At 47.5% G+C, this 573,624-nt stretch overlaps 5 protein-coding genes, 2 long non-coding RNA genes and 2 pseudogenes across 34 annotated transcripts; 4 read left to right on the forward strand and 5 right to left on the reverse strand.

The window, feature by feature from the left end:
* Nucleotides 1-18,729: 18,729 nt before the first annotated feature.
* Nucleotides 18,730-19,124, reverse strand: LOC129462522 (small ribosomal subunit protein bS21m-like; annotated as a pseudogene).
* Nucleotides 19,125-24,467: 5,343 nt separating this feature from the next.
* Nucleotides 24,468-197,883, forward strand: CTBP2 (C-terminal binding protein 2). Of its 13 annotated transcripts, XM_055246067.2 has the most exons (14): nt 24,468-24,930; nt 25,237-25,438; nt 62,919-63,130; nt 74,280-74,383; nt 93,908-94,026; nt 146,761-146,919; nt 182,351-182,505; nt 182,749-182,893; nt 187,684-187,890; nt 191,150-191,364; nt 191,830-191,960; nt 192,485-192,612; nt 192,989-193,106; nt 196,304-197,883. In XM_055246067.2, exons 6-14 carry the CDS (start codon nt 146,862-146,864, stop codon nt 196,482-196,484), a joined length of 1,338 nt encoding a protein of 445 aa, XP_055102042.1. In that variant the 5' UTR covers nt 24,468-24,930; nt 25,237-25,438; nt 62,919-63,130; nt 74,280-74,383; nt 93,908-94,026; nt 146,761-146,861; the 3' UTR covers nt 196,485-197,883. The 13 variants fall into 13 exon arrangements, with proteins under 13 accessions (XP_055102042.1, XP_055102002.1, XP_055102004.1 ...); XM_055246027.2 differs by lacking the exon at nt 93,908-94,026; XM_055246029.2 differs by lacking the exons at nt 62,919-63,130; nt 93,908-94,026.
* LOC129464834 (uncharacterized) lies at nt 86,965-92,703 on the reverse strand. Of its 8 annotated transcripts, none has more exons than XR_008651771.2 (4): nt 91,981-92,703; nt 90,087-90,322; nt 87,943-88,741; nt 86,965-87,784 (listed from the first exon to the last, which is right to left on the reverse strand). It is a non-coding gene; the product is annotated as an uncharacterized lncRNA (long non-coding RNA). The 8 variants fall into 8 exon arrangements; XR_010115496.1 differs by having other exon boundaries at nt 91,065-92,703; XR_008651770.2 differs by having other exon boundaries at nt 90,690-92,703.
* A 1,700-nt stretch (nt 197,884-199,583) lies between the features above and the next one.
* ZRANB1 (zinc finger RANBP2-type containing 1) lies at nt 199,584-270,050 on the reverse strand. Of its 4 annotated transcripts, XM_063616969.1 has the most exons (11): nt 269,663-270,050; nt 245,562-245,736; nt 242,815-243,665; nt 219,332-219,519; nt 214,011-214,164; nt 212,407-212,478; nt 211,740-211,938; nt 204,191-204,311; nt 202,732-202,861; nt 202,348-202,577; nt 199,584-201,254 (listed from the first exon to the last, which is right to left on the reverse strand). In XM_063616969.1, exons 2-11 carry the CDS (start codon nt 245,600-245,602, stop codon nt 201,036-201,038), a joined length of 2,205 nt encoding a protein of 734 aa, XP_063473039.1. In that variant the 5' UTR covers nt 245,603-245,736; nt 269,663-270,050; the 3' UTR covers nt 199,584-201,035. The 4 variants fall into 4 exon arrangements, with proteins under 4 accessions (XP_063473039.1, XP_055102061.1, XP_055102066.1 ...); XM_055246086.2 differs by lacking the exon at nt 245,562-245,736; XM_055246091.2 differs by lacking the exons at nt 245,562-245,736; nt 269,663-270,050 and adding an exon at nt 223,707-223,828 and having other exon boundaries at nt 242,815-242,952.
* A 49,719-nt stretch (nt 270,051-319,769) lies between these two features.
* LOC129464777 (nucleophosmin-like) lies at nt 319,770-320,798 on the reverse strand (annotated as a pseudogene).
* A 35,251-nt stretch (nt 320,799-356,049) lies between these two features.
* ABRAXAS2 (abraxas 2, BRISC complex subunit) lies at nt 356,050-392,312 on the reverse strand. The gene is made up of 9 exons (XM_055246098.2): nt 391,779-392,312; nt 386,077-386,167; nt 376,369-376,405; nt 373,524-373,590; nt 365,914-366,104; nt 363,798-363,917; nt 363,195-363,279; nt 361,229-361,343; nt 356,050-358,217 (listed from the first exon to the last, which is right to left on the reverse strand). Exons 1-9 carry the CDS (start codon nt 391,926-391,928, stop codon nt 357,748-357,750), a joined length of 1,326 nt encoding a protein of 441 aa, XP_055102073.2. The 5' UTR covers nt 391,929-392,312; the 3' UTR covers nt 356,050-357,747.
* LOC134732391 (uncharacterized) lies at nt 391,927-396,244 on the forward strand. The gene is made up of 4 exons (XR_010115500.1): nt 391,927-392,361; nt 393,165-393,270; nt 394,217-394,374; nt 394,486-396,244. It is a non-coding gene; the product is annotated as an uncharacterized lncRNA (long non-coding RNA).
* A 5,453-nt stretch (nt 396,245-401,697) lies between these two features.
* On the forward strand, nt 401,698-436,618 carry EEF1AKMT2 (EEF1A lysine methyltransferase 2). 2 transcript variants are annotated; one of them, XM_055246239.2, is made up of 6 exons: nt 401,698-401,923; nt 403,453-403,518; nt 404,639-404,753; nt 420,643-420,750; nt 429,264-429,480; nt 434,311-436,618. In XM_055246239.2, the coding sequence occupies exons 1-6, from the start codon at nt 401,814-401,816 to the stop codon at nt 434,403-434,405; spliced, it is 711 nt and encodes a 236-aa protein (XP_055102214.1). In that variant the 5' UTR covers nt 401,698-401,813; the 3' UTR covers nt 434,406-436,618. The 2 variants fall into 2 exon arrangements, with proteins under 2 accessions (XP_055102214.1, XP_055102229.1); XM_055246254.2 differs by lacking the exon at nt 401,698-401,923 and having other exon boundaries at nt 404,639-404,757.
* On the forward strand, nt 434,326-572,983 carry FAM53B (family with sequence similarity 53 member B). 5 transcript variants are annotated; one of them, XM_063617008.1, is made up of 5 exons: nt 434,326-434,428; nt 488,420-488,643; nt 499,076-499,130; nt 513,138-513,910; nt 568,698-572,983. In XM_063617008.1, the coding sequence occupies exons 2-5, from the start codon at nt 488,566-488,568 to the stop codon at nt 569,058-569,060; spliced, it is 1,269 nt and encodes a 422-aa protein (XP_063473078.1). In that variant the 5' UTR covers nt 434,326-434,428; nt 488,420-488,565; the 3' UTR covers nt 569,061-572,983. The 5 variants fall into 5 exon arrangements, with proteins under 5 accessions (XP_063473078.1, XP_063473066.1, XP_055102083.1 ...); XM_063616996.1 differs by having other exon boundaries at nt 434,350-434,496; XM_055246108.2 differs by lacking the exon at nt 434,326-434,428 and adding an exon at nt 450,628-451,068.
* Nucleotides 572,984-573,624: the final 641 nt, after the last annotated feature.

The raw sequence follows: 573,624 nt of genomic DNA on the forward strand, positions 1-573,624 counted from the left end.
TATATCTCCATACCATGGCGTGCTGTGCAGCCAAATAAAAAGATGTGGTCCTTTATTAAATTATTAGGAAGACACTCATGATACGTTAAGGGAAGTAAGTTAGAAGTGAGTGTGTGTGTGTGTGTGTGTGTGCATGTATGCATATAGGAAAAAATCTGGAAGGAAAAATGTTAGCAGTAGTTATATGTAGTGAATTTACCTGGTAATTTTCTTTTTCTTACCTAAATTATTTACGTTGAGTAAGTATTTCTTTTATAATTGGGGGCAAATCCATTTTACCTGGAAAAAAAGAAGAGAAAAATATAGCCTTAGCAATGTGAAATAAAATTTGATCAAAAAGAATCCCAAAACAAAACACTAAAAAGTGTGCATGCTTTTTCCATTCCAAGATGGCAGAATAGGAACAGCTCCAGTCTGCAGCTCCCAGGGTGATCGACACAGAAGACAGGTGATTTCTGCATTTCCAACTGAGGTACCTGGTTCATCTCATTGGGACTGGTTGGACAGTGGGTGCAGCCCATGGAGGGTGAGCTGAAGAAGGGCGGGGCATCAGCTCACCTGGGAAGCACAAGGGGTCAGGGGATTTCCCTTTCCTAACCAAGGGAAGCCGTGACAGACTGTACGTGGAAAAACAGGACACTCCCGCCCAAATACTGCACTTTTCCCAAGGTCTTAGCAACCAGCAGACAAGGAGATTCTCTCCCGTGCCTGGATTGGTGGGTCCCACGCCCACAGAGCCTTGCTCACTGCTAGCCCAGTAGTCTGAGCTCCAACTGTGAGGTGGCAGCCTGGGTTGGGGAGGGGCGTCCACCATTGCTGAGGCTTGAGTAGGTAAACAAAGTGGCCGGGAAATTTGAACTGGGCAGAGCCCACTACAGCTCAGCAAGACCTCTGCCTCTATAGAGTCCACCTCTGTGGGCAGGCCATAGCTGAACAATGGGCAGCAGACAGCTTCTGCAGACTTAAACATCCCTGTCTGACAGCTCTGAAGAGAGCAGTGGTTCTCCCAGCATGGTGTTTGAGCTCTGAGAACAGACAGACTGCCTCCTCAAGTGGGTCCCTGACCCCTGTGTAGCCTAACTGGGAGACACCTCCCAGTAGGGTCCAACAGACACCTCATATAGGTGGGTGCCCCTCTGAGACTAAGCTTCCAGAGGAAGTATCAGGCAGTAATATTTGCTGTTCTGCAATATTTGCTGTTCTACAGCCTCTGCTGGTGATACCCAGGCAAACAGGGTCTGGAATGGACCTCCAGCAAACTCCAACAGACCTGCAGCTGAGGGACCTGACTGTTAGAAGGAAAACTAACAAACAGAAAGGAATAGCATCAACATCACCAAAAAGGACATCTACACCAAAACCCCATCTGTAGGTCACCAACATCAAAGACCAAAGGTAGATAAAACCACAAAGATGGGGAGAAACCAGAATAGAAAAGCAGAAAATTCTAAACACCAGAGCACCTTTTCTCTTCCAAAGGATCGCAGCTCCTATCCAGCAATGGAACAAAGCTGGATGGAGAATGACTTTGATGAGTTGACAGAAGTAGGCTTCAGAAGGTCGGTAATAACAAACTTCTCCAGGCTGAAGGAGCATGTTCAAACCCATTGCAAGGAAGCTAAAAACCTTGAAAAAAGGTTAGAAGAATGGCTAACTAGAATAAGCAGTGTAGAGAAGACCTTAAATCACCTGATGGAGCTGAAAACCATGGCATGAGAACTTCGTGACACATGCACAAGCTTCAATAGCCAATTTGATCATCAAGTGGAAGAAAGGGTATCAGTGACTGAAGATCAAATTAATGAAATAAAGCAAGAAGACAAGGTTAGAGAAAAAAGAGTAAAAAGAAATGAACAAAGCCTCCAAGAAATATGGGACTATGTGAAAAGACCAAATCTATGTTTGATAGGTGTACCTGAAAGTGATGGGGAGAATGGAACTAGGTTGGAAAACACTCTGCAGGATATTATCCAGGAGAACTTCCCCAATCTAGCAAGGCAGGCCAACATTCAAATTCAGGAAATACAGAGAACACCACAAAGATACTCCTCAAGAAGAGCAACTCGAAGACACACAATTGTCAGATTCACCAAAGTTGAAATGAAGGAAAAAATGTTAAGGGCAGCCAGAGAGAAAGGTCGGGTTACCCACAAAGGGAAGCCCATCAGAGTAACAGCGGATCTCTTGACAGAAACCCTACAAGCCAGAAGAGAGTGGGGGCCAATATTCAATATTCTTAAAGAATTTTCAACCCAGAATTTCATATCCAGCCAAACTAAGCTTCATAAGTGAAGGAGAAATAAAATCCTTTACAGGCAAGCAAATGCTGAGAGAGTTTGTCACCACCAGGCCTGCCTTACAAGAGCTCCTGAAGGAAGCACTAAACATGGAAAGAATCAACCGGTGCCAGTCACTGCAAAAACATGCCAAATTGTAAAGACCATCACTGCTATGAAGAAACTGCATAAATTAACAGGCAAAATACCCAGCTAGCATCACAATGACAGGATCAAATTCACACATAACAATATTAACCTTAAATGTCAACAGGCTAAATGCCCCAATTAAAAGGCATGGACTGGCAAATTGGATAAAGAGTCAAGACCCATCAGTGTGCTATATTCAGGAGACCCATCTCATGTGCAGAGACACACATAGGCTCAAAATAAAGGGATGGAGGAAGATCTACCAAGCAAATGGAAAGCAAAAAAAAAGCAGGGGTTGAAATCCTAGTCTCTGATAAAACAGACTTTAAACCAACAAAGATCAAGAGACAAAAGAAGCCATTACATAATGGTAAAGGGATCAATTCAACAACAAGAGCTAACTAGCCTAAATATATATGCACCCAATATAGGAGCACCCACATTCATAAAGCAAGTCCTTAGAGACCTACAAAGAGACTTAGACTCCCACACAATAATAATGGGAGACTTTAACACCCCACTGTCAATACTAGACAGATCAACGAGACAGAAGGTTAACAAGGATATCCACGACTTGAACTCATCTCTGCACCAAGCAGACCTAATAGACATCTACAGAACTCTCCACCCCATATCAACAGAATAGACATTCTTCTCAGCACCACATCGTACTTATTCTAAAATTGACCACATAACTGGAAGTAAAGCACTCCTCAGCAAATGTAAAAGAACAGAAATCACAACAAACTGTCTCTCAGACCATAGTGCTATCAAATTAGAACTCAGGATTAAGAAACTCACTCAAAACCACACAACTACATGGAAACTGAACAACCTGCTCCTGAATGACTACTGGGTAAATAACGAAATGAAGGCAGAAATAAAGATGTTCTTTGAAACCAATGAGAACAAAGACCCAAAGTACCAGAATATCTGGGACACATTTAAAGCAGTATGTAGAGGGAAATTTATAGCACTAAATGCCCACAACAGAAAGCAGTAAAGATCTAAAATCAATACCCTAACATCACAATTAAAAGAACTAGAGAAGCAAGAGCAAACAAATTCAAAAGCTAGCAGAATGCAAGAAATAGTTTAACTAAGATCAGAGCAGAACTGAAAGAGATAGAGACACAAAAAAACCCTTCAAAAAAATCAATGATTCTAGGAGCTGGTTTTTTGAAAAGATCAACAAAATTGATAGACCACTAGCAAGACTAATAAAGAAGAAAAGAGAGAAGAATCAAATAGATGCAATAAAAAATGATCAAGGGGATATCACCACTGATCCCACAGAAATACAAACTACCATCAGAGAATACTAGAAACACCTCTACCCAAATAAACTAGAAAATCTAGAAGAAACTGATAAATTCCTGGACACATACACCCTCCCAAGACTAAACAAGGAAGAAGTTGAATCTCTGAATAGACCAATAACAGGCTCTGAAATTGAGGAAACAATTAATAGCTTACCAACCAAAAAAAGTCCAGGACCAGATGGATTCACAGTCAAATTCCACCAGAGATTCAAAGAGGAGCTGGTACCATTCATTCTGAAACAATTCCAATCAATAGAAAAAGAGGGAATCCTCCCTAACTCATTTTATGAGGCCAGCATCATCCTGATACCAAAGCCTGGCAGAGACACAACAAAAAAAGAGAATTTTAGACGAATATCCCTGATGAACATCCATGCAAAAATCCTCAATAAAATACTGGCAAACTGAATCCAGCAGCACATCAAAAAGCTTATCCACCACAATCAAGTCAGCTTCATCCCTGGGATGCAAGGCTGGTTCAACGTATGCAAATCAATAAACATAATCCATCACATAAACAGAACCAATGACAAAAACCACATGATTATCTCAATAGATGCAGAAAAGGCCTTTGACAAAATTCAGCAGCCCTTCATGCTAAAAACTCTCAATAAACTAGGTATTGATGGGACGTATCTCAAAATAATAAGAGCTATTTATGACAAACCCACAGCCAATATCTTACTGAATGGGCAAAAACTGGAAGCATTCCCTTTGAAAACTGGCACAAGACAAGGATGCCCTCTCTCACCACTCCAGGGCAATCAGGCAAGGGAAAGAAATAAAGGGTATTCAATTAGGAAATGAGGAAGTCAAATTGTCCATGTTTGCAGATGACATGATTGTATATTTAGAAAACCCCATCGTCTCAGCCCCAAATCTCCTTAAACTGATGAGAATTCAGCAAAGTCTCAGGATACAAAATCAATGTGCAAAAATCACAAGCATTCCTATACACCAATAACAGACAAACAGAGAGCCAAATCATGAGTGAAATCCCATTCACAATTGCTACAAAGAGAATAAAATACCTAGGAATCCAACTTACAAGGGATGTGAAGGACCTCTTCAAGGAGAACTACAAACCACTGCTCAACAAAATAAAAGAGGATACAAACAAACAGAAGAACATTCCATGCTTATGGATAGGAAGAATCAATATCGTGAAAATGGCCATACTGCCCAAAGTAATTTATAGATTCAATGCCATCCCCGTCAAGCTACCAATGACTTTCTTCACAGAATTGGAAAAAACTACTTTAAAGTTCATATGGAACCAAAAAAGAGCCCGCATTGCCAAGACAATCCTAAGCAAAAAGAACAAAGCTGGAGGCATCGCATTACCTGACTTCAAACTATACTACAAGGCTACAGTAACCAAAACAGCATGGTACTGGTACCAAAACAGATACATAGACCAATGGAACAGAACAGAGGCCTCAGAAATAACATCATACATCTACTACCATCTGATCTTTGACAAACCTGACAAAAACAAGAAATGGGGAAAGGATTCCCTATTTACTAAATGGTGCTGGGAAAACTGGCTAGCCATATGTAGAAAGCTGAAACTGGATCCCTTCCTTACACCTTATACAAAAATTAATTCAAGATGGATTAGAGACTTAAATATTAGACCTAAAACCATAAAAACCCTAGATGAAAACCTAGGCAATACCATTCAGGCCATAGGCATGGGCAAGGACTTCATGACTAGAACACCAAAAGCAATGGCAACAAAAGCCAAAATAGACAAACGGGATCTAATTAAACTAAAGAGCTTCTGCATGGCAAAAGAAACTGCCATCAGAGTGAACAGATAACCTACAGAATGGGAGAAAATTTTTGCAATCTACCCATCTGACAAAGGGCTAATATCCAGAATCTACAAAGAGCTCAAACAAATTTACAAGAGAAAAATGAACAACCCCATCAAAAAGTGGGCAAAGGATATGAACAGACACTTCTCAAAAGAAGACATTTATGCAGCCAACAGACACATGAAAAAATGCTCATCGTCACTGGTCATCAGAGAAATGCAAATCAAAACCACAATGAAATACCATCTCACACCAGTTAGAATGGCAATCATTAAAATGTCAGGAAACAACAGGTGCTGGAGAGGATGTGGAGAAATAGGAACGCTTTTACACTGTTGGTGGGAGTGTAGACTAGTTCAACCATTGTGGAAGCCAGTGTGGTGATTCGTCAAGGATCTAGAACTAGAAATACCATTTGACCCAGCCATCCCATTACTGGGTATATACCCAAAGGATTATAAATCATGCTGCTATAAAGATACATGCACACGTATGTTTACTGAGGCACTATTCACAACAGCAAAGACTTGGAACCAACCCAAATATCCATCAATGATAGACTGGATTAAGAAAATGTGGCACATGGAATACTATGCAGCCATAAAAAAGGGTAAGTTCATGTCCTTTGCAGGGACATGGATGAAGCTGGAAACCATCATTCTCAGCAAACTATCTCAAGGACAGAAAACCAAACACTGCATGTTCTCACTCATAGGTGGGAATTGAACAATGAGAACACTTGGACACAGGGTGGGGAACATCACACACCGGGGCCTGTTGTGGGGTGGGGGACTGGGGGAGGGATAGCATTAGGAGAAATACCTAATGTAAATGACAAGTTGATGGGTGCAGCAAACCAACATGGTACATATATACCTATGTATCAAACCTGCACGTCATGCACATGTACCCTATAACTTAAAGTATAACAAAAAAAAAATTTTTAAAATGTGCATGCCTTTGACCTAGTGGTTTCACTTGGAATCAGTCCTAAGGAAATAATCTGAAAGGCAAACAAAGTTTAATGGCACAAAAATATGAATTACAGCAGTATTAATATTAATAAACTTGCCAACAACCTCAATGGCCAACCAAAGGGATCATGTATGGCCCAGCCACAGGATGGGATATTGTATGCCATTTTGGAGGTTTTTGAAGAATTTGTATTAACGTGAAAAATATGCCTATGTCATAATACTCAATGAAAAGCAAGATAAAAATATCCAAATTTGCCTTAAGAATGGAGACCCATTTAAAAAAATGCACAATCAACTTGATGAAGCAAATTAAATCCCTAGACAGTTGAAAACAGACCCCCTCAGTGTCCAAGATTCCTTTCAAAATGATTGCAGCAAATTCTGCCAGAGCCTGAAGTTCCTGTTAACGGGCTCACGACTGTTGGTTCCATTATAGGCGAAGCTGGGTGTGACTCTGTGTTTGTGCAGAGAACAAACTCCCCTTCCAGCATGTCCACAATGCAGTTGTCAGCGGATAATACAAAAAGCTTCCTCCATGCCCTTGGGCAGCGCTCCAAATCCCAAACACCTCTTTGTCAAAACAGCAACATCATCCTGCATTCTTTGCTGCCGAATGACGTGTACATGCTGAAAATGGACAGTTGTACCCAACTGTACGAGAGTCCCCCCCGCCCAATTACATTGCCCTCTTCAGGCTGAGACACGAGGCACATTCTCTCAGGGTTGGGGGGAGTCCCTCTCCCTGGTCCCCAGTCCCCAGAGGGCAGACCTTCCAGGCCTCTGCCTGCTCCAGCTCTCACATCACCTCCCATGCCTCTATGTGTGGGGTGGCACCATCCAACACCTTGGAACTTATGGACAGCTCCAAACACGAAGGCTTTCTAGGCCTGCATAGTTGACAGGTGCTTTTCCTATTTCCTGCCTTGTATACTTTGGCCCTGAAAAGACATCTGGTGGGTTTGGCTTTGAAAAGAATTCGACAGTGACTGCACCTTGCTTTGACTCCATTCTTCTTTTTTGATAGTAAAAGTGATATATACTTTTAAAAGTCTATAAGGTAGAACACGGAAGCCATTTCTCAACTCTCCCAATCTCACCTCCCAGAGCATGATGTAGTCCTTTTAGGAATTCATTCCTATTCTTTTTTGAAAAATTGCTTAATTCTGATTACAAAAGTGGTACATGTTTGTCTTAGATAATAGAGACAAACACATAAAAATACATAAAAGTCAACTCCAATCCTTGTGCCCAAAGGTGTCCCCCTGTTCATATAGTATCTTGATATCTATTTTCCAGCCTTTATTCTATGCATACATGCCTGAATTATTGCAAAATTAGAATCACAGTATAATTCTAAGTTCTAAAGTGTCTTTTTTTTTTTTTTTTTTTTTTGGAGTCTTGCTCTGTTGCCAGGCTGGAGTGCAGTGGTGCAATCTTGTCTTACTGCAATCTCTGCCTCCCGGGTTCAAGCCATTCTCCTGACTCAGGCTCCCAAGCAGCTGGGATTACAGGCACACCACCACACCCAGCTAATTTTTGTATTTTTAGTAGAGACAGAGTTTGGCCAGAATGGTCTCGATCTCCTGACCTCGTGATCTGCCCACCTCGGCCTCCCAAAGTGCTGGGATTATAGGCGTGAGCCACCACGCCCAGCCTAAAGTGTCTCTTTAATGTAATAGTATGTCATGACCATATTATAATGCCATTAAATATTCTTTTTTAACAGGTGTATTGGCAAACAATTGATATAAAGAACAACTGCACGTTCTTAATGTATACAATTGGGTGAGTCTGGACATACACATACACCCATGATACTTTCACCACAATCAAGGTAATAAACATATCCATCATCTCCAAAAATCTCATCCTTTTGCTTTTTTGTTTTTTGGTGTTTTTTGTTTGGTTGGTTTTGGTGATAAGAATACTTAGCATGAGATCTTCTCCCCCTTAACAAATTTGTAAGGGCATATAATGTTAATTGTAAAAATATGAGCGCTATGTTGTGCAGCAGGTCTCTAGAACCTATTCGCCTTGTATAACTGTAACTTTATACTCATTGAACAGCTCGTTTCTCCCTACCCCATCTCCTTGCAATTGCCATTCTATTTTCTGCTTATATCAGTTCAACTATTTTAGATACCTTATGTAAGTGGAATCATGCAGTATTTGTCCTTCTGTGGCTGACTTATTTCACTTAGCATAATGTCTTCCAGGTCCATCCATGTTGTTGCAAATGATACAATTTCCTTCTTTTTAAAGCTGCATACTATTCCATTGTATGTATATACCACGTTTTCTTTATTCATTTGTCAGTGGATGTTAAGGTTGTTTCCACCTCTTGGCTATTGTGAATAATGCTGCAGTGAACATGGATGTGCAAATATCTCTTTGAGATTCTGCTTTGGATTATTGTAGATATATGCCCAGAAGCAAGATTGCCGGATCATAAGGTAGTTCTGTTTTTAACTTTTTGAGGAACCTCCGTACTGGTTCCATAGCAACTGCGCCATCTTACATTCTCACCAACGGCGCATAAGGGCTCCAATTTCTCTGCATTCCTCAGCAATACTTGTTTTCTGTTCTTTTGACAGCAGCCCTGCTAATGGGTGTGATGTGATATCTTATTGTGATTTAATTTCCATTTCTCTAATCGTCAGTGATGTTGAGCATCTTTTCAGATGCTCCTTGGCCATTTTTGAGACTTTTAACACATATTGCCAAACCTTCCTCCAGAAATATTGGGCCAGTTGAAATTCCCACCAAGAATGTGAGGACAGTTCTCCTTGCTTCTAGTCAACATCATGTGTCCATCAAGTTTTTAACTTTCTGCAAATAATGTAGATGAAATATTAAGTGAGCTGTTCACATTTGCCTTGTGACAGTAGCAGCTGAACACTATCTTTGAAGAGAAAATGTCTCTGAGCCGGACGTTGCTGACCTCAATTTTCTTCTGTGACCAGTGACACGGGAATCCTAGTCTTTGTTTTGGAGAGCTTTCAGTATCCCTTTCCTGTTTTAAACACTTGTATTGCTCCTGAGTTTTATCATTAAGATTTAAACGGCCGTTGAATTTGGGGCATTTTGAGCATTCACATCAAAGATTGCTCCAGAAAGAAGCCCTTGGGTTTGAGTGACAGGCTTAAGAAAACCTTGCCTTGTTATTCATGGGTCTCTACTATGGGGTCCATTGTCTTACACTGCTGTTCTTGCCAATTCTTCCATAATACAGTAAAAATCAAAGCCTTAAGTAATAGGAGGTTATTTGCAAATGTTATTCTTTTTTTTTTTTTAGTAGCGCAATTCTTTGTTAACAAATGGAATTTATTGAAAACTCTTTTGAGAATCCTCATGAGTAGGCAGAGGCTGGACAGTCTGTTCCCAGCCACCAGTGGTGACAAGGTGAAAGCCAGAAAATGGCTCTGTGTCAGCTACTAATGTTTCTCCCAAGGAGCCTCTTTTTAAAATTAGGGTTTCACACATTTCCCAAGTGTGTGTTCATGTGAGCTGAAAAGTTATGACCGCTTTTCAGTCCAGCAATTCACTAGGCATTTCCTCTATGTTCACTTCATGGATGAAGTGAATGCAGCCACTTTCAAAATGTAGCTGAGGACCAGACTTCCCTGACAGGTATTTCCAGAAGCAGCAGGTTTAGAGCCCGCAAGATCCCCTGGGATTCTTAAAACCATCTAACGACTTGGTAAAAGGCAAGAGCCATAAGAAAGAGACACAGCCCAAATGCCATGTTATCAGCAAACCAATCATGTAATTATTTCTGCCCTCACTCATCATGAAAATGTATGTGAACCACAGCCCAGCATTGTGGCATGTTCCCGTCATCCCGGCTACTCAGGAGGCTGAGGCAGGAGGATTGCTTGAGTCCAGGAATTTGAGGCTAGAGTGAGCTATGATTGCACCTGTGAATATTGCCACTGTATTCCAGCCTGGGCAACAGAGAGAGACCCCATCTCTCTCTCTTGTTGTTTCATTTTGTTGTTTTTCTGTTTTTTTGTTTTGAGACAAGGTCTCACCCTATAACCCAGGCTGGAGTGTAGTGGTGTGATCTTGGCTCATTGCAATCTCCACCTCCTGGGTTCAAGCAATTCTCCGCCTCAGCCTCCCAAGTAGCTGTGATTACAGGCACCCACCACCATGCCTGGCTAATTTTTGTATTTTTAGTACAGAGGGGGTTTTGCCATGTTGGCCAGGCTGGTCTCAATATCCTTTTTCATAAAAAAAGAGGGGGGCAGGGGGAAGCATGACCTTTGGTGGAAAGACACAGGCAGCCCCAGGCAACCTGGTGGGGATGGTGGGAGGAGGGAGAGAAGGCAGGGAGACAGGGAAATCAAAACACTGACCTCCGCTTCCTGCTTCCCTCTAATCCACTGTGGTTCCCCATTGACCAGACCCAGATGAAAGCCAGTGGGTGAGCGGCTGGTGTTGTCCACACAGTTCAGCCTTCCAGGACAGAGAGTAGAGTGGGAAAGGATGTAGGGTAGATCTGGAGGACAAATGAAGACGTCTGGCACATCAGAGTAAATGGAAAATAAGAATGTGTAAGTGCCGTAAAGCCGGGGGTTAGTGACAGCATGTAAAATGTGTCCTGTGAGGTATTCTGTAGCTGCTAGAGTGAGTTCAGATTTGAAGTATGTGCTTCCTACCAATCAGCACGGAGAGGGAAATCTGTGTGGAAGCAGATCCATGGTGTCCATTAGGTAAAAGGAAGCTCAGGAGGAGACCCGCTGCTGAAGGAGGAGGCATGCTCTGTGTTGAACATGTTTCAGTTATGCTGTGGGACAGCAAAAGGAAATTGGGCAAAGAATGGGCTGCTGGCCGGGCGCGGTGGCTCACGCTTGTAATCCCAGCACTTTGGGAGGCCGAGGCGGGCGAAGCAGGAGGTCAGGAGATCGAGACCACGGTGAAACCCCGTCTCTACTAAAAAATATAAAAAATTAGCCGGGCGTGGTGGCGGGCGCCTGTAGTCCCAGCTACTCGGAGAGGCTGAGGCAGGAGAATGGCGTGAACCCGGGAGGCGGTACTTGCAGTGAGCCGAGATTGCGCCACTGAACTCCAGCTTGGGTGACAGAGCGAGACTCTGTCTCAAAAAAAAAAAAAAAAAAGAATGGGCTGCTATTCTCTGCCAGCTCAGGATTATAAAGCTTCCCTCCCTATACTCACCTGGTGGATTGCTGCTCTCTTTAAAAGTTCTCTTGAGGCCGGGCACAATGACTCACGCCTATAATCCCAGCACTTTGGGAAGCTAAACTGGGAGGCCTGCTTGAGCCCAGGAGTTCAAGGCTAACCTGGTCAACATAGCAAGACCCTGACTCCCTTAAAAAATTTTTTTTTTACTTTTAGTTTGTTTCTGCTTATGTTTTTTAAAATATAGAGATGAGGTCTTTCTATGTTGCCCAGGCTGGTCCTGAACTCCTGGGCTCAAGCAATCCCCCCACCTTGGCCTCCCAAAGTACTGGGATTACAGGCATGAACCACAATGCCTGGCCAAAAAAAAAATCTTTTTTTAATTAGCCAGGAGTGGTGGCACACACCTATTGTCCCATCTACTTGGGAGGCTGAGGCAGAGGATCTCTTGTGTCCAGAAGTTTGAGGTAACAGAGCCTGGGCAACAGAGCAAGACCTTGCCTCTTAAAAAATAATAATAATAATGCCAAGCACGGTGGCTGACACCTGTGAGGCCAAGGAGGGCAGATCAGGAGGTCAAGAGTTTGACACCAGCCTGGCCAATATGGTGAAACCCTGTCTCTACTAAAAAATACAAAAATTAGCCGAGTGTGGTGGTGGGCACCTGTAGTCCCAGCTACTCGGGAGGCCGAGGCAGGAGAATTGCTGGAACCCAGGAGGCAGAGGTTGCAGTGAGCTGAGATTGTGCCACTGCACTCCAGCCTGGGAGACAGAGCGAGGCTCCGTCTCAAAAAAAAAAAAAAAAAATATTGCCAGGCACAGTGGCTCACGCCTGTAATCCCAGCACTTTGGGAGGTCAAGGCGGGTGGATCACCTGAGGTCAGGAGTTCAAGACCAGTCTGGCCAACATGGTGAAACCCCGTCTCTACTAAAAATAAAAAAGTTAGCCGGGTGTGGTGGCAGGCACCTGTAATCCCAGCTACTCAGGAGGCTGAGGCAGGAGAATCACTTGAACCCGGGAGGCAGAGGTTGCAGTGAGCCGAGATTGCAACTCTGCACTCCAGCCTGGGAAAAAAAAAAAAAAATTATCTTGATTCTCGATATGGCAAAATCACTGAATGCACAGGAAGATGGCTCAGTCCTGGGGTCAGACCCCTGCTGTAACTGTTAATTCCCTGTGACCTATGGGAATGGACTCAATCACCCTATGCCTTAGTTTCTCAATCTGTAAAATGGGTATCATGGCCGGATGCGGTGGCTCACGCCTGTAATCCCAGTACCTTGGGAGGCTGGAGTGGGTGGATCATCTGACGTCAGGAGTTCGAGACCAGCCTGGCCAATGTGGTGAAACCCTGTGTCTACTAAAAGTACAAAAATTAGCCAGGTGTGGTGGCATACGCCTGTATTTCCAGCTACTCAGGAGGCGAGGTAGGAGAATTGCTCGAACCCAGGGGGCAGAGGTTACAGTGACCTGAGATTATGCCATTGCACGACAGCCAGGGTGACAGAGTGAGAGTCTGTCTCAAAAAAAAAAAAAAAATGGGAATCATTAGGCCGGATGAGGTGGCTCCCACCTGTAATCCTAGCACTTTGGGAGACCGAGGCAGGCAGATCACCTGAGGTCAGGAGTTTGAGACCAGCCTAGTCAATGTGGTGAAACCCCATCTCTACTAAAAACACAAAAATTAGCTGGGCGTGGTGGTGGGCACCTGTAATCCCAGCTACTCGGGAGGCTGAGGCAGGCGAATTGCTTGAACATGGGAGGCAGAGGTTGCAGTGAGCTAAGATCCTGCCATTGCACTCCAGCCTGGGCAACAGAGCAAGACTCCATCTCAAAAAGAAAGCGGGGGCAGAATTATTAAAATGCATACCTCATATGATTGTTGTGAAGATGAATTGAAATTATCCGTGGCAAGGGCTGGAGCAGTTCCTGGTGCATGGTGCTTACCAAAGGTCTACGTTGACTGTGACGATGTTGTAAGAATTGAGAAGCCCTTTGGCGTGATCTCATTTTATTTGCTCATTTTTAGAGGAAGAGAAGGAGGCTCACAGAGGGGTGTGACCTATCCCAAACCACATGGTCAGAAAAAAGGCAGAGTCAAGAAAAGAACGCAGCTTCCAGTCTCAACACACAACAGAGCTTCTCAGCAGTGGCACTCATGTTTATATTTTGCCTAGAAAGTTCCCTGGGCAGCCCCATTGGATTGCAGACACAGGAGGAGCGATGACCTCAGAAGCTGGTTCGTGCTATGCGTGCAGTGGCCATTCAGTAAATGCTCTTGAGTGAATTTGTAAAACTTAGATACCATTGCCTGGCGGACCAGGAGCTTTTTGAGGGCAAAGCCTGTGCCTGATTCTTCTTTGTTTCTCTAGTGCCTGGCATAGGAGACTGGCATAAATTAAGTGCTTAATAAATATTTTATATGTATTAATAATTAACATCTGAGGCTATTTATAAATAACTCTGTGGGAAAAGCCCAGTTGGGATTATGGCCTATATCAGAGGTTAAATTCTCAGCACACTTACAAACAGCTATGTCAAAACATGGCTGCAATCCACCCAAGATGTTCTTTATAATGACATAATAGTGTAAATGCCATTTAGGGTGACATGTGAACTGATCCCAGAGGTACAAATTATCCTTTGCTCATTCTGCCAGTTTATCCGAGGAAAATCAAGCCCTGGTTGTTATGCATTTTATTTTAAATAAATTCCACTTTCCATCTGCAGTGGGTAGAATTGTGTTCTCCCAAATCATATGTCAAGTCCTAATCCCTGGTACCTGTGAGTGTGACCTTATTTGGAAATAGGGTCTTTGCAGATGTCATCAAGTTAAGATGTCCAGTGACTGATATCCTTCCAAGGGGAGAAAACAGATGCAGACACAGACACAAAGGGAGAAAGTCACCCGAGGACAAAGGAGAGACTGGGAATAACCAGGACGGACGGCCACCATCAGAAGTTTGGTAGAGGCCAGAGAGGGGCCTCCCTGCTGAAGCTTTTCAAGAGAGCACGGCCCTGCTGACACCTTGATTTCAGATTTCTGGCTCCAGAATTCTCTCCAGAGAGAATACATTTCTGTCTTTTTTTTTTTTTTGTGACAGAGTCTCGCTCTGTCGCCCAGGCTGGAGGGCAGTGGTGCGATCTCTACTCACTACAGCCTCCGCCTCCTGGGTTCAAGCGATTCTCCTGCCTCAGCCTCCTGAGTAGCTGGGACTACGGGAGCACACCACCACACCCAGCTAATTTTTGTATTTTTAGTAGAGACGGGGTTTCACCATGTTGGCCAGGATGGTCTCAATCTCCTGACCTCGTGATCCGCCCACCTCAGCCTCCCAAAGTGCTGGGATTACAGGCATGAGCCACCACACCTGGCCAATATTTCTGTCGTTTTTAAGCTACCCAGTTTGTGGTGATTTGTTACGTCAGCCCTAGAAAATGAATACATTGTCCCTGTCATACTTGATCTTGCATTTCATGTCCATTTCTGCTGCAGGGAAAACTCTGGATAGGTGAGATGGGAAGTTACACCAACACCGGCAACCACATACTGAGCTCCTGCCATGTACCAGGCTCTGAACCGGATGTTTACATAATTTATCTCATTGGCTCCTGTCAATAATCCTATGAGCTAAGGCTCACTGATTTGTCCGGCACATATTCATTGAACACCCACCGCTGTGACTGTCTTAGCATGGAATCCCCCCAAAGCAGAAGCAGGCAAGGAACATCTTGGGTGCAGGTGGTTTATGTAGGAGGTGATCCCAGGAAGCAGGAGTGGTAGGTATAGGCAGGTGACTGCGGGCATCAAGGGCTTTGTTATGCTGGGAGCTCTGAGAAGAGTCCAAAATACACCCCAGAACTGTCTTTCCAAAGAGCAGGAGCCCACAGCATTTACCCACCAGCTCCTGCCCCAACCGATGACATCTGCTTGTGGGGTTCCCCACCACCACCTATTTCCCCACACGTCGGAACTCTACTTCAGTGCAGTGTTGGAGAAGGCTCAGGAGCAGAATGCAGGAAGCTGTGCTGCTCGTGCTGAAGGTGTTTGCTGTTGGTAGGAGGGGAGTCTGTCATTCACCACATCTGCTGCTAAAATCAGAGGTGGGTCAGAGAGATGTGGTGGGGGTGGGACTGGCTACATAATCTTCAGGGCCCAGTGCAAAATGAAAACGCAGGGCCTCTTGTGCAAAATTATTAAGAATTTCAAGATGTCAGCTGCAGAGCTGAAGAGCACAGGGCTCTTCTAAGTGTAGGGTCCTGTGCAGCTGCACAGATTGCAACTCACGAAGCCCTGGGTGCGAGCTCAGGGGCATCTGCTCTAAGCACGTTCCGTGTGCCAAGCATCACGTGGAATGCTTTACACACACAATAAATGGTAGTTATTTGTACCGTGCCTTATAACAATCACACTAATTAGTCCGCTTCAGGGGGAATGAATCTAGACAAATGCATATTACTTCCTCGCTGAGGAGTCCCTAAATCCACACTAGGACTACCACTCCATAGCTGAGAACTACCTTGAGCCTAAACCAGACAACTTTCAATCTTGTGCGAAGAAGTTTAGCCAGATCTTGAGTGCTGCACAAACACGTTGTTATGGTTTTCCTGATTACCATCTCTAACAACAGAGCCGCACAAATCTCTGGCTTGGCTGATACTTAACATGAACACAGGTTCCCCTGCCTTACTCAGTATAATTCTGCCAAAATGCCAGATATGTTATAATTATTTTCTTTCATCAAGAAACCATTCACATGAAATTTGAAAATGATTTGTCAGATCGCTGGGCATACACTTTTATAGCTTTAAGAACGGTAATTTCTATAGTCCCAGAGAACTGCAGACCTGTCCCTGATCCAGGTCCCTGGTACTTGAATTACTTGGCTCTAAGATGGGCCCACCCACAAGTTCCAAAGACAAGCAGGAAGATGGCCCAATGCTTGCTACGAGAGGCCAGCAGACCCTGTGAAAACCAAATGCTGCACGTGAACCTGGATTGGATACTGGGCTGAGAAGGAAATCTACAAAAGACATGTTGGGACAATTGGGGATGTTTGAATATGGTCTGAGGATTAGCCAATGGCTCTGCAAACTATCTATAATGAAGAAACAGTTTTTGTTTTTGTTTTCTAGTGTGTCTCAGAGTGATGCTTTTGTAAAACGTAAGAAAAGTGACTTATTAGGAAGAAGTGGAAAAATACACAAAATGCCAGCCCAGATTTTTTATTATTAGATTTAACAGATCTAAAAGTACTCTGTCAGATTGCTATAAAAGTTTCTTCTAAAAGCTTTTTCTAAAAGCTTGCTCTCAGTTTTAGAATTCAGCTTGTTGTTGACCTGTAAAATATAGTCCACAGGTTGGCCGCAGTATGCTGACCATGCACTGAACATTACTGAATTTACAGCCCTGGCGTTAATACATATTGTTAATTTTCATAGTTGTGGCTAAAGATATTAGAGTTTTGTAAAAGATCTTTCTTCTTAAGAGATAAAAATGCTGAAGTGTTAAGGAGTGAAACACCAAGATGTCTGCAACTTACTTTTAGGTGGTTCAGGAAAAAATTATCTATGTATATACAGTGAAAAAAAAGACAGCTAATGACCCTGTGATCCAATATGAAAAAATGGTTCACATAGGTGGTGGGCCTGTGAGTGAGCATGCATTGCACTCTTCAAATCAACTTTTCTTTCATCTTGAAATGAACAGTCAATTCCCTGACTTCAGTGAGTCTGTCCTCCCAGGGGACTTCTGTACTTAAAAAGCAAACAAACAAACAAACAAAAACCATCCATGCTCTTCCCTGAAAAATCTACAAATAAGGGCCCCTGTGTGTCAGGTCAACTGGCCAGCCACTGCTTTATTTCTTCCTGGCACAAATTAGATGTGAGAACAAGCCTCCAGATTCCAGAAATGCACAGGCCAGGGGGCCGGGTGCCCGCACCTGTCTACAGCCCAGATAGCAGTAGGAGGTAAAACAGCAGAGCCAGGGAAAATCTGGGAAGCCCAGAGACCTGCAGTTTCAACCTGGGCTCCAGCCTACCTGCTGGAGTGACCCAGCCTCACAGCCTCAGTGGCTTCTTCTGTGAAATGCAAAGGCCACTCCAACCAACATGAAATAATGGTGCTTTCCAGAGGCAAGTAAAGGCACCATGAATGGTGTCTAATCAACCCTGACATGGGCTCCCCTGGCCAGCTGACCAGATAAACAGGGGCTCTATTGTAGATACTCAGGGAAAAGCATGGACACTTTTTTTTTTTTAAGTAGAGAGTTCCCCGGGGAAGACAGACTCATCGAAGTCAGCTCTGTTATTAGGGTATTTTGCAGGTGCCAAAACTGCAGATGATATCAGGAGCTTTTTTTTTTTTTACTTTCAAAAAAGTTTTTATAGTAGTAAACATAAAATTTACCATCATTTTACCATCATAAGCATTTAAGTGTACAGTTCAGTGGCATGAAGGACATTCACCATTTGTGCAACCACCATCACCATCTACCATCCATCTCCTGTTTTTTTGTTTTTTTGGGGTTTTTTTTGAGATGGAGTCTCACTCTGTTGCCCAGCCTGGAGTGCAAGGGCATGATCTTGGCTGACTGCAACCTTCACCTCCCCGGTTCAAGCAATTCTCCTGCCTCAGTCTCCCAAGCAGCTAAGACTACAGGTGCGCACCACCACTCCTGGATAATTTTTTATTTTTTTATTTTTAGTAGAGATGGAGTTTCACCATGTTGGCCAGGCTGGTCTGGAACTCCTGGCCTCAAGCAATCCACCCACCTCAACCTCCCAAAGTGCTGGGATAACGGGTGTGAGCCACCATGCCTGGCCTCACCTCCTGAACTTTTTCATCTTCCCAAACTGAAACTCTGTACCCATCAAACAATAACTCCTCATTGCCCCCTCCTAGTCCCTGGCAAACGCCATTCTACTCTTACATTGCTTCAGACTCAGTTTCTTCTTTCACTTAGTAAAAGACGGTCCACTGCTGACAACGGGATTGTTTCTACATGTGGAGGCCTTCTTGCCAACATGTGATTGAGTTTATTGTAGAGATCGGTAATAGGAAATGAGACTGTTCAAAGAAACGAGATGGAGACACAACTGGATGAGGGTTTCACACTGGGTGTCCCATCCGCAGGCCTCAGCAGCCCTGCCACGGATCTGCCCAATTCTTTCACATCAAGAAGGGCCATTTCCATACTATAGATCCGCCAGCACCTCTCATAGCTTTCCCTCTGCCGCCGGTGGCATGGCTTCTCATAATACTGCTGACACCTAATGTCCTCAATGAGCCCATCCATAGTTAGGATTCTGTTCAGGGTCCTGCGTGCGCTTTCCACGTTCCCTTCCTGTGCCATCACAGTCCTGGTGATGATCTTCAGATGTCTGGCCATGACCTTGGATCTAAGTCTTCACTCTGGAGAGCCTGACGCGCTCAGTACCTAGTGGACCCCGATATCAGGAGCTTTTGACCATAAAGCTAATTCTGGTTGGAGCCGAATCATTCCCTATAATAATGGAGCTCTTTCCTCCGTGTGCAGCAGCTCCCGGGAGGCTGCTATTCCATCTCTGTCCCATGCTTGGTCATTCTCAGCAGTAATCCCATCGTGGCCTCACTACTGGCCCCACTGAGTCAGTAGCCTGTATGACTCCAGCCTTAGTTACCATTGCTGATGTGTCTGAGGTCTGCATGTCACGGGCCTGCCCTGCTGCAGTATAGGAAAATTAACATTCCATGGGTGGACTCAGCACTGTACATGCAAAGCGGTGGCCTAGTGAGAGGCCAGGGGACTTCTTACACTCATGTTGGTTTCTATGTGACTCCATGGTTTGATAATGAAGACTGCTTGGCTTTACCACTTTGTGTTCTATGGTGCAAGGATGGGGCCTTTTTAATCTAAATGAATGTAATCAGAACCAGGTATACAGTTTGCGGGGCCCAGTGCAAAATGAAGATGCAAAGTCTCTTGTTCAAAATTGTTAAGTCCGGGCCCAGTGGCTCACGCCTGCAATCTCAACACGTTGGGAGGCCGAGGTAGGAGGATCACTTGAGGCCAGGAGTTCAAGAGCAGCCTGGGCAACATAGCAAGACCTCATCTCTACAAAAAATTAAAAATTTAATAAAACATTTTTAAGATGGTGACAGCAGAGCCAAGTTCTCCCTTTCGAGCATAGGGTCACATGCCCGGGAAGCCAGGCTCAGTACCTAATCTTTCTGGGAGTTTCGCCTTTCCCACAGATAACTGTGGAATCTTAATCCCTACCTCACAGTATTATGAAGCTTAAATGAGATAGTACTTGAGCTAATGCAGTTTCCCTGGGATGCTCTCTCCTTGGAGATAGTGACCAGCTGGGGTTAATCTCTGTACCCAGGGTCCAGCCTGGGCCAGGAATGGCGCAGACCTTCCTTCAATGTTTGTTAAGTAGTAGTTGCATGGTATGTTTGCTGATTTCTTCTAGATGTTACAATACAGATTTGCTTGTGTATGTGGATCAACATGTTTGCTTTTGTTTTCCTAGGACTGTAGTCACTGTTTTTCAAAGGACTCAGGCAGAGTATGTGTGTGTGTGTGTGTGTTTAATCAAAAAATAAAAGTGATGGGCTTAAACCCAAATGCCAATTAAATCCTGAAACTGACAGCTTCAACCACTCCAATTTGCACCCCTTACTGCATACGTCGGGCATGAGCACAGAGTTTTGCTCTGTCACAAGGTTGGAGTGCAGTGGCGCGATCTTGTCTCACTGCAGCCTCCGCCTCCCTGGTTCAAGCGATTCTGCTGCCTCAGCCTCCCGAGTAGCTGGGATTACAGGCACGTGCCACCACGCCCAGCCAATTTTTGTATTTTTTTAGTAGAGATGGGGTTTCACCATGTTGGCCAGGATGGTCTCGATCTCCTGACCTCGTGATCCGCCTGCCTCGGTCTCCCAAAGTGCTGGGAGTACAGGCGTGAGCCACCTTGCCCGGCTGAGCCTAGGATTTTCAATGCATAGTTGGAAAGGGCCATGGCATCTATAAAGGCAATATGTATTCACTGATTAGAATTAATTATGAATCACATAGTGATTATATTATAGCCAAAGAGAGCACTGTTATTCTATAAAACATTGCAGCAAAATTCCCACATCCACTGAGGACAGCAACTGAGAGCTTCAGATAATTGTGGTTCTGAAGTGAGCTGAACCCTGAATAACAGAGATAGGTGAGTAACAATACAGTTAAGTCCAACTCCCAGTAACTCTCGCTGCACAGACCCTTGAAATACTCAAGTGCACACAACTAGTCCATTTTATTGCACAAAACAGTTACGATAAAAGAACCCACCATTATCTAGGAGCACTATCTTTTTTTTCTACAACCATTGGTTCCTGGAAATGAAATAGGAAAGATAGGAAACTGAGAAATAAGAACCTCAGTTAGAGGTCTTTGATTGTAGCAGGGGGAGGCATGCTGTGATGCAGCCGCAGGCCGGTCCCACGGGCCTTTTTCAGCCCCTGGGTTCCTATAGACATCAGAAGTGCTCCCGAGGAGGTATAAAGTAGGGAAGGAATTATGCCATCCTGTTTAAAGGCTGCCAGACGGAAGAAAATAAGTGCCTTACAAACTCAACGCTCCACACTGGGGCTGTGGATCTCTCTTTTTTTCATTACTTTTTTTTTTTTTTTTTGATGGAGTTTCACTCTTGTTGCCCAGGCTGGAGTGCAATGGCGCGATCTTGGCTCACTGCAACCTCCGCCTCCCGGGTTCAAGCGATTCTCCTACCTCAGCCTCCCCAGTAGCTGGAAATACAGGCACGCACAACACGCCTGGTTAATTTTTAGTATTTTTAGTTTCACTGTGTTGACCATGCTGGTCTCAAACTCCTGACCTCAGGTGATCTGCCCACCTTGGCCTCCCAAAGTGTTAGGATTACAGGCATGAGCCACTGCGCCAGTCCAAGGGTTCCCATTTCTCCACATCCTCCTCAATACACTTTTTTTTTTTTTATATTTTGTTGATAAAAGCCATCCCAGTGGACATGAAGTAGTAACTTATTGTGGTTTTGATTTGCATTTCTCTAATGACCAGTGAGGCCAACCGTCTTCTCATGTGCTTACTGGCCATTGGCCATTTGTCTACCTTCCTTGGAGAAACGCCTATTGAGTCTTTGGCCATTTTTGAATTGGGTTTTTTGTTTGCAACATCTTAAAAAATATAGTATGAAATAATTCACATGTTGGGGCAAATGAGCTCCATATTTTAAAATGCAGGTAAAATGAAGTGAGAAATAATTTTCAGCTCTCAGGATGCCTTGCTTTTAATGTTTTCAAAACAAATAATATATTAATAATACTTTCTCGGCCGGGCGCGGTGGCTCACGCCGGTAATCCCAGCACTTTGGGAGGCCAAGGCAGGCGGATCACAAGGTCAGAAGATCAAGACCATCCTGGCTAACACGGTGAAACCCCGTCTGTACTAAAAATACAAAAAAAATTAGCCGGGCATGGTGGTGGGCGCCTGTAGTCCCAGCTACTCGGGTGGCGGAGGCAGGAGAATGGCGTGAACCCGGGAGGCGAAGCTTGCAGTGAGCGGAGATCGTGCCACTGCACTCCAGCCTGGTGACAGACTGAGACTCCGTCTCAATAACAATAATAATAATAATACTTTCTCTTTTTTTTTTTTGAGACGGAGTTTCGCTCTGTCGCCCAGGCTGGAATGCAGTGGTGCAATCTCGGCTCACTGCAACCTCCACCTCCCTGCTTCAAGCGATTCTGCTGCCTCAGCCTCCCGAGTAGCTGGGATGACATGCACGCGCCACCAGGCCCAGCTAATTTTTGTATTTTTTTTTTTTTTTTTAGTAGAGACGGGGATTCACCATGTTGGCCAGGATGGTCTTGATCTCCAGACCTCGTGATCTGCCCGCCTTGGCCTCCCAAAGTGCTGGGATTACAGGCGTGAGCCACCATGCCCGGCCGAGAACATATTAGTAATACTTGCTAAGTCAGAATTCAAATTTATAGAACACGTGAAAGTGAAGGAGTGATACGGAAAATTAGGCTTTTTGTGGTTTCTTCCTGAGAAGAGAAGACCACTCAGAACCAAAGACTTCTGTGAAATAAGGAAGCAGATAATCTTTATTTGTAGTTCTTAAAGTTTATGCCTAAGAAACTCCGAAGAACAGGTACTGGTAACCTGGTGGCCTGGCCGTGGCCGCGGTTTGTTTATAGCCAAAAACTAGCTGAGGCGTCATGCCCTTGAGGCAAAACTGCTGAAGAGAGAAGCACCCTGAATTTCAGTTTGTGGAGATCCAGGGTTGCCAGAAGACAAGACAACCGTGATTGTATGTGCGGAGGTTCCTCGATGGAAGCGCAGCCCGGCGCGCCCCACAGCTGGCCTGGCCAGGCCCTATGAAGGCCACGCAAAAACCGTGCTGCGGGCTTCTTAGCGACCTCATTACGTGGATTAGCGGGCAAGAAAGCCCTGGTCGGCGCTGCCCTCACAGGTAGGCGGTCTTCAATCACGTTTTAAAATCTTGTTGAGTGATTAAGCAATCATCGATAGTCCCGGCCCCTCCACTGCAGGCCGCTCAGGCCGCAACGCACCTGGTGCGCTTTGGCAAACAAGCCCCGCGGCGGGCTGGGGCAGGATTTAAGAAATGTTTAATAAAGACTGGGAGGCCTGGGGCAACGCTCTTTGGGATGCAGAAAAGGGTCGTGCGGCTCGGTGGCCTCTCCTCCGGCCCCCTGGCCCTGGCTGTAAGTTTCCTCGGCTCTGCAGGGCGCGGGGCACTCAGGGATGGAGAAGGCCACACCGCGCGGCTGGGTTCGCGGAATGGCGGTCCCTGCGGCCTCCAAAGGCCGGACCTCAGACCCCTCCCACTCCTTTCCTGCTCGACATCTCAATCCAGTTCCTAATATCTCAATAGGGTTTTTAAACAAATCGATCCTAAGGGCTCAGTTCAGTCCACGCAGGGATTCTTGGAGGACGCACGCCGAACTCAGGGTAGTGAGAAGAGAGTTTGGGGGGGCCTGGGGCGCAGGGAGAAGACCCCACACTCCGCGGCTACCAGCTCCCTTCCGGAGACGGCGCTCGGACATCGCGGGTCACAGGCAGGGAATTTAGCCCAGGTGCTAGTTGGGCCGCGAGCGGCCGCTGGGCCTGGATCCCCAAGCTCGGTATGCAGACTCCAACCTCGAGACGTCAGGACGGCGTGGGCTCCGGGCCGCCGCGCAAGCCCAGGACCCCAAGCCGCGGGCCCCCACGCCACAGCGCGCCTCCCTCCTCGAGGCCCGGGGCTCCGACCCAACACAGGGCTTCTCAAATGCCCCGGCGAGATCCAGGCAGCAAGAGGGAACCTTTCTTTTTTTTTTTTTTTTAAATGTGTAAGAATGTTTTGCTTCTTTTAGGGCACAGCACTGCTGCAACTTGCAGCACAGAGGGCCCCTTCCCTGGGCACCCATAGCGGTCGCCGCCTCTCCGGCACGGTCTCCCGGATCTGGATTTGGGGAGCGCAAGTGCCCCCTGTGGCCGGCCCGCGCCTGACCCCGCGGGCCTGAAAAGGCAGAAGCGGCCGGTGCGGGGGCCCAGGAGGAAGTTGGAGCCCGGGGGCCGGGAAGGGGGCTGGTCGGCGCCGCTGGCTGGGCGGGGCCCCACGGGACCGGGGCCACCCGGGGCTCGCGTTCCCCCACGTGGCCGGCTGCCCGGTACCCCACGTGGATGGGGCGGAGGAGGATGAAGGGCGAGGGGAGCAGCGGACCCCGAGCCACTGCGACAGGACCCCGGCCCCTGCCACCAAGGCCCCTGCGCCTCCCGAGGGCCTCCCGGGCGGGGCCGGGCCAGGGAGTGCCCGCCGCGCCCGGCCCCTGGCCCTCCCGCCCGCCGCGCCTGTGTGCACTTTCGCGGAGCCACTAATCCCCCGAGAGAGCCGATTTGTAGTGAGGAGTATCTGAAGGGGGCGAGGCCGGCCCATGTGGGGTTGTGTCATTGGTTTGCAAAGAGAGACCCCGCCTTTGCCCCCCCCCCAAAAAAAGGAGCGAGGAGTGAGCGAGCGGCGACCCTCACCTCGCCTCCCGCCTTGCTCCTGCGCAGCCGGCGGGCACCGGGAGCTGCGGCCAGCGCCGCTTCTTTCCTTTCCTTTTCTCTCCGTTTTCCTCCTCCTTCTCCGGAGGAGAAAACAAATAAAGAAGAGCAAATAGCCGGGAGGCGCTCGGCATCCAGGACGTTCCCTCCCCCGATCCAAGTTGGAATTAGCATCCTCTCGGGGGTGAGCGCGGCGCGGGGCGGGCGCGGGCCGGGGACCCCCAGCGCAGCCCCCTCTCGGCGGGCGGGAGGGCGCGGGGCCGGGACGCGGGGGGAATTGGGAACCGGGTGGGCGGAGGAAGGGGGTGGGGTGGGTGGGGAAGTAGGAAGAGGCTCGGCGGCGAGGGGAGGAGGTGGAAGGGAAGGGAGGGGTAGGGTGGGGAGGGGAGGGGAGCGGAGGGAGGGTGGGGAGGGCGGGAGGGGGAGGGGCGGGGAGCTGGAGAGATTAAGTTTTTGTGTGTGTGTCCCTGTGTGCGTGTGTCATTTTAAGGTGGCTCGGGAGCGGCCCGGAGGAGCCGGCGGCGGCCCGAGGAGCGAGGGACCGAACCGGGAGCCATGCCGCGCTGAGGGGGGGCCGCACAGCCGCCGCCACCGCCACCGCCGCCGGGTGGGGTGGGAGGGGCGGGAGCCGCCGCCGCCGCCGTCTCCAGGGTGGGCGCCTTTCGCCGTGGACGCCGACCGTCCGGGACGAGGTAAGGGGGGCCCCGGGGGAGGGCTGGGGCCGCCGCCGCCCCCGCCTCACCTGCGGCCGCGGGCTGGGGGCGCCGCGCCCGCGCCTCACTGCGCCACTCAGGGAGGAGGAGGAGGAGGAAGAGAGCGAAGGACACGGAGCCGGCATCCGAGGACATCTTTGGTCCGTGCCCCCGGCCCCGTGTCCCCCCTCGGCGCCCGGGGGTGGACGCTGGCTCGGGGGTCCCCGCCCGCCCCCGCCACCGATTGCGCCCGCTGGCCGCCGTTTGCGCCAGGATTTTTGTTGTTGTGATGAGAGTTGATGAATGCGAAGTAGGCGGTCACCTTCCTTCCCATCAGGGTTGGAAAAAAAAAAAAAAAAAGAAACCCCGAGCACGGCGGCGTCCGGAGGGCAGCGGCGGCGGCGGCGGCGTCTCGGCGACGGTTCCCTGGGCGCCCCCGGCTCCTGCTCCCTGAGCCCGGTGGGTTCGCGCTCGGGGGCCGCCGGCGACCCAGGCCGAGCGCGCGACGAGCCGCGGGGACAATACGGCCGGATCTCCGGGGAACAGGAGTCCGAGCGCGCCGGGGTGCGGCGGGCCTTGCGCCTACGAGGCGGGGGTGGGGGGGGCGCGGAGAAGAGGGGTTCTGTGGAGAAGTCGGGGCGTGAGCGGCTTGCGGTCCCCAGGGGCGCTGCCCCTGCCGGCGGGGGATCCCGCGCGGCGCCCCAGGAGCGCAAGTGAAAGACGGGAAAGCAGGCGAAGTGGAACCCTTTTGTTTTGCCGGCCCCGCATTGTTGGCTCCTCCGGGCAGCCGGGCCACATCTGCTGCCGCTGCCGCCGCCGCCGCGCGGGGCTCGGCCCGCCAAAGTCGCGGCGGGGCGGGGGGCCTGGGCGGGCCGGGCGGCGGGCGCGGGCGGGGGCCGGGCGGGCCGGGCATTTCCTCTGCCCGGCCGCGCTCCCGCGGGCACCACTTCCTCCTCGCCCGCCGCCGCCGGGAGCCCGGCCCGCCCGCCTCCCCCACCTTCCCCGCCCGGGCCGCACTTTTCGGGTGGGGCGAATCAAAAAGAAAAAGTTTAGCAGGAGGGGCTGGCTAGGGCGCGCCCCGGGCAGCAGGGACCCGGTGCGGCGCAGGGACAGCCGGGCCGCCGCGGTCCCTCCTCCTCCCAGGTCTCCGCGGCGCCGGACGGCCCCGCGCGGCCGAGGGGAAGCGCCTTTCTTTCTCTCCCTTGCGCTGCCCCCAGCGCCCCGGGCGAGTTGGGCAGAGGCGCGCGGGAGCTGGGGCGTGCCTGGGCCTTTCTCCCGCGGGAGGCCCAGCGGCGTGGTGGGTCGCCTGCAGCCCACGCCGCGCCCTGGGGCTCGGAGGCCGCGGGCCCAAGAGCTCAGCTCGGTCACCGCGGGCCGCGCCGAGACACACACGCGCGCACACACTCCCTCCCGTGGCTCGCTTTCTGCCGGCGACGACGGTCGCGGACACGGAGTGAGCGTGTGCGCGCGAGTGTTTGTGGTTGTCCCCCCTCCCCCCGCCCGGTACTTTTTCCGGAGGCGGCCCAAGCGGCAGTTGGCTGCAGAGGACCCCACGTTTAGGATTTTACAGGGAAGAGGAGGAATTTTTCGTAGAAATCCCCGCTCTGCGTGCTCGTGGTGGAGGCTGCTGGCAATGGCCTACGTCGTCACACCGGGCTTCCTTGCCCTGTCCGGGGTAAACAATCCTGTGTATTTATCCCCTTTTTTCTTTAAAAATTGGAGATCGGGTTAAGTTCTTAGAGAGTCTGATGCGAGTGGCTGGAAGGATAGACAAGAGAATTCTATTCTATAAATATGCATTGGGAATTTAAAATGCTAAACGCCTTATTTGCAATTCTGTTGGATATTCTAGAGACTGGTATATTTTTATCTGACATGGATAATTTTGAGGGGACGTTATATTTTGGGGAAGTTTACAAAGTGATTCTTTCTGCCTTTCTAACTTGGGCGAAATATATCGACTCATACCACCCTTTCAAAAAAGATAGCTTTCTCTACTAGGTGTTTGCGTTCGAAGACAGTTTAAAAATTACCTCGTGTTCAGTACCTAAGATTGCTGTTTTGCCTCGAGGGTTTTCCAAGTAGAAGTGAGTAGTTTTCATGTACTTTGAGAATTCTGAGGTTTTTAACCCCCCCTTTTTAAAAATATAAACCTTTTCTATTTTGAAGTAATGAAACTTGAAAGGATCTTGTTTTTATAATCACTTGATTTCAAAGGATACTTCTTACAGCAATTATAAAGTAATAGTCAAAATGCTAATTAAACATTTTCAGTCATAGCTGCTTTAATATTGAAACAGAATTTTTTTCTTTAGCAGAGACTGTATCATAGAGTTGAAACACTAAATATTCTTTTGTCTGGCATCAGATCTCTGAACTGCTCTGACATTCTCCTGAAAAACCCCTAGTGCCCTTTTTATTGCCCCCAAAAGAAAAGTTAATGAGATGGTAGATTTCAAGCAAAAAAGCAGGCCCTCTTTCTTGCAAAATATGCTTACAGTTGCCATTGAAGTTGGATGTTAGCCGTGAATGCACTTGCCTTTAATGAAACCAGTTTAATCGTTCACACTTGATCAAGTATAACATGAGCAAACAAAGGAAATAAGCCAGCATATTTCTGTAGAGTGTAAGTGTTGATGTTGGGTCACCCCCTCCCCCCACCCTGCCCCCCGGTAAAAGGGAGAGAGGGTTGAAGGCAAAGGGAATTTATGGCGCTGATTGGTTTTTTGTGCCCCCGGGGTAGGGGACCCCAGTTACATCCCTGTGGAAAGCAGTTATTAGAGGGAATTAAAAGATCTTGGGTTTGGAGCTTGTTTTGAACCTGACTAGGTGGTTTGGGTTTAATTCTTTTTCCTGTTTAGAAAGATAAGGTAAAGAGTGCCGACTCCCCCCACTCTTTTTTTCTTTTAACCCCCACCTGACAACCCCCTCTCTAATTGTACCTTAATAAGAGTCTGCAGGTTGAATGCAGAACCCTGTGAGTTATTTACGGTTTCGCCTGGGAGCTTTGAAACTGACCCTTGAATGGGTGTTCTCCTGCGGGGAGGGGCAGGGTGAATTACCTTTTCTTAACTGATTTTAAAAAGCCTCATTGTCCCAAAAAATCATTTCCTTGCATGAGTTGCAATTTATGTGTGGAACTGAATCATCAGTTCCGTGAAGAGAGAGGTATTCGTAAAGTATGTCTCTCTAAAGTTAAGAAAGTAAGAACGTTTGGCTACTTAAAAACAAACACTACTGCCATTGTAAAAACACACCAGTGACATACTTGGTGAGATATTTTGGCCTTTTGAGAGTCGGGGCACACCTGTTCCTGTCCCTGCCAAGTTGTATGTGCTTTCCCTGCCATTGTTAATCCGGTCGTGTACACAAGATGAAACAGTAAAACTTGCTATCTGTATAATTATTAACTAGTTTGTCAGTTACCCTTTCAGAGAATAATCAATAACTTCAGTCTTAACTTTTAAAACTCCAGAAATTTTACTTTTTAAGTCTGGAAAGTGTTTCAAAGAGATTAAAAGAAACAAACAAACAGCAACAACAAACAACAAAACCAGAAAATCGACCTGCAGCTCTTTAGTTTCTGAGTAGCTAGCTACAAGGTAAAGAAATGATGAATGTATATAGTATGTACTGAACAAGCAGTGCACTGGATTTTAAAATGATATTTTTATTGCTACCATTGCTGTTAAAATACAAACGGCTCACACTATTTGAAATCCTTGAGATTCACGGATTGAAAAAAAAAAAACCAAAAAGGACACCTCTGAGGGAGCAGCCCTGCTGAGATCTAGCACCAGAATGCCATTTGCCAACAGTTCACTAACATCATGAATCATTTTTGAAAGCAAAGTTATACCCTTTGCACTTAACGCTTTCCCTAAATGGAAAAAATTTAAAGAGTTTACAGCAATGGTAGAATGGTGGCCCCAGTTGTCATTTTTTACCACTATCATTTCCATAGAGAGGGGCTGTCATCATAATGTATGTGTGTGCAGCCTGGGTCCCTCTGTTTATCAGGGAAAAGCAGCAGCCCTAGTGTCCTGTGGCCCTGAATCAGGCCACAAATATATATTCATACAGGACATGGTTGGGAAGGGAAATTTATCAGTTGGGCAGGGCACAGCTCAGGTAATATTTCCACTTCGGGATGGTAGGCCCTGTTTTGTAGTAACTAAAAAATGAGAGGGCAGTGTGTCTGCCCCTGGAAAAAGAAGTATTTGTACTTAATGGAATTGACCCATGTGGTGAAATCTCGGGGTGTCTTTTCCCCAGTAATCTTTCTATGAATTGCTAGGGGAGGAATGCTTGTGTGAACTTGCCCTGCTGAAAACTTTTAGTGGGCACATGAAATGCTGGAATGGATACACTTTTAGAGACTGCGGCCTGGCAGATATCAGTTTTCTCCCTTACAGCTGGTAAGCATGTCTTAATTTACGCTGCTGCAAGTTAAAGTTACAGCACTCCTGAAAGAAGGGAAAATGCAAGCCTTCTCCTCCCCACCTCATCTTTTGAAGTTAATTTTCATTCAAGTCTGTGTTTGATGGAATATGTATCAAAGACTTATGAAAGTGTTTTTTTATCCTATCTCGGGGTTTGGAAAATTATATTTAATAATTGCTAAAAACTTCAGAGCCATTTTAAAGGTGTTCAGTGGCTCTTTTGATCATGATTTAATGGAGAGTATCCAAAAGCCATCAATGTGACTCTAATGATATTCACAAATTAATGTTTGGGCATAATCTGGAGTTTGCTTTTAGCTATCATTATTAATGTTTAAAGCCTAAATTATGGCTGCACTTGGGCATTCAGAACTTCGCCTGTGAAAAGAAGGGCTTTGCACATTGTGTAAAAAAAAAAAAGTGGGGGGGGATTCACAAATGAATACAGAATGTACAATAGGGAGAGAGCCAGGCCATTGTTTGTGTGGAATGTTGACCATGGGAGCCAAGGGCCAGTTTTGCCTTCATTCTTCTAACTGCTGGAGAACACAGAAACTTCAGGAGCTGAGGACGGGATGGGAACCAGGGGCACATTCATCTGTCTTTACTGGGCATGGAGATTTGGCCTGCCCCCTTTCCAGAGTTTTTCTTAGAAGGTGGTCTTTTCTGGACTGCTAAGGAACGTCGTGTGCTTTCTCTTCTCAGTAATCTGCTTTTTTGAGGAATGATTTTAACAGCAGATAGTAAGAGTTCCTCAAGGAAAGTAAACAGACCTTTTCTACCCCCTCAAAATGTGATTTTAGGAAATGATATTCAACTTCAGAAAGGAGGCATCTTAAGTCACAGGAAGAAGTTGTGTTTATTTTTACTTCTCTCCTGACTTTAAAGTAGTTTTTAATCTGTTGGTAGCATTAGGGAGAATGCAGCTAAAATAAGTTTTTGCTGGATGTTTATGTTTTGCGTAGCTGCTGCCATTTCGGAAAAAGCTCCTCCCCCATTCACAAAGCCCTTCTCCTTCCACGTGGGAGCTGAGGTCCCAAAGTGGAACCAACTCTGTAGCTTAAGAGAGGTGCATTCCTGGCCCCTCATTTTCTAACCGTCACCTTAAGTGGAATATGTAGATAATATGTAGATCATTAACCATTGTTGGTATCTGAAGCCTGTTCAGTGTTTTAGCAACTACACTTGGTGAGAACCAGTTGTAGTTTGCATGTGTATATGCCTAGTCCCTCCCTCAGTGAATGTTTTAGAAAGTGATCTGCTTTAGCTGTTTACCTAACTAAATTTAACAGATGGTTGCCTAGAGTTGGCTTAATATTCACGAAAATTGTGATGAAATGGTTGGGATCTTATGAATGGGACAGGTGATGATTTTGGTTCTATAGAGAATTGTGACTTTTGTCCTAGGTAATAATAGAGGCTTCGTTTCTCCCAAAGATCGGTTGGTGTTTAAAGGATGGGAGCCCTGAATAGCTGCTGTTGTCTGCCCCTGATCCTGGTGGTGGCCAGCCTTGCCTTTGGTTTTGTTGCCTTCCGTGAGTCCAGAAAAGCCCTGGAGGCGGGGATGAGGGGGAGACGGAGGGCTGGGCTTTTCATCCATGGGGTTCTAAAAATCCTTCTCATTTATAAAATACAAAAGTACTTACCTTCCATTGTACTGCTGATTTGTGCTTCCTCCAAAGCTCTCCTCTGATCAGCAGAAATGTGCTTCTTGCATTAAAACAAATTCTTAATTATGACTAAAAGAAACTGTCAGCTGCCTTAAAGATTGTCTGGAAATAGTGGCAATATTTCTGTGTCTCATTCCAGCCCACTTGTCATGGCAGAAGCCTGGAAGGGCCATGTTAAAGGATGTGTCACAGAGACAGTGTGTGTAGGTCTTCCTGCAGCACAAGCGAGCTCAGGGCTTGTAAAGTCCAGTTTATCGTGGCTGTGCTCCAGCCATGCCTGAAATCTGGCCTCCAGCAATCTGTCCAGGCCCAGGACAAACAAAAACTTCATTATGGAGTCATGGAATCTGAGGAAGTTTCTCTGGAAGGAACCGAAGACCTAGACCATGGAGGGAGATCAACTCCTCTGGCCTAATGGGGCTTTTCTTTTTCCAAGATGGAATTAAAAAATCTTATCTATAAAATGAGGCTAGCAAAGAATCATTTTATGGTGTAAGTGGCCAGAATCTAACCTGGAAGTGGTAGTATCGTACCTGCCCCAGGTGTGTGTGTGGCAGGGGAAGGGTGGAGGGGGAAATGAGAGGGGAAGAGTTTGGAGGGGAAAACAGAGCATTCGAGGTTTCTCTGCTGGAGGGGGTGAAAGGCCAGGAGTTTGTGCACCTTTCCTTTTAAATGAACTCTAGCTGTGAGTTTATTATTTTGCTGATGGATGGTCTTTAGTGCAGTCTAGAAGTGCAAACAAAGTCGGCTTATCCGCTGCTTGTTCAGGTCCAGGGAGGCCAAGGGAACGGGTGGGGGCAGTTCTTGTAAATCCATCTGGATCCTGGACACCCCACTTGGTGTTGCTGCAGCCAGCTCCCAGGCCCGCCCACCTGGAGTACAGCCAGCGCCAGCAGCGGGCAGGGCCCGAGAGAGCTCTGAAAGCCATGTCCCAGGAACGGTTGAGGGAACTGAGAATGTTCAGCCTGGAGTGGAGACACCCCTGGGAAGCCCAACATTGTCCTCTGTGCGGTCATGTGGCCTTACTCTGCTCGGAACAGGGAGGCCTTGCTGTTGGAGCTGCTGGGCCAGATGGGCTGCGTGGGCTCCTGGCACAGGCAGAACTTGGCTGACCATTGGCTCCCACTGCCAGCCAAGGCTCTGCAAACACGCGAGACCCTGATGGAGACTCAGGCTTTGGGAGCACCTCCTAATGAGCTGGGGAGGATACTGTGTTTTCTTCCCAGTGGGGGTGACCAATAATCTTAAAGTTTTTTCCCTTTCTCCAGACGTTCAGCTGTGGTCCGCACTCTGGATTGCTCTGTCTGCCCTGCGGACTGGATAGAGCTAGAGGCTCAGCGTAGATGCCCAGCTGACCTGACATTTCCTATCCATATTCCCTAGTGTTTCAGGAGCATGCAGAGACAGACCTGATTTCTTTATCTCAGGGCTTTCAGATTACGGAATAGAAGTCACACTAGGAGGGCAATCAATAGAATGTATTTTGCTGTACAGATACCAATATATACATATAAGTACCTACAAGTAAAATCTGGGAATGTTTTTGATCTTAAAAACATTTCACAGTCATTAATCTTCACGACGCTCATGCGGGCTGGGTAAATAGAGCAATTCCTATTTTATGCCAGGAAGAAATATTGAATTGCCTCCCCCAAGTCATAAAGAGGCTGTTTTTCCTCCTTGTTCCTGTGACTCGCGGTTGTGGGGGGCCTGGGGCGCCTGGAACCCCTGCGATCCGCTCAGACTGACTCCAGGACGACTTCCGGTGTCCTGCGCGACCTTCTGTTGCGGGGAGGGCCAGCCCGCCACACCTGTCCGCGCTCTACCTGGAGGGGGCGGGGTCTCCTGCATTTCCCGGACCGTGGGGGGTGCCCCACCCTGCTGCGAGGACGGGCCTCCTGGTGTCCCGGCTTCCGGGGTCCCGGGGTTTCTGGCTCCCGAGCCCCAGGTGAAGCCTCCTCCATGCCTGGGGTTCGCCCCTCTCCTCCCGGCGGGTGGACCTGGGAGGCCCCGCCCCCTCGGGCCCGAACACCTGGCGGCGCGGCCCCGCCCCAGCTGTGCCCTCTTCCCCGCCGCAGGGCACCTGGCGGCCCCGCCCCGGCTCCTCCGCGGGCCGGGTACCTGACACCCCCGGGCCCCCCCACCTCGCGCCTCGCCTTTTCACTTGTAAATGGAGCCGCTTCCTGCCGCGGGGAAGTTGTTGAGAGGTGTGAGAATGGGCCCTGCCCCCCCCCCCCCCGTGCCCACTTCCTCCTCCCTCCTGCTGGTCTTTGTGCTGGGCGGGCCCGCTGGGACCCGGTGCGGCGGGGGTCCAGCTAGACGCCGCCTCAAGCCAGCAGGGTCGCCGGCCCCTCTCCGGTCCGCGAGGCCCCGGCAAGGGAGGAGCCTCAAAACTACGCGGGACACCAGGTTGGGCCCCCAGTCCGCACTGGAGGCTCAGAGCAGGGGCAGGGACCTGGTTGCACCAGGCCAGAGCCACCTCTACCCCGCAGCGGTCGCGGACTCCGGGCGCTCCAGACCTGGGGTCGTGGTGAGGTTCGTTGATTGACTGCGTGATGGTGGCTGAGTTGCAAGCAAACGGTAAACAGCGGCATCATTTCCACCTGACCGGCTTGGGATCTCGTCTCCTGGGCAGTGTTTGGGGGTGGCCACGGTTCTTGGATAACCTTCGAATCTGGGTGTTTTCCTTGTAGTACAAATAGCGCAGTGGCAGTTGCTGTGGGAAACAGCGAGGGCCACTGAGACCTTCAGCAGAACTTCACGTCGAGGATGAGTGACATTTGCGCGCCTCTGCTGCGTTCTCTGCTGTTCACCCCGGCGGCTCCCAACACCTGAAGCCTGGCGAGGCCTGTGCCTAGAGGTTGTCCGAGCGCAGAGTGGTAGGACGGTGCGATCTGGCCCGTTACGTCTTGCACTCGTCTTCTCCATGGAGGAATTTCTGTGTTCGCCTCTGTTTTGCAGACTTAATTTGGTGCTCCGGAAATTTATGCAGCCATTCAAGTGCGCTCTACCTGTGGTTCAAGTAGCTAGAGAGCAACCGTTTCTTGAGCACTTACTTAGTGTCTGGCACTAGCTCGCTGGGCCATTGTGTGTTGTTGCGTTTCATTTTCACGAGGTGGGGTGATGTCTGAGGAGGCATCTGGGGGACTTGCCTGAGTGGATTGGGCATGACACCGTGGTGGGAGGAGGAACTCCTTCCTGCGTGGGGTGAGCCTCTTTCCTTGCCCACCCTGAAATTTAAAGTTCAGGGGAGGTGAAAGACTTTCCCGGAGCCGACCTGCTTTCCCCAGGAATCAGATGAGCTCAGATACAGGTATCTCTCTCAGGCCCAGAGTTGCTTTCCAGGACACAGAGCTATGAGAGGTCAGCTCTCATGTTTGATGAGTGATCATTTTGTTAGGAAGTCATAATCCAATGCCACGGAGGGGTTTCTAGATCACTTCCTGCTCTAGGACGTTTTACATTCACTGCACTTTTGGAGTGAATATTCGGAGCAGCATGGCTCCTGTTTGGAAGCCTGAGGCAGGCCCCGTTGAGTACATGGGTCAGACTCTCTGGATCACAGACTCACTATGTCCAGGAAAAGGCCAGACACCTACCTTGAGATCGGCTCTCCAGCCCTGGCCAAGCACAGCGCTGCCCTCGCAGAGGCACAGGTGATAGTTAGTCACTGTTTTACCAACGAAGAGTCAGGGCCAGGGAGCTTAGGTGACTAAGTCTAGCTAGTTACTACCAACTTCGCCTGGCTCTGGCTTCTCTGTGGCTGACCGAGGTTCTTGTGGCCTTTGACTGGGACGCTGGAATAGCTGGGGATGGCTTTGCCACACTAACCAAGACTAGACTCCTTCTTTCCTCTCAAGCTCAGTTTCTCCCTTGCCGTCATCTGTGTGTCTCTGATGCAACACCACCCCACACTCCAAGAGCGCATGGGCACACTCCTGGGGTTATGTGTGTAGCTTTCACAGTGCTTAGGGTTTCATGCGGTAAAATTGGATTTAGTGGCCAGGTATCATTTTATCAATAGGTAAGACCGTGTTTGTGGTCTGGGATAGCGTGATCTCAGCTGCCCTCCACCGCCCACCTCCCTTGAGGGAGGGCTTGGGTCCATGGGATGCACCCCTCCCCGACTCTGGTTGCCTCTTGCTTTCAACTGGAGCCATGTGCACACCTGAAATAGGATCTGGTTTGTGGGTTCCACGTTGGGGAGTTGGGGGTCAAGAGACAGGGAAGATGCTTAGGATTTCTCCTAACTGGGATAGTCTGTTTGTACCACTCCTGCGAAAACCAGGGAGAAACTAGGTTTTGCCCGGTGAACTTCCTTTGGGTTGCTCCCCTGCATTCGTGTGGTGTGGGCCTTAGAGAAGAATTTGAATTAATACTCTTGAACAAAGGGAACAGCCTTCTTTTCAAAGAGGCTATCGGAGAACTGACAGGGAATGGCACAGAGTTGGGTGTGTCTTCAAATCCAGAGACCAGCCCCGCTTGGGTGATTAACTCACCGGAAGAGTATCCGGAGCTGGGTGAGTACCCGGAGCAGGTGATGCGGGAGCTCCCAGGCTGACCTTGGCTTTCCATAGAGGGTAAGGTCCCCACAAGGTGGAGGTTTTCCTGAAAAACAGGCTTTTCTTTATAAGATTACCTTCCTGTTCTACAACCCATCTCTTCTTTTCGTGCACACGTGTGTGCTTGTGAGCACATGTGTATTCTGGAAATCCTTGGTCTCCGCTGGGGCTCTGGTGGGGCCGGGGGTGGTGGGGATGTGGGGTGCCGCCCGCCTCCATCTCGGCCTTTGGATTCTGCTCTGTCTTGTGGATGACTCAAGGAAGTGCTGGGAGGAGTCTCTTGACAAATCAGTCATGTGAGTCCCGGTGTCCTGGCTCAGCTCCAGCTTGGGTATGTTTAGAGTCAGCCTATTTTAAGTCCCCCCTGCAGTTTTTAAACAGGTCTCCATTCCGCTTCACTCCACCTGGAAGAGGGTGGTGGGGCCAGGATCGTCCCTGGGCCAGCCCTCTCCTCTCCGTGGTGCCTCGCTGGGACACTGAGAAGGGGGAAGCTGCTTTCTCAGAGGCTGTTGCTTGGAGAGTGGCATCTGAGCATGAGAATGACTGTGGCGTGCAGGTTCCCATGAATGGTCATTTCCTCCGAGCCAGGCCTAGTGAGTGGTCTTCCAGAGCCCATGTCGTGTCTGTGGTGTGTCTCCTGTCCTCTTCCAGGTTTCAGGGATCCTTTGCGCTGGGCAGAAGATCCGCTGAGCTGGCATCCGGGTTCCTCCAGCAGAACACGGCGCAGTGGTGGACCTGCCGCAGCTCTGAGGCCAGCGAGCCGGTTTTCCCCAGCACCCTGTTTCCCAGCCCTGGCCATCTGCAGAGTGTCCATTGTCCTCGCTCCTCCACGGCGCATGCTTTTCACTCAGGGTTGAGGATTCTTTTTCCTCCACTTGCACACATCCTTCTCATTTCTCAACTAAGCCTAGGATTAAGAATGAGGCTTCAACTGACAAAAGCCAGGAGATTTCACAATTCAAGTTGGAATTGTGTCTGCAGTGATGTCTTCCTCAGCATTTAAGGAAGGCCTTGAATAGTGGGTAATTTTTTTCTATCCTACATTGGCCACATGGCTCCAAATAGTGGGCAAAGGAAGACGCTCCTGTGGTAAATTCGTGAGTGTCTTAGTTGAGGCTCTCATGTCCACAGAGGATGAAGGCAGGGGGGTTACGACTCAACCCAGTTGTGCTTTTGGGTCCCTGGTTGTGTCCCAGCCAGGCCCGAGAGCTTAGAAGCAAATCCTGTATGTTACTTGGCCCCTCAGAGTAGTCCTTTAAAATATTTCTCAGCAAGGAAGCTTAAAAAAGGAGTTTTCTTTCCTAATTCTCTTTTGTCTTCTACAGCAGCGGTCAGGGTGGGCGGGGGAGCCTGGGTTCGCTGTGGTTAGTGGGAAGGGGACTGCAGTAGCACATAGACCACCTTTTTGGTCACTCTGGTAGCTGGGAGTTTTGCAGCCTGGTGGTGACTTGGCATGTCAGGGTCCTGGCTCAGATCCAAGTTTTGCTCTAGGGGCCCTGGCAGTGCACTTTGAAAGCACTGAGCTAACTGCTGTGCTCACTTTGGTGGCTGGTGACGAGAGAGGCCCCACTGGAAGGTCATGAATGTCTTTCTTCCTTTCAAACACTGAGGCTGGGCCCAAGGAGAGATGGTCTTGCCCTCCTAGAGCTTAGTAGAGGCAATGAGATACAAGGGGGACAGAGTGTTCAAGGAAGTGTGGCAAAGAAGGGATGGAAAGAAGTGCTTGACTTCTCTCCACACTGGGAAACCTTTGCAAAGGGCTTAGTTTCTGAATCTGTAAAATGAGGGTAAGGAGAGGGTGTGTTGTAAGGATTCAGTGAAGTAATGTTTATAAAGCCCTTAGAACTGGCCTGACATACCGTATGTGTTTGTTAGAATTTTTTTTTTTTTTTGAGATGGGGTTTCACCGTGTCGCCCAGGCTTGGAGCGCAGTGGCGCAATCATGGCTCACTGTGGCCTCGACCTCCCGGGTTCAAGCAGTTTTCCCTTGTCAGCCTCCCAAGTAGGTGGGACTACAGGTACATGGCACCACACCTGGCTAGTTTCTGTATTTTTTGTAGAGATGGGGTTTACCATGTTGCCTGGACTGGTCATGAACTCCTGAGCTCAAGCAATCCTCCCTCCTTGGCCTCCCAAAGTGTTGGGATTACAGGTGTGAGCTGCCAAGCCTGTCATGGTGCTATGTTAAAAATACCTGGAAGATGTCCTGCCCTGTGGTAGGGAAGGGGAGTGGCTGGTGGGGCTGGCTTAGTTTGGGAGCAGCCGTCTTCTCATTGATTCCTGGGGCCCAAAGCAATGAACTGAAAACTGTTCACGAGGTTAATTTTAGTCTGTGGGGTGTTACTATGTATTAGGTCACTCCAAGAAATGCCCAGTAAAATATTTACTTTCTATTTAAGACCTACTTTCTCTTCCTGGAGAAGGAAGAAAAAAACTGCCTTGCCTGATGGGCAAGGGTGGGGGCCCAGAGCCTCCTGCCCCAGCCGCCCTGCCCAGGTGAAGCCTGTTGAGAAGGGTGGCTCAGGTTTGAATTCTCACTACTGAGGTCTCAGTACCATTTTTATAGAGTACATAAACCACAGTGAACGTGGGCATGACAGGCCACATTCCAAGGAGCATATTTGTTCAGGAAAAGGAACTGTGTCTGCCCTTCCCTCTGTGCACACGTCGTCATCGCTCCCTTCACCCTTCCAGGTCCCTGAGGAATGGGTGCATTTGCCGGTCAGTGGCCAGGGCTGTCGACTTGCTTGGTGGCATCCTGTTTGGTTTCTTGTGGGTGCTCAGTCAGTAGCAGCTGTGGTAACTGGACCAGATGCAACTGGGTGGCAGATCTGCTGTGAGTGTTTGAGCATGTTCCTGACCCCAGGCCCTGGCAATGGGGTGGTAATTAATCATCTCCTCCTAGGATATTCATTCACGGATACTAACTGAGCACCCACTAGGGTCCAGGCACAGTACGCATGTGCGTACAGCATCACCGAATGTCTTCTGATTGAAATGTTCAAATATTCTTTTCTCCGCCCAGCCAGTGTTAACTGCTCTGTGCTTCCTGTGAGGCTCCAGGTGTGAATAGTAGGTCATGTGCGTGAAATGGCAAGGTGGGGTAAGGAAGGTGCCTGTCCAGCAGACAGTTTGTCACCTTCAGGGTGGGCTGGTCATTTCATGGACCAGCAGTTTCTTTGGATTCAACTCATGCTATTAAAAAATCTCACTTGGGGGCCGGGTGGGGTGGCTCATGCCTATAACCCCAGCACTTTGGGAGGCCGAGGCAGGTGGGTCACCTAAGGTCAGGAGTTTGAGACCAGCCTGGCCAACATGGTGAAAACCCTGTCTCTACTAAAAATACAAAAAATTAGCCATGTGTGGTGGCACGCACCTGTAATCCTAGCTATTTGGGAGTCTGAGGCAGGAGAATTGCTTGAACTCTGGAGACAGAGGTTGCAGTAAGCCAAGATCGTGCCATTGCACTCCAGCCTGGGCGACAGAGCAAGACGCTGTCTCCAAAAAAAAAAAAAAAATCTCACTTAGGGCCGGGCATGGTGGCTCATGCCTATAGTCTTAGCACTTTGAGAGGCCGAGGCGGGCCAGTCACCTGAGGTCAGGAGTTCAAGACCAGCCTGGCCAACATGGCAAAACCCTGTCTCTTCTAATTGGTTCTGGAGAAATTTGTTTTGCAGATTATATTTTAGTCTCTTCTAGAAATATAAAAATTAGCCAGGTATGATGGTAGGCACCTGTAATTCCAGCTACTTGGGAGGCTGAGGCAGGAGAATCACTTGAACCTGGGAGGCGGAGGTTGCAGTGAGCCGAGATTGTCCCATTGCACTCCAACCTGGGCAACAAGACTCTGTCTCAAATTAAAAAAAAAAAATTCTCACTTGGGAAAGCAAAATGGTCCTTGAAAATGCCCTTGGGAAACCACCCATGCTGGAATGCAAGGGCATCTCAGCTGGCCAGGGACCAGGGCTCTGGGGCCAGAATGTCATATTCTTCGTTTGCAAATCCTGGAGAGTGTGCACAATGAATAAGATGTGGGTGCATGTGGGAAGTGCTCCCACGTTAGCTGTTTGTTACCATTATTATTACTGGGGACGGTGGTGCTGGTGGTGGTGGTGGTGGTGATAGTAGTAGGATTCATGGCAATCCCAGTAGTTACGGTGGCGGTGGCGTGAATGTCATTGAGAAAGACAAATCCTCCCGTCAACTCTGCCTCCTTCTTTCTAGCAGGGAGTGGCTGTTTGTGCCCTGTTTTATCAGGAGGGAGCAGATAAGTGCTAGCATCCTTCTCTGGCCCCCTGTCCTGCCCTGCCCTACCCTGCCCCAAGGGACAGCAGATACCTTTAATACTACGAAGCTTGGGTGGGCTTGGTGGTTTTCACGAGTGACTCAGTCAGTCCCCAGAGAGGCCCTGGTACCTGGGGTTGGGGGTGCTCAAGAGGATGGCTTCTGGAGCAGGGGGGTCCCCAAGGCACCCCTGGCCAGGAGTCTCCTGCGGGCCCCACCCTTCATCCCGATGGAGAAGCCCTAACATCTGTATTTTTAGCCACCTCCTCCAGGGGGTGCCTGATGCAGCCAGCCCGAAACCTGCCAACAGCAGCACACAGATTGGCTTTCTTCAAAAACAAACCACTCCCCCCAACACACACCCACACACTCGAGTCTAGTTATTGAACATTTGGCATGAAAAATGGTTGAAAGAAGATTTTATATAACTCAAATAACTCACTAAATTATTTGAAACTTGGAATATGGATTTCTGCTGTACTCATCCTCATTCTCTGAAGAGGGATTCTCCCCTCCAACATTACCAGGCATTCCTAGGAAGGCAGGGGAGATTTCCTGGGTGTCTGTTAAAATTGGAGCCAGTTCCAATTATTCAGATGCACTTGACATTTCACTCTTGACCAGGCAGCAGTGTGTATTGAGATGAGGCTGGGCAGTGTCAGAGCATACCTGCTAGAAAAGAAATTGGCTTTGCAGATTATATTTTAGTAAAATCTGAACTGCTCAGTGAAGCACACTATTACAATCTGTGTACACAAGTCAAAGATGGATGCCACAGTCGATGTTTTTAACATTGGCCCGTGTGAGCGAGAACATAGATCAGCAAAAGGGGCATTTACCTCCCACTGCAGGCAGATATGCTTAACCTTCGGGAGCGCCCCCTCACTTGTGCCTCTAGCCTGTTTCATCATGATGCAAGCTGATTTGGGAGTGATACCGACTGTTTTAGAACTGAGAGTGAACTCGTTTTGTGGCAAATCCTTTTTATCTAGATCAGGGAATTTATTAATTAGTAGGCTTCAGTGAGGCTGATAACCTAGCTTGTTTCTGTTTGCAGAACTACTTTGTTATACATTGGCTTATTTTATTTTTAGTAACAACCCTGTTGTGAGGCAGTGCGATTATTTCCCACTTGAGGAATTGGCAAGCCGCGTAGACTGGGCTCACAGTTAATTAATGATCGAGTGAGATCCGAACTGGTTCTCCTCCACCAATACCAGGCTGTCTAGAGAATGGTTGTGTATTCACGTAACCCTATTCTAGGGATGAGCGGGTGTGTGCAAATTCGAAGGCCAGAAGGGAAGCAGGAGAATCCAGTTTCAAGAGTCTGGAGCCTTTAGCAGGAGTCCCCCGTGTTGAAAGGTGAACTTGAAAGAGTATCCACGGGTGTCCTTAGATGAAGAAGGATTTAAGGGACTCTGTTTGCCCCTTGATACAAGGTTTGTAACTGGGGTCTTGGGCAGAAAGGAATTGCTCTTCTTGGTTTGAGTGACTGCTTTCTGGGGAGCATCTGGGTGCTTTTTGAATTGCATGCAGAGCTATTTATGGTGAGAGAAATTATGTCCTGACTAATTGGCCCAGGGCTAGGTGTTTGGGGCTCTGCATGGAGGCCTCTGTGCAAGGAGCTTGTCTGCTTGATTCTATGGAAAGTGATAGTCTTTGGGGCCCTGGCAGTTTCTTTTGGGGCCGCTTTTGGACTTGAGTTAGCAAAGAAATGACTATGATTTATGGTGTTCATGAAGAATACCTATCCGTTTTCACATAGACATCTTAATAGAGATTAAATACAAAATAAAGTGGAATGCATGAACAGAGATATTCCCATAAGCAATATTGTAGTTTTAGGCAGTGTAATTATGTTTTGTACACTTCCCAATTAAGCAGTTATGCATTACTGGGGAAACTACCTTTTAGAGATTTAGAAAAGCTTTAGAATTTAGTAAATCAAATAAAAATAGGTATACAATATTTTAGACATAGGGTTTAAACATGTTACATGGTGTGATAATGCAGTGCCATTGAGGTGAATTTTTTCTTTTTTTCAAATGGAGGCTCACTCTGTAGCCCAGGCTGGAGCACAGTGGCGAGTTCTCGGCTCACTGCAACCTCCGCCTCCCGGGTTCAAGCAATTCTCCTGTCTCAGCCTCCTGAGTAGGTGGGATTACAGCACTCCCAGCTAATATTTGTATTTTTTAGTAGAGACAGGTTTTCACCATGTTGGTCAGGCTGGTCTTGAACTCCTGACCTCAGGTGATCTGCCTGCCTCAGCCTCCCAAAGTGCTGGGATTACAGGTGTGAGCCACCACGCCTGGCCGGTTGAGGCGAACTTGCTTCTTCTCAACATTGCCTGTGGAATGAAGGTGCACCCCTACTGTGTGCAGGATGTCGTGGGGGGGCTGCCGGGCTGCAGGGAAGGAAGAGCAAGGAGGGTTTATCTGGAGTTCAGCAAAACTGGTGGATTTCCGCGAGCTGGGGTGGGCAGAGGTGGCCACATTAGGTTTGGAGTTAGGCTGAAGCGGGTGTGCTGAGGCTAAATGTGGGAGAGGGAACCCAAGGTAGGAGCCTTTCAAGCTTCCATGTCCTTTCAGCTCCCATGTCCTAGCCACTAAACTACGGGAGGTAAGGAAATGATTTTCCCTGAGTAAACCGTCTGAAGTGGAGCTGCATCTCAGGCAGCCTCTGCGAGCATGTGTCTCACAGAATCCTTCCTCCTGGTGTCTTCTGGGTGTTGATGATTTCACGGAAGCCTGGTGGGGTGTGTGCTGGCTCAGCCACCCCTCAGTTGCAAAGCTCTTGGGGGCCGCAGAGGATTTCACAGTTCACTGCATAAAGCAAGTCATTTAATTTTATCATTTGCTTTTTGAGAAGGATCAAGTTTTCAAAATCCTATGTAGAAATAATTTATATACAGTAAAACACCCTTTAGCATGCAGTTCTGCAAGTCTTGACAATCGAGGCTCGCCACTGGCTGGTTGCGGAACCATCCCATCACCGAGGAAAGTTCTCTGTGCTCCTGTGGAGTTCGTGCCTCCCCGCCCTGACTCCCAGCCCCCAGCCACCACTAATGAAATCAATCCTTTTTGATAGTAGAAGGGCCAGCCTGGGAAGTGTGAGGAGTTTGGTAGATGCTGGTGTGAGAGGCCAGTAATTTCCAGGACATTTGTAATATCCAAGGATTTTGCATGAACCCCAGGGGTGCTCTGGTCACAACAGATGGACTTGGCTTGGATGACACCCTCCCTCTCCCCAGTGCCATCCTAGGGATGCCTGAGACTCCAGGAGCTTGGCTCGTCTGGACAGGTCGGACCAAAAGCCAGTCACTGCAGTCTGAGTCTTGTCTGAAACCAGCAGATAACCACCTCCTCCGCAAAGTAGGCAAACCGCCCCCGCCTCCTGCAAACCCAAGAGTGGGCAGTTCTGGGCCACACTTGCAGGCCCTGGTGCATCTAAGGCCATGCTCCCTGGGCTCCCCAGGGACACTCACACAACAGCTGCCTCTCCACACTGTGTCCCACCAGCCCCTCTTGGAACGTGCCTGGGAACAGGTGCCTCTTCGTCCACCATAGCCGCTGGCTCCAGGTCCAGAGGGACTGTGAGTGACTGCCAGGCCAGGGCCGCTTTCTCCTTTCTCTGTGGGGGAAGTGGCTTTGGAGGGAGCCGGGCAGCGTGCTTACTGTGTGCGTGTCATGTGTTTGCCGCGTGCTCGCTGTGTACTTGCTGTGTATTTACTGTGTGCTTGCCATGTGCTTACCGTGTGCTCGCTGTGTACCTGCTGTGCATTTGCCATGTACTTGCTGTGTGTTTACTGTGTGCTTGCTATGTGCTTACTGTGTGCTGTCTCCCTGGTTACTGTTCCGTGCTCCTGTGACTCCTGGGTGGTCTGGGGCAGTTGAGCGCCCTCAGGTCCCCATTTGTTTTCCTGAAGGTAGAAGCCTGTCAGGATGGCCACCTTTTTGTGGTCAAGAAGGGTGGTTTGTGGAAAGTCCAGAGGAACGAGAGCTTCTGAGGTGGGGAAGGTCAGCTGCCCCGAGGCTGGTGCCGGCCCCGAGGGTTGATGACTGACCATGCTTGCAATCCTGGGCTCCACTTCCAACCCTGCCAGCTCCTTATGTGTCAAATAGGACACGAGTCGCTGGTTCCTCTCACAGGAGGAGGTAATGAGAAGGCGCTTGGAGGCTTGTGCCCAGGTGCCCAGCAGAGGAGATGCTTGGCAGGAAGTCCCTATTGCACTCTGGGATATGAGCTGCAACTGACTCATTGTCTCATGGTTTTTGTTTTTATTTTTATTTATTCTTTTTTTTGGGGGGGGGGGGGCGCAGAGTCTCACTCTGTTACCCAGGCTGGAGTGCAGTGGTGTGATCTCAGCTCACTGCAACCTCTCCTCTGCCTCCCAGGTTCAAGCGATTCTCTTGTCTCTGTCTCCCGAGTAGCTGGGATTACAGGCAACTCTGTCAGGCCTGGCTAATTTTTGTATTTTTAATAGAGATGGGGTTTCACCACGTTGGCCAGGCCGGTCTCAAACTCCTGACCTCGAGTGATCCACCTGTCTCAGCCTCCCAAAGTGCTGGGTATGCAGGTGTGAGCCACCGCACCCAGCCACTTTGTGATTTTTAATAATTCTTTTTGTTTTTTTGAGACAGGGTCACACTCTGTCACCCATGCTGGAGTGCAGTGGTGTGATCTTGGCTCACTGCAACCTCCACCTTCTGGGTTCAAGTGATTTTCCTGCCTCAGCCTCCTGAGTAGCTGGGATTACAGGCGTCCACTGCCATGCCCAGCTAATTTTTATATTTTTTGTAGAAATGGGCTTTTGCCATGTTGGCCAGGCTGGTCTCGAACTCCTGACTTCAGGTGATCCACCCGCCTTGGCCTCCCAAAGTGCTGAGATTACAGGCCTGAGCCACTGCACCCGGCCCTTAATATTATTTTCTTTCAGTTGGGAGAAACTTGAGATGAGTCTTGGAATTTATAAAATTGTTAAGCGGGGGTCACTGCATTTGCTAATTTTCTGGTCGTTGCCCACAATGTCCTTTCGGAGCTCATTCTTTGTCCCTTTCCCTCATCACATCAGTCAGGCTGAGGGCAGGTGGAAGCGGCAGTCATCGTGATTGGCCAAGCCCTGACTGGCATTCTCTTGATCTCGGTGCATCTTGTATGCATGCATTTGCAGTATGAGAAAACCCTTTGATGCCTTTGAGCTCAGACTAAATGTGACCTTGATTCCTGGCCTGAAATTAATGTCTAAGCATTCTTGGCTTCTGGGTGGTCGTCTGTGAACAAACTGCCATGCAGTGAGTATGATGGAAACATACCCTTCACGACATACATAGCTTAGCAGATTTCAGCGGGGCTTCCCAGTGTAGTGTGAGGACACTCGGGTGCGTGGGGTTAGTAGCTGAAAGGTGGGCGGACACCCTATTGTGTCCTTCTTAAGGGTTCAGGGACAGTTCAGCAAGGGTTGGGGAAGGGGTGTGCTAGACGCTGAGTGGAAGTTGCGAATGTGTGTGGCCACCGGTCTGCTTTCGGATGCTGAGAGCAAAGTTCTTTACTGCCTGGAAAGGTGATCTGGGGACCTTTTCACAGTTCACCAGCCACCTGTGCTCTGTGATGTGCGTAGGGCCGCAGTTCTAGGCAGCCACAGGGCCTCATGGTGTCCTGAGTACAAGATGCTTTCCCAGGACCCTTCTGGGGCTCCACATCTATCTCCACACTTTGGGTGGGGAAGTTGCTTCCCTTGGGTGGATCCAAAAATTCCAGCTGACTTAGAGGGAAGTGAGTTGAGAGCCCCTCCAGCGGTGCTTGTTCAGGTGAGTAGCTTTTGCTATTATATGCCCAGGCCCAGCTGGCCTAGACTGGAAGCTCCCAGAGTCCAAAAAACGGGCTAATGAACAGTCGAGAAAAAAACAAGGCAGACAGTCTTTTGGGGGCGTGCAGTATTAAATCACTTTGAAAGGGGACCACTTAAGAAAATCCTCTGCCCTCATTCAAGAATATTAGAAATACATTAATTTGGTAGAATAATTATAATAGTAGCTACCATCTTTTTTTCTTTTTCTTTTTTTTTTTTTTGAGACAGTCTAGCTCTGTCACCCAGGCTGGAGTACAGTGGTGCAATCTCTGCTCACTGGAACTTCTGCCTCCCGGGTTGAAGCAATTCGTGCCTCAACCTCCCGTGTAGATGGGATTATAGGTGTGCGCCACCACACCCGGCTAAATTTTGTATTTTTAGTAGAGACAGGGCTTCACCATGTTGGCCAGGCTGGTCTTGAACTCCTGGTCTCAAGTGATCTCCCCACCTCAGCTTCCCAAAGTGCTGGGATTACAGCATGAGCCACCTTGCCTGGCCAATAGTATCTACTGTCTGTTGAGTGCCAGGAATGTGCCAAGCAGGGAAGATGGAGATGTATTTGGTGGATGCATAACAGTAATGGCTAACGCGCCGCTCACAGGCTAGAGACAAAGTAGACTCAGAGAAGCTCAGTGACTTTCCCAGGAACACACAGCTCTTTGGCAGCTGCTGTATGGAAACCACAGTGGGACTCATCAAAAGCCGGTTCCTTTGCACAGTTAGCCGAGTGAAGAGACGGACGGGCACAGGTATGTTGGAGTTCTTAAGTTCGTCATCTCGCACCCAAGAATCAAGGTCGCAGGGTGAAGCTCTGTAGTCCGGAGCCTGAAAGGCATTTGACATCCTGGCTGGAAACACACATGTTTGTTTTCCATTTATTTGGGTAGTGGTTTGCTGGTCTGTTTTTTTTTTTTTTTTAACCATTTGGCTTGGAGAAATGTTCCTTTGGTTGTGGTAATTACCCTTTCCTGATATGTAAATTGATTACAGCGGCTCTTTCCAACCTTGCACATTTGATTATCCACAAGCCTCCTTCTCTGCCTCTTAGTTAATCTTATTTTTAGCACAGTCCTTGAAACCTCAGTGTGAGACTGTCCATCTTCCGCTGTTTCTGAACTGCCGAAGGTCATTTTCACCAGCCCCGTCAAACGCGGATGTGTTTCAAGTCAAACACAGCCATTTGAACGAGTTTCAAACAGTTGCCTTTCAAGTGTCAGCGCGGTTGGGGACAGGACCTGCCGCATGAGGTCCGTGTTGCTTGGGATGGTCTCGAATCACCCAGCGTGACTCCGTTGGCTCCCTTGGTTCAGTCGGCTCCAGGACAAGTGCACTTGACCAGAAGCTCCAGCGACACTGAGATTATAAGGGAGCCAGGTGAGTGGAGGCTGCGTTGTGGACACCAGCTGAGTCTGGGTGGGAGGAGGCACCAGGACCTATCAGCAACCTGCCCTGGACTTTGTTTCCTCGTGTGTGTCTAGGGCTTTGCGGATGATTTGCTCCAGATGGAATTAATGCTGCGATTGTTATAAGAGCATCTCTGGCTCCGCTTCTGAAGCTAATCACCACCTCTGTTTTTTTAAGTTAGTGAGAGGAGCGTGGCTGGCTATGAGGGTGCAGAGGTGCCCCTCATGCGGTGCCCTGGGGTCTTCTCTGCAGCTGAGTCTTCTCAGAGGCCACGTGAGTCAGTAGCCCCAGTGGACTCCGGATGTTTTGTGAGCCTTACCTCGATAAGAATAAAAACGTTTTGGTGTGTGATTTGATTTGTTTGCTAGAAGATTAGTACAAAAGCAGGAAGGAAAAAGAACGTGGTGGAGGTGATTGCGAGAGGCTGGCAGAAGGTTATTTACGGATTTTTGCTGACAGTCCTTGTTGAAAGGAATTCCCTGTGAGATTTATGAAGCCTTTCCAATTTATTGTCTTTCCAAGTAAGGTAAGCAAATAAATAAGTTATTCTATTTTATTATAAACACAGCCAATGTAAAATTAAAAATAAGAGGAAATGGGGCTCCATTTTTTTCAGCCTAGTGTGTTTCAGGAAAGCATCTTGGAGAGGCTTTTTGTTTTGTTTTTGGCTCAAGCACATTGTGCATTTAAAAGATAAAGTCGGTGCCTTGATGTTGTATGTGCAGGTCACCATCCTTGGAGGGAACTGGTTGCAGCCTTGGTGGGGTTGACAAGATGGTGAGGACAGAGGAGCTGGGATATTCAGGACCAGCCCACCAGAGTCACCAGGGACTCCCAGGCCCCTTAGGAAATAAGGCTGAGGGGTTCCCGAGACTCTGCTCTGGGTTCGGCCACAGCCGCTGCCCCCAGAAGGGACTCTGAGTCCTGAGGCCCACGTCCTAGCAAACTGGTGACATCTTCCTGCATCCTTCTTCCTGTCATCTTGATTTCTTTGTCTCTTCTCCTTAAACTCAGAAATTGTTGGTGCTTTCAGTATCTTGGCGAATTGTGATTTTGGTGATACAGATGTGTAAGGACCCACATGGGAAATTCAGATTTTTAGGTAAAGAATAAGCAGGAATATGAGACCTTGTTGTAAACAAACCTCTCATTTTCGGCGGTGATGTCAGTGCTGAAGATTTGGGTGGGTCAGGTTTGGTGACCTGTGTCCCGCTAAAGGCAGCTCCTGCTCCTGACACGAGCCCGGAGCCCATTTGAAATCGCCCCTGGCTCTTTCAAGGCCCTGGGCAACGCCATCAGGGAAACAGCCTGTTACCATTTTGGGAGAATGTTTTACGTCTCTGCCCCTAGATGTCCGTGTGCTAATGAAGCTATTTTGGGGGGACTAATAGGTAGCCTTTGGACGGTGTCTTGTAACTGACTGTCAACTGATGACTGTTCAAGTTCGTCGGCCCCTGCTATGTAGTAGGTGCATGTTGAAGATTGAGTGAGTCACATTCTCTGCAAGGGTTTGTTTTAGGAACAAAAGAGGCCTAAGTAGGGAGGCTTGGAAGGTGCTGAGGGCATAATTCCTGCAAGAATGGGCTCCATGGGGTTCATTTTCTTTCTTTCCCACATCCTGCACAGTACCTTGTCCCATTCCAATAGGCACACGAAAGAGGAGGGCCTTTCTTCAACTCAGAGCTAATGAGCTGGGCACCAGGGGTTGGGGTGGGGGAACAGTGTGGCCGACGCTTTTCTTGGGTGGTGGCCTGAACAAGCCTGACCTGCTCCTGCCTGCAAGGAGCTGACCACCCAACCAGAGAACAGTGGGCAGGCGATCAAGCTGGGTGAGCCAGACAAGGGGATGGGTCTGGGGCCTGGGGAGCCCCACCCATGCACCCTGAGGTCAGGGCTGGCCTTTCACAGGAGGTAGGCTGTGAGCTGTGAGGGTGAGGGGCCAGCCTGGGCCTCCCTCTCACCAGCTCACCCTCCCCTAGGAGGCCACCCCCTGCCTGGGTCCCGCCAGCCCCTTCGTTCTCAACCTTATCTGGATCTGAGAATCACCTGGAGAGCTTTGAAAACAGATCCGAGCTTAATCCTACCCTCCACTTCTGCGTGTGTGGTCCACAGTGGTATCTGCCTTGGTAATAAAAAGTTCCCAGGTGACTCTAATGAACAACCAGGTAGGGAACCACTGCCCAGCCAGCACCCCTCAGCTGAGGCCACTTGTCCTGTTCTGCTCGTGGGCCGGAAGGGATGGGCTGGAGAATCAGGTAAGTCCTAACTTCCTTGCCCCACAGACTGGGAGCAGGGTCAGAGGGCAGGAGGCTGCCCTGGGAGGCTGACTCCTTAAATGCACACCTGACTGACAGGTACGCTCCTGCTGTGGGGCCAGGCAGGAGAGCAGCACCAGGGCACCCAGGGCCACACACCGAGAAGTGTCCCGAGTGGTGAGCCGGGTGTGGCCTGGCTTCCCGTCAGCAGGTGAGGGTCATCTTTCAGGCCTGTTTCACTTCCTCAAAAGAATGCAGTGGAATGAGCCCCATAGGGCGAGGTGCCTGTGCATGTGGGGATGGAGAGGAGGGCTAGCTGCTGGAATGCCAGAAATGAAGGGAGGCTGGGATCTTCCTGCCTTGGTCCATGTGTAGCTGGAAGGAGAAAGCAGCTGTTGCCTAGGAGACAAAGCTGGAGGGCTTGACTCAGACCATGGACCTCTTGAGACTTCCTTCCTGGGTGGGGGATCAGCCCAGGAACCCCACGAGGCGATGGAGGATGGGATGGGGAAGGTCATACATGCTTTTCTATAGAAAAAGAATCTGGCTTTCCAGTGTCTCAAGGGATTCCGGGACCTTACATTTTTTTTTAGAGCCCTCAGATGGGAATCCTTGGCCTACAAAGGTGGGAGGCTGTCTTGTGGACAGTGGGGAGAGGGTCGTGGAGTGGGTGCTGCAGGGAACAGAGGACACCTGGAGGCATTCCTGGGCATTGGCTTCCTTCCTGGTGGGCTTTTGTAGAAGGCAAGAGTCGGAGAGACTGGGGACTTGCTTTCCTCCTGGGGTGCAGGAGGAAGTAAACATAACAGTGATACCTGGATCAAGAAGGTCTCCCCTCTGGCCCAGCGCAGTGAGTGGGAGCACACTAAGGCATCCATGCACAGTGTAGTCTCGCTGCTGCTTATGACGGGAAGGTTTGAGGTTGTGAACGTCAGCTAAGGTCCCTGGGGGTTGGCTGTTGGGATGAACGTGGGTTCTAGTATTAACGTGGGTTTTAGTATTATTGAGGGTTGAGTATACCGGGGGCAGGGGGCAGGAGGAGCTAAGCAGCAGGGTAGGTGAAGCGGGGAGAGCTATGCCTGACTCCCTCTCCAGGTTGGGAGGGAACAAGGGGAAAGGCTGGGGGAAGATGGGAGGAGGCCTGGCCACACGCATCTGTACTGTTAGCTCCTTTCCCCGAGGACCCGCAGAGGTGGCCCAGGGTGCTGGGCGCTTCAGCCTCCCTCACAGTCAGCTTCTCTTCGTCCTCCCGCACCGTGTGTCTGGGGCTGCTGTGGTGGGGTGGCAGAAAAGGAGGGGCTTGCCAGCCTGGTTCTCCAGCCTGTGTGGGCTTCGGTTGGTCTGCCTGGCAGAGTGCTCTTTGCTCAGAGGAGTCACCAGCAGTTGCTGGGAGCGGTAGGATTGTGGTCCCTACCTGGGGTTCAGAACAAGAACTGTGCTGTGAACTCCCCTGGTTGAAGCAGGGGGCCAGGAAGCAGAGGGACTTGAATTCCCCACCAGGAGGTCCCTACAGAGGCATGGACCTTCCCTTCTCCCTGCTTCCTCCTGCCCTGTTGTCTCTGCTGAGCAGGGCACGGGGGGCTTCCGCTGGGTGCACTTGTGTTGGCCTAGATTTGAATCTGCTCTTACTGCCGTGGACTCTGGCATGAGACTCTAAGCCTCAGTCTCTCCACCTCTGAGTTGGGAATGATAACAGAATTACTTGATGTTGGTCGTGTTGGCTGTTGGCGATGGGTTTGTTAAATCTGGTCATTGGGGCTGCTCAATATTTGCATTATCAGAATAGCATGCAGCGAGTAGCTAGCGCTCCAGGACATGGCTTCGGAATGTGTCCATTTGTTCCTTCTGATCGTGTCCTTTTCAAATCTGATCTGTAGTTTGTTTCTTGCCTAATATCCTACCTAAGTTTTACATGCCTTTATGTGCATTTCTTTTTGGAACCACATTTTATCACCCATGCAAAAAGAGGCTGCTCCAATCTTCCAGCCGTGTTAGGCAGTGCCTGCCATTCAGAAGTCGGTTGTAATCTTCCACAGGGTCGGCTGAATAGGAATGAGACGCTTCCCTGTCCCGTAGAGCTCACAGTGTGGAGGAGAGATGGTATACTTCTTCTTTAGGCTTTGAGAGTCTTTGTAAATACAACTTTGATTAAATTTGTTCATGTTGGTTTATTATTTCCAAGGCAAAAACAGTCATTTCAAAAGACTAGACTAGCCTCTTTAAAGTGATTTAGAGTTTACAGTTGTGTTCAAATGCGTTGTAATTACGCCCTCCAAACAACAAGCCTCTGTTGTCAGATGGAGAAAACAAAGGATTCAGATTGAAGGACTGCTCAGACACCCTCCGAAGAGGTGGCCCTGCCTGCGCTCCTCCAGGCTGCAGAGTCCCCCACCAGCGCATGAGCCTGTTTCCCTGTCCCCTGGTTTTGAGTTTCTGGCCTGATCGTTGCACGCTTGGCTTCACTGCTACTTTGTGAAACTCTTTGCTGAGATTTTAACTTGGGCACTACTTTCAGGGCACGATGGGATTGAGACACATTTTGGGGGATGGGTAGGCAGGTGAGCGGATCTGAGGAGGAGGCTGGGTCTGCCTTGACCTGTCCTCTCCCATCTCTAGATACTTCCCAGCAATCGGTGCTTGATGCTGAAGGTCATACTGAGATGGAGGCTATGGGCAAGAGTTTGAATCTGTGTGGTCGTCTTTGGGTGCTCACCGACCTGCTGTATGTGGATTTCCATGCACCAGACACATGCTCTTAGAATGTGCCTGGCAGCTTGAGCAGGATTGAGGGATCTAGAGCTTTCTCCTGGCTGCTTCCGCCACAGTCAAGGAGATTTAGCAAGCAGATGCAGGGCCAAGTTCAGGGATGTAGGCCACAGGCAGGCCGTTTAAATCCAGTCATCCATTTTGATTCTTCTCTCCTTGCGCTATCTGTCACTTGTCAAAAAAGACTTCGTCTTCTGGGGCTGTCATTCTAAGCGTCATTTTGCCATACTGTTAAAATTTTCCGAGTGTTTGCTTGATTTGTGTTTATTGAAACTAAATTCATTAGGATGATGTGAAAATAGCACTCCGCTGTTTACCAAATCGGATTCTTGTTGTTGGTATTTCAGTACATCATCTGTTCCTCACTTGAATGTCGTGGAATTTGTTGGTAAAGTGCTGTGCAGATGAAAACCCGTATTTCAGTGGAGTTTTTTTTATTCAAATAAGTTTATAAGTATTATATACCCAAGGTGCTTGATTTGCCATTGGATGCAGTCTGTACGGATGTGCGAATACTGGTGCTTGGCTTGGGCTTTGAGAGTTTGGGGGTGTGCTGGGAGACAGCTGCAGGGATTAGGACTCTACCAGGTGCCGAATCAGAGGCTGGTTGGAAGTCCCCCTCCTCCAACTCCGCTCCTCACCAGCTGTTTGACTGCTGCCAAGTCCCCCAACTCTGGGGACCCCAGGCCTTCATCTGTGAAACGGTCATTCCTGTGTTTCTGACAAGGCTATTGGAAGACTTCATTGAAGACACTGTATTGGGTTTTCAGCACTTGAACATCTCTGGACTCAAGTTGTGTCATAAAATTGATCACAAGCCACAGTTTAACTGACAGCATTTTTTTTTCTCGCTTGGTGGTTTATAAAATGATGCTGGTCTAAGGTTTGATGATGTCTTAGACTTAGAACATGAGCCTGTTTTTGCAAAAGTTTTAGAGTTTGGCATTTTCCAACAAAAAGGCAGTTGCTGGAAATTCCACTTGTTACCAGAGGATTTACTAGTTGCATTTCTAGAGTTGTTGACCTCTCTCTTCTGATTTGATTCAGTGGTCAGATCATCCAGGGTTCTTGTGTTCAGAGTGCTATAATGCCTCCAAAATAAGCCTGACCTAAGACTGAGACAGAAGGTGAGTATGGTGGAGACCACCAGGAGTCCACCAAAGGGCCCTGCTTCCTTCCACCACCCCAAGTATCTGTCGGAGGCTCCATGATATTTCCCACATGGAATGTGGGTGGCACAATGTGTGTCGCTTCCCGGCAGCAGTAATTAAGAAACAAGTGTGCCTTGCCCAGTTTTTCTCCTGTTGACTGTCAGCTGGATGTGGAAAATCCAGCAGAGAATGCCTAGGTGCTAGGGGAGGATTCTGGGTGCCTGAAGCACTCTGTGGAGCAGAGTTGCCTATTAGGAACATGAGCCTGATGTTCTTGTGATTTAGAAATCAAATTCTCATGTGTTGAGCTGATACACAATTTTAGGTTTGTTTATTAAAGCAGACAATGTGAACATAAGTAGCATAGTGAGTCGGGTAGTCCCAACCCGCCGCTGCCCCCTCGCTGTCCTACACTTGCTTAGGTTAGATAGAAGGCAGTGCCGTCTCCTACTGACCAGCCTAAATAAACCTCATGGCTTCACTTCACTCATTCTTGCCCATTTATTCACTGAGTCCTGTAGATTCTGCCCCTCCCTTCTGCCCTTGTTTGGGGGCCTCACACCTACCCAAATGACATCCACCTAAACACTTTGGGTTCGGCTAGGTGCCCTTAAAGTCTGATTTTCAAACGTTGGAGAAGTTTAGAAGCAAGTCGGGCTGTAAAATTGCAGCAGTGACCTGGCATGGTGTGGCAGCCACGAAGACGCTCCTGATCTTCTGCTTCTGGGAATGTGAGTGACTGGTGGCCCCAGCTGCTACGTTCTGAATCCCGCAGTGGAAATCCAGCATGGCGTTCCCAGACAGCCTGTGCTCTGCGGGCTGCTCCCAGCCGGGGACAGCAGGTGAAGACTCCTCCTTCCCAGCCTCCTGCCTTCCCTGCCATCTCATCTGCATCTGCTGTCAGACTTGCGTCTCCCTCTGCCTCCCCGCCTGTCTGCCTCCCCAAGAAGTCTCTTCCAGAGCTGATCGTGTCTTGGCTTTGGTTTTTGGAAGACCCAAGCCAACACACATTGTATTTGAGATACAGTGGGTCAGAGGCGATACCCAGGAATTTTCTCCAGCTTGGACAGCAAGCCCTTTCCCCTCTCTGGGTGGCAGTGTGCCTCCTTCTAAAATGAGGGGGCGATGCTTGGCAGTTTCTAGAACCTGTTCAGATCAAGGCAACCTGGGAGTTGGAGTTCCGCTACTCTTGTCTGGCAGTACAGTCGGTCTCTAAATATGCTTTTATTGTACCTTCCCCACCATCTGGGTGAAGCATCAGTAATGAAAATGGAGTGGAGGCTGCATTGACCTTTTCGAGTGTCCACGCACTATATTTTAACTGGGAAGTTGCATGTATTTTCTATACTTAATACTTTAAAAGCCTCTTGGGCCTCTCGAGAGGCTTGTAAGTGCAGCCCACATATGACTTGAGCTGGGAACGCAACTTCAGATTGAGAAGTCCCACTTTTATAGGACACAGCATTTAACAGCAGCTGCGTTCAAGTCGTGTGGCATTTAGCAGTGTGTTTCCAAGTGGACCTGTGGTAATCATTTTGCTCTTGGGGAACCGTGGCCAAGGGCTGCCCTGCCTCCAAAGAGGCTCAGCGAGGGAAGGCTAGAAATCCTGTGGGCTGGCCAGGCACGGTGGCTCACACCTATAATCCCTGCATTTTGGGTGGCAGAGGTGGGTGGATCACCTGAGGTCAGGAGTTCGAGACCAGCCTGACCAATATGATGAAACCCCATCTCTACTAAAAATACAGAAATTAGCTGGGCATGGTGGTGTGCGTCTGTAATCCCAGCTACTCGGGAGGCTGAGGCAGGAGAATCACTTGAACCCGGGAGGCGGAGGTTGCAGTGAGCCAAAATAATGCCATTACACTGCAGCCTGGGCAACAAGAGTGAAACTCCGTCTCAAAAGAAAAAAAAAAAGAGAAATCCTGTGGGCTATACCTGGGGGTTCTTTGCCCTGCTTCCAAGCCCTGTACAGCCAGCATGTTGCACATGTCATTGTCGTGGGGTTTTCTTCCTGGGGGCCCTTTTCGGTGCAGGGTCCTCTGTTTCATCAGCCTGCATTAGCACAGACAACCCTGACCGTGTCCTGGACCTCCTTGAACTCACAGGCAGTGGTTGCTGCTCTGTCGTATGCTGTTTGCAGACTTGGACTTGGAGTAGTTATTCTCCCTGTGCCTCCAGGGCCTTGGTCCTCACAGGTGTTTCTGTGCTCCTCCTTCCAGACACAGGCCTCCTGTGAATCGCTCTGAGTAAAAGGTTCCCAGCTGAGGTTTTGGAGTCTCCTTTGGAAGGTTGTCTTGGTATTGTTTTCAGTCTCTTGTTAGGAAAACCGGACAGGTGGGTCTGATCACCTACAATGAATGTGCACACCACCCCGGGGTTCGGCAGGACGCACTGTGCCCCCAGCCCCTGTCGTCTTCTGTTTGACCACATTTCCTGGCTGAATTTCAGATCTTCACCTGGAGCACGGATCTCATGACCTAAGGTCAACCTGTTTGTGGTTCTTTCTGTTTTTTCTTTGAGGTAAAACTTAGGGGAAGTGTTGGGAGGGAAGTGGGGATTGGTGGGGAAGGGGCTGGGAAGAGCATGAGGTCAAATGAAATGCATGACCTGAAGTGTGCCATTTGGTTAGTTCTAACACACGCACATACCTGCGTACCCCCAAACCCCTACCAAGAGCTACAGTTACTCCAGAAAGTCCCCTTGGGGCCCTGCCAGGCTGTCCCCACCCTCACCTCCCTGATCATTTCAGGCCACCACTGTTTTGGTTTCTTTTCCTTCAACAGAGGTAGTTTTGCCTGTTCTAGAATTTCATGTAATACTACATGATACATGTATGTACATTATACACAGCATATACATGTATACATACAATTTAATATGTATATTATGACACATGTACCTTTTTGCATGAAGCTTTTTTCATGCCACACACGATGTATTTGAGATTTTTAAGACATTTTGGGCCAGATTATTCTCTTGTTCCTTTTTACTTCTGAGTAGTATTCCACTGAATGACTCGACCGCAGTTTCTTTACCCGCTCACCCATTAATGGACACTTGGGCTGTTTCCAGCTTTTCGCTATTTTGAGCAAGTGGCTGTGAACCATTCTCATGCATGTCTTTTTGTGGACATATGATTTCATTTCTCTTGGGTAAGTTCCTAGAAATGGAATTGCTGGGTCATGGAGTAGGTGTATGTTTAGTCTTACAAAGTGGTTATAACATTTTATGCTTCCACCAATCATGTATGGAAGTCAGCTATTTTTTAAACCACCCTACAGAATGTTGGCTTTCTGCTTGGGTGGTGGAGTGGGATGGGAGGGTGAGTGGGTAGGGCCCCCTCCTCTCCCTTGACCCCCACCTCCCTACTAGCAAGATAGGGGCAGGGGTCTGCACTGTTGGCTCTGCTGGGCATGGGCTGTGGAGTTCACATGCTCTGGAAGATGTAGCTGTGTCCTCTATATTAGGGTGGGGCCTGTTCTCTTGCTTTTCCTGGCTATTCTGAACAATTCTTGTTCCTTCATTCCTTCCCCGCACCTCCCAATGTTTCTCCCTTCCCCTGCTTCCTCTAGTCCCCAAAATACCATGCTCTGTGATGAAGCTCCAGGCTAGTAAGTCAAGAATGAAGGTCGTGGCCTTTGGTACCTGGTGTGTTCCTGGTTCTTTCTAATATCTGTGCCCACTGTTTTGCATTCATGACTGACAGAAGTGGATTTTTGGAGCCTACTGATGGTCACATGGTAGCACATGCTGTCCTAGTTTGCTTCCGTGTGAGGACGGACACTTGGCTAAGTAGGTGTTCTAAACAGCTGCTCCCAGAGCAGCCTCACCGTGAGCTGGGCCACCCCAGAACCCAGCATCTGGGTGTGCCAGCCTCATGGGCCTCGGGAAGCTACAGCCAGCTCTTCCAAGTCTCTGGGGTCATTACTTTTAGAAGCATGTTTTATAGGGTTACTAGAATGTTCTCTCAAGTGGATTCCATTTTATGTATTTATATCCTACCTCTTTCAAGAAAGTTCTTTGAGGACTCAAAAAACAGGATGCCGTAATAGGGGTTGAGATTGGGGGAGGGCCAAAATTGGTTTTAAAATGCAAATACAGCAACCAAAAATTTCACAACAGTTGCTATAACATGATAACTTAAGTTGGGCGGCTCTCTCTGAGTTTAGGGAGGGATGACGTGTGTCCTTCAAGGAAACGCCTTGCCACAGGGAGCTGCGTATAGGGCATAGTGACGACTGTAAAGTGCTCTGCCACCAACCATGGTCTGCCAACAGATGCCAGGCCTGGGTTCCCACAACTGCTTCTTGTGCTTGAGATTGCTGGAAAGAGTCAGAAGTACAACGTGGAGGGATGTTTAGAGGAGGCCATTCCGTGCGGGTCCTTCTAGGGATACCGTTTGATTTAGGGTCAAATTTACAATACCTCACCAAACACTGAGCCAATTGGTACAGGTCTATTCTCCCAAAAAATTACTGATCTCAGCGGGGCTTTTGATAGGCGTTTGAGAGAAGATGATTGACATTCTACTTTCTTCCCAGGAGCTGACGTGCAGGGCTAGCCCTGGTGACCTGCCAGCCTCTCAGATGTGCAGGCGGACAGTGGTTGAGGCAGGCCTGTTGGTTCCAGTGACACAGACATGAGATCAGAGCAGGATTGGTCTTGTTTGGGTTGTTGATGGGGACTACAAGGGGTGAGGCAGTGATGTCAGTGGTTACGGGTGAGCTGAGTTGGAGGGGTTGATGGAACATGCAGTTGGACAGAAGTATCTAGAAGGCAGGTGGTAAGGAGCCTCTGGAGTGCCTTTGATTTGAGAGCATGGGCATGGGGCTGAGGCAGAGTTGCCCTCCCTCCTTTGTCCGTGCCTACTTCATGTAACACTCGGCTGTTTCTTGTTTGAACTCCTTGAGGACAAGGTTATGTCTCATTTAATTTCCAGCCTTCCTTACTTAATAGTACCTGGCTTGTTCATAGTTGATGCAGTATTGGGATGGACAGAGTAGAGTAGAGTAGCGAGAGAGAGAGAGAGAATGTGTATGTGTATGCACATGTGTGGTGCAGCAGGCAAGACAGATGGCAGCTGAGAATGGGCTATTGGCTTTGACCATCAGAAGTGCACACAAGCTCTTTTGGATGTGTGTGTATGTGGAAGATGTGAATGTGGTGTGTAAATGTGGAAATAGCTATAGATGTGTATATGTGTGTCTATATAGCGGGGGGGTGGTGATCAGAATAAAAGCTTGATGGCAAGGATCAAATAAGGAATGTTGGTGCCTAAGGGAGCAGACAGTAGCTTCTCCAGGGCCGAGGCCGGGAGGTGCGAGCCCATCTGCCCTAACAGGGAAGGAACAAGTACGTGGCTTGTCCTGATTGATGGGCCTGGCCCTGCCATGTATTTTGGTTCATCTGTGGCTTTCTGCCTTTGCTGTCTCCATCCTCAGCTGTATCACACGTCAGTTTGTGGGGCCTGGCCTCATGGATGGCATTTTCTGGCGCTTCCTATCCATACCCTAGGAACGGAGGTCAGCACCCAAGGAAGAGAATTTTAGCCTGAACCCAAAGAGAGAAGCCCCTTAACTCTTGTTTTTTTCACCCCCACACTCTTGATGTCTTTTAAGTCCCAGTGACTTCTGAGTTTGCTTTGGTTGTTAAGTTTCATGACTGCCTATTTTTAAGTGGAATTAGAGCTTAAGTTACCGAGAATCACAGCGTCTTGCTAGGTAGCATTCCTCTCGACCCTGCCAAGTGAGCTTCTGAGAGGCTAAGTGACTTGCCTGAGGTCACATAGTTGGACAAGGCAGGAAAGCACCAGCAGCTGAGCTGGCCCATTGCGAGGTGTGTCCAGCGGGCCTCTCCCAGGCCACCACTGCACTGCGGTCTAGCGGTACAGGCCAGAGCCCTGGGCTCCTCTTACCCTCCTGCAACCTCCGCCCACTCCTGCTTCTTAGGTGGACGGCATTGGCTTTGGCTTGAGACTGGGTTAGGCATGTCATCTGTTTGGTTTCTCGAATGCTCAGCCCTGACACTTCTTCAGATGTTCTTAGCATCACCCTCGAACAAACATTGGTTGGGGATTGGGGACCGACTTGTTTACACTTCCGATTTGAGTGAAATACCAAGAGGCTGGCAGAGGGACAGCCCCTGAGCTATGGCTCCCTTTCTTAACCCAGATCTCAAGAGCTTTCTGCTGCTTTTGCTGTCATCTCTGCTGGATGTCGTCTCTGCTACCGAGGTACAGCAGTTAGGAAACATTCGCGTCCCCATCACTCTGGTCACTCTGTTGACTGGTTTTTGGACACTGAGTGTCCCATTCACTCTATCCCTGTTGACTGGTTTTTGGACAGTGAGTATGTGACATGCATATGACCCATGCTTAACTCACTCGGAGCCATTATCTGAGCACTATTTGTCAGGTGCTAAGAAGGCAAGCTTCAATTGACTTAAGTTCCAGTGGGGATGTTTGCTTTTTATGAAAATGATGCTTAGTACCTCCTTACTAAGACAATGGCAGAATAGACCAGACTGTTGTCTTCAGAGATTTCCAAACACCGGATATTGACAAGGTTTACTTAAGATGAGAAGAGGGCTGAAGTATAAGGCTTATCTATCTCTCTGAGCATTTTAGAAGAAAGATACATCTATGCTCTGTGTTTAAATATAGCATGGTGTTTGCTACTCGGATGGCAAATAAGCAATTGAATATGTAGGTCATTGACTTATGAGAATGAGTTTGGAGGTTTTTTTGCATCTGATTAACACTGTCTTACAATTGGGCTGTTGATGCTACGCCAAAATTGGGTTACACAGAGTTCAGCAAGCCATCTGGGAAGAAAACTGGAAGAATCGTGAGAGGATACCTCTGTCCCCTTAAGGTGTTAGGAGTGTGACTTGGTGTTGAGCCCTGTGGCTACAGCCAGTGGCAGTGGCACCAAGCGCACCCAAGTTACACTGGGGAGAAACACATCTGAGTGCTGTGCGTCTGTACATATCTATCAGGAGGGAGGGGGCAGAGGGCGATACTTCATCGAGATAAATGCCAGCGGTGTATTTTAATACATTCTTGATTCAGAAGGCACTGTTTGGAATTGCATATTTAAAAGGAAACTGCCATCCCCTTTTGAAGGTATGTGACATTTAAAAGATCTGTAGCAGAAGATTGGTTTGACAGCTTTGAATTATAATTGAAAGAGTTTTTGTTTTAAAAAAGAAAATGATTACTTCTATTTTAAATGTCATCACAAAGACATAAATATGTTTAATCAAATTATATATTTAATTTATGTAGAATATAATTTTTGTTTGTGTGGAAGAGTCACTGGTTTGTGTGTTTTAAGCAGCTTTAAAGCTAAGCAATGTTGATGATTTGAAAGTGGTTCAGCTTTTTTGGTAAGTGGCTATTTAAAGGTTTATAGAATTTCAAAAAATAGTATTATTAAAATCTGTATATTTTTTATCTATACACGTGTACCTAGTGGCACATTTTGGGAGAGGGAGGTACTTTTATTATTGTTGCTGAGAGATAGTAAAGATAAACTGTCGAATGAATTGAAAAAAGTGGAACCCTGAAGCTAATAAAGGCGGAAACAGCAAAGACGCTCCTGCAATTTTCTTTTGGATTCTTTGAATCAGCAGGGAGTTACCGGGAGTGCTAGCATTGAGTATGCCAGCCCTCCTTAAAAGGGAGGCAGCAGGGGAGGCCTGGGAAAAGACACAGAGTGCCACAAAGACCTTTCGGGTGATACAAAAGGCTGGTGTGGCGTTTGAGGGCACCAGCAGGGTCCCCAGGCTCGAGAAGCAGGGGCGTAGCTCTGGGTGTCCCCTGACCCTGGCGATCTGCTAGCACACTCCAGCTCTAGAACTTTCTTTGAGCAAGCTGGGGGTTGGAAGCCGGCCAGCCCAGCGTACAACTGTGTGTGTCAGCTGGGGACAGTCTTGGCCTGTTCCAGCCTGCTCTGTAGTTTCGATTTAGCCAGACTGGGTCAGGGAGTCCTGAAGTTATTACCCACCAGAGTGGCACTTGCCCAGCAAAGAGCTGCCCTGGGGGTTGGTTTTCTCTTCTGGTCTGTCCTCCAGGGCTGCTCTGTCAGGGAACGCGCCCTCTGTTGGGTGTGGCCTGGGCAGCTGGCAGCACCTGGGAGAGAACAATGAGTCAGTCATGCCCACTCCCAGGAAAGAATTGACGTAGCACGAGCATCTCTGCCAGCTCCAGTGGGAGAAGGTCAGGGTTCAGGAATTGTGAGCTCTGGCTTCTCGAGAGACAGGATGCACCCCGGGGCCCCTGGGGAGCCGGAGGACACGGATCCCAGTTGAGTGCGTAAGCAGTGTCACCAGGGCCAGCTCCTCATGGCCCCTCCTTGTAAGCGCTGATCCCCTAAAGAAAGGAATTGCCCTACTTAGTGGCCAGCATGAGCTAAACCACACAAACCAAAAAATGACAAATCTGTTTGTTATTTTAAAAATTAAACTTATTTTGAAGTAATTGCAGATTCACATACAGAATGAATTCACAGGGTAGAAGGTAATACAGGAGATCCCTTAAACCCTTTCCCTGGTGCCCTCCAGTTATAACATTGTGCAGAGTTCTGGTAATGGCAACACAGCGGAGAAATTGACATGGATAGAATCCATGGATACTATTCAGAAATCCCTAGTGTAACATGCATTCATTTGGCTGTGTATTTAGTTCTGTGCAATTTTAGCATGGGTAGGTATCTATTTGTATCAGCCCAAGAATCCCCCCTGTTGCCCTTTTATAGTCACATCCACTTCAGGTGGCCAGGACAGTCCCCAGCTGAAGCACATGGTCGACACACATGGATAGACACGGCTGACCAGCTTCTAAGACCCAGTTTGCTCAAAGAAAGTTCTGGAGTTGGCGTGTCCTACCTACTTCCTGGTCTCTAAGCCTGGCAACCACTAATCCGTTCACCATCTCTCCAGTGTCGTTTAAGAATGTTATATAAATGGAACCCTACAGCATTGCTGCCTTTGGGGATTGGGATTTTTCACTTGGCTTAATTCCCTTTGAGATTCATTTGAGTTGTTGTATGTATGGCTGGTTCGTTTTCTGTGTATTGACTGAAAGATTTTTGACCCAGCCTTAGACCAGAACACTGCGGAAGAGGAAATCCATCATGGAAACCCGAGAGTGACAGGACCCTTGCTTGGTGACAAGTAGAGCTGGTTATGTCGACAGCCCCCTCTTGCCTCGTCCCGTCTCAGCAGATGTCCATGGGGTCGTATTGGGAGTGACTTTTGTACCGGTTGGCTTGGCTGATTTTGGAAAGAGCGGAGGAACCGCCTTCACCTTGTGAGTTTTGTTCATCTGTGTTGCATGTTTTTGCACAGTGTACATTGAAACGTGAGGAAACAACCCTTGGGATAAAGGGCTTTTGAGTCTCGGTTTTCTTTCTTGGCGTTCATGCTCTGAGAATAATAATATGTGTGGTGCAGGCCCAGTGCACCAGGCAAGTGAGAGCTGTGCTGGCATGGTTTCTTTAGGAGGAAGGCCTGTTGCACCTATGTGGCTTTGGCATGCTTCAGTGAAAACTGTAAAATTACAAGTCCCAAGAATCTAATTTCACAGTGAAAATGTTGAGTTGTTAATTCAGAAAGCACGCTTGCCCTGCATTTTGAACATACATACTTGTGTGTATTTATGTGTTCATCATGTGAGAACAGCATTTGTGAATTGCTACCCTCATGAACATCCATGCTAAAAGGTTGTCCATTCTTTCCAAACTGCAGAAATGCAATTGAGTAATTACATATGTGTGCAAGTTAGTTCAGGATTCCCAGTGTTAGTGACTTGATGCACATAAATCAATAGATAATATTTATATGTCCTTTAGGGGCTCTGCAGTTATTTTTTTTCCTGAATCAAGACTGTAAAGCCAGCCCTGCTGCTGATCGTAGGCAAGTGCCCTTTGCTTTTTGGGAAGCCAGGACTGGAAGGTCGCTTGGTTCACAGGCCTGGGTTAGGGTAGGCCGCAGGCTGGTCTGGAGTTTGGCTTTTCTCTCCCGTCCCAGATTCCCCTGGTAAGAGGCTGCGGCACCTGCATCAAGGACCCTCAGAGTTGCGTGGTCGCAACTCACTTTGGTTGAATGTGAAGGGGCTGCTGTTTGGGAGGTTTCACCTCTGTGATATGTTTCTTGAGCCTGGGTAACAGCATGGTGGGGTGGAGAGTGGGAAGGAGTTTGTCGCTGATGGTCTGGGGGACCCAGGCCTTTTCCCCCATTTCTAGATGTTGTTGTATTCATTTGGCACTGTGATTAATTCTTAAAAATGAGTTACTTCTAGAGGGAATATATTTTGGACCCAGGAATTCAGTTCTGTCTTTGGGTGCTTCCTTCATGGCTGTGTTTGCAGAGTTTCTTCATATGCTATTTTCTGTGACATGCGTAGCCTTGTAAATGGATTTTTAAAAGTACAACGTCTGACAAGTGAGTAGTTTGTACATGGTGGGTTTAGCAGCTGCTCCCTTCCACAGCAGGGATACTCTTCATTTTCAATTGAAATCTCCCCCAACCTTGAGGTTTGGGTTCATAATTTAGTTTAAAATTAAATAGAACCCGGTTTCTTTCAGGCCTCTTTTCTTTCCAGGACTGTGGATTCTCGAATTCACCAAGCCATGTGAGTTAAAGCATTTGGTAAACGACAACAGCTAATGCTTGGGTGCCTCTGGCGTGCCAGGCGCCACGCTGAGCGCTGTGCATTCGGTATTGCCTGTGCTTCCCGCTGTGGCCCCATGAGGGAGGTACAGGTGACCACACCTGGGCTCCTGGGGGAGGAAGAGAAAGCAGAGGGAGAGAACACTCTCCTGGGGTCACTCACAGCTTCACCCAAGTGCTCCTTACCATTGGTTGGTCTCTGAGCTTTGCAGGATAAAACTTGGATTCTGTCTCTGCTCTTATGGATCTGCCCATCTAAACCAGTTACAGAACAGGCAGCCCATTTATATAATGCCTTTTGCAATATATAAAGTGTTGAGGGTGAGGTCATTGTCAGGGGAAGGCAATGTGAGAGTGTTAGGGTCAAGGGGCCACTGCACTCCAGCCTGGGTGACAGAGTGAGACCCTGTCTCTAAAGAAATGTTGTTGGCCGGGTGCGGTGGCTCACGCCTGTAATCCCAGAACATTGGGAGGCCAAGGGGGGCAGATCACCTGAGGTCAGGGGTTTGAGACCAGCTTGGCCAACATGGCAAAACCCTGTCTCTACAGAAAATACAAAAATTAGCTGGGCGTGGTGGTGCATGCCTATAATCCCAGCTACTCAGGAGGCTGAGGCAAGAGAATCACTTGAACCTGGGAGGTGGAGGTTGCAGTAAGCTGAGATTGCACCACTGCACTCCAACCTGGGCAACAGGGCAAGACTCCATCTCAAAAAAGAAAAAAAGAAATGGTGTTGATATGTAAAGCTGGTCACGCTTGTAAGTAATTTTTCGGGGATTGTGGACTTTGAGCCGTTTGGTTCTCACGTCATTTCTTCTTAAATGCCACTTCCTGCTCATCCTGCTGGAGTCTAATCTGTGGTCAAGGACTTGGCTGGAGCCCATTGGGAAGTCTCCTTTGCCTGAGCCCTGACAAGGCTTTGGCTGTGCCTCTTTCCCGGCATTGGTTGGGGTCCTAGATCCTCGCTGAGGCAAGGGATTCCCACTGTGTCTCTCCAGCCCACCACTTCTTTCCCAGGTTGATTGGCTATTGGAATTGAGACATCTTCATTGAAATCCCCAAGAGAACATCCTGTTCTATATCGAACTTCCATGAGGGTAGAGGGACACTTGGCTTTCTTCAAAACCTACCTTTGTAGTACAGCAGTCACGCAGGGACTTACATCCTAAATGGGGCCACTTTACTATGTTGGTATGGACCGAAAGCATGTAAGGCAAAGCAGCCCAGGCAGCAGCTCACTGTCTGCACCCCGAGCTTCAGAGCCCTCCTGACAGGAGCTCACAGCTCACATTTTTCCATATTATAGGAAAGCCTGCTCTTTGCAGAAAATAGAAAAATACAGCAAAGTATAAGAAATTAAAGTAAATGATTGTTATGTTACACATTTTAAAAATCCTTTTTAATCTTAGCATGGAGAATAACACTTTGGATCTATTCTGTCTCTTATGCATATATGTATATACTAAAAATGAAATTCACTGAAGAATGTTTTAAAATATAAGTAAGATTTGAATACATGTTTCATATTTTATTTTCCATTTGACCTGTAAGTATTTTCCTATGTCTTTGAAGTATTTTGAAATTCTTTTAGTAAATACGTAATTGTTGAGATGGATAGTGTCTGACACATCGCTGTATAGCTGTAACTATCGGGAGAGAGTTTATCCTGCTCTGGTGTCTAGCATGGTCTGGTACATCTTGACCACTTTTCTAAGGATTCCCTAGTGGGAGAGTAGAGTGGGGCATGGAATCTCAAGTTTTCAGAAAAGATGCCCACTCCTTCCAATGCAGTGGGAGAGGGGTCACACCCTCCCTGACTCCTCAGAGCAGCCAGCATCCTGCTTTTGGTCACGGGATCTTGTGTTAAACACAGCATCCTGCTTGTGTTAAAACCTGCCAGCTTTAGAGGTTCCATCTCTCGCTGTGGTACGGGTGTGTGCTCTGAATATCTGAAGACCCCTCTGCTCACCTTCTGGCCTTGTGTAGGGCCTGTAGTAAATATATAAAAGTCTGGCCCTTGTTAGATCAGGTGTCCTTGGGGTGCCCTGTGGAAAGGAGCTCAGAAAACCCCTCTTGGTCACCCTATGAGGGAGAAAGCAAGACTGGAGCCTGACACCAGGATGCCCCAGCTGGTTAGTAGTGGCCACTAGTTGGAGTGAGCCATCTCCTATGTCCACTCCTGGCAGGTTCCTGACCATCTCACAGGGGTGTGTGCACCTCCACCAGCAGCCGCCTTGTCCACTTACAGTGTGGAACCATGGAAGACCAGAGACGGTTACTTGCAAGTGCTTCTGAGTTGGGATATGTTTTCTACTTGTCTTTCAGAGCTGCGTGCCTTTGCGGGGACCTCAGGGCCAGGCTTCTCTCTGAGCCAGGCTGATTTTAAGCACTGCCCCCCGCCCCGCCCCCGCCGCTGCCCTGGTCTCTTTCAAGTTCAGCTGATTTCCTGGCTTGTCTGTAAGTAGGACTGTCGTGCCCCCACTCAGGTACCGGTGTGTGGGGGTGCAGCCAGACCCTGTGAGCCTCAGGTCCAGTTGCTCACACCGGCTGCCTCTGCTTCCATGGCCCGCGGGCAGCTTTGGGTGTGGGAATGCAGCTTGAATTCACAAAATGACGTCGTTGTGTGGGCTGCTTGCTCATGGATCCACTTTTTTTTCCCCCTTTCAAAACTTGGCCCATGGCAGCCCCGATCAGCAGCACCCATTTATCAATTTGTTCCTTGTTCCTTTCTCCAGTTGTTGCCAGGACTCCCATCTGGCATTCTCCCATCTCACGCCCTTGTTTATTTCTCCGTCCTGGAGCCACTTCGGATGGGGCACTTCTAGAAGCCCAGCTAATGCCGCAAGGGCTTCAAGTTCCTCCTTGTCACCCAGCTTGTCTCAAGTCTGTTGGCCCTGTCGTCTAGAAAAGCCGAAAAGCTGAAAGAGCAGGGGAATGGTCACATTAATTGACTACATCTGAGACAACACTGGAAACATATCCTATTTTATTTTTCTTTAAAAAGTGGCAGGATTCCAAGACTTCCCTTCCAGTTTTCCACTGGTTGGCCTTCTATTGGAAGACGAGTTCTAAAATCTTGGCTGTTGGGCCTTTTTACATTCTTAAAACTTAAAACCAGCTGAATATATTTAATATTATAAAATTTCCATAAACACTCTCTGACAAAGACTGTGTATGTAAAGTTTCTGCCTAGAGGGCATTTTTCTTCTTGGAGTTGAAACTCTTGGGCATCAGGGGGTCATAATGAAGTGTTGATTTGACCTGAAGTGCCTCTGTGCCAACGTGGCTGTATAGGGACATGGAAAGAATTAGCTTTCGAGGTTGTTTTTTTTTCCTTCCCTGAATAAAGGATAATTGTTTCCAAGCTAATTAATATGGTTTATTTATTACTAGGCAATAGTTGGTGGAATTGAATCGCAGGAAGGAATAATCCAGCAATGCTAAAGTGACAGCCTCTCGGGTACACCCTGTTCATTCCTGTCCAATGTGTATCGGACACTCAGCCCTTTGGTGGACATTGTCATTTTATTGTATTTCTTATCCCCATGTGCCAACCAAACCTGGACTCCACACTGCTTCATGCCCAGTGAGCTTGGCCTTTGTTAGGGTGGGTTTGTCCTTAAAGGCTGGCCAGGCGCATAATTAATACGGTGGGGTTGGGGGGTGCCATCCCAGGCAACATTGGACTGTGCTGTCATGGTAGCAGCCTGAGTTCCTTGTTAGAGGGCATGGGTCACATGTGTACCCCACTCTGTGGGGCTCGGTGGCAGAGTTGAGAAGTGAGGAGAGGTGGCACCTCCCACTGCTGTTTGCGCAGGGATGCCTGTCTTTACCCCCAGGAGCCGCCCAGGACTGCACATGACCTCTTCCTGCAGAGCCAGCTGGTGGCCACCCCAGTGCCATCCCCCCGGCCGTTACAATTTGTTGCACTACGCACCCTCACTGCAACCTGAAGAGAGTCGGGGCAGAGGAGGGTTGGGAAGGCCAGGGAGTGGGATGTCGCCTTGTGGGAGAGCACAGGTGTGGCCCATGTTTGCACACAGGTGGCCAGAGACCCCACTGAGGGTGGCTGGGAGTGTGTGAACCAGGAGCCACTGTGGTACGCAGGAAAGGAGGCGGGCAGCTGAGTGCCTGTCCCTGGTTGTTCAGGGAGCCCGTGGGTCCTCTGGGATGCTTCTCATGGCCTCGTCAAGGGCCACCATACTGCCTCATGCTGCTATAGGCAGGTCAGTTTTGGGGCAGAGCATTTGGCTACTTGATGAGCTTTTGCCCGAGGCTTTTCCTTGACCGCTGCCCTTGAATTTGAAGTCGTTGGGAGGATCTGCTATATGATGTGTGGGGAAAGCCCCTGGCACCACTTTCCATGCCATCCACTCAGGAACTGGGAAACAGCTACATGTCTTCCTTGTGGTCCTACCATTGAGAATCCTCCCCTTCCCACATACTGACTGATACCCCGAGGCAGTGCCGTGGTGCTCTGGGGAGTGTCAGGCTAGGAGAGGGGGCTTGCTCTGGGGTATCTAAGCTGTGTCTGGATGCCTCTGAGGGGTGGGGGTGATCCCCAGGGCTGTGGCTTTAGCTCGGCTTCTGATTTAGCTCAGCTTCTGTGGGTCCCACTTTTAGCAGCCCCGTGGTAAGCCACCCCTTCTGAAGGGGACCAGAGTGTGGGGAGGGAGGGGGCCGGGGTGTGGGGAGGAGGGGTCCAGAGTGTTGAGACTGGGGGCAGAGTGTGGGGAGGAGGGGGCCAGAATATAAGGAGGAGGGGGCAGAGTGTGGGGAGGAGGGTATGACGTTTCCTGTGGTACCCGTGTGACGGGCCCATTTTGAGAAGGCCATCAGCATGGGTGCCGAGGGAGTTCACTCATCCTAACAGACACCGTACTTCCAGAAACCCCAGGCCAGCCATGGGGCACCGTGACCTGCACACAACCCGTCCCTCCGTGAGGCGTGGGTACAGGCCTTGGCCCCAGAGTTTGCTTGGGACTGTGCTGGCATAGTCACTCCGTGGTTTGGGCAACAGTGGGGCGGGGGCTGAGTGCTGGGTTCGGGCCTGTAGTCGGTGGCCCCTCCTGAGTCCCTGGCGCAGGGACCAGGTTTCTGTTTTGCTCCTGTGCCTCTGGGGCTTGGCACAGTCCTGGCACTGAGAAGGTGCTCAGGAAATCCCTGTTGAAAGGATCCAGGAGTTTGAGGTCATAGTTGGTGTTGCATCGAGTCCAGAGAGGTCTCTGAGGAAGCCTGGATGTTTGTGGTGGGCAGGGGTGTGGAGTGTAGGGGGCAAAGACTGTAGACTACTTTGACCTGCTACCGTGCTCTATGCTTGGGGCGGAAGTGCAGAATTCTGGATGGTTCTTTACGCAATCCCTCTTTTCTGAGCACAGCCACACCACAGGATGACAGTGAGGCCGCCTTTCGAGGGAGGGGAATGCTTGGGGTGCCTAACCATTAACCATCAATGACCTGGTTAGGACTATTGGATTCTTGTGCTGAATATCAACTGTTTATCTCACAAGTTAGGCAGAGATGAGTTTCTTAGAAGAGGTGGATAACAGCCTCAGCCTGGAGACATGTCTGGAGTCTGGTGATGACACGCAGTTGAGTGCTTGCTGTATGCAGGCCTCGGGACCAACCTTCCAGGGTTTCTCTCTTTCAAAGGGCCTGACCACCTTTGAAGGTAGATGCTGTTACCTCCAAATCACAGGCAGGATACTGCTTCTTAGCCACCCATGCTGGCCCGCGGAACCTGGGCTTGATTCTGGCTAACTCCTTATTTTTTCCCTTGTCCCTTCCCAGAGTCTGTTACCTGTGGGAAACTTTTGATCGCCTAAGGGATGGTTTTGTGGACACATTCCAGTTTTTTCTTTTTAGCAGTAAACATGAACGGTGCTTCCTGGAGTGTGAGGAACACAGTGCGCAGTGGTGCTCCTTTCAGCCAGACCCGTGGAAACCATGAGTCAGTTTCAGATAAGGCTTTCCAGGGTGCATGGGCCCCTTTAGGATCATTCTTTGTCCCCTAATATATGCCCACGCTGAGCTGAAGTTCTGCTCCCTGGCTGGTGTGACCCAGCTGCAGGGTCAGCCTCAAGAGGAGGCAGCAGGAGGTGCCTCACCTTGAAGCAGGGGTGATGAAGCCCTCGCCATCCACGGCGGGACAGTAGTAGTAGGAGGAGCCTAGACGCCGAAATGTGAGTTCGAGCAGAGAAAGCCTCAAGTCCTAACGAGAGCTGGCACATGTGAGCTTCAGATGGCAGAAATATCACTAGAAATCCCTCCTGCAGAGGAAGCATGGGTAAGCGGGCACTTGGTTAGATGAATGCTGCTCACAGCAGGTGGCATGGGGGGGGGGGTCAGGCCAGGTTGAGCTGCTCGCCTGACCTCTGTTATCTCTGCATTTGGGTGGGTGGGTGGGCACCCCTTCCATGCCATGGAGAGTACAGAAGCTGTTCTGAAAGAACGCTATGAGTTCAAGTGAAGGCAGGCCCGGTCCTCCTGGAAGGAGCCACACCAGAGTTTCTCAGGCGCCCCCATCAAGACCTTTTTAGGGCTCATCGAAGGCTTCTAAAGGTTCTAGTCTCATTTAGTTTCTAAGAAAAGGATTTATTCACTACAGACCTAAAACGTAATTTTTGTATGCCTGACTTAGTATAAGAACAAAACACCACCCAAGCAGTGGCGGCCGGGTGGGGGGCGGGGGGATGGTCCCGTGTAGTTACTACAGCCTTAGCTGTGAGCTTCCTATATGTGGAAAGTGCAGGAACTAGCTGACCACAGTCTGGCTGGAACCCCCACCCCCAAATCCATCTCTGGGTGCCGCGGTTCTCTTCTGGGATGTGTGAGAGTACACACCCCCTGTCATCAGCTATGGGCAGATCGCATCTGCCACGGGATGTTTAGTAAGTTCACGCAGGTTGATGATACAGGCCAAAAATAGGACCCCTGTCTGGCCCGAAGCAGCCATGTGAACTTGGAGGGGGTGGGCATGCTGACTGGCAGTTACAGGCCGAGGCCGCTTCAGCTCCTGCGGTTGCTGGTTCAGAAGCAGTGGTGATTTTAATTGGCTAAGTCATTTCCGCGTCTCGTTGTATACTCCTGGAAGTGCTTAGAGAAATCCTGCCAAGAAAATATCCCCTGGTGAATCCTCAGGGCACTAGTCCACGCCGCACTGTCAGCAAGTATCTACTGAAACAAGTATTTTTGAATTTTTAGCTTTTCTGTAGCTCCAGTCTTTTTTAAGTACTTCTTTTGACCTTCAAGTAACAACAACGGGCACTTGCTTTAAAGATTCTGACAGTCTTCCAAGCCTTTTAACATTCTTATTCCACTAAATAAGCTGTCGTCGTTCACTGGGACAGGCAGCACAGTTGCTTGAACTCCCGGCTTGAAATTCCATGAAATGTCACCTCCTCTGTGAAGCCTTCTACAAGGCAGACTTGTCTATTTCCTGCTTAATTTTACTATGAAATATCTCAAATTAGAACCTGTACCCACCACCAAGATTAGGTAGATGTTAACATGTTGCTACGTTTGTCTTCAGACGTTCAAAAACAAGTAATGTTATAGTCATTGCTAAGGTGTACCTCCCCAGTTCCTTTTCCTTCCCTCCTTCCTTTCCAAAAGGGACTACTTCCTGAGAATAGATACAGTCCCTTTATATTTTTGGAAATTCTGTGTAAACTATTGGAAATGGAAGGAGAAAGCCTGTGACATACTAAGACAAGCAACACTAATCAGGAGTATAAATTCTGTTTTGCAGTTAATTAAATATTTGATTCCCTACTATGTTTCAAAGATAAAATGTGATTAACTAAACGGCATTTAACCTTTAGAGACTTGGAGATGGGCAGGGTATATAGTAGCCTGCCAGTTAGAGTAGGGAAGATGTTAAAGAAGATAACCTGTGAGATGGGTTTTGAAGGGTGGGTAGGAGTTTGCCAGGCAAGCTCTGCCACCTCAAAAAAATGGTTCCTTGGCTGTTAGATGCTTGTGTCATTGTAGGCTTGGGATTACTGAAAAGCTATGCTTGTCCCTCCCTAACACTTCTGAGGCTGGAATGTCTGTGTCTCCCACCTACTTCCTTAAGAGGTGTGGGTTACAGTGCGGTGTACAGTTGGGAGTGAATTACTACTTGACCTTGGGTACATGATAACCTTAACTATAGAGTCCATGGTTTTCCTGAGTAGTTCTTCAGAATCCTTCCTGCCAGTGACTTGGTTCTAGGTGTGAAGCAGGAGCTGGCTATCAGAGGACTCATTGAATTCAGTGGAAACAGCACGGGATCGTGGTTTTCTTTTGAATGGAAAACATGAGTGTAGCAGTTCTTCTTTATGACTTGCTACATAATCATGCAGGAGAATGCCTGTCACGGGATTGGATCCTAGGAGATTAGCCCCATTGCTAATTAAAAGCCCCATTAAAAAAGGGGAGGTTCTTTTAGGAATCGACAGCTTCCTAAGATTTGAATGGTTTAAAAAGTGGAATGTTGGCTGGGCATGGTGGCTCATGCCTGTAATCCCAGCAGTTTTGGAGGCCGAGGCAGGCAGATCACAAGGTCAGGAGTTTGATACCAGCCTGACCAACATGGTGAAACCTCCTCTGTACTAAAAATATAAAAATTTTCTGGGCATGGTGGCGTGCGCCTGTAATCCCAGCTACTCGGGAGGCTGGGGCAGGAGAATCCCTTGGACCCAGGAGGCAGAGGTTGCAGTGAGCCGAGACCGCGCCATTGCACTCCAGCCTGGGTGACAGAGTGAGACTCGGTCTCAAAAAAAAAAAAAAAAAAAAAATGTTGGATGCAGCTGGGAATGTGGTTCTTGCCTTTTTGTATATTAATCAACCATTTGAAACTTGGTTGTAAGGTGGGGTTGGCAATGTCAGGCCTGGCTGCAGCAGCTCATGTCTGTAGAGTGTGCCTCTCCCCTCCCTCGTGGGGCTCGAGCAAGACGACCTTCATACATGGGCTCTCCAGTTACGTAGCAACTCCAGTGTTAAATTCCATCCTTTCTTCCTGGAAAAGCCGTAGAAAGGACACCTGGACATGCCTGCTGCACAGGTGTCTGCCTTCCCCATCAGCTGCAGAAGGAGGAACTTTGCTCCCTGCTGTCCTCACAGCTGTGTGTGCATAGGAAGTGGTTCGGACATATATTCCTTCTCTGTTCCATGTAGAGTAAAATAAATGGGAGCGCTGTTTAATGCATCACCTCAGTTCATATTGCATTTGCCAAGAAAGTGCAATTTTATTGAACATTAGGATTGAATTCTTAACTGAGTAATCAATTTCAGTAGTGAGTTAAAATGCCTTCTATTAATGGACAACTGCAACCGTTAATCAAAGTTACAGTAGATTAACAGTTGTCAGCATTTATGCTAATAGCACTTATAAACCGTGGGCTCATGAATTGCACTTTATAATTCCATATTTCTCAAAACAGTTGGTAATACTTTCTGCTTGAAGGTATTGATTCTTTTGTCCCTTTGCTTGCTACTTGGAGAGGTAGAGAAAGTTAAATGACATTTTCACGGTGATGACACAATATCACCTTCTGCTTTTGCACACTTGGCTTTGTGTCAAAATAGATGGAAAGGGTTCATTTGTTCTGGTGCTCTACTGTTTAATTTGATCTGGTGTGTGACTAAAGCAAGACAAATAGTATTTTTAATGAAACCGTTTAATAACCTCTGGTAGCTTAGAGTCGAAGGCTTTGGAAAAATGCAATTAAAGGATGCCTAGATGTAAACAAACAAACAAAAAATCTCTACTTCAGCTTCACTGACTCCATTCATTTTGCTTTCAGGGTTTCATCACCTTAAATGGTTTTGAACCAATGAAGCTGTATTCCCTTAAAAAGACGGACAGCCCATCGTGTGAACTATAGAGTTTGTGGACAGACTTATATTGGTGAGTTATTGTGAAATATCTCCAGGTAAAAGTTCAGTTTTCTAGAATCCCCTTTGCAATGTGTGTTCAATTAGTTGATGAGCATAGATTGCCTGCAGCCTCTGGCTGTTTCATTGGGATGTCTAATCGCGGGATCATATTGATTGTCTTTCAATTAATTGCATCTAGTATTTTCATTTATCAAAAGGAAAATACATGTAATTAACTCTGAAGCAATATAGTTCAGTGTAAAGTGATTTTTGCTGCTGCTGCTGCTATAGAGATAAGTCAACGGAAATTATACTACAAGGAAACTCAAGTCAGAATGGAAATAGTGTTAGGATTTCTCGATGTATTAATTAAAAAGAATAAAAATGAATTAGAGAAACCATCTCATGACACCCCGAGTCAGTCATAAGTGGTAGATGGATGTCTTTAGGAGGAAGGCGGCTTGTGGATGCTGGCACCTCTTCAGTCAGCTTAGGCTTTTACTGTTACCAGCCTCTAGGATGTCTTGAACATACCATGAGTTTTCTGGGGGAGTAGACTGGGAATGTGGGTGCAGGCTGAGATGAGCATTCAATCCCAACCACACTCATTGATGGATGGAGTTCAATCTTGTGCCCGTAGCAGGGTTTTGGGATTCTAAGTTTCATTTCAGCATGTCTTTAGCCATTTTTCACAAAACCTGGATCTTTCTTAAAGTCTCAAAGTGGCAACTTCTCTGATGGAATTGATTTTAATCTTGCTGTTTTGAAAAAATGTTTTCTCTGTGAGGTAACAACGTCATTCAAAAGCGAGGGAAACTGCTAGCCAATTGTGTCCTGTCTCTCTCACCTGTCACACTCCTAGCAGAGCCTTGAGGGGGCTAGCTTTGGTTCCCAGAGAGGTTTCAGTTTGTGACCAGGCCCTCAGGCCTGGCTTCCCGAGTTGCTGGAGGCAGTTAGAGACTTGGAGCCCAGGGGCACACATGGGTGACCACCTGAAGGGGCCAAGCTGAAGAACCCAAGCAGCACAGTGGGTTGTAGGATCAGGAAAGGGTCTCTGTGTGTCCCTTCTTTTTCTCCATAAAGTAGATCTAGCTGGGGAAACTGAGGTAGCTGACCCAGACCTAGACCTCCAAAGATTGCTTACCAGCTTGGTGACTGAGCAAGTAGCCTCTGCTGGCACTTGGAAGCCTTATCTGTGAATCAAACAGGTGGATTGGGCTGGTACCCAGGACCCTCTCCACCCTTTAAACTTGAATTTGATGCAGAAATTCAGAACCCTTCCCTGGGAGTGCTCTGACAGGACTTTGCTGGGCCAAAGGCCATAGCAGAGCATGAAGCTCGAGTTGAGTTATGTATGAGAGGGGCCCCTCAGTCATCTTTGAACAGTTAAGGCTCTTAGCATTGAGGAGGATGAGGAACTGGAAGTATGATGGAATGTTCTTTGGTGGAAACCTGAGGGAGGTCAGGACCGCCAGTCGCAACCTTATTCAGTTCAGCCTTTCAGGACAAACATTGCTTGCTTTTCTGGCGCTCACTCTCTCAGAGAGACCTGTGTGCCAGAATCTGCCCGGGTTTCTCAGGCAGATACAAAGTCACCTTGGGCCTGGGGTTGGCAGAGATAGTTCCAGTGTTGGGTACTGGGTCCGAAGATGTTTTCAGTGGGTTAGGTCATGGTGATGTTTCCAGCTGGACACCATGGAACTGGCCATGTCAGACATCCACGCTCTTTCACCCAGACAGGTATCAGGCCCTGCCTGCCTGGGAGCATCTCAGCTGCATGGACCATCAGTACATTTCATAGATGCTCATTTCAGTGTTGGAAATCACTTTCTCCAAACAGAAGGATGTGGGAACTTGGTGTATAAGGATGAAATGGACTTTTTAAATATAAAAAATGGTTGAATGAGGGCATTTTCATTTGACTCAGTCTAATAACCAGAGCCACCCTGGGATCCTGTTTAGCAGTGATCTCCATCTCAGACAGATGAGTTAACATTCTCCAAATGCATCCAGAACCAGAATGAAATTGTGACACGCTTCCTGTTAACAAATGTTTCCTGAGTGCTGAGCAGACTCAAGACACTTACCCTTATGTGGGGTTCCCACCATTCGTGTATTTTTGGCATCCTTTTGGGTAAGAGTTTTTTATAGCACTTTGGAAGAGCTTAAGAGGCTTGATGTGGTACTGGAGCTGGCCGTCACTGGAGCATGGTCACTGTGCTGTGACAACGGCTCATGGTGTCCACGGCCCATGCACACACTGAGTGTGGCCCCATTGGCCCACCTGCCCCCAACCCAGAACCAGGATAAAACTTCTCCCCTGACCACTTGCAGATACTCTCACGGTGGAATTCTCACATGGCCCCAGAAGGCGTGTGTTTGCTCTCAGACCCTTTCTGCTCTGTGGAGCGTCACCATGCCCAGGGAGTTGTATCCAGCCCTGCCTGCTGCCTACATGCAGCAACACAAGGAGGTCATGTGGGATTGTAACCAAAGTAAGGACCACATGTGGATTTCAACCAGAGCCCACCTGTTGAGATCTCTGGTCTAGACACATCTTTTAAAATGTGGGCAGAGGAGAAGGAGGTAGATGAAAATCACGTGACACCGTCAGAGGTAATGGTGAATCCGTGAGGCCCTAGAGCCATTTATACATCGTTTTTGCCCTCTTAGTATTTTCTGTAGCATGTCCTAATTTTAAAAGCATCCCATTCCTGTTGTGCTAGACTTAATATTTTGGTTTATAGCCGTCTTTTTTAGTAACTTGACATCAAACACTTCAGCCTTCTCCTAACAAGAGGCTTGTTCTCTCAATAATTAATAGTGACGTACTAAATTTAGATCTGATGCATGTTCTGCTTTTACTGTCTGTTCTGTGTGTTGCTGCTTGTCAGAATGAAAGCTCAACATGCCAGATGGCTTTGCTGGCTTCTCCTGGAAAAAGACTTCGTTCCCCATCACTTCAGTTGGGTCACGGTTTTTTAGTACTATTTTGTTATTAAGCATTAATATTTGCAGCAGTATCCAATTACCTTTTTTAACCAAAGTGTCGCAGAAAAAGTGTTTTTGGTTAAATGCTCATAAATGAGTGGGAATGCAAATCAAATCCCTTAACTTTTATTATATTATGTAAAATGGTGGTAGAATAGTTGCAGCTGTGGTTTTGCAAAGATAGGACTCTTTCCGGCTGCCATGCATGCTGTATTATGCATTTTGACAGATCTCCAGGATGATGTAGAAGCCTGCCTACCAGGGCCTCTGGGAAAGACAGTCTGAGGTGACACAGTGCTGGAAACTCAGTGTGCTTGGTGGTGGAAGAGGGGTTTGCCTTGATCTGCTGTGGGAACCAGGCTGGATTTCCATCTGAGTTGTGGCTGTAGCAGGCCACCTAGGTGAGGTCATCTTCCTGATCATTGGTCCTCTAGCCTGCTTCTGGCAGGACAGATATCTTTTTTCCACGCAAAACAGAAGCAAAGTATTGAATTACTCTGGAAACGCATACCTAAACCTTGGGGTCTGATTGTCAATGGTTGTAAAGTGGTGGAGGTGTTGGGCCATGGCCACTGTGCCACTCTGGTCCCAGTGTGTGGCCCCCAGGGTCCTTCGGGCCCTTGGCCTCCTGAGCTCCTGGCCTGCATGCATCCGTGGGGCCTTTGCTAGGGCCGTGTGATCCTGCTCCAGTGTTTGGGTCGGAAGCAAGACTGCCAACATCCAAAACCACAAACCAGAGGAAGATCCACAGGGCCTTTCATCTCTGGGGTTCTTTAGGTGGGAAACAGAGGCTGAGATGGGGCCGTGGGGAAGATGGCCAGCGAAGCTTTAGCCAGCCTTCAGAGTAGGGGAGGAGGGGCCCCCACTGAAGCTCTTGGTTCTTGCTTGGATTTTATTCCTGTGCTTTCTGGACGTGAGTTGTGCTTTGGAATCCCAGCCTCCCTCCACCCCCCAAGGATAAATGGGAGGCATTGATTCAGCCTTTGTTCTTTTCTCCTGAGCATCTCAACAACCTAGTGTGGCCTCCCAAGTAGGGATGGAGAGATCACCCCTTCCATTCCTCTTCTTTTTGTTTTAGCATCTGCATGGGTCCAGGGTCACACAGGGGTCATGCCCTCCATCTTCCTGGTAAGTTTGGCTTTCTGCTGTTACTGTTGTTTTCTTCTTCCTGCGCCACCCCGGCTGCTGGTTCTCATCAGAGTGGATTTGCAAAGCAGGGAGGAAGAGATGAGGCAGAAGGCCTGAATTTTCCCTCTGTGACCCACGTGTCAAGACTGTGTGGGTTCCTGCTGAGTTGCTCCTTCGCTGGAGGGGTACCTCTGAGCAGGGCCTCTGCAGGATGGTGGGCACACTTGCCTCTCACTCCTCTCACTCCTGGCGGGGCCAGGAGTCTCTGTTGCCACTGAGTGACATTATGCTGGGAAATGGAGGCGTGGTGTGCGCTTCTCTTTCCATGATTCTCATACCCTTGCCAAGACCCCCGTTTTGTTAGTGAAGAACTTGACGCTCAGATCCACCTGCCAGCATGTGTGGCCTTAGGTATATCTGGTATTCACCTGCTGATGAAGCAACCCCAAACTTAGGCCGCCCCGCGTCCCTTGCTGGTGGGAGCCTTTCCAGAAATGCTGCGGTAGTGAGCCTGGCTTCCCAAACACTGCAGGGTCCCTTTATAGTGAAGATGGCTTCCCAGGGTCTTTGATGTTTCTGGAAGGTTTCTCAGGTTCGTCATGGTACCGTCCCACCCCAGGGGTGTGGGAGGAAGAGCACTTGGTCCATGTGAAGTGGGGCTGCACATGGGCTGCATCTTGCCCCTGAGAGTGTGGCAGTGTGCAGAGAACGGGCCTCCGCTACCCCTCAACAGCCAGCCCTGGTGGAGACCCCCCTGTGCCCCAGACAGGCCTGGCCACTGAACTGAAGGATGGCAGCCCTGTTGTGTGGGACAGCCAGAGACACGGGTCAGCGGCTGATTTCTCTGAGGCTTGGAGCGCGTGTTTGTTAAAGGCAAGAAGAGTGGGAAGGAGTGGATGCGGCGACGCGGCAGGGCCAGAGCCTCACTTGTTGAAGGGAGTGGTGGTATATTCTGTTTACTGTCAAGTTTCAGGCTGGGGCGTAGATGCCGATGTGCAAATGAGTAGGCAGGGAAGTGAGCTTTCTCTTATTAAAATGTCGGCTTGCTAATCAAGTGTTCCTGGGTGTGATTAGTGGCAGAGGAAAAGGTTATTTCTTTCTGTAAATATTTTTGCTTAACATTTATGTGTTACCATTGCTGATTTTATTAATACTCTTAGAATGCATTAGACCAATAACTTTTTTTTTTTTAAACATGGTCTTGGTTTTAAGCAGTTTCAGTTGGTCTTTTTGGAATGACACACACCCTTTCACCGAAGCTTGAGGGATCTGCCCAGGTTCAAGTGTAAAGGGGCATTAGTTTCAACTTAACAGCAGCTCCCCCAGCTGCAAATGCTGATAAAATAGCTCAGAAGTGCAAAAGCCTGGTTACTTTCAGTAATTTTAGGATTTAGTATCTAGATCTGAATTTTGACCATTGTTGAAGGAGCAGAAAATTGGATGCATTTTCTAAAGTAATGATTTAGGCCGAGGAGGGCAGATCCCTTCAGCCCAGGAGTTTGAGACCAGCCTGGGCAACATAGCGAGACCCCATCTCTATAAAAACATTCTTTTAAAAAATCAGCCAGGTGGTGGTGTGTGTCTGTGGTCCCAGCTACTCTGGAACCTGAGGTGGGAGGATTGTGTGAGCCTGGGAGGTCAAGGCTGAAGTGAGCCGTGATTGCACCACTGCAGTCAGCCTTGGGTGACAGAGGGAGACCCCATCTCCAGAAAATGTTTTTAAAAAAAATCAGCCAGGTGGCGGTGCCTGCCTATGCCTGAGTGGCCAGATTGTGTGAGCCTGGGAGCTCACGTCTGCAGTGCACTATGATCACGCCCCTCTACTTAGCCTGAGTGACAGAGGCAGACCCTGTCTCAAATAAATTAATAAATAAATAAAAGTAACGATTTAGGAAATGGCTGAGAATTCCCATGACCCTCATGTCCTCGGGCCTGGTGTTTTCACAGGGGTGGGGGCGGGAGGAGGGGAGAAAGAAGGACGTGCTGCCTGTGGCTCCCTTCTTCCCAGGCATTCATTTAACACCAGCTGAACGCATTTGCTTTATTGATTGGTTGATTCATTTATTTTTGGCAAACTTGGCAACTTCCACCTGGCCCCATGCTGTTAAAAATAAAGTCTTCTTGGTCGGCCGAATGCTTTTGCAATTCATTCTTTCCACGTAGCAATTAAGATGATTCCCCTAGTCTTGTACCAGTTAAGGATAAATAGGAGGTTTTCAAAGAAAATGCTGCGTAATTCATCGGCGTTTGTGTGTGGGCACATAGGTGATACATGCGAGTGGCTTCCGTGAGTGGACTCCTGTGTAAGGAGGTAAAATGGAACGTTTTTCTGCACTTATCCTGAGAAGCAGCCCGAACAGTGACATTTATACATATTTCATAATGTGGTTTCTTCGGGCACGTGGAGCAAACAAATCAATTTCTCAGCAGTATACTGTTTAAAAGAAACAGCAACAACCTGTAGGGAAGTTGCAGAAGCTGTTAAAATTAATTATATATGGCAAAAAGATAGAACATTAGGGGGAAGTGTTAATGTGGGAGGATGAAAAAACACAGCCGTGGATGAGCAGCAGTTCAGAGCATCTGATGACAGTGTTTAATTTCCGTTTCTTTATAAATGTATACTGATGAACAACAATGGTGCCCGCACAGGGTCCTCCTGTTCCGTCCTTTCTCCAGGCCTCTGGGATCGAATGTCCTCGTGAGCATCCAGTCAGCTCCACGTGGTGTGAGCCTTGATTTCTGGGAACGGTACCGGGCTGTCTTTTAATAGGGATTTGTGGAAAACGAGAATTGGTGGTGAAGGTATCGAATTCTTGAGCCTTGTAATGCAACACCTTTCCCGTGGTCACCTTCCCTCTTCCGGTTCAGCTATACATTGTTTAACTCAAAGGAAACCTTTGTTGTGGGTAGGGTGTAACCTGCAACTCCTTGAAAAATTCAGCTTGGGTGATCAGTTTCCTCAGGAATGTAGGGGGAGAGGCTCTTCAGCAGGGGTGGGAGGGTGCTTACAGGAGGGTCCCAGAGCTGTGAGACAGGCTTGCCCCCTTTCCTGGGGGAAGCTCACCTCTTTCCCGGACACTGCAGGTTTGCAGGATATACCCCTTGGTTCAGCTGGTCATGGCAAGTGAGTCCTCCCTATCACCCGCTTCCACGGTGGTGGGACGCCTAGGGGGCATGGGTGGGGCCCCCCGTCCTGGGAGACCTTGGCTTCAGCTGCTCGAGGCCGCTTTGTCTCTTCTGCATGTCTCAGCATCAGTACCTCCTGGGGTTGGCTTTCCTGTGAGCATTTGGGCTCCCTCTGCCTGGGTGGCCTATTGTCTGGTGGGAGTCTTCAGTCCCTCTTAATACAGCAGCCAAGGGTGTCTCTTCTGACTTCCTGAGCCTTCTGACTCCTGTATCGGGGAAGTTAAAAAGTGTTGTAAATGGACTTGGACTAAGGGGCAGGACTCTGACTACGAACGTAGAACCTTCCAGAGTGATTTCTGCAGCTCCCTGAAGCAGAGCTACCTCCTTGAACTCATTGTCCCCTTAATTCTGTGCATGGCCTGCATATTGTAGATGCCCCAGAAGTAATTTTTTGAATGAATGAATCCAGGCTGCCGTGGGGCCAGGAGGGTGTGGAGTGGGCTGGGCACATGCAGGAGCGCGTCGCAGCAGCTGTCTGGAAGGCTGGGTTGGTTCTGTGTCAGCTGGGAGTGTTTTCTGCAGACAGAAGGCAACCCAGCATGTTATACTACCTGTTGAGGGGAGGTGTGCATGTTCTGAGATAATCAAGCCGTGTTCCTGAGCTTTCCACCGCGGGGAAGTGAAGTCATGCCCCCACCTCTCCTTCGTGCAAGTAGGGCAGGAAGTCTAAACCCATGCAGGTAGGGTGTGGGGACCCAGCTGTGCTCTCCCACCACCTGTGGGTGCCGCACTTGAGGCAGTCTCGTAGATGAGGGATAATGTGGTTCAGCCGACCTGAATTACATCCAAGCTGAGATGATGAGGACAGCAAGAAGGCCCACTGGCTCTGCAAGTCCTGTAGGCCTGGGTCCCTCGAGACAAACTCAGATGGCTTCTGTATCAAATTCCTTCAAGGACCCAGCATGGTGGCTGCTGCTTTGCTCACCTTCAGAGGCCTGGAAGCTGGTGTTTCCTGCATGTGTAACGGCCCCAGTCCCACATTTGTTAAAAAAAAAAAAAAAAAAAACCTTCACTTTGATGAGAGTACAGTACTCCTGGCTTTTCATAATTCAATTGAAACTCACTGCCACTCCCTCATTACAGCAGAAGATGACCTCTAAACCATGACACAGGGCCGCAGCTTCCTCTGGGAAGGAGGACTCACGCTGATTTGTGCTCTGATCCCCACCCCCTTGCAAACCCTGGGCTTAAGTGGCAGCACTGCAGAGGCCTGCTGAGGGCCGGAAAGCCTTCTCTGCCTGTGTGTTTAAACAGAGCAGATTGATGCAGAGTTTGACGTGGTCAGGAAGAATTCTTTAGCATGGAATTGCATCATAACAGTCACTCCCTCCAGCAGCCCCAGTGGCTCTGGGACTTCCTCCTGATGTTTGCAAGGGGAAGGTAATGATTCTAATTGCACAGGACTTGGTCCTGGCCTTGGTGATGGCAGGAGGGCAGGGTCCTCATGGTATGGCCAAAAAATGCTTGCAACTTGACCTTGTCCTCCTCTGATGGTGTTGACCTTGGGCAAACTATGCCCCTCTGAGCCTAGTGCCTCAGTTTCCCCCTCTTTCAAATGCAGCAGATAGTAGTGCTTAATCTCAGAGTTGTGGGGATTCAATGATATTGAACAGGGCTTAACAGGTACCTGGTACATGTTAAGAGCTTAGTCAAGAATGACTGCTGAGTGTGTAATGACATCATGGGGACTGACAAGGGGGGCTGATGAGAGGTGGCTTGGTGAGTACAGTGTGCATTGCTTCAGTGATCGAGGCACTGAGGCCCTGACTTCGCCACAATGCAATGTATGGATGTAGAAAATTGCACTTGTACCCCATGAATATATGTACACACACAAAAATGATTGCTGCAGTAGCAGCAGTAAATGCACACAGCCAAAGGCTTAGCATGTGGGAGATGCCCTGCTTGCCTGCCTGGACTGGAGGAGGAGGTAGTACAGGTTGCATCCCTCCAAGCCGGTACCTGTGGTATGTGTTGCAATGAACATTTAGATGCAAGACGAATGGAACTCCTCAAACCTTTCTTGCTCGTGAAGGTCCACTGTGTTCCTGAAGGTTCTGTCTTCCTCCTGGCACTTGGGACGTGGGATGCTCACTCCTTGCCCATTGACCTGGTAGTAATGTTTTTCTATCAAGCAGTGAAAGGTTTGGGGTTTCCCTGAAGCCTTTCCCAAATGTCATGCATTGGGGTTTTAGTTGTGAGGGTGTGCTGATCCCAGCCGCAGCCAAAGCGAGGTGCTGGCACCATGCTGCTGCACCTGCTCCTATGCCCACCTGGACATCTGTTTCATAATGGACATCCTTCCCTGGGAACATGTCTCTACTCCTTTAAATGGCTTGAGGTCTCTGCAGTTTGCCTGAACATTAAGTGTGACCAAAGAGCCTGAGGCCAGCCATGGAAAGGACGAAGACTTGAGGCTTTCTCTCAAGAGCCACACTGGGAGAGGCCGGGAACACGGCCACTTCACATGAAAGGCAGTTAGATTCAGGTCACTGGGTCTGGACTCCTGCATTTTATGGCAAAGTCTGAAAATGCAGATTTGTAACAACCAATGTTAATGAATTCAGACTGTTTGAATTTCACACTGAATAATGGCTGGAATTATCAGAGCCCACAGCTTATAAGATCCCTGGATCGTGTAATCTTTTCTCAAGATTAAATTGATAGAATGATGTAATATCACATTACTTTTATTTAAAGTTCTGGCCATAGAAGAGAAACACCTATTAGGATAGAAGAATTTAGTAAAAATAGTAGTAATAACAAGACAATTTGGAATATGTCATATATTCAGTAAATTTCAAAATTCTTCATCTCATTTAAAATACAATATTGTGCCCATAGATCCTGAATGCAATACCTTTGTACCCCTAGGGCTTCCTCTTTCCTACACGAAAAATATTCTATTTAAATGCAGATTTTGATTTGCAATCTAGGAAGAGGATTCTGGAAGAATGGGAAGGAGGACAACTCTGCATCTATTAACTTAATTTTAGTTTTATGTTATTCGCGTTTTTCCTCTCATCCTTATCTCCTCCAGCCCTTCCTTCCTGTAAAAGTATCATTTCTGAACATACAAGTAAAGACATGCTTAGAATTTCAGCACATAAGATGTTGTTATGCCTTCTTTTATTTTTGTTTAAAAATTAAATTTAAATTTTTTTTTCCAAAAATGTTTGTTCCTTCGATTTGTGTACGTGTGTGCACCTGTATTTGCCCCTGGGTTGTAGCCTTGTCTTGCTTTTCCACACATGCTCCCAATATCTTACCTAGGAAACGAGTGGAACAGTGGAATTACCAAGTGCAGGTGGTAGAACTTCCCTTACCAGAGCCCAAGTGACTTGTGTGATGGTGAGCTTTGGTTACTAAATAAATGGATTTCTGGCTTTTGACATTGTACTCTGAGAATTGGGTGGCCAATCATCAAATACCATTTTCTTTCACTGTTGTCTGCATTTAATACAGCATCTTCTGCCATACGCACTTGTCAATTCAAACTGAGCGTTACATTTTGGTCTTTATGATCTGTCAAGGGAAAATGGGAGTAAATTCTTTATAATATGCTAATTGATGTATTTGGGAATTTTTAGATGTAGACAACATCTGTGCATGCCGTTAACACAGTTAATAGCTCCCGTTCTTCAATATGAGAAGGTTTTCAGAGTCTGTGTGTGATCTTGATGAGACCTTCTGTGTCCGCCTCAGGGCTTGGCAGTGTCAAATTTAAGGCTGTTTTTTCTGGTGCCTTAGGACTGAATCTGAGCCTGCACAAAGTCCTGTTTTGAGGATGCTTCTGGCCACAGTGTGCTGGGATTGTGTTGGTTCTGGGAAGAGCCTGGCTGGCCAGACCTGGTCTTACCTATCACCCCCATCCCTACTCCGTCCTAGCCTGGACCAGACTGGATGGAGTGATGGGTCCAGAGAAAGAGACCATGGACCTGAACAGTCCTTGGGACCCTTCTGCCACTCTTGGAGGTGCCACCTCCCCTGGTAGCTTGGCACCATTTGGGTTCTCCTTTAGCCAGGGGTTTTTGACAACTCAAGAGCTTATTTTCCGTACAAACTTGTTGATGGTTCTCTAAGGCAGGAAGCATTGCTTTATTGAGATTGAGGAATTGTACCCTTTCAAAGCCACCCCCTGAAAAGGGAGTGGAGGGAGATGGCTCCAGTTGGAGTTCAGGACGGGGGTATCTTTCAGTGAACCTGGAGGGAGGGCTGAGTGGTGGAGCTTGGGGCTCATGTCCCAGGCCTTCTCTGGCCAGGAAAGCAGAGTTGAAAAGGGCCTTTTTAATTTGGAGGGCCCAGAATGGTCCAGCCAGTTGCCCTGGAAAGGAAGCCTCATGTGGCATGCGTGCCAGACGCTGCACAGCTCGAGTTGGTCCTATGTATGTGGCACAGCCTTGCAAGGTTGAGGTATTTACCTTTATTTATTCCTATAAATTGGATGGATAAGGGGGTTAATTGATTTCTCTTGGCACTTGGCAAGAACAGAGGTCAGATTTGAACCTAGGTCTAGGTTTCAGTTGCACACCCAGCATGTTCTGCTCCACGGCCTTTTCCTAAAATGGTTTAGATGTTGGTATAAACCTGTGTGTACTGAATGCACCTGACCATGTGCCAGTATGATGGCTCTTCTCCAGTCTCTCTATAGACTCCATGCTTGCAGACCAACAGCGCATGGAAAGGAGGCTTTCTGGCTTGGTAAATGCTCAGTCAAGTGAGCTTGCTGAGTTTATTGTAAGCTTTGCAGTTCCATTCCCCACACACCCAGTGGTGGAGGTGGAGGGGGCGCAGGGAGGAGGCGGCCCCAGAGCAGAATGAGCCCCTTGGTCTTTGCTGTAGCCAGGACTCCAGGCTAAGGTGGTACAGGACGGGCAGCTCCAAGGCCTGGGTGTCTCTGTCCCTCTCTCTCTCTCTCCCGTTTCTCTCTGTGTTCACCAGCAGCAGCCCCAGGCTGCCTAATTGGCACTGTGAAGGTGCAGGGCGCAGGTATGAATAGGGGGGTCTTCTGGCCATCTTTGGACATAAACCCCCATCCTCAGAAGCATGGGCCGCTCATCCCCAGGTCCTGGCCTTCCTAAGGGCTGTTAAACACACATCAACCAAGTGATGCCTTAGGGACCACCCATATACCAGACGCAGCTGGGTACCGCTCATTCTCTTGATGTTACTATCTTCTCAGCCACCAGGGCTAGTGTGTGTGGGTGTCATTGTCATTAGCAGCCTAGGGATGGAATTTTGGGAGTAGTCTGCCTAAGTTCCATTCTGTTCACTCCCAGAGCTGAACACGCGCTGGGTCCACACACCTGTGGACTGATGGCTGGGACCGTCTCAGTGCTTGGCAAAAAAGAAAACGGGGATAGCAGGCACTTTCTGAATATTGATTACTGACTGCTGCTGCTGTTACTGATATTGTCGGAGTTTTTTGTTTGGTTTTTGAGACGGAGTCTCGCTCTGTCGCCCAGACTGGAGTGCAGTGGCGCGGTCTCGGCTCACTGCAATCTCCGCCTCCTGGGTTCAAGCAGTTCTCCTGCCTCAGCCTCCCTAGTAGCTGGGACTACAGGCGCCCGCCACCACGCCTGGCTACTTTTAGTAGAGATGGGGTTTCACCATGTTGGCCAGGCTGATCTCAGACTCCTGACCTCAAGTGATCCACCTGCCTTGGCCTCCCAAGGTGCTGTGCTGGGATTACAGGCGCGAGCCACTGCTCCCAGCCTTGTCAGCCTTTTTTGCCTTCTGCTTGCACCTCAACCCTTTGGCAAAAAGTAAGAACTACAGAGGGTCTGTCATTGAGACTTAGAGTCGCCAATGCGCCTCACCTATTCATCTGAACTCAGGCACATGTTAGATGAACACACATGTACATGCTCACACGTGCACACATACATCTGACACAGACACACTGATACGCACACGTGTACAAACAAATCGTGAATGGTGTGGACCCCACCTGAGGCAGGCACCTAAGGCGCGCCTGTAGCAGCGGGACAGAGAATGGGCTTCCTTGTACCCTGTACTCATCATGGGGTTCCTTGGGTTGGCTTTGAGGAGTGCGGCTTGTGACTTCTCCTCCACGGTAGAGAACTGAGGCCTTAGACAAATAGTCATCCATCGTAACTGTTCCCTGCAGTGTTGATAGAAATGGTGTTGGGATAATTAGACTGTGCTGCTGCTTTCTCCTTTCCTCCCAGGTTGATGAGTAGGAGCAGTTTAATTTGAGGCTAGTAAATTTTGTAATTGGATTTAAAAGACTGAAATGAGCGGACCTGGTTTCCATATTACCTTTATACCCCAGCCAGGGGAAATGCTTGAGTCAGGTATGGATCAGATTATTTTATTGTGCCAACATTAATATTGGGAGCACACACATAATCTGGAGTCAGCAGGTTCATCCACTACTATCTCATTAAATTTTCAGGCAAAAGCTGCAAAAATTAATTGGAGGCATGTAATAGTTTAGAATGTGAGCCGGCTTATGGTAATATAAATTACGTGAAGAGAAGACAGTTTTATATACTGAGAGAGGGAAAACTGGTTTACTTTAATGAGAAGAGATAGAAATGTAGAGCTGTTTTTTCATTACAGATACACTCTAAAATGTTTGGACTTAGTTGATGAATAGAGTTAATTCGCTGCTACAGTTCCAGTAATTCATGTTGCACAGTTTAATGACTTCTAGATAAAAACAGGATTGAAATGTTAATTTCTCTGAAGAAATTGGGGCACTCTTGCATATCAGACATCACCCCCCCCCCCCCCATTAAACCACTAGTTAATTCCACCAAACAAGTCTCTTTGAGCTATTTCATGCCGCATAGACTTTTGTATTTCTTACCTGGGCCAGCTTGCTTTTTTTTTTAAAAAACCTTAATGTATATGATAATCTCAGGTGAGAGAATGTGTTAGAGCTGTGTCTAGGTAACCTGACTCAGCAGAGAGTTTCATACCTTTTAGTTCTGTAAATGACCACGTGCTGTAACCTGCATTCTAGCGTCCAGTAACTGTTTTGGCAGGGAGGGGGTTTACTTGGTTGTCGTTAGCCATCCGTTCAGTCGAGTAGCGATGTTGTTCCACTTCTGAGCTGGGAAGTAGGAAGTATTGATGAGTCAGCGTTAGATGCATGAGGCGATAGTCTCAAATCATGCAGAGATTTTATCACTATATTATTTTGCATCTTTTTTTTCTTTTTCACTTTTCGTAACTTTGAGACTTTTTTTTCCCCATGGGGTAGGTTCAACAGAGTTCAGTGTCTTCTTTCTCTTTAACCTACTCTCAGAAAAAAAGACGAGAAGGAAATACGAAGTGTAGTAATGAAGTGTTAACTAATAGTGGGGCTACAGAATTGTACTCGTATTTTGTTCCAGGGTTCTTATAACAAGAATGCAAACATGTCTTATTTAAACCATGTGCCTGTTGTGTTTTGCTTTTTTTTGCGTTTGACAAAGGAGACAAAAGAATAACCCCTAAAGTATTAAGGAGCAGAGGGAAAGGAGGTGAACCCCCGCTCCCTGCGCTCGCTTCCTGGTTTGCCTTTGGGTGTGCAGTTCATAGGGCTTGCTAGAAATGGCTGCGTTAGGCCGAGGGGGTGAAGACTTGGCGGGACTTCCTGGCAGAGGCAAGGACTCCCCTGCCTCCCACCTCATGACCATTGGGCCTCAGCAAGGCTTAGTGAATCCTGAGTGGGGTCATCTTTAGCCTAAACCTGGAGTCACCACAGAGCTTTTGTAAACAGTGAGAAACCTACTACTTCCTACAGAAACTGTGCTGTCTGCAAAGCTCAGTGTCTGCTCCAGCCTGGATCCCCAGGCCCAGTCCCTGTACACACCTAGTTTTGAGGTTAGGACATCACAAAACAGCTGCCAACATCGAAAAGTCAGCAGGAGCCACCCAGACGTGGGGTGCAGTGGTGGGAAGAAGGAGCACCTTAGTCTGCTGCTTTCTGAGGCCCACAGTTCCAGAAGGACTAGCATCCTCAGAGCATGTGGTAGTGACTGTTCTTGTCTTTTCCTGGGGTGGGGCCTGGTGATCCCTAACACCAACGAGGATGGGAGGAGCTGTTCCCACGCTCATTTCGTCCCTTTTTCTGTGGTGAGATGAGGCTCCTCCTGCCCTCCTTGCCGGGTGGTCTTTCTGTTTTGACCACATCCCTTGGAAGCGTGGCTGCGCTGCGTGACTCCAGAGCAGCCTGGTGGTAGCTGGGGCTGCCCTCTGAGTTTGGGCTGGCGGATGCTGAGTATTTGCATTCAGAGCCTTAGGCATTGACCTTGGCTATCTTGGACCCTACGCCCTGCTGTTTGCTTTTGTCAGTAGAGACCTTCTCACATTTAGGGATTCATTTTTCCCAAGATCTGTTTGCTAGGTGTGTGTCAAACTTCCTCCCAGAGCGGTGACATGGATGGGAATTGTGAGTGTGTTGAGAGACCTACCCTGAAAGATGGGGCTGCGGTCATCCCCAGGGGACCTCATGTTCTCAGCTCCACCTCAGCCACATTCGGCTGTGGGTCAGCTTCTTCTGAATCAGCATCCGCAGGACAGCGCCACCCAGCCCTGCCGCACTTGCTTCCTCTACGCTTCTTCAGAGGCTGGAGCTCACCCTCATGCTTGTCGTCTATTCTGCTTTTTTGATGCACTTACTTGTCCCTTTCAGGATATTGCTTATGTTCTGTGTTGGTTAAAAAAAAAAAAAAATGCCTGTAATCAGCCCCAGCCATTTCTCAGCATTTCTAGTTTGGAACTTCAGAGACTTCAACTTATGATTCCTTTAAGGCAGGAGTTTCTACTTTGGCACTGTTGACATTTTGGTTGACGTTGTGGGGGGCTGTCCTGTGCATCATAGGATGTTCAACAGCATCCCTGGCCTCTCCCCACCCGATGCCAGTGTTACCTCCCTCCCTACCCCAGCGTGACCAGAGATGTCGCCAGATAGGGCCCAGTGTCCCTAGGGTGAAAAACATGCCCTGCTTGGGAGCCCCTGGTGAAGGGGTAGACATTGATTCCATGGCCCTTGTCACATTGTGCTTGAGCCACACCGTGCTTGGCACGGAAACCACCCTGTAGCCGTCGTCAGAGGTGGAGCGTCCTCTCTGAGGTGTGTAACCCCCACATCATCATTGCTTCCTTGGGCTGTGTTCTAGTGTTTGCGTCCGTCCCTTTTTCTCCTTGATTGCAGATGGAAGGGCCCTGCTCTGAGCCGTCGCCACATGCCTGGTGCTTGGCTCCATGACGCTCACACGGGTGTTCATGACAGTGCATTTGACAGACAGATTTATTTGTCACCTTGTCAGGGTGACATGTTGGGATGGCTCCACCACTTGTGTGCCATTGACACTTGGCTGTCTGAAATCGGGACAAAGCATCCCTGAGACTGATCCGAATGAGGCTTATCAGCACCAGGCATAACTTACCGCCTGCTCTCCTCTGTTTCTTTAACTTTTAATTGAAACCATTTAGTTACCACCCCTGCTGCTAGGAATCTGGGGACAATTAGGAAAGTCCCATCTGTCCTTTGAACCACATTATATTGCTTTTCTCCTTGCGATCTCGAGAAGACGGCACATTCTAGCAGCAGTGTCTTTGCCTTGCCGTCTCGCCTCCCACTGGATGGTTTTTATCTCACTTGAATGAGTTATAGCAACTCTTTAATTCAATTATTTTCTCCAATGCAGGCTTTGAGATGATTTAGTTGAATCAAACACCCGGGTTTTCCAATGCAGAGCAGTGACTCCCAGCGAGGCCGTGGGTGGGTTTTTACATTTTCACTTCCAGCCACGGTTGCACGCATTCTGTGCTGCCCCCCGAGCGTCCTGGCACAAGCCCCTACTTACTGTTCCGAGGAGTAGATTGGAAATGGCAGATGCCGTGGGCTTTGCCAGTCGTTCCCCAAGGCAAGGAATTATCTGTCCAGTGATATTAGGTCACTGCATTCCCACCCAGCTGTGTCGAAAGAAGGGAGGGGGTGGGGCAGCCTGGGTGACGGGCAGGAAGGCCATTTATAAATTCAAGTGTGGTAAACAGTCGACTCTCCTGCTTTGGTATTTGAGTTTGAATTAAACAAAGTGTCGTGGGTGGGAGGTGTATCGTACGATCATTTTAACCATTGTGCCTTTTAATGTGGAAAATCTGCCCAAAATAGGACCTGCTGCAGTGGTTTTCACACACACAAAGGAGTGGCTAGAATGTTCTCTCAGAGCAGCACACGGGATTAGAAAGGACATTTGGCCGCTGGAATTCTTGAGTGAGAATTCAGTGATTAAGTCTGTCTTCTGTTTTCCTTGTGGGCCCCAGGGTTCCTGTGGATGTCCCCACCCTCAGATTGCTTACTTTCCAAAACACTGAGTTGTTTTTCAGCCCAGCATTAGAGGTTAAAGATGCTCACTTAGAAAGCACACAGGATGGTTCTGACGAAGGAGACAGCTTCTGACACTTGAGCAGGCTTTGGACAGTACAGATGAAGGGGGCTGAGATACTGAGGCAGGAAGGAGAACGGTCAGCTTGGGGTCCGGAGTCGCTGGATGCTGAGTGTGCGTTCTGAGTGCCATTCAAGCACCACGTAACGGTTGGGGCTGGTGCTGGGTCCTGAGATGGGCTGTGGGCCACCGTTAAACTCAGGAAGCACGTGCTGCCCCTGCCACTCTAGAAGGCGGGCTGCTTTCCTGGCGCTGTGTGTGCCATGCTTTATGTGAACATCTCACTGGATGTCGCTCTCATGTAACTGGGCATCTTGTAGAAGTTGTTGCTCCTAAACGTAAGCCAGTGCCCACATTGGGTACGTTCTGGAAGAAACAGTCTGTCCCAACATGGGCTTATCCAGAGACAAGACACCTGCTGCCTGGTGACATCACCACCTCCCGATGGCACCACTCTGTCCTACTCCACTGCCCCTGGGGCCTGACTTGCTACTATGGGACTAATCCTGTAGGATGAGGCCGCCATGCCCGTGTGTGTGTCTGTCCAGGTCTGTCCCCACATACTTGCTGGTGGCGGGTGGGAAGAAGGTTAGATAAGATACTGTCATAGATTGTGACTATGAAGTAATCCATTAGAATATTCAGACAAGGAATGCTGGGAGTGGTGGCTCATGCCTGTAATCCCAGCACTTTGGGAGGTGGAGGTGGGTGGATCGCTTGAGGTCAGGAGTTCGAGACCAACATGGTGAAACCCATCTCTACTGAAAATACAAAAATGAGCTGGGTGTGATGGCACACGCCTGCAGTCCCAGCTGCTAGGGAGGCTGAGGCAGGAGAATCTCTTGAGCCCAGGAGGCAGAGATCATAGAAATCATGCCGTTGTACTCCAGCCTGGGCAACAAAGGGAAACTTCATCTCAAAAAAAAAAAAAAAAATCTTCAGACAAGGAAACCAGTGTCACCTTTCCGTAAAAGTAGATACACACATGCTCTTTGACCTAGTCATCTCCCTTCCCCACCCGATGCCAAGAGAGCTCCAATGCACCAAGATTTTAGTGACGGTGTTAGTTGACAGCAAAAAGACAGATGACTCAAGCATCCAACAGTGGGAAAACAGCTAATTCTTTTTCAAATGATGCCTTCACAGTTTGAAATAAGTAGAATGCTTGTCTTAAAATGAAAAGCTTCAATATCAAATGTTGAACATTTATGAATAGAACCATAAAAATAATCACGGGGGAGGGCTGATGAGGAGCGGTTCATAGTGATTATCTTTAGTTGGTAGAATTTTGGGTGATTTTTTTTTTTCCATACCCACTCCTCCTCCCCAAATGTTCTGTAATGAATATATGTTTGGGTTTTTTGGGGGTTTTTTTGTTTTTTGTTTTTTGTTTTTTTTCAATACAGGGTCTCACTCTGTCACCCAGGCTGTAGTGCAGTGGCACAGTCACAGGTCACAGCAGCCTTGACCTCCGGGCTCAAGCAGTCCTGCCTCAGCTCCCCACATAGCTGGGACCACAGGCATGCATCACCATGCCCAGCTTATTTTTTGTTTGTAGAGATGGGGTCTCCCTGTGTTGCCCAGACTGGTCTCAAACTCCCGGGCTCATGTGATCCTCCTGCCTTGGCCTCCCAAAGTGCTGAGATTACAGGTGTGAGCCACTGCACCTGGCCTATGTTACTTTTTAAATAGAGAATAAAATAGCTGGCCGCCCTGATGCTTCCAAAGGAATCATGCATTTGTTGAAGAGGGAAACAGTGCAATGCAAGATTTACGAAGACAGAGCTGATTACCTTCCGTCCCCAGTCCTCAGATCCTGTCTTTCTCCTTGCCTTTACCAGGACATACAAGTGCATCTGAGCGTACGGAGGGTGTCTGTGTTGGCTTACCGAAAGGAGTCCTGTTACTCCTGCATTCCCATTCGATATGGCAGATTGTGCGTAGATAGCTCTGCAGACCGGTAGGCATCTCCAATGCTTTTCTTTCCCTCTTACTGCCTTTGGGCATGTGTGCACACCCAGGATTTTACCTAAGTGGAATCTGTACTTACTATGGTTTGGGTTTGTGTTCAGTGATATCCTTTGTTTTTTCAGTTGTCTCTTTGGGCAGAACCGTGTATGCTAGCATCCAGCTGCCTGGACTCAATTCCTGCCTCTGCCTTTGGTAGCTGTGTGGCATTGAGAAAATGGCTGATCTTTTCTTTGCGTCAATTTCCTCCTTAAATATGAGTAATAATAGTACCTGTTTTATACGCTTGCAAAGGATAAATGACTTAGTGCCTGCAAATTACATGGACCAGTGCTTGGAGACGTAAGCACTTTGCCAACTTGCTGTCAGTGTGGTTGATTATTTTCCCCCATCTCCCCAGTTTTGTTTTGTTTTGTTTTTTATTTTTTAATTTTTATTTATTTATTTTTTTTGAGACAGGATCTTGCTGTGTTGTCCAGGGTGAGTGCCATCACAGCTTACTGCAGCCTCGACGTCCTGGGCTCAAGCAATCCTCCCACCTCAGCCTCCCAAATAGCTGAGACTGCAGGCATACGCCACCATGCCCAGCTAATCTTTAAACTTTTGGTAGAGGTCAGGTCTCACTATGTTGCCCAAGCTGGTCTCAAACTCCGGCCTCAAGTGATCCTCCCACCTTAGCCTCCCAAAGTGCTGGGATTACAGGTGTGAGCCACCGCGCTGGCTCTCCTCAGCCTTTTTTTTTTTTTTTTAAACAACCATTATTCCATATTTTTTCTATGAAATCATTTATAAACATAAAATATCTTGTCTGTAATTCAGTATATGATACATGTTCTTTGCATTTCACTGTTTCATGTTTCAGCCAAATCCCATCCCCCCCCAACCCTTTTTTTTTTTTTTTTTTTGAGCCAGGGACTTTCTGTCACTCAGACTGTAGTGCAGTGGCACGATCTCGGCTCGCTGCAGCCTCTTCCTGTTAAAGTGCTGGGATTATAGGTGTCAGCCACCATGCCTGGCCCCTATCCCTCTATTAAGTGCCTTTCAGCAATTCTGTTTTTAGAGTAAAATTCCTTTTTGCTTCTGCCTGCTCCCTTTACCTCCCCCTGCCCATGAAAGGGAGAGTTACCTGTCCAGAGCAAGCATAGCTTTGGCTGTGATCTTCAAGGACTATTGCATTGGAGCCGACTGCTGGGGCCCCTTGGCCCCCAGGTTCCCAACAGTGGAGCAAACACAGAGAGTGCAGCCTAGTCAGAAGTGTTCCCAAGGACAACATCAGTGTGCAGACTTCCAGGGGAGGGGCATATGAAACTGAGCCAACAGGCCAAGATGAGAACCCTCCTGTGACGTGCTCCCACCCGTTAGACCATTCCCTTGGTCAGCTGGATGGCAAGTACTAGTAGTGTATGCTCTGGAGCAGACATTTATTAAGTCCCTGCTGTACGTCAAGGATTGCGCTAGGACTCTGCAGGAAATGCATGTGTAGTTCAGTCCTGGAAGCTGCCCAGCTTCCGCCTCCTGGAAGCGTCCTTTTCTCCCCAGCTGCTCTCGCCTGCACATCTTACATTCTCTGGCTGGTCCTTCTGGGTGTGTTCAGCCACTTTGAGCTGTGCCTGCCTGATCTGCACACTTTACAAATGTGTAGACTCGAAGAGAAACAAACATCCCAAACAGTGGCCAGAAACCATTCTTGGGAGGCTCTAGGTTGACAAAAGTTCCTTTAATAGCTCCAGGTTGACTCCTCCCTAGACATCTGTGCTCTGCCTGAGCCACACCGTGACTTCTGAAGTTCAACTGTCATCCAGTTTGGTCAGCTCTTTCACAAAATAATTTCACTGATTCTGTCAGGCATTTTCATTACTTTGATTTAAAGTTTTTGTGTCAACCTCTGGTACTTTAGAATCTCCAGATGTTGAAAAACAAAATCCCATTGGTAGTGTTTGTTTTCCTTTACATTTATGAAAAAAGCAACTTTTATTCTCGCCTAAAATTTAAAGTAAATGTTTGCAAGATGTCATACGGCTCTGAAATACTATGTAGGTCCCAGCTTGTTTTGAGGCATAAGTGACAAATATACTTGTGTGAGAGATATTATTCTTACCCTATTAAAGAAATTAGAACATGGCTTTTGTGTCTCTGATACTGATTTTATATCTTTGCAACTGAATTTGTGAATCCCAGCTAGAGTAAAAGACACACTTGATACATGAAGAAAGTGAAAGGGCTCTGTTTGGTATTTATCTCATTTTGATCTTTGGCTTGGAAGAACTGATAATGAAACTGTCTTTGGGAGGGCAGGGAGCTCAGAGGGGCATTTATCTCCCAACTAGGTCTCCGAATTTGGTGCAGTTCTTGAAGGTAGGTGGGTTTACACAGTGGTGAGAAGTGGGAAGTATGAAGGGTGTGATCTTCCCCCTCTTTTTGTATGCCGGTTAACAAAACTCAATTGTTAGGCGTTGAGTAGGGCTGTTGATTTCTAGCCAGCGGAAACACTTACTGTGTAATTTCCAGGAGAGAGACGTTTTCAGGTGATGTGGACTCATTCCCTGCAGTTCAGAAGGTAATGAGCAATAATGATCAATCCTGAGGTTATCCGTGGTGATTTCAGCTTGTCCATTGCATTGATTGATAAATGGCACGCTCTGAGGCTGGTTGTGTTGTTTTGCCACGATTGAGTGATGACCAGCAGCATCAAAGAAAACCCTCAGTTTGCGTGGCAGGTATCAGAAGTGGCTGCCTTGATGCCTCATGTCATCGTTTGAGTGGTAAATACGAGACATTCTTTGTATGTTTATTACTCTTGATTTGGGGTCATAGTTATCATCTGTACTAACTGCACAGGTCATCCCGCTCCCATCCCTTTTTCATTCTTTATGAACCCCCCACAGCGGTCCATGCCCCTTGCCAACTTCCTTCCACTCTCCTGGTTCTGTTGTTACTCCTGCCAACTGACTGCAGTGCTGTTCCGTGGGCTTCTTGAATGACATCGTACGGTATCTCCGACGCACAGTACGTACCAGTTACAGTTGTCTTGACAGGATCTCCTGTGACCTTTTGTCCCTTTCCAGTTTAGCTCTTGGTGGCTCCATAGGTTCTCAGGCATCCTGGACAGTTCTCCGTGGGCTGGCGTGCTGGGTCAGATTCCAGGGCCAGATGTGAGCTGTGCCTTGACCATTCGAAGAGCTCACCGAAGGAGGTGGGAATGGAGGGTGCAGGAAGGTAACTCAGGCACCCGAGGCTGCTGAGCCCGGAGAAAAAGCACCTGGTATTGTCCCAGGAAAGGGGGAGGCTCCCGGTGTCAGAGGGCAGAACTGGGTTGGGAGACAAGGAAGCACAGTTTTTGTAAATCGAGAAAATTTGCAAAGCCACATAAGCTGTCCACCAGCAAGAGAGAGCGTGTATGTGCTGTGAGCTGCAGACAGGCCGCCTGACCTCAAGGCGTGTCGTGGCATGCTGTGGGAGTCGGCGCTGAAGCATCCCAAAGACCTCTTGTGCTTAAACAAAGCTGAGTTATTCAGCACACTCCTAGATGTGGGGTCTGATTGTTGGTCAAACCGAAGGACTCGAAAATGAGGACTAAGTGGGGGGATGAGAGACATGTGAGTGGGTGTTGGGCCAATAGGATGACAAAAGGAGCAGGCCCAGGCTCTTTGGAAGACAGACCTTTGCCCCTCAGGGGGATTGGGGGGTGTTTCCCTCAGGGGGATTGGGGAGTGTTTGCTGGCAGGTGTGGACATTCGTCCTCTTGGATGTCTTCTTTATAATAACCTGCGGAGGACGGGCCCAGCGCATCATGCCACTGACCTTCACTGATGCTTCTGTACTTAAGAAGTAATGGCCCTTGGCCGGGCGCGGTGGCTCACGCCTGTAATCCCAGCACTTTGGCAGCTGGAGGTGGGCGGATCACCTGAGGTCAGGAGTTCAAGACCAGCCTGGGCAACATGGTGAAACCCCGTCTCTACTAAAAATACAAAAATTAACCAGGCATGGTGGTGGGTGCCTATAATCCCAGGTACTCGGAAGGCTGAGGCGGGAGAGTTGCTTGAACCCAGGAGTTGGAAGTTGCAGGGAGCTGAGATCACACCACTGCACTCTAGCCTGGGTGACAGAACGAGACTCCGTCTCAAAAAAAAAAAAAAAAAAAAGTAATTGCCCAAATTTTCCTTTCAAGGTTGAAGTTAGGGCTGAAGAATCAGGGCTGAAGAATCAGTCATCCATCCGTTCAGAGATTGTGTGTGTGTGCACGCATGCGTGTCGTGGACTGTTCTTCAGGATCTGTGGGTGCAGTGGCCACACTCCCGCTGAGCTTGTGTTCTAGAGGTGGAGCCCCCTCCCTGAGGGCCTGTGGTCTTGCTGGCTTTCTCAGTGTCAAGTGGAGAGTATGTTGTCTTAGTCTGTTTGGGCTACTATAACAAAATTCCATAAGCAGGTGGATCGTAGCAACAGAAATTTAATTCCCACAATTCTTGGGAAGTCCAAGACCAAGATGCTAGCAGATTCAATATCTGATGAGGGCCCACGTTCTGGTTCAGAGACGGTACTCTCTCACTAAGTGGAAGGGTCAAATGAGATCTTCCTTTTTTTTTTTTAATAGAATTTTGCTCGGTTGCCCAGGCTGGAGTGCAGTGGTGCGATCTCGGCTCACTGCAACCTCCATCTCCCAGGTTCAAGCGATTCTCCTGCCTCATCCTCCCAAGTAGCTGGGATTACAGCCGATTACCACCATGCTTGGCAAATTTTTATATTTTCTCCTGCCTCAGTCTCCCAGGTAGCTGAGATTACAGGGATTGCTGGATCAAAGTTTACCACGCTTGACAAATTTTTGTATTTTTAGTAGAGACGAAGTTTCGCCGTGTTGGCCAGGCTGGTCTCCAACTCCTGACCTCAGGTGATCCACTTACCTCGGCCTCCCAAAGTGCTAGGATTACAGGCATTAGCCACCGTGCCTTGGCCAAAAGAGCTCTTTCATCAGGCACTAATCCCATTCGTGAGTGTTCCACCCTCATCATCTAATTACCCCACAAAGGCCTCACCCTCTAATACCATCACCTTGGGGATGAGGCTTTCAGCATAGGAATTTTCAGGGGACACAAACATTAAGACCAGTGAGATACTTTGGACTGAGGGGACCCTTTGGTGGGAACGCAGGGAGTGGTTCTCTGTGGGGAGGCTGAGATTGGCGTGGCAGGAGGAGGCCAGCCATGGGGCATCTGGGGAAAGGTCTTGAGGCCGAGGGGCTGTACCCAGGGCAGGAGCCAGCGCGGTTGTGGCCCTGTGAGGGCAGACACGGATCTTGACCACGAAGGCACTGGGCGTTGCTGGAGAGCTTCCAGACACTGGGCTAGGATCACATTTCAGTTTTCAGTGAGAATCCCCCTGGGTGTCTCTGGAAAATGGCTTGGAAGGGATAAGAGCAGAAACAAGGGGATCATTTAAGTGAACTCATATAGTAGCAGAGCTGTGCGTTAAGATCACCCACACCCTAGCTGCGAAAGTCCCTGTTAATGCAAGGTGGCCAGTTTAAAGCTACAGGACTAGATTTCCCCGTGGAGTGATTTGCTGAAGGCTTTGGGCTGGACGTTTCAGCACTCGCAGAAAACTTACTGTTGGAGGTTCTTCGCCCTCGTTTCTGAAGGAAAGCTCCCAGCTCTGCCTGGAGCCTGGGATGGAAATTGTCTCTGGTTAACAGGATCTTTAAGACAGCTAAATCCTGCACTAAAGACTTGATGCAACTGCTGTTGCACACGGAGGTGGCTCCCCTGCCATATGCCCGCAGAGCTTTCTTTCATTGTCATTACAGAGTCAGACGTGTGTACAGGAAGGAGACGGGATCCTGCCGTAATGACTTTGTCTTCACCATCTTTTCTCAGCTGCTTAAATTGCTGTCAGGGCAGCGTAGGAATCTTAAAGGAGGGAGTTTTCTCTCATATAATTATGCTGTTAGTAAAAATGTTGGCGGCTTTTCTCTACTTTTCCCTTTAGCCACCAAAATAAAACTCTTTATCTTGGAACTCGGCAGCTGTTTGCAATCCGCCTCATTTCTCCTGCTGATGTATTGGTGTCGCAGCTTGGGTGATGGGTGGTGACGTGAGGGTTGAAGGTAATTTCTGTCGCGGTCCCATGGTCATGAGCCAAGACCTGGAGTGCTGGAGGTGCGCCAGGTCGGGTCATCTTTGGGTTTTGCCCAGTGAGCTGTTGCTAAGGAGAGGGCTTTGTTTGCCTAGAGCTGGGGGAAATGTTCAAGGTCAAGCACACATTGGCAGAGATCTGCTGACGTGGTGATGGCAGAACTCATGGCTGTGTGTCAAGCCTGGGCAGTAACAGGTGGCAAAGGCCAAACCTTTGGGGGCAGACTTGGGGCAGCAGTGGAGACGTGTTTTGGGGATCTCAAGGCGCCTTGGTGGGAAAGAATGCTGGTGGGTCAGGAAGGCGGGGGTGCTGGGACACTGCTGCTGCTTGGGTGGGGTCAGGACCTGCTACACAGATACCAGACCCACCCTCTGCCAGGGGACACAGAATGGGCAAGGAGAGGGGTTGTGCTTCTGAGTGCTTCACTGGTCTGGAAACCCGTGTTTTAACTGGGGCCGCCCCCGGACCCCTGAGAGTGAGGTGGTGTGAACCTCAGGGCTGGGGAGGTGGCTTCCAGGGGACCACCTCCTCACGCCCTCCCTTCCCAGAGAGGATGGGGAAGGTTGGGCGGGAGCCTCCAGACTGGTAGGGACTCCACCTAGAGGTCAGCCCCTCCTGGGGTAGGCACAGAGGCCTCCAGAGCGCCTCCCTCTGAGTCACATTCCTTCTCATTTAGTCACCTTTCTTTCCACGGGGCTGCTGTTGGCTCGAAATAGAAGGATGGCTGGACCGTTCTCCCTGCAGCTTCTTTCCTGAGATGCAACCCAAGCCCCTCAAGGCGGCCTTCGTGATGCACTTTCTAAACAGCAGCCGGCTGGGCTCACAGTGGCTCACACCTGTAACCCCACGACTTTGGGAGGCCAAGGCAAGGAGGATTGCTTGAGCTCAGAAGTTCAAGACCAGCATGGGCAACATACATAACATCTCTACAAAAAAATAAAATAACATAGTGGGCTCTCAGGCCAGGCGCGGTGGCTCATGCCTGTAATCCCAGCACTTTGGGAGGCCAAGGTGGGCGGATCACAAGGTCAGGAGTTTGAGACCAGCCTGACCAACATGGTGAAACCCCGTCTCTACTAAAAATAAAAAATTAGCCGGGTGTTGTGGCAGGTGCCTGTAATCCCAGCTACTCAGGAGGTTGAGGCAGAAGAATCACTTGAACCCAGGAGGTGGAGGTTGCAGTGAGCCAGGATCGTGCCATTGCACTCCAGCCTGGGTAACACAGTGAGACTCCATCTCAAAAAAAAATAATAATAATAACATAGTGGGCTCTCTTCTCTATAAAAAATCAAAAAACGTAGCTGGGGCCAGGCGCCGTGGCTCACACCTGTAATCCCAGCACTTTGGGAGGCCAAGGCGGGCAGATCATTTGAGGTTAGGAGTTCTAGACCAGCCTGGCCAACATAGTGAAACCCCATCTCTATTAAAGAATACAAAAATCAGCTGGGTGTGGTGGCGCACGCCTCTAATCCCAGCTACTCGGGAAGCTGAGGCAGGAAAAATGCTTAAACCAGGGGACGGAGGTTGCAGTGAGCCCAGATTGCGCCACTGCACTCCAGCTGGATGACAGAGCAAGACTCCATCTCAAAAAACAAAACAAAAAAAACCTTTTACTGGGTGTGATGGTGTGTGCCTACAGTCACAGCTACTTGAGAAGCTGACGTGGCAGGACGGCTGGAGCCCAGGAGGTCAAGACTGCACTCTAGCCTGGGAGGCAGAGCGAGATCCTGCCTTAAAAAAACAAACAAACAACAGCAAGTGCATCCTGGGTGCTTGTTCGGACTAAGATGCGAACAGAGGGCTTTGCGTTATGGTCTTTGATCCTGGCGGCATTTTCATTAGGCTAGATGGTCCCGGTAATGTGGTATCTTTTCCTTTTTTGTAGACGAGGCGACTGAGTCTCAGAGGGCGGTATCCTCGCCCAGGTCGGGGGTTTGCACGTGGCTGTCAGTGTTGTGTCCTTGGACAGCCCTGTCCTGGGAACTCATGCTCAGCAGTGGTGCCTGTGGAATGGGCCTCTGTTTTCACCAAGTAGTTGACCCCATCTAGCACGACAGGGAGACTCTTTTTTATCCAGAAGCCAAATCAAGAGAGGCTTTTCTGAGTGACTTGGCTGTGCTTTTTTCCAGCTTTGGAAAGTGTGTTGAGAATGTGTGCTGGCCCTGGTGGTCTTATGTTGTTGGTGTCAGATGTAAACTTGCGACGTGAAGGCAGAATTTAAGTCTAGCTTTATTTAGTCCAACACGTGTTCTGCAGCAGCCACTGGCTGCAGAGTCAAGGGGATAACCATCCCCTCCCAGTACTTGCAGTCTGGTGGGGACCAACCCCCCAGAGAGATGGACCCTGTGCTGGCTCAGAGGGAGAGGGCACTTAAATCTTGCTTGGTGTGCTCTGGGAAACCCTCTCCTGGAGCATTGGCTTCTGAGCTGAATTTTCTGGAGTAGAAGGTAATGCCAAGGCCTGTTGGACATATGTCCTGTGAAAACTCTCAGAAAGGCTGGGTGCAGGGGCTTACACCTGTAATCCCAGCACTTCAGGAGGCCGAGGCGGGCGGATCATTTCAGGTCTGGCATTCAAGACCACTCTGGCCAACATGGTGAAACCCCGTCTCTACCAAAAATACAAAAAGTTAGCTGGGTGTAGTGGCGTGCACTTGTGGTCCCAGCTACTCATGAGGCTAAGGCAGGAAAATCGCTTGATCCCACGAGGCGGAGGTTGCAGTGAGCCGAGATCACGCCACTGCACTCCAGCCTGGGTGACAGAGCGAGACTCTGCTTCAAAAAAAGGAAAGCTGGCAGAATGATCATGGATACAGTGTGCAAACGTGACCTGTGCTGCCACCATACTCTCCTCATGGGGGAGTAAAAATTAGCTGGAAATGATACCTGAGGCAAGAGGCCTATTAAATCTTATTAAGAATTGATTTTAGTGGGAAGTACAAGTTCACTACATAAAGCAGGAGCTTTTTGGAGAAGTTACTGAGTTTTTTGTCTTCAGAGAGAGGCCAGAAGGGCAGCATCTCCAAGGTGAATCTGCCCATTGGCTGTAAGGAGCATGGATGGGGATTTTGAAGACAGTGTGGCCCGCAGCCGGCCTGCAGAGACAGGCTGCCTGTGGGGCGGAGGGCAGCTGCCAGCTCCGGCGTGGCCAGCCCTGACCTTGGGCCATCAGGGAGGGCACGCCACGCTTTGTGACCTTCAGATCTGTTCCCTTGCCCACGGGCTGGTTCTGGCTGGTTTCTGGACTGTACTGTGGCCGTGTGGAATTGTCTGGCACACAGCAGCAGGTACAGAGCCTGCCCCTGGGCAGCGCTGACCATGCTGGCTTGGGGTTTGGATACTTGAGCCTGGGTAGAGACAGGGTGGGTTCTCGGTGACCACTTCCTCTGCAGCAGCCACCAACAGAGACTGGAGGAGGCCTGGGACCTTGCCCTCCCTGACCCGCCTGTCTTTCCACCTGAAGCCCCTGACATGCTGTGACTCTTACTTTATTTTTGATAGTTTACCTTTAAGAGTAATGAAATAACATTGCAAAAATTTGGGTTCTCTGGGAAAATATCCGTCAATCTTGATTCTAAAACTTGAACACAATCACTGTGGCCATTCATGTCTTTTTTTTTTCTCCTTTAACTTTTTCTTTTGACGTAATTACAGGCTTACAGAAGAGTTGTAAGAATGGAACAAAGAATTTCTAATTACCCTTTACCTAGCCTTTCCAAATGACATTGTAACCACATTTGCTTGTTTTTCTCTCATACACAGAAACACACACGCAGAGTGTATAATTTTCAGATCCCTCTGAGATATTTGCAAATACATAAGGCTCAAGTATTTAGGGATAGAGGAGTTAATTTTTCCTAAACACAGCACACATTCTTCCACATAAGACAAGTATCAAAGTCAGGAAATTAACATTGATAATCATATCTAATATTCGGATCTTATTGTGCCAGTAGTCCCAATAAGATCCTTTATAGCAAAAGAAACTTCGGATTCTGCGTTGCCTCTGGTTTCCTTGTCTGTTTAGTCATCTTTAATCTGGAACCGTTTCTTGTCCTCCTTTGGAACATGACATTGATGTTTTTGGAGAGAGCAGGCGAGTTGGGCACTTTGGGCGGGAATGCTCAGGAACCACTGTTGTCAGCACGGCGGATTAGGAGGGCACATCATGTGAATTTACCTTATTGTTGGTGGGGTTAACTTTGATCACTTGGCTAAGATCGTGTCCGTCTTTCTCCACTGTAAAGCTATCATCTCAATCTCCTTTTTTTTTTTTTTTTTTTTTTTAAAGTCCTGTACATGATTTTGTGTGTCTTAACATACCAGGTCTGGGTATGGGATGTGGGAGGCAGCCCTGAGTGTCTTTAATTTGTGGAGGTGACACATGTGCACTTGGATCCACTGAACGTTAAGAGTGCACTCCTGTGACCCTGAGTCGAGTTCAGAGACTCCTGTCAGGTCAGAAGAGCTCCTGCTATTGACCTGCGGGGCACAGCTTGAGACCTAAGTCTGGCCCTTCCAGATGGTCCATGGCTAAGCTTCCCTCATTCAATAAATAATTGATGACTTCAGCTGCTGTGTGCATGGATTTCTTGTGACTATTTTTCCCCCTTTTTAAATTTCTTATGTGTGTCTGGAGACCCGTTGGCAGTGGGGCCTGGAACTCCTTTTAGAAAACATCCATAGGAGATTGTGTTTCCAATGATGACAGCCAAGATGGCGCAGATGGCAGCCCTCCCATGCTAGGGGTGCTGTCAGGTCAACAACAGCGCTCAATCCCCGTTGTTCCAGAATGGCCAGAGGACAGTGACCAGGGGCAGAGGAGGGTGCACGCTCATGGGCCAGCCCCTCACTTAGCCCACCTACCCTGGGCTGGGTGCACTGGTGGCTACCACTGCTTGGTAAGAGGTACAGGTGACAGATGTCTTGGTTGAGGGTGTGGGTGTGTTGTTTTGTTTTTTTTTTTTTTTACCCCTAATCCAAGGAAACTGGGTGTATTTCTGTTTGTGAGTTTTGACTGCTGTTCCCCTAAGTCGAGTTATATGGAAGCATGATTTATCTTCTCCAAAAAATATGGGCCCCTCAGTGAAGTTAAGCAGAGTGTAAAATGCCTTCATGGTAGTTAAATTTATACTCTGTTAAAATGATTTGTGCACTTTGCAGTAAGCTGTGATATTAAGTGCATAAATATGCAGCGGAGTTAACTTGGAGTAACGTTTTATTTGACAAGATCACTGTAAATGCTCAGGTACAGTATCGAAACCATTTAGCATGGTTACCAGGAATGGAGGGGGAGTTGACTCTGTTTAAAATCTGCAGAAAACATTCAGAATCCAAAGGAAAGCTTGTAAGTAAGTACTTCTCCATGGAGTGCTTCATCGTGGAAGTGGTTTTCATCACAGGAGAGAGGATTGCAATTCTTAAATCAGTCTCCCTGCGTCATGTGAGAAAATGCCTTGTAAATAAACTCTCCATTGGAATAGTCACTTGTCCAAGTGTGGAACTGATTCTATTCAAATTTGCAACCATTATAGATATTTTGGTCTTCTGTTGTCAATGACAATGCATTTTCCTGTGGGAATAGGTTATTTAGTCCATATTGGGACATTACAGGAGAATTAATAATTAATGACATGCTAGTGCACGGCCCACCCTTCTGTTTTTGTAGCCAAGGCTTGATTGGGTTTTCTGTATATATAATGGGCTGTTTCAAAATGGTCTTGCGTCATTGTTTCTTCATATCTTATTGAAACCAACCCACTGTTGATCTCAGTCTATATAAGGAGAACCTGCAGAGTATGGCATTCTCAGGACTGAATGCCTAGATTTTAAGTTTGGAAGGAGGTCTAACCAGGCAGATGAATTGACCAGTGGTGAATATTCTGTAGCATTTTCCTCCCTAGAGAGGAGTGCCACCACTGCTGGGAACTGTGGACTGGCATGTGAGCCAGTAGCTGTGAAAGGCGCTGTGCCCCATGTCCTCCGTGTACTTTAGAGCAGGAGCCTCACACATGGTGGAGCCAGGTGATATCCCGGGCAGACTCCCGAAAGCTCCTGGTGGCCCATCAAGGGCTGGTTTTTCCACCTTTTTTATTAATTAATTTTTTTTTTTGAGACAAGGTCTCACTCTGTCACCCAGGCAGGAGTGCAGTGGCATGATCTCGACTCATTGCAACCTCTGCCTCCTGGGTTCAAGCAATTCGCGTGCCTTAGCTTCCCGAGTAGCTAGGATTACAGGCGCTCGTCACCATACCCGGCTCATTTTTTTTTTTTTTTTTTTTTTGTATTTTTAGTAGAGACAGGGTTTCACCATGTTGGCCAGGCTGGTCTTGAACTCCTGACCCCAAAATGATCTGCCCGCCTCAGCCTCCCAGAATGCTGGGATTACAGGCATGAGCCACCATGCCAGGCCTGGTTTTTCCAAATTTTTTGATTGGTCTAGAATTTGTAATGAATAGTAGGAAAACACAGCAGGAAAAAGAAAGAACATTATTATTGGTAAGGGTCAGATTAAGCCCTGGGCGAGAGTCATGAGTCCCTAGAGGTATCTGAAGAAGTCCTCCTGTCTTTGGCCATCTCTACAGGATCCGGTGCTTGCTCTGCCTCCAGAGCTGCCCCCAACCATCACAGCTTGGCTTGTCTGTGACCTCGTGTCACCTCAAAACAGCACTTTACCCCTGACACTTTGATGTCAACCCTGGTAGAATTTGTCAGGAAATGGCCAATGTGCTTTGGGTTTAAAAAAAAAAAAAAAAAAAAAAAAGGCTGTGGAAGTAGAACAATCTTGGGGTGGCCACAGAACAGGCAGTTTGAGGTGACAAAGTGGCTTCATAATCAATAATAATCGATAAGACCTTGTTTCTGTCAGGCTGTAGACAAAAATAATCTTCTTGGACCTATCTTCACGTAGGAAATACGTCCTGGAAGCTCCCTCCTCTGTTGATCTCAACGCCCAAGCCCGTCCTCCCATGAGAAAGGTTTTTTTTTTTGTTTTTTTTTTGTTTGTTTTTTGAGAAGGAGTCTCTCTGTCGCCCAGGCTGGAGTGCAGTGGTGCGATCTCAGCTCACTGCAAGCTCCGCCTGCTGGGTTCACGCCATTCTCCTGCCTCAGCCTCCCGAGTAACTGGGACTACAGGTGCCCGCCACCACTCCCGAGTAATTTTTTGTATATTTAGTAGAGACAGGGTTTCACCATGTTAGCCAGGATGGTCTTGATCTCCTGACCTCATGATCTGCCCGTCTCGGCCTCCCAAAGTGCTGGGATTACAGGCGTGAGCCACCGCGCCCGGCCCGAGAAAGGTTCTTATGGGAATTGTGATGATGGGGTCAGAGCAGCCCCCACCTCCCCGCATCAACACCACCCAGGGCTGAATCTGAAGTCAGACTTGGCTGCTTAAGCCACAACCTAAGATAACTTTGAATACCAGGTGCCGAAATCACAGAACAGACTCCAAATGGTGGCCCCTTTTGGACTAAATGAGAGGTGAGCTGAGGTTGAACACGGGAGGCAGAGGGCCGGGGGCTCCGTGAGCATCAGCTGGGGTGGGCATCACCACGGTGCCTCCAGCTTTTTCATGGGTGGTTTCTTCAGCTGACCTGGATTTTCAGGTTCTTCTAGGCAGGCTCCCAGCTGTTTGTCTCAGAGAGCCCTTTTTGTTGGTAATTCCAAGTCCAGAACTTTCCAGAATGTGCTGTTGGATGCAGCTTTATTCTTTGATCCCTTCAAAAAATGAACCACACCGATTGCTGTTGGCTGCCAGGCCTGGTGAGGGGGTGAGTGAGCCCTTTCTGCGAGCCCGGGGAGTTTGGAGCCAGATGGGGGTTCTTCCTTCCCCGTCTCCAGTCCTGTTGCTCTAAGAACACAGATAAGGGAGTCACTCCATCCCCAACAGGTGCCGCCTTATCCCTGCTGACGTCAGAAACCAACTCTCCCCAGCTCACACATGCTAGAAACGCTGAATGTGTCTTATATCCTGCATCTCATTACATGTGTCTTGAAAATGTGGCTTTTCTTTATGTATATAAACCTACATTCACAGCTCTGCACAATCAGTGGCTTGTTTTCCACTTACAATAGCGACATTTTGGTGGTAGCGGTGCCTGACACGCATTTCATTTTTATTTAACTTATAAAACCTTGGGGTGAGTGCTTCTGGACACACGAAAGCTTTCATGGAGTGCAAGAGCGGTGAATTTTTTCGGTTTTCAAAATGGAGGCGTGGCGCATCTGGACACACACATCGGTTGGCCTGACCTGTGCGTTCACTACAGGAAGTAAAAGTTTGGATGACATCACTGCAGGGTTATTTCTTGTTATTGTAATTAATGGACCAGCAGGAAGTAGTGAGACAGATGATTCTTGGCAGAAATGACCATTTAAAGGGGGAAGGATGAAGAGGGTCTGGGAAGGAAGAAACCTTTCTGGACATTTAAACTCTCCAGGGATGAAATAGGGAAATACGTAGACAGCGCGCAAGGAACGAGCCATCTCTTGCCAGAGTGGATATAAAATTGTTAACCCCTGCTACAACTCAGTTTGCCTTCTCAGAGCAACGCCGACCTGACTGGCACTGCTTTTTGTCTGGTCCTTTTGTGCCAAATGTGTCTTCCACATCAGGTCGGTGGCAGGAGAACTTGGAAAGTGAAGTCTGTGCTGCAGTGGAGAGGCACTGCCTCTCAAGTCCCAGGTGCTCTTTTGTGTGAGTGGAAGGAGCTGGAAGGAGTGTGGGGCCGTGATGAAAGAAGGGAGGTGGCTGAGTTCCTGGGGAAAGAGCTGAGTGGTGACAGTGGTCCTGGACAGAACTGAAGCTTCTGGACCCAAAGGAGATCTTGACCCTCCTTGAGGTTGAGCCTCCCATGGTGTGTAGGTGCCAGAGCTGACTGGGCGATGGCTGTGCTCCCAAAGCGGTCGAGCTGGGGCTGGAACCCAGCCTCTGCCTGGACCAGCCTTCCAGGGCCAGTGCCACACCCCAGCCCACCTGAGTGGAGTTGGCGGGGTTGGAGCCTTAAGCCACATTTGCTCAGGGTCTTCTTTTGTGGCCCAGAGGTGGGTGCTGCCTGTGGTGTTAAGGGATGATAGCGGGGTAATGGGGGTCTGGAGCTTGGGAAAAGAAAGGATAGAGGAGACTCCTCATGGGAGGGAGGGAGTAGTTCACTTCTGTGTGTGGTTCCATTGTGTGATCATAGCACAAATATACACCCATTCTGTTTGTGGTCATTTGGGATTTGTAGCTTTGAGCTGTTAGGGATGCTGCTGCCATGATCATGTCATTTGGTGCACATGTGCTACACGCATCTCTGTTGAGAACATACCTAGAAGAAGATTGCTGGCCCATTGGGATACACATGCTCAGCTTTGGTAGAAACCGCCTGGTGGTTTTCTAGAAGAGTTGTACCAATTTCCACTCCTGCCAGCTGCGTATGGGAGTTCTGTTCCACAGATTTGGCAATTCGTAGCGTTATCTTCTGCATTTGACAATTCTGGTGCATTTGTAGTAGAACCTCGGCACATTTTAATCTATATTTTCCTGGTGCATATTAGATACCTTTTCATTGGCTATTTGGGTATTCTCTTAAGTTCCTGTCAAGTCTTTTGCCTGTTCCAAAAATTGCTTTGTCTGGATTTTTTTCTTACTGTGTCTTAGTCCGTTTTGTGCTGCTGTAACAGAATACCACAGAATCAGTAATTTATAATGAACAGAAATTGGCTTGCACTTTTTGAGGCTGGGAAGTCCAAGATCACAAGGCTGGCATCTGGCGAGGGTCTTCTTGCTGTGTCATTCCCTGGCCAAGGGGCAAAGAGAGAGGAGAAAGAGAAAAGGGAATAAAATTCACCTTTTTATAAGGAACCCACTCCCACGATAACAGCATTGATTCATTAATGGGGGTGGAGCCTCATGGCCTAATCACCTCATTAACACCCCACCTCCCAGAATGATGGGGGATTAAGTTTCCAGCATACTCTTTTTGGGGGCCATATGCAAACTGTGGTATACTGGAACTGTAGAAATTCTTGATATATTCTAGATAGAAGACTATTGTTGCATATTTTTACTGAGATATGTTCTCACTTTGTATTGTCACTCTATAATCTTTTTGATGAGCAGAAGCTTTTTATGATGGCTAGTCTTAGATTTTATGGTTAGTGCATTTGTGTCTTAGATCATTGTTGTTTACCCAAGGTCCTTAGGACATTCTCCTTTGTTTTCTTTTAAAAGTTTGATTGACTTTATTGAGTCTGCCTGGCATCAGTTAGGAGTCCAGGTTCCCACCTATTATTGTTTTCTCGGCTCCGCCTGTGGAAGTCGTAGTCAAGGTAGGACTCATGGTTCCACAGGTGGCTCCAGGGTCACTGTGCCATTGAGCTGCCATCTCAGCTCATTGTACCCCTCTGCCAGGTTAAACCTGTAGCTGATGAGGAACAGCCCTGAGTGATGTGTGGGGTCCAAGTTGTTGAGAAGGGCCAAGGAAATGGAAGTACTACACAGAGTGCTTCAAGGTAAGAAAGAAGTTACTGGAGAACAACACTGGATACCTGCTGTGCACTCTGAAATGTACACCCAGTCACACTTCAATGTAAAAAGGACAGTGTTCGCCGGGCGCTGTGGCTCACGCCTGTAACCCAGCACTTTGGGAGGCCGAGGTGGGCGGATCACCTGAGGTCAGGAGTTTGAGACCAGCCATGGTGAAACCCCATCTCTACCATAAATACAAAAATTGCTGGGCATGATGGGGGGCGCCTGTGATCCCAGCTACGCAGGAGGCTAAGGCAGGAGAATTGCTTGAACCCGGGAGGCAGAGGTTGCAGTGAGCAGAGAATGCACCACTGCACTCCAGCCTGGGCGAAAAGTGCGAACTCTGTCTAAAAAAAAAAAAAAAAAGACAGTGTTCACTGCAGAGGGTGCATCCCAGCTAGGCCTTCATGGTGCAGCAGACAGGTCATTGCCTACAGCCAGTTGTCTGCAGGGGATCCTTGTTGCCCTGAGCTATTTTGTTACATTCTTCCTTATGTTCACTATATTCTCTGAGACCTTCATGTAGCTGCTGCTTTCAGGAGACTTTGCCTTGAGGGACTGATTATCATATTCAGAGAGGGGGAATGCTGCTGATATCTAGAGGATAGAGGCCAGGCTTGTGAACATACCACAATGCACAGGAAAGTCCCCCACCACAAATAATTGTTAAGCCTAAGATACCAACAGTGCTGAGGGGGAGAGATACAGCTGAAACTGAGAACATCCCCAGCATTCTGTGGTGCTGGGTGGGTTCGAAGATCAGGGTTCAGGGTTTCCACGTCTGAACCGTGGGAGTAAGAACAGACCCTCCTGTGAAAGATGACATCAGACAGCCTCCAACCAGCACCAGACCCCGGTTGCAAGGAGTCTTCCCTTTCCTATGTCACCATGTCCGGACCCTTTCCGGAGGGCAGCACGCAGAGATGCTGGCCATTTTATGTGTCCAGTCCTGGTGAACTTCACTATGTTCTAAGAGAAATTTACTTGTATCTTTCTTTTTGGTAAAACTTAGCTGCTATAGCCATAACAGTTTGTATAAATGCCTATATGAATCAAGGCAGTTGACTTGCCACCTAAAAATAGTTTCCCATATACAAATCGGTTTCCAATTTTATTAATATGTTTATCTTATTTTAAAAAATAAATCCCATTTGAAAGAGGTGCAGAAGCCGGCCGTGCACGGTGGCTCCCGCCTGTAATCTCAGCACTTTGGGAGGCCAAGGCGGGCGGATCACTTGAGGTCAAGATTGGAGACCAGCCTGGTCAACATGCCAACACGGTAAAACCCTGTCTCTACTAAAAATACAAAATATAGCTGGGTGTGGTGGTGCATGCTTGTCATTCCAGTTACTCAGGAGGCTGAGGCAGGAGAATCGCTTGAACCTGGTCGATTGAACTCGGGAGGCAGAGGCTGCGGTGAGCCAGGATCGCGCCACTGCACTCCAGCCTGGGCGACAGAGTGAGACTCCATCTCAAAAAAAAAAGAGAGAGAGATGCAGAAGCCATTGAAGAAATCTCATCGTGTTTTTGAGCTTCTAAGTGGACATCACCAACATCGAGATTAAGAAAGAAAGATGATGTAAAAATGCAAGAGAGTGGCCCTTGCCATTGCAGACACTGATTTATTGGGCAGGGCTCACATCTGAATACTTGGGAGCCGGCGTGGAACTGCCATGGCTGTTAGCTTTCTCTGACACTGTGTTCTTGGGATCTGGAGGTGGGATCTCAGCTGTTTGCCATTCTGTCATCTCTATTTATTGCATCCAACCGTTAGTAATGACTTAAATAATGATTGCCAAAACTGTAGTCAACAGTTTTGTTAATGATTTGGGGCCTTGTAAAATAATTAGTCCTGAGACGCCTATCAAGGGGAACATACTGAATATCTGAGACTAGCTTTTACTTGATTTGAGCCTGCAGGTCTTGCTACAAGACCCTGTGTGTGCTCCAGGGACCTGCAGGCAGTTACTTGGGGAATTAGCCATGCCAATGGTAGGTGGTAGTTCTTCCCCAGCTACCATGAGGGCCCCAAGCAATTGGCATCTGTTTCTTTGTTTTGGCCTTCTTGTCAATTTCCTTTTTTTTTTTTTTTTCTTTTTTGAGACTGAGTCTCACTCTGCACTCTTGTTGTCCAGGCTGGAGTACAGTGGTGCAATCCCGGCTCACTGCAGCCTCCGCTTCCCAGGTTAGAGCAATGCTCTTGCCTCAGTCTCCCAAGGAGGTGGGATTATAGGCGCCCACCACCACACCTGGCTAATTGTTTTTATTTTTAGTAGAGATGAGGTTTCACCATGTTGGCAAGGCTGGTGTCAAACTCCTGACGTCAGGTAATTCACCTACCTCGGCCTCTCAAAATGCTTGACCTCAGGTAATTCGCCTACCTTGGCCTCTCAAAATGCTGGAATTACAGACGTGAGCCACTGCACCCAGCTTCGTCAATTTCCTTTTCTTGCAGGACAGATAGGAGCTATATGTGGATTCCTTTTTTTTGAGACAGTCTCTCTCCAGGCTGGAGTGCAGTGGCGCCATCTTGGCTCACTGCAACCTCAGCCTCCCGAGTAGCTGGAACTATAGGCACGCGCCATCACACCTGGCTAATTTTTGTATTTTTAGTAGAGATGGGGTTTCACCATATTGGCCAGGCTGGTCTCGAACTCGTGACCTCGTGATCCACCTGCCTCAGCCTCTCAAAGTGCTGGGATTACAGGCGTGAGTCACTGTGCCCGGCCATGTATGTGGATTATGTTCTGGCCAGAAAAGCCCATGTCCAGGCCTCAGGGTTTGTCCATGGTGTGGATGTCTAGGGCCCAGACTGGCCACCAGCAGCCCAGAGGAAGCGCCTGTCTTGACCTTTTGTCTTCCACCAAGTGCCCTGTGGGCAGCTGACTGTTTTGGCTCATTCCTCTCAACAACAGTTGCCAGATTCCGTTTCCTGCTTGCATCCTCTGTTTCTGAATCTGCAGCATTTGCAAAGGTGCAGGGTCTGCTTTGGGAATGTTTGGGGGTGGTGGTGTGCATTTCAAGGTATCTGGGAATTTGGTTTTGTGATGGAAGGAAGAACCATTGGACCATTAACTGTGTTTTTAGAGAGTTACTGTCTTCTAAGGGTTTTATTTTTCACTGGCTCTAGTCAGCCTTGCTTTCTAAAAAACTCTTTAAAACCTGGCGGACTGGTCCATTCTCCTGTTCCTTGGCCGGCTGTCATCGCCATTAGCTGTGTTTTAATTTGTGTCTTGTAAGTTTTTACTGCCATCTTTCAGGTCTTACTTCACTTTTGGGGTGGGACCCCCTCGCCTTGTTCCAGCAGTTGGAACTCAAGTCTTCAGCATGTTGGATTAATTTCCTGTCCCACTTGGGCTCAGGCTCACCGCACCAATGACCAATTTGTTAGCCGGCTTTGCTGCTTCCTCCGTTAGGAGCACACAGCAAGTGTTCTGCATTTTATTAATATCTCCTGGTTTTTCCATCATCCCTGAATCCTTGGCTGGCTCCCTAGTCCAGTGCCAAGGGCTGTCCAGTGGCCTTCAACCAGGCTCTCATGTTCTTGGGCCTTCCCGCAAATGCTCCTTCCCTTCCCAGAGCAGGGAGCCTGACGCTCGCTGCCTCCGTTTCCCCTCTCAGCAGGCGGTGGTTGCATGGGTGAGTGGGGCACAGATGCGAGGCCGTGGCAGCCCTGGCACACGGCTCAGGAGCATCTGGATGTGCCTGGAATATGCTTCGATGCAACAGAGAGCAGCGTGTGCTCAGAATTGGGGAGGGAAGCAATCACTGCATACAGGGCATTTTGTCTTTGCAGGAATGCAGTGTGAGGGAAGTGGGTGATTTTCTTTTTTTCTTTGGTTAAAGTTTTTATTTTAGAAAAATTTTAGGCCAACCGCGGTGGCTTGCGCCTGTAATCCCAGCACTTTGGGAGGCCGAGACCAGCCTGGCCAACATGGTAAAATCCTGCCTCTACTAAAAATACAAAATTAGTCAGGCATGGTGGCAGATGCCTGTAATCCCAGCAACTCGGGAGGCTGAGACAGACAGGAGAATCACTTGAACTCTGGAGGCGGAGGCTGCAGTGAGCTGAGATCACGCCACTGCACTCCAGCCTGGGCAACAGAACGAGACTCCCTCTCAAAAAAAAGAAAAAATTTTAGATTTACCTAAAAATTGTGATGATAATACAGATTTCATATACCTCACACCCAGTTTTCCCTATTACAATTGGTAATTATTATTATTATCATTATCATTTTTTAGCAATTCGGTCTCACTGTCACCCAGGCTGGAATGCAGTGACCCCATCACAGCTTGCTGAAGTCTCTAGATTCTGGACTCAAGCTGTTCTCCCACCTCAGCCTCCCAAAGCTCTGGGATTACAGGCATGAGCCATCCCACCTGGCCTTTCCCTATAATTAACATCTTATATTAGTATGATACATTTGTTTTTTGTTTGTTTGTTTGAGACAGAGTCTCGCTGTGTCGCCCAGGCTGGAGTGCAGTGGCACGATCTCGGCTCACTGCAACCTCTGCCTCCTGAGTTCAAGCAATTCTCCTGCCTCACCCTCCCAAGTAGCTGGGATTACAGGCACACGCCACCACACCCGGCTAATTTTTTGTATTTTTAGTAGAGACGGGGTTTCACCTTGTTAGCCAGGATGGTGTAGATCTCCTGACCTGGTGATCCGCCTGCCTTGGCCTCCCAAAGTGCTGGGATTACAGGCCTGAGCCGCCCGTGCCCAGCCAGTATGATGCATTTGTTACAATTAATGACCTATATATGTATATATGAAACTGCTGAGCTCAAGTGATCGGCCCAGCTAGGCCTCCCAAAGTAATTGATCCATTTGTTATTATCCAAACCCTGTAGTTACTTAGGGCAACTTTTTATCTTTCTATATTCACTTCTTTTGGGGTGTGTGTGTGTGGTATGGAAAAGGAAGTAATTTCACATCTTTACTTTCTGCCAACTCCTGTTGGTGGGGGAGTTGGGGAGTAGGGAAAACAACAAAATACTCTATGAGAACCTCCATTAAAGGGGAGACTCTCAGCAGAAATCTTCGTGTCCTGATTAGATGGCACAACAAACAGAAATGACCGTGTCCTGGCTTGGGGATTTAATATTGGAAAACAAGCTTGTCTTAATGGAAACTTTCAGCCAGTAATTTTGTTTGCTTGTTTGTTTGAGATGAAGTCTTACTGTCGCCCAGGCTGGTGTGCAGTGGCACGATCTCAGGCTCACTACAACCTCTGCCTACTGGGTTCGTGGCAAGCCTCCTGAGTAGCTGGGATTACAGGTGTGCACCACAACGCCCAGCTAATTTTTGTATTTTCGGTAGAGATGGGGTTTCACCATGTTGGCCAGGCTGGTCTTGAACTCCCGACCTCAGTTGATCCGCGTACCTTGGCCTCCCAAAGTGCTGGGATTGCAGGTGTGAGCCACCACACTTGGCCATAGGCAGTATTTTTGTGTGTGTGAAACTCATCATTGTGGGCGTTTACAGGTTGGACTAATTCCAATTCTGATTTTGGAATTTAAAGCTTTATCAAATCATAACGCAGTTTGTTTGTAGTGTTGTCAATAGAAGGTCCTGATTTGTAGGAGCTGGCTGGCAGGCAGGTATTAGGAGAGGTGGTCACTCAGCCAAGACAGGCAGGGAACAGGAAGCCCTTGGTCCTGAGAAAGGCCCCTGGAAGAGGCCAGCCCTGAGGCTGTTTGGCTGGTGGTGGGGGTGGGCACCAGCTCTACCCCAGCCCTGTGTGCATCACTCCCTTCTGTTCTGTATCTGATCTCCCTGCCCCAGCCTGTGACTGGAGGATCAGCGGTAAAATGAGTTGTCTAAGGTCCAGTGTCAAGATCCAAAGGAGAACCCAGTGCTCCAGCTGGCTGAGGGGAGAGTGGGGCCTCGGAGACAGCAGGGGCAGATTCCCCCAGCAGGGCAAAGCAACCCTGACCTCCAAGTTTCAAGGGAATAGGTGACTCAGGGAGCACCTCCTACAGCCCTGCTAGTCTCAAGACTCCCACCTTCCAGGGCCTGGTCCTGTGCTCAGAAACCCCTCTGCGTAGGGTGCTGATGAGTCCTTTGTAGCTCCCTCACCCAAGGGACCACACTGGGAAACCCAGTAGTTGTCTTGGCCACGGCACTAAGACCTTTGCACCCTGGCCACCTTGTTCCGGGACACCCGGCATCTGTGGTGTGGTATAGAGACAAAGCTGCCACCTCTAGAGTACTTGCTCCTTCCTGGCCTTCCTGCCGCCCTGTAACCTGTGGCCTGTGTGTTAGTGGAAACATTCTCAGTTTCATTGTTCAGTAAACCTTAGGTTATCCAAAGTGCAAATAAAGTGTTCTCTACTTTCTCGATTTTTATAACTTACTATTTTGAGAGAAAGGGGATGGGGTGATGTGTGCAAATTAACGTTTTCTTTTGGTTTCTATAACTCCCTGTCTACATAGTTTGAATTCTTTAATGTAGATGAAGTTTCACACTCCTGAATTTGGGGATGGTCATTGTATGGTGTTCACCTTGTGCCTAGCAGAGGCTCAGTGAACATCTGTGGTCAAAATGGACCTGTCCTTCACAGATCAGGATGGTCGTGGGGCAGAACTCTGGTGCAGCTGTGAAGCTTCTCAGAATCCTCTGGAGTCTGTGGGCCTGGGCCGCATGGTGAAATTGGCTGTCATCTTCCTCGCTTTGCTTTCTGGCTGCTTGTTGGATACCCCCACTGAGTTGAGGCCCATCTGACTGTCTGGAGTTAGTGGGTATTCATCCAATGTTGCTTGGCACCAGAGGGCAGGTAGATCTGTGGCAAGTGGGCAGGTGAGAGGCCCACCAAGGAGAGGTGAAATTGAGGGTGCCTCCCAGGGTATACATCGGACCCGCCCTGGGTCTGCAGCCCTGTGGCTCCTTGGGCAGACACTGCACTTGGCTGCTTCAGAGGTGAGGGCACAGGATGACGCGGGTCAGGGAGTCCCACCATGGGCCCTGCCCATGGGACTTGATGCTTGGGTCAGTGTACGGGTCAGGGCCTTCCTTGAACTAAAAGGTACGTGCACAGACTGTCAGCTAACACTTGCTATAACTTACTGCTTTGGGAGAAAGAGAATGAGGGTTATGCGTGCCATTAATATTTTCCTTTGATTTCTCTCATATTTTGGTTTATATTATATCCTTTGCCTGGGTTTTGAGATGGTAAGATAAGAAGTTTGAAAAATGGCATATATAAAAGCAGTTTTTTCCCTTTTAAATGGATATTTTTAAGAACAGTTTGATTTACAGAAACGTCTAGAAGGTTACATGGAGAGTTCCGTATCTCCTCACCTAGTTTCCTTATTATCATTTGACATTACATTAGTATGAGATATTTGTTAAAATTAATCAACCAATTATCAATACATTAATATTAACTGAAGTCTACATTGTATTCTGATGACCTAATGTCCTTTTTCCATCCCAGAATCCTGTCCAGTTTCTCACCTTGTATGTCACTGTCTTTCTCCTTAGGCCCCACGTGGCAGTGGCAGTTTCGAGGTCTTTCCTTACTTTTGATGACCTTGACAGTTTTGATTATGATCGTATATTTTGTGGATTGTCCCTCTACTGCAGTTTGTGTGATGTTTTTCTCATTCCTGGACTGGGTTATGGGTTTCACAGAAGACATTTTTTGTGTAATTTCTAAGTAAAAAAAATTCTTTAAAGAAAAAAGTGTAAGCCTTTGCCGGCCAATAATGAATCGCCCCACGTAGCAGGTGGACGTGGGAGGTGTCTGGTTGTCCATCAGTAGGAGTCACCCTTCCCTTATACCTGGGCCTGGTGGTCAGGCGGGGACTTTCAGGAATTCAGCGGCCTTGCTTGCGTTCAGTTGACCAAAGACTTTTCCATGAAGCTGGGAAGACTGCCCAGGGGAGATAGGAAGAGGCACGTTGCACACACTGGCCTCCCCTGGAGACTTCTGGATTCTCGAGTTCACCCTGAGGCATTTACTGAGCGACACATGGGCTAGTTCCTTTTTTGTTGCATTTTAAAATTCTGGTGAGGTCGTTCCATTTATGGATAAGAAATGCCCAGGTGTGAAGGGCTCAGGTGATGTACCCAGAGTCACACACCTCACAAGTCAGTGGCAGGACTGGAGATTACACTGAAGGTTGGTGCACTGTGCTCCCTGGCTTCCGTGCAGGTATTGCCCTTCTCCACCAGGCAGACTTCGAGTCATACAAACAGAAAAGATGCTGCCCACACTTCTGGGCCGTGCTTCCAGTCCTGTGAGCTACCCCCAGCAGGCTCCTGTACGAAACATGACAGCACTTTCTAAGGTGCTTGGCCACGCGTGCTTCCCCCGATACATCTGCGCACCCTGCTTGCCTTCTGTTCCCTGCCCCGCACTCACCTAGCACGGTGCATGCACCTGACTGCTTAGAAGGCACGGGACGTTCTGACTTGATGTTTTGCCGATTTCTCGCTGGTCCTGATGTTGGTAGCTCCATGTGACACAAAGCATTGAGTCTCTGGCTCTGCTGGGGTTAGGATTTGGGATGTGGCTTGGTAGAGGGGTGGCTGCCTGTGCCTAGCCATCGCCATGTTAACAGAAGCTGTGATGTGTAGGGGCTCATAGCTCACATCCCTCAGCCAAGAGCCGCTGGTCACTCAGACGTTGTCCTGGGTGTTAGGACATCAGCCTTAGCATTAGAGGGAGTTCACCATCAAGAAGATGACGGCTTTTCTTTGTTTGTTTGTTTGGCTAGAGTGCCATGGCACAATCAGGGCTCACTGTAACCTCTGCCTTCTAAGCTCAAGCGATCCTCCCACCTCAGCCACCTGGGTAGCTGGGATTACAGGCGCATGCCACCGAGCCGGGCTAATGTTTGTATTTTTCTTAGGACAGGGTTTCGCCATGTTGCCCAGGCTGGTCTCAAGCTATCCGCCCACCTCGGCCCCCCAAAGCGTTGGGATTATAGGTGAGAGCCACCACGCCCAGCCGATGATGGCATTTTTCTGATAGACTGGAAAGCCAGCTGTATGAAATAGCTAGAGGAGGACAGTGACCTCAGCTTCTTCATATGGTGCACGAATGGATGTAAATTTAGTGGGATTTGTTTTCCACTGGGGCTGGCCAGTGGCTGGCAGTGTGCTCCTACAGTGAGTCCCTCCTCTAACTTTACCTCCCACTTTCTCCCTCTGGGCCCCTTAGCTCTCAGCTCAGAGACCCACAAAAACAAATCCTGGGGAGCTGACTGCACAGGATGTGGACTTGGTATTTCCCTGATACTGGCATTTGTTAGCCGGATCCTGCCGCCACCCCTCGCCACCTCCCCTTCCCTGAAGCCCCTGCGGGCTTTGCTCTTCCTTCCCTTTATTTTGCTGAAGTTGACAGTCAGGTATGAGCTGCATTAAAATAAATGTTGACTCATCCTTGGGTTGTTCTCAATTTTTTAAAAAGTGCACATTCAGAAAAGCACACAGATCCATGTGTGTGGCACAGGAAATCATCACAAAGAGAACGAGGCTCTTGTTGGGGGCATTTGAGTTCCAGCAGAGTGCCCCAGTTGCAAGACTTCCATTTGGATCTGATGATGGCCGGACCTCCCTGGAAAGACTGGAAAGGTCATGAAGATCTTGAAGAGCCCAGTCAAAGAACAGTCTGTCAAGCAGTCCCCCAACCACAGTTTTTGTGCAGAGCGGTTTGGGGAGCCCATGGAATGGGGACAGTACGATGTATTTTCTAGTGGCAAACATTTTATCATCAAGTGAGAGTTTCTTTGCTGGGCATTTCCTGTTCTGTGTGGTTACCTGTGGGTGTGTTTCAGATAATCATTAGAGAATATTCTCTGCTCATTAAGCAGTAAAACCAGTGAGGTGGGGAAACTTGTGAAACTGAAATCCCAAATATGCAAAACTTGGCAAGAAAGTAGAGAAGAGCCAGACCAGCTCTGAGCTAAGTCACCAAACCAGAAAGGTTTCATTCTTTGTCTTTTCTTCCTGTGTCTTTAACCACAAGCCTTGCACTGAATCCCCACATCTCACTACATAGTCAGGGAAGCAGGGTCAAGGCTGACCAGGGACATTGGCATGGCGGGAATGGGTGAAATCACCTGGGTGGATAGTCACCTCTCTGCCTTTTTTGAAACTAAACTTCTCTGATTTTTATTTCAAGTTGTCCTTAAGAACATGATTCTAAAACGGATTCAGAGCATGCACTCTTGACTATAAATAGAACATAAGGCAAACTTGCACAGTGGATTGTGGCACGTGTGTTTTTTCATGTACCTGAAATTCTTAGAGTTGGGGCTCTCTTCCCTTGAGAAGTAGAACTGCTGTTCTTCGGAGACGGATGGGTGACCTCAGCATTGTCCTCACCAAGAACGCTGTTTCCCCAGGGATTGCACCCCTCCCTCCAAAGTTATTTTTCTCTGAAGGCCTGAGTTTGGAAGAAGTACTTGCCTGTTCCCCTAATTGTGGAAACCGGAAGGTAACTTACCTGTTTGTGCCTGGCCTGATTCAGATTAGAAAAAGATCAATCCATTGTTGTCTAATGGGCAGGGGACGAATGATGAAGAAAACAGAAATAGCCCATAAAACAATAGGGATGTCCCGGCTCCCAGGCAAACTCTGGTGAAAACCGAGAAGACTATGGTGTTCCCTGAGGTATTCACCATCTAATTGTCTTCCACACCGTATATATAAGCTGTTTATAAATTCATTGCCCTGGCCAAAAATACAAAAGCTACTGGCGGTGATTTATTTTTTTAATGCATTTTAAGTAACTGGATTCCTATGTGAAGGTGGAGTTGGATAAGTAAATTACGATGGCCTCTAAAGTTGGGGTGCGGGGGGTTGAGGGCTTCAGCAGAGAGCACCCCTGGAAGGTGGCACTGCAGCCTGGGGGTGGGGGGAAACTGTGACTGATGGAGCTGCCGCAGGGGTCCCTACACGGGGTGTCCACACTTCTTGCCCAAGACACCCTGTGGCTTTGAGAATCGCTGTGACGTAGCCACGGGAGAGCTGTGTCTGCTTAATGCCTTTGTTTACTTTGGAAGTTTGTCCTACGTGAATGAATTCGCAAAACTTACATTCCCCGTAAAGCTGTCACTGAGAGAAAACACAGCAATAACTCAGGTGATGTAGTTAAACCACTATTGAGTTTGCGCCATCCGTGAGTTGATAAATCGTATAGCTTCATTTGGTAGGAATCAGCAATTTTATGTGGCAATTAATTTTTACTACTGTAGGGGAGCCAGAGGACGAGCATTTTACTCCGGTTTTGTGTGTGTTGAGAGAAACTTAATGGTTTTGCTGCAGCAAGAAAGGATCGTGCGTGAGGCCTTTCGCACGAGTCGACGTGTCCGGGTGCTATCCTGGGGCATCCTTGCCATCTTTTGTTGGTTCCTCACGTGGGCAGAGGAGTGAACGCCCAGTCCCCATCGGGGTGCCACAGGCCTCGTGACGCGTGGGTAAAACACGTGTGTGGCTTGCGGAGAAATAAATTCTCCGTGTTTCTTAAGTATGATGTTTTTCCCCACCAGACCAATTCACCCATGCTGTTTCCACATCAGAGATGAAGATGCACTCAGAGTAACACATAATTAGCTTTCCAGATTGCTTCGTAGAAGGATAATGTGATAATTTTCCCATTGTCCGTTTTTGGTTCCACCAATGATGGCCATTTAGCACAGCACACAGTTGCGGCTGAGGTCCAGCTCGAGGCTGGCCAAGGCTGTGCACGGCTGCCCAGGGCCCTGCCCTCTGCTGGGGGCCTGTCCTTTCTTTGGCTAAGCTCCCTTCCTGTGGAGGCCCAGCCTGCTCACGGGAACGCCAGAAAGATCATCTGAGCACAGTTGTCTGTTCAGCCAGCCTCTCTTGGGGCCATTAGAAAAACGTGGGTGCACAGCAGATGCTGTTCCTTGGGTTCCCTCAGTGGTTTATTTTTTTTTATTTTTTGAGATAGAGTCTTGCTTTGTTGCCCAGGCACCCAGTGGCGCGATCTCAGCTCAGTGCAACGTCCACTTCCAGGTTCAAGAGATTCTCCTGCCTCAGCCTTCCTGAGTAGCTGGGATTACAGGCATGTGCCGCCACGCCCGGCTAATTTTTTGTATTTTTAGTAGAGACGAGGTTTCATCATGTTCACCAGGCTGGTCTTAAACTGACCTCAGGTGATCCAGCTGCCTTGGCTTCCCAAAGTGCTGGGATTACAGGTGTGAGCCACCGCACCGGGTCCCTCTGTATTTTTTATTACTGATGGCAGCGACCCTAACCCTAACCCCTCGCGCTGGGTTCTGCTGTCCCAGAACCTCCCCGCAGCCTTCAGAGTGGGTGGCACTGTACCCACGTTACAAATGTTAGAGCTTTAAACAGGACAGACTTTTAAAAGCAGATGTCCTCATCACCCTCATTTCACGTGCATTCTCTTAACAGACACACTCTACCAGGCCATTAATACAGTAAACCCTAGCTTCTGTGATATCAACAAATAGTTCAGTGCATTTTCCTAAAAGGAGTAACATTTGCTGAGTTTTGAGAGCACTCCTGTGTCCCCCCCCACCCCCATTCAGGGGCCCCTCTTTCTAGTAGTCCAGAACTGAGGGGTGTAGACCTTAGCTGCCCCCTGCTCACCCCGTTTTCCCCTGTGGACACCGTTTTGAGTCTGCTGGGTTCTGCTTCTCCAGCCCCGGTGGGAGCAGTCGCTAAGGGCCCTCTCAGTTTAGCACTTGAAACAGGAAGTGGAACACACAGGAGTTTAGGTCCATCACAAGCTCAGGGTGTGGACGACCCCTGGGCTACCCGGCTTCGGTCCCACCTCCACCCCAGCTGTGTCTTTGGCCAGTTGTTTTCTACCCTGGGCCTCTGTTCAGTCATTGTAGATGAGGAAAGCATACCTGGTTGCTAAGACTGTTGGGAGGAATGAGTGAATTCGTGCAAAGTGCTGGGAGCAGTACCCAGGATGCCGTGAGCTGGGGAGCCTGTCCATTGCTACAGCTGCTCCTCTCAGTAAGGGTGTGACAGTTGTGGTGACCATGAGGAGGTGGCACCTCACCATGGTGCATCTGAGAACCCAGGAATGCAGGCCGGCTCGCGGGTCCAGGATGCTGCATGGGGGCTCCGTCTGGCCTGTGGTACCAGCTCTCAGTTGCCTCTGGCTTGGTGTGGGGGCCTCAGGCTTTGCTGCTGTAGACCCTGTTATATCCTCCCATACCCAGATCACCTGCTGTCTGAGTCCCAGGCCACTCCTGGAACTGGGATGTATGGGATTTGGTGTCACGCTGTGGCTGTTCCTTGGAGCAAGGAGGAGGAGAGGTGAGGGAGGCCCTGTTCCTGGCGCTGCAGGGCCTTTACCCCTTCCTGCCCACAGGCCTTCTCTGGCCTTCCCCTGGGGCAGCTAGGGGTGCGGAGCAGGGCGGCTGCCAGTGGAGCCACCGTCGAGGGAAGTGTGGGTGTCGCCCCGGTTGCCCAGCGAGAGCTTTCCCCTGAACCAGAGTGTCTGGTGCCAATGGCACCACCAGAGGGGGCCGTTCCACTGGAAGTCCTATCGGGAAGTATTTTTACAGCGCTTGGCTGTCCTTGCAGACGAAAATAAGATGTTTGCTTTAGCAATTTGCTTAGCCCTGAAAACATTCCTAGATAATGCCAGGGCCTTAGTTGAAAATAGTATGCTCAGCTTGCTGGGATGGTCCCAGGAAGGATGTTTTGAGTGAAAATAAAATGGTACATACCAGGGCTGTTTGCTGCCGCAGGAATCCCGGGAGAGTTCAGCATTGAGGGTTGCCGGGAGCCGGGATCTAGCAGGGGCTGGCTATGGGCTGCCCTAGGGTGCACCCCTGGGGCCCACCAGAAGACTCCAGAACAGGGAGAATTGTCTGCAGGTGTCACACTGCATGTTGCTCTTCCCTCCCTTTGCACCTTAGCACACCAGCCCCCACGGGTCAAGGGGGGTCTCCAGCTGTGGGTCACAGTCCTGGTCTGGGCTTCGTGTCCTCTAGGTTGGGGCACGGGCCTCTCCGGGGAAGTCTGCCCGGGTGGTTCTTATTCCTCGACTGTGAGAAACTTCTTTATCCATCTGAAATCTCTCCTCTTGGCTTCCCCTCTCTACTTGGTCATGGTTCTGCCCATGCAGAATACACCCAATCCCTCTTCCACATGACTGCCCTGCACATAATCACAGGCAGAGATGGAAACTCGGGAACGTTCCCTGCCGGGGATAAGCATTGCCACTCTCTTCCACAACACATTTGCAAGTTTTTCACTTGCTCAGAACCAGTGTTGCAGGTAAGCCGCAACAGACACGCACATGTATACACACATACACACACACACACACACACACACACACACACACACACGGGTGGGGGGAATGGAATATCATGACCAGTAGTGAAGAAAAAATGCATTTCTGTTTAAAAGCCATTTTTTAAGAAAAAGTACTTGAACTCAAATAATGACAAGTGACTTATTTCATGACATTTGTCTCTGAGACAAGGTGGCAAATAGTGTGCTATGATCATTTGTCGTGTGAAACAGTGAAGCCAGAGTAGCCCGCGCAGCTCCAGAGCCTTTGTTTTCCTCTGCGGATTCCCTTGGCAGCGTTTCTGTGGAGGATAAAAATAGCACACGGTGCCTTAAAATAAATGGCTGTGGGGAATGCTTGTGTACATCAGCTGCGTGGCCACATATGTTCACATTCTCCATATTGTTCACTCTTCAAAAGAGTGACTGGGATAGACGGTTCGAATCTGCCCGCCATATGATAACTTCAGTGACATGGAAGAGCCTTTGGCCCCCGGGAAGGATGACTCCAGGGATGGACAGTGGGGCAGGCTCAGGTGTGTCAGACTCGTGGCTAACCCGCGAGGTCCTGTGGGTGAGGCTTTTCTGTCCTTTACCCCATTTCATCCTAAGTATCTCCCCCAAAAAGATCAGCAAAGCTAGACCCAACACAAGCTCCAAACAGGCTCCTTCCTGACTCCCAGCGAATCCAGACAAACGCTGACAAATTCCACCTCCTGGAGCCTGGGTGGGGCAGGAAATTGGCAGGGGGAGGGGGCAGCACACTGAGCTGCCCAGTGATTCAGCGTCAGTGGCCTTGGAGCATGGCTTCTGGGGCCAACGTTAAAAAACGGTGTGAAAATCTTAGCATGGACATTAGGCTAATGGGTCCAGGTCAGGTGTGGGTCAGGATGGGTCGGTGGTGATAAGCCTTGGGTCCAGAGTAAATTCCATCTAAATAATGTCACTTTTGGCTGGAGTGCAGTAATGCAATCTCTGCTCACTGCAACCTCCACCTCCCAGGTTCAAGTGATTCTAGTGCTTCAGCCTCCCGAGTAGCTGGGATTACAGGCATGCACCACCACACCTGGCTAATTTTTTGTATTTTTAGTAGAGATGGGGTTTCCCTGTGTTGGCCAGGCTGGTGTTGAACTCCTGACCTCAAGTGACCTGCCCGCCTCAGCCTCCCAAAGTGCTGGGATTCCAAGCATGAAACACCATGCCCGGCCTCAATTCACATTTCTGAAGTGAAATTGCATGTCTTACCCTTCACGTACCTTCATACAGCTGATTTTCTCCTCTGTAAACCAACAAAACCCAGCAGGATCCTGAAACAACTAGCATTGCTGTGTCTCCTTTTTACTTAAACATGACTCCCACCCCCACTGCTCACACTTTGGTTAGCACCAGCAAAGGAGACAAAAGTGACAGTGCCGTCCCCAGAAGGTTCACGCAGTGAGCCTCCAGTATCTACGCAGAAGCCTCCCCCTGCCCATCCTAGTGGTAAGGAAATCTCCTGAAGGTCCTCGTCACCTGCCTGACCGTGGGGACTTGCTTTTGGTGGTGGTGGAATCTCCATGTGAAGAATTTGGTAGGCTTGATTCTCTGATCTCTCTGTGCCTTTTTATTTTGAGACAGAGTCTCACCCTGTCGCCCAGGCTGGAGTACAGTGGCATAATCTTGGCTCACTGCAGCCACCGCCTCCCGGGTTCAAATGATTCTCCTGCCTCAGCGTCCTGAGACATTCAGATTCCAGGTGTGCACCACCACACTTGGCTAATTTTTGTATTTTTAGTAGAGACGCGGTTTCGTCATGTTGGCCGGGCTAGTCTCGAACTCCCGGCCTCAGGTGATCTGCCCACCTCGCCATCCCAAAGTGCCAGGATTACAGGTGTGAGCCACCGCGCCACCACACCTGACTAATCTTTGTATTTTTAGTAGAGATGGGGTTTCACCATGTTGGCAAGGCTGGTCTCAAACTCCTGACCTCAGGTGATCTGCCCGCCTCAGCCTCCCAAAGTGCTGGGATTACAGGTGTGAGCCACCGCACCCGGCCATGGCTTCACATTTCAATAGGGGAGTAGTTGCAACACACACCCGTGCCTCGCTGTGTGAACACCGTCCTCCAGATCCTTGGCGGTTAGCTTGGAAAAGGCAAAACTCAGCGGGAGAGGAATGGATGGTTAGATCAGGTGAGAGCACCTTTATGGGATGGTGCTCAGGAAGCATCTTGTGAGGACGCAGCACTGTGTGTGCAATCGTATTGCGTAAAGAACTTTTAACATCTTTCTGGAGTTTTCTGGTGCCTGTATTCTTTATAGTGGGTGACTTTGGGGAGGGCGCAGCCGCATATTCCAGGCTGGCTGGGTGCAACTGGGACCCCCACTTAGCCTACTGCACAGTGGTCAAGTTCAGGTGACAGTCCAAGAGTTTCTCCCAGTCAGGGCTCCTGTAAAACTCTGTAACAGTTCATGAAGAACAAGCAGAATACTAACTCCCGAGAGGCCTCCAAGTTAGAAATGCTTTAGAGGAGAAGGCTGAAAAGCACCTCCCGCCACTCAGCTCGTTATGGCATGAAAGCACCAGGCCTCATTCCTGCTGCAGCCCTGAGCCTGGCTTCCCGTGAGACCCTCTTAGGGGCCTGTGGACAGGAACTGGGACGGCCAGGACCCAGACCTGTGACCTGCGTCAGAGTGTAACGAAGTCCAGGCCAGTCTGTTGCCCGAGGCACTGAGATGCTTTTTACTGAAGGAGCATTTAAAAGGTAAGTTGGATCTCAGACAAAACTCCAAGAGGCTTCAGAGGCTGGAGTTTTGTCAACAAATGAAACGAGCCCTATTTTAAGCCATGCTGTGTACCAGGACTTCCTGTTTTTCCAGAGAAACTTCTTGTTTTGGTTTTTGTGATGATGGATTTATTGAAACATTTGCTATTCAAGTGACCCTCGTTGTGTTCCAAGGAAAAAGTCAAGCTGGAGATTCTGTGGCCTGGAAAAGGGATACAGACTCACGGCAAAAATATCATGCCCAAAAGACTCAGTCAGGGGGAGTCTGGGCCTCAGTGGCCGGCCAGTGAATGGACAAAGAGCTAAATGCCAGTCAGGGGCCCAGACGGATTTCATAGCTCGGGGTTTGGCCTGTTGTTGAGAGGGAGGCGGGGGCTGGTCACAGGACAATTGAAAGGGGTTTTTGTTGTTCCTCTCAGGCTAAGTTAAGCCATGTGTGTGTCTGTCTTTCGAGGAGTGCTGGTCTGGCCAATCCCAGCCACGTAAATCCCACTCACTTCCTGCTGACCTTTTGACACCAACAGATGTTTTTTCTTACAAGTGTCATTAGGGCCTCTCTACTCGCTGACCTCATCAGATTGTGTTGAAGTCGTTTTCATCAGTTTTGTCTCTAACAATCCGTTTAACCCTTCCTGGGTGCCTCTCTGGGAATAAGATTGCACTGCCTTCTGGCCTTGCTGTCTCCCTCCTGCCCCCAGGACCTGGCATGGGGAACGCAGCCCAACCCAGAGGGCAGAGAGGCATGTTTTCATGGCTGGAGGCTATCCTGTGTATCCCGGGGACAGAGGGACCCTTGTGTCTTCCTCGGGAAGGTGTGATGGAGAATGCAGTGAGGGGCTCAACACGTCCCTCAGAGAGAACCTTCCAGAGCTCTGCCTGTGGATACATGCTCTGATCACAGCTCCTCAAGCACTGGGGCCAGATACGGACTGGGAGGTGGGTCCCCAGGAGGCATTCCCCATGACACCTGTGTGACCTGTCCGCATTGCTGCCCGTGATGGGATTGGGAGCTATGGAGTTGGAGGTCCTAAGGCCATGGAAGTTTCTGTAGCCAACATCCCTCGACTAAGAGCGCAGACTGTCATCTGACTTGACTCTGTGGCCGTTCTAGAGGCGGGAGGACGGCGTTGGTCATTTCCATGAAGCTGAGGCACAAAGAGCAGCTGTGGGGCTGGTGGGTGACTAGAGGGAGTGAGTTTTCAGCAGATGTCCCTGACCCTGGGCCGCTGTGTTCTGATGTTATCTCACAGGATCTGGGCCTCCTGGGCTCCTTAGAGCCAGTGGCACACTCTTCTGAAGGCATCTGGGGTGGAGGGGGAGTGTGTGTATCCTGCCTGCACCTGAGGTTTTGGGGACTCACCTGAAGCCTCATCCAGAGCTGACAGACATCTGTGCTGGGCGTGTCCTCCTCCGTGGCATGCACGCCTTCACTATGCGAACCAGCACAGCAGAATGGAATTGCTGGCTGCTTATGCATTGTGTCAGTTACCACTCACAGCCGCTTAGAATAGTTCTTGTCACACATGGAGCATTCTAGAAGTGGTAGCTGCTTTTGTTTGTTTATTTTATTAGTTATTATTATTTTATTTTTGAGACACAATCTCGCTATATTGCCCAGGCTGGAGTGCAGGGGTGTGATCTCAGCTCACTGTAACCTCTGCCTGTCAGGTTGAAGCAATTCTCCTGCCTTAGCCTCCTGAGTAGCTGGGACTACAGGCACGCGCCACCACACCCGGCTAGTTTTTGTATTTTTAGTACACACGGGGTTTCACCATGTTGGCAAGGCTGGTCTCGAACTCCTAGAGTCATGATCTGCCCACCTCGGCCTCCCAAGTGTTGGGATTGCAAGTGTGAGCTGCCACGCCTGGCCAGTTAGCTGCTTTTAAAGTCATACGTGCACCTAAAAAGTGTTCCAGCCTCTTGGAGCCTCCTCCTTCCCACAGTCCCACTCCTCAGAGGGACTCCCCTGCTAACAGTTGGGTGGGTGTCTACCTGCCTCTTTGATTTTTTTCTTTTCATGACTTTACATGCTAGTCTGGCTTTTTGCTTCTGCAGCTGTTCTCTGTCTGCTCTGGGGAGCTCTCCCTTGGAGTGGGGTGTGGCTTAGTGAGACATAGCCGTGTTTTGCATCTGGCTGGTGTGGCTCAATCTGGCTCCACAAGCCTCTGCAGTGCTGCTTCTGGGGGAGCGGGAGATGTACATCGGGGACCTAAGGACATAGGACTAGGAGGTGAACTGGCCATGTTGAGTCTCAGGTTCTGTGTGAAGTTTGGATTGGTGACCTCTACAGTCTCAGAAGGCTCCAGAAATGCCGTGATGGTAGGAAACCATCCAGGGCCACCCAGGCATCTGGGCACATGAGGGCATGGCACCTGCGTGGCTTTTGCAGCCTTCCCATTTCTGCCCCTTGTGTTGCAGATGAGGCCGGCTCCTGCCTCAGCTGATGGCGTTCCCCATCTCATGAGTGGCTGTGTTTGTGCCCTGAACCTCTGTGCAGCCTGTCTTTAATATTTACCGACATGCTCTTATTCTCTAACTGAGAGCTCAGACTTAATCGTAGCTGCAGTTCAAGGACCACTTTTAAGAAAAAGAAAGCAAGAAGGTCTGTTTACCCAGTGAATTACCATTCAGAGGGGGGTCTAGGAGGCTGCATGCATTCTTAATGTGGGGCCCAGGCTCTGATAGATCTTTTTAATGTTCCCAGATTTATGGGTGTGCGTGAGTCAGAGTGGAGACCCCAGGGTGCCTGAGTTAACTCTGTGCATGTTGAGCGTTGCCCTGGAATTTATTTTAAGCATCTGGGGTAAGTGAACATAACAGACTTTCCGTTCCTTCAGCCTGTGCACATTGCTGATGTGAGGAGAATAGCGTTTACTCCAAGAGTTTACAGAAGTGGATGTATCACAGACCTCATGTCAGCCTAGGCAGCGGAGGATTTAGAGGGTTTCGCTTGTTTTTTGTTAGTGTTCTCTGTCCTGTAGGTAGTATAAACTTGACGCCATGCATTACAAATGTATTACTGTTTTTATCTTTTCTGATGAACTGTACTGTGTCAGTGACCATAGTCAGTGTGATAGGTTGTGTAAAGGGTTATATTAGTTATCTATTGCCGTGTGACAAATTACCTCAAAGTGTAAAGGCTTAAAACAACAACATTTATTGTCTTGCACTGTCTGTGGGACAGGAACCTGCACAGCTTAGCTGGGTGCCTCCTGCTAGGGCCCTCACAATGTTGCAGTCAGGATGTCAGCGGGGTTGTGGTCTCATCCGAAGGCCCGGCTCAGGGAGGGTTCAGCTTCTCATGGACTGTTGGGACTGAGGGCCTCAGTTTCCTGTTCCGTGGGTCTCTCCTTAGGGCAGCTGACATGGCAACTGGCCTCTGCGGGAGGGAGGGAAGTTGGCAGGGAAGATGGGAGGATGCCCACACCGGTAGCCACAGTCTCTTTTTTTTTTTTTTTTTTGAGACGGAGTCTCGCTCTGTTGCCCAGGCTGGAGTGCATTGGCGCAATCTCGGCTCACTGCAAGCTCCGCCTCCCAGGTTCACGCCATTCTCCTGCCTCAGCCTCTCCGAGTAGCTGGGACTGCAGGCGCCCGCCACTACGCCCGGCTAATTTTTTTGTATTTTTAGTAGAGACGGGGTTTCACCGTGGTCTCGATCTCCTGACCTCGTGATCCGCCCGCCTCGGCCTCCCAAAGTGCTGGGATTACAAGCGTGAGCCACCGCGCCCAGCCCACAGTCTCTTTTAACCTAATCTCAGAAGTGACATCCCCTCACCTGTGTATACTGTTTGTTTAGAAGCAGGGCTTATACAAGGACATGAATTCCAAAAGGTTGGGGGTCCCTGGGGGCCATGGGATTGATGCTTTTTCTGGCATCCACAGTGCAGATGGGATCTGCCCCAGTCAGGGAGAGGGTCACATTCAGCTTGGAAAGCTCTCGGTGGGCCTCTGGGGAGGGGCAGTGATTCAGAAAATCCTCCATGGCCCTTAATTCACGGCCCTCTACTGTTTTGTGGGCACCCCTATGTCACCAGTGGGGTGGCTGTGCAGAGCTATCAGGCTTCGGAGTCCCCAGAAGTCCTGTAGGGGCTGGAAAGGTCACTGAGATAATGTGTGTGCAACCTCAGCGAGGGTCCCTGTGTGGAATCTGATGCTCTGCTGGGTCCCTGGTTTCTTGTGGAGCTGGGCGTGAAGGGCAGTCTGTGGCCAGTGCCCTGCCCTTCGGAACTGTGTGGCATCTCTCCTTTTCCAAGTGAAGCTCCTGTTTCCCGTCCTCACTTCCCACATCATTAGACCCGTCTACACCTTCGACTCTGGGCTGAGATCTCCCCTCCCATCTTCAGGAGCATGTCTGGGATGTTCACCCTGGCATCATCTGAGGTGCTGAAGCCCAGAGGGTCTAACCTCAGACCTTTCAAAAACCAAAACCTATTAGCCTCACCCCTTCTCTGCCTCTCTCGAGCTGAGCCTATTGATTTCCCAAGGGCCTTGGGAGTGGAGCAGGCTGAGCCCAGGAGCCACTCATCCCTGGGTGTCCTCCCTGGGAGAACCTCTGGGAGGGGCCTGGAGAGGAACAGAGGGCCTTCCTCGCACTGCTGTGTTGGGGGACGCCAGGAGGGGCTGCAGCCACCTGATGTGCAAGAACCTGGACTGCAAAAGACCTGTCACTGTGTCCTCTTGCTCTCTGTTTGGCGGGCAGTGAGGTTGCCATTCAAAAGATAGAATGGCCAGTCATTTTCAGTGGTCTCCTCCTGTTCCTGTGTCCCCGGTGTTGACAATGCACTGGATCCTTCCTGGAAGTGAGGGAGCCCCGGCCCTCCAGAGATGAACCCCCAGTCGTACTCCAGAAACCTGGGAGAATGCTGCACCTGCCCTGAGGGGCAGCCTTGGCTTCGGTGGCCTCGTGGATTCATGCTTGAATTGTCTTGGAAGTTCTGTGGGGTTTTGTTTTCTTCTTTTTTTCTCTCTCTCTCTTCCAATAAGCCTTTTGTACTCCTAAAGTTCTGTACTTTGAAGAAATAAGTACACTTAGGGTCAGCGGCTGCATGCTGCGTGATGCGTATTCATAAACTTCATTCTGGGGGAAGAATTTGAGAATGGACTGGAGAGAATGCTTTGACAGTCAGAAAAGTTTTTTTCAAAATTTCCCATGAACTTGGGAAATGTGGAGATGCACGTGGCTGTCCCAAAGCCATATGAATGGAGTTGATCCAAATGCCCAATTCCAGCCTGAGATCCAGTGGCTGCTCAGTCTGGGCTCCCATGGGAGTGTGTTGGGGCTGCTGCCAAGCAGGAATCGATGGTGCCTATGATTATGGACCCCAGGTTTCCCCACGATACACAAAGCCCGGACTGAGGCATTCGAAGGCACGACCACCATTCTTTGCTGCTAGACCCCAAGGGCATTCTTGATAGGATCTTCCCTCCTCTGTGGGCCGTGTGGGGATCACCTTTCTTTGATCTCCCAACCCTGGCATGAGGCTGATGGAATCTTCTGGGTGTTGTTAACACAGATAACACAAAGGCAGGATGGTCCAAACAGTGAAATCTCAGACATGGGGCACAGAAAGCAGCTTAAGGGAAATAAGGTTAGAACATTCCCTCTTGGGTCACTCTCCTGGCGAACACAGGTCTGAGCCTCTCAGGAGGCTGCTCCCTGCGTGTTGTGGGGGTCAGCTCTGGAACCTGCAGCCCCTCCGACCACCGCTGGGAAATGGCCACGGGCACACCTCAGGCCGTGCGTGTTGAGCTGTCCGGGGTGAGACTGGAGGGTGAAGGTTGCCTCTCCCCATAAAGCAGGCCTGGGTTGACTTGGCGCTTTTTAATAAAGCCAGGATTCTGGACAGATTGCTGCCCCTGCACCACAACCAGGCTAACTGCCGTGGTGGTCCTGAGCTTGCAGGTCTCAGCAGCGCAGACCCGGATGGATAGGTGTGAGCCTCCCATCTGTTGGCCTGTGTTGGCGTGCTTGGGCTGCTGAAAGAAGGTTCCACAGACAGGCCAGGACAGAGATGTGTTTTCTCAGAGTTCTAGAGGCTGGAAGTCTGAGATAAGGCATCCGCAGGGATGCATCCTTCCAAGGATTTGAGAGAAGGCCTGTCTTCTTAGCTTTTAGATGCCGTCTTCACATCGTCTCCCCCTGTCTGTGTCTAAGTGTCCAAATGTCCTCCTTTTTATGAGAATATTCGTCTTGGATTAGAGTCCACTCTAATGACCTGTTTAATTTGATTGCCACTGTAACGACCATATCTTCAAATAAGGTTCCATTCTGAGGTCCTGGGGCTTAGAACTTTAACATAATTGGGGGGTGTCCATAATTCAACCTGTAACAGTCAGTGTGACCTGCGGGCATTTAATTGAAAAGGTTTTTTTTTTTTTTTTTTTTTTTTTTGTTGGTTTGTTTCTGTTTTGAGACAGTCTCACTCTGTTGCCCAGGCTAGCGTGCAGTGGCGTGATCTCAGTTCACTGTAAGCTCCGTCCCCTGGGTTCAAGCAATTCTCCTGCCTCAGCCTCCCAAGTAGCTGACAGGTGCCCACCACCACACCTGGCTAATTTTTATATTTTTAGTAGAGACAGGGTTTTGCCATGTTGGCCAGGCTTGTCCCGAACTCCTGACCTCAAGTTTTCCACCCACCTTGGCCTCCCAAAGTGCTGGGATTACAGGCATGAGCCACCACGCCCGGCCTGAAAAGGTATTTTAATTGCTTTGTGGACTTAATTGACATCAAGACCCTAAATGTTCAGGCTTGGATGGCTATGGCAGGAAGTACATGAGGGGTGGGCCTCCAGGGACCTGCCTTTCCCTGAGGGTCTTCGTGTACCATTTTCGCATGGTGTCTGGGGTGGGGACATAAACTTGGGATCCAGGTATCCTGCGTCCTCGGACCTTTTTTCCCATTTATTTGTCTGGCTTGGGCTCTAATGTGTACAATATCCCCATAAAATGTCTCAGAGCAGATTTTTAAATGGCCTTTACCTTGTCAAGAGTTCTCCAATGCGATTTCACGTAAAATTAGGATCCCTGATGGTAGCACACATGAGCTGTAATTCTCCACATAGGTGATTGTATTCACAGGCACCATCCACCCTCCTCATCCAAATGTCCCCCTCTCTAGAGGATTTCGGTGCAGGAGGCCTGTGAGGACCCCAGTTCATTATGACAAGGTTGCAGTTCTCTAGAAGATTGTCATCAGGAGCCTGGCCTACTCCTCCCCAGCAACCTCTTTCCACTAACTTGTATTTTAGCTATAGCCTGGAACATTCTGAGCTATGATGAATATTAAAATGGGGTGGTATACTCATCAGAGACCTGGAGACCAGGACTGGAAGCCACTATGAAACAGGTGAAATGATTCAAGAAGACAGCCGAACCCCAGCGACACCCCACAACAAAAACAAAAGAGCTCTTTTGAGCCCCACCCCCACCCTTTCTTTTCCCGGCATTTGATAGGCAAAGATGAATTTGTGTGACACGCGAGTGTCCCACCCTCCTCCTCCCCATCAGACTCTGCGAGGCGCCCGCTCTCCCTTTGGGTGCAGTCATGGATACCAAACAAAGCCTTCGTCCCTCTGGGTTTCCGTTACACAACCGTCTTCCACGTGAAAACCGTGTTAAGCAAAATGAATAGCTGCAAGCTATTTTATTTCATGTTATTAAATAGCTGTGGATAAGACTAAGGTTTTTCTCTTTATGACTCAGGTTGAAAAGATAAGGTCTGGGAAGCGGTGCCTTTGAATCTAGAGATTTTCTGGAGTTAGGGATGTCTGATTTCTACATATCATTTCCACGACCTCTCGCAGGAGACAGGGTACCGGTGCCCCATGATGCTGCAGAGCAGCTTTTGGTGATAGAGACGCATTATGGAATGTGTATACTTGTAAGGACCCAGGCATAGAGTATCCGCCCTCATAAAGCAAACATAATCCTCCACTCCTGAGGTCTGAGTTGGCTCTCCTGGGTGCCAACCCTTGCATGAGTGACACCTTACTTGAAATGAAGGATGGGCCACCCCAGGTGCCTGGAACACTTTTATCCCACTACATGCCCAAACTCCTGGTGTCCTAAACGGTTAGCCCCTCAGACGTGGGGTTTGGGGAGCTGAGCTGTGCATTGGGGCGGTGGCCACACTGGCCTGGTCACGTCAGGCTGGGCAGAAGAGTTGGAGCAGGGTGGCTTAAGAGTCTTGATTTGGTTTGACTCTATAACCCCCGGCTGGCATGGAACTTGGAAGGCTGGGTCCCCACTCCTTCAACAGGTGGGCCTCTTTGGAGGGAGCTGTTCCTGCTTGTTTTTGAGATAATCTCTCCAGACACTTGGCAGCCCAGCCAGCGTTTGCTTTGATAGCTTATCTCTGCCCGTCCAGCTTGAACTCCCCTTTCCCACCATCTTCAACCATGCCCGTGGGTCTCCACCTCTCCTCGGCCACCAGGTAGCCCTCATTCCTTGCTGAGGGATCCACACTGGAGTGGGTTGTACCGAGGAACCTCGTCCGGGAAAGTGAAAGCAAGTCCCACTAAATGTGACTTGGAGCAAGCTTGTGAGGTATTTGTGACATCAGAGCCATGAAGAGAAGTTGGAGAGGCACATCCTGGAGGCTGCCCGGGGGAGGTGACACCGGAGCTCAGGTGGGGACTCCCCAGGATCTGCACGTGTGTGGGGTCTATCCAAAGGCATCCTGTGCCAAGTCAGGCCAAGCATGTGCTATGCCACCCAGTGGCACCCTGCTGCTGTGGCAACTGTGGCAGCTTTGAAATGATGGTAAGAAAGAGTGTCCTGTGACGGTGGGGACTGAATTAGGCACATGTGTCTCCCGTAGTGGGGCGTTAGTGGGCTACACCAGCCCCTCCCATTCTTCTCCAACTGGAAACTGTCAGATGCCCTGCCAGTGTGGCGAAGAGGTGGTCAGCATCTTAGAACTTGGTGAAAGGTGTGTGTGTGTGTGTGTGTGTGTGTGTGTATTCGTGTTCAGGCAGACAAATTGTGTGTGTGTGTGTGTGTGTGTGTGTGTGTGTGTTCGTTCACGTTCAGGCAGACAAATTGAGGCTAGAAAGCACATTAATGTGCATTCTGGCCAGAATCCCTGGGGAAGGTTGGAAAAGTCTTCTTTCCTTTCTAATTTAGTGTCTACCGGGAAAAAAAGTTGTATATCTTGAGATCATACTTGTCTCACAGCAAACTGATCCTGGTGTTGAGTCAAATTGAGCAGTCGCCTGTTGATCAGGTGTACCTAGTGCCCCAGAGGCTGTCATTTGGAAGAAATGGTACAAAATTTGTAAAAGCCTAACGGGCATTTGTGGAGCAGCCCAGCCCAGCCGGCCCCTCCCCAGCACCTTCCTCTCGGTGTGTGTTCCACCTCTGCCAAGTTGTTTCCAGTTTCCACACTGACTGGTTGATATCACCGGACATAATGGAAAAATCATTTGTCAGGGTGGCCCCTGGATCCCTTGGGTCGGGGACCCCACACCCTGGGCAGGGAGCCTCCCTGCTTCTTGGCCTGTACCTCAAGTCACTCAGCTGTGAAAGTGGGTCCCCCCAGCTAGCGTCTCGGGAGATAAACAACAGGTAGAGGCTGGTGCTGCATCCCCTTTCCCCTGGCATATCATGCTCCTAGAAACGAAGCATCTGCTGCTGGAACGGTGAGACCTTCTGCCTCTTTCACATCTGGAACTTTTGGGGAAATGCAGCATCTCATCCGTGGGCCCAGGCCTTCCCTTCTAGAAGTAGCTGAAATTATTTTCTCCAGGTGCTTGTAGAGCTCAAGTTGGGATAGAAATGAGGATGGTGACTGAAGGCCAAGAGGCTGTCTGCAGCCTCTGGAAGGCCATGCAGGGTGTGCAGTGCCCTCTGCTGGCCAAAGGGCCCCATCGCTGGACACCAGGCCTCCCTTGGGCTGGGCCAGCTCCCAGGAAGGGCTGCAGCAGGAAAAGATCAGCCCATGTGGGGGTTTCCATTGATTTTGAGAGCAAGCAGAGACTGCAGAGAGCATGTCCTTATACGAGCATTCTGGACCCTACGGTGTCAAGAGATGAGTGGGCTGGGATCTCAGAAGGCCAGTTGGGTTCCCCTAAGGACAGTAGAGGCCCCACAAAATCAGTCGAGGATTCCAGGCCTCTCTGAGGCAAAATCCAAAGGCAAACATCTTAAAAATCTAACCTGAAGATTTTTTTTTTACAAATTCATATCTCATCACTGCAATTTGTTTGATAAGTAGCTAATTCCTATAATTGCCTTTATTTGATATTTAAATACAAGGGCAATTCATGTGTTAAGTGTAAGCTAAATAATTAAGTTACCTTAAGAGGATTAAATCTTCCCCCATTTCATATACTAAGACAGCAGTGTTTAACATTATCTCAATAATTTATTATATACTATATGATACATATAACAGTGTTCTATAATATAATTGACAGTTGAATACATAGTCTAATAAATTGTATTCAGTTTTGCATAGGTTTAGCATATAACCTCCAGATATTTCTCTCCAAGAAGTGTAGCTTGGTGGCTCTTGCCTTTGGAAGTCCTTAAGTTCAAAACCCTTAGGTGGCCATCAGTCCCCTGTGCTTTTACACCATGTTGGACACAGCAGATGCATTGTGTGTGCCCAGTTGTATCACAGGCTGCAGATTTTGCCCTGGTGATTTGGGGGGCACAGGAGTGGCCTTACTTACCATGGCCCAGTGCCCTTCTGCAGGCATGACATGAGAACCTTCCGACATTCTGGATACTTTCTCTGCATGACGTTCAGATATAAACATTCTGGAATCATTTCTGGCACACTGTATGTAACAAAAGATGAGTTTTCTGGTGGAACCACTTCTGTCTGCATAAAATTTGAGATCACTAATTTTTTTTAATCTGTTCAACCAGCCTTCTCCGCTACAGATCAGAATTTTCATGCCAGAGTAGGAAAGAGAAAACTAGAAAAGGAAAAATTAATCTGCATTCCTGATTCCTCAAGTCTAAACAGACAGGAATAAGAGGTGTCATTTAGTTTGTTTGCTTATTTGCTTTTATCCCTTGTTTTGCTTAGCCTATGTTATTAAATAACACTATTAAAACTAATACACTGTTGATTTTTAAGGCATATTTGGAAGACAGACAAGTGCTTTTAAAATGTGTGAAATTCCTAAACACAGGAATGGCTCATTTTCTTTAGCAACAAAGACCAACACTTAATTTCCATTATGACACAAATCAAACAACCAATTAGGAAAATCACGAATTCTTTCTGCTCATATCTTCCGTTCTTGATTATAGCTTTTAGCAAGTGAAAATATTTAGAATTTTGGAGTCTTGCATTTAACATGAGGAAATGTATTTTCATGTGCTAACAACCCTTAACCAAAACGGGAGGATTTACTCAGCTTTGTTGGCCAAGGGAAAGCCTGGTTTTTAGATTTGCTCACCTCCTTCTGTGTGGCAGCCCAGAGCCTCATAGCGTGCCCTCTCCTAGCACTGGCTCCATGTGCTCAGAGACTTGCTGTGTACATTTCTTTGATGTTTCTTACCCTGTGTAGCTTATAGGGGCTTCAGTTTTAATTTTTTGGTCATTTCAAAGCCCCTAAGAATGTTTTGGTGGGAGTTAGATGGACAGAACAGAATCACAGATCCACATTCCTTAGTCTCATATCCAAATTCTTTTTTTTTTTTTTTTTTTGAGATAGAATCTCACTCTGTCACTCAGGCTGGAGTGCAGTGGCAGGATCTCAGCTGACTACAACCTCCACTTTTTGGGTTCAAGCCATTCTCGTGCCTCAGCCTCCCCAGTAGCTGGGATTACAGGCATGCACCACCAGGCCCAGCTAATTTTTTGTATTTTTAGTAGAGATGAGGTTTCACCATGTTGACCAGGCTGGTCTTGAACTTCTGACCTCATGTGATCCACCCTCCTTGGCCTCCCAGTGTGCTAGGATTACAGGCATGAGCCACCACGCCTGGCCCTAATATCCGAATTCTAAAATACTCTGATAGTGGCAGAATTTGACCTGCCCTAAATGGTTGAGTCTATTTTTTATATTCTTTCTTAATCCAGTTGGGTCAGTATGATTATCTGTTCTGGCACAGGCATTTAGATGATTTGGGGGATACACCGTAATAGATTGTGGAAGCCATGTATTTTTTTTTTTTAAAAAACCCAAGCATTTGTGAATTCTGTGGCATACCTAGCCTTGGGGTGTCGGAAGTGGGTTGTAGCCCTGTGTTGGACACAGCTGGGTTGCCTGCATTGCATCAGCCCTAGGGAATTAGAGGGTGGGTCCCTTGGAACTGATGAAGGGCATGTGACCAGGGTGTGACCAAGTCACTCTGGGGTTGGGCTGCTGGGCGCTCCCTGGGGAAATATGAGCTCCCCAGTCTTTCTTTGATGGTGGAACCAGAGTGAAGCTTCAATGTATATATTAGAAAGGGTCACGACTGGGCTTGGTGGCTCACGCCTGTAATCCCAACTCTTTGGGAGGCTGAGGGTTCAGGACACCTGAGGTCAGGAGTTTGAGACCAGCCCGGCCAACGTGGTGAAACCCTGTAGCTACTAAAAATACAAAAATCTGCTGGGATTGGTGATATGTGCCTGTCATCCCAGCTACTTGGGAGGCTGCAACAGGAGAATCACTTGAACTCGAGAAGTGGAGGTTGCAGTCAGCAACCTGGGCAACAAAGCGAGAATCTGTCTCAAAAAAATAAAAAAGAAAGGGTCCTGCTAGTTACCTTTAGGGCATAGGGTATGGGGGCTCTTGGAGAGGGAGATTTTCCTGTGCACCTTTTTATTGGTAGTGTATAGGAAGTCAGACACCCTCTTAATACCCAAAAATGTAAAACTAAATTTGCAAAAATTAATAAATAATCAGGAAGCAATATTCACTTTCGGCCATCGTCTTAGTTCGGGCTTCTGTAAGAAACATACCATCGACTGAGTGGCTTTATTTCTCACAGCTCTGGAGCCTAGGAGATGATCTGGCAGATCCAGGATCTGGGAGGGCCTGCTTGCTGGCTGTAGACCTCCTGGCTGTGTCCTCGCGTGGGGCAGCGAGATCATCTGTTGGGTACTACGGACTGGGTACTAATCCCGTTCCTGAGGGCAGAACCTCGTGAATCACCTCCAGAGGCCCAGCACCCAGATACCTCACTGTGGGAATTAGGGTTTGAACATTCACGAATTCGGCATTCAACATGGAAGAATTTGAGGGTACACAAGCATTCGGTCCATAGCCGTCGTTCTGAAAATTGGCTCCATTAAGCTCTTTCCCTATCCTGACTTTCTGAAAAAGCTTCATTTCCTTCCTTAACCTTAAAGTACAGTTTTAGTAATTTTGTTATTAATTGTGGTGTTACGGTTGCCATTTAGTCAAAGGCTGGGCCAGTGCTTTTTGACCCACTGATCCCTGACTCCTTTAGGACATTTATTGTGTTATATCTGGTTTTGCTGTTGCTTTAAGTCTGAGACAGGCTCTCGCTGGGTTGCCCAGGCTGGAGTGCAGTGGCTTTATTCACAGGTGCGATCGTGGCACACCACGGCCTCAAGAGAGCTGCCCGTCTCAGCCTTCTGAGGAGGGAGACTAGAGGCACACGCCACTGCCCTGCTTATATCTGGTTTTTAGTAGTTTTTTCCAAGTGTAGTTTACAAAATAAAATGCTCATCACCTGTTCAGAAGATTCTGCCCAGCTCTCTTCCTAAGAAAGGCATCTGTTGCACAAGTTTGGCTTCTGAAGCTTATGGAATGTGCTCTTTTGAGGTGGCCTGAGCACATGTGGCTCTGTTAACTCCGGATGAAAAGTCAGAGTGTTTTCTGGGCAGATGTCATTGGTGGGCTGGCGTTCTCAAAGCACTGTTAACTGGCACCGAATCTGCAGATGTGCCGACGGCACCGCACCTGCAGGATCCTCGGCTATGTGTGCAAGAGCTGGGTGTCGCCGCCGCCTGGACTGTTGCTGCCTCCTCATCTTGGCACAGCGGTTGCACAGGCTCCTAGATGAGCCTGCGGGTGCACTGAGAGGCCCTGTAGGCTGCGGTGAAGGAAGCTTTCCAGGAATGAGTGCTGTCTTTTGGGATCCCAGGCTCAGAAGGGTGGTGGACCTTGTGCATCGATGTGGCCATCTGGGTTGCAGGGAATTTTTTCTTCCTGCATTGGATCGCCTCAACCTCTCAAACATAAAGTCCACGCCCCACTCATGCTTAACAATGAGATCTGAGTTCTCCAGGGACACACTCAGAGAACTTTGGCAGGACTTGCTTAACTACGATGATATTAATTTGTGAGCATATTGTGAAACTCGGTCTGCCTTTATTAACAGAATGTTTAAGTAGATTTCCTTGAAAGCGTTGAAAGCCATCATCATGTTTAACTGGATTTGAGAGAAATTTCATTTTGAAGAAAGGCACTGTCAGAGACATGCACTTACTCTATAAATCCCTTCAGCTGCCTATTCTTGATGAAGACTAGGAAGTGGAGTCAAGAAATCAAGAGGGTCGGCCGGGCGCGGTGGCTCACACCTATAATCCCAGTACTTTGGGAGGCCGAGGCGGACAGATCACGAGGTCAGGAGATCGAGACCATCCTGGCTAACATGGTGAAACCCCGTCTCTACTAAAAAATACAAAAAATTAGACGGGCGTGGTGGCGGCACCTGTAGTCCCAGCTACTCGGGAGGCTGAGGCAGGAGAATGGCGTGAACTCGGGAGGCGGAGCTTGCAGTGAGCCGAGATCACACCACTGCATCCAGCCTGGGTGACAGAGTGAGACTCCTCAAAAAAAAAAAAAAAAAAAAAAAAAAAAAAAAAAAAAAAAAAAAAAAAAAAAAAAAAAAAAAAAAAAAAAAAAGAAAAGAAAAGAAATCGAGAGGGTCTATAAAACTGAGTTGATGGGCTGGGTTTTTGTGCTGTGTAACCTCAGGGCGCTTGGTAGAGAACCTCATGATGATGGCGAGTTGCTGGTGATGGTCACTGAGTAAAATTAACCTGCCCAGATTTTAGACTGTGCTTGATGAGGGGAATCTTCCTCTTTCCCCGCCCTTGATTCTGGATGTGTTGGAGTTTGATAGCCAAGCAAGGGGTTGTAAAATGTGCCGTTTTCCTTTTTGTTCTCTCATTTCTTCAGAAATCTCACATTCTCTGTGATAACTCCACGGAACAAATCTTCCATACCTGTCCCCTCTGGAAACAACCAAGTATCTCCAAGTGGCTTTCTTTTTCCAAGCCTTGTTCATCTTCAGAAATGAGTTGAATTTCTTGACACCAAATATTTCAGCCCTAGATCACAGCCCTCACTTAAAGCAAATAAAATTTAAGGTCCATGTTTCTGATCTTTGGTTGGAGTTTGGCCTGTGATACCCATAACTTTCGTTTTGGGAGGAGGCAGTGTTCTTGTGAGGTTTGGCTTCAGGGCATTCTTCTTCCTTTTGAAAAGGTACAGCTTTTCAGTTGACCTTGAACTTCACTGAGGTTTACCTCCCAGTCTCAGCCAGAAGGGAATGATTATTCCCTGCGGGAGTTAGTGTGCAGGGGGGCGTCAAAGGAAAGGCAGGAGCAGCTCGCAGAGACCTGCAGGCTCCCACCAAGTGTTTTTGTGCACATCCTCACTGGTTGGTCCTCACTGCCACTCTGGGACATCATGGTGACATCCCATTCTACAAACAAGGAGCCTGAGTCTCCAGAACAGCTCATCCAAGCTCATTCCACGAGTGGGGTCTAGAACTCCCTCCACCCACAATTCCGCCCCTCGCATGGTTTGAGGAACAATTTCAGCAGAAATAGAATAGTGAAACATGTTCCCTCTGCTTTTGTTCCTTATTTGTGCCCATATTGTGTGGTGTTTATGGGGGAAAAATTGATTTATGAGTGGAGCCTGGTTTAAAATAAAGGCAGAGCCTGGTTTTCATAGCAGGCATCACCGAGAGAGCTGTGATGATGTAAGGGAGCCCAGAGCCAGTGTGGATCGGGGGTGCTGGCTTGCTCAGCATGGAGACCAGCTGGAGGCCGCTGTGTGCAGCTCAGCTCTAAGGAGGGCCTGTGGTTGTCATTGGAAGATGGTTATGTTAATTGAGTCCTCGTAAATAGCTTGCTCCTTGGGAGGGCTAAGGAGGAAAATGTCAAATTTCATACATTCTTGTTGCACAAGAAATATCAGGGGAGGAGGGGATTGAGGCTACACAAATCAATGGTCACTGCCCAGACCAGCCCCAGAGGCTGGTGGCCTTGGGAGCCAAGATGGCCAGCCCTAAACATGGGTCGGTGCCACTGGCCGGGGTGTGCAAAAAGGAACCCACAGAAGGGCCAGAACAGAGGGTGACCCCCACCCCCAAAAAAAGCCAGACATGGGAGTCTGCCTCTTTTTTTAATAGTAGAATGTTGGCGTTTGTGGAAGCTGATGGCTGATCTTTCCTTTGATTGCATGATTGAAATTCTACTTATCAATTTTTCAGGAAGCCATCTAATTATACAAATTAAAATTCAAAGGAAAGCAAAAAGAATGATTACGCCTCACTCGGGGATTGCGGGAGGAGGGTGTGAAACCCGTCTTGCCTCAGATTATAATGCTATCATTTTTCATCTCCGAGGTCTTCACAAAAATTAGCTGATTAATTCTCTTCCCCCCTTGGATGATGCAGCTGATGTGGAATTCTGTTTTTACAACAGAGTCAAGGCGGGGCCAGACTGCAGTTTGACCATCAGAGCTTGCGCCTGGGCAAATGACAATTGCTGGCCAGAGCCTCCCTGGTCAGCCTCACCTAGAGTCACTTGTGGGTGGCGGGGATGGACAAAAGCTCAGATTGATAGGTTTGCCCCCCAACCCGTCCCCCCTCCAATAACTCTTAAGTTGGCTACAGTTAGGGACTCTTTTTGTATGTGGTTGCCTTTCAGAAAGCCCAGCACTGGCCAGGCGCAGTGGCTCACACCTGTAATCCCAGCACTTTGGGAGGCTGAGGTGGGTGGATCAGTTGAGTTCAGGAGTTCGAGACCAGTCCAGGTAACATGGTGTGAAACCCCATCTCTTCAAGAAATGCAAAAATTAGCCAGGCATGTTGGCACATGCCTGTAGTACCAGCTATTAAGGAGGCTGAGGTGGGAGGATTGCTTGAGCCTGGGAGGTTGAGGCTGCAGTGAGCCATGAGCTTGTCCCTGCATTCCAGCCTGAGTGAAGAGCAGACCCTGTCTCACCAAAAATAAAAAAGCCAACACTAGCAAAACCAGTTTTTAAAATACATCCACATGGATCTGCTCAAGGGTAACCCCACGCGTTCTAGGACAATCTCCATCTCCTGACTGATCCGATATGGTCATTCCCCATTTTGGGGGAACTTCCCGATCATTGAAAGGGTTTGGTATCTCAGGGATGTTACATTAATTATTTACGTGATTGGAAATTGTGCTTTTTCGTAGCTCTTTTATTGAAAAATCACGTAATTATCGCCATAAATCTTTCGGATGCCTTTTCAGCCTCGTTGCTGGGAAATTAGCCATTAACTTACAGAAACCTGGTAGACCTGCAATCTGACCTTTTGATTAAGTAACTCTTAATGTTTTGCATAACTGATGACCATACATCATCATCCTCATTTCTACCCCTGGGGCCTCACTTTTGTCTTTTATCTCTCCTCTTTCTTTTTGCTAGATCACTGAGAACCAATTTTTCTGTGTGTGTGTATGTGGTTGTGGTGGTGTTCTTAAAATAAGACTGATTTAATTGTATTCCTTGGAAGAAAAAATACAGAAGACAATAGAGTGGGCCTTAAATGTTGTTTCCCAATTGAGATTCAAGCCTCCTTTTTTTTTTATTTTTTAAAGACAGAGTCTTACTCTGTCACAAGGTTAGAGTACAGTCGTGCAACCTCAGCTCACTGCAACCTCCACCTCCCAGATTCACATGATTCTTTTGCCTCAGCCTCCCGAGTAGCTGGGATTACAGGTGCCTGCCAGCATACCCGGCTAAGTTTTGTATTTTTAGTAGAGACGGGATTTTACCATGTTGGCCAGGCTGGTCTCAAACTCCTGACCTCAGGTGATCTGCCTGCCTCGGCCTCCCAAACTGCTGGGCTTATAGGCGTGAGACACTGTGCCTGGCCAAAATTCATCAAGCCTTCTTTAATCAATGTAAAGAATGCAGTTCCAGAGCAGTGACTCAAAAGCAGGGATACTGGGGACAGCCGTTAATGATCTGGACCTCACCCGGCACATTGGTGACAGTCAGAGGCTTCCCAAGTGCTCAGATCCTGACCCTTCCAGAAGGAGGATGGGCAGCAGCTCCTCCTCCCCAGGCCGCAGTCAGGTCTCCCTCTAGAAAATCCCACATACCCCAAACCACATGGGAGACCTTTCTTGCCTCCTCCATCAGCCTCACCTCTGCCTGAAACGTCATGGGGATGGTTACACTCTCATGCTAAGAAATACTTCAGCCCATATAGCTGGGACCAAGTGTCAAGGCCAGCAGCCCGGGACCCTGCCCTTGCTGGTGCTGACTGTGGTCCCCTCCAGCTGCAAGGTGGCATCGGACGAAAGTTGGTTAGGAGCTCTGGGACTTCCCACCCACGTTCTCACGTGATAGGGTCAGGGTTTTGTGTTGTGCTGAGCTGTGGCTTTGACCCCTGACCCCTGCTCGGCTGTTTTGGAAAGCATTGTTGTGACTCACCTGGCAGAAGGCCCTGGCAGAGCCCCTCGAGTCGCCACAGTGTGCGTCTGCATCTCAGTGCGAGTGCATTTGGGGCATGTCCAGCTGGCTGTCACTTGGTCTCTGCCACTGGAATACAATTTATTACACTTCAAATTGGTCAGTAAATTGGCATTTATAGCCCTAAAGTTAAAAGCAAGAGATCTGTTGGAATTTGCTGCTTCCAGAAATAACTGACGATTGTCTTGTGTGTATTCGCTTGCTTTCTATTATGAGATAAGAAGCAGGAGGCGGCTAAGTTGCACTTGGTGCAGCCTCCATTCCCAGTGCTTTGGGAAAAGAGCAAGTCCCATGTGTCCGCATGGCAGGTTCCCTTATAGAAAGTAGCAGTTAAGTCCCCAATGAGCTGTTGTCCTGTGCCTGGACGGTCTCCAGAGAGTAAGGATTCTTTTCTCCTTGTTTCAGGGTTCATAGTGGCGTCATGCACGCAGACTCCTGCGAGTTCCCCTAAGTTCTTAGAGGACTGCTTTGCCTTTTGATCTGAGAGTTGCAAAGTTCCATAAAGAATGGCCCTTGTGGATAAGCACAAAGTCAAGAGACAGCGATTGGACAGAATTTGTGAAGGTAAGAGCGTGTTTGGCGGTTTTTACCAAACATACGTAGTCCCTCACTCACATCTTTGCTGGCTGCTCCCTTGAGTTGGCTGTGCCACCCCCCGCAAGCCAGAGTCCCTCCTCTGATTCCAACACTGCACTCCATTGGCACCCTCTGCTGGGTGTCCTTGGCCGTGGGCCTGTCCTTGGCTTAGGACAAGGCCTGGCTTCTGGGGTGGGGTTGGGGACTAGGAGGACAGTTTCAGGGCCGGTGGGCCCTGAGGTCCATGTCTTCTGTGTACCTAAGGTTATTTTGCATATAAAAGATGATGTTGATTAGGACCATCTTTTTTCACTTCCTGAAATCTCAAGACTTTACCTGTTTTCGATTAAGATATTTACAATGCTGAATTCCCTGAAACTGTGAGATTCCTGAAGAGCCCAGCATTACCCCTCGTGGTATGTTCGTGTCCCTGGTATCTTTGGAAATGTCTGGAAGTGTTCTATTCATGAAAGGAAAAATAAACATAATTAAAATGTAATGGAAACCTGGGGACAAAACTCTGAAGTGTTGATTAAGCACTGCGCTCTTCAGCTAGCAGGTGGTAAGAAGCCACCATGTGGATTCGGGTTTAGGGGTGAGTGCACCTGCCAGACGGGGTCAGTGCTACAGGGCTGCTCTTTGCTCAGGGTGATTGCTGGTACTGCCCTACAGGGTGGCTCTCGGAGGGAAGCGAAGGTGGCTCCGCAGCCCCCTCTGCACCCTTCACGCACACACTGAAGTTTAGTAGCTGACCCACCAGTTTGCGGACAGGAATACACAACCCACAGGCCTTCCCCTGCAGCTGTCCATATGGAATTGTCTGTCCTATAAGTAGATGTGGCTCACACCACACAGAGTGGGGACATCATAGACATTCTGCTGAGTGACTCCACGGCCCCACAGAACTCTGCGCTGCAAGATCACAAAAGCACTGACCTTCCTGGTGTTCAGTATAAGGAGTTTGGCATTAAAGGGTTTTTTTAAAGTAAACATTCACAAATTATAAAAACCTACAGAGAGGTTGGTAGGATAGTACAGTGAACACCAATATTCCATTCAGTTTTCCAGATGTCTTTGAGGGGAGATAAAGATAGAGATATACATATAAATAGACACTGTGTGAGTAGATGATGGATTTTCTTCCAGAACCATCTGAAAAAATGCAGGGGCAGCACTTTACTCTGGACTGCCTATGGCATGGTACCTTTTATCCAATTTCCTACATGCTCCCAATACCGGAATGAACCCCAGGAATCTAACCTCAGGGACAGTATTGTCTAGTATAGGCTGCTTATTCGCATTTCCTCCACGTCTCTTTGCCTGTGCAATAGATAAGAGTCATGCATTGTGTTTAGTTGTTACATCTCTCTAGTCTCCTTAGTCTGAAATTATCCCCTGGGCTTTTTTGACTTTCGGAGACATTGGACTTATTGAAGAGCCCAGGCCCCATTGATTTGTAGACTATTCCACAGTATGGGTTCACCAGATTGTATGGGGAGTTGTAAAATTTACTCCTGACTTCCAGTGTAAAGGTGCTTGATTGAGGTTACTGAGTACTTGCTTCTGGAACACTCTCATGACTCAGCTTTCCAAGGTTGGTAGCAGGAATGCCCCTGGGGCTGACTTCACCCCCTGCACCCGAGATTCTCCAGGGGTGTTGCATCAGAAACTAGAATGGGATTGAAGAGCCAGCAGCGTTTCCTCTCTGTGTTTCCATGGCTGTATAAACCTGACTTGGGCAAAACCGTTGTCTGCTTGCAGACCCTCTGTCCCGTCCAGACAGGTGCTGAAGGATGGTTCACCAACCTTCTCACTCCCTTCATGTGTAATAGGAAATTTTCAGCCAATTTTTTATAACAGAAGTTTGCGTTACCTTGTCTATGCATAGTGTTCCAGATACATTTGCAGTTAATGTATTTTAAATTTCTCAATAACTATCAACGCAGACAGGCCAAAATGCAGTTACTCCAATGTTGGTCACTATCTGTATGTCAGCTCCCTGGCCATCTCATTAAGTACTCACAGTTGGTTCCAGGTGCTTTGTTGGTGCTCCTCCTGTGTATAAGCTGACTTAGTCCTTGTGGCACCTGTTATGGGTCAGGACAGGTGGTACCCATCTCACAGGTGCTGCCGGAGAGGTGCTGAGCAGTAGGCAGTTTGCACCCAGGAACCCGGGCAGTCTGTTTTTTTGTTTGGCCTTCTCTCATATCAGCTCCTTGGATTCAGCTCTTTCTTCCACCTGAAGACCTTGAACATCTAACACACACACACACACACACACACACACTCCCTCTAGCTTTGAATTCTCACTGTGTCTCTGTTCTGTCAACTACTTGTAGAATGTTCTGTATTGATATACAGAGAGCCTGTCAAACTTTTTTTCTCCCTCCCCACTGCCTACACCTGACACAAGGACTTCCGCGTCCCTTAGGTTTGTTTGTTTTCCTTCTAAATGATTAAAAGCATGAAGCTGCCGTGTTCTGCTGTGCTTACCTGGTCTGCTCCCAGGCTTGTAGGAACTTTGTCTTCCTGTTCTTGATGTCTGGTTACACCAGCTCCTTCAGATTCATCCCCTCCCGCCTGCTACACAATCCCAATATCAAGCCCTGGTCGTGGGTCCCCAGGCTGGAATCAAGCAGGCCTCTCCAGGGTCCCACTCCAGGTACTCCGGTGGAATCTGAGCATCACCCTTGCACAGATACTTCTACAACCTTTCCCTGTTTTCTAAGGCCTGTCCAGCCCCTTCCTCCTTGAAACTGTCAAAGCAAGAAAAAGTGGCATGGAGCTTGATCATTCTGTGTGCCCAGAATCTGCCGTGGGGATTCGCTCTGCCAGGCTGTGTCTCCACTCTGAGAGCAGGACACGGACAGTCTTTGGGACTCCAGCCAAATGAGCTGGAATAATGGTCTTTCTTTCTAACCGACGTAAAAGCCAGATTTTAATTTTTTTAATGTAACTCTTTGAGTTTGGTATTTATAATTTGTTCCTTTTTTTTCTGATGCCTACTATCAAACAGTCCTATAATACCATGTAAGAATTATTACGAAGGAGCCCTCTCATACCATAGGCTGATCAGGACAAGATGGTGGTCTCCTCATTCTCAAGTATAATTGCGATTTTCCTATCTGTTTAATTTGCTGACATGATTGACATTGTGAACTGCACCAGCTGGAGGGTTTTAGTACCTACCTTACTGCATTATGCCAGAGCTCATTTGGTTTGCCCCAAACATTTATTGGTTGGAAATGAGGGCTAGCTAACAATCACTCAGCATTGCAAAGGGAACCCAGAAGAGCATCTTGCAGAGCCCTGGGTTTGTAAAACTTAATAAACCACAATGGCTGTTGTTGGTGGTGACTTTTTGTTAGAGCTGCTTCTTGTGGGTTATGATAGAATCAGTCCATAAACACTGCTCCCCTTTCCTGTGGCTGTTGCGATTGCAACTTGAAAAAAGTATGTGTTTCATTTTACTGCATTTTGTTCGAATGTGTTAGAGACGTGGAATATGGTCCCGAGGATGGTATCAGCTGAGTTGTGATTAGTCCCCTTGTAACATGACTCAGGGAGGGTGCTTCTCCATTTCCTCTGCAAAAAATAAAAGGGACCTCCTCTTAAATAAACAAGCTCATGAAACATTCCGCACCTCTGGAATGTTCTCACGACCACAGAGGATAAAAGGAATGAGAACGATGAGCTGGTTGGATGGATATGAGGAAAAAGGAGACAAGCTGGTTTCTGTGAAACACATAGATAGTTAGAAATTCTGGGAATCTCATTCTGCATCATCTTTTGTCACAGAGGAGGATGAGAAGTCTGAGAAGATGCTGCCAGGATGAGGTGGAAGGGAGCTTCCCCAGTGGGTTTCTTCTGTGTCATGGGCTCTTCTGCTCTTCTCAGTGGGTTGAAATTGCCATTGTAGAAGCACATCTCAGTGGGATGTGCCCCCAAGAAAGGTCACTCATATGTATAAGGAACAAAGACAGGCGCCTCCAGGGTCACCAAGGTTACTGAAGTGGTCTAGAAGTCCAGAGGGAGGCTCTTCCCTTCTTCCAGCAGCCTCCTTGCCTGGCAAACACCCATCAGAGCCTCCAGGCTGAGAGAGTGACTTTCTCTTTCCCCGAGGAAAGAACATAATCCACACAGTGTTGACAAATGGTTCTGTTTGGTATTTGAGATTTTATTTGTTTTTGTTCTGGGTAGCTGTTTTCTTTTTATCTATCATTGTAAAAATGCATTATAAAATCAGAACTTGTTTTGTTTTTGTTTGTTTTTTAAAGCACTTTGAGCACTTTGTAAAGAAACAGTTGAAGCCTTCCTATAGGTAGTCCACAAACAGTTCTAATAAATACCTTTAAATAGCCCCAAAATGTGGATTTTAAAAATGGGATTCATAATGTTGCTATACATTATAATTATATGTTGGGATCAGGCAATTATGCACATTTCCAGCAATTATGTGATTAGCTGTAATTACATTAGCTATGTAAATATACAATAGTCAACTAGACATGCCTTAAAACTCCAAAGCACAAATGAACATACCCAAACAATCTTATGCAAAGGTAAAGGTTCAGGAAACAGCCAAGGCAAAGCTTCACAGGCAAAAGTGCAGTTCTTTGCAAGGGGTAAAGTTTCATGTTTTGCCTTATCTGTCCCCGGCTTTAAGAGAAACTCAGAGTGGGGACCCCCTCCCCAGGGAACCCCTCACCCCACCTGTTCCTCCACCCACTCTGGGGATGGGGTTCGTAAACTGCCCTCCCATTCTGCAGCTGTGAATCAGGTTCATTGTTTTATTTCTCTGTTGTTACTCATTTCTCAAGCACAAACATAAGCTTCTCTTTGCACCAGTCAGTTTGGTGATGGGCGGATGTCTTCATACTCACCACTTTTTTTCTAATAGCAACATGTTAAGGCCGCTTTCTTTTATTTTGGGGGCCAGGGATGTGTAGTGCAATTGGAGTCTGTGGCTGGGGTTTGGGGATTCATCACCATCTTCTAGCTTGGCTCTGTAGCTGCAGTTTTCAGCTCCTGCCCCCACCACAGTGAATCGCGCTGTCTCCCTGGTTGGTGGTGCCCTGTCTCCATCAATGATTGAGTTTAAACCTCCCACAGTGTGGCCCGGAGCCCCTGGGGTTGGCTGCCTGGGGCTTTACTCTCAGTGCCTGTCCTCTTGGTCCTGGCACCTTTGGGAAAAGAGCGTCTCTAGTTTCAGGCCAAGTCAGTGCCTTGTGGGAAGCAGTGTCTGGGGCGGGCGGGGGGAAGGAGTGCCTCGGGGGGAACAGTGCATCGGTAGTCTCCGTGTTTGGAGGAGGCCCCCGGGGTAGCCAGACAGCAGCAGACAGCAGCCCGCACGAATGCGGAGAACCTTCTGCGCTCTTCACACAGCTCAACCTAATTGACAGGTATTTGGGGTGACTGTGAACCAGAACCCCAAGATACATTTTGCTGCCGGCTTCTTGCCCTCTCTCCTTTTCCAGAACGTACAGTGTTAAGCTGTGAAATGAGACTCCTCTCTGATCGGTTTCTACCGCTTGGCTGTCTTGCCACTAAAGCTCAGGCACTTTGGCGTGCGCGCTCGAGGGCGTTCCTCTGTCTCTGTGTCATCTCCATCTACAGAGTGACCTCACGTGCCTTTCTCAGCCCGTCCACATCCAGCAGGAGCCTGGCTGAGCACCCCAGCTGGGCTGTGAAGACGCCAACAGGGGAGAGCATTCTGGGTGTCCAGCGCTGGGGCACAGTGGGATCCCACACTCCCTGTCCCTCCAGCCTGTTTCTCATCACCTGAGGGTTTTGTTTTCCGCCTTCTGGTTGAAGGAGATGTCTGTGCCAGGAGGGTCCCTCCCTTCCCATTTGCAACCTGGGATGGATGACGCAGATTTTTCCGAGACTTGGGAGTGAGGCGGAGAGTCAGTTCTTTCGTTTGCTAAGAAAGGCTGACGGTCCCATCAAGGCCCGTGTGCTGAAACTTGTCCATGTGCAGGCTTAGGTGGAGCGGGTCCCTGTCAGGCAGCCATTCGTATTTGGGCGGTGGGTACTTTGCCTAGCTTAGTGCCCGCCATGCCCAGGCTTGCAAGTGGGGCTGTGTGGGCTTTGATGTGGGCTCAGGCTCAGAGGGCTGAAGTGGTTGTGGGGAGGGGCTTCTGGGGACTGTGTCCATGTCTCTGTCATTTTTCCCCATCACACCATACGCTCCCTTGAGGCCAGCCGTCCATCACCATCGAGTCATAGTCGACAGTTTGATTTACAGCCCGGGTGTCAAACGAAATGAAAAGCATGTGATGAATGGAGGGAGCACGTGCCGTAGAGGGAGGGGTGCGCTCTGCTCCGCAGGTCAGGGGCTAAGCAGCCATGCCGTGGCCTGTCTCTGCAGGCACATGTATTCCCTGGATTATTTTTGGAGTGTTTTTCTCATCTTGATGAGTGGCAGATTTTTTGGACTAAGGACAAAGTGACAGAATTAGACTGAGAAAGGTTCATGGGGGAGGGCTGGCTGAGCCAGCCCTGATGAGGAGCATTGCTAACAAAACCACAGGAAGGAAGAAGTCCTGGAACCTTCTGATCCCAGGACAGTCGAGGAGACCTCAAACAGTGGAGTGTGATGGGGCGGGCCACCATGGAGGTGAGGTGGAGACTTTGGGAATCTGCAGGAAAAGCTGCTAAAGAGCAGAAGGGATGGTGCTCGGGTGCTGTCCAGAGCTGAGCACAGCCTCTCGAGGTTGAGTGTGTTCCATTGCTAGAAATGGGAATCCTGACATGGTCCAAGGTGAGGCCTGTCCTGCAGCCCAGCTGGGGTCCCATTGCACACTTTGGCTCCACCAACACTTTCAAAATGCGCGGTGCAAGAGAATGGGCTTGCCTTTTTTTTTTTTTTTTTTTTTTTTTTGAAACCCCATAATGAGTGGTCTAATTTTCATACTGCAGTTCTCAGGAAGCTTTACAATATAGTTAAGAAATTGAGTCAGAAGCAATGTGCAGGCCTTTGTTTTCACTTCCCATGGCTAAATACTGAGAGACATGAGGGCTGGGGCTTCTTAGGATGCAGCTAATCTGGAAAAGGCTGGGTTGGTTCAGACACTCGACATCACTCTCCTGACTTCCTTTGGCGCGTTTGCGCGGGTGTCCAAGCCTCTGCGCTCCAGGCCCGGAAATTGGTGAGAGCACTCAGTGTGCAAGCAAGGGCGCGGTGCCACTCGGCCCCTTTGATACCTGAAACGATGTCTGGGCAGTTTTGCTAATTGTTGCTCTGTGCTTGTGTGATTTAGATGAAGGCTGCTTTAAAACCCAGCCAGACTTTGTGTTTGCTATGTAACCAGTGCATTCGGTGTGGCCTCCCACCCTTTGTGTTAGATTAGCTAAGTTGGTTACTTTGAGTTGAGGACGTTCGGGGGCAGGGGGTAGGGGGTTGATGAGAGGAAAGAAATTTTTATTTTATTTTATTTTATTTTGAGATGGAGTCTCGCTCTGTTGCCCAGGCTGGAATGCAATGGTTCTGTCTTGGCTCACTGCAACCTGCACCTCCCGGGTTCCAGCGATTCTCCTGCCTCAGCCTCCCAAGTAGATGGGATTACAGGCGCCCGCCACCACGCCCGGCTAATTTTTGTGTTTTTAGTAGAGATGGGGTTTTGCTGTGTTGGCCAGGATGGTCTCCATCTCCTGACATCAGGTGATCCGCCCCCCTCAGTCTCCCAAAGTGCTGGGATTACAGGTGTGAGCCACCGCACCCGGCCCAAGAAAACTTTTTTAATGGCACAAATTCCACAACACTTACCTTGACAGAAACATACAAAATTCCAACACAGGCTGTCCACATTTAAAAGCAGGAAATGGGTATGCCATAGGCCGATTTTTCTGCCCTGTGTCTGCCAGAAAACCATGTTACCCGCTAACTTCTGCAGCCTCCCTAGGGAGGCACTGGCTGTGGGAGACGCAGAGGGCACCGTGGTGCCTGGGATCTGTCCTGGGTTGCAGCAGGCACTGAAGAGCCTCCTGAGATGTTATTTCCGCCATCACCTTCAGAGCTGCCCTGGCCCTTAATGTTGGTGGAGGCAGGATCAGGGAATGGAAGCCCAGGCAGGTGCAGGACCCCCCTGGGGAAGCTGTTCCCTAAGTTGGGGTTGGCTGCCTCCTGAGGATGAGCTGTCCCCTGAGAAGGCCTTGAGACAGACCTGGCAGCCCACCGAGTGGGCAGGTGACAACACAGTTAAGAGGGACACGTCATTGAGCCAAATGGCCCTCATGTTACTGCAGCCTTCAGACTCACTGATCCCACCTGTTCTTATTTTTCTATCAAAGTTAGAATTAGACCCCAGAGTCGTGTTTTCCCACTCATTTCAAGCAGTTGCCTGCATGATTATTCCAGTGGGAACAGGAAATGCTTGTTGGCAGTTTGTCCAAAGACTGCCCCGTCAGAGGTTACCCACTGATCATCCCCATCCTGGCCTCTCTTCCCAGCTCTTCTGGAACTGTCTGGATCCATCTCTGGAATTGTCTGGATCTCTGTAGGTCTCTTGTTAACTGACACCTTGTGTCGCACAGGGAATTGGCTTTGGGCGGACATCGCCTCTCTCCCTGACGCAGCTGTCGGGTTATTCTACACAACCGGCTTTTTCTTGGGTTCATTTTGTCTGCAAGAGAGTTTGGGTTTATCTTTCTTAATTTTCAGGAGATGATTTTTTATGTTATACAATCATCTTATTTTTACTTGACATAATTTCTATAGTGAGGGTTTTGGCAGAATTAAAAAATTAATCCTGTGAGATGTATTACTCCAATGGGTCCCATCTCATTTTTAGTCAACATGACAATTTTTAAGAAAAGCAGTCCTTTTTAAAAGACTGGAGTGTGGTGTGTGTGTGTGTGTGTGTGTGTGTGTGTGTGTGTGGTGTTTGTGTAACCAGAGTGTTTGGAAAAGTGTGAGTCCAGTTACAGGTGTTTTTACCTAGCGCAGGAAAACATCTGTCATAATATTTGTCAAATCTCAGAGCCAAGGCTGTGCGAGTTTGTGTGGTTTCCAAGCAGAACAGGTTGGAAGTTGATAGAAATGGAAGCTGGGCCTCCTGGTTCAGTGGGAGGCTGACGCCGCCCCAAAGCGGATCTTCCCACATCTGCCCTGCTCCTGCAGTCACCCCTTAGACACCAGCTCAAGAACCTCTCTGAAGAATCATTACTGGTTTCTTAGGAGCTACCAGGTAAACATTCTTCTATAAAGCCCTGTTTACGTTTGAGAACTTGCTGAGCTGAAAACCAGATAGCAAAGAAGCTGGTGAGTCAGCAGAGCTACCTTACCCTGCTACAAAAAAGACTTGGCATGGGGGATTTCCCCAGAATGCTCCAAGTTTATCCACCCATCTTTGAGGGGCGTGCCTGCACCATGAGTGGGGTCGCATAGTACTAACACCACATAAGGTCATGTTGTTCATTACAACAAGGAGAGGAAAGAAATTGGCAAGGTGGCTTAATCCTGAGGCGTTGGCTGGGCGCAGTGGCTCATGCCTGTAATCCCAGCACTTTGGGAGGCTGAGGCGGGTGGATCACCTGAGGTCAGGAGTTCGAGACCAGCCTGGCCCACATGGTGAAGTAGGTAGAGACATGGTAGTCTCTACTAAAAATATAAAAATTAGCTGGTGACGCACACCTGTAATCCCAGCTACTTGTGAGGCTGAGGCAGGAGAATTGCTTGAACGCAGGAGGCAGAGACTGCAGTGAGCTGAGATCGCGCCATTGCACTCCAGCCTGGGAAACAAGAGCAAAACTCAGTCTCAAAAAAAAAAAAAAACTGTGTCTTCAAAAAAAAAAAAAAAAAAATTTAAAGACTGGTATTTCTCTTTAGAAGATTCTAGGAGAGTGCTAGATTGAGAGACATGTGGGTGAGGAACAGCACTCGGGTTTAATGCTTGCAGGTATGCATGTTATCTCATTTTAAAGTGCTTTCGATGTATACCACCTTTGTAGCTTCCTAATCACCAGCTTTTATTTTTGCTGTGAATTCTTTGTCATGGGAATCCTGCAGTTGCAGGGCAGGAACCTACCATGTTAGTCTGGGATGTTGTTTCTCTGGGACTGTGCTGTATGTTTAAGGAAATGTCTTAATACTTTGGGGTGCTCCTTTATCTAAATAATTGCTGTTCTTTGCATTATTGCGCCTGAAGTCCTTTGTGGACTCTGAAAACTTAATCCATGTGAATATGGAAAAGCATCTGCAGGATCTAAGCCTGCTGGAATTAGCCTTTTCATTCTGACATACCTAAAGGAAGATGAGATTTTCAGATGCAGCCGCTTCCCAGTTTTGCTTTGCAGTGTAAGGTTTAGTCACCCATCCTCCTGTTCCTGTGACCTCTGTTGCAGTCACTTTAAATCCCAGATTACACACGCCCTTCCCTGGCACTCCCCGGCCCCCCGGCAGTATGGGCCGATCTGTGTTTCACAGTAATAAGGTAAAGAATGCATTTGGACTTGAGCTCGGGAACCCGTTTGATTCACAACCAAAGAGTCATCTCAAAGCCAGATCTCAGTATTATCAAAGCATCAGGTTTCAGAGCTGGCCCTTTTTTGGGCTCGCATCCATGGCCTAGGATCATGTGTGGACCTTTTTCTGTTTATCCACGTTTAATTTGTGTTTCGCTGTGCCATGGATTAACGTTTCATCACGGTGGATTAAGAGTGGACTGACATTGAAGCAGCCTCATTTTGCTTCTGTTACCTCTCAGGAATCAGTGGCAGTGGTGGGAACAGCCCCTTCCAGAGGGGGAGGCAGGGTTCATCCTAAAAGTACCCTGGTGCTTGGAAGAGGAGTATAAACCCGAGCTTCAGTGTGGAAGTAAATCCCAGTTGCAGCCTGGGAGGGCTGGATGGAGCAAGCCACTGGCTTCATCAGTCTAACGAGATGTCACATGGAACAAAGCTTTAGGGGTTTTATTTAGCTCCTAATCCGCATGCTGAGAGAGCCCCGGTCCATGTGAGCACACCAGCCAGGAAGGGGGACCTGGCAGGCTGGGGACAGCCTCCTCTCTGGGACTGAGCTGTAAGGAACAGACCTCTCTGGCTATCATTGGGGAGTGAGGCAAAGTTACCGTGAGTCTTCTGTTTTGTCTGCTAAGGTTTCGGAGGATTAATAATTTAGGCCATGCTTTGAAACAGAAAACCCCCGGTTGGTTGTCCCTGCCGTCTCGGAAGGGTTAGCACACCGCCAGGTCTGTTTTTGATGTATGTAATTGAAGATTTATAAAGAAAAGCTTCTCCTCTGCCTCATCCGCAGTCATTTTTTTTCCAATGCCAGTTCCCAGCAGGCATATAAATATTGGTCGTTCTCAGAGCTGGGATGCTGCCGGGTGGTACGAGGGCCCCTGGGAGAACGCCGAGTCCCTGCGGCCTCTGAGGAGGAGAAGCTCCCTGATGTATGGCACAGCAGAGGGGACTTGGTTTGAGCCAAACCACCGACCACAGGAGGCTGCCCTGCCCGGGGCCGCCGAGCCCTACCTGTACCGGGAGGCCGTTTATAACTCAGTGGCTGCAAGAAAGGGGTCTACTCCTGACTTCACCTTCTACGACAGCAGACAGGCAGTGATGTCTGGTCGCAGCCCCCTGCTGCCACGGGATTACGACAGTGACCCGTCTGGAGCTGCTAGGGTACCCAAAGAGCCTCCCCTCTATCGGGACCCAGGAGTCAGCCGGCCAGTCTCCAGCTACGGAGTGCTTGGCAGCAGAACGTCATGGGATCCAATGCAAGGCCGGTCACCTGCCCTGCAGGACGCCGGTCACCTGTACCGGGATCCTGGAGGTAAAATGATCCCTCAGGGGCAGCGGACACAGAACAGGGCTGCATCCCCCGGGCGGTATGGACGGGAGCAGCCCAACACCAGGTATGGGGTGGAGGTGCCTGCTTACCCCCCCAGTCAGGTCTTCAGCGACATCAGCGAAAGACCCATTGACCCTGCCCCTGCCAGACAGGTGGCCCCGACGTGCCTGGTTGTGGACCCCAGTTCAGCTGCTGCCCCCGAGGGCAGCACAGGCGTGGCTCCAGGGGCCCTGAATCGAGGCTACGGGCCTGCCCGGGAAAGCATCCCATCCAAGATGGCTTACGAGACTTACGAAGCTGACCTGTCCACCTTCCAGGGTCCTGGTGGCAAGAGGACCGTGCCCCCTGAGTTCCTGGCCTTTCTGCGGGCAGAGGGGCTGGCAGAGGCCACGCTGGCAGCCCTACTGCAGCAGGGCTTTGACTCCCCGGCCGTCCTGGCTACCCTGGAGGACACGGATATCAAGTCTGTCGCACCCAACCTGGGCCAGGCCCGTGTTCTGAGCCGCCTGGCCAATAGCTGCAGGACTGAGATGCAGCTGCGGAGGCAGGACCGGGTGGGCCCACTGCCCCGGGCGCGGTCCAGCAGCTTCAGCCACCGAAGCGAACTGCTCCATGGTGACTTGGCTTCTCTGGGCGCTGCGGCCCTGCAGCCCCAGCCTGCGGCTCCTCTGCAGACAGCGTCCCCCCGAGCTGGAGACCCGGCTCGCCGTCCCTCCAGCGCACCATCTCAGCACCTGCTGGAGACGGCGGCCACCTATTCTGCCCCTGGCGTGGGCGCCCATGCCCCCCACTTCCCCTCCAACTCCGGGTACAGCTCTCCCACCCCTTGCGCCCTGACAGTGCGTCTGAGCCCCACGTACCCCCTGCAGGCAGGGGTGGCCTTGACTAACCCGGGCCCTTCGAACCCCCTTCACCCAGGCCCCAGAACAGCTTACTCCACAGCATACACGGTGCCCATGGAACTGCTAAAGAGGGAGCGCAACGTGGCCGCCTCTCCCCTGCCCAGCCCTCACGGCAGCCCCCAGGTCTTGCGGAAGCCAGGTGCACCCCTGGGGCCATCCACCCTGCCGCCAGCCAGCCAGAGCCTCCACACGCCTCACTCACCGTACCAGAAGGTGGCCCGGCGTACGGGGGCGCCCATCATCGTGTCCACCATGCTTGCACCGGAACCAAGTAATACGTCTTCCCCTCCTGCCCTGCCTGGGGACCTGGGGGGAGCAGGGGGGTGCGGGGTTGTGGAAGTTTGAACATAGGATGGATGGCAAGCCCTCTGTCGCCAGGCCACACACACACACCACCAAACAAGAAGGACGTATCACTGTGGCCAGTTGACACGGCCTCTCTTAGGTTAATCAGATTTGTGTGTCAGGCCAGATCTGCTGGGGCAGCAGTGCCCTGTTCCTTAGTTGAGGTTGGGTTGATGTGTAGATCTCCCATTACAGTGGTAAAACTCAACTGTGTTTCTTGGAGAAAGTCAGAAGTCACTCAGAACAGACTGCAGCCTTGAGCTCACGAGGGGTGGCCTTTTCTCTAGTTCACACTAGGGAGCTTTGGAGAAGGCAGGAATGTTTCATCAAATGCTGGCTGTAAAGTGTGCATCCTCCATTTAGAAGGGCATGATCGTGTGGAAACGTACCTCTCACGGGTCCGCACGCCATATCAGAGGCAGTGATTACCCACCGTGGAGATGAAAATGTGTGTTTGCATACTTGTGGGTTAAACAAAGCAAGATGTTGAAATCCCTCAGAACTCAGTTTCAAAAACAGATTTAGTCTCTCATATCAGAAAATACAGTTGGGAATTCCACTTGCTTGAAGGGAAGAATGTATTTCCAAGTCCAGGAAAGGGAGAGTGATGGTAGGTGGTTTTCTTCACAACATGTGCCAGGTGTAATTTATGGCGTGTGTTTCCTTGGACATTGTGGATGAAGTCCTAGGTGGGCGTCCTCAGAACACCATTTAGAATTTTTATTTTAACTCTAGAGTCTTGACCAAAAATTTAAAATGTAAATCAGTTTTCTTCCTTTCAAACATCTTTCCTCCCCGCCTGCCTCCCCTACATAATTCAGAAAACAGAATCCTTTTCAAATGATTTTTTTTTTTTCCAGAATAGCCTGTGAAAATCAGGATGAAACAATAAGATCTACCTTTTTAAAATAGCCCTGAAGCAGCTGTAGGCGGGGACCGAGGCGCCGGACCTTACAACCCTGCAGAGACCACCTTAAGTTTCTCTGCCATCGCTGTGTGGCCCCTGTCTGCTATTAATATTACCTCCTAGAGATGACCTCCAGGCATTTTGCATTTTGTTTCTAAGTGGAGACTGAGCAACTGGCCTAATTTTCTGTTTTGTCGTATAGATTCTGATTTTGTCTCATGGATTTTTTTTTAAGTCTGATCACATCATTATCTGACTTTCTCAAATACATGTGCGGCAGGAGGGACGTCCGATAATTTTTCCGAGGGCCTATGCCTGCTCTCAGTCAAACATTCTTTCTTTGCAACCAACTAATTTGCATGGCGATGACATTTGTTGCTCCAGTAGTTTCATCTGATAATGGCCGGGCTTGCAAAGCGGATCCGAAAACATATTCCTTAATTATGTGTTGCTAAGTGACAGGAGGGTTTGGTCATAATCACAGAAAGATTATCTCCTCACCCAAGTCGTGGAAAGGTTTTGCTGAAGGAGGAACCTGTAAGATTGCCTTTTCTTTTCTTTTTCCTGTTTATTTTAGACTTGCCTTTTAACAAAAACATTCACCATTATTTGGGTATGGAGTGAGGGGTATTATATAAGTTGTTTGCAGTGTGATTGTTAACACGATGTTTTGCAGACCGGAGGATATTGATTTTTACTTAATTTGCGTGGCAGCAAGCCAGTGCCAGGGAAGTCTGCAGGCAGAAGCCAGCCAGCAAATCAATGTCTCTGTTAAATGATCTACCCCATAGCTGCAATTTCCCTCCGCATTCCTTATCGTGTGCTGATCGTGGCATTATCCCCCACACCCTGTCGGGAAGGGGGCAGAGGCTGGCGTCCCTGGTAGCGCTTCAGCTGTGTACATGGCTGTACGTTTTGTACGGCAGGTTCCATGGAATCCGCAGTCAGATTTGGATCTGTCGGAGCCAGCAGGGAAAGTAGACGGTGTGTGTGTGGAGGATAATGTTTGTGTTTCAGGAAAGCACAGGCTGGGCGGTCCCGCTGGCCTCTGGTCCAGGACGCGGCCATCTGGAAATCCAGTGTTGCTCGTTCAGGACTCCGCCAGCCTGAATGCATCTTCGTTCTGGTGCCCCCTAACTCGAGTGCTTCCATCCCATCAGAGGGACAAGGAACGCTCTTCTGGAAGTTGACTCTCTTCTCCCCTTCGGGCCGAGCAGTGTTGCAGTGTTTACAGTGGGGTGGTTTGGGGTTTGGGGATTGTTTTCAGTATCTGTTTTATTTTCAAATGCTTTGGCTATTTTTAACGTATGTTTGCTTTTTCTCGGTCCACGAACTACCTGCCTTGTCTTGGTGGGTTTTATGCATACACACAATAGGCTCCTATTTCTAGTCCAGTTCACTGAGCAAGCAGTCCAGAGTGACAACGTGAGGAAGGCATATGCCGCGGGGACCCCAGTGTGGCCCGCCAGCCCCGGTGACACAGACAAATGGGGGCTCCAGGCCCACGTTAGTGGCAGCACCTGGCGGGTGGTGGGGTCGGCTGTCGCTCTCAGGCTGACCTGGCCAGCTATGGCACAAGTCGCGGAGCCCTCCGGTGGTGGCTGCGAGCCAGCAATCTCCCCGTGTCACGTGCTGTCACCCGAGCCCTGCCTGCACCAGATGCAGCAGGGAGCATCAGAAACAACGAACGAAAGAGGCTGCGGCCATTTTCATATCTTTGTCTTCACAAAATACAGCCAAGCCTGCAGCCTGCACAGGGCTCAGCTCAGGACACACCCTGGGGGCAAAGTTTCAGATGTGAGAAACGCAGTCCCAGCCCAAAGAGCCACAAAAAGATCTTTCTGAGCTTTTTCCATTTTCTTCCAGCCGTTTTTCTTGATGCAACTGGATTAATGGGGCACACGTGACTCCTGTCTAGTTGCTGGGGTCACTGCCCGAGGACTCTTCAGGATCGGGGGAGGAGCGTGTGGTCTGTGTGGAGGGGCTGAGGAGGCTGATGGTTGTGACAGTTACCTGTCACCAGAGCTGGTCACCCTCATGGCTTCTTTTGGTGTGGCCTCGGTTTCCAGCAACTGGAGGTGTGAACGCTGGTCTCCTAGGTAGAAAGCACTTCCATCAGTAACTTTAGCCCTATCAGAATCTGTATAGAGGGTCGCCGCCATCGGCCCGCACCCCTGCTACTGAGTCCTCAAGCAGCCTTGCGTCTTGTTGAGGCTCCCTCTGCACCTTGAGGTCTCTGCTGAGGCAGAGGAAGCACTGCTCTTGAGGGTCTTGACTCTTAAACCTTCAGCAGGCTTCCCCCATCTCAGAGCACAAAGACATTTGGGGGTGAGGTCCAGGGGCTGTGACCCCAGGCTGGCCCCGCAGACCAGCAGAGGGCTGAGTCCAGCCTTCCTGTGTGCTGGCCATGCAGTCCAGCCAGAGAGAGTTGTAAGGGAGCAAGGAAACCTCTTCCGGGCTGCCCCCAGGACCCCCGGGTCCTGGACACAGACCACTGCCGTGGGCAGAGCCCAGCGTGAGTTTGGGGGCTTGTTCACTTCTTCCGTCCTTCCTCATTCACCTATCCCCTGCTATGTGCCAGGCCTGTGGCCAGATGTTTGGGCTCCCGGGTGGGCAAGACCCAAGGCTTGTGTTAGGTGCTCTCTGGTCTGGGGGCCAGGAAAGGCAATTCATAAAAGGACAGTTACTGTGACTATGTATAGCAGGGACCAGGATGGGGGCCTGTGGAGCACCTGGAGCTCCAGGGCTGCCTGGCTACGCCTATGCTTGGAAGAGCATCCCTACAGCGCATGTGTGTGCACTGGCAGGGAAGCAGGAGGAGGGCAGAGCTCAGCACCGCAGTCAGACTGGGGCCAGGGGAGAGGACACCGCCCAGGCCGGCATGGGGCAGATGGAAGTGTGTATGTGAGCTGTCATGTGCAAGGGCAGCTAAGGGCCTGACTGGAGTTTTGAGACTCCCTGTGGCATCTCTTTTCTTGCAGAGTAATCTATACCTGCGCAGTCAAAACATTCCAGCATTGTGCAGCCACATAGCCAGGATTCTGCCCCTACCCCGGCCTAGTAGAGCAAGAACCTCAGCATGGCCTCCCTTCCAAATCCAAGAGGAGCTGAACGGTTCTCAGGTGCTGACAGCTCAGCCTTTTCTAGCAAAACAGTGAACACACCCGACATCAGTGAGCTCTGCAGGCTTCCATTTGGCTTTTGTACTTGATCAGTCATTGGGTTTCATGGCCTGGTGTTCTCTGCATTCAGGGTGCCCCTGGGCAAGTCACCTGCTACTGGCCTCTGTGCCTCTGAGGCCCTGGTTGTGGGTGATGCCTGACCTCCTGAGACTCGCAGCCCTTCTTGTGACCTCGCCAGATCACCCTCCGCCTTCGTTGCAGAACAGCAGTGATTGTCTTTCCCGCCATTGCTGCCCTGAAGTATTCGCATCTTGGTTGTGCTCCCCTTACCAGACTGAACTCAGTGAGTGCCTGAACCTGGCCTCACCCTTTGTTCATGGAGCTCATTCTGCTAGGCTGAGACTGGGTTCCTTGGTCCCCTTTCAGGCTCCTAGATGTGCCGTAGACCCCAGGAATATGATTTCAGCCCAGGAGCATAAAGTAGCTGAACGCATGGCCCGGAGGAGTGCCACCTGCTTTGTGTTTGGGCAAGTGTTTTGAGTTCTCTGTGCTTCTATTTCCATGTCTGTCAAAGGGGGTAGGTCTTGAACCTGTTTCCTCTGCTTCTGGGAGAGCAGTGAGCAGAGAAGGAAGAGAGTGCTTGTGTGTTGAGGTTGGAGCTGCCTGGCCTCAGCGGGGAATGGCGCTTTTCTTGTCCTGGTTGACCCTTGGCCTCTTCTCACACTGGACTGCTGAGGTCCTTGGGGTCTCAGGTGCCAAACTTGTCCCCCAGCTCTGCCTCCTTCACAGCACTTCCTCTGACCCCTTGGGTGTGGATTTCATTCTGTCCATGGAGGATGTGGGGTGAGCCGTGCCGGGACAACTAGACAGCGGCCAAGCTGCTGAAGAAGGCCCCGCTGTGGTCCTCAGTTTGGTGCAAAGACTGCCCTCCTAGGCCTCTGTCTTGTTAAAGCTTAGTGGGCCTTTTTTCAAAAGTGAGTATCTGGGAATTTCTATAAGCCCACCTTGCATAGAGTGTGTCCCCTTCAACAGTGCAGACCCCCTCCACATTGGCATGTGGGTGATCGGACCAGGAGTCTGGCCAGAGAATAACGTGGGTGCTTGGTGTCAGCTGGCTGGGGTCATGAGTCTCAGGCCTTCTGCCTAACAGGCCGGGCTCCTGGCCGCATCTGGAGAGCTCCGAGGGGGAAGAGGTCGACAAACGATTTCTGCCGGGCATGGTGCGGGACTCAGAGCAGGTGGTGAATGAGGTCGGCGCTTGCTGTTGGTTTAAAGAGATTGACCCGTGTTTTCATGGGAGGCCATGTCAGCCAAGACTGCTGCTGGGACCTTGGCCAGCTCTGCCCACATTCCAGTCACCAGACCCTCTTCTGTCTGTCTCCACAAGGCCCACATTGACTGACCTCCTCATGTCTACTGGGGTGTTCTGTCTTCCTGGTTTAGAAAGCTGTTCCACATGGAGTAGGGAGGTCTTGGCCAGCAGACCCTCTGCTTTCCAGGAGGCAAGTCATGGGGCCGTAGCTTCGGTTTCTAGATAATAGTTTTGTGTGGCTGTGCTGTCCCCACCCCATCCCCCCAGCCCCCACCCAGTGCTGTGAGAACCACATCACACCTGGAACGCTGTGCATGGCCAAGCTCAGGGCCTCCTAAACCCCTCCAGGGATTATTGCTCCTCTGAAATCTTTAAAAGCTGTTGATCTTGGCCAAGGTACAGTTCATATTTTCCTGGAAGGTTTGCAGAGCCAAGGGCATAAGTACCTGAGCAGATTCCACAGACCAGGTGAGTGGCCCCATGTTCACCTGGCCATAAAAACAACCAATGGGCCCCTACGCTATTTTGCTTTAACTGTACTTTCAAATGTGGCCTTTGCTCTTGAGTGTCCAGTGTCCATCCTGGGGCTCCACAAGTCACATTTCAGCTCTGTCAACCTCAGTGCTTGAGGGTCTTCCTGGGTCATGGGGCCCAGGCTTTTTGGTGTCAGGCACACAGTTTGGAAATAGTTCTCCCGACCATTCTGTGGTTGTTTTTTCAATTTCTTGATAGTGTCCTTGAAGCATGAAAGTTTTAATTTGGAGTCTTACGTATTTACTTTGCTTATGTCATTGGTGTCACATCTAAGAAACCAGTGCTTAATCGAGGGTCATGAAGATATATTCTTATGTTTTCCTCCAGGAATGTTAGTTTTAGCTCTGACATTGAAGTCTTGATCTGCTTTGCGTAAAGTTCTGCATATGGTGTGAGGTAGGGATCCTGTTCAGCCAGTTGTCCCAGAGTTTGCTTTGTGCTTTGCAGAAGCTGAGCTGTGGAGAGCTGGGCTGGGTAGAGCAAAAGTAGAGCTTCACGCAAGACTTCTTGCATTTGGAAACTAACATTCTAAGGAAGAGAGACTTTTTTTTTTTTTTTTAGTGAGAAAGCCAGCATATATTAACAGGAAAGCTCTTCAGGTGTTTGGCACAAATTTATTTACCCCCAAGAACATACGAAGCAATAATTCTAAAGCTTTTTCACAGATTCCTTGCTCATACGTGGGAGAGGTTTTTTTGGTAAGTTTATGAAAGAGAAATAATACTTGTAATCCATAACTAATTAGCCCACGTTAGCGATGTAGAAACAAGTGTAATTAAACGTGCTGTTGTCAGGTGTGTGTTTCCCACTCTGAGGCTGGCTTCAACAAAGGGCTTTCTCGTTGTTTTTTACATAAAGGATAAAAAACTAGCCTCCGTTCACTTTTCTTGCCCCCTCCAGTGGGAGGGAGGAACTGCTGAAGGAACAGGAAGGTACACTGTAGTTAAATTTAGCCCAACAGCAGCTTTCAGCATGTGAATAAAACAACTTTTGCCAAATTGTTAGGAAAGCAAAAAATGCAACCTAGAAACACTCATCCCCACTGAGAGAGTGGGCGGCCCCCTGGGACATGTTCTCCTGAGAGCCATGGAGAACTCGTCCCAGGAGGGTTTGCAAATGTCAGTGGGACATGGGGCAGCCTGTGGCTGAGTTAGCACCCTGGGTGTGCTCCACCAGAAGGGGCAAGAGTAGGAACACTGATTCCTGGTCTCCCAGTGCAGTTGTGTGGGGTGCCAGTGGGATTGGCGGGGAGTGTGTCCTGCAATACCAGCTAGATATGAACACGGTGCCTCTGCAGGGCTGGTGGGGTGCACCTACCCCAGGTGGGCCTATGGAATGTGCCTCTTGCCCCTTTGCCAGGGCCAAGGTAGGGGAAACCAGCCTTGAGAGAATCTAGGGCCCTGACTGAGTTCAATAAATATTGGTAATTGTCACTATCGTGGAGTGAGTTTGTTTGTTTTTTGTTTCGTTTCGTTTTTTGAGACAGAGTCTTGCTCTGTCACCCAGGCTGGAGTGCAGTGGAACAGTCTCGGCTCACTGCAACCTCAGCTTCCCAAGAAGCTGAGACCACAGGTGCCCGCTACCATACCTGGTTAATTTTTGTATTAGTAGAAATGGGATTTCTCCATGTTGGCCAGGCTGGTCTCAAACTCCTGACCTCAGGTGATCCCCCCACCTCAGCCTCCTAAAGTGTTGGGATTACAGGCGTGAGCCACTGCACTCGGCCTATTGTGGAGCATTTGACAAGGATGATCCCCCATCTGAAATCCCGGGAAGACTCTGGACATTTTTCCTCTGACAGACTCAGGGAAGTTCACCCCCTACCCTGAGTCCCACAGCAGGGGTGGCCCATGCCATGATGACCCCCAGGCACGGTGCTTTAGCACAGCAAGGGAAAGTCAACAACGGTATACACTTGGGGAGAAGACACCAGTCTGAGCTGGAAGCCAAGGTCTGTGTCAGCAAGAGGAAACAGGACAAAGTGGCTGGGCTCTGGAGCAGGAGTCACCATGACGGGCTCTAAGGCTCACTTCCCATGGGTAACACTGGGGTGATGGCGCCCGCCCTACCTACCCCCCAGGGCTCTGAGAACTGCGTCACACCAGAGCCATGTGCATGCAAGCTCAGGGCCCTCAGCTGGCTCCACGAGCACCTGCTGGTGTTTGCCTGGCTCCAGCTGCTGCCCTCAAGACCACGCTGCTCTGACTGCGGGGCCAAACTCCTTCCCCTGGATCGTGCTGCTGCCTGGGAGAGTTCAGGGAATTAATTCTCCCAGTGAAGAGCAAACGCCATTCTTCTGTGTGATTAAATGGAATGTAAAATGTTCTTTGGTCATAAGAGGATTTAAGCTGGCTGTTGGGAACAGCTGTAACACACACAAGGGTAAAGTTTTAATAAATGGAAAAGTAAATGTAGGAAAAGGTGAGGGAGGGCAGTAGGGTCAGAACACAGCATCCCCTGCAGTCCTGTACACAAGGATAGGTGGGAATTCTGCTCTGAGCTTCCTAGCAACCAAAGAAAGAGGGAAACTGATCACATAGAAGAATCACACTGTGTGTAAGATGGGACCAATGAACCCGTTGCTCAGAAGCAGAGGTGAGTTTCTCCTGCTTTTATCGCCTCTCCAAAGAAGTGGCATCAGCGCTGGTTTGCAGTTTGCTTTCTGGCGTTATCTCCCTGCTCCTCAGCCTGCACCTTCCTCCGCTGCGCGTCAACAGCCTCCTGCGCGTCACCTTCTGATTTCACCAGGGCCTCATCCTGGTTGAAGCTGTTAAGCTCTTCTTGCATTTTGGCTGGATACAGTCAGCTGTTCTTTGGTGCTGACTTCCCCCGGGGTTCCTACCTCCTCTTCTGGCCCTGCCTCATTAAGGGATTGCATTAAGGGAGTTTTCGTGGTGGAAGGAAGCTCTGCCTGCGGAACTGAATGTTGGCACCAACTGCCCAGCACAGGCCAGTCCGTTCCCCTTCCATCCACAGTGCTCAGAGCTGACCTCTGACCTCTCAACCCAACACGTTTCCCCACTGGGGATTTGCCTATTAGATGCTTTTTATATGAAGGAATAAATATGCCTTTGTGATGGGTTCTAGTGTTTTCCTGTAAAGTGGGCTCTGAGCCTGGGATGCTGTAGAAGTTAATAGATTTTAAGAAAAAGTTAGAGAAGAAAGAAGAATGGAGGCGGCCTCCAGCCAGCTGTTGTGCTGAGAATGTTCACTTCCTGGCTGTGAGCTGGGCCTGGGTGCTCTTGGCCCCTGGCCTGCTGGACAGCAGTCCTTGCGGATCACTTTCCTCTTGGGTTTTAGGACCACTCGAAAAACAAGAGTGTGCTGCAAGCATGAGGCCTCTCCCTCTCCCATCTCAGCCTTGGCTGCCATAGCTAAGGAGGAGGGTGTTATTTTGCTTTTGTGGACATTCAGCCTGGGAAATAAGGTGAGAAAATTAAGACTGGGTCTGCCAGGCTGCAGGCTACTCAGGGTCCTTTTGCGGGAGGACGTGTTGTTCGTTTCTCTGGAGCACTGGTGGAATTGGTCCATCTGATTCCAAGGGGCAAGCCAGCAGCCGGGGCAGCCATCCAGAGGGCTCCTGGTCCCAGCACTCATGGGCAGCCATCCCCTTGGGCAGTGACTCAGTGGTGGCCCCTGGAACTTGGCAGTGGTGCTCGGCTCTCTGCGGGTTCGTGGAACATCCAGGGCATTTGCCCTCCTGGTTGCTGCTACTTTCTGTACCTTGGAGGGAAGGTCCCTTGGGGCACTGGGAAGGGCGGGCGCGGCCTCATGGCCTTCCTTAGCCTGATTGGGACCCAACAAAGGGTCCCAGACCCCAGTCTCGCTGCGCCCTGACCATCTCCTTCCCCCTGTCACCCCGGGTGGTGCTAGAGCACTTTTGTGACCATCTCCTTCCCCCTGTCACCCCGGGTGGTGCTAGAGCACTTTTGTGAGGTACAGGGACCCGGGTACCCAGCGCACAGTAGGCGTTCTCAAAACTTTCACACAGTGAGAAGTCAGACTGGGCCATCCCGTGCCATCTCTGGGTTGCCTGTGGCCTTTTTAGATTCCTGCAGAATCTTCACCCAGCCCCGTGTGTGTCCACACTGGACACGCTGCCAGCCCAGCACCCAGCCTCTTGTGCGGCTGGCGAGTGAGTGTGCAGCAACTGGCCGCTCTGCCAGATTCCTCTGGCAACATTCATTCTTTTCTCATCTCTATTTTCTCTTATTTTTCTCAAACATCCGCTTCTGTTGTTGTCAGGGGCACATTTTTAGAACTTGAGAACTGTTCACCCAACGCCTCCACCTGCGGTGCGCTCACAGCGGGCGGGCGAGGCGCCTTCTTGGAAGTGCTTCGGGGAGCCCTGGGGCCAGCCCATCCCTCCTCGGCCTTGAGCCAGAGGGAGTCCTCTAGGGTTTGGGCTGCACGGGCTTCCGGGACCCCCTCCCAACTGCAAGACCGGGAGTGGACGGAGGGGGCCCTGGGAGCCCGGCTGTGGCCCCGGCAGGGCAGGGGAGGATGGCCGGGCCACACCAGGGAGCGCACAGCAAAGGCTCTATTTCAAAAACAGACGTCGCGTTTCCTGCTTGTGGCCTGTGGGGTTGTCACTAATTTTTTGCATTGATAGGAAAACCAGCAATGCTTCTTTTCCATCTGGGCCATGGCTCTTCTGGGGACAGTGCAGGACTCGAAGAGAAGCTAATGGCCTTGCTTGGGCAGGAATGACTAGTTTTTTCTTTTGTGTTGGTCACTTGCTGGCAAGCAGGGTTTCCCACTCACTGGCTGGTTGTCCAGCACCATGAATCCGCTGCCTGAGAAGTGAGTCTCACAGCGGGACTGACCACGGAGGTTTCCCCGGCACTGCTCTATGAAGCTCCCTCGGGCTCTGGTCACTCAGACCTTCTGTTGAGGGGGATGTGGAGCACATTTTTTTCCTCTACCCAAGGAAGCAGATATGTGGTAGCTGGTAAACACCCTCCACACCGCAGAGTATCTTCTAGGAAAACTGCCTGGTATGGGGAGCTTGGGTTGATGAATGCTCACTTTTCTTGGTTTTTATTCTCTTGGAGGTGAGATCTGATGATTGGCCATTCTCTCTGGTTACTGCTGAGAAGGACAGAACGGTGTCCCTGCCGGCCAAGGCGGCTGCTGGTGGCTCAACCTGGAGAGCCTGGATTCTGAGCAGCTGTGGCCACTGGTCTTGTCCACCACGGCTCAGAACTGGGTGAAACTCAGCTCCCCAAGCTCATTCTTCCTGAGACTTTAGGGGAAGTCCTTCCTTCCAAGTCAGTGCTTTCTGGAGGCCTGGTATTCCCATCTCGGCAAGCCCTGCCTGGCCAGAGGCCCACGGGGTCAGGCATCTGAGGCACAGAGCATTTGGGCCACTCGCCAGGAGGCCACGAAGAGGTTGCTTCCTGTGAGGAAGGTCAACCTCGTGTGCATTGAATCTCGCATTAACCCTCTTAGAGGCCAGTGTTAAGGACCAAGTTGACATAGATCATTTCTTGGATCAGGTGTTTGTTTTTTCGATTAATTTTTTAGAGCCGAGTCTCACTCTGTCACCCAGGCTGAAGTGCAGTGACATACTCATAGTTCACTGCAGCCTTGAACTCCTGGGCTCAAGGGATCCTCCTGCCTCAGCCTCCCAAGTAGCTGGGACTACAGGCACGTGGCACCATGCCCAGTAAATTTTGTAGAGATGGGATTTCACTATGTTGTCCAGGTTAGGACAAGATTTCTTATCACCAGGGCCATGAATAACTGCTGGATCAGTAGGACACTGTGAGAAGGACCATGTGTCCCTGCATCCAGGTTCGGGAGTGGGGCCAGCACACACATGTTGCTATCCTGTGGCGTCTCGGACTTGCTTGGATGCGCCCTTCTGTTCTCCACGGTTCTGATAACAGTTACCACGATGATGCCTCTTTTAGGCTGCAAGATCTAGAGAGACACCGGCGGGGCGAGAGGTCGGGGGGAGAACAGCACATGCCTCAGGTGAGAAGCCTCAGGCCCTTGGTTCTTGATTTTGTGTGCCTGGTTGATAGATCGAACAATCACATTCCTGCAGTAAAAGAGAACTTTAAGACCTGCCTCAGCCTGCCAAGGCAAGATCACCTGTCTGTTTCCGAGGGTCAGGCCTGATGATGTCTGTCTATCCAGTGTCCAGAGCTTGTTGAGTTGAACCAATCCAACAGGTGGTTTGCACTGCGGTGGGCCCTGGGGTTGCATGCTTGGTCTCTGGTGTCAGACAGACCTGAGTTTGAGTCCCGACTCCATTACTTACTTGCTGTGTGACCTCGGGCAAGTTCCCCCCACCTCTCAGTCTCCGTTACCTGCTGGGGAAACGGCAGTGCCTACGGCACAGGGTTGTGTGGAGGGTGCAAGAGAAGTGACCGTGACCATCCTTCTAAATGGGACAGGCACTATTCCATGGTCATGATGCTCAGCATATGGTATAAGGAGCTGACTGTTTACCATCCCTTTGTTACCAGAAACGTGACTCCCTGTGTGTTTGGGTTCTTGGTGCATAGGTGATTTTATTGCTGCGATAAAGTATTGAAAACCAATTAAGGAAAAGAGGCTGACGGCAGCGGTGCCAGGCACGAGACTCGCTATTTTACAACTTCAGGCATTTCCAGTCTCAGGTATTTCCCCAGCTTCCAGGCACATCCTGGGAAAGTCTGGTCTGTGTCTAATTACTGTGGCACAGAATGCACCCTGCCCACATAGGGTATGAGAAGTAGGGGTGTCCCAGGCGGCCCCTTGGCTACAGGCAGCCACTTTTCATTACAGGTGAGGCTGAGCAGATGGTGGGCATTCTTGGTGGTCTTTCCAGCAGGCTCCAGACCACCTCACAACTCAGAGCTTTGGGCCTTTGAATTGAGAGTCTCATAGTTCAGGAGCTGTGGGCTCGAACCACATGCTGGCAGCTGCCACCCTTGGGACAGAAGGCCCATCGCCATAGTCATAGCATTCTTTGCTGCTGGCCGGCAGCTTGGAGAGGCTAGGTGGGCACCTCCCAGGGAGGAGTGAGTTGTTCGGTGGACCAGCCAGTCCTGGCTTTGACAAACGAGTTCACCAGGGTGAACAGATAGTCACGTGGGAGCCCCTTTTTGTCCTTGGCAGGTTTGTGCTTCTTAAAATTTAGTCTTTTGGCTGGGCGCGGTGGCTCATGCCTGTAATCCCAGCACTATGGGAGGCCGAGGCAGGCGGATCACCTGAGTTCAGAAGTTTGAGACCTGCCTGGCCAACATGGTGAAACCCCATCTGGAAGGCTGAGGCAGGAGAATCACTTGAGCCCAGGAGGCAGAGGTTGCAGTGAGCCGAGATCGTGCCACTGCACTCCAACCTGGGCAACAGTGTGAGACTCCATCTCAAAAAAAAAAAAAAAAAAAAAAAAAAAAACAACAATTTTTAGTCTTTGGCGATGCCCTGAGGCTCATCTCTTCCACAGAGGCTTGGAGGAGCCGCCACGAGTGGGGTGTGCACACAGGCAGGTGGGGGAGTCGGAACCCAAGGGCGCATCTGACCTTGGCGTGCCCGCAGGAAGAGAACAAATAGTCCTCCTGGAAGATTCCACCACAACTGTTTATTGGACAGGGGACTCAGACGATGCGTGTCCCCAGCCAGAGTGGTGGCTGAGAGTGTCTCCATCCTGTGCATAAGATCCTGACCGCCCATCCCTGCAGGGACCATCCCCGTGTTGGGAAGCAGGAGGGTATGTCACAGAGCCTCACCCAGTGGGGAGCCACGATCCTCACTCCTTGCTCCTCAGGCTTGGCTATTGCCCCGGCTTCTATCCCCACATCCTGTCCACCCTCCCAGAGCCCAAGGACCACCCATGTGAGGCTGGGCCACTGGGGAAATCTCGCACACGTAGCGCGTCTCACCAAAAATAGAAGCAGAGGCTCACGTCCTTGGCTGCTTCCCTGTGGGAATGCCTTCTAAGGCGCCGTTTTTGGTGATGTCCCTTCATGGATCTTTCAGGCCCAGTGAGTCAGCAGTGTCTGCATTCACACAGACTGGGTGGGGTTGTTGGATCTGCCCCGGGTGGATGGCACCTGCTTCCTCAAGGCAAAAATTCACCCCAGAACATGAGCTGCACCCAGGGATAGGTGAAGGTGGCGGAGCCTGAACACTCAACACCAGAGGCAGCCAACAGGACGGTGTCTGGGCTTCCAAAAAGCCACCAGTGCCTAAAAGCACTTCCAAGCACCTAACATCACTCTTGGTTTTGTTTTTATTTTAAACTCTGTTACAAACCGGGAAAATACCTGTCACTTTCCTGTGTTCAGGGCCCTCTGTGCTCCTCTGTCCAGCGTGGCGTGAACACTGCAGGGTGCAGTCTGCAGCTTCCCCAGGGGCTCTGAGGAACCCGTTGAAGTGACTGCACGTGCTTGTCTTTCTAGGGTTGCAGATGAGCTTCGTTTTCAGGGGGGTTTGTATTTTGTGTGTTTTCTGAACTTGATGGTGTGGGTCTAGGCATCTCTTTCCAACCCTGGAAGATACCACACATGCCCTTGGTTATTAACATGATCACCCAGAAAGCTTTCGGGGGCCTGAGAACATGGCCCAGGCTCTGGGGAGCACCAGACTGCACCTGACTGGCTGGATAAAGACAGGGGTACCTGGAGCCTCCTGCCTCGCCAGCTCTGTGTCCAGCTGTCACCTGAGCTACAAGGGGGATTACCTGGGAGCCTCTCACGTGTCACATTGTGATTCATTCAGATACATGTTTTATTTAAGAAGCAAATCTATACGTCAAGGCGTTCCTGTGGCCATTTCTTCACCAAACCTCCAGCTGACTTTGCAGAGAATGCCAAACTCAGAAGCCGAGGAGTAGCTTAAAGCTAGGTTCCCCATGGGGCACATCCAGCCTTCTGGGGAGCCCACTTGGTGTGGGGCACCCCAAACAGCACAGGCCCTGGGTGCTCAGAGGCCTTGGTGAAGCTAGATTTCCCAACACTCAATTTTTTCCCTCCTTACAGAAAGGCAGGGGGAACTTGAGAGATAATTCACATGAACCCTTTGCCATAAACCCTTTTAAATTGTTCACAAGTAAGAGCCCAACTTTGGAAGACTAAGATCCTGGTGTTCTTAGTGTAAGGAGTGGGCTGGCTGAATATGCGGCGGATTGCGAGCTTTTTCCTACCTGGTTGTACCTCACTGGAGAAAATATGGATAATCCCTATAGCTGCTAAGGATGTACACGGTGATGGCACAGCCATCACCACTTTCTAAGTTTAGAAGGTGTACTTCATTATTTAAGTTCCCCGGCACTCATTTTGTACCACGCTGCTCTCTCGTTCTCTCCTCACGGTGTCTTCAAGTGCCTGGTTCAGGCCAGTCCTTGTCCAAGGTTGAGTTAAATCATTTTCAGTTGGGCCAGGTTTCAACAGCTTGGTGTGTGTGATGCCACTCCAGGGCTGAGGTCCTGGCTTCAGGAAGAATGTGGGGATTGATTAATGATGTCTGCCGTGAATGCAGAAAGAGAGATAAGGGTTGCGCATTTGCATTGCATGGTGGGAGGAGGTGTGTGCACAGGAGCCAGGGAATCTGTTGGGCAAGTCAGGTGACACTTAAAACTCCAGGATTGGGTCATTCTGGGGGAGCACATGCTACCTATACGTTACTGAGACTGTAAAATGAAATCGCAGCCTCTGGGAAGCTGGGCAAAGAAGTGGACGCAGCATTGGGAGAGCTTCCCAGAAACAACGCAGAGAGAAAACCCATTTGCCAAATGAAAAAGCAGATAACAGCGTAGAAACAAAGCTGAGATTTCCAATAGCAGTTGCTTTTTTTTTTTTTTTTTTTTTAACCTTAAAATAGTGCCACTCTTAGCAACACAGATTTTCTTCCAAATCATGCCTTGAAGCTGCTCCCGGAGCCACCCGCTCATCAGCACCCTGCTCCTGTGGTCCTTCTCGTGAAAGGCAGAGGGGAGATGCCTGTTGCCCACAGTCTTCTCTGCAGCTGCCGTGGGAACAGGCACCTTCCCGGCTACTGGGGACACAAGGAAGGGGAGTCACCGTGGCTTGCTCACTTTCCAGATCAGCCAACTGCAGAACATTTGTTGTTGTTTAGATCCCACGTCTGACGGTTTAGAACAGCTTTTATAACATGGTTAAACATGTTTACAAAGCAAGGGAGGCATCTCTTACCTTGACAACACGAGGCTCCCACAGACCGCCTTCCCCCGCTCAGAGCTCCACAGCCCTGTGTGCTGGGCTGGCCTGTAGACCCATTGAGGCAGCTGTGTTTACAAGTTTAATGCCAAGTGTCTGAGAGGCACTTGCGTATGTCCCAGCATCAGTATCTGGCCCCCAGCTTGGCCCTGTCACAATTTTCAGTTTTATATTGTAGAAACCCAAGCCTCTGAAATAACACTCTTAGCAGACCTTAGTTCTGATTCTGTGTCTGGCTTTCTAGAAATCAGGTCTGCTGAGCTCAGCCAGTGAGGATCGGGTCATGCTGGATTGCAAAAGTGGCCATTTAATTGGGGAGCAGGCCGCATTTAAGAGGAAGCTTTTCTGAGGGTGGTGGGATCGGTGAGATATTAAGTGGGGCTTCCTTGGAGGCAGGCGGGTCCTCAGGTTCAGCTTTGTTGGGTCACTCCCTGTCCCGCCCCGGCCTCTGGAGTTTGTGTGGTTTTGTCTCCTCTTTCTACCTGGATCATTGTGCCTGGGGCTGGGAGCCACACCCGCTGCTAGGCTTCTCCCACCTCCCAGGCCACCTGCGGGTCATAGGAGCTGATGAAGCCTTGAATCGCTTGGCTCTGTTTGAAATGCTTGTTCCCCGGTGCCATAAAGAAATAGCACTTGAACATTATTTAGTAAGGCCGTTTTTACTTTCTGCAGAAAGGGTACACTCTTCAGCAGTTTACCCACGAGAGTTCACCCAACAGGGTCATTTATAACGTGACGTGTCCACCCTACTGCTGTGTCCAGTTTCCATTGGCTGGAATGGGAACTCACATTCTCTATTTGTCCCGATTGGTTAGCAACTTAGAACTTTTTTTAAAGAGGCAAAGGTAGAGGGGAACAAAGGAAGGAGGAAGTAACTTGTGGAATGTTGAGAAAAGTAAAAACACCTTCAAATAAGGAAGAGGAACAGGCTATGACCTAATGCTTGCTTGGACCAGTATAAGCATGCTAGGGCAAATATTTAGGCTAAATTGCAGGAGCTAAGAACATTAAAGTACATTGATTTCCTTATTACGGCTAGCAAATATTTAAGAACGTTAGCACCGATCTTTGAATAAATTTTGCCTCCAAGAGAAGTTAGTATGTATTCCTAATTAGACCGGGAGGAAAGTCTTTGAAGAGGAACCTCTACTTTACTTTGTACAGCTCAGAGCTGCTTGCAGCACTCTTGACACCTTCTGTCGGAATCTTTGGAAGGCCTGCCTGGATCTCCCGTCTGTGGAAGGATCCAGGTACTTCTTACAATATCTGTGTTAGGGCAGCTGGTGACGGCACCCGGCAAATTCCAGCAACTGCCTTCATTCCACAGAGGCTCCCTTCTGCAATGCCACTGCTGTGACTGAGCAGCGGTTCTTATGAATGTGATGGCTCGGTCAGCTCTAAGAGTGCAACCTGCAGGGGCTTCATGGGGCAACCCTGGGGTATGTGGCCAGTGTCTGTCCTTGGGCAGCCGTAGCCCCTGTCAGGAACAGGGAGTGACTCAGGCACTGGTGTCTTGAGACTGCTGCAGTGTCAGGAAACTTCCATAAAATCTAGTGAGTTTTTAAAAAGAGGCCAGAGCCGGCCAGGCACGGTGGCTCATTGCCTGTAATCCCAGCATTTTGGGAGACCGAGGCGGGTGGATCACCTGAGGTCAGGGGTTGGAAGCCAGCCTGGCCAACATCGCAAAACCCCGTCTCTGCTAAAAATACAAAATTAGCCAGGCACGTGCCTGTAGTCTCAGCTACTTGGGAGGCTAAGGCAGGAGAATCGCTTGAACCTGAGAGGCGGAGGTTGCAGTGAGTGGAGATCGTGCCATTGCATTCCAGCCTGGGCAACAAAAGTGAAACTCTTTGTCTCCAAAAAAAAAAAAAAAAGCCAGAGCCAGCCTTTGCCTCTTATGTCAGAAATGATCATTGCAGCTGCTTTGCTTTGGGGTAGAAGCCTAAAATCCTGAAAGCCTTTACCCTGGGGCAGTTTGTCTTGAGCTGCAAGCAACAGAAACCCATTTAGATCATTTTTAAATAATGAGAATTTCTGTTGGAAGGATGTCACCTTAGCTCACACAATGTCTAGGAAGACTGGAAAACGGGTCTCAGAAACACTGCAGGCAGCTTTCTGTGGCAGGATCAATCCAGTTCCTTCTTGGTGACTGCTCAGGGGAACATCCCATTTGCCTTGCATGGTACTGAGCCAGAAGGTCAACTCCAGGCCTGTCTGCCTGTTTCCGAGAAAGCAGCAGCTCCCCACAATGAAATGTAGCATTTTCCAGCTCCAGATCCTTCCGCCATCCGCCCTGAGATCTACCTGCCTTAGGATCTGTGAGATCCGCAGACTTTGCTTTTCCCGGGTGTCTGGTTACTGTTCACAAAACTCCAGCAGTTGGGCCTGTTGTTGTCTTTGTTTTTGACTGAGCATCTCTCATTTCACAATTACTTATTGCAGCTGCAGCGCTAAGCAATAGCAGGCCCAGGGATGGGCGTCAGCACTGCCTCGAGCTGGTGCACAGCGCATCCCGGATGGAGGGGCAGGGCCGTCCTGGTGCACATGCAAGCCTGAAACCCGATAGTAATTGATAGCAGGGGAGCCGGCAGGGCTTTCTGCTCTACACAGTTAATGTGGGCAAGCTGTCAACAGTAAGGCACTGATGTCGTTTCCGTGATGTGTCCAGTTGCAGGTGGAATTGTCCTGAAATGGACAAGGCAGGTTTACTTGTGGGAGATGGTAGAAAGGAAAAATAGCACATAGAGGGCATCGGGGCCCTGTGACCCTTGTCCACAAGTGTTTCCTCATACCTCGTGGTTGCGCACCGTGGTACGGGGCCACCCTGAGCTCTGACTCCCAGGCTGTGAAGTGGGAAGAACAGCAGCACTGCAGGACTCTTGTCAGCCTTGTGGTCTGTGTGCATGGAAAAGGCCTTCAGCTGTGCATAGCAACTGGAAGCCATGGCTTTTTAGCATAAAGCCCAGTTCTTCCGAAGCCCTCGTTACATATTGCGCCTTAGGATTTCTCCTCGCAAATTCCCAATCCTCCCCCACTGGGCCTGGGGACCCCACGTCCCTGAAAGGGTCGTGTTCCATCTTAATGTATATGAATCTTACTGTATGTGTCAGTTACATCCTAATATGTTAAAAACTTGCTCAAATTGTCAGAAGCCTGAAAGAGGTGTCAGGAATCCTGTGTGAGGTAATATGGGGGATCTGTTTGCACCTTCATCTCTCCATATGAGATCTTCCATATGAGCTCTTCCAGAAACCTCTGCCCCAGGCTCCAGCAAGCCTGTAGGGGCAGCGGCTGCTAGGCAAGGGCTTGAATTTCAGTCTAGATTCTCTGGTGTGTGGGTGGACAGTTTCCTTCTGGGACTGAAGGAGCACGTGGAAAATGGTGCTTTCCTTTCTAGAGCAAACCTTGGCACTGTCCCAGCTAAGCTCTCATGCCCAGGGCTAGCGGTCTCCTGTGGCCTCCGTATCCCTGCACCTCATGCAGGACACGCGAGCATCTCACCCACCCCCAGCCCCCCAACTCTGGCCATCGTGCCTGGCATCTTTTCCCAGTACAAGAACCCATTTGCTTTTCTCTTTTCCCGCCTTTCCATGAAGGACCTGCTGCCAGGATTCGAGCCTCAGACCTTGGACAGGTCTCTTGGGCCAGCCTCAGCCACGTTTTGCGTGCCCGGCCATCAGGGAGGGTAAAAGGTGGGTTTCACCAACGAGAAAGGCAACCGGTGTTGGGGAGGGAGCCGATCGCTAGGCAACCTGGAGTTTGTTACCCTGGTAACGGATCCACGCACTGATGATGCTGTGGATGGACATCTTGTGACAATGGCCTCTCAGGCTCCCCAGACACATCAGCGGCTCTGGATTCCCACCTTGCGCCCAGCGTTGTTTTCCTGTGTGGCTACTGTTTAATGAACAGCTTGGATTTCTTATAATCAGGCACTCACTCCGATAACCATCCTGCCAGCACCCCTGAAAGTGAAGTTGGGGTGTTCCTCACTGTGTGTGGGCGACCGCCTGGGGGATGAGGCCAGGACTTCCAGGCCCCACAGGATTGTGCCCTCAGACCTCAAGTAGGGGGCCAGAAGAGTGTACTGAAAGAGAAAGAATCTTTTGGAATTTGGCAGTTGTATCAGTTTCTTAGCAGAAAAGAGGAGCCCAGGTGGGAGCCATGTGTGCCGGGTTCCTCGTCAGGTGACGGTGCTGTTGCGGATCGCGCGGATGAGCTGAGGGGGTGTCCAGCTTTCTGCTGCACACTTCCTGTCCACTCATACGGGTCGTGGGCTGGTGAGGACACAGGGGTGTTGGCCCTCGTCCCTGCCTTATTTTCCCCCTACCCTGCCCTGTTTTCCTGGTGCAGAAGGATGTTGGAGTGGGGATCCATGTGGACACCCTGCTTTGGGGACCTGGGTATCAGGGCAGCAGCAGGAGTGACTGGGTACACGTGCACCTTTGGTGTCTGAGCGTCGGGTGCAGCTGCCACTCAGGGCTGACAGGGACCATGATTCCTCCCATCCGGGGGTGGCAGGAGAACTGCACATAGCTTGGGGGCCATGCAGGGCTGGCTGTGGCCCTGGCTCCCCCAGCCCATTCTTCTGAGGCTGGGACAAAAGCCTTTTTTATACTTTGTGTTCAAAGAGACAATTATCCCAAGGCCCACTGGCCGAGCACGGCCTTCCATGCAGGGCTGGTGCGGGTGCCCTTGGCCGTCCCCCCGCAGCACCGTGTATAGTCTTAATAGGATGCAGACACAGCCCCAGTGGAGGGGGATTTCCTTCCTCGGCTCTGAGCGTGTGGCTAACAGAATATGAGCCTTGGTGGTCCAGCAGGAGCCCCCCGTGGCTGGGGTCCCAGTCATCGTCCCCACCAAGTGGCCAGCTTGGGGACTACCAAGAGCCCTTGAGGAGGTTAGGGCTGGAAGGCGGAGGCCACACAGATGGAGTTGGCCTTCGTGGAAGTCCTGCTTTAGCTCGTGGGACCCTGAGCCTGCTGCCTTGTGATCAAAGGCCAGCGATCCCGGGAATGTCACACGTTCCTGGTTGGGTTACCCATGGTGGGTCACCAGGCTGGGCTCAGCCTGGAGCAATGGCCTGGACCGTCCAGCCTCAGAGGGAGGGAGGGAATGGGGGTGTAAGGCCGCCATCAGGGTTGATCTGGATATCTGAAAACTTGATGAGCCCCAAACCTTTAATCTGAGGCTAAAGAGTTCTAATTTGACAAGAGACATTGCCCCTTCCTGGCATCTCAGTGGATTGCACCTCTGGACCTCAGGTAGTTGTTCTCTTGTGTCCAGGGTGTGGGTCTTGAAGATTTGAGGTTTGGGCAGGTGATCAGGAGGACCTACAAAATCCAAGGATGGATTTGAAGGGGGCAGTTTTTGTTGGAGAAAATGCTGCTTCTCTGTCTCTGAGGTCTTCAGAGCCTGCTGGGCTTGCTGCACAGAATAAAGAGAGAAAAGAGGCCCTGGGGCTCTCGCTGCATCCTGGGCGGGTCCTGCAGGGTGTCTGCCCTGTATGTGCACGGGGCGCAAGCATGTGCATCTGTAGTGTGGCAGGTTAAGGCCTTCCACCGCCCTGCTGAACATCTAGATGCAGCCGCGCTGGTCCAGATGAAGTTGCTGGAGAATTTGTACTTGGACTTGTGGGAAGGACCGCTGGGGCCCTTCCTGGGGTCGCCCCTGCCCCTCTGTCCTCACAGCTGTCCCTTCACCTTGTTGGCAGCACCAGGAAGTCTGTCAGGATTAATATGATGGCTCCGGCCTGTCTAGAGAGCTGCTTGCTGTGTGGTCCTTTGAGAAGTTTGCTTTCCTGAGCCTCTAGAGGCTTCCTGCCCTCGGGCATACCTTCCCTGCCCCAGACTCGCCCTTTCTCCTCACCCAGCGCAGGTGAGAGGGGCTGGAGGAGCCTGCCCAGGCTGCCTGTTTGTGCAGGGCCTCCCCAGGAAGTTCCCTCAGATACACATGCCTTATCCCCTGTCATATTATGTGAGGGGCAGCTGGTGCCGGTGCAGGTGGGGAGGCACGTGGTGCGGGGACCCGTCCTGTGCTGGACTAACCTGTGCTGGCCTCGGGGCCCCATGGTCCTGAGGCTCTTGGGACTATGGTCTGCTGGCCTGGAAGCAGCCGTGTGTGTCTCCAACCAGAGCCGCAAGTGGTTGGGAAGTGGCTCCCCTTCGTGACAGTGGCTCCCCGGGAGGTGATGCAGGTAGAGATGGGGCCCTCGCTGCTCTGCCACCCTCGCTTGCCCAAGCCCTGCCCTGAGTGATGAGTGGGGAGCTGCCCCTCCACGTACCCTGTGGCCCCAGGCACCCACCCACTGTGCTCTCCGCTTCCCTCCTTGCAGGTATCCGCCCCCAGATCATGAACGGCCCCCTGCATCCCCGCCCCCTGGTGGCGCTGCTGGACGGCCGTGACTGCACGGTGGAGATGCCCATCCTGAAGGACCTGGCCACTGTGGCCTTCTGTGACGCACAGTCGACGCAGGAAATCCACGAGAAGGTGGGCCCACCCTGCCCGGCCAGGGGCTGCACTGACCTTGGGCAGTTTCCTCCCCGGCCCTCCCCAGCATCCCCCCATTAGATCGCCCCAAGTCACCGGCAGGCCCCAAAACCCCTGTTCCCTGCTTTCCTACTGAACTCCTCTGCCTCGGGGTCAAGGGTGATAGGGCCAGGGGGCCAGGCCAGGTGGCGCCAGTGGGCTGCACGGGGTGGGGCTCCGACCCTGTGCTCTGTTCCCACACAGGTTCTAAACGAAGCCGTGGGTGCCATGATGTACCACACCATCACCCTCACCAGGGAGGACCTGGAAAAGTTCAAGGCCCTGAGAGTGATCGTGCGGATAGGCAGTGGCTACGACAACGTGGACATCAAGGCTGCCGGCGAGCTCGGTGAGTGCGAGGCAGCGTTGGCTGCCTGGAGTTGTCCAGAGCTCCGTGGGCCCTGCTTGGGTGGGCTCGGAGAAGCAGCTGGAACTGGGACCACGGAGCAGCCGCTTCTGGCTGTAGCAAGATGGCTGCCTCCAGGCCGGGCTGTGGAGCACCTTGCCGGCCCTGCCTTCACATGACACGGGTAGGATTGTCCCTGCTGGCCCCTGTGTGGGGTCTGCTGGGCTGTGAGTCATCTCTGCCCTCAGAGCAACACCCAGCTGGCACGAGCTCCATTTGGAGACACCCAGTGCCACCTCCAGAGGGGAGAATGCGACTGGCCACATGTCCTCTAAACCACCTCTACTGGGTGTGTCCCCTAAACTACCCCTGCTGTGTGCATAGCTCTAGGCCCCTGTCTACATGAGAACCTGGGCCTCCCGCTCTGGGACAGCCTTAGCAGCATCTGGCCCAGGTCAGCACCAAAGCAGGTAGACCCCTGCCCAACACAGCTGATGACAGAGGCTTCCGAAGAAAAGCAGAGGCAGTAGGCGCGAACCCAGAGTTGGGGGCTCCAAAGCTGCTTATTGGCCCCATGCACTTGCGGCTGGGGGTGCATGTTGAGGGGGCCTCTGCCCAGCACCCGGTGTGAGGTCATGAGCACTGAGTGCAGAGGCACGAGGAGCGGACTGCTGGCATCGAGCGTCCTCGGGAGAGGGCCGGGTGGGCACTGTGTTTGCTCTGTGTTTGGAACACGCCACCCCTGCATTTTGGGGGTAGGGGCCGTACTCTGCCTTACGAGTGCTGAGGTGCCCCAAATTCATGAAGCTGCTTAGGAATACTTCAAAACCACTCAGAACCCAGGCATAGTGGTCCAGACAGCAGCCTGGCCTCGGAGCAGCCCTTCCTGTGCTCCAGGAATAGCCCAGGCGCTATTTCCCCACCTCTCTCCCATCGGCTAAGGCCCCAGTGGGCCCCGGTGCTTCTGGGACGGGCTGCGTGTCAGATCGGCTCCGTGTGTGAGCGGAGCATTACATACATCTGAGAATCCTGCCCTCGGGCACCGCCGGCCACGTTTTCAGGGAGGCCACCCCCATGGGCTCCAGCTGTCTCTCCACAGCCTTAGCCTGGGGCATGGAGTGTATGGGTCAGAATCTTAGTTGAATCCCTCACTGCCATTCGGGGCAGCACCCAGGTACTGGAAGCACTGGGTAGGTCTTGGTGTCAGGAGCAGGCCTGGGGAGCCAGGCAAGCGGTGGAACTGCCTGTATACTCACAGGGGTCAGGACGCAGTGGGGTGGGGCTGCCCCACGGGCAAATCCCAAAGCAAAAGGCCAGGGAAGGAGAGAGGGTCACTCAGATTCCAGACCCCTTAGGGTCCTGGAAGCAGCAGCTTCACACATCCACCCCTCACCCTCCCCACACCCCTCACTTGCTACCAGCCACGGCGTCCTTCCGAGCCCCTCTGTTGGAACAAAGACACTCCGGAAGATGTGAGTCTTCAAAAGCGTGTTAATATAAACTAAAATTTTCCATCTTTCCCTGGCACAAACAAGGGAATTTTTGTTTGAAAACAAATGTCCTTTGTGCTCTGGGTAGAGCTGAAATCCCAAGTTTGAACGCAGAGGAGAATACAGCTTCATGTGCCAGGGGCTCTCAAATCCTTGTCCCCCGCACACCTCTTGCTTCTCCAGCACGTCGGCCCCTCACCACACAGCTCCCGGGCCCATATGGGTGCTGACCCTCCCCTTCCTCGGCTGGACCAGCCGCTGCTTTCCAGGCAGAGAGGGGAGGTCCTTGCCTGTGGGACTTCCTATTTCTCCATTTCTAGAAGTGCCCCTCACAGGCAGTGGGGCCAGAAAGGCACCAAGGCCTCAATGACGGGGGGCCTGAGAGGGGTGAGATGGGAGGTTGTGTTCCCTGAGTTCTGAGACCCACAGAAGAAGACCAGGACCAGGGACTGCGGTTTTGGAAAATGTGGAAGGGCTGTGAGTGGGGGATTTTCATTGATCCTGGTCCCATCTGATAAGGACACTTGGAAGACATCTGCGGGGCCCTTTTGAAGGGCCCTTTTCGAGTGTAGACTCTGTCCAGACGTCCTTTGTCTCCGAGTGCATTCGCCACATCATGCGGTCAGCGGGCCTTTTGTGCTGAGGGCTGGGAGCGGCAGGTGGCTGCAGGCAGGCCCTCTCCTGATGAAAGAGGGTCCCTGGCAGGCCCAGGAAACAGGGCCCTCCGTGTTGCACGAGGCAGCGCACTAGGCCTCTGGTGACGCCTTCTGGGATCACAAGGCTCTGAGATGTCAGCCCTGGAATGATGGGCGAGAGTCAGCACTTCATGGCAAGAGCAGGGCGAGGCTGGAGGAAGCTGCTCACCTGCACTTCTCCCCACCAGCCAGGAAGACACGAGGGGAAGACCTCGAGAGGGCCCTACACCCCTCCCCACCCCCGCCGCCTCTGGCAAGCTGTTTTATGTGGTTTCTGTGCCAGTGGCAGTCATGGAGGGATCAAAGCAGGATGGCATTGACCGTGAGAGAAAAGCAGCTTGCCTTTTTGGGGCCGTTTTCCGGGCTCCATGGACACTGGGAGGCCCAGCCTGCGAGTGTCAGAGCCACCCATGGTGTGGCGCTTGAAGGATCAGCTTGACTCATCCAGAAGGGAGGCTGCATCCACGGAGCGATATAGGACAGCTAAGAAGATGCTCCCTCCGAGAGGGTGGTGAGGTTATGGAGGTTCCTGGCAGTGGCGCCGCTGCGGTCCGGGTGGGAAGGTTCCTCCATCCCAGGCAGTGGCCACAGCTCTTCCTCCTGCACCCTCTCCCCGTCCTGAAACTCTGCACTCCGGGGAGCACTGGAACCAAGGAGCTGAATGTCCAAGTTCGGTGAGAAGACTGACCGGATGTCCTGCCTCAGCCTGCCTTTTTGTGCCACGCCCACCCGGGTGCCTTTACACACGTGGCCTTGTGGAGTCTCTCAGCCAGCATCAGCTCATCTCCTAGGAGGAGCTGCTGCTGCTCACGCCAGGCAGCGTGGCCGAGCCAGCCCCGGCAGCAGCACGGAGCCAGTGTCCTTGAGGGTGATTCTGCTGCGGGGCCTCCCTGCTGGGCTTTAGCCCGCCCGAGGAATGAAAATTGTCCCAGCCGCCAAAGATTTTCTTGAACCTCTGGCATTGGCCTCAGTCTGTCTGACTCTAATAATAACATGGCATGTGATCAAGGCCCAGCTTCTCTGCTGAGCTATTTCAAATGAACGAGGCCTGTTTCCTGCAAGATTCTTGGCATCCAGCTCGTGGGAAAGTTGGTCGGCCTCAGTCACAGTCAACCACACTGTTCCCTTGGCAAGTGTCTGTGGCCCAGAGGAGCCCTCAGTGGCCACGTTGGGTGGGTGGGTGACCCGCTCACGGTGGCTTCACCTTCTCTGAGCTGTGTGTCCTGCTGAGGGGGTCACTCTCAAGGCCCTAGACCTAGGGGTGGCCCTTGTGGGGAGACAGCCACGCCGCTGTCTAGAAAGTGGGTTTGCGGCACCCACCGGTCTTGTTTCCTGTCCAGTAGAGCTGAAGAAGCTGCCTTGGTGATTGCCGTCCCCACCCCAATCTTCAGGACTTAAGATAGAGGAATCCTGGGTGGATAGTCCTCTAAAGGAATAGAGGGCCTTAAAGGTGGCCCTGTCCCAGTGCCTTGGGCACCCCTTGCTGGGAGAGGCACTCCTAGGGGGTCCCAAACCTGCGATTAGGAAGGAACCTTTTCACTTGGGCTGACATGGTGCCCAGATAACCACACCCCTTCTCAGAGAGTCAACTGGGAGCCACAGACTGGCTGCTGAGCCCACCTTCTGGAGCCCCACCCCTGGCTCGGCCCCTCTGGTCTCTGCTGCAAGCAGGCGTCCGGATCTCCACCTGTCGGGTGTAGGGAGGGGCCGTTCCCAGCCTGGCCCTCTGCCTGCTTGCACCCCTGTTGTATCTGGCAGTCATTCATTCTTCCCCAGACGCCCTCTGGCTGAGGAGGGTTAATGGCAGGGCCCTTTCTGCCTATGACTTGGGTTAACCCTCCACGCCACAGCTGCCTCGTGCTGGGAGATACTTGACCCTGGTCTCTGCAGCTCGTGTGGGGCCAGAGGGCTCATCCCAAGCCACCCTCGGCCCTGACCTGAAGGCTGCTCCACGGGGCAGGGAGGGCATCCTGTCTGCTCGGAGTTCTTCCCACCAGAGCAGGGTGCTCAGCACAGGACCACAGGGCGACTGTGCACACGCTTCGGACATCAGTTCCGTTCCCGGGGCCAGCCCTCGCATCCGTGTGGGGGTGGAGGTGTTTTTTTGAAACCAGTATGTTTGAAACGTATGTTTTTTTGCATCAAACTGTTAGCATACCTTAAAACCAAAAGCCATTCTTTGTCACCCCTGCCAGCTCCATGAGGGAGACCCTGAGGGGTTTGAGCCTGAGTGGGGTCCACCTGGAGGAGTCTGGTCTTAGGCCCACTGACTTCCTGCCACTCCGGGTCCTTTCTTGGGACTCAGCGCAAGCCCAGGAGGAAGCCAGTCAGGCCCAAAATCAGCCATAGGAGTTGGACTGGTCGTGAGCCACGTCCTGGAGCAAAAGTCCTCCTTGGGAGGGAGGGGTGGATGTTGGGGCTAGAGCCTCCCAAGCATCAGAGCCGGAGGGCCCACCGCCCCCGTGCCCAGCCCCGAGTCTGCTGGACGATAAGGTGGGCCTCCCCCGGTGCCAACAACCCTGTCTCAGGAGGGCGGGCTGGCAGCCCCGGGGCTTCCCCACTGATCTTGAGGTTTTCTCATCTCTGGCCTTGGCCTCGTCCCTTTCAGGAATTGCTGTGTGCAACATCCCGTCCGCAGCCGTGGAGGAGACAGCGGACTCCACCATCTGCCACATCCTCAATCTGTACCGGAGGAACACGTGGCTGTACCAGGCACTGCGGGAAGGCACACGGGTTCAGAGCGTGGAGCAGATCCGCGAGGTGGCCTCGGGAGCGGCCCGCATCCGTGGGGAGACGCTGGGCCTCATCGGCTTTGGTACGTGCCACCCTCTGCGCCAACCCCCAACCCCTCCGACACTGGGGCTGGTGTAGCGGGGACCCCTCGGGAAAGGCAACCCCAGCGTGCTGTTGAGGAGCCAGGGCAGGCAGGGCCAGCACCCTCCCCGTGTGGCGCACGGGGTAGGAGATCCGAGTCAACACCCATCAGGGAACTCACCCTAGAGGCAGGATCTGGGCTGGTTCTGGAAGAATGCGTGTCCACTGCTGTCTGCGGTGTCTGGCAGGACAGCGTTCTCTGCTATGGAGCAGCAGGCAAGGCACTGTGCGCACTAAATTTCCCTGGGCAGGGGTGAAGGGCAGAGGCTGTATGGAGGTGTGTCGTAGAGAAGCAGCCAGGCTTGGGGCTCGCGTAGGGGCTGGCGGTTCAGTGGAGACCCGGGTTATGGGCACGGCCTCACTCCTGAAGGCCTTCAAATGCCAGGTTCCAAGCTGATGGTCAGGCCATCAGCTTGGAAGGCTCTCCTGAGAGAGGGGCAGGAAAAGGAGACGTGAGGAGAGGCCCAGGAGGGTCTCCAGCAGGGTGGTGGGGGACCAGTGCCAAGAAGAAGGTGATGGTAAGCAGCCTGATTCCACGGGGGCTCGAGGAGGTCCCCATCCTGCTCACCATCAGGGTCTGCACCGCACCCAGGAGACCTCGGCCCGTTGCCACTGAATCTCAACCCCACCGCTTACCAGCTCTGTGGCCTTGTGGGAATTACCTGAGCTTTTTGCCTCAATTTCCCAACCTGTAAGTAGATATTTGGTGGGATACATGGTATCTGCCTTTTGGGACTCCAAGAAGGCACATGTGCACACGGGGCCAGTAATGTTCTGGCCTCCGGGAGACTTGCAGCTGCTGCTCAGCCCTTGCGTGGAGCTCCACGCCTCCCAGGACGAAGCCCCCGTGCGCCTCTCCCAACAAGCCCCGCTGTGGACCTGGGGTGCCACTTGAACAAGAGAGAAGTTGCTGGACGCTTCCAGGAGTGCACATCTTTCTGTCCCCACTACAGGCTATGATCTCCTGGGTCTGGCCTTGCCCGACCTGGGGTCTGAGTTTAAGTGCCGGGTGCTGGGGATCTTTTAAAAGGCCCCACCGTGTTTTGACTTTGTTAGAAAGCAAATGTGGTGTGTGAACACCAGGCTCCCTCTGTCCAGGCCCCACTGGGTCTCATGGCTCAGAGATGCAGCTTCAACTCCATCTCTGAAGCCCCTCCTGGGGCCTCGGTGGTCTCTGACCAGGCTGCAGAGCCTGGGGGTGGTCGAGCACCCTGGGTGCACGGTGGGGCCTCCCTGGGGAAGTGCTTGTTTCAGGGGCTTCTGACTCCAGCCGTCATGGGACTTCTTCTCGGGGTCGTTCCTGTAGCTGTGCCCTTGTCATTCAACTTTAAAAACCCTCGATGTATAGAGGTCAGTTCAGCCCCCTGCCGCCGCCCTGTTTTCTCAAGACTGTACACTAACCACTGCCACCACCACCCTGGATCCTCAGCACAGGGACTGTCATGGTCTCCTTGTTCCCTTTCCAGGTGTCTCTGCAGCCTTCAGGACTGTCGCTGCCGCAGCTATCCTGGGCTAAGAGCTTTTGCTGGCCTCGGGTTCCACTGAGCAAGAGTCCCCCAGGCCCAGGGGGCTCAGTGCAGCAGGCGGGGTGGGACGGTGCTGCCGAGAGAGGGCAGCCTGGGGCTAGGGGCATGGACAGAAACTGAAGGAAAGGCAGCCTGTGGGAGCTGTGCTTTTAAATAGGCAGCCTGGGGGGCCGGGGGGCGCTGTGACGGGGGAGCAGGTCTCTTCGGTAGGGACTGGGTTTTGATTAAATCAGTAGCAGGATTAAGTCATTGGGTCATCAGAAAATCTTATGGATAAAGTTCAAGGGGTTTGTGAACTTGTAAAAAAAAAAAAAAAAAAAAAAAAAAATAGCAGTCGGCACGGTTCAAATCTGGGCTTGGTGCTCTGGGCTGCTTTTCCACAGGCCCTCCAGGCCCTGGATCTGCAGAGTGTGAGCCCCACTGATTGAAGCATGTTCGTGCACAGACGCCATGAGGGGGATGGAGGCTGCAGGAACAGAGGCAGGCAGGTGGGGGTCCTGTGGAGTGTGAGCTCCCAGCAGTTGCAGGCTGGGGTCCTCAGTCTCATGTTGCCAGTGCGTCGGAGAGCCATCTCTCCGTCCCTGCCACCGTCCAGTACTGCCTGCTATAAGGGGTGACACTGATGAGGAGAGGCGTGATGGTTCATGCCTTGCTATGCTAGTTGCCCTGCAGCTGTCCCTGATCAGACTGGCCTTATTCAACGTTTGTTCTAAACTGCGGCAGTTGTCCTAGCCAGGCCGTCAGTTAGATGGAGCTGCTGCAGCATTGAGGTACCCCTGGAACACGGGCCGTCTGCTCGGAAATGCGCATCTTTGTCTTTCTCCCGCCTGTATCTTGGAGCCATGGCTTTAAAGATTCCTTCCGTGATCTCCAAGAGAACCAGTAGAGCATCAACACTAACCATTTTGTTTTCAAAATGCTGAAAACTGCTCTGGGAAGCTGGAGGTGCTATCGAGGGGACCCCATGGGTTTATGAAATGACAGCCGTCGGGGAGTGGGAGACACCTCCTCATCCTGTGACATAGCCGGCGGGAGGCCCAGGCTGCATACTTGCAGATGGGCGCGAGGCCCCACCAGTGGGACAGGTCCAGGCCTGATGTTCATGTGCCCTGCCTCCCGCCCAGAACACAGTAGCACGTGGCCAGTCTGCACTCGGGCCAGCCTGCAGGGAGCCATTGTGCTCATGTCACCCTTCGCAGGAGCGAGCCCGGTGATGAGGAGGCAGGACATCACTCCCTGTTACATTGAGAGCAAGTTTTTCAAACACAAAGCTCATGTTAAGAAGCCTGCAGTGCACACAAGAAGTGGGGAGAGGAGTGGGAACAGAGGACACGGGTGCTGATGGGAGGGGCATGTGGGCTTCTCAGAACACTCGAGTTGTGTTTGAAAATGTCCATAACAAGGAAGAGTTGTTTTGTTTTGCTTTTAACAAAAACCCTGCTGTAGCCAGTATAAGCAGCAAGCACTGTGGTCCTCAGCTGTCCTACATCGGCCATGGTGGCCCCTTACGGGCAGTGCTCACCTCAGGCCTCACTAAGCTTTGGGCACACGGTTTCTCCAGCAGCAGCTACCAGCGGGGATGGCAAGCCCGGACTCAGCTCAGAAGCAATGGAGGTGGCAGCGCTGGGGCGCGGGCTGTGGCCTCACTCACCTGGATGCTCTGTTTCTGTACAGGTCGCACGGGGCAGGCGGTTGCAGTTCGAGCCAAGGCCTTTGGATTCAGCGTCATATTTTATGACCCCTACTTGCAGGATGGGATCGAGCGGTCCCTGGGCGTGCAGAGGGTCTACACCCTGCAGGATTTGCTGTATCAGAGCGACTGCGTCTCCTTGCACTGCAATCTCAACGAACATAACCACCACCTCATCAATGACTTTACCATAAAGCAGGTAATTTGAAAATAGATGCCATGGAAGCTTCTGTCGAAAGGTGGTAGCACTTGTTTGTGGCACAAGAGGGACACGGAGGGCAAGGGAGATGGTTTCTGGATACACTGTTGGGCAGGGAAGAGGCCCTGCAACAAACCAGTGACAAGCCAGGTGAAGCCCCTTCCTAAGCAGAGGAGGACAGGCGCTAGCCAGGACTCAGCTTCAGAAGCTTCCCAGAGCCTTCAAAGAGGCCAGCGCTCGGCACAGTCCAGCCTTTCCACTGTGTCGCTTCCTCTCAGGATCAGCAGCAACGGCCCTGGCTCCCAGCCGCCACCAAAACTTCCCACTCCCTTCCCTCAAACTGCAGCACACACATTAAACCACCAGACCAACAAAACTAGCTTGCAGCTTTCTTCTTTAAACCTTAGTACAAGAGTCTTCCACCATGCCAGTGTGCCTGTAACCGGCTTTTCTTTCCTTCCGCAGATGAGGCAGGGAGCATTCCTTGTGAACGCAGCCCGTGGTGGCCTGGTGGACGAGAAAGCCTTAGCACAAGCCCTCAAGGAGGGCAGGATACGAGGGGCAGCCCTCGACGTGCATGAGTCGGAACCCTTCAGGTGCGTGTTGCCCCAGCCGCCTACCAGTAGCCCACAGGGCCCAACTCCACACCTGACCCCCACGCTTTGAACTCGAGGCCCTTTTCCCAAACAGGTCCCTGGGCAGGAAACTCCAGAGATGACATTTACAGTCTCTCTGTTCTAAGGATTGTGCTGAATTCTAATTGTAAAAGGGCTGGAAGGTTCCCAGAGGTCATCAGTGAAAGGAGAGGCATAAAATTGGTGGGGGTGTGGTGGTGGTTCTGGTCTTTAGACAGACAGGCATCATCTCTGCCCTGGATTAGTGCAGGACAAGCCTTCAATAGAATTGGGCTTTTTCATCTACCCATTATCCTGTTCTTACACAATTTTGATAATTACATTCAAAAATTCCCAGCCTTCATAAAATATCATCACAGATGTTCCTGTATCCACGCTGTCTGTGTAGCTACTTTTCTACATGGCCAAGAGCTTCCTCGTGCTGAGGAGGGCAGGGAGCGTATGCAACATTTCCCGCTTACTCTGCTTTTTCTACATTTTTCTAGCTTTGCTCAGGGTCCGTTGAAAGATGCCCCAAATCTCATCTGCACTCCTCACACTGCCTGGTACAGTGAGCAGGCGTCACTGGAGATGAGGGAGGCAGCTGCCACCGAGATCCGCCGAGCCATCACAGGTGAGCCCCTCCGTGCCTCTGGCCTGCCAAGGGCAGCCTCAGCTCCACAGCACAGCTGGCTCCCATCCTGCTGGCTACAGGCGGCTCTCGACAGGTAGAATTCACTTTTAGCATCAAATTTATATGAGTTGGGCCCTGTGTATTTATGTAAGCCCTGAACTAAATTTCACAAAGGGAACCATTCCCTTTAGCCCCAGACATTATAAACTCAGGGCAGACAGAGGCTGAAGGTCCGTGTTGAAGAGCTCAAGCACTTGGGCCTTTGGATGTTCTACATTTTTATAAATGCTTATTTCCCCACATAAGCAGCTACAGGTGTAATGTTGAACTGTGATTTGTAAAAATAATATGATTAATTTTAATCATCTTACCCTAGGTCGCATCCCAGAAAGCTTAAGAAATTGTGTGAACAAGGAATTCTTTGTCACATCAGCGCCTTGGTCAGTAATAGACCAACAAGCAATTCATCCTGAGCTCAATGGTGCCACATACAGGTGAGAAGAGGAACTGACTTTGTCTCAGCCTGTGAGCACCACGCCCCGGGGCCAGGGAGAGAAGCCCAAACTCGGGGGCAGCTTACCTCCCACAGATGCTAAGGCAGGGTCAGAACAATCGGCCTTCTCAGCAGGAACTGTGTACACTGCCCCCATTTCTTCCAATGCCTAATTTCATGGAACAAACAAGCTCCTATTTTAAAAGGGGGTGTGTTCGGTCAGATGTGATTGACCACAGGTGCTACGAACTGCCTGTCATTCTAAAGCCATCTGAAAACCAAAAGTCTTCCCAGCCACGTGTGGTGGTGCACACCTGTAATCTCAGCTGCTAGGGAGGCTGAGGTGGGAGAGGTGCTTGAACCTGGGAGGTGGAGATTGCAGTGAGCCGAGATCACCCACTGCACTCCAGCCTAGGCCACAGAGACAACGCCGCCACCCCCTCGACCCCACCCCACCACCAAACAAAAGTGGGGGGCTTCTCAAAGAGAAAGGTATATGTAGATAAGATGTTCAAGTGCAAAGGCCTGTGAGCAAGTTCATTTTCTAATTTGAATCTTATGTCCACGGAAGGCATCCTGTAGTTTGGGTCAGCTGAGAAACTGGAGCCATGTTTGGGAACGGAGAGTGGGGTAAAGACAGGAGCCCTCACAGGGAAAAGTGGTTTCTTTTGTGTTATTTTCCATGCACGAATCGGTTTTCTCCTACCCCGCACCCCCATTATTGCTGGCTTCCCAGGAAAATCAGTAGCCCCCTCATGCATAAATGAATGAAGTTGCAGCCTTGAATCTTTTTTTTTTTTTTTTTTGAGACGGAGTCTTGCTCTGTCGCCCAGGCTGGAGTGCAGTGGCGCAATCTCGGCTCACTGCAAGCTCCGCCTCCCGGGTTCACGCCATTCTCCTGCCTCAGCCTCTCCGAGTAGCTGGGACTACAGGCGCCCGCCACTACGCCCGGCTAATTTTTTTGTATTTTTAGTAGAGACGGGGTTTCACCGTGGTCTCGATCTCCTGACCTCGTGATCCGCCCGCCTCGGCCTCCCAAAGTGCTGGGATTACAAGCGTGAGCCACCGCGCCCGGCGCAGCCTTGAATCTTAAGAAAAATTTTGCATACTCTAAACCAGGGTTTCTAGCTCTTGGCAATAGATACATCTGGGGCCAGATCATTCTCTTCATTCTTTTGTAGGAGGCCTGTCCCGTCTTGTGCATTGTAGGACGTTTAGCAGCATCCCTGGCCTCTACCCACAGGATGCTAGTAGCACCTCCCACTCCCACTCATGATGATTGAAAACATCTCCAGCCACATGTCCCCTGCTGTAGCCATAGTGACGACCAGGGTGCATTTAGTTTGTGTAATGAAGGCTCCAACACTCTTGAAGAAGCTATGCCGGTGCTTGCAGGTCATGTGGCTGTCTTCACATTTCCTCCAGTCCCGTCCTTTTGGCCCTCAGAAGTATTTTGAGCCCATCACAGCACCAGATTCCCCTGTTGGGTGGAGTTGGGGGCCCACCTCTTCATGTCTCCATTGTTATTTATTCTTCACGTAAGCCGGGGCTCTTAGGCCCCCTAGAACGTTGTGTGTGCACTGAGGAAGGGACTGGAAGGAACCCTAATGACCAGAGTCCTTCTGAAGGTCTTGGTGACAGGATGGCAGGCCAGGAGCTGGGGGTGGGGTGGCTACCATAGTGAGACGCCTCCTCCTCTACCTGGATGGTAAGTCTGTGTGAATACACTGAGTCCCACTTTGCCTGAGGACCGTATGTTCTGTGGTTGGCGAATGCAGTGTGTCCTCACACAGCACTTCGTGCTTGCAATATAAAACCAGCCCAAGCCTGGGCGTTCCAAGGAAGGCGAGCCCCCAGCCAACAGCCAGCAAGCATACCGCTTCCCATCTCAGGCCATGGGAGTATATAGCCAACCAGCCTAGAAAGCTTATTGAGTTCTGGCTGCCATAATTGAGTAGCATAGACTGGGTGGCTTGTAAAGAAATGCCTTGCTCGCAGTTCTGGGGGCTGGAAGTCTGAGATGAGGCTGCCAGCATGGTCAGGTTCTGGTGAGGGCCAGGCAGCAGACCGTCAGCTTCTTCCCGCATCCTCATATGGCAGAAAGAGGGCCAGAGCACTAACTAGACTGCCTTCTGTAAGGGCACTAATCCCATTCACGACCCAGTCACTTCCCAAGGGCTCTACCTCTTAAGGTCATCACCTTCAAGGTGTGGGATTTGAACTGGAATTAGGGGGATGGAGGGAGACAAACATTGAGTCCCTAAGAGTCCACTGTACTCTGTTGGGAAATCATTTTATCAGTCAGAAGTAACTGGTGAACAGTTGGGAGTCCATTTTGTACAAAGTGTGTTTTTTAAACAGTATAATGTATCCACATTCATAAATAGTATGGGCTAATATCTTCTTGTTATCTAAAAGCTACAAAATTAGTGGCCCTGTGTTTGGATTGGACTAGTTTTGTTTTTATGAATGAGTTGCCAGTGTTTTATATAAAAATTGAGACTTCTCCTTGCTTTGGGGATAGGGAAGATAAACTATCCCATAAAAATTGTTAGCCAGGGCCAGGCGTGGTGGCTCACGCCTGTAATCCCAGCACTTTGGGAGGCTGAGGCGGGCGGATCACGAGGTCAGGAGATTGAGACCATCCTGGCCAACATGGTGAAACCTTGTCTCTACTAAAAATACAAAAATTAGCCGCACACCTGTAGTCCCAGCTACGCGGGAGGCTGAGGCAGGAGAATCACTTTAACCCAGGAGGCAGAGGTTGCAGTGAGCTGAGATTGCTCACGCCACTGCACTCCAGCATGGCGACAGAGCAAGACTCCGTCTCAAAAAAAAAAAAAAAAAAAAAAAAAACTGTTAGGCATGGTGTCTCGCCTGTACTCCCAGGACTCTGGAAGGCCTATGGTGGGGGATCACTTGAGCTCAAGAGTTTGAGACCAGCCTGGGCAGCCTGGCAAAACCCAATCTCCACAAAAAAAATACATAAACTAGCCAGGCGTGGTGGCTTATGCCTGTGATCGCCACTACTTGGGTGTCTGAGGTGGGATCACTTGAGCCCAGAAGGTCGGTCAAGGTGAGCTGTGTTCATGTCACTGAGCTCCTGTCTCTTGTGAAAAGGCCAGAAGTAGGAAAAGAGCCAAGAGCTTGGCAACTCTGCCCTGAACTTACAAGGCCCTATTTCTATGTGTTCCTTAGATATCCGCCAGGCATCGTGGGTGTGGCTCCAGGAGGACTTCCTGCAGCCATGGAAGGGATCATCCCTGGAGGCATCCCAGTGACTCACAACCTCCCGACAGTGGCACATCCTTCCCAAGCGCCCTCTCCCAACCAGCCCACAAAACACGGGGACAATCGAGAGCACCCCAACGAGCAATAGCAGAGAATGCCGGAAGGTAATCACTCAGATACACTTGGGACCAAGAGACAGTGAAAAATAGATGAACTAAGAGAAAAAGAATCGGATGGTCTTTGTAACTGATTCTGGACATATGCATCATTGATGTTGCAGTGTTAAAACTACAAGAGCTAGAAAACTGAAGATGTTGTCTGCTTACGGAAGCGCTGAAAGACTAGGATGTGATTTATTAACGACCAACTTCTGTTATTGTGTGTTAAGTTTTTCATCTGTGCATCAAATCACAAAAAGAATAAATAGAGCTTTTTCCTTTATCAGTCCCTTGGGCACAGCAGGTCCTGAACACCCTGCTCTACAATGTTGCATCAAGTTCAAACAACAAAATAAAAAATATTAAGAGGAAATCCCCATCCTGTGACTTGAGTCCCTTAAGTCTACAGGGGCTGGTGACCTCTTTTTTGCTAATAGGAAAATCACATTACTACAAAATGGGGAGAAAACTGTTTGCCTGTGGTAGACACCTGCACGCATAGGATTGAAGACAGTACAGGCTCCTGTACAGAGAAGCGTCTCTCACATCTGAACTGCATACTGAGCGGGCAAGTTGGTTGTAAGTTCAGTAAAACCCTCTGATGATGCAAAAAAAAAAAAAAAAAAGTATTAAGTTTCACAAGCTGTTTGTACTCAAATATATTTTCTCAGTTTCAGATCCTCTGCTATTTTATTGAGTGGAAAGTCTTGAGCTAAAAGGGTTCAAGAAGAATAATGTTGCATTTCCTTATGTCTCAGGAAACACTTTTTATGGTAACTTGTCAGATTGTCTATGAACAAACCCACTTTTTTAGACATTGATAAAGTCTTCTTTTCTTCACGTGATATTTTATACAAGAACACTTCAGATGTATTAGATGTGACTGATTTTAACAAATCCTATTAGATTTGTATCAACTAGTTACATGTTCTATTCATAGTCTTTTGTGAATCATTGCCTTTTTGTTTAAAAAGATGGCCTATTTTGAGCCTTTGTATAGGTACATTCCTGTTTTTGTGACAAAAGAAAAACTTTAAAATTGTCCCAAACAGAAAAATAATGGCTATCAGAAGTATGTTTTGTTTTAGTGTGAGTTACCGTTACTGTATTTGTTTATTGTAAAGGTGGACATTTAGCGTTCAGTGCAGTTTTCAATAAAAAGTAATTAAAATTTGTTAAGTTCTGAAATTCAAGTACATCTCACTAATGTAAAAGTTCTCTACTTGAGATGTTTAAGGCAACTGCATTGTCAATTAGCCAATTTCCAACTCTTGTTACTACAGGGTTCTATCTATCTGCCTATTCCATAACCAGACTCAAGACCGCTGACAGTTACCTCGTGATAACAAAGTTTAATTGAAAAATTAAAACCTCACACAAGTCCATCATTATCAAGTCATGCCATCCTTAAGATGTAATGGTGGGTTAGTGCTAAGTCAATTCAAGAAAAAACAAATTGCTCAACTTTTAGAGTTCTGATTTTAATTTACCCCAAAGCAAAATGACCTGGACCTGGTTCAAGGGAGGGAAGTGAACCTTGAAACTGTTTTGCCAGTAACCTAACAAACAAAATGATATTTACAAAGAAGTGTTGCAAAATATGACTGAGTGAAGAACTTGATTTAATGGATCTTCTTTTTAAATAGAATTAAACCTTTATACTAAGTATTTGCAAGTGCCAATTAAAAGTCCAACGATTCCAGGTATCAAACTCCCTCTGAGCTCTTCCTTATACTTCCCTTCCCATTAAAACAAAACAGCAAAAATCATGGTGTCTTAAAGCCTTTGGCTTGCCTGGCCTTGTCTGCTCACTCATTTTAAGGTGGTGTCCCCCCATCCCAACTCTACCATAAAAGTGTCCATTAACACAAAAGTTCACATGGAGAGAGACAGCGCTCATAGTTACTGACCTATCACCCCAGGGAACAAAAAGGTAGTTTAACGTCTTCGTAACCACTCATCAAAGAGGCAATGAAATAATATGCGTGAAAAGGAGGCCAAGCGCACACAGAATATCTTACCTTCACATATGTGAAGAAGTCTGGGACACGATGAACCTAAGAATCAAAAACATAAAAAGGCAGGTCTGAATCCATGGTCCACCTGCGTTTTAATTAGATCTTGGTTGCCCAAACAAAAATTTATATATATATATATATATATATATATATACATATATATATATATATATATATACATATATATATATATATATATGTATAAATTTGACTCCAAGGAAGAACAAATCAAAACGATTGCTCTAGAAAAAGAACCATCAAGTCCACAGGGTGAAGGGATGACTTACTATCCAGAGTCAAATCATTTATGTCTGTCACCTAGCCACGTATAATCTTTGAAAAAGGACTATATTCTATCTTGGGACAATAATTATGGCTGTTTAATAGTTCAAGAGCATAATCTATAGCACTGATTTACCAAAAATTTTGGCCTTTAACAGCCAGTCTATGAAAACCACTTAGAGCCCCATTCCTGTCTGTAGCCTAGGAAATGGAACCATCTTTAATTCTTTCCCACAGGGAAGAATGCTGCACCTATCACACTATGTGGTCAGGGTCACTGATAATAAATAAATAAATAGAGCGCTCAGGAGAAACAACACTCACCAGACCACAACACACAGTAGAAGCTAAGTACTGAGCATGTACTCTGGACAACGCTGGCTGCAATGCAGACTGCAATGGCTACATGCTTTTCCCTCTAATAATTCTCTTTGGCTTTTTCAATTGGGAGGGCAGATTTTACTTAATAGGCAACTAGAACAGGATCTCTGCCCACTAAAAAATTATCCCTATACATAGAGAAAAGTTACTACAGATGCTAAGTAGTCAGAATGCTAACATTTTCTACAAACTTAATTATTGGCCAAAATGAAAGCAAACAGCCAGTTTTTAACACATTCACCACTTGAAACAGCAGCATTTACATTATATCAAAGATTCATTTCTACAGAATCGTACTACAAAAATCATTTTTTCCTGCAAGATTTAGCATGCCGCAAAAATGATCTTTTCATCCTGGGAACACCTTTTTACTGAGTTTTCAGGAGGAAAGAACTAAAGACATGACAGTTTTGTGGGTATTTTTCTATTTTTAGTATTCTGGCAGTAAATTTGAGGTTGTACACATTTCATTATCAACTAAACAAAACAAGAAGCAAGCAAATACTTTAAGGTTTTCACAGCCTTTTTCATCACAGGGAAGGAAAAAAAATACACGTGTGTGTGTGTGTGTGTGTGTGTCGTCTTTCCAAATTCCTGGCCACATCAATAGTCTAGAAAGTGCTTATCAGGACACCAAATATTCTGTGTTCCTGAGATAGGTCTGAAATTTTTACCCAGCATTGAATGTATACCTGAAGTGGTCAAATAATACTTCTTATAAAAAAGTTTTTCTACCTAAGATTATAGTTTTAACTTTAAATAAGAATGGCCACAATTAACCAACATGCAAAAATTCTCAGACTAAACGCTGAGAAATTCTTCATACAATGCATTTGCCACCTTATCGCATTTTTAAAATCTTTATTCTGTAGTGAATTGGTATTCCCAATCTGCCTAAGCAAAGGCATGCCCTTCTAACAAGATTTGCTTAGAGCAGAGGTGATAGAAGGAAGAATCCAAAGACCCTCTGGCATGGCAATCTGGGAGCAGCACATTGTTGACGGAGTCCAAGTGAGCACATTTCATGCAATTCATTTAGTGACAAGTGGGCTTGCTCCCTTTTCATCCAGGAAAAAAACTACTCACAGACCACTGCCCAGAATCTGGAATAAAAACCCTCATTTTAAGGTATTCTTCCCAACAAATAAATATCTAAATATCGAAAGGGGGCATAACAGAAAACTTAAAGACAGAATAACCAAAACCAAAACCCTCTTCAAAACAAGTAAGCAATGTCTATATTTAGTTCACTCAAACATTCTTAGCTTTTCTTGCAGTTTGTTCCTAAAAGATTTGATTTGATTGGGCACAATAGGAACTAAATTATTAATAAAATAAAAGCTTATTTTTATGTTTTGCTGTGGATAATCTGTACAAAACGTTTTCAGATCTGAGACTTAGATGGATCCTTTAAGGTGAAAGTAGAATGCCAGGTTCTACTGAAATAATATCTTAAAGGAACAAAGAGCCATTTGCCATGTGCTTTTTCTAAGTGCCCATGCTGGAAAAAATTTTCTCAATAATATGAAGATGCTGGTACAACTTTTCCTATTAAACAATTTCTTACACAACCACATGCGTTACATTTATAGACAGATTTACAATTTGAAAGGAAAAAAAGTTCTGTCTTAATAAAATTAGTTTTTTTACAAACTGTAGTCCAACTAAAGTTCTCTGTCCCCTCACGCAGCAGAGGCATTATCTCCATAAGGTGTGTGTGGTCCAGGAAAACACTTCCCCGAGCAGATCCTGCCAGATTTGGTTCATTCCACGATGTCGACTCTGCTTGGAGCACCACACTAACTTTAGAGTCATTACAGATCTGATGCCTTGGTCTTCTGCTGTTTGATTTTTTTTTTTTCATTCATCTTCATCATCCTCATCTTCCTCTCCATCAGACAGGGATGTACACGGCCGGATCTGTCGGTAGCGGTCAAGCCATTTTTCTACCATCTGAGTGACCAGGGGGTGATTTCGCCGCCGAGAGCTCTTCTGCATGGCAACCAGAACTCCCCCCTCCGTCACACAGCAGTCCAGCCACTCCCTGAGCAGTTTTTCTTGCTGTTCCTCATTACCTAGCTTTGGGAGGAATATGAAGACAGAGGGAAAATCACACAACAGATCAGAGACTTGGTAGGAATGTGACATGGAAACCTACAGCTGGTATGCTAACTCATGAAAAGGCCAAAGCAATCAACTTTTCACATGGTTTTGACCTCTTGGAAGCTTTGTGATTAAAGTCCAGTTTGCTCTGGTTAAATTTAAAAAGACATCAATGGGAAATTTCTCAGAAAAAACTAAAGAGAAGAGCACACTAGAGGGTAATTTGTTAGATAAAATAACAAAAAACAAATGTCCTAATAAACTGATCCTGGCAAGCCACAGCTTCAAACACATGACAAGGTAAGTTTACTTAGTCAATTATGTACAAGCTGAAATTATACAAGTTACGGTCTATGAACTTTTTTTCTTCATGTTGTGATTATAAACGTTTTATAATTACTAGTATATTAAATAAAAGACCAATACTTTTATAAGAATACTGGCTTTCTGAAAGAGCGTTGTTTTTGTACCTTCTCACCACCTCCCCTGTCTGGTCTACACCACCCTTTCATTCCCCTTCATCTACAATACCTGGTGTTCCTGCTCCTGCCATGCACCAAAGCCCAAATGTTCCTCTTCTGGGCAAACTGGCCATTGGCTTACCACGTTATCCAGAGTAAAACCCAAAGCTTTAAAAAGCCTTCAATGAACTCCACCCCATCCCTATCCTCTCTGACCTCTTCTCCCTTCCTCCCTCCCCCTGCCACCTACCCTCTCTCTTTCCCTGTTGCTTCCCCTCTTAAACCACACTGGCCTTGCAATTCTTAGAACTCTGCTTTCAGATAAAAACTCACTTCTCATTCCCTAAAATGCCATATTTAAATCACAAGCCTCATCTTTACTTTTTCTTCTTAAAACCCATCACCACCTTAAGTTCCCTGATGTGTCCCCATACAGCAGTTTTGAAAAGGTAAATTTCAAAGTATAGCTGGTATCTTCAGCAATTACTACAATCACATTCAGAAATTAAGTGATAGTGCAGATAAAACCACACCTGAAAGGCACTTCAGGCTGTTTCTGGTACAAGGTCACTACTAGAAATAGTTCATAAGAGAAACACGCTGCTTACCTCCTGAGCAGAAAGGAAGTGCACATGGAGTAGCTTCCTTTCACTGTCAACCAGAGGCAAAAATGTGATGGTGACATCATCATCGGTATTGAGATTAGCACCAGCACCTCGGTTGCCATAGCCATCATTTTCCATAGCAACCAAAGCAGAGAAGTGGCCCCTCGTATACCCCAGAGCAATCGGACTTTTCCAACAAAAACTCTGTTCCCACAACAAAGGCAGATAAACACCTGGAAAGAGAGGGAAGAAAGTCCCAACAATCACAGGAAGAAAGAGCCACTCCCTCACTGCACTTGTTCACATTCCCCTGTCCACTGCTCCTTCCTGACATCTGAGCCATTCCGTTCAAAGAAACTCGTAAAATGCTCCTGAATAATGGCTTACCTTGAAACCGAGTATATCCTAAAGTTTCTCCCCGGAAACTCTTGTAATATTTTACTCCATAAACTATAATTGGTCGTCTAAGAATATGTGCCAGTACAAAAATGTGCGTCTGCTCCAAGCTTGCTCCAGGCTGTACAAAACAAAACAAAAGCTTAAAACATTTATTACCACTCCTGGAAAACTGATGTGTAAAAACCAATACTACCTCCCCTTCAGTATACTATCGCAGTTGGTTTTTAAGAAAGAAAAAACTGTCAAAGCAGCATTTGATTCCTCAAATAATAAATCCAATAAAACTGTAAAAGAAATCTACAAAGGCTACATGCAAATATCATTTACCATCCAAACTCACAAATTATATAGATGTGCATACATATTTTGAAATATCCCTCACTACCCAACCTCACTACTAAGTAATCTCCAACCTCAGGAACCAGAGATTCAGATAGCTAAGGATGCTTTATTATCACATTCTCGTTAAGTTACTGTGAAAGCACTACCTACAACAAAGTCCTCCTGAAATAAAAAAGTGAGCCTGTTTCATGCAAATGTAAATGGCAGTATCACCTAACTCGTGAATACTAATATTAAATGGGTCCATCATCGAGCTACAATGCATGGTGTGAGATACATGTCTCATGTAAATCAACCACTATGAATCCTGCCCAAATTGCCCAAAGATCGGGTACCTCCTTCTCTAAGTTCAAATGAACCATAGTGCTTTCTGGAAAAAAAAGGAGTAGTTGTATATATATTTGTGCTTTACAGTTTGGTATACTGAAGTGCCTCACAAAATAAAGCATGAAACCAAGAGTCTAAGGGACAACCCTACACACTTCTGTGTCACAAGCAGCCTTCATGTTAGCAAACTTGGAAAAATTCATTCCCACATTAATCAGAAATCATTCCTATTGATGGTAATTAGTTCAGAGTAAGCTAAACTACCCTTTTCCTTTGCCTACATGACACAGGTATTGCCTCACCACAGGGAGCATTATCCAGACTGACAACTGGTTCCTCGGGGCCTGACAGATCAGCAACAGCAATGCAAGTACCTACACCAGTTCAGTAATCGTAAGTGTCCCCAGAGACAGAACAGAGCTCACCTGGATAAGTACCATAGGCATCAAGCCTATGCTGCAGGAATGGAGAGCAATCCCAAGACTATCTAGTGTATGTAACCATCATAGCACAGCTTTCACTTTTTGATGGTTTTTAATCATTCGATATAAAAACACATATTACTCTCCCTGTTATGCAGTGAGGACTCGCTATGGTCATCTATACTTGCTATGCTATTTATTTGATACATAGCAGTGATCACTAGAAACGAAGTCGACTGATACCAAGCATTCTTTTCTTTGACCACACTGCCCCCAACATGGTTTGCTCAAATAAATCAATTTAGACTACATGCTTACTTTTCTCATAGAAGCAACAAGACTTGAAGCATCCTCACCTGACTAGCAAGAGAGAGTATAAATGCCCAATCTTCTTGCCACTGTTCTTCTCTCAAGGAAAAATGTAAACCAAAGCTCTGAGAATACCATGATTCCCAATCTTTCCAGCGTGTGTAAAACCTAAAAAAGCAGGATAGTAAAAAAATAAATAAATAAATAAGTCTTCTATAAATAAAACATTTAAAGTTCTGATCATTTTTATTTAATGCAGTCTTTAAGCAGTTTGTGAAACAATTAATAATTTTATTTTGCCTGGTTGGTAATGTATTTTTCAAATGAAAAATGCCTCCCTCTTCCACTAGCAGATACCTTGTAACATCCTTTAACATCTGTAGCCAGAATTTGATTTACCAACAACCAAATTTTCAAACTTCAAACGCTAATGATGAGACTGGTTATTTTCCACTGTCTACAATTAGTTTACAAAAAAAAAAAAGTCATCTGAAATGCTGTATACAAAGACACTACATTTCTCTATCAATGTATAGTACACCACCTACTTGATCACTTGTATAAACAACAGATGGGAAATATTCCGTGTGTTCATAGTATCATCTCCCTGAGATTTCTTTCCATAAATAATTTCTCTCTGATGATCACCTAATAGTTCAAAAGCAACCAAAAAGAAACCCACTGCAACGACAGAAAACATTCTTTCTTTATGCTTAACACTGAATTACTGAAAACAACATCGATTCTTTGTCTGTCAAATATAAAAATTCAGAAATAATTATGCTCAAAATTATGGTTCACTGTCTTATAAAAACAAGCCAACTAAGACCTCTAAAATGCAGACAGACATTTAATCTGTTTATAACATCACATTTATCTTCTATAAATCTGAATTCTAGGTAAAAGAAACAAAAGACAAATCTGTTCCTGTTGTTAAAAAGTTTCAGCATATTAAAGTTAAACGTGAACACATGTGGTAGCTCACACCTGTAATTCTAGCACTTTGGGAAGCTGGAGGAGGAGGACTGCCTGAGGTCCAGAATTCAAAACAACCTGGCCAACATAGTGAGACCCCGGCTATATTGGGGGGAAAAAAAATAAAGTTAAATGGATGGTGTCACAAGTAACTTTACAGTAATTTAACGAAGGGCTCCTTAGAAAGTAAATTAATATATTTTCTAAAGAAATTAAAATATAATGTTCCAGACGTTTAACTCAGTTTAAAACATTTTTCATACTCCAAGTAACTGAGGATGTTTAATCATAATTCCAAATGTTTTAAAATTAAAATATGTATATTCCTCTTTTATAATCGCTAAGATACACAGAAATGTGTCTTGAAAATTTTGGCAACAGTGATGAAATACATTGTTTTGAAAAGTTCAAGGAGAAATATCAAACAGAGAAATTGTTAATACTGAAAGTTATATGCAGTTAGAAATATCTTGGTGCCTAAAATCACTTTATAAATAAGACAGCTAAGTCAGCCAGAAATTCAATGGTGATTGCACTCAAAACTCTTCAAAGACCACTGAAGAAGGGAGTTCAATAAAATATACTTTAAAACTAAACATGTTAAAATGTTCATCCTCACCACCCCAAGACATAAACTCTGAAACTACCAGAGTCTCCGTAAGAACAGACAAGCAAACCAAATCCAGCAATATATGACCAAATGGTACAGGAATACCAGTTTGGTTTAACATTCAAAACTCAATTCCATGTTCATGGATTGGAAGGCTCAATATTGTCAAGGTGGCAATACCACCATCACCCCAATTAATCTACAGATTCAATGCAATCCCAATCATAATCCCAGCTGTCTTTTTTACAAAAATCGATAAGCTGTATCCTAAAATGTATATGGAAATCCAAAGGACTCAAAAGAGTCAAAACAATGTTGAAAAAGAAATACAAAGTCAAATGACTTACACTCCTGATTTCAAAATGTATTACAAAGATATGATCATCCAGACAGTCTGGTACTGACATAAGGATAGCCCAGTGGAAAAATAAATCAACAGAAAAATATTGAGAGTCCAGAAACAAACCCTTACTTTTATGGTCAACTAATTTTCGACAAAATCGCCAAGGCAACAGAATGTAGAAAGGGTTTTTTTCAATTAAAGGTATGGAAACAACTGGGTATCCACATGCAAAAAGGTGAATTTAGGACACCTCACACTTTAAACAAAAATGACCTCAAAATGTAAAACAAAAATGACCTAAATGTAAAAGTTAAAACTATAAACTTCTTCTACGAAAACACAGGAATAAATCTTTGTGACCTTGGGCTAGACAAAAATCTCTTCAGATACCAAAGCAAAAGCATGAGCAATAACAGAAAAACACTGATAAACTGAACTTGATCAGATTAAAGACTCGTGATTTCAAAAGACACTGCTAATGAAGTGAAAAGACAAGCCACGGAATAGAAAAAATTATCTGCAAAGCAGATATCCAATAAGGGACCTGATACAAACAACATCTGCAAATCAGTATTAAGACAACCTATTTAAAAATGAGCAAAAGACGTGGAAAGATACTAAACCAAAGAAGATACAGGAATGAGCAATAAGCACATGAAAAGATGCTCAGTATCATCACTTAAATAGGGAAATACAAATCAAAATCACAAGGAGCCCATGTGCCTGCAATCCCAGCTAATTGGAAGGCTGAGGCTAGAAGATCACCTGAGCCCAGGAGTTCAAGACCTAGAACATTTTTCGTTGCTATCAGCAATGTATGAAGATTCCAATTTCCTCAAATTCTCAACAACACTGTTATCGTTTGTGGTTATGGCCATTTCTGTGCATGTGAAGTAGTTATCTGATTGTGTTTTTGTTTTCAGACAGGGTCTCATCATGTTGCCCAGGCTGGTCTTGAACTCCTGAGCTCAAGCAATCCTCCAGCCTCAGCTTCCCACAGCGCTGGAATTACAGGCCTGAGCCACAAGGCCCGGAAGATAATTCTTCATAACAAAAACAGTCACTTTAGCATTAGGAGATACACCTAATGCTAAATGACGAGTTAATGGGTGCAGCACACCAACATGGCACATGGATACATATGTAACAAACCTGCACATTGTGCACATGTACCCTAAAACTTAAAGTATAATAATAATAAAAAATTTGGAAAAAAAAAACAAAACAGTCACTTTAGGAGGCCGAGGTGGGAGTCTGAGACCAGCCTGGGCAACACAGTGAAACCCCGTCTCTACAAAAAAAAATACAAAAAAAAAAAAAAAAAATTAGCTGGGAATGGTAGCATGTGCCTGTAGTCCCAGCTACTTGGGAGGCTGAGGTGGGAGAACTGCTTGAGCCCACAAGGTATAGGTTGCAGTGAGCCAAGATCGTACCACTGCACTCCAGTCCAGGCAACAGAGCAAGATCCTGTCTCCAAAAAGAAAAAAAGGAATAATTCTAAAAGACTTATATTGATTTTTTTCCCCAATTTACATTAAACGCCTCCACCTGCCCCTTGGGAAATTGGGTTGGCATGTCACTAAAAGGCCAAGTACAATATATTCAGACTTGAGAACCTGAGTCAGCTAAAATCACGGGTATCCAAGAGAACAGCACAGCTAGCTACAAACACAAATAGCCTATCTTGAAGTGATGGGTGGAGGGGTTCAAATAAAAGAAAATTGCTTTCTCAGTTCTTACTATGTATCTTATATGACTTAAGAAAACATCTCATTCCAGCTGATTTCAAGTAAGTGCGAAAGGCACCTCAGCAAAGAGCATCTTAAAAAGGAGACTACACAAGCTACATGCTGGCTCCTCCTCTCCTGGCCTAGAAAACCCACGGCTGCTCACTCACTCTCACTCTACTCTCTACTGGTCACATGACAGGCCCAGTGGACAAACCTAACGCAACTCAACACAAGAACTATGTAAGGGTCCTTAAGCCTAGTGTATCTGATCTCCCAAATCCATGGCAACACCACTTACTATCTAACCACTAATTTTCATCCCAACCCACCCCCCAATACTGTAAGGATGTCTGTGTGATCACTGTAATCAATGCAGCTTCCTATGCCTGAACCGTAAACCATCAGGCAAAGCTCCCCAGTGGCAGGGACTGGAGGAGGTAATGCCAAACCATGCTGTTCTGGGACACCTGTCCATATGCCAGCCCTAGGTGCTCACTCCTGAAGCATCCTTTAAGAGTCAGGACTATGGACTAAAAGTTCTGCTGCAACAACTCTGGCCAGTGGCTGTAAACAAACAGCCTAGTTCCTTCTCACCCTAGTAGCCACTCCTATCTAGCCTATTTACTACATCAGACTGTATTTCTCCCCGCAAGCATCTTTTTTTTTTTTTTTTTTTCCTTAGCAGGGTCTCACTCTGTCACCTAGGCTGGAGTGCAGTGGCAGGATCTTGGCTCAGTGCAGCCTCAACCTTCCAGGCTCAAACGATCCTTCCACCTCAGCCTCCTAGGTAGCTGGAACTATACAGGCACACACTACCACGCCTGGCTAAATTTTGTATTTTTTGGTAGAGACAGGGTTTCGCTATGTTGCCAAGGCTTGTCTTGAACTCCTAGGCTCAAGAGATCTGCCCGCAATCTCCCTATCTCTATGCTAGACTTCTGGGACCTCAAATGACTTGCAACCATCTGAGAATTCCAGTCCCCATACAAACATTAGTGACAACTCACTCATAAGATCACCCATAGCCAGCTCTGAGGAACAGGTGGGCATAAACCCCAAAGCAATTCTTACTCACTACAAATGTCTTTAAAAAAAAAAAGGCCAGGTGCAGTAGCTCATGCCTGTAATCTCAGCACTTTGGGAGGCTAAGGCAGAAGAAATGCTCGAGTCCAGGAGTTCAAGACCAGCCTGGGCAATATAGTGAGGACCTCATCTCTACAGAAAAATTTTAAAATTAGCCACATGTGGTGGCACACTCCTATAGTCCCAGCTACTCATAGGAGGCTGAGGTGGAAGGATCACCTGAGCCCAAGGAAGCAAAGGATGCAGTGGGCCACTCCAGCCTGGGTGACAGAGCAAGACCCTTTCTCGAAAAACAAACAACAACAAAAACCCTCACCACTAAAAAAAAGACACCACTTCTAAAATCCACGATGTACTTTTGGCTTTTCAACAGATCAGGAAATTACCACCAAAGAAAAGGCCAGGCACAGTGGCTCAACACCTGTAATCCTAGCACTTTGGGAGGTCGAGGTGGGCAGACTGCCTGAGCTCAGGAGTTCGAGACCAGCCTGGGCAACATGGTGAAACCCCATCTCTACTAAAAATACAAAAAATTAGCCAGGTATGGTGGCGCCATCTGTAATCCCAGCTACCTGGGAGGCTGAGGCACGAGAATTGCTTGAACCTGGGAGGCAGAGGTTGCAGTGAGCCAAGATCGTGCCACTGCACTCCAGCCTGGGCGACAGATTAAGACTGCCTCAAAAAAAAAAAAAAAAAAAAAAAAAAAAAGGAAATGACCACCAAAGAAAAGATTACTGGCTGCCTTTTTAGAGAGGACCTGCAAAGTGGTAGATTTACCACGGTTCAAACCTGGCTTTCCATCTCACAGGGCAGAGTCACATTAACCAAAACTACAAGGCAGACCTGTGAAACCACAATGCCAAGAACCCACTGTCTAGGAACGAAACCAGGCTCGTCCTCTTGACATAGACGGGCCCATAGCAGTGGTCAAGAAAATCAGCAGTAGGAAGCTAAGAAAATCAGCAACAGGAAGCTGCTTGGTGACCACGGGATCTGATCAAGACGGCCAGACAGGCAGAGCACAGACCAGCACCAGGCTTACCTAGCCCGATGAACCTACTTCATACTACCAGACAGCCGTCTCCACTAAGAGGCACAAAAAAGCCCTCTCTCCAGGACAATTACTAATTGACTAAAACTACCTGAGTGACACATTCATTCTTTAGCTTTATTCCAATCAGGTCATCCAGGAAGCTATTTTATTTCTCTAATGTGCCCACAAATTGTTACTCTATTACGTTATGCTTCCCCCTCTGCTCCCCGCAAGACAGTCTCACTCTGTCACCCAGGCTGGAGTGCTGTGGCGCGATCTTGGCTCGCTGCAACCTCCTCTTCCTCCTGGATTTAAGCAATTCTCGTGCCTCGGCTTCCCGAAGAGATGGCTGGGATTACAGGCATGCACCACCACACCTGGCTAATTTTTGTATTTTTAGTAGAGACAGGGTTTCAACAAGTTGGCCAGGCTGGTCTTTAACTCCTGGCCTCAAATGATCTACCTGCCTCAGCCTCCCAAAGCAATGGGATTGCAGGCATAAGCCACAAACCCCAGCCATACTGCATTATGCTTTGATCTACAATTTAGCTCTCAAGAAAGTAATTTATAAGCCGGGCACGGTGGCTCATGCCTGTAATAACTAAATGAAATATGTTCAAAGAACCAAGAGAATACCACATAAGTCAAATAAATGTAAAGACTGAACTATTCATTCACAAAAACAATTATTTTTCCAGTGACTGCATGCTCTTAAAAAATATAAAGAACACTTTGATACAATTGAAGAAATGTGATTATGAACTGTTAGATAACAGAATCAATGCTGAATTACTTAGATGTAGGAATGGGGACGTGGGTGAGTAGAAGAATATTCTTATTCTGGAAAGATGTATGTTGATATTTTGAAGGGTAAAGCATCATGATGTCTACAACGAATTGACCCACGAGTCTTTCTGTATGGAGACATGGAGCAGGTGTGACAAAATGTTAACAACTGCTCAACTGAATGAAGAAAATACCAGGATCTATTGCACTGAATTTTTTTTACATTATTCCATGGGTTTAAAAATTTGCAAAATAAAAAATGTGATCTTAAGACTCCCTTAGGAAGGAAAAAAACTTGTAACACAATGTCAAGATAACCTGTTAGGTGAACACGAATATTCAATAAGGCTGGGTGCAGCAGCTCAGGCCTGTCATCCCAGCACTTTGGGAGCCTCAGGCAGGCGGATTGCTTGAGATCAGGATTATCAAAGCCACTCTGGGAAACATGGCAAAACCCCATCTCTACCAAAAATACATAAAACAGCCGGGCATGGTGATGAGCACCTGTAGCTCTAGCTACTCAGGAGGCTGAGGTAGAAGGATGGCTTGAGCCCAGGAGGTGGAGGATGCAGTGGAGCCAAGACTGCACCACTGCACTCCAGCACAGCAATTGAGCCAGACAGACCCTGCTTCCATCGATGAATCAATCAATCAATCCCTAAAAACATGAGCAATGGCCTTATCAATATTTAAGGCTACTATATATAACTTGAAATGCTGCATTTGAAATGTTCAAATATACTACTTCTGTCTTATAGAAACAATAAATGCTTGCATTTTAAAGCTTCAAATGTTTCTATTTTAAAATTTAGCAAAAAAATGTATAAAAACCACTGATTCTTGCTTTTATCTCGTTTCTTGGGGGAAAAACAAAAACAGAAACCATGGACATGTTCAAAGTATTTTAATGTCCAAAATGAACTGTTTTTCCTCCAGTTTCCATAGAAAATATAACTGACATAAAAAGTATCCCACCACAAGGAAATAATCCAGCAAATGCACTCCTGGGTTGAAACAGGGCAGAATGCCAGCTCACCAATGTGAACAGTCATGCAGGCTGTCATGCAGGGCTTTCCGAAGCACCGAGTCCTTGTCATAGATGCCCCAGGTAGCTTGTAGTACTGAATCAAGTAGGCAGTCTCCTGCAGTCCGGTTCCAAAGTGCATACAGTCGACTATCCAAACGTGTAGCCAATTCCAAGGACCAGTTAATAATTGGAGATTCTTCTTCTAATTCTGTACGATGGATTTAAATACATGTTCATTTCCATACCTATGTCATTAGAGAATATTCATGGGGAGAAGAACCTATTTTCTAGATATAAAATGGTTTATATGTAATTTACCAATAAACACTTAAATAAAATTGACCAATTGAAATATAAACTTTCGAGTACTTGAAACATCTTGTCTCTAGAATAATTTAATCAACTTTTAAATTCTTTACAGTTTTATTTTCTAAAAAGTGTTTAATATAGAAATATATACATTCTGGAACAGGAAGCAGAGAACCAAGGTTTTAAAATTTTTTATCTTTATTTGTTCACTCTATAACAGTGAACCATACAATGTAACACTGAACTTCCGGACTTTACATCTTTAATTAAAGCAAGTTGACTATACACCAAACTACACCATGCCTTACTACACAAAACTTACTTGATCAGATGAAAGGTAAATTATACTCATTAATTCCATGCTTACCTTTTTGAACGTCTCTATCAAGCACCTCATCAAATAATTTTTCTTGGACTGTTGGGGGCAAATCTTCAATATCTACAAACAAAAAGCAAACTTAAAAGATCTTTTGTTTCATAACTTATACTTAATTACACTTATTAATTACCTACTAGTAACTTTCTCTAACATAACTCCCTTTCCATTGTAGGTTATCAGATAGCTTTTTCTTAATATACAAGTATAACATGTGTGATATAAAATATTTCTTTTCTGGGCCGGGTGCAATGGCTCACACCTATAATTCCAGCACTTTGGGAGGCTGAGGCCAGCAGACTGCTTGAACTCAGGATTCTGAGCCCAGCCTGAGCAACATGGCAAAACCCTGTCTTTATACAAAAAATATACAAAAATTAACCAGACAAGGCAGCAGACACCTGTAGTCCCAGCTACTCAGGAGGCTATGGTGAGAGAACTGTTTGAGCCTGGGGAGGCCAAGGCTGCAATGAGCTGTGATCTTGCCACCGCAGTCCAGCCTAGATGATAGAGTAAGACCCTGTCTCAAAAAATAAAAATAAAAAATAAGTTTTTAAAAATCTAATCATTCTGGAGTAAGCTTAAATACACAGAACAAGTGCATTTCAAATGAAACTTCCTCCAATTTCAGAAAACTTAATTACTATCTCCTACAATTTGTAAAAATCTGTTTGTCTGAACATAAAAATTAAAAACACGGAGATCTAGCCCGAGTAATACTGCGAGACTCCATCTCTACAAAAAAATTAAAAATTAGCCAGGGGTGGGTGGCATGTGCCTATAGTCCTAGCTACTCAGGAGGCCAAGGCATGAGGATCACTTGAGCCCAGAAGTTAAAGGCTGCAGTAAGCTATGATCATGCTCACTGCACTCTAGCCTGGGCAACAGAGAAAGACCCCATTTCAATTAAAAAAAAAAAAAAAAAAAAAAAAACAGCAACAAAACAAACAGATCTCAGAATCTCAGATGAAAGATTTTAGAAACTTTTGGTGTTTGGTGTATTTATTCAATGCCAACTGACAAAAACCATTCTGGAGGATGTTTTCAACTGTCAATGAATTGAAAAATGAAAAGTTGCTTCACAAACATAGTAGAAATAAATAAAATGAGTAAAAATGGAATGACATATTCAAGAGAATGCAGTGTGTTCAATTCAAATAACCTGACTCTACCCATCAAAAGCTCATGTTCTAATCCCATCTCTTAATACCAGGTGACCAATATAGCTATCTAATTTCAAAATAACACACAAGCATGAAAAGGGAAAATTTTTCAAAGGAGATTTTTTTAAAGGATATTCTAAAATAAAACCAAAGAGAAAAATAAAAGAGTAAAACAGATTTTTAAAAAATAATCTGAGGTCCACAAAGAAATCCGTTACTATCAACTGCTGTCTTCCTCTCAGATAGCAAACGCATTTACTAACAAGTAGCCCTCCGTATGCTCACTTCTAGCATAAATAAGACAGTCAAGTAACTTAAGATGCACATATAGTAGCTATGTTATGTGCTTTCTAACAGAAACATTTTTCACCTATACACAAACGTAACCATAATAAAATGAAAAAGTCTTTTTACATTAGATTTTGGAGTTACCTGCTGGCAATGTAAATGTTACAAGGTCAGTCAGAAAATAGCAAGCAAAATCCCCCTTTCTCTGATGAAGAGAGGCAGCTATCTCTCTCCGGATTTGTTCTGTCAGTTCAGGACACACCATTGCTGGAATACACTTTGCTGCTTGTTGAGACACCTTAAATACAAAAGAAACTTTCCTCTCATCTCATGTATCATAAATGGAAGCAGAAAACAACAGTATTTAAAAGAAATCAGCAAAATTTCCCAATAACTCAAGGTTTTCTTTAATCTTAAAATACACTGGGTATTATTTCCTTACCAATGAAAGTATATACCAGTATAACTTTTCAGAAACAGTCATAAAAATGTTTTATCCTCTGATTCAGTAATTCTATTTAAGAATTTATCACAAGGAAATACTCAAAGATGCACAAAAAATGTATGGAAAAGGGTGTTGTTCATAGACACATCACAGGAAGAGGAGGGAGGACAGAAAATCTAGGCAGACTAACCATCGTGTACACAATAAAAACATTCTTTAGAAGCAGAGAATCACAGCTGATAAAGGGAAAACTGCAAACACTCTTCTCCCACAAGTTTCAAGTACCCTAACTTGGACTTTAAAAAAAAGCACGGTATTTAAAGGGTTAGTTCCCACTGACCTCAAGCCCTTTCTTCCTCTCCATTTGTTAACACTCTTGAGTTTTTAAAAAAGCATCTGGCATCTCCAAGTTTAAACACAGACTGCCAACCTCTGAAGCTCAGCCTGACAGGAGTGAGATGGGAGCACTACGGCACAGGCCTCTAAGCAAGAAAACAACAATCCAAGGAAGGCTGTAACTTTCTTTTGTTATTTTTTTATTCTTCTTAAAATGCTAAATAGCAACAAATGTTGCAAAGATTTAATTTAACCTTACATTTCAGTCATATCTAGTTTGTGGAGCTAAATAAAAATACATACACAGAACTCTAAAATCATAGTTGAGCATCTGCAAGTAACAAACAGAATTCGAGGCCAGGCACAATGGCTCACGCCTGTGATCCCACCAACCCTGGGAGGCCGAGGCAGGTGGATTGCTTCAGCTCAGCAGTTTGAGACCAGCCTCGCCAACAAGATGAAAGAAACCCTGTCTCTACTAAAAATGCTACTACAAAAATTAGCTGTAGTCTCAGCTACTTGGAAGGCTGAGGCATGAGAATCGCTTGAACCCCGGAGGAGGAAGTTGAAATGAGCTGAGATCGCGCCACTGCACTCCAGCCTGGGCGATGGAAAGAGACTCTGCCAAAAAAAAAAAAAAAAAAAAAGCCCCAAAGAGAATACCGTGGGAACCCAGAGTGAGCCTGTTCCCTGATGTCACCAACCTGGACGACTATCCCAAAGGTAGCCTTCCAGCCACAGTGGGGTGTGAAGCAACAGGTCTTCCAGCCCCTTCTTCTTCTCAAAGAGTAAGGTTTAATGATAATGTTATCTACATCATATATGCAAACAACTAACTGCTACTGCTATTAAAGAAATATTTCAAAAAACCCTGCATAGCCAACACAGTCACCTGACTCCCTATTCTGAAACTCCAGCTTGGTGCAGTGGCTCACACCTCTAATCCCAGGACTGTGTGAGGCCAAGGCAGGAGGATCATTTGAGCTCAGGAATTCAAGACCAGCCTGGGCAACATAATGAAACTCTGCCTCTACAAAAAAAAACAAAATATTAGCTAGGCATTAGTGGCATGCACCAGTAGTCCCAGCTACTGGGGAGGCTGAAAGGTGAGAGGAACGCTTGAGCCAGGGAGGTCAAGGCTGCAGTGAGCCATGATCACACCCCTGGGCAACAGAGAGAAAGCTTGTCTCAAAAGAAAAGAAAAAAATAAAAAATTAAAAAGCTCCTACATGGAAATTCAGTTCAACTAGACTTTATTGGTCAAGATTACCATTAACCATGAAAATTCTCACTGCATCTTAACTCCATGAGCCCAACCATTAGTCAACACTCAAACATGGAAAACCAAATATTAAGTATTTCCAGAATATAATTGACTATTTCTCAAGTAACGTAGTTAAAATGGCTCCCCCAAAGTAAATTCAAAAACAGCTTATTTCCATCAGCTAGCTCTCAGGCCCTTTCCAAAAACCTGGAAAGACCTTTCCAAAAACCACCTGGACTGTACCCTGACTACCACAAACATTCTAAAAGAAACTTAGCCCCCAAACAACCCCTTCCACCACCATCCTTAAGCAGGATATGCCCCTGCAGCCTGCCACTCACCTTCTCACCTCCTTCAACCTTATGGTTCTCAACCATCTCCGTAGGCTGGGAGTTCTTAACTTAGGGTCCATGATCTTGGGAATGGTCCATGTACTTTAATGGGAATTTGGTTTTAATTCAAGTTAAATCAATTTTCCCCAACTTTTTACCTATATTAAAATGCATTTTCTTATATATCACAAATTTAGTTTAATATTTTGGCAGCTATTATTTCAATACAACTGATTTCCTTTGTAATCTCATTTACTTCTTATTTTATGTATTTAAAAACAGTATTCTGGGAAGGAGTCCGTAAGTTCCATGAGACTACCAACAGGGTCCATGACACAGAATCCGATGAAAATTCCTGCCCCACACAATCACCAACTCTAATGTTCTCCTGTTCTCATTCTAAAAGACCTTGGCTGAGCATTCTCTGCAACACACTCCCTTAGTCTAGACTTAGTCCAGACTCCCCCACTTCCAGTCTCCCTACTGGCCCCTTTAATTCTGTCCTTTGGAGTATTTACTGCATGGAGACTGAATCCATGACCAATTTTGCTCTTTGCCTGGAACAAATCCCCTTCACCTCTCCCACGCTGTTCCAGGGTTGTTCTACACATCCCACAGAATACAGCAAAAGTAATGGTATGTTGCTTCCTAAATCCATTTATAAAAGACACTGCAGGTTTCAAAGACACTGGATCACTCTCGCACTCTGTGCCTCTCTTGGATCACTTGCTGGGGGTGAGACCAGCTGCTGTATCATGAGCATCCATCCCTGTAGACAGGCCTGCATGGCACAGAATTGAAGGCTCCTGCCAAAAGCCACCTGAGTGGGCTTAGGAACAGATACTCTAGCCCCAGTTGAGTCTTTTGACAACTACAGCCCTGGACCACTTGACTGCAACCTCATAACATCGTGAGCCAAAACTATTCAGCTAAGCAGCTCCTGGATTCTAATCTTCACAAACTCTGTGAGATAACATACATTTGTTGTCTTAGCTGCTAAGTTTCCAGACAATCTGTGATATGCAATAAATATACTGATGTTCTATCATCATCCCACTGTTTAGTCCTCAGACTGTCTCAGGAGCTCAATGACTCATAATGGCCCCTCTAAAACCTTGTAATAATCTTCTACCTACCTTTAGGGGAGCCCCTAAAGACTTTCACCCTAGTTCACAACCACCTTCTTTATCCTGGCTCCCGTCACCACCAGCAACTACAACTCCACATTGACGGCCCTTCCAATATACAATAGACAACACAACTAGGCACCACAACACAAATGCAGCCAGGCCTTCGACACCAGAAAAACTCCAACTCTCTATCTCACGTTCCAAAACCTGGATCCCTCTATCTGAAAAGTTCCCTTCTCCCTTATACTCAATAAGCCTGCCCTTTTGTTTTCATCATGGCCTTCAGTCTCTCAAGCCCCCCACCCCGGCTTCACTGGAATCTTACCAAACTGGACACAGTGGTTAGCTACTACAATCATGTTTCCATCTAACCTTCAAATTTTTTAATCCCCATACAGTGCCCTGTAGTGGTTCCCAAATATTGGCAAATTTGAATACACAAATATGCAAAAGTATATATGAAAGATGTATACTGACAAAATTTGAATCCACAGTTAATATGACTCTCTGCACTTTTACTCTATTTCTCTTACCATTAAAAAATGTTTCCTTGGCCAGACACGGTGGCTCATGCCTAGAATCCCAGCACTTTGGGGGGCCGAGGCGGGCAGATCACTTGAGATCAGGACTTCAAGACCAGCCTGGCCAACATGGTGAAATCCCACCTTTCTAAAAATACAAAATTAGCCAGGCGTGGTGGCATGTGCCCACAACCCCAGTTACCTGGGAGGCTGACAAAGGAGACTCGCTTGAACCCAGGAGGCAGAGGTTGCAGTAAGCCAACATCGTGCCACTACACTACAGCCTGGGCAACAGAGTGAGACTCCAGCTTAAAAAAAAAAAAAAAAAAAAAAAAAAACAAACCTGGATAATGTAGTCACATCCTGAATAATTCATACACAATCTCTATCATTTGTAGCATGTACCTAGTTATGAAAGCCAGAAACTGAAGAATCAACTTACATCCACACTATATCCTCCCATATCCAATCAGTCTACTTCTTCAGACTGAGGGCCTGTCTCAGTCTCTCCAACCCTCTAACCCTCTTCCCATTTCTAAGGCTACCCTTCTGGGTACCCTTCTATGGCTACCCTTCTGGCAGAAGTTCTTGCCAGCACCTCTGCAACTCCCTCCTAACCAGGCTTGCCCCTCTCCAGTGTGCAGCAGCCAAAACACAATCTCTCTGCTCACTCCCCTGCACCCGTACCTAACACCATCCAGTGCCTAGGGATAATCTTCAAATTCCTTGACACAGAAGATCTTTCATAATCCAGCCTCTGCTTATCTTTCAGACTTCCCTTCTCTCCATTCCCAATCACCATCTCAGCCATGCTTAGTTACCTGCAAGTCCCTAGATTCACCACAAATTCCGCCATCTCTGCCCCCTGTAAAAATGCTTTCCTCAACTTCCCTTCTCTCCCTTATCCACTTCATGTGGCTAACTCCTAACTCCTTCTCTTCAAATTGCAGCAAAAACATTACCTGCTATAAGAAAGACGACAAGACACCTCAAAACTCTTCAAGTACTGGCATAACGCTTGGCATTTACATCTACCAGGGCACAGGCTGCACAGAATTACCTGTTCATTTCTTTACTTTGCTGGAGATTTAATCAAGAAAGAGCCAATATCTTTACAATTCTATCCCTTCTTAGCCCAGTGCATGGCACATGGTAAATATGCAATAAATATCTGTTAATTGAATGACTAAAGAATGACAGATACATCCCAGGTTTGTATGAACCAAACATGATGAGTCAAACATTGTTGTGACTATTCAAATATTTGAAAGCATACACCCTTAAAAATTAAGTCTCTTAAGTTTAATGTTATTTTTAAAAGGGGGTAAAAGAATTCAAAACATTTTAAAGCTGCTTAGAGAAACATTATAAAATCAAAAATGAAAACCAAAGAACAGATTTCCTTAAAAGAACATTTAACCAAAATGCCAAACTTACCTCTGTAAGCAATATTGCTAGCATATCTTGCCTCTGAAAACGTATAGCCAAGTGTACAAGAGTATAGCCAACATCAAAGGCAGAAGGACGGTTCAGCAAGCGTACTTCATCTGCGGTGAGCTGACGTGCAATGTCTCCTCCTGATGACTTGTATGCTTCTATGGCAGCTAAATCACCTTCTACAACCCCTAAAACAAGCATCAAGATAGAAAAGCATTTAATTCTCATTTTCTTCAAAAAACACAAACCGTAGCAATCACTCCAAACTCTTTTACGTGTTTCTCTGTGCTTCCTGGATCCTGATGCATCATTTAAATGTCCTATAAGAGTAAGGAAAATTAGTTTTTTGCTTTCCCTTTAAAAATTTTCCTTCCAGAACTAGAACTGCCTAGACATTTACCTTAATATCAGTGCAGGCTCCAGGCTCTGGTGAGATTTAGAGGAACTATTAGACTGTATGAACTGGATCGAAGATTGATAATCTAGTATGAGAAACCAGACGTCACAAGAGACACTGAGCCCCTGGTTCTGGTCCTGCGTTCATCCTGACTCTGCAGAAACCAAGGAGACAGGGATGTGCTTCCAGCTGGTGTTGAGCTCCTCCTGCCCTTTACAACGCATTCTTAAAGCAGAATCAAAACAAATGCTAAGCTTTCCATACTGCTCTTTAGCTTTGAAACAACTTAGAGCAACTGAAACCATCTTCACTGTAAGTAAACGTTGGCAACATTTTGATTTCAGATTCTCATAGCCAAGTCTTCCTTATACCCATTAAGAATTCATAACAAAGTAAAAATTGAACCAGATGATTTCAAATAAAATACGCTAAAATAAAACATTACAATCCAGTTAGAGTAGGGGGAAAACAGAAATCTCACTTCTGCCCAAATCTATAAAGAACATTCCATTACCACTGAACCATTTTATTAATCTTAACACAAATTAACATTAGGTAAACACAGTAATACTGTCTACTAAGCAGTCCGGTAAAGTATGGGTATCAGCCTGGGCAAAAAAAAAAAAAAAAAAAAAAAAAAAAGTAGATTAGCTTCCAATTTACCACAAAAAGTGTTTAAAACAATTTTAAAAAAATTATTTGTGGGACCAAATACTTTTAAGTGTTTCCTAAGTTACATCAAGACAAATGTGTTCGCTGGATAGAATATTAATACTAGGTAAAAATATTCTTAGTGTACTTTTAAAAAAGTATTTTAATTGCCATCTTGAATTAGGAATTAGATCAGACATATTCCTTAGAATATAACAGACTGGTAAAATGCAACAATTTTCTACCATTAGTAAAGATAACAAGGCTTCAAAATAATTCCCACATTTACTGAATCCTCATCATATAGAGGAACGCCTTGCCGGGCAATATGAGAAGTACAAAGACAGTGAAAACGTGACTCCAATACTCAAAACAGTCCTTTCTGCAAATTTCAATCCTCTCCTCAAAAAAATGACCCCCTGCCCCGAACACAGACATACACATTCTTCAGGTTGAAAACCCATTATATTAAGAATGCCTTCTTACAGGAATTCTTATTTTCACAGCAATGTAGCTTGATAAATTCTTCACTATGCATATACAAGTTCAGCTACAAATGCCCCGCCTCCACCCACCTTACACATCCTTATGAGGAACAGTACGCCCTAGAGAAGTCAAGGCTAAAGCTTAATCAAGGATGGCATGAGATAAAGGCTATACATCTTCCCAAAGGGGCAAGCCTTTCAAATAGACCAGAAAGTGCTACTTGAACTAAAAACAACTCTATGATTGAAGAGTTTTCTGTTTCCAATTATTATGTTCAAATATAGAAAGAACTCTGAAACTTCTGCTTATTTAATGAACAATTAAGTATAGTCTTGTAGGGCCCACAACTTTTAAGATAATTCAATGCAGTTTTATTTTATTTAGGACTGAGCATGCCCACGCCATCTCCTTTCACTTCATAGCATTTCTGTATGAAGGCAATGACCTTTCCCTTCAGTTCTATCAAAGCCCTTGACTATTTTCAGGTATACATAGCATCAATGCACCTTTTATAGTCTTTAGTTCTAATCTAAAAATATTACCTACTTACAAATTTTTTTGTATTACATAAAAAATGTTCCAAACACTTCCAAAAACAACCCGAGTCTGATCAATTTAGCTGAAAAAGCAAAGAGAAAGATCTGTACAATTTATGTGTATATATGTGTATGCATGTATGTAGGTGTTTGTACTGTATGTGTTCGTGTTTATTTCTTATTTCTCAAAGACAAAGATGAGGTAATCTAAAGCTAAGCACCAAATAACTTCCTTCTTTTGCTTGGAAGAAGGGAAGATCTTCAAATCACTTTATTGCTTTTAGCTAACTCACCATATAGCTGAAGTCTAGAAGAATCTCATCTTAGACATTCTTAAGATTTCCTCTCTAATGTCTCTGAGTGATTTCTGTAATTAGAAGTTAATGAGCACTGGGGGGTGGGGTGCAGACTACATAGCACAACAAAATTAGCAGACTGTACTTTGGAACTATAATGTACAATAATATCACCCATTCTGCTTTCATTAAGTGCTTTTTTAAAATATAACCAGAACTTACAATGTTGAAATGCACAGTACGTGAAATTATGTCTCAATAAAGCCGATATACACAAACACAACTAGGATTTCTATTTGACCTAATACAAAATTATCAAAAACACTTTATTAGTCCCTCCTACTCCATGCTCTGCATTAAACTACAAACGGGCATACTGCCCATTCCCCAGCATGGCAGACATACAGAAGACGAGGAGAACAGACTATTCTCAGTTTTTGACAGCACAAAATTCTCCAAACTTCCCAGAGCATGAAAAACACACATCACTTAAATACAGGTAAAAAATAATATTTAAAATTATTTTATTATCTAGTGTTTGGGGAATATATAATTTCATTCTTTTCATTAAGCATAAAAGTTCATAGTCTCAGTGAGACTGGTACATTTTCAGCTACAAAGATTAGTAAATTTATTACAAATCAAATTTTATGAAAATGTCACTGAACTGTCCCAATTTTTGCTATGTCTTTATTGCACACTGCTCAAAGAGAACTTCTGAAAGTTTAGACGTTACTTCATAGGCAGGTTTTTGTTGTAGACATGGTATTCAATAGGATTTGGCCCATACACATATAATTTAAAGTTTTAGCAACCGCATGTTTTCTACTTAAGGAGCAGGGAAAAAGCATCATAATATATGCAAAAAAAAAAAAAAAAAAAAAAAAAAACCTTACAAAATATCTGAGTTCTTCACATAATTACACTTTGAGCACCTTTTAATGTCAGGGGATAAAAAGAACGTAGGAATAAGGTAGAAGAGTTGGTAGACAGGAAAAGACAAATAAATGCAAGTGTTAAAATCTCACTTTATAGGACAAAGGCCAGGAAAAAATGAAAAGTTCCAAGAGAAGGTAATCAACATATACATGTTTTCTAGGTTACTGACATCTCACAATGCCTCTAAGAGTAACTGAAGCATCCTTTTTTTTTTTTGAGACGGAGTCTCGCTCTGTCACCCAGGCTGGAACGCAGTGACGCGATCTTAGCTCACTGCAACCTCCGCCTTCTGAGTTCAAGCAATTCTCCTGTCTCAGCCTCCTGAGTAGCTGAGACTACTGGTGCACACCACCACACCTAGCTAATTTTTGTATTTTTAGTAGAGACGGGGTTTCACCATATTGATCAGGCTGATCTCGAACTCCTGACCTCAGGTGATCCACCCACCTCAGCCACCCTAAGTGCTGGGATTACAGGCGTGAGCCACCGCACCCAGCCGAAGCATCTTTCTCTTAGTACTTTTTTTGAAAATTTAACAAACGTGTATTATGCCTTCTGTCCCTTTCTCCTTCATGAGGACAAATAAAAGGACAGCTGAAGCCACTGTGAGAAGATTAATTTTATAAAACTAATCTGCAGTATCATCATACATTCAAAATTGAATGAAATGTACAATTAGCCTAACAGTGAAACATAATTACAGATAAAGTGTTAATACACTTCTTAAAACATGAAGGCCTAAGAATGAAAGCCACTATATTATATATTACTAGCTAAACAGTTAAAAAAATAAAAAGCAAACATATTATTCCGTAAGCTGGGCCAGGAGTACAGTTTACGTATTTTGAAGCCACAGGTCAATGACTCACTGGGGACTTCACAGCTACTATGGAACTCCATTGGTTAGAATTTAGAGCTGGCTCATAGATGTTTAGAAAACAGACTTATTTTTTCCCCCATATATGGCACAGTTTTCAAAGTTTTGCCTTATTTTCCTTTATGACGTAGAACTGTAATGGTTATTAACTTTGAAAAGAATGCCAAATGGTAAAAAAAAAGCCAGGACTTACCTGAGCCCACATGGGCCAGCCCAACACTACCCTGGAGTTCTATGGTAGCTGTGACATCACAGCATGGTTTATGCTGTGGGGTCAGGGTGGACCTGGAGTCAGCTGGCACAATTTCAGGAACCCTTAAAGAGAAAAGTTAGTTTTAAGTGGTAATGTTCAGAATGTCCTTTACCACGGTCAGAGAAAGATGCAGATGTTTTTTCTCTAGCCAGAGTTTAACTCATTTAACTGGTTTTCATATTAAAAGGAAACTATACCACCCAGTAATACTTTTTTATATCATAAGCATTTGGCTATAGTTTAATCCTGAACCTGGAGATAGTCACAGCAAACTCTTTCAAAACTAATGAGCTGCTTTTTAAATAAAATGACTTCAATATTTTTTGAAGTGTACCTTCAAGTAGGCAAAAGCACAGGAACAATCTCAGAAATAATTTGAGCAGGCCAAAACACCTCCTGGTTGTATTTTCCACATAATAATAGCAACAAGTTAAGATCTACTATTTCTATTCCTAGTAACAGTGCTACAAAACAATAATCTATTCAAAAAATCAAGAGATGAAAATCAAAATTATAAACAAATTCTTAATCTGTATCAAGACTAGCTTCTATTCAATAATCTCACTGTCCATTACTAAAACATCCTCTTTAGAAAAATAAGATTCAATGAGAGAAGGAAGTCAAATAGTCACTAAAGCTTTCTAAATTATCTGTAAGTTGTGACAAACTATGTCAAATAGTCTATACTACTGAGCTCTTTTCTCCTCACCTCTTTGATCAGAGTGTTAACAACCCACTCTTGTGAAAATATAAGTCCCCGAAGTCATGAAAAAATACCTAACCTAACAGATACCTTCGTAAGAAAGAAGATTCTGCCAAGCAGGAAGAATTGCTGCTGAAAGCAACATGGCAGGACTTAAAGGAAACATGCCACAAAGTTATCTTTGGGACAAGTGATCAGAGACGGGGACAAATGTTAATGGGGCTAAAACAGATGAACATGAGTTCAAATTATGAGTCACTTAAAATATCACTGAAAATATTCAACTGAAAGGAAATTACGGTTCTTAAAAATCTTAGGTTCCGGCCGGGGAAAGTGGCTCATGCCTGTAATCCTAGCCCTTTGGGAGGCCGAGGTGGGTGGAACACCTGAGGTCAGGAGTTCAAGACCAGCCTGGCCAACACGGTGAAACCCCATCTCTACTCAAAACACACAAAAAATTAGCCTGGCGTAGTGGCATGCGCCTGTAATCTCAGCTACTCGGGAGGCTGAGACAGGAGAATCGCTTGAACCCAGGTGGCGGAGGTTGCAGTGAGCCGAGATTGCACTACTGCACTCCAGCCTGGGCGACAAAGAGCGAAACTCTACCTAAAAAAAAAAAAAAAAAAATCTTAGGTTCCAAAAGCAGATTTTGAAACTCATAAAATAGTGTATGTCAAAACCACATTCACCACTGAAATCACATCCAAAGGTTTTTCTGACTTCAAAATAAAAATTTCATTTGCCACACTGACAAGTTACCCTGGCTGAATCTGAAACCAGATTTTAGATTTTTATAATTACACTATCTCAGGTACGCTGGGAGAAACTGAATAGTCTAGCCCACCTTTTTTTTACTAGAAGGTAAATGAACATTTTAAAAGTGGAAATGGGAGGCTGGGTGCAGTGGTTCACACCTATAATCTCAGCACTTTGGGAGGCCAAGGCAGGAGAATCGCTTAGAGCCCAGGATTTCAAGACCAGCCTGGGCAAGATGGTAAGATCTCACCTTTACAAAAATTTTTTAAAATTAGTCAGGCATAGTGATGCATGCCTGTAGTCCCAGCTACTTGGGAGGATCACCTGAGCCCAGGAATTTGAGGCTGCAATGAGCTATGATCACACCATTGCACTCCAACCTGGGTAACAGAGTGAGACCCTGTCTCTGTTTAAAAAATGAGGTAGGGGCAAGGAAGAAAGGATAAAAGGAAAAACTTTCATAATTTATTATAACTTTATACTGTTCATATTATATACATTTAATTCTTCTAGACAAAAGTAGACAGAATTAAGACAGAAAATCATCAAATTGGAAGAAATGTTCAAAAGTAATCCAGTCAATCTTATTAAGGTCTCCAATTAAAAACACTAAACAAGAAAGTTCCTGTAATTTGCCACTGAAAAAGCAAGTTCATGGCTTCAGTAGACACTAATAGCCCCACAAGCATCCATCCCCAAAAGTTTCAGACCCCATGAATCCAATAATCCATCAGGCATCCTCACCACAAAACCTCTTAAAAAACCTAAACTTTCCCTCTCCTATGTCCAGGAAAAAATGATACTGTTAGCCAACCGAGATGTCCAAACCAAATATCTGGCTTTCTAAACTCCTCCTCCTCTCAGCCCAGTATCAATTCTTCCAAGCTTTGCCAATTCTACTTAAGTCTTTTTCAAATAAATCTCCCTTTCCCCATCTCCACTGACTCTACCCTAGCTATACCTAACTATACCTAAGTTGCTATCATTTACTCTACTGGTCTGCCATCTCAAGTGTTGCTTCCTCCCAATCTATTCTCTACACTAGGGTGAGTGTGGTCTTCTTAAACTACAAATTTAATTAAGGCACTCTCTTTACAAAAGTTTACCACTAGGCTGGGCGCAGTGGCTCACACCTGTAATCCAAGCGCTGTGGGAGCCCAAGGAGGGCAGACTGCTTGAGCTCAGCAGTTCAAGACCAGCCTGGCAGAAACCCAATCTCCAGAAAAAATTTAAAGAATAAGCCGGGCCTGCTGGCATGCACCTGTAGTCCCAGCTACTTGGGAGGCTGAGGTGAGAGGATCCCTTGAGCCCAAGAAGGTTGAGGCTGCAGTGAGCCGTGATCATGTCACTGTACTCCATCCAGCCTGGGTGACAAAGTGAGATCTCATCTCAGGGGGAAAAAAAAAAAGTTTACCACTGTCCTTAGGCTAACAGCTAAATTCCTTAACCAGGTTAAGGAATTAACCTATTTAACCAGGTTAAATAGTCCCAATATTCCCTACAGGTTCTCACAGTCCTCATTCTACACTCCAACGAACTGACTTCTCTCGGGTTATTGGACATGCCTTGGTCTCTCGACCCTGGATTTTTAACACATAAAATTCCCACTAATAGAAACACTACTCCTTCTTCTCTTTCAAGTTTCAGCTTAGATGTCACCAAAAGTCCTCTCCAAATCTCCTAATGAGATTAGGTTATATGCTCCTTCTAGGACCCTGTACTTCCTCTGCTGAGCTATCCTGGCTTGCTAAATTCTGTTTGCCCTATAAACTCTTTGAGAGCCATGACTTCTTTCAAAGTGCTTGGGAGCACACTTTGTGAGTACCTGAATGCATGAATGAATGAACAAAGAAAAGGTAAAAGCTAAGACAATTTTTCAAAGTAACTGAGGCCAGGCGCCAAGGCTCACCCCTGTTAATCCCAGCAATTTGGGGAGGCCGAGGCCAAAAATGATTTTATGTTGCCCAGACTGGGACTAGAAATGTGTATTTTTCATATAGATTTCATGTAACTTGAAAAAAATCACCAAAGAAAGTGAACGAAAGTGAACAAAAGACATGAATCAACAACTCACAGAAAAAAATACAAATGATTAATAAAACGAGACAGCATGCCACTCTTAATAACACACATCAGCAAAGACAGCTCCACAGGGACTCCCAAACTGCTGCTAATAAAGAACAGGTTAATTTAAGGTGCAGCAATTCAATGTCATTATTACACATTCATTTTTAAAAGGTAACATGTTGATTCAAAATATAAAGTTCAATGAAAAAGGATATACAATATAATCTCAACTATGTAAAAGTAAATAAATGCAAAAAAAAAGACTGAAAATACACAAAAAATCTGACAGGCTTCCTCTAGGCAGTGAGATTACAAACTATTTTTATTTTTTCATAGCTTTTCTTATCTCTGAAATGGTCTACAATGCATATAGTCTGCTTTTCTTTGAGATGGAGCCTTGCTCTGTTGTTTAGACTAGAATGCACTGACATGATCATAGCTCACTGCAGCATCAAACTCTTGCATCAAGCAATCCTCCCACCTCAGCCTCACATATCTGGAACTATAGGCACCCTGCCACCACACCCAGCTAAGTTTTTTATTTTTAATAGAGAAGAGGTCCCGCTATGTTGCACATGCTAGTCTTAAGTAGTCTGCCTTTATTATTCAAAAATGAACTAAACTCTCAAAGATCGTTACAAGAAGTCAGTACAAATGTCTAAATTTGGTGAAAAAGAAATAATATATTTTCATTAACTGAGGAAAAGATAAACTGTGGTATACACATACAATGAAATATTGTTCAGTCTCAAAAAGGAAGGAAATTCTGGCTCACGCCTGTAATCCCAACACTTTGGGAGGCCGAGGTGGGTGGATCACTTGAGGCCAGGAGTTCGAGACCAGCCTGGCCAACATGGTGAAACCCCCGACTCTAGTAAAAATACAAAAATTAGACACGCATGGTGGCACACACGCCTATAGTCCCAGCTACTTAGGAGGCTGAAGCAGGAGAATCCCTTGAACCTGGGAGGCAGAGGGTGCAGCAAGCGCAGATTGCACCACAGCACTCCAGCCTGGGCGACACAGCGAAACTTCCTCTCAAAAAAAAAAAAAAAAAAAAAAAAAAAAAAAAAAAAGAAGGAAATTCTGACACAGATCACAACATGGATGAACCTTAAAGACATTATACTAAGTGAAATAAGCAAAAGGACAGATACTGTATGATTCCATTCATGAGGTTATTAGGACAGTCAAATTGATTGACAGGAAGTGATAGTTGTCAGGGGCTGGAGGAAGGGGGAATGGAGCTATTTAATGGATACAGAGTTTCAGTTTTCCAAGATGTAAAAAAGCTCTAGAGAGAATGGTAGAAATGGTTACACAACAATTAAGAATGTACCTAATGTTACTAGCATATACTTAATGAGTAAAATCGTATAAATTTTATCTTACGTATATTTTACCTCAAAATAAATTGCAAAAAAAAAGGAACAATGATACAAGGACATTATTCAGAGATATCGGAGGTGCTGCCTCAAATAATATCACCTCTATAGTATTCCTCCCTCCTCTAAAAAAGATAAATGTTTAAACTGAATCTAATCATAAGGAAATCCACAAATCTAAATTGAAGATCATTCTGCAAAAGTGGAATCTTCAAAAATGTCAATCATGAAATAAAAAAAAAAAAAACAGGCGCTCTTCTAGATTAGAGAAGACTGAAGAGACAAAACTATACACAATGTATAATCCTTAACTGAACAAGGTGTGGCAACAGCAATTACTGAAACTATTGGTGAAACTAACTATAGACTTTCAGTATTAAATTTCTTGGATAATTATACTGTGTAGTTGTGTAGGAAAAAATGTCCTTGTTCTTAGGAAACACATGCTGAAATATTTAGGGGAAAAGTGTCATGATGTCTTCAGCTAACTCTCAAACAGTTCAGAGAATACACATAAGAAAGACATACAGAGACACCAAATATAGCAAAGAACTGGAAAATCTAGGTCAAAGGCATGTGGTGTTCAATATATTACACTTGTAACCTTTATACAGGTTTTGAAATTTCTCATTATAAAATAATGACAGGAGCCAGGCATGGTGATTCATGCCTGTAATCCAAGCACTTTGGGATGCCAAGGCAGGTGGATCACTTGAGGTCAGGAGTTCAAGACCAGCCTGGCCAACATGGTGAAACCCCGCCTCTACTAAAAAACACAAATATCATCTGGTCATGGTGGCAAGCTTGCCTATAGTCCCAGCTACTTGGGAGGCTGAGGCACAAGAATCGCTGGAGCCTGGGAGGCAGAGGTTGCAGTGAGCCAAGATGGCACCACTGCACTCCAGCCTGGGCGACAGAGCAAGACTCTGTCTCAAAAAAATAAAAATAAATAAAAGTGAAATAAAAGAATGGCAGGGAAAATAGTGGTTGTCTATGCACAGCAGGACTGGAGGTAGAGAGAAGAAGAAACTATTGCATTTCTTTATATTTGCATTTCTGTGCTGCCTGGGTTTTTTTTAACCATGTGCCTAGTTTAATGCAACTTTTTAAAGTTAGTTTAGATCCCAACAATTCTCTAGAGTCAAAACACATCCTTTTATACTTGATATTTAAAGGATACATCTGGATTTCATAATTCAATGTGTTCATTTAATATAGTTACTTTCTTTTTTAAATGAAAGCCGTTACTAAATCAATGCTGCATATTCAAATGTCAGTTATCACATAATCAAGAATCACGTGACATAGTCACTTTCTCAGCATAAAAAGGCACATTACTAGTTGGCAACCCTGTGTAATCAATCATTTCTGAAAGCCGAGAATTATGTCTCAGACATACTAAAGGCAACCAAGAGAATACTGGGGCTTTATTTCTGCCATCACCGCCCATTTGCCTTAATAGAAACATTCATTCCTGGAAGCTTTCTTTTTATCACAGGTGTCAGGAAGTACTTTCAAATCCCGGACCAAACTGGCCAGCATCATTTAACAGTAGAAAGGAATGAGGTGAAAAGTGTGTGTGTGCACACAGGCGTGCGTGTTCCCTACAGATTAGAATATTTTATGTTGCTGGAAATTCTCACAATTCACTTAAAAATCATGACATAAAATGTTATTTTATATCCAGTGTTCCAAAATCAAAACAGGAAATCCTTAAAAACTTGAAAAACAAAAACTACCTGAAGATAATATTTATTTCATGGTGCTAAAAATAACTCTATTACCTATATGAACTACCTTGGACAGGAAGTAAACCCACAATCATGAATGTTTGTGGAATGAAATGATCACAGTTTTCATAGCTACACACACATCACACTTAAGAGTATCACGCAAAGTTAGCCAAGGACATACAAAGCATTGCCAGTATTCTAGCACTCACTTTCCTTTTATGGATGCAGGCCAAAAAATGCTACAGAAGTCTGTATACGTTTTGGATCCTATTAAAAGCTTTTAATGTGTCCAGGCATGGTAGCTCATGCCTGTAATCACAGCTACTAGGGAAGCTGAGGCAGGAGGATCACTTGAACCCAGGAGGTGGAGATTGCAGTGAGCCGAGATTACACCACTGCACTCCAGCCTGGGCAACACAGTAAGACCCTGTTTCAAACACAAACAAACAAACAAAACAAGAACAACAACAACAACAAAAAAAACCTTTTAATGTAACATTTTTAACTCGAACCATTTTTGTTTTGTCTTTAATAAAAGGGCAATTAGATGGGGTTTTTTTCTTTGTTTTTGTTTGTTTGCTTTTTTTGAGACAGAGTCTCCGTCGCCCAGGCTGGAGTGCAGTGGGGCGATCTCAGCTCACTGCAAGCTCCGCCTCCTGGGTTCACGCCATTCTCCTGCCTCAGCCTCCAGAGTAGCTGAGACTACAGGCGCCTGCCACCACGCCCGGCTAATTTTTTGTATTTTTAGTAGAGACAGGTTTTCACCGTGTTAGCCAGGATGGTCTCAATCTCCTGACCTCGTGATCTGCCCACCTCGGTCTCCCAAAGTGCTGGGATTACAGGCGTGAGCCACCGTACCCAGCCACTTAGATGGTTTTAAATGTTCAAAACTATTAATAAGATGCAAGACCTGTTTACTGGTTCTGCCTCCATTCATATGTAAAACAATGCATTAAGAAAAAAGGGGCCAGGTACTGTGACTCATGCCTGTAATCCCAGCACTTTGGGAGGCCAAGGTGGGCTGATTACCTGAGGTCAGGAGTTCGAGACCAGCCTGGCCAAAATGGTGAAACCCCATCTCTACTAAAAATACAAAAATTAGCTGGGCATGGTGGCGCACACCTGTAATCCCAGCTACTAGGGAAGCTGAGGCAGGAGGATTGTGTGAACCCAGAAGGTGGAGGCTGCAGTGAGCTGAGGTTACACCACTATGCTCCAGCCTGGGCAACAGAGCAAGACCCCGTTTCCAAAAAAAAAAAAAAAAAAAACTTTTAATGTACCATTTTTAACTCAAAATATTTTTGTGTTGTTGTCTTCAATAAAAGGGCAATTAGATGGTTTTAAATGTTCAAAACTATTAATATTATGCAAGACCTGTTTACTGGTTCTGCCTCCATTTGTATGTAAAACAATGTATTAAGAAAAAAGGGGCCAAGCACCATGGCTCACACCTGTAATCCCAGCACTTTGGGAGGCTGAATCGGGCTGATCACTTGACCCCATGAGTTTGAGACCAGCCTTGGGCAACATGGTGAAATCCCGCCTCTACAAAAAAAAAAAAACACACACAAAAAAAAACAGGAATTAGCTGGGGATGGTGGTGCTGTCTTCTGGTACCAGCTACTCAGGAGGCTGAAAGTGGGAGAATCACTTGAGCCTGGGCATTCGAGGCTGCAGGGAGCTGTGATCAATGCCATTGCACTCCAGCCTGGGCGACAGAGCAAAATCCTGTCTCCAGAAAAAAAAGAAAAGAAAGGGAAAAGAAAAAAAAAGGACACTAAATCAAAAGAGTATCTTTCAGTAGAACACTAGTTTGGCATCAGCATACAATCAAAGTTCATAACCTAGCACTTAAAAAGTAGCCATAATTGTGAACAACTTCACGAGCTTCCTCTCTGAACTCACAGATGATGATCTCAAAAAATGACATATTATAACACAGATCTGCAACTGAGCTACCAACACAGAAGTAATGATGACTGCAAAGCAATCCATAGAACAGGAAAAGTTCTAAACACTGAAAGACTGTCCAAACAGCTTTGGTATACCAAGCCAAAAACAGTCCAACATGAGCAGAGCAAACAGAACACACACTACAGAAACACCGCACACAAAAAGTCAAGCCCAAATAATGTGACCTAATCATGGAATGCTGTAAAATATTAGCAAGTAGCAGATTACCCTGCGCCACAGCAATCAGCTTCATAAAGGCATATTTATTTCGCTGACCTGAAAAAAGGCAGGGCTGAAAACATTAATATTCCCAGGCATCAAACATAATTCAAAAGCTCCAGTAATAACCCCCAACCATATCCAGCAGAAAGAAACACTGTTACCATTTGTGTCTTGGAAAGGACAGCTATTTCCCATACTAGTCAGCCCCTCTGTACCTCAACTTCTTTCATTATTAACAATGGCTCTGACCTCCTCTAGCAACTGGTGAAAATTAAGTAAAATTTTTCTGAAATTGTCAAATTAAGGTATTATTTGTTGGCTGGGCACAGTGGCTCACACCTGTAATCCCAGCACTTTGGGAGGCCAAGGCAGGAGGCAAGGTCAGGAATTCGAGACCAGCCTGGCCAACATGGTGAAACCCTGTCTCTACAAAAAAAAAACAAACAAATACAAAAGTTAGCCGGGCACAGTGGTGTGCACCTGTAAACCCAGCTACTCGGGAGGCTGAGGCAGGAGAATTACTTGAACCCAGGAGGCAGAGGTTGCAGAGGGCCAAGATCACGCCACTGCACTCCAGGCTGGGTGACAGAGCAAGACTCCATCGCAAAATAAAATAAAAAAAAAATACTATTTGTTTAGGGCTGGGCGCGGTGGCTCACGCCTGTAATCCCAGCACTTTGGGAAGCCAAGGTGGACAGATCACCTGAGGTCAGGAGTTCGAGACTAGCCTGGCCAACATGGTGAAACCTGTCTCTACTAAAAATACAAAAATTAGCTGGGAATGTTGGCGGGCGCCTATAATTCCAGCTACTTGGGAGGTTGAGGCAGGAGAATCACTTGAACTCAGGAGGCGGAGGATGCAGCGAGCCAAGACCACGCCATTACACTCCAGCCTAGGCAACAAGAGCGAAAACTCCATCTCATAAAAAAAGATATTATTTGTTTTTAAAAAAGTTATTTGCATTAATTTCTTATTGCTGCTCAAACAATGATTACAACCTTAGTGACTTAAAACAACACAAACTTTCTCTTACAATTCAGGATGTCAGAAGTTCAGCAAGGCTCTCACTGAGCTAAAATCAAGGTGTTGGCAGGACTGCGCTCCTTCATGAGGCTCTAGAAAAGCCTTGCCTTTTCTCCTAGAGGCTGCTGGCATTCCTTGCCTTATGGCCCTGCAACTCTCTCAAGCCTCCGCTTCTCTTCTCATGGTCCCATCTGTAATCTTCTCTCTCCTGTCTCCCGCTGTGATTTGCAAGGACGCTTGTGATTACACCACCCACCCAGATAACCCTGCCATTTAAGAAATCTTTAATCACTTCTGTAAAATCTCTTTTGCCACGTAAGGTGGCGTACTCACAAATCCTGGGGACTGGGATGCAGGCATGGGGAGGTGGGGTATGGACATTATCTTGCCTGCCACTCTATTTGTATTGGTCATGTAAATCACCCAAAAAGCCCAAAGAGGGGGTGGAGGGAGATGAACCTATAAGGAAGTTAACGGGCAAGTTAAAAATGTAAATTTGGACACTATAACTTATCTCATCAACAGTGTGTGTTTATTTTTTTGTTTTTATTTATTTATTTATTTTGAGACGGAGTTTCGCTTTGTTGCCCAGGCTGGAGTGCAGTAGCTTGATCTCGGCTCACTGCAACCTCCGCCTCCCAGGTCCAAGAGATTCTTCTGCCTCAGCCTCCCAAGTAGGTGGGATTACAGGCGCCCGCCACCACACCCAGCTAATTTTTGTATTTTTAGTAGAGACGGGGTTTCACCATGTTGGCCAGGCGAGTCTTGAACTCCTGACCTCAAGTGATCCGCCCGCCCCGGCCTCCCAAAGTGCTGGGATTACAGGCATGAGCCACCGCACCCAGCAGATAGTGTGTTTTTAAAAACACTGAACGTTTTGTGCCTTCAGGTTAAGTCATCAATAAAATATCCTTGTGAAAGAAATAATTTTTAAAGCTAAGGAGTAATGAACTAGAGAATAGAAGCTTCTTCTATTTTTTTCTTCACAATCGTTTGTATGCCCTGAGTTTTCTCTCAAGTTAAAAAGTCACCCCAAAGATGTCTTAAATGGGCAAAATCACCAGTGTCCAATGCAAGGATTTCCTTTTCTGTTTTGACATGGTAATTTTCTTGGTAATATAAATCACCTTAAAATCATTCCAGTTCAAAGGAATATAATCTCACAAAAACTAAATGACTTTTCCTTCACAGAAGTTAATTTAATTTTGTTTGGATTACTGTACAACCTCCCTTTCATTACACCAGGCACATATTTCAACAGTAGAAACTTTTTAAAAAAAAATCATTATAGATTACATTTTGCAACAGTTTTGTTTCTCCAGAGAAAAAAGTAATACTAATTTAATAATTTACTTGAGAAAAACCTCTGACAAATTGTAAATGTCCATCCATATACGTAATTCTTAATATCAACACCAAAACAAATTGAAAAGAATATTTTAAAATGTAATACGCCTACACTTTGCTATTTTTTTTTAAACAATGTGTGTAACTAAAACCAAATGGACAAATACCTTCTGACATATTTAATACCATGTAAGTGTTAAGACATGGTCTTGCTCTGTCACCCAGGCTGGAGTGCAGTGACACAATCATGGCCCACTGCAGCCTGGGCTCAAGTGTTCCTCCCATCCCAGCCTCCTGCATAGGTGAGGACCACATGGGAACACCACTATGCCCTGCTAATTTTTTTTATTTTTTATAGAGACGAGGTCTCGCCAAGTTGCCCAGGTTGGTTTTAGAGTCCTAGGCTGAAATGATCCTCCCCTCTCTCAACCTCCCAGTGCTGGGATTACAGGACTGAGCCACCATATCCAGACCCATCCAGAAACTGTGGAAATATTTAGATATTTCTAGAGTTACACTTGGCACTCCAGAGTGGACAGATACCATATGACACGTTATACAGATTTCTGGCAAGAGGCCCAAATACAATTAGAATCCAAATGGATTTGCCTCAAACATTGATTTTCAGCACAAGTTACGAGAAAAGGGAAAATAACAGATTAAATATAACTATTTTTGCAGACAACTAATATAAGAAAACGTTACCAATACATGTTCTAGGTTTTAAAAATCATCTAAGACCAGGCACAGTGGCTCACACCCGTAATCCCAGCACTTTGGGAGGCCGAGGTGGGCGGGCTGCTTGAACCCAGGAGTTTGAGACCAGCCTGGGCAACAAGGGGAAACCTCATCTCTACAAAAAATGCAAAATTAGCCAGGCGTGGTGGTGCACGTCTATAGTCCCAGCTACCTGGGTGGCTGAGGTAGAAGAATTGCTTCAGCCCAGGAGGCAGAGATTGAAGTGAGCCAAGATCACACACCACTGCACTCCAGCCTAGGAGACACAACACAGTGAGACCACCTTGCCTCAAAAAAGTTAATTAGTTAATTAATTAAAAAATAAAACAATAAAAATCATCTAAGTCTTTACAGACATGCCAAAATTCTGAAAGTGGGACAGATTTTGCTCAGAAACCATCAGAATTATAATCCTCATATGCCACTTCAGCCTGCTACTTGATAAAGAAGAGGTTCTGGTTCAGTCCATAAGTCAGTGATTTTCAACAGGGAACACCACTGCTCGTGCACTTCAGGTCACCCCAAAACTTCAGAGCACCGGGAGGCATTACTGATTCACATATTCCCCATAGTGAAAGCTGTTCATACCACTGCTATTGGGCAACTGAGTATTTCAGCATAAAAATTCCAGTTTCAGGCCAGGTGGTGGCTCACAACTGTAGTCCTAGTACTTGAGTCCAGGAGTCTGAAACCAGCCTGGGCAACACAGAGAGACCCCATCTCTACAAATCATTTTTAAAATTAGGGGCATGGTGGTATACACCTGTACTCCCAGCTACCAGGGAAGCTGAGGTGGGAGGACTGCTTGAGCCCAGGAGGTCAAGGCTGCAGTGAGCTGTGATCGCACCACTGCACTCCAGCGTGGGCAACAGAGCAAGATCTTGCCTCAAAAAAAAAAAAAACGTGTGTATATACGTGTGTATACACACATGTGTGTATATACGTGTGTATACACATGTGTGTATACATATATGTATATACGTGTGTATACACACATGTGTGTATACATATATGTATATATGTGTGTATACATATATATGTATATACATAGTTTCAATGTGAACTTGTTACTTAAGTTTGATTTTTCCCCCCTATACCCTCAACAGCCCCAACCAAATCTCAGCTCCTAAACTTAAGAAAGATGCAGCTATTGTTTAGGAAGTGAGATAAAATGCCAACTAGGAAGCTGTAGGTCCAATGACAACTGAATAAAACATTTCAAGTAAAAATCTCATTTGATAGTTATAGCAAACACATAGAATGATTTTTTTAAAAAAACAAATATTGCCATGAGTGAAAGTAGGAAGGTAGAGAAATTAAACATAAACCTGACTTTAGACTTTTCATATCCATAGACTGCCTGGTGATAAACTGAAGCCTCTATACCCTTTCCTGTAAGACCCTTTCATACCCACTACCTACCTCAGTCTTACTGACAACCAGTGAGAAGTAAAACTGGCTCTCCTGAGTTGAGCCCCAAATACTGAAAAACATAGAGAGCGAGGAAGCAGGCAAAGAATCTAGAAAGTCATAGGAGGAGAAGGATAAAGGTTTGCCCAGACCCTAGTTCACAAAAATATTCATTCGTTCATTGATATAAAAATACCTGAGTGCCTAGTATGTATGTAGCAGGCACTGTTGTACATACTAAGATACAGCTTTGAACAAAACAGATAAAATTACTGGCCCTCAGGAAGCTTAAATTCTAGAGACAGACAATAAACAAGATGACTAAGCATATTAGAAGTGTTATGAAGAAAATTAATGCTGTGGGGAGGGATAATGGACAGGGATGAAATTTTAGATATGGCAGTCATGGAGGACCTCACTGAGAAGGCAATATCTGAGAAAAGAAGCGAAGGTGGAGAGCAATCCAGGCAGAGCAAACAAGCAAGTAAAAGGCTTGAGGCTTGTTTATAGGAAAAAAAAAAAGGTGGCAAGAGTGGCTGGAATGAAATGGAAAAGGTGGAAAACAGATTAGTTCAGAGATAAACTATATTTGGCCCTTGAACAACATGGAGATTAGGGGGACCAACCTCCCACACAGTAGAAAATCCATGTATAGCTTTTAACTCCCCCAAAACTACTGATAGCCTACTGTTGACCGGAAGCCTTACTAATAACATGAACAGTTGAATAACACATATTTGTATATGTATTATACACTGTATTCTTGTAATACATTAGAGAAAAGAAAATGTTATTAAGAAAATCATAAGGAAGAGAAAATACATTTTCTAACTCATTAAGTCAAAGTGGTTCATCATAAAGGTCTTCATCATCATCATCTTCACCTTGAGTAGGCTGAGGAGGAGGAGGAAGAAGAGGGGTTGTTCTTGCTGTCTCAGGGGTGGCAGAGCTGGTAGAAAACTCACGTATAAGTGGACGCGCACAGTTCAGACCTGTGTTGTTCAAGGGTCAAAAGTATATGGAGGGAAGCTCAAGTGCGCAATACAGAGCATGTAGATGGCCTTGTAGAGTTTTTGAGGGATGCTGGCTTTTAATCCAAGTAAAACAGGCGATCACTAGAGGGTTCTGAGCAGAATTAGCTCCTCTGATGACAGCAGATTGTAAGGAGGGCAAAGGCAAGGGTGGATCATGGTTTGGACAAGAATAGTGAGAAGTGGCCAGAGTACAGATATATTTTGAAGGTACAGCCAAAGAATCTTCTGAGAAGTAGGAGTGGGGCATAAGAGAAAGAAGAATCAAAGAGGGACAAGGCTTTTGGCACAAGCAATGGAATGAGAAATTTGCCATCAACCAAGATGAGAGCTTGGGAAAAAATAGATTTGAAGGAGAGACCAGTTCTGTTTTAGCATCACTGCGCTTGAAATGAGCTTGAGTTATTAAACACTCCAGGAAAGATGCTGAATAGGCAGCTGGATATCTGAATCTAGGATTCAGAAATACACATTATAGCACAGATTTAATATGGTGTTATCTAACCCTGTGTCTTTTTAAGGACATATCTATGTACACAAATTGAAGTGCAGTTTCATAAGGCAACTGATTCAATACAATAGCAGAACAAAAGCAGGGCATTAGGTATACATTGTTGTCTACCCAGTGAGAAAAGCAGTCTATGGTGAGTGCTGACATGACCGCCCTAAAAACCTGATGTCCCTAAAAATACCTAGTACTAACTGCAGACATTCCAGAGACAACTGTACATTTACATTCACACATCTACCTTTACCACCCTGATTCTCAACCTCAGGTTCCACTACTGATGTCAGGTTTTGGCACAGCTGTCCCCAACATCCTCTCACCACATAAGATAATATGACTTCTGTGAAACTTACACCCAACAGTTATGTCAATATGTTTGCTTGATACTGTTGATGCCTTAGTTGACATCTGCCCTCTCAACAACTGAATCTTCCTCATTCCTAGTTTATCAGCTACAAAGCTGACCTGAGGTTGAAATTTTTTTCCGACTTTAAATGGAAAAGTCTCACATTTTATACTCAGTGTATATACTTTAGAGATGGATTTTTTAAAAAACACTTAACATCAATAACCCAAAATACACTGTATCTAACGAAATCTGGGGAACATAAGGCAGACAGAAAAGGGAAGTAAAGATTAATTTTGAGTACATGTGAACTTCTGTTAGTCTTACTGCTCAAGCCTTTTTTAAATTAACCCAACACAATGTAAACAAGTTTTAAAAAAGTATTTAACATATTTCAGTTATGTTTACACATCGGAATATGGCTATCTCACAGAAACAGGCCTATAATTATAACCTTATGTATAACAGTTCAGAATGACATGGCACAGTTAATAGTAAAAAATATTTGCCGATAGGAAAGACATAGTCCACATTACCAAGAACCAAATACAATCAACCCTTGGCCCTAAGAATCTAGAAACTTTGCAGAGAGAAACAGCAACTTAATGACAAATCGTTTTATAAATAAAACAAGGTCAAATCCAATACTGGTCCTATTGGTAGAAGTTTTTGTTCCACTTTTTTTTTCTTTTTTTTTTTTTTGAGATGGAGTTTCGTTCTCGTTGCCCAGGCTGGAGTGCAATGGTGCGGTCTTGGCTCACTGCAACCTCCACCTCCCAGGTTCAAGAGATTCTCCTGTCTCAGCCTCCCAGGTAGCTGGGACTACAGGCATGTGCCACCATGCCCAGCTAATTTTGTATTTTTAGTAGAGACGAGGTTTCTCCATGTTGGTCAGGCTGGTCTCGAACTCCTGGCCTCAGGTGACCCACCCACCTCAATCTCCCAAAGTGCTGGGATTAACAGACCTGAGCCACTGTGCCTGGCCTTGTTCCACTTTTAAATTGAACTCAGTGATTAAAATGCAAAGAGATGGGCCGGACCCAGTGGCTCACCCCTGTACTCCCAGCACTCTGGGAGGCTGAGGTGGGTGGATCGCTTGAGCCCAGGAGTAAGATGCCAGCCTGGTTAACAAGGTAAAACTCTGTCTCTCCAAAAAAAAATACAAAAATTCGCCGGGCGTGGTGGTATACAACTGTAGTCCCAGCTACCCAGGAGGCTGAGGTGGGAGGATGGCTTGAGCTTAGGAAGTCAAGGCTGCAGTGAGCCATGATTGCGCCACTGCACTCCAGCCTCGCGACCCTGTCTCAAAAAAAATAAATAAAATGCAAAGAGGTACAAGGATGGCTAGTTGTCTAGTCAAAAGAAGTAAGGATATGTAGAAAAAGGCAGGACCAAGAAGAAATAATGTCATAAAGACAAACACGTTGATTCATCTAACTTGTGTGTTTCAAGGAAAGAAAATATTTCAAATCAGGTGTTCTTATCCTGAGATCCACTGACTTGAAGCAACATAGGGTTGAAATGAAGCCCTGATTCCTAAAGGATTCTATGACTTTAGTGAGGTTTAGTGACCTTCACTGTGAGGTTAAGAACCGTCACAATGAAGTCTAGTTCATTTTCATCTATAAACCTACATGTACTATAACACCATCTTGTAGTCCAAGTATTCATAGTACACTACTCCCTGAAAAAAAAAAAAAAAAAAAAAAAAGATTTTAAGAGTGTTCCAAAGGCATACAAGCAATTAAAAGACAATCACACCCAACATAAAAGCTCACAGATATGTAAAGATTCCATTTATATGAATATCCAGAATAGGTAAATCCATAGACACCAAAAGCAGACTGGTAGTTATCAAGGGTTAGCGGGTAGGGGTAGTGGGCAGTAACTGCTTAATGGGTACACAGTTTCCTTTTGGGATGATGAAAATGTTTTGGAACAACACAGAGGTAGTGGTTACACAATGTGAATGCACTAAATGCCAAATGAGTTGTTCACTTGCAAAACGGTAAATTTTTATGTTAAATCAATTTGATCTCAATAAGGAAACTAATAACAAAACTCTTTTGTATCTCCTGTTTAAATTTTTTTAACTGACAATCATACTATATGTTGCCCCTCAATTTGGAGCAGAAAAATCAGTGGAATAAAATGGGACAACACAGACAGAAGATGGCTCGGTGTGTTTTCAACCCCTCATCCTCAGGATGGGAGGAAACTAGAACTATGAGTTGCTAAGTGCCTACTACGTCTGGAGGTCAGAAGGATTCATCTGCTGGGATATTCTTTTTTGCCAGAACAAAGCTAAAATTGAAAACTCAGGATTTCAGCTGGGCACAGCAAATTACGCCTATAATCCCAACGCTTTAGGAGGCTGAGGTGGGAGGATTGCTTGAGCCCAGGAGTTCAAGACCATCCTGGGCAACATAGGGAGACCCCCATCTTTACAAATAATAATTAAAAACAATAGCAGGGCATAGTGGTACATGCTAATGGGGAGTCCCAGCTACTAGGGAGGCTGAGGTGGCAGGTCACTTGAACCCAGGACGGTGAGGCTGCAGTGAGCCATGATTGCATCACTGCCTTCTAGCCTGGATGACGGAGTGAGATCCCATCTTGGGGCAGGCGGGGGGGGAAATGATATATATAATTTAATACATATAAAATTTAATTTTAAAACTCACGATTTCTTGGAAATCAATTCTTAGGACTCACAGGTTCATACACCTAAACCTTCCATATTCTTGGGCTGTACCCAGAGGGATAAATAAAAGAAATTGGGACTGAGGGAAAACATACAGCTAAGGTATAGTTAAGGCTTAGCTATTGTTCCACACAAAGTTTAAACCTAGTAATCATTCAAAATTTCCCTTATTAAGACCAGATGTCAAAGTAAGCAGCCCATCCAAATAATTTAATAAAAATCAAACATCTAATCTACTCAAAAAAAAATACTGAAGACTCAAGTCACTGCTTTTGTGAATTACATCACAATTAACTCACAAGGTCAAGAACTGAAGAAAAACTCTGTTCTCCTGCATCTCTGTCCTTTAACTGCATTTCCTGAGGAAAATGTCACAATAGATACGAACGACAACTTGAAGTATGGAATCAGCTGGCTACATGTAATCAGTTCCATAAAGTTTGCAAACATCTACTACATGACATTCATGTTAAATTAACACCAGTATTTTCAAGGTCAATATGTTTGTTCAACTTCTTGGAGTCGCACATTTTTGTGGTATTTTTAACATCTGACTAAAGCTTCTATCATCACAAGATGCTCACACTGTTTACAAATACTTGGAAGCAGCAGCTGGTGTTCCTCGGTTACATCTTGTTACAATAAACAGACTAGCAGTTTTAAAGTCCAGGTATATATTTTACTACCAATGTGTAAAAACTTTGCTTTAACTTAAATCTTTCCACTGCCCCCAGTAATGGAGAGATATGAACACAATTAATTGTGGGCAATTTAGTACAAAATTATGACAAGATCACAAATACACAAATTTTTATGTATGCATACTTGAAAGTACAGCTATCATGCTGAATGAATTAAATACTAGTGACTTTGAACATATATATACACACACACACAAACACACATTTTTGTGTGTGCGTGGAGACACAGTCTCACTATGTTACCCAAGCTGGAGTGCAGGTGCTATTCACAGACTGATCATGGCATACTACAGCCTCAAACTCCTGGTCTCAAGCAAGTGGCTAAGACTACAAGCGTGTGTCAGCACACCCAGCTCTTTTCATATCATTTTTACTACCTTTTCCCACCCCATGCAAAAAATGCAGAATACAGAAACTTACCCACACAAGCATTGAGGAAGAGCCAATCAGTCTTTTTCATCCTGTTTTTAATTTGCTTTAGTTTTTTAAAGTCTACTTCAAGTTCCTCCTTGCTGCCCACAGCACCAGCCAATTCAATCCTCTGAAAATCCATTTTCACTTCAGAGTCCCGCTTCGTAGCAGGAGGTGATCTCCTTTGGCTATTACCACTACTGCAACTTCCCCTCCATCGAGCTCTGTCTTGCTCGTTTATTATTGAAGAAGCCTCTTCAGTCTCTGCCAATTCTATTGCTTCAATGTTATTAGGTCTGGGATGATCACAAACAACACATCTTTTAGCCTTGGCCCAGTTTTCATATGTGCAAACAGAGCAAATCCAGTGCTGTGTCCTAGTGTTCAGTTTATTTCTATCATTGTATTCCTCACAAGGATCAACAGAAAAAGCAACTGGTCTTGAGCCACATCCTGAGGACTGAGGAGATTCTGTAGGACTCCTGGTCCTACGTTGGGATAAGCACTGGGTACATCTGATTGCTCTTGGCCAGTTCAAATATGTACACATGTGGCATGACCACTTATTTGCATTTTCCATGCTATATGAAGATTTCACCCTTGGTCTTGCACTAGAGTCTGGACATATCAAAGGACTACTTCCTCCTTCGGTGCTGGAAGGATCCCAATCTCTACCAACATCACTTGAACCACTTTTAAATGGATCTTCTGTAATAATTGTTCCACTAGGTCTTTGGGCACGACACATGGTACACTTGATTGCAGATGGCCAGTTTTCGTACGTACAATATTCACAAGCCCACTTAATTCCACGTTCTGACATTGTGCACTTCTTGAAGTGAGCTGTGTCAGGCAGGAAGCTATAAATAATTAGGACATGGTTATTAAAATAACTACATTCCACCTCCAAAAATACGCTGCCCAAAAAGCATGTCCTTCAACCTACAAAATATGAATTTCTCAAAAGATGCATGTAACATTTCGACATTGAATTATCTTAATTTTCTTTTTTGATTTCCATAGAAACACTGGAGATAAATTCTCAAAGAAAAAATCTTAGACCTTGGGATTTAATAAAACTGAACTTTGGAATGCAAAAGAGATAGGCAGGAGATATAAGGAGGTCTGATCTAAGAAGGATGAGATTAAAGGGAAGCTACTAATAGAAATGTTTAATTTCAGGGAGGCCATCACATCAATTTAGAAAACTAACCAATAGTTTAAAGAAACAAAGGTAGAGGAAACAACACAAACTAAATAATAGCTTAAAACACAAAACCATTCTCAAATTATGAACACAGATTATGATTCATGAATTCAGAAGATCAAACAACATCTATTTTGTCATTCTCGCTAAGGGAGAAAAGCAACTTAAAATGCTAATTATCCACTGTTCTTAATTAGCACAGGTAGCAAAGAAACATGTTGAGAAGTAATGGCTACAATTAACAAAGTAACATTATGAAATAGGTAGTTCCTTGATATTCTGTAGCCTCAAAATCTAGTTCTATCTGGAGCAAAAAAAAAAAAGAAGACTGTACTGGGGAAAATTAAATCTGTGGAAGGTCACTGAAATAACCAGTAGCATAATCATTCCATTGTGAATGTTCATAATTAAAATATTTTAAATTCTGAATATTTAAAATATACTCAAAATCTAATCCATGGCCGAGGGCGGTAGCTCACGCCTGTAATCCCAACATTTTGGGAGGTTGAGGCGGGTAGATCACAAGGTCAGGAGTTCAAGACCAGCCTGGCCAAGATGGTGAAATCCCATCTCTATAAAAATACAAAAATTGGCCGTGCATGGTGGTAGGTGCCTGTAATCCCAGCTACTTGGGAGGCTGAGGCAGAGAACTGCTTGAACCCGGCAGGCAGAGGTTGCAGTGAGCCAAGATCGCACCACTGCACTCTAGCCTGGGCGACAGAGCAAGACTCCATCCCCTGCCCCCAAAAAAATCCAATTCATATTTAAAATATATTTACACTATTTAAAGATTTCTAGGATTCAACAATGGGCTAACACTACACTATAATGAAGAAAGACTTTATAATTTAATGGCAACTAATTCATAAATGAAGCAACTTACATAACAAATTTAATGATTTTTTTTAATGGCTTGAATTTAGACATTGGCCACTTTTCTTAAATACTTTTATCAACTCAGTATCATCCCAACACCTATTTTTCACCAGGAAAGAGAAAGAAATCCTAGGCAGAGTATACAACCTTTGCTCTCTCTTTCTCAGGGATTTTTCCTGAACTTAGAGGGTTCAATCTTTACTTTTTTGTTGTTGTTGTTGTTGTTTTTGTTTTTTTGAGATGGAGTCTTGCTATGTTTTGCCCAGGCTGGATGGAATGCAGTGGAGTGGTGCAATCTAAGCTCACTGCAACCTTCACCTCCCAGGTTCAAGCGACTCTCCTGCCTCAGCCTCCCAAGTAGCTGGGATTAGAGGTGCATGCCACCATGCCCGGCTAATTTTTGTATTTTTAGTAGAGACACGGTTTCAGCATCTTGGCCAGGCTTCTCTTGAACTCCTGACCTCGTGATCCACCCACCTCAACCTCCCAAAGTGCTAGGATTACAAGCATGAACCACCGTACCCAGCCTAAATCTTTCACTTTTGAAGTATACTGTATTATGTTCCTGCCTGCCAAGTCCATACACCATTTATAGTGTGAACTCTGCTAAGAAGAAAAAAAATCACTATAAGAAAGTATACTATTTAATAGCTAAAATAAAAACCACACTTACTAAGATTTTAGTTCCCACGCTATAACCTCCACCTTGCACATGATTAGAATAAAAGTACGGTTTGCAAATCAGATCAAAGACAAGATTCCGTCTTCATGCTGGCTCAGATTCTGACTTCCTCAGGAGATACTGCAAAACGTGATAAGTGGTTCTGTCTGACTGTGAATAGCTATTCCTGTAAAGGAGACCAAAACTGAATTTCACTTGAAGCCTGCTACTTTAGCTAAAAGATTTTTAAGGCTTTATTTTTATCGATTCTCTATTTTAACCCTACTTACTTATTTTAACAATGGACAACTATATTCAGAATTTTAACTTAACAAAACAATAAAATTGGCTAATCAATTGGGCTGGTCAGCCAAATTAAACATGGATGAGACATTTTTCTATATAACCTTAATCCTGCGCTGTGTACGCAGGGCTAATATTACTATTAATTTGGCAGTGCTAAGTTAATTCCTACCTGTATTACTCTATTACTAAAAGGGAAAAGATGATAAAATCCAAAAAAGTAGAAAAAGCAAAATAATTGCTTATATTTAGCTATGAAACCATCTTCAGCAACTGCAATTTTTTCCCTGATCCAAGTAATATAAAATTATCTTGCTTAAATTTTTAAATTTAGTTTGTATAATGATTACTTACAAACTGATAGCAGCCCAAAAATGTGTGGAAGAGCAGAGAACTATAATGATATAAGCATCCAGAAAGTAGACAATACAGATTTAATGGTAATTTTCATGCTCTTTAGGCAGATTCTTTCAGTTTCTCAAGAATGAAATGTAAGTTACTTGCTCATGCTACTGGAAATTAAAATGAGCATGTAAAAACTTACTAACAAGATAAATGCCATAATGAACATATATCCAGGGCTACTCTAAGTAATTTCAATATATCTTTTAAAAAATTCACATTCAAAATCCATACTTGTTTTGATAAGTCTTACTATGTTTGTAAGTGTAACTAAACAGCCCGTAACCTTACATTATCTTAGCTAATCTTCATGTAACTAATATACTGGCATAATATATTTAAATGTCCAGGCTGATTTAAAAAACAAACAAAAAATTGCCATAAAAAATAATCACTGTCACAAATGCCTGGTAAAATAATGGACAGATAGCTGCCTAATTAGCCCACCAACCTCTGAAAATCCAGGTAACTAAGCAATACCAAAACCAAGCTCAAAAGTTTTAAGAGATGTGCCTCCTATTAGATAATAAGCACGGTGGCTCAAGTCTTTAATCCCAGCACTTTGGGAGAATGAGGTGGGAGGATCACTTGAGCCCAGGATTCAAGACCAACCTGGGCAACATAGCAAGACTCCATCACTACAAAAAAAGGAAAAAAAAAAACACAATTTTTGTTGTTGTTGAGACAGTCTCACTCTGTCACCCAAGCTGGAGTGCAGTGGCACAATCTTGGCTCACTGCAGCCTCCACCTCCCAGGTTCAAGTGAATCTCCTGCCTCAGCCTCCTGAGTAGTTGGGACTACAGGTGCATCCCACCATACCCAGCCAATTTTTTTATTTTTAGTAGAAACAGAGTTTCACCATGTTGGCCAGGCTGGTCTCAAACTCCTGGCCTCAAGTGATCCACCTGCCTCAGCATCCCAAAGAGCTGAGATTACAGGCGTGACCCACTACGCCCGACCAAAAAAAAAAATTTTTTTTTTAATTAGCCAGGTGCAGTCGCCTGTGCCTATAGTCCCAGCTACTCAGGAGGCCAAGGAAGGAGTATCATTTGAGTATAGGAGTTCAAGACTACAGTGAGTTATGATTGTGCTACTGTGCTTCAGCCTGGGATGACAGAGCAAGGCTGTCTCAAAGAAAAGAAAAAAAAAGACGTAATGATGTACAGTGTTCACTCTGAGGGAACTTGAAACATTGCGGGAATGTTGTTTAGTAACTGCAAGGTAAAATTCATTGAAGAGTGGCTGGGCGCTCACGCCTATAATCCCAGCACAGGAGGCCTACGTAGGTGGATTGCTTGAATCCAAGAGTTTGAGACCAGCCTGGGCAACATGGCAAAACCCCATCTCTTCAAAAAATACAAAATTAGCCCAGGGTGGTGGCACATGCCTGTAGTCCAGCTACTCAAGAGGCTGAGGCAGGAGGATCGCTTCAGCCCAGTGGACTTGAGGCTGCAGTGAGCCATGATCACACCACTGCACTCAGAGTGAGACCTTGTCTCAAAAAAAAAAAAAAGAAGAAAAGAAAAAATTCATTGAAGATTATCTGAGACAGCCATTTCTACCTGTGGTAATTAGTAAACAGAACTGAACAGTAAGGATAACATCAACTGAACTATGTGTTTTTTTGCAGTATTACGAAGAAATTAACAGAATACACTTTTTCCAGATGTCAAAACATTCCAAAAAGTACATAAAATTATTTCCAAAGTAGCCAGCTCTAAAAGTTAATACTCTACCTTGAAATAAAACTTACTAAATATCACTTTAAGTATTAAATATATTCATACACCCAAGTAAATTTACTTTACAAGTTTAATTTTGCATGCAAAGCAGATTTGCAAATTCTATCCAAGGACTCAAACTTCAATTAATTGGTAAAATAAAACCACAATAAAATCTACATAATCTGGGCCTTCTTTAAGGAGAACTGGACAAAACTGCTACTCTTAAGACAAATATTCCTTGGTTCAAATGCAATACCAACAGTTCCCATCCTGTGGACCAAGGAGACCAGGAATCCATTTGTGCATCAAGCTCTGCCTATAGAATGAATAATGTCTCTAAATATATCAACCATTTACTACTACTAAATTTACAAGTACTAAATTCGTAACTGTTTTTAATTACATACTTTCCAATTCAGATAATAAAAGTGCACAAATATTATGGTATATGTACTAATAGCAGGCAGGGGAAAGGGACTTACATAATTGAACATTTTTTATACTGTCATGTTTAATATTTGTGAAGCATTACTAAACACTGTATAAGAATTACATTTATACTGAAGTCAATTCCTCAAAATTGTAGCTACACTACAAATTACCCCAACCACCTACTAAACAATCATAGAGAACTGAAGAAATGAAATAATTCTCGGCTGGGCGCAATGGCTGACGCCTGTAATCCCAGCACTTTAGGAGGCTGAGGCAGGTAGATCACTTGAGGTCAGGAGTTCAAGACCGGCCTGGCCAACATGGCGAAACACCGTCTCTACCAAAAACCCAAAAATTGCTGGGCGTGGTGGCTGGTGCCTATAATCCCAGCTACTCGGGAGGCTGAGGCAAGATAATCGCTTGAACCCGGGAGGCGGAGGTTGCAGCAAGCCGAGACTGCAGCACCGCACTCCAGTCTGGGCAACAAGAGCGAAACTCCATCTCAAAAAAAAAAAAAAACACAAATAATTCTCTTCAAGTGCAAACTCAGGAAACAAACTGAGATAAGCTCAATTGCCAGTAGTTTCAAATGATGAGATGTTATACTACTCAGCTACTCAGGAGGCTGAGGCAGGAGAACTGCTTGAACCTGGGAGGTGTAGGTTGTAGTGAGCAGAGATTGCGCCACTGCACTCCAGCCCGGGCAGCCGAGCGAGACTCCGTCTCAAACAACAACAACAAAAGGAGCCTTAAAGATTTTTATTAGCTTTATTAATACAAACTTATACTTAATATAAATATTTATTAGCTTATTAATATAAATCTGTGGAGATTTACAAATGCTCAGAGAACATCTTAGGGATATAAAGACGAAAGCTAAAACTAAAAAGGATTTTCCAGGCATGCTAAATTTTCAGGCTCTTAAAATATTACAAAGCAATTTTGAACTATAAAATTTCTGTAAATAAAAAACTTTAAACTACTTAACTCAAGCCAAAATATCGCACATACTCATCTCTTTTCTCATCAGTATATTCTTTCATCACTGTCTTCTTCGCAATAGTCAACAGGAAAAACAACCAGTCTAGAGCAGGATGGTGAAGATCGATGATATGGTAAACCCTTTATCTACAAATCTAACCTCATTTCAGGGCTCCAACAGGTTATTAAATTCTCCATTAAACCCCTTATCTTCTTCTCACAACAAACTCCTATCTTGACTTCTCCAGTTTCCATTAATGACACTATTAATACCTCTGCACCCAGCAGAGAACTCAGAATCACCTTAAATTCTGCCTCTCCCCACAGATTCTTTCCAGTGGTTTCTAATTACTGTCTCCCACTGCCATCAATCCTTTTCCAGTTCAGGTCAGAACTACCATAAAAGCCTTCTAAGCATCTTCCCTTTCTAAATCCATCCAGCTGACTGTTCCACAATTCTCTTTCTGAGGCTCTTCTGCAACAGTATTAACTCTCAACTCCTTCCTGTCACAAACACCACACACTCACTCCCAAACATGCCACACACGCCCCTGACTCATGCATGTGTCACCACCACCCAACATACACATGAAGGTACTGCCTTAGATACAGAAGCACAATAGACACTCTCATTTATAGTGAATTCTATCCATCCTTTAAGGCTCAGTTCAAGTCTCATCTTCATAAAGTTTTCAAATCACTCCAAGCACACTCCAAGCAACCATACTTTTATTGACATTTGGCACTTTATATTTCCTCTTAGGGCTAGTTTTTGGAACACTAATTCATATATGTTTTTCCTATGTCACTCACACCCTTCTATTTCCATCCCTCCCTTTGATTTCCAGTCAAACAGCCAGGCTTTCAAAAACCTTTGTTCAGAGATTCCAGTGGCATGGAAGGTAGACCAGCACCTTGTGTTTAGTAAAACCCAAGAAGAGGTCATGTTGAATGACTTGAGGAAAGAAAGGAGTAGACGTTGTGAGCAATCTCAGAAGAAATTCTAGAGAGGATGGAATCAACTCCATGGCAGCAACTGAACGGGCAGCAAGACCTCAGTAAAAAGTGTCTGCTAGATATAAACTAGGTGTCAAGCCACAGGCACTACGGCCCACAGTTGGTGGCAGAGCCACAGAACCTGACGGAACCTTGTGGAGGGCAATGGAAGACAATACCATAACCAATGCAGGCAAAATCTGAACCATATGACACCAGGCCTTCCAATAACATGAGGAGAGGGGGCCGCAAGGATGACTGAGGTTGAATTTCCTGCCAAAGAAGTAGAATTCAAATCAAGTTAATTTAAAGAAAGCAAATGTGGTACCTTCTTTCTATCTGAGTTTTCGGACTAAGATTCATGTTTGATACACTTGTTATGTCTTCCTGTATCCCTGACCAGATTATAAACTGGGCAAAACCTATTACATCTGTTTTTCTCTCATTTCATAACACACCAGTTAGGTCCATACTTAAGTATAGAACTACATCAACAAATATCTAGAATATTACACAGCAAGCCGTGACTTCAGCACCTTCACATTCTAGCCCCATTAAAAAATATGTAACATGTAATTGAATCCACGAAATTATTAAACACTTTTGCCTCTGCAACTTCGGCATTTGAAATAAAATGAACTCTCAGGCAAAATACAACAATCGCTAAATCATTTGTTAAATGGCTTAGTCTGAAGCTCTCCGGTTCTATAATGCACAATTAAACATACTGTTTTCACATGGCTTCCAAGACATTCTCCTGGTTTTCCTCCAATCTCAGTAGCTTTTCTTCCTCAAGCTTCTTTGTTGGCTTCCTTATCTTTCTGAATTAAAGAGCCAAGTGCCCCAAGCTTTGGTCCTCTTCTCTCTAACCTCTAACTACTTTGGGGATCTTAGTCAATCCCTGGGCTTTAGATATCATCTATTTCGTGATAATTTAAAAATTTGTATCTCCAAGTTGGATCTCTCCCCTAACTCAAGATTTGTAAAACCAGCTGCCACGTGACATCTCAGTTTGAAGGTTTAACAAGTTTCTCACACTTAACATGTCCAAAACTCAATTCCTAATCAGAATTTCCTATTTCGGAGCCTCAGTTTTCCCATCTACAAATTAAAGGGATTAGACTACTAAGAGCCACAAAATTGTTCAATAAATGTTTGTTCCTTTCATCACAGCTCTGAAAGTCTACCATCCTACAACAGACTTGGCACTGTGGCAACCCATAAGCTAGTTAACTACTCAAATCTTGCTATGACAAAGACACGTACAAAACTTTTGCAATCATTAAGTATCTTCTAAAAGTCCTAAATTAGTGTGAAATTGTATGTAAATAATCAATAATTAGATGTCAAAAATGAGCTGGCATTCCTATAAAAAGAGGTCACTATTATCTATGGCATCTATCAAATGAGTAGATGTGAACTAAACATACTGTACACTTCCAGAAATGTGTGGATAAGTTGGACAAAGTAAAATTAAATAACACCTGCCAGGGTGACCTTGGCCTTATCAGCACTATGCCTTAATTAACTGAGGTGATTACCCTCTACAACTACAACTCACTTCATTCCAACCAAACCTAAGTCTTCAAAATGTAACAAATTTAAATGTTACATTTTAATCTGTCAAGGCTACATTAGAAAAAACTGTAATAAAAGTTACAACTCTAATGTCTTTTCTTTTAAACCACTAGACAATTAGCAATCCACTGACTAGAATGAAAGAAGATCTTAAAGACAAAAAGTTAACTTACATTGTGTCAAATCTAGCATGAAACAATATTAATGCTCTTTCTGTTCACCTTGTCATCTCAGGAGGATTTCTAGCTCTTTACCTACTTAACTCTATCTGAACACTTCCATTCCTCAGTCGTAACAAGAAAGTGAGGAGGAGTAATACAGGTATGTCTTGAGCTTCAGCAGAACCTATCTTAGAGCATAGTTGCTTTACACGGTTTGAGACATCCCAGGTCAATCATGTACCTTAAATCACAATCCCAAACAAAACTAATGTAACAATCTACGACAACACTTACCAAAGGTTTGCCATGCACTCAGAAATATGGAGAGATATAACTAGACAAAACACTGTCCCTGTGCTCAGAGAACCTGCAATCTAATTGGATGAAAGACCACAGTTTTCTTAAACATGTATGGAAATGGAACAATTAACTCCAAAAATACACATCAATCCAGCATTTAAATAATAATAAAACAACTTTTGCAAGAACCATAAACATGCTACTTCATTCAGAATTTAATTTCTGTCAGCCAGGCGCGGTGGCCCACGCCTGTAATCCCAGCACTCTGGGAGGCTGAGGCAGGCAGATCACAAGGTCAGGAGTTTGAGACCAGCCTGACCAACACGGTGAAACCCTGTCTCTATTAAAAATAAGAAAAAATTAGCTGGGCGTAGTGGCGCATGCCTGTAACCCCAGCTACCCAGGAGGCTGAGGCAGGAGAATCGCTTGAACCTGGGAGGCGGAGGTTGCAGTGAGCCGAGATCGTGCCATTGCTCTCCAGCCTGGGCAACAAGAGCAAAATTCCATCTCAAAAAAAAAAAAAAAAAAAGAAAGAAAACTGATTAAGCTGGACTTCACTGATATTTAAAACTTCTGCTCTGTGAAAGACACTGTCAAGAGAATGAGAATATCAAAAACCAGAAAAAAAATTTGCAAAAGATAAGTGACTATTATCCAAAATATACAAAGAACTCTTAAAACTCAATAAGAAAACCACTCAACTGAAAAATGGGCAAAAGATCTGAACAGACACCTCACCAAAGAATATATATAGGTGGTAAATGAGCATATGAAAAGACGTTGAACATCTTTTCAAACGTGGGGGGGTGGCTCGCGCCTATAATCCCAGCACTTTGGGAGGCCAAGGTGGGCTGATCACCTGAGGTCAGGAGTTCAAGACCAGCCTGGCCAACATGGTGAAACCCTGTCTCTACTAAAAATACAAAAATACACCATATATCATTAGGTAATTACAAATTAAAACAATGAGATACCACCACATACTTACTAGAATGGCTAAAATCCAAAACACTGACACTAACAAATGCTGTCAAGAATGTGGAGCAACAGGAACTCTCATTCATTGTTGGTGGGAATTCAAAATCATACCTGTAATCCCAGCACTCTGGGAGGCCGAGGTGGGTGGATTACTTGAGGTCAGGAGTTCAAGACCAGCCCGGCCAACACGGTAAAACCCCATCTCTACTAAAATTACAAAAAATTAGCCAGGTGTGCTGGCGGGTACCTGTAGTTCCAGCTACTTGGGAGGCTGAAGCACAGGAATCGCTTGAACCCAGGAGGTGGAGGTTGCAGTGAGCCAAGAATGTGCCACTGCACTCCAGCCTGGGCCACGGAGTGAGACTCCATCTCAAAAAAAAAAAAAAAAAAAAAAATCCTTACACCCGTATAGTGTGGGAATTTTTTTCTAATTGCAACAAGTTGGAAAGAACTAAGATGTCCTTCAGTAGGTGAATGGATAAACTGTGGTACATCCAGACAATGGAATATTATACAGCTCTAAAAACAAATGGGCTATAAAGCCACAGAAAGACATAGATGAACCTTAAATGCGTATTACCAAGTGAAAGACAACCTGAAACAGTTACATAATGTATGATTCCAACTATATGACATTCTAGAAAAGGCAAAACATGAAGACAGTAAAAAGATCGAGGGGTTGCAGGAGTTAGAGGGAAGGGATGAATACAAACAGCAGGGAGGAGTTTTAGAGCAGTGAAATCACTGTGTGCTATTATGATAGATACTTTTCATTATAAATTTGTCAAAGCTCATAGAATCTACAGAGTGAATCCTAATGTAAATTATGTACTTTGGGTGATTATGTGTCAATGTTTGTTCATTAATTGTTAACAAATACACCACTCTGGGGAAGGATGTAGACAGTGGGGGAAACACAGGGGCAGCAGGTGTATGGGAACTCTCTGTATTTTCTGCTCAATTTTGTTGTGAACTTAACACTGCTCTAAAAAATAAAGTATTTTTAGGCTCAACACCTGTAATCCCAGCATTTTGGGAGGCTGAGGTGGGCGGATCACCTGAGATCAGGAGTTCAAGACCAGCCTGGTCAACATGGTGAAACCTTGTCTATACCAAAAATACAAAAGTTAGCCGGGAGTCATGGTGGGCACCTGTAATCCCAGCTACTGGGGAGGCTGAGGCAGGAGAATCACTTGAACCTGGGAGGCAGAGGCTGCAGTGAGCCGAGACCACACTACTGCACTCCAGCCTGGGCAACAGAGCAAGACTCTGTCTCAAAAAATAATAATAATGGAGAGTATTTAAAAGGACACATGGCTGGAGCGATAGGAACCACTGCTGTAATCCTAGCATCTTGGGAGGCCTAGGAGTTCAAGATCAGCCTGGGCAACATAGTGAGACCCCATCTCTACAAAAAATTGTTATAAAGTTAGCCAGGTATGGTGGCACACGCCTGTAGTCCCAGCTAGGCTGAGGTGAGAGGATCACTTGAGCCCGGAAGGTCAATCCTGCAGTGAGCTATGATCCCACCACTGCACTACAGCCAAGTGAAAAAGCAAAATCTTGTCTCCAAAAAATATATTTATATCCTTAAGAGGGCATAAAAACCCCTTCATGACTAATTGATTTTTGGTTTTTAACAGAGAGGGTCTTACTCTGTGGCCTAAGCTAGAGTGCAGTGGCATGATCATGGCTCACTGCAACCTCAACCTCCCAGACTCAAGTGATCCTCCCACCTCAGCCTCCAGAGTAGCTGGGACTACAGGCGCACATCATTACACCAAGCTATTTTTTAAATTTGTATTAGAGACAAGGTCTCATACATTGTCCAGGCTAATCTTGAACTCCAGGCCTCAATCTTCTCGACTCAGCCTTCCAAAGTGCTGGGTTTACAGGCATGAGCCAATGCACATAGCCATGATTAATCTTTTAAGTATCTTCTCAGCTACTCTTCCAAATATATACGTCAAGAATATCCTATAATATTTCCCTTTAATAATTTATTATCTTTCACTAAAGCATAGAAATGTACTTTACTATGGAAAAACCATTTTCATCTCTTGATATTTATACCTAGTTCTCTCACATATATGAAAATGTAGGCCGGGCGCGGTGGCTCACGCTTGTAATCCCAGCACTTTGGGAGGCCAAGGCGGGCGGATCACGAGGTCAAGAGATCGAGACCACGGTGAAACCGTCTCTACTAAAAATACAAAAAATTAGCCGGGCGTGGTGGCAGACGCCTGTAGTCCCAGCTACTCAGAGAGGCTGAGGCAGGAGAATGGCGTGAACCCGGGAGGCGGAGCTTGCAGTGAGCCGAGATTGCACCACTGCACTCCAGCCTGGGCGACAGAGCCAGACTCCGTCTGAAAAAAAAAAGAAAAAGAAAATGTACCAGGTCGGGTATGGTTGCTCACGCCTGTAATCCCAGCACTCTGGGAGGCCAAAGCAGGTGGATCACCTAAGGTCAGGAGTTTGAGACCAGCCTGGCCAACATGGTGAAACCCCGTCTCTACTAAAAATACAAAAATTAGTTGGACATGGTGGTGGGTACCTATAATCCCAGCTACTCGGGAGGCTGAGGCAGGAGAATTGCTTGAACCCAGGGGGAGGAGGCTGCAGTGAGCCAAGGTTGCACCACTGCACTCCAGCCTGGGCGACAGAGCGAGAATCCATGAAAGAAAGACAGAAGGAAAGGAAGGAAGGAAATGTACTGCACTTCCAAAATTTGAGTCTGAGTCCCTCTCCCTCTCTTACATCTGAAATACTAGCCAAATCCTTAGAACCCAAGCCTCTCATCTGAAAAAATGGTGACCATAAAGGCTTACCTATCTTTAAGTGGAGGGCTAAAACTGATCACTTCAAAACCCAAGTCCTATAATTAACATCACGAACACCTGCCAGCTTGACGTAACATCAACTTAAGTTTTGTACGGAGCTTTAGGTAAAGAACACTAACTTCATTGAATCCTCAGGTACCTTCCCTCTTAAAGTACCCCATATATCCTTTTTTTTTTTTTTTTTTTTGGAGACAGAGTCTCGCTCTGTTGCCCAGGCTGGAGCGCGACAGCAGATCTCACCTCACTGCAACCTCCACCTCCCGGGTTCAGGTGATTCTCCTGCCTCAGCCTCTTAAGTAGCTGAGACTACAGGCGTGTGCCATCACACCCAGCTAATTTTTGTATTTTTGATAGAGACAGGGTTTCACTATGTTGGCCAGGCTGGTCTCGAACTCCTGACCTCATGATCCACCTGCCTCGGCCTCCCAAAGTGCTGGGATTACAGGCATGAGCCACGGCACCTGGCCTCCGTTTTTATGAATAAGAATCTGTGTCAGCCGGGTGCAGTGGCTCACACCTGTAATCCCAGCACTTTGGGAGACAGAGGTGGGTGGATCACAAGGTCAGGAGATCCAGACCAACCTGACCAACATGGTGAAACCCCGTCTTTACTAAAAAGACCAAAAAAAAATTAGCCAGTTGTGGTGGTGCGCACCTGTAATCCCAGCTACTCAGGAGGCTGAGGCAGGAGAATTGCTTGAATATTGGAGGCAGAGGTTGCAGTGAGCCGAGATCTCGCCACTGCACTCCAGCCTGGGCAACACAGTGAGACTCTGTCACACACAAAAAAAATCTGTGCCTTCAGGAGAGGTGAAACATCTCGTCCAGGGTCACAAGGCTAGGAAGTGAACCCCAGTTCTGATTCCAGTGCCCTCTCGCTAATGCACCACAACCTTCCATGATTATAAACACATTGCCCAAGATTATCAGGTTATAAAACAGACTAGCTAGCTACCACTGATACTACCTCCTAAACAAGTCCCCAAAAGTTTGCTTCACTCCAGACTCCCCTGCTATACCCCTATTCCAAGCCACCATTATTTGTCACTTGGATTACTGCAGAGACTAAGTGATCTAGCACTTCCACTCTATCCACTATCCTTACACAGAATAAAATTAAAACTCCCCAGCCTTACTTACAAATTTTTACATAAAGTGACTTTCTGTTCCTTTTACAAGTCAAGATCATTCTCCCTTTAGGGGCTTTGTATTAGAAATCTCCTCTGCCTAGAATGTTATTTCCCCAGATTTTCCACATGTCATTCTTGTCATTGAGATCTCAGTTTAAATGTCACCTCCCAAAGATTTTCTCTGACCACTCAGGCATTCTCCATCACATCACCGTACTTGAATTTTCTGCACAGCACCTATCACTATCTGACATTTCTTTCTGCATTTGTCTCTCCACACTAGAGAGTAAATAGAACACAATTAGCAAAGACTTTGTCTTGTTCACAGATGTATCCCAACATCTAGTATACGTGCTTTCTAACACACTTAACATTGAACAGATTATATGTTTTGTATGCAATCATCTTTTCAACAGTATTTTATGTAATCTTTTAGAAAATCCTAAGCAACTTCAAATCACATAGCAGGTGCCCAATAATAAAAAAAAAAAGTACTAAAATAATTTCTATATGCCTTCAACACTTCTAATATATACCACAAATATCCCTGACATATCTTCCCAATACACACTCACAGTTGCACAGTTGGGGAGGGGTGGGTAATGGCTCGCCACATCTGTAAAGATGATCCACACTTAAGGAGATCACTCCTCCCTTCTAATTCCCAGCCCCAGGGGAAGGTGAGGATCAAATGCTAAGAGTGCCTTTCCAACCTCATCCGCATGCTTTGGCTATATGGTAGCCTCTGCTAGTCCCTAAAGATCACATATAATTTTCATGTCTCCACGCCTTCACTCGTCACAGGATGCTTGCCTACTCCTATTCCCCTTCTTACCCAGTTTTATATACCTAGAAATCGGGTACTCCTCTTCAAGGACCAGCTCAAATGTTCCCACCTCGGTAAAGCCCATCCTGACCAATCCCAATCTCATGCTACTGAATAAACTTAGTCCTTTTATTTTTTTCTTTTTTTGAGACAGTCTTGCTCTATCACCCAGGCTGGAGTGCAGTGATGCGATCTCAGCTCACTGCAACCTCCATCTCCCAGGTTCAAGCAATTCTCATGCCTCAGCCTCCCAGGAAGCTGGGATTATGGGCATATGCCACCACGCCCAGCTAATTTTTGTGTTTTTGGTGGAGATGGGGTTTCGCCATGTTGGTCAAGGCTGGTCTCCAACTCCTGGCCTCAAGTGATCTGCCCACCTCAGCCTCCCAAAGTGCTGGGATTACAGGAATGACCCACCGTGCCAGGCCTTTAATCCCTTCTTTACCACTTCAAAACAAACTTCTAAAATAGTTCTTAGTTTACTGGATTATGATTTGTTTCTAACACTCAACTGTGAAAAACTCATTATGTCCCTAAACAGTATCTGCACGTAACCATTGCTTATTAATCATTTAGTCAATAAAAAGAAACTTAATATTCTGCTGGCATCAAAAGATAGTATTCCACAAAAAGTTTATTTAGTTCGGAAAACTGAACTAGTTCCTGTTTAAAAATAAACTTTAGCTCCATTAAATACCAAAAAGTGAAGTTAATTACCCACTACAAACAAAAGAGGAAAGGATTTAGCAGTGGTTTAAAAATCACAGAAGTCACTTTGGGAGGCCGAGGCAGGCGGATCACGAGGTCAGGAGATCGAGACCACGGTGAAACCCCGTCTCTACTAAAAATATAAAAAAAATTAGCCGGGCGTGGTGGCGGGCGCCTGTAGTCCCAGCTACTCGGAGAGGCTGAGGCAGGAGAATGGCGTGAACCCAGGAGGCGGAGCTTGCAGTGAGCCGAGATCGCGCCACTGCACTCCAGCCTGGGCAACAGAGTGAGACTCTGTCTCAAAAAAAAATAAAATAAAATAAAATAAAAATCACAGAAGTGATGTCTTCAGAATTCCACTCACAAGTGTATTGTTCCAACTTTTACTGTGCAACACTAAGATCCTTTCCTTCTGCTGCAGAATAGGGATAATTTCTTCATATATCCAGGGAATCCTGCCTTGCAATAAATCAACTTACAGTTGAGAATAATTACAGTGATGGCCTGCATAACCATGTGTCAATCAAAGACAGACTGTATATGTGACAGTGGTCCTATAAGATTATATAACAAAGCTGGAAAATTTGCCTTGTGACGTCAAAGCCATCATAATGTCATGGCACAACACATTCATTACTCACGTTTGTAGTGATGCTGGTGTAAACAAACCTACTGTGCTGGCAGTCTAGCTATGTGTAGCACGTAAAATTATATACAGTACGTAATACCTCATCATGATAATAAGTATGTTACCAGTTTGTTTACTATACTTTTTATTGTTATTTTACAATGTTACTCCTACTTACTTTAGAAAAAAAAAAAAGTCTACCGTAAAGAAGCCCTAGGCAGGTCCTTCAGGAGGTATTCTAGAAGGCACTGTTATCATAGATGATAGCTCTACGCATGTTATTGCCCCCAAAGACCTTCCAGTGGGACAAGACGTACAGGTGGAAGACAGTGATACTGATGATCCTGACCCTGTGTAGGCCTAAGCTAATGTGTGTCCTAGTTTTTAATAAAAAAAGCTTATAAGGTAAGGATCTAAAGAAACAAAATATTTTTGTGCAGCTACACAATGTGTTTGTGCTTTAAGTGTTACTACAAAAGTCTAAAGTTTTTTTAAAAATTAAAAATTTATAAAGTTAAAAAGTTACAATAAGCTAAGATTAATTTATTTTTGAAGAAAATTTTTTAAATAAATTCAGTGTCGCCAAAGTGTTCACTGTCTATAAAGTCTACAGTGGTGTATAGTAATGTCCTTGACATTCATTCATCACTCACTCACTGACTCACCCAGAGCAACTTCCAGTTTTGCAAGCTCCATTCATGGTAAGTGCCCTATATAGGTGTACCATTTTTTGTCTTTTACACCATATTTCTACTGTGCTTTTTCTATGTTTATGTTTACACTCATGAATATTTATCTTTGTGTTAGAAAAACACCACAGTATTCAATACAGTAACATGCTATATACAGCGTTTATGGCCTAGGAACAACAGGCTATAACCCATGGCCTACTGTGTAGTAGGCTATGCTATCTAGGTTTTGTCTAAGTAGACTCTACGATGTTCGCACAATGACAAAATCACCTAACAATGCATTGCTCAGAACATTTAAGCAACGCGTGACTGTGCACTGCTAAAACTAAGTGTATTTCAACAAATGATGCAGGGACAACTAGACAGCCACATGCAAAAAAACTGAGTTGGACCTCTGACTCAAATTATACACAAAGCTCGACTCAAAACGATCAGAGACCTAAATTTGACAGCTAAAACTAAGAAACTCTTAGAAGAAAACATAAATTGTCATGACCCTGGGTTAGGCAAAAGCACAAGTGACAAAAGAAAACATAGATAACTAGACTTCATCAAATTAAAAACTTTTGTGCTTCAAAGAACACCATAAAGAAGGTGAAAAGACAACCCACAGACAGAAGAAAGTATTTGCAAATATAGGAAGGGAATTGTATCCAGAATACATAAAGAACTCTTGCAAAAAATCACCAACAAAAAGACAACCCAAATGAAAAATGGGCAAAACACTGAAATAAACACCTCTCTAAACAAGATATGCAAATGGCCAAGAAGCACATGAAAAGATGCTCAACATCATTAGTCATTAGGGAAATGCAAATAAAAACCAGGAGATGCCATTCCACTAGAATGACAATTAAAAAAAAAAAACACACAATAACAAGTGTTGATTAGGATGTAGAGAAATGGAACATATATTTCTGGCAGAAATGTAAAACGGGCAGGGAGCGGTGGCTCACGCCTGTAATCCCAGCACTTTGGGAGGCCGAGGCGGGTGGATCACTTGAGGTCAGGAGTTTGAGACCAGCCTGGTCAACATAATGAAACCTCGTCTCTACTAAAAAAATACAACTTAAAAATATAAAAATTAACCAGGCATGGTGGTGCGTGCCTGTAGTCCCAGCTACTCAGGAAGCTGAGACATGAGAATCACCTGAATCCGGGAGGCGGAGGTTGCAGTGAGCCGAGATCACGCCACTGCACTCCAGCCTGGGCAGACAAAGTAAGACTCGGTCTCAAAAAAAAAAAAAAAAGTAAAATGATGCAACTACTTTGGAAAACAGGCAGGAAATTCCTCAAAGGTTAAATATAATTAGCATACGATCCAGCAATTCCATCTGTAGGTATATCCAAGAGAACTAAAAACTTACATCCGAACAAAAACTTGTACACAAATGTTCACAGCAGCATAGTAGCCAAAAAGTGGAAAAAATCTAAATGCCCATCAATCAATGAATGGATAAACAAAATGCTGTTTATACAATGAAATATTAGTCAGCCATAAAAAGGAATGAAGTACTGACACATGCCACAACATAAACCTTGAAAATATTATAAGTGAAAAAAGCCACATAAACGGTCATATATTGTACAATTCCATTTATGACACATCCAGAATAGGCAAATCTAGAGAGACAAAGTAGATTAGTGGTACCAGGAGCTGAGGCAAGGGGGAAATTGAGTACAGAGTTTCTTTTTGGGGTCATGCAAAATGTTCTAGGATTATATAGTGGTTGGTAATGGCTGTACAACTCTGTAAGTATACTAAAAACTACTGAATTGTATACTTTAAAGGGGTGAATTTTATGGTATATGAAATATACCTCAATGAAGCTGTTTTTTTTTTTTTTTTAGAAAAAACTGGAAAGATATGCAACTGATTCCAATTAATATCATGCATTCAAATATTTTTTATTTATATGAATTAAAACCACCCACATTATGGCCAGGCGCGGAGGCTCAAGCCTGCAGTCCCAGCACTTTGGGAGGCCAAGGCAGGCGGATCACTTGAACTCAGGAGTTTGACACCAGCCTGAGTAACGTACCAAGACCCCATCTCAAAAAAAAAAAAAAAAAAGAAAGAGACCACCCACATTAAAAATTGACTTGACAAAGGATGAAAAACCAAAACTGTGGTGTGTTAGTTCAGGAGTGAGAGGGACAGTTTGCCCTCAATATATGAACAATAAAAATAACGAAAATTCTTTTTTTTGTAAGAGATAGGGTCTTGCTATGTTGCCCAGTTATACGGTTTGGCTCGGTGTCCCCACCCAAATCTCATCGCCAATTGTAATCCCCATGTGTCGAGGGAGGGACCTGGTGGGAAGTGACTGGATCATGGGGGCGGTTTCCCCTATGCTGTTCTTGAGATACTGAGTGAGTTCTCAGGAGATCTGATAGTTTAAAAGCGTGGCACTTCCCTCGCTCACTCTCTCTCTCCTGCCTTGTGAAGAAGGTGCTTGTTTTCTCTTAGCCTTCTACCATAAGTTTCATGAAGCCTCCCCAGTCATGAGAAACTGTGAGTCAATTAAGCCTCTTTTCTTTATAAATTACCAATCTCAGGTAGTTTTTTTTTTCTTCTGAGGCAGGCTGGAGTGCAGTGGCACGATCTCGGCTCACTGCAACCTCCACCTCCTGGGTTCAAGATTCTCCTGCCTCAGCCTCCCAAGTAGCTGGGATTACAGGTGCGCACCACCACGCCCAGCTAATTTTTTTGAATTTTTAGTAGAGACACGGTTTCACCGTGTTGGCCAGGTTGGTCTCCAACTCCTGATCTTGTGATCCACCTGCCTTGGCATCCCAAAGTGCTGGGATTACAGGTGTGAGCCACAGTGCCTGGCCTCAGCTAGTTTTTTTTTGTTTGTTTTTGAGACAGAGTCTCGCTCTGTTGCCCAGGCTGGAATGTAGCTCGGCTCACTGCAACCTCTGCCTCCTGGGTTCAAGCAATTCTCCTGCCTCAGCCTCCCGAGTAGCTGAGACTACAGGCGCGTGCCACCAAGTCCAGCCAATTTTTGTGTTTTTAGTAGAGACAAGGTTTCACCATGTTAGCCAGGATGGTCTTGAACTCCTGACCTTGTGATCTACCCACCTAGGCCTCCTAATGTGCTGGGATCACAGGAGTGAGCCACTGCGCCCGGCTGGTAGTTCTTTATAGCAATGTGAAAACAAACTAATACACCCAGGCTGGACTCGAATTCCTGGGATCAAGCGATCCTCCCACTTGAGCCTCCCAAGTAGCTGGGACTACAGCCACATGCCACCACGCCCAGGTAGTAGTTTATTTTTTTCATTACTAAAAAATTTAGGGACAGGTGCAGTGGCTCACCACAGCTAAATACAAAAATTAGCCAGGCAAGGCCGGGCATAGTGGCTCAAGCCTGTAATCCCAGCACTTTGGGAGGCCGAGGCAGGCAGATCACGAGGTCAGTTCGAGACCAGCCGGGCCAACACGGTGAAACCCCATCTCTACTAAAAGATACAAAAAAATTAGCCGGGCATGGTGGCATGTGCCTGTAATCCCAGCTACTCAGAAGGCTGAGGCAGGAGAATTGCTTCAAGCCAGGTGGTGGAGGTTGCAGTGAGCCGAGATCGTGCCATTGTACTCCAGCCTAGGCGACAGAGAGAGACTCTGTCCTAAAAAAAAAAAAAAAAAAAAAAATTAGCCAGGCATGGGGGCATACATCTATAGTCTCAGCTACTGGGGAGGCTGAAGTGAGAGGATAGCTTGAGCCTGGGAAGTCAAGGCTGCAGTGAGTTGTGATCATGCCATACACTCCAGCCTGGGCAACAGAGTGAGACCCTATTAAAAATAATATATATATACATACATAAAATCTGGGCTCAGGGGTTCATGCCTATAATCCCAGCACTTTGGGAGGCCAAGGCAAGAGGATTGGTTGAGCCCAGGAATTCAAGACCAGCCTGGGGGCAATATAGGGAGACCTTGTCTCTACAAAAAAATTTTTTAAAAAGCCAGGCACAATGGTACACACCTGTAGTTCCAGCTACTTGGGAGGCTAAGGTGGGAGGACAGTTTGGTGAGCCATGATCTGCACTGCACTGCGGCCTGGGAGACAGAGCAAGACCCTGTCTCAAAAAAAAAATTTTTTTTTTTTTAATTTAATTCACTAGACAGCAGAAAAAAAAAAATCTTTATATTCAATTTACCTGGCCAACCCCCATTTTAAAATTCAAACTTACGCTCCTGTCAAAAACTTCATGGAATTAACCAAAATACCACCCTTCCAAAAAAAGAATGATTATGGATCCAGATTTTTCGGGTAGTGAAATCACTGGTATAATTCTATGAAAATACCTTTTACAAATCTAGTAGCCTAAGTAAAAATGCCTACTATTGGCCGGGCGCGGTGGCTCAAGCCTGTAATCCCAGCACTTTGGGAGGCCGAGGCGGGCGGATCACGAGGTCAGGAGATCGAGACCATCCTGGCTAACACGGTGAAACCCCGTCTCTACTAAAAATACAAAAAATTAGCCGGGCGTGTTGGCGGGCGCCTGTAGTCCCAGCTACTCGGGAGGCTGAGGCAGGAGAATGGCGTGAACCCGGGAGGCGGAGCTTGCAGTGAGCCGAGATCGCGCCACTGCACTCCAGCCTGGGGGACAAAGAAAGACTCCGTCTCAAAAAAAAAAAAAAAAAAAAAAATGCCTACTATTTCTGAAAAGTTTATGAACAGTCATTTTAACTTCAATGATGCTAAAAGGTTTCTGACACTTGAAAAGAAATAGTTTTTATACACTTTCTAAAAATGAATTTCAAGGGGAAAAATATTTTATTGAACTGGAGAAAGAGGGCAGGTTTCCACATAGATGCAGTAGGTAAGTCAAGATGGTTTAGTGCCAAGAGACTGTGTACCCATAAAACACCATATCTCCTACTCATACAACACAAGAGAAACACACACACCTATTTTCCAAATGCATCAGCATTCACCTATGTACTACATAATTACATGTATTATCCTTGGTATACAAAAGTTCCGTGGACCAGCTTATTTTTCATCCAAGACTGTGACAGGTAGCAGTAGTGAATCACATATTCTCCTGTCTCATCTGCCTTATCATCAGTGACACACGCTGCCAACATCTGAGGCTAAAAATACAAACTGAGGCTACAGATTATTTTCTCCTTCCCATGATGCTAAATGTTACCTCCATACAATATGGAACGACCAAACTTAGCATCCAAGACCCAAGTAACTGCCCCAGACCCAAATCTGAAGTAAACCAGAGAAACATGATATTTAATTTTTATTTTAATAATATAACACAAACACTATCAAAATGCTGAACATCCTCTACAGGGCAAAGAAGTATGCTGATAATAGATAGAAACATACCAACCAAATTTTTAAAGAGACAGCCATAATTTCAAGTATTTTTCTCATAAATCATAAAGTCCCAGAAACACCAATACTTAACTACAGTACAAACTGCATATCCTAGAATACCTCTATAACCAAAAATACTTTGTCAGACCATGTATTCATATTTTCAGTGCTGAATATATGGTCTCCACAGATAGATACAGGGCATAGAGTTATACCCATTTGGCAGAAGTCTTAAAAAACTAGTTGGGAAGCAAAATAGAAACATAAAAAGATAAACTGAAATCAAGGCTAGCATATTCTAAGAAAAGAAAGTCTCACACAAGAGAAGACTGAATAGATCCCTTGGGTTAAAGTAGTCAAAAAGGCTTCTCTAGAGACAGGACCTCTCTTGGCCCAGAACATTGTCTCCATGAATACAAGCAGAAGAGGATTTCAAACAGAAAGAATGGCATAAAGAAAGGTAAGAGGAGGGACTTCATAGGAACAACAAGCAAGTTAGTGTGGCTAGAGTTGGGGATTCACAAATAAATTAGAGTTAGGACTGAAGAATGGATCAGTGCCAGACTACAGAGAAACTTGAACACCACACCAAGAAGCTTGAACTTTATTTTGCCTGTATAAAGGAGTTTTCTGTAAGTCTTTATGTTGTGATGTGAGGAGGTAAGAGTGTTCAAATGTGCAAGTATTTACCCAAAGCATAAGTGGAGCACAAATATTCCAAATCGAATACCAAATCAATGAGAGGATAAGTATTCAAAGCCCAGACACAAGAGATTATTATTGGAAAGGAAGAGGCAAACAGCAATGCCCAAATAATAAAACTGAACCAAATCAGGCCGAGTGTGGTGGCTCACGCCTGTAATCCTAGCCTCTGGGAGGCCGAGGCAGGCAGATGATCATCTGAGGTCAGGAGTTCGAGACCAGCCTAGCCAACATGGTGAAACCCTGTCTCTAAAAATACAAAAATTAGCCGGGCATGGTGGCACGCGCCTGTAATCCCAGCAGCTACTCGAGAGACTGAGGCAGAAGAATCGCTTGAACCCGGGAGGCGGAGGTTGTAGTGAACCGAGATCACGCCACGGCACTCCAGCCTGGGCAACAGAGTGATGAGACTAGGTCTCAGAAAAAAAAAAAAAAGGGGGGGGGGGCGGGCACGGTGGCTCACGCCTGTAATTCCAGCACTTTGGGAGGCCGAGGCGGGCGGATCACAAAGTCAGGAGATTGAGACCATCCTGGCTAACACGGTGAAACCCCGTCTCTAATAAAAATACAAAAAATTAGCTGGGCGTGGTGGCAGGCGCCTGTAGTCCCAGCTACTCAGGAGGATGAGGCAGGAGAATGGCGTGAACTCGGGAGGCGGAGCTTGCAGTGAGCGGAAATCGCATCACTGCACTTCAGCCTGGGCGACAGAGCGAGACTCCATCTCAAAAAAAAAAAAAAAAAAAAAAAAGGAGGAGGAGAGGAAAAAAGAAAAACCTGAACCAAATTAATAGTGGTCTACTTTTGTTTTGTTTTGAAATGGAGTCCCGCTCCGTTGCCCAGGCTGGAGTGCAGTGGCTGGATCTCGGCTCACAGCAACCTCCGCCTCCGGGGTTCAAGAGATTCTCTTGCCTCTGCCTCCAGAGTAGCTGGGACTACAGGCACACGCCACCATGCCCGGCTAATTTTCTTGTATTTTTAGTAGAGACAGGGTTTCACCATGTTGGCCAGGCTGGTCTCGAACTACTGACCTCAGGCGATCCTCCCGCCTCAACCTTCCAAAGTGCTGGGATTATAGGCATGAGCCACCGGCCCGGCCAGTGGTCTACTTTTGTAATTCACATTTAAAGTTTACATTTATTATAAAGCACATGGACAATCTCTCACTGTATCAACTGCACATATGAAGCAATCTGCCTCATATATGGTACTAGATCATGAGTTCCAAAACTATGTTAATCCTCAGACTTTAAATGTGACATGCCGGGCCGGGCGCAGTGGCTCACGCTTGTAATCCCAGCACTTTGGGAGGCCGAGGCGGGCGGATCACGAGGTCAGGAGATCGAGACCACGGTGAAACCCCCGTCTCTACTAAAAATACAAAAAATTAGCCGGGCGTGGTGGCGGGCGCCTGTAGTCCCAGCTACTCGGAGAGGCTGAGGCAGGAGAATGGCGTGAACCGGGAGGCGGAGCTTGCAGTAAGCCGAGATTGCGCCACTGCACTCCAGCCTGGGCGACAGAGCGAGACTCCATCTCAAAAAAAAAAAAAAAAATGTGACATGCCATAACCCCTATCAGTGTACAGACACGGATCAAGGCCATGAGCTTAAAATATATTACCATGAATGAGTTCATCATACCCAAGCACATTTCAAGAGTAAATAAATGGGTGTCCCAATGCTCTGAGGCATTAATAAAAGGTATTGAAACAGTAACAGAAATAAAATCCCTCATGACATTCAAATAACATCCTCCTCAAAAAAGCAAAATGTGTCATTACTGTCCTATCTCGTAAACCCCCAACAGCCCAATAAAAACAATGTTATGAAATTTTAGCATAGACTGCCTATCTTTAGAGCCAAAAGTCAAGAGGATTCTAAATTTTTTTAGAACTACCTCATTTAATTCAAAATAATAACAAGGAGACAAGATCCAGCTTTATTTCTCCCATAGTTCAGATGACTTTCCCAAGAGCCTTGGCACAAGCCAAAATCAAAATTCCTTATGGTTTCCCCTGGCTTATGGTTTGTACACTGAGTCATCCATGTTTGACCAAAACAGGGGTACTGCTGGATGCTGCACAAGTGATAAAGAAGTTAACGATGTTTTAGTTAAAACACAGGTAAAGAAACCACTCATTACATAATAGGTCCCAGAATTAAAGATTTCTCTCAGGCCAAGCGCGGTGGCACACGCCTATAATCCAGGACTTTGGGAGGCCGAGACGGGCAGATCACCTGAAGTCAGGAGTTCGAGACCAGCCTGACCAACATGGAGAAACCCCATCTCTACTAAAAATACAAAATTAGCCGGGCGTGGTGGCGCATGCCTGTAGTCCCAACTACTCGGGAGGCAGAGGCAGGAGAATCGCTTGAACCTGGGAGGCGGAGGTTGCGGTTAGCCGAGATAGCGCCACTGCACTCCAGCCTGGGTAACAAGGGCGAAACTCCGTCTCAAAAACAATAACAAAAAATTATCTCCAATTGTGTTCCTAAAACGGTATTTTTGCACATTAGATTTATTAACATCATCAGAAACACGGTGAAACCAAAATACTGGTAAGATGGGGCGGCGCTTAAATCGACAGTCTACGGAGTTACAGAAAAGAGTAATCAACTGACTGAAATACAAAATTCTCAGCAAGAGTTTTAAAACACCAGCGTATCTCAAAGATAATGGACCGGTTCAAACTTCCAGGCTTAACCTAAACTGCCTGTCCCTTGCGCTTAATGCCAGCATTCACTACAGTTCTTTTGTCTGTGAAATGACCCGCACCAAACCACAGCAGAGAAAAAACACATCCTTGCACTGAACACACGTTACTGCGAGCAGGAGGGGTAGACGAAATCTTTCCACTAGCTCCAGCTCCTCCTCCCCACCCGCCTCGTCGTCCCCCACCTTTATTTTCCTAGAAATGGCAACTGGAGGCCACCGCAGGAGGTGGAAAGCAAGCGGCCGAGGGACTGAAATACAAGTTTGGAGATACCAGAACCAACTTGTGGCGATGGACCCAAATGTTTACGGCCTATTGCGGAGTGGGAGCGAAACCCCACTCGCCGACCCGTCTCCGGCAGGAAAAGAAGTTGTGGGGAAATCTAGCGGAAGAGCGGCGGTGGGACCGGCACCGCGTCCAGCCACGGGCGGCCGGCGGTCGGTAAACAAGCTGGGCGGACCCGCCCTCCCACAGCCCCCGGGCCGTCCCCGCACCCGGAGCGCCCAAGATGGAAGCGCCGACAGCGGCGGCCCGGGCCCCTGCCCTCCCTGCGCCTGCGACGCGGACGCCCCTGGGGCGCCAGGCGGGCGGACAGCCCGGGAGGCCCGGCAACCTGGGCGCCGCCTAGGAGCGAGGGGCCAGGCAGGCCGCGGTGGGGCGCCCCCCGGGGCCCGGTTACCTGGGGGCGGCGGCGGCTCCTCCTCCAGCTCCTGCTCCTCCTCCCCGTCCGACGGGCGCTTGGCGGCGGCGGCGGCAGCGGCGGCGGCGGCGACTCCCCGCGCAGCCCGCGGCGACGAGTCGAGCCCGGCCCCTCTCCGCCTCCCTCCGCGCCGCCGCCCGCTCCGCTGCTGCCGCCTCCGCCCTCTCCCCTCAGTCAGGACATGGTCTCCGAGGGTCCGCGCGCTGCTCCCGGCTGCCGGAGGCCGGGGGAGAGGGGCGGAGAGGAGGCGCGGAGGCTGGGGAGCCCCGGGGGGCGGGGGCAGTGAGGTGTGGGAGGCGGCCACGGGCGCTGCGGACCCCTAATGGCGGCGGCCGAGGGACCCGTAGCCAAATAAACCCCGCGGCGAGCGGCACAACGTCAAGGCAGGACCCCGCCGCACGCCGCCCTGTCATTGGCCCCAAGGCCGCCGCGGTGCAGCCAATGAGCGACCGCCTCTTTCCGGGCTCAGGGGGCGGGTCGAAACAGGGTGACGTCAGCCGGCGCGCGGCCCCGATTGTGAGTCGGCGGCGCGCGTCGGCCCCGTGCCCTTTCCTTTCCGCGGCCAACTGCGGTTTTGAGGGTGCCGGACCGCCGCGGGGTGCGTGGCGCTCGGGGGCGCGGGCTGATGGCGGCCTGGAGGGCGTCCTCGGCGGTGTCTGGACGCGCGCTTTGCCTCTTCTCTGCGACAGATGCGCCAGAGTTTTAAGTTAACCCCCAGGTCTCACGTATCCTAAGTGATCTACGTATAACCTAGATGCTGCTTTACTTTTTCTTAGGGACTTTGAAGCTCTTCGTAAAACACCAGGGAAGACAAAGCTCTAGGTGCTTTGTGATGGTTCGATTTTTTAAATTTATGTTTTACAGTGTCCGATTTTTACCCCTGCCTTTGCTGGGGCTATCCACATATATGGATGTATATGTATATTTCTCATTGCTCTCTGCATGGTACATGTGTGCGTACGTAGATAGACACGCGATGAAAAGTCATGAAGACCTTGCCTCTTGCTCTCCTCCACGACTTCTTGGCTCTAGTCTTGGGAAAATCCAACCTTCTTATGGCTGCCTTTTCTGTAAATTAGAAATAAGCCTTTCCTAATAAGCCTTATTTCTGTAAATAAGCCTTACCTATCTTCAGGCCGAGGATAAATTACAGCTATGGAAAAAAATACTGCTTAGGAGAATCACCTGGAACTAAGTTCTAAACAGAATATGTGTATTTCTTTCTTTTTGTACTATAAAAATAACCAAATAGCCAAAATAAGCCAGCCATTTGTTAAAACCCCGTGAGCATGGGAAATTTTTCTAGCTAAAGAGCTTTTTTTCCCAGTGGGACTTTACCTTGTAGTTTTCATACTTAAAATTTTGTGAGGAAAAGAAAGAATTTGAAAGATCAAAAATGACAGCAACTCTTTAAAAGCTGTAAATTTAAAAGTTATCTATTAGAGAAAACCTATACTACTGCCAAAGGGCATTTAGCAGTTGGATACCTCAGGTTCAACAGGAGGACCATTATTCAGAGTTTAATCAGATTTTTAAAAATTGAATGGCACTTCATTTAGTAAAACTATTCATGGTGTTCTGGCTTTCTCTTTGCATAAATATGGTCAAGAATGTGTGTTTAGCTTCACTATGGCCAGCAAACAATAATGCTGTATCTTATAGATTCCCCTCTCCAACAACATATTTTATTGGCATATTTTATTCTCATAGCCATTCCTATAGTGTAGAGATTTTCGACAATTCTCGTCTGCCCAGAGCAACATTACTTATTCAATAAATTGAGTTTAAATTGCAAGTCTTTTGCCTGCAAAACTTAACATACATTCTCATATATATTTATATGTATGAGCTATATATATAATTAACACAATTGTAGATCAGATCAAACACCATGTTACTATGTTAAGAACAATAGTTAGGCCAACGTTTCAACTTTGAAAATATTTTCTTTAAGAGCTCCTGAATTCCTCCAGCTTCCCCTTCCTGAATTCAGACTGCAGAGCCTCTCAGTTACAAACTAACAGGAATCACAGAATTAGGTGTTTTTGTTTCGCTTGAGTTGTAGTTTATTTTGGGAAGGAAATGGGATATCACTTGGATAAAGTTTATTATCTCCTTCCTCAGTTCAGTAAATAGTGAATATCACGTACCAATGAATAAGAAGCCCACAAAGGTAAGACACATCTTAGTGAGGAAACTACAGCATAGAGAAAAGAGTAAGACAGAAATAACCCTAATTATGGCCAGGCACGGTGGCTCACCCTTGTAATCCCAGCAACTTGGAAGGCCGAGGTGGGTGGATCGCCTGAAGTCAGGAGTTCGAGACCAGCCTGACCAACATGGTGAAACCCCATCTCTACTAAATACAAAAAATTAGCCGGGCGTCGTGGTGCATGCCTATAATCCCAGCTAGTTGGGAGACTGAGGCAGGAGAACCTCTTGAACTCCGGAGGCAGAGGTTGCAGTGAGCTGAGATTGTGTCAATTGCACTCCAGCCTGAGCAACAAGAGCAAAACTCCGTCTCAAAAAAAAAAAAAGAAAGAAAGAAAGACCTGTAATTATAGGTCGGGCACAGTGGCTCACGCCTGTTATCCCAACAATCTGGGAGGCCGAGGCAGGCAGATCACCTGAGGTCTTCGGGAGTTTAAGACCAGCCTGGCCAACATGATGAAACCTCGTCTCTACTAAAAATACAAAAATTAGCCGGACATGGTGGCACGTGCCTTTAACCCCAGCTACACGGGAGGCTGAGGCATGAGAATCATTTGAACCCGGGAGGCGGAGGTTGCAGTGAGCCGAGACCGTGCCATTGTACTCCAGCCTAGGCAACACAGTGAGACTCTGTCTAAAAAAACAAACAAACAAATAAATATATATAGAAAGAGAGAGAAAAAAAAAAAAAGAGAAAGAGAGATAGAGATAGATAGACAGATGTCCTATCGAAACAATCCGTAAGAGGGGGGCCTGGGCATGGATATGTTTTGTTTTATTTTTTTATTTTTATTTTTATTTTTATTTTTTTTGAGACAGAGTCTCGCTCTGTCACCCAGGCTGGAGTGCAGTGGCACGAACTCGGCTCACTGCAAGCTCTACCTCCCGGGTTCACGCCATTCTCCTGCCTCAGCTTCCTGAGTAGCTGGGACTACAGGCGCCTGCCACCATGCCCAGCTAATTTTTTGTGTGTGTATTCTTTAGTAGAGACGGGGTTTCACCATGTTAGCCAGGATGGTCTTGATCTCCTGACCTCAGATGATCCGCCCGCCTCGGCCTCCCGAAGTGCTGGGATTACAGGCATGAGCCACCGCGCCCTGCCTATGGATGTGTTTTAAACCCACACCCCAGGTACCTGAAACATGCAGCCAGTATTAAGAACTACTGACGAAACAGTCCTCAAACACTGAAAGATTGCAGATGTGGAAATTAATGCCTAAAGATGTTAAGTGACTTAACAAGAGCTAGACCAATTAACTCTGCAATTCGAACAGGAACACATAACCTTTTCTTTTTTTAATTTTTTTATTTTTGTGAAGACAAGATCTCACTCTGTCACCCAGGCTGGAGTGCAGTGGTGCAGTCATAGCACACTGTAGCCTCAAACTCCTGGGCTCAAGTGATCCTGCCACCTTGACTTTCCCAGTAGCTAGGACTACAGGCATGCACCACCATACCTGGCTAATTTTTAAATTTTTAGTAAAGACAAAGTCTTTGTTGCCCAGGCTTATCTTGAACTGCCGAATTCAAACGATCCTCCTGCTTCTGCCTCCCAAAATGCTAGGATTACAGGCACATACCACCATGCCGAGCAGAACACAGAACTCTTGATTCCACAGTCAAATGTTCCACTATATTTGAAGTAAAAAGATATCATCAATAAATACAGCAGATGGCATTGTCACAGTTACAGAACTGTTGCTTTTGGCACACCTACCGAACTAACATTCTACTTACGTATATCTGGATTCTGAGAAATATTTCATTTGGAAAAAAGTATCCACTGTCTTTTTGGGGTTTTTAATTTCCTTTTCTTAGAAATCTTATGTTAGCCTGGGTACAGTGGCTCATGCCTCTAATCCTAACACTTTGGGAGGCCAAGGCAGGAGAATTGCTTAAGCCTAGGAGGTCCAAGCTGCAGTGAGCCATGATGGCACTACTGCACTACACCCTGGACAACAGAGCAGGACCCTATCTCAAAAAAAAAAAAAAAAAAAAACTTTGTAGTAAAGGGTAGAGACAGTATAGTTTTGTTGATAGTTTGTTCTGGCTTTCGTTTCAGTTTTTCCCAAACTAACTGTAGAGTTTATAATTCCATATTGCATTTTTGTGAAAGTTTTGCATGCAAAATTGTGGATCTGTAGTTCCATTAACAGTAGAAAGCCATAAAGAGGTTTTGAGCAGGAAGGTGCCAGTATTGGAGCTACCCACCTTCACTTGGAATGTCTGTGAGACAAATGAGGGCAGAAGTAGAAACGGGCAGAGAAGAGACAAGGACCTAAAACCAAAGTAGCTGTGGGAATGGAAAGGAGGGCCAAGAGTGAAATGGGAGACAGTGTAATCTTCAGGATTTGCCAGTGACTAACTCTGAGGCAGAAGAAAGAATCAAAAGTCAGAGAATGGGCCAGGAGCAATGGCCCATGCCTGTAATTCTAGCACTTTGGAAGGCCAAGGTGGAAGATCGCTTGAGGCCACGAATTCAAGACCAAACTGGGCAACATAATGAGACGCCATTGCTACAAAAAATAATTTTTAACCTGCCAGGCTCAGTGGGTCACACCTGTTGTCCCGGCTACTCAGGAGACTGAGGAGGGAGAATTGCTTGAGCCCGGGAGTTCAAGGATGCAGTGAGCTATAATCACGCCACTGCACTCCAGCCTGGGCAAGAGAGCAAGATCCTGTCACCAAAAAAAAAAAAAAAAAAAAAAAAAAAAGTCCGTGAACTCTGAGTGACGGCAGTATGTGCAGCAGTGGGACACACAAGAGAGGAACTGGGTCAGAGGAGATGTGGACCCTTGAATCAGGAGATCCTGGACTCAGGAGGAAGGGAATGGCTGCGGGGGGAATGCTGGTCTGAAATGTGTAGAGCAATCCTGGAGATCAACATATCAACATCAGGGAGCTTTCTATGTAGAATTTACTATGAAAGCCACAGGAGTGGGGGAGAAAGAACTACCAAAGGAAAAAAAAAAAAAAAAAAGAGTGGTCAGAAAGGTAGGAGATGAAGCTGGTAGTACGGTGTTCTGGAAGCCGAGGGTACAGTGAGCCTCAAGCACGTGGTAATAAAAATTGTCAGATGCTACAGATTTTGAGCACTAGAACTGAGGAAAGGTCACTGGATCTGACAAACGAGACTCGGTGACCTTCTAGAGAACAGTTCTTAGTAGGATGATGGGGAGAGAAGCCAAGTTTCAAAAGCTGAAGCCATGTGATTGTAAACCACAAGTCCAAGACGTCTGGCAGTGAAAGGAAAGCAGGAGATATAAGAATAGATTGGGGCAGTAACAAAAATAAGGGAAAGGTTTTTTTTCTTTTAGGAATTTATTTTAAAGAATGGACATATCTGAGCACTTTTGTACATGGTGGAGAGATGTAGAAAAAAAGGACTGAAATCCAGAAGGGAGGTAAAATTCAGAGCACAGTGATTGGTGTTGGCAAGCAAGAAAGCCCTATCTTCTTCAGAAATGAGGAGAGGAAGCCACGAAAAACAGCTCTAGGGAGGTTTTGGTGGGTGAGACAGAGGTGATGGAGTGGACTTCAAATCCTTTCTCCTCCTTGGTGAATCAAGCACAGAGTCTCCTGCTGAGGGTTGCTCTGGGAACTGGAGGAGATTTGGGACAATAGTTAGAGGGAAGCAAATCAAGAAGAATGAAAAAAAGAAGAGCGACAAGAAACTGCTTTCTCCAAAAAGGCTTGGCAGTCCATAATCAGGCCTAGGACGGAAAGATTAGGCTGTGGAGGCCCCCCAGAGGTGGACATGTGCAGCTATGGGAAATTGAAGGCGCTCTGCTAAAGGAAATGGTAACGGATCCAGCTTACTTAGGGTCTTTGGACGATCTGTGCTTTTAAGTAGCAAGTGTTATAAAATGGGTGTTTCCCTCAAAATGTTAGAAATGTTCAGTCGTTACAAGGACATGTTCTCAGACACGTTGCAGAAAATGACATTTGTATAAACTGCAACGTGTCTTCCACTCTTTGTGTATGATCAGCATGATTCCCAAGTGGAAACAACATCTTCACAGTAGAAAATGCAGTGGAACAGGCCAGGCGCGGTGGCTCACGCCTGTAATCCCAGCACTTTGGGAGGCCCGGGTTGGTGGACCACCTGAGGTTAGGAGTTTGAGACAGCCTGGTCAACATGACAAAACCCCATCTCTACTAAAAATACAAAAAATTAGCCAGTCGTGGTGGTGGGTGCCTGTAATCCCAGCTACTCAGGAGACCGAGGCAAGAGACTTGCTTGAACCCGGGAGGCAGAGGTTGCAGTGAGCCAAGATCACGCCATTGCACTCCAGCCTGGATGACAGAGCGAGACTCTGTCTCAAAAAGAGAAAAAAGAAGGAAGAAAGGAAGGGAGGGAGAGAGGGAGGGAGGAAGGAAGGAAGGAAAGAGGAAGGAAGGAAGGAAGGAAGGAAGGAAGGAAGGAAGGAAGGAAGGAAGGAAGGAAGGAAGGAAAGAAAGAAAGAGAAGGAAGGAAGGAAGGAATGTAATAATGTTGCCTAATCTGTATGCATGCAGTATGCAGTACAGGACACAGTTTTGCGGAACTTAGTACCATCCTGTGACCTTCCTCTATGTCCACCACAAATCTGCCTGGAAAAAAATCTCTCCTGAGAGGACCAGATATGCTTGTGAAGCATCAGACAAAATACAGCTTGTTTGACACTTCAAAATCCTGGTCTGTGCTAGGACTGATCTCATCTTCATGGGTATAAATTTGTGCTTATAGGAACACTGTCACTCTATATTCAGACTAAGAAATTTTTGTAGATTTTTCAACTAAGTATCCCTGTAAGCTAGACTTATGGAATTAGGGAAAAAAATGTTGAAGTTGTATTGAGTCTCTTTTTTTTTTTTTTTTTTTTGAGACAGGGTCTCACTCTGTTGCCAAGGCTGGAGTGCAGTGTTGCGATCATAGCTCACTGCAGCCTCAACCTCCCAGGCTCAGCCTTCTGAGTAGCTGGGACTATAGACATGCACCACCACACCTGGCCAATTTTTTATTTTTTACAGAGTCAGGGTTTCGCCATGTTATCCAGGCTGGTCTCAAACTCCCAGGCTCAAGTGATCCTCCAGTCTCCCAAAGTATTGGGATTACAGGTGTGAGCCACTGAACCCAGCCATTACTATGTCTTTTTTTTTTTTTTTTTTTGAGACAGAGTTTCGCTCTTGTTGCCCAAGCTGAAGTGCAATGGCACAATCTCGGCTCACTGCAACCTCTGCCTCCTGGGTTTCTCGGGGCAATTCTCCTGCCTCAGCCTCCCCAGTAGCTGGGATCACAGGCTGGTATTACAGGTGTGAGCCACCGCACCTTGCTATTGTGTCTTTTTAAGAAGTTTGGAAACATCAAGTATCTGAAACAACTTCGCTTGTGATCTTATCTGGGGAAGTTTTGTAACAGGCAAAGCTATGAGCAGAGAGAGCATGAACTTTGGAGTCAAACAGCACTGAGTTGAAATCCTGCTGTCCTCTCTGAGTGCCAGTGTCCTCATCTGAAAAATTCAGGGTGGTATTTCCCTGGCAGTTATTGAGGGTCCAATGAGACAAGAGCTGACAGGCCTGGCAATACTCCTAAGTGTTTGATAAATGTTGGTTTCCTTGTTCTGCATTTCATTTAATCCAGGTAACATTTACTGAGGAATGACCCCATATCAGGTACTGTGCTGAGAACAGCAATGCAGAGACAGGTAAGGCTGTTTCTACATCAGGAGCCAACAGTCCAGTGGGGGACAATCCCTAACTTAGGGTCTCCATGCCCTGGAGGGGCCCATGAACTTGGATGGAAAGAAAATACATCTTTATTTCTTCTAACTTTTAACTGAAATGCAGTATTTATAACAATTGTCAGTGTGGTCAACATACTACGGTAGTATTAACACATCTATGGCACTGACACCAATAGAAATCAAGATTTTTTTTAGATCATATTACATTATTGAATAGGTTATTAAAGAAGTACTTCAGGCCAGGCATGGTGGTTCACACCTGTAATCCCAGCACTTTGGGAGGCTGAGACAAGAGGATCACTTGAGGTCAGGAGTTCAAGACCAGGCTAGCCAGCACGGTGAAACCCCGTCTCTACTAAAAATACAAAAATTAGCCACGTGTAGTGGCACATGCCTGTGATCTCAGCTACTCGGGAGGCTGAGGCAAGAGAATCGTTTGAACCCAGGAGGTGGAGGTTGCAGTGAGTCAAGATCATGCCACTGCACTCTGGCCTGGGCAACAGAGTGAGACTCCGTCTCAAAAAAAAAAAAGTACTTCAATTGAGCTGAGCGTGGTCGCTCATGCCTGTACTCCTAGCACTTTGGAAGGCAGAGGTGGGTGGATCACATGAGGTCAGGAGTTCGAGACCAGCCTGGCCAAAATGCTGAAACCCAGTCTCTACTAAAAAGTCAAAAACAATTAGCTGGATGTAGTGGCGTGCACCTGTAGTCCCAGCTACTTGAGAGGCTGAGGCAGGAGAATCACTTGAACCTGGGAGGTGGAGGCTGCAGTGAGCTGAGATCACGCCACTGTATTCCAGCCTGGGCGACAGAGTAAGACTTTGTCTCAAAAAAAAAAAAAAAAAAGGTTGGGCACAGTGGCTCATGCCTGTAATCCCAGCATTTTGGGATGCCTAGGCGGGCAGATCGCCTGAGGTCAAGAGCTCAAGACCAGCCTGGCCATCGTGGTGAAACCCCGTCTCTACTAAAAATACAAAAATTAGCCGGGTGTGGTGACGCATGCCTGTGATCTCAGCTACTTGGGAGGCTGAGGCAGAAGAATCGTTTGAACCTGGAAAGTGGAGGTTGCAGTGAGTCGAGATCACACCACTGCACTCCAGCCTGGGCAACAGAGCAAGACTCCGTCTCAAAAAAAGAAAAAAAAAGTGAGTAAGAAGTACTTCAATTAATATTACAGATTTTTAAAAACATTTTAATAACTGTATTTCAATTTAATTGGCTTCCTTGTCATCTCATTTCTGTTATGCATTTAAAAATTATTCTGAACTGGCCGTGACAGAGAAAAGGTGAAGAAACCCTAGTCAAGTTAGTGGAAAATTGAATTTTATGAATGTTTCAGGACAGAGAGGCAAATTCCATATCAAATAATCAAACGAGTAACGTCCCAGCGTAGGACACAGAGGAGGCAAGCCATGCGGTTCCCTTGGAAAACAGAGACGGGCAGTGACTGTGTTTTGCAGGTGAATATGATTTGCCGAGCAAGCAGGAAGGAGAAAGGCAGACTGGAGACAGTGGGAAAAATGAGTGACTCACTGAGGGGGCAGGACATCTCTCAATGAGAACACCTGGAAAGCTGAGAAGCAGTATTGACATCTGGTCAACCTCAAATATGCTCTAAGTCTAACCCACATGAACGATTTCAAAGTGGATATTGACCCAGTTTATGGTTTGTATAAGCAAGTATCTTCCCATTTCAATGCTGACGGCCGTGTGCGGTGGCTCACACCTGTAATCCCAGCACTTTGGGAGGCCGAGGCAGGATGTTTACTTGAGGCTAGGAGTTCGAGACCAGCTTGGCCAACATAGTGAAACCCCTTCTCTACTAAAAATACAAAAAGTAGCCAGGCATGGTGCCTGTAATCCCAGCCGCTCTGGAGGCTGAGGCATGAGAATCACTTGAACCCGGGAGGCAGAGGTTGCAGTGAGCTGGGATCATGTCACTGCACTCCAGCCTGGGCGACAGAGCAAGACTCTGTCTCAAAAAAAAAAAAATATATATATATATATACGTATATATATGTATGCTTACAAAGTTACACGTCCACCATCCCCACCACACACACACACACACCACACACACATATATACACACACACCACACGTATACACACATACCCACACACACATATATACACATACATACATATTACACACCCACACTTATACACACACATACCATACACACAGTCTTTTTTTTTTTTTTTTTTGAGACGGAGTCTCACTCTGTTGCCCAGGCTGGAGTGCAATGGCACGATCTTGGCTCACTGCAACCTCCGCCTCCCAGGTTCAAGCGATTCTCCTTCCTCAGCCTCCTGAGTAGCTGGGATTACAGGTGCACGCCACCACACCTGGCTAATTTTTGTATTTTTAGTAGAGACAGGGTTTCACCGTATTGGCCAGGCTGGCCTCAAATTATTGACCTTGGGATCCGGCCGCCTCTGCCTCCCAAAGTGCTGGGATTACAGGTGTAAGCCACTGTGCCCGGCCGGCACAGTCTTATACAAGACAAAATGTACTAATCTAGAACCTAAATCTTCATTACATGTTTAATTATACGATACTCATGGAATTAAAAATATGCTGCCTTTTTGCCAAACACTAAAGTGATGTTAACGAAAAGTAATTCCAAAGTAGTGAAGTTAGGAATGCCACAATATTTTTCATTCCTTTCTTTCCAGTCATTTCAGAGACCACAAAGTTTAAAAATATTTCAAAATATTTGAAAATATTCATGACATCATTTCAGTAGTTCTTAAATTCACCAAAGTGATTCATGCAAATGATTTATTTGCTTCAAAAACAATCTACAAATTCAAATAGTGGACCAAAGAGAAAAATCTGCACAACAGTTTCAGTGTAACCAAGAAGATCACAATATTCAATATTACCTTCATTATGGCAGATTTATAGTAGATGTAAATTTAAAATACACAAGCTAAAATTTTTAAAGTCGCTAATCAGAAAGATATGTAGTTTTTATGACATACAAAATTGTCCAGTGGTTCCACATAAGAGGTAAAGCATGAATTCTACAATTCCTTACCTCATTGGCTGCTGGTATTCATTCATTACTTGGAACTTTAACAGCTTCCTAGTAAACAGAAAGTACCTCTCCCATATGTGAGATCTTTTGACTGATACATCCTAAGTACATAGAATGGTGCCTGGCACACACAGTTACTGAAGAAGTATTTGTTGAATGAATCGATTAACTTTACTTTCTTGATTTTATACGTCAGGATATTTTCACCCTGACCACTTTTGTCCAATAACCTAACACATTTAAACTTTGCTCAAGAATTTAGAACAGGCTGGGCACAGTGGCTCACACCTGGAATCTGAGCACTTTGAGAGGCCAGGGTGGGAGGATCACTTGAGCCCAGGAGTTCGAGACCAGCTGTCTCAAACATAGGGAGACCCTGTCTCTACCAAAAGTAATTTTAAAAATTAGCCAGGTGTGCTGGCACCCACCTGTGGTCCCATCTACTTGGGAGGCTGAGGTGGGAGGTCACCCTGGGAGGTCGAGGTTTCAGTGAACCCTTCCACCCTGGGCTACAGAGCAAGACCCTGTCTCAAAAAAAAAAAAAAAAAGGGCCAGGCAGGGCAGCTCACATCTGTAATTCCAACACTTTGGGAGACCAAGGTGGGGAGGTCAAGGCTGCAGTGAGCTGTGATCCTGCCACAGCACTCCAGCCTAAATGACAATGAGACCCTGTCTCCAAAAAAAAAAAGAACTTAGGACAGTTTGATATTTCTCTTTGATTCTTTTTTCTTTCAGTTTGTAATTTGCATATCTTGCACAGAATTTTAAATGTTACATCTTATAAATGAATGAAGATGAAAATTGTATCTAACATTTACATCAATTTTTGCATTTAACAATCTTTTAAGAAAAAACAAGGTATATTTTCTGAAATTTGTCCAGCGTGTGGCAGTCTTCAGAAAATCATTTGTATTTTTAGGATATTTAAATTTGCAGATCACTTCATTTCACCATCCTTATCTCATTTTTATCCTTATCAGTGTTGTCAGGCAGTTGTTATTTCCAAATGATGGAAAGGACAGAGAAGTTACAGCACTTGTGTTTTAGGAACTGGACTACAAGTGCTTCAAGTCCTAACCCAGTAACCCTCCCCCAAGCCTTTCCATCTGCATCTCTGGGGCCCAAAAGACTCAAAGCTATGCTTTTATAAAAGATCTGTGGACTGAAACTAAATATTAGTGCCCACTCTAATTTTAAGATTGGCTTTTTCAAGAAGAGATCCTTGCAAATAGAATTTACCAGGTCAGTTTATAGGCCTCACCACACTTTTTTTTTTTTTTTTTGAGACAGAGCCTCGCTCTGTCGCCCAGGCTGGAGTACGGTGGCGCAATCTCGGCTCACTGCAAGCTCCGCCTCCTGGGTTCATGCCATTCTCCTGCCTCAGCCTCCCGAGTAGCTGGGACTACAGGCGCCCACCACCACGCCCGGCTAATTTTTCTGTATTTTTAGTAGAGACAGGGTTTCACCGTGTTCACCAGGATGGTCTCGATCTCCTGACCTTGTGATCCGCCCACCTCGGCCTCCCAAAGTGCTGGGATTACAGGTGTAAGCCACCACGCCCGGCCATCACCACACTTTTGAAATAAGAATCCATCCCTATGGTAGGGAAAGTTAGAAATACCATATATACTCAAGTTCAAACCAAGTGTGTGTGCGTGTGTGTGTGTGTGTGTGTGTGTGACGGAGTCTCACTGCATCGCCCAGGCTGGAGTACAGTGGTGCAATCTCGGCTCATTGCAACCTCTGCCTCCTGGGCTCAAGCAATTCTGCCTCAGCCTCCCAAGTAGCTGAGACTATAGACACACGCCACACCTGGCTAATTTCTGTGTTTTTAGTAGAGACGGGGTTTCACCATGTTGGCCAGGCTGGTCTCGAACTCCTGACCTCCAGTGATCCGTCCGCCTCGGCCTCCCCAGGTGCTGGGATTACATGCGTGAGCCACTGCGCCCAGCCAACTTCAAAACAAATTTAATCAGATAAACTTCAAAAAATAATCTGATCATATGAGCTACTTTCTTAGCCAAACTTTTAGGACAGGTGATTAGCATTGGCCTTAACAGCACTTTGTTTTAGGAGCCTGGCACGATTTCTCTTGAAATGTTAGGGTCAGTAGATAGGATGCAGGGTTGTAATGGGATAAGAAAGCAAGCAGGTAAGGAGTTGACTAGAGCCGATGCTCCTGGCAGGGTCGGGGTCAGGGAAAGAAGATGCTGACAAGATTGGGGCCCAGTCAGTACTCCATTCGTCTGCCCCTGGGCCGCCGTGATGCTAGGAGGACCACCACGTAACACACATCTGGATGCTCTAGCAAGATGTCAGAACTCTGCCTTGAGAACCAGCTGAATTGCAGAACCATATCCTCCTCTTTTATGTTCTTGTGAAAATGTAAACAATTTGGCCAGGCACGGTGGTTCATGCCTGTAATCCCAGCACTTTGGAGGCCAAGGCAGGCAGATCACTTGAGGCTAGGATTTCGAGACCAGCCTGGCCAATGTGGTGAAACCCCATCTCTACTAAAAATACAAAAATTAGCCAGGCATGGTGGCTCATGCTTGTAGTCCCAGCTACTCAGGAGGCTGAGGCAGGAGAATCACTTGAACTAGGGAAGCAGAGGTTACAGTGAGCAGAGATCATGCCACAGCACACCAGCCTGGGCAACAGAGAGAGACTCTGTCTTAAAAAAAAAAAAAAAGAAAAAGAAAAAAGAAAATGTAAACAATTTACAACTCTGGCAGTAAAACACGAACAGCAGATGAAGTTTACAGGCATTGCCTTTAATCCTACTCATGATGAACATATTTTCTAAAAACAAGTAATAGGCAAAATAACCCCTGTCCCCCATTTTTTGAGGTAGTCGTTAGAAGATTTGCATGTCAGTCAGGGTTCCAGGCAGAAATAAATAGCATACTCCAGTGGGAAAATTAAGATTATTTTACAAGGTATTGGGCAAGGTTGAAGAAAACCAACAAGGATGGGGAAATAGCCCTGAACTGGCAATGACAGGGTGCCATTACCAAATCCTGCAGAGAGAGCCGTTGGTGCTGGGGAGGGCCACCTGGCAGGAGCAATGGCCTTCCTAGAGAAGCACAGCACGGAGCAAGCCGGGGTCAATATTCTGACGCCTTTCTCCTCTCTCCAGTCTCTGCCAGGGCCTCTCATTGGCCAAACTAAACTGATGACCTTAGGGCTCAGAAGCCTTTGATGCAGTCCTGGCCAGTCTGTCTGTCTCAAAGGGCACATGGCAGGGGGAGAATGGATTTGGAAGGACAAATGGAGGCTCTCCAGCCAATAAAAACTATAGCAGAGCAAATGTAAAAGAATAGCTGTTTCCAGAGCTTTACTTGGAGGACACAGTTACTGACATTTTGAATCCCTTCTCCTAAGCAAAGAATATTCTATCCAAAGACAATGTATTTTAAGAACATCATGATTTTTTCTTCTACTACAGCATGGTCTTATGCCATAAAAGGAATTATGCTAATCCAGTCTATCAGTGAAACTCAGAAAAGATGGCTATCAGAGGTGGCACAGAAACATTTCAGGGAAATAATGGAGAGGCACCAAGAAATGGCTTTCTAAAGCAACAGGAAAAAAGTTGAAGTCCATAAGCAGATACGTTACCGATCCAGCAGCATCTCTTAGGAATGAAATGATTTATCACAAAGGGTAAGATTTGTTGGAGCCCACATTGAATTTAATGCCAGTCATCCTTGTGTATTAAACTCTATTTCCATAGCTGGGAGATATGACAGGCTTTCCTTTTGTGACACTTTGCCTTATGATATAGTTTTGAGTCTGTCTGTGCGATTTCCATCACTGAAATCAGGATTAGAGACAAGAAATCTTCCTTATATTATTAAGTAGGAAAGCAATGTGTTAAGGAGCCAGCCCTAACTTGGAGATAAATCTATTTTAATAAAGCACAGACATTCATGAATAAGATGCGTCTTTGTGTTTATCATAATATCCCTGAAAACTTCTCTGATCATAAGGGAAAACTTCCCACCAATAGAATATTAGCAGTTCAATCACTAGGCCACCATGCACAAAGGTTAACTCACACTGTAGTGCCCCACAGTCGATGGAACTGAAGTGTGATGTTTTTCTTGTATTACTGTGCTGTCAGACAATGCCTGTCACATTAGAAAAAAAAAAAATCTTCAAGAGGAAGACATAAAAGAGCTAAGAAAATAGACCTCCTTTTTTTTTTTTTAACATTAGCTTTCCATCAGAAAGCCACTTATACTGTGTAACAATTGCCTGAACAGATACTGTATTGCAGCATGGGTCAACAAGAGAGAGGAGCTCTCTTTGTTGATTATTTTCAACAGCAAAATATGTAAGATGTCCATTTAGAAGTGCTTTCTCTAGAGTGCAGAGCTGAAACGAATACTATTGCAATCAACCTGCTATTATTCCTGTCTCAAATGTATGTTTTTAAAAATTCTTTTGTCCTGTAAAGCACAAAGCTTTGTACAACTACGGTGAAATCCTTGAGTCATTTGACTGCTTCCCTGTGCAATTCAAGAGCGGGTGAAAGGTAGACTATGGAAGTAACATACACAAAAATAATGAAGGTGACAGAACCTAAATTAGTTTCTCGCTGGAATTTTTTTGTCTGATTTTTAGAAAGAATGAGAATATTTTAAAATGGAACTTCTCAAGGACCTAGGAATTAGGTATCGATTTATTTTCCTGAATTTACAGCCTCCATAAACTTAAAAAGGAAATGAGTGACCATGGCAAAAACTGTTATAAACTCTTCCCAACATCCATTCCCCTTTCCCTCTTTAGTAACAGAACATCAGTTTCTAACAAAGTTGTTGCCCAGCTAAATGCTTTTACTGTATTTCCAATTCTTTACTACAGCAAGGTGTGGCCGTGGCTGTGCCTTAGTTTTGCTCCATAATGTGTTTATGATATATACAAGTGAAACTGTGGTTGTGAGGGATTTTGTGAAAGTTTTCCGATGGGCGTGGTGGCTCACGCCTATAATCCCAGCACTTTGGGAGGCTGAGATGGGTGGATCACCTGAGGTCAGGAGTTCGAGACCAGCCTGACTAACATGGTGAAACCCTGTCTCTACTCAAAACACAAAAAATTAGCCGGGCGTGGTGGCGGGCACCTGTAGTCCCAGCTACTCTGGAGGCTGAGGCAGGAGAATTGCTTGAACCCAGGAGGTGAAGGTTGCAGTGAGCCAAGATCACACCACTGTACTCCAGCCCGGGTGACAAGAGTGAAACTGTAATCCCAGCATTTTGAGAGGCCGAGGCGGGCAGATCACGAGGTCAGGAGATCGAGACCATCCTGGCTAACACGGTGTAACCCATCTCTACTAAAAATACAAAAAATTAGCCAGGCGTGGTGGCAGGTGCCTGTAGTCCCAGCTACTCGAGAGGCTGAGGCAGGAGAATGGCATGAACCCGGTAGGCGGAGCTTGCAGTGAGCCGAGATGGCAGCACTGCTGACAGCGCGAGACTCTGTCTCAGAAAAAAAAAAAAAAAAAAAAGAAAGTTTTCCTTAAAGGGTAGGAAATAGGCCATCCCACCCACCTCCACCTCCCTCCCTGGAGTATGGATGTGATAGCTGGAACTCCTATGGCTATCCTGAACCCTGAAGTGATTTTGAGGCTGGCGGAGCAAAAGGCTGAAAGCCTGGAGCCCTGATGATTCCCTGGAGCCATGAGAGGCCATCCTTGGACTGCCTGTCCCCTGACATTTGTACATGAGAAAGATACATCCATCTTACTATTTGAGGATTTTTTTCTTTCTTTCTTTCTTTTTTTTTTTTTTTTTTGGAGACACAGTCTCGCTTGCTCTGTCACCCAGCCTGGTCTCTGCAGCCTGGACCTCCTGGGCTCAAGCAACCCTCCAGCCCCAACCTCCTGAGGAGCTGGGACTAGGCACATACCACCATGCCCAGCTAATTTTGTATTTTCTGTAGACCAGCCATGTTACCCAGGCTTGTCTTGAACTCCTGGGCTCAAGTGATCCTCCCAAAGTGAGCTCAAAGTGGGCTCCTGGGCTCAAGCTAGCCTTCCAAAGTTCTAGGATTACAGGTGTGAGCCACCACACCTGGCCAGGATTTTCTTTTTCAATTAGCTTGATAAAATCACACTACACTCCTGATGTGGAGGAATTGCTCTTTTTCTTCATCCTGCAGCTTTATGGTTTTATTTATTTTATTTATTTGTTTATTTTTTGAGACCAAGTCTTGCTCTGTGGTCCAGGCTGGAGTGCAGTAGTGCGATCTCAGCTCACTGCAATCTCTGCCTTCCGGGTTCAGGCGATTCTCCTGTGTCAGCCTCCCGAGTAGCTAGGACTACAGGCATGCACCACCACACCCAGCTAATTTTTGTATTTTTATTTATTTATTTATTTATTTATTTATTTTGAGACAGAGTCTCGCTCTGTCGCCCAGGCTGGAGTGCAGTGGTGCAATCTCGGCTCACTGCAAGCTCCGCCTCCCGGGTTCACGCCATTCTCCTGCCTCAGCCTCTCCGAGTAGCTGGGACTACAGGTGCCCGCCACCATTCCCGGCTAATTTTTTGTATTTTTAGTAGAGACGGGGTTTCACCGTGGTCTCGATCTCCTGACCTCGTGATCCGCCCGCCTCGGCCTCCCAAAGTGCTGGGATTACAAGCGTGAGCCATCGCGCCCGGCCTAATTTTTGTATTTTTAGTAGAGCTGGGGTTTCGCCATGTTGGCCAGGCTGGTCTTGAATTCCTGACCTCAGATGATCCGCCCACCTTGGCCTCCCAAAGTGCTAGGATTACAGGCGTGAGCCACCGTGCCCGGCCAGTTTTATTATTTGTTTATTTTTCTTTTGTATTTTCATTTTTTCTTTGATATAGAGTCTCTCTCTGTTGCCCAGGCTGGAGTGCAGTGGCGTGATCTTGGCTCACTGCAGCCTTGACCTCCCAGGCTCAAGGGATCCTCCCATCTCAACATCCCAGGTAGCTGAGACTACAGACATGCCGCCACCAGACCACTAGGCTAATTTTTGTATTTTTTGTATAGACGGGGTCTCACCATGTTGGCCAGGCTGGTCTCGAACTCCAGGGCTCAAGTGATCTGCCCCTCTTAGCCTCCCAAAGTGCTGGGATTACAGATGTGAGCCACTGCGCCCGGCCAAGAAGGACTGTTAAAACAAACCTGACTACACCCTCTGACTTGACTGTACCTAGACTGTGACCACTGCGGTGGTGAAGACATCTGGGTTCTTAAGTTTCTTAGCCCAAGGTAAATTTCCCTGTGCAGAGGCCCAGTGGCCACGGGGCTGCCTGGTTGCAGAGCGGCTTCACGGGCTGCACACTTAGGAGCCTGCACACTTCGGGTTTGATGCTCTACAGCTGCTGTCTTGAATGTATTAATAATGTTATCTTGGAATTTGTGTTCTGTAAGCGACGTCTAGTGGGGCGATGGCACGTGCGGCGGGAACCAGCACATGGGTTCACCCACAGTCTTGCTCCCATGGCCTTCCCACCTCCCCAGGTTACGTTCCCATCCCTCTGTTACCGCTGAGTCACCACTGCTGTCCCCCTCCATGGATGGAGTCCTGAGCACAGGCACGAGGAGGTTCCAGGTGTGTCATGTACTCTCTGTGTACCGAGTCACCAAGCAAGACCCCAGGTGAGTAGGAGGTTTTGTGTTCACCCGCGAATATCTTCATTCCCAAGAGAACATGACATTAAATAGCAAATTAAAAACACCATAATTGGTGGAGAAAGAGACCACAGGTGAAGGAAGGAAAAAGCTTTTTTCCAGCTTTTGAATGAGGAGCCCCATATTTTCATGTTGCCCTGACCCCTGCAAATTACACGGCTGGCCTTGCCTGGCACAGAAATGGAAAGGACCAATGAACAGAGGCCACGACCTGTGCCCAGTTCCACCTAGCCTTGCTGTAGGAGCAGGGCTGGCCTCCTGGGGGTGCTAGAGGCGCCGCCCTCCCCAACCTCACCGATGCTCCAGCAGCTGATGCTGGAAATACGGGAAACTCAGCCAAGAAGCCTTTTCTAGTCCCAGTCAGGGAGTCAGTGGCACCTCCCACACCTGTGCCTCAGGGTCGCCTTGATGCTTTTTTGATCCAGGCTGCGTCCAGCTGTAAATGCTTGGAGGCGGTGCGTGCTGGTAAATGTTTAACAACTAGCTCTCTGGGGACAGGAGCCCTCATTTGTAGCGTTTGCTGGTTGCCATGGTGTAAATATTCCCACCAGGGCAAATTTTTGAGCTACCAATATTTGATAATCTTGAAAATTTAGCAAAAGTCTGGCCGGGCGCAGTGGCTCACGCCTGTAATCCCAGCACTTTGGGAGGCCGAGGCAGGCAGATTGCCTGTGGTCAGGAGTTCAATTCGAGACCAGTCTGGCCAACATGGTGAAACCCCATCTCTACTAAAAATACAAAAAAAATTAGCCGGGTTTGGTAGCGTGCGCCTGTAATCTCAGCTACTCCGGAGGCTGAGGCAGGGGAATAGCTTGAACCAGGGAGGTGGAGGTTGCAGTGAGCCGAGATCACACCACTGCACTCCAGCCTGGGTGACAGAGCAAGATTCCATCTCAAAAAAAAAAAAAAAAGTCTTGTAAACTTGACAATTGGCTTGGCTTTCACAAGCTAATGCAAGTAGGGTATTGCACACTACTGCTTGGAGGAAGGAGGAAAGAGAACTCATTGTGATTTCCTCTAAAATCTAGGACAACATGAGCAGGGAATTTACAGAAGAAAACCTGAAGAACCAGCAAATATGCATCAGTGCTCAAACTCACCAGTGATTAGGATAATGCAGATGAAACACTAAGGAGATACACCGCTTTTTAAAAATCAGGTGGATAACAAGGTTAAGTCTCAAGTTCCAGTGAGATGCATGACTTGGGAATGTAAATCTGTGCAGACACTTTGGAGAGCAATTTGATAGTATCCAATACAATGTAGGATGTGTGTAAGCCCCAAAGTTCCTCCTGGAGTTTAGGGACATTCCTGCACATGCTCAAGGATGTTCCCCGAACTATTCTGTTTTTGTTTTGTTTTGTTTTGCTGTTTTGTTTTGTTTTTGAGACAGAGTTTTGCTCTGTCGCCCAGGCTGGAGTGCAGTGGTGCGATCTCAGCTCACTGCAACCTCCGCCTCCTGGGTTCAAGCAATTCTTCTGCCTCAGGCTCCCGAGTAGCTGGGATTACAGGTGCACACCACCACACCTGGGTAATTTTTGTATTTTTTTAAATTTTTTGTATTTTTAGTAGAGATGGGGTGTCTCCATGTTGGCCAGGCTGGTCTCGAACTCCTGACCTCAAGTGATCCACCCACCTCAGCCTCCCAAAGTCCTGGGATTACAGGCATGAGCCACTGCGCCCAGCCCCAAAGTATTCTAATCATAGTGAACTCCTGGTGCCATCTCTTAGTCTCAACAATAATCAACTTGTGGCCAGCCCGGCTTCAGTTTTCTCTCCATCTGCTTCTCCATCTTCCCAAATTATTTTGAAGTAAATCTCAGACATCCTATCATTTTGTCCATAAATATATTTCTATCTCTGAAAGTAAAAAACAAACAAAAAGCCTGTGGTAGGCTTTTCGTTCAATATGAGAGAGAGAAACCCCAGCAGGCTCGTCAGGGAAGGGCAGATAAAGAGGGGAATTTTTACAAAGGTACTTTTACAGGAGCTATGAAGTTTGGTTAGTCTAAGAGTAACATTTCCAGTGCATTCCCTGAGGAAACTGTCCCTGTCCCCTCCCAGACACAGCAGGCTACAGGGGCAGCCTTCTGTTGCTTGGCGGATTTTGAGGTCAAACAGAATCTGTGCTGGGTAATCAGCTTAGTGGATAATAAACCAAGAACTTACATCTGCAGAGTACTTACGAACTCTCAGTGTAGGGGGTTGACTCATGTCTCTATAATGTTCCCTTGAATATTGTACTTCATTGTCACTATTTGAGAATATGTGCCTGATTAGTAATACCCAGTACATAAAAATACCAAATATATAACTAACCACATGAGCAGTCTTTAAAATGATGGTGACTTTAGTTGCTAAATTCACTCCCAGGTCTAAAATGTGATTTGCATGTAATATTTCATCCAGAAAAAAAGGTTGCTGATAGCAATGTCATTACAGATTGTTTGTCAACCTTAATCAAAATAATTTCCCTTTCCAAATTGCTGCTTTAGTCTGTGCTTTGTGAAACGAGTTTTAGAATTTTGTTTTAATCTGAAAATCAATCGGCTAGAGAGGTGAAAAAGTGGAAAAGGAAAAACATGAGACACGTCTATATTTTAAGAGATGCTGTAGCAAAAGCTTCGTACACCATACTCTATGGTTTCCAACTGAGTGCTAGAAAACTTCCAGAATACAACAGAGAAATTATCCCTACATGGAATATGGTTTCATAATTTTAACACACGATACATAATTCCCCCACATTGTTTCCTGAGTTTCATTCAGTAAAAATCATTACTGTGTCTTTAGATAATAAGCAGTGAGTAGCCAGTTGAGTAGGAGAAGATACTTGGTGTGAAAGAACTGTGATGTCTTGGGAAAAAATTCCTGGGCTGGGCGCATTGGCTCACGCCTGTAATCCCAGCACTTTAGGAGATTCTCCCCTGGGCTGGGCAGATCACCTGAGGTCAGGAGTTCAAGACCAGCCTGACCAACATGGTGAAAACCCATTTCTATGAAAAACACAAAAATTAGCCAGACGTGGTGGCACATGCCTGTAATCCCAGCTACTTAGGAGGCTGAGGCAGGAGAATCGCTCGAACCCAGTGAGCCGAGATTGTGCCACTGTACTTCAGCCTGGGCGATAATGCGAGACTCTATCTGAAAAAAGAAAAAAAAAAGCTGGGCGCGGTGGCTCAAGCCTGCAATCCTAGCACTTTGGGAGGCCGAGGCAGGTGGATCACGAGGTCAGGAGATCGAGACCATCCTGGCTAACACGGTGAAACGCCATCTCTACTAAAAATACAAAAAATCAGCCGGCCGTGGTGGCGGGCACTTGTAGTCCCAGCTACTTGGGAGGCTGAGGCAGGAGAGTGGAGTGAACCTGGGAGGCGGAGCTTGTAGTGAGCCGAGATCACGCCACTGCACTCCAGCCTGGGAAACAGAGCAAGACTCTGTCTCAAAAAAAAAAAAAAAAAAAAAAAAATTCTGGAGCACAAAGGATCTGGTTCATTTTTCAGTCATGGGAAGTCAGCCTCTTGCCCTACCGCTGGTGCTACTATCAGAGTGAATCTTCATCTGGAGCAATGGTACATTGAAATATGGTTACTGGAATGGAACATTGCTAGATGATGAATGTCAGCTACTCTGAAAGCAGAAAAGACAGGGCTGTGGCCTCCACATCCACAGAGCAGGAGGCATTGTCCTCTGGACCCCCCAATTATGCCTCTGTCCCTGAAGCAACATGACAACTTTCCTCTCCATACCCTGCAATTCCTGTCCCACTTTCATAAGCTCCAGAACATTCTCTTTATTGATTACTTTTATGTATTATAAAGACAGTTGGTTTATTTTGAAATTTTATGCTGGGGATGGGGAGTGGAGGGGCTCCTAACGGGGTGCCCCTGCCTCTCCACTGTTTCTGCCTCGGCAGCAGGACAGGGTGGTGGCTCCAGAGTCACCTGTATAACACCAGCTGTGATATTGAGCCAGACATTGCCTCAGGTGGCCTCTGTTTACTCATCCGTAAAATGGGGATAATAATACACTCACCTGGTAGGGTTGTTGTGAAGACTAAAGGAGAACGTGTGTGCCCCAACCTTAGCAGCATGATGGAGAAAGGGGACCACAGGGCCAAGCCTCAGAGAATCTCCTTCAGGGCCTCCTCAGCCCAAACTGCTTCCAACTCCTTCTCTGCACGTGGGCCGGCCAGCCACTTCTCTCTAGGCCTCTTTTGTTTTGTTTGTTTTTTTTTAAGGTGGGAGGGGTAGATGAGATCATGAATAAATTCCCTTCCAGGCATAAAGTTCTATTAACTCCTTTTGAAATGACTGACTCAGTGCGAAATATGCACAATTCTATAGTATATGACGTTGTGACCAAATCACAGAGCTTCTCCTTCCATAGATGAATCATCCATGTGGGGCCTGACATGGTGGCTCATGCCTGTGATTCCAGCACTTTGGGAGGCCAAGGCAGATGGATCAATTGAACCCAGAAATTCGAGACCAGCCTGGGCAACACGTCAAAACTCCTACAAAAAATACAAAATTAACCTGGTGTGGTAGTGCACGTCTGTAGTTCCAGCTCCTCAGGAGGCTGAGGTGGGAGGATCACAGGAGCCTACGAGGTGGAGGCTGCAGTGGGCAGTGATCGCACGACTGCACACCAACTGTGGTGACAGAATGAGACCCTGTCTCAAAACAAAAACAAAAACCCTCCGTGTGAGAAACTTGTGTAGGGCCCTAAGGCAGATAAACCCAGAGGGAGCTGATGGATCCCCTGATGAACAACGAAGTTTGTGTTTATGAACCTGGAGGAATTGCCCTTTTACCCCACTGATAAAGGATTTTTTTTTTTGAGACAGAGTCTCACTCTGTCGCCCAGGCTGGAGTGCAGTGGCGCAATCTCAGCTCACTGCAAACTCTGCCTCCCGGGTTTACACCATTTTCCTGCCTCAGCCTCCCAGGTAGATGGGACTACAGGTGCCCGCCACCATGCCTGGCTAATTTTTTTGTATTTTTTTTAGTAGAGACGGGGTTTCACCGTGTTAGCCAGGGTAGTCTCGATCTCCTGACCTCGTGATCTTCCCACCTCAGCCTCCCAAAGTGCTGGGATTACAGGCGTGAGCCACCGCACCCGGGCTTTTTTTTTTTTTTTTTTTTTTTTGAGAGAGAACAGTCTTGCTCTGTCGCCCAGGCTGGAGTGCAGTGGTATGATCTCAGCTCACTGTAATCTGTGCCTGCTGGGTTCAAGCAATTCTCCTGCCTCAGCCTTCTGAGTAGCTGGGATTAAAAGCGCATGCCACTATGCCCGGCTAATTTTTTTTTTTTTTTTTTTAATTTTAGTAGAGCCTGTTGGTCAGGCTAGTCTTGAACTCCCGACCTCAAATGAGCTGTATGTGTGTGTGTTTATGTGTATGTGTGTGGAATGGATGACCTTCCCTAAAGGCATAAAGTGGGTACACCCACATGAACATTGACCTTTATTTGTATCACATTTGACTGCTTGCAAAGCATTTTCACCACCATTATCTCCCAATTTATTGAACTAAGCCAGATTCTAGCAATTTCACAGTATCTACTTCCTCCTGACTAAAGCCTTTTCCAGAAATGCCAACAGTTCTGGAGAATGTGAGTACCTTTGTTCCATCAAAGTTGAGGCACCTCAACTGGGGATCCCACCAAAGGATTATTGTGGCCACTTTTGAGAACACATTTTTTCACTTACATTGTTGAATCATATGTGTGCGTGTGTTTGTGTAAGAGGCATATGTCATGGAGTTTAAAATGTACATTTTTTCACGTTTAATGTATTTGAATTTGGGATGCATCTCACAATAGAGTCTTAGCTTTCTGTCTTAAACCTGCACACTGACTGGGTTGATATTGTCACCTGGAACTTCAGAATGTGACCTTATTTGGAGATAGAGTCTTTACAGATGCGATCATAAGATGAGCTCATACTGTTTCAGGGTGAGCCCTAAATCCAACATGACCAGATTCCTTATAAGGAGAGTAAAGGACACAAAGAAGACACAGGGAAGAAGGCCAGGTGACAATGGAGGCAGAGTTTGGAGTGATGTATCTACAAGCCAAGGAACACCAAGGATTACTGGCGAACACCAAGGATTACTGGCGAACACCAAGGATTACTGGCGAACACCAAGGATTACTGGCGAACACCAAACACCAAAAGCTTGGAAGAGGCAAAGAGGGGTCCCTTCCTAGAGCCTTTGGAGGAGGCACAGCCCTACTAACACCTTGCCTTCTGATTTTTAGCCACCAGAAATGTGAGAGTGGCCGGATATGGTGGCTCATACCTGTAATCCCAGCACCTTGGGAGGCCGAGGCGGTTTGGGCTCAGGAGTTTGAGACCAGCCTGGGCAACATAGTGATATCTGGTCTCTACTAAGAAAAAAGAAATTAGTTGGGCATGATGGTACGCACCTCTAGACTTAGCTGTTTGGGAGGCTGAGATAGAAGGATCACTCGAGCCTGGGAGGTCGAGGCTGCAGGGAGCTATGATTGCACCACTGCACTCCAGTCTGGGTGACAGAGCAAGAGCTTGCCTCAAAAAAACCAAAACAAACAAACAAACAAACAACCCCTAGAAATGTGAGAGTTCAGTTTCTTTCTATTGATTTCAGCCCTTCGTGTATGGGGGTTTGTTACAGCAGTCCTGGCAGATGAGTACACCCTGCCAAATGTGTGCATGTACCTGTGCGTACACACACACACTCACACAGGCACATATAGGTTTGTTTCTTTCTCCTTACTCACAAAAGGAGGAGGAAGGGAGCTGACGTCCCCTGAGCTGCCGATGCATTCCGAGCTGGCTGCCCTCACAGAGGCCAGCTCACAGAACTCCCACCGCTCCCGGCAGTCAGCACCCACTGACAGATAAGGAGTCTGACCACAGACAGACTAAGCTGGGCCTGACTGCGGGTCCCACGGGCTTCAGAGGCGGCATCGCCGTTCGATTCTAGCAAGGAAAAAAATCATTTTTTTTAAAAGATGCATATTAGGTAACGATGATACCAGTCTTCTGGTCATAAGAGAAACGGTGAGCATCGTACAGAGTTCTTACATTCAATTTGTTAAGTGCCCTGAATTTGTCTTTAAAGGATACATTTTTGCCACAATTACCCCAGCAGTCTAAGAGTCAGAGAGCCTTGGCAGCCATGGCAAAGGGAATAAACCATCCTCGGAGCTGAGCTTCATCCTGGGACAAGCTCCAGAGTCCTGTGTCCCCAAGTCTCTCCTCCCTACAAAATCCCAGGAGCTCTGGGTTCTCCTGAAGCCATTCCCTCCTCTCAGCCAGGGCACTCCCGTAGTCCTGCCCTGGGTGCATTAGGGTGCAGGGAACGCAACATGGTACTACTTGCATGTGGTTCCTTTTCTTTTCTTTCCTTTCCTTTCCTTTCCTTTCTTTCTTTTTTTTTTTTTTTTGATGGAGTGTCACTCTGTCACCCAGGCTAGAATGCAGTAGCGCTATCACAGCTCACTGCAACTTCCGCCGCCTGGGTTCAAGCAATTCTCCTGCCTCAGCTGAGTAGCTGGGACTACAGGCACACACCACCATGCCCGGCTAATTTTTTTGTATTTTTAGTGGAGACAGGGTTTCAACATGTTGGTCAGGCTGGTCTCGAACTCCTGACCTCAGGCGATCCACAAGCCTCAGCCTCCCAAAGTGTTGGGATTACAGGTGTGAGCCACTGCGCCTGGTCAGTGTGGTTCCTTTTCAAGGAAGGAAGGGAGGGAGGGAAGCAGAAAGGGAGAGATGGGCCAGGGCAGTGGCTCACACCTGTACTCCCAGCACTTTGGGAGGCTGAGGTGGGCAGATCACCTGAGGTCAGGAGTTTGAGACCAGCCTGGCCAAAGTGGCAAAACCCCATCTCTACTAAAAATACAACAACAACAAAAAAAATTGGCCAGGCATGGCAGTGTGGCATGCCTGTAGTGCCAGCTACTTGGGGGACTGAGACTTGAGAATTGCTTAAACCCAGGAGGTGGAGGTTGCAGCGAGCCAAGATCGTGCCACTGCCCTCCAGCCTGAGCATTACAGCAACACTCCATCTCAAAAAAAAAAAAAAAAAAAAAGGTCGGGTGCGGTGGCTTGCACCTGTAATCCCAGCACTTTGGGAGGCTGAGGCAAGTGGATCGCTTGAGGTCAGGAGTTCAAGAGCAGCCTGGTCAACATGGTGAAACCCCATCTCTACTAAAAATACAAAAATTAGTCAGGCATAGTGATGCACTGCTGTAATTCCAGCTACTCGGGAGGCTGAGGCAGGAGAATCGCTTGAAGCTGGGAGGCGGAGGTTGCAGTGCGCCACTGCACTCCAACCTGGGTGACAGAGCAAGACTCTGTCTCAAAAAAAAAGCGGGTTGGGGTGGATGGGCAGGGAGAGGGAGAGGGAAGAAAAGGGAGGAAGCAAGGAAAGGTGGGCTTAGCACAGGGCCTGGAACCTAGCAGATGTTCCTTAGTATCTGCCACTCTACTCCCTGCAGGAAACAGGGCTGCGTTTTTGCGATTACAGAAAAGTCTTTCCCTTTACACCCAGGCATGAGAGGCCCTTTCCGTGAGCCTTATACATGACAAACATACACATGAAACACATGTATTGAGGAGCACAGGGGTGTTTTGGCCCCGTGGGATCCTGTGCTCAACATTGGTCCAGCACAAATCACCACCGTAAACACCACCAGCCAGGACTAGGATGTGTCAGGCCTGGAGAGATGCTTCTCCACAAGGCCTGGCCCCTGACCTTGAACAGAAGGTGACCTTGTCTGGTCATCCTGGAGACTTGTGGGTTGTGGTGCTTCCAACATTGGAGTCAGGCACTGCTTCAGAGAGCAGAGAGGATTTAGCCAAGAGAAGACCTTAGGCCAGAGAAAGACAGGTTGTTCAATTTGTCAAATCGTCAAATAGCATAAATACAACTGATTCTTACTCATGGAAATATTATTTCCCAGTAGTCCTGGGTCCCTGCATTTCTTCTGCTCATGTTTGAATTTGGGCTTGGGAGGCATTCACAGATTAGCGTACATTTCACAACAGTTGCATATGGTCACCAAGGAACATTGTATAATATTACACAGTTCATATTCTTCTTCTTCGTTTTTTTTTTTTTTGAGACAGTCTTGCTCTGTCGCCCAGGCTGGAGTGCAGTGGCACAATCTCGGCTCACTGCAACCTCCGGGTTCAAGCAATTCTCCTGCCTCAGCCACCCGAGTAGCAGGGACTAGAGGTACACACCACCATGCCTGGTTAATGTTGGTATTTTTAGTAGAGACGTGGTTTCACCATGTTGGCCAGGCTGGTCTTGAATTTCTGCTCTCAGGTGATCCACCCGCCTCGGCTTCCCAAAGTGCTGGGATTACAGGCGTAAGCCACTGCTCATATTATTCTTAAACGTGTCTACGTAGGGCCCAGATATAATATGTGTGAAGCATAATACCAGCTATTTATGTTACTCTATACCTCTAGCTATTGCTTTAACAGATAAGAAAGATTGCCACTATAACTGATAGCAATTTACATGATAAAAATTAAATTTGTTACATATTTTCTGCCATGAAGATAATTTGTCACATGTGTAGGGGCCAAGGGAGAGCTTTCCCCTTGGTCCTCTAAAGGTTTGCTAAAAAAAATAAAAATAAAAAAATCAACTCACAAAAGGCAGATGCATAGGAGAAAAAGGGCCAAGTGCAGTGACTCATCCCTGTAATCCCAGCACTTTGGGAGGCCAAGGTGGGAGATTTGCTTGAGCTCAGGAATTCAAGACCAGCCTGGGCAACATAGCAAGATCCCGTCTCTACCAAAAAAAAAAAAAAAAAAAAACATTGGCCAGGCGCGGTGGCTCACGCCTGTAATCCTAGCACTTTGGCGGCCAAGGAGGGCGGATCACGAGGTCAGGAGATCGAGACCATCCTGGCTAACACGGTGAAACCCTGTCTCTACTAAAAATACAAAAAATTAGCCAGGCATGGTGGTGGGCGCCTGTAGTCCCAGCTACTCGGGAGGCTGAGGCAGGAGAATGGCATGGACCTTGGAGGCAGAGGTTGCAGTGAGCCGAGATCACGCCACTGCACTCCAGCCTGGGCGACAGAGCGAGACTCTGTCTCAAAAAAAAAAAAAATTAACCAGGCATGGCACATGCCTGTGGTCTCAGGTATTTGAGAAGCTGAGGTGGGACCAAGAGGCGAAGGCTGCAGTGAGCCATGGTTACACTACTGCACTCCAGCCTGGGTGATAGAGCAAGATTCTGTCTCAAAATAATAATAACAGTGATATTTTACTGACAATTCCAGTTGCTATTGCTTCAATAGAGCAAAATTTTGTTTTTCCAAATTGAAATTAATAATACTAAGAACTACAGTGACTCAAGAAAAGTTGCCTAACTTAGCATTACTATTAATTCAACACAAATTATATGAAAATTTTGCCTACAACAACATAGTGACTTTGCTGAAATACAGGAAAGAAAAATAAATGTTTTAATTTAAATTAGAATATATACATATATACATATATATACATATATACACATATATACATATATATACATATATACACATATATATACATATACGTATATTTTAGACAGTCTCGCTCTGTCACCCAGGCTGCAGTGCAATGGCACAATCTTGGCTCACTGCAACCTCCACCTCCTGGGTTCAAGCGATTCTCCTGCTTCAGCCTCTGGAGTAGCTGACATTACAGGCACCTGCCACCACGCCCAGCTAATTTTTTGTATTTTTAGTAGAGATGGGGTTTCACCATGTTGGCCAGGCTGGTTTCGAACTCCTGACCTCAGGTGATCCACCCGCCTCGGCCTCCCAAAGTGCTGGGATTACAGGCGTGAGCCACCATACACCATAAACGGCTTGAATAATTTTTGAATTGTGTTCATCTTTACTGCTCTGGCAACATCACCAACCCATTAACAAAGCATCTAGACATATACAATATTAATTAAAATCAAAGTATCAAAGTTGTCTTTGATATTTAGCTAACTTTCTGAAAATAAAAACAGTAAGAGGGTAGAACGTATTTTATGTAGCAGGGAGCTTGATTAATGATTTGAAACATTTTGACACATGCACCTGAGCCTCCATTTCCACTCCTGGGCCCTGGGCCCTGCAATGGTGGGGCAGGCCTGTTCTCTGGGCCTCCACTCTCTTTTACTTATTTATTTATTTAGAGACAGGGTCTCACTCTGTCACCTAGGCTGGAGTGCAGTGGCGTGATCACAGCTCACTGTAGCCTCAACCTCCTGGGCCCAAGCAATCCTTCCACCTCAGGACCCCACTCAACCCCCCAGGTAGTTGGGACCACAGCTACTCATGACCACAACCAGCTAAGTTTTGTATTTTTTGTAGAGATGGGGTTTTGCCATGTTGCCCAGGCTGGTCTCAAACTTCTGGGCTCAAAACAATCCACAGGCCTCAGCCTCCCAAAGTGCTGGGATTACAAGTGTGAGCCACCACGCCCAGCCTGGACCTCTACTTTCAATGGGCAGCTCCATTTAAATCACAAAAGTTCTGATGGCAGCTCCACGTGAGGTGCCCCTTTGGTAGTGATTGAGGAGAACCTTGGAGAAGGGTCCACTGAGCTGGCACTGTGGGTAGAATTCACTCCTCAGTGGGATGCGTTTCTTCTGCTAGTCCCTCCCTCCCTCTGAGTCTTCATACAAGACATTCCAAGGCCCTAGTTACTGGCCCTGGGCCTTAGGAAAGAGTAAGGCCAGGCTGGGTGCGGTGGCTCACGCCTGTAATCCCAGAACTTTGGGAGGCCGAGGCAGGTGGATCACAAGGTCAGGAGATCGAGATCATCCTGGCCAACAGGGTGAAACCCCATCTCTACTAAAATACAAAAGAAATTAGCTGGGCATGGTGGCGCGCACCTTGTAGTCCCAGCTACTTGGGAGGCTGAGCCAGGGGAATAGCTTGAACCCACGAGGTGGAGGTTGCAGTGAGCCAAGATCACGCCACTGCACTCCAGCCTAGCAACAGAGCAAGACTCCATCTAAAAAATAAAAATAAAAAAAAGAGTAAGGCCAGGAGTAGGCCAATGAGGAGCTGGCTACAGCTAAGGTGAGTATCGTGGACAGGGGTTTAGGTGGTTCTCTATTAGGGGGACCAAAGTGGAGAGAGTGACAGGGTGAGTCCCAGTGAGTATACACAAGGAGCTGCCCAAAGCAGATGCTAGGAGGACTCCAGGTAACATCCAAGCCTAAAGGCACCATCCAAGAATGGACCTACGTGCAGTTCCACGACAGCTGCTAACACCCAACACAGCACTGAAGCCACCTGACTCAGGCACTGAGACACTGGCTGGAATTCTGGAGAGTTTGATGGAATCAGCATAGGTGAGGTGTCTCCTTATTCAATCATCTTTGGCCAGGAGCTGAGATCACCTAATACACACATGCCTACCTAGCTCCCTCTCCCTTTGCCAGGGCTTTAGGAGCATGCCTAGAAAAGGGGGCACGAGGGCATTGGAGTACCCCCAGTGTATCTATAACAAATGTGTCTACACCCAATGTATCTGACAAATGGTTGTCCAGCTGGCTTAGGGTGAAGGAGTGGGACATGAGGAACGATGGAGCTCCTTTCCTGAGGCTGCATAAATCTCCCCTGACCAGGGGTCAGCTCTCTCCTCCAGCCTGGGGAGTAGTGCCCTGAGCATGGTGATAATGGGCTCAGGAGGCTGCTGCCGGAGGGAGCAGAGGAATGGAAGATGATGAGCTAAGCGGGGTGGAGAGGGGGCAGCATCTTTGGAGATTTATAGTCACCAGCCCCCAATCCACACGGACTTCTTGGCTGAAAGCAACAAGCAGCCGCAGAGCTTGTAAATGCAATGAACCATCAAGGTTAGAAAAAACTGCATCTGGCAGCTTTGAGCTCAGCATCCTTTTATTAAATGGGTTATTTGGCTATTTGAACAATGTATTGTAACTCAGTCCATTGACACGGTCAAGAAGGTGATCAGATTAGGATCTGAAGAGGATGAGAAGAACCAAATCATATCTCCGATGTCATGGAGGCTAAATCTACACATAACCCAAATCCACATATAACACGTCATCCTCTAAGAGGCACCCTTGGAATTGCAGGATTTCAGCATTTACAGGCCATTTCCAGCACCATAGCAACCCAAATTGCACAATACATAACAGCATCTGGAGATTCTCAGCCCTGAGCCAGGGGCCTAAGAAAAAGAAGTCACAGCAGCATTGAGATGACAAGTTCATTCACTGAAGGAATTAAAATTGAGAATTTAAGATACAAAAGTTCAATAAGTTATTGACTTGATGACAATTTTCTCTCATATAATCTAGAAGAGAAAAAAAGGGGTATTACTGTGCCTCAGGTCTTCATTTTGACCAACAGGAGAGTGCCAAGTGGCAGGGACAAAATGGCATCATTTCGAGGGAGGGCCATTGCAGAATGGCCAAAGATACAAAAGCTGGACAACTGACTTAGACAGTTATCCTGACTCTTTTTTTTGAGACAGGGTCTGTCTCTGTCATCCAGGCTGGAGTGCAGTGGCGCTATAAGGGCTCTCTGCAGCCTCAATCTCCCAGGCTCAATCCATCCTCCCACCTCAACTTCCTGAGTAGCTGGGACTACAGGTGCACACTACCGCACCTCGGTAATGTTCTTGGTTTTTTTTTTTTTTTTTTTGTAGAGACTGGGTCTCTCTCTGTTGCCCAGGCTGGTCTTGAAATCCTGGGCTCAGGAGATCCTCCCACCACAGCCTCCCAAAGTGCTGGGATGACAGCCGGGAGCCACATGCCCAGCCTGTCCTAACTCTCAAGAAAGCAGCTCTCAAAATGTAGAGAAAAGGTATATATGTCCCAAGGGTCTGAAACATTCTGATTTTACACCTACAGAGGCCCCAGTGAAGGGCAATGGAGTGCAAAGCAACATAGCCACACAAGGATGAGATGCCGCTAGCATAAGGAAGGGGCCTGGGAAGGTCAGAGGGGTTATGACGAGGCCCTGTGAGCCCTGGCCTCATCAGTCCTGGGCCACCAAAGGGCAGAGTGGCACTGCAGCAGCCTGCCCCAAGTTCCCCGCTGGAAAATGCTCCACTTCCCAGATCATTTGTCCTCCTAGGTCCTGGTGGTTTATGGCCTTTTCCCAGCAGCCACTGCTGCCACCTTCACTTCTTTTTTTTTTTTTTTTTTTTTTAAGAGGGAGTCTCCCTCTGTCTCCCAGGCTGGAGTGCAGTGGCGTGATCTTGGCTCACTACAACCTCCGCCTCCTAGGTTCAAGAAATTCTCCTGCCTTAGCCTCCACAGTGGCTGGGATTATAGGCGACTGCCACCACGCCCAGCTAATTTTTTTATTTTTAGTAGAGACGGGGTTTCACCATGTTCGCCAGGCTGGTCTCGAACCCCTGACCTCAGGTGATCCACCCACCTCGGCCTCCCAGAATGCTGGGATTACAGGTGTGAGCCACCACGCCTGGCCTCGCCTTCACTTGTCTCCCTTCACTTGGTGGCCTTAAACTCATGCTTCCTGTATCCCTCCAGGATGTGGCTCTTCGAGGCTATAGGTCCTGCTATTATCAACTATTGCTGGTCCCAGAAGTTAGAGAAGAGTTTGCCAAGACATCGTCCATTGCCCTTTAAAGGCAGCAGGCAGAGCAGTCTGCCACGCCGAGAGAATCACGATTGGATGTGCACACAGAAGGAGACTCGGGGCAGTACTACTCCACCGTGATCATGTTGGCCAACGTTTCTGTCATTGTAAATGTTGTCCTCATCAGGTTGGCACATTATGACTTTGTCTATACAGGAGGCTCAAGCCCTCTTTAAAAAGCCCTGTAGGGCCGGGCGCGGTGGCTCACGCCTGTAACCCCAACACTTTGGGAGGCCGAGGTGGGCGGATCCCCTGAGGTCAGGAGTTTGAGATCAGCCTGGCCAATATGGCAAAACCCTGTCTCTACCAAAAATACAAAATTAGCCGGGTGTGGTGGCAGGCACCTGTGATCCCAGCTACTCGGGAGGCCGAGGCAGGAGAATCACTTGAACCCGGGAAGTGGAGCTTGCAGTGAGCCGAGATCACGCCACTGCAGTCCAGTCTGGGTGACAGACCGAGACTCTGTCTCTAAATAAATAAATAAATAAATAAATAAATATAAAAAGCCCTTCAGTTTCCCTCCTGTCTGCCCCAGGAGTGTGACATCCTCTTACCCCAACCTTTGCAGTTCATCTGGTTCTTTGAGTGTGCACCTGAATTGTCCCTCTTTCTAGACTATTGCAGCTGATGATGCATTAGACAGTTTATCTGGCTTTCTGGCATGACATTTCCCCAGTGTCCTAACTTTCAAGTTGTGCTCTAGGGCCAGATGAGCAGCCCATCCAACCTGGCTTCTCAGGCCCCCCACCTGCTCACCCAAGGCCCACTTCTCTAGGAGGATAAAAATCAGACAAAAGTAATACTGATTCTTTCTCTCTTTCTCGCTCTCTCTCTTCCTTTCTCTTTCTTTCACTCTGTCTCCTCTCTCTCTTCCTCTTTTTCTTTTTTTTGAGACAGAGTCTCTCTCTGTCACCTAGGCTGGAGTGCAGTGAGCCATCTCGGCTCACTGCAACCTCCACCTCCTGGGTTCAAGTGATTCTCCTGCCTCAGCCTCCCAAAGTACTGAGATTATAGGCGTAAGCCACCGTGCCTGGCCTTTCTCTTTCTCTCTCTCTCTTTCTTTCTCTCTGAGATGGGGGTCTCACTATGTTGCCCAGGCTGGACTATAATTTGTAGGCTCAAGTGATCCTTCCTCTCAGCCTCACAAATAGCTAGGACTAGAGATGTGTGCCACCATGCTCAGCCTAATACTCATCTCTTAACAGATGTAGTGGCTCACACCTATAATCCTAGCACTTTAGGAGGCCAAGACAGGAGGATCACTTGAACTCAGGAGTTTGAGACCAGCCTGGGCAACATAGCAAGACCCTGTCTCTACAAAAAATTAAAAAGTAGCTGGGTGTGGTGGCACAATCCCATAGTCCCAGCTGCTTGGAAGGCTGAAGCAGGAGGATCACTTTAGCCCAGGAGTTTGAGGTTGAAGTGAGCTACTGCACTCCAGCCTGAGCAAAAGAGTGAGACCCCCTCTCTAAATAAATAAATGAATAAGAAGATATGGAAAATATAGATAGAAATAAAGAATAAAATGAAAGTTATCCAGATATCCCAAACCAAGAGATATAACCACAGATAAAATTTTAAGAAATTTCCTGAAAGATATTATTTGAATATATCATTATTGGACTTGGTTTGTGTATGTTTCTATGTATATATTCTGCCTTTGAAAACTCACATTTGTCATTTCCCTATGTAATTCCATGTGTGTACACATTGTACATAGATACATACCCACACCTAAACCAAGTCCTTAACACTATTATGAACAACACTTGCAGTGAACATATTTGTCCTAAAGTTTTTCTCTAGATCTCTATTTTAAACATATCTTATCAACATACAAACACTGTAGAAATGAATCTGCTTCGTAAATGCTCCCACTTCTTAACCCTTACATTCTGATGGACAGCCTGATGTCACAGAAAGCAACACAGAATCTGGAATCGGAATTCCTGAGATGGTTTGGCAGCATCACCACCTACTTCCTGTGACTTGGGCAAATCACTTAATCTCTCTGAGCTGTTTCCTCATCTGTAAAATTTAAATTAAGGTAATGATAACACCTGCCAAGTCTCTTACACCTCATGGGGTTAGAGTGAGAAGCAAACAAGATCACAGATGTGAGAAACTTTGTGTGGATAAGTGAGTAGGCAAGCTTGTTATACTACAAAAAAGAGCAATGCACACATTTTTCTCTATTTTAGCTCAGACCTCTGGTCTGCTGGAAAGATGTGAAATGACTTGGCATACAGGAAAAGAGGTCCAAGAAGCTGAGATGAATTATTCCCTGTTATAAGTAAAATGTTTATTTAGAAACAGAATGCTTGTTCTTCGGTATTGCGAGGAAAAATCAGCATTTAGATAAAAAGTTTTCTTAGCAAGACAATTTTACTTTCTGCAGGAAGGGTGCTCCTCACGGATGGAACAATGGTGAGAGCACACCTGAACAGAGGAGGGAAGCAATTTTTATCCCTTATGTAGTTTGTCCCTGTTACTGTGTCCTGTTTCCGTTGGCTGGAGCCAGACCTCACAATCTAAACTAAACCTGATTGGCTAACAGCTTAAAATTTTTTTTAAATAGGGCCGGGCGCTGTGGCTCACGCTTGTAATCCCAGCACTTTGGGAGGCTGAGGCGGGCGGATCATGAGGTCAGGAGATTGAGACCACGGTGAAACCCCGTCGCTACTAAAAATACAAAAAAAAAAAAAATTAGCCGGGCGTGGTGGCGGGCGCCTGTAGTCCCAGCTACTCAGAGAGGCTGAGGCAGGAGAATGGCGTGAACCCGGCAGGCGGAGCTTGCAGTGAGCCGGGACTGCGCCACTGCACTCCAGCCTGGGCAACAGAGCGAGACTCCGTCTCAAAAAAAAAAAAAATTTTTTTTTAAATAGGTGAAAACAATGGAGAACAGAGGAAAAGAAGTTGCTTAGAAAAGGACTTAGAAAAGTAATAATATTCTTTTATTTTTTTATTATACTTTAAGTTTTAGGTTACATGTGCACAACGTGCAGGTTACATATGTATACATGTGCCATGTTGGTGTGCTGCACCCATTAACTCGTCATTTACATTAGGTATATCTGCTAATGCTATCCCTCCTCCATCCCCCCACCCCGCAACAGGTCCTGGTGTGTGATGTTCCCCACCCTGTGTCCATGTGTTCTCATTGTTCAATTCCCACCTATGAGTGAGAACATGCAGTGTTTGGTTTTCTGTCCTTGTGATAGTTTGCTGAGAATGATGGTTTCCAGCTTCATCCATGTCCCAACAAAGGACATGAACTCATCCTTTTTTATGGCTGCATAGTATTCCATGGTGTATATGTGCCACATTTTCTTCTAGAAGCTCAGCTTCTTCTTGAACTTTTCTAGTGATGGGAAATTGTATGCATCCCCAGGCAAACTTTTTCATCATTGGACAGTTGAAATAAAAGCTGCCCCTGGTTCTCATAGAATAAGTCTAATTCCTCTTTTGGCTACAGCTATTTTTTTTAATGCTGTGCACATTTTATAGTCCTTTACTATTCAGACTTGGAAAGCTAGGATGAAATAAATATTTACTAAACACCACCCCCCCCCCCGCAAAAAAAGAAAAGTAATAATATTCTTAAATAAGGAAGGGGCATAGGCTGAGAGCTGGGGCATGGCTGTGAGCACATCCAGCACAAATATTTTGGTTAAAGTACAAGGACATAGAATGTACTACATGCCTGTGAGCATGTCTAGCACAAGTATTTTGGTTAAAGTGTAAGGACATAGATGTACTTACTCCTTTATATCTAACAGCTACATAGGATAGGGCTTAACAAAGAGTTATTAGCACAAAGCAAGGAGGCTTGAAGGAAATTAGTCTTTAAAAGAAATTATTATTTCTAACACTTATGATTTATTCTTTAATAAGAAGGGAAATTTGAAGAGGAGCTTTTTACTTTCTACATTCCCCTTTAATTCATGGCACAGTTGGGACTACTTATTTTCATATGAGGACATTTAATAAGCAGACTTTGCTAATGAATTTGAAAAGGCCTGTGTTTCCCTAACCTTTACAGTAGCTAACCTGCTTTTAACCATTTTTGATTATTGTTTCCTTTTTTTATTTGCTTTTTTTTTTTTTTAGGCAAGTTCTCATTTTATTGCCCAGACTGAAGCACAATGGTGCAATCATAGCTTACCTCAGTCTCGACCTCCCAGGATCAAGCAATCCTCCTACCTCAGCCTCCCAAGTAGCTGGGACTACAGGCACACACCACCACACCTTGCTAATTTTTTTTTTTTGTATATATATATTTTGTAGAGACAGGATTTCACCATGTTGCCCAGACTGGTCTCGAACTCCTGGGTTCAAGTGATCCTCTTTCCTTGGCCTCCCAAAGTGCTGGGATTACAGAGGTGAGCCACCATACCTGACCTAGTAGAACTTATCTTTAGGTGGTCCTGTACCCGGGCCTGCCATGTTCATTTCTTTTCACTCATTAACTCCATGTGCCAGAATGTGCTCAGCGTGGGGGTAAGGCCTGGTGCTTGCCCTTTGGCCCATAGTGTCCAGATAAACCCTGTACTGCAGAGGAAATGTGTGCTGTGACAGAGGTTGGCACGGGGGCCAGGTAGTCCTTGTCCAGAAAAGTTCCTCAGAGAAGGACCACCTGAACTGAATTTCGAAGGATAGGTAGGAGGAACTAGAGTGCTTTCTGGCACCTTCTTTATTATACAGTAAGGGCAACCCAGTTCTTTTTTTTTTTTTTTTTTGAGACAGAGTCTCACTCTGTTGCCCAGGCTGGGGTGCAGTGGCGCAGTCTTGGCTTACTCCAAACTCTGCCTCCTAGGCTCAAGCAATTCTCCCGCCTCAGCCTCCCCAGTAGCTGGTACTACAAGCGCCTGCCACCATGCCTGGCTAATTTTTGTATTTTTTGTAGATACAGGGTTTCACCATGTTGGCCAGGCTGGTCTTGAACTCCTGATCCTCCTGCCTCACCCTCCCAAAGTGTTGGGATTACAGGCGTGACCCACCGCGCCCAGCCGGGTAACCTAGTTCTTAAAGAGGCTAGACTTGCTGCAGTCAGGAGTGAGCTGTAGTTTCCTCCCGCCACTGCTTTGCAAACTTCCTTTGCTGACTCTTACCCTCCTAGAGGACACTCCAGCAGATCCCATGCCTTCCCAGTGGCTTCTAGGTGTTGGCCAACCATCCTCATTTTATATAACAAGAGTGTGGTCTGATTTAAATCAAAACCGCAATTTCATTGCCAGTTCAAAGCTTCTCCCCTTCTCCCAAGGTGAGCCCAAAGAGGGGCCAGAGCCCATCTTTCCTGTCTTCTGCGTCCCACCTCCTCAACTTGCTGACTGCTGCCAGCAGCTCCTCCAGGCTTGGGGCATGGAGAAGGAAGGGAGGGCAAAGGATCACACGTGAATTTTTACTTAGCTTGTTATGTTCACTGTATCATGATGGTAGATGGCTAAATGCTGACTTTCTCTTGGGATCCATTAGGGAGGGGAGAGGTGGGGGTTAGGGTCCCACTCACACCTCCAGCTCTCCCTGACATGAACAAGTCTCTGATACAGGTGGGGACTGACCTCTCCCCCACTCCCAGCTTCCATGCCACTGCCCCACTCCTTCAGGGGCGGCCTTCGGCCCACTCTGACCCACCCAAGGGCTTTTCTAAGTTCATCACTAGTAGCATCTCTGCGGGAATCTCTGCAGTCCTGCAGACATCAACCTGAGGGGTGAGCTAGCAGTCTCTCTTTCTGGCAAGCACCCTACTCCCTAGGGTGGTCCTGTCAGTGCCCCCCTTCCTTGCGTTGAGGAGGGAGGGTGTGGGGAGAGCCACGGTGCCCACTACCCCCCAGTCTGGCAGCCCTTCTTAGCCCCTCTTCACTCCCACATGCGCGGTAGGTGGAGGCGGGGCATGCCTGCAGATCCAGCCTGGCTCTCTGCCTTTCTGCTGTGATGTGTCCCTGTCCTTTCTCTAGAATAGGGCGACCCTTGTCATTCACCAACCTTTCTTCCTAGACAGAAAAAGTTACATAAACAAATGGGACTACATTTCAATCAGTCACTGCGGGTCATTTGTCTGCACCCATCGCAGGAAGAGGCTTTGTTTTATTGTCGTCGTTGAAGTCTTTTTTTTTTAATTTTTTTAATTTTTTTGAGACGGAGTCTTGCTCTGTCATCCAGGCTGGAGTGTGGTGGCACAATCTTGGCTCACTGCGACCGCCACCCCCCGGGTTTGAGCAATTCTCCTGCCTCGGCCTCCCGAGTAGAGTAGCTGGGATTATAGGTGCCTGCCACCACGCCCAGCTAATTTTTATATTTTTAGTAGAGACAGGGCTTTCATCATGTTGGCCAGGCTTGTCTCGAACTGTTGACCTCAGGTGATCTGCCCGCCTTGGCCTCCCAAATTGCTGGGATTACAGGCTTGAGCCACCACACCTGGCCAAAAGTCGTTTTATTAGCTAAATAGAGGAAAGCAACCTGAAGTGGAGGTTCCACATAAGTGTCCGTGACTACATGGTCACCAGCTCCAGAATTCTCTTCTCAGCATCAGGACAGTGGAAGAAGCCAAGTGGGAAGGGCTGAGTGGGAGGCTTGCCCCACAGGTCCAGCTGGACTGGGAACTGGGAGAACTGGCTGGAAGAGACCAGGAAGTTTGTGGTAGGACTCCTGGAGCCAGGAACCTGTGAGGATGGCCCAAGGAGAGGCCAGTGGAGGGGCCATCAGAGCTGAAGCCTCATTAGTCATGGTCCAGGCCTGGTACACAGTGGATCCTCAGTATTTTTTTTGAGTCCCACATTAATATAGCTATTCAGACAAGAGAATTGTCAGTACCATATCTTGCTTTCAGGAACTCTTACGCAATGACTATGAAGACAAAGCAAGGCTTTTCCCCTAACACTCTTTGTTTTTTGAGACAGAGTCTTGTTGTGTCACCCAGGCTAGAGTGCAGTGGCACAATCTTAGCTCACTGCAATCTCCGCCTTCTGGGTTGAAGCAGTTCTCCTGCCTCAGCTTCCTAAGTCGCTGGGACTACAGGCATGCGCCACCACGCCTGGCTAATTTTTTTTTTTTTTTTGTATTTTTAGTAGAGACAGGGTTTCACCATATTGGTCAGGTCTGTCTTGAACTCCTGACCTCAGGTGATCCACCTGTCTCAGCCTCCCAAAGTGCTGGGATTACAGGCGTGAGCCACCTGGATAATTTTTGGTTTTGTTTCTTTTGAGACAGTTTCACTCTGTCGCCCAGGCTGGAGTGCAGTGATCTTGGCTCACTGCCACCTCTGCCTCCCAGATTTGAGCAATTCTTGTGCCTCAGCCTCCTGAGTAGCTGGGATTACAGACACGCATCACCCACGCCTGGGTAATTTTTTGTATTTTTAGTACGGACAGAGTTTCACCATGTTGGCTAGGCTGGTCTCGAACCCCTGACCTCAAGTGATCTGCCTGCCTCAGCCTCCCAAAATGCTGGGATTACAGGCATGACCCACTGCACCTGGCTTTTTCCAACACTCTTTAATGAATTAATTTATTTTTTTGAGACAAGGTCTCAGTCTGTCACCCAGGCTGGAGTGCAGTGATGAGATCATGATTCACTGTAGCTTCAATCTCCTGAGTTCAAGTGATCCTCCCGCCTCAGGCTTCCTAGTAGTTGGGACCACAGGTGTATGCCATCACACCCAGTTAATTTTTGTATTTTTCTGTAGAGTCAGGGTTTCACCATGTTGCCCAAACTGATTTCAAACTCCTGAGCTCAAGCAACCTGCCTGCTTCGGCCTCCTAAAGTGCTGGAATTACAGGAATGAGCAACCTCTCCTTTTTTTTTGAGCTGGAGTTTCACTCCTGTTGCCCAGGCTGGAGTGCAATGGAGTGATCTCAGCTGACTGCAACCTCCGCCTCCCGGGTTCAAGCGATTCTCCTGCCTCAGCCTCCTGAGTAGCTGGATTACAGGCACCCACCACCACACCTGGCTAATTTTTGTATTTTTAGTGGAGACGGGTTTTTGTCATGTTGGCCAGGCTGGTCTCGAACTCCTGACCTCAGGTGATCCAACCGCCTCGGCCTCCCAAAGTGCTGGGATTACAGGTGTGAGCCACCGTGCCCAGCCTAGCAACCTCTCCTTAAAATGAATTTTGAAGCAAGAGCATTTACATCTCAGGGGGACCCACATTAAATTTTAAGATCGTACTAGAAGGGCCAGGTGCAGTGGGAGGTAGAGGCTATGGTGAGCTATGATTGTGCCACTGCACTCCAACCCAGGCGACAGAGGGAGGCCCTGTCTCAAAAAAAAATAAAAAAGATTGTACTAGATTTGCCATGTAAGAAGAATCAGGACATTGTTTTATTTATTTATTTATTTATTTACTTTTTTGAGATGGAGTCTCGCTCTGTCGCCCAGGCTGGAGTGCAGTGGCGCGATCTCGGCTCACGCCATTGCACTCCAGCCTGGGCAACAAGAGTGAAACTCCATCTCAAAAAAAAAAAGATTGTACTAGATTTGCCACGTAAGAAGAATTAGGACATTATTTTATTTATTTATTTATTTTTATTTTTATTTTTTTTTGAGATGGAGTCTCGCCCTGTCACCCAGGCTGGAGTGCAGTGGTGCGAGAAGCTCACTGAACCTCTGCCTCCGGGTTCACGCCATTCTCCTGCCTCAGTCTCCTGAGTAGCTGGGATTAGGGATTACAGGCGCCCGCCACCACGCCCAGCTAATTTTTTTTGTATTTTTAGTAGAGACGGGGTTTCACCGTGTTAGCCAGGATGGTCTCGACCTCCTGACCTCGTGATCCGCCTGCCTCGGCCTCCCAAAGTGCTGGGATTGCAGGCGTGAGCCACTGTGCCCAGCCTATTTATTTCTGTATTAAGTAAATTAAAGGTAATAGTAGAATTTCTGGGTTGAAATGATGGATTGAACATGTATCTAACTACACTTCCTCCTGAAATCCCACTAACCCTACAATAAACAGATTAATAAACAAACACAATTAGAAACCAACAAAGAGAGAACGAGAGGAAAACAACAGCCACATTTTGGAAACTAGAAAGCCAGTGAGCTGAGGGGAGCTGGTTTAGAAGACCCAAGAAAGGCAGTTTCTGCACCGGCAGAGAGGAGGGCTGAGAGCCAACTTGGTTTATGCTGCAGAACCTCAAAAAAGTACAGGAGCTGGCAATACCAGGGCCTCTGGCACTGGAGGAGAAAGGGAATGGACTAAAATCAGGGCTGCTGGAAGCTATTAGTCATCAGCTGGATTCCTAGATGCCCTCCTAGTCCATGTGGCTGGGTGACAGCTCCACCCCAGGCCCACCTCTAAAAAACAGAATGTCTGAATTGGGGGATGCTGGGCATGGCTGATGATGTGGCCTCCATACCAAGTGCACATGAATATTTTATTCAAATCCTGCACAGCCTCCTACTGGGCTCCTCGAAGGCCGGCAGCCAGGCTGTTACTCTCCAAGAAGAAACTGAAAGACTATTTCCTGGGGAATTTGGCTAGCCGTGAGGAAGTATCTGAAGTTATTGACGACGGGAGTTCCCTAATAAGTGGGTAACCTGATCATGCCAAGAAGGAACACAAAAGTCAGCAGGTCCCACGCGTATGCACAGAGCTTCCAGTATGTTCTTTTAGCCTCTATGTCTTAATTGCATATAGATAAACAAGAATTATTGAAAATTTGAGAAAACTGATCTGAGGAAATCAAAAGAAAGAGGAAAAAAGCAGTTTAGGGCCGGGCGCGGTGGCTCACGCTTGTAATCCCAGCACTTTGGGAGGCCGAGGCGGGTGGATCACGAGGTCAGGAGATCGAGACCACGGTGAAACCCCGTCTCTACTAAAAATACAAAAAATTAGCCGGGCGTGGTGGCGGGCGCCTGTAGTCCCAGCTACTCGGAGAGGCTGAGGCAGGAGAATGGCATGAACCCGGGAGGCGGAGTTTGCAGTGAGCCGAGATTGTGCCACTGCACTCCAGCCTGGGTGACACAGCAAGACTCCGTCTCAAAAAAAAAAAAAAAAAAAAAAAAAAAGCAGTTTAGAGGAAACAGAGACTATATAAAGAAAACCAAATTTAAAAAACAAAGATTGGCCGGGCGCGGTGGCTCACACCTGTAATCCCAGCACTTTGGGAGGCCGAGGCGGGTGGATCACCTGAGGTTGGGAGTTCCAGGCCAGCCTGACCAACATGGAGAAACCCCATCTCTACTAAAAGTACAAAAAATTAGCTAGGTGTGGTGGCGCATGCCTGTAATCCCAGCTACTAGGGAGTCTGAGGCAGGAAAATTGCTTGAACCTGGGAGGCAGAGGTTGCAGAGAGCCAATATTATGCCACTGTACTCCAGCCTGGGCGACAGAGTGAGACCCTGTCTCAAATAAAATAAAATAAAATAAAATAAACAACAAAGATCAATGAGAGATTATCAGATGATATCACATCCAGGAAACAAGAATAGGATGCTATAAAAAGTAACATTCAGGGCCGGGCGCAGTGGCTCACACCTGTAATCCCAGCACTTTGGGAGGCTGAGACAGGTGGATCATGAGATCAGGAGTTCAAGACCACTCTGGCCAAGATGGTGAAACACCGTCTCTACTAAAAATACAAAAATTAGCTAGGTCTGGTGGCGGATGCCTGTAATCCCAGCTACTTGGGAGGCTGAGGCAGAGAATTGCTTGAACCCAGGAGGCAGAGGTTGCAGTGAGCCGAGATCATGTCACTGCACTCCAGCCAGGGTGACAGAGCAAGACTCCGTCTAAAAAAACAAAAAACAAAAAAACCCAGAAAGGACTAAGTAAAACTGTATTTGTATATGATATAATTACTCACATAGAAAATAATAAGAATCTGCAAAAACTGACTAGAATAAGTTAAACATGAATAGGCCAGTGTACAAAAATAATTGTATTTCTATACAGTAGCAGCAAATATATTTTTTAAAAGTTAAATGCCATAAAAAAGGCAAAAGATCTGAATAAACACCTCATCAAAGACTGTATATGGATAGAAAATAAGCATATGAAAAGGTGCTCAACATCATACATTAGAGAATTACAAATCAGAATAACAATGAGGACCAGGACCGGTGGCTCACGCCTATAATCCCAGCACTTTGGGAGGCTAAGGTGGATGAATCACTTGAGCTCAGGACTTCAAGACCAACCTGGACAACATGGTGGAACCCCTTCTCTGCCAAAAATACAAACAATTATCCAGGCATGGTGGCCCATACCTGTAGTCCCAGCTACTCAGGAGGCTGAGGCAGGAGCATCACCTGAGCCCAGAGAGGTCAAGGCTGCAGTGAGCAATGATCACGCCACTGCACTCCAGCCTGGGTGACAGAATAAGACCGTGTCTCAAAAAGCAAAACAAAGCAAAAAACCAATGAGACAGCACCACACACTTATTAGAATGGCTAAAATCCAAAACACTGACAGTGCCAGATACTGGCAAGGATGTGAAACAAGAACTCTCATTCGGCTGAGCACGGCGGCTCACACCTGTAATCCCAGCACTTTGGGAGGCCTAGGAGGGTGGATCATAAGGTCAGGAGATCGAGACTATCCTGGCTAATATGGTGAAACCCCATCTCTACTAAAAACAAAAAATTAGCTGGGTGTGGTGGCGGGCGCCTGTAGTCCCAGCTACTCAGGAGGCTGAGGCAAGAGAATCACTTAAACTCAGGAGGCAGAGGTTGCAGAGGTGCAGTGAGCCGAGATTGCACCACTGCACTCCAGCCTGGGCAACAGAGTGAGTCTCCATCTCCAAAAAAAAAAAAAAAAAAAAAAGAACTCTCATTGATTGCTGGTGAGAATGTAAAATGGTACTACCTCATTGGAAGACAGTTTGGCAGTTTCTTACAAAACCATACTTTTACCATACAATCCAGCAATCACACATTTATCCAAGTAAGTTAAAGATTTATGTCTACACAAAAACCTGCAGATGGATGTTTATATCAGCTTCATTCATAATTGCCACAATGAAAGCAAGCAAGATGACCTTCAATGACTGGATGGATAAGTAAACTATGGTACATCCAGAAAATGGAATAGTATTCAGCCCTAAAAAGGAAATAAGTTGTCAAGCCATGAAAAGACCTGGAGGAACTTCAATACATATTGCTAAGTGAAAGAAGCCAACTGAAAGGCCATACAATGTATGATTCCACCTATACAACATTCTGGAAAAGGCAAAACTATGGAGACAGTGAAAAGATCACTGGTTTCCACATGTTGGGGAGAAGGTTGATTCAGGCCAAGTCCCCGCTTTGTTGACAGGGACTGGGCCCCAGACCAGGACCTGTAGCGTCTTCTGGAATCCTGAGGCCTCAGCCTCCCACCTGGGAGAGGGATCCAAGAGTGTATCTGGCTGCGCAGGAGGAGCATCTTGAGTCAGCGCTAGAAGCCATGAGGCAGCCGGGTCCCTGATGGGCATGCACTAGGGACTGGGCAGGCAGGATTCTAACCTGAGCCCCTCTGCTGTGCATCTTAGGCAAACTCTTAACCTCTCTAAGCTTCATCCATAGAGTGGAGGCTTTTTTTATTGAGGTAAAAATTACAAACAGTAAAATGCATATGCTTTGTAGGACAATTCAATTAGTTTTGACAAAGTATAACCAAGCCCAAATCAAGATCTAGAGCATTCCATCACTCCAGTGAATTCTCTCAGACAAGTCCCTGTCTCTCCATCCACTAGGCACTAATCATCTATCACCAGAGATTAATTTTGCCTTCTTGGACTTCCTACAAATGGAATCGTATGATATGTATTCTCCTGTGTGTTGCTTCCTTCCATGTAATGTTTCTGAGTTTCATGCATATCACTGCATGTATCAGTACTTCATCCTTTTCTTTACACTTAAAAATTTTTTTTTTTTTTTTTGAGATGGAGTCTGGCTCTGTCGCCCAGGCTGGAGTGCAGTGGTGCAATCTCGGCTCACTGCAAGCTCCACCTCCCGAGTTCACGCCATTCTCCTGCCTCAGCCTCTCTGAGTAGCTGGGACTACAGGCGCACGCCACCACGCCTGGCTAATTTTTTGTATTTTTAGTAGAGACGGGGTTTCACAGTGGTCTCGATCTCCTGACCTCGTGATCCACCCGCCTCGGCCTTCCAAAGTGCTGGGATTACAAGCGTGAGCCACCGCGCCCAGCCAAAAAAAATATTTTTTTTAGAAATGAGGTCTCGCTTTGTTGCCCAGACTAGAGTCCAGTGGCACAATCATAGTTCACTGCAGCCTTGAACTCCTGGGCTCCAGTGATCCTCCCGCCTCAGCCTCCTGAGTAGCTGGGACTGCAGGCCCATGCCATCATGCCCCACTAATTTTTTAATTTTTTGCAGAAATGGGGTCTCCCTGTGTTGTCCAGGCTGGTCTTGAATTCCTGGGCTCAAATGATCTGCCCACCTTGGCTTCCCATGAAAAGGCAAGCCACCGCGCCTGGCCCTTTCATGCCTTTTAATTCATATCCATCATTGTATGTGCAGTGGTGCCATGTCAGCTCACTGCAACCTCCACCTCGCAGGTTCAAGCAATTCTTCTGTCTCAGCCTCCTGAGTAGCTGGGACTACAGGTGTACACCACCACGCCCAGCTAATTTTTTTGTATTTTTAGTAGAGACAGGGTTTTGCCATGTTGGCCAGGCTGGTCTCGAACTCCTGACCTTCAGTGATCCACCTGCCTCGGCCTCCAAAAGTGCTGGGATTACAGGCATGAGCCACCGTGCCATGCCCAGCCCCATTTCTTTATCGCTTTACCTGTCTATGGGCAGATGGGTGGTTTGCAGTTGGTGGTGATTATGATAAAGGTGCTAAGAACATTTTTCTGTAACATTTTGTAGACGGGTATTTCCATTTCTGTTGGGCAAATACTTACGCGATGGCCACAGAAGCACACCAGTCATGTCTCCCTCAAGAGAAGCTGCCACTGGGGGCTCAGGTGGCCAACAGCCAGCACTGCCCCTTGGGATGCACTTCTCTTAGCTCCTCCCCGCCCATGACTGGGGAGGGTGGGAGCTAGTTCTGGCCCATTCCTGCAGGACACAGGACTCCGTACTGGGCTCTGGGCTCAGGGCCTCCCCATCAGCCTAGCTGAGACTTTCTCAGAACTGCACTGAGACCTGAGGGTTGCTCTTTTCTCTTTCTTTTTTCTTTTCTCTTTCTTTTCTTTTTCTTTCTTTCTCCTTTTTCTTTCCTTTTATCCCCTCCTTCCTTCCTTCCTTTCTCTTTTCTTTCTTTTTCTTTCTTCTGTTTTTCTTTTCTTTCCCGCCCACCCTCCTTCTCTTTCTCTCTTCTTTCTCTCTTTCTCTTTCTTTGCCTGCCTTTCTTTCTTTCTTTCTTTCTTTCTTTCTTTCTTTCTTTCTTTCTCTCTCTCTCTCTCTCTTTCTTTCTTTCTTTCTTTCTTTCTCTCTCTCTCTCTCTCTCTCTCTTTCTTTCTTTCTTTCTTTCTTTCCTGTTTCTTTTTTTGAGACACAGTCTTGCTCTGTCACCCAGGCTGAAGTGCAGTAGCGCGATCTCGCCTCACTGCAACCTCCACCTCCCAGGTTCAAGAGATTCTCCTGTCTCAGCCTCCCAAGTAGCTGGGACTGCAGGCGTCCCCCAGCATACTTAGCTAATTTTTTGTATTTTTGGTAGAGATGGGGTTTTACCATCTTGGCCAGGCTGGTCTCAAACTCCTGACCTCAAGTGATCTGCCTGCCTTGGCCTCCCAAAATGCTGGGATTATAGCCATGAGCCACCATGCCCGGTCTCTTTCTTTTTTTAAAAAACAGAGTCTCCCTTTGTTGTCCAGGCTGGAGTGCGGTGGCATGATCTTGACTCACCTCTGACCCCCAGGTTCAAGCAATCCTTGTGCCTCAGCCACCCAAGAGTAGCTGGGATTACAGATGTCCACAACGACGCCCAGCTAATTTGTGTATTTTTAGTAAAGAAAGGGTTTCATCATGTTGGCCAGGCTGGTCTCCAACTCCTGGGGCCTGAGTCTCTTTCTATCCAAACCTCCTTCCTTCCCCACTCCTTGCACAGAGGTAAGACCTATATTGCCACCCAAGGGTCCTCCCTGCTCCTCCCACTTCCTCTCCTTCTCCTTCACAGGCATTTCCTCCATAGCTCTCTTACGTGTCTCATCCTGTCCTGGTGTCCTCTTGGAAGACTCACACTGACACCACCCAGGGGTGAAATGGTGGGGCTCATGCATGGCCCACGTTTTGGGGAGGACAAGCCAGTGAGGCAGTGAGTGGGAAGCACCCTGCATGGAGCCAGCCCCCTACATGGCGTGGTGAGCTGGGATTCTTGTCGGACAGCGGAGGAGGTGGGTCTGCAATGCTACTTTGCAGGCTGGAGCTGGAGAGGAGACCCTCTCTTGCTCACCCAATGCTTCAGGTAGGAAGATACAGGAAATCCCTGACACATGGCAGCCCTCAGGTTCTCCTGGCTCCAGAGCAGCAGTTTCAGAGGAGGAAAGGGCCTCAGAGGAGTGTCTGGAACATGGGGAAACTGAGCCCAGAGTGATGGTGCTGTGCTTGAGTGATGGTGCTGTGTTTGAGGTCAGCAGGCACTTGAGCCCATGGGTGCCTCAATGGCTTTGACTGACATAGGGACAGAACTAACACACCAATGGCATTGCCTGCCTGAGTTTAAGGAGGCCCTGAAGGTGTGTGCACTCTGCTAGCTGCATTCAGCTCCATGCCACACCCAACCTGTCTAACCAAATGCACCACCCCCATTCACCAGTCTGTGGCTTTAAAGACTCAGGTGAGGTGGCTCACGCCTGTAATCCCAGCACTTTGGGAGGCCGAGGTGGGCGAATCACCTGAGGTCAGGAGTTGGAGACCAGCCTGGCCAACATAGTGAAACCCCATCTCTACTAAAAATACAAAAACTAGCCAGGTGTGGTGGTAGGCTCCTGTAATTCCAGCTACCTGGGAGGCTGAGGCAGAAGAATCACTTGAACCTGGGAGGCAGAGGTTGCAGTGTGCCAAGATCATGCCACTGCACTTCAGCCTGGGCTACAGAGTGAGACTCTGTCTCAGAAAAGGAAAGGAAAGGGAAGGGGAAAGGGAAGGGGGAAGGGAAGGGCTCAGGTGAGCTATTCCCCAACAGGCAGGTGAAGGTGCAGGCCACCATCTGCTGACTGCAAGTCTCTGAGATTCTCTGAGCTGCCGCGGGGGGAGAAAGGGAAAGTTGAAGGGGCTTCCAGAGGAAAGTGAGGGTCAGAGGCATTCGCTTTCAAGACTGAAGCAATTGTAAGAGTGTGGCAGGCAAAGGGGCAAAGTCTGAGGGGATTGAGTGAGAAAAAGTGGGAGAATCAAAAAAAATGCAGGGAGGAAAAGAAGGAAGGGAAGAAGAAAGGAAGGAAGGAAAAGGGTGGAAGGAAGTTAAAAATAGACAAATCTCCTTGCTCTTTATAGGTTATAAACACTTTCCCACACACTAGCTTTTTTTCTTTTTTTTTTTTTTTGAGACGGAGTCTCTCTCTGTCACCTAGGCTGGAGTGCAGTGGCGCCATCTTGGCTCACTGCAACCTCCGCCTCCCAGGTTCAAGCAATTCTCCTGCCTCAGCCTCCTGTGTAGCTGGGACTACAGGTGCTGGCCACCATGCACAGCTAATTTTTGTATTTTTAGTAGAGATGGGGTTTCACCATGTTGGTCAGGCTGGTCTCGAACTCCCGACCTCAGGTGATCCGCCTGCCTCAACCTCCCAAAGTGCTAGGATTACAGGCATGAGCCACCACGCCCAGCTTCTTTTTTTTTTTTTTTTTTTTTGTTCAAATATTTATTGAGCAGCTAAAGAGATACAAAGGTGATTTAAAACATGGTCAGAGGTCAGGCAAATGCACAAGTAATAGAAAGCAAAGGTCAAGTTTCACTGAATCACAGCAGTCAGAAGAAAGTGCTTTAGGGAATCAAGAGTGAGATTATTTCCAGCCTGAAGAGGCATGGGTGGCAAATCAGAAAAGGAGATTGAGATTAAAATAGAAGACTACAGTCTGGATTGCTGATGACACTCAATATGGGCTATATTTGTCTCTCCTTTTCCTTTTTCCCCATCTTTGGGCTTAATTTATCAGTAGTGCCCAGGACTGTTCAGTGTGCTTTTTCTATACTTGCTTGCATTTTTGCTTTGATATCTTCTACAGAACTAGGTCTTTTGGTATTTTAGGAGTTGTTTCCTGTTTTTCTGAAGGATTCTTGTCTTTTTGATCTTGGCGTTGATGGTGTTGAGTCTTTTCCATTCTGATTTGACTTTTGTGCATTTTTGGCTGAAGTATCTCGCATAGATTTCTCCACTGGCGATTTTTCTTCAGTTTCCTCATCATCAAAATCATCATCTTCTTCATCATCATCATCACCATCTTCATCATCAACTTCATCATGATCATCATCTTCATCAGCAGCAAGTTTTACTTGTTTCTGTGGAAACTTGCTACCACCTCCAGGGACAGATTGCTTTCCAGATATACTTAAGAGTTTCACACCCTCCTCCTCTTCATCTTCTGACTCTGCATCTTCCTCCACAGCTACTAAGTGCTGTCCACTAATATGCACTGGCCCTGAGCCATACTACAACCGTAAGACCACTGGTGGTGTGATTTCAAAGCCCCCAAGGGAAACCGTTGACTAAACAGACATTTTCAAAGTTGCCAGTGTTACTTCAATTGGACTGCCTTCTAATGCACTGCCTCTGCTTCAACAATGTGCAATCATCCTTTGCACCAGCCCATGAACTGACCGTTCTTAAAGATAACTGGTGCTCATTTTCGTCATTATCCACCTTAAAGTGATCATCTTTGTTGGCCTTAAGTTCACAACTGGAAAGATAGTTCCGGGGCCTCAGAGGACTCATGTGCATGTCCATCGAATCTTCCATCAGGTGGCGGCATACACTTAGGTGGTAGAGAAGGCGGATGGGGATAAACGACCACTGCTCAAGAGAACAGCTGCGCAGGATGGAATCACACCAGCACTTTTTTTTTTTTTTTTTTTGAGACAGGGTCTGGTTCTGTCACCCAGGCTGGAGTGCAGTGACATGACATGATCTTGGCTTACTGCAAACTCTGCCTCCCAGGTTCAAGCAATTCTCATGCCTCAACCTTCCAAATAACTGGAATTATAGGCGTGCACCACCACATCTGGCTAATTTTTGTATTTTTAGTAGAGACAGCATTTTACCAAGTTGGTCAGGCTGGTCTCAAACTCCTAGCCTAAAGTGATCCGCCCACCTCATTAGGCAGGCAGATCAGGTCCTGCTGGCTGGCCTTCGAAGTCCTGCTTTTAACTTAGCCCCATGTCTGGGATGGGGCCAAGTGAGGAGACCTCATGAGTCTAAACTAATCAATGCCCTGAAATGACATTTCTCTTATCAGTGGATCTTCTCCCTGGCTGCACTTCAGAATCCCTGGGGAGCTTTAGCAAATACCGTGGACAGGGCCTGTCCCCAGGGCTTCTGGAGCAGGGCTGGGGCCAGTGGTGGGGGTTCAAGAGCTCTGCAGGTGATTTTAATGAGCGGCCAGGGTTGAGACGGCCTCTGTGTGGCTGGCACATGGGAGGAGGTTGGCCAAGCCCACTGGAAGGATTCCGAGCAAGGACGTAGCTGAGTGACAACTACCTGACCAAGAGGCAGAAGATGGCAGCCACATGTCCACGTCCACAGACACGCTGATGTGCCCAGAGTCTTGCCTCTGACGCTTCCCATCCACACAGTGGGCACCTTCCGGAGCAATCTTTTCCAGGGTCATATGAAGAAGGAAGGCACGCAGGTGACAACCCCATTTTGGAAGGAATAAGATGTTCGGGGCACTTGTGATTGTTGGCCACGATGTCAAAGACTGAACCAGGTCCCTGCACACCTTTCAGAAAGCAGTAAAACGTCCCTATCGGGGGGTACCTGGGCATGAGGACGGGAGAGTGTGCTGCTTTGGGGAAGCAGCCATTTTCCTGCTGGGTTCACCTTGCACCCCCAAGAGTGGCCCCATTACTTTGACTGAGTGATGGAGTGACTATGGCCACAGGCTTCTGGGCCAGGCCCCCCAAGTTCCAGGCCTGGCTCCATGCTTCAAGTCTCAACCTAAATGCATGCTAGATACTTTGTCCTTCAGTTTCTTTAGCCATAAACAAAATCTAGTAACAGTAGATTTAGATTTAGATTTAGGTTTAGATTTAGATTTAGAACAGTAGGCTGTTCTGGGGAATAAACAAGATACCGGTGTGAGGAAGACTGACCCTTCGTAAGGGCTTGACAAATGTCAGCTATGGTTCTAAGACTGAATGGACCATCCCGGGATAACCAGATCTGTCATGATTACAACACACCAGGAGTTGAAGTGGCAAAAAACATCGGGTCAGACATGCTGGCGGGCCAAGGGCTTTGCAGCTTCCCACCAGACACTCAGACCGTCAGAGCTGGGGGCTTGGCAGCCTGCTGGCCAGGAGTTCCTAAACCTGGCTGTGCTTCAGAGAGACGAGGGGCTTAAAAGGCAGCAGACCAAAAAGCTCTCCAGGTCATCCTGATGGGTGGCCAGGTGTGTGGACAGCTGAGCTGCTCCAGCTGCCTTACCAAACGGCGGTGGTGGGGAGGTGGAGGCGCAGGGAGAAGTGATCTGTCCGAGTTCCTCAAGTCAGTCTGTGGCCAAGCTGGGCCCAGCACTTGCCGTGTGACCCTCAAAGCCCCATCGTCTACCCTTCACTCAAGGGCTTTCTACAGCCACAAGGCCACAAGAGAACGCCTTGTGTCCTTGGAAGCATTTTTGTAATCTAAAAGCTGGAAGAGTGCATTTCCTGCCTACATAGTTAAACACATTCCTTTAGAAGAAAGGCTGGGGCCAGGCACAATGGCTGGCTGGGGGCAGTGGCTCATGCCTGTAATTCCAACATTTTGGGAGGCTGAGGCCGGCAGACTACTTGAGGTCAGGAGTTCGAGGCCAGCCTGGCTGACACAGGGAAACCCCATCTCTACTAAAAATACAAAAATTAGCCAGGCATGATGGTACGTGCCTGCAATCCCAGCTACTCGGGAGGCTGAGGCAGGAGAATCACTTGAACCCGGGAGGCAGAGGTTGCAGTGAGCCGAGATAGGGCCACTACACTTCAGCCTGGATGACAGAAGAAGATTCTGTCTCAAAAAATAAACAAAACAAAAGAAAGTCAACTTCATGAAGTACCATTTTAGCTGAATCTGAATAGGAGCCTTAACCCTGTGGACAGAGAACTCCGTGGCTGGGAGGCCGGATTGAGACCTTTACATCTGGAGGATTGTTTCGTGCAGATCAGGAAGAGGTGAGCTCAGCCGTCTGTTTTAGAATCCACTCTTTTCAGGAGGAGGGTACATACCAGTCTGCTGTTTGAAAATGGAGCTTGGGTGTCAAATGACAGTCATTTCTCTTTAATGGCAGACATTTGTTAATGATTATATAAGTGTCCAGAGGTGAGGCTGCAACAGCCCGGACATCACTGATTTCCTAGAAATATATTTGTACCGAGGACCAGATGGCATTTGGACTGCAAGAGACACCGAGGCTCAGACAAGCAGGTCTTTGCTCCTGCCTCTCTCTCCTCCTGTTGGCCCAGCTGGCAGTGCCAGGAAGGGGCCCCTGTCTGCTGACTCCTGCACTGGTGCTCTCCTCCCCTGGGAGGGAGGGGTAGAGGAAGGGTTCATGGGACACACACAGGCCTGAGGGTCAGTCAGCTTCTGGATGATTCCTGGCTGGGTCACTTCCTCCCAAGTGGCCTTTGGCCAAGTGGGCCTCACTGTCATCACCAGAGAGCGTGGATAATGCCACCTATGTGGTGGAAGGAAGGTGTCCACCCAGAGCCTGGCAGGCAGTGGGTGTGCCCTGAGTGACAGCAGCTATGGTCACCAGGCCTGGACTCCTCCCTGGCCTGACCTGTTTTGGGGCTGAGATGCTGGCTCACTGCCACGCTGTGCTCTAAAAAAGGAATGTAGTCTCAGGTCCTAGGCAGGGCAGGAAACAGAGACTGTCATTCCCAGCCCACGGGCTCCTCGCAGACCTGTCTCCCCGTGTAAGATGAGGGCCAGACGGAGGGTCTCTGGAGCTCTTCCAGCCTCAACAGGCTACACATTTGAGACTAGAGGCTTAGACTAGCCATCTCAACTCTGGCTGCTCGTTAAAATCACCTGCTGAGGCCAGGCGCAGTGGCTCACGCCTGTAATCCCAGCACTTTGGGAGGCCGAGGAGGGCGGATCACCTGAGGTCAGGAGTTTGAGACCAGCCTGGTCAAAATGGTGAAACCCCGTCTCTACTAATAATACAAAAATTATTCGGGCATGGTGGTGGGCGCTGGTAATCCCAGCCACTCGGGAGGCTAAGGCAGGAGAATCGCTTGAACCCAGGAGGTGGAGGTTGTAGTGAGCCAAGATCATGCCACTGTACGCCAGCCTGGGTGACAGTGAGACTTCATCTCAAAAAATAAATAAAATTACCTGCTGAGCTCTTGGACCCTACCAGTGGCCCCAGCCCTGCTCCAGAAGCCCCGGGGATGGGCCCCGGCCGTGGTATTTGCTGAAGCTCCCCGGGATTCTGAAGTGCAGCCAGGGGGAAGATCCACTGATAAGAGAAATGTCATTTCAGGGCATTGATTAGTTTAGCCTCACGAGGTCTCCTCACTTGACCCCATCCCAGCTATGGGGCTAAGTTAAAAGCAGGACTTCAAAGGCCAGCCAGCAGGACCTGCTCTGCTGCCCTGGCTGGGAAGAAAACAGGGTGGAGGAGGCAGGAGACTTGCCTGGAATCTGTTAGGGGAAGAGGCCAAGCATAACCTGGGCTGTGGGCCTGGTAGGGCTTCCTTGCACATGGCCAGAGGGTGCTACTCCCAAGCACACCCACCCTGGGCTGGGAAGGGCAGCTCGCTCCAGGAGGGAATCCACGGTTCTTCCTACCTTTCCCCAGGCCTCTTTCCAACAGCTGGGCCAGCCAGGCAGCAGCCTCTGACCCCTTCCAGGTTTTGGTGGTCTGCAAAATGCTAAGGGTTGAGACCCCAGTGGTCTTTCCTTCCTTTTTTCTTTTTCTTTTGGAGATGAAGTCTCGCTATGTTGCTCAGGCTAGGCCTGGACTCCTAGGCTCAAGTGATCCTCTTGCCTCAGCCTCTCAATTAGGTGGGACTACAGGTGTGAGCCACAAGGCCCAGTGAGGCCCAATTACTTTAACAACACCATTGCCATCCATTTCTTCAGGGCTGGCTCAGTATCCAGCCAGTACTAACTACTTTACATACATTAGCCAAGGCCAGGGGCGGTAGCTCCCACCTGTAATCCCAGCACTTTGGGAGGCCAAGGCGGGAGGATCGCTTGAGCCCAGGTGTCTGAGACCTGCCTGGGCAACATGGTGAATACCCGTCTCTATTTCATAAAGAAATAAGCAGCTGGGTGCAGCGTCTCACACCTATAATCCCAGCACTTTGGGAGGCTGAGGTGGAAGGATCACCTGAGCTGAGGAGTTTCCGACCAGCCTGGGCAACATGATGCAACCCCATCTCTATAAAACATTTTAAAAGGCTGGGCACAGTGGCTCACACCTGTACTCCCAGCACTTTGGGAAGCCGAGGCAGAAGGATTGCTTGAGCCCAGGTGTCTGAGATCAGCCTGGGCAACATAATGAGACTTCATCTCTACAAGTAATAAAAAAAATTAACCCAGCATGGTGGTGCCTGCCTGTAGTTCCAGCTACTCAGGAGGCAGAGGTGGGAAAATCACTTCAGCCTGGGAGGTCAAGGCTGCAGTGAGCTGAGACTGCACCACTGCACTCCAGCCTAGGTGACAGAGTGAGACCCTGTCTCTTAAGTAAATAAATATATAAAATAAATAAATAAAATCAGCTGGGCATAGTGGTGTGCACCTGTTGTCTCAGCTACTCGGGAGTCTGAGGTGGGAGGATGGCTTGAGCCCAGGAGGTTGAGGTTGCAGTGAGCCATGTTCATACCACTGCACTCCAGCCTGGGTGACAGAACAAGGCCCTATCTCACAAAAAAAAAAAAAAAACAAGGTAAAAGAAAGAACCGAAAGAAAGAAACTTGATAACTAGCTGAAATCTCACCGAGAGTAAATTTGCCAAGCCAGAATTCCCTCCTAGTGTCCTAGTCTGACAGGCCCAATTGTCCATGCCCCTTCTGCCAAACCACCCTGCTCCTCCTCCCCATGTGGGTCTGAGTCTACCGCTGCCTAAAAGTGCAACCTTGTTGGTGCACATGAAGCTGGGGTTCAAGCTCTTCACAGCTAGTTCTTTCAGCTATGACCCACTTGCAGCAAAGCCCCATTCAAGAGCTCATCAAGGATTCTACTTCCAGTTGTGATGCAGTAGCTTTGAGCATGCCAATTTTCCCACTGAAAACTAGAAAAACAACTTTTTTACAGAAAAACCAGATAAACACACACACACGCACAATCTATTTGAAAGTATTTGATAACTCCTGAGACAGCTAGAACTTAAAATAATAGTAAATACTTGATTTTTCCAAAGAAAGCAAAAAAAAAAAAAGAGAGAGAAAAGAAATAAAACAGGTAAGATAAATAGAAAATAAATATTATTAAGGCCGGGTGTGGTGGCTCATGCCTGTAATCCCAGCACTTTGGGAGGCCAAGGCAGGCGGATCATGAGGTCAGGAGATCGAGACCATCGTGGCTAACACAGTGAAACCCCGTCTCTACTAAAAATACAAAAAATTAGCCAGGCGAGGTGGCGGGCGCCTGTAGTCCCAGCTACTCGGGAGGCTGAGGCAGGAGAATGGCGTGAACCCCGGGGGGCGGAGCCTGCGGTGAGCCAAGATCGTGCCACTGCACTCCAGCCTGGGCGACAGCGAGACTCTGTCTCAAAAAAAAAAAAAAAAAAAAAGAAATATTATTAAGGCCGGGTGTGGTGGCTCATGCCTGTAATCCCAGCACTTTGGGAGGCTGAGGCGGGAGGATCACCTGAGGTCAGGAGTTTGAGACCAGCCTGGTCAAAATGGCGAAACCCTGTCTCTACCAAAAATACAAAAATTAGCTAGGTGTGGTGGCACACACCTGTAATCCCCGCTACTCGGGAGGCTGAGGCAGGCGAATCGTTTGAACCCAGGAGGTGGAGGTTGCAGTGAGCCAAAATCGTGCGCCATTGCACTCCAGCCTGTGCAACAAGAGTGAAACTCCATCTCAAAAAAAAAAGTAAAAAGTAAGTAAATATTAAAACGCTCTCTTTAAACACAAACATATCATCATATAAATGTAAATAGGCTAAACACTCCATTAAAATAACTTTTTTTTTAGTGGTTTGAAGTAGAATGGTACATTCTTAGGACTGAAGCCCATAAAATTCTTCTATCTAAGACTGTATTGTTGGTTTTAAAAAGGGATTGGAAAGTTACTGACTATTCTGAACAAGAATGAAATAACAGGTCGAAAAAGGACATGTAGAGAATGACCTCAAAAAAGGTCAACACAAGGCTGAAAGCTGCCTCAAATCACACCACAGGGGCACACTAAAGGCAAGGAGGAGACCATAAAAGCAGCCAGAGAGGGCTGGGCGCGGTGGCTCACGCTTGTAATCCCAGCACTTTGGGAGGCCGAGGCGGGCAGATCATGAGGTCAGGAGATCGAGACCACGGTGAAACCCCGTCTCTACTAAAAATACAAAAAAAATTAGCCGGGTGTGGTGGCTCACGCCTGTAGTCCCAGCTACTCGGAGAGGCTGAGGCAGGAGAATGGCGTGAACCCGGGAGGCGGAGCTTGCAGTGAGCCAAGATGGCACCACTGCACTCCAGCCTGGGTGACAGAGCAAGACTCCGTCTCAAAAAAAAAAAAAAAAAAAAAGCAGCCAGAGAGAATGAATGGATCATGCTAAAAATGGTAGACTGGCAGCAGCCTTATGAAGACAGAGGAGAGTAGGCTAATGCCTTCCAGAGGGGAGAAAATCACTCAGAATTGTAAATCCAGAAAAAAGTATTTTTCTTTTCTTTTCTTTTCTTTTTTTTCTGAGACAGAGTTTCACTCTTGTTGCCCAGGCTGGAGTACAATGGCGTGATCTCAGCTCACTGCAACCTCCGCCTCCCGGGTCCCGGTTCAAGCAGTTCTCCTGCCTCAGCCTCTTGGGTAGCTGGGATTAAAGGCTTGCGCCACCACACCCAGCTAATTTTTGTATTTTTAGTAGAGATGGGGTTTCACCATGTTGGCCAGGCTGGTCTCGAACTCCTGACCTCGTGATCTGCCCACCTCGGACTCCCAAAGTGCTGGGATTACAGGCTTCAGCCACCGTGCCCAGCCAGAAGAAGTATTTTTCAAAGGTGAAAATGAAAATAAAATTATTCAGAGAAACAAACCCGGGAGACATTACTACCAACAGTGATTCACTAGCGAAACTTCTGGGGCTGGGCACGGTGGCTCATGCCTGTAATCTCATCACCTGGGAGGCCAAGGTAGGCAGATTACTCGAGGCCAGCCTGGCCAACATGGCAAAACCCCATCTCTACAAGACATACAGAAATTAGCCAGGCGTTGTGGCACATGCCTGTAATCTCAGCTACTTGGGAGGCTAAAGCACAAGAATCACTTGAACCCAAGAGGCAGAGGTTGCAGTGAGCCAAAGTTGTGCCATTGCACTCCAGCCTGGGTGACAGAGTGAGACCCTGTCTCCAAAAATAGAAAACTTCTGGCTGGGCACAGTGGCTCTCGCCTATAATCCCAGCACTTTGGGAGGCAGAGGTAGGAAAATTGCTTGAGCCTAGGAGTTCGAGACTTCCCTGGGCAACATAGGAAGACTGCATCTCTACAAAAAATACAAAAATTAGCTGGGCATAGTGGTGTGACCCATGGTCCTGGTAACTCTAGAGGCTGAGATGGGAGGATCACTTGAGCCCAAGAGGTTGAGGCTGCAGTGAGCCATGATCTCGCCATTGCACTATAGCCTGGGCAACAGAGCGAGACCCTGACTCAAAAAAAATGCTTCTAAAGGATGTACATTAGGAAGAGGAATGTGATCATGGCAGAAAGAGCTGAGATGCCATAGGAGGAGGCAGCAAAGAACTGACAGACGTGACCCTCTGCAGCTCCAGGAACTGCCTCTCTAGTGATGGCAGCTTTAGTGCCAACTGTTCAGCCTTGCCTCACCCGTGAGCTTGACTTCCATGAGCAGGTTTTCATTATGAACCAACCGCTCTCATAAGGACACTGCTTTCTACAGCAGTGATTCTTAAATGTGGTTCAGAGATTCCTTGGAGTCCCTGAGACATTTTCAGGGGTCTTCATGATGTCCAAACTGCTTTAATAATAATATTAAATTGGCTGGGCGCGGTGGCTCACACCTGTAATCCCAGGACTTTGGGAGGCTGAGGCGGTGGATCACCTGAGGTCAGGAGTTCAAGACCAGCCTGGCCAACATGGTGAAACCCCGTCTCTACTAAAAATACAAAAATTAGATGGGCGTGGTGGCAGGCACCTATAATCCAAGCTGCTCAGGAGGCCGACACAGGAGAATTGCTTAAACCTGGGGAGTGGAGGTTGCAGCGACCCAAGATTGTGCCACTGCACTCCAGCCTGGGTGACAGAGCAAGATTCTGTCTCAGAAAAGGAAAATAATAATAATATTCTTAAATTGTTATTTACCTCTTTATACTCCTATTCTTTCCTGAGGGTATGGTGGAGTTTTTGAGGGGCTACAGATTGAATGTAGAAGCTAATATGAAAATCTGTCTTCTATTAAGCCATACATTAAGGAGATTTATAAAAGTGTAAAATGATACTACTGTTCTCACTAAGTGTTTTTGCTTTAGAAAATGTAGTTACTTGGCTGGGCACAGTGGCTCACACTTGTAATTCCAGCACTTTGGGAGGCCAAGGTGGGCAGATCCCTGGAGGTCAGGAGTTTGAGACCAGCCTGACCAACATGGTGAAACCCCGTTTCTACTAGAAATACAAAAATTAGCTGGATGTGGTGGTGGGCGCCTGTAATCCCTGCTACTCAGGAGGCTGAGGAACAAGAATTGCTTGAACCCGGAGGTTGCAGCGGGCAGAGATCACGCCTGGCACTCCAGCCTGGGCAATGGAGTGAGACTCTGTCTCAAAAAAGGAAAGAAAATGTACTTTTCATTTAAAAACTGTTATTTGTGAGAGAAATTTAGAAGCTCAAAGAAATTTTAAAAACCTGAATACATACTCTTCAAAGCTACCCCCCCAAAACTAGGAAAAGAATATGAAAGTCTGTTAGTTTGATGAATGACTAGAGAAGTTTTGTGTTCTACTGTGGGAAAACTTTTTCACAGTTGCTGGCAGATTATATTAAGGTTTTTATTTTTATTGTTCTCAAATAGCAGCTCTCAAATTTTTTGGTCCTAGGACCTCTTTAGACTCTTAAAATTTTTGAGGACTCAAAATTTAGGGCTTTTGGGGTGCAGCACACCAGTATGGCACATGTATACATATGTAACAAACCTGCACATTGTGCACATGTACCCTAAAACTTAAAGTATAATAATAATAAAAAAAATTTAGGGCTTTTGTTATGTGGATTATATTTATCAATGACTCCTATTAAAAATGAAAATTAAGGACATTTTATTTTTATTTTATTTTCTAAAAAAGTAGACATGCCTTCCTTCCTTCCTTCCTTCCTTCCTTCCTTCCTTCCTTCCTTCCTTCCTTCCTTCCTTCCTTCCTTCCTTCCTTCCTTCCTTTCTTTCTTTCTTTCTTTCTTTCTTTCTTTCTTTCTTTCTTTCTTTCTTTCTTTCTTTCTTTCTTCTTTCCCTCTCTGGCCCAGGCTACAATCTACTCGGCTTGCTGCTGCCCGCGCCGCGGACTGCCTGGGTCTGCCGGCACGCGCCACCGCTGCCTGCCTTTTCTCCTTGGGATGCAGGCACGCGTTCGCCATCTTGGCCACGCTGCTCGCCAGCTCCTGACGCCGAGTGCTCTGCCCGCCTCAGCCTCCCGAGGTACTGGGACTACAGACGGAGTCTCGCTCACCCAGTGCTCGGTGTTGCCCGGGCTGGAGTGCGGTGGCGTGGTCTGGCCTCGCGGCAGCCTCTATCCCCCGGCTGCCTGCCTTGGCCTGCCAGGGTGCTGGGATTGCAGCCCCTGCCCGGCTGCTGCCCCATCTGGAAGGTGGGGAGCGCCTCTGCCCGGCCGCCCCGTCTGGGAGGTGAGGAGCACCTCTGCCCGGCCGCCCCGTCTGGGAAGTGAGGAGCGCCTCTGCCCGGCCACCCACCGTCTGGGAAGTGAGGAGCGCCTCTGCCCGGCCACCCACCGTCTGGGAAGTGAGGAGCGCCTCTGCCCGGCCACCCACCGTCTGGGAAGTGAGGAGCGCCTCTGCCCGGCCACCCATCGTCTGGGAAGTGAGGAGCGCCTCTGCCCGGCCACCCATCGTCTGGGAGGTGAGGAGCGCCTCTGCCCGGCCACCCCGTCTGGGAAGTGAGGAGCGCCTCTGCCCGGCCGCCCCGTCTGGGAAGTGAGGAGCGCCTCTGCCCGGCCACCCATCGTCTGGGAAGTGAGGAGCGCCTCTGCCCGGCCACCCTGTCTGGGAAGTGAGGAGCGCCTCTGCCCGGCCACCCCGTCTGGGAAGTGAGGAGCGCCTCTGCCCGGCCGCCCCGTCTGGGAAGTGAGGAGCGCCTCTGCCCGGCCACCCACCGTCTGGGAAGTGAGGAGCGCCTCTGCCCGGCCTCCCATCGTCTGGGAGGTGAGGAGCGCCTCTGCCCGGCCGCCCCGTCCGGGAAGAAGTGAGGAGCGCCTCTGCCCGGCCGCCCCGACCGGGAAGAAGTGAGGAGCGCCTCTGCCCGGCCGCCCCGTCCGGGAAGAAGTGAGGAGCGCCTCTGCCCGGCCGCCCCCGTCCGGGAGGAAGTGAGGAGCGCCTCTGCCCGGCCGCCCCGTCTGGGAAGTGAGGAGCGCCTCTGCCCGGCCGCCCCATCCGGGAAGAAATGAGGAGCGCCTCTGCCCGGCCACCCACCGTCTGGGAAGTGAGGAGCGCCTCTGCCTGGCCACCCACCGTCTGGGAAGTGAGGAGCGCCTCTGCCCGGCCACCCACCGTCTGGGAAGTGAGGAGCGCCTCTGCCCGGCCACCTACCGTCTGGGAAGTGAGGAGCGCCTCTGCCCGGCCACCCACCGTCTGGGAAGTGAGGAGCGCCTCTGCCCGGCCACCCACCGTCTGGGAAGTGAGGAGCGCCTCTGCCTGGCCGCCCCGTCTGGGAAGTGAGGAGCGCCTCTGCCCGGCCGCCCCGTCTGGGAAGTGAGCAGCGCCTCTGCCCGGCCACCCCGTCCGAGAAGAAGTGAGGAGCGCCTCTGCCCGGCCGCCCCATCTGGGAAGAAGTGAGGAGCGCCTCTGCCCGGCCACCCATCGTCTGGGAAGTGAGGAGCGCCTCTGCCCGGCCACCCACCGTCTGGGAAGTGAGGAGCGCCTCTGCCCGGCCACCCACCGTCTGGGAAGTGAGGAGCGCCTCTGCCCGGCCGCCCCGTCTGGGAAGTGAGGAGCGCCTCTGCCCGGCCACCCACCGTCTGGGAAGTGAGGAGCGCCTCTGCCCGGCCACCCACCGTCCGGGAAGTGAGGAGCGCCTCTGCCCGGCCGCCCCGTCCGGGAAGAAGTGAGGAGCGCCTCTGCCCGGCCGCCCCGTCCGGGAAGAAGTGAGGAGCGCCTCTGCCCGGCCGCCCCGTCTGGGAGGTGAGGAGCGCCTCTGCCCGGCCACCCACCGTCTGGGAAGTGAGGAGCGCCTCTGCCCGGCCGCCCCGTCCGGGAAGAAATGAGGAGCGCCTCTGCCCGGGCGCCCCATCCGGGAAGAAGTGAGGAGTGCCTCTGCCCGGCCGCCCCATCCGGGAAGAAGTGAGGAGCGCCTCTGCCCGGCCACGCATCGTCTGGGAAGTGAGGAGCGCCTCTGCCCGGCCACCCACCGTCTGGGAAGTGAGGAGCGCCTCTGCCCGGCCGCCCCGTCCGGGAAGAAATGAGGAGCGCCTCTGCCCTGGCGCCCCATCCGGGAAGAAGTGAGGAGCGCCTCTGCCCGGCCGCCCCATCCGGGAAGAAGTGAGGAGCGCCTCTGCCCGGCCACGCATCGTCTGGGAAGTGAGGAGCGCCTCTGCCCGGCCACCCACCGTCTGGGAAGTGAGGAGCGCCTCTGCCCAGCCGCCCCGTCCGGGAAGAAGTGAGGAGCGCCTCTGCCCGGCCGCCCCGTCCGGGAAGAAGTGAGGAGCGCCTCTGCCCGGCCGCCCCGTCTGGGAGGTGAGGAGCGCCTCTGCCCAGCCACCCATCGTCTGGGATGTGAGGAGCGCCTCTGCCCGGCCACCCATCGTCTGGGAGGTGAGGAGCGCCTCTGCCCGGCCACCCATCGTCTGGAAAGTGAGGAGCGCCTCTGCCCGGCCGCCCCGTCCGGGAAGAAGTGAGGAGCGCCTCTGCCCGGCCGCCCCGTCCGGGAAGAAGTGAGGAGCGCCTCTGCCCGGCCGCCCCGTCTGGGAGGTGAGGAGCGCCTCTGCCCAGCCACCCATCGTCTGGGATGTGAGGAGCGCCTCTGCCCGGCCACCCATCGTCTGGGAGGTGAGGAGCGCCTCTGCCCGGCCACCCATCGTCTGGAAAGTGAGGAGCGCCTCTGCCCGGCTGCCCCATCTGGGAAGTGAGGAGTGCCTCTGCCCGGCCACCCATTGTCTGGGAGGTGAGGAGCGCCTCTGCCCGGCCACCTATCGTCTGGGAAGAAGTGAGGAGCGTCTCTGCCTGGCCGCCCGGTCTGGGAAGTGAGGAGCCCCTCTGCCCGGCCGCCCCGTGTCTGGGTAGATGTGAGGAGCTCCTCTGCCTGGCCGCTCCGTCTGGGAGGTCTACCACGGAGGCCAGAAGCAATGTGGGGGCTGGACGTGGTGGCTCACGCCTGTGGTCCCGGCACTTTGGGGGGCGAGGCGGGTTGATCACTTCGGGCTAGGAGTTCGAGACCAGTCTGGCCAACTTGACGAAACATGAAGAATACAACAGACAAACCAACCAACCAACTCAATGACAACAAAACAGGTCTACCCTGGAGTCATACTCTAATTTTTTCTATTTTCCTCCCTTTCTGATCCTTTATCCCACTTTCTTTTTCTTCCTCTTCCTTCTCCCTCTTCTTTGCCAAATAGAGGATTGAGTTATTATCACTGATCCATATAAAGTCCCTCTCTCATTTATTTTAACGCCCACCCCCATTTCTATTCCCCGACTTCCCATGTGCAACCTTCCTAATATGTTTGATACGCATCTTTTTGTTTGTATGTATTTTTAGAAAATGTTTATTGTTTTTGTATGCAAAAAAAATTAATAATAAAAAAAAGAAAGTAAAAAAAAAAAAAAAAAAAAAAAAAAAAGTAGAGATGGGATCTTGCCATATTGCCCAGGCTGGTCTCAAACTAATTGACTCAAGCACTCTTCCCACGCTGCCTCCCAAAGTGCTGGGTTTTACAGGCGTGAGCCACTGTGCCTGGACAGAAAATTGAGGAAATTTTAAATTTTCATCAATTCATTCTAAAATAACAATAAACCCGCTAGTGTGAATACAAATAACTTTTTTTTTTTTGAGATGGAGTCTCGCTCTGTCGCCCAGGCTGGAGTGCAGTGGCAGGATCTTGGCTCACTGCAAGCTCCGCCTCCCGGGTTCACAGCATTCTCCTGCCTCAGCCTCCCGAGTAGCTGGGACTACAGGCGCCCACCACCACGCCTGGCTAATTTTTTTTTTTTTGTATTTGTAGTAGAGACAGGGTTTCACCGTGTTAGCCAGGATGGTCTTGATCTCCTGACCTCGTGATCCGCCTGCCTGGGCCTCCCAAAGTGCTGGGATTACAGGTGTGAGCCACCGCGCCCGGCCTCAATTTCTCTCTCTTTAAAAATGTTAGACACCATGCCCTGAAAAAAGCTTAACAGCCCTCAACTGATCCATCCATAACCTGTCTACCATAACACAGCTCAGCATTCTTTAAAGGAATACAACGAAATACAATACTCAAAAACACAAAATGTACAATGTCCAGTACCTAGTTAGAAACTACCAGGCATGCAGAGAAGTAGAAATATGTGGCCCATAACTAGGAGAAAAATCAGTCATTAGAAATAGACCCAGTCAGGCATGGTGGCTCATGTCTGTAATCCCAGCAGTTTGGGAGGCTGACGTGGGCAGATCTCTTGAGCTCAAGAGTTCAAGGCCAATCTGGGAGACATAGCGAAACCCCATCTCTACAAAAAATATATAAAAATTAGCTGGGGGTGGTGGTACATGCCTATAGTCCCAACTACTTGGGAGGCTGAGGCGGGAGGATTGCAGGGAGGTTCAAGGCTGCAGTGAGCCGAGATTGCGCCACTGCACTCCAGCCTGGGCGGCAGAGTGAGGCACTGCCCTGTCTCAAAAAAAAAAAAAAAAAAAAAGGAAGAGAGAAGAAATAGACCTAAAAGGACAGATTATTAAATTAGTATGCAAGGATAAACAGCTATTAGAAATGTGTTCAGCTGGGCGCCGTGGCTCACGCCTGTAATCCCAGCACTTTGCAAGGCCGAGGCGGATGGATCACGAGGTCAGGAGATCAAGACCATCCTGGCTAACACCTGTCTCTACTAAAAATACAAAAAATTAGCCAGGCATGGTGGTGAGCGCCTGTAGTCCCAGCTACTGGGGAGGCGGAGGCAGGAGAATGGCATGAACCCAGGAGGCGGAAGTTGCAGTGAGCCGAGATCGCGCCACTGCACTCCAGCCTGGGCGACAGAGCAAGACTCGATCTCAAAAAAAAAAAAAAAAAAAGAAAGAAAGAAATGTGTTCAACATGCTAAAGTATTTAAAGAAAAGAGGGGCCCAATGGAGACAGAAATTGAAGATCTGAAAGAAACCCTCATGGAAGTTCTAGAGGTGAAAATTACAACATCTGAAATAAAATGTTACTGAATAGGTTTAACAGCAAATAAAATATGACACAGGAAAAGATCAGTAAAGCTGAAGATGTAGCTACTACAAAAACTATCCAAGTTGAAACACACAAAGAAAAAAAGACTGAAAGAAAGAGAACAGAACCTCGTGACTTGTGGGATAAAATTCTATAGCTTAACATTTGTTTAACTGGAGCCTCAGGAAGAGAGGGGAAAGGGCAGAAAAACTATTTGAAGAAATAATGACGGAACATTTTCCAGATTTGATGAAAAATTACTAACCCACAAATCCAGAAAATCTCTACAAGCTTCAAGCAAGATAGACCCAGGGAAAACGACACCAAAGCACCCTATAATCCACTTGATGAAAACCGGTGGTAAGAAAGGAGGTCCTAGAAACAGCCAGAGTTGGCCAGGCACGATGGCTTACGCCTGTAATCCTAGCACATTGGGAAGCTGAGATGGGCGGATTGCCTGAGCTCAGGAGTTCGAGATCAGCCTGGCGAACATGGTGAAACCCCATCTCTACTAAAAAAAGATACAAAATAATTAGCCGGGTGTGGCAGCGTGTGCCTGTAATCCCAGCTACTCGGGAGGCAGAGGTAGGAAAATTGCTTGGACCCGGGAGGTGGAGGTGGTAGTGAGCTGAGATGGTGCCACCACACTCCAGCTTGGGCGACAGAGCAAGACTCCGTCTCCATAAAATAATAATAATAATAATGATAATAATAATAAAAGGAAACAGCCAGAGCTTTTTTATTTAAAAAGCACATTAGGAACAGAGGAACAAAGATGAGAATGGTGGTAGACTTTCATCAGAAACTTTCTAGGCCAGAGATAATGGAAAAATGTCTCCAAAGTACTGAAACAAAAAAGTCATCAAACTACATTTCTATGTACAGTGGAAATGTCTTTTTTTTTTTAATATCTTTTTTTAGGCTGGGCGTGTTGGCTCATGCCTGTAATCCCGGCACTTTGGGAGGCTGAGGCAGGCAGATCACCTGAGGTCAGGAGTTCAAGACCAGCCTGGCCAACATGGTGAAACACTGTCTCTACTAAAAATACAAAAATTAGCCAGGTGTGGTGGTGAATCTGTAGTTCCAGCTGAGGCAGGAGAATAGCTTGAACTCAGGAGGCGGAGGTTGCAGTGAGCTGAGATCGCGTCATTGCATTCCAGCCTGGGCAACAAGAGCGAAACTCCATCTCAAAAAAAGACAGAAAGAACAAGAAAATATCTTTTTTTAAATGAAGGCAACATAAAGGCCCTTCTCAAAGGAAAAAAAAAAAAGCCAGGCAAGGTGGCATGCACCTGTAATCACAGCTACTCAGGAGGCTGAGGCAGGAGGATCGCTTGAGCCCAGGAGCATGAGTCAACCTGGGCAACATAGTGAGACCTCATCTCTAAAAGAAGAGAAAGAAAGCCAAGGGAATTGATCACTAGCAGACCTGATCTGCAAGAAATGTTAAAAGCAATTTTTCAGGCAGAAAGAAAATGATACACGATGGAAATGCAAATCTACACAAAAAATAGGAAGTGCCAGAAAGAGTTAATATTTGAGCAAATACAAAATTTGTGGTGTTCAGATAAAGCTGTACTTAGAAAGACATTTATAGTATTAAAGGCATATGTTAGAAAACAAGAAAGGCTTTATCCATTACAAGAAACTAGGAAAAGGTTAATAGTAAGTAAAATTCAAGTAAAATAGAAGAAAGCAAATAATAAAGATATAAGCAGAAATTAATGAAATAAGAAATGTGGTTGCGGGTGGTGGCTCATGCCTGTATTCCCAGCACCTTGGGAGACTGAGCAGGAAGGATCACTTGAGCTCAGGAGTTCCAGACCAGCCTGGGCAATATAGGGAGACTTCTATACCAAGTGAAAAAAGATTACCCAGGCCGGATGGCACAAGCTGTAGTTCCAGCTGTTGGGGAGGCTGAGGTGGGAGGCTCGCTTGAGCCCAGGAGGTTGAGGCTGCAGTGAGCCATGATCACCACACTGCACTCCAGCCTGGGCAACAGCATGAAAACCTGTCTCAAAGAAAAATATGCAGTTGAGGGCTGGGCATGGTTGTTCACACCTGTAATCCTAGCACTTTGGGAGGAGAATCACTTAGGCCCAAGAGTTGGAGACCAGCCTGGGCAACATAGCTAGACCCCATGTCTACCAAAAAAAAAAGAAAGAAAAGAAAGGAAAACACCTTAGCCAGATGTGGTAGTGAGCCCCTATAGTCCTAGCTACTCGCGAGGCTAAGGCAGGAGGATTGCTTGATCCTAGAAGTTTGAGGTTGCAGTGAGCCATGATCAGGTCTCTCACACACACACACACACAACACACACACACACACACACACACCAGGTACATATGGCTTTACCAGATAATTATTTCAAACAGTTTAAGAAAAAATAACCCCAATGTTACATAAATTCTTCCAGAGAATGGTAATAGATGGAACACTAGCCAGCTGATTTTACAAAGCCAATATAACCTTGATTTTAAAATCTTATAAGGATGTTATAAAAAAGGAAATTACAGGTGAATCTTTCATGAACATGGATGTAAAGTCCCTTAGCAAAATATTAGCAAATGAAATCCAGTGAAATATGAAAAGGTGAATACCTCTAACAAGAAACTTAGTTTATTCTATAAATGAAAGATTATTTTAACTTTTAAAAATCAATATAATTTACCACATTTAACTCAAAAAAGGGGAAACATTATATGTGTTTGGTAACATTTCATATTCACTTATAGTAATAAAAAGAAACTTACCAGAAAACAAGGAATAAGGCTGGGTGCAGTGGCTAACGCCTGTAATCCCAGAACTTTGGGAGGCTGAGGTGCATGGATGGCTTGAGCCCAAGAGTTAGAGACAAGCCTGGGCAACATGGCAAGACCCATCTCTACACAAAATACAAAAATTAGCCGGGCATGGTGTCACGTGCCTGTAGTCCCAGCTACTCAGGAGGCTGAGATGGGAAGATGGCTTGAGCGTTGGAGATGGAGCCTGCAGCGATCGCACCACTGCACTCCAGCCTGAGCGACAGAGTGAGACCCTACCTGAAAAAAAAAAAAAATAGAAAAATGAAGAGAAGGAAAAACAAAAGGAATAAAAGATTATAGAAAGTTAAGGAAACATCTTCAGTCTAATGGAATATCTGCCAAAAAAGAAATCTAGAGGAAATATCTTTGTATGTATGTATGTATGTATGTATGTATTTATTTGAGAAGAGTCTTGTTCTGTTGCCCAGGCTGGAGGGTAGTGGCACGATCTCAGCTCACTGCAACATCCACCTCCAAGGTTCAAGTGATTCTCATGCCTCAGCCTCCTGAGTAAACTGGGATTACAGGCATGCGCCACCGTGCCTGGCTAATTTTTTTGTGTGTGTATTTTGTAGCGATGGGGTTTCACCTCATTGCCCATGCTGGTCTCGAACTCCTGAGCTCAAGCAATCCACCTGCCTCGGCCTCCCAAAGTGCTGGGATTACAGGTGTGAGCCACTGCACCTGGTCAGGAATCATCTTACTGAATGTGAAATATTGAAAGCTTTCTCTCTGAGATCAAGTTTGAGACTAATACTTTTTTTTTTTTGAGACAGAGTTTCACTCTTGTTGCCCAGGCTGGAGTGCAGTGGCATCTCTACTAAAAATACAAAACTAACTGGGCGTGGTGGCAGGCGTCTGTAATTCCAGCTACTTTGGAGGCTGAGGCAGGAGAATCGCTTGAACCCGGGAGGCGGAGGTTGCAGCGAGCCAAGATCGCACCACTGCACTCCAGCCTGGGGAACAAGAGCGAGACTGTCTCAAAACACACACATGCACACACACACACGGACAGCTAGTTCATGGATTAGAAGGCTCAATATTGTAAAGATGTCAATTCTTCCCAACTGGTCTATAGATTCAATGCAATATTTAAAAAATCTCAGCAAGATTATTTGGGGGCATGCAGAAGTTGACAAGCTAATTCTGACACATATATAGAAATGCAAACAGCCAAGAGTTACCAAGAGCAAAGCTCCAGGATTTATACTACCAGGCATTAACAGTTATTGCTAGCCTATATTAAGACAAATAGGCCTCGGCCAGGCACAGTGGCTCACACTTGTAATCCCAGCACTTTGGGAGGCTGAGGCAGGCAGATCACCTGAGGTCAGCAGTTTGAGACCAGCCTGGCCAACATGACGAAACCCCATCTCTACTAAAAATACAAACATTAGCTGGGCGTGGTGGTGGGTGCCTGTAATCCCAGCTACTCAAGAGGCTGAGGCATGAGAATAGCTTGAACCCAGGAGGTGGAGGTTGCAGTGAACCGAGATCTGGCCACTGCACTCCAGCCTGGGGGATAGAGGAAGACTCTGTCTCAAAAAAAAAAAACAAAACAAAAAAACAAAACAAAAAAAAAACAAAGCTCAGAAACAGATCTGTGTTTGATTTGATTTATGACAAATGTAATAATTCAGGGCAGTGGGAAAGGATAATTTTTAACAACTGGGGCTGAATTATCCAGACATTCTTTTTTTTTGAGAGAGGGCCTCACTCTGTCACCAGGGCTGGAGTGCAGTGGCTATTCATAGGCACAATGACAGCACACTGCAGCCTCATCCTCCTGGGCTCAAGCATTCCTCCCACCTCCACCTCCCAAGTAGCTGGGACTACAGGTGCATGACACTGTGCCTAGCGAATTTTTTTTGTATTTGTAGGGATGGGGTTTCCCCATGTTGCCCAGACTGTCTGAATATTCATAGGGGAAAAGTAAATGTTGGCCTTTAGATTACAAAACATATAAAAAATTTGACCATTCCTTCATACCATATACAAAAATAAAAATGTGAAAAGTTAAAACAATAAATCTTCTTGAAAAAAACAAAACAAACTCAAAGTTTCATGGCCTCGGATAGGTAAAGATTTATTAAACAAGATACAAAAAGAGCCATAAAGGAAAACAATTGGTAAATTATATTAGATTGTAATTGCGTATTTCCGTTCAGCAAAAATCATCTTGAAGAGAGTAAAATGGCCTGGAGGGATGGCTTACACATGTCATTTCAATGCTTCAGGAGGCTGAGGTAGAAGGATAGCTTGAGTCCAGGAATTCGAGACCAGCTTGGGCAACATAGCACAACCTTGCCTCTATTGAAAATTTTCAAAGATTAGTCGGGAGTGGTGGTGTGAGCCTGCAGTCCCAGCTGCGTGAGAGAATCACTTGAGCCTGGGAGGTGGAAGCTGCAGTAAGCTATGATTGTGCCACTGCACTCTAGCCTGGGTGACAGAGCAGGACCCTCTGCTTCCAAAAAAAAAAAAAAAAGAAAAGACTAAAAAGACAAGCTATTAAATGGGAGAAAGAAGATAGTTGGTATATATACATATGTATGTGTACCAACACATATATATACATTCACATGCATATATATCTTAAACCTCATATCTGGAATATATATGAAGTCTGCAAATCAATAAGAAAAAGGCAGACAACATGACAAAAAAACAGGTGCAGGACCAAATAAGCTCATCAGTTTCTGGGGCAATGCAACTGCAAATCACAATGATCTGCAGGCTAAGCAGAATGGCTAAAATGTTTCAAACTGGCAATGCCAAATGTGGTTGAAGACGGGGTTCCTGGAATGCCCATACTTTGCTGTGGGAGTGTGACTTGGTGGGACAACTTTGGGAAACTGTTGGCTTCTACTAAAGCTGAACATTTGCAGCCTTTCTGACCAGCAATTCACTCTTAGCTATCTATATACCCCAAATAAATGCAGACATCTGACATACATTTACCAAAACACACGATGGGAATGTTCACACCTGCGTTATTTGCACCCTCCTTTCAAAAGTCTCAAATGTCCATCAGCAGTTGACCACTGGGTACTCAACAACCTGAATGAATCATACCAGCATCATGTTGGGTGAAAGAAGCAGGAAAGTCTATAACCAGACAAAATCCAATTTTTTTTTTTTTTTTTTGAGACGGAGTTTCGCTCTTGTTGCCCAGGCTAGAGTGCAATGGCATGATCTCATTGAGATCTCATGAGCTCACCACAACCTCCACCTCCCGGGTTAAAGCAATTCCCCTGCCTCAGCCTCCCAAGTAGCTGGGACTACAGGCATGCGCCACCACGCCTGGCTAAATTTTTTTTGTTGTTGTTGTATTTTAGTAGAGATGGTGTTTCACCATGTTGGCCAGGATGGTCTCGATCTCCTGACCTCAGGTGATCCGCCCGCCTCGGCCTCCCAAAGTGCTGGGATTACTGGCGTGAACCACCCTGCCTGGCCTGTATTTTATTTTTATTTTTTTTGAGAGTTAGAGTGGCACTCTGTCTCCCAGGCTAGGGTGCAAGGGTGTGATCTCGACTCACTGCAACCTCCATCTCAGGGTTCAAGCAATTCTCATGCCTCAGCCTCCCAAGCAGCTGGGATTACAGGCATGCACGACCACACCCAGCTAATTTTTGTATTTTTAGTAGAGACGGGGTTTCGCCATGTTGGTCAGGCTGGTCTCGAACTCCTGACCTCAGGTGATCCACCCGCCTCAGCCTCCCAAAGTGCTGGGCTTACAGGAATGAGCCACCACGCCCAGCCAATGTTTTGTTTCTTAATGTTCATGCCAGTTACATAGGTATGTTCACTTTGTGAAAATCTGACAAGCTATAGATTTATGGTTTGTGTCCTTTTTTGTATATATGTTACACCTTGATAAAAATTTACTCGAACAAAAGAGAAGGGGAGTGAAGGGGTGGGGACAGAGGGAGGGTTGGAGAACAGAGAGAAAGAGTGAAGGAGGGAGAGAAGATGCTAACAAAACAGGGCTGCATATGAGTCCCACCTGGTCTCCAGGTGCCTGGAGCACCCTCTCTCAGCGTCTGCTCAGGCACGGTGCACTCAGGCTGGGTCGGCAGCAGATGGCTAGAGCAAGGTGCCAGGGCTCTCTCTCGCCATCCTCTTTCTCCTGAGGGCTTGGATGTCACTCAGCCTCGCCCATAACTCTGTGCCCACTCTCCCTGGGTGGGTGGATATTTGAATGCCAGCCTCCGGATGAAGAAGGGGATTAATTTGATCCTCCACCTGGGTACCTCTGAGCAGGCAGGCCGAGGACTGAGCAGGTGGAAGGTGTGGATCAGCTGCAGAAATGAGGTTGACTTCTGCTTGATGCAGCCTTCCCTGTCACGGCCTGAGCAGGGGGAGGAGTGTGCTTGTCGAGACAGGGGTCACCGAGATTGCAGCTGCCCCAGGCGAGGTCCCCTTATGCTTCCCGCTCTGGCCTGCCTGCATCCAAGGTGCCAGGACACTGTGAAGAGCGTCCCAGGCTGGGCTGAGGACAGCCACGCTTCCTGAGCAGGATGCCAAGCCCTGCGGGGCCCAGAGCAAATGCTCCAGCCTGTCCTTTGTTTATTTCAATCTGGGACAAATGTTGCCGGAGAGGATCTCTACTATCCTTTCCTGTGCTGACATTCTCCAAGCCCGTCATGGTCTGGAGCAGACACAGCTGTAAGAGGAGGCAGGAGGCCTGGGCTCTGGGTCTTTCAGTGGCTTTGTGACCTTGGGCCCATCACCATGCTACTCTTCCCTCGGCTGTTCCCTCTTTGTGAAGTGAGGGGTCAGCATCCTACGTCATCCAATTTGGTAACCATTAGTCATATGGCATGCAGCTTCTTAAATCTAGATTTAAATGAATTAAAATTGAATGAAATTTAAAACTTAGGCCAGGTGCAGTGACTCACACCTGTAATGCCAGAACTTTGAGAGGTGGCAGTGGATCGGAAGTGGGGTGGATCGCTTGAGGCCAGGAGTTCAAGGGCAACCTGGGCAACAAAGTGAGACCTCGTTTTTTCTTTGTTTGTTTTTGAGACGGAATCTTGCTCTGTCGCCCAGGTTGGAGTGCAATGGCTTGATCTCGGCTCACCACAACCTCTGCCTCCCAGGTTCAAGCCATTCTCCTCCCGAATAGTTGGGATTGCAGGCACACGCCACCACACCCTACTGATTTTTCTATTTTTAGTAGAGACGGGGTTTCACCATGTTGGTCAGGTTGGTCTCGAACTCCTGATCTCGTGATCCGCCCGCCTTGGCCTCCCAAAGTGCTGAGATAATAGGCGTGAGCCATGGCACCTGGCCCCAAACCCCCGTTTTTACAAAACAGGGTCTCTCCCCCAGGCTGAAGTGCAGTGGCACCATCTCAGCTCACTGCAACCTCTACCTCCTGGGTTCAAGCAATTCTCCCTGACTCAGCCTCCCGACTAGCTGGGATTACAGGCGCCCACCAGCATGCCCAACTAACTTTTGTAGTTTTAGTAGAGACGAGGTTTCACCATGTTGCCCAGGCTGGTCTCGAACTCCTGACCTCAGGTGATCCACCCACCTTGGCCTCCCAAAGTGCTGGGATTACAGGCGCTTGCCACCACGCCCAGCTAATTTTTTATATTTTTGCTAGAGATGGGGTTTAACCATGTTGGCCAGGTTAGTCTCGAACTCCTGACCACAAGTGTTCTGCCTGCCTCAGCCTCCCAAAGTGCTGGGATTACAGGCATGAGCCACCACACCCGGCCATGTGGTTATATGACCTTTTAAAATTTTTCTGGGCTGGGCGCAGTGGCTCATGCCTGTAGTCCTAGCAGTTTGGGAGGCCAAGGCGGGTGGATCACCTGAGGTCAGGAGTTCGAGACCAGTCTGGCCAACATGGTAAAACCTCGTCTCTACCAAAAATACAAAAATTAGCTGGGTGTGGTGGCAGGTGCCTATAGTCCCAGCTACTCAGGAGGCTGAGGCAGGAGAATTGCTTGAATCCAGGGGGCGGAGGTTGCAGAGAGCCAAGATCACGCCACTTCACTCCAGCCTGGGTCAAAGAGCGAAACTCCGTCGCAAAACAATAAAATAAAATTTTTCTGAGCAAATTTTGCCCAAAGCCCAATCTAAACAGATAAAATGAGGAAGAGGTGGCCTGATCCTCCCGTGTTTCCCACAATGATCCCCAGCCTCTTTAGTGGGGCCCCACCTGAAAAGAAGGTCTGAGCACAGCAGTCCTAGGCTTACAACACCAGTTGACCTCTGGTCTATAAAACGATGCCTCTTGGAAGAAGACTCAGTTCAAGACAACAGTAGCCACAACTTATCAGAGTTTATTGTCTTCCAGGCTTGTTTTAAAGCTTCTACACTCTAACTCACATAATCCTCCAATACCCTATGAGAAAAGTATTCCCATCCATCCATATTTACTGTACGTATAGACGAGGCTCAGAAAGGTCGAGTAACTTGCCCAGGGCACACAGTTATGGAAATGGCAGGGCTGGAATTCAAGCCCCAGGTGAGTCTGACTCCAAAGCCCACTGTTGTAAGCTACTTCCCAGGCCTGGGATGGGGGGGCCAGGAATCTCCTGAGGTCACCACACCAGAATGCGGGTCTCCATCACCACTGGACAGCGAGTGAGTGTGTACAAAGAGTCTTGGTGTTTCCCTGGGCAGAGGTGTGCATGGGGAAAGGAGGCTCAGGAGAGAAGCCAGGGCTGAATGGATAGGGAATCGATCCTTCCAGCTGGACCAAAGCTGATGGCCTGGGGAAGTGGTGGGGAGCAGAGATAGTCCCTCCGCTCTGAAAGGAAAGAGAATGGGAAGGCTGCTCTTACAGAACACTCCGTGGCAGGAGGGATGGCCCCCATTACTTGGAGGACACACTGGCTTAAGGCATTTTGAGGAGGCCAGCTCGGGTTTCCTCACCTCCTGCCACACCCTCCCAGTGGATTTCTCTCGTGGTTCTTCTTTAAGCCACAGTCGCTGTTCACCCAGGAGTGTTCATTTCTTCTCGTCTATAAAGCCTGTAAGTGATTACATTCAACATAGAGTGTTACTGGCCTGGATGGCCCAGGATGCTACAAGGCTTTGCCAATGTCTCCCGGGGGAAAAACAAGCTATTATAGCAGGCTGGGCGGCGTCCTACAAAACCACCATTCCCTAAATACCATTTGATTTGGATCCTTGGATTCAGTTTACATAGAGGTCAGGTGACCAACCATGTAGAGGAGTTTCCAGGACCTGGGGATGTCAATACTAAATCCGGGAGGATCAGCCGGGCACGGTGGCTCACGCTTGTAATCCCAGCACTTTGGGAGGCCGAAGTGGGCGGATCACGAGGTCAGGAGATCGAGACCACAGTGAAACCCCGTCTCTACTAAAAATGCAAAAAAAAAATTAGCCTGGCGTGGTGGCGGGCGCCTGTAGTCCCAGCTACTCGGAGAGGCTGACGCAGGATAATGGCGTGAACCCGGGAGGCGGAGCTTGCAGTGAGCTGAGATCGCGCCGCTGCACTCTAGCCTGGGCGACAGAGCGAGACTCCGTCTCAAAAAAAAAAAAAAAAAAAACCGGGAGGATCCTGGCAAACCAAGACAGTTTGTCACCCTCATGAGTGGCTACTGTCCAAGAAACTCATCCTTACTTTCAAAATGCTTCTGGTCCCATGGACTTCATCACTAGAGGGCATTTTTAGAAATGTCATCTGAAGAACAAGGATGAGGACGGTGGCCGTGCATCCATGCTGCACACGGCCAGGCAGGACCACAGAGTCGCCCAGGTCATCAATGCACACGAACATGTTCATGCACCCGGGAGCTTGGAACCCCTCAGTCAATACCGTGCAGTTGTGAAACTGGAGGAAAACCGTGGCATGGGCTGAGTGCGGTGGCTCACACCCGTAATCCCAGCACTTTGGGAGGCTGAGGTGTGCAGATCGCTTGAGCCCAGGAGCTACAGACCAGCCTGGGCAACATAGTGAGACCTCATTTCTACAAAAAATTGAAAAATTTTTTTTTTTTTTTGAGACAGAGTCTAACTCTGTTGCCCAGGCTCGAGTGCAGTGGCGTGATCTCAGCTCACTGCAAGCTCCGCCTACCAGGTTCACGCCATTCTCCTGCCTCAGCCTCCCAAGTAGCTGGGACTACAGGCACCCGCCACCACGCCTGGCTAATTTTTTGTATTTTTAGTAGAGACGGGGTTTCACCGTGTTAGCCAGGATGGTCTTGATCTCCTGACCTCGGCTTCCCAAAGTGCTGGGATTACAGGCGTGAACCACCACACCCGGCCTAAATTTTTTTTTTTTTTAATTAGCCAGGCCAGCAGGGTGTGGTGGCTCACACTTGCAATCCCAGCACTTTGGGAGGCCAAGCCGGGCATATCACCTGAGGTCAGGAGTTCAAGACCAGCCTGGCCAACATGGTGAAAACCCATCTCTATTAAAACTACAAAAATTAGCCAGGTGTGGTGGTGGGTGCCTGTAATCCCAGCTACTCAGGAGGCTGAGGAAGGAGAATCACTTGAACCTGAGAGGTGAAGGTTTCAGTGAGCTGAGATCGCGCCACTGCACTCCAGCCTGCACGACGGGAGCGAGACTCCACCTCAAAACAAAACAAAACAAATCTTAATAACTTAACATAAAATTTAAGATTTCTTGTTCTGTTGCCCAGGCTGGGGTGCAGTGGTGCAATCATAGCTCACCGCATCCTTGAACTCCTGGGCTCAAGCAATCCTCCTGCCTCACCCTCTGGAGAAGCTAGGACTATAGGTGCATGCCATCATACCCAGCTAATCTTTAAAAAAACTTTTGTAGAAATGAGGTCTTGCTCTGTTGTCCAGGCTGGTCTTGAACCCCTGGGCTGAAGTGATCCTTCCACCTTGGCCTCTCAAAGTGCTGGGATTATAGGCATTAACCAACATACCTGGCCAAAATGTAAGATTTTTTTTTTTTTTTTTTTTTAAGACGGAGTCTCACTCTGTCACTCAGGCTGGAGTGCAGTGGTGCGATCTCGGCTCACTGCAAGCTCCACCTCCGGGTTCACGCCATTCTCCTACCTCAGCCTCTGGAGCAGCTGGGACTATAGGCACCCGCCACCACGCCTGGCTAATTATTTTGTATTTTCAGTAGAGACGGAGTTTCACCGTGTTAGCCAGGATGGTCTCGATCTCCTGACTCGTGATCCACCCACCTCGGTCTCCCAAAGTGCTGGGATTATAGACGTGAGCCACAAAATTAAAGATTTTAAAGATATATAATGCTTTCTGTTATCCTATGGAACAATACTTGAAATAACATACTGAGCTTTATTGTTGACTATTCAAAAGAAATGATTCCATTGAGAAGAATTTACAAGTAAACATTATTGATTTCATGTAGATAATGTCGGTGTAATGTTACAAAGAAAGTCTAAAGTTTTGGCTAGAGTTTAGAAAATTTTCTGGATGTTTTCTTTTCTTTTCTCTTTTTTTTGGGGGGGGATGAAGTCTCGCTCTTGTTCCCCAGGCTGGAGTGCAATGGGGTGATCTTGGCTCACTGCAACCTCCACCTCCCAGGTTCAAGCGATTCTCCTGCCTCAGCCTCTCGAGTAGCTGGGATTACAAGCGCCTGCCACAGCGCCTGGCTAATTTTTGTATTTTTAGTAGAGACGGGGTTTCACCATGTTGGCCAGGCTGGTCTCGAACTCATGATCTCAGGTGATCCGCCTGCCTTGGCCTCCCAAAGTGCTGGGATTATAGGCGTGAGCCACCACACCCAGCCCTGGATGTTTTCATATGATACTAAGTGGAATATATTCAATTATTTGTCAATAGTGTAATAAAAGATACATCAGTTAAATCACCTTATATCTTTTTATAAAACATTATATTTACAACTCTATCAAATAGAGAGAAAATTAAATAATAAATTAAAAGAGCTGAGAACCTAAAAATTAAAAATTAGAATATTTAGACCTCAGTGGGCAATCTTGAGGTGCTAGAGCTACAAAAGTAGCTTGGAAATTGAGTCTTCAGTATTCCCTTTAATGGAATTTATAAAAGAGAAGTAGTTAAATGTTTGGCCAATAGAAACACTTACAGAGAAGTGGCTTTGGTAAATGATAGTCTTTTATTTATTTATTTATTTTGAGATTGAGTCTTGCACTGTCCCCAGGCTGGAGTGCAGTGGTGCGATCTCGGTTCATTGCAACCTCTGCCTCCCGGGTTCAAGCAATTCTCCTGTCTCAGCCTCCCGAGTAGCTGGGATTACAGGCATCTGCCACCATGCTGGGCTAATTTTTGTTTGTTTTTTGTTTGTTTGTTGTTTTGAGACAGAGTTTCACTCTTGTTGCCCAGGCTGGAGTGCAATGGTGCAATCTTGGCTCACTGCAACCTCCACCTCCCCGGTTCAAGTGATTCTCCTGCCTCAGCCTCTTGAGTAGCTGGGATTACAGGCATGTGCCACCATGCCCGGGTCATTTTGTATTTTTAGTAGAGATGGGATTTCTCCATGTTGGTCAGGGTAGTCTCGAACTCCCGACCTCAGGTGATCCACACACCTCAGCTTCCCAAAGTGCTAGGTAAAGATGGGGTTTCACCACGCTGGGCTCAAACTCTTGACCTCAAGTGATTCGCCTGCCTCAGCCTCCCAAAGTGCTGGGATTATAGGCGTGAGCCATGGCACCCGGAAGTAAATGATATTCTAACAGAGATATCAGTAGTTTCTTTAAGTCTATAAGGAATAAATTATTAAATTTGACAAAATAATGAAAGTGATTGGATATATGAAACTGATAAAGCTTGAAAAGGCAGAAAGCGTTAGAAAAACAAAAAATATGAGAGCCTTTTGAAATAGTAAAGTGCCAATTCCCAGAAAAACTATTAAATTGTCTAACAAACTACATGAGAACACATTTGCTGTTTTATGATAAACATAAACAAATATAGTTAACTTTGAGGTCTTTTAATTTACTTAATCCTGACATTTGGCCAGCTGACATTTGCAAAGCTCTGTGGATTTTAAATAAACAAAAATTAATGAAACAGCCATTCTAACAAAGTGTTTTCAATACAGTTGATGATAGAGATACTGGCTATGTTAAAACCTAAGTATGATTAAGGCTAGAGAAATTCTAAATGTGGATGCTTTGGGGCTAGCAGAAGCTAAGAAGGAATCCAGCATTGTGAACAAGATTGTTGACAGAAAGGATCCTCTAGTTAAACTTACCAAGAAAGCCACCGAAAGAGTTTGATGCAATTCCTATGTCAAATCGTGGCCCAGACTGGGGTGCCATTTAGCTAGTGACAGCTAACTAAACAGCGTGCTAAGAATCTGTAAACATCAAAAACTGATTTGGAGATGATTACAATCATATGGTGAATAATTTATACTCTACTATATACCCTTTCATTCAAGATGTATATACATATTTGAAATGTCTTTATACATTTTATTTTATTTTTTGAGACTGAGTCTCGCTCTGTCACCCAGGCTGGAGTGCAGTGGCGCGATCTCGGCTCACTCCAACCTCCACCTCCCGGGTTCAAGCAATTCTTGTGCCTCAGCCTCCCAAGCAGCTGGGACTACAGGCATGTGCCACCACACCTGGCTAATTTTTGTACTAGCTGGAACTACAGGCATGTGCCACCACGCCTGGCTAATTTCTCTGCTAGCTGGGACTACAGGCATGTGCCACCACGCCCGGCTAATTTTTGTACTTTTAGTAGAGATAGGGTTTTACCATGTTGGCCTGGCTGGTCTCGAACTCCTAGTCTCAAATGATCCACCTGCCTCGGCCTCCCAAAGTGTTGGAATTACAAGCATGAGCCACTGTGCCAAGCCTCTTTATACATTTTAGTTTATTTCAACAGTAAAAGAACACATATCAATTTTATTATTTCTAGCATAATTATATTCCATACCAGTCATTGAACATTTTTATTATCATTCTGCCTATGGAATGGTGGAGTAGAAATTATCAGCCCTTCTTTTACCTTTTCCCAACTTTTATTATGTAAAATTCCAAACATATAAAAAGGTTGGAAAAACTAGGACACAGACATTCACGTCCCCATGAGCTACATTCCACAATCTAACCTGTGCCATGATTGTCCTTCTCTGTACATGTGTGTTTTCTGAGCCATTTGAATGTGAGCTTCAGACATCATGACTCTTCACCCTTAAACACACAGCCTGTGTTTCTTAAAAATCAGGAGATTCTCGGCCGGGCGTGGTGGCTCATGCCTGTAAATCCCAGCACTTTGGGAGGCCGAGGCAGGTGGATCACGAAGTCAGGAGGTTGAGACCATCCTGGCCAACACAGTGAAACCCTGTCTCTACTAATAATACAAAAATTAGCAGGGCGTGGTGGTGTGTGCCTGTAATCCCAGCTACTCAGGAGGCTGAGGCAGGAGAACCACTTGAACCAGGGAGTCAGAGGTTGCAGTGAGCCAAGATGGTGCCATTGCACTCCAGCCTGACTGTCGCGAGACTCTGTCTAAAAAAAAAAAAAAAAATCAAGAGACTCTCTCACATATCCATACCACTATTATGCCTAAGAAAACTCACAATCATTTCCCCAAAGGTGCCATATTTTTTCCAGTTTTTTCGAAGTTGAGGCCAATTCAGGGCGCTGTTTCTTTCTTTTTACTAAAAAAAAAAATTTTTTTTTTGAGATGGAGTTTTGCTCTTGTTGCCCAGGCTGGAGTGCAATGGTGCGATCTCAGCTCACTGCAACATCCGCTGCCTGGGTTCAAGTGATTCTCCTGCCTCAGCCCCCATAGTAGCTGGGGTTACAGGCACCCACCACCACACCCAGCTAATTTTATTTTTTTTTGGATTTTTAGTAGAGATGGGGTTTCACCATGTTGGCCAGGCTGGTCTCGAACTCCTGACCTCAAGTGATCCACCCGTCTTGGCCTCCCAAAGTGCTGGGATTACAGGCACGAGCCACCGTGCCCCACCCAAGCTTGCTTTAAAAGAAGATAGCAGGCCAGACGCAGTGGCTCAAGCCTGTAATTCCCACACTTTGGGAGGCTGAGATGGGAGGATCACTTGAGGCTATAAGTTCAAGACCAGTGTGGGCAACATTATGAGACCCCATCTCTTAAAAAAAACTTAGCTGGGCATGGTGGCACATGCCTGTGGTCCTCAGGAGGCTGAAGCAGGAGGATTGCTTGAACCCAGGAATTTGAGGCTGCAGTGAGCTATGATGGCACTACTGCACTGTAGCCTGGGTAACAGAGCAAAACCCTGTCTCAAAAACAAAACAAAACAAAACAAATAAATTAAAAAGTAAAAGAGGATAGCAATAACTTCTTAATAGAAAGGGGGTTGATTCAACAAGGGTGTCAAATAGTTGATAACCCTTCAAAGTGAGGAAGGAAAAAATTGTGGTTCTTTTACTATCTCACTTCAGTATGTCTTTTAAAACTTTCATATACAAAATTTAAAAATGGCCATGTGGCCCGGTGTGATGGCTTATGCCTGCAATCCCAGCACTTTGGGAGGCCAAGGCGGGTGGATCACCTGAGGTCAGGAGTTCGAGACTAGCCTGACCAACAAGGTGAAACCCCCGTCCCTACTAAAAATACAAAAATTAGCCGGGCCTGGTGGCATGCACCTGTAATCCCAGCTACTCGGGAGGCTGAGGCAGGAGAATTGCTTGACCCTGGGCAGCAGAGGTTGCAGTGAGCAGAGATGACGCCACTGCACCCCAGCCTGAGCGACAGAGTGAGACTCCGTCTCAAAACGACAACAACAACAAAACGGGTAGGATCATGATAGATTGAGAAGATGAAGAACTCTTTAAGGAGTCAAGTTGTATGAAATGCATCTCCTCACTTCCCACTTTACGTGTATGCCAGGGATTTACCCTGTGCTTAGTACTTCCAGAAAGCAGTTACTTACTGTTCCCCAATTCCACTCACATAGACATACCTTGAAACTATGGACAAAGTCTTTTTTGTTTGTTTTTGTTTTTAAGATGGAGTCTCACTCTGTCACCCAGGCTGGAGTGCAGTGGCACAATCTCAGCTCATTGCGACCTCTACCCCCCGGACTCAAGTGATTCTCCTGCCTCAGCCTCCTGAGTAGCTGGGATTACAGGCACGCGCCACCACGCCCGGCTAATTTTTTGTATTGTTAGTAGAGATGGGTTTCACCATGTTGGCCAGGCTGGTCTTGAACTCCTGACCTCAGGTGATCCACCCACCTCAGCCTCCCAAAGTGCTGGGATTACAGGAGTGAGCCACCTCGCCCAGCCCTGGACAAGGTCTTTTGGATGATACACATCCTAGCACAGATAAATCATTTTTCAAATCAGTTGAGACCGAATGGCCCCCACTTCTACCAAGGAGAGCCCATAATTGATTGGCGACAACGAATGTCCCAAACAAGTATAGATTTACTCTGCAATAAAACACCTCCCAGACTTGTTTGTATGTGGACTGGACTAACAAGGGTCTACATCTCCTAATACTTAATACAACCTAAGGAAACACCTGGCATGAAAGGCATTGTCCAGCATCACAGCAAGCATGACACAAGAATCTTTCAAACAGGCCGGGTGCGGTGGCTCACACCTGTAATCCTAGCACTTTGGGAGGCCGAGGTGGGCAGATCACCTGAGGTCAGGAGTTCAAGACCAGCTTGGCCAACATGGTGAAACACTGTCTCTACTGAAAACAGAAAAATTAGCTGGGTGTGGTGGCACGCGCCTGTAGTCCCAGCTACTTGGGAGGCTGAAGCAGGGGAATCTCTTGAACCCAGGAGGTGGAGGTTGCAGTGAGCCACGACACTGCCCTCCAGCCTGGGCGATGGAGCAAAACTCCATCCCTCCCGCCCCCCAAAAATATATATATATATATATTTATATACACATACATATACATATCTTGCAAAGAGAGTCTCAAAAAAAAAAAAAAAAAAATCTTCCAAATCTTCCAAAGAGAGTATCTGCAAGATCAAGGAAAGCTGTCTTACATTTTAAGACTCAAAACATCCATGTTATAGTAGACACACTTTTGCCTTAAGAAAAATATAAATAATTGCTCCAGTTTTGAATTACCTTCAGTCTCTGAAGTTATTTCTTAAGTGCTTCTTGGAAATTTAGGAAATGGATTCTGAACTAAGTAAAGTTGAACAGGCTCCAGATTTATTAGAAAAAAAAAATCAGTGTCAAGGCAAAACAAAATGTGATTTTTATCTGGAAATGAGATAAAGGTTGACTGTAGCATTAGCAAGGTGGATCTTATACTGGCCACAGATCTGAAAAATTCAAGCGTGGTAAAGAATCCCAGAGAATCGAGAATGTTTCTAGAATCCCCTCTAAGGTGGTGTTCATGAAATAACTCATGTAGTCAGTGACTACCATTTCTGAAGTCTTTTATTATACAAACACTTACTGCAGAAAAATGATAAAATGCAAACAAATGAAAGAGAGAAAAATTATCCATCTTGCCATATCCTGGGACAACACTGTTAACATCTACATGAATATCCTTCCAGATTGTTTTCTATCAAGAACAATACTAATTTTTTTCCCCCACAAAAATCAGATCAAACATACTGTTTGGACACCTGGGTTTCTTCATTTGGTATCTTCCATGTCAAGAAATCTTTCTTTTTTTTTTTTTTTTGAGACAGTCTCGCTCCGTCGACCAGGCTGGAGTGCAGTGGTGCGATCTCAGCTCACTGCAACCTCTGCCTCCTGGGTTCAAGCAATTCTCGTGCCTCAGCCTCCCTGGTAGCTGGGATTACAGGCGTGCATCACCACACCTGGCTAGTTTTTGTATTTTTAGTAGAGATGGGGTTTCACCATGTTGACCAAGCTTGTCACGAACTCCTTACCTCAGGTGATCCACCCGCCTTGGCCACCCAAAGTGCTGGGATTACAGGAGTGAGCCACTGCAAGTGGCCTTGCTTTGTTTGAATAGACAGGGTTTCACCACGTTTTCCAGGCTCGTTTTGAACTCCTGAGCTCAAGCGATCCACCCGCCTTGGCCACCCAAAGTGCTGGGATTACAGGTCTGAGTCACTGCACCCACCCATCTTTTTGATTTCTACCTCAATATTGTTAATGGCTGCAAACACTATTTCCTCTGGAGCGTATCAAAATTTAACCATTCCCCTACATCAGCATTAACGTCACTTCCAGGTTTTTGCTATTAGAAATATGCTGCAATGAGCTTTCTTTTGTTAAGCACTACATTCTGGACCACATGTCACATCTGGCATCCCGAGGGACATTTGCTTGCAGATGTTACAAAGCCTCACTGCTAGAAGGTAGTCCTCCCCCCCATCTCTAGGGATCAGAAGAACCCCAGAGTAACCCAGTTTGGAGGTACTCTATGTCCTGACTCGCCTTATTTAGGACATTACAAAAATCGCTGTATAAAAGTAAGACAGCTGAGGTAAATCCCAGGACTTTTCCAAAATCTGTTTGTCATAAAGTTGAAAAGTAAACATTTTCCATTATTTATTGGCACCACATTTACGAATCCATTTGCCTTCAGGCTTCCTGCCTGTCTGGTGGAATTCAGGTTTGCTATGGGAAAGGATGAAGCAGATCCTAATGAAAAAAGGAAGAGATCTCTCAGTAACTGAAATGAAACCTACAGCCAAGGCAAGTCAGACCCAGAACACAGTTAATAACCATTAGTTAGTTTCACTGTATTCTTATTTTACATCATCCCAGATTATTTTTATCTCCTTAAAACATAGGCTTATAAGACAATTTAAATATTTTTGTTAAAGCAGTTATGGTCAATGCCCCACTGTGTCTGCAATTAAAACAAATATGTATCCTGAATATTTGGGGATGAGATTTCTGCTTTGATTTTACTCCAGAAAAACCAATTACAACATGTAATCAGGCATTTCCAGACTGAAGTAAGTAAAAGGAATCCAGTCTCCTTTTCTCCAAATTCTTAGAGATGTTGAGTAGAATCCTAAAAGGCTGTAATTCACACGTTAAAACCCTGCTGAAAACGCTCTCCCCTTGCATTTTGGAAGAGATACATCACTCAACCCTGCTGAAAACGCTCTCCCCTTGCATTTTGGAAAAGATACATCACTCGGCGGGAATGGCTCCCTCAGAATCCAGAATACACTTGTTAGCCAGCCGACCCTGTTCTAAAGTGATCCCACAATTCCTAAGATGCTGTCGGGTAGCAAGTTCTACAGTATCTCGACTGTTAGGGAATCCAGGCTGAGGAGTCACTTTCAACAAGATCAGTTCCTCTGTGGAAGATGCCTTTTGGGGACCTTTTCAAGATTCAATTTTATACGCAGTTGATACTTAGTTCTGTAGGTAACACGAAATCAACAGAAACATTTTGGAAACAGAAACTCCTGAAAATCATAGAAACATTTTAGCAAGTTGTGTTCCTGGATGTCTCCTGAAATCAGCCTGACAAAAATTTTGTATGAAGATGAGTTTTAATGCCCTTTAAAAAGCTCTTTTAAGTCCATGATGAATTGCCAGAATGAGTACACTGAGGCAAGGCCTTGTCCGGTGCTGAGACAGACATTAAAACAATGGTACCATGATTAAATAAGTTTTTTATTGTCACATTTAACTGCTTTGTCAGATATACATTGTAGATTTCAGTATGGCATCAAAATAAAAATATTTTCCTGAATGTCAAAATCTGAACAGAGGAGATAGTAATGGCACTTAAAAAAAAATAAATTCACACTGGCGCTGAAGCTGCGTAGTAGGTAGCTGATAACAAAGGAACACATTTGCAGATAAAGTGGTCTGCAGCATTTTAAATCAAATGGCAGTGGTGTAAGGCCAATGAAACCAGGAGAGTAGTTAAAAGACAGACCCCCATAGAGTGGGGATCCAAAGAATGGCAGTTCTAGCATTTCATTTTCGGTCTATATGATACTGTCTAATTTAGTATTGTAACTGGAGCTCAGTGAGCAAATGTGTATCCTATAAACTGAAACTACTTTTTCAGAACCCAGATTTTAAGCCTCTCCAACAACTTCCTTATTCTTATAGGTTTTAACTAGCTCAAAGGACAGGCAGTTAAACTCCAAGTATTAACCTCATGGCTGTCCTTGTCATAAATGGTGGGTCTTGCCATTTCCAAACCAGAAGCCCAACATGCTCCTGAATGTCTTAGTAGTTTTACACATTGTGGGCAAAACTAGAAAACAAGTAGTCATTAAATAAAAATATGAGTGCATTCCAAGAGAGTCTCTACACATACTGCAATTATTCCCCAAATGGCAACTTAAGATAAAATAAGTATGGTTATTCAGCTTGAAAATGAATCTTTATTCACCAAGATTCCCAAACAGCTTCTTATTAAATGTCTTTCCTCCGCAAATAAAACTAACACTAGGATTTGTCAGAAGATCTAAATGAGTTATATCTCCTCTGTATGAACTCAGCTAAACCTACCGTGTCTGGAATCTGTTCATTATAAAACTCACTCCTTCTGTTCTCCACTGCGTGTGTCCTCTAAGATTCCAGAACAGAGACCATAAATGTGCCAGTGCAACACAGTAGTCACTGTAATCCATCAAGAAAAAAATAATTTATTTTATGACGTATTTATTTGGATGATTACTCACTGGTAATTAGTATCTCTACTTTTTTTTTTTTTTAAAGGCAACCATTTTAAGTGATAATACATATCAAGCTAGTAGAAAAAAGTTGGAAGCCCTCTCTTTCATCTCACGAAGTCATGCAGACAAGAGAAGGTATATCTGATTTGTTCCAATCAGGCTTCTTGGAATTATCAAAATTTCTTTTCTGGCAAAGATGAATTTGGCTCATCATAGAAAGAAGTTCTTTGAAGGCTGCTGCTAAACTTGTTTCCCTTTGAAAAAGTAAATTTCAAGGCATGATAGTGCAAGAGGTAAGTTTTTGATTTATAGAACATTTATAGACTAATTGTGCTTAGTCTCTAATTTCCAATTTATTTTAAAGAACAGAAACTACGCTGATAAGTTTCACTTTGCCTAAATTTACCAGTACATCCATGAATCGCACCAGAATTAGGACAATTTGATTATCTTAATGATTCTGTTATGAAACTTGCACACTGTATCCAAAGGTAAAGAGCAGCGGATGGAGGCTCCCACAAGTTCTGTGCACAAGGACTCTCTTCTCGGGAGTCAAAGTATCTGAGAAAGCAGTTCTCCCCCCAGATTAAGTTCTCAAAAACCCTCTCAGTAAGCAATGAAGAAAAACAGTGCTAGGTGGAGAGTTTCTTTTGTTTAGTTAAATCTGGGAGATCTGAGTGTTCCTGGGGTCCTCGTCGGGATGTGTCATGGGTTGAGAATCCTTCGAATGTGAGTATTCACTATTAGAAGGCTCTGTAGGGTCAATCAAATTTTCATAATCACTGTCATCTGAATCCTCACCACTGTCTCCAGCTGCTCTTTGGGGAGGAGGAAGGTCAGCCCCACTTCCAGGATACTTCAGTCCAGCACTGGTGGAAGCATAATTGGAAGAGCCCACAGCTTGAGGCCGAGGCATAAAGACACCCCTTTCCATTCGAGAGTGGCTCAAAGTACTTTCTTGATTGTTTGGGTGAAAATCAGAATAGGGGGGAGGAGGATCCGAGGCCTCTGCATCTCCAAGTGTACTTCTACCTTCAGCTGCAAACCCAGAAGACAGCATCCGAGGACTGAACACTGGGTCCAAGCTTTCAGACGGCATCTGTCTGCTTAACACTGCCTGCTGCAATCCTGGATGAAAACAAAGAATATTCTAACACTTTCTAGATTCTCACAGCTTTTCATCTCAATGTATAACATGGCCAACCTGAATGTTCTGGAAAATAGCAGTGAGGTAATGAAGCTGACTGTTACAATTATTTTACAATTGCACAGTACTTGATAATTTACAAGATATTTCCCTACACATTAATTCATTTAAGGCCATGACAAATTTCTGAAGTGTTATCATTATCGTTATTATTACTGTTTCCATTATAGATGCAAAGAAACCAGAGTTCTGAAAGGTGAGGTGATGTGACTAAGGGGACAGCTGGAAGTGGGCCTAAGACTCAGAATGCAGGCTCCGTCGCTCCACAGCCTGTGCTGGTTCCCTGGCGTGGGGCTGGCTGTGTCACACTGCGGGGCCCAAAGGTTGAAATGGAAACGTCCTGTACACGGAATGGAAATGTGAGATTCTTTCTTTGGCAGCCTCCTATCAAAAAACCGATTTCTTTATAGCTACCTGTCATAATACACCTCTTTCATAATACACTTATACACCTTAAATAATAATACACTCATACACCTTTATAGCTACCTGTCATAATACACTTATACACCTTAAAACTTTAAAAACCCTATATTAAGTAGATACTGAACCACAGCTTTACTCTATTTTTATTAATGTTGTGAAAGAACCCATATAATCCATATAGCCTTGAAAGTTTTTGTAGGTAACATTTCAATTTTTAAAAAATATTATAAAACTGATACACACTTGTACAATATTTAGAATATTTAGAAAGGAAGAAAGAAAATAAAAGCTGCCCACAATTCCATCATCCCAAGAACACTGTCCGGATGAAAAGGGCACAGGCTTTCAAGCAAAGAGACCTAAACTGTAAGTATCAGATCCTCACTTCCTTGCTGTGTTACAGAAGTCACTAATCCTTGCTGAACTCCAGTTTTATTATCCAGCTTTGGGTGTTTGTCTGTACATGTATATAAAACATGGCTGACATTACCTGGTTTATACTGTTTTCTATCCTAGTTTTTTGTTTGTTGAGACAGGGTCTCACTCTGTCACCCAGGCTGGAGTGCAGTGACACAATCACGGCTCACTGCACCCTTAACCTCTCAGGCTCAGGTGATTCTCCCACCTCAGCCTCCCAAGAAGCTGGGGCTAGAGGTACATGCCACCATGCCTGGATTTTTTTTTTTTTTTTTTTTTTAAGTAGAGATGGGGTTTTGCTATGTTGCCCAGGCTGGTCTTGAACTCCTGGGCACCAGTGATCCACCTGCCTCGGTCTCCCAAAGTGCTGAGATTACAGGCGTGAGCCACCATGGTTGGCCTAGTTTTTCTTTCTTTTTTTTTTTTTTGGGGACAGAGTCTCGCTCTGTCGCCCAGGCTGGAGTGCAGTGATGTGATCTCGGCTCACTGCAACCTCCGCCTCCTGGGTTCAAAAGATTCTCCTCCTTCAGCCTCCCAAGTAGCTGGGATTACAGGTGCCTGCCACCATGCCCAGCTAATTTTTGTATTTTTAGTAGAGACAGGATTTCATCATGTTGGCCAGGCTGGTCTTGAACTCCTGACCTCGTGATCCGCCCGCTTTGGTCTCCCAAAGTGCTGGGATTACACGTGAGCCAGCACGCTCGGCCTCTTTATTTTATTTATTTAGTTTTTTTTGAGACAGTCTCACTCTGTTGCTCAGGCTGGAATGCAGTGGTATGATCTTGGCTCACTGCAACCTCCACCTCCCAGGTTCAAGAATTCTCCTGCCTTGGCCTCCCTAGTAGCTGGGATTACAGGTGCACATCACCATGACCGGCTAATTTTTGTATTTTTAGTACAGACGAGGTATCACCACTTTGGCCAGGCTAGTCTTGAACTCCTGACCTCAGGTGATCTGCCTGCCTCAGCCTCCCAAAGTGCTGGTATTACAGGCGTGAGCCACCACGCCCAGCCCTATCTGTATTTCTGATTATTTCTAGAAAAATATAACAGTAAATCAGACTGTTATATTTGCCTGGAAACATAAGTTACATTTTAACTGGATTATATATATTCTTATTAAATTAGAAAAGTTTAGCCCTAACCTTATCTTTTACACTTGATATTATCTGCCATACATTTATAAATTTTACACACAGACATTAATTCTGGTGGTGTTACAGCAAACATGGCTGTTATGCTGGAATTATTAGGTTTATGGGCCTAATTCTCATTCAATCAGTTTGTTCCTTAGCCTAATGGTGTCTATTCATCCATTGCTACCAAAACTAGACATTTAAAACCTTTACTAAGACCAGACATAAAGCTAAAAGAATATTTGGTAGCTCCTCTATAAGGCTATATTAAAACAGGACACAGGCTGGGTGTGGTGGCTCATGCCTGTAATCCTAGCACTTTGGGAGGCTGAGATGGGTGGATCACTTGAGGCCGAGACCAGCCTGGCCAACATGGTGAAACCCCATCTCTACTAAAAAAAAAAAAAAAAAAATACAAAAATTAGCTGGGCATAGTGGCAGACACCTATAGTCCCAATTACTCGGGAGACTGAGGCAGAAGAATCGTTTGAACCCGGGAGGTGGAGGTTGCAGTGAGCCAAGATCACGCCACTGACTCCAGCCTGGGTGACAGAGGGAGATTCCGTCTAGAAAAAAAGACAGGACACAGTGCCTAGCTGCTGGACATGCCAGGGTTAACTTAGTAACAACCACCATATTCACTGTAACTAGATCCGATTGTCAATATATACACAAATCTGTATCAATAACTTCTTGGGATTTATTCTAATTTCCACTTTAGCTTTTCTACCTTTTGTCTTCTTTTTCTTCAAGTGTCAGAGAATTGAGGGGGCTACTATGAAAAACAGCACTTGCCCTCCAGAGAAGCTGAACAAGAGACTGCTCTGCCCCAGCCAGGCTAATCTGAGACTTGATGAGCGTAGAAAGAGGCACATAATTTATTGTGTAGTATAATCTGATGTTTAAAACAACATTTCCCTGATACTGAATGGTAAAATTAATAAGAAACTTACTTCTTTCTTGTTCCTTTTCATTTTTCCTCTGAGTGATTTGTCTTCTTAATTTGTTCACTTCCGCCTGACAAGATTCAACAACTCGCTCACTCTTTTCAACATCTGCACACACTGCCTGAGGAAAAAAATGACAACAAGGTTAGCTTCAAGTTCAAGCACAAGGCATTCCATAAATTCAGCGCTGATTACAACTCTAGGAAAAGTCCAGATGGTTTATTGAGTTAAAAAGCAGCCACATAAGGTAGAACAAAATCATGAAAGCCCAAAAGACTAGAATTGTTATTATTCACTGATTTGCTTTAAGATGATTATGCTATTTAGCTTATAAATTCTTGACCAATAAGGGTAAGATAGGAAAGATCTACTCTTTCCTTTGATTAATCATTTTTATTGAAATGAAAAGGGAACTCTTGGTACCAATTTAGCATACAAAGGAAGAACAAAAGATAAGACAGGAATATGATGCTTTCAACTTTTATTTATTATCAACATTCAAAAAATCAGATAAGACAATTTAACAGAAAATATTTTTAAAGAAAAGTTGAAAAAAGTTTCAAAGTCAAGGTTTAATAAAAGATAGCTATCTGAGACTACATCTGTGTAATTTAGCTATTTATAATCCTGAGAACACTCTATGTGATTTGGTATTTTCAAAGCAGGCCTTATTCAATCAACAATGAAATAGCCACTTTTGGCCAGTGCTGATATTCTGAAAAGGGCATGGTCATGAATTCAGGACAAAAAGCTATTTTCCACTGCGAGTTCCTTCCATAGCAGAAATACCAGAAGCTTCCAGAAAGTAGGCTGGTTACCAGTGAGTCTGTATAAAGTTCCCTATACTGGTAGGTGCACAGTGACCCTGATTTGGAACACTAGACTGGAAATGGCTCTTGTATGCTTCTCCTTTTGCCCCGGGCTGAACTCAGCCTGTTTTCCTCTTTTTCAGTATCTGCCTTCATTCCTCTTTTTACTCATTGAGGCCTTCATCCTTTTTATTTTTATATTTTAGAGATGCGGTCTCACTCTGTCACCTGGGCTGGAGTGCAGTGGCACAACTGTAGCTCACTGCAGCCTTGACCTCCTGGACTCAAGCAATCCTCTTTCCTCAGCTTCCCAAGTAGCTGAGGACTACAGGTGCATGCTGCCACACCTGGCTAATTTTTAACTATTTTGTAGAAATGGGGTCTCATTATGTTGCCCAGGCTGATCTCGAACTCCTTGGCTCAAGTGATCCTCTTGCCTAGGCCTCCCAAAGTGCTGGGATGACAGGTGTGGGCCATCATGCCCGGCCAAAGCCTTTTTCCTTAAAGCCAGGCTTTTTCCAGGTCTGGGAGAGCTTCATCAACTTTACCACTTTCTTTGCTGTACTCAAAGGCAAGTTCAAAGGCTCTTTTGTTCTTAGATTTTAGAGCAAACTACTCCTAAGAACACAGCAGGGATGATGAAAAGAATGTGGGAAAGTATTGTTAGCACCGAGCTCAGTATTTGGCTCACAGGAGATGTTTCCATCGATGTCTGTTGCATAAATGACTAGGAATGAACAGGCTCTGCCGAGATCCTCCCACTCGATGGAGGCAGCTGGGGGCAAAGTGAGTGAACTAGGATGAAGAAACAGAGATGCAACCAGTTATGGCTGCCTTTTGATATTGTCTCTACTTAGAATATAACTGATGGAGACAGCTATGTTCTTAGCAAGCCTTTCTACATTTTCCTAGAAAAACTACTATCACAAATGCGGCCATAAGTATTTGAAACAGTAGTATTAACAATCTACTTCAGGCACAGAGTGAGAGAGCCAGGCTTCTGCAAGACGGCACGAATCATTATTCCGCAGCTTGACTCTGCAGATTCTGACTTTCGGATCCTAACTCTTACTTGCCACTTGGAAGATAATTCAAAATTAAAGTAGAATTAAAAGCTTTTTGGCAAGACAAATAAGATGAAAACTAATAAATAAATCAGTTACCTGAACTTTCTCTTGAAGTGCATTATAAACCTGATAAATCGCCCTGATGTCTTTCATCACTCCATCCTTGTCAAAAAAGTCAGTACTAGAAGACAAACAGAAAAAAGATGCCTCAAGGTTATCATAACTGCTGTGAAATGGAAAGGCATTTTTCCTGTCTCTTCCACTTTATTGTTTAAATGCTGTGACTCCAACGTGACAGTGTTTAAGGAATAATGCCCATACCACAAGAATTACAGAAGAGAAATTTTAAAAAACCCATGTTACCAAGATCATTTAAAAAATAATAAAAAGCTGTGTATTTTTCAGTGACTATGTTTAGCTTTTAGAACCTCAGAAATAATACTCTATCCAAAACTTTTGTATCAATTACAAAAAATATTGTGGCAAATGATTTAAAAAATTCATAAAAGTAAACTATTTTTTCAACAAGAACAAAATTTTGATATATGCTGGTGGTATCTAGACAATTACCTTACTGTAGTCTTCAATTTTAATCATATCAAACTCGGTTTTACATTTTTCCATACACCTTTTAAATGTTATTAGCAAAAGAAATATTGCTGACAAAAGAAAAAACTAGCACTTTACCTTTCAACTTACCCATGTTCTTTAATCACTTTGGCATAACTCTGAGAAGTATTTGGCACTGAAGACACTTTGTACTCTTGCTGGCTAGTATTTCCTAGATTGGGAATAGCGAGTGATATCCTTTGATTATACCTATGAGAAAAATTCAGAAAGAGATCATGTTAAATGTACCATTCTATCATATTCAAGTGAGATTGACAGTTTAAAAAAAAAAAGGGCTGGGTGTGGTGGCTCACACCTCTAATCTCAGCACTTTGGGAGGCCGAGGCAGGCAGATCACCTGAGGTCAGGAGTTCGAGACCAAGACTAGCCTGGCCAACATGGTGAAACCTTGTCTCTACTAAAAATGAAAAACAAATTAGCCGGACATGGTGGTGCACACCTGTAGTCCCAGCTACTCGGGAGGCTGAGGCAGGAGAATCACTTGAACCCAGGAAGTGGAGGTTGCAATGAGTCAAGATCGTGCCACTGCACTCCAGCCTAGGTGACAGCGAGACTATATCTCTAAATAAATAAATAAATAAATAATTTTTAAAAAAGGGCATGCGTGGTGGCATGTGCCTATAGTCCCAGCTACTTAAGAGGCTGAGGTGACAGGATCAGGAGTTCAAGGTTGCAGTGAACTATGATAGTGCCACTGTACTCTAGCCTGGTGACAGGGCAAGACCCTTTCTCTAAAATAATAGTAATAATAAAATTAAAATAAATAAAATTAATTAACTAAAAAATAATGGGGCTTGATGATAGGAGTCTTAGTTGCTGACATTGGTAAACTAACGGGAAGGTCTCACGGAGCACCTCCTTCTACAGACAACCCAAGGATACATGAATTAGTAATGTTTTCCCTTCCTGTAAAGTAAAACCTTGCTTATCAACTCCTTGAGAGCAGAGGTCATGCCTTACACATCTTTTGTATACCCACAGTGACTGACACAATGCTGAGCCTGTTGTAAGTGCTCAAGAAATACCCACAGATTACATAATGAAATCCTATAAAAACCTTTTTAACAATTAACAATTATTTTCACTGATGTCAATTTAATTTATTCTACAAAAAATAAACTTCCAGAGGGAAACCATTTTGCTGTTTACAAACAGACAACATCATCATATAATCATAGGGGTGGTTTTTTTTTTTTTTTTTTGGTTTAACAAGTTCACAGTGCAAAACCCTTATTAACCAGCAGGTGGATCAATTTCACAATTTTGTATTTGAAATTTATGTTTCAAAATTATAATCAGACTTCCACAGCAATAAAACTGCCTTTCCACATAGTGGATTATGGAGAAGCAAATGATGATTTCCAGCTGTTTATTCCTTATCAGAATTTATGCATAATACACGTCTTGTTAATGCTTCTTGATCCAAAAACAATTTTATGTAAATAACTGACAAGAAAAATACCTTCTGTAACCACAAAAAGAGCTAAAGGGAATAATACAAGTTTTTATTTAAAGATGCAAAAAGTTTTGGGAGGCCGAGGCAGGTGGATCACCTCAGGTCAGGAGTTCAAAACCAGCCTGGCCAACATGGGCAAAACCCCGTCTCTACTAAAAATACAAAAAAATTAGCCAGCATGGTGGTGTGTGCCTGTAATCCCAGCTAATCGAGAGGCTGAGGCAAGAGAATCACTTGAACCCGGGAAGCAGAGGTTGCAGTGAGCCAAGATTACACCACTGTACTCCAATCTGAGTGACAGAGCTGGCCTCCGTCTCAAAAAAAAAAAAAAAACACAAAAGCATAAAATGCACTATAATGCACATTTTTGAAGACACAAATCTCAATGACTTGTACCAACGTCCTTTTTTTTTTTTTTTTTTTGCGATAGATTCTTGCTCTGTTGCCAGGCAGGAGTGCAGTAGCACAATCTCGGCTCACTGCAACCTCTGCCTCCGGGTTCAAGCGATTCTTCTGCCTCAGCCTCCCGAGTAGCTGGGAATACAGGCACGTGCTACCACACCCAGCTAATTTTTGAATTTCACCATGTTGGCCAGGATGGTCTCGATCTCTTGACCTCGTGATCCATCCGCCTCGGCCTCCCAAAGTGCTGGGATTACAGGCGTGAGCCACCGCGCCTGGTCCCAACATCCTTCTTATATGTGAGGCAGATGGAAAAGCAAGCTTTACCTTCTATTTGGTCTAAAGAGTACGTATTCTAAAGCGTGAGTGGAATTGTTGGCAGTGGAGATGAAGCTGAAGAGAAGAAAGACGAGGTCGGGCACGCCAAGGATGTGGGTGAGCTGCTTGTGAAGAACCTGCTCTCTGTAGGACATCTGCTGCTGCGTATTGCGTCGGAATCTGTACCACCCAATGACTTTCTGAAAGAAAAGTGTGAAAAGTTGCATGAAATCTTACAAATTTAATTCTGAATGGATCCATACAAACACACGTGCACAAATGTTCATAGCAGCTTTATGTGCAAAAGCCCCACCCTGGAACAACCCAAGAGTCCATGAGCAGGAGCATGGATAAACAGACTGTGCTTCAGGCATACACTGGAATCCTACTTAGTGATAAAAAGGAACATGAATGAGTCCCAAAATAACTATGCTGAGTGAAGGAAGCTAGATACCTCCTCACTAAAAGAAGTATAGGTTATAGGATTCTATTTATACAAAATTCTAGAAAATGAAAACTAATCTAGTGACATAAAGCAGATCAGTGGTTAACAGGAATGGGGGGAGAAGGCAGGACTGGAAAGGCACGAGGAAGCTTTCGTAGGTGAAAGAGATGCTCGTTATCTTAACATGGTGATGGTTTCACAAGTTTACACATACATCAAACTTCTAAGAGCATACATTTGAAATATGTATTATATGTCAATTTTACCTCGATAAATCTATTTTAAAAGTTTAGCTTTGTCAGCTCTAACTATAGCATAACTAAACTGGCTCATGAAACTGTTATGCTCTCTGGAAGAATACTCCTCATAATGTGATTTGTTGGTCGTCAGGAAGACAGATAACTTCAGAGATATCTGAAAGACTGCTGAAGTGCAGATTCCTGGACCCCACCCCTAAAGTGCAGATTCCTGGACCCCACCCAAATCTGCAGAATCAGAACCTCTCAAGATAGAGCCAGGAATCTGAATTTCAGTAAGTTTCTGAATTTTTCTTTTGCATATTGAAATTTTAAAACATCTGTTGTCAAAACATTTAATTCTTTATTAGAAGATCAATCTTCATACAGCTTCCTTCTTTGAAACCAACTCTGAGTTAAAATCTTGTTTTAAGAAGCAAAGGTAGTTTAAATCTATTAGAGTAATATTAAAATTAACAGTAAATTTAGATTGTTTTGACATTTTCATGTAGAAAAAGTAAGCCAACTTTTGCTGAGGCTAGCATTGTCACAAATAATTTCACTAATTATTACACCACTCTAAGTGAATAATGTTTTCTCCATTGAGTTCATATCACATGCAATGAACTACAGAGAACAAAGAAATAAGCAATAGTTCCTGACTCAAGGAGTACTACTGAACATAAAACATATCTTCCCATAGATTAAAGCAATTAATTCTATATCTCTTAAATAAAAAGAAAACCCAAGCCTTTGTCTCAGGGTATAATCTTTTTTTTTTTTTTTTGAGACAGTCTTGCATTGTCACTCAGGCTAGAGTGCAGTGGCGTGATCTCGGCTCACGGCAACCTCCACCTCCCGGGTTCCAAGCGATTCTCCTGCTTCAGCCTCCGAGCAGCTGGTATTACAGGCATGTGCCACCGCGCCCGGCTAATTTATTTTTAGTAGAGATGAGGTTTCACCATGTTGGCTAGGTGAGTCTCGAACTCCTGACCTCAAGTGATCCACCTGCCTCACCCTCCTAAAGTGCTGCGATTACAGGCATTGAGCCACTGTGCCTGGCCTCAGTATATAATCTGATAGAAGAGATGTTTTGTCTGAAGTTACAGAGCTCATGAGTGACAGCCAAGATGTGGAATCAAGATGCCTGCCTCTTTCCACTGGGCAACACTAACTTTCACATTCTATACTAGACATGATGGTGGCCATAAAAAAGGTAAAAGTAGTTTTCCTTTCAAGAAAACTTGGATACAATTAGAGAGAGCTATTGATGTATGTGAACACGGCACATTTCATTCTAAGATTCAATACTCTGTACCCAACTCCTACTTGGAATGTTGGAATTACCTACTCAGCAGACCTCAGGCATGCCCCACACTTCCCCTGCCTTCCTGCAAAGACCTGAACAGTGCTCAGCACACTGGCTGTTTTCATGAAATCCTCATTGACTAGCAGAATCTTGCAAGTGGCTATTGGATGAGTAATGGTGCTTTTCAGTTATGCCAATTCGAACTATTTTATTTCATTTTTTCCTAGCTGCCTTTTTTGTTTGTTTGTTTGTTTTGTTTTTGAGATGGAGTCTTGCTCTGTGGCCCAGGCTGGAGAGCAGTGGCGCGATCTTGGCTCACAACAACCTCCACCTCCTAGGTTCAAGCAATTCTCATGCCTCAGCCTCCTAAGTAGCTGGGATTACAGGAGTGTATTGCCACAACCAGCTGCATTTTTAGTAGAGATGGGATTTCACCATGTTGGCCAGACTGGTCTCGAACTGCTGACCTCTAGTGATCTGCCAGCCTCAGCCTCCCAAAGTGCTGGGATTACAGGCGTGAGCCACAGTGCCTATAATAGCTTATTGATTCGATATATGCCAATAGTTTTAAAAAGATTCTCCTGGCTGGGTGTGGTGATTCATTACTGTAATCCAAGCACTTTGGGAGGCCAAGGCAGGAGGATCACTTGAGCCCAGGAGTTTGAGCCCGGCCTGAGCAAGATAGCAAGACCCCATCTCTGCAAAAAATTTAAAAAGCACATGCCTATGGTCCTAGCTACCCAGGAGGCTGAGGCAGGAGGATCATTTGAGCCCAGGAGGGCCAGGCTACAGTGAGCTGTGATCATGCCGTTGTACCAGGGTGACTAACAGAGTGAGACCCTGTCTCAAAAAACAAAACAAAACAAAACAAAACAGATTCTCCTGTCATTTTCATCAATGAAGGATGAGATGCCAAATTAATGTGTATTGGTGATATCTTTGATTCTACCTTTTAGAGTTAACGAACAAACTAGTTGCAAAGCTACTGAGAAACTAAGTCACTGATGTTGAAAAGCACATTTTGCATAGCTATATTTGGGACACGATGAAGAATTATGGATATCTTTCCCTAAAACCTTGTCTCTGCTTATGTTTCTCAGTCAATTTTTCACACAGACTATTCTATCCACAGACCATAGACTATTCTCTATGCTAGACATTTGCTTACATTTTCAACCCAATATGGGCACGTTTATTGTCTTTAGCTTGTGTTCTTTTGGCCTTATGATGATACAAGGATGGCTGTTTCAGTTACTGTTATCAATTTCAGAGCTTCCGGAAAGCACGAATCCTCCTTACTTGCTTTGTTTGGCCTTAGCCTAAAACCTGAGGCTTGTGCAAACGTTGTAAGCACATATGGATTCTGCCAGAACAGTAATTCAGCCCGTGACCAAACTGTACCTACTGGGGGATTTTCTTATCAAAAACATTAGCCTCTATCTTTTTTTTTTTTTTTTTTTTTTGAGACGGAGTCTCGCTCTGTCGCCCAGGCTGGAGTGCAGTGGCGCGATCTCGGCTCACTGCAAGCTCCGCCTCCTGGGTTCACGCCATTCTCCTGCCTCAGCCCCTCTGAGTAGCTGGGACTAAAGGCGCCCGCCACCTCGCCCGGCTAATTTTTTTTGTATTTTTAGTAGAGACGGGGTTTCACCATGGTCTCGATCTCCTGACCTCATGATCCGCCCGCCTTGGCCTCCCAAAGTGCTGGGATTACAAGCGTGAGCCACTGTGCCCGGCCACATTAGCCTCTATCTTAAGCCTAACATTTTACATGTACCTTGTGGGTTATATAACCACCCTTTTGAGGTAATGATAAAATTTTGTACTTATTCTAGGGGAAAAAAATCCAAATAAGAATTACAAAGCTTTTTTTTGAAATCTAAGTATTATATATCATCTCTGTGCTGGAAATTCAGATTTTTGAAAAAAAATCCTTACAGAGTTCATACTTTCTGTAAGGTACCAAAGGAAATATATAGCTCCCACTCTCAACAAATATCATGGAAATGAAACACATTTTCCAAGTAAAGTGAAGCAACAAACTCGTATCACTAATTGCAAAGGAGAACACGAACATTTGTTTTAGCACAAAATTCTATAAAATCAAAACTATAGACCAACTTTTAACTGTTTTGAGACTCTTGGCTGCAGAAAAAGCAGTCAACTCTAGATAGCAACCAACGAGTGGCCTTCTGTGTCTCAAACAGCAAACCTTCTTAAAAATGCCAAAATTAATTTACAAATGTGTCCCTACCTACTACTGAAAAGACTACATAGTAAGAGTCTTACTTTTTTTTTTGAGTTGGAGTCTTGCTCTGTCGCCCAGGCTGGAGTGCAATGATGCGATCTTGGCTCACTGCAACCTCCACCTCCCGGGTTCAAGCCATTCTCCTGCCTCAGGCTTCCAAGTAGCTGGGATTATAGGCACCCGCCATCATGCCCAGCTAATTTTTGTATTTTTGTAGAGACAGGGTTTTGCCATGTCGGCCAGGCAGGTCTTGAACTCCTGACCTCAGGTGATCCGTCTGCCTCAGCCTCCCAAAGTGCTGGGATTACAGGCATGAGCCACCACGCCCAGCTGTAGAGTCTTTGTTTTCAATTTATTTTCAATTATAAAATACATAGTCATTAAAAGAAAAAAAAACCTTTTCAAATAAATTCTTCCTTCATCAATAGATACCCGCACCCTTTATTCACTCCCTTTCCTAAGTCTGTCTAGCATCCTTTCAGATCGTTTCCTGTGTATTTGAACACCCACTCAGGCTTTTGTTGTTATATAAAATGGGCTCAAACTACAATACTGCTTTTTTTCATGTAACATAACTTAGAGATCTTTCTATGTCATTACATGAAAACCTCTCTCCTTCTTTGTAAGGACTGCTTCATCTCCCATAGTATGGAAGCACCAATAGAACTGACTTCACTGTTCCCCACTGCTGGACATTTAGGTTGCTTTCAAAATCCCCCCTACAAAATAACCAAATAACAAACATTGTTGTGCACTGGATTGAGACCAGACGGCTTGGTTTAAACCATGGCTCCACCATGAATTGCTGATGACCTTAAGCAAATAAATGATTTAACCTTAGTTTACTCAACCATAAAATGAGTAATTTGCCTCACGGGTCTGGTGCAAGGATTAAATGTATCAATATATGTGATGTGTGCAGAACATGGCCCTGCACAGAGTTCAAGTGTTCAATTATTCCAGGTTTTTGTATTTTTGTGCCCATGTAAAATTATTTTCTTGAGCCAGATTCCTAGAGGTAAAATGGCATATTCAAAATTCTTTCGGTGACTGCAAAACTGTCCTCCCAAATCTCTGTATTAATTTAGATTCCACCAACTACTGCTTCCCCATTACCCGCAGCCTTGCCAACACTGGATATTACTAACCTTTTTACTCTTTTGCCAATCTTATGGGCAAAAAATAGTATCTCGTTTCAATTTGTGTTTCCTGATTGAGGTAGAGTATCTTTTCAGTTGTTTCTTGGCCATTTGTGGATTTCTTCTTTCTTTTTTTTTTTCCAAGACAGGGTCTCGCTCTGTCACCCAGGCTGGAGTGTGCAGTGGCGCGATCTCAGCTTACTACAACCTCCGCCTCCCAGGTTCAAGTGATTCTCCTGCCTCAGCCTCCCGAGTACCTGGGACAAGAGGCGCGTGCCACCACTCCTGGCTAATTTTTTGTATTTTTAGTAGAGACAGGGTTTCACCGTGTTAGCCAGGATGGTCTCGATCTCCTGACCTCGTGACCCACCTGCCTCGGCCTCCCCAAGTGCTGGGATTATAGGCATGAGCCACCGCACCCAGCCGATTTCTTCTTTCTCTTGTGAACTTCCTGTTCATGGTCATTACTCATTTTTCTCACTTAAAATTTTGAAATCTGCCAGGTGCAGTGGCTCACACCTGTAATCCCAGCACTTGGGAGGCCGAGGTGGGCAGATCACTTGAGCCCAGGACTTTGAGACCAGCCTCAGCAACATGGCAAAACCCCGTTTGTACTAAAAACAAAAAATTAGCCAGGTGTGGTGGTGCATACCTGTAGTTCCAGCTACTTGGGGGGCTGAGGTGGGAGGATCACCTGAGCCTGGTAGGTCGAGGCTGCAGTGAGCCATGATCATGCCACTGCACTCCAGCCTGGAGGACAGCATGAGACCCCCATCTCAAAATAAATAAATACAAATGAAACAAAAATTTGAAATCTGTTTTTAAAAAATACTTCCTGGTACTTATAATATGTAGTGAGTGCTCTAGAAAATTGTGCTCCAAAAAGAATCTTTATAGAACAAATTTTAGTTTTAGAAAGTATAATTAAGATTTATGGCTGGCTGCAGTGGCTCATGCCTGTAATTCCAACACTTTGGGAGGCCGAGGCAGGTGGATCACTTGAGTTCGAGACCAGCCTGGGCAACATGGTGAAACCCCGTTTCTACTAAAAATGTAAAAATTAGCCAGGTGTGGTGGCGCACCCCTGTAGTCCCAGCTACTCAGGAGGCTGAGGCAGAAGAATTGCTTGAAACTGGAGGTGGAGTTTGTAGTGAGCCGAGATCGTGCCACTGCACTGCAGCCTGGGTGACAGAGCCAGACTCCATCTTAAAAAAATAAAAAACTTAAAAAGTATAATAAAGATTCATAATTTAAAATATGAAAAATGAGGAGGTAAGGTAGCATCTGAGAGATGAGGGAAGGGCTGCCAAGAGATTCCAGAATGTCTGCTCCCAGGCAAATCACTAATACGAGAGCACTGGACCACGTGATGCCTGTGGCTGCTTTAACACCCCTTCCTGGTTGGGCAGGCAGCTTGGTTAGACTACCAGGATGGAGCAGCTCTTGAGTTTACTATCATGCATAAAGCCATTTGCCTTTCTTGACCTATCCTTCCACACTTCCTATTCTTCCTTTTATCCTTACCTGCTCCTGTACATTAGAAAGGCTGTTGTTTTAATATAACTGCACTTACTCCTGACACTGTTGAACAACGGCATTTTGTTTCCTGTTTGACAAGCTGAAAACTTTTATTGGTACTTTCTTCCTCAAGAGATGGTTAGTAACGGATGTATTTTTATAGAATATCCCAAGATAAAAAAAGTAAAACCCATACATAGTATAACACAGTAAATTACAAATGGCATTATTAGACACTACTGCAACAATAAAACTTTGGTTTATTTTCAGTTGTATTCAGACTTGCTTACCTAGTCTATACATAACTAGAACATCATATGCAAATATTGATAGAAATAATAAATACATGACCTTTTGGAAAAACACCTGTGTTCAACTTTTTTTTTTTCTTTTTTTTTTAAGTTGAGATGAAGTCTCGTTCTGTCTCCCAGGCTGGAGTGCAGTGGTGCGATCTCAGCTCACTGCAACCTCTGCCGCCCAGGTTCTAGCAATTCTCATGCCTCAGCCTCCTGAGTAGCTGGTATTACAGGCATGTAATAATAATGGTATCATGCTATAAATATCTAAATTTTTTTCTATTGATACATCAAAAAATCTATGTAGGTTAACAAAACTCTTACATATTAACATGAAATCTTATTGTTCCATTTTACATTCCTGTCTGGTTTTAGCTTTTGAGTGATAAAGAACGATTTCAGAATCATACTGGGCAACAAACAGAACATACCTTTCTCCGATCTTTAAGAATCCTGTCCAAACTCTCCTCATTCACTTTGCTTGCATAGTCATAAAAACTGTTTAAGAGAAAAAAATCTTTTACTAAAACCACATAGTATAGTGACATAGACGTGCTTACCTGCATGTGCCTGTGGTAACCCTAATGAAGACCTAATTTCTCACCTTACACAGGTTTACACAGGTACATAAAGAGAAATCAGTCCAAACGCTTTTCTGAAATGAGGTACCTTTTGCATTGAAGAATACTCAAGAGACTGCTACATTCAAAAGATATTACTTCCACATGTGGGAGGTGCTGATAGCAAGTAATTATAAAATGTGGGGTTTCGAATGGCTGTGACATCTTTTCTTTGTTTCTAGGTATCAATTACTTATGAAAAAAAGATAACATAGCAGCTCATTTTCTGAGAAATGAAGAAGGGAAATAAACAGTTGTGGGATGTGGAAGAAGACACTGGGCTGTCTACTTTCTCAGGTTGTTTCATTCCATTCTTGCCTCAGTGCTGGGAGGTATTAGTTTGACCCAACAATTCCACAAGTTTTTTTCCCAGTTTCGTAGATAAACACACCAAGGCCAAGTGACTTCCTCCAAATCATAGGGCTGGTAGACAGAAGGGCTGGAATTTGAAGCCAGGTCTGGCTAGCTTCAAACCTAATACAATCACCTCCAAAAGAGACCAACATGACCAGGATCCCGTGGTGTGCATCCAGGTATAATGATGCGTGAGCCTCCTCTACTACTGGATGTGGGCTTGGGAAAGCCACACCTCTACCTCTTTCCTACCACATAAACCTGGGCCTTATAAGCCAGAAAGGAGTTCAAGATACGGTTAAAAACAAACAAACAAACAAAAAAAGCCACTGACTTGGAAAGCAAGAGACACAACCTCCAGCTCCAGTTCTGTTTCTCACTATATGATCTGGGGCAAGTCACTTCACCTGGTTCCCATTCCATTTTTTGCAAAATAAGCAGTTTGGAATAGACAGATGTTATCTAAGGTTTCTTTTGGCTCTAATAACTGAGTCTATTCTTTTTTTTTTTTTTTTTTTTTTTGAGATGGAGTCTCACTCTGTCACCCAGGCCGGAGTGCAGTGGCGCGATCTCGGCTCACTCCAAGCTCCACCTCCCAGGTTCATGCCATTCTCCTGCCTCAGCCTCCCAAGTAGCTGGGACTACAGGTGTCTGCCACCGCACCCCACTAATTTTTTGTATTTTTAGTAGAGATGGGGTTTCATTGTGTTAACCAGGATGGTCTCGATCTCCTGACTTCATGATCCGCCTGCCTTGGCCTCCCAAAGTGCTGGGATTACAGGCGTGAGCCACCGCACCCAGCCAGCTGAGTCTATTCTTTAAACTCAAATCCTTGTTCTGGTACTACTTTGCTGACAGTATTTTAATGAATTCCTGAGAAGGCTGAGGCAGGGTACACCTAGTGAAGCTTTGGACAGTCAAGACCAAATCAGACACCTTCGTAGACCAGACAGAAGCAATGTGTGAACCAGAGTCTAAACAATTTCACTTGCTCTGAGATTCCTCTCAAACTGCTGGCTGCTCGCCTTGCTTCCCCATTCCTGTTTTGCTTATGTGTAAATCTAAGAGGCGAGGTTCTCAGCAACTGATGGCTTCATTTATAGGTAGCCATCTTGCATGGTGACAATTCTCTGAAGTAATCAATAGGTGGGGGTGGATGTGTGAGGGTGAATATGACACAAGTCCCCAGGGATTTTTGGGTGCAAGGGGGCTAGGTGTTTGGGCCAGCTGACAGTGGGAGAGTGGTCAGGGTGAAAACTGCAGGGAACAGCAGGATAAGGCAAGCAGAAAGGGCTGGCTGGTGTTACGGAAGAAAGTGCTGATCAAGAACGCTGATTGTATTCATGTGGGCAGTGCTAGAAGGAAAGTATTGGCCTGGCTTTTGGAAAGCGGTAAGAAGTTGGGTCTTGGGGAGTTTTATGAAACACAGAGTTGAAATCATGATCCCAGCCATTAGGTGGAAGGGTTTGGGGTGGAGAAAGAAGGCATAGGCCTGGTGATGGTTTGGGGGGAAGTCCAGTGAGTAAGAGACCCTGGACTTTCTCTTCCTTACTTTTTTCCCTCCAGGTGTCTCTCTGTTGTATGCTTTCTCCTTTCCGAACATTTCTCCCCTAATTTCTTTTTCGTTCTGTGCTTTAGTTGGTCATAATATGGCATTGGTGTATACAGTAGTCCCCCTCTTGTCTGCGGTTTCACTTTCCACAGTTTCCGTTACCCTTGGTCAATCTCTCAAATATGTCTGAGAGTGAGTGGACACATTCACATAACTTCAATCATCTCTTACTGTGCCTCATTCATAAGTGAAACTTCATGATAGGTATGTACATATAGGAAAAACCACAGTACATATAGATAGGGTTCAGTACTAGCCACGATTTCTGAAGTCTTGCCACATATCGCCCGAAGATAAGCAAGGACTACTGTATTCACTTCAACAAACACAAAAAGAACATTTTATGCTCCTTTTTCTTACATTTTTAAAGTTGAACACTAAACATTTTTTATTCCTCGTTAAGAACATCCATTGAATTATTTTATGTTGATTAACTTTGTTCTCTGTAATTGAAGAGCCCTTGATAGGCTGAGAGGAAATACTTCCACTCTAAATCACTAAGCCCACAATTGACACTCTCCCCTTCCCTTTTCCTAACCTAACACAGTGCCGTGTACATAGCACTCAATAAATACATGGATTTGGGTACCCTCATGACTTTACAGCCACAATCAGCTACAGGCCAAAATTCACTAGTTTTTTTATCAATCAATCCTTTTAATAAGGACTAAAAGCTTACACATGGCTTACCTAAAAAGTTTTGAGCAAGGCTGATGGTTATGGATTTCTGTAATTAGAAAGAGGAAATACATCTTAGTTAATCATGTAAGACACAGGCAACTATAAAATAGCTCAGGATTTTTTTTATAAAATCAAAATCTCTGACAACAAAGACAGCTTTTTCCTCTGCCAAACAGTTGCTACGTGTACACCAGTCTGAACACTCACCCTCAGTGACACACTCTCAGAATAAAGGAGACTATAGAATGAAAGTTCTATTTCTATCTGTCCATGTATGATAAGCACACATCTGAAAGATATTATTCAGGAATACGCAGCTATTGTGTGCCTTATTCAATCTTATCTATTTAAAAAAGCATCACGGGAAAAAGCAACCACTGACTGGAAGCATTTAATCAAGTGGGATAAAAGCTGTGAGGACAGGTGGGGCGCGGTGGCTCACGCCTGTAATCCCAGCACTTTGGGAAGCTGAGGTGGACGGATCACTAGGTCAGGAGTTCAAGACCAGTCTGGCCAACATGGTGAAACCCCGTCTCTACTAAAAATACAAAAATTAGCTCGGCCTGGTGGTGGGCGCCTGTAATCCCAGCTAATCGGGAGGCTGAGGCAGGAGAATCACTTGAACCTGGGAGGCTGAGGCTGCAGTCAGCAGAGATCGCGCCACTGCGCTCCAGCCTGGGCGACGGAGCGAAACTCTGTCTCATATTAAAAAAAAAAAAAAAGGTGCAAGGACAGCCTGGGGACAGAGGGCCTTAACCACCCTCACCCTACCATTAATAACGAGTAATAATTCATGACAACTTGGGCCCGGTGTTTTGAAGAGGAAGGAACTCTGGAAGTCTATTAACCCTTTCAAAGATGGTCAGTACCGAGGGAAACAATCATTACAGGGCAGTTCGTAACAGCTTCTGAAAAGTTGCTGTGATTAAGCAGAGTGAACAACAATTTCTTTGAGCTCATCTGGGGGCATAAGGTCTGGGTTTCTCTATAAGACCATGAAACTAATTGACCATTCAGTTATATTAATCACATTCTCCTAGAGAGCAGCTCATCACCTGTTGTTTAAAAAACCACAGCCTCAGAGTTCCAGGCTGTAATTTTAACTCAATTAAAAGGAAACCACAGGCTGGGCGCAGTGGCTCACGCCTGTAGTCCCAGCACTTTGGGAGGCTGAGGTGGGCGGATCATGAGGTCAGGAGATCGAGGCTATCCTGGCTAACACGGTGAAACCTCGTCTCCACCAAAAATACAAAAAATTAGCCAGGCGTGTTGGTAGGTGCCTGTAGTCCCAGCTACTCGGGAGGCTGAAGCAAAAGAATGGCATGAACCCGGGAGGTGCAGCTTGCAGTGAACCGAGATGGCGCCACTGCACTCCAGCCTGGGCGACAGTGCGAGACTCCATCTCAATAAAAAAAAAAAAAAAAAAGGAACCATAGCCTTCAAGGACATGGGAATAGGCCCAGTAGCTTCTGTACTTGTGTTAATGTTGCCAAAATGAAGTATTTCCACAGGAAAGAAAAGTTCATTTGCCTAGCTATGCAGTAAGATAAACCTCACCTTGGTTGGTCTGAAGGTAGAGTTATCTCAACTGATTGTTTACGGTTACAGACTGAACCCTTGTTCTACTCTTTCCCCCTTCTCACTACTGCACTTGACTAGTCTTATAAAAATAAATTAAAGCCGGGCATGGTGGTGCACACCTGTAATCTCAGCACTTTGGGAGGCCGAAGTGGGCAGATCACGAGGTCAGGAGTTTGAGACCAGCCTGGCTAACATGGTGAAACCCCATCTCTAAAAATACAAAAACTAGCTCGGCGTGGTGGCGCACGCCTGTAATCCCAGCTACTCAGGAGGCTGAGGCAGGAGAACTGCCTGAACCCGGGAGGCAGAGGTTGCAGTGAGCCAAGATCATGTCACTACACCCCAGCCTGAATGACAGAGCAAGACTCTGTCTCAAAAATATAAATAAATAAATAAATAAATAAATAAATAAATAAATAAAGGCCAGGTGCAGTAGCTCACACCTGTAATCTCAGCACTTCAGGAGGCCGAGGCAGGTGGATCACCTGAGGTTAGGGGTTCAAGACCAGCCTGGCCAATATGGTGAAAACCTGTCTCTACAAAAATATAAAAATGAGTCGGGAATGATGGTGGGTACCTGTAATCCCAGCTACTTGGGAGGCTGAGGTGTGGGAGAATCACTTGAACCCAGGAGGCGGAGGTTGCAGTGAGCCGAGATTGCACCATTGCACTCTAGCCTGGGCAACAGAGTGAGACTCAGTCTCAAAAACAAAAACAAAAAAAAGTCCAAATAAAACCTCATCTAATAATATTTCCTTCTTTTTATCACTAAAAATGATAGAGGCTGGGCGTGGTGGCTCACGCCTGTAATCCCAGCACTTTAGGAGGCCGAGGAGGTTGGATCACCTGAGGTCAGGAGTTTGAGACCAGCCTGACCAAAAGGTGAAACGCCGTCTCTACTAAAAATACAAAATTAGCCGGGCATGATGGCGCATGCCTGTAATCCCAGCTACTTGGGGGACTGAGGCAGGAGAATCGCTTGAAACCGGGAGGCAGAGGTTGCAGTGAGCCAAGATTGCGCCATTGCACTCCAGCCTGGGCAACAAAAGCGAAACTCCATCTCAAAATACATAAATAAATAAAAATGATAAAGTATACCATCAAAAGTTATCCCAGAGATACTATTAGTAATTAGGATACAGAATATTTGTAGCAAAAATATTACCTAGAGTTCAGGGAAAAAAAAAACTCATCTTCTACTTTAAGGAACTGTCATTTAATGAAATTCCTGGAGTAAGTTCTGAACTCTGAATGCGCACTGTTACCAAAGCAGTTTCTTTCAAATTTACAAACTGCATTAGAAGCACGCTAAAGACGTTCTATAGATATTGTGTGGTACTTTTTGAAGGAAGTTAAAGCTTTCTAAGACGTTTTATAATACTAAGCACTCATGGAGAAACAGGGTGATGATCTCAAACACGAAAAAGCTGCAGATCGAAATGAAGTTGGAGGACACCTTAACCAACAGGTAAACCTCTGGAAGCAGGAAGGGGCTGGGAAACCTCACCTGGAATTTCCAGAGTTTCTTGTGCCTCAACAACACAGTAGACACCTGCTCATGTACATATCGCCTCTCAGTACACATTTCTTTACAAATCCCTGCTGTGTGGTACCGTTGTTCTTGCTTCTCTTTCTGTTGGGTGAGTTGAACATTTCTTCTCCTTCCTCCTTTCATTCTTTCCAATAATTGTGACTGCATCACCTCATTAACTAAGGACACTTCTGTTGCTGCCTTCTCCCTGCCACTCCTAGAACTAAGGGTGGACAGCTCTGCTTCAAGTGAGTTAGCACAGCTTTTTCAATTCATACATATTCAAAACAAGATGCGGACATTTCATGTTCAAAATGTGATATTCTTTTTTGTTGTTGCTGAGACGGAGTCTTGCTTTGTCACCCAGGCTGGAGTGCAGTGGCACGATCTCGACTCACTGCAACCTCCGCCTCCCATGTTCAAGCGATTCTCGTACTTCAGCCTCCCGAGTAGCTGGGATTACAGGCGTGCATCACCTCGCCTGGCTAATTTTGTACTCTTAGTAGAGATGGGGTTTCACCATGTTGGCCAGGCTGGTCTCGAACTCCTGACCTCATGTGATCCGCCTGCCTTGGCCTCCCAAAGTGCTGGGATTACAGGCATGAGCCACCACGCCCGGCCCAAAATGTGATATTCTATATTGAGTTTTCCTTATTGCAAAGAGTAATGGAAAGGTGTCTGTGCATGGAGTCAGACATTTTCAACAAATAATAAATTTGGTCAATTTATTGTATTTAAAACATTGTTATTCTGGAGGGTAAGCTATGCCAGAAAATCTCTTTATACAACTGGTAGTGAATACTACTCAGTGCACTTTTCCTAATGTTTGACTTTTCACCCAGGTTTTCCAGAGTTTCCAGTTTATGCTTTCAAATGTGTATTTATTTATTTATTTTTGAGACAAGGTCTTGCTGTATCACCCAGGCTGGAGTGCAGTGGCGTGATCACAGTTCACTGTAGCCTCAATCTCCTGGGCTCGAGTGATCCTCCCACCACAGCCTCCCAAGTAGCTGAGACTACAGGTGTGTGCCACCATGCCTAGCTAATTTTTGTATTTTGTAGAGACAGGGTCTCGATATACTGTCCAAGCTGGTCCTGAACTCCTGGCCTCAAGCAATCCTCCTACCACGGCCTTTGAAAGCATTACAGGTGTGAGCCACCTCACCCAGCTATATTTATTTTTAAAAGAAAAATGTTACAATGGGAACAACACATTTAAGATAATACTAGTAAACATTTTGTCCATGAGATCCATAATCGTTTCAATGAACTGAACATCGCTAATAAGTTAAAGATTGTACAGCAAAAGATAGTTGTCATGGCCCTGTACTAACTGAGACTCCCCACTGATTGTTACTTCTCCATATCTACAAAACCATGAAAACAGGTATTTACTGCAAGAGGCAGATGGTTTATGAATCAAAGAATCAGTACTTTATGTTATATAGAATTTTAATTATTTGGGCTGGGCGTGGTGGCTTACGCCTGTAATCCCAGCACTTTGGGAGGCCAAGGTGGGCGGATCACCCAAGGTCAGGAGTTCGAGACCAGCCTGACCAACAAGGAGAAACCCCGCCTCCTAAAAATACAAAATTAGCTGGTCATGGTGGCGCATGCCTGTAATCCCAGCAACTTGGGAGGCTGAGGCAGGAGAATCACTTGAACCTGGGAAATGTAGGTTGCGGTGAGCCAAGATTGTGCGCCACTGCATTCCAGCCTGGGCAACAAAAGCGAAACTCTGTCTCAAACAAAACAAAATTAATTATGTTATTACTATATTTCTTTTTTTTGAGATGGAGTCTTGCTCTGTCGCCCAGGCTGGAGTGCAGTGGCACAATCTCTGCTCACTGCAAGCTCCGCCTCCCAGGTTCACGCCATTCTCCTGCCTCAGCCTCCTGAGTAGCTGGGATTACAGACACGCGTCACCATACTCAGCTAATTTTTTGTATCTTTTAGTAGAGACGGGGTTTCACCGTGTTAGCTAGGATGGTCTCAATCTCCTGACCTCTCCTGACCTTGTGATCTGCCCACCTCGGCCTCCCAAAGTGCTGGGATTACAGGCTTAAGCCACCGTGCCCAGCCCTATTTCTTTAAAAATAAACAGCCAGAGTATTAATGAGAAGTTAAGATTTTTGTGATTATGCCAGGTAAGAGAGGTCTTTCTTTCACGGTTTGCTGTCCGTTAACTGCAGGTGGCAATTTAACCTTCATCTTCCAGATTATGCTTGAAAACTCAGGTGCATACAATAAATAACTGCACAGATGTTCTATGAAACAAAATTCTGTTTTAAGATTTTTTTTTTTTTTTGAGATGGAGTCTCGCTCTGTCACCCAGGCTGGAGTGCAGTGGCGCCATCTGAGTTCACTGCAACCTCCACCTCCTGGGTTCACGTCATTCTCCTGCCTCAGCCTCCTGCATAGCTGGGACTACAGGTGCCTGCCCAGCTAATTTTTTGTATTTTTAGTAGAGACGGGGTTTCACCGTGTTAGCCAGGATGGTCTCGATCTCCTGACCTCATGATCCACCCACCTCGGGCTCCCAAAATGCTGGGATTATAGGCGTGAGCCACCACGCCTGGCTGTTTTAGGGTTTTAAAGAATTAAGCAAAACGAAAAGAAAAAAACACCCTCGATGGGCCAGCGTGGTCACTCACGCCTGTAATCCCAGAATTTTGGGAGGCCAAGGTGGACGGATCACAAGGTCAAGAGATCGAGACCATCCTGGCCAACATGGTGAAACCCCATCTCTACTAAAAATACAAAAATTAGCCGGGAGTGGTGGCATGCACCTGTAGTCCCAGCTACTCGGGAGGCTGAAGCAGGACAATCACTTGAACCCAGGAGGTGGAGGTTGCAGTGAGCTGAGATTGTGCCACTGCACTCCAGCCTGGTGACAGAGCGAGACTCCATCTCAAAAAAAAAAAAAAACAACAAAAACATCCTCGATGAAAGACTATACCATCTTACACGTCGCAAGTCTTTTTTCTTTTACGATGAGATCTTGCTCTGTTGCTCAGGCTGGAGTGAACTGGTATGATCACGGTTCACTGTAGCCTCAAACTTTCGGGCTCAAGCAATCCTCCCATCTCGCTTTCTGAGTAGCTAGGACTACAGGAGCACAACACCACGCCTGGCTAATTATAAAAATTTCTTGTAGAGACAGGGTCTCGCCACCTTGCCCAGGCTGGTCTTGAACTCCTGGCCTCAAGCCATCCTCATGCCTCGGCCTCCCAAAGTGTTGGGATTACAGTTATGAGCCACTGCACCCAGCCTTAAGCCTTTACTTAGTAAATAAGTCAATAATGTGGTGAGTGGGTTTTATAGCTTTGATCCACTAGGGCAGGAGTATCCAATCTTTTGGCTTCCCTGGGCCACACTGGAAGATGAAGAATTGTCTTGGTCCACACATAAAATATACTAACACTAGCTGATGAGCTTAAAAAAAATTGCAAAAAAATATCATAATTGCTGGGCGTGGTGGCTCATGCCTGCAATCCCAGCACTTTGGGAGGCCAAGACAGGCAGATCACCTGAGGTCAGGAGTTCGAGACCAGCCTGACCAACACGGAGAAACCCCGTCTCTACTGAAAATACAAAAAAAATTAGCCGGGCATGGTGGTGCATGCCTGTATTCACAGCTACTTGGGAGGCTGAGGCAGGAGAATTGCTTGAACCCGGGAGGTGGAGGTTGTGGTGAGCCAAGATCGCGCCATTGCACTCCAGCCTGGGAAACAAGAGTGAAACTCGGTCTCAAAAAAAAATAAGATAAAATCTCATAATGTTTGAAGAAAGTTTACAAATTTGTGTTGGGCCTCATTCAAAGCTGTCGTGGACTGCATGCACCCTAAGGGCCGTGGGTTGGACAAGCCTGCATTAGGAGGTAGTTCAGTCTCTTGATTCCCCTTAATCCTGACCTAACTTCAATACACACCCTTGGGGCCAGGTGTGGTGGCTCACACCTGTAATCCCAGCACTTTGGGAGGCCAAAGTGGGTGGATCACCTGAGGTCAGGAGTTCAAGACCAGCTTGACCAACACGGAGAAACCCCGTCACTACTAAAAATACAAAAATTAGCCGGGCATGGTGGCATGCACCTGTAATCCCAGCTACTCGGGAGGCTGAGGCAGGAGAATCGCTTGAACCCAGGAGGCGGAGGTTGCAGTGAGCTGAGATGACGCCACTGCCCTCCAGCTTGGGCGACAGAGCCACACTGCATCTCAAAAATAAATAAATAATAAACAAATAAATAAATAGAACACCCTTGTCCCCTACCCCACATACTAGAAGCCTATCAGAACAGGCTTGAAATTAATTATTTGCTCCCAATATGACCAAACTTGCCACTTGCCAACAGTATTTCTTTATTTTTCTTTTCTTTTTTTCTTTTTCTTTTTTTTTTTTGAGACAGAGTTTCGCTCTTGTTGCCCAGGCTGAAGTGGAATGGCACAATCTCAGCTTACCACAACCTCCACCTCCCAGGTTCAAGCGATTCTTCTGCCTCAGCCTCCCGAGTAGCTGGGATTACAGGCATGTGCCACCACACCCGGCTAATTTTTGTATTTTTAGTAGAGATGGGGTTTCTCCATGTTGGTCAGGCTGGTCTTGAACTCCCAACCTCGGGCGATCTGCCCACCTCGGCCTCCCAAAGTGCTGGGATTCCAGGCCTGAGCCACCACACCCAGCTAGCCAACAGTATTTCAAACCACAAACCACTCATCTCCACATATTCTGTATTTTAGTCATATGAACAGGCCAGATTCGCTGTGTTTTATGCAGACCTTGTTCTGTGCTCCCCTGAATGTACTGCCCATTAAGTTTACCTCCTGACACACATCTTACTGATTTCCCCACTAGCAGTTTTCCTCTCGACTTTGAGCAGTTCGGGGATTTTCTTTGTTACTTTCTTATAGCATTCTTCTCACACTGTCTGGTATTTCTTCCTGCCTGTCTAATCCTCCCTGCAGCTCTAGAAGGCAGGGATGATTCTGGGTATTTCCTTCACTGCCCAGCACACGCCTCACATATGAAAGTTCTTCAATAAATGTTTGCCGCATTGCCGGGCGCGGTGGCTCACGCCTGTAATCCCTTTGGGATTACACTTTGGGAGGCTGAGGCGGGCGGATCACGAGGTCAGGAGATCGAGACCGTCCTGGCTAACACAGGGAAACCCCGTCTCTACTAAAAATACAAAAAATTAGCCGGGCGTGGCTGCAGGCACCTGTAGTCCTAGCTACTTCAGAGGCTGAGGCAGGAGAATGGCTTGAACCCAGGAGGTGGAGCTTGCAGTGAGCCGAGATCGCGCCACTGCACTCCAGCCTGGGCGACAGAGCAAGACTCGTCTCAAAAAAAAAAATGTTTGCCGCATAAATAAATGGAAAGTTCCTTGCTTTGTTCAGAGTATTAGGATATGCAGTTTGGTGATCTGCCTGAAGTATACCTGAAAGGACTATGACCTCTATTTATCAAAAGGAGACTGATCCAAAGAGAGTGGGCGCCTCTACATCTATAAAGCCTCCTTCATCTTCCCCAGATAGCTCCTCCGAAGTGGGTATTTGGCTTATCCCTCAGAAGGTTGTATAGCTTTAGTAAATATCCCATGTAAACAAATGTAAATATCCTTGCTGGATCCCTTTAGGAAGGACCAGCACAATATATGAATTCGTTGTAGTATGAGGTGATATTGGCAATGGGAGAGTCTGATTTGCAAACTTGAGGTTCATGGTGGTTTTGAAGAGACTATCAATCAAGTGGTCACACAGCAATTCAATGAAAGTCACCCCCATTGGTGGGTAAGGAATACTTACAGAAGACCCATACTTATAGCTAGACATTCTGTTTTCTGACTTTATACTGACATAAAAACATTTTATATCATTTATTAGTGCAAATAATTTTAGTTTCTTTCTTTCTTTTTGAGACAAGATCTTGGCTCACTGCAACCTTTGCCTCCCGGGTTCAAGCGATTCTCCTGCCTCAGCATCCTGAGTAGCTGAGATTACAGGCATCCGCCACCATGCCCGGCTAATTTTTGTATTTTTAGTAGAGACGGGGTTTCATCATGGGGGCCAGGCTGGTCTCGAACTCCTGACCTCAGGTGATCCACCTGCCTCAGCCTCCCAAAGTGCTGGGATTACAGGCATGAGCCACCATGGCCGGCCTTATTTTCGTTTTTTTTCTACATACTCTTTGAATTCTTTATTTTTTTTTTTTTTTTGAAACAGAGTCTTGCTCTGTCACCCAGGCTGGAGTGCACTGGCATGATCTCGGCTCACTGCAACCTCTGCCTCCCAGGTTCACGCCATTCTCCTGCCTCAGCCTCCTGAGTAGCTGGGACTACAGGCGCCCAGCACCATGCCCAGCTAATTTTTTTGTATTTTTAGTAGAGACGGGGTTTCACCGTGTTAGCCAGGATGGTCTTGATCTCCTGACCTCGTGATCTGCCCGCCTCGGCCTCCCAAAGTGCTGGGATTACAGGCGTGAGCCACCGCGCCCGGCATGCTCTTTGAATTATTTAGGATAAAATCAGTTAAGGGCAAAATAACAAAACGAACATTAAGTAAATATACAAAAAAGATATTTCTAAGGTCATTGAGAAATTTACTTACCAATTACTTGTAGAAATTCTGTGTTGCTGATTTGTGAGTCACTGATGCTAAACGTTTCCTCTTGTCTTACCTCTCCCAGTAAAAATCCTTCCTAAAAGTAATTAAAGAAAATAGTTGCAGACTAAAAATAAAAATGACTTTTGCTGAAATTAAGAGGAATTGAGGACATATAAATTTATAATTTTCACAATAATCCAAACAAGCTTCCCACGTAAACCACTATTCTATAAACCAACAAACAGACTAAAGCAATCTCAGGTATATCTATTAATTGGATTGTTCCAAAAAAGGATCACAAGATAAAATATTATTTTAATCCCTTCAACTCTTCCCTGTTTTTGGAAGAGTGAATTTCATCACCTAAATCTTTCTTTTTTTTTTTTTGAGATGGAGTCTTGCTCTGTCACCCAGGCTGGAATGCAGTGGCGCGATCTCGGCTCACTGCAAGCTCCGCCTCCCAGGTTCACGCCAGTCTCCTGCCTCAGCCTCTCCGAGTAGCTGGGACTACAGGCGCCCGCCACCATGCCCGGCTAATTTTTTAAATATTTTTTAGTAGAGACGGGGTTTCACCGTGGTCTCGATCTCCTGACCTCGTGATCCGCCCGCCTCGGCCTCCCAAAGTGCTGGGATTACAAGCGTGAGCCACCGCGCCCAGCATCATCACCTAAATCTTAAGTATCATAACCAATGTCAAAAAAACTCAGGAAGTAGAAATATTTCAAAGTTGTTTTCTTGAAATCACATACAATTTATTTCGTTGTTGTAAAAACATCGCTGATGATGAAAAAATAAAGTTAACACAATGACAACTAAATGCTTTTATACAGGCTGGCATAGAAAATTAGGATTTTAGCAAAATAATTAAATTTTCTGCCGGGTGCGGTGGCTCACCCTTGTAATCCCAGCACTTTGGGAGGCTGAGGCGGGCGGATCACGAGGTCAGGAGATCGAGACCACGGTGAAACCCCGTCTCTACTAAAAAACACAAAAAATTAGCCGGGCGTGGTGGCGGGCGCCTGTAGTCCCAGCTACTCGGAGAGGCTGAGGCAGGAGAATGGCGTGAACCCGGGAGGCGGAGCTTGCAGTGAGCCGAGATCGCGCCACTGCATTCCAGCCTGGGTGACAGAGCGAGACTCCGTCTCAAAAAAAAAAATAAATAAAGAATAAAAAATAAATAAATAAATTTCCTATCATCCACATGAACCTTTTTCTTGTCTTTTTTTTTTTTTTTTTTTTTGAGACGGTGTCCTGCTCTGTCACCCAGGCTGGAGTGCAGTGGTGCGATCTCTGCTCAATGCAAGCTCCGCCTTCCAGGTTCATGCCATTCTCCTGTCAGCCTCCTGAGTAGCTGGGACTACAGGTGCCCACCACCACGCCTGGTTAATTTTTTTTTTTTGTATTTTAGTAGAGACGGGGTTTCACCATGTTAGCCAGGATGGTCTTGATCTCCTGACCTCGTGATCCGCCCGCCTGGGCCTCCCAAAGTGCTGGGATTACAGGCGTTGAGCTACCGTGCCCAGCCGAACCTTTTTCTTTAATAAATGCAGAGGTTAACTTATTTACACTTTTGGAGGGCATTTACCACCACAGTTTATTGTAGATTACTTGGCTTATTACCTACTCTTTGTGTACTTGCTGCCATGTTCTGCACAAGCACAGCTGGGAGAAGACATACTCTAAATCCTAAAGTAACTTTCCTATACAGAGGGTTGAACTGAGAAGCTGTCCTGGAATCTCTCTCCCCAGACATCACATGGCTTACTCCTTTCCTTCATTCAGGTCTTTACTCAAATGGCACCCTATCATAGAGGCCTTGCCTGACCAACTTAATGGAAATAGCATCTGCCAGGCACTCTGCACCCTTTACCTTACGTTCTCTTTCTTTTTAGTCTTCTCACTATCCATCATATTACATATTTATAAATAAATATATTTATTATCCCTTGCCAGAATGTAAACTCCACGAGAGCAGGGACTGTGTGCTTGTTCACTGCTCTATCTCAGCACCCAGCACAATGCCTAACACTTAGTAGGTGCCTCACTAACACTGGTTGAATAAATTTGTTGAAACAATGCCCTTGTATGATACATCCTTCTATTCTAAGTCGATCCTTCAAATCAATTAATGAAGTTTCGAGTTTAAAAACATTTCCAGTTTAAAGTGAGAATCTATGGGAGTGGGGAAAGACAGACACTTTACAGCCTAGTTTTTGTATTTGATTTGAGGAGGGGGAGTGTCCTAAAATACCAAATCATCACAGAGCATTTCTTAAACTTACGAAATATATAGGCTGGGCACGGTGGCTCTTGCTTGTAATCCCAGCACTTTCGGAGGCCGAGGCGGGTGGACTGCCTGAGGTCAGGAGTTTGAGACCAGCCTGGCCAACATGGAGAAACCCCGTCTCTACTAAAAATACAAAAACTAGCCAGGTGTGGTGGTGCGCACCTGTAATCCCAGCTACTAGAGCGGCTGAGGCAGAAGAATTGCTTGAACCCAGGAGACGGAGGTTGCAGTGAGCCGAGATTGTGCCACTGCACTCAAGCCTGGGTGACAGAGCAGGACTCCGTCTCAAAAAAAAAAAAAAAAAAAGAAATATATATATTCCCTTTTAAAAAAAAAAAACTCTCTGAGATCCAAAGGAGTGTCCATGACTACTAATTTGAGAAACACTGCCTAAATAAGCTTGTTTTACCCTATGAAAATCTTTCAGTTATGAATTCTCACCACAAAAGTAGTTTTGTCACAAGCGAAAGACAAAACAAAACAAATACCCACTTTCAAAAAATCAAAGTGAAAAAATAATTTCATATTCACACAGAACTTTAGACCTTAAGAACATAGCTAAGGCCGGGCGCGGTGGCTCATGCCTGTAATCCTAGCACTTTGGGAGGTCGAGGCGGGCAGATCACGAGGTCAGGAGATCGAGACCATCCTGGCTAACACGGTGAAACCCCGTCTCTACTAAAAATACAAAAAATTAGCCGGGCGCGATGGCGGGTGCCTGTAGTCGCAGCTACTCGGGAGGCTGAGGCAGGAGAATGGCGTGAACCCAGGAGGTGGAGCTTGCAGTGAGCTGAGATAGCGCCACTGCAGTCCGGCCTGGGCGAAAGAGTGAGACTCCGTCTCAAAAAAAAAAAAAGAACATAGCTAGATTCCTAATATTCTACAGTATTGGGTTGCTGGATTTAGCAAAAAAGATACAAGACACACAATAAAATTTTAATTTCAGATAACAAATAAGTCTTTTGTAAGTTTTGAGATATACTATAAATTGCTATTTATCTAAAATTCAAATTAACTGAGTGTGCTATATTTCATCTGGTAACCCTACAACAGTCTTCCATTTGTGGAATAACGATATAACTCAACAGTGACATCATGACATTCTAGGTCAGATGCGGTGGGTCACACCTGTAATCTCAACATTTTAAGAGGCCAAAAACGGAAGATCACTTAAGGCCAGGAGTTTGAGATCAGCCTGGGCCACCTGGCAAGACCTTGTAATTTTTTTTTTTTAAAGGACATTCTAAAGCGAAGTACAAGAGGAATGTTTATACATCTACTGGTCTGGATTATCTGATCCACTGTTACTTTATAGTAGGAGTTGGCAAACTATGGCATGGGGACTAATTCCAGCCTAATGCTTATTACTGTAGGGCCTGTAAGCTAAAAATGGTTTCTATGTTTTTATTTCATTTTATTATTATTATTTTTGTTGCCCAGGTTGGAGTACAATGGCGCGATCTCGACTCACCACAACCTCTGCCTCCCAGGTTCAAGCGATTTTCCTGCCTCAGCCTCCCTAGTAGCTGGGATTACAGGCATGCGCCACCACGCCCGGCTAATTTTATATTTTCAGTAGAGACGGGGTTTCTCCTTGTTGGTCAGGCTGGTCTTGAACTCCTGACCTCAGGTGATCTGCCCGCCTCAGCCTCCCAAAGTGCTGGGATTACAGGCATGAGCTACCGTGTCCAACTAATAACAGTCACTTGAATTTTTTATTGTCTATAGATGCTTTCTCCCAATAATAGCAGAGTTGAATATTTGCTATTGTGACCATATGGCTTACAAAGCCTACAAAGTTTACTATCTGGCCCTGTACAAAAAAGTATGCTAGCCCCAGGTCTACAGATGAGTGGTTTTAAATTAATTTCTTGACTGGACAAAATAAGTATGTACTACAAAAGTAAATTGTTGGTTCTTCAACCTTAAAATTGAAATTATTGTCAAGGATTCCACATCTATAATTGTGGCAAAGTTAATACAAACAGCCATGGTCATATAAAACACAGTTGCAAACTATTGGCATTGGTGAAAATTTCTATGAAGTCTAGCACCACGTCTTGCAGAGTAGTTATTAAGGGATATCTCTTGAATTAATTTTTTTCAACACGTAGCTGCTTGTTCTTACAGTAATCTTGCCATACACATAAACTGTGATATTAGTAGGCACTCAAGAAATAGAGTAAAGGACCCATTGTTAGTAGTCCATGGACACCAGGGGTATCACAAACCCTTACATATGGAACTATATTACATTATTAAATAGCTAGTTGTAGTATCCTGGGCCATAGTCTTCAAAGCTGCCTCTGGAAAAACCCATGATGTATATATTCCTATTCCTATCATTAAGTTCTACCATTAACACTGAAGAGATGAAAGGTAAAATAACTTAATTGCATTCAATTTACTAATGGAATCACCTCCCTGTAAAATCAGTTTTTATTAATGGAAGCTAAGATTGCTGACATCAAACCAAATGCAGTTCCTCCTTCTGCAGTGTACCATTTTGCTTTGTAATGACAACCAAAAACCCCACACATAGGTTTAATGAGTTTGAATCATTCACTATCAACATCACTTAAAATAATCCCCCAATTTGGTGGCCAAATTATATACCTCCTTTAAGAGAGAAGTGATTTAGTTTCACAAAGCATTTCCAATCAGAGGCCAATGACGTTAAAAGAAAATTTGTAAAATAAAGACACTGAAACAGACAGGATCTGCTCCTCCTCTGGGCTCCACAGCCTATGCATTTCCCATCACTCAGTAGTGGGCCTGTCACTTCCCTATTTCACTGTGACTAGTGAAAGAACTAGTCACAAAGAACTAAACACGCAACTTCAAGGAAATACAAAATACACCCTGCACCGAACGCTCCTGTTTACATTCTCCATTTTGCATCAGGGCAAAGAAAACACACAACCGTGTCTAACAAGTATCAATAGTGACAGCCACGGTTTCACTCGTAGCACCCCCACGACAACCTGTGAGACCGGCGGGCGGGGCTGAGTACCTCGCTTCCTGGACTAAACGCCCGGCCTCTAGATTCCTTCCCGACCCCGTGCGCCCCTCTTAAGTCTAGAAGCCCGACTTTCAGGGAGGGGCAGGCGCTCGGTTTCCACCGAGCGACTCCTGACACTGCAGGAGGCCAGGTGGGACAGCTTTGCTGCACGGGAGACGGCTGTGCCGGGACGGCCGAGCGGCTGAGCGCGCGAAGCCAGGGGGCCTGTCCCAGGGGCAAAGGAGCCCCCAGAGGCAAGAGCTCACCGGGGGCGGGAGCCGCCCGGGTCACCAGCTCCTCCGGCCGGCTCTGGTGCCCAAGGGGCGAGCCGCATGAGGTCCCGGCTTGGCCGCGAGCGCCGGCCTGAGACAGAGGCTGAAAGTCCCCAGCGGGCGCGGCAGGGGGCCCGGCACCTACGTGGTCCGCGTTGCTGTTGGCGCTGTGGAAACACACAGCACTGAAGGTGTAGCCCGAAATGGACGCCGCCATGATGGAAATCTCCAGCTCCCCCATCATGCCCCGCGGAGGGCACACGGCCTTCCGGAAGGCCCGACCCCTTGGCATCATGGGAAGTGGAGTCTGCGGCGGGCAGCGGCCGAGGGCCCTGAGCTCTCAGTCTCGAAGGCTGAGGAACGCCGGTTTTCGCGATCGGAAGGACCCCGGCACCCTGTCCTCCGCAGTGGTGTCGCTCTCGACACGCCTCAGACAGCCGTTGATAGTTCCGCAAACAGTTCTTTCCCTTTGCAAGTGAAACCTTAATATTAAAAGAACATTCTAGCCGGGCGCAGTGGCTCACGCCTGTAATCCCAGCACTTTGGGAGGCCGAGGCGGGCAGATCACCTGAGGTCAGGAGTTCGAGACCAGCCTGACCAACATGGAGAAACCCTGTCTATATTGAAAATACAAAAATTAGCCGGGCGTGGTGGCACATGCCTGTAATCCCAGCTACTCGGGAGGCTGAGGGAGGAGAATGGCTTGAACCCGGGAGGCGGAGGTTGCGGTGAGTCGAGATTGTGCCATTGCACTCCAGCCTGGGCAACAAGAGCGAAGCTTCCTCTCAAAAAAAAAAAAAAAAAGCCAACATTTACGCTTTGCGCGGTGGCTCACGCCTGTAATCCCAGCACTTTGGGAGGCCGAGGTGGGCGGATCACGAGGTCAGGAGTTTGAGACCATCCTGGCTAACACGGTGAAACCCCGTCTCTACTAAAAATACAAAAAATTAGCTGGGCGTAGTGGCGGGCACCTGTAGTCCCAGCTACTCGGGAGGCTGAGGCAGGAGAATGGCCTGAACCGGGAGGCGGAGCTTGCAGTGAACCGAGATCGCGCCACTGCACTCCAGCCTGGGTGACAGAGCGAGACTCCGTCTCAAAAACAAAACAAAACAAAAAGCCAACATTTAAGGCCGGGCGCGGTGGCTCATGCCTGTAATTCCACACTTTGGGAGGGGGGACGTGTGTGTGTGGGGGGGTGTGTTAAGCTGAGGTCAGGAGCGTCATGCACGTTCGTGTGAAGAGACCACCAAACAGGCTTTGTGTGAGCAACAAGACTGTTTATTTCAACTGGACGCAGGCGGGCTGAGTCCGAAAAGAGAGTCAGCAAGGGAGATAGGGGTGGGGCCGATTTATAGGACTTGGGTAGGTAGTGGAAAATCACAGTCAAAGGGGGTTGTTCTCTGGTGGGAAGGGGCGGGGGTTACAAGGTGCTCAGTGGGGGAGCTTCTGAGCCAGGAGAAGGAATTTCACAAGGTTATGTCATCAGTTAAGGCAGGAACCGGTCATTTTCACTTCTTTTGTGATTTTTCAGTTACTTAAGGCCATCTGGATGTATACGTGCAGGTCACAGGGGATATGATGGCTTAGCTTCGGCTCAGAGGCCTGACAAGGAGTTCAAGACCAGCCTGGCCAACATGGTGAGACCCTGCCCACTCCCCCCGCCCATCTCTATTGAAAATACAAGAACTAGCGGGGCATTCTGGTGCATGCCTGTAATCTCAGCTGCTCAGGAGGCTGAGGCATGAGAATTGCTTGAACCCGGGAGACAGAGATTGCAGTGAGCCGAGATTGTGCCGCTGCACTCTGCCTCTGTCTCAAAGAAAAAAAAAAAGGAAAAGAAAAAAGGCAACATTTACCAAGCTCAAGGATGAAAGGATGGAGGTAATTCAGGCAAATAAACAGTTTGGTATAGTAGTGACATAATGTGATAACAGATAACACAACCACTTTGGCTGCAGAGTTGAGACTGTAGCGTCTTGGGGTGGGAGGGAAGTGAAACGGTGGTTCAAGGCACCATCAACTCTCTCTCTCAGAATTTTGTATCCTCTTACTCAGGGAGTCCGAACTGGTGGCAGTTTTGTCCCCCAAAATGGCATGTGGCAATGTTTGGAAACATTATCAGATATCATAATTTGGTGTCAGGTGCCACTGGCATCTGGTGGGTGGGTAGAGGGCAGAGAAGTGGCTAAACGTCTCACAGTGCACAACAACAGGCCCACAATGAAGAATTATCATCAGTGGTGACAAGACTGAGAAACCCAGTGTTCCTGCTTCAGCTTTTAATCCCCTCCTTACCAAATCTATGCTCAACATAGCAAAATGGTCGACATTTAAGTGTAAGAATTAAACCATGTTGCTTCTTGGCCAAACACCAAGTCTTGCCAAGACCTGGCCCCTACTACCTGTCTGACTTTATTACTTGCTACTGCCCCCTTTATTTACCGAGCTTCAGCTACATTAGTCTTCTTTCTGCTTCCTAGACGTCCCTGGCTCATTCCACTTTAGGGCCTTTGTGCTTGCTGTTTTCTTTGCCTGGGATGCTCTTCTCCCAGGCAGCTGCATGGTTTACTGTTTCTGCCCTAGATGATTTGATGTGCCACCGAGACCTCCTGTCCGCCTTGCAGGATTGATGGATTGCTGCAGATCAGCTCTCTCCTATAAGTATATCTAGTTGAAGACAGCTTCATTGCCTAAGGCCAGTCCTCCCCTTGTGGGCATCCAGCATTCAATGCCTGGTTGAGGTAGGTGAATAAAGGGGAGGGCCAGGAGGGATTTGCCAAAGTTCTGTTGTAGTGGTACCTCAGTCCCACTACTTCATTCAGCCAATCCTGCTTCTTTTTCTTCTCCAACAGATGATGATTCTCAGAACACTCCCTAATCAACTTCCTCCCTGTTCATCTCAGTGTCACACTTTGCTCCCTAGGAACAAAACCTATGACAACATCTTTTAGGTTTTCACTCAGTGCTGCCACCCCCTCAGAGAGTCCTTCCCTGGTTCCCTATCAAGGATTGCAACCTTCACCCCATGTTCTCAATAGTACTTCCCTGTTTACTTTTCCCTTTACCACCTGTCATCTAGCAGCATCTCTGTGTTATTCATCTTTCCTGTCCATTGTCTTTCCCCCTCTCCGAGCATGTTCTGAACTTCAGGAAGACAGGGATTCTTTTTTTTTAATTTTTGTTTTTAGATATAGGGTCTTGCTCTGTCACCCAATAGCGCACTGCACCTCAAACTCCTAGACTCCAGTGATCGTCCTGCCTCAGCCTCCTGAGTAGTTGGGATTACAAACATGAGACACCACACCTAGCAAAGACAGGGATTCCTGCTTATTTAGTGTTGCATCTCCATCATCTGGAATAATGGCTGGCATGTAAATGTTGCCAGATACATGACTGTTAAATGAACACTGCATGAAAAAGTGGGAGGGTTTTAGGGAAGATAGTTGTGTTTGATCAGCAGGGTGTTGGAGGGGGATGGAAAGAGAAGCAGCTGATAAAAAGTGTAGGCTTGCTAATAAGGAGGTGCCTAGGTTTGCTCACTGAAGAAATAATTTGGGATGTAGGAGATGAGAGAGGAAAGAGAGGCAGATGAACTGGGAAAATTTAGGGGGTGAAGGAGAAAGAGGATGAGAAGAGGAGATGAGTGGCTACAGTGAGATTCTGGACTTTGGGGACAGAGAGATGAGAATAAAGAATTTTTAGGTTCTGACCAGGCTTGGTGGCTCACACCTGTAATCCCAGCAATTTGAGAGGTCAAGGCAGGTGGATCACTTGAGCCCAGGAGTTCGAGACCAGCCTGGGCAACATAGTGAGACCCCCGTCTCTACAAAAAAATAAAAAAATTAGCTGGACATGGTGGTGGGCACCTGTAACCCCACCTACTTGGGAGGCTGAGTTGGGAGGATCGCTTGAGCCCAGGAAGTCGAGGCTGCAGTGAGTTAAGTGATCATGCCACTGGGCCGGGTGCAGTGGCTCATGCCTGTAATCCCAGCACTTTGGGAGGCAGAGGCGGGCAGATCATTTGAGGTCAGGAGTTCAAGACCAGCCTGCCAACATGGTGAAATCCTGTCTCTACTAAAAAGACAAAAAAATTGAGCCAGATGTGGTGGCATGCGGCTGAAATTCCAGCTAGTCAGGAGGCTGAAGTGGGAGAATTGCTAGAGCCCAGGAGGCAGAGGTTGCAGTGAGCTGAGATCATGCCACTGCACTCCAGCCTGGGTGACAGAGTGAAACCCTGTTTAAAAAAAAAAAAAAAGATCATGCCACTGCACTCCAGCCTGGGGGATAGAGTGAGACCTTGTCTCAAACAAACAAACAAACAAAAGAAAATCTTCAGCAAAACACCTATAGTGATAGAGCACACTCATGTAGTGGTTATGCTTGAAAACTTTATGATAGATTGCTTGGGTCCCAATCTCAGCTCCAGAACTTACTTCCATGTGCCATAGTTAGCTCATCTGCAAAATGAGGCTAATACTAGTATCTACCTCATGTGGCTATCTTTTTTTTTTTTTTTGATGGAGTCTCGCTCTGTCACCCAGGCTGGACTGCAATGGTGTGATCTTGGCCTACTGCAACCTCTGCCTCCTGGGTTCAAGTGATTCTCTTGCCTCAGCCTCCCGAGTAGCTGGGATTACAGGCACCCACCACCACGCCCGGCTAATTTTTTGTATTTTTAGTAGAGACCAGGTTTCACTGTGTTGGCCAGGCTGGTCTCGAACTCCTGACCTCGTGATCTGCCCGCCTCAGCCTCCCAAAGTGCTGGGAATGTGGCTATCTTTAGGAGTAACTGAAATAATATATTGGATGCGCTGAAAACAGTTCTTGGCACACAGTGACAGCTGTACGATTGCTAGCCATCATTTCTATCATCATAAATTAGTTTAAAAGGTAAGAGATCTATAGGCATTGACAAAAAAGATCTCTAAGTACAGTATATTACTGGAATATTGTTAAATGAAGATGTAAAATGCAAACATGCAAATAGTAATATTCCATTTATATATATCAATACAAAGCAAAACATTTCTGCATGAGAATGCCACACTTTGCTATGATGGGCCTGACAGTGGGAACAAGAAAATCCAGCTTCATTTGGATTATGCCCATTTGAGGAAACTGCGACTTAAGATGTTTAAATTAAGTAACTCGCTCAAGGTCATACTTTGTATGGAGTAAGTTGTGATTCAAGTTCAAGTCAGTTTGCCTCTACAGTCCATGATCAGGCAGGAGAATGCAAAGGAAAGGAGTGAGTGGTGGCAGGCACTGAAGGAGAGGAAAACTGGGCAAGTCTTGGAGGCCTTTCAAGAGGTAATGGGAAACAAGGCATAGCTGGGGCCTGAGAAGGAACCAAGTGCCAAATGGCTCCTGGAAGGTTTACTCAGAAGCTGCTGCAATGGCCTGAGTGGCCAGAAGGAAGGCAGAGCAGTGGTGACAGGCTGGAGAAATGCCTGAGCCCAGGGACCAGTCTTGACCAAGAGGAGCAGTGCAGGGAGGAAAGGAGGAGGAGGATGCTCCACTTTGGGTGACAGGGTAGATGGTCAGGGATCAACCAACTACAAACACAGAGGAGAAAGGGTTTGGTGGGGAGGTATGGTGGGGGGGGGTGGTAATGCAAGTGAGTTCAGTGTTGAACACACTGAGTTTAATGTAGCAAGGGACATCCCGGCAGCTGCAATACAATAAAATAAGAGAAAATACAAATCTGAAGGGAAAGCGAGGTTGGAATCAGAAGTCACCAACACAGGCATATGAAAAGGTGCTCAACATCACTGATCATCAGAGAAATGCAAATCAAAACTACACTGAGATATCATCTTACTCCAGTTAAAATGGCTTCTATCCAAGAGACAGGCAATCACAAATACTGGCGAGGACGTGGAAAAAAGGGAACCCTTGTACACTGTTGGTAGGAATGGAAATTAGTAAAATCATAATGGAGAACAGTTTGGAGTTTCCTCAAAAGACTAAAAATTGAACTACCATATGATTCAGTAATTCCACTGCTGGGTATGTACCCCAAAGAAAGGAAATCAGTATATCGAAGAGATAACTGCACACCCATGTTTGTTGCAGCAGTGTTTACAATAGCTAGGGTTTGGAAGCAACCTGAGTGTCTAACAACATGTGAATGGATAAAGCAAAAGTAGCACATAGACACGAGGGAGTCCACAAAAAAGAATGGGGGCCAATGTCATCTATCTGCCAAGACAACAGAAACGTGATCATTTGCAACAACATGGATGGAGCTGCAGATCATTATGTTAAGTGAAATGAGCCAGGCACAGAGACAAACATCACATGTCCTCACTTACTTGTGGGATCTAAAAATCAAATCAATTGAACTCATGGACATACAAAGTAGAAGGATGGTTACCAGAGGCTGGGAAGGATAGTGGGAGGTTGGAGGGGAGCGGGGATGGTTAATGGGTAAAAAAAAAAAAAAAAAAAAAGAATAAGACCTACTATTTGACAGCACAATAGGGTGCCTATAGTCAATAATAACTTAATTGTATATTTTACAATGACTTAAAGAATGTAATTGTATTTTTTATAACTCAAAGGATAAATGCTTGAGGGGATGGATACCCCTTTCTCCAATGTGCTTATTTCATGCTGCATGCCCGTATCAAAACATCTCATGTACCCCATAAATATATACACCTATGTACCCACAAAAATTTTATTTTTTTATTTATTTTTGAGATGGAGACTCACTCTGTTGCCCAGGCTGGAGTGCAGTAGCGTGATCTCGGCTCACTGCAAGCTCCGCCTCCCGGGTTCAAGAGAATTCTCCTGCCTCAGCCTCCCGAGTAGCTGGGATTACGTCACCACACCCAGCTAATTTTTGTATTTTTAGTAGAGATGGGGTTTCACCATGTTGGTCAGGCTGGTCTCAAACTCCTGACCTCATGATCCACCCACCTCGGCCTCTCAAAGTGCTGGGATTACAGGCATGAGCCACTGCACCCAGCCCCACAAAAACTTTAAAAAATAATTTTAAAAAATTAACAAAAGAAGTCACTAAGAATGATAATTAATATCTACTGAATAGACTGTATCAGGCTCTGTTCTACACTGTACATGCACGGTCTATGAACTTATCTAATCTTCCTAACAACACTCTGATGTAGGCCAATTTTATTTCATTAATTTTTTTTGCCAGAGAACAGATTTAATACCTAATGAAATAGGCCCTTTTTATTTTATATTTTATTTTATTTTACTTTATTTTATGTATTTATTTTTGAGACAGTCTCGTTCTGTCACTCAGGCTGGAGTGCAGTGGCACTATCTCAGCTCACTGCAACCTCCACCTCCAGGGTTCAAGCAATTCTCCTGCCTCAGCCTCCTGAGTAGCTGGGATTACCGTGTCTCGCTCTGTCGGCCAGACTGGAGTGCAGTGGTGCGATCTGGGCTCACTGCAAGCTCCGCCTTCCGGGTTCACGCCATTCTCCTGCCTCCGCTACCAAGTAGCTGGGAGTACAGGCGCCCACCACCACACCCAGATAATTTTTTTTGTATTTTTAGTGGAGACGGGGTTTCACCATGTTAGCCAGGATGGTCTCGATCTCCTGACCTTGTGATCCGCCCGCCTCGGCCTCCCAAAGTGCTGGGATTACAGGCGTGAGCTACCGCACCCGGCTGACCTAAAACTTTTAAAGGCTCACTCAGCCCCACTCAAGCTTGCTTTCTCTAGCATCTAGAATCTAGAAAAGATCAAAACAACCGCTTGCCCAGGGCAGCACTAATTGGCCATGGCATCCGGTGGTTTTATTGCTCTGTAATAAGGTTACTTAAGTTCTTTCTTGAATTTTATTTATTTATTTATTTTTGAGACAAAGTTTCACTCTGTCGCCCAGGCTGGAGTGCAGTGGTGCAGTCCTGGCTCACTGCAACCTTCGCCTCCCTGGTTCAAACAATTCTTGTGCCTCAGCCTTCTGAGTAGCTGGGATTATAGGCAACTGCCACCATGCCTGGCTAATTTTTGTCTTTTTAGTAGAGATGGGGTTTCGCCATGTTGGCCAGACTGGTCTGGAACTCCTGACCTCAGGTGATCGGCCTGCCTCGGCCTTCCAAAGTGCTGGGATTACAGGCTTGAGCCACTGCGCCCGGCCTTTTCTTTAATCATTACGCACAAGGATTTCCATCTGCTTTTTTTTTTTTTTTTTTGGAGACTCTGTCGCCAGGCTGGAGTGCAGTGGCACGATCTCAGCTCACTGCAATCTCCGCCTCCCAGGTTCAAATGATTCCCCTGCCTGAGCCTCCCAAGTAGCTGGGACTACAGGCGCGTGTCACCATGCCTGGCTAATTTTTTGTATTTTAGTAGAGACAGGGTTTCGCCATGTCGGCGAGGATGGTCTCTACGTCCTGACCTCGTGATCTGCCTGCCTCGGCCTCCCAAAGTGCTGGGATTACAGGCGTGAGCCGCCGTGTCCGGCCTCCCATTTGCCGTTTATCTTACCCTATCACTAGTGGCTGCCTGAAGATCTCAGAACACTATGTATAGGAGAGATGAGCATCCGATCCTAGGAAGGTTTTCTGATGCTATTTTATCTTTAGGGACCTGTTACTGGGCTTCTGCCTGCCAAGACAACAGAAACGTGGCCTAGCAAACAATTCCCTTTGGTTGGAAGGCAGTCTCGCTAGGGGCCTTTGAGGGCCTTGCCTAGGACATAGGGCCAGCAGTATTTCATAGCTACTACAGAAAACACCCCAGACTTTGGCCCGTAAGATCTCTTGTATTATACTGCAGATCTACCAATGGCAGTCAGACCCAGAGGCAGATGCAATCTCCGGTTCGCGGGTTGGGAGCAGTCTTGTGGAACAAAGTCACCGTCTAGTTCTGACATGGTACAGGGAGGAAACACACAGAGGTTAAGACTTAGACCAGAGGCCAGTCGCGGTGGCTCCCGCCTGTAATCCCTGCACTTTGGGAGGCCGAGGCGGGCGGATCACTTGAGGTCGGGACTTCGAGACCAGCCTGACCAACATGAAGAAACCCCATCTCTACTAAATATACAAAATTAGGCCGGGCGAGGTGGCTCACGCCTGTAATCCCAGCACTTTGGGAGGCCGAGGCGGGTGGATCACGAGGTCAGGAGATCGCGACCATCCTGGCTAACACGGTGAAACCCCATCTCCACTAAAAAAAATACAAAAAATTCTCCGGGAGTGGTGGCGGGCGGCTGTAGTCCCAGCTACTCGGGAGGCTGAGGCAGGAGAATGGCGTGAGCCCGGGAGGCGGAGCATGCAGCGAGCCGAGATCGAACCACTGCACTCCAGCCTGGGCGACAGAGCGAGACTCCGTCTAAAAAAAAAAAATACAAAATTAGCCTGGCGTGGTGGCGCACGCCTGTAATCCAGCTACTCGGGAAGTTGAGGCAGGAGAATCGCTTGAACCCGGGAGGCGGAGGTTGCGGTGAGCCGAGATCGCGCCATTGCATTGCACTCCAACCTGGGCGACAAGAGCGAAACTTCGTCTCAAAAAACAAAACAAAACAAAACAAACTTAAGCAAGGCCAGGTGCCTGGGTCGAGGCAGAGCTGAGGCTTATCCGGGCATCCTCTCACTTAGCAGTCTTTCTTTCACAACACACTGATCCCCGTGTTTGGCGTATTGTGGAGAGTTTCAGGGCATTCCTTTCCCTGGACATAAATTTCCACGTCTACCGGTGACATCAAGTCACAAGAGGCCAGAACGCAGTTTTCAAGTCAGAATCTTAGCCAGAAACGAAGTTGGCCTCTTGCCAAGGAGCCAAATAACTGGATGGACGCTCTCCACCGCTTCGCACACGGGCGCACTCGGTGAAGAGGTGAAGTGATTTCTGCGTTTGGGTAGAGCGGCGTCGGCTTTAGGTGTCCACGGTGCGGAAGCTAGCCGTTTTCCAAAATGCAATACCTCTAATGGTCCCTCACAAATAGCAGTCCCCAAATACAGCCGCTCTTGGACCTCGACGAAGGGGATGCCACTAACGCTGTGGGTAGAGCGCGTGTTCCGCGCCGGCGCAGGGAGCCGGGGGCAGCGCGGAGGGCGTCGCGCCCGCACCCCAGCCCCAGCGCGGGGACTGGAGCAGTCGAGAGGGCGGCCTCCCGCCGCCTAGAGGCGCCGGCCGCTCGTCCGCTCTGCCTGTGCCCCGTCTCTATGGCGGCCCCAACGGCCGTCCAGGACGTGGAGCGAAATGAGCTCGGTCGCTGACGGCGGCGGTGGCGCTGCGGTGGCGGCGCGGTCGGACAAGGGCAGTGCCGGGGAGGACGGTTTCGTCCCGTCGGCGCTGGGGACCCGCGAGCAGTGAGTGTGACGCTGGGCAGGGGAGGATGAGCCGTGCCGCCCTGCCTGGGCCCCGAGAAGGGGACGGCGGGGTGGAGACCCGGGGCTCAGGGCCAGGGAGACCCTCGGGGACGTGACGGGAGCAGGGCCACCAGGCGGGGGCTCACGGGGATTTCAAAGAGTGGAATTCGTAGGGGTCGCCCTGCGCAGTTAACCGACTTTTCAAGGGATTGGAGCCCAAGGGGCTTGTGGGTGCGGGACAGGCTTTGGCTCCTGGGAGGCCTTTTGGGAGTCTCGAACCTGAGGGCCAGGCTTGGGGGAAAGGGGGAGAGGGCGAGGCTGGAGAATAGGGCTGGTCGGCGAGAGTGAGAGACCGAGGGAGAAGTGCTGGGCCTGGGAGCCGAAAAGGCTGAGTAGGAGGGGAGGGATGTGGGAGCTGGAAGTGGGGTGGGAATAGCGGATGACCCGAGGCGGGAGCGGAGAGATGGTGGGGGATTTTGGGGTGAGAGAAAGAGATCTGACCTAAAACAGACGCTCAGGAATTATTAAATGAATTAAGGTGGGTGGATGAATGATTGCAGGGAACAGTTGGGGAGAGGTAAATTGGCGGGATGAGAGGGAGCAGGGATTCTAGAGAATCATTGTAGGAAAAGAGATGGCAAATGAAAAGGATTCAGAGGGCCGGGTGCGTGGTGGCTCACGCCTGTAATCCCAGCCCTTTGGGAGGCCGAGGCGGGCGGATCACAAGGTCAGGAGATCGAGAGGGAGCAGGGATTCTAGAGAATCATTGTAGGAAAAGAGATGGCAAATGAAAAGGATTCAGAGGGCCGGGTGCGTGGTGGCTCACGCCTGTAATCCCAGCCCTTTGGGAGGCCGAGGCGGGCGGATCACAAGGTCAGGAGATCGAGACCAGCCTGACCAACATGGTGAAACCCGGTCTCTACTAAAAATACAAAAATTAGAGGGGTGTGGTGGCGCACACCTGTAGTCCCAGCTACTCGGGAGGCTGAGGCAGGAGAATCGCTTGAACCCGGGAGGCGGAGTTTGCAGTGGGCCGACATCACGCCACTGCGCTCCAGCCTGGCGACAGAGCGTGACTCCGTCTCAAAAAAAGAAGAAAAGCGTCCAGAGAAAATTTAAACGGAGGGCTAGAAGACTGGAATAGGCAGAGACAAATAGCACAGGAAAGAGACTGTGTGCCTGCACACTTGAGACCAGATGTGCTTGTTTCATCAAATTTTGAACTTGGGTCAGGGACTTAGGGATACGTGAACAAATGTCTCTGTGTTTTTTAGGCTAAAACTTACTGTTGTGCATCAGATATTGTCCTAAATGCTTTACATGTACAGTATAAACGTATTCTGCTTGCCCATGTATTTCCTTCTTTTAACTCAAGGATGTTAAAAGATTGAACTATGTGTATTTATTAATAACACTAGCGATGTTTAAACTTCTGTCATAAATAGCTCTGTAATGTGTTAGAAACACACATTTAATTCATAATACAGTTTAATTCAAGAGTCTTGCTTTGCATTTCATTGTTTACATAGTTGGGATGCTGTCTATGAGAGAGAACTGCAAACTTTCCGAGAATATGGAGATACAGGTGAAATCTGGTGAGTTAGGAAAAGAATCAAGTTATAATCAAGAAGATTGTATGTATATGTGTGTGTGTTTAAAAAAATACGTATATATTTGCCGGGCGCGGTGGCTTATGCCTGTAATCCCAGCACTTTGGGAGGCTGAGGCAGGCAGATCACGAGGTCAGGAGATCGAGACCATCCTGGCTAACACGGTGAGACCCCGTCTCTACTGAAAATACAAAATATTAGCCAAGCGTGGTGGCGGGCGCCTGTAGTCCCAGCTATTGGGGAGGCTGAGGCAGGAAAATGGCGTGAATCTGGGAGGCGGAGCTTGCAGTGAGCCGAGATCGTGCCACTGCACTCCATCCTGGGTGACAGAGTGAGACTCCATCTCAAAAAAAAAAAAAATGCATATATTCAAGTGCTTATACCCAAAGAAAGCCTAAAAATCCTGGGAACCCTGGATTAAGTCTGGCTTTAGTGGGTAGATTTAAAGTATTTCTTTTCTTTTATTATTATTTTTTTTACATTTTTTTTTTTTTTTTTTTAGGAGAGGTGGGGTATCATTCTGTCATCCAGGCTGGAGTACAGTGGCATGATCATCGTAACTCATTACAACCTGGACCTCCTGGGCCTAAGTGATCCTCCCGCCACAGCCTCCTGGGTAGCTGGGACTATAGTTGCATGCCACCATGCCCAGCAAATTTTTTTTTTTTGTGGAGACAGGGTCTCACTGTGTTACCCAGGCTGGTCTCGAACTCCTGGCCTCAAGCAGTCCTCCCACCGTGGCCTTCCAAAGTGTTGGGAGAATGGGTGTGAGCCCTCTTTTAATATCTCACATTTACGTTTGATGACAGCATTTCACCCTATAGTTGTCCTTTGTCAATAAACAATGAAATTCTGAGCCACCAACACATACAAGTGTTAATGCTGATACAGAGAAATGTTAGTAAATAACATACTGACCTTGTCTATTCTGTTGTATTCCTGGAGATGGTTTCTCCTAAATTACAGTAGAGACAAAGCTTAAGCAGTCACAGATGTTTTCACTTTCAAGTAAGAGTTTGAGCATATGGTATAAATAGCTTAAATGGAATATAGTGGTGACTTTTGCTCTGTATCCCTCAGTTATTTGACTGATTCTCTCTAACAGGTTTGGAGAAGAGAGTATGAATCGACTAATAAGGTGGATGCAGAAACACAAGATTCCACTGGATGCTTCAGTGCTTGATATTGGAACTGGAAATGGTGTTTTCCTGGTTGAACTTGTTGGTACTTTTAGTATTTGTTTGTTAGAGACAAATTTTAAAAGGAAAATTTTTAAAGGCCCTGCAGTTGAGGATATTAACCATCTAAATATAAAATAGTAAAGCAGTCACACTTGGAGAAGTCGCATAGTACAAAAGGGAGGCTGCATGGATTGTGAGAGAACCTAGGCAATCTGAGTCCTAGTGTTGATCCATTTGGCTATAGCCTTAACCTTGAATAAGCCACTTAATTTTTCTAGGCTTCTGTTCTTTCCTAAGGGTTGTGACTAGGTGATTGCTATTGGTTTCTTGTAGCTCAAAACTCTGGAAATGTATTTATATATATATATATATAAAGATGACCTTTTGCAATTCCAGTAGGACATACGTATCTTATCTTAGGTAAGCATATGGTTTGAAAAGCGCATTTTATCCATGGAGCTGTGTATTGGTAAACATTCCACTGCTAGCTAAACCATCACTGTAGAGTGCCTGTAGTGTGCTCTTGCTATGCTGTGTGCTATGGAGGAATTATAAGACTTAGGCTTCATCCTAGATAGTTTTACAGTCTTAATTAGTACAGAAATAAACATAAGAGTGAAAATTTGTTAAGTAACCACCACATGCCAAGCCTCATGTTTGGCGTTGGCAACAGGAAAATTTAGACTTTGTGCTTGAATTGTTTACATTACAATAGAGTATGGACTGACATATGGACAGTTGTGCTATCACTTGATGCGTGCAGTAATACACTGAATATAGAAAAGAGAGTGATTAATTTTGGAGTGGAGGGATAGGGAAGCATCTTGGAGGAGTAAATATCCAAGTTGGGTGGAAATTTCAGGGACAGTATGGTGACCTAGTGGAGTGTAAAGAGGGAGAAGATTTCAACTAATGGAAATATTATCTAAAGGCATGAAGGCTGAAGCAGTATTTTATGTTCTGGGCCTGTAAATAATTTGATAAATTGAAATACAAAGTATACATGGGGATGGACAGACATGAGGATTAAGTTAAAGATGGGAACCATATTATGCTTTGCCATGCTTAAGACCTTCGATTTTGCATTTAGGCTATGGGGAATTGTTAAAATGTTTTTAGTAGTGGAATATGATTAGAAGAACTTGAAATAACCCTTTCTGAAACATTGAGATATAGTATGTGTACATTAAAGTGCACAAATCAGAAGTGTACAGCTAAGTGAATTATCAGAAAGTGAATACATCCACATAACAATCACCTGGGTCAAGATGTAAAATATTAAAGAACTCTAGAAATTCCCCTTGAACTCCCTACCAGTTATTACTCCTTTCTTCCTTTTTTTTTTTTTTTTTTTCAGGCTTTGTCACCCAGGTAGGAGTGCACTGGTGCGATCATGGCACATTGTAGCCTCAACCTCTCAGGCTCAAGCGATCCTGTCGCCTCATTTTTTCATGTTTTGTAGAGACAAGGACTCACTATGTTGCCCAGGCTGGCCCTCCTTACTTTTTAAAAATAACCACTATCTACCAATCATGAACAAAAGATGATTTTTGACATCAGATTAATTTGCCTGTTTTTGAAGGTATAAATGAAACTCTTTAAGATGAGCTATTCCTGGTGTCTTTCAGCCTTTTTTTTTTTTTTTTTTTTTTTGAGACGGAGTCTTGGCTCTGACACCCAGGCTGGAGTGCAGTGGCACGATCTCGGCTCACTGCAATCTTCACCACCTGGGTTCAAGTGGTTCTTGTGCCTCAGCCTCACGAGTAGCTGGGATTACAGATGCACGCCATTATGCCTCGCTATGTAGTTCATTTTTATTGCCATATAAGATTCCTTTGTGGCCGGGCGCCGTGGCTCATGCCTGTAATCCCAGCACTTTGGGAGGCCAAGGCAGGTGGATCACAAGGTCAGGAGATTGAGACCATCCTGGCTAACACGGCGAAACCCCGTCTCTACTAAAAATACAAAAAATGAGCCAGGAGTGGTGGCGGGCGCCTATAGTCCCCGCTACTCAGGAGACTGAGGCAGGAGAATGGTGTGAACCCGGGAGGTGGAGTTTGCTGTGAGTCGAGATCAGCCTGGGCGAGAGTGAGAGGTTTCAAAAAAAAAAAAAAAAAAAAAAAAAAATTCCTTTGTACAATTATATCAGTTTCATTGATTCTTTCTTTACCTATATAGGTTCTTTTAGGTTTTAATAGTTTACTGGTAGAGGCTAATGATTTATCCTTTGAGATTAATAGCTTGTAGATTCTTTTCTTTTCTTTTTCTTTCTTTTTGTTTTTTTTGAGATGGAGTTTCACTCTGTAGCCCAGGCTAGAGTGCAGTGGTGCGATCTCACCTTAGTGCAGCCTCTGCCTCCTGGGTTCAATCAATTCTTCTGCCTCTCAGCCTCCCAAGTAGCTGGGACCATAGGCGCATGCCACCATGTCCGGGTAATTTTTTTGTACTTTTAATAGAGACAGGGTTTTACCATATTGGCCAGGCTGGTCTTGAACTCCTGACCTCAAGTGATCCACCCGCCCTGGCCTCCCAGAGTGCTAGGATTACAGGTGTGAGCCACCGTGCCTGGTCAGTTTGTAGATTATTTTAGGCTTTCTTCACGTATAATTATGTACACTGTGAATAGTGGCAATTTTATTTTTTCCTTCCCAATCCTTTATAACTTTTCCTCTTATTACACTGTCTGGGACCTCCAGTAGAATGTTGAAAAGAAGTGGTGATAGAAGGCATCCTTGTCTTCTTTTCCCTTTTCAGAAAATGCTTTCAGTATTTCAGTCTTAGGTGTCATGTTAGCTGTTTGTTTTGTAGGTAACTCCATATCAGATTAAGGAAGCTATTCCTGCTTTGCTAAGAGGGGGTGTGTGTGTGTGTGTGTGTGTGTGTGTGTATGTGTGTATGCGTGTTTCTTTTTTTTTTTTTGAAATGGAGTCTCACTCTGTCACCCAAGCTGGAGTGCAGTGGTACAGTTTTGGCTCACTGCAAGCTCTGCCTCCCAGGTTCAAGTGATTCTCGTGCCTTAGCCTCCCCAGTAGCTGGGATTACAAGTGGGCGCCACCACATCCAGCTAATTTTTTGTATTTTTAGTTGAGATGGGATTTTGTCATGTTACCTAGGCTGGTCTCAAACTCCTGAGCTCAGGTGATCTGCCTGCCTTAGCCTCCCAAAGTGCTAGGATTACAGGTGTGAGCCTCCAACACCTGGCTGGTTTCTGTCTTTTTTTTTTTTTTTAAATTTTAGAGACGGAGCCTCGCTCTGTTTCCCAGGCTGGAGTGCAGTGGTGTGAGCATAACTCCCTGCAGCCTTGAACACTTGGGCTCAAGCAATTCTCCTGCTTCGGCTTCCCAAGTAGGTGGGATTACAGGCACCCAACACCACACCTGGCTGTGTGTGTGTTTCTTATGAATCTTGTTGTTTGTCAAATGTTTTTCCTGTTATCAAGATAATAAAGTGATTTTTCTCTTATAGTCTGTTAATGTTGATGAATTACATTGGCCCATTTTCAAATGTTAACTGCATTTCTGGAATAAACCAAACTTATATATGCCACTAGATTCAGTTTAATATTTTGTTTAGGATTTTTGCAGCTCTCTCCTGCTGGGGATTGTCCTGTAATTTTCTTTTTTTTTTTTTTTTTTTTTTTTTTTTTGAGACGGAGTCTCGCTCTGTCGCCCAGGCTGGAGTGCAGTGGCACGATCTCGGCTCACTGCAAGCTCCGCCTCCCGGGTTCACGCCATTCTCCTGCCTCAGCCTCTCCGAGTAGCTGAGACTACAGGCGCCCGCCACCACGCCCGGCTAATTTTTTGTATTTTTAGTAGAGACGGGGTTTCACCGTGGTCTCGATCTCCTGACCTCGTGATCCGCCCGCCTCGGCCTCCCAAAGTGCTGGGATTACAAGCGTGAGCCACCGCGCCCGGCCTAGTCCTGTAATTTTCTTGTGATGCTATTGTCAAGTTCTGGTTTCAGGTTATGCTGGTATTATTAGTTGAAATTCTATTTTTTGAAATTTTAAGAATGGTGTTACTGGCTGGGCGCGGTGGCTCATGCCTGTAATCCCAGCACTTTGGGGGGCCGAGGTGGGCAGATCATGAGGTCAGGAGATCGAGACCATCCTGGCTAACACAGTGAAACCCTGTCTACTAAAAATACAAAAAATTAGCTGGACGTGTTGGCGGGTGCCTGTAGTCCCAGCTACTTGGGAGGCTGCGGCAGGAGAATGACGTGAAGCCGGAGACAGAGCTTGCAGTGAGCTGAGTGAGCCGAGATTGTACCACTGTACTCCAGCCTGGGTGACAGAGCGAGACTCCGTCTCAAAAAAAAAAAAAAACGGCGTTACTTCTTCCTTAAGTGTTTGTTAGAGTTCACTGGTGAAACCACATAGATAAGGGGTCGTTTTTGGGAAGTGTTTTTCTTTTTTGAGGTGAATTTTTCTTTTCCTTTTCTTTTCTTTTTTTTTTTTTTTTTGAGACAGAGTCTTGCTCTGTCACCCAGGCTGGAGTGCATTGGTGCCATCTCAGCTCACTGCAACCTCTGCCTCCTGGGTTCAAGCGATTTTCCTGCCTTGGCCTCCTCAGTAGCTAGGATTACAGGCGTACACCATGCCTGGCTAATTTTTGTATTTTTAGTAGAGATGGGGTTCTGCCATGTTGGCCAGCTGTTCTCAAACTCCTGACCTCAGGTAATCCATCTGCCTGCCTCGGCCTCCCAGAGTGCTGGGATTACAGGTGTGAGCCACTCTGCCTGGCCTGAACTTCTTTTTTTTTTTTTTTTTGTTGAGACAGAGTCTCATTCTGTCCCCCAGGCTGGAGTGCAGTGGGGCGATGTCAGCTCACTGCAAGCTCTGCCTCCCGGATTCACGCCATTTTCCTGCCTCAGCCTCCCGAGTAGCTGGGACTACAGGCGCCCACCACCACACCCAGCTAAGTTTTTGTATTTTCAGTAGAGATGGGGTTTCACCGTGTTAGCCAGGATGGTCTTGATCTCCTGACCTTGTGATCTGCTCGTCTTGGCCTCCCAAAGTGCTGGGATTACAGGTGTGAGCCACCACGCCCGGCCCTGAACTTCTTAATTGAAGTGTAGTTTATGTAGAAAGGTGAGCATAAGTGATACAAAATGAACCCCTTGTGTTATTCACCAACCTGACCAAAAAATAGGACATTTCTAGTACCATAGGAGCTTCCTTGTGGCCCCTCCCACTCTTTCCCTTCTAAAGGTGACCACTGCTGTCACTTCTATCATCATATAGTAGGCTGTTTTTGATATTAACTGTAGTAGCTTCTTACGGTTTTAATTTGCATTTCTCTAATGAGTAATGATGTTGAGCACCTTTTTGTGTGCTTGTTTGCCACTTGTGTATCTTTTTTTTTTTTTTTTTTTTTTGAGACAGAGTCTCGCTCTGTTGCCCAGGCTGGAGTGCAGTGGCATGATCTCGGCTCACTGCAACCTCCACCTGCAGGGTTCAAGTGATTCTCCTGCCTCAGCCTCCTGAGTAGCTGGGATTACAGGTGTGTGCCAGCACGTCCGGCTAATTTTTTTGTATTTTTAGTAGACATAGGGTTTCACCATGTTGGCTAGGCTGGCCTCGAACTCCTGACCTCAGGTGATCTACCCAGCTTGGCCTCTCAAAGTGCTGGGATTACAAGTGTGAGCCACCACGCCTGGCCTGTTTATCTTCTTTAGTAAAATGTCTGTTCAGATCTTTTGCCCATTTTTAAATTGGATTGTTTACTTATTAAGTTTTGACAATTTTTAACGTATTCTGGATATAAGTTCTTCACCAGGTACAAGATTTGCAGATGTTTTCTTCTATTCTTTGGCTTATCTTTTCATTCACTTAACAGTATCTTCTGAAGAGCAGTTCTTAATTTTGATGAAGTCCAATTAATTTTTTCCTTTTTTGGATCATGCTTTTGTTGTCATATTAAAGGACTCTGCCTAACCCAGGGTCACTTAGAACTTCTCCTGTGTTTTTGTTTAAAGTTTTAACATTTTACCTTTTACATTCTTTTCTTTTTGAGACGGAGTCTTGCTCTGTCACCAGGCTGGAGTGCAGTGGCATGATCTTGGCTCACTGCAACCTCTGCCTCCTGGTTTCAAGCGATTCTTCTGCCTCAGCCTCCCGAGTAGCTGGGACTACAGGTGTGCACCACCACGCCCGGCTAATTTTTGTATTTTTAGTAGAGATGGGCTTTCACCATGTTGGCCAGGATGGTCTAAAACGCCTGATCTCATGATCTGCCCGCCTCGGCTTCCCAAAGTGCTGGGAGTACAGGGGTGATCCACCGCGCCCAGCCTACCTTTTACATTTAGACCTTTTTTTTTAAGATGGAATCTTGCTCTGTCTTCCAGGCTGTAGTGCAGTGGTGTGATCTTGGTTCACTTCAACCTCTGCCTTTGGAGTTCAAGGAATTCTCCTGCCTCAGCCTGCTGAGTAGCTGAGATTATTGGTGTGTGTCACCATGCCCCGCTAATTTTTGTATTTTTAGTAGAGACAGTGTTTCACCATGTTGTCCAGGCTGGTCTCGAACTCCTGACCTCAGGTGATCCACCCATCTTGGCCTCCCAAAGTTCTGGGATTACAGGTGTGAGCTACCCTGCCCTGCCTATTTTTATGTTTTTAATTTCGGTGAGTTCTATTTTTTTTTCTTCTTGATTTTACTTTGTTCCTTTTTTTACTTTCTTTTTTTTTTGAGACGGAGTCTCGCTGTCGCCCAGGCTGGAGTGCAGTGGTGTGATCTTGGCTCACTGCAGGCTCCGCCCCCCAAGGTTCACACCATTCTCCTGCCTTAGCCTCCTGAGTAGCTGGGACTACAGGCGCCCGCCACCACGCCCGGCTAATTTTTTTGTATTTTTAGTAGAGACGGTTTCACTGTGTTAGCCAGGATGGTCTCGATCTCCTGACCTCGTGATCCACCCACCTCAGCCTCCCAAAGTGCTGGGATTACAGGCATGAGCCACCACGCCTGGCCTCCGTTTTTTACTTTCTTAAGGTGGAAACTTAGGTTATTGATTTGAGACTTTTCTAATGAAATTATTTAACACTATGAATGCTATGAATTTATCAGTAAGCACTGCTGCATCCCACAAATTTTGATATATTATATTTTAAAAAATTGTTCTACACCTCACCTAAATTTTTTTTAAATTGTTGATTTGTTGTATTTTTATTCAGTCCAAAATATTTTCTAATTTTTCTAATTTTTTTCTTTTATCCATGAGTTATTTAGAAATATGTTTAATTTCCATGTTTTTGGGATTTTTCTGTTATGTTTCTGGTACAGATTTATAGTCTAATTCAGTTATAGTCAGATAACATGCCTTATATGATTTGTATGATTTCAATCCTTTTAAATTTGTTAAGGTTTGTTTTAAGACCCAAGATATAGTGTGTCTTGGGGAATTTTTCATGTGAACTTGAAAAATGTATGTATCACCAGGTGTGGTGGCTTACACCTGTAATCCCAGCATTTTGGGAGGCCGAGGTAGGTGGATCACCTGAGGTCAGGAGTTTAAGACCAGCCTGACCAACATGGAGAAACCTTGTCTCTACTAAAAATATAAAATTAGTTGGGCGTGGTGGTGCATGCCTGTAATCCCAGCTATTCGGGAGGCTGAAGCAGGAGAATCACTTGAACCTGGGAGGCGGAGTTTGTGGTGAGCCGAGATTGTGCCATTGCACTCCAGCCTGGGCAACTAGAGTGAAACTCTGTCTCCAAAAAATAAATAAATAAAATAATTTAGCCAGGTTTGGTTGGTGGCGAGTGCACCTGTAGTCCCAGCTACTTGGGAGGCTGAAGTGGGAGGATCACCTGAGTCTGAGGAGGTCGAGGCTGCAGTGAGCCATAATTATGCCACTGCACTCCAGCCTGGGTGACAGAGTGAGACCTTATCTCCAAAAACAAAAAAAGGAAAATTCATGTGTAAGTTTTTGTGTGTACATATGTTTTCACTTCTCTTGGGTATTAGGAGTGAAATTGTTGGGTCATACACCAGTTAAGCATACTCGGTAAGTTTAACCTTTTAAGGAGCTGCTAGACTGTTTTCCACAGTGGCTGCACCATTTTAAATTTCCATCAGCAATACATGAAAGTTTAAATTCCTCCATATTCTTGGCTGGGCACAGTGGCTTATGCCTGCAATCCCAGCACTTTGGGAGGCCAAGGCTGGTGGATCACTTGAGGTCAGCAGTTTGAGACCAGCCTGGCCATCATGGTGAAACCCTGTCCCTACCAAAAGATACAAAAATTAGCCAGACGTGGTGGTGTGTGCCTGAGTAGTCACAGCTACTCAGGAGGCTGAGGTGGGAGAATTGCTTGAACCTGGGAGGTGGAGGTTGCAGTGAGCCGAGATGGCCCCACTGCACTCCAGCCTGGGAGGCAGAGTCAGACTGTCTCAAAAAAGAAAAAAAGTTTTTTCCCTACATTCTCACCAATACTTTTTATTATCTGTCTTTTAAATTATAGCCATCCGAGTGGACATGATGTTCAGCCCCTTTTTGTTTAGTTTCTACACGTTATATCGTTTTCCATCCTTCTACTTTTAACTTACCTTACTATTATATTTGAAGTGAATTTCTTGTAGCCAGCATATAGTTGGTACTTATTTTTATCTATTCTAACAATCTCTAACCTTTAACTGGTGTATTTAGAACATTTATGTTCAATGTGATTATTGATATGTTTGGATTTAGGTCTATATTTTATTGTTTTCCCTTTTTTACCTCTGTTTTTCTTTTTTTTTTTTTTTTTTTTTGAGACAGAGTTTCACTCATGTTGCCCAGGCTGGAGTGCAATGGAGGGATCTCGGCTCACTGCAACCTCCACCTCCTGGGTTCAAGCAATTCTCCTGCCTCAGCCTCCCTGAGTAGCTGGGATTACAGGTACCCGCCACCACACACGGCTACTTTTTGTATTTTTAGTACAGACGGGGTTTTGCCCTGTTGTCCAGGCTGGTCTTGAACTCTTGACCTCAGGTGATCTGCCCGCTTCAGCCTCCCTTTGTGCTGGGATTACAGGCTTGAGCCACCGTGCCTGGCCTTACCTGTTTTTTATTCTTCTCTTTTTCCTTTCCTGCTGGTGTTGGCTTATTCAAACATTTGTTAGTATTTCATTTTAATTTATGTGTATCTTCTTGAATATATATCTCTTTGCATATGGCTGTTTTAGTGGTTGCTTTAGGCAGTTGACTGTGCCTTTTCGTATGGCTTTTCTAGTGGTTCCTGTGTAGATTACAATATATATAGTTGTCAAAATCTCCTTGGAATCAGTATTTTACCACTGTAAGTGGAATGTGAAAACCTTATCATGTTGGGTTCTTGATCTTTCACCTTTAGGTTGTAGTTGTCTTTACTATTACCTTTATGTTGAAAATTCCATTAGATAATATTATGATCTTTTTCAAACATTTTAAGGAATACACTAGGAGAAGAATATTTAATTATATTCACCTAGATATTTATTTCACCTTTGTATTCTGGATCTCTGAGCTTTTTTTTTCTTTCTGTCTAAGAAATTCTTCTTGGAAATTATTTTAGAGAGGGTTTTCTTGCAACAAATTTTTTTTGTTTTCCTTTACCTGAGAATAGCTTTATTTCACCTTCATTCCTAAGGAGTGTTTGTTTTTTTTTTTTTTTTTGGCTGAATATAGAATCCTTTTTTTTTTTTTTTTTTTTTTTTTTTTTTTTTTGAGACACAGTCTCACTCTGTCACCCAGGCTGGAGTGCAGTGGCACAATCTCACAATGTCAGCTCACTGCAACCTTCGCCTTCTGTATTCAAGCGATTCTTCTGCCTCAGCCTCCCGAGTAGCTGGGATTATAGGTGTCCACCACCACGCCCGGCTACTTTTTGTGTTTTTAGTAGAGATGGGGTTTCACCATGTTGGCCGGGCTGGTCTCGAAATCCTGACCTCGGATGATCTGCCTGCCTCAGCCTTCAAAAGTGCTGGGATAACAGGCGTGAGCCACCACAGCCGGCCTGAATATAGAATTCTGAGCTAGCCGTTTCTTTCAGTACTTTAAAAATGTTATGGGCCGGGCACGGTGGCTCACACCTGTGATCCCTTTGGGATTACACTTTGGGAGGCTGAGGTGGGCAGATCACGAGGTCGGGAGATCGAGACCATCCTGGCCAACATGGTGGGACCCCATCTCTACTAAAATACAAAAAATTATCCGGGCCTGGTGGCATGCCCTTGTAGTCCCAGCTACTCAGGAGGCTGAGGCAGGGGAATAGCTTGAACCCAGGAGGCAAGGGTTGCAGTGAGCCAAGATCGCGCCACTGCATTCCAGCTTGGCGGCAGAGCAAGACTCCATCTCAAAAAAAAAAAGTTACGTCACTTGTTTTTGACTTCCATGTTTTCTCATGAGGAATCTGCAGTCATTTGAATTGTTGTTTTCCTGTGAATGCATCATTTTTCTGGATGCTTTTAACATTTTTTTCTTTGTCTTTTGTTTTTTGCAGTTTGCTTATGATGTGTGCTGTGGCCTGGATTTCTTTGGCTTATCCTATTTGGTGTTCACTGAACTTTTTGCATCTGTAAGCTTATGTCTTTTGCCAGATTTGTGATATTTCTAGCTTTTGTTTTTTCTATTTTTTTCTGTATTACTGTCTTTCTCCTTTCCTTTTGGGAGTCTATACACATGAAATGTCAATTTTTCTATTGCTCCACAGGTCCCTGAATCTCTGTTCAATTTTTTAAAAGTCATTTTTGTCTTTGTCGGCCAAATGTTATATTTCAATTGATCTGTCTTCAGATTCACTGACTTTTTTCTCTGGCACCTTCATTTTGCTATTAAGTCCACACATTGCAGTTGGTTGATATGTCTTAATTTTTTACTGCATGATTTATTTATTTACCATTACGATTTATTTTTTGTAGAAGGTAGTTCATTTGTCCGAATGGTTTTTCACAATGTGAATTTTCTAATTACATCTCTATAGTATTTAACATGGTTTCTGTCCCTTGTGTTGTCTGTAGGTTGGAAATTAGACCTAAATTAAGGGTCAGCAAACCACAGTCTATGGGTCAAATCTGGACTTCCTTTGTTTTTATAAATATTTGTTGGAATACAGCCACATTTATTCATTTGCATATTGTCTATGGCAGCTTAAGTGCTGCATTGGTAGAGTTGACTGGTTGTAACAGAGACTGTATGGCTGGCAAAGCCTAAAATATTTGTTCTGTTTCTTTTTGTTTTTTGAGACGGAGTCTTGCTCTGTCACCCAGGCTGGAGTGCTGGAGTGCAGTGGCATGATCTCGGCTCATTGCAAGCTCTGCCTCCTGGGTTTATGCCATTCTCTTGCCTCAGCTTCCCGAGTAGCTGGGACTACACGTGCCCGCCACCATGCCCGGCTAATTTTTTGTATTTTTTAGTAGAGACTCGGTTTCACTGTGTTAGCCAGGATGGTCTCGATCTCCTGACCTCGTGATCCACCCACCTTGGCCTCTAAGAGTGCTGGGATTACAGGCGAGAGCCACCACGCCTGACTATTCTGTTTCTTTATAGAAAACAGTTGCTGGCTGGGCATGGTGGCTCGTACCTGTAATCCCAGCACTTTGGGAGGCCAAGGTGGAAGGTTTGCTTGAGCTCAAGACTTTGAGACCAGCCTGGGCAACATGGTGAAACCCTGTGTCTACTAAAGACACAGAAAAATAGCCAGGTGTGGTGGTGTGTCCTTGTAATTCCAGTTACTCAGGAGGCTGAGGTGGGAGAATCGCTTGAGCCTGGGGAGGTTGCGGCTGCAGTGAGCTGTGATCACGCTGTTGCATTCCAGTCTAGGTGACAGAAGGAAACCCTGTTTCCATAAAAAAAAAAAAAAAAGATTGCTGACCCTGGGTCGAGAGATTTTTATTCGATTTTTTTTGTTTGGCAAGTAAACTTACTAGGTGTTGGTGTATATTTGCATATGTGACGTAGAACATTTGGTGTAGAGCATTCATCTTTTTGTTATATTAACAGCCACTGAAGACCATTTCTTTTTTTTTTTTGAGACGGAGTCTCGCTCTGTTGCCCAGGCTGGAGTGCAGTGGCGCAATCTCGGCTCACTGCAAGCTCCGCCTCCCGGGTTCATGCCATTCTCCTGCCTCAGCCTCTCTGAGTAGCTGGGACTACAGGCGCCCGCCACCACGCCCAGCTAATTTTTTTTGTATTTTTAGTAGAGACGGGGTTTCACCATGGTCTCAATCTCTTGACCTCGTGATCCGCCTGCCTCGGCCTCCCAAAGTGCTGGGATTACAAGCGTGAGCCACTGCGCCCGGCCTGAAGACCATTTCTTATACTTACTACTTTTTCATTGATCAGCTACATTTTTGATGGTTACTTTTCCTACATTTTTGATGGATGTTTTTGCTATATCATTTTAGGTTACTATTTTTCTTTTACTGTCTTCTGGCTTCCATTCTTTATCACTTATTGTTAGCTATAAGCCTTATTGTTGTCCTTTTAAAGGTAATCTGTCGCCTTATATCCCGCATCCCTACTCCCTGGATGTTTTTGAGCTGTTTCTGTTTTTCTTTTTTCTTTTTTTTTGGGACAGAGTCTTGCGCCGTCACCCAGGCTGGAGTGCCATGCGCCATCTCTGCTCACTGCAACCTCTGCTTCCGGGGTTCAAGTGATTCTCCTGCTTCAGTCTCCCGAGTAGCTGGGATTACAGGCATGTGCCACCACACCTGGCTAATTTTTGTATTTTTAGTGGAGACGGGGTTTCACCATGTTGGCCAGGCTGGTCTCGAACCCCTGTGGATGTAGAGGGTTGTGTGTGCGTGTGTGTATATATAGTCATACACTACATAACAATGTTTCAGTTGAAATGTACCACATATACAATGGTGGTCCTATAAGATTATAATACTGTATTTTTACCTTTTCTATGTATAGATATCTTCAGGGCTGGGCACAGTGGCTCGTGCCTGTAATCCCAGCACTTTGGGAGGCCAAGGCAGGTGGATAACTTGAGCTCAGGAGTTGAAGACCAGCTTGGGCAACCTGGCGAAACCCTGTCTCTACAAAAAAAAAACAAAAAAAAAAAACAAAAAAATAAAAATTAACCAGGCATGGTGGTGGCATGAGCCTATCTAGCTACTTGAGAGGCTGGGGTGGGAGGATTGTTTGAGCCAGGGGGCAAGGCTGCAGTAAGCCATGATTGTGCTACTGCACTCCAGCCTGAGTTACAAGAGTGAGAACCTGTCTCAAAAAAAAAAAAAAAAAATCTTTAGGTACACAGATACCATCGTGCTACAGTTGCCTGCAGTATTCAGTACAGTAAAATGCTGTACAGGTGTGTAGCCTAGGAGTAATAAGCCATACCATGTAGCCTAAGTGTGCAGTAGGCTCTACCGTTTAGGTTTTTGTAAGTACACTCCATGATGACACATGACCGTGTGTGTGTATGTGTTACATCTTATTTTCTGTGCTATAGTCTGTCTTTTTTTTTTTTTTTTTGAGTCAGAGTTTCGCTCTTGTAGCCCAGGCTGGAGTGCAATGGCACGATCTTGGCTCACTATAACCTCCACCTCCTAGGTTCAAGCGATTCTCCTGCTTCATCCTCCTGAGTAGCTGGAATTCCAGGTGCCCACCACCATGCCTGGCTAATTTTTGTATTTTTAGTAAAGACGGGTTTCACCATGTTGGCCAGGCTGGTCTGAAACTCCTGACCTCAGGTGATCCATTTGCCTTGGTTTCCCAAAGTGATAGGATTACAAGCGTGAGCCACCATGCCTGGCCCATATTATGTCTTTGATATTCTTTCCTGTTTTTAATTTTCCATTCTTTTGTCATTCTGTGTATAACAGGGATATTTTCTTCTGACTGTTCTTTGCTGATTTTTTTTTTATTTTTTGCTGTGTCTAGTCTGCTATCAAGCCCACCCTTGAATTTCCTAATTACTGTATTTTTCAATTATGTTATTTATTTATTTATTTATTTTTATTTATTTTTTGAGACAAGAGTCTTGTTCTGTTGCCTAGGCTGGAGTGCAGTGGCGTAATCTCAGCTCACTGCAAACTCCACCTCCCGGGTTCAAGCGATTCTCCTGCTTCAGCCTCCCGAGTAGCTGGGATTACAGGCACTTGCCACTACAAAATTAGCCTGGCTAATCTTTGTGTTTTTAGTAGAGATGGGGTTTCACCATCTTGGCCAAGCTGGTCTTGAACTCCTGACCTCAGGTGGTCTGCCTGCCTCCGCCTCCCAAAGTGCTAGGATTATAGGCGTGAGCCACCGTGTCTGGCCCTGTTTGTTTCTCTGTTGTAGTTTTCAGTTCTCTGCTAGAATTCTCCCACTTGTCATTGTCATTTCTGTCAGTTGTTTTGAAATCTTTTTCTGATAATTCATTTATTTGGGTCTCCTGTCGGGTCTGTTTCTAAAGTCAATTTCTCTCCTTGGGTTTGGTTGTTTCCTTGAATGTCTGCTCATTTTTGGGTGCCAGAAATTGAATGTGAAAGACATTGGAGATAGTTTGAGGCCGTGAGTGATACCTCTAGAAGCCTAAAAAATCTATTTGTGATTTTTATAAGTTGTACTAGAAGAATAAACAGGCATGGGAGAAGAAGGAACCGGTAGGCCGAGGCAGGTGGATCACGAGGTCAGGAGATCAAGACCATCCTGGCTAACATGGTGAAACCCCATCTCTACTAAAAATACAAAAACAAAATTAGCTGGGCATGGTGGCGGGTGCCTATAGTCCCAGCTACTTGGGAGGCTGAGGTGGGAGAATGGCATGAACTCGGGAGGCAGAGCTTTCAGTGAGCCGAGATCGTGCCACTGCACTCCAGCCTGGTCGACAGAGCGAGACTCTGTCTCAAAAAAAAAAATAAAAGAAGAAGGAACCAGTAAGAAACAGTTAATAGACTCATCCTGGGTTCTAGGTCTCCCAGAGAAGCAGTTAAGGGAAATGGGGAGAGAATCTCAAGGAATAAGGAGGGATACAACTAAAAGGGTAGAATGTTGGCATCAAAAAAGAGACCTTTAGATTAAAAACAAAAATAAAGGGAGCAATCTACCTGTAGAAAGTAATTGGTATACTTGTTCCTTGAGTTTAGATTAGGAATCAGTTACTTAGGTTTAAAAAGACTTGGTAGGTCTTCATGGATTTGATGTGGCAGTAGGTTGAGTTTTAAAGGAAGTAACCATTTAGTAAATGGTGAAGAGCAGGAAGGGAATTTCAGGCTCTACTGTACTTTGTAACTTACTTTGTTTTTCATGTTTCCTTTGAAATTATTTTTAGTCTCATTGGTCTAAAAATGTTTAGTGTTGTTAGGGGGTGTGTAAAGACCAGAAGCTTCCATACTTTGGCCACAGACACTACACAGCCTAGATGGGTTAACTCTCAAGTCCAGTGAGTTAAAGAAACTTCTTGGGGATACTGATACCTGCCCACCCTACCTCACAGGTTTTCTGTAAAGATCTAATGGGATGTATGAAATATTTTTAAAGATGTAAAAGTAGTATACAAGTGTAGGGTGGTTAAAAATCACATGGCTGGTGGAGAATTGCATAATGTGTAATTACACTGAAGGGAAAATTTAAAAATTGATAGCTTATTACATTTGCATCGATTTTGTTAATATAATTTAATTGGGTTAAGTAAAATATATGACAAATTTATGTGTGAATTGGAAATTATCAGCATCAAAAGTTAATGTTACCTTTTTTTGCCTGAGGGCTTATACATATATTTTCATTATTTTTGAGAACATGAATTTCCTTTTGAAAAAGAGATAAAGTATTATGAAAACAAAGGCATTGTCATAGTATATACACTTTCAGTTTTTATTTAGAGTCTACAATAAAATTTAAGCATTATGAATTATTGGATTATGTGTCATTTTCTCTACAACAAAAATAAGATAACCCTAGTCCTAAAGGAATATTATAATTCATAAACAAAACATTATATTAAAATTTTATACTAAAGTATGAAATTATTTCTCTCTAGGCAAAATTTGGTTTCTCTAATATTACTGGAATTGATTACTCTCCTTCTGCAATTCAGCTTTCTGGAAGTATTATAGAAAAAGAAGGTTTATCTAACATTAAGTTAAAGGTAACTATTATTTATATTACTATAATATTTACAATGGAGGTTAAATGTTTCTAGAGCATATTAATTGACAAGTTTTAAACTCACATAAATTAGGGATCAATCATAAATAATACAAATTGAAACATTTTTAAATAGCCATATTAAAAATTTAATCTAGTTGGTTTGGGGAAATTATTTTTTCTTCTGTATGTTTGTTCATACACTACCGCTCCACATAATACTTAACTATGGATTAACCAGATCAAAGGGTTTTTTTTGTTTGTTTTGTTTTGAGACTGAGTCTTGCTCAGTTGCCCAGGCTGGAGTGCAGTGGCGCCGTCTCGGCTTACCGCAAGCTCCACCTCCCGGGTTCATGCCATTCTCCTGTCTCAGCCTCCCAAGTAGCTGGGACTACAGGCGCCTGCAGCCACGCCCAGCTAATTTTTTGTATTTTTAGTAGAGATGGGGTTTCACCGTGTTAGCCAGGATGGTCTCGATCTTCTGACCTTGTGATCTGCCTGCTTCGGCCTCCCAAAGTGCTGGGATTACAGGCGTGAGCCACTGCGCCCTGCGCAGATCAAAAGGTTTTAAATGCATCAAGTAGTATGTCACCAAAAATCATTTAGTTTATTTTTGTGTGCTATGATCTGTGAGATGATGATTCCTAAATTTGTATTTCTAGCCCAAGCCTGTTTTCTGAGCTCTAGAGTTATAGACAGGCATGCCCTGTTTTTTTTGGCTTCCCAAATGGTATGTTTTTTGACAAATCAAAGGTTTGTGGCAAGCCTGTTGAGTCCCATCTGTTGACACCATTTTTTCAACAGCATGTTCTCACTTTGTGTCTGTGTGTCACATTTTGGTAATTGTAATATTTCAGAGTTTTTCATTATTATTTTATCTGTTATGGTGATTCATGATCATTGATCTTTGATATTACTATTGTAATTGTTTTAGCATGCCATGAACTGTGCCCACGTAAGATGGTGAACTTAATTGATAAATGTATGTTCTGTCTGCTCTGCCTACTGGCTGGTCTCCTATCTCCCTCCCTCCCCCTCAAGCCTCCTTCTTTCTTGGGACACAGCAATATTGAAATTAGGCCAATTAAAAACCTTACAGTGGGACAGGTGCAGTGGCTAACGCCTGTAATCCCAACACTTTAGGAGGCTGAGGTGGGCAGATCACTTTGAGGTCAGGAGTTTGGGACTAGCCTGGCCAACATGGTGAAATCATATCTCCACCAAAAGTACAAAAGATAGCCAGGTGTGGTGGTGGGCACCTGTAGTCCCACCTACACTCCAGCCTAGACCACAGAGGGAGACTGTTTTAAAAAAAAAAAAACAGAGGCAGGAGGATCACCTGAACCTGGAAGGTGGAGGTTGCAGTGAGCTAAGATCGTGCCACTGCATTCCGGCCTGCGTGACAGAGGGAGACTGCGTCTCAAAAAACAAAAAGAAAAAAACAAGGATAAAAAATGAACAACTCCCACCTCAACACAGTGGCCTGTAAGTGTTCAGCTGAAAGGTAGAGTCACACATCTCTCACTTTAAATCAAAAGCTAGAAATGATTAAGCTTAGTGAGGAAGGCATGTTGAAATCCGCCATAGGCCAAAAGCTAGGCCTCTTGTGACAAAATTTAGTCAAGTTGTGAATGCAAAACAAAATTTCTTTAAGGAAATTAAAAGTGGTATTCCAGTGAACACATGAATGATGAGAAAGTCAAACAGCCTTATTGCTGATATGGAGAAAGTTTTAGTGCTCTAGATAGAAGATCAAACCAGCCATAGCATTCTCTCAAGCCAAAGCCTAATCCAGAGCGAGGCCTTGACTCTTTTCAATTCTGTGAAGGCTGAGAGAGGTGAAGAAGCTGCAGAAGAAAAGTTTGAAGCTAGCAGTAGTTAGTTCATGAGATTTAAGAACAGAAGCCATCTTGGCTGGGCACGGTGGCTCATGCCTGTAATCCCAGCACTTTTGGAGGCCAAGGTGGGAGGATCACCTGAGGCCAGGAGTTTAAGACCAGCCTGGCAGACATGCTGAAACCGTCTCTACTAGGGCCTGTAAGAATTATGCTAGATCTTCTTTGCATGAGCTCTATAAATGGAACAACAAAGCCTGGATAACGGCACATCTGTTTACAGTATGGTTTACTGAATATTTTAAGCCCATTTTTGAGACCTACTGCCCCAAAACAAAAAGACTCAAAGTATTACTATTCATTGACAATGCATGAATTCACCCAAGAGCTCTGATGGAGATGTATAAGAAGATTAATCTTGTTTATTTTTGAGATGGAGTCTTGTTCTATCACCCAGGCTGGAGTGTAGTGGCTCGATCTCAGCTTCACCTCCCAGGTTCATGCTATTCTCCTGCCTCAGCCTCCCAAGTAGCTGGGACTACAGGTGCCTGCCACCAGACCCGGCTAATTTTTTGTATTTTTAGTAGAGACGGGGTTTCACTGTGTTAGCCAGAATGGTCTGGATCTCCTGACCTAGTGATCCGCCTGCCTTGGCCTGCCAAAGTGCTGGGATTACAGGCATGAGCCACCATGCCCAGCCGATTAATCTTGTTTTTATGCCTGTTAACACAGGATCTGTTCTGTAGCCTGTGATGGATCAAGGAGTAATTTCGACTTTCCAGTCTTAAATGTGTTATTTAAGAAATGCATTTCATAAGGCTATAGACGTCATAGATGGTGATTCCTCTGATGCATCTGGGCAAAGTAAATTGAAAACCTTCTGGAAATGGGCCGGGCGCGGTGGCTCACACCTGTAATCCTAGCACCTTGGGAGGCCGAGGTGGGCGGATCACAAGGTCAGGAGATCAAGACCATCCTGGCTAACATGGTGAAACCCTATCTCTACTAAAAATACAAAAAATTAGCCAGGTGTGGTGGCAGGCGCCTGTAGTCTCAGCTACTTGGGAGGCTGAGGCAGGAGAATGGCTTAAACCTGGGAGGCGGAGCTTGCAGTGAGCTGAGATCTAGCCGCTGCACTCCAGCCTGGGTGACAGAGCAAGATTCTGTCTCAAAAAAAAGAAAACCTTCTGGAAATGATTCACCATTCTACATGTCGTGAAGAACATTTATAATTCATGGGAGGTCAGAATATCAACATTAGCAGGAGTTTGGAAGAAGCTGATTCCAACCCTAATGGATGACTTGGAGAGGGGTTCAAGATTTCAGTGGAGGAATTAACCGCAAATATAGTAGTAGTAGCAAACTAGAATTAGAAGTGGAGCCTGAAGGTGTAACTGAGTTGCTACAGTCTCATGATAAAACTTGATCAGATAAGGAGTTGCTTCTTATGGTGGACGACCAAAGAAAGTGGTTTTTTGAGATGGAATCTACTGTGAACATTGTTGAAAAACGATTTCGAATATTCCATAAACTTAGTTGATAAAGCAGTAGCAAGGTTTGAGAGCATTGCCTCCAGTGTCGAAGGAAGTTCTACTGTGTGTAAAATGCTATCAAACAATATCATGTGCTCCAGAGAAATCTTTCATAAAAGGAAGAATCCGTCGATACAGCAAACTTTATTACTGTCTTATTTTAAGAAATTGTCACAGCCACCCCAGCCTTCAGCAACCACTACCTTGATCAGTCAGCAGGCATCCTCATCGAGGCAAGATGAGATAATCTTTTCCAGCCAGAGAAAAGATTATGACTTACTCATGGTTTCGATGATGGCTTGTTAGTGTTTTTTAACAATAAAGTATTTTTTGTGAGTGATGGGAGTCTTGCTCTGTCACCCAGGCTGGAGTGCAGTGGTGCGATCTCGGCTCACTGCAACCTCTGCCTCCTGCGTTCAAGTGATTCCCCTGCCTCAGCCTCCCGAGTAGCTGGGACTACAGGCACCCGCCACCACACCCAGGTAATTTTTGTATTTTTAGTAGAGATGGGGTTTCATCATATTGGCCAGGCTGGTCTTGAACTCCTGACCTTGTGATCCACCCGCCTCGGCCCCCCAAAGTGCTGGGATTACAGGTGTGAGCTACCATGCCCAGCCATTTTTGTATTTTTTTAGTAGAGACGGGATTTCATCATGTTGGCCAGGCTGGTATCGAACTCTTGACCTCAGATGATCCGTCCACCTTGGCCTCCCAAAGTGTTGGGATTACAGGCATGAGCCACCACTCCCGGCCTACAATAAAGTATTTTTTAAGGCACCCATTTTTTTTTTTTTTTTTTTGAGATGGAGTTTCGCTCTTGTTGCCCCGGCTGGAGTGCAATGGCATGATCTCGGCTCACCACAACTTCTGCCTCCTGGTTTCAAGCGATTCTCCTGCCTCATCCTCCGAGTAGCTGGGATTATAGGCATGCGCCACCATGCCTGGCTAATTTTTGTATTTTTAGTAGAGATGAGGTTTCACCGTGTTGGTCAGGCTAGTCTTAAATTCCTGACCTCAGGTGATCCACCCGCCTTGGCCTCCCAAAGTGCTGGGATTACAGGTGCGAGCCACCATGCCCGGCAAGGCACCCATTTTTTAAAAGACATAGTGCTCTTGCACACTTAGTAGACTATGATACAGTGTAAACATAACTTTTATATGCACTGGGAAACCAAAAATTTTGTGTGACTTGCTTCATTGTGATGTTTGCTTTGTTGTGTTGGTCTGAAACAGGACTTGCGATATCTCTGAGGGATGCCTATAAAATCTGCCTATTCAAAACTTCCATTTGGAAAGCTCATAGTCTCTCAAGTTAATTAGTCCAAAATGAAACTCTTGGTTTCCTCCTCAGACCTGATTTCCCCAGTCCTTCCCATCTCTACTAATAACACTCCCATTTACCCTGTTGCATTTACCCAAAACCCAAGGAGTCATCCTTGATTCTTCTTTTTCCTTAAAGTCCTATATCCAGTTCTGTTAGTTTTATTTATACATATATATTCATATATATATATATATATATATATAAATTTTTTTTTTTTTTTTTTTTTGTGGAGACAGTGTCTTGCCCTGTAGCCCAGGCTGGAGTGCAGTGGTGTTATTACAGCTCATTGCAGCCTCAATCTCCTGGGCTCAAGTCATTCTTCCACCAAAGCCTCCAGAGTAGCTGGGGCTATAGGCCTGCTTCACCACACCTAATTTTTTTTGTAGAGATGGGGTTTTGCCATGTTGCCCAGGCTAGTCTTGAATTCCTGGCCTCAAGCAATCTGCCTGCCTCTGCTTTCCAAAGTGCTAGGATTACAGGTATGAGCCACTGCTTCTGGCCAGTTTTATCTTCAAAATATATCAAGAATGTGATCATTTCTTGTTATCTCAATTGCTCCCTGTGAAGTCCGAACCACCATTATTTCTTGTTTAAACTACTACAGTAGCCTTTGATTTTGCCCCTCCATTTCCACTCATGCTGCTCTGATGTTCTTTTACCACAGGGCAGCCAGAGTGATTTTTTATTTGTTATTTTTTGAGACGGAGGCTTTTTCTGTTGCCCAGGCTGGAGTGCAGTGGCACCATCCTGGCTCACTGCAACCTTGGCCTCCTGAGTTCAAGCAATTCTCCTTTCTCAGCCTCCCGAGTAGCTGGGACTACAGGCATACACCACCACACCCAGCTAATTTTCTTTGTATTTTTTTAGTAGAGACAGGATTTCAGCATGTTGGTCAGGCTGGCCTTGAACTCATGACCTCAGGTGATCTGCCTGCCTCGGCCTCTCAAAGTGTTGAGATTACAGGTGTGAGCCACTGCGCCCGGCCTAATTTTTGTATTTTTAGTAGAGACCGGGTTTCACCATGTTGGCCAGGCTGGTCTCAAACTCCTGACCTCAAGTGATCCACCTGCCTTGGCCTCCCAGAGTGCTGGGATTATGGGCATGAGCCACTGTGTCCAGCCCTGGCCAGATTTTTAAAAATGTCTGTTCATGTCCCTTCCTTGCTTACAATCCTGAATTGACTTCCCCATTACATTGTAAATGGATTCTGAACCTCATCCAGCCTTACAAAGTCCCTCATTTCTTACATTCCTCCTCGTTTATCATCAATACTCTGGTCACACTGGCTTCTGTTCCTGAAACATGTCAAGCTTGTTTTGAGTATACTTGCTGCACTCTGCCTAGAGTATTCTTGCCCCAGATCTTAGCATGTTTGGTTCATTATCATAATTCAGATCTTTGCTCAAATAACACCTTAGAGAAAACTTTATTTATTTATTTATTTTTATTTTTTGAGACGGAGTTTCGCTCTTGTTGCCCAGGCTGGAGTGCAATGGCGTGATCTCGGCTCACCGCAACCTCCGTTTCCTGGGTTCAAACGATTCTCCTGCCTCAGCCTCCCGAGTAGCTGGGATTACTGGCATGCGCCACCACGCCCGGCTAATTTTTGTATTTTTAGTAGAGGCAGGGTTTCTCCATGTTGGTCAGGCTGGTCTCGAAGTCCGGACCTCAGGTGATCTACCCGCCTTGGCCTCCCAAAGTGTTGGGATTATAGGTGTGAGCCACTGTGCCTGGCCAAGAAAAGTTTCTACTCTGTTTTTCAAACTGTTTCTCTTCCAAGTCACTTAATGTCTTATTTCTCTGGTTTTATTTTCTTCATGGCACTTTATCTGAAGTTACTTATTTAGCTTATTTATCTTTTATCTTTTTCTTTGTAGAATATAAGGTATATTTTCTTCCTTTTCTTTTCCTTTCTTTCTTTTTTTTTTTTTTTTTTTGAGGCAGAGTCTCGCTCTGTTGCCTAGGCAGGAGTGCAGTGGTGCAATCTCTGCTCACTGCAATCTCCACTTTGCAGTTCAAGCAATTCTCCTGCCTCAGCCTTCCAAGTAGCTGGGACTAGCGGCACATGCCACCACGCCCGGCTAATTTTTTGTATTTTTAGTAGAGATGGGGTTTCACCGTGTTAGCCAGGATGGTCTTGATCTCCTGACCTCATGATCCAGCCTTGGCCTCCCTAAGTGTTGGGATTACAGGCGTGAGCCACTGTGCCCAGCCAATATAAGGTATGTTTTCATACAGGGACCTTTTCTATTTTGTTTACTTTTTTTTTTTTTTTTAAGATGGAGTCTAGCTCTGTTGCCCAGGCTGGAGTGCAGTGGCGTGATCTTGGCTCACTTCAAGCTCTGCCTCTCAGGTTCACGCCATTCTCCTGCCTCAGCCTCCCGAGTAGCTGGGACTACAGGCGCCCACCAACACTCCTGGCTAATTTTTTGTATTTTTAGTAGAGATGGGGTTTCACTGTGTTAGCCAGGATGGTCTCGATCTCCTGACCTCGTGATCCGCCCGCCTCGGCCTCTCAAAGTGCTGGGATTACAGGCGTGAGCCACCGTGCCTGGCTCTGTTTTGTTTACTGTTATATCCAGGGTCTGAAAAGTACCTGACAATAGATGTCCACAAAATATTTGCTGAATAGATGAGTATTTTTATATAGGCATTTAGGATGAGGAAGCCTCTTCAAAGTTAGTTCTTCAGAGTGATAGTCATTATTTTGCTTCAGGTATAATGAATACTTTGGACATGAAGGAAGGGAGAAGACCCACCTTCCAATATACATCAACATAATATATACATTTTTAAGTCAATAGAATTTTAGATTAAACATGATTTACAATTACTATATTAAATTTGTATGAATAATTGTGAGCTAATTGCCTAATTATTTTTTTCAAAATGAGTTCAGAATTTTCATTGGTAAATTGTGAATATTTTATAAAATTGAGGCAGATTGCTATTTCCGATGCTTATTATGCATCAAGTTATTGACAGTGAATGAGATGGTGACGTATGATTTTACACATCTAAAGTGCATGAAATTTACCAACTTAAGTAATTACAGTTTAAGTTACTTAATTTCTTAAGCCTTATGCCATTCATTATATCCATTAGTAATTTCGTAAGCTGCTTAGTCAAGACGCAAGAAATTCTTTTTTTTTTTTTTTTAAAGGCTGGTCAAGTGAAGCAGTGGTAATAGAGAAGGAAGGAATAAATTTGTAACTGGTTGTGATCGATTAGTTGTAAACACCACTGCACTCAGACCAGCCAAGGCCCAAGAACTTTTGATCTACCGTGTTTATTTTAGGTTACACACTCGGAATATGAGCTAAAAATCTTATTCCCATAGCTGAGTGCTGTGGCCACATCTACTTAGGAGGCTGAGATGGGAGGATTGCTTAGCTCAGGTTTTCAAGTCTATCCTGGGCAACATAGCAACACTCCTGTCTCCAAAAAATCTTATTTCCAGTGAACTTAGTTCCAAATTCAAATTTTTGACTTTTTGACAGAAACAAGTTTTTCATAAACTAGGCTTGTGAGCTCTATAATGTGCTGGTATTATTAGGGAATATGGCTGGCTTTGATTTGTTTCCAAATTTGTAGAGATTTGGAATGTTCAGGAAATAGCAGTCTCTCTTATTAATCTTGGCTTTAATGATCTTGGAATGAAGCTCATAAAAGTTAGCTATAAAGTTGAAAATATGTTTATTATATGTAAAATGCCATTATAATTAATGGCTCCTTTTATTAATAACCTTTTATAGGTTGTCACTTACATTCTGTAAGGATTTTGTTTTAATTGTTCTCACATAGACATTGACTTTTAATATAGGTAGAAGACTTTTTGAATCTCTCCACACAGCTGTCTGGATTTCATATTTGTATTGACAAAGGGACTTTTGATGCCATAAGCCTTAATCCTGACAATGCAATTGAGAAGAGGAAGCAATATGTGAAATCTCTCTCCAGGGTGTTGAAAGTAAAAGGCTTTTTTCTAATAACGTCATGTAATTGGACCAAGGAAGAGTTGCTAAATGAATTCAGTGAAGGTAAATGACTATACGGTGTTTAAATGTGTGCTTACCTCATGTTTCATGTACTTAAATAGGTTTTCTCCCCGTTTTGTGTTATAGTGTTTTACTTTTCTATTTGTGGGAATTGCCTGCTTTTTTCTCTGTTAATGACCTTGACAATAACTTTTGACTGTATATGTAAAGCACAGAGAAATAACATTGGTTGAGATCTTTTAAAAAATTTTCCGAGAAATCTTGGCAGTTAAGTACTAACATTTTTGAGCCTGTAAAAATTAAGTTCTCAGCCTGGGCAACGTGGTGAAACCCTGTGTCTGCTAAAAATACAAAAAATTAGCTGGGATTGGTGGCACGTGCCTGTAGTCCCAGCTACTCAGGAGGCTGAGGTGAAAGGATCGCATAAGCCCAGGAAGTGGAGGTTGCAGTGAGTTGAGACTGTGCCACTGCACTCCAGCCTAGGTGACAGAGTGAGACACATCTAAACAAAAAAAAAAGAAAAAATTAAGTTCTCTATTTGAGTTGTACAATCTGTTATTTAAGGTATATAATCTATTATTTATAGAATCAAACAAAAAGTACATACATTGTGCTTCTGACTTCAGTGCACTGATTTACTGGCAAATCCATAATAATGCAAATGGAAGAAGTACTTTTGTCTTACATGCTGAGAGTTTTAATAGAGATATTTTAGCTGTCATGCCCTAGTGGTCATTTAGGTCTTCAGAGATTATAGAACAGTTCTTGTTTTCAGAGGATATAGAACAATTATTTTTAAGATTGCACAGAATTAAAATGTAGGGAATTGATAGATTCTGGTGCTGAGGCAGGATCCTTTTTTGCCTAGTTAGCAAAGTGTAATTAGTGCAGTATCTACTTAGTGGAGATCTTGTGAGAACTGAGAATCTGTAATCTATACACAAAATATTTTGAGTTCTCTGGCAGACTGTTCCTTGCATTTTTTAAGAAATATTTTATCTGCCAGTTTTTTATGTAGTGCACAGGCATTTCTGGGAAAGTATCTTGAGAATCTACAGATATTTGCTTGTTTTTTCTTAGAATCCTTTTCAGCTTAGTTTTTTTTTTTTTTTTTTTGATCCTGCACTTTTTAAAGGATAGGATAAATTTTCAGGATGGAGTCTTGGGTAAATAATATGGTACTCAATATTTGGTTAAATTTTGAACCTCAGTTGTCACAAGCTAATGGAAAGTGAATTACCTCGAGAATAGTTTACTGTGTACCATTATTTATAACCGTACTGCATATACCTTATTTTAGAGTTTGTTTTCTTTTTAGTATTAAGGGAATAGGCTGGGAGAACACTTAACACATGTCCTTTTGTGTGTGTTCAATGGTTTTGACAGATTATATAATGTAAAACCTGAAGTGTTTGAGGCCTGAAATACGAGCTTATGGCTTCATTACTATTGCCTCTGGAAAACAAGAATTATATGTGATTTATTGTCTTTTATTTCATGCCATTTATTTTATTATCTTCCGTGTTAAATTTGTTTCCTTTAGAACTGTTGAGGCCCTGTATCAATAAGCCTTTCCTCTTCCTGAACTTTGACAGTTTTAATAAATGCTCAAAGTTACACTGTGTAGGGCAAGTTTCTTTCCTGGTTTTTAAATACAGGTGTTCTTTTTTACTCCTAGAACCAGCAGACAAAAACATATTTGTCTGTCTTTGATAATGAGGAACAGACTTTAGCCTGGTTAGAGTACTTAAAAATGTGTCTTTATCTGAAAACTATTGAGTAAACTATGTTCAATTTTAGAACAAAATACAGAATTTAAGCGAAATGTTATAATGGGAAATGTTATATAAATAATTATATACAATTGAAAACATTTTTTAGGCATGAGTCCCTTAGAAAATGGTATTTGGAGTTAGATATGGGACAGTAACAGAATACACTGCCCTGCGTCACTGCCAAAGGTCTTGTTCCTGACTACTCATACTGGCTGCCACATTCTCTTTGCATAAAATAAAGCTTGTTTCACCACTCTTTTAAGGTTCTTTTCTTATTTGAACTATAAATGTTCATAAAGCTGTTGAAACAGATCTTGCATTTTTTCCATGATACCCCTGATTATACAAATACTTTGTGTTATAATTTTTTTGGTGAGGGTTACCTGGAACCAGTTGCCCATGTTCTAATTTGATGTCCAAGGGACTTGACTTTATGACAGTGAATGAACGAAAACAATAACCACCTATCTTACTTCAGAAGTAATTTAAGGGAGTCTTTCTGAATCTATTCAGGTTTGGGGAGCTATCCTTTAAAAGAAAAAGTAATTAAAATTTATTATCTAAATAATTGAAAAATATCAATAACGTCAACACATAAGCATACAGATTAAAATAATTAAGACAATTTGTTTACCATCAGTGGAGTACAACCACTATTAATATTTTGGTATATTCTATTTTGAAATATAATAACTCCAATTCTGTAGGGTTAGTTCAGGGAGTTAAAAAGTCCTGGAAAATTTATACAGACAGAAAATTTTTATTATTAAATATCCAAAGCATTTGTAAAAGTTTTGAAAACAAATATGGGTGTATAACTATGTATGTATCCAGCACAATGCCTGCATTTTCCAGCATTAAGATACATCATATTATTTTATTAAAAGGAATGTCCTAATTTGGAAAAGTTTTCTTACGATAAGCTTTTAATAAGCATTATAATATTGAGTTATTATGATTTGGTGAAATTAGATAACATGAATTAGGATGTATAATGAAATAGTATGATAGGCCAATTGATGCAATAATATAATTTTTATTTTTATTTTTGAAATGGTCTCTCTCTCTCTGTTGCCCAGGTTGGAGTACAGTGGCAGGATTTTGGCTCACTGCAGCCTTGACTTCCTGGGCTCAAGCGATCCTTTCCACTTCAGCCTCCTGAGTAGGTGGAACTACAGGCACACATCATCATGCCTGGATAATGTTTATATTTTTAGCAGAGACGGGGTTTTGCCATGTTGTCCAGGCTGGTCTGGAACTCCTGGGCTCAAGTGATTTTCCCACCTGGCCTCCCAAAGTGCTGGGATTATACCATGCCAGGCCCTCGTTGGCATTTTAGTAAGTGACCTTCCAGCTTTATATGTTTTATTTTTTAAAAGCAAAATAATATAACATTTTATTTCATAGTTTAGGAAAACACTACATTACCTTATTTGGATCTTTACAAAATCACAGTGAATTTGATGGGGTGGGGTGGGGTGGCGCATTGGTATTAGTAGCTTAAGGCTGGGATTAGAGGCCTGAGCCACTGCACCCGGCCAGTATACATCACTCAAAACATTTTTTTCTGTTTACAAGAGTTATTTGAGCTCAAAGCATGAAAATTTAGAAAAATACAGAACCCCACCCCTGCCTCAAGAAAAAAAATATTCCAAAACTAATAGGCCCATCAATGAGGGAAAACCTTGATTGGCATTTTATTTTACTTTAATTTTAAAATTTATTTTGAGACAGAGTCTGGCTCTGTTGCCCAGGCTGGAGTGCAGTGGCATAATCTCGGCTTACCACAGCTTCCATCATCTGGGCATCTCCCACTTCAGCCTCCCAAGTAGCTGGGACTACAGGCGCGCAGGCTCAGGCCACAACGGCTTATTTTTGTATTTTTTGTAGAGATGGGGTTTCGCCATGTTGCCCAAGCTGGTCTTGAATACCTGGCCTCAAGTGATAGAAAGTGCATGGAAATCAGGATCATGGTAGAGATAACTTGACAGCCTATCTCATTCAGTAAGTGGTGAAGCTGAGACTAGAACCTAGGATTTTAGATTCCAAGTTAATTTTTTTTAAACCATACTGTGATGCTTTGAAAGTTACTAGTTCCTTGTCTTCCCAGGCCCTTTATTAGTTCGTTTAGTTTGAGTCTTCATGTTTGTTATAAATTACTGTTTTTAATTCTGCTGAAATACACATAACATACCGTTTTATAATCATTTTTAAGTGTACACTTCTGTGGTATTAAGTACATTTACATTTTTTTGTGCAATTGTCATCACTATCCTTCTCCAGAACTTTTTCATCTTCTACAAATTCATTTATATTTCCAAGTTATTTTGTCTTTCTGTATTAAGTGCTTTTGTATGTGTGGTGTGAATTAATTAGATTACTACATATAAAGCACTCAAAATAATGCCTGGCACATAGCAGGAACTCAACACAGGGCCAGGCAATGTTGCTCATGCCTGTAATCTCAGCACTTTGGGAGGCTGAGGTGGGTGGATCACTTGAGATCAGGCGTTCCAGACCAGCCTGGCCAACATGGCGAAACCCCATCTCTACTAAAATACGAAAAATTAGCTGGTGTGGTGGCACATAACTGTAATTCTAGCTACTTGGGAGGCTGAAGTGAGAATCGCTTGAACTCTGGAGGCAGAGGTTGCAGTGAGCTGAGCTTGTGCCACTGCACTCCAGCCTCGGTGATGGAGTGAGACTCCGTCTCAAAAAGTAAACAAACAAACCAACAAACTCGACACATGCTAGCTGCTTCCTACAAACCAGGTGACAGAGGCTAACAGAGATACAGCTTTGCAGGGATGACAAACAGGAAGTGGAGGAAATGGGAGGTGGATAGAAAGCCTGTTTTTTGCAATTTGTTTTTGGTCTTGTCTTTTCCTTGTTAAATTCAAAGTGATTTTGGATAAGCATACATATGCTATACATACGTAGTAGAATTGAAAAATCATGAAATGAAATTCAGCACAATTTAGAGTTTGGAATCATAGTTTTACAAAGGGTTGAAAGGTACGATGTTAATGCATGCATATAAATAAATGTAAGTATGAGACTCAGTCCTTAATAAAAGTATTTAAATTTTGTCTGACAGGATTTGAACTTTTTGAAGAGCTGCCAACACCCAAGTTCAGCTTTGGAGGCAGATCTGGAAACAGTGTAGCAGCATTGGTTTTCCAAAAAATGTGAGACTTTTTCTTGGACAAATTCAGGTAGCTACACAGAATCTACACAGCAAAGTTAACCTGACACAGAAAATCCTTGTGCAAATAAATGCTTAGTAAGTACACAGGATGCACATGTTGAATAGAGTATACTGGATTGGTGAAAGAAAATAATAATAATGAGCATCTAAGTGGTTGGGTTTTAGAGATCAATCAAGAATAATTTTAATTTTCTTTTGTATTTGAAATGTAAATAGTTTTCTTTTTGATTAAAAAAATTTCCTGTAACTGCTAAACAGTTAAAAACTTTAAAGTAGTAAATGAGTTTATAGAAAGCATGTATTCTTGATTTTTGTGCCTTGGTAAAGTTGATAACTATTTATGATTATTTGACCAAATTATTCCAGCATCAGAATAATAAGCAAAATAACTTTGTTAGTGTTTTGTTAGACTGTTTATGAAATATAACAAGAAATACTATTTTGTGTTGGATGGTGGTTATTTTTAAACTTAATTAATACCTGTGAAAAGGCCTCTTACCTTTATGTATATAATTAAACAAAATCAGAGAAATGTATCAGTTGCTCAAGTTATCAAGCCTGCATTTTGCAGCTATGGTCTTCTACACACTATAAGGGTAGTAGAAGGAAAGAGAACTAAGGAATATTATTATTTGCTAGCGCTATGTTAAGTTGTCTTATTAAGTAATTGAATCCTTTCAATATCTTCTTGATGTATGTATTGCTTGTTCTTGTTTCTACTTATAAGGAAAATGAAGCTGAGAGAAGTGAAGTCACTTTTATGAGGTTCAATAGTACAGGATGGAGCCAGGATTTTTATCTGGGTCTGTCTGACTTTAAAACACATACTCTTCTCCTAGCATACTCTGCCTCACGGGTACTAAGTCTCTGCCTTTGTAGCATTTACAGTACAGCTGGAGACCTATGATGATTACATATAAAGTTCAGTTAGAAAAGATGGGTAGTTATTTTATTAGTGTTCATCTATGGAGTATCAGAATAGCAGTCAGCCAACTCTGTCTCATATCATCCTTCATTACTTTTCCCCATCTCCCTACTCAAAGACTTGCCTCTATTAAGAATTTTGTCATTCTTCTGTGAAAGGGTAGTGTAAGTTATATAAGCCCTCAGTGATACATGCACAAAGATGTTCTAGTTAGGGGCTAATTTAGCAAGAGAAACAGTTTATTAATGTTTTTGAAAAGATAAGTCATATTCATACTTAATACCATTTTGTATTTGTAATATTTTAATATTAGAGCCAAATACAAATTTTTGCATAATTTTTTGATGATTTTCAGCTTTGTGGGCCTATTGGGTTACATAACTGACTTTTTGTTTATTTGGCAAATGTTACTCCTGTATTGAGTAAGTCTAACATTACGTCCCTTTTCTTTTTGGGGACGGGTAGACGAAGGAGTGAGTTTTTCATTTAGATCAACATTGATCAACTATTAAGACAAGATAGTTGAAGATATGTATGTGGACTTTCAACAAAAATAACATTTTTTGAAAAGCTTTTATTTTCAACATGTAAAAAGTGAGAAATTACTTCAAAATATATGCAATTTAAATTTTTTACAAAATTGTGTTGATTTTACAAGACAGGAGATCTTGAACTGTAGAAAATTTTATGGTTTTTGAGATCGGGTCTTTGTTTTTTTTTCCACATTAATATTCTTTGATTTCAAATATAACATAGATAAGTACTCTTAGAATTTTGAGTTAAGTATATGCTATTTTAATGTGCTAATCCTACAAACTAGGCTTTCTGTGTGACTAGACTGAGATGTTGAGTTTGATTCACAAAATGCTTGGAATGGTTCTTTGTTGAAAAGCTTTTCGAGTCACTATTTGGGGCATGTTTGTGCCATTTGCAAAGGTGAAGGATTTTTTTTTTTTTTTTTTTTAACCATAGAGCCTTTGATAAGGTTAGGAAAAGGAAGTTGTCGTCTCTTCTTATTACTCTAATCCTGCTGGAAGCTAACTTCTTAGGGACTAAAACCAGAACAAATGGAAGGTCCAAAAATGCTAATAAGAAATTAGTATTTCCACATAATACCAAACTGTAAAAACCAGGCCAGCAAATGTCCCCCACGTTCCTGAAACAAACCATAAATACATTATTTAACTTAGTATTGTTAAATTGTATAAATATGTGGGTAACTGTGACAGAAATTATGCACTTATAAAAAGGAGCAGTAAGTTACATACTGAATGCTGTTTTCTGTGGATAAGAAGTTGGAATTGTAATTTCATTTAATCGAAAGACGCTTATTTTGAGGAAACTTGTTTGAAATGCAAACGCGATTTCTCTGTGGAGCCTGCACGGAATGGCTGCTTTTCACTATGATTATTGCTGCATAACAGGCCACTTCTGTGTGTAGGAAGTACGTGTGCAAGTCCAAAGGGAATTGAGGCCTGAATGGGTGGGTTACACCAATTAGCAAATACAAAGTTTTCAGTACATTTTGTTTTAAGCCAGGTGCACAAGTTAAAGTCGCTTTTTGGGGCTGGCATTTATGTATGTGAGAATCAAACCTGATATCACTCTTGGCAGCCTGACTAAAGCCATTTAAAAATAAGTACAAACTGTCCTTGAATGATTTTTTTCCCATTGTAGTAGCACTGAGTTTTCCTTTTTTCTTCATCTGTGGTATGCATGCAATCTTCTGGGTTTTTTTTTTTTTTTTTTTTTTTTTTTTTGAAGAAATAAGGGAGCTAAGTATATACAAAAGACTTTTAGTCTTTTTATGAAACATGTGCTTCAGTGGACTTACTTATTTTAAAATTTCTGTGATACTGTAATGCAGTACTGTATGTTGACCTCAATTCACATGTATCCAGAGTATAATAGAAACCTCAATTTTTAAGGAATCTACATTAGTAAAGTTTCTTATGGCCTTGTAATAATTTTCTTCAAATTGGTATACAAAGAAATAGCATATTCCTGCCTATGTTAATGACTTTCATTTATGTTCTTTTAAGTAATTTTATTTTATGAATTGTGTGTGTGTGTATGTGTGTGTGTGTCTCTCTGTCTGGTGGCCTACAATGAAAATCTGTACAAATGTGAACAGTTTGTCTCCAGGGGAGAGCCCTGGGGTTTGATTTCCTGTTTTTGGCTCTGTAAGCTAACGTGTATGTGCTCCTGGACAGCCCTCTGCTTTGAGAGTGTGAGACCAAGTGTCTTGTGTTCCACAGGAGTAACCTCTTTAGCTAATGGCGTGTGTGTGTCTGTGTGTGTGTATGTGTGTGTGTGAGGGGGTGTTGATGGGCTCTGAAAGAAGTCTTGTCTCGTACATTTCACTGAATGAAGGCTGCCCATGACCTAGAGCTTGATTGTGGGAGGTGAGGAGCATATATGGCTGAAAGACAATTGCATAGTGGGGAAAAAAATTAGGAAATTCTTACATTTCTCTTGGTTAGGCAGGAAACAGAGATGTCCATAGAAGAAGAGGGAGCTCATCAGCATGTTTTATTAACAGTTAATGGAAGAAAATTAATGCTAATTTATTCTTCATATACACCATGCAATTTGTTAGAAAAGTAAAAGAATAGTTTGAAATTCTTTGGTCAATTGATGGATTCCTATGTTCAGGGCATAGAAATGAAACTCAACATCAAGCAGACAAATACCCAAGCCCACAGGCTACATAAATGCTGAATAAAACCAGCTCTACAATGGAACTCTGAAAAGCGACGGGTAAGAAGCCTAATGAATGATTGAATATGACCTTAGCAAAATCCCTGGAGTGTTGTTGAAAGATCATTCATTTCCAGCTTAGATGTCAAGATGGGCTCCAGTAACCAGGAAAAAAAGAGCTTGAGTCAGTACTTACTGAGTTTTAAAAATCTTTTGCAACACAGTGTATTAGACTGATCATTAAAAGGGCTTCTCTAGCTAAATTTTGAGCTGTCACTATAGTTTAGGCCCAGGGAAATAAACTTTAAAAGATAGGAATAATTCCTAAGACATGAATGTATCAATATCCTATCCTGCTTTTCTGGAGTAGGACTTCAAAAACAGATGTATAGGCTGGCAGAATGTACTTTTGTCATGCTGATACCATTGTAAAAAAGACTTAAACTAGGAGATCAATTGAGCCCTAAAGTATTTGCAAATTACTTGCCTAGCTTGTTAGAAGAAGAAATAAAAAGCCAAAATCTACATTTTTGTTTTCAAAAGAAATGATTTCTTTGTTTCCTGAAAAGATGAGAAATGATAAATTCTTCCATGTTATATTTTTACGTATGTATTTTTATTACTGTACCGTATCAACAAATGATAAGTATTTTAGTGAGTGATCTTTATTGTTCATAGTATCTGGAAGCATCTTAAGAAAAGCAAATCTAATACATCTGTTTTCCCAAATATGTAAAAATTTACACATGATCCAGCAATTAGCATATCGTGTATATTTCTGAGTAGCTTAGGAAAAATATGAAAATACTCTGGTTGAATAAGGGGACTGTGAACTGTATTTCTCATTTTTCATTAATATATTACAGATCAGGCAGCTTATCATCGATGATAGCAGAATCAAAATGGTATTGGGATGGCTGTAGTTCCCCAGCTTTTGCCTGCCTTACTGCTGCAAAGAGGAGAGAACTGTTGGGAGGAAGAGGCTAAATGTAGAAGAGTGTGGGTGCTGTCAGTTCACATTTTCCTCCTAACCCTTCTGCTAATAGGAAAATGTCAGGCCTTTGTTCCCATCTAATTTTAGTACATCCTGGCTAAAAAAATGTTAGGATGAAAAAATGTTAGGATGATTTCCAACCATGGAACTTTGAGGGGTGGGGTAGGGGAAGGAAGAGTGGAGGAAAGAGCAGTTTATACTCCATATCCGTCTGCCTTTCTGCAACAGCAGCTAGCCCCTACTCTGTTGATTTGGGTAATGAATAAATTTAGATGCATTGAAGCAGTGATAATTAGGTTTTCCTTCTATGTTCTCAGTAAGAAGCCTAGTTGGTTTCTGAATGGGGAAAGTCATAATATGGTATTTAATGAAACATACCTGGTGGAATTAAAGAGCCGTACGCAGCTTTGGAAGAAAGGCCTGAAATTGTGAGTGAAAACTACATGTGGTGCTATGTATAAATAGAACCTTTGAGATGCATTTGTATTTCAGGGAAGCTGCTTTTATACTGTTATTTTGAATGAGAGTAATATTTTGATTTTTAAGAATCAGTCATAAGCAAGGCACACAAGGCTGAGCTGTTTATCCCCTCTGTAAACGCAACAGGCCTAGAGGGAAAGCCCAGATTCAGTGAGAGAGCCAATTGGATCAAACAATTGATAATATAGTTTGTTCAAGAGATAGGACAGACTTCTTGGCTTTGTAGTTGAAACTACCAATTGTTGTGGTTGTTATTTAATTAAAAAGTGATTAACTGAATTAAACTAAAAGGGCAATTCTGAATACTGGAGCTCACTACGAAATAAGCTGTCTTCCCCCAGTATTCAGTTAGTGAGCTAAGGGTTTCCTTTTGGAATTTGTATGATGAAGACATTATGTAGCAGAATTAAGATCATTTCATTATTTGCAATGAATTAAGCACATTATTTTCTGAACTTGAAATTCAGTTGAATTTATTTTGGTTCCTTTCATTTTATAACAGCAGGTAATTTGTTAAAATCTATTAAGCAATAGAATAGATGTCAAACAAATGATTTTTAAAAATATTTAATTTTGGAGAAAAAATGATTAGACCTAGCCAAGTTACTTTCCTTTTCTGGTCTTCAGTTTTTCTTTCCATAAAACAGGGGCACTTAGTGATATTTAACATTCTGTATCCTTGTTAGCTCATGTTGCCATAATAAAATACCATAAACTTGGTGGCTTAAACAACAGAAATTTATTTCTAGAAAGTTAGTTCTGAAGGCTGGAATTCCAAGATCATCGTGCTGGCAAGGTATGTTTTTTTTTTTTTTTTTTTGAGACGGAGTCTCGCTGTCGCCCAGGCTGAAGTGCAGTGGCGCGATCTCGGCTCACTGCAAGCTCTGCCTCCTGAGTTCCCGCCATTCTCCTGCCTCAGCCTCCTGAGTAGCTGGGACTACAGGTGCCCGCCACCGCGCCCAGCTAATTTTTTGTATTTTTAGTAGAGATGGGGTTTCACCGTGGTCTCGATCTCCTGACCTCGTGATCCACCCGCCTCAGCCTCCCAAAGTGCTGGGATTACAGGCGTGAGCCACCGCACCCGGCCCGGTATGTTTTATTTTAAGGCCTCTTCTCTAGGCTTGTAGGTGGCTGACATCTATGTGTGTCTACATGACTTCTTTGTGTGCAATGGGGTTGGAGGAGAGAGAGCACATAAGCTCTCTGGTGTCTCTTATAAAGAGCACTAACCCCGGCCGGGCATGGTGGCTCACGTCTATAATCCCAGTACTTTGGGAGGCCAAGGAGGGCAGATTATCCTAGGTCAGTAGTTCAAACCAGCCTGGCCAACATGGTGAAACCCCGTGCCTACTAAAAATACAAAAATTAGCCGGGCCTGGTGGCACACACCTGTAGTCCCAGCTACTCGGGAGGCTGATGCAGGAGAATTGCTTGAACCTGGGAGGTGGAGGTTCCAGTGAGCCAAGATCACACCACTGCACTCCAGCCTGGGTGACAGAGTGAGACTCCATCTCCAAAAACAAAAAAAAATAAAGAGCACTAACCCCATCCTGAGGGCCTTACTCTCATGGCCTCATCTAACCCTAATTATTTCACAAAGGCCCTATCTCCAAATACCATCACGTTGGGGGTAGGGGGTCAGGGCTTCAATATGTGGATTGTAGGGGAAACCAACATTTAGTCCATAATACTCCTGAAATCAATTGAGGCTTAGAAAAAGCCCTACAAAATAGGCTTCTAGAATAGCTGTCGCTTGGTATGCACGAGGGATACTGGGAACACCTGCTTATAACCAAATCTATACATAGGTGAGTTTTGCATCCCAAGAATATTGGATTATCGATCTGAGTTTGGTTGAAAAAAGCCAAGTATAAGTGGACCCGCATAGTTCAAACCCATGTTGTTCAAGGGTCGACTGTATAGATGGGGAGATTAAATACTCCATTTGCTAACTGTCAGTTGTTAGGTAACTTGATGGTTCTTTTAAACCAAGGTATCTGTACTCATACATACATATGTACATAAAATATTTGAAGCAGTCAGATGAGTATTCAATCTAAAAAAAACCTTTGTCCATGTTTTCTTAAACTTCGTATTTGAGTGTTGTCACTGATATCTATTTGATAAATTTGTATACATTTGACCAAAGCGTTTTTTTTTTTTTCTTTGAGACAGAGTCTCACTCTATCTCCCAGGCTGGAGTGCAATGGTATGATCTTGGCTCACTGCAAGCTCTGCCTCCTGGGTTCAAGCAATTCTCCTGCCTTAGCCTCCCGAGTAGCTGGGACTACAGGTGCCCGCCACCACCCCTGGCTAATTTTTTGTATTTTTAGTAGAGACGGGGTTTCACCGTGTTAGCCAGGATGGTCTCGATCTCCTGACCTTGTGATCCGCCCGCCTCGGCCTCCCAAAGTGCTGGGATTACAGGCGTGAGCCACTGCGCCCGGCCTATTTTTTTTTTTTAGATAGAGTCTCTCTCTGTCACCCAGTCACCCAGGCTGGAGTACAGTGGTGTGATCATGACTCACTGCAGCCTTGACCTCCCAGGCTTAAGTGATCCTCCTGCTTCAGCCTCCCTAGCAGCTGGGGCTACAGGTGCATGCCACCATGTTGGGCTAATTTTCCTATTTTTTGTAGAGATGGGGTCTCACTATGTTGCCTAGGCTTGTCTTGAACTCCCGAGCTCAAGTGATCCTCTTGCCTCAGCCTCTCAAAGTGTTGAGATTACCGACGTGAGCTACCGTGCCTGGCCTAGAGATATCCAGGAAAGTTAGGAATTTACATCTTATTGTTTAGTCCACTTCCATTTTTATATATAGAAAGATTGAGACCAAGACTGGGCCTTAGGAAAATTGTGATAATTTGAGGAATCTCCCCAATATGGTTGTTTTTTGACACAAGACACAAACTACACACAGATGACCTAATTTGCCACTCTGAGTATAGTATATGGGTATAGTATATAGGTCTGCCCTTCTTTTTTTTTTTTTTTTTTGAGACGGAGTCTCGCTCTGTCGTCCAGACTGGAGTGCAGTGGCGCGATCTCAGCTCACTGCAAGCTTCATCTCCCGGGTTCACGCCATTCTCCTGCCTCAGCCTCCCGAGTAGCTGGGACTACAGATGCCCGCGACCATCCCTGGCTACTTTTTTTGTATTTTTTTTGGTAGAGACGGGGTTTCACTGTGTTAGCCAGAATGGTCTTGATCTCCTGACCTTGTGATCCACCCGCCTCGGCCTCCCAAAGTGCTGGGATTACAGGTGTAAGCCACCGTGCCCGGCCCTTGCCCTTCTTATATATAGTATGCTGTGTATACTACAGTGTGTATAGTATATGGGTCTGCCCTTCTTATATATAGTATGCTGTATATACTACAGTATATATAGTATATGGGTCTGCCCTTCTTATGCCCTGTGTCTGTCCAGGCTACTGTCAGTTTGTCTCTGTAACTGCTTATTTCCCCAGTGAAACGGAAGTATGTTAAAGGTGCTAGCAGAGTACCTTCTGTATAGTAGGTACTTAAGGTTGGTTTCCCTTCCCTATATTTCAGTGAAACAGCTTGGAGAGAGAAGCAGTGGTTTAGACCCTGCATATTAGGAATGTGAATATTAAGTGAGAAATGTAAAGCAGCTTAGCGGGATTGCTGGCACACACCAAGGCCAAATCAGTGTTCTTTCCTCCAAGGACCCTTCTTCCCATGGAGCTAATATGTTTAATTGTTTGAGATTTTACCCCTCAGTGCCATGGTTTTAGTATATTCAGTTCCATTGTAGGCATTTGTGTTCTAGGAGTGATTAAATGAGTGAAGAGAGGAGGGGTGCTAGATAAGTGAGAGGGAAAGTTTAGGTAGGCCTTTCAGAACTTCTTGGAAATCATGCTGTGTAGCTTCTTCCTTAATCTCTAGCTAGCGCTGGTGCTGAAGCACTTATTTTTTTGATAGACCAAGTCTCACTGTATTGCTTGGCTGGAGTCAAACTCCTGGCCTCAAGCAGTCCTTCTGCCTCAACCCCTGAAGTAGCTGGGACTCCTGAGCGGTACACTGTGCTGGGCTTGAAGTACCTTTTTTTTTTTTTTCAGTCATTTAAGAAATGAAGATATTGGCCGGGCGCAGTGGCTCACGCCTGTAATCCCAGCACTTTGGGAGGCCGAGACGGGTGGATCACGAGGTCAGGAGATCGAGACCATCCTGGCTAACATGATGAAACCCTGTCTCTACTAAAAATAAAAAAAAATTAGCCGGGCGTGGTGGCAGGCGCCTGTAGTCTCAGCTCCCGGGAGGCTGAGGCAGGAGAATGGCATGAACCCGGGAGGCGGAGCTTGAAGTGAGCCGAGATAGTGCCACTGCACTCCCGCCTGGGTGACTGAGTGAGACTCCATCTCAAAAAAAAAAAAAGAAATGAGGACCAGATATTATAATGCCAGATTTTCATGAAATGTCCTTTATGATGTGTCAGCAGAGACTAAGAATACCTCTCGGATTTAGATCATTATCTGTTTTAAGTGGTAATTTTTTTTTTTTTTTTTGGAGACAGAGTCTCACTACGTCACCCAGGTTGGAGTACAGTGGTGCAATCATGGCTCATTGCAGCCTCAACCTTCTGGGCTCAAGTGATCCTCCAACCTCAACCTCCATAGTAGGTGGGACCACAGGCATGTGCCACCACACCCAGCTATTTTTTGTAATTTTTGTAGAGACAGGGTTTCGCCATGTTACCCAGGCTGGCTTTGAACTCCTGGCCTCAAGCAGTGCTCCCGCCTTGGCCTCCCAAAGTGCTGGGATTATAGGTGTGAGCCATTGCATCCGGCCCCAGTAATTATTTACTAAGAAATGTAGGTATGGTGGGGGAAAATGTTAATGTGGGTGCATTTGAATTGAAACCAAATGGACAAGGATATGGTATACCTTCCTTCATTAGGTCTGAGTGCCAAGGCATTATTCCAAGTGATATCAGACAAAGGAACCAAGAGCATGTCCCTATAGGATCATGCATTAGGAAGCTGGTAGCATTGGATTTAATGAAAGTGTTGAATTGGATTTGGGTCTTGTATTGGCCATTTAGGAAGCAGTGGCCTGAAATTTTATAATTGATTTTTACTTTGCATCATCCAGATTTGATATCCTTGATCAGTGATTCAGGTTTATTTCCTTTGCTGTAAGTTAACAGTGCCATTCACGGTGACATTTTCAGGTTTGATATTGAGTAATACTTTAGTTTATCTGATTTGTCCTGAGTTTATACTAGAATTGACAGTGTAGTGTGTAAAAAGTATGATGAATCAGTTGTTTATGCTACTCTAGAAAACATTTGGTTTGGCCCGGCTCGGTGGCTCACACCTGTAATCCTAGCACTTTGGGAGGCTGAGGCGGGCAGATTACCTGAGCTCAGGAGTTCAAGATCAGCCTTGGCAACACGGTGAAACCCCGTCTCTACTAAAACACAAAAAATTAGCTGGGAGTGGCGGCGTGCACCTGTAGTCCCAGCTACTCAGGAGGCCAAGGCAGGAGAATTGCTTGAAGCCGGGAGGCGGAGGTTGCAGTGCCTGAGATCATGCCACTGCACTCCAGCCTGGGCGACAGAGTGAGGCTCCGTCTCCAAAAAAAAAAAGAAAAGAAAAACAAAAGAAAACATTTGGTGTTTCAGGTTTGTTTATTTCTTTAACCTTTTTATTGGTGGTTATATGACTATCTCAATGTCTAGAATGCTTAACATGACTATAGATATGTTGGCCAGAGCCATATTGCTTTCTCTAGTTAATCCTAGAGGGCTTTAGTCTTTTAACCATTTTAAGAAAGTTCTACAGAGTTGAGGTCAATATGATATGATGTACCTCTTTAGGACAGAACAGAATCAAAGCTTCAGTTCTTTATGTTAGGTAGTTTAACAGTACAGTGGTTGACTAACCTGGTTTTGATCAAGGTGTTTTTTTTTTTTTTGCTTTTTGTTCCTTGTAAAAGTTAAGAGAAGCTGTAAACTAGTAATTAAAATAGTAAGCCAACTTCTCATTCATATCAATTCTTTCATATTATAGGTACAGTTAAACCTATAGCTGCAGGTTACTCACGTACAAAATCAGCAAGGCTAGTCTCTCTTAGAACAGTCATGGGTATGAATTCAAACAAAAGATCTTTGCTTTTGGTTAATATAATAGATTGACAAACTGCTGAGGAGAGTTAAGAAATTCACAGGCTAGTATGTAGGCTAAATGTTCTTTTCATACTGCTCCCAGGAATGTTCTGCCTTTTAGAACTAGAGGCTGATTTCTTTTCTTGACATTTTAAATCCAAAGGATTCAGCCTTTAGATTGGGTTTTTAAGCTCTGTGAAATCACCAACTGTATCTAGTTTTAGTTTCCTTTCTACCTACTGAAAATGAAATTTACTCAGTTTCATTTTTAGGGGAAAAGGCAGGAGAGCAGTAGCTTTGAGCATATCACTAGGGATGAATTCAGAATCGACTTTTCTTGAGGCAATGACTTATGGCAGATAGTTGACAAGAGAAAAATTAAGTTTTGAGCTTATATCTCAAATACTGAATGTGAATTCTACTAAAGAATATTTAAGAAAAAAAGTTGAAATGGTTTCATTTAAAGATGGTAACAAACATTTAGCCTGGTCTACAGTTGAAATATTTTCTAGATTAAATGCAATTTATAATATAGCAATATGAAAATACTGTAATTTGTTTTTAGATATGTTTTTGGTGGGGTAACTGAAGCAAACTAGGGAATTCACCATGTTATAATGATAATAATTAGAGTCTACTTCATGTAAGATCATAAACAGATGCTTTTGAACCTTAGTATTAGAATAATAAAATAGGTTTAATAAGTTTTACTTATGCCATTTACTTTGAATGTAGATAGTGAAAAGCCTTTCTTACACTTTTTTAAAGCTTTTTATTTACCATACATAAACTTTTAAATGTTTGTTATTCATCTGTGTGTTTTCTTGTAGCACATAATACCAGTAGCTACTATTAACTTTGAAAAAAAAATATGAAGTTGGAATAAGTTTTAACTGTTGCTCTGTTCTTTTTAGCTTACTTTACCAGAACTCTTCCATCCAGTGAGTTGCAAGCGTGACATTTGCTGTGTTTTCAGCACCTGCCAACTTGGAAAGCAGGGTTTGTGTTCAGGACTTAGGCTCACAACCCATACTTTGTGGTGCACAATGCTGGCCCAGCTGGCATGCTTTCGTACCTCAATGGTGCTAGACAGTCAGTTACAAAGCTGTGTGGCTTCACATGCGCTGATCTCAATAGTCACTCCTCTTCAAGCTGCTTTCAACTCTTATTTTGTATCAAAGGAGTGGGATTGGTATTATTAAACTCATTGCTGAGATTATTTTTCAGTGAAAATAAATTGTTTTATTTAGTTCTTAGATCAAAGAGTAATTTTGTCCTCAGGAACAAAATACCTCTTTAAAAAGGTACGTGTGTATATATATGTATCATGTATGTATGTATGTATGTATATACACACATGCATGATTCCAGCCAGAGCTATAATTCATTTCTTATTTTCATCAGCGGATAAAAAGAACAGACAGGAAAGAACAGAGGGATTAATGTGTCATGTGATCCCTACATGCCAATGTAGGTAGGGTTATTAGTTGTAGCTGGACAAAGATGTGGGAAAATTTATAGAACTTTTTTTTCTTAGTAAGACTTGAAAATTGCCCCCATGATAGGTTCAGATTTTTTATTTCCATCTATAACCAGAAACTTCTTATATTTTCCAAAGAAGTATATTTTGCTAATTTATTTCCAGTCACCTATCTTTTGAAAATACTTAAGGTGGACTTGGTGATGTCTGTCTTCTCATAATTTATTATAAGCAATTTTAGAAAGGTTCTGCTTTAAAAAAGATCTTTTCAAATGTAGAAAGAACAGTGTGAAATGTGAATGACTGGCTTTTAATACAAGGGTTGTGACAAAGAGGCAGTGGCTTTTGGAAGCCAAATAAAGGGGTGAATACACGTGCATCTGCATACTGCTGTTGAGTCCAGTGTATAACGTTTGGCGTTTGTTTAGTTCACTTGTTAGTCTAAAAAGGATAGTATGTTATTCTCTCAAACCAGTTTATAATTTTTCGTGGTAAGCTCTTTTTACAACCATACATACAGATAGATTTGATGGGAAAAACTGAACATTTGCTGGTACTTGCTCAATCCTCAAAGCTCAGCTTTTTGTTTGAACGTCACATTTATCTGGTTCTAAAGGCATAAAAATAAAACACCCACTAACTACCTAGGACACTCCTTAGTGCATATCAAAACCCAACCTTTACCCTCGTCTGCACAAATGTGCTTAGGTGAATACTTTTATTAGCTTGTTGATACAAGTTATAGTAGGTTACACCCTTAATAAAACACACCCTTATTGTCATCCTGTTGCTTAAGAGCTTTAAACTTGTAATAGGGGAGCTCTCTAATATAGAATGATACTCAATTTCTATCTCCCAGGCAGTTTTGAGTGGAAATGTGTTGCATACCTTACACACAAGTGTGCCTCTATTTGGTAGTCCTTCTTTGGGAGAACTAGGATTGCTGTGTTTTATCCCTGGTTTTCATATATTGTGTTTTTTGTTTTTTTGTTTTTTTTTTTGAGACGGAGTCTTTTTCTATCGCCCAGGCTGGAGTGCAGTGGTGTGATCTTGGCTCACTGCAACCTCTGCCTCTCAGGTTCAAGCGATTCTCCTGGCTCAGCCTCCTGAGTAGCTGGGATTACAGGTGTCTGCCACCATGCCTGGCTAATTTTTGTATTTTTAATAGAGACGGGGTTTCACTATGTTGGCCAGGCTAGTCTCAAACTCCTGACCTCAAGTGATCCGCCTGCCGTGGCGTCCTAAAGTGCTAGGATTACAGGCGTGAGCCACTGTGCTGGGCCGTCATATATTGGTCTTGACGTAAAAGACTGCAAGTAATCCCTGCATTTTATATTTCCCAGAGTGTTCTCTGGCTTAATCAGGTTAGTGTTCGTTGATGATAATGGAAAAGTTACAAGTAATAGTTTTTAGGTTATTTATAGATTTATTCCTAAATTGGCCTATGAATTTGCATTTAGGTGTCTGGTTGTGTGCAAAATCTGGTTTTGATTTGGTTTTGACCATTTTGGATTGAACAAAGATAGACAGTTTAGCTCCATGTCCCCGCCCCATTGCAGCTTTTACATAGCTTTAAATCCAGAGTTCTACGTTTTTAGCTACTCTTCTGAATTGAGCAGAACTCCAATATAACAACAACCTTTTGGGTAGAATTTTTTCATAGGAAAGAAGTATGGAGCTGAGCACTAAGAAATGAGGATGTTTTACAATATAGCTGTAGGATTATTATATCATGTGGGAAGAGCCTATAGTACAGAAGGTTAAGTGTGACACAGGTCTTAATGTATGTATATCTTTTTAGCCTTTGGAGATACAAATCTAGAAAATGAGAAGTAACTATTTATTGGTTAATAGCATAACTTCTTAAGCAAGTATATTAGTTCTAGACAGCCTCAAGAAAGCCTCAGAACCAGAAAAACAGGCTGCTTTAGGTTGGAAAGGAGGTGTTACAGCAGAGGAACTGGCCATGACCACCATCCTTGGAATGTGAAACGCAAATCATCCTGAAAGCAACAAGAATAATGGTTGTAATAATTGTTTCCAGGCTTGGGACCCTGCATCTTGTTTTTTAAGTTGACCTGATGAACTAGTAATTGTAGGAATAAACTGAATGTTTGCCAGCAGGAGTCACTCTAGGCTTCCTAATAAAACGTTAGTAAATTAAACTCTATCCGTAAAGCTCTCAAAGGCTGAGGTGATTGTGTGATATCAGATGGCTTTAGGGAAACACTGACTCTTCGTTAAGCATAGCAGCATTCTTAGATTATTCCTTGGGCCTTCTTTTGTTCACCATCGGTTCTTAGATCTTGTTCCTTTCAAGATTGGTCCTTAATGCATTTTTAAAAAGCAACGTATATGGGTAAGGATATCAATATCTTAGTATTCTGTATGTTAGCTCATTTTGGCTTTCTTAGGATGAACTGACTCTATACCACATCATGTAACTTGAATAGACTCATATTCTTTCCACTGATTGCTGTCCATTCTAATCATGCAGCAGAACTCAGTGGAGTGAGCTGTAGTGTGAAAGGAGATGTCAGTTCATGCTTTTCTGAAAAGAATGGGTCCAGTGTGATGATATTCTGAAATATTTCAGCAATAGCCATGAAATATAATAGTTTCCCAAGCGCACAAAGCTCAAGAAGTTAATTGTTCATTTATGTTTGATACTGGGATTGAAACATTGGATTAAAACCAATTAAATGTTCCTAGAAGCAACAGAAAGTTTCCTTATTTATGAATAGAACCATTCAAATGGCGCAGACACAATCCATGTAAAGTAATGAGGTGTTTTGTTTTTTTGGCAAAGGAGAACAGAAAACAGGCATAGGGAGTTTTAAAAAACCTTCTCTTTAAAAATCGCTTTTTGGATACAAGGTCAATAAAATAACACACACCACTAGGAAGGAGTAATGGGAAATCTAGGGCTTCACTTCAGAAGGAAAACAATCCCCCTCCCCCAGGTGAGCAGCACAATGAAAATACTCTGCTTATTCTATCAGGGTTACATTCCTGAACTTAAGTCAACATCCTAAGTTACAGAACTAAACATGCTCTGCCTCTGCTTAGCAACCACAAATCCTTCCTTCGCCAGTTGCATGTATTTTGGATGTGGCTTCTGAAGTACACATTCTCAGCACCCCGAGTTAGGAAACTTGCGCTTTATTTTTCCAAAGTGTGACAACACTTCAAGGTCCCCCCCACCTCCGACCCCACCCGCCCGCAGTCCTGCACGCCACTGAAGTGATCGTTTCTTTTAAACCTCGGCATCTAACAACCCGGAAGCTGGACGCCTGAAGCCTATGCGGCCCAGCGTTTTCATCCCGGCTCGTGCGGGGGGCGGGGAGAGAAGCCCGTAGGGCCCCTGGCGCGGGGCCCGGGCAGCCGCGGTGGCGCGGCGCAGGCCCGGGGCCACTTCCCGCGTCCCGGGGCCTCGCAAGCGCGAGCGCGGCGAGCGAGCGCGGCGAGCGGCGCGCGGCTGAGCCCGCAGGACGCCCTCTAGCCCCGCCGGCGGCGGCGCGCCGCGAGTCCCTCACTCCCCGCCCATCGGCGGCTGCGCGCACTGCACACTCGCCCGCCGCCGCCGCCGCCGCCGCCGCCGCCGCCGCACGCCGCCTGCCTCCTGCACGCCGCCGCCGCGCCTAGCGCCCGGGCCTGCGACGCCGCCCGCTAAGCGCCGGGCCGAGTTCACGCAGCCGCGGTCGGGCGGCCCCGCGGCGGCGGCGGGTGCGGGCGGCCTGGTCGGTGCCGGTTAAAGGGACGAGTTGCAAACACTTCAGGAAGTGACAAGTCGATTTCCTCCTCCCCGGGAGCCGCTCGTACAAAGCGCTCGGCGCCGGCAGGCGAGCGTGCGCACCGCGGACGCGCGGCGGGCAGCCCGGACGACTTGGCTAGCGCTGGCGGTGACGGCGCGGGGTCCGCGCCCGAAGCGCCCCGCCGCGCACAGTAAGCGACCCGGGGCCGGGCGGTGGCGGCGGTGGCCGGGGGGCTGGCCCCGAGCGAGGTCCGGGCCGTGTGCGTCCCGGCCGCCGGCTGGAGGGAGCCCGGCTTGCGTGCGCAATGGGCTTGCCTTTTTTTTTTCTTTTTTCCTAATGTTGCTGGTTTCCTTTTTTTCTGCCTTGTTTCGCCTTTGAGTTGGGTCGGGCGGTTTCTCAGGGAGCTTAGTCTCGCCCCTGATGCAGGCGTGAGACTTGTCAGAGCACAGGCGTGGGGAGGAACAAGCCTGGCTGCGGCGGAAAAGTCTGCGCTCCCCAGGCCACGGCGGGCGGGCGCGGGGATTGCTGCGCCTGGGGGTGTCCTCTCCGCGTCTCGGCTTGAGCCCTGACTAGCCGCTGCCCAGGAGGCGCGGAGTCTCAGGAGCCGGGCGGCCCCATTCGCCCCGAAGTTCCCGCATCGTTTGCAGACAACTCTTTTGTTCGCGGAAGTTTGCACCCGCCACCCCCGGGGTGCGGGAGCGAGGCGGCGGGCTCTGCTGCTGCTGGACTGTCCGGGGCGGTCAGGATGGGGGTGAGGGGGCGAGGGGGCATTCTGTCCCGGGCGGGGGAAGCCCTCGGGGAGGCCACGGCTGGGGCTTGCGGAGTGGGGGCGTCCGCGCCGGCGTGGCTTTTGCACATGGCGAGAAGGGCCGTCCGGCACAGGCACACTGGTCGAGTCACATTTTTGCTAGTCTTGGATTTTGCAAGCCCGTGGGAGTCAGGTTCCCCGCTCAGGGTTTCTCTTGGGGCAGAGACGAAAGAAACGAGGACACCCAGAATCAGGGGAGGGTTTGCGGTTTGTGTTGTCCCAAGTGTGTTCTCGCTCCCCCCGCCCCCCACCTTGCCCCCAGCCCCCAGCTCTCCACCCCCGTCTTCGGACTTGGGGAACAATGCTGGTAATACGGGCTGGGGCGCCGCAGCAGCGACGAACCGCGCGGACAGGTTTGCCCGGGTCCCTCGCGTTCGGACGCCCCCTGATGCCGAGCTCCTTCCATCTGACCGCCCGGGCTCATTAACACGTACTGTACTTAGGACGGTGGTGAACAAAGAAAAGCTCTTTGCAGCGTTTGATGAATGGGATTCTGCCTCCTATAGGCCACACTCCGAGTCTTCCATACGGTACAATCTCTGGACTCGGTGGTGTTAGGAAAGTGGCCCCCGGAATGGCTTGCATTCCAGGTCTGGGATCCTGGGGTGGGCACTTGTGCCGCCGCCTTCGCCGCCGCGCTCGCCTTGCAGGAGCGGGTGCAGATGGAGCCAGGCTGACGGTTGTTCAACAGGAACAAATGTTTGTTCAATTGTTGGATGGTGGAGAAAAGGGACTGTTTCCTATTGACTGCTGCAGGAGTTGGAATGGCATTGTTTATTGGCCTGGGAAGCCAGGCAAGCGTCTTGTGCTGCTTACAACATATTAGCAGACTTCCAAATGACATGCTAGCATATGTGTTCCCAGCAGTCCCCACCGGCTGGCAGAGAGATTCCTCCTTGCTCCAGATCCTGGACTCGTTTAAAAGATGCCACCTGGTTTGAGGACTTGGGAAGGAATGGAGTCAGCCGACCAGGTGAAACTCACTGTTCCTTATTAGGCCAGGTTTTGGTTTCATTTTAATTTATCTATTTAAGAGTAACTTGTGTCAGTTACAGTTTTGATATTGAATTGCAGGTCTACAGGGTCCCCTCCCCCGCCTTTAGCTGTGGACTACAGAAACAGCTACTTGTCCCAATTGATAGTCCTATTCAGTGGGAGAAGGTTTGGCTCAGGATTGGTAGTCCTTGACTCTGTGTCTGCACTTGGCTGTCACCCATCATGCAACCTGGGAGTCTGCCGATTCAGCTTCCAGGCGCTTTTTCAGGTTAGAAAGCTAAGGAGAGGCGTGGGGAAGGCCTGTATTTTTTTTCTTCCAAACGTTCCTTCAGAGAACGAGGCGATTTAATTTCAAATAATGTTGCCCAACGACTTCCTATTTTCTTCTGAGAAGGTGAGATTCATGTGCAGTCATTTTGATATCAAAGACAAGTTTTTAAATAGAAACTAGCAACCTCACTGCTGCAGAAGTGGACTTGAATGTTCCAGTCTTCTCAGGACAAAGTAGAGAGCATTCCACTGTCTTGGTTCATAATGTTTTAAATCAGTTTCCCCCTTCTCTTTTCAACGTGGGGTATGTTGCACATAGCATTTTGGAAGTTCATAAAGTTCTTTTGGAAAGAGCTTTATGATACTTTATTGTCATCGTGGTGGTTACGCTTAATTGACATTTTACGGGAAGTCCTGGTATTATTTCCTGGGCTCTTTCTGTTTCCATCTTTTAGTCTTTCTCTTCCCCCTTGTATATTCTCTCACTGCCCCGCTAGCCTCCCCATCCTCCCTATAGAAGCCTAGTGGGCTTGGGTTCCTTTAAGCGGGTCCAGTGAGCAGGCGCCTGACCCTTGATTGAAGCTCAGGAAGGGCCAGCCTGCTCTCCTCCCCTTGTGGAGGCCAGAGAGGAGAGAGCTGTGTTTAAATATTAGGAGCTGGCAGCAGGGGACGCTGCGGAGCTCTTTTAAAAAGCACACTCTTCTCACCCACCGCTCGATGCCTTGGGCCCTGAAGACTGAGCTCTGGGCCCACCTTCGGGTTGTTCAGTTGATGTTTTATTTGGGCAGCGTGACTTTCTGCAGTTAAATTGCGCATTGTATGGAAAACTTTTCTGTTCTTGCCCTCAAATAAAAAGACCGAAATAAGCAAATACTCAGATCGGCACAACCCCCATCATTACCACCACCACGCACACCTCTCTGATGTGTAATAAAAGAAACCTGCAGGCATAATTTGTTATGTAATATGCTGATAATACAAGTTTCGGTTTTCGATGGAAACCAGATGTGGAGGGACTCTCTTTAATTGATCCAGCAAGGGGAAGACTAATAGATTAACTAGTCCTTGCAAACCCCAATGGTGTTTTGATTTGTTTAACTTTAGGGGAGAATCCCGAGCTCAGGGCTTTGGAGAGGTTTTTACCCTCAGCTTCTGCTTTGCTGCAGCTGTCCTTTTTGTCAGACTCTTCCTCTTTTGAAAGAACCGGTTCGTTGCCAACACGAAGCACATAGCCGGAGCTGGCGGGGCTCAGCGAAGCTTAGCTCTGCTGGACTCTCCTCCTCCTCCTCGCCTCGTCCAGCTGCTGCCCTCCCCTCCACTCCACACAACAGGATCTGGCCAGGGGACTTGGGTGCTGGGAGGAGTGTTGATTGTTCTCCCTCAACTCCTTCCTGAAATGTCAGTCCGATCATTCAGGGAGAGTTTCTGTTTAAACTTGTCCAGTGAATACACTTTCCAAAAATCATTGACTCTCTTTCTCTGATTAATTTGTTTGTTTCCTGCCTAACTTTGAGGGTTTTTTCTGGATGGCTGAGTCACCTTTATTATGGCTTAAGGTTGGGGACGGCACTGTAATAGCTGACCCCATTAACAGCAGTTTCATTGCCTGCCGGGATGTGAACTTTGGAAACAAACCCGGAGGCTTAGATATGCTGATGTGCCCTGAGACTTGCTTAGAAAATTTTTGTTGTAGCGCAGTTTACATTAACATGATTAATGACTGCGCCACTGAAAAGTCCATATTCAAAAGCGATTTACTGTTCCCTAGGGTTCTTCTTACAGTGAAGTATTTTTCTTTGCCAAACAACTTTGTTTTAAGGTAATGTCTTTGATGCTTAATCCAAACCTCCCGTGCACAGGGTTTTGGGGCAAGATTTGGGCTTCGTGTATTGCGGGTTGTGGTTTTGGTGGTTCCTGTCTTAACCTTCCCGAACTTGGGTCAGGGAGAACTCGGATTCTTATCTAAGAAAGTTCTCTGAGATCCTGAGCAACAGAGTGCTGTGCTGGCTGGGATGGGAGGAAATCTTCCAGAGGAAACTTGGCTTCTGGGTGTCTTGGAGTGATGCGAGGAGGCTGGAGCTGAAGATTTTATTTTCTTTCCCCTCACAGTGGTTGGAGATACTTGAGCTTTTCTGAAAAATAGAGACGTCCTTGGGTTTTTCTTGTTGGGTTTTTTTTTTTTTTTGGTTAAATGTGGGGTTGATTGAGAGGGGGAAATGCTGATGGGTGGATCTGAAAGCAGCCTTAGGAACCCGAGAAAATAAAAACACGTTTGAAGGACTCTGGAAGATTTTGCATTTCAAAGGGTCTACCTTGTAGAATTTCACATCACGTCAGGGGTTACAGAGAAGTGTGACAGGCACCCCCGCTTCTTTAATGGTTCTCCCTCTCTCCTGCTGTGGGGGCTGCACGGGGAAGCTGGCTTTTGCGTGGGGGATGGGGGACAGCTTGGCCAGACCACGCTGGAATATCATGGAAACCACATTGCCTCTTGGGCATCTGTAAGTCTCGGGAAGGACTTTTTTCACGGTGCCACTCTCAGGAGGGTGAAAGCAAATTATGTTGGTAAACAGCCCATTTGACCCCAGAATGCAGTGGCAGGCTAACTCCTGACTCCTCCACTCACTCTTTTTGTTCTCTCATTAAACAAAGAAACAGATTCTTCCCCTGTGCTGGTATAATATGATTCCCAAGGATTTAGCTGAAATGGGTGCAGATTGTTCAAAGAATAATGGCAGCACCCACTGGTTGTTGAAGGCCCGCCCTGGGCTTTGTATACACTCTCTAATTCTCAAAGCAAACCTGCAGTTATAGCTGAGGCTCAGAGAGGCCAAGTAACTGGCCCAAGGCCACATAGCCGGAAGGCAGAAAGCCAGGAAGGAGCTCTATTCCTTCAGAGCCTGCCTGCTTTCCATATGCCGTGCTGTGTGTTCATATGATAGAGGCACTGGGTTCTGTTTTATCTCAAAGCAGAAATTTTGTTTAGTCTTGTTAACACCACAGAGAAACCTAGAACTTTTAACTGCCTTTTCTCCTCCGCTCCCCTCTGCTATGGCTGTGTTTTTTTGTTTTTTTTTTTGGAGTGATTGGAATCTGTATGTACTATAGGACCAAAGGCAGTGCCATAGTTTGGGAGGCTGAGATGTTTTGCTTCAATCTCAGAAAAGGCAGATCCACAAGAAAACATTTCCGGTGACCTTCTGGGGGAAACAGGAAGTAAACCTGGCAGCCCACTGGAAGCACCACCATTTATTCAGATTCCATTTTCCATTCAGAGAGATTCTTAAAAGTGTTTCCAACTTTTTTTTCTTTTTGCATTTGTAATTCAGATGTCTCAAAGTGAATTATGATGTGGTGTTTGCCACTCCAGGTCTGTACAATATCATATTTTATTTACATGCCTAAAGTAATCAAGTAACTGAACACAATTGTATATCCTCCAGTGTGACTGAACTTGGTACGCCCCAGCCAGGGCTGGGCAGCGGCTCTGCATTCTGTCTCAGACAGATGGCTCTTTGCAGGTTGGTTCTGGGGGCTGTGTGAGTGTGCATGTGTTTTGAAGGAAGAATAAGGAGACCCATCTCTAGCAAGGCCTGCCTGGCCGGGCGTGCTGTCCTTTCTGCCCCTGAAGAGTTTGTAGGAGAGTGCTGGGGCCCCTGTGCTCTGAACTTCTAGAAGCTAGAGTAATGGTTCTGAACCTTGGCTGCATATTAGAGTCACCTGGGAAGGTTGAAAAAAAAAAAAATCCAGATGCCCAGGCTGCATTCAGGCCCAATTACATCACAGTCTTGGAGAGGGGGCAGCAACCCAGCGTTGGTATCTTTAAAGTTCCTGAGTCGATTCTCTTGTGCATCGGAGACTGAGGAGTGAGGGCTGTGATAGACCCCATGCATACCTAGGGGTCAGTTCCTTAGTTTCCCTATTCCTTAGCAGGAAATTGGGGGCTTTCGTATTTGGGAGTGGAGCAAACCTATTGGCATTTTCTGCTGCTGCTGCTATGTCTTGGTGAAGTGGCATCTGAGAGGCACCTGTCCCTAGGGGAAGTGTCTGCTGTGGGCATCATCGAGGTCATTTCTGTTTCTGCTGGGCCAAGATTCAGCACAGTCCCTTTGAACCACCTTCTTTCCAGATTGAAGGGGGCAGATGTTACTCAGGCTGTGGTTTCAGGGCGGTTCTCGTGCAGGGCCTGCCTCCCCACGGTCCTAGTGGTCTTGTTCCTTCTGGGGGTTTGGCACACCGTGTGCCCCTGGGGCTCAGGGGAGGAAAGATGCAGTTAGGTTCCAGGGCATATCGTGGCAATTCTCAGTGAGTGGTGAGTCTTTTTCACCCAGGTTTGCAGTGAATGTCACTCTGTCAGCTCAGAGCCTGTCTTCCTGTGAACATACTCAGGATTACATTTCATAGAATTGTGTTTAGAATGGCCAGGGGACTTGGAGAGCGAGAGCTTCTTGGGCCTGCTGATGTAAGCTTCTGGAAGAGAGGTCCGAACCTTAAGAGGTGAGGTGACTCTCCCAGGGTCCCGTAGCCACTTCTCAAAGGTGCAGACTCTGTCTCCTGAGTCCCTGCCCTACTGCTGTGTTCTCATGACGTGGAACCTTAATTCCTGCTTGCAAGACAGCTTGCTTTAGCGTAGACCAGCAGGTGAACTTGATCATTGCTCACAGCGTTCATTAGCCAAGTGAAACATGCTATCCATCCCCCATCCCCACCCCCAGTCCCAATGGAAGGTGCTGAAACCTTGTAAAGGTGAGCTTGATGAAAAAGGTTTTGGCCTCTTTGCCAAAAGTGTGTCAATCTGCACGGCTGTGTTGTGGTGGTGGTGAGTAGTGAATAGTGAATAAGGGCTCTTCCCCCCTGTGGGGAGTTGGGTTTGGGCCCAGTGAAGGGAGAAGAGGAGAATTGCTATTTTTCTCAGGGCTGCAATTTCCACATTCATTTAGCAGACATTGATTGGACATCTGCTGGGTGTCCAGTGTGGAGCCGGGCACTTTGCTTCATTAGTTCATTTAATCCTCAGCACAGCCTGTGGCTCAGGGACTAGCCCGATTTCATTGCTGAAGACATGCTGCCTGGAGAAATCACTCACCCCAGGTTGAGAGGGGAGGTTGGGATTTGAACTTGGCCCAGCTGACCTCAGCCCTGTATTCTTTCTACCACACCCTGCTGCTTTTCCATCCAGTGCTCACCAGGGGAGGAGAGTTCCTGCTGTAAGACTTGTGCATTGCCCAGTGGGCGTTCCCTGGCAACTCCGCCTGGGTGCCATGCTGCAACTTCTAGGAGGCGGCATGGGTGGGCCCTCGAGCTCCTGGATAGCTGGGTTTGTACAGGTCGTGTCTGGGGCCGTTGTGTGTCCTGGCAGCTGGACTGTGCCTTGTGCAGGAGAGGCGGCTTATGCAGGTTCCAGTTGCTACTGCCTGCCCCCACCCCGTGGAGGCCACCCTCCCTCCCAGGCTGCCCTCTGGCTGAAGCCTGAAGCACCCTGACAGACAAAGCCCAGCTGGGAGAGGCCTCAGCCCTGCCTGGAATTCCCCTTGCTCTGGCATTGGCCTTGGCCATGGGCCTGGGAGCAGAGGGAGGTTCTGTCCGCTGGCTGGGAGCAGCTTCTCTGCATGTTTGGAAGTGGAAAGACTAAGTTCTCTGCAGCTGGCTGTCTCCATGATCTGGGTGAGGAGAGGGAGCCTGGCTCCTGACCCCGGGGGAAAAGAGGTCTGTGGTTTTGAGTCTCCAGAAGGAATGCAGGATGCGTGGAAGCCCCTCTGTGGCATGATCCTGGGGACCGGGCCGTAGGAACCGCTCTCCCCTGTAATCCCTTTGGCAGTCAAATGATTCAGTTTCCTGGCTGGAAGATAGTGGGCACAGACTGCTTACTTGCTGGACCTAATTTGCCCTGTAACCCTCACTGGGCCTCCGATTTCTCACCTTGCTGGTCCTGCCACCCAGTGTTTTTAGGAAGATCAGTTTAGAGCTTGTTTGAGAAGCCCCTTGCAATGGGCGTAGTGCCTTGCAGAGCAATGCCAGGTAGGAGATGAGTGTGACTGGGCAGGCAGGGGTTCTGCTGCAAAGCCCATGGTCGGCTGCATGCCAGCCAGGTGCTTCTTGTGGCTGCAGGAAGAATGGGACTGTTTGGCGTCACAGAGGAACTTTGGGCAGAGTCTAGGTGAAACCCAATTCTGTATCATCGAGGGCAAAAGTAGCATTCAGCTTTGGAATCAGAAGCCTGGATTCAAATCCCAGGTCTGCCCTTTGCCGGCCATGCCATGTGCCTTTGAGCAGGCAACTATCTCTCTGGCCCCCATTCCCTCTTCTGGAGTATGGCAGTGCTGATAGCACCCCCCAGCCCATAGGTTCGGGGCCCTGAGTGAGACCACTCGTGAGGACACTTAGAGCCCACTAAACATTAGTGAGTATCTCACGCAGCCTGTGGCAAGCGTGTGCTGTTGCGAGGACTGAAGGGAGGCCGGAAGGACATGAGTCAGGCAGGTTGCCCTGAGGAGGTCAGTCAGTGGTGACAAGATACAGGACAGAGCAGAGGGGACTTCAACTGGAGTTGGGCTTGGCTGGACGGGTCAGGCTGGGGCAGATAGAGCCTTTTCTCCTCCAGCATCTTCCTCTCTCAGATAGCGTAGGGTTTCTTCGGGAGGAAAAGTTGAAAGTATGCATTACAGTTTAGTTTGCAGTGTGTCTGTCACCAAGAGTTGAGACTGGTGAAATCTTTTAAGTTTTCTCTCTAGGAAACTAAATCTTTGTTTACCAAAAGTGATTTAGTTTTGCTCCTAAGCATAGAAAGTTAAATGCATGTATGGGTCATGATGTGGCCTCACCGTCTTGGCTCTGCTGCGACTGACACTTCTGTGAATGAATTCTTTAGAAACCAAGGAATTAATGGCTGCATCCCTACCTAGACTGAGAGTGAGGGGCCCACTTACCACCTTTTGGATTCTCTTTAGGTGCTTTGCAGTGGGCATCTTTGTTTTTTGCTCTTCCTCTCGCGTTGGGGGAGCTGCCTTGGACACCTGGAGTCAGCGTCTTCCGGGTGCAGGTTATGTGGTTGCAGCTGGAGTGCCTGCCCCCAGCTCAGCCTGCGGTGTGATTCCGGCTGCTTCTAGATCCCTTTGCCACCTGAACCTGACCTCAGTGTCTGCAGGAGCAAGAGCTCATCTAAGCTTGCTGAAGCTTTGAAAGGAGCCCTTGGCCTGGAGGACAGAGGGAAGGGTCCAGGCTGTGCTGCCTGGCTTCTGTTGGTACAGGCCTCTGACTCCTGACGCGCCTATTCCTTGGGTCTGGTGAGCATCGTGCCTCATGAGTCTGGGGCTGGCTGGCATCCTGTGGGGTGAACAGGATGGACAGTCTTGACTCATGAGATTTCCTGCTGCACTTTGGGTAGCTTTGAGGGAGACCCCTTTGTATGGGGTCTGAAGACTCATGCTGTTTACTAGGTTCTGGAAGGGGGCCCTGACTCCAGACTGTGACAGCCCCTCCCCTCTGGGGCTGGCCCTAGAGCGTCCTTTCCAGAGGACCCACCAAGGTGGCTGGGCATGGGTGGCCTTGAAGTAGACCTTCTGCTAGGACAGTGAGATCCTGAAGCTTTGTGAGCGAGGGCTGCGTAAGGGAGGTCTCTGAGGTGTCTCGGCTGCCTCTGGTCTCATGGATGTGACAGAACTCATCTGCCAGGTGGAGCGTGTCATCCTCACCCACTGTGTCCTCCTTGGGTGTGTCACTGTTCCTGTGATGAGCACAAAACATACCTGCCATGGCGGTGGCCCCCAGGCTCCGTGCAGTTCAATCAATATGGAGTAACAGCTACTATGTGTGTCAGACACATCGTCAGGCCCCAAGGAATTCAGAGATGCATCTACCGAATCTCTGATTTTAAGGAGCTCATAGCTCGTGTTATGGACAGTCAGACTGCAGGTTTTTATTGAGGTTCTACTATGTGCTAGACACAGTGTAATAAATGAATGAAGATATGTTTACATAAGGTACTGGTGAGTTATACCGTCCTCTGGAAGTCACAGAAGGTCTGTCTAACTGAGCTGAAGAGAGGAGGGCAGGGAAGGCTTCCTGGAGGGAGTGACAGCTGACCTGAGTCTTGAGGAATGAGCAGGAGTTTAGACAGATGAAGAATGGGGAGGAGGAGATATTCCAGACCAGGAGAGCAGGTGTCCGCAGTCACAGCAGCATGAGACTGTGTCAGGGAATCTGGGAGACCTGGATCCTGGGTGAGAAGAGTGTAGATTTCAGAGGGGAGTGGAGCTGATCTAGGTCAGGATGGCAGTAAAGGGAAGGGCGAAGGGCTGGGAGAAGGCCCACCTTCGGGGCGACACTGCCCGGGGCCCAGCCTTTTGACCTTGGAGTGACCTTCCTGGAGAAGCATGAGACTAGCCTCTGAGAATTTTCATCAAGTGCCGCCTTGGCCAGAGTGATGTGGTCTTTGTTTATTTTTAGACAAAACTCCCGCCTTTAGCGGGGGCACTTGGGATTCCCAAGAGCTTCCAGAACCTCTTGCCTGTGCTGCACTGGAACTAAAGAAGTCAAAGTTCTGGTGTTATGTGAGTTGAAACAGTCTGATTCAGTGTAAAACTACCTTTTTTTTTTCTTTAAAGGGAAAAACAGGCACCTAACCATGTTGGTGCAATGGAAGAGGGAGCTTCGGTGCCCCTTGGGCTCTGTCATAGCCTGTTCTCACCAGTGTTCTCAAAGGCAGGGGGAAGCTGCTGACACAGACACTCGAGAATGGCGGGCCTGAGTCACCTGACTCCTGGCAGCCAGTGCGCCTGAGGCCTCTGCCGCCCTCAGATGCCAGCCCAGATTCCAGGCCCCGTTGACTGTGTGGCATGTGACCTGGGCCCAGAAGAGAATTAAGAAAAATACTGAACCTGTGCAGAGGCGGAGGCGGAACTGCAGTTAGCAGCCCATCTTGGCTTTGGGGGGTGTCTTTTCCAAGGCTGGTAGGGTTTTGCTCATCTGCATTTACTCCTGAGGGAAGAAGAAAGTGAGTAAGTTAGCCACAGATGGTTTTGATTTTAACAGTAAACCTCTCTGTTCATCTCATTCCCAGGGAGGTTAGCACATGCCTTCACCTGTTAGAAAAGAAAGTAAAAGAGGACCTGGCCTGGCTGCGTCTGTGTAGGCCAAAAGTTGAGCACCAAACTGGAGTGAAAGAGCGTTATGGCCAGAAGTAGGAGCAGAGAGGGGATCAGACACCTGGGCTCAGGAGAGTACGTGATAGTCCACAGGTAAATGAGTTCTAACTTGCTTTGGGGGAAAAAACGATTTTTTTTTTTTTGTTTTGAGACGGAGTCTCACTCTGTCACCCAGGCTGGAGTGCAGCAGTGGCATGATCTCCGCTCATTGCAACCTCCGCCTCCTGGGTTCAAGTGATTCTCTTGCCTCAGCCTCCCAAGTAGCTGGGACTATAGGCGTGTGCCACTACGCCCAGCTAATTTTTGTATTTTTAGTAGAGATGGGGTTTCACCATGTTGGCCAGACTGTTCTTGAACTTCCGACCTCAGGTGATGCACCCGCCTGGGCCTCCCAAAGTGCTGGGATTGCAGGCGTGAGCCACTGCCCCTGGCCAAAAAATGATTTTTAAAAGCATGTATGAGGTTCAAGTGAGTCCTTATGTGTTACACGTGATTTCAGGAAGTCATTGTTCTGAGACATGGCGTGGTGGCGTGCTCCTCTGCCATGGAGGAGCGTGGCCAGGGTGGTGTCCGTCTGCTCACCTGAGGAGCTCCCTGGGTCTGCCAGCTTCCTGCCTGGCCAAGCCCTTCTCCTGTACTTGTAAGATGACGACTGAGCGTGGCTGATCCTGCCCAGTTTCTGGGTGGATCAGTGGAGCCCGGGGGAACCAGGGTAGAGTCCCTTATGGGAGGCAGCCATTGGCCTGGCTAGGCTTTGGGCGCTGTTGGAGACAGGGCTGAATTTTTAGCCCCGAGTGTAGGCATAGGCGAGAGCTAGAGCCCAGGCACTTGTTCCCTGTGTGGCTGGCTGCTCATCTCTGATTTAGCTTTAGCTCAATTTTTGTCCTATCTGCTGGTTTCTACTGGAGCCAGCATGGTGGTCACAGCCACTGGTGTCTTAGGGCCCTGGAGGAGAAGACAGCAATCCCGGGTTGCCCTCTCCTCTGCTCAGTGCTGATCCTGGCAGACATGGAGGAGGAGATAGGCAGGAGGAGATAGGGAGAAGACTTGGGAGGGAGCTGGATCTTCATGCCAAATGCAGGAAGAAGCAAGCCATCGTTCAGTTCATGTTTGAGGTGCATCAGCCCATGTGAAGGCCCCTGCGCCTCTAGGAAGAACTACAGGGAGCACCTCTCTGGTCGCCATCTCCAAGGTCAGGGAAGCATTTTACAGTTTTGGAGGCGATGCGGGGAAGGGCCACAGCCAGAACTTCATGTGGCGGTCTAGCATGCCACACCTCACTGGAAGCCCACACGCTAGAGGGGAGCCGCCTTGTGAGAGGTGTTCTAGTGAATTACCGTTGGTGACATGGGCTCCAGAACAGTGTCTGGAACAGGAACTAGTAGAGCTCAACGTCTTAGAATCCTTAAAAAAAAAAAAAAAAAAAAAAAAAAAATTTCCTTTATAAATGGAGCCTCTTATAGTACAAGGCAGTACAGATGAGCCCAGACAGTTGGGCAGAATGTTGGGTAGGGCTGATGTCAGTTAGAAAAGCCTGAGAGAAGAGAGAGTAGGGCACAGAACCAGTAAAAAGGATCCCTGGGTTCTAGTGCTGCCACTTGATGGCTTTTGACTTTGGTTCAGCCACTTCACTTCTCTGAGCTATGCTTTTCTCATCTGTGCACTGGGAATAATAGTGTCTACTTAACAGAGGGGGAGGAATAAATAGGATAGTGCGAGTCCAAGCACCAGTTCTTTCCCATTTTCATTCACCCAACAAGTACTTTTTGAATGCCACTGTGCGTTAGGCTTCGCTGTTAATTCATATAACCACCCTGAGAAGTGAGTGCTGTTATTATTCCCTTTTTATAGATGAAGAATATAGGATTCTGTAAGGTAAAGTGCCCAAGGTCATTTAGCTCCTGGGCAGTAGTTCTGGGGTTTGAACTCCCAAAGTTAGGATTGGCAAACTATAGCCTGATGACTAAATCTGGCCCACTGCCTACATTTGTAAATAAAGTTTTATTGGGACACAGCCACATCCGTTTGTGTAGGTAATGTCTGTGGCTACCTTCACACCACAGCAGCAGAATTTACAGACCACAGGGTCTACAAAGCCTAAAATATTTATTGCCTGGCCCTTTACAGAAAAAAAAATGTACTGACCTCTTCTCCACGTGAATACTCTGCACTCCGGACCTGGGCTGTCCAGTATGTTAGCTGTAGCCACATGTGGCGATTTAAATTAAATCTAAATGAAATGAAGACTTCAGTTCTTTGGTTGCACTAGCCACGTGTCACATGCTTAATAGCCGCATGCGGTGGTCACCTCTCACGTTGGACAGCACAGACCCAGAATGTTGCTGTCATTGCAGAGTGTTCCATCAGGTAGAAGCACACAAGGCTGTGTCCCAGTGTGGGGAGAATCCAAATATGGGAGAACCAAAAGTACAGAGGAGGCATTCTGGTGAAAGAAAAGACAGTGGACCTTCCTGCTTCCAAAACACAGAATTGAAAATTAGTTTGTTGACTCTGAGGTGGTGGAGAAATGTCTGCTGTGGCAGAGGGAACCTGGGCCTGGAGTGAAGAGGCTGTCCCTAAATCCTATGACCATTGGCAGACCCCCACCAGTGCCCCTCTGCAGCCTGTAACCTCAGCTCCTGGTTCACTGGGGCCATTGGCCTCATCACCTCTGCCATGTCCAGTGCCCCGTGTGTGTTTGCATGCTGGGTCCTACAGAAATCCCATTTTTATGTATTCATACCTGTTCTGTTCTGGGCCATTTGGGCCTGATGGGTTATACCATTGTTCCTACTGTGCTGGAATGGGAAATACGTGATCTGATGAAATGACCATGTTTTCCATGGGCATCAGATAAAGAACTACTTCATTCATTCAAAATGATGGCTACTGTGTGGCATGAGGAAGGAAGGTGAGTTCCAGGTCCCTCAGCTAGCTAGTATCATGTGACTTACTCCTTAAAATGCTGTCCACTGCCAACACTGATGCCGTGTGTTGAGTAGCTTGGAGCTGGGCTGAACTGTAGCTCTTGTCTTGCTTGGTCCATAAATGCTCTGAATAGGAATCTCTTTGGAAGCTAACTAGGGGCAGAGCCATTCTGAGGAGTGAAGGCAAATATGGAGGGCATAGATCTCCAGTGCATCAGACCCAGGCATAAACGCATCAGTGCTGGACCCATCTCCCCCACATTTGAGCATGCTGGTGGACTCTGAGTGTGGAGAAGAGCTGTGTGACCAGTTACCAGGGGGCTGGTTGTAGTCCAGGCTGTCTACATTGGAGTCTCTGAAATGCATTGTACAGTCAGGAGTCCAGTCCAGTGCTCCTGTTAGGAATGGCTGGCTTTTCCATGTTTGGTTTACATGGGTACAGTCTGCACGAATCTTCACACTTTAAACAATGCCCACTCCCTCTGTAATCAGAATGGAAACCTTTATAAAATGCAAGAATAAGATACCAGGAGGACTTTTCAGGACCTTGGGCAAGAGTGAAAAAAGAAGAAAACCAGATAAGTAAGCCTGATGAACTTAGCTCTAGAATAGTTGCATGAAGGAGGTGCCTGGTAAGGAGGAAGTTGTGTTTAAGATGTTGTACATGGAAAATTTTTACCCACATGGTTTAAAAGGGAAAAGAATAGCCTTGGAAGGCCAGCCTTGATTACGTGTCTCCCTCCCATCCCACTGCCACCTTTGACACTATGCTTGCCTCTAGCCAGCCACTCCTGGAATGGTGTCCTGTGTCTTCCTTCTTCAGCCAGTGGAGGGGTGAGATCATTCGAGATTAGGCTCTGCCCTAAATTTCTCACTGCTGTCCCAGCACTCAGGGAGACTAACTGCATGTGCCCAAACGAACCCGGGCACAAGTAAATTTATAATGGAAATTATCTGTTTTTAGAGTGCTGGCGTTTTCTGAGCACCTACTGTGTGCCAAGCACTCTGCATACATTCTCTTATCATCTGCTCATTGCACAGCCAGCTGGGGGTGACTAGCCCCACTGGGCAGGAGCTGAGCTTTAGCCGTGTCCCTGAGAGAGTGTGGCTTGTGATGGGCTAGAGCCTGGCTTGAAATCCAGGTCCCTCTGCTCCAAAGCCAGTTTCTCCTCACCACCTATTTTTGTCCCCAGTTGTGCACATGTTGCTGTTTCAAAGAGAAATCTCTTGCTCCTCTGCATGGGTTCCCTGATGACATTTTTATCACGGCCTGTGGGCAGAGAAGTAGGTTGCTCACTGTGGGGTGACATTTAAGAAAACCAACTCCATCAAGCTTTCCCTTTGAATGTGTTGTTATGGTACAAGAAGTCTTCATTTGTCCTGGGCTATTTTGAAATAAAAGGCAGGAAACTCCCCTCTTGTTTCTATGTCTTGCATAGAAGTCATCAAAACAGAATCCTCTGTTCTGTGCAGTAGTCGTGATTGAGGAAGCAGCTGTTCTCTTCATGATGACCCAACCAAAGCCAGCAGTCTGGAGGCGTCAGGGATCCAGAATTGTCTGTTCCATCTGCTGGGTTTACTTGCGTGTGTTAGAAGTATTTGGCATGGAAACTTTCCCTACCCTACCTCGTGGGCGAGGTCAGAAGGGAGCTGTCTTGGTGGGGGCAGGGCAGACCCCAGGCTCTGCTGTACTTTAGATAATGCTATGTTTTGCTCCATGGAATGGGTGCAATGGCCTCCCATGGGGCCAGGCTGAGTGAACGAACCAGATCAACTGTCTCTCCAAGTCTATGGGTGGGAAGGCAGACCTCTCCTGTCTGTGATTGGGAGTTTTATGGGTCTACTTTGTTGTGCATGGAATTTCACACAGTCTGAGCTGTCTAGGCATTTTCAGGCCTCCAGCTAACTCACCGAATGAGCCAGGCAGTGGTGCCGATGAGAATGTGTGACTGGATCACTAAGGCCGAGCGAGTCCGTGGAGATCTTCAAACCAAGATGAAACTTAGTCGTTTGAGTGTTTTCAGGGGTCTGAATCGTCAGTATCATTTAGACCGGAGTTTGCACTCTGGTGGCCTGAGGGCCAGATGTGGTCCTCAGACATGATTTGTTTGTCTCAAATGATGCTTTACAAGTTTTTAAATTTTTTGAGAACATAAAAAGGAGATTGTGCAAAGAAGTCCTGACTTTCAGTTTCTCTTAACAAGCCAGGAGGTAAATTTTAATAGTAGCCTGGGTCTTCTTTCCCAAACAACCCACCACAGTTAGCTGTAGCCAGAGCCGTCCACGGTGGACCAGGCATGTTCTCTGCACATCATCTCGGTTCCTATGCAGCATGCTTCTCTCATTTATGTTTCCTGCTTGGCCCTGGAAGGCATTTGAGTTTGAGATCCCTGGAGTGGCTAAGACATTGGGAAGGCAGATTCAGATTTTCTGGCTCTCCAGGTTATTGGCACAGGGCGAACCATGGTGAATGGCAGTGACTAGTAGAAATGCCCAGGCTGTTTGCAGTGCTCAAGGTCATTGCCGTCATAATCCTGCTACCTCGTGTTCCACCTGCTAGTAAACTTGCAAAGATAAGCCAGTACTCAGGGCACTAATAAAAACTCTGAAAGTACAAATATGTCCCTTAAATTTTGGAAGCTAGTCTCAGGCCAGGGGCCCTTCTACCCCCTGAATGGCCCTGTGATGCTGGGTGACCTGGGGATTCATTTTGTACCCCTGCACCGCCCCCCACAATCACTCAGGTGCTTCACCTAGTTTAATCTTCCTATCTAAAAATGCCTTCCTGAGGCTGAGGCAGGCGGATCGCTTGAGCCCAGGAATTCGAGACCAGCCTAGTCAACATAGAGAAAACCCATCTCTACTAAAAATACAAAAATTAGCCGGGTGTTATGGCATGCACCTGTGGTCCCAGCTACTGGGAGGCTGAGGCGGGAGGATTGCTTGAGCCTGGGAGGCGGAGGTTGCAGTGAGCCAAGATCGTGCCACTGCACTCTAGCCTGGGTGACAGAGTGAGACCCTGTCTCCAAATATAAATAAGTAACTAAATAAATAAAAAGTGCCTTCTGGATTTTAATAGATATTGCAAGGGATTTTTTACAAATAAAGATTTAATTTTTAAATTCTTGTGACAGGCAGCCTAGCTGCTGTGTACCAAGTAGATAACTTCTGTTGTTAGACAGAAATTTCTTAGGGTAGATGAAACATGTATCTCAGTTCTTTCTTTTGACAGAGACTCAATACAGCAAGTGGAAGTAAAGCAAAGATACGCCAGATGGTAATTAATATTTTTCAAAGAATTGAGGTGTTCTCTTCATATTTCTTCAAATATCTAATAGCAATCCCTCCTATCTTTTTCACTCAACCCTGTTTTTACCTCTTGGGCAACTATTCTGTGACGTTTTGTTTCCTTCTGATTCTCGCACGTATTTCACCGCATAGTCAACCTTTGGAATTCTTAGTGTCATTCCAAATGGTTTGCTGAATTTGAGAAATGTAGCCTGTCAATCCATTGCCTGAAAGCCCTTCCCATCCCTTTCATTTGCAGCAGAAACATGGCATCCTTACCTGCCTCTTTCTCACCTACTGGTCAGGGCATTGTGCACCTGGGTGGTTGGTTCAGCCTCTGATTCTGCTGGGCCAAGGGTCTTGAGAAGGGGCCCCAAGGCTCCGACGATGCCACTGTTCTCCTTCAGTGCATTCTAGGGACTGTTGGAACTCCTGAAGGCCAAGGATCATCTTGATCTAGATTTAGATTTCCAGGGCCTGGCCAGAGGACTTGCTGGGGGTGGATAGTAGGCCACCCGTCCAATTCTGACCTCATGGCTTTTGCAAGAAACTCAACTTTTATGGATCCCAATTTTCTCATCTGCAAAGTTGTCCTCCCAGTTACTAGGGTTCTAGGTACCAAATCCACTAAAAATGTGTTTTTCAAACTTTAGGGACCACCAGACTCAACCTGGAGGGCTTACTAAACACAATTGCTGGGTCCCATCCCTCATTCAGTTTGTCTGGCGTTGGGGACTGAAACTTTGCCTTTCTAATGAGTTCTCAGGCAATTCTCTACCAATCTGGGGTCCACGCTTGGAGAACCAGTGCACATTGCTGAAGCAGGTGCCGGATACCCCAGTGTTCCCCCCAGCAAGGATGTGGGTTGGCCTGTGTGGGTCTTGGCTGCCTGGCATATGAGGCTCGTTTTTCCTTTCATTTTCCCACTGCATCTTATTTTCTGGGAAACTTGAAACTAGATTCCCAGAGATGTTTTGTTTTCCATTCAGCCATCTTCATGGAAGCTGCCTTCAGACTCTCACCATGATAGCTGGAGACACATTTATTCCCTACCTTCATTCTATCACTAACACACACCGTCCACTGTCCATCTCGGTTTCCACCCTCCACCTGGAACCCAGATACTAACGGAGGCAGCCTTGCTGATTTTGAGTTTTGAGCTTTTGGTTTTCCAGATAGGTTGATTTTACCCATTCTCACCAAAGACAGGCTGCATTTGGGTTGAGCTGACAGAGCTGTCATGGACACAGCCGGTTACCCTGTACTCGGGAATGCTTCACGAGGCTTCCCACTCACTGCTGTCAGTCCAAGGCTGGGCGCCCTTTGTTTCAGGTGCCCTGAAATCTGTGTCTCCGTGCAGTGGTGGGAAATAGAGTGCTTAACCACGTCAAGAATAACTGCTGTACCCTTTCTTTCCCTTCCCTGATGATACCTGAGCCCAGCTGGGGCTGCTGGAGGTGAGAGACCCTGGGACCCATCTGGGGAAGCAGGCGCAGAGCCAGGAAGTGGTGCGCTGGAGTCCATACAGTCAGCCAGTGCTCAGTGGTTAGTGGTGGTTTCCTCTCATTTGGGGGTTTTAGTTGTCCAGAGTGAACCTGAAATCACTGCTGGGTCTTGTATCTTTAGCTCCAGATGTAGTCACTGGGAGGTGACGGGCAGGCATTGGATTTGCCTGGCCTTGCAGTTTTTCTCACAGTTTTGTTTTGTCAAGGAGTATTCCCCCTTCTACTCTCGCTCCTCGGAAACAAGGGGACACTAACTCAGTCATGGCTTTGAATGGAGCGTTTCTGTGTGGTTTTCTCCTTGCCCCAGTACTCTGCCTTCTGCAGCTCCCAGCCCCCAGCAGCTGGGCACATTGGCCCTTGTGCTTTCATATCCACGAAAACACGTGGGAAGCGCGTGCCCAGCACATGCCTTGATCACATATTTGTAACTCGGGAGTCTGAGATGATCGTGACATTCTCGTATGGGGCTGTGTGTGGCCACTCCCATTCCCCAAGGGAGAACACAATTACTGTATTGTCTGTCGGCGTTCTGGGCGAGCTGCTTGGGTCATGGCTGGGGCTGTTGGTATATTGGGGTATGGAAATAACCGTTTTGCAGCTTCCTACCTTTATGCTGCCATTTACAAAAGAGCGAGGTTTGGGACGACCTCTTAGAATCCCCTGGGTCACCTGGCTTTGTACAGCTGAGTAAACCACCAGCCTGTGCCCCCACCCCCCTGCCCCCATAGCTCAGCTTGTTTGCCTGCTATTCAGGCAGGACAGCTCTGGGAGGGCAGACCTCTGAGAGGTGGAGAGAAGCAGAGTGATGGGAGGCAGGGAGCAGGGTGGCGGCTTGTGGCTGTCCGGTGCGCAGAGCTCCCCCTGCCTGGGCCTTGTGAGGGCACTGGCGCTGGCACTGGCCGACATTGTGGCGGCTGACCCGTCTGGGCATCCTGAGGCTCCTTCCACCAAAAGCCGGGAAGGGGCCCTCCACTCCCAGCCCCATCCCCCTAGCTTGCTGGAGTGTCAGACATGTCGTTTAGCAGCATCCTAATAGAATACTCTCACCCCATCTCTGGCATTGAACTCCTGCCCAACACTCGTGCCGCTTCCTCTAGGAAATCTCCCCAGATCTTTACCTCCCCACTTGGAATTCCAGGCTCACTTCTCTGTCCTTGTGGATTTATTATCATATGACACACTATGCCTTGTGGGAAACCTAATTGAACACTTGCTGTTTGCGTGAGCTTAGTTATGTATCACCTGCCATCTTCCCTCAGTCCCTAGCACAGCCAGCCTAGTGCGTGTTGGACTTGGGACGAGACTGATACCGGGAGGAAATACTGTCCAGAGAGAAGCACAACACAGGGCGTGCATGAGATTTGCCAGTTCAACTACAGTCACCTAGAAATACTTTTTGTTTCTGAGTAAAAGTCTGTTCTAAGGAGCGCAGCATCACATGTGTATATAATCTTCCCCTTGACCCTTTTTGCTCTCTGTGGAGGCTCCCAGGATCTTGGTGCTCCCTGTCCCACTGGGGTTCCTGCAGAGGCCTGGGCTGTCCAGGCTCTGCCTGGCCCAGGGCCGGCCCTGCAAGTGCTGCCTGCCTCACATCAGGCCCTGACTGCAGCAAGATTCTTCCTCCTAAAAGCAGAACATAGAAAACAAAGCTGTTAGGGCAGGGCCCTGGGCTCTCGATTTTCCCATGATTGGGTGTGAGAGGGCTGCTGGCCACCCTCCCGCCCACAGAAACTCTGATGAGTGTTTGCAGGTTCCTGAGGAGGTGTGAGCATGATCACATACAGGGGTTTTTGTGCGGGTCACTGTGTTTTTCTGTTATGCTCTGCTACTGCGGAACCCAGAAAACTTTGAGCCCAGCCCCTCCGTGAATCGGGAGGTGCTGTGCTTTGAATTAGTGTTAACAACATTTTGATAGCTGTCGGAAACCCCCGCAAGCAAGACAGATTTCAGTATCTCTGGCACCAAGAACGTTGAGACTTGACTTAACATGGTGATTGTGTTCTTTGTTTCAGCAGACATTTCCTGAGCAGCTCTTTGTGCCAGGTTCTGGGGACTCAGGGGACTAAGGCTGGGCTCATGCCCTCCAGAAGCACACAGTCTGTGGGGGCGGCAGCTCGCTGGTTCATTTCATGGCCCTGTGATTCAAGCTCTGCATTCTGCACAGAGGCAGAGGGCGTGACCTGACTCAGTGTGGGGTGTGGAGGTCTTCCTGGAGGTGGTGACACCTGAGCTGAGTCTAAAAGATGAGGTTAGAGAGTCTGGAGGCTGAGAGGGCAGCAGGGAGCAGGGGAAGTGGGTGGCAAGTTCTAGCCCGAGAAACCAGCATGAGCAGAGGTCTGGAGGCAGGAAACTGCATGTGTATTTGGAGAACTCCAGAATGTTTTAAGAATAGGCAGTACATGCATGTGTACAAACTCAACAGTGAAAAGCAGTTTCCTCATCCCTGTCCCCAGCTACACGTCTCCCTCCTTCCCGGGGGGAGCTCCTGTTGCCATTTTCTTGTTTGTCCTCCCAGAGATATTCCATATGCATGCGCAAGAATATACAGATACACACACACAAATGTGTATATGAAAATACAGTATTTTTTATATTTTTGATTTTAGAAAGTATTACCTATTTCTTGTGAAAGTCAATACCTCGTTTGGTTCAAAATATACAAAAAGCCATTTCTTGAAGAGTCTTCTCTTATCTCTGTTCCCAGCTACCCATTTCCCCTCCCTGAAGACAGCTTTTATGTTAAGTGTCATTCGTATCCTTCCAGGACTTCTGTATTATTGGCACAATTATTTATTTAGTTTCACCCAAATGGGAGCTTAATACACCCACTGTTCTGATCTTTACTTTTCTCCTTAGCACTATACCTGAAGATGGTTTCCTCTTTGGACGTGTTGGGCTCCCAAAGCCTTTTTTTTTTTTTTTTTAATTTTTAAAACTAAGATTTAAATTGACACATAATTGTACCTATTTATGGGGTACATAGTGATGTTGCAACACATATAATGTCTGATGATCAGCTCAGGGTGATTGGTATTTCCAGCATCTCAAACAGTTAGCATTTCTTTGTGTCAGGAGTGTTCAATATCTTTCTTCTAACTATTTGAAACTACATAATATTGTTAACTCTGGTCATCCTACAGTGCTATAGAACACTAGAATGTACTCCTATCTGGCTGTAATTTTATATCCTTTAACAAATCTCTTCCTGTTCCCCGCCTTCCCCCTACCCTTCCCAGCCTCTAGTCTCCTCTGTTCTGCTTTTTACTTCTATGAGATCAAAATTTTTTAAGCTTCCACATATTCTCATAGCCTCTTAGAAAGCTGCGTTTTGTCCTTTGCGTGGTGTTGCAGTGTGTATTTATCCTGTCCTTCCTGTTAGGCGGTTAGGCCACTTCCCATCTTGGCTGTGCCTAACGGTACGATATGTATTATTTTGCTCATGAGTAGGACAGTCTGCAGGGCAGGCTGATTTGGCACTCGCACACGTGTTCACAGGGAGAGTGAGTAAGGAGGATAGAACTGCACGAGGACACGGGCAGGTTATGTTTTACTCTCATCTCTCTAGAGGTTGACTTGTTCTCCCTTGTGAAAGGCAAGCGACTTTTAAGTTGGATTCTGCTGAGTTTTGGGGAAGCTGTCTTACTCCTTTACTGTCTCCCATAAGTAACCTCTGCAAAAGGAGACCTGGTGCAGTGTGGTCTCTGGAAGCAAGGTTCGCCCAGGGGTGTGGTTGGCATTGCTCGGGCAGACTCCCTTACAGACTCTGATCTTCAGGCGATGCCCTGCAGGACAAGGTCAGCTAGAACTGAAGCCTGCAGTGCGGCTTTGCCAGCCTTGTATGCTGGGGCCTTGTGGATGCGGATGCCACCTCCGGCACTTGCTAGACTTGGGCCTCATGAACATCACAGTTCTAGTCAGTAGTTTGTTGATTTATTAATAATTGAAGTGAGTAAGAGTCTGTCCAGGCAGAGGACCTGCCAGGATGTGGGAGGGAGAGACTGCAGGGTGACTTTGCACCCATCCCATGAAGGTTGTGATGCAGATTTCTGAACTTTATTTTTTGAGATGGATTCTTACTCTGTCCCCCAGGCTGTACTGCAGCGGCATAATCCAGACTCACTTCAACCTCCGCTTCTCGGACTCAAGCGATCTTCCCACCCCAACCTCCTGAGTAGCTGGGTCCACAGGCATGCACCACCATGCCCAGCTAATTTTTTTGTATTTTTGGTAGAGATGGGATTTTGCCATGTTTCCCAGGCTGGTTTCGAACTCCTGAGCTCAAGCCATCCGCCTGCCTTGGCCTCCCAAAGTGCTGGGATTACAGGTGTGAGCCACCACACCCGGCCCAGATTTCTGAACTTTAGCAGTCCCAGTTATTTTATCATGCTATTTTTATCATGATATTTTAAAAATACCCTCTGCCTTTTAGTGCATTTTAATTTAGTTTTTATTTCACTCATCCATCAGTTGTTAATAGTTTTCACTTCCGTGGGAGGGGACTGTGGCTTATGTATGTTCATGTCTTCAGCCCCTACCATCATCCCAGCAGTCACAAAGTAGTCACTCAGTAAGGGTTTGTTGAATGAATGAGTACAATTGCTTGCCACGCAGGCTTTTGTCAGGGCTGGTGGCATGCTGTTAACTATTCATCCAGCACACTGGAAACTGGGTTTTGGTGCTTCAATGTCAACCTCTGACCAGTACTTGTTAAATTTCATCCATTCTGATCCCATCCAGTTATTCAGTCTGATAGGGTTTCTTTTTTTGTTTTTTACATTTTATGACTAAAAGAAAATTATTTTCTGAGCTAGGACCTCACTTTATTGCCCAGGCTGGAGTGCAGTGGTGTGATCATGGCTCACTGCAGCCTTGGCTTGCCTAAGTGATTCTCTTGCTTCCACCTCCTGAGTGTCTGGGGCTGCAGGCACATGCCACCATGCCTGGCTAATTTATTTTTTGTCAAGATGAGGTCTCACTATATTGCCTAGGCTGGTATTATTATTATTTTTAAGTCTGAAAACATATCTATGCCACCTTCCTTGGGTCTGCTCCTGATCGAGGTGGCCAGTGTTGGTGGTTTGTTTTTTTTTTTTTTTTAGATGAAGGCTCCCTCTTGTCACCCAGGCTGGAGTGCAGTGGTGCGATCTTGGCTCATTGCAACCTCCACCTCCCAGGTTCAAGCAATTCTCCTGCCTCAGCCTCCTGAGTAGCTGGGATTACAGGCGCCCGCCACCACAGCCTGCTAATTTTTGTATTTTTAGTAGAGACAGGGTTTCACCATGTTGGCCAGGCTGGTCTCGAACCCCTTACCTCAGGTGATCCGCCTGCCTTGGCCTCCCAAAGTGCTGGGATTACAGGCATGAGCCACCACGCCCGGCTGTGTTGGTGGTTTGATGTGTAACTTTTCCTTCTCCTGCACATTTTTGAACTCCTCCATCCAGATGTCACTGGGGAAGAACCCCTTTCCACAGCGAGGTGAAGGCCAGTCCACATTTGGTTTGGGAGGTGCGTGGAGGAGTGCTCAGAGGCCTGGCTTTAGAGTTTTGCTGCTGACTTAGTGAATGAGCTTCCTGAGAGCAAGGGAAGTACAACCAGGCCTGGTTCAGATGGCTCCACTAGGGGGACAGTGACAGCTATAGACGCAGCTGGCGTACTTGGCAGTCTTTCAAGCGTTTTGGGGTGTGCTGCGGACAAACAATAGAATGAATCTTTGTTTCTGGATCCTGGGCCATTTCTAATGAGGAAGATGATTACTCATTTTTGGAAGTTGGGTTAACTCTTCCAGAGTCTTTTGAGTCTTGCTTAGATCTGTAACGAAAAGCGGAGAAGAGTTCACCTTGGCATCCCAAGGTGTTTGCTTTTAAGTCGGGTGACTCTGGTTGGCTGTGTCATTTCCTCCTTAACACTCCTCCACCCAGGTCTTTGCCCTAAGTCAGGAGGCCTGATTGTCATATCCAGAGTGCTTAGAAGGAAGTGGGGCAAGTGTTTGCAAATGAGGTGCCCCTTTCTTCTCCTGTTCCCCCACCCCCGTGGCATGCCAAAAAATAAAGAAGGAGCTCAAGACCTGTTGAGCAGCTGTTCCCCCAAACTTCTTAGATTAATTCCGTGTCCAGTTCTAAGTAATTTAAAGCCAAATGCCTGGACTTAGCTTTGAATTAGGACTTCATGAAGCCTTTCTTCTTCTTTTCTTCTTCTTCTTCTTCTTCTTCTTCTTCTTCTTCTTCTTCTTCTTCTTCTTCTTCTTCTTCTTCTTCCTCTTCCTCTTCCTCTTCCTCTTCCTCTTCCTCTTCCTCTTCCTCTTCTCCTTCTCCTTCTTCTTCTCCTTCTCCTTCTCCTTCTCCTTCTCCTTCTTCTCCTCCTCCTCCTTCTCCTCCTCCTCCTTCTCCTCCTCCTCCTTCTCCTCCTCCTTCTCCTCCTCCTTCTCCTTCTCCCCCTTCTCCCTTCTCCCTTCTTCCTCCTTCTTCTTTCTTCTTCTTTTTTAATTTTTTTGGGAGACAGGATCTTTCTCTGTCACTTAGGCTGTAGTGAAGTGGTGCTATCATAGCTCACTGCAGCCTCGACCTTCCTGGCTCCCTACTCAGCCTCCTGTGTAGCTGGGACCACAGATGTGTGCCACCATGCCTGGCTATTTTTTAAATTTTTTATAGAGATGGGGATTTCTCCATGTTGCCCAGCTGGTCTTGAACTCTTGGGCTCCAGCAATTCACCTGCGTCAGCCTGCCAAAGTGCAGGGATTATAGGCGTGAGTCACTGTGCCTGGCGGTGAAGCCCTTCTTTGCAGGAATCTCTTTCTCTGCCTTAAGAGGCAAGAATCTGGTGCTGTTTTGATCTGTGTATAGACAGATGGCTGTTGTTACACATGCAGCAGCTCCCCCGCCATTGTGCTGTGGCTGGTGGTGGGAGTAGTCTTACTAGAATTTATCCTGCCCTCCAGAATCCTCCCCTGCAGTAGGAGTCAGGTAGATAGCTTTGGCTGTTTGACCTGAGAGGTGCCACAGAGCTCGGGTGTACTTGTCATATGACAGACCAGCCTGGCAGCTTAGAATCCCTCCAGTTTTGTTTTGGCAGATGATGGCATTCTCGAATGTGTGGTAGAGCTTGCAACGCGATGTGGGGGTAGAAGGGAGAAGGCGGAAGGCTTACCATGTAATTGATGAGCCTGTCTGATTAATTTCTACAACAGACCCTGTAGGTTGGTAGATATGACTCAGTCAGATCAGGAAGGGGGAAGTCCTGAAGTGTGAGCTGAGGTTAGGATGTGACCTCTGATAAGTGGGTGGCACATGGGCAACCTGGTGCCTCTCGTGCCTATAGCAGTTCTTACAGAGCTTGTTGGGACCTTCTTGCATCACCTGTCATGTCCCAGTGTGATATAGTCTTAGACTGGTGTGTTGGGGCCACCAGCCTGCAGGCCTCCTAGATAAAGAGATCACTGCCCTCGCAGCTGTGTTCCAAGGCCCAGCTGCTGAGAGATTACCCTCCCTCTGTGCAGTGGCTCTGGGGGTTCTGTGAGAGCTGTAGACACCAACGGGAATGCTTCTCCCTGCCTGCTGAGTGACTGGAGCTGCACCGGTAGGAAAGCTGTGTGTGTAGCCCAGGCTGGGGGTGGATTGTCCTGCAGGAGAGGGAGAGTCCGAGAGCCCATAAACATTTTGTAAAGGAAAAGGAGATTCTTGTCCTGAGAGGTAGAAGATGGAGATGTCAAAACTGGTCACTGGCTAAATTCCTGGCTCTCCAAGAAACTCCTCTAAATCAGGTTGTTGTTAGCGTCACTGAAAGACACCAAGATGCCCCTGTATGCATAAGGATTGAGCTCGGAAAATGCAGTCACGCATACATCCCCATCCTCACCCCATGGATATGTAAGAGAGGGGCAGGTTCTGCAACACCACCTTTGTCCCACCCATTTTAAGTGTCACTGTGGCCTGCTCCGACTCCGCTTTATGGGAGGTCATAGCCAGCGCACTTGATGGCAGCAAGTAAGGATTTGGCCTTTGCCTTTGTCCAGTTTCCTGGGACCTTGAACTGCAGGTCAGGTCTGAGTAGGACTGGAAAGGCCAGCATAGCAGCTGCTCCAGGACAGGCATCATTGGCTTACTGTCCTTTCTCATAGTTCATTCAGCCCTTCAAATCTATTGATTTTCATGCTCTCTCCAGAGTTGCCATTTGCCTATGACACGTGAGGAAACTGAGGCTCAGAGAGGCATAAAGACCTGGCTAAAGCCACACAGCTGATATGTGACTGCAGTTAGAGTCTCACTAGTCAGAAACGGAGCTTATCTGGCCCAGCATCCCATTTGACACATGAGGGAACTGAGGCTCTGAGGAGGGAAATAACTTGGCAAACTGGGCAGAGCCAGTAAGTGGAACTGTCAGGCCCACAGCCCCCAACCCCTAAGTCCTGCTTGATCCACCTAGGCCACACAGCCTTTTGTTTGGGTCTTATCATTTTTGTTTTTAAATCTTTTTTTTTTCACCCCTCTTCTGTTGGTTTTTAGTCATGGTTTAAGTAAATTCAGTATACTTACAAATAGGTCCGACCGAAGAACAGGTCATGGTTGTCTTTGGCTAAGTGGCTTAACATGATAGTAGATTATCTTTGGGGCCCGCTGTGGTCCCCTCATTGTCCTCTGGTTCTCTTCCCATTCCTTCCCTTCCCCTGGTTTGGAGCAGAAGGCAGCATCTAGTGCTGTGGCAACTCAGTAAGTGTGAGTTCTCCTCTCTCCGTGCCTCTTGTCCCTCGTCTCCTTCCTTTTGAGTGTGTCAAGCAGCTTCCAGTCTATAGCAAGCTCTTCTTTCATAGTGTTTGTGGGTTAAAAGGACATGAGCGGTCGTGAGAATTATGGGAGTGCCTATAGGAAGCTCGTCGTCAGTTATTTTTCATTGATAAATGAACTCTTGACAAGTCATGCATGCAGTTGGCTTCAGTTTCAAGAAACAACATGGGCTGTCTCATTCCCATGTTCAGATTTGTTTTGGCTTTTTGGATCTCAGCACTTTCATGTCCTTGAATAATGTCATTCCTCCCCCTCCTCTTGAAATGTTATTTGCTTTAAAAAAGCAGAAAATCCCTACAACATTGAAAAGTCCAGGAGAACAGAGTTCCGATTTGGTTCAGCAGCTCAGTTTACTGTTTTGTCTTGTTTTGTTTTTCCCCCTTCCATTAAGAAGAGACATAGGGGAGCCTGGGCCACTTTGTTCAGCCAGGGGCACAGGACAAATCTCTTTCAAGCTGTGTAGTGTGACTCCCAGTCCTTCCCCAAGTGTGGCCTTCGGCAGCCTTTGATTACCTGAAGGACTAGAACAGGGAATATGTTTTAGCCCCAGTTACTGAAGAAAGCATCTCCGAGGACACACCTTCCTGTGGAGGGAGGGATGGGGAGCGGTGAGTATGCCCTCTCTGTCTAAGGACAGCAGGTGCTTCATGCCTGCAGCCAGCCACTCTCACTCGCCCTGCTGAACGTCCACCAGCTCAGTTGCAGGAGCGAGGTGCTTGGAGGACTCAAAAACATATTCTTGGTCCCTGGAAGCTAATGCTGTAGCTGTGAAGACGAGATGCTTTTATCCAATTTATGAGCATTTAATAAGGGCCTATGCTAGGAATTGTGCCTACCTAAGGATTTCAGTATTTCTAGGGATATTTTTGTAGTGCCCCCACCTACAGGGCGTTACCTCCTTAACTTATAGCTAAGGCGGGTAGCACAAGGGTAACATCTTACATGTTACAAAGGCAGAAAGCTGAGCAAAGTTACAGAGCTCAGCCAGGGCCCTGCAGCTCCTCTGGGACTGAGCTGGGCTGAGCGTGGACTCAAGTTCAGTGCTCTTGCTGTGATACTGACTTAGCAGATAGACATCAGTCAGGTTGCTGCCGTGGGCAGGCTCTGTGCTGAGGCCACAGGATGACTGAGGGAGGGCCCCACCTAGGCTGCGTGCGTGGAGGGGAGGGCTCCCCACAAACAACCTGGAAATGAACTTTGAGAGAAGGGCAGGGTGGCAGTGGGGGAGGCATAGGCAGGAGGCACAGGACCTGGGGAGATAGGGACAGATGGATACAGGTTCCAGCTGGGGTTGCGAGAAGCCATTGTGACTCCCTGCAGGCCTAGGAGTACCCTGAGCTTCCTGGGAGACACTTCACCCTCTGCAGGTTACTCACCATGTCTGCACATCCATGCAGTTAAGGATGGAAAGTGATGGCTTCCTGTCCCACTTCTACCGTCTCCAAGATACTCGTCATCTGCCCATTTTTCCTGCCTACAGTGGAACCCCTAATACCATGTTTCAACATCAGTTCCGGAAGGTTGATGTTTGGCTGGGACACCTCAGGATGGGCTTATTAGAGAGTGTGTATATTGCAAAATTAGTGTCTGCTTTGGCATTTGATCATTTCGCTGACAAATCAAGTACTTAAAGGATAATTAACAATGAAACTTACAGGTCCTGGAGTAGTGGGGTCCAGGGCTTAAGACAAAGACTTTGGAGTTCAGTAGATGTGGGTTGAGTCTTTGTGCCTTGTTCACAACTAGGTGACCTTGGGCCTGGGCCTCACTTTCCCCCTCTGTAAAATGGGGTAACAGCGGTACCCTCTGACAGGGATACTCTGAGGTTGCAGTAAGCACAGGGCCTGGCACTGTTGCTATGGCTAATATTGTCCTCATGCTGTGTTAAAAGGTATGCTCTGTGTCACCTGTTACTTCTGCACTAGCAAAGTACTGATGAAAGAGGTTTTCTTTTTTTTTTTTCTTTTAAGATGGAGTCTCGCTCTGTCACCCACGCTGGAGTGCAGTGGCGCGATCTCGGCTCACTCCAAGCTCTGCCTCCTGGGTTCACGCCATTCTCCTGCCTCAGCCTCCCGAGTAGCTGGGACTACAGGTGCCTGCCACCACGCCCGGCTAATTTTTTGTATTTTTAATAGAGACAGGGTTTCACCGTGTTAGCCAGGATGGTCTCCATCTCCTGACCTTGTGATCCGCCTGCCTCGGCCTCCCAAAGTGCAAGGATTATAGGCGTGAGCCACCGCGCCCCCGCAAGAGGTTTTCTTTGCCTCTTTTTTTCTTTGTGTTGAGGGTGGTGCTGTCAGGATTGTTAGTTGTTTCTCAGTAGGGCCCGAAGACATGGGAACCCTGGCTGCAGGAGTCATTGAAATGTTCACTGTAGTATAGAAGCTGCACATTTGTGGGTCCTGTCCTTTGGTCGAAACACCAAACTCTCTTTCCACTGTCAACTTAGTCTGGGAAAGTAGAGGCCTTGGATAAAGTTCCTAGGCAGCTTTCAACTTTTATCCTTTAGACTCAGATGACTTAGTTAGTATATAAAATCAGCAAGCAGAACCGTCCCCAAGCAGATTAAATCCCTTTGTCTTGGCGGATACGAAGCTTGACTGCAGCATTCGGCTCCCCTCGGAACCCTTCTCGCACTTTTGGGTTGTCACAGAATTTGGCAGGAGACAACATGACCCACTAAGCAACACCCTTCCCCAAATGTTCACATACTTGCTTCTAGATTCTGCCTACAGATTGCTTTTGTCACACCAACAACTGAAGCTATGAAAGTTTCAAAGTGCACAAAGACCTTGCGGAATTGCTCTCTTCCCCTCCCATTTCCTTTGCTTAATGGGAGGGGGAAATGGAAGCTCTGAGAGCAATGACTTCCGCGAGCCACCAGGAAAATCACTGTCAGTGGCTACGTTCTCATGTTTAGGTTTTGATCTGAGTCCTGTTTTTAAGGTGGTAAAATTAACAGTGAAACTAACGTGTACAAGAAGTAAGTACAGGCTAAGTAAAGATACTAAAAGAAAGAAAAGCTTGTCTTGCTGATTTCCAGTGTGGTCGGTTTCTTTTAAGGGATAGCCCTTCAAAATGCATTACAGAGCATTTGGTAAACTTCTAATCTTCTTAAGATTTATATAGGATTGTAGAGTTTGCAACACTTTCATGTATGTATTAATTCATTAGCATGCAATCCTCTTTTGAAGTGGATGAGCCAGGTGGGGCTCCCAATTGCTGGAAGCTGAGAGTCCCAGGCCACAGTGATATCAGATAGCTGTGTTCAGCAGTTGCAAACAAATGAAGACACATTGAAGACTGTAGAACACAAGCAAGAAAATTTCATGTTAGCAAGGACTTGTGTGAGAGCAAAGCTGTCGCCCCTGTTTCTGTGGTGTCAGAGACAGACTGGCCTGGGGAGGAAGGCCTGGATTTGAATCCTGGTATTGCCCCTGCTAGCTGTAGGATATTGGGCAAATGACTTGATTTCTTTTCTTGGAGCCTCCGTCTTCCCACCTGGAAAATGTGCATACTACCAACCATAATGCCTGTTCATAGGAATGTGAGAGGATTAGCTGAGAAGGACCCAGCCTCTGGTGGATGCCCAGGGAGATGGGAATGGAGGTGAGGGTGGAGGTCTGTGGCTGGAAGTGTGGCTGTGTGGGGCACATGGGGGTGGAGATGGGCTCTGGGCATGGGGCGTCTTGCTGACCATGGTAGCAGCCATCTGTGTGTGTGCCCTCCCACCCATAGGCCTTGCTTTGGGCACATTGCTGGCGAGTTTGGGGCTGTTCTTGGGCAGAGGCACTCTTGGGGTGAGGACTTGGGAGGTGGGCAGGGGCCCTCTGCCACCGTATCTGCACCCAGGGAGCATAAACACGGATCATTGGAAAGTCTGACCTTGCCTTTTGCTCTTTTCAGTGGAAATCCTGGTGTGAAGATGAGTCACTGAGTAGGGGCCGCTGGGGTTGAGTCAGAGAGCACTGTCTCCATGGTCAGGTTGGGGTGCCAGCCAAGGGGAGACCCTCACCTAGCCCTCCTTTGGCAGATATTGGGTAGCTCTAGCTGTGTATGGAGGCAGGCTGGAGGCCCACTATCATGAGCACTGCCCAGGGAGTCACGGGAGAGAGGTGGGAGGTGAATGTGGGGACTGGGAAGTGACAATACAAGACTTAAATACAGGGCAAGGAAAACTGCAGCTGAGATGCAAGGATGGTGCCTGATGAGAGTGCAGCCCACGATTGCTACTTGTGCAAAGGGGAATGGACACCAATGCCTGGCCTTCTCTGTGCCGAGCTTTTTTATATGTGTTTTCTTATTTAAATCTTACAGCAGCCCCAGGGCAAAGGTATTATCCTCATTGTGTTTAATTAATTATTAATAATAATTATTTTTTGAGACAGGGTATTGCTCTGTGGCCCAGGCTGGAGTACAGTGGTGTAATCTTGGCTCACTGCAGCCTCTGTCTCCCAGGTTCAAGTGTTTCCTGCGCCTCAGCCTCCTGAGTGGCTGGGATCACAGGCATGCACCACCACGCCAAGCTAATTTTTGTATTTTTAGTAGAGTTGGGGTTTCACCGTGTTGGTCAGGCTGGTCTTGAACTCCTGACTTCTAGTGATCCACTGACGTCAGTCTCCCATACTGCTGGGATTACAGGCATGACCCACTGCACCCAGCTTAATTATTTCTTTTGATACAAGGTCTCTGTCTGTCACCAGGCTAGAGTGCAGTAGCATGATCATAGCTCATTTGTGACCTCAAACTCCTGGGCTCAAGCGATCTTGCCTCAGACTTCTGAGTAGCTGGGACTACAGGCATACACTCCCACGCCTGGCTACTTTTTTTTTAGTTTTTATTTTTTGTAGAGATGGAGTCTTGCTGTGTTGCCTAGGCTGGTCTTGAACTCCTGGTCTCAAGCAATCCTTTTGCCTCAACCTCTCAAATGCTGGGATCACTGGTGTGAGCCACTGTGACCAGTCTCACCCCCATTTTAAAGATGAGGAAACTGAACTCAAGTGATTTCGTGGCGAAGGCCAGGGCTGCCAAATTCCACAGCGCACACACGTTCCTCCACCCTCCCCTCGCACATGGTCTCCCTGGTATAATCAATGGGCTTTAAAAAAAGTTTTAAAAATTTATATATAGCATAATACAGTCTTTTGGTGGTTCTATGAATTTTGATAAATGTATAGATTGAGATTTCTTTAAAAATTTTTTTTGAGATCATTTACACTCATGCAGTTACAAGAAATAATACAGAGAAATCTCGTATACCCCTTACTCACTGTCCCCTAATGGTAACATCCTACCAAACTAGTGCAGCATCACAAGCAGAAAATTGTCATGGATACAGTCAAGACACAGAACATGTCCGTCTCCAAGGATCCCTCCCGCTGCCTTTTCATAGCCACGCCCATTTCCCTCTTGCTCCCACGCCCCATCCCCAACCCCTGACAGCCATTCATCTCTTCGCTAATTGTATAATTCTGTCATTTTAAGAAAGGGATACAAATGGACTCTTAGAATAGTGAGCCTTTGGGGGCTGGCTCTTTCACTCTGCATGAGTCTCTGGAGGCTCATCCAGGTTGTGATGTGTGTCTCTGGTTGGTTCCTTTTTATTGCCGAGTAGTATTCCACAGTGTGGCTGTGCCCTGCCACATTTTGTCTAATTGTTCACCCAGTGAAGGGTCTCTGGAGTATTTCCCGGTTTTGGCTGTTATGAATAAAGGGCTGTTACAAACTTTTGTGTGTGAACGTAAATCTTAATCTCTCTGGAATAAATGCTAAGGAGAACTCTTACTGGTAGTTGTTTGAATGGGCATTTGAAGGGGTTTTTTGGGGGATGGAGAGGCGAGGCACTAGTGGGAAATACAGTCCTGGATGCTGGCCCACCAGGGTTCAAATCCTAGCTTTGAACCCGGACCCTGGGTGAGTTGCTGTATATGGCTGTAAAATGGGGATAATTCAACCTGGCTTGTGGCTAATGTGTGTAAAGTGCCTGGTACCTAGTAGGTGCTCAGTAGATAGAAGTGATTCTTGATATAGGTTAAGAGAAAACTCACTAGACCGTGGCAGGGTCTGTGCCCCAGAGGTGGCCTCTAGGAGGGCTTTGCGAGGCTTCCACCTTGCCCCCTGTGGGATCACCCAGTTATTGTCTTTTTCTTGGCCATACCCCTGGCTTTTCTGAGAAGACCCTGACCCTGTTTGCAGACTGGGCTCGAAGTCTCTGGCCTGGTCCTGGCATTCCCCAGTGAAGTTGGCCGGGCCAGGGCCCACAGGTCATAGGAATCCCAGGAAATTCCAGATCGTGCTGGGCTCTTCTGGTCTGGATTCGCCTCACAAATTCTGAGAACGTGCCCAGATCATTTCAGATGTTGCTGTAATTTAGCTCAATTCCGGAAATGTGCATTGAGCTGTTAGGGTATGTGAGGGATTGTGGTAGGTGTTGCAAAGGGTTCAGAAAAAATTGCTCTCCCAACAGATCAAAGTAGCCAACTCCAGCTTCTAACCTCCTTCGGGAGCCCTCACAGCTACAATGATAAGGTCTCCACTGAGTGTGGCATTCAGAGCCCTGGGTCTGGTTTGAGTCTCTCTCTAGCTCCCATCCTGCTGCTGTGCCCTCTGCGTGCCCTGTGTGCCAGCCACCAGCGTGCTCACCGTTCCCATACTCCAAGTCTGGCCTGGCGGCCACGCCTTACTTACACCCTTCCCTCTGCCTGGGTGCCCTGCCCTTCCTGATGAAATCTTGCCTGTTGTTTAAGAACTGAAAGTACCATGGGCGGGCGTGGGATGGAATATTCATACCTCACATAGGGTTGGACATGGTTCCTCTCCTGAACCTTCATTCCGTTCTCCAGGCAACCACTGTGTGGGACCATGCTGGACTCCTTCTTTTTTTTTTTGAGGCGGAGACTCACTCTGTCACTCAGGCTAGTGGACTCGCTCTTCTTGCCTTTGTCACTTTATAGCATTTCTTGGAGATTGTTTCATATCTGTACAGTTTGACCTGGCTCATTAAAATATTTTTGAAGGCCACATAATATTCCCTTATGTAACAACACCATAATTTAACCAGTTCGCCCTGTTTGTAGGCATCTAGGTTGTCCCCACTCTTGGGCTCTTACAGTGCAAAGGAGTCACTTTAAGGCCTGTCTCCGATGAGCATCCCCCTTTCTGCCTGCCTCTGAAATGTGTTGGCTGGGTCACTGCACTCTCTGTGAGCCCCCCCAGGGCAGGGATTGTGCTACACCTGCCTTCTCCTTTCCATGTCTGCCACGTGTGCTGACCACCCCGTTACCCAGGCGCTTTTGGTGCTTCTGCTGCCTCTCTGAGCCCTGGCCTCTTGTCAGGACTCTGCTGGGGATGGAGCTAGAGAGAGCTGGGACGCCCCATCTTTGCCTCGTTCTGGCTTCCTGCTTCATGCAGAGCTGTGTCTGGATGGGCTGATGTGTTCCCATGGCGACAGACTTCCACAGTTTCATTCTTACTGGCCTCCTCCTACTTCACTAGAGGGATGGGCCATCATATAGCCAGGGCCTTGTTGATGGAATTTAGCTTGTTTCCCTTTAAACACATTTGAGAGGATGGCCGCTTGGGCGTCCATTGCCGAGAGGAGGATCTGGACTCCCAGCCTCCCCCATGAAACTGCTAGCAGTAGCTGCTGTTGATTGAGCACTCGCCCGGATGAGCGAGACACCGGGCAAAGGACTTGGGCTCTGTTTTCATCAGATACAGTAACCTTGTGAGGCAAGCACCGTTTTCCCTGTTGTACAGAGAGGGAAACTGAGGCTCCGAGAGTAACTTGGCAAAGGCCACTGAAACAATGTATTTCAAGAGCTGGGATTCCAACTCAGTTGTGCTTGACTCAGGATCTGAGCCTCTGTAGCTACTGAGCCCACCTGGCTTCCTAGAGAGGCTGGAAATGGGGGAGGAGGGAACAGGCAGCTCACCTCCCAGCCCTTGTGCCAACGGCTGGCTGCCCTACAGCTGAATTGGGGCTCACACACAGAAAGATGACGGCTGCCATTAGGCTTCCACCACCAAGGAGGCACAAAAGGCCCCTTTGAAAGGCGAGTCCAGGAGCACCTCTCTGGCCTGCTCCTGAGCTAAGCCTGCAGTGGGGGCTGACAGGCATTTCTGGCTCAGCTGCCTGGCCAGAACTTGCAGGAGTGTTCTGAAATTCTTTCCTTGAACAGATCACACTTGGTCAGAATGTGTCACTTCTAGATCGCTATGGTATTGAACCTATGCATCAGGTCTCTCAATGCGACCTGGGAATCTTCAGACTCCCCGGGGCTCCCTTCCTGAACGTGTATTGATTTCCCTCCTCCCCTTCCCTGCTTTTGCACTTTGGATGAACCTTGTTTTCGAAGAACAGTAGAAGGTAATTTTCCTGTGCTTGCCAGCTGGCCTGTAATTGAGCAATTTCAATAACACCCACTGTAAAGTCTAATTGAAGTAAACAGGAAAATATGATTTACAATCTGGACAGCAAGTAAATACCAGGGTGCAATTAATTTTTACACAGAGCAGCAGATTCTAAAACATTTTCCTGTGTTGAGCGGTTTGTTTCTGATTAGAGATTAGGAGCTGCTTTTCTATTTAATACTATTATCATGATTATTTTTTACTTTTTGATGGTGATCTTCAGGTTCCTTGTATCTGTGTGACCTTCTTTGAAGGTTTAGCCACATGGGGAAATAGAATCAGAGACATGAGTTTGTAAGGAGGGATTTTTCAAGCCTGAACTGAAGGCCGCACTCTTTCTTCATTTGTTTGGTGGGAAATGATGGGGGGTTATTGGAGAGGGGCTGCGGATAGGCTGTGCAGAATGGCGACGCTGAGTGGGTCCCATTACTGCTGGAAGCTCACTTAGTTTAGTTCATTCTGGGGAAGATGACAAAGCTGTGAAGGCCCCCAGTGTTGCAAAGATGTTGATGTTGAAATGTGGCACTTCCAAGGACCAGAAATGTATGCCTTTTTTTGGGGGGCTGGGGGTGGGGATGGAGTTTCACTCTTGTTGCCCAAGTGGGCAGTGGTGCGATCTTGGCTCACTACAACCTCTGCCTCCCAGGTTCAAGCAATTGTCCTGCCTCAGCCTCACATGTAGCTGCAATTACAGGTGCACGCCACCATGCCCAGCTAATTTTTTGTATTTTTAGTAGAGATGGGGTTTCACCATGTTGACCAGGCTGGTCTCGAACTCCTGACCTCAGGTGATCCACCTGCCTCAGCCTCCCAAAGTGCTGGGATTACAGGCATGAGCCACTATGCCTGGCCAAATGTATGCCCTTTTAAATGGACCTCCTGATTGTTCCAGTAGCTTCTGTTCATAACTGGGTGGAGAAGGGAGCCAGCATGCTGACTGCTGGTCCCCTGCTGCCAGTTGGCTGCCTGAGGGCTGACCCCTTTGGTGTTGGATGCGGGGATGAGGCATGTTCTGACCCTTGGCCTACTTTAATGCATCCTGGTGTGTGCTGAAGCTGCCTGTAAAGCCAGCTCAGTGGTAAGATGTCACATGACTTGAGTATGCTGCAGGGACAGCAGATTGTTAGCCACCCAGACCCTGAGATAGATCTTAAAGGTATCACGCGCTGGACCCCAATTCGTTGTTCTACCCACCAGGCCATTTTACAAGTGAGGTAGCCCAAGGCTGGCATGGCAGGGGTGTGGGGGGCTCTGAGAAGGTAACTCTGGGCCTTGGTGACTCTCCCAGAGTGCATCTCCTTTAGCAGGGAGGTGGTTCCAATCCCCTGGGATTTCCAGTACTGTGGGAGGGGTGACTCTCAGGGCCCTGGTCTTTCTTAGTCCTGAATCTTTTTGCTTTTCTTTTGTCTTTCCAGGGAGTTGACCACACTTGGCCATTTCCCGGAAGCTGGAGCTGTTTCTGCTGACATCAATTCCCTAGGAGGTACTCACCCCAAGTCTGCCCAAGTGAAGATGGCTGATATGCACCCTGGGATGGAGCCCAGCACCTGAGGCCCTTATCATGGTGATGGTCCTAAGTGAAAGCCTCAGCACCCGGGGAGCTGACTCCATTGCATGCGGGACCTTCAGCCCTGAACTGGTGAGGACCTGGCAGGCTTCCTGCTTTCCATGACCATTTCTGAGGCCTGATGTACAGATAGGGCTGTGGACTGCGCACCTAGGCTTAGCAAATCGAGTCCAGAGCCCCCAAGAGCAAAGGTCTGTGAGGTGTCCCGGGCTGGGGAGACAGGGCACAGGAGCAGAGCTTGACTGAGAACTTGCTGGAAGGAAGGAACTCAGCTCAGATTTGAGGTCATCTGGTGAATGAGGAGGGGAGGCCATCCCCTGGTAAATAACAGCAAGTGTGGTTCTGCTGCCTGCCAAGCCAGGATTGACATTCCTTCTGTCTCCACCCATTAAGGGGGGTGGTTTCCAGAGGGGGTGGTGCCCTGAATGGGGGCCCAGATAAGCCTGTCCCTCTGAAGGGTGGTGCTGCCTCAGGAATGTCGAGAGTGGGAGACGATGGGGAAAGAAGGTGTGGTGAGCTATGGCAACAGCCACCCTCTGTCAAAGGTGGTTCACCCTGGACCACCCTGGACCATGTGGTGGACTAGCACAGAGAGGTAGCTAACTCGGCCTTCTTAGACTGCGAGCCAAACAACCTCCAATAGCTGAACCCTGTCAGCAGACCTGTCCTTCCAAGCCCAGTTCCTCAGATGTGAGTGCAGGCTGCTCCCCTGCGGAGGGGGCGAGAAGCCATACTCAGTCATAAGCAGTCTTGTGGAAATGGCAAGTCCTCGGAACTCTCTGCAGCTTCGGTGGTCGGGAAGGGGCCAACTGCCCAGGGTCACCTCGCCCAGGACCCCTCCTGACGCCCTTCACAGCTCCTCGTGAGGACCCACGCTAAGCCTCCTTGGTGGGCCACCTTCCCCTAGCTCATGCCAGTGAAACCAGACCTTGAGCAGATAGACCTAGGTCTCTGGCTGTGGCAGGAGCTTGGGAAAACCACCGAGATCTGTATTCTTTCCGCAGGCCTCACAGAGCGCCTTCTGCGTGTTGGGCACCAGGCTGGAGGAGTTCGGAGAACAGGATGAGCTGGAGCCAGGCCCTGTACTCCTCACCCTTGAGAAGCTCCTGGTCTAGAGGGAGGGTGTCTGGAGAGCTGTGAATACAGTGACACTTGAGGATCCCATGAATAAGAACTCACAGCTGAAGCCCACAGGAAGCCCAGGGCGTGTAGAGGAGCAGGGCCAGCCTGGCTGTAGCCAGAGAAAGCCTTGCAGAGCAGGGATACTTGATTTGGCCTTGAAGGGTGAGAAGAAGTGGCTTAGAAACCGTTGGGTCCAGCCTCCTTGTTTTACAAATGAGGCAGCTGCAACCTGGAGCAGGCAGTAACTGCCTCACTGGCTCCACCTCCCCCTTCCCTCCTGCCCCTCCAGCCCCACTTCCTGGGCCTGCATTCAGGCCTCTGCCCGCTGCCTGGTGTCTGGATGCCAGTCTTGGTGGCCCTCCCTCAGTCAGGTCTCTTCAGCCCTTACCAGGTGTGACACTGGTGCCACTCTGCTCGTGGGCCTCAGCCTGTGAGGTCTCCATGGGGTGTCACCCCTAGCTGCAAGGATACGGACTCAGCTTGGCTCCTCCCCATGTCCCCAGCACTGCTGGGGCAGGGCAGACAGCAGGCACCTGAGGTGTGTTGCTCGATGGCAGCCTTGGTTACTGCAGCAAGTAGTAGAGCTGCTGTGACCATTCAGCTCTTCTGCCACCGCCCCATCCTTTCCAGTTCGCATTTGCTGTGTAATGTGATTACTTCTCACCAGCCCCAGTGCCACCGCCCTGGTTCCACCTGCTGTTCTCTCGCAAGGATTCTTGTGGTAACTGGTCCCCTGCCTCTGGCTCTTTTTAACCTGTTCTCCACCCAGCAGCCCGAGAGAATCCCAGTCAGTGCTGTCCTTCTCTGTGTAGAAGCTTCCACTGGCTTTACACTGAATGCCTAGCAAACACCCAGCCCTTACTAGGATGTACATGGCCCCATATATTCTCGTCCATGTGACTGCTCTGACCTCATCTCTGCCACTCTGCCCCCTCTGCTCGGTCCCCACTGGCCTCCCTGTTCCAACGTGCCAAGCGTGAGCCTGCCTCAGCCCTTTGCACTTTTTCCTTGGCCTGGAGCTCTCTCCCCACAGTAGGACACGCTCCCTCCCTCCTTCCTTCTCTGGCCACTCAACCTACAGTTCAGTCCCAGCGCCAGCGCCCACCCCTTACCCCCACCACACTTTCTCTCCTCTTTTCCTATCTTTTTCCCTCTTGGGCACTTGGCACTTTTAAACATGTCCCTATGGATCTTGACCACGTCCTTATACTAGAATGGGAGCTTTGTGAAGGCAGGGGATGTCTCTCTTGCTTGTTGCTGAATGCACGGGGCCCAGCGCGTGGCAGGTGCTCAGTGGATGTTTGTGGATGGATGAGCTTGCAGGTTCCTGTCGCCTGGCCTCTTCTCATTCACCATTGTCTTTCTCTCTGGCTGCTGCTCCAGTTCACGACTGAGTGGGTGCGACTAGAGTAGCTCTGACCAAAAAGAAGGGACCTCAAGGGTGAGGAGCCGTCTGGAGGTCCCGAGGGAGGAGCCCTTCCCCGGTCCAGCTGTGCTGTTGGCTGCAGTGGCCGCCTCTGTGCTAGGTCCCTTCTCAGGGTGGGACTGCCTGGTATTGGCTTCAGAGTTGGTTCCGGGACATGTGGGCCCAAGGTCAGCTGAGCTGCTCTTCCAAGAGGTGTGGCCTGAGCCCCTGCCAGGAGGAGCATGGCCTCCCAGCCCTAGCTAGGGAAGGAAAACTCATCTCAGAAAGGGAAAGCAGTCAGGGGAGAGCAGGCGGCTTTGCTGGAAGGGATTCTACCATGTGTTCTCTTGTGGCCACACAGATTAGAATCTGTGCTTTCTTCCTGAACTCTCCCTTGCTTTGTTGGAAAGTATCCTTCTTTCTGCTGCTTTTTGTTACTGGCCTGTCCGGTCCCGAACCACCCAGTGTGCAGTGCTTTGGGTCCATCTGTGGTCTTCCTCCTCCTCTTCTCTACCCTTGGCTCCAGATGAGAGGTCCGTTGTGGGGAGCGGCCCTGTTGGAGAGGGGCTTTCTCATTGCTCAGTTTGCTGATGCGCCCAGAACACATTGACTGGTTGTCAGTGCCTGGCCCGGCCCAGCTCAGCGCTGCCTGCCCTATAGTGTGGGCCAGCAGGAAGGTGTTGGGGGTGCGGCTACACTGAGGGTCTTGGGAAGTATGTTAGTTCATATCATGTTGCTATAAGGAATACCTGAGGCTGGGTAATTTATAAAGAAAAGTGGTTTACTTGGCATATGGTTCTTCCGGCTGTATAAGAAGTATGGCACCGGCCAGGCACGTTGGCTCACGCCTGTAATCCCAGCACTTTGGGAGGCCGAAGCGGGCGGATCACGAGGTCAGGAGATCAAGACCATCCTGGCTAACATGGTGAAACCCCGTCTCTGCTAAAAATACAAAAAATTAGCTGAGTGTGTGGTGGCGGGCGGGCGCCTGTAGTCACAGCTACTTGGGAGGCTGAGGCAGGAGAATGGCTTGAACCCGGGAGGCGGAGCTTGCAGTGAGCCCATATCGCGCCACTGCACTCCAGCCTGGGCGACAGAATAAGACTCCGTCTCCAAAAAAAAAAAAAAAAAGAAGTATGGCACCTGCATCTGTTTCTAGTGAGGCCTCACGAAGCTTCCAGTCATGGCAGAAGGTGAGGGGAGAATAAGTGTGTCACAAGGTGAGAGAGGGAGCAAGAGGGAAGGGAGGAGGTGCCAGACCTGTTAAACTCCCAGCCCTCACATGAACTAGAAGAGCGAGGACTCCTTGATCACCATGAGGAGGCCACCAAGCCATTCATGCGGGATCCGCTTCCATGACCCAAACACCCCCCACCAGGCCCCGCCTCCGACACTGGGGGTTACATTTCAACATGAGATTTGGAGGGGACAAACATCCAAACTGTATGCCCAGAGGTCCAGGTACCTCCTCCCTGTCCTTGAGCCTCATGCCACCTGCTGAGGGGCAGGGGTGCACCCATTTTTACCCCATTATACAGACAGGAAACTGGCTCAGAGAGCCCAGGGAGGGGCTGCCCCGGTCACAGATTTCAAGTCCAGGCCCTTGTCTGCTTTCCCCAGCACCTTCTCGCATGGGCCCTGTTCCAGGGGCTGTGATCGCCTTGGAGCCCCTCCAGGCCTTGGGGAGAGACACACGATGTAAATAACTGAAGAAATACCGAAAATAATCTTAGTCTAGTGATGAGATCCATGGGACAGAATGTGAGATAAGCTGATGCTAGCGTTTGATTTGAACAGCCAGCAAAGGTTCAGAGGAAGTTGACGGGGTTTTGCTTTAGCTTCCTAAACTGGTAACATCATCCCCGTGTAAATACCATCAAGATAACAACAGGAACAATGGAAAATAATTTTTCTTTTGTTTTCTAATCAGACTAAGAAGATAACAAGTGGAGGTTTAAGATTTAAAAGGAAAGCATGACTGTGGGGGAGGCTGGGACTGGTATCAGCACAGGCCACTTTGGAATTATGGGAGCAGGCCCCAGAGGCGCAGCTCACCCTGGGTCCCCAGAGTCAGGCCTCAGTCACAAAGTGGGAAAGTCTCAACGTGCAAGGGAAAGTCACCAGGGTCCTTGCAACCCTGGGTGTCATGTGGCACTGGAGGAGGAGCTCGTGGCCAACTCTGAGGCCTGTTGAGGGGTGTGAGGACTCGGTTTCCCTCCCAGCCTTCTTAGGGGTTCGTGCCATGGTTCTCTGGTTCCCTTGTTTTAAAAACTAAATGCTGGTGAAACAACTGTCTTTCCCTCAAAGAAAGATGTGGGAAAAAAGGAAAAAAAGGACTGACCAGTGCTCAGCATTTTGCCTTTCCCAGCACAGGGCCCACCTGCCCGGGGAGAGATGGCCCTGAGGCTCAGCTGTGCCCATGGCCCTGGCTTCACTTGCACTGCCGGCAGCCATGGCTGGTTCCAGTTCCCCTTTCCCCCACTCTGCCCGGTGCCTTCCTCTGCCGAGTGGGCTCTTCCTTCCAGTGTTCTAACATTAGCTGCTCCCCTGGAAGGCAGCCCAGACGTTTGACCTTGGAGCACTGTGCTCCCTCAGCTCCTTCCCGCACACCCACACTCAGGCCAAGGGCCTGTTCTTTTGTTTCCACAGTGACCACCTCCCTTGGCCAGGCCCACTCTTCTCTCTGCAGCCCATCCTCCCTTAAGGCTGAAGACCAAAGGGAGCTGATGGCTGGCTGCTCCTGGGCAGAGGGCAGTATGCAGCTCTAGGCTGCCTGACTTTCCGCATAACAACTAATACTAGTCTTTTGGAGGGGCTGATCTGGTAGCTAAAACAAGCACTTCCTTCTGTACTTGTCAGATTAGGATGCCAAGGCTAAGTGACTTCTTATCTGAGGAGTTAGTGGTCATGTCAGGCCTTGCACCCAGTTGCCTGGGCACTGGGGTTCTTCATACTTTGGGCCATGCTAAGTTGGCACTTTGAGCTCAACAGCCCCAGCCAGGATCTCTCTGGCAGGCCCCAGGCTGACCTGAAGTTAGAATGCAGGAGTGCACAGGGTCCAGGGCAGCCTGATGCCTTTCACCCTGGGCAGGCAGAGATACCAAGGGGCCGGCCCATGCTTTGGCTAATCCTGGAGCCTCAGGAGTCAGGGCCACCGTATCTCTATCAGCATCTTTGAGAGTCTTCACACAAAGGTGCTGTTCCCTCCTCAGCTTGTCTTTCTTGTCTCAGGCCTGGATCTCCTTTTTGCTTTCGACTGCCGCGGTCTCGCGGGGTTGCATTTCGGAAGTGTGGGTGCTCCACTCGTTCCCCCGCAGGGCATGAGTGCGAGCCTCCCCCTTTGCTCTGTGGCTCCCTGTAACACCATGCCAGGAGATGGAAAAGGTGACTTGATTGCTTTAGTCGATAATGTGTAGAGGAAAGTTACGAAGAACCGTGGTTGTGGCCTGGCATTTTCTGCAGGGCCAGTTCCTCATTTGGAGCCTTAATTGTGTCTTTATTTAAGCCAGGGCTGCTTTCTTTAGTCAGACAGATGGCCCTGAAGCCTCCATTTGATTTCCAGCTTTTGCCTTTCCTACGAGGATCTAATTCCAAAAACCTTCTCTCGTGATCTGAGGAGTCTCACAGAGATGAGGCCCTGCTCCGGGGTGGGCTCGAGAACAGAGGCTTCACAGTGGGAGAAACACAAAGGGGAAATGTGCTCTGGTCTTATTTCATTGCAGACTTCAGCTAGTGCTCGGGTGCTCGCTGAGTGCAGACACTGAGTGTCTTGTGAAACCTCAGAGGGCCGAGGGGTTCCCTCAGGGCCTGGTGGGGCCTCCACACCGTGATTGGCTCATTCTTCCCACTGTGGGTGCAGGAGGTTCAAAGTGTTGGAAAGGCTGTGTGTGTAGGAATGGTAAATACCAGTGGGAATGTTAGCATATACTGAGTAGCCTGGGGAAAAAAAGGCCCTGGCCAACCTAGATCCAAGCAGGAACTCTGCTGGTTTGCCCATGTGGAGTTGGACCAGGGAAACCTGCCAGCGGTCAGGGTACACTGGGGCCTGGCACCCTGTAAAGCTGTCAGTACATGACGTTCTGGCCTGGCCGCCACTGGCTTAGCTTCACAGATGGGGCTCAGAAAGCAAGATAGGCCCTGATCTGGTCTCGAGGTCAAGCACGAAATCAGTCAGCGTTCCTCCTTTGTCAGCGCCAGAGGCCATCTCCAGCTAACTTACCCCAAAAGAGAACTCCCTGAAACACAGGGCGAGCTCGCAGGGCTGGAGAGGAGGGGGCCAGTCGGGCATCAGAAAAGGCAGGGTGGGAGCAGCTGGGAGGACTTTAGAAGCAGGTGCTCACGGGCAGGCTGAGGGCCTCCCTGCTGGGCGGATCAGCCCCAGCTCTGTGGTTCAGGAGTCAGCCATGGAACCAGTGTCTGATCAGCCAGGCCTGAGTTCTGGGCCTAGCCCAGGGCCAGGGGAGGTGGAGGCACCTTGGTTGACAGTCCCACTAAGACATGATCCAGTGAGGATGAAGGTATCCCAATTCAAAATTGCCATGCTGCTGACAGAAGAAGGGGGCCGCACCACTGGGCTGCGCAGTTTCATCTGTTCAGTGAGGAGCAAGTAGTGGCTCGCCTGGGGTGGGGAAATGGAGAAGTCGTTCCTTCGAGTTAGAAAATCATAGTGTGCACCATTGCTGGTTCATGGGAACCCTTAGGTAGAGTGTTGGAGACCGGCATGAGGAGGCCAGGCCAGCCTGTGGGGCGGCTCTAACACCCAGGCTGGCCTCTCAGTCCGGCCTCTCAGTCCTTCCCCACTGAGGTTTGACTTTGTGTGAGGCCAGTGATTTTGGGAGACAGTGACTTCTGCCCAGTGAAAATCCATTTCCATTGCCTGACGTCCACTGGGTGTGTGGCTGCAGGAGTGGGACAGCCTGGCGCTGACAGGTGGCTGTAGCCATGGTGCCTGCTGTCAGCTGGGATGTTGGAACCAAGACAGCCCTCCTTTCTCAAGAAGCTTCCGTTCCCATGGAGCAGAGAATCAGTACAGGAACAGATGTTCCAATACCTGCCATGTTCATTAAATGAGGCGATGGGAGAGAGAAAAGCAGGTGGGAGGCACCGCTTTAGCCAGGATGGTCTGGCAAGGCCACTGAGGAGGCCACGGGGCAGGAACAGCGCAGAGCCTGCTGCGTGAAAATCCCGGCACAAAGGCCCTGAGATGGTAGTGACTGGCCTGGCCCCACTGGGTGGTGTGAGTGAGGAGGGGAGGGCCAGAGCAAGGTTGGGGGTACTCAGGTTGGCTCATATGGGGCCCTGTAGGCTGTGGAGGAGAGGTAGCGGCCGGTATTTGATTCTGGTTGCGGTGGGAAGTTGTTGGAACAGAATGACGTGGTCTGATCTCTGCTTTAAGAAGATGGCTCTGGGTTCTGGGTGGAGGGTGGGGAATGGGGGCCGAGGGTACAGGCTGTAAGAGCGGTTAGGAGGGGCATTCACTGGGGCTGGCAGTGGCTGGGATCAGGGCCAGTGGTGGGGTGGTGAGGAGTCTGTTTTCCAGGTTAGAAATGGCAGGCCACTCTGGGGACCTGCTGCAGATGCTGATAAGTCCTCTTTGAATGAATGAGCAAGTCGAGTGAATGTATGAATGAGTACCTAGGGTGCTCTGTGTGCTGGCCCAGTGCTGCCTCTGTGGGCAGACAGACCCCAGCATCTCTGGCAACGTTCCTTGCGAAGGCCTGGGTCAGGAGGGCCCTGAGGTCCCCCTTGGTCTAGAACGTACCGGCTTGGTGAGAGGTGGCCAGCAAGCACTGTTCTGCTGGCCAGGCAGGGGGCGGCTCACTGTGTGGCTTCCTGCTTCGGTGTGGAAAGCCCCAAGCCCTCCTGCATGCGTGCCGGTGAAGCACACAGGGTGCTCCAGTGTTCCTGCTCAATTCTGCTCTCCCCAGCCCCCATCCTGGTGTGGCTTCTCTGCCCTCCCAGCCTGGGTTGCCTTCTCCCACGTGGCAGGCACGGGCTGGGGGCCGAGGTTCCCCAGAGGGTGAGTTCCTTGTGCCCAGGTGTTCCCTTAGTGCTGGGAGCCGCCTTCCTTGGCAAGCAAGACCCTGGCCCGACTTCCCTCTCTGAGCCTGGGAGCTGGGCGCCTGCCTGGTGTCCACAGGCTGAGCTCTCGGCTGTGCAGGCAGTGCAGCCCCAGCAGCAGGGCTCTCGTGCGCTTGTCATCCACTTGCCATTGGATGACTTCGGTGTGGTCTCAGCTGCATCTCTCAGCTGGGGATTGTGTTGGGGGATGGGAGGAAGCAGGTGCAACCATTTTGAGTTCTTCCCAGATATTTCCACAGATGGCGGTAGAGGGGATGGTTACATCACTGTGGAATCCAGGAGGGTGACCGAGCCTGATGATACTGTTAGGATCATTTTAAATTGAGGAGGGCAACCTGTAGGAGGACTGCCCCGTTCCCCTTCCGCCCTAGAAGTTCCTGTGGTCCTCAACAGCCGTCTAGGCATCCCCCGCAGGAGGCCGCCCCGACCTCCACCCTCATCCCAGCACATCTGGACACCCCTCCAGCCCCGATCTCCCTGTGGTTTGTCTGTGACTGTCTTCCATGAAGTGTGAGCCCTCCTTCACCTCTGTGTCCCCAGGTTGGTCAGGATGGACCCTTAGTAACCCTGTGGGGTGAACACAGTGTTGACCTTGTGCAGAGGTCCCTGGATTGGGTGGATGGGGATGAGGTGAGGGAGCTGGTGCCAGGTGCTTGCCACCTTCTTACCTGGATGGGCCAGGCATTCCTAGTCAGCCCCACCCTCCTGCCAGGCCTTAAAGAGCCGGAACCTGGGCCCTTGTCCACTTACCAGCCTAGAAGCCTTGTCTGTTTGTGTCATTTTGATGGGGAATGTTGGGGGTTCCTTTCAGAAGTTAGAGCCTTCTGTGACAGGCTCATTTCTCTGAGGCTGAGAACTCCTTTCATCATTGCATGATCAACCCCCAGCACAGCCCACCCAGAAAGAATCACCAGCCTGTGCCCACTGAGCGAGTGGGCGAGTGAGTGAGGGAGCCTTGGAGCACTTGAGGCAGAGCTGCTTCCTGGGGCTCTGGCTGGGTAGTCTCTGCTCATGAGAGGACCGAGCGAGCCTCTTGACCTGGGTATCACCTAGCATGAGGAACCCCCAGAATATTCCACACCCAGCTTACTGTGTAGCCATGGAGCAAGTGCCCTGGATTTGGGGTTCTTCTAGGCCTCGTTGGCCTATTTTCTGCCCAGTGGCCATAGTGTTCAGTTGAGGGTAGGCGGGGGACATCAGGGAAGATGTAGAATGTTTACAGTGGAAAGGGAAACCATTGTGGAAATACAGGGCCAAGGAGTTCAAAAGCCATAGCTGTTCTGTTGAGACCAAATATAACCTTTGAGTTTCTGTTTCAGTTCAGAGAAAATGCCTCAGGGGGCCTTGATGTAGCCACAAAACAGTCTGCAGAACAGAGGCCAGCCCTTCCGAGCTCTCCCCATGCTTCTCACCAGAGCGGGAGAGCTGTTCTCCCTGGATCTGGAAGGGAGAGGTCTCGGAGTCGGACCTGGGGCCCTCTGCTCCCTACTTGAGGTTCTTCATGTCCCCAGGGAGGTCCCCTCCTCTCTTGGTCTCTTCTCAGCCCAGCTCAGGGAAGCTTGTTCCACTGTTTACCATCCGTCGTGCCCCTGGGCCGCCTCCACATCACTTATGTGGAAAAATCCCCTCGTGTCAGAAGTCATGGGGCTTTCTGTGTAGTTTCAGAGCCCATTAACTCGATGGACTCCATAACTCACTAGAGACTTGGGACAAAAAATCTGGGCCTAATTTTGTGCAGATGTTTTCTCTTTGAATACCTTTTCCTCCTTTCCCTGATCTGACATTGGCAAAGGACGGTCACCCTTTTATTGTGACTTTAGAAGGGATCAGTAGAGAGTCAGTGCAAACATGCTTCCTATGATTTGAAGAGTGAATAGCTTTTCTGGTTGTTTTCAGCACACGCCAAAGAAGATGAGTCAAGGACCTACACTTTTCTCTTGTGGAATTATGGGTAAGTACTCAAGGCCGTCCTGGAAGCTGTCCTCCTAGTCCTTCTAGCCAGGGTCTGAGTCCTCCAGGTGAGATGCTCAAAGCACTTTCTGGACACAAGTTCAAAAAGAGCAGCCCCGGGACTCTTCTGTGTGTTTTAACTATTTTGGTCCCCTACGGTGCCTGAGTGAAGGGACAGGCACTGGTGTGTGGTTTACAACTCCAACATTGAGAATTTCTGTCTGATGATTAAAGTAATTCATGTTGTTTTTTTTCATTCAGAAAATGCACAGTAGTGTAAAGTATGCAATAAAAATCTCTCGTAGCCCCAATGCCGAGGGAGAGTTACTGTTGATATTTTTGTGTATGTTTATGTTCTTAGCATTTTTTATATAGCCCACTCCACGGTGAACATATAATTATGTAAAACTATATTCGTTTGCTTTTTTCGCTTGGAGTAGTTACCATCATCTTCCCACAGCATTAAAATTGTTCATTCCATGCATTTTAATGGTCTACAGTACTGCATTGTGTGGTAAATATATCAGAATGTCTTTAGTGATGTAACTGCATCTAGGCTGTTGGGTCAAGGGGCTGTTTTATTTGCTGTTGTGATGAACAGTGACTATGTAAGTGCCTAACTCTTGTCTGCCTTTGAGATGATTTGCTAGGATAGTTTCCAGGAGTGGAATAGACAGGCTGGAGGGCAGGGACATTTTTAAGGCTCTTGATTCATTTTGCTGACATGCCTTCCAGAGAAGATTGCCTTGATCTTCTGTTTCTGTGCAAGTGTGAATTACTGTTTTTTATAGGGGGCAAAAAAGATGACCATTGAATATATTGATTTCTTGATGCTTCAGATGATTGGGTATTGTTTGACCTCTCAGTGTCTCTCTGTGGCTCTCCTTGCCCACCTTTGGGGACATCTTGCCGGATGAGTTTCTGTAATGTCTATGTGGACTCAGAAACCACTCTTGGATGATGGATGATGACTGTGGGCTTTCAGATTCAAAGGTTACTTTGGTCAGACCTCAGAGTCTCCCTTGCCTTTCCTTCTCCGTCCTCCCTCCATGTGCGGTGTTTTGTTTTTCTTCTTCAGATACAGTTGCCATAGATGAGGTGATGTGTCAGATTGAGCACTCTGCCAGGCTCCTTACATGCCAGGTCCCGCTGGCTCTGCCAGTGGCTTCATTCACATACGGGAGAACTGAGGTCTAGTGAGGTGGCCCTCTGCAAGGTCCCTCAGTAGGCGGAGTTGGACTCAAGTGGGTGACGAAGGGAGATTGTTTTCTTAACCACATGCCATGGCTCTGGGACACCTGGCGGTGCTCTTGATGCTGCCACTGAAGAAGATGGAGACAGGGAGATCAGCTGGCCCTGGTTTTCTGTGTGACATACTTCGGAGGCCCGTCCCCACAGGATTGAATACCTCCCCAGTGGTTTACAGCTTTCAGCAAACTCTCAGGGCCCCAGACACATAGCTCAGAAGCCTGCCTCATCACCTGCTTCCTGGGACAGCCTCCCCTTTGAGCTTCCTTCCTGCGTCATACTGGGAAAGAGAGAGGCCCCGGCATGCCCAACCCTTCAACCCTGCCTAGGCTTTAGCTGTCAACCAGGCCAGACCAGGAAACCGGGTTGTGGAGATGTTGGTCTTTGTTTCAAGGATTTCTAGTCTTTGCACTATGTAAGTTATAATAAGGTGGAAGTCTGGTGGGTTTGTGAAGACAGAGAGAGTCGCCCTTGTAGGGGCAGGTCTTGAGGCCCAGGGACCAAGGCAGAGGCTCCAGAGAAGGTAGGTGTGTGGGAAAAAGCCCAGATGGCCCAGGAGAGTCTATCGGAGGCTGCAGAGCCCAGCAACCTGCTTTCTCCTGGGGAGGCTGTGGTTTCCAGGAGGGCCTACGCTGTGTCTGCAGACTCCTGTTTACAGAGTGGCTCTTTAGGAAGTGCTGGCTGGGTCCCAGTGCCTCCATCCCAGGCTCTTCTCCTCTTCAGCAGGGTCCTGTCTTCCTTCTGCTCTGTGGGACAGTGCCTGGGCACTGCCAGGCAGCAGAGGGAGAAGTGGGGAGCCGTTGTACTGGTGAGAGGTCTGTGGAGTCCCCTTGTTCTCCTCTGCTGCTCTCTCTCCATGGGTCTCATCTTTCTGTTGCTCGGCCCTTCCCTGATTCGGGAAAACCCTGACCTGCATGGCTGTGCATCACTGAGGTGTTTCACTGACTGCAGTTTGTTTTCATTTTCAGTGGCTTGCGGTCATAGATACGACTTGAGCACCTGCTGTGTGTCAGGCACCTGGTGAGGATAGAGTGAATCAGACCCTGCCCCTTCCCTCAGGGAGCTTTCTGTCTGGTGGAGGAGAAAGATCAACGAACAGTGAATTCCGTGCTGCTTAGGCCACCTCCCACGAGCTGTTGGAAACCCTTGAGCTATGGGGATACCACCCCGTCTCCCAGGCTAGGTTTCCTCAGCTTGCAAGTTGTGGGGATTTAAGGAGATGGCCACACACTAGCACACATCCTCCCTCCCACCTCTATCCCTTTCCTGCACTTGCTGGAGGAGGGGGGTCAGCAGTCAGAAGCCTTACCCCGTGCACTCTGTCTAGTGGAAGCTCAGGTTACCTCTCCAGTCCTCCATGTGCTCCATGAACTGGGAGTGCACCCCACCCAGGCAGCGAGATTTCATCTGAGGTGTGCCTGCTTTTCTTTATTTTTTTGAGACGAGTCTCACTGTCGCCAGGCTGGAGTGCAGTGGTGTGATCTTGGCCCACTGCAACGTCCGCCTCCCGGGTTCGAGCAATTCTCCTGCCTCAGCCTCCTAAGTAGCTGGGATTACAAGCGTGTGACACCACGCCCAGCTAATTTTTGTATTTTTAGTAGAGACAGGGTTTCACCATGTTGGCCAGGATGGTCTTGATCTCCTGACCTCATGATCCGCCTGCCTCAGCCTCAGAAAGTACTGGGATTACAGGCGTGAGCCACCATGCCCGGCATGCCTGCTTTTCAACAGTGGGGAAGAGAATACTCCGAGGGGCCGGCTAGACTTTTCAAGAGGGTTTTGGGCCCTTCCAGCGCTGGACAATGCTGTGCGAAGATAAAACACCAAATTATCATAATCACCAACCCCCAGCCTGTCTCCTGAAGATAAAGGACTCATGTTCTGGTGCTGATCAGTGGAATTCTCCCATGAGAGCTGGGGACAGTTGGCCCTGTGACTCAGGATTTTTTCCTCCTGAGCCCCCATGCCAGGGTCCTCGCTGGAAGCCAGTATGAGTTCAGGTTTCACAAATGTTCTGCAGAAAATCTGGGCAAGTGCAGTAGAGCAAGGAGCACAGCACCCTGGTCACTTTTTAAAATGCCACCCTTTCAAGTAGCTCAGCCTCCTCTGCACCCACTTAGATAAAACGCATAACTAATATAAATTGAGTGTTCACAACAATGCCTTTTTTTTTTTTTTTTTTTTTTTTTTGAGATGGAGTATCGCTCTGTCTCATAGGCTGGAGTGCAGTGGCGCATTCTTGGCTCAGGGCAACCTCCGCCTCCTAGGTTCAAGCGATTCTTCTGCCTCAGCCTCCCGAGTAGCTGGAATTACAGGTGTCTGCCACCATGCCTGGCTAATTTTTGTATTTTTAGTAGAGATGGGTTTCACCATGTTGGTCAGGCTGGTCTCGGACTGTTGACCTCAGGTGATCCAAAGTGCTGGGATTAGAGGCATGAGCCACCGCGCCTGGCCTATGCTTTTTATTTATTTTTATTTTTTTTAATTAAAAGCACTTCACGCCCTGTGATTGCAAGCTGGATACCCGGCCCCTCCCCACCCTTGTCCCCTACCCCAGTTTAGGAACTTGATACAGAGAAGTGGTTTTGTGCTTCTCAGTGTGGAAGAGAGAACAAAGCCAGGATGAAGCGTGGATGGGAGAAGCAGAGAGGGTAGAGCTGAGTGCTGCCCAGCCAGCCCTGCACCAGGGCTCAGTGCCCCTTATTAGGGTGCCAGCTCAGCCCCCACCACAGGGCTCCTGCCAGCGGAGGCTGTTTTGACTCTTGGCTTCCTTTCTCATCTTCCAGAGCATCCCCAGCCCACCTTCTTTGCTGAAATGGAATTTCCTCTACAAAGCTTCTCTGGGAAAGAGCCATTTATATGACTGGTTCTTGTGCTCTCAACACAGGAAACATGGGTCAGGTGGCAGCTCCGTGGTGCGGCCCACCCACTGGTCAGCTGGCTGGGCGAGGGGGCCAGCCCTTGCTCCTGGCTCTCATTTCTAGTGGGTACAAAGAGGGGCCTGGGCTGTGGCTGAGAGTCATCCTGTGTGGGGAGAAGCAGGGGCCACACGTGGGCTCTGAGTCAAGGCTCCCTCCACATCTTCTCCCATTTGCAGTGGGGGACCCAGGGTCACACGTGTACTAGTTTAATCTTTTTTTGCTGAAACAGGGCAAGTGGAGTGAGCGCAGTCTCCATTCACCACCCTTGGCTAATTGCAGCCATTCAGTGCATTTGTATTGCAGGGACAATGGACACCACACATTCCATTTTCCTCAGCACTCAGGCGAGGAGGAGACCTGGAAATCACATCATATGTAAGAAAGCGAAGGCAATACCAATTATTTTAAAAAGGCTACTAGGAAAAGTCTTGTAAATACAAGTCAATGGACAGAGAACAAAACAATTCATATGCTAAAAAAAATTGGATGGAAACCCATAATTACTTTAGGAGTTATGGTAATAAATTATTTATTAATGTAAATTATTTCACAGGCAAAGAACATAGAGGAAACTTGAGCAGAAGGATCATACATTATGTATAAAAAGGAATTGTAAAAATATTATAGCAGCCCTCCTTGTGCCGCCCCAGTTCAGGTTTGTCCGCATTTTAATTATAAGCCCTTACTTTCAGGGTTTAATTACTTGGCTGTTAAAGTCTACTCTGTACATAAAAGGGTTGTTCCCTGGGGCACTCTCTGTATTAATTTCTACAGGGTAAACCAGTTGGCTGTGTTGAGCCGGGGAGGACTAAGAGATTTTGCTTTGAGATTTGGTAGCTTTTGGTCTTTAAACTCAGCCACTGTTTGTCATGGAAAGTGGAAAATGATTGTGCGTTGCAGGAAAAGGGTGGCCGTCAGAGCTTGAGTGTTTTTGATTCTTAGAACAAATAAACGAATGAATCAAAATGAATGACAGCAATAAGAAAATCAGAGCTTCTCAGGCCAAATTTTTGGTCTCTGCCACTTTTTCTGTTTTGCAGAGACAGCCATTTTGAATGTGATCTTTGGGCCAGGTCCTCCAATAAGAGACTGCTCGTTAACCAGTGTAGGCTAGAATGAGATTTGTTTTCATTGAAAAAAAATTACATCCATATGTAAGTATGTGTATATATATGATTTTTTAAGGTTTGCTTTATTATTTTTATTTTTATTATGGTCATATGCATGATTTTTAAAAATCTCTAAAATAGTTTGGCCATATAGGGTATTTAAATTTTTGCTTGTGCCATTCATTGGTTTCAGGCAGTGTTTCAGGAATAATAAAGCACAGAATGGAAGTAGATGTAAAATGTGGTTGGCACATGATAAGTGTTGCCAGTGACAAGTGAAGACAGAGCTTCCCAGGGCTGCCTTCTTACCCAGGTTGGGCCGACTTGATGGGGAGGGGACCACAATAGTGCCAGAGGACAGGGAATGGCCACTGCCAGCCTGTCTGGGTGCCATGCCTTCTACATGAAGAGATGGTCAAGTTAGGCAGCCTGGCCCAACTGCAAGAGCATGACGTTGGGTCTACAGACTAGGTTGACGTCTGGGCTCTGTCATTTGCTGGATGTGTGTCCATGGGGGAGATGTGACATCGTTCTGAAGCCCAGTTTCCCCCATCAGTCAGATGGGGATTGCTGTGACAACCCACGAGATGAGTCACGTGCTTGGGATGCACATTCATGCTCTTTCTCAGCTTCAGCAAGGACCCTATTGGAGTGTTAGCTGATTAACAGTAAATATGCATTTATTGACAGTTTTGTGAAAAGCTCTGCCTGTTGCCAGTTCCCTCATCTGTTTAATGGCACCCAGCTTTGCTGTGCACATCAGTTGAGAGATGCATCACCAGCAGCTGCCTGTTTCACATGCTCTGTGCACATCCACAATCAGGATGGAAATCCAGAGGAGATGGACCAAACTGACCTTGTTGTCCCTTCAGAGTTCTTGTTGCCAGTGCAAATACTAGCTGTTCCCTGTACATTTATGAACGCCTGTGGGAGCTGGGGGGTAGAATAGGAAGTCCTGGTCAGAACCAGAAGGGCTGTCACAAGACCCTAGTCTACCCCGCCTTGTGCAGATGGTGAGATTGAGGCCCCTCTTCCCAATGCCCCATCTGGTGTGGTTTTTAACCTTGAGGATCTCACTGGGCACCTTTTTGTAAGAGCAAAGACTTCCCAGAAGCAGTGGCAGCTGCCATGGGCCACCCCAACTCTGCTGGTAAGGGCAGGGCCCTGGTAATGGCTCGGAACCCCACTGTTCGTCCTTAGTAGCCTCTTTGTCACCTCCCAGAGCCCTGCAGACCCGCCTTCCTTCTTCCTTGGATGTGGGGCCTGATGGAGCGTTACCTCTAGCCATCCGAATCCCTTGTTCCTTGTGCCTTGTGTGAGGAACTTGGTGTCCCGTGTTGCTGTCCCCGAATCCAAGACACAGCTGCCATTTTACAGTCCATCCCAGGTGCGTGGGCAGGACCTGAAGCTGAGGCCTGGCAGGCAAAGCCCGAGGACTTTTTGTTCCTGACACTGCTCTGAATTGAGTCTCCTTCTGGTCATACAGGCAAAGAGACTCTCCAGGGAGCCAGAGGCTCTAAAGTCCATTTAAAAACAGATGAGACGATTGTGGGGGAGCTCATGTCATTGCCCTGCTTGTGTCCCCCCAACCCCCATGTTCTTTTCGTAAGATCAGTTTAGCAAAACCGCCTTCAGAAAGACACCTCGGCTCTCTTGATTTTCCCATTGATGGGTTGGTGAGCTTCTCCCCAAACCAAGCATAGAGTCTTTGTGGCCCTGAGGCCAAGTTAGCACAACCCAACCCACAGGGCAGGGGAGAGATACTCATTGTCAGCACAAGTAGATAGGTGTGAAATGTAAGAATGAGTCAGCTGGTTGTGATCTGACAGCATGCTTGCTAATTGGGGCATTTTGTATCTTGGTCTGTACTTGAGGTGCTTAACCTTTTCTGGAAACCACATTCTGCTGTACTTATGTGACCATAAGGCACCATCGAAAACATAGCACAGAGCTCTCTAGGGCTATAAAGCTCCTCTATCTTTTGAATATATGAAGGTTTATAGTCCCCCAAGAATCTGGGGCCCTGGGAATTTTCCTTCAAATTTAAGGGTAGAAATGGAAATAAGAACATTTGAGGTCAGATGCCATTCGTATTCCTCTGAGTGTTTTTTTTGCTTCGAGCTCTAGGATCTGTGCACACAGCAGTCTTCTGCCCTTCTTAGTCAGAAGGTGACAGGACCAGAGCCTTATGAGTGCGAATTTGGGAATTTGAGTCCTTGTCTCTGCATATGTAGGCAACTCATTCTCCTGTTCTTTGTGGCATAATCAAAAGTCAGAAACTGCAAGCTCAGTCATCAAACCTCAGCTTGGAAGAGACCTTGGTCACCTAGTCTGTCCAAGACCGAGAGAACTGGGCCCAAGGATGCTTGTGTGGCTCACCCTCCCATCTGCAGGCAAAGGCTCTTGTGTGTTTACGCCACACACAAATGCACACGCTCTCATGTATGTATCATTTCAGACTTGTGAAGATAATGCTCAGTGGGGACGTGGAGAAGCTTTACATGCCCTAAAGGCTAAAGCAACAGGTGCAGCATAGAACTGAATGGGCTGGTGCCATGCTCTCAGGCTGTGGGCCATCACGCCCTGCTCAGGTCTGCCAGGGGCTTGATGTCAGGCTGCAGATGGATGGGGGGTCCTTCTGCGTATCTTTAGGACACAGCTGATGGGCCCTTGCATGTTCTCAGGGAGAAAGTGGGAGGCTTCACACTCATCTTGTTCACAGGAATAAGTTAGCTTCTAAGGCCTTTGCTAGTGGCTCTCCATCAAGAGCATGTGTAGCTTGAGAAGGAAGCCGTGAGAGTCCCCATCCTGTCCTGTGAAACCTCTGAAGGGTGAAGTGATCCTTCTCCATACTTCTTCCTGGAATTAGCCCAAACCAAAACATAAACACCAACTTTCAGTGATGTTATGAATTCAAATTTGTAGAGACCAGAATTGTCAACCCTCCTGAAGCTTCTGGGCAGTGGTGCTGGATGGTCTGGATGGTCTGGATGGGCCGTCATTCTGACAGATGTTTGAGAACTCAGTTCTCCATGTCATCTGCTTTCCAGAACCGCATTTCTCAACATTTTTGCATTGAAATAACTTGGGGAGCTTATTAAGATGCAAATGCCTACCCAGAGAGACTCTGATTTACCAAGTCAGAGATGGGGTCTAGAAACCTGCATTTTAACAAACACCCGCAAAGGATGCTCCTGTAGGTGGCCCATAAGCCACACTTTGAGAAATCCTAGTCAGAGAAGCCAGGTTTCCATTCCAGCTGGATTCCACAGAGGCTGGCACCCGGTTGCAGCTCTGGCTGAGTCAAGTCTCAGCTAGGAGAGCGTTTTCCAGTACTGTTAATTATCCTTATGATGACTACTGTTTTTGAGAGCCTACTCTATGCCCTGTATGAGATGCCTATTTAATTCTCATAATAGCTATGAGGAACTGAGTAACTTACAGAGCTGAGGTTTGAACCCAGGTCCTTGCCCTTTCCACTACACCAAGTGACTATTGCTCAGTAGACTCCTACATCCATGGCAATTGTGACTTGAAAGAGTTATAGTTGTTTGTGCAGAAGTGATATTGAATGGAGGGGGCGGGGGCACCCCGTATCCTCTTCTCGGAGGCCTACGGAGGCCCTTTGTATGGTGTGACGTCAGGGCCTAGCGCTTGGGGCAGTTTGCCATTAAAAATTACCTTCTATTCCTGTTTCTTTTGTCTGGTGATCTGACCCAACAAATCACTTTCTGTTCCCTGAGCGAATGCATGCGGAAAACACAGGGCTAAACATAGCCTTGATTGTTTTTACTTTTCTCATATTGTACTTCTCAAAGCGATAAAGATAGAAACAATTACAATATTATCTGCCTGCCGACTGAACAAGTGGCCACCTGGCTGGTGTTGATACACAATAGCAGTGCTTTGCTTTTCCAAAGTATCTTAGACATGACTCTGCCAACCCATCTCCTGGCTGAGTCACACATGGCCACATGGCCCAGGTTGGGCAGACGGTTCGGGGCACAGTCCCGGTTGGACTTACCTGGCCAAGGAAGACTCACCTTTGCCAAGGACAAAAGACGGGTGAGTCCCAGAGAACACCACATCCTCTTGTAGCTTTTATCTGCAGTTTGCAATCCACTCCCTCATTCAGGCACCACTGACTAAGGTCTGCTGTGTGCCCTGCTCTGTGCTAGGCACTGGGGAGCCACACTGGGGCTGTGCTTGAGAGTCTATGGCTTAGGAGGAGAAGTAGATGTGTAAGCAGATCAGTAATTAAAGTTCAGGTACATAGGTGCTGTACGATCATAGAGCTAGGAGAAAGGTATATGTTCAGAGGAGCTTTGAGTTGGCTTTTTAAATGAGGAGATTCTTGGTGAAAGGAGGATAAAGGCAGGAAAGAACAGTCTAGGCCTTTGCAAAGGTGTGGAATGTTCTTTGCAAAGGAGTGAAAGAGCTGATGTTTGGGAGAAGCTGCAACTTCTCTTCACAGTTAAAAACTGACTCTTCGAATCTTCCCTACAACAAAGAAATCTTACAGGCCATAGAGGCTTACTCTGTAACACAGAAGGAGTAGGTCCTGTAGGGATTCATCACCCAGCTCTGATGCCCCTGGGTTTTGTTAATCACCTCAAGGACCAGCAAGTTGGACTTCCAGCCTTTCTGCATATAGATCTTACCTGTGCTTGCTCCTGCAGTCTAGTTATTAAACTTTAGTTTTATAAAGAATCGGTGGTGCATAAGAATTACCCTTTTGGTTTGTCTACACAAAGCTGAGGGGAGGAGTTGTACTTTGTGGGCTGGTTCAGGAATTCTTCAAGGATGGTTTTGACTCTATATGATTCTTTTCTGACCTCCACTGTCATAGGAGGTTTGATACCTGGAGTGTAGGGTTTGTTGCGGGGAATGATGAAGAGATGGGCCTGGGTGCCAGTCTGAAATGCTTGTCTTCTTTCCCGGAAGCAGTGGCTGACAGCTGAAGTGAATGGGCCACAATAGGTGGGGGCTTCAGAAAGTTCTCTAGAGGCAGTGAGGAGGTAGGCCTGGAGTAGGGAGGCCCTGAGGGGTCCCTTCAAGAAGCACCAATGATCGCAGGCTGGCCACGGGAAAGGAAGGCAGATGGGAGGGATGGCGTGTTCCTGTTTAGCTGGCTCCCGATTCCCCTTTCTTCTATGATTTCCCTAGACCTGGGGAAAATTCCAGGCCAGTGGCGCAAAAATGGAACAGAAAATGGTATCCTCTGAGAGTGGGATCAACTCCTTTTCATGTCACGGGTTTCCCCGCGGCCTGGCGGAGACAGTCTGTAGTATGTCTCAGGCTCCATGAGCACCGGCCACCCTCGCTGCTCTGTGCCAAGCCCATTGGTTTCTTCCTCAGTCGGCCACATTCCTGGCCCATCTGGTGCCTCAGTGCCTTGTCTCAAAAGAGAAGTTAGTGGCCAGCGTTTTGTATGGCAACTTCCTGAAAACCCAGAGGAGCTAACCCAGCAGAGGGCGGGCTGTGGGCCCCCGCCCCGACCTTGGCTCACTTCCTGAGTTAAGCAAGGGCACAGCCCCAGTGGGCTTGGTGGTCACATCCCCCACATATTCGATAATACATTTTTTCTCATAGGACGTTTGGAGACTGTAGAAGAACAAAAGAGAAAAAATAAACTAACCAACCAGCTGTCTGCCAATCCACTATTAATATTTTGGTTTATTTCCTTCTTACCTTCACATACAACAGACATATTTTGCTAAGTAGGAATCACACCCTCTATACAGTTTTATATCCTGTTTCTTTATGCTCAGCTTTATATTATTAGCATTTCCCCACATCATTTAATATTCTTTGAAACTCTTCTTCTGCATGCTCTATGTTATTCCTTGATAATTTATTTAACCGGCCCCTACTGTAAGACGTTTTAATTATGTTTACCATTTTGCTATCGCTCATCATTTTGATGAACATCATCATACATAAATCTTCACTTTTTTCTTAGGATAACTTTGTTTTCTTTTAAATCAGATAACTGGGATAGTTGTGACTCTGTCAACAAGAGTTTATATTTCCTTTAATTTTACTTTATAGCTGGTCACGGTGGCTCATGCCTGTAATCCCAGCACTTTGGGAGGCCAAGGTGGGTGGATCACTTGAGGCCAGGAGTTTGAGACCAGCTTGGCCAACATGGTGAAACCCCATGTCTACAAAAAATACAAAAATTAGCTGGGCGTGTGGTACATGCCTGTAATCCCAGCTACTTAGGAGGCTGAGGCACCAGAATAGCTTGAATCTGGGAGGTGGAGGTTGCAGTGAGCTGAGATTATGCCACTGTACTCCAGCCCGGGCCACAGAGGCAAGTCCTGTCTCAAAAAAATTTTTTTTACTTTATATTAGTTTATTGGACGTTCAACTGCTGACTAGTGTCAAGTTGAAACTGATTTAATAGAATGGCGAATACCCAAAGGGAATGGTTTCCTTGGTGGTGAAGCATGTTTGAACAACCTAATGCATCTTGCAGGAAGAGGTACTTTGGATGATTATTGGAAGTAAATTGATCCAATCCAGTTGGAGGAGCAGATATTGAGACCTGCTGTGGTCAGGCCCTGGGAAATTTCAGAGATGAGATGAACGATGTATGATGAAGGAATTGGATGTTTAGCGACAGTCTTGCTTTGTTGCAGCTGGCTTGCCTGGGCTTTTGGAAGGTTTCTCTCCTGCATCTCCAGCTTCTGAGGCCCTCCATGAATACAGCCTCTGGACAGTTTCTACTAGTGTCCCCTGTCAGGGTCCCAGCCCCTCAATCTGTATCTCGTGACCTTGGCAGGATGCCCAAGAGGAAGGAGAACCACCATTAGCTCTGCCTCGGTTTTTCCTCTGGGCTCCTGGCCCTCCCTTTGGTCTGCACAGGTCATTCCCATTGAGTCAGTCAAGTAGCTGCTGCTTGTGACGCTCAGCTAGGGTGGGTCTGTTGGTGCCCTTTGAGGAGTGGCCACTGGTAGAGGAGATAGGTTTGTAGTCCTTGCTGCCTCGAGCACTCATGGGTTAAATCTCAGTTGTTTGCACCTGAGCCCGTCTTGCCTGACCCATAAACTTCTTTTTTTTTTTTTTTTTTTTTGAGACGGAGTCTCGCTCTGTCGCCCAGGCTGGAGTGCAGTGGCGCAATCTCGGCTCACTACAAGCTCCGCCTCCCGGGTTCATGCCATTCTCCTGCCTCAGCCTCTCCGAGTAGCTGGGACTACAGGCGCCCGCCACCACGCCCGGCTAATTTTTTTGTATTTTTAGTGGAGACGGGGTTTCACCGTGGTCTTGATCTCCTGACCTCGTGATCCACCCGCCTCGGCCTCCCAAAGTGCTGGGATTACAAGCGTGAGCCACCGCGCCCGGCCCCATAAACTTCTTAAGGCCAGGGCCAGAGTCAGGCTCACCCACAGTCCACCTCAGTGCTGCAGTGTAGTGAAAAGGGCCTGTGCTCTGGGGCCTGACTAAGCTGGGTTTACATCCTGTCTGGTGTTAGCTGTGTGGCCTTGGGCTAGTTGCTCAATGTCCCCCAAGACTTGGTCTCCTGATCTGGTCCATGATGGTACCTGCACTCAGGGTGCTGTGTGGATTACACAGCCCAGCTGAATGCTCAGTAAGTGATCTGCATTGCTGAGAGACCCGGCATGCATTTAAATACCTACCAAATATCATTTCAGGTTTCACTTCTATTCTTCTCTTGACTGACTGAAGCCATTCACATGTGCATGATTTATAAATATATATAGGCTCGAGAAAATAGTACTAACAGGTTGTTCCCTGACAGCATGGCATATTTCGTAACTTTGCTTTTATACTGTAAACTTGAATACAAGAACTATGTCAAATTTATCTTTGCATCTCCTAAAATTCCCAGCACGGTGCCTGATTCCATAGTAGAAAAACAATAAATAGTTCTTGACTGTTTCACAAAATAAAGGTTCGAGTGCAAATGTAGCATTTCATAGCAGGGTAGGTTATTTATTTGTGTATTCAAGTAAAGACCTGAATACATACGTTTAAGTGGTGCCCTTAAGTCTGTGATTTGTTCTTAGAGATTTTAATTGCTTTAAGTGAAAAATCGAGTGAACACAGAGAAAGTTCTGTGATTGGCAGCCATTGGTGACGTCGATGTTGAGCATTTTGACGGAGGTGACCTAAATCAGTACAAGCTCCAGCTTCTATTATCAGCAAAGGCTTTCAAGGTGGAATTGGGGTGAACTAACCTGGCAGTGCCCCAGCCATCTTTTGACCTTGGCCATCTGAGCTGTTGAGACATCTTTGGTTGTGGTCTTCTGCCAGGGCATCGAGTCCCAGTCTTGAGAGCTGCAGAGAACCCAGTGGCACTTAACAGATGTCTTGTCCCGACTCTATCACCAGCCAGGGCAGGGTTCAGGACAAGTTGGTTTCCCACCCATAAGATGAGAAACATTTTGGATGAAAAATATTGCTTTGGATTCTCCTGGGAGGCAGTGTGGTACACTGGAAATAAAACCGTATCAGGAGTCCCAGGGGTATATCTGGATTCTAGGCCCTGCTCTGCTTACAACTTCCAACTCAAAGCCTTGGGATTCACTTCTCCTCTCTCAGCCTCAGTTTCTCATCTGTAAAATGAGGTTGGACTGGATGGTTTCTAAGGGCCTTTTGGCTCTAAGATACTGTGTTTGAAACAGGCTGTTGGTGTGGAGATAATAAAGGGCTGGAGTGAAGGTCTTCTCAAATCCTGTTTTCTCCTTGTCATTTATGAACCAGAAAATGACAGATGGCGAGACCTGGACAGGAAATGCCCTCTTCAGATTGACCAACCGAGCACCAGCATTTGGGAATGCCTGCCTGAAAAGGACAGCTCACTATGGCACCGGGAGGCAGTGACTGCCTGCGCTGTGACCAGTCTGATCAAAGACCTCAGCATCAGCGACCACAACGGGAACCCCTCAGCACCCCCTAGCAAGCGCCAGTGCCGCTCACTGTCTTTCTCCGATGAGATGTCCAGTTGCCGGACATCATGGAGGCCATTGGGCTCCAAAGTCTGGACTCCCGTGGAAAAGAGACGCTGCTACAGCGGGGGCAGCGTCCAGCGCTATTCCAACGGCTTCAGCACCATGCAGAGAAGTTCCAGTTTCAGCCTCCCTTCCCGGGCCAACGTGCTCTCCTCACCCTGCGACCAGGCAGGATTCCACCACCGATTTGGAGGGCAGCCCTGCCAAGGGGTGCCAGGCTCAGCCCCGTGTGGACAGGCAGGTGACACCTGGAGTCCTGACCTGCACCCCGTGGGAGGAGGCCGGCTGGACCTGCAACGGTCCCTCTCTTGCTCACATGAGCAGTTTTCCTTTGTGGAATACTGTCCTCCCTCAGCCAACAGCACACCTGCCTCAACGCCAGAGCTGGCGAGACGCTCCAGCGGCCTTTCCCGCAGCCGCTCCCAGCCGTGTGTCCTTAACGACAAGAAGGTCGGTGTTAAAAGGCGGCGCCCTGAAGAAGTGCAAGAGCAGAGGCCTTCTCTAGACCTTGCCAAGATGGCACAGGTAAGAGCCCCGGCAGCCTGGAGTCACCTTGGTGCTCACTGGAGCCTCTGCTGGTTCTGGGCCGTCCTAGACAAGCGTAGAACGCCAGTTTCAGAAATACCCAGGAGTGGGTTAATTTCCTTGTTTTTTTAAATCCTATTCAAAGAAAGATTATTTCCAGTTGATTTTTAAAAAGCGTTTATTTCTATTTACAACCAAATATTCCCTTTCACTGTGAGCTCAGTGCTAGGGGTACAAGGGCAGGCGGATGGTGAGGGGCGGGGTGTCGGTGGGCAGACTCACTGGACCAAACACTGGTAATCCCCTCTGGCCCTTCACTGGAGCCGTCTCTCCCAGGAAGCCACCCCTGCAGCTGCTGCAAGAGACATTCACACACACTGGGATTCAGTGCCCCTTGGGTTATGCTGATCCTGAGATCAGGGTTGTGGGTAATGGTTTCCAAGAGCTAGTGACTGGGGGGAGCTTATTCCTTTGATTAAACTGTTGAAACGCGAGGCCATCAAGATGTTGTGATCAATATCCTCTGAGCTGCCTCTGCAATCATCCTTGCCCTTCACTGTAGAAGAAGTATCTGGCCACACACCCCTGTCACTTGGACTTTATCCTCTTTGTCTTGGAGCTCTGCCTTGTGCCACTGATCTTGGATATTGATTTGAATGAGATGAACTTGGAGTTAATACTCTGTCATCAGGAGCGTCTCTGAGCCTGAAAGTTGGCTGCATCTGGTTCTGGCTGGGGATGAGGAAGTGGTGCTGGCCCTTGGGACCTCTGACTCAAGGATGGGCGGATGTGATGGGACACAACACTGTTGGTTCTGTGTTCATTCCGGAGGCCATCAGTTGCTTAATGCCACGGTCTGACCATCATCTTTTCTGGACTTGTTTATATAAACATTGGTCTCACTGGGTTTCAAGGGTGGAAGATCTTCTTGTTGATGAGGATGGTTTCAGAGGGATTGAGGGGGTTGGCCTTGGTCACTCAGCATTATGGCCAGATCCAGGGGAAGCAGGCTCATCGTGCTCACTGTGTTTCGGGCAGGCATAGCTGACTTCCTTCCAAGCCCAATGTTGTTTTCTCAGTTGTGTCTTCTTTCCTTTTACAAAGAACATGCAGTTTCTCTTCATGGGGTTTTGCTCTTCTCTCCTTTAGTTCCTACTCCCAACATAGAGGTCTACCCAGAAAAGAAGAGGTGCCGGTGTCCTAAGTCTAAAGCATACCTGGCCCCAGAGTCCAAACTTTCTGGCCACCTTTGTTCAAGAGCCTGGGCACTGGCTGGGGCATTATGGGAGGGCAAGGTGGTGGTATGCTTGTGCCTCCCTGTGTCAGTGGGATCCGCTTGAGGGAGAGCCTGAAGGGGTGTGGGGCAGAGCTCTTGCCCCTTCTCAGCTAGTTTCCATTTCTTCCATTGTGGCTCCAGGCGTGTGCCAATCTTTTTGCTGTGTAGTGGAATGTTTTTGACTTTACTAGCTGGACAGGGATTGAACACATTTATTGGACACCAAGAGGAATTTCCCTTCTCCAGAAAAATTTAAATAGGTTAAAAGTCTGGAAAGGTGACAGATTTGGGTGACTTCTGAGGAAAACCCAGAGCCCCGAGTTCTGGTTATGATAATGGCTTCAGCTAAATTTTTAATGCTGAGCATATTTTATTACCTAATCAGCTAGATAGGTAATAAAAACAACATACATGTTATTGTATTTTACTAGCCACAGTTGGAATAACACCACTGGCATCATTGGAGACATTTCTTGACCTTGTTTGGTTAGAAACTATTTAAAAATATATTGCTCAGTGGGGCTGCGCCCAGTTGTATAGATGGCTTCATCGGCCCCAGGCAGGCCTCCCAGATCTGGGAAGGTGTGCGGAGCCTGAGGAGGCTGCTCTGGTTCAGCCTGTCTGTCCTTGGCCACCTCTTTGGCAGCGGGTCTCGGGCACAGGGAAAGTAGAGAGGGGCCTCTGGAAAGCGTGAGTGCCCAAGGCCTATGGCCAGAGCCCTGAGGCTGGGCCCGTGGATGCTGAGCCATGCCCCCACCAAGAGTCTAGACCCTGGTCAGCCCTCTCTCCATGGGGCTTTGCCTGCTTTGGCTCCGCCATCAGATGATTTCTAGCCTGGGGAGGTGGGCCTTGCTTTTCTGTGGGGCCCTGAGAATGAGGCCTAGGGTATCCCTGTGTATTTATCAAGAGCCCTGGTGAGTGCACGGCCTTGTGCATGGGAACCTGATGAGCTGGGCATGTTGCTGGTGTACAAGGACTAACGTGTTGCCAGATGGCCAGTGAGGTGAGACTACTGGCCACTGGCCACAGACCCCAGCCTTTGCGTGCTGTGGCTTCACTCAACATTTGGGACCACTGAGAAGGGGCTGGGGTCTGCTCCGCGTGCCCATGGAAGCAAGGCTTGGAGTTAGGCTTTCCGTATCTTTGGAAGGGTAGGCTGGTACCCAGGTGTGGCCCACGCTTCCTTCCGCTGGGCTCTGGCTTCTCTTTCGTGGGCCTTTTGATCTTGGTTTACACATTTGCCTTTGGGGGTGAGAGCTCCACTTGTGCATTCTTGTAAAGGCGCCCTTCGTATGTGGGTTCTGAGGCCAGGTGTGTGAGAGCCTCGGTTTAAAGCTGCAGAGGGCCTTTTCAGTTAGACCTTTGGAGCAGCTGGCCATTCTGAAAAGCCCCAGCTCCCCTAGAGGTCCCGACTGGGGCCTAGAGCAGATCTTGAGGGTGTGCGGGAGCACACAGGGGCTTCCCTCTGGCCATCATTCGGTGTGGCCTGATGGACTGTGGTAGCTGGAGCCCTTCCAATCCGCCAGCAGGAAAGGGTCCAGGGAGAGAACCTGAGAGAGTAAGAGGGCAGGAAGCTCTGAGGTCCAAGGCCCTGCTCTCATCTGTATCCACAGTTGAGTTCGGCAGGAGCAAGTGCCCTGGGGTGTAGACTCTGCTAGCAGCAGAGAATGTCAGGAGATGTGACCTCAGAGCTTGTCCATTCCAGTCTCTCTTGAGGAAACTGAAGTTCTCTTGGTCCCTGTGCCCATCAGGGCTCTTCTGGGCATGGTGTTCACTTTTGGATCTGCATTTAGAAGGTGACATTGACAAACCAGAAGGCCTCCAGAGGTGGGGCCGGAGACTGGAAGCCCTAAGCAAATTGCCTGACATGTCTGTGCAGCAAATGCCACCACTGCCACAGGACTGTGGGAGAATCAAGGGAAACAACGTGTGTGGATAATGCGCTATCCATATGGGTGTGTGTTTATGTATGTATGTGTGTCCACATCTGTTGATGTGCGTGTGTGTGTATCTGTATCAATATGTACACACACTCCCCCCAGTGCATTGGCTGGCACAGGCTGGGTGCTGACAGATACTCATGATCATCGTCACAGTCGCGGGACTTGGAGGGAAGGTGTGGGCTGCTTCTGGGTGCCTCCAGAGGCAGAAGTAGGAGCAGAGGGTGGACATTCCCGGGAGGTGCCCTCTGTCTGCTGTAAGAATGCCTGTTTTTCTTTATCCACTGTTTTTCCTGTGTTTCCATCCTCCTTTTCTGTTCATGCCCCTTTCTTTGTCTTGTTTGTTCATCTTCTTGCCTCATCGCTTTTCTTTTGTAAATGGGAAGGAGGCCTGCCCTGCAGCTCAGCTCAGCCTGCAGTCAACTCAGAGCCCAGGGTTATGAAATGGTGACAATTGGATTCGCCCCCCCTTGCCAGAGGAAGTTGGCCATGTGTGAGCATTCTCCTGTCTGTCTGTGGCCCTTGAAACTAGGGTGGAAATATCCCGGGGGCCTGCTGGCCACCCTACCCCTTCCTAGCCGTATCCCTGGGGCACAGCTGTCCAGTTAATGGCAGTGGGGGCTCTTGTCTGTCGGGGATGAGACGCACAGGGTGGGGTGTAGATATTGCTTTCAGATTGTCTTTGCTCATGTCTTCTTAAAACCCCAGTGCCAAGAGAGCAGGCAGAGATGCTGAATGAGGCTGCAGGTGAGCCGGCCATCTGGATCCTGAGTGGGGGAGGCTGACTGTAGCGAGGAAAGCCCTAATGGGGGAAATGACGCAAGGACCTAGTCCAGCAGTGGCCGCCCTCCCTGTACTTGTAATTACAACCACTTGGTTCCACAGAGCAAGTTGCCCAAAGGCAGCTCAGAGGACTGGCTATGCTGTGATCCCTGTGCAAGCCTGGCCCCGTGGGCCTCCTGCACAGCTTTCCTCCTTATGTGGTGTTTTTGGCCCTCCTGGCTGGTGTTCTCTGTGAGGCTACAGCCTTCCTTTTGCACAATGACAATGTCTGCCCTTGAAGGCAGGGCCCAGCCTGAGGGTGTGAGTTGTTTATTAGCAGGACTTTTGCTGACATTTTCCTTACTGCTTTTTTGAGACCTGGTTTGACCACCAAGCATTGGTTGGCTCCCAGCAAGACTTCAGCTATACGCGGCCATTTAGACATGGATCACATGTATGTGAGCAAAGATTTCAGAAAAAAGCAACAATTAAAAAATCACCCATTGAATGCAGTCCCCCCTGGGTGTCATAGTCCCTGCTGTATTTTTAACTCCAAGCTGATCAGCTTGAAAGAGCAACAAATTGTACTTCTCAACAGTGCTTCAAACAGAAGCAAGATGTTTGTGGGGAGGGGTCGGGATGTCGAAACAGAGGTTTGATTGATTGCAGCTGCCCACACACTGAGTCCCCGAACCTCCCTGAGCAGGCCTCGGAACAGGCAGCAACTGTTGTGTTAGCAGATGTTTGAGGGACTGTGAAAGCTGGCCAGGGGCAGTTTGGGGTAGAAAAGAAGCATGAGGTAGAAACCAGCATGCCAGCACGTCTTTGGGAAGCCTCTGAGAGCCGTGTTCCTGGGGGTGAGTCCAGGAGAGCTGGGTGGGTGGGGCCGCAGGGGCTGGGCAGGATGAGGGGTTGCTGCAGGAAGTTGGGAGAGCTCCTGCATACGCTCATCAGTGAGTGACTCGCAGCTCTTTGCTGGACAGGTCCTCCCCAGGTGAAGCCCCCCAGCCAGCTTCCACTTTCCATCTTTTATGCTGGTGGGACCGCCTTTGAGGGACAGTGGCCCTTCTTGGTCGCCATGGGGTTGGCTACATGACTTCTTGCGCAGGCATCCCCAGCAGCTGCAGGCCAGCTGTGCCTTTCCTTGGCCAAGTTCCTGTGTGTCAGGCCCAGCTTGCCTGCACCTTTGTGACTTTTCCTGTCCACCCTACCAGTGGCCGTTCGCCTTCAGCTGCTTAGGGTTCCCACAGCCCTGCACCCTCAGCACCCTTCCTCTCAGGGTGGGAAGCTGTGCTGATGGCAAGTAGAGGAATTCAGAGGTGGAGCATCCATTATAACACGGACTGCAGACAGTGTGAAGATCTGGTGAGAGAGGTAGGCATGGAAAGCCCTAGAAAGCCCATTGCAATGAAAGAAATGCTAAATACAAGTAAAGGCAAAAACTTTTGTGGGCAGGCACATGAGAGTAGTTGCTTCTGACTTAGAGATAGTTAGGATAGGCTTGAACAAAGGAAGAGAGCCTGTAAGACCTGGGCTGTCAGAGTTTAGGGATGTCAAGGGGGCAGCTTTGGGTGCTGAACTAGCATGCCTCCTTCCGTGCTCTTGACAGACATTGCTAATCAATCATGGCAGCCTTTTCAGGTGAACTTAGTGGAGGTCTTAGAATCCTCCTCTTGGCAGTCTTGGCAGCCATTGCTAATTGGTGGGTAATTGAATGTCATCCGCCATCTCTGTTCTAATCCATCCCCTCACTTGAGGATGAAGCCTCTAGAGTACAGGAAGAGTTGGGGCCTTACCCAGTCACATGGTGAGGAACCCCGGGAGGTGGGAACCTTGACCTCTTGACCCCAGGCTCAGTGCTCCCACTGCTGTGCTTGGTCCTGAGTTAGGACCAATCCGCTGGCCCTTCCAGAGAACTGATGCACATGGGGCATAGAGAGTGTGGCAGTGAGAAGTGGGAGCTTCAGAGTCAGATAACTGGGGATGTGTCCCCATTCTGCCACTTTTGAGCTGTGTGCCCCAGGCCTCATGTCTGTGTCTGTAAAATGGGAATGGCAGTGCCTGTTGCTCATGAGTGTGAGAGGAATCGTGTGGCATGGATCTGGCACACGGTTGGCACTCAGCAAATGCCAGCTTTGATGACGGGCCTGCTGCAGCCTTTCTTCTGTTGTTCCCATGGTAGCTCCCTCCGCACCCTCTGCTGCTCTGGGCAGTGTCCTGGGCTCTCCACTCTTGGTGGGCCGGGATCCTGCCAGCTGTGGCACATGCTGGCATCAGGCTTCCAGAAGACTAGTTTCAGCTCTAGTCCTCGTCTTCCCTGCTTCCCTCCCTTCTTTTCCCTCCCTTTCTTCCCTTTCATTTGACGGAGTGTTGCTCTGTCGCCCAGGCTGGAGTGCAGTGGTGAGATCTCAACTCACTGCAGCCTCCGCCCGGATCCCTCCTTTCTGTCTCTAGTCACAGCCCTCAGGTTGCACAAGCGATCTGCTTAAGGCCACTGGGATCGGGGCCGAGTGTTGACACAATAGCTTTGATCTCCTGGGGAAGAGGAAAATGGGAGTTCATCTGGGGACTGCTAGGGAGGCAGCTTTTAGTGCCACTTGCTGATTTCCACGCTTCAGTTGAGAGCCATCCTGAGCAGAGAATGTTTGAGAAGCTATGAGACTCTGGGAGGCCCCGGCTCTCTGAAGTAGGGGCCCTTTCCTAAGCCAGCTGCTCAGATGAGAGTCCTGGGCATGCTGGGAGTGCTCTTGGCTTGCCAGGCCCCGCTCTGGTGCTGGCAAAGAGGCTTGGGAGGCCCTAGCAGGCCCTGCCCTTGGGAGGCCACAGCCTATGGGCTGGAGGGAGAACAAGGCCTTACCAGCTGAGGCCTCGCCACATCTGAGGACATCGCCAGTCATGCTTCATGGAAGCCAGAGTAAGAAAGGCCTGTGGGTCAACTGGCTCTTGCCCCTTTGACTGGCTCAACTCCAAGGGCCCACAGAGGAGGGTTTAGAGAAACCCTCATGTCGTTTCCAGGCTTCTGAAGGAGAAGCGGAGAGCATGGGCTGAGACGAGGAGATAGAGGGCTGGTGGTAGAGCCGGGTCTCAGCCTGGAGCCCTGCCCTTGGAGTGAGCCCCATCCTCATCCTGGACAACTGATGGAACCTCTTCATCATTCATTTTCCCCATCCTCAAGGAAGGGTGGCGACACCCTCTCTCACTGCGTTAAATGTCTCATTAAATGAATTCATTTGTATGAAGCGCTTGGAGCTTAGTTCTGTGTGCCCAGGACACGTGCTCAGTAAAAGTTGGCTGCCATATTGGGAGTCACACTTCAGGAGTAAGGGGAGAAATTTGGCAAAAGGAGGGGCCTGCTGCTCATCCAGTGTGAACTGTCCTCCTCTCAGGAATTCTTTGTCTCTGCAGCGCTGAGGTTCTCTGCCGCATCCCTGCTCCCCCGTATCCCTGCTCCCCAGAAGAATGCCTCACCTGAGGGCGCAGCTGAGTTGTTGAGCGGTGCTGCTGGGGTATGAGTCCCGGGCTCTGTAACTCTGAGGGCAGGGTTTTGCCTTATTGCCACGTGGTAGAGGCCTCTCATATCCTAAGGGAAACAAGAGGTGCACTGTCGTTGGAACACAGCTGTGGTCAGAGTCAGAAGAGCTGGGTTTGAGAGGCACTCTGCCACCCGGCTGTGTGGTGACTGTGAGCCGGTTGCCCTGCTTCTCTGAGCCTTGGGTTTCTGACCATGCATGCATCTGCCCAGGTGTAGCCATGGGCGTCAGGTTATCTGGGAAGCCAACACACTGCAGGTTCCTAGACCTTGTCCAAGAGAGTCTGAATTAGCAGGTCTGGGGCAGAGCCCCAGTACCTCGGGGTCCCAGAAGCTCCCTAGGTGAGTCTGGGGCTTGTGGGGGCAGCAGAGATGGGCACATTCCTAGCCCAGTGACTCCACAGATGCCCAGGGACTAGTTTTGTGTCATTTGGAGATGGCATTGAGAGTTCAGGTCCCTCAGTCAGGAGGTACCAGCTCAGCCTGGATTAGGAAGGGCCTGACCTGGAGTAGGGATCCAGGTCCTAGGGCGAGTGCCCACTGAGCTGCTGTACCCAGCAGAGCAATGGTGTCCCTGCCTGCCAGTGAAACTTCCCATGCAGGAGGGCTCGGGGTTAACTTATGCTGAGTCGAGTACAAGGCGCTGCTTCAGAAATGTCTGGAAAGCCTGTTCTAGTACACAGTGTTGAACATTTCCGAGGCAAGTTCTCATGGGTGGGTTGTTAAGGGCAAGTCCCACACCCTGTTTGATATCCTGCCTTGTGTGCGACGGCAGAGTGAATGAATGACAGGAACCCTGAGTGCAGGGTAGAAGCATTAGCGGGTTTTAAGCAGGGGCGCAATAGCACCCCCTAAAAAGCTCCTTTGGGACAACAGTGAGCAGCACGGACTGTAGGTTCTGGGGGAGGTGGGGAGGCCAGGCAGGAGGCTATTGGCAAACATGAAGGTGGGCTAGACGAGGGTGGGGGCAGTGGAAGTGGTGATAGGCATAAGGGGCTCAAGAAATGTTCTCAAGGTAAAAGCAGCAGGGCTGGCTTCCAACTCACCCTAGTCATAGGCTTCACTGGGCAGAGAATCAATCATCCTAATCCCCAAAGGTGGCAACTTTCTTTAAGCTACCCTATTTAGTGTTTGCTCATCGTAAGTCCCTCTTGTTATCTAACCTGCAGCCCTCACTTTGACTATATTTCTTCTTGATCTGTTCTCAGTAGAACTGAAATCCAGTGGATCACCATGACCTATTTTGTCTCTGTATGAAAGTATCTATGGGACTGTCTTACCCCCTAGTCCTTGCACATCTGTGATTTGCTAGCCCAGCTGCTCCTTGCCACTGGGGAGGCCCCATTCCTTACCCTTTCCTGTCAGCCCTCAGTTTGCAAGCCTCTGACTCCTTTGCCCAAGCTTCTCTGTTCTTGTCCATTTGAAAGTGTCTGCCCATTCTGAACTCTGGGCTGGAGAAGGGCTGGGGGCAGCTTAGGGCCACAGGAGGATTCTTTCATGGTTTCTAACGCTTGTCACGCTGGATCTTGTCTCAGCTGTGCCACATCTGGTCAGTTTACAACAGCTGGGACAGCAGCTCCGGGAAACAAGGGGTCTGTGATGGCCTCCTCGATTCTCCTAATGAAGCCGAGTAATCCCCAGCTGGGCCTCAGAGGATGCAGCGAAAGGGAGGCCTGGCCAACCCCAGGAGGATTTTGGCATTCCCTGCCTTATTCCTGCTTCCTGATCTGGGACATCAGGAGAACGCCTCGTGGGAAGCCCCTCCCAGCCTGAGGTTAGCATGGTGCCTGCGGGCTGTTGAGAGCCCAGTGAGGGCCAGAGCAGGAAGCACAAAGAGGTGCATCACCGAGATGGGTGTGGGATGGAGACGGAGCTGTGCCCAGAGCCCAGCACAGGTGGTGCCTGACTGGGCCTTTTCCTGACACCATGCAGGCCGCTGGCCTTTGTGGGTCCATCAGTGTGAAGCCTTTACTTTAGCCCACTTCACCTTTGGCAGCGTGATCCTCTGTCTCCCCAAGCACTGCATCAGTAGAGAGTTTCTCCTGCTGACAGGAGCCCATTTATCTACCATTTTTGTGGTATCAGCCATCCAGAATTACCACTCTTTCTTGCGACTTCAAGCCACAGTCAAGAAATCAGAAAGCAAACGCCACACGAAGAACAAACCCTTTGCTGCAGTCCCCATGCTGGCGGGAACTTGGTTTGACTAGACTCAGAGTGGGTGTTAATTGCCTATTTATGGCCAAAAGATTAACAATGCCTCCTTTGAAAGTTAGACATAGTAGAGCTCTTGGATAATTCCTTTTAGGGAGGGGGAGGAGTGGCTTAAAAAAAAAACTCTTGGAAAACAAAAGCAACAATTGGTTGCAAAATATAATGCAACCACCAGAGGCTTAATTTGTGAGCAGTAACGGGAGCTCACATCAGTAATGTGTCACCAGAGGTCATCAGGCACCCCACCCTCTCCCTGAAGGGCCACAGACTGCATTTACTCCTCATGGAATAGTGGTGGCAGTATGGAGGCCCCGCTGTTTCCCTGCTGGAGCTCTGTGGGTGGAGTGGTTGAGGCAGGCCTCCTGGATCAGCCAGGGCCTGTTGGAGACAGAAACCAGCCTGTTAGATCCAGGTGAATTCACTGTGAGCAATGGTTAGCTAGGTTTCTGAAAAACTGAAAAGCCAAGAAGAGAAAACGAAGTATTAATATCATGCAGAAGCAGCTACAGGAAGCTGCTCCCCACATTGGGCTAGGGCACCCCAGGGCAGAGACTGCTGCTTGGCAGCGTGGAGTCCATTGGCCGCACAGGGCTAGGGCAAGACCTGAGAGGCAGGGGTGCCGGCCAGCTGGTCCCGCAGAAAGGGAAGGCGATGAAATTGGTTTTGTGAATGTTGGAAATGCAGCAAACGGGAAGCAACTGCTGCGAACGGAGCAGATTGCTCCTGCGGGTCATGCAGCATGGCTGGGTGACGGTGACAGCACAGGAAGCAGACGGGGAGATGCATGGCCGCCTCTGTCCCCGAGCCTGGCTCAGCTCAGCATCCTTCTGTTGAGTGCTGTCTAACGTTCTCCAGCGGGGCTGGAGATCTCTTCTAGCGCGTGTCGCAGCTCCGTCCTAGTTTGTTCTTCACTCAGCAGATCCTTGCGTAGAGTGTGCTGGCCACCTGGCATTCAGCTAGGCCCTGGGGATGTTTCTGCAATGCAAAAAGGGGGATGGATGTCATGCAGGCCTACAACAGGCAGGCAGGGCCCTTTCTGATGGTGATATTTGTGCTAGTGAGAATCCAGCAGAACAGCGTGGTTTGGATCACCAGGCAGGATGAGAGGAGGTGGAATGGGAAGTGGCCAGCTTTAGATTGGAGGGACAGGGAGGCCTTGTTGAGGAGGTGACACTGGCACAAAGTCACAGATGATGAGATGTGTTCAGCTTTGTAAAGATAGTCAGGGAGAATGTCCCTAGTAGAGGGAAGGCAAGCCCCAGAGGTGGGAGTGGGCGTGGTGAGTGTAGGGCACGGCGAGGCTGCGGTGACGGGTTTCTGAGTCGGGGGTGCAAGGGATGCTTGAGAGGTCGGCAGGGCCATCACGGTCAGCCTTGCAGGCTGGGGTGAGGAGCGGGCTTTTTGCCTGGAGCTCAGGGTTGGAATGCCGTCAGGGCTTTGGAGCCAGGATCTGATGGGATGCTCAGTCACCTGCGTTACCTGACTGCTATGCTTATTTTCCACCTTGGGGGTTTGACCGCAGACGGCTCCAGGGAAACTGGTGCAAGGAGGTCATGGCAAGAAGGCACATGAGGGTGAAAGCATACCAGAGAGACGCTTAGGCAGGGCCCCAGTGTTGGGGACAGGCTCAGAGGAAGTTAGTCAGGCACCTCTGCAAGTGCCTGTCATGGTGATGAGTGTCACCTCCCACCCTCTGTTGCTGGACAGTGGCAGCGAGTGGCCTGAGGCTCGCAGGGGTGTCTGAGTTCTCCCGTCCCATATCTGCACACACATCAGCCTGACTCTGGCTCTGGGAAGTGGCTCACTAACTCCTAATCCATGGGCCGGTGTTTGCAGGGCGTCCTCCCTCGGGTGTGTGGTCCTCACCCACCCTGTGATCCTCACCCACCCTGTGGGGGCTCCTCTTGTTCTACTTTTCAGGAAGAAAATGGAGTGCCGAGGCCATGTGCTCACTGGCTGTGTGGCAGAGCGGTGAGTGGGACCCACTCACTCTTTGGCCTCGACAGCTTGTGGGCCCCCATGTCTCCATAGGGCTGCCTTCCTGGGGTGAGCTCCCTACCACTTATGAAGCACAGGGCCCAGGGAAGTCTGGGATTTGCCCTAGGCTTTGGGTTCCCTGACGGTCAGGTGGGGATGGTGACATCCTCACGTGGGGCTGCTCCCAGCCTTTGGCCCAGGGCCTGGTACTCAGGCCGTGCTCAGAATGTGTGGCTGTTACTTATCACATCCTCGGGCCCATAAACTGATGGATGGTTGAATTCCTGGTGGCCCTGACTTCTCCTCCCAGCCCTTGAGCAGACTCTGCATTTCTCGAGCTATGAGCAGGTTGGTAAAGCCGGGCATGGGGCTCATAGAGAGGCTCTGTGGTCAGCACCACGGCCTCTCTGGAAGAGTGCTTTAGTTCTGCCTGGCACTGCAGTTCAGCTGTCCTGTTGTACAAGTCCGGGACATGAGGGAGAAGGGCCCAGTGATCTGGCGCTCTGCCACACTGAGCGGAGGTGCATGGACAGTGCGGGTTACATCCCTCAAGTGGACACATCCAGAATTTGAAACAATCCTCTTACTGCCCAAAGCAGAACCTTTGTGAACCATTTTTTGGTGACTTTGCTGAAGACCTCTGAGCCCTTGGCCACTGCCTTCTACCCCCCACACCCCCCAAAATGGCTTGTCTTGAATGACGGGCAGGAGGTCCAAGCCAGCCCTGCACTTTCCCCAGGCCAGGGGCCTGGCTGGCCTCCGCTCTCGGGCCTCTTGGCAGCTGCTCCGGAGGCAGCATCAGATGCCCTCCACTCACTTCCCTCCCTGAGGGGCGCCTTTGGAGTGACTGGCACATCAGGCCTTGGGAAGGAGTGGCAGGAAACCCTGGCATTCTCTGTCCCAGAAGGAAAAGGCCTATCAGTGCCCATACTTGGAACTTGGCACACAAGGGAAAGGTGGTTTGAGGGCTCACTGTAACGGTGGCTGTGCTGCGCCGTGCCCCGCCAGGCCTGTTCTGTGCACACTTGCTGGGCCCACTCATCCTCCATGAGGTCCCCTCTTGCCTCATGGCCCCTGGCCCCACTTATCTGCTTCTTTGCTCTTGTGCCTCCCTAGGAAGATGAGACAAGGAGAGCACCCTTGTGGGTTGCCTGGGCCTTGTGGTGCCTTTCTGGCTCTGTACCATGTGTCCCCTTGTGGAAGGACAGGTCCTGCCTGGGATGGGCTCAGTGCTGTGCTCTTGTCTGCCAGGCAGTTCTGACTGAAAGTGCATTGCCCGTATCCCCCTTGCTAGTTGGTAGCCAGCTTTAAACAAGCCTGATTCACCTAGAGAGTTTCCATCTCACTGTAATCTAGAACAGTCTTGGGCAACAGAATTTTCTGAGAATTGATGGCAAATAAACATGGGAACAAATACCCCTCGGCAGGGGAGCCGGTGGCTAGAAACACCCTGCTGTGGGGGGTGTGGTCCTGCTCAGAAACAGCTTAGGCCAAGGGGCGAGATGGCCGTGTGTTTGGGGAGAGCATTTCAGCAGATGTTGGCTGATTATGTAGCATTAACTGTTTGGCAAGAAAAAATAACTCATCTGAAATGGTGTGAGGTTAATTGTCACTCAGCAGAGACACCAGATCTTCAGCTTGATTCACACAGGGAAAACTACGAGCAAATATGCATGCCGGCATCTGCTTCAAACCTAGGACAGCAGGAAATGGAAGGCAGTGTCTGGCCTGGGCTCCCCTGCTAGGAGGAATCTGGGCTCCAGAGATAGGTGGGCCTGGTGTGGGGTTTGGTGTGCCCCTCACCAGCCGAGTAGCCCTGAGCAAGTCGCTGCCCCTCCCTGGGCCTCAGTGTCCTCCTCCCCATGCCGTGGGAGTGAAGCAGCCTGATGAGGGAGAGCTCCTAGAGCAGGCGGCTGTGCAGTACCCCCTGGAGAGGCTCAGCGCCAGGTCGGTGTTCTTGATCTTATTTTGTTGCTGCTCGTCATCTTCAAGAAGGGTCTCTGCTTCTTATGAAATCTTCCATTTGAGGCATCTCTGGAGGCATTATTCTCATTAGCTTGAGGGGCAGTCCAGTGAGGGACGGAGCAGCCCTCTGCCCTGTGACCCTGGGCGGGGCTGGGAGGCTGTAGTGCGAGAATGAGGAGAGTCTGGTGCCTCGCACCTGGAACAGGAGCCTCTCCCAGCCCTGCCCAGTCCTCCTCAGCCCTGTGGATGTGGAGACTCAGAGGGCAGCCTCTGACCACGCAGGTGGCGTGCCAGGCCACAGCTGTGGGCTGCTGACTGTTGGCAGGTGAGGTGGGGGAAGATTTGCAGAAGAAACTCACCTGTTGTATTTTCTTCTCCAGATAGCCCCATGAGGAAGGCACATCGTTATTCATTTTAGAGGCAGTGGCTGAGTCTTAGAGGAAGCAGTCCAGTGAAACCAGAACGCAAGCCACATATATAATTTAAAATTCCTAGTAGCCAGTCATTAAGAGAAGAAAGTGAAATGACTTTGAATAATATATTTAACCCAGTATTTCCAAAATACTATCATTTCCACATGTCATCGATGTAAGTAAATCATTAATGCACTATTTTATGTTCTTTTTTCGTACCAGTTTCAGAGATCCACTGGTGTGTCAGGTGACAGCAGGTCTCAGTTTGGCCTGGCCACTGCTCCATCATTCAGCATCTGCATGTAGCTTTGCTGAGTGGGGCTTTGGGGTATGGGTATAAGAGTGGGGGTTGGGGGTCAGCCTTGGTTCCCACTTGGTGCTGCCATAGACCCTTTTCCTCTGGAAGGGCCCAATGCCAGCTGGTAAAGGAGGGGCTGGGCAAGAGGCCCCTGCCTGAGGTGCTAGGTGCTCTGGGCTGTGCCCTCTGCCTTGGGTATAGCAGGCCCCAGGAGACCTGAGGACCAGAGCGTCTGGTGCCCACAGGCTGTCCATGGTGGAACTAGAGGTTCCTAGGCTCACCTGCTCCACCCTCCTCGTGGGGCTGGTCCAGGAGGCCCGGGGAGTTCACTGTTTCTCTGAGCATCCTGCCCTGGTCTCTGAGGCGTGCTTTTCTACTGTACCCATGCAGCCCTGCTTAGCCTGCTGTTCCTGGTGTGTGGCCGGGGCAGGGCTGGGGGAGATGGGAGGTGGCAGGAGACGGGGTGGTACAGGAAGACGGGGGCTTCTCATCAGGGGATGCTGAGAAGACAGCTTTGCAGCATGACAAGCCCTGGGCCATTTTTCCACGGTCGTGGTCCTGCATTTCCTGACTGGGCTGTGCCTTTGTCACCACACGTCCCCTGCTCGAGCCACTCCCGTCAGGTTCTACACAGCTGGCCAGCTGCAAGCCCTATCCATAGGGAGCCCTTCAGGGTGAGCCCCCACCTACTAGCACTCTGGCAGTGAGTGTGAGCCTCGAAGGTTGCAGTGGCAGGTGGAGGGAAGGCCCCAGAGTGGAAGGAATGTGGCAGAGGTGGCCTTGGACCAAGCCGAAGGTTCCAGAGCTATCCTGTCTCTGGGGCTTGGCAGCCTCTTAACCATAGTTTTCCTGGAAAATTGCATTTGTGGCTCTGGTTTGCCCCGCCCTTCTGGGAGGGATTCACAGGAATGTCAGGGCCTCTAGCTTATCAGCCCGGGAGCTTCAGGAAGGTGGCCCTGCCCACCAGGGGAACTTTCTGGGCCCTCAGGGTCTAGGCAGCCAATAACCCTGGAAGCTGGTTCAAATCAGCATGCATTGATTGACACCAGCTGTATACAACTGCCTGTGCCAGGGCTCAGGGAAGACTAGCATGTACAAGACCCCATCCTTACCTGCAAGGTAGGTGCAGGCTCCAGGGCTGGAGTGGAGACAGCTGTGTCTGCGTAGCCGACTATAAGCCGAGTCACAGTAAGATGAGCTAGTCTTGTCCTCTGAGGATCGAGATTCAATTCTAGATTAATCTCTTTGTTCAGCCACTATTTATTTACCTAGCATTTGCTGTGAGTCAGGCCCTTGTAGGCACCAGGGATGCAGCAATGGAGAGAACAGTTAGCCCTGGCCTCCTGTAGGTCACAGCACCAACAAGTCATCACTTAGAAACGTGGAAAGGGCCATATCACCTGCCCATGTGACTAACGCCCAGGGCTGTATCCTCTGAGCCTTGATTTTCTCACCCATCTAGCAGGATCCATAATAGCAGTTGCCAAAACGAAATAAGATGATGGACACAGGGCCTTCATGTCTCACTTAGTATGCATATGGGATTGTTCTACGAAGCCAGGAGTAGGAAGCGAGGGGCATGTTTTGGGTTCTGCCTGTCATGTGCAGGGCCTAGCATTGGCTCCTTTGCAGGGGAGCTAAGAAGCTCTCTAGTCAGGGGAACAGGCTTGGGCTGCCCCTCAGTTGGAGTGGAGAGGAGACACAGGCACATAGATGTTCCTAAGACCAGGAGCAGACAGTCAGGCTGGAACTGGGGTTGGGAGAGCCACCTGGAGAGTTGAGGATTTATTCTGTGGGCAGCCAAGGATAGCCCTGGGCAGGTGGCCAGGGACTTGAACCTCACTCAGGTGGTAGACAAGTTTGGGGCAGTAAGAGAAGGCTATGCCCACGCCTTTGGTACCCTTCAGTGGAGAAGGGGGCTGTGGAGCTGTGCACTGCCCACGCCTTTGGTACCCCTTCAGTGGAGAAGGAGGCTGTGAACTGCTTGGGCCTGAAGCCCTTGGGAATTTCTTGCTTGATTCTCAATGAGGGTCCAAGGGCCTGGTGCACACAAGCAAGGGCCACTGGCTGGGGTTGACCTCTGTAGGGCCAGTCAGGTGGGTTCTCCCTTTACCTTACCAGGAAGGGAGAGTTCATCAGGGAAAAAGAAGCTTTGTCAAGTTTGTCCTTGGGGAGCCAACCCGAGTCAGAAATCAGGAGCCGAGAAAGCCAGAGGCAACACTCCTGTATCAAGGAGCAGCAGAAAGAAGCTTTGGGACTTCCCTCTGGCCCCACACAGTGAGATGATGGGGACTTCTGCCCTGGGCAGCTACTTAACCTCTCTGTGCCTCAGTTTCTTGGTCTGAAAATTGGGTAAAAGCAGTGCCTACATACAGCAAGTGCCTAATCATTGTTTTGGAATAAGGGACTATCCCATTTCTGTGGCTGGCTGGGGTAGCCACTGAGCATGAGTACTGAGGGCTTGGCCTTGGGCACAGCCAGGTCCTGTCTTTTGCCATCCTTAGGTGACTTGCTGAGGGCCGGAGAGCTCGCTAGCTTTGTGCCATCTGTGTGGAGTTCTACCCTCAGAGCTGTAGCCCTGTGGATTTTGAAGACTTGGGGGCCTTGTAGCCCCTGGTAGAAAGGCAGATTGTGATGGCGGAGCTGGGCTTGGAGCCCAGGTCTCTGCCTTCCCTGCCCAGTGTTCAAGCTCCCCAAGCTGACCAGTTTCCTAGAGGTGAGCAGCATGCCAGGGTGCACCAGCCACCATTGGCTTTTGGCCCTGGAGGCCTGCTTTGGCTGGGGTTTTGCCCGCTTCCCATGAACACCAGGCACCCAGCACCTGGGAGGCAGGCTAAATATTGTCATGTGTGCCAGGTTGCTTTTGAAGGCTGCCTGGGGTAAGTGGGCCCCAGCTCTGAACCTCCCTTCAGGGACTCCATGAAGGTGCTGGAGGCTGCTCTCTGGCAAGTCTTGTGCTTGATCTGCTGGTGTCAGGCAGCCCTGGGGGCCAGCCCTAGAGGAGGTGCCAGTGTGTGCAAATTCCATCCCTTCTCAAGTGGAGACCGGCACCTGCTCACCACGGGTGTGTCTTGGCCAGGTGAGGCCTGAGCCTCAAGCTCCTCAGTGCCTGGTGCTGTGTGAACCTGGTGCCCAAGCTCCCTAGAAAGCATGGAGGCATCCAGGCAGCGCTGACTGCAGGGCCTGGCACGGTGTTAGCTCACCTAAACCTTGCAGTGTTCATGGGGTACACTGACGAACAGGGAGACTGGGCATAGAGGTGTCCCGTGCCTGGCTCGGGAGACCTGGGAGATTTGGCCCAGAGCCTCCTGGGTTGGTGGGAGGAGGTGAGGAGCAGTAGCATCGGTCTCTGGGGACTCCCAAGGGTAGAAGTACAGGGAATATAGGCTGCTGGTAGGTGCCCTGGAAGAAATTGAGCCCTGGGGTAAATGAAGGCCCATGAGGAACCCTTGTTAAAGGCCCAGTAATCACCATGGAAAGCTTCCAGCTCCCAGAGTGCAGTTTACCTTCCGGCACGAAGACATCACCTGGCAGCACGATGGGACTTCAGAACCTCGCTGCCCACCCCAGGCCTGCCGGATCAGAGTCTGTGTTTTAACAAGACCACCAAGTACATCGCGAGCTCCTTCAATATGGAAAGTGCTGAATATGGGAGATGGGCCCTCTTTGGGAGGCCATCTCTGGTTTGTCTTTGGTTTGGGCAGCCCTCCTCTGGCTCCTCTTGCAGCTGGGGACAAATTGGGCCTGTTCTGCAGAGGTGGGGCCAGAGCCTTACTTGGAGCTGCTCCAGTGCTGGCCTTTCTCTAGCCTCTGATGTTGGTCTCCTGCTCGCATTGTCTCTTTTCCTAGGAACGAGGGCAGTGTGGTTCATGTCAGGAGCCTTAGCCAGAGCTCTGTACCTCCTTTGGCCTAGGCCCCACTCCTTGGAACTTTGGTCAGCACACAAATGACAGCACTGATGGCTTTGGTCATGCACAGGCTTGCACTTTGTGTGTGTGTCCCATCCACCACTGCAGCTCTGAGAGGCAGGGATGAGGCTCTGGGAGGAGAAGCAGCCTGCCTTGTGGTCTTCTGGGGTCCACACTCACATGACATTGAAAGACAAGGACAAGAAGGAACAGGCTTAGATTTGAGACTTGCCCCTCAGTGTGCAAAGGACTCAGTGACCGTTTCTTGTTCCTGCTCTGTGTGAGACCCTGTTTCACCTGGTCTAGGCTTGTAGACAGGTGGGCAGTCCAGGCTTGAGGTGCGGTAACCAAGCAGTGGTGACAGCTGGCCCTTGAGGCCAGGGCCTGTACCTGTCTGGTTCTTTAACTAGACCACTAGCACCTACCAAGGTGTCAGTGGTTTCCCAAAAATCGATTGATTGACAGGATCTTGCTCTGTCACCCAGGCTGGAGTACTGTGGTGTGATCGTAGCTCACTGTAACCTTGAACTCCTGGGCTCAAGTGATCCTCCCACCTCGGCCTCCCAACTAGCTGGGACTACAGATGCATGCCAGTATGCCAGGCTAATTTTTAAGTCCTTTAATTTTTTGTAGAGACAGGGTCTTGCTATGTTGCTTAGGCTAGTCTTGAACTCCTGGCCTCAAGCCATCCTCCTGCCTGAGCCTCCCAAAGCACTGGGATTACAGATGTGAGCTACTGTGCCCGCCCTCTAAAAATTTATTGAATACATGGATGGGTGGATGGGTGGATGGATGGATGGATGGACGGACGAACTAACAAACTGAGGCAGGAGGCCTGGATTCTTCCCTAATGGGCACATCAGCTCCTCCATTGATGATACTTAGTAAGCAAGGATGACACCATTGCTTACTGGGGACAGTGTGGCAGGCACTGTGCTAAGTGTTTGTGTAGCTGCAGATTATCTTTATTACAGCCCTGGAAAGTGGGTATTATTTTGCTTGTTTTACGGAAGAGGCTGAGGTTCAGAGTAGTAGCCACGGTCACAGGACCAGCTGTGGCCATGAGGCCCATGCTTGTTCCACTCCCCAGGAGGGGGTCTGGGCAGGGCCCTGGGTACCAGGCCCCTCCCATCTCAGGTATTGTCCACAAAGGGGTCTGGTCCAGTGAGGGCTAGAGTCATGGAGCTGAGGGGTTGGCTAGGCCTGCCCGCCTTGCCATGGTAGACACACGAGGATCCCTGGTGTGAGGCAGCCAAGCAGCCGGGCTCACCGATCAGAGCCCAGACCTGGGATGGCAGCAGGGATCTCACATGACGTCATCTAGGGAGCTTGCTCTGGCCCCTGCTAGGCCAGCCGTCAGAGCCATCTAAGACAGTCTGAGGTGACAGTTGTCACTGTTCTGGATGAAGTAGGCTAAGATTGGATCATTACTGAAATCTGAAACTTGAATTTAAGTGGTGACAACAAGCAGTATCCAAATGGGGGCAGTAATGGTGGCCTTGGTAAAGCCCAGGAACCTGTTGAAGGAACCCCCTCGTGCTTTTGACAGGGCACCAGAGGTGTTGGGGTGGTGGTGGCAGAGGACAGTAAAAGGTCCCTTCCCTCCTCCCCACTGCCCTGGCCTTGAGGCCTAGAGAGACCTCGCAGTGCGGGACAGTGGCTGTAAGATTGTCTCAGAGCCCACCAGCTGGGAGAAGGAAAAGCACAGGACAGGCGCAGCCTTTATTCCAGGTGTCAGATCCTGTTTGGGCCCTTTCAGGAGGCCTGGCTTACAAGGAGAGCTAGACTCTGCCTTTTTCCTCTGCAGTTGAGGTGGGTTAGAGGGCAGCCATGGGTCCTTCTCCTCCTGGGCCTCTCTCAACCTTCTGGGGACCATTCTTATCACAGCATGGCCTGGGAACACTCACAGAGGACAGAGGTCCCAGTGTCTGTTGAGTTCTGTGTGGCATGCGACACACCTCCATTTAATATGCTAACTATAGATCTGCTGAGTGGACAGACCCCTGGAACCTCCTGAGTCAGGGACATTCACTGTACTCATGACTCCAGTTATGGCCATGTCTTCCAGGAGTGGTGACAGCTGTCACCTCAGAGAAGGGGTCAGCACACCATAGCCCACAGGCCAGATCCTTCCATTGCCTGGTTTTTTTTTGTTTGTTTGTTTGCTTTTTTAAATTTCAGTAGCTTTTGGGCTACAGGTGGCCTTTGGTTTCATGGCTTAATTGTATAGTAGTGAAGTCTGAGATTTTAGTGCACCTGTCACTCAAGTAGTGTACATTGTACCCAATATGTAGTGATTGCCTGTTTTTATAAATAAATTTTATTGGTACACAGTTCTGCCTGTGTACATACGTGTTGTCTCCAGCTGCTTTCATGCTACAACGGCAGGGTTGTGTAGTGGCAGAGCTGGGTCATTATGACAGAGCCTGATAGCTTACAGAACATAAATATTTACTCTCTGGCTCTCTAAGAAAAGTTTGCTGGCACCTGATCTAGATGACCTTACATCTCAATTTCCCCATTTGGAAAGTCACTGGATTTGCTTGGCAATTTCTCACCAAAAGCTAAAACTGGCCCTCGATAGGGCCCGGGAATGTGGCAGGGCTACAAGGCAGCCGGCTCGGCTGTCCCAGGCTCTGCCGTGGCCACTGTTGGCCTCACGTGGGCTCTTCCTGTGCCCCCCAGGTGATAAGCAGGCATGCTGGCGAGGGGGCTATGGGAAAGGGGCACTTCGTGCTCGTGAAGCTTGGCTAACTGGAGCCTTAGTATCAGGGCGAGTTGTGTATTCAACGGATCTCGGTGCACAGAAGTGTAATTTTTACAATGAAAACGGCATTCCCCTGGGGCATTCCTCTGGATGCACCAGCTGGGTTGCTTGTTTGGTCCCAGTGAGATGTCTTTTCCACGCTGTCTTGTGTTGCCCTCATGCTTGAGACAGTGTGGGCCAGAGCGAGGATGGATCGTTTCCTCTGCTTTCATTTGCTGCCTCAATTTCCTCTGTCTCCTGAAGCATTTTGGTGGGGCTGTTCCGCTCCATATGATGGAACAAAACCCAAACGTGAACAGCCAGGGCAGTACTGGGCTTCTTGCCACTAAAGACAAACCCCTAGAAAGTTCGCTCTGGGCCAGGCACAGCGGCTCATGCCTGTAATCCCAGAACTTTGGGAGGCCAAGGTGGGTGGGTCACTTGAGGTCAGGAGTTTGAGACCAGCCTGGCCAACATGGCAAAACCCCGTCTATACTAAAAACACGAAAATTAGCCGGGCATGGTGGCGCACACCTATAATCCCAGCTACTCAGGAGGCTGGGGCAGGAGAATCGCTCGAACCCGGGAGGCAGAGGTTACAGTGAGCTGAGATTGTGCCATGGCACTCCAGCCTGGGTGACAAGAGCGAGACTCCGTCTCAAAAAACAAAACCAAAGTTGACTCTGGCCTGGGACCCAGAAAACTCTGTCAGCCAGGTATCTTCTGGCCCCTTAGGTGGACAGCCAGCTCAGAAGTTGCTAGAGGAGATGAGCTTGTGGTAATGGAGCTTGGCCCGGCAAGGTGGTTTTGCAGCCACTCTGTGAAAATAAGGGTGGGGATGGTTGGCTCCGATTTAAAAGCCTCAGCCAGCCATGGTTTTATCCTGTGCCCCACCTCAAAGTTAGGCAGGGGAGGCTGTCCCAGGGCAGATGCTGCCATTGTCTGAGAAACCTGCAGCAGCCAGCCTGGAGCCAGGAGGCTGTTGCGTGGGCTGGAGCATCTTTGGGGACCCAGAAATGTGTTAGAAAGTTCTTACTGTAACCAAGAACACTTCCACCACTGCTGTTAGCTCTGGCCCTAGCACTGGCCTGTTTTGAAACTGACAGTGAAAAAATGAGGGGCAAGGAGGAAAAGCTGCTGATCAGTTGTGTCTCTCCCTTTAAATAAAGCTGCTCCTTGTGGCTCCCCTTAGTCCCTCCTTGGTGAGCAGCTCTGCTCAGACTTTAGGCCTATCATGGCTGAAAGCAGGTAGGCTAGAGGTGGAGGGAGTCACGATTTTCCAAAGGGTAGTTAGCTTCAAAGGCTGTATGTGTCCTGCAAGTCCTGTCAGTGTACACCAAGCTCCCACTATGTGCAAGATGCTGGCAGAAGGGGTGGGTGCACGTCAGCCACCATACCTGCCCATCCCCACCATCGCCATCCCAGTATCTGGGACACAGCCACTGTTATTGGCATTTCAGGTTACCACCACAGACACAGAAGCACAGACCTAATTAAATAACTCACCTAGGGCCATGGTGCCAGTTCCACACAGGTATTGGATTTGAACTTGGGTGGTGTGGCTAGCAGTCTGTGTGCTGAGCCCATGCAGCGCAGCCTCAGTGGGGGCACAGGGAGCAGGGTTTGAGGACCAGCAGGCTGGAGAAGCTTTGACAGGTGGACACGGGGAGCATGGGTGGAGGCAGGAAATGTGGCCTTGGTGTTCCATTCCCAGGCTGTGGCCCTTTAGCTCACTGCACTGCAACTGTGGCCTGGGTTGCCGGGGTGAAGTACAGGGATGTTGCTGGAGGCACCTGGCCTGCTCCTAGGATCTCAGCTTCCTCCACATCCCGTGTGCACCTTCCTCCCTCTCTCCCACAGTAGTTTGCTGTTCTCCAGGACTTGTATGGATGGTTCTCAAAGGTCCAGCATAATTAAATAGATCTCACTAAGGTGACACTTCTCCAGGTCTAAATATGCTTGTGTCTCCTAGAAGGGGTGGAGAATACCCCTCTTAGCCCATTTTGCATGTATGAATGGGGGCCACCCACTTGGCAAAGCAGCCTTTGAGAAACACCAGTAACATGTTACCAGGGTAGGGATGTGGCAGTGGGCAAGAGGGTCCCCCTTGACATCTATTCAGAGGTCCATAGCCTGGGACCCCTGCTGAGGTGACCTGGGGTGCTTCTGGTCCTGAAACCTCCTTGGGTGGCATTGTGTATGGCAGCACCGAATATGGCCAGAGGCCTCCGCATTTGCCAAGCAGGATCCCTATCCCCAAGCACACCAGTGTTTTCCTTAGTTTCTTGCGTAGCAAAGCCCCTCCCCTGGGCTCTTGCTCGCTGCCCCTGTCCCTGCCCCAGACTGTCTGTCGGGTGAGCCTGGGAACTGACCTGGTTCTTTGACTGTGGGAGAAAAGTCACCAGTCACAACCAAGATGCTGCCAAAGTGCCCACCCAGTTCCGTGGTCTCGGTAATATTTGTGGTTAGTATGACCTACATATCATCACAGCTGCTTTCAGTGGCCGCATAGAAAAGCGAGCAAGTAGAAAGGAACCTTCCTGGCTGCGGAGAAGCTGTGGAATAGGCTGGCTGCGAGCAAGGCCTTTGGAGCAGATGGAGCTGGTTGCGGCTCTAGCTGTGGGACTTTGAGCAAGTCATTGGATTTCTCTGAGCCTGTTTCTTCATTCGTAAAATGGGCATGAAAAGAGGGAGTTAAGTGAAATGTCTGTCTCATGCTCAGGGCTAACGGCATACAACAAATGCTCAATTCATGGTAAATGGTTAATATTCTTGTTGGTAGAGGGCACAAACACTTGTATATCAGCTCAGGAGTATGTCAGTTTCACATTCACTGACATTTACTGTTTCTACTGGTTAAAAAATTAAGGCATACATGTAAAAAAGTTTGAAGTTCAGAAGACAAAATATATAGTTTGGAAATGTAAAAGCACAGAAATTTAAATTCCTCTGAAATCCACCTACAGAGATAATGATCTTTAAATATTTGGTGTAGTTCCTTGCAGTCCTTTTTCTGAGCAGTTATAACGCTGAGAAGTGACTCTTGACACCCTTTCTAGTCCCAGGAGTCCGTGGATTCCACAGGTGCAAATACAGATTTTAAATCATCATCGTCTACCAATGTGTGGAACAATGACAAGAAATATGAATTTTTTGCTTTAAAAGGGGGAAAGAAACACGAGTTAAAATATATGAGCTTAGCACTGGTTTCTTACTCTATCCAATATGAAAAGCAGACACAGTTTTTTTTTTCTTTTTTTTTATCTGTATACTGCCATTTCTTATATATATATATATATATTTATTATACTTTAAGTTCTAGGGTACATGTGCACAACATGCAGGTTTGTTACATATGTATACATGTGCCATGTTGGTGTGCTGTATCCATTAACTCGTCATTTACATTAGGTATATCTCCTAATGCTATCCCTCCCCCCTCTCCCCACCCCACAACAGGCCCCGGTGTGTGATGTTCCCCTTCCTGTGTCCAAGTGTTGTCACAGTTTTAAAAAAAACTCCTGGCTTGTGCAACATAGAATTGAATTATTTTAGGCTGTTCAGTTTCAAAGACTGTGAATGTTGATGCTCTTGTATCCTTAGTTTGTAATAATGCTATTTCCTCTTTAACACCACAGAACACACTCCATCAGCGGGAGGGCAGCACATCACCTATGATTTGATCAACCCCGTTGTCCCTTCGGGAGGGTCGTGTTATCTGGCCTTAGGGGCTGGGCTGGCCTGGCTGTACCAAGCACAGTTTGACCAACTGTTTCCAGCCTGTCTGTGAACAAGAATCGTTTCCAATATTGGTCTCTGCCATGGACACTGGAGCAAGGGTGCTGATGGGGCAGTGCCCTACTAGTAGTTTGGTTTTGTTCTTAACGAATAGTCTATATGCGAGTTCAGGGGATCTGTGTTCTCTGTGGCATTGTACCCAAACCAGCCCTCCAATAGGGCCATGGCGTCGGGGAACACCTGCGCTCCCACTACAGCAGGGCTCCCCGGAGGCTTTGGTCCTTTGATCATTCAGAGCATGCTTATCGTGGGGCCTGGTGTGCCTCCAGACTGCGCCTCCACAGCGGGAGTGCCTGCTCTAAGTGAGCAAACCTAGACGCCTCTTGGTTATGTGTCCGCCTCTCAGATCTTGGGCCTTGCCCTGTTCCAGTGGGCAGAATCCAGGCCTCCTCCTCATTTCCTTTGTACTCATAAAGGACCCATGTTCAGGTTTCTCTTTGCCACCTGTTCAGTGTGTCTTTCTGGGACCTATTGTATGCTGGGTACCGTGCTGGTACCGTAGAGCATTAAAAACAGAAGCAATGCCCCATTGCCTACTGCTGGATGGATCCCGTTCTGGGGCTAGTTCTGTTTGGTACGTACCTACTGTGTGCACATACTGCTCTTGGCACTGAGGACTGTGCGGAGCAGGATGGCCACGGGCCCTTCTCTCTGGCAGCTTCCATCTAGTGTAGACAGATAGACAATATTAGGAGCAAAGCAGATTATGTTGGACAAAGTAAGTGCTGCAAAGACAAGGAGCATGGGTAATGGGACAGAGGCGACGAGCAGAGAAGTAGAAGGATCTTCCACGTGGAAGGATGGCATGAGCGACCTCCAAGGCTGGCATGTGTGGGAGAAGCTGGCTGTGGCTAGGGCAGAGGGACCCCAGCAGAGAACAGGCTGCTGGATATTCATCTGTGCCTGCTGAACCCCTGCCGCAGTCAGGAGCCCCAGTTCTGCCATTAAGCAGTCCCTGGATGACAGTGGGCGTTGCCTGGAGTGGCCATGCTCACCCCAAGGAGAGGCCATCTCCAGAGCCCCAACGCTGGGCAGCTCTTCCTCATTCCTCGGCATCCCATGTTTCCTGCTGGTATCGCCCTGAGAAGCTTCATGGGATGAGATGTCTTGGTGGGGAAAGCCAAGGAGGTAGCAAGTTCAAGGAGCCCCTCGTCTTCCTATTGACACCCAAGAGGGTGTGGCTTTCCCCAGGCCAGCAGGTCCTGACACTGACCTGAATTCATGTGGAAATGCTGAGCCTCCGAATGGCCTCCTGCTGTGTGAGACTGGGCGGTGTCGAGGAGGTAGTCCCAGGGTGTGGGTGGGGAGATGGGAGATGAGAATGTCCTGAAGCTAGCCTTGTCACCTGAATGTGACAGGACACTGTGGTCAGTCCACCCTCTCCAGCCAAGAGTGTCCAGTGTGGAGTGAAGTTATGAATGGGCCCCTAAGCTGGACCTGAGGAGGCAGCCCTGGGCCCTGGAGCTCGAATCTGTGTTGCCATCTTCTAAAACAGGATTGTCCAGAAGCCCATCACCTGTGTGCCCCTGGGGCTCCTGTAACCTGGGCACTGCTTTGGGACCTGTGGCTCACTGCAGTCTTGGCTGTTGGCAAAGCAATCATTGTGTATTTCCTGCCTGTCTTGCTTTCAAAAGGAGACCGAAGGGCCTGGTGTGACTTCCCCCATGGAGCTCCCCAGACCAGACACAGACAGGGCGAGCAGAGGCATGCTGGGGCCTCCTTACCTCCTTCTGGAAGGGGCCTGCTCACAAACCCAGGGACTCGGAGCTGGGGGAGCAGAAGGTCCCAGGCCTCAGGAAGGCCAAACACCTACAGCCCTACCCACAACACCACTCATGTCCGCAGAGCTGTCCCTTCCTCTGTAATGGAAGGGAATGGGTTCTGCCAGTACCCGAGCTGGGGGTGGGGACCCTGGCACATGCCTGGAGTCGGGCTTTCTACCCTGGCCCTGGGCAGGGAAGGCCACGGGGAGATGAATCAGAGGCGGATTCTGCCTTCCAGTAACTCCTTCTTTGTTCTGCTGTGAGTGGAAAGTCAGCCCTCACCATCCGTGCTGCCATCCCCATGCCTGCAGACCTTTGGGGAGCCAAACACCCGCTCCCTGGGAGCGCCCTTCCTTCCCATCCTTGCCAGCATGGCCACAGACCAGAAGTGGCCCTTCCCAGAGCTGATGGTCCAGTGTGGTCCAGTTTCGGTCCTGATGTGGAGAGAGGAAGTCCGCTCAGACCCAGGGGTTGGGAGGGCCAGGCCCCAGGCTCCAGGTCCTTTGTTTGAAGATTTTTTTCTGAGGACCATAGCGTTGCATGACGATGACAGTCGCACTTCTCATGGCTGGGCACAGCGTTTCATTCACAACGTGCATTTTTCTCACTTAATGCTTCCTAATTATTTCCTTTGGCAATGATAGGAGCCTCTTTCTTTAGGATAGCAGCTGAGTTCCCAGAGCCACAGTTTTTCAAAATAAGGAGGCATGTGGCAGCCTAGCTTGTGGCTGGTGTCCAGCAGATCCCTTAATGGCTCTGAATGCCCATCCTCCCTGCGTCCTCAGCAACCTGGCAGACTTCGGCCCAGGAAGGGTGCTGATTGGAGCTGCCTGGTTGGCTTCCGGAAGGCTACCAGGTGGGACCGGGCTCCTGGAGCTCTCCAGCTGTTTCTGCACAGCACTGGTCAGTATAAAGAAGCTGGAGAATCCAGCTGGCATCAACCCTGAACTGGGCAGCAGGTGTTCCAGACCTGGCCACACGTGGACTCCCCCATCTGCCCAGCACCTTGGAGGTCCCAAAGTGCGTTCTTGCACCCTGTTCATTTCTTCCTCGCAGGATCCCTCTGAGATAGGCTCTGCTTGGGCCATGTGGATGAGGAAAGCAAGGCTCAGACTGGGAGGGTTCTGACCAAGGTTACCCTGAGAAGATAGTGGTTAAGAGAGGGCTTTGACCCAAGTCTGTCTGGCTCATGAGTGTGACCCCACTGTGCCAGCGAGACCCAGCTGGGCCTCTTTGCCCTACAGATGAGTGCCGTCAGCCAGGCCAGTACCCTGGCAGGGGCCCGCAGCCCATCTTGCTCTTGCAAGACCTCTTGAAAGTGTAACATGGAGAGTGAGGCCTGGCCATCCAGGACCCTGGCAGTGCCTGGGTATTTTCAGCTCTGTGAGATGCCCCTGTTGAGTCAGCATCAGGGTCCCCAAGCCAGAGCCCTCTTGGCATAAAGGAAGCTGGTTGTCCCAGCCTCAGGCACAGCTCTTCTGGAAATCTGGAGGACATTACTTCCTGGCTGGCCTTGAGCTTAGGGCTTCATCAGAGAAACATATCAAAGCCTGTGGGCTTCTCCCCATTCACTGAGCAGGGATAAAAATCGTATCAAAATAGTTTTTGAAGAGCAAGACCCTACCAGTGTCATTGGGGCACATGAGGTGAGGCAGGCAGCCCTCAAGGCTCTGTTTAGCTTAGTTATCTGCAGAGCCCTCAGGGACCTGGTTGAAAAATGCTGTCCTGGCCTCCAGGGCACGTGGGTCCTACCTCTTAGGGCCTGGCAGCACAGTCTCCTCCTGGCCAAGGCATCTGGGTGCACAAGGGAAGGTAGGGCCATTTTGTCTACAGCTCCTTTGATTGGTCGAGCACACACCAACACAGGATGTTGTCTGCCTGTGTGGGCTGGAGAGGCAAGAGGCTCCTCTGTCCTGGGGACAAGCCTGAGGGTTCCAGCTAGGAGATTTTTGCCTTTCTGTGGTTTGCTTTGCTCGGCCGTTCCTTGGGTACTCTTGCTACCTTCCATATTGAAGGAAGTGGACCCCGAACTGAAGCCAGATAGGACAGATGGGGAACACTGCTGCTTCAGGCCCTCCACCACAAGGCTTCCTTGTGTCATTAAAATACATACTGTCCTTTCCCACTACCTCTGGGACTGGTGTTTGTTATAGCCCTGGAATGTGAGCACCAGGAAACACTGAATGTCACTCACCTCCTTGGACCCCTTTCCTCTGCAGGTGAAGCCACTGAGGCCCAGAGGAGGGAAGTGGCTGGCCATGGTCACCCAGGGTTATCACCGTGGGTGACAGGCTGGGACCAGATCTGAGTGCAGCTGTGGACCGGGCCCCTTCTCCCCAAGGCTGTGGCCACAGCCTCCTCTGACATCCTCTGACACCTGACAACAGCATGAACTCAGCCCTTCCCGGTGCTGCCCAGGGCCTCAGTTTCCTGATCTGTGAATAGGGCATGAGTTGCTTGCTCAATTCACCCCTGGGCACGGCTGGATGTGGACATATTGTGCATGTGGTAAGACCCTGGCTAGTCCTAAGCACTGGTGTATGGTTCACACCTACTGAGTAGAAACAGACTCTGGCTAGTCCTAAGCCCTGGCATTATGGTTGACACCTACTGAGTAGAAACAGTTGGGAATTGATAGCTTTTCCCTCTGCGGGTTTTCATAACCATTGCTGGACACTGGCAGGGACAAACTTGGGAAAGTCTTGGGACCCAAGTGGAAGAGAGGACTGTAAATGAAAAACTAGAGGGGATAATTCCAGCCTCAAAAGGATGCTCATTCTTACCACGCTTTGATGTTGGCTTTGAAATTCTCCAGGCATGCCCTTTGGAAAGGGACTCCTGGAGGGCAGGGGCCTCCCTTCCTGGTCCCTGAGTTCACGTTGCTCAGGACAGCACCTGGTGGACCACAGATACTTCACAGATGGGGGACAAATAAAGGAACCAGCAAGCAAAGGCTGTCTGGGTTGAGAACCGCCCTCAGTCGCAGTTGTCCTGACACTGGGGCTGGCGTGAACGTTCCAAGCCCAGTCATAGTAGACAGCAGGGGTGGCATGTCCCTGCCATGTGCCAGTGCCTGGTCACTGCCGACCTGAGGCAGGGGCTAGACAATCTATGGGGCTCTGCTGACCTTGACCCTCCAGAGCAGGCAGGCCCCAGGGCCAGAAGTCGGCTGACAGTCTCCACAGTGCTCCCCTGAGGAGGAAATGAGGAGGCTGCTGGGCCTCGCTGTTCGGGGCTGGGGGCGGCAGGGGAGAGGAGCAGGAGGAGTGGGGTGCATAGTCCAGGTCCCTGGTGCCCGTGTGCGGGCTTGTGATTCCGTCCAGCAGCTGGGCTCCCTGCTACAGTGCCTGCAGTTCAGCAGTGAGGGGCCACAGCATGCCTTTATACTGCTTGCCCTGGCAGCCCTCTCAGCTTCATCCCTGCCTGTCCCATTGGGACAGCTGGGAGGACAGGGCAGAGCAGGCTCAGGAGGATGCCAGGCAGCACCCTCTGCTCAGCTCCGCCCCTCCAGCCTCCTTCTGCACCTTTCGGAAGGTGCAGAGGGAAATGGAACACGAGGGAACTGAGTTAGAGCCCTGGGGCCTCAGCTCCTGGAGAAGGCTAGCAGCAAGGCTACAACAGAGCCTCTGAGGGCAAGGTGGGGCTCTGTCTCCCTGTGGCACAAAGGGACAAACCTAGGCTGGCAAGGACAGAAGGCTTGGCTTTGCCCCTATGCTGAGTGCAGCGGGCTCCGCTCTGCCCCTGCCTTGCTGCCACCTTTGCTGCAGTGGCTTTGGCTTTGGGGTGGTTTGGGCAGGAAGTGGCCTCAGAAGGGAGGTTGGGGGGCTCCCAATGTCTGGCGTGGCTAATTCACATGCATGGAGCCTCTCGGTGTGACCCAGTGCCCTTGAGTCCTCGCATTTCTCTTTTGTTTGTTATCTTAGGGTTGCTTTCATTCTCATTGTTGAAGGCAAGAGGGGGGTTCAGAGTTTAGGGCACAGAAAATCCACTTTAGGATGAACCCTTTCTTTTCAAGCACATTTCTCTCAAAACAAATGGCTGATGGCAAAGGAATATTGGCCTCCTAGCAGGGCTCGGGACATTTGTACTGGGGAAATAGTCTGGAAATTGGTCATCTGCAGAAGTAGTTTTCCTTCTGAAGGAGGAATGCATCACTTGGGGAGGCATTAGGTGGAAGAAAACAGCGCCTCTGGAGTCCTGGGGTTAGGGTTCAGCTCTCGGCTTCGCTGTGCTCTGGCCAGGGAAGCTTTGAGCCGCAGTGTCCTCATTTGTAAAGTGGAGATGAGAAGAATAACTTGCCTCACAGGGTTGGTGTGAAGATCACATAGGGCCAAAGGGTGTAGAGCACCTAGCACATCTGGCCACACTGTGGGTGCTTGGCAGATGGCAGCTGCTGTCATCACCGTCATCACCATAACCACCGTTACTTTCACCATCACAAGCACCACTGCCAAAACCACTAGCATTGTCATCATCCAGTGTGGAGGGTCCAACTGGAACACTTAGAAGACCCAGGCTCATGCCTGGTTCTCAGATTCAGGGTAGACGACACCTGTCCCGCAATGACCTGGGCCTCTTTTACCTTTGGCCTCCTCCAACTGATAGAGAGTCTCCTTGGAGGGAGAGGTCTGCCTCCTTACTGCTTACTCTGGGAACAGGGCAGAGCCTACAGTATCGTAAAATTATCCTATACGTAATTATATTACTAAGAATATCCCGGCTCCATTAGGGAGATAAGTCGTCTGATAGATAATTATGTCATCTGTACCTGTCGCCAGCTTGTCTTGTTATGACGTGAGCTTTTACTGCTAGAAATATCTAGTAGATGGCCGGAAATCTGCAGGCAAAGTGCAGCGGGAGTGAGCCTGCGAGGAGAGGGCCTGGGCAAGTGACCACCCTGGGCCTCAGAGTTCTTATCTGAAAAATGGGAACAGTAGTGTCTTCCTAAAGGCACCATGGAGGCTTAAAATGAATGGCACATTTCCTGGGACTTATGTATATTTGGTTGCTTATGGGGACTTATGTATATTTGGTTGCTTTTGGGGTCTGAAGGAGTACAAAGAATCAAGTGCACACTTCCCAGTGTGTGAGGGAGACCAGGGACACCGCCAGCCTGAGTTCTGGGTAGGGCAGCTCTCTGGCAGTAAGCCCTCCATCTTACAGGGGGACACTCTTCATGGAAGGCGGCCTTTATCCAGCTGTGAGAAAGCAGACTGAGGCTTGATCTGGAAGCTCGTTTAGAACTGGCATTGTCCACATCCTTGCAGTGGTTGGGATTTTGGCAATACCCTGTGTTATGCGACGGAGGGCAGACATGTTGGGAGAAACAGCTGCTGACTTGCCTGGAGGTGGGGCCGGCCAAGCCTGCTGTTTCTCTTTCCCACCATGGCTTTGATGCCTGGGCCAGCCTGCCCTGTAGCACCCTCTCTACCCCTTCCCCCATTCTGCTTGGTCAGGTGGGTGGTCAGAGGGTGCCAAGCTGGTCCAACAATAGCAGGAAGGCCTCTGCCAGGGTTAGTTTGCTGCCATCTACTGAGGCAACAATATGTTTTCTTGGAAGACATGGAAACTTCGAAATAATCCAGGCTGGTTTCCTTACTCCCAGGTTAGAGGTTGAAGAGGTAGGTGCAGAAGGTTCTAGCTGGAGCCCATACATTTCAGAGCTCGAAGGGACCTGTCATTATGTAGCTGGTGAAACTGAGGCCTAGAGAGTTGCAGTCCTTTGCCCTGGGTCACTTAGAAAGTTAGCTGATGATGGGGCAGTGACCAGACCTGGCCTTCCACGGCTGCTGTTGCCTGCCTTTGGCAGTCTGCCCAGCAGGCCTGCAGCTGCTTCTGCAAGTCAGTAGGATACAGCTCTCATCCCCTGCCAGTTCCATCCTGTCTCCCGCAAGTGGCTCGCTTGTTGTGGCAAGCACTTTCTACCACCAGCCTCTCCAGTGACGCTGCACATTCCTTAAGGGCTGGGACGGTGCTTTCTCTTCTCGGGGCGGCTTCCCACAATTGCCAGTCCTGGCCAGACCCCTTAGCAGCAAGAGGAGCCCTGAACAGGCGGGACGGGTGGACTAGGTCTGAGTTCTGTTTCATCTGTAGGACCTCGGGCAAGTTACTTAACCTTTCTGAGCCTGTTTGCTCATCTGCAAAGCAAAAAAGAGCACCTTTAGGGGCTTGTTGTTGGTGCACGCACAGTGCCTGGCCCATTGTGAGGGTGTGGTGGAGGGCTCTGCTGTTGCATTTCTAGTGGGTTCTCCCTTGTGAAGCCCTATGGCAATTATTCTTGAGGTCTCATGGCATTCCTATGAGGCAGGCAGGACGAGGTCATTATTGCCATTTTACAGATGGGGGAGGCTCCCAAGGAGGGGGGAGATGTGTGATGATGTTATGGCAGGTGGTGGAGAGCCAGGCCAGGACACAGCAGGCCGTAGCCCATCCTCCCCCAGCGTCCCAGACCTCCCCCTCCATGGAGACTGCAGGCTTGTGGGCACCAGGCACGCTGGGCTGGAGGCACCCACTGCCCATCTGTCCCTCTCCATCCTGGAGGTTTCCTGCCCAAGGTTTGGCCCTCTGCTGTGCCCAGGCCTGTGGTCTTGAGCGTGGGGTTTTCCAACAGACGCTCCCAGAGCCTTGGAGCCTCGATGTGTCTTGGTTTCCTCCCAGAAGCTTGGCTGCTGCAGTGTTCCCAGAGAGAGGGTTTTCTGGAGGAGGCAGGGCGTGCCATTGTGCCCTGCAGGGCCAAGCAGATTTTCAGCATCCTAGGAAGAACCAAGAATGCAGAAGTCTGGGGGTGGTGAGGCCTCAGCCAGCCCCATGGCGTCCCCAGTGCATTTCCTGTTGACTCTCCCCGTGCCCACACCCACTTCCTTTCCCATCCCTGGCTCTGCCCTGAGCCTTCTGCTGGCTGATAGCTCCATGTGGCTACTGACCTGCTTCATGCACACGGGGCTGTTCTGGGCTTTGTAGGAAACAGTGACCACAGGCCCAGGGTCATCCCTTGAGCTGTGAAGCTCCTCCTGTGTCTGGTGAAGCCGAAGACATTTTCCTTGGCTCATCTCAAGCAGCCGTCTTGGGTCTGCCCTCAACACTTCAGTGAGGTGCCCTGGGGGTGGGGGTGACCCCAAGGGAGACGTAGCCCCCCCACCCCGTGGGGTGACATGGGAAGGGTACAGGCCTTCCCTGCCCTCTGCTGCTTCCTAGCTGTGACACTGGACACATACCTTCCTCCCTGAGCCTCAGCTGCCACATGAGTGCGTTGGTGACATGCATCTCTGCTCACACTTGTTTTGAGGACAGTCCTGCTAGTGGAAAGCTCCCGCATGTGGTGGAGTCTCGGCGACAGCTTTGCCTTTCGTCTCTTGCCTGCCTGTCTACAGGGAGCTTCCAGTTCCTTTGGAACTTCAAAATGTACAGATCAACACTCTGCTTGAGACCCTGAAAAATCTGATTGTCGCAGCTTGGGGCGTGGGGTTTACGAGTAAGAGAAACCACCTGAGGCCTGGAGCCTCGGGGCCGCTCCTCAGACACAGGGAGATTTGCAGTGGCTTTCTGTGCCGTTCATTCAAGTCACTTAGGCTCAGAGTCCCCATTTATGAAATGGGTCTAGTAATAAACTTGAGAGCTTCAGGGCAGTGATACACATTAAATGAGATGATAGTTTCCCATGTGCTTGGCAGAGTGCCCAGCACAGCCTGACCATCAGCACATGCAGCCCCGATGCCTCGCTCTGCATCCCTTCCCAGTGTGTGCTGCTCACCAGTCCTGCCTCTTCACTGAGTGTGGGCTCCTCTCAGGTGGAGGCTGTTCTCCTTCTGCTCCCAGTTCCCATCGCCTGGTGCAGCGTCTGCCAAGGGAGGGCTTGGTGCCCAGGAATGGCCCGGCCAGGAGGCTGGCTGTGTGAGATTCCATGGATGGGGCCTCACTTAGAACCTGGAGAGGTTGACACCCATACACCCACATTTGCCTCTTTGCTTGCCTCGGGTGCTTCTGCAGTGGGCAAGAGATGCCAGCAGTTTTCCCAGACTCCCTGGCATCCATCATGGCTGCTTCTAGCCTCCCCTTAAAGTAACGGGATGAATCACCCCAGTATTGCAGGCTCATGAGTTAGATAAGAAGGGAAGGCAGAGTTCACATAAGGGGGTTGGGTGGAGGCCAGGTCTCCCAGCGCAGGAGGAGACTGGGCGAAAGAACGTCACAGGGTGGCCATCTGAGTTGGAGGGCAGGGATACCGAGGGAGCCATAAAGCCTTGCACCTATCGGGAACCTCGTCTCGTGTATTCCAGAGGCTCCAGGCTGGGAGCAAAAAGACCAGGGAGGAAACAGAAGGCGCCGGCACAGCAATGGGAGGGCCTTGGCTTGGGGTAGATGGTAACAAAACGGTTCCGTTTGTTCTGCGATTCCTTACACGCTTGGCTGTAGAATGGCACGTTTCTCCTCCTCTCTCCTGTCAGGCATTGGAGGCCTAGGGAAGATGTTTGAGCCCATTGCGGGGCCAGAGCAGATACAGCCCATCTGTATTGAAGCCACGATGCAAACATTCTTGAAGGCACATAGCAAATGCCTAAAGAAAGCGAGCTGCACTCACACAGGCAATCGGAGGGAGAGACACTGTGATGTGGAGTGACATGGGGCTTGTGGGTCTGTGGAGAGCTGTCCTTCATGGGAGGATCCCTGACTCCATCTGCTAGATGCTCATTGTTCCCCCTCCCGCAGTCATGATAAGTGGTCCTCAGCTGGGGCAACATTGCTGTGGTCGAGAACCACTGACTGGAGTGAAAGGCCTTGACCTCCCTGGTGGCTGCAGTCCCTGAGGCCCTGTTACCTCTTTGGCCTCAGACAGGAAAGCTGATCCTTCTGAATTGGGCAGTGGCAAAGGAGACGCACCTTCTCGGTGCCCACTCAGCTCAAATGCCATGCAGTGTGGGGTGGAGCTGGGCGACAGGGCATCCTGTTACCTGTAGACACAGAGGCCTGCTGCCCCCTGGGACAGGCTGTTTACCTTTATTGGCCCCACGTTTTCCATCCTGGCTATCCCTGAGTCCAAGTCCCCAGGAGCTAGGAAGGATGGTCACATGATGGTTTCCTGGCGCACTTCTGCCAGCCCCCGGGTGATGCTGGGGTCTCCTGAGCCCCTCGAATGAGGCCAGGCAAGCAGGCGTTATGCCAGACAGCCGCCAACAGTGTGCGTCGCTGCTTTCCATAAGAAAAGGCGCCTGAGACCCACTGCCAAAGCACAGAGCCATCTTGCCCATTAATCAGGATTTCAGGATTCTTGGAGTGATCTTAGCAACTGCCTGGCAAAATCCCTACTCAATTTACCCTCACCTGTCTGCCTTCAGTAGAGGCTGGGAAGGCTGTGGGTGGAATGGGGGTGGGGTGGGGAATGCTGCTGGCGTGGGCCCATCTTGGGCCCCTAGAGCCTGTCTCAGGGGCTAGGATTTTGCATCTCTCAGCAGGGCCTGAGGGGGCACTCTGAATTAGTGTTATTTTTATTATTGCTCTCAATTATTATTGTTCTCCATTTGCAATTTTAAAAAATTAAAGAGAAGAAGGGATTTTCCCAGTTACTATCTTGAGGAAGAGGCTGAGAGAGCAGATACGTGGTCTTACCACAGAATGGCGGTGGTGGCAGGGCCCACTCTGCACCTGAGGCCTCCGGGGAGGGCCTGAGTTGCCCCGGCTGCCCCATACTATGCCGAGGGCTGCGACCAACTCCTTGTGGCCACAGGTACCCTGGGCCCTTGCTTGAGGCTAAACCTGGTCATGACTTTGCTGCAGTCCCCAAGGTGACCTCTGCTGGGTGCCCTTGCCTTGTGGCCTGGCTTCAGCCCTGCAGGTGACAGTCATGTGGCTCCTCCCCCTGGCATTCAGGGGGAGAGCAAGAGGTAGGCCCCTCAGAACTCTGGATGTGGAGGGGCCACCATCACCCATTTAGGGAGAGATGTTCTCACAGCACCGAGTCCTGCAGCAGAGGGACTGATGTGCCGTCCCCTTCCGTCTCCCAGCCTACTTGTCAGAGCAGGCTCTGGCTGGAAAAGCCAGCCCAAATGGCCCTCTTCTGCCTCCCTCCCCCATGCCCATCCCTGCTGCCATCCCCAGGACCCATCTGCCCTTTCAGGTCCCCTACCCACAGCCATCTGGGAAGGAAACTGACATCCCAAGCTTCTCTGAGCACCCCAGGAAGGTCACCTCTCAGGCCTCCCTCAGTGGCAAAACCCTTTGAGTGGTACATTTCTGAGCTGTTCCTGCCAGGAGGAAACCCTGGTAATTTGGAGAAGGGTTGCTGAATGCCAGGCAGGTCAGCCAGAAGTGATGTGCATTTCACTGAAAGAACAGAGTTGCCACCCACATCTTCATCCATTTCTAGGCTAGGAACTGTCCTGGAATTCTAAAGGGAAAGGAAGGAAGGAGGGCAGGCAGTGAGCAGCCCCAATCCCATCTCTGGGGGTTCTAATTGGCCTTTGCAGAGCCAAAGCTCCTTGGTTTGCTGGCAGAGGACGTGAAGGGGCTGTAGCCACTGTAGTGCTATGAGTTGCGGTCTTAGCTGTCACTGGGTAAGGGCTGTGTGCCATGAGTGTGCTAGCCCAGCTAACTCGGTGAGCTAGCTCTCCTTATCGGCATTTTCCAATTGAGGAGTCAGGCTCGGAGGGGCCAAGTGACCAGGCGGTAGACAAATAGCTGCAAAGTGGCTGGGCCTGGGTACCCTCTTCCCCCAACTATAAGCAGCTCAAGGTCTGGTGGCTTGTGGCCCACCAGGTGCCCTGGGAGCAGGCACCAGGTGGTGAATTTACCTGAGTCACATCCTTGTTGGAGCAAGGCTACGTGAGATGGCCCTCCCCAACCCTGCCAGTTTTGCCCTTTCTTCCCGAGCAGGTGTGGAGGCCCCTGGCATGAGCAGGAAACACTAGAATGTTCCAGAGACCCAAGGGACCAGCCTTTTCTGGGGACAGATGCCATGTACAGATGGGCCCCTCCAGCCTCTGGATGCCCTATGTCTCTCTGAGGATGGGGAGGTGGTCAGAAAGGGCCCTGTCTTCCTAGCCTGCCAGCCACTCCAGGAGCCGCCCAGTGTGCACAGTCGCACCTCATCTTCTGAGCCTTCCATCCTCACTGCTCCCTGGGGCAGCCCTGGGGGGGAAATCATGTTTTTAATTAGCCTGGTTCGGGATGGCGGCTCTAAAGCTCCGGGCCGTGAATGCAGCCTCTTCGCCTTTGGAATCCGCTGCCAGTGGACACAATGTAGCTGTAGGAATGAAAACGAGAGAGAGAAAGGCCCACAGGCTCAGATTTTTAATTGGCACTGTCCTCCCAGCCCTGCACCCGCCCGCTGGCCCTCCCGGGGCTCTGTTTGGGCGGCCGGGCCCGGGCGGCGAGTGATGGAGCCTTTCACAGCTTCAGACTGATTTAAGTGGACCTGTATAGATTCCTGCAGCCGCGCTGAAAGAGCCAGGCGCAATCACCGCGCCGAGAAACCCTGGGAAATTTATCAGCCACCTGCGCGTCGTGAATAGGGAGAACTGCTGAGGGCCCTGCCGAGCCGCCTGGGCTTCAATGGCCCCACAGCCCAGCCTCACAGAAGAGATTTTTCTAAAGCTGCAATTAATTTTTTTCCCTCAATCAATTGGAAGTTGCTTTCTTGCTTTCAGCTGGGTGAGTGCGATCCTTGATTCTGTGATTCTCCCTTAACCTGAGCGTTCCAACAATTGATGTTTCTCTCCAGAGATAGAGAGCTGGCTTTATTTCCTGTCGGCCATCGAGGAAGAGACTTTTTTGTTTGTGTTTTGTGTGTCCTTTTCGTGCTCTTTTCTTCCTTTAAGATCATCTCAGGCTAACAGTGAGAAAAAAGGCATATGTGAGTGATTCCGCCTCGACAGCTCCCACAATACCGTCAGGAATGTCCGTTTTTCTTGCTTTCATGAAAACACTGTGGGGTCTCACTTAGAGGAGACAGTGGTAGAGATGAAAGAAGGAAGGAGAGGAGTGCACGTAATACGGAAAGGAGAAAGGCAGTCTTGCCGGACTGCCAGAGAGCCGTGTGCTGCAGCTTCAAGAGGTTTCTCCTAGACTGACCTCCACCCTGCAGGAACAGTTATGGAGACAATTCTTGGCTCCTATTTAATTTTACAATGAGAACTAATTCCACTGCATAAGCAGAGAAGGCCACCCTTCCTGCCTGGAGTCACTGTCTTAAAGCTTCTGTGATCAGCAGTTGCATGTGCCCCTGTGTCTCGGGGATCCTAACTCACAGAGATTTCAGGTTCCGTGTTCACTCAGGGACATTGCTACCGAAGGATGTTAACCATTCTGGCTGCTGTGGCTGTTGGGCCACCGGGCAGGTTCTGCAGATGGGAGTCGTCAGGCTTGAGAAGGTGACATCTGGGCTATGCCAGGCTGCCCTTCTGTTTTGGCAAAGTCACTGCCTTCACTGCCCCACCTTTGAAGCTGGCTTGCTTTTGTCACAACCACCCTGGAGAGGTGTTGGTATGAGAGTGAGACCCATCACTGTGGACGTGTTCACAAGCATGGCGCTCTGGCTGTCCTCTCCTTTCCTGGAGCCCGTGCCTTTGTTAAGATCTCTAGGACCTGCTGGCATGGCAGATTGCCCATAAAATCTCTCAGCAGGGAGGGCTACTGTTCTTGAGGGTGGGAGACAGAAGCGGCCGCCCTGTGGCCTGAGCCTGCCTGGCACAGCCACTGACTACAGTTGTGGTGACTTTCAGTTAGGGCTCCGATGGCTTGTTCTTCCTCGAGGAACACTCACGTTCTCAGGGAGGGCATGTATGCACACGCATATGCATGCACGCCATTTGTTCAGTTGTGTACCTGCTTTAGGCTTCCGGCTCTCCAGCTGGGTGACCTTAGCAGGCTCCTCAGCCTCTCTAGGCCTCGGTTTCCTCAACTGTAAACTAGCATCACTGGCACAGGCCTCCTGGGGGTTCTGGAGGAACCAGTGAGTCACGGTGTGCCAAGTTCCTTTTGCAGTGCCCAGCACATAGTTAGGGTCTAGTTCATGGGACCTGTAAGTCTTATCAGTGCTTGCCGTCTTAATAAGACCCACCTGTCAACACCTGGGACAGAGGGTCAAGAAGGGGCTCCTCTCTTCTCTGGCTCCCAAGGAAAGGGGCCTCTTGCAGGTCCAGCGGATCCAGTGTGTTGGGGGTGGGTGGTGCTTTTCCCCTAAGGCCATGGTGGTGGCTCCCTCGAGGATTTTAGAATCTTATCTCTGAGTTCCCTGTGACTCTCGGCTCCCCTTTTCTAGTGAACATGGGCCTCAGTGATGACACATGGTGTCTGGCAGTTCCTTTTTGTGGTAGCTACTTGCTGATAGAAGGAGAGGCACCTCCCCAGTGGGTTCTGTGCTTTCTCTGAAGCACCAGATGTTGGTGCCAGGACAGAGTCGGCTCATCTCCTAACTTGGGCTGAGCCAGTGAGGGTCTCAGCCAGAGGCTGGGGCCCTGCCCTGAAGCTGGTCTTGGAGTAGTGTTCTCACTACTCCACCACATCTCCCTGTCAGGTGTCACATTGGGTTAGAGAGACGGGACTTATATGTGCAAGAGGCTGAGCCACCCCAGGAAGGGTCCCTGGTGGGTAAGTTCGGGGTGAGTCTCCCCACATCTCCACCCAATAGCTAAGCAAGTGTTTGGTTTGCCTCCAGGTGAGAAAAGCCTTAGCAAATGCAGTCTCCAGCAGGTCCTCTGGGGCTCAGGGAACACCAGGGCCCCACACACTTTGTCCCCACCACTCACTTCTGGCACTGCGGGTGGGGCCAGCTGAGCCCAGAGGAGCAGAATGTGCCCAGGAATGTCCTGCCACACCCACCACCAGTGGGCATGTCTATGGCCAGCTGCCCTGCTGGACGTGCTGGGACGTGCTGGCCAAGCCTTGCTGGTCTGCCGCCTTGTCCTCGCCCCTGAAGGGCTCCAGTAGCCAGCGAGGGCCAGCATGGCCTCCCCTGTCCCCAGCATGCCTGGGATCTCTGCTTTCATGGACTGTTTGTGGGTGGGGTGAGGTGGTCAGTGGTTCTCCTTGTGCTGAATCTGACTGGGGCTGCTCGTGGGCAACATGGGCCACTGCCTCTGTGGTGGTGCAGCTGGCACCATCAGGTGCTGTTCAAACCCCTCTGAGCCCCGAGCTGCTTGTGATCTCATTTCAACTCCATGCAGCCCCTCTAGGGCAGTTTTATTTCCCCATTTTACAGATGGGAAAAGAGAAACTCAGATTGCGTAACACGCCCAAGGAAGCACCGGTCCTAGTGTTTTGTTTTGTTTTGTTTTTGAGGTGGAGTCTCGCTCTGTCGCCCAGGCTGGAGTGCTGGAGTGCGGTGGCGCGATCTGGGGCCACTGCAAGCTCCGCCTCCCGGGTTCATGCCATTTTCCTGCCTCAGCCTCCCAAGTAGCTGGGACTACAGGCACCTGCCACCATGCCCTGCTAATTTTTTTGTGTTTTTTAGTAGAGACGGGGTTTCACTGTGTTAGCCAGGATGGTCTCAATCTCCTGACCTCGTGATCCGCCTACCTCGGCTTCCCAAAGTGCTGGGATTACAGGTGTGAGCCACGGCACCTGGCCCGGTCCTAGTGTTGAGAGGCAGGATCCCACCCCAAATGGATCATCATCTCAGTCCTTCATTCAGCCACCTGACCCTGTTTTTCCAGGCATCAGGGATGCAGCCCACAGAGGCACTCAGACAGGGAGGGCCCACCAGCTCCTGGGTGTGGGGGGCTCCAGGATGGAGAGCGAAGTTCCCTCTGCCTGGACAGAGAGGCTCCACAGAGGCTTTAATAGGGCTAGGGTGGCTGTTTCAGCTGGGCTATGCAATGGGAGGAAGAGTCGTTCAGGGAGAGAGAGGTTTATGAAGGCGGTGATCCTGGCCTATGGAGGGCACTCCATGGGAGGGGCTCCATGTGTCCAGGGGAGCCTGAGTAGGCTGGGAGGGTATGAGTGAGATTGGCCTGGAGATACTAGGCCTTTAGCTCTGGAGTGAGGCGTTTGCTTTTTATTCTGAGAGCTTGGGGAGGAAGGTGCTGGATCAGGTTTGAGACACGTTGAGCTGAGAGGACCGTGGGACATCAGCAGGGACTTGCCCATTGGGTCTGGAGCTCAAGATGGGATCTGGCTTATAGGTGGCCATTAGGGCCACTGTGGTCAGCAGTACAGGGCTAAGTTAGATTTGGTGCCCGGTCGCAAGTTGCATCGAAGCTAGTCTCGGTGCAGTGGCTTTGCAGGGTAGGGCAGGGACACCTGGGGCTCAAGCTGAAGACCCTCATTGTGCAGATGGGCCCAGAGCAAGCAAGACTTACCCAGGGCATGCCCAGCACAAGGCGGCTGGAGCCAAAGCCAGGCACCCGCGTCCTGCCAGGTACGTCCTAGACCCATGCTGCCTCATGGCATGTTTGGTTGTCTCCTGCCACCTGCGGACCCTGTGAGGCCCAGCATCAGCAAGGGTGACCCAGCCCCTGCTCAGAATGGAGGAGAGAGGGAGGTCCCCAGAGATGCGTTTAGACCCCATTTCCAAGGGGGCCCTCTCGAGTGGGAGCAGGGAGCATTTGTCAGTCAGAAACGGCAGCCTCTGGAGGGTTGTGGTGACTGCTTGCTTCTGGAGTTTTCTGTGCTGAGGCCTCTTTGGGCAGATAAATCAGTTGTGTTTCTGCAACGCTTGCCTGCCTTCTCCTTATGACTTCTGTTTCGATGTTGGGAGGAAAGAAGTCTCGCTCCCCCCAAATCGAGAGGAAATCTAGCTGCATCTGACTCTGTGAACTCCGCCTCTGCATCTCTTCTGCTCGGTGGGTGTGAAAATATGGCCGGTGGAAGCAGGGCTCCGGCTTCACAAGCATCAGAACTGCAGACACCTGGCCCAGGCGTCCCGTGTTCTGTGTGTCCTGCAGCCACCGAGGCTGCTCACAGACATGAGAGGCCATTCCCGACCCAGAACCATTGGTGACAAACAGGCAGCCTCCTCCTCTAACCTCCACAGGATGGGGCCCGGCCTGACAGCTGCCCCCAGTGGCCAATGTGGGCCTCTGTGGATAAGGCAGGTGCAGCTAAGGCTGCAGGCGCAAAGCAGCCCCAGGGTGGGCGGGCAGGGGCCACCTGAACCTCTGTAACAGCAAAACAGTATTTTCCTGGGATCTCCCTCTTCCTGTTGTTCTGTGAAAGCACCTACCAGCCATGTGAAAAGCCATCCGGCTAACCACCCACATGCAGGCGTCTGGCACAGGGTGGCTCATGGCCGTTCAGGGCTCGGCCCCTCCTGATGTTTGCATGTCCGCCTTGTGTGAAACTCAGATTTCATATGGTGATTATTAAGTGCAGGAACCTGGGGCTGGTAGAGGTTTTTTGTCTACAAATTTTGCAAAGTGCTGTTAAAAAAAAAATGCATACGCTTTGTTGCTACCAATAAAGAGAAACGGAAAGAAAAGAACTTTGGTAGAGAAACATCGAGAGATTTTACTATGGAGATGGGGTGGGGATTCTACCTTGGAAAATACAAGCGACCATGTGAATAGGATTTTGGCCTTTTCTAACTTAGTGTGTCCTCTGCTCTTAAGATAAACACACACAGAGATAGACATTGCATTTCGTTTTCGGATAGTACATTCACGTGTTTGAAAATTAAAACAACATATAGAGTAAACTCTTGCCCCATCTCTCCCATCCCCCATGCCCTCAGACGGACTGCTAGTTTCTTGTGCTCCTTTTTACAATATAAGCAAATAGGAATTTCAATTCTTATTATAACAAAGGAGATAATAGCATGCAATACATACCTTGCTGTACCTTGTTCTCTTGTATAGTAAACCCTGGAGGTGTTCTCATGCCCTTTTTTTGGCTGCATGGTATTCCACTGCACAGATGTGCCCACTTTGCGGGGTCCCCTGCCGACTTTTCCGGGCTTCTTCAGCTGTGAATTTCAAGTGCATGAGTCCCTTTGGGCATGGGAGATCCGTCTTCTGCAGGGTCAGTTCCCATCAGGATTGCTTGGTCACACGTCGTGTGCCTTTGGCCTCTTGGAGGATGTTGCCAGGTTAACGCTGTAGGAGCCCTTCCTCCCTGCATCTCAGAGGGCCACGTTCAGGGTAGTTTGTTTACCCACTCCCCTCTCAGTAGAGGCTGGTCCAACATTTGACATTTTCACAACCAGATAGGTAAACAGTTTCTCTGTCATTTTAGTTTGCATTTTTCTAATCAGTTGAACATCTTTTGTATATTTAAAGGCTATTCTTATGTCCTTTTCTGTGTTCTTTTCATTTGCCCTTTTAAAATAATTGTGTCGGCCGGGCATGGTGGCTCACACCTGTAATCCCAGCACTTTGGGAGGCCGAGGCGGATCACAAGATCAGGAGTTTGAGACCAGCCTGGCCAATATGGTGAAACCCTGTCTCTACTAAAAATACAAAAAGCCGGGTGTGGTGGCGGGTGCCTGTTTTCCTAGCTACTTGGGAGGCTGAGGCAGGAGAATTGCTTGAACCCGGGAGGCAGAGGTTGCAGTGAGCCGAGATCATGCCACTGCACTCCAGCCTGGGTGAGAGAGCAAGACTCTGTCTCCAAAAACAAAAATAAAAAAAAAATGTGTCATTGGTCTTTTTCTTCTCAATTGTGTATTAGGGAGATTAATTTTTGCCTGTGATATGAGTTACAAATATTTATTACTAATTTGTTCTTTGTTTTCTGACTTTTGACATTCTTGAGCTTTATTGAGATATAATTCATATACCACACAGTTCACCCATTTAAGGTGTACAACTTAGTGGTCTTGAATATATTCACAGAGTTCTAAAGCCATCACCACAATCAATTTTAGAACATTTTTATCACCTCAAAAGAAAGTCCATACCCCTTAGCAGTGACTCCCCATCCCCTTCAGCCACCCCCACTCCCAGCCACTGGCAACCACGAAACTGTGTTCTGTCTCCATGGGTGTATTAGTGCGTTCTCACGTTGCCATAAGGAAATACTTGAGACTGGGTAATTTTAAAGGAAAGAGGCTTAATTGACTCACAGTTCCGCATGGCTGAAGAGGCCTCAGGAAACTTACAGTCATGGCAGAAGGGGAAGCACACACATCCTTCTTCACATGGCGGCAGGAGAGAGAAGTGCTGAACAAAGCCCCTTATAAAACCATCCGATCTCGTGAGAACTCACTCAGTATCACGAGAGTAGCATGAAGGTAACTGCCCCCATGATTCAGTTGCCTTCCACTGCGTCCCTCTCACGAAACGTGGGGATTATGGGAACTACAGTTCAAGATGAGATTTGGGTGGGGACACAGCCAAACCATATCAGTGGGTTTCCCTATTCTGGACATTTCATATCAATGGATCCACGAAATATGTGACCTTGTGCATCTGGCTTCCTTCACTTAGCCTCATACTTTCAAGGGTCATCCACACCGTAGCATGTATCAGTACCTCCTTTCTTTTTATGGCCAAATAATATTCTGTTGTACAGCTAGACCACATTTTATGTGTCCATTCACCAGTTGATAGACATTTGGGCTGTTTCTACTTTTTGGATATTTTGAATAACGCTGTTGTAAATGTCTGTGTACAAGTTTCTGCATAGACATATGTTTTCATTTCTTAGACATGGAATTGCTGGGTCTGATGGTAACTCTGTGTTGAACATTTTGAGAAGCTGCCAAACTGTTCTCCACAGTGACTGCACCATCTTACATTCCTACCAGTGCTTTTGGCATTTTTTGACATGTAAATGTTTTTATCAAATTTATTATTTCTTTTATGGCTCTGGATTTTGAGTTTTAGAAAGGCCTTTTTTTCCTCTCAAGATGATAAAGGAAGTCTCCTGTTTTCTTCTAGTACTTTGATGGGTTATATTATACTCTTTGGTCTGTGTTGAGTTTATCTTGTATGTGGTGTGAATATGGAGCCAGCCTTTTGTTTAATGTAGCTGCCCGTCTGTTTCAGTACCATCTGTTGAGAATGCCATCTTTTCTTCTCTGCTTTGAGATTCTACCTTTATCATATACTAAACTGGGTCTATTTCAGAACATTCTGTTTCATTGGTCTCTGAGGGTATGCATGTACGTTCATACTAATATGCTGTTTTACTTATGGAGGCTTAGTAATGTGTTTTGGCATATTATATGGTACGGGCTAGTCTAGGAGGGTTAGCTTCCCCACTGTTCTTTACAGAGTTTTCCTGACTAATCTCACTTATTTTTTCATTAAAAACTTGAAAATTAGTTTGTCTTAAGACCATGGGGATTGGGAGTACTGTTGATATTTTAGATTGGGATCATATTAGACTTATGAATTAATTTAGGGAGAATTTACACCTTTTTGAGGTTGAGTCTTCCTATCCCTGACACAAGATTTATTTCTATTTGTTCAGTCTTGCTTTTGTGTTCTTTAAAGTTTTTTTTTTTCCCCTGTCAATTTTCCCAGTTCTTATAAGTTCATTCCTAGGTATTTTATCTTTTGTGTTGCTGGCGTGTCTTCTTGCTCTTGAAAGCGGATTGTTAGCAAGAGCGGTTGGATATAAGCAGAGCTCCCAGACCCCTTTGCTGTGGCCTTGCTGTGTCCACAGAGAGCCACAGGCACAGTTGTGGGGTGGAGTGTGGGAAGGGGGGATCGCACCCTTGGTGGTCTCTATTTATCCCTCCAAACACTTCTGAGGCTTCGAGGCTCTTATTAGCCTCATACACATGAGAAACTGAGGCACAGAAGTTTAATGATTTGCCAAGTTCCCTCGGGGCACACCCGAGCTGGGATTCCAGCCCAGGCCTGTCCAGCCTGTACTACCCCACCATCCTGCCAGAGGACCGCATGCTTTCCTGGGCACAGCCCAGGAGTGATGAGGTGCGATTGCACGTCACGCAGCTGTGCAGTCCGGGGCACGTCCCTTCTCCTCGCTTGGCCTCTGTCTGCTCATCTGCAAGAGTGGCTAAACCAGTTGATTTGCTCACTTCTCCAAGAAGGATCCCCTTTCTCCAGCGTGCCCTCCATGGAAGGCGATATCTCGAACAGAGCTGTGAGCTGCTAGGGTGGAGCCCAGAGGCCCCCGTGCCCAGCAGTTCTGTCTTCAGCACCCCGATGTGGCCCCAGGCAGCTGAATGCGAACCAGTGCCCACCAGCCCCTCTGAAGGCCTTGGACATACCTTCTGCATCGCTAGTCCTGCTCAGCAGCCACCCCCAAAACTGTGCGCCCTGCTGGTCGGCTCTGTTCAAGGTCTGTGGGCGCAGGCAGTACGTTAGCCTCGGCCCCCCGCCAGAACCCTGTGTGCTTTGGAAAGGTCCCTCCACTTTTGTTAGGCAAAGAATTCTCTTCACGCCAAGCTGCGAGCGAGGTGGTTTCACAAGTCCTGTCCTGAGTGTGTGCTGGCTGGAATGTACACCACAGAAACAAAATGTTTGTTTTCCAATTGTGAGAGCGCCGGGAGGCCCTTTGGCGTCAGCTCCCACACCTTCTGTGTTCGGGCAGGCCATCTGCCATCTGGGGCCTGGTGCAGAAACGTCGCCACTGTGTGGCCTGTGGGGTGCCCTCGGAGAGGGGCCACTGGGTTGGCCACCATTCAGAGGACATGCTTGGCTCTGGGCCTCCAAGGTCTGTTCTTACCCATGGCGTCCTGGGGTGTAGGCCTCAGGACCCCAGAGCTGTGCAAACAGAGGCCCAGCTGGGAGGGCCGACCGGGGTGGGCCTTTCCTTCCCACCTACCCTCTGCCCCCAGGCTGCACGATGCACCCACTGTGAACCAGGCCGTGGCATGTGGGGTCAGCGTTCCCTGCACGCTTGGCAGGAAACGGGGTACACACAGGACCTTGGGCCTGCTTCCGGAGTGGCTGCTGCAGAGGTGGGTTTTGGTGGGAGAGAAGGAATCTGCCAGTGAAGAGGGAGACTGCGGGGCCGTCAGGATGGTGCTGACCCAGGGCTGGTGCAAAGGGGGTTTATGTGGCTGAATAGAAGGAACCAGAGCATGAGTGGGAGCAGCAAGGGCAGAGGGGCCCAGGCAGCAGAGCCTGAGGAAGAGGAGCCTTGGGAAAGGCCAGCCCGAGAGTGGTGGCCAGGCTGTGGCCTGCTTGGCGGGTTTGGCCCGATGAGCACCACTCTGGTGAACTTGACAACTCCCCAGGCCAACGGAGTGACTTTCCAGGGCTTCATTATGAGGAACCCTCTGTTGCTGATAGCCCACGGGATGAGTGGAGTCCACAGGGCACCTGCTGGAGCCCACACTTGCCTTCCTTGGGTCTGGCAGGGGAGATAGTAGGCTGGGCCTGCTGGCCCTAGGTCCGTCTTCAGAGGCCTGGGATTTTAGGTGCCTGGGCTGGGGATGGGCTGTCCCCAAGATCAACTCCTCCTTCCCCCATTCCTTCAGCTTCCGGAGGCCATAGGTCATTTTCCTTAGAGTCCTTGTCCCCAGCTGGGTCCTAGGCCTCGAGTTACCCTAGGCAAGGCCACACTGCATAAAGAATCCAGTGAGAGGGACGCCCCCAGGATGCACAGCATGGGGGCCCCAAGAGAGCCACCAGAGCGGGGACAGGAAGGCCAAGGGATGGCTCGGGGTGTGGAGACCATGGAGAGAGCCCCAAGCTGGTGCCACCCTTCCCAAAGTGACTCAGGGTGGCCTGGACTGGCCGCCACACAGCATACCTGGCTCTGGCACCACCTGGGTCTCCCAGACCTGGAGGGGATGTCAGATTTGGGGCAAGATACCTTGTCCACAGAGAAGGAAAAATGGTGCCTGTCCTGTGAGTTTGACCAGCCTGAGACAGTTCCTGCAAAGTCTGTCCCCTGCTGTACTGGCTCCTGGAACGGGGTGACCACAATCTGGCTGGCATGTGGCAGGTGCTCAGTACACATTTGTTGGCCTCTGCAGAAATGAGCTAAGGAAACTGTCACAGGAAGGCGGGCACTTCCCTAGTAACTGACCAGGGCCAGCCTTCCACCCTGTAGATATTTACCACCCCCACTGGGCCATTTGCTTCTGGAACCTGTGGTCTGGGAAGAGCCGTGAGTATCCATTGCCAAATCAGTGGAGCTCCCAGGGCCCTGGAGTACCTTCCCGCTCCTGGCAACTTGATTTCCCTATTTTCAGGCCCGGGCAACCTGGCTTCCCCAGCTGGGTTTTGCTGCCAGTGTTGCCCTGATTCCTGAGGTTAAGGAGGCCATCCAGACTCAGAAGGGCTGCCTCTTTGGGGTCCAAAGGTGGTAAACATTTCACAAAAATGGGCTGGGCATGATGCTGTCCCCCGCTTTTCTTTTTTTGGAGAGACAAGGTCTTGCTCTGTCACCCAGGCTGGAGTACAGTGGTGCAATCTCAGCTCACTGCGATCTCTGCCACCTCAGCCTCCTGAGTAGCGAGGACCACAGGCATGTGCCACTATGTCAGGCTAATATTTTAGTTTTTTTGGTAGAGATGGGGTTTTGCCATGTTGCCCAAGCTGATCTCAAACTCCTGTGCTCAAGCTATCCACCTGCCTTGGCCTCCCAAAGTTGTGGGATTACAGGTGTGAGCCACCCCGCTTGGCCGATGCTATCCCTTTTTAAGACTGGGCATCGCTGGGCATGGTAGCTCATGCTTGTAATCCCAGCACTTTGGGAGGCCGAGGCGGGTGGATCACAAGGTCAGGAGATCGAGACCACGGTGAAACCCCGTCTCTACTAAAAATACAAAAAAAAAAAAAAAAGACTGGGCACCAACACGGCCCTGGGCGAGCAGCTGACCTGGCCTACACAGGAGGTGGCTGGGCAGCAGCAGCAGACCAGATGCCCAGGGGGAAGGGCCCTGCAGAGCCTGGGCAGTCAGCCCCTAGGGAAAGGTTGGCCATGCCCACAGCCTTCGAGGCATCTCTAGCACCTGCAACCTCTGAGGAAAAGAAGCCGCCACCACCTGACCCCTCTGGCCCCAGGGGCAGGGGCAGCAGCTTCCTGTGAGAAAGAGTACAGCCTTCATGCAAAATCCAGATTTACCAAAGATGGGTTTAAAGATGAGCCAAAAATATGCTTGTGCCTTTTTTTCTTTTCTGAAATAGTTTTTTGAAAAGCCTAGGAAACCACATGCCTTGCCGTCTTGCTTGTTTCTGTGCCAGCTTCCAGCACAAATGGGACTTAGAAAATTTCCAGGCTGTTGGCCATCCATTCTCATAGCCTGGTGTTTTCTTGATACTTGGAGAATTCTGTTCTCATGCAAGCGTCTGTTTGGGGAGGAAATGCGACCACTCAGCCAGAGCCTGGGGCCCCTGCAGCTTTGAGCAGGGCAGCTGCCAGGCCAGGCTGGGGCCCGGCTCTGCTCGTGACTTGTGAGTTGGGCTTGGTGATGGCCCTTTCTTAGAGGGACTTGAGGTAGCTCCATGAAGACCTCTAACACAGAGCGCCATAAAACTGGACTAAAAAGAGGGAGAGAGCAAGGGAAGGAGGAAATGCAGCTGGTCCCGCTGTGAGGAGCAGTGGCACAGGAGAGAAGTGGTCATTGCTTGCCCAAAAGAGAGGCACTTGAGCACCTCCGGGAGATGGGCTTGGCGCAGGCAGGGGCCCAGAGGAAGCCTCATGTGGGCACTACACTTAAGACACCGACTAACCGAGGAGAGGCGTCCCCAGCAACCACCCCTCCCCAGCACATGCCAGGCGGGCTGGGGCCAGGAACTGGACTCCCCACAGGGCCCCGTGGCCAGTCTCTGACCATGGTTTGACATTCCTGTTCTAGAAAGAACAGTAGTACTAAGAAGCAGGTGCATAACCTATAACTACATTAACACCCAGGGTGCTTTTACCTGTGGCTTTAGATTGGGTCCCTAGAAGCAGGGCCTGAGCCAGGGATTCTTGTGCCAGTGACACAGAGAGGGATGCTCCCAAGCAGGAGCCTTCAGGGAGGCGAGGGAAGCCCGTGAACTGCAGAGGCCCAGTAAAGAGGTGGGCTCAGCTGAAGTCGCTTCTCAGCCTGGTGCTTTGGGAGCTGCGAAGTGTGACTGGCACGTGGGACTTGATCCTGCCCAAGACGAGGGGCAGCTCCTGTCCCTGCACCTGTTGGTCATTGGCTGGGGGTGACCCCAAAGGGAAAGGGTAACCTCCTTCCTATCCTAGATCTCCCAGCCCAGAGTAGTTCCGGAAGGGGCAGCCATGAACTGTCAGAGCCAACACTCACAGCAGTGGAGAGTGGGCACTGCCGTGGGTTTGGGACTCCAGACGGGACACCAGCAGCCTGGCTTTCCTCTTAGGATCCTTGTAGTGGCTCTGTGAAGCAGCCACTTGATCCATGTCCCTGGCCACTAGCCTGAGGCCATATAGACAGTTTCCCACTGAGCTTTTTACCTGGGCAGGCCTGTTCCAGAGTAGGTGGCCCCAGCTGGATGTCGAGAGAGCAGAAGTCGACGGGCTGGGGGACAGCTGGTCCTGGAGCAGCAGTTTCCCTTGGAATAATGTGTTCATGCTGCACTTTGAACTTAGTCATTTTGCGGCTTTTTGCAGACATTTTTGAGGGCACACAGGCCTCCAGGCTTCCAACTTGCCTGTGCAGTGTTCTTCTATGGGGTAGCTAGAGCTGCTAGGAGACGCTGGGGTGGGACCTTGCCCCAGGGCATGGAGGGCACAGGCAGCTGCAGGGCCTGGGTGTGGCACACCCTGGGTTTCTGCATGGGGGTTGCTCCCGAGGGATGGGGCTCTGGGCAGAACACATACCACCCCATTGTGGCAGTCACATTCCTTCCTGACAGGTGGGGCTCGCCACCAGCTAGGGCAAACAGTGGGTGGTTCTTGGCTTTCTTTTACTGTGGCTGAAATGGCTGTTTTGAGTCAGCAGAGTTCTCAAGGTTTCGCTGGCTTTGTGGCCAAGGAGCAGGTATATTTGAAGAATACTGGAGACTCAGTGGCATTCTGGGGTTTGCTTGTGATGAGATTCACCAGCCCTTCCTTGTAGACTCCCCCTGCTTCACAGCAGAAAGGGCCCAGTTAGTCCAGATAGCCCTGAACACCCTGACTCGGCAGGCAGGCCGGCCGCAGCCCAGAGGTGGAAGAGTTGCCTGGCGCCGTGATGCCCATGTGGATGGAGTCTGCCTCTGTATTGCCTGTCTGACCTCAGCCCCTTCCAGGGCACAGTGAGGCAAAAGCCACACGTCTGTGAAAGGTCCAGCTAATGGGTCCCCAGTGCCCGCGCCTGGCTATGGCTAATGCATGAAGTGTCTTACTTTGTTTGGGCTGCTGTGACAAAGATGCCTTAGACTGGGGAACTTACAAACCGCAGAAATGTATTTCTTAGAAGCTGGGAAGTCCAAGATCCAGGTGCCAGCAGGATCAGAGTCTTGTGAGGGCCTGCTCTTCATAGTTGACACTTTCTCACATCTTGCCTGGCTGGAGAGGCACCTGCGCTCCCTCCAGTCTCTGTTACGAGCCTTCATCCCATCCGTGAAGGCCCCTACATGACCTCATCACCTCCCAGAGGCCCCACCTTTTGCACTGAGGCTTAGATTTCAACATAGGAATGGCGGGGTGGGGAGGGGCACAAATTCAGACCGTAGCACCACGATTAGTGCCGAGACCCACAGTCATGGTGGCCATAAGTCAGGCACCCCGGCTACCTGCGCCTTATGCCAGAGGAGGTCAGTGGGAAGCTCCGAGCAGGACCGAGAGGGTGAACACAGACAAGCGCTGTGCGGCTTCTGTCCGAGTGCACAGGCTGCGCTCCCGCTCCATTCACGTGAGAGGCCACAGAAAACACTCGCAGCAGGCCACGCCCCAGGCCCCTCACATGGCAGCTCGTAGAAAACGCTGGCACACATTCGGGCGTCAGGCACACTTGTCTCAACAGATGTGGCTGACACCCAAGGCAGTTGGCCTCAGTGCCCTATTACCCGCCTAGAACCTGTTCACAGCACATCATCCGGGCTGCTCTGGCCTTGACTGGACATGATTATTTATTCTTACACACCACGGCTTCTAGACAGGCCAAGAAACAGGCTGCTCAGCCAGGGTCAGGAGAAGGTGGGTCTGGCTCCCTGGGGACCTCAGGCCCTGACGCATCCTGGCCTCACCCTAGGCCTCCTCTGCCGGGGCAGCCTGGCTCAGCAGACCCCGGGACTACATGGCTGAGGCCACCCAGGCTGGGCCATCTTGCCCCTGTTTTGTGCCCCCTACGCAGTTCTTCTTCTGTCCTGGCTCAGGTCTAGGCCAGTCAAGAGGGTGGCTGTGAAGCAGGAGGAGCCTCAGAGATCCTCCCCTCGAAAGCACTGGGGCCTCCACATCACAAGCGGCAAGTTCGCTTCGGGAGCTGCTGGTCCATCACCCAGGCCTGGCCGGGGGCAGGCGAGGATCCTGGGGCTGTTGTGCAGGGGTGGCGGTCTCCATCCCTCTGCCATGGTAGGGGGAGTGTGCTGTGTGCACACCACCGGGCTGCATCGAATCCCACCATAGCCCAGAGGGTGGACCTGTGGCTCCTTAGGGGGCCAGCTGTAGGGACGGGGCTCCCTCAGCGGCCCGGGCAGCATCTCCAGTCTAATGGTTGCCCCTGCCCCTCTCCTGAGTCCCCGTGCAGAGCTCCCCCCAACACCTCAGGCTTCACCTTTCTCAGTTAATCAAAAGATTCCAAAAAAAGCAAACCCATCAGAACGGCTTCCTCCACGGAGTGTTCAGGAACAATGAGCATGCCCATGGCAGGCACATACACCTTCCTCCAGAGAGAGCGCCTTTTATTTCCCGTTCGCTGAGGCTGGTTCAACAGCTTGTTGGCTGTGACAGCCAGTGATCACCTGTATTTCAAAGAGACACACAAACACTGCAGCCTTTGAAAGAATCAGGCCCTCGGGACAGGTCTGTGGTCTTGGCGTCGGCAGGCGTGTGGCGAGGGAGGCGGCGGGTGCTCCAAGGCCCTGCTTTGCTCCCCCAGTCCCCACCCGTCTGCCGGGAAGAAACTAAAGGCTGGAATTCCCCCCTGCCCTCTGTGCGCAGCTCTTCCCTCGCTCCCCTCTGGTATGTGACCTCGTTGCTGCAGTCCTGTTGGGGATATCCAGGGCTGTGCTGGGAGTGCCCCTCACTGTCCCAGCCTCTGTCCTGTCTGTGGCTGGACTGTGGAGTGTGCATCATTCTCAGGAGAAGGCTGGATTTTGTGCTCTGCCCTGGGAGCAGGCGTTGAACTGCACCTACTTGTGCACGGTGTCAGCCCTACCCCCATCGCTGGCAGCTGACGCCAAGCAGAACTGGCCTGCATACCCTTGAAATCCTGTTCAAGCTCTACCTGCCTCTTGGGCAGGCCCCAGGCTGCCTCCTGCCCCAGGCCAGCCCCTACACAGTGGGAGCACACTTGGTGAGCGGAGAAGCTTTTGTGCAGCCTACTCTCTCTGGGGCCTCAAAGGGCCCAGCAAGGCAGGCAGGGAGCATCATGCACCTCTTCCAGATGAGGCCCCCAGCTGGTGAGCACCAGAACCTGGAGCCTGGCCCCTCCTCAGCAGATCAGACCTCCCAGTCCCCAGCACCTGTGGAGGGCACGGGACCACGCCCTTCCAGAGACTGGGTGTCTCCAGGTGAGGCCGAGAACTCATGCTTCCCCAGCTCCCTGCATGGCTGTATTACACACCAGGCTCAGGACTTCAGCTCAGCCCCTTCTAGCCTGCGTCTCCCGCTCTGGTTGTGGAGAGTGGGTAGAGCGGGCATCGTGTCGCCCTGTGTGGGGCAGTACAGCCTGGGTTTCCTCCAAGTCAGATCCCTTCTCAAGGGAAGTATCGTGGCACGTCACTTAGGTTTGCATAGAAGTGCCCGCCTGAAAAACATCATTGATTTCACCACCATTGTAGGGCGTTTGGGTTACTCTCTTCTTTTCCATTTAACAGTATGTTGCCAAATTTTTACACACATCTTAGAATGTTTTCTTAAGATAAAAATCCAAGTAGTGAAATTACCTGATCAAGGAATTGGATATATTTTCCCCAGGTTGCGCTTCAGAAAGGCTGTGGACGAAGTGTTAGGAGCATTCCTGTTTCACCGCAGCCCCCCAAAACTGGGTCTGCATCAAATTTGTGTGCTTTGCCGAGTTAGTAGGTGAACAGTGGAATTGTGCGTGTCTTTATGAGCACAGAGCGCTCACTGGCCGGAGGTGCATCTTCATGAGTACGTTGCGCATGTCCCCTGTCCTTGTCTGGATGGGAGGAACCTGGGACTTGATTGGTCTTGCCACAGCCTGGTGGTCTAGTTGCTTTGTGGGGTGTGCAGTCCTGGGGCTCCGGGAGGGGAGTAACCCTTAGTAACCTGTGTGTCTGCCCCTCCACAGAACTGTCAGACCTTCAGCAGCCTCAGCTGCCTGAGCACAGGGACAGAGGACTGCAGTCCCCAGAGCCCCTTCACCCGCCACGTCAGCAACACCAGGGCCTGGACCGCCCTGCTCTCAGCCTCCGGCCCAGGGGGCAGGACCCCCGCTGGGACCCCGGTCCCTGAGCCTCTTCCCTCTTCCTTCGACGACCACCTCACCTGCCAGGAGGATCTGTCCTGTGAGGAGTCAGACAGCTGCACCCTGGACGAGGATTGTGGCAGGAGAGCGGAGCCGGCCGCAGCCTGGCGGGACCGCGGGGCCCCTGGGAACAGCCTCTGCTCCCTGGACGGCGAGTTGGACATCGAGCAGATAGAGAAGAACTGAGGGGGTGTGGGCCCAGGCAGGGCTGGGGTGCGCTGGCATCGACAGCCCCCCCTCTGGGCACTAGGTGGGCCCTTGAAGGGAAGCCTAACTCGTGGGCCTGATGAAAGCTTCCTGAGTGGTGTCGGGTCCCAGAGAGGGAGCCCACCTGCTGCCTGGGGGAGAGCCAGGCCTGGCTGCATCACACAGCGGGTGTGTCAGCCTCTCACCGGCTCCCTGAGTGTGGCAGCCACCAGGTCCACAGAACTACTGCAGCCCAGAGGACAGCTTTGAAGTTTGCGTCTTTTCTGCCTCTTTCCCTGTGGGATGTTGGGCAGTCTCTGTTGTCCCTGGCAGAGCTGGGCACCGCTCTGTATCCCCCTGGTGGAGGCTGTCAGGGAGGGCCTGGGGTGGGGGCCAGGGGCCATCTGCTATGTCAGGGCCCTTCTTGGCCTCACTCAGGTTCACTTTTGGGGAGTCGGCCCCGCAGCTTCTTTCACTCAGTTTTACTCCGTGCCTTCTCTCCCAGGTCTCCCTGCTTCAGGCTTGGGAAGGTTCGGGAGATGCTTCCTTCTGTAACACCAGAACCATTTGGCCTTAATTCCAATGTGAGAGACAGAATCCCTGGGGTGCTGGACTGGCCCTCCAGAGGGTAAGCCCATGTCCGGAGTCTCGGGCCCAAGGAACGATTTGGAGGGGGGCTTGTTAGGGCCTCCCATGTTGGGTAGAAATTTGGTGGGTCTGTTGTCTGAAAAGACAGACTCTCTTGCCTCTCCTGCAGCATGGAGAGCCTGACCCCGTGGCTCCGGCACCGTTGGGGCAGGGTTAGCAGGTGGCAGCCCTTCTCTGTGGCTCACTGGTCACTGAGTGATGTGTGGTTGGTTCCGGTGAGTGTAGGGATGGCACGATACCAGGGCAGCCTCTTGAAAATGGCCTCGGGAGACAGGAGCTGCGAGCAGGTGGACAGATGTGGGCCCTGTGCACATTCAGGGGTGAAGGGCGTCCGCTGGCCACTCTGCAGGGGCCCCTGCAGGATTCCAGGCACCTCCCATTTGTCCTTAAGGACTGCTGGCTGTAGCCAGGGCACACCAGCCACCTCAAGACAAGCCGACGCCCATGTCAGCTTAGGGGGAGCCCAGTCCTGAGGGCTGCATCTCTCGCAGGCCCAGCCACCGGCACAAAGCTGGATTCATACTCCCCACCCCTACCCCGCCCTGGCTTCTCACCCCGGGGCATCCGAGGAGCCTAGCCTCCTGAGGGTCTGCTCTCCTCTGCGGCCGCCTTGCAGATATCACCACATGGGCTCTGCTCTATGGGAATCTGGCTTTTAGCGAATTTGGCGTCTTCTGCAGACAATAGCAATTGGGCTGGCTTAGGAGCAAGTGGCTCATTTTCCCATAAGGCTAAAAATAACTGGTGCGCTCCCTTGTGTTGGCTGACACGCGTTCAAAGCACTCTTGTAGTCACTTTGCTTTTGCTCGTCTTCCATGGATGAGTGAACGCCTCGCTTCTGCGGGTCGAGTCCAGATGCTTCTCACCTTCTTTCTCCTCAAGAAAGATGCTTTTTGGGAAACGTTGTTTAAATCTTATTTTTTTACTACATCAAAAGGATGGTGGTTCAAGTTCCCAATATGTGGGTGGCACGTCTTAAAAATCAGCTATAAGAAGATGGCAGAAAGCCCCTAGCCCCACGGCCCTGAGATGGTGTTGCCAGCTCAGGGTGGCTGACACATGGGGTATGCCGGGCACTGGGCAGGTCCCAGAGCTGGGGAACCAGCTTGCCTCTGGTCGCTGTAGCTCCTGCCAGAGGCACATCTACTTGTGATCCTGGACAGCCAAACCCAAGAGCTGGTGACTCTGAGCAGACAGAGACATCTTGGCCTGTCCCTGCCTGGGGGTCATGGAGACCATGTCTTCTTAGAGCAAATATGGAGGAGGCCAGGGCAGTTGTTGGGTGAATGTGGAGAGCGCATGGCCGTGTCTCGCCCCCAGAATTACCATTGGGCATGGGAGGTCCCGGCACCACATGCCCGGTGTGGCCACCGGAGGCACACAGCCTCTAAAGCAGGCCTTCCCGTGGAAGGCAGAGGCAGTGAGGGAGGCAGACAGTGCCAGCTGAGGCTGAGGCGTGCAGCAGCCCCCAGCTACCTTTGCTTAGGGCTGGGGTGGGAGGCACATGGTGACAGGTATTATGTCGTGGGACTGGGGTGTGGGTGACCTGCCCTCAAACCCTGCCTGCCACCTCCCCATTCAGGCCTGGTGGCAGGAAGGGACAAGCTGTAGAGCTGGCTGAGTTACAGCCGCCTCCCCGCCTCCCCGCAAGCTGATCCCATCGACCAGCAAGCCCAGCCCCAGGGCGCTTAGGCAGAAATGACCCAGCCTCCTCAGACCCCGCCTGCCTGTGCCCCCCACAGCTCTTGGCCCAAGCCCACCACGCAGCAGTGGGGGAGAAAATGGTGGCTGTCCCTTCTGCTTAGAGAAAGAAATGGGCTTCAGCTGGTTTCATGTTTGTGTTTTGACTGGAGAGACCCTATCTATAAGGTGCCACCCCATCATCCAAGCCGCCACACTGCCCGGAGCAGCCTGTTCCTGCACTCCACCCTGCTGGCCCCAGGACTTCTGATCTCAGTCCTCTGGGAGGGAGGCTTGCCTAGGAGGTGCCCCCCACGTTGGTGTTCCCATGGGCAGCAGGCAGACAGCTCACCCCCACCAGCATGATGGCCCCAGCTGGGGGCAGCGGCAGGAGCCTCACTTTTGTCACAGCCTTGCCCACAAACCCTGCCTCTGAGGGGAGACTGAGGAAGGGCAGGACCAGGAACAAGCCGTGCCAGGCCATCTGCCTGCTCATGGGGCCCTGAAGAGTGGGCTAAGCCTGCAGGAAAGCTGGGTGAGAGGAGAGGCTTAGCACCACATGCACCCCACTCATTCCAAAGCCACCAAACTGCCCGGGGCTGCCGTCCGCCTGTGGGGCCCAGGGGCTGGGGCCGCAGCCTCGTCATTTTCATTGCCACACCCTCTTGCCTTACTCTCGGTGGAGGCCGGAGTTGCACGGGCAGACGTGCACCTGGGCCCGTGGGGAGCTTGTTCTGACCAGACGTACAGATTTTCATTCTCAGAAAGCCTTACTTTTCAACCAAATTTTTGTAGCCAGTTTTGTGAATTTGTACACTGAAAGAAAATTTAAATAAAGGGGGAGTCCACATTAAAAAGAAAACAAACCCTAACTTCCAAATGGGTCTCCTGGTGCGGGGGCGTGAGTGGCCGTACCCTGGGTGTGCTGCCTGTCTGAGCAAGCTTCCCTAGCTGCGGAACCCCAGGCCCCTGCTGCGGGCTCAGCCTTGGTGTCATGCCTGCTGCACCCCCGTTTCCACTGATGTGCCGTCTGTGGCTATGGGGGTGGTCACTTGAATGATGGTCACGCCAGATGTCAGCCGGCAAGGATGCAGCAGGCTGGCCGTGCACCAGGGCTCGGGCACCCTCTGGCCCCACCCTGGCAATGATGCCACACCTTGCCATGTCCACGCTGTTGGTCAAACCCCTCTGTCATGCCTCTTTAAAGAGAAAAGAAGGATTTTTTTTTTTAAATGGCAGACCGAAGTGGAGATCTTGTAGCCTAGATAGGATAGTCTGACCTTCTAGCATAGTCTTTTTGGCACATGATTTGTGTTTTCAATGCGTGGGGAAGCTGTCCTGGGGGCTTGGGCGACAGATAGCACACAGGCTGTTTCTGGGGCTGCAGGGGCTTCCCTGAGCTGGACGTTGTGGGTGTTGCAGAGCTTCAGGAAGTGTGGCGACTAGAAAGCGTAGACTCGGGGCCCAGGGTCTGCCCGCCCCTGCAGCCTGGCCTCCCCGCACAGGCCGTGGCTTGCACTCCAGCCGCTCTAGTCTCTCAGGAATTTGCTTGTTACTTTTACTGTGTAAATAAAGCTTCCTGGTTCAATACCCAAGTGCCTGGCGCCAGCTGTGTGGTTTCTGTTGGGTGTGGTGAACTGGCAGGTCCCCCCTGCTCACAGGAGCATTAGCTCTGGGCTGAGAGAGACCTAGACTGGACCCTTCTGTCCCCTCCAAGCCTCGGGGTCTGAATCGATAAAATGGGGCTAGCAGACATCACAGAGCTATGGAGAGGCTGGGGGACGAGGGAAGGCTGCCCATGGCCACAGCTGCATCATGGGGAGCCCTTATAGGGCCAGGCTGTCCTGGCTCTGGCCAGGAGCCCCAGGACAGCAGTGGGGAGATACTCCTTGTGTCACCTGAGTTAGAAGCCATGGAGGAGTCTGCCCTTCTGAGCACATCAGCTCAGCCTTTGACAGCGCTGGGAGGTGAGGCCACACAGCAGTGTGCGGAGATGGGCCCAGCCTGGCCTGCAGCCCCTGAGGGGCTTGGGATGGCCCCCACCACCCACCCACCAGGGTAGCTGAGGTGGCACAGACAGGCTCACCAGCTCCGAGTTTCTGCCCCCGCTGCAGGCAGCACAGTGCAGACTTCTGCTGCGTAAGTTGCGGGGGCCCCAGAAGCACGAAGCCCAGCCCAGCATGGCCCACCGTCTCCGTGCATGGCCCTCTGCTTACCCGGACTCAGGAGAAGGGGG

This window comes from Symphalangus syndactylus, chromosome 2 (genome assembly GCF_028878055.3).
Source record: "Symphalangus syndactylus isolate Jambi chromosome 2, NHGRI_mSymSyn1-v2.1_pri, whole genome shotgun sequence".
NCBI lineage: Eukaryota > Metazoa > Chordata > Mammalia > Primates > Hylobatidae > Symphalangus > Symphalangus syndactylus.

What these genes read in the sequence shown, in the direction of transcription:
- ZRANB1 (XM_063616969.1), bottom strand. Translation starts at nt 245,602, where the DNA reads ATGTGCAAGGTGGAGGTTATAGCGTGGGAACTAAAATCTTA. An exon ending in GCGTGGGAACTAAAATCTTA is followed by an intron (nt 243,666 to 245,561) that starts GTAAGTGTGGTT and finishes AATTATTTATAG; the next exon opens with CTTCCTGCCTGACACAGCTC. An exon ending in TACTCTCTCTTGCTAGTCAG is followed by an intron (nt 202,862 to 204,190) that starts GTGAGGATGCTT and finishes TGTTTTGTACAG; the next exon opens with CCTGGAGCAAGCTTGGAGCA.
- CTBP2 (XM_055246022.2), top strand. Translation starts at nt 158,200, where the DNA reads ATGCCAGTTCCCAGCAGGCATATAAATATTGGTCGTTCTCAGAGCTGG. An exon ending in CGCAGGAAATCCACGAGAAG is followed by an intron (nt 182,506 to 182,748) that starts GTGGGCCCACCC and finishes GTTCCCACACAG; the next exon opens with GTTCTAAACGAAGCCGTGGG. An exon ending in CAAGGCTGCCGGCGAGCTCG is followed by an intron (nt 182,894 to 187,683) that starts GTGAGTGCGAGG and finishes CGTCCCTTTCAG; the next exon opens with GAATTGCTGTGTGCAACATC.
- ABRAXAS2 (XM_055246098.2), bottom strand. Translation starts at nt 391,928, where the DNA reads ATGATGCCAAGGGGTCGGGCCTTCCGGAAGGCCGTGTGCCCTCCGCGG. An exon ending in CCAACAGCAACGCGGACCAC is followed by an intron (nt 386,168 to 391,778) that starts GTAGGTGCCGGG and finishes AATTACTTTTAG; the next exon opens with GAAGGATTTTTACTGGGAGA. An exon ending in TGAAAAGGAACAAGAAAGAA is followed by an intron (nt 358,218 to 361,228) that starts GTAAGTTTCTTA and finishes GTTTTCATCCAG; the next exon opens with GATTGCAGCAGGCAGTGTTA.
- FAM53B (XM_063616993.1), top strand. Translation starts at nt 498,581, where the DNA reads ATGCTTCTCACCAGAGCGGGAGAGCTGTTCTCCCTGGATCTGGAAGGG. An exon ending in TTTCTCTTGTGGAATTATGG is followed by an intron (nt 499,131 to 513,137) that starts GTAAGTACTCAA and finishes TTTATGAACCAG; the next exon opens with AAAATGACAGATGGCGAGAC. An exon ending in ACCTTGCCAAGATGGCACAG is followed by an intron (nt 513,911 to 568,697) that starts GTAAGAGCCCCG and finishes GCCCCTCCACAG; the next exon opens with AACTGTCAGACCTTCAGCAG.
- EEF1AKMT2 (XM_055246239.2), top strand. Translation starts at nt 401,814, where the DNA reads ATGAGCTCGGTCGCTGACGGCGGCGGTGGCGCTGCGGTGGCGGCGCGG. An exon ending in GCGCTGGGGACCCGCGAGCA is followed by an intron (nt 401,924 to 403,452) that starts GTGAGTGTGACG and finishes TTGTTTACATAG; the next exon opens with TTGGGATGCTGTCTATGAGA. An exon ending in GTGTTTTCCTGGTTGAACTT is followed by an intron (nt 404,754 to 420,642) that starts GTTGGTACTTTT and finishes ATTTCTCTCTAG; the next exon opens with GCAAAATTTGGTTTCTCTAA.